This window comes from Podarcis muralis, chromosome 16 (assembly GCF_964188315.1).
Source record: "Podarcis muralis chromosome 16, rPodMur119.hap1.1, whole genome shotgun sequence".
Lineage (NCBI taxonomy): Eukaryota > Metazoa > Chordata > Lepidosauria > Squamata > Lacertidae > Podarcis > Podarcis muralis.
Window position 1 is genome coordinate 35399727 of NC_135670.1, and position 476637 is coordinate 35876363.

The 476637-nt window shown below is 45.8% G+C and overlaps 1 protein-coding gene across 2 annotated transcripts; it reads left to right on the top strand.

Annotated features, from left to right (window-relative positions):
* The first annotated feature begins 16321 nt into the window (after positions 1–16321).
* LOC114586644 (transmembrane protein 132D-like) lies at positions 16322–472175 on the top strand. 2 transcript variants are annotated; one of them, XM_028710301.2, is made up of 9 exons: positions 16322–17778; positions 126039–126930; positions 186382–186528; positions 325792–325975; positions 417676–417819; positions 456067–456272; positions 456977–457250; positions 461962–462153; positions 468152–472175. In XM_028710301.2, the coding sequence occupies exons 1-9, from the start codon at positions 17700–17702 to the stop codon at positions 469334–469336; spliced, it is 3303 nt and encodes a 1100-aa protein (XP_028566134.2). In that variant the 5' UTR covers positions 16322–17699; the 3' UTR covers positions 469337–472175. The 2 variants fall into 2 exon arrangements, with proteins under 2 accessions (XP_028566134.2, XP_077776939.1); XM_077920813.1 differs by lacking the exon at positions 126039–126930.
* Positions 472176–476637: the final 4462 nt, after the last annotated feature.

The window sequence follows — 476637 nt, forward strand, 5'->3', positions numbered from 1 at the left end:
TCAGGCAGCAAAATATCTTGAGCTGGGCCTTTCTATTTGTAGAACAGTGGTGACCAACAATGTGCCCTTCCAATGCTGCTAGAGTACAGCAACATCCCTGACCATTGACCGTGAGCTGAGGCTAGTGAAAACTGGAGTCTATCAATATCTGGAGTGCACCATGTCGGCTACCACTGCAGTAGATACTTGTATCAAAACTCTGTTGGTATGTCACACCACTTTAGGTCTTCTGCATGCAATCATCTTCTCTTCAAGCTTTCTTGGTCTCATTCTGCCCATTCATCAGTTCAGCACAGTTCCACACACGACAAATGCCACCAGTATGGCAAGTAGATGAAAATATTAGCCTATTGCCTCTGCGTGCATCTGCATATGCACACTTACCATTCCAGGCTCCTGACATGAAATCAATTGCAAATCTATTACAAATATGGACAATGTGGCTAACATGCTGTAAAAAGCTCTTCTGCCATATGCTCTCCCATCTGTGGTTAAAACTGCTGGATTGTAGAAAGGGTGGAATTGAGTGCAATGGATAGTCATTTAAGGACAGGCTGCTGGAAGTCCATGTGGCCCAAATCTGGCCTTTCCATTAGCTTCCCAGCATAGCCCTGATCCCAAGGACCTTCTCCTTCATACATTCATAGACATCAGCCACTTTATCCCAAGCTCAGATGCAGGTAAAGTGTTCTTAAGAACAGAAGAAGAGCTCTGCTGCACCAAACCAAAGACCCACCTTGTCTAGCATTGTTTCCCAAAGTGGTCAACCAGATGCACCAGAGAAGCCCACAAGCAGGGTGTGAGGACAATACTCCTCTCTGCTGTATGTTCCCCAGCAAGTGATATTCAGAGGGATGCTGCCTTTGATGCTGGAAGAAACTGTAAAAAGGCATCACGGCCAGTATCCCTTGACGTACTTGAACCTCCATAGATTTTTCTAATCCCCTTCTAAAGCCATTGGCCTTTCATGTCCAATCATGTTCTAAAGCTGTTGGTCCTTCACATCTGGTCCATCCCCATTCCATATGTTAACTATGTGTTATGTGAAGAAGTCCACAATTGCAGTCCACAATTTTTTTAAAAAAAAATATCCACAAGGAAGCCAGTAGAGGGAGCAGAGAGACCACATAACTTTTAGGACACTTTGGTTTAGCATTCTGACTTGACCGTTGTGCACACCACTTTGCAGTAGTGATTGCAAGGCTCATGAGTATGAGATCCTGTGCCAGCTCTTGTGAAATGAAGAAGAGATGCCGCCTTACTTTACAGCAGGAGAAGGAAGCTTTGTTCAGCCTGAGGGCCAAATCCCCTTCTGGGCAACTTTCTGGGGCAACCAGAGGCAAAAGTGCCATATTTTATGTTCTGAATCATTCTCATTCTCATTCTCATTCTCATTCTCATTCTCATTCTCATTCTCATTCCCATTCCCAGACGCTTGAATTTGCTCTGCAGGAGAATATAAACATGATGCTTTGCATTTTCTACTTGCTTGGGGTGAGGTGGGGATTCAGATATGGAAAACAACAGGAAGTTCCCAGATCCAGTTTTTTCAACCCTTTCCTACATTGCTTCTTTCCTGTCTGGAAAAAAAAGTGATTGATCCAATTACACACCTCCTACTGACTCACAGAGTTAAAGCTATGGTTTTCCCAGTAGTGATGTATGGAAGTGAGAGCTGGATCTTACAGAAGGCTGATCTCCGAAGAACTGATGCTTTTGAATTATGGTGCTGGAGGAGACTCTTGAGAGTCCCATGGACTGCAAGAAGATCAAACCTATCCGTTCTTAAGGAAATCAGCCCTGAGTGCTCACTGGAAGGACAGATCCTGAAGCTGAGGCTCCAAGACTTTGCCCACCTCATGAGAAGAGAAGACTCCCTGGAAAAGACCCAGATGCTGAGAAAGGTGGAGGGCACAAGGAGAAGGGGACAACTTAGGACGAGATGGTTGGACAGTGTTCTCGAAGCTACCAGTATGAGTTTGACCAAACTTCGGGAGGCAGTGGAAGACAGAGCCTGGCATGCTCTGGTCCATGGGGTCATGAAAAGTCGGACGCGACTAAACAACAACAAAAACTGTTTCACAGAGTTTGTGGGCCCAGAATGGAAGAAAGAGTGGTTCATCTGTCCTTCCCTGTTCTGCAAAAACAAGCACTACAGGGAACATCCACACTTCTTGTGTTTTCTGTTTTAGAGAGAATTCTGCTCTTCAGAACAGAACTTTGTGAAGACTGATGCAACACGAGGGGGTGCTAGTACTCTACCGACAGCAGCCCAAGCCGTTGCCGCTCACCATTAGATACATGTGTTTGTGCGTGTGTGCGATAGCAGCAGTCCATTACATTGCAATTTAACAATATTTGCACAGCAAAGCACATAGCTGTAGGGTCTGTCTGTGTGTGCTCAGAACTACTTGCTGCCTGTGTACACAAGCTATGTTTTAGGAAAGAATTCAGTCTAAAGCCAACAGATGTTAGTTCGGGAATTGGTGATTATGGTTGCTTTTTTAAATGAAAAAGACCTGATCTTTGTGTTATACGCAGTGGGTTGAGTGAACCTATTAAAATGAATGGACCTAGTTTAGTAAAGCCATTAATTTCAGTGGGTCTACTCTGAGTATGACTATCATAGAAAGCAACCCAGAGTATCGGTGCTTTATTTATTTATTGCTTATTATTTCGTTTCTATCCCACCTTTTCCTCCAAGGAGCTCCAGGGGCCATGCATGGTTCTCCCCATCTTCATTTAATCTCCACAACAATCCTGTGAGAAGCAATTGCGAGAAGCAAAGCTACAGGGAACCAGGCAGAGGGCCTTTTCGGTAGTGGCGCCCGCCCTGTGGAACGCCCTCCCATCAGATGTCAAAACGATAAACAACTACCTGACATTCAGAAGACATCTTAAGGCAGCCCTGTTCAGGGAAGTTTTTAATGTATGATAATTTAGTGTTTTTTGGTTTCTATGGAAGCCGCCCAGAGTGGCTGGGGAAACCCAGCCAGATGGGCGGGATACAAATAATAAATTATTATTATTATTATTATTATTATTATTATTATTATAGATTAGGCTGAGAGGTGGTGACTAGCCCAAGGCAGCACCACGAGCTTCATAGCTGAGTGGGAATTTGAACCTTGGTCACTTGTGTCTTAGTTCAACACTAACCACTACACCACACAGTCATGGGGCTGCTGCCAGCTTTGAAGGGTGCTTTTGGTAAGAAGTCCTCTGGGCCTCTCAGAACACCACAGCTGTACAGTATATTCCTGCATTGCAGGGGGTTTCAGCCTTTCTCAATATGTGGGTCCCCAGATGTTGTTGAACTACAACTCCCATCACCCCTAGCTAGCAAGGCCAGAGCTCAGGGATGATGGGAGTTGTAGTCCAACAATATCTGGGGACCCACAGGTTGAGAACCGCTGGACTAGATGATACTCAGGGTCCCTTCCAGGTCTACAGCTCTATGGTTCCAAGATTCTATGTCCACCTCCCTCAACCCTTAACCTTACCAAGGTGAAGAAACAAGATTTACCAACTATCAAAGAAGGCAGATGAAGATGATGGACTATATGGAACTTGCCAAACTGACCGGGAGACTCCGAGACCAGAGAGAAGAGATGGTGGAGGAAGATTGGAAGAAGTTTAAGGAATATTTGAAAAAATATGTCAATATTTAAATCTTAGAATAGCTTTGGAAGTGGATATAGGCTGTAGGGTTAGAAGTAGAAGATAGTGCATTTTAAAACAATATTTTATTTGTAAGTGATAAAATGTGAAGATTTTTAAGGTAAAAGTAAGTGTATAAAAAATGGTTAAAAATTGTGATATATGTAAACTGCTAAAGATGAAGTAAAATGAAAATCAGATAGGTGGGACTCGGGGAAGCCCACTTAACAATGTTTAGAAAAATAAGGTTAAGACAAGAATCTGTTTGTATTGTTTGTTTTTCTGTTTGTGTTCTTTATTTGTGTTATAAAATGAATATTTTTTTTTAAAAAAAACCAAAAGCTTACCAAGGTGTGGCACATGACAGCAGGCATCAACATGTCTTTCTTTCACTCCTTTCCCCTGAAAACATTTTTTTCTGGAGCTCTGTATATACTATGCCTTTTAAAGCACCTTTGAAAAAACACACCCTTTCCTCTGAAGGTATTCTGAGTTCACCTCGCACAGAGCTACAAATCCCCAAAACGGTAGGGTGCACCTCCCCCCAATAACTCTTGTGAGATCTCCCTGGAACTTTCATGAGAGCTCTGCAAGATCTTGCTGGTGCCACCACCGTGTCCCCCCGCCAGTCTCAGGGGCAGGGCATGCTGCCCCACTGGATTCTGCCGCCTGAGGCAGCTGCTTCAGCCAGTATTGTGGGCAGGCTGGTCCTGTAGCCAGTGAAATGAGGTAAAGTGGCTAACAGATTGAGGATGAATCCTGATAAGACAGAAGTACTGTTTTTGGGGGACAGGAGGCAGGCGGGTGTGGAGGACTCCCTGGTCCTGAATGGGATAACTGTGCCCCTGAAGGACCGGGTGCACAGTCTGGGAGTCATTCTGGACTCACAGCTGTCCATGGAGGCGCAGGTCAATTCTGTGTCCAGGGCAGCTGTTTATCAGCTCCATCTGGTATGCAGGCTGAGACCCTACCTGCCAGCAGACTGTCTCGCCAGAGTGGTGCATGCTCTATTTATCTCTCGCTTGGACTACTGCAATGCGCTCACCTTTGAAGGTGACTCGGAAACTACAACTAATCCAGAATGCGGCAGCTAGACTGGTGACTGGGAGCGGCCGCCAAGACCATATAACACCAGTCTTGAAAGACCTACACTGGCTCCCAGTACGTTTCCGAGCACAATTCAAAGTGTTGGTGCTGACCTTTAAAGCCCTAAACGGCCTCGGTCCAGTATACCTGAAGGAGCGTTTCCACCTCCATCGTTCTACACGAACACTGAGGTCCAGCGCCGAGGGCCTTCTGGCGGTTCCCTCACTGCGAGAAGCCAAGTTACAGGGAACCAGACAGAGGGCCTTCTCGGTAGTGGCACCTGCCCTGTGGAATGCCCTCCCACCAGATGTCAAAGAGAAAAATAACTACCAAACTTTTAGAAGACATCTGAAGGCATCCCTGTTTAGGGAAGCTTTTAATGTTTAATAGGTTATTGTATTTCAGTGTTTTGTTGGAAGCCGCCCAGAGTGGCTGGGAAAACCCAGCCAGATGGACGGGGTATAAATAATAAATTATTATTATATTATTATAAGCCAGAAGCGGCTTGCTGGGTGGGGTGGAGCTGCTGTTTTAGCTTGCCAGGGCAGCAAGTGGTTCATGATTGCTTACTAGGAGAGAGAGAGGAGGAGGAGGAGGAGGAGGAGGGTGTATTGCTGCTGGAGCATTCACAGCACCATGCACTGACCTCCCCTCTCCTGGTAAGCATCAGGGACCACCTGTTGGGAAGCCAACATCTCCACCTTAGTGGAGGCAGCTTCTCAGGGCAGGTAGAAGTGTTGGAGAACAGAGCCATGGGACTGCCCTGGGCTGTCAAGAAGCCTGTGGCCTGTGCAAAGGGCAGGATATAAATAATCTCAGTGAATGAATGAACTAGACTGTGAGAAGAGAGGGGCCCTTTTCGTAATGTTGAGGGTGTTGTAAAATTTTAAGGGTGTGTGTGAAACATTCTAGTTCTCCTTGCATAGTTAGAGTTTTTTTGTTTTCCCCGAATGCTCATAATGAGGTAATAATAATAATAATAATAATAATAATAATAATAATAATAAATTATTTATACCCCACCCATCTGGCTGGGCTTCCCCAGCCACTCTGGGCGGCTTCCAACCAAATATTAAAATACAGTAATACATCAAACATTAAAAGCTTCCCTAAAACAGGGCTGCCATCATGATGAGAGGGAGATGGGGGCCACCTATCAAGGAGGAGCGCTGGTGAGTTTTGTCTGCTGACTCCCCAGGTTCCAACTCTATGATTCTATGATACCATGGAATTTGCATTGAAGGAAGGAAGGAAGGAAGGAAGGAAGAAAGTAAGTTTAGTTACCCCTTCCTTCTTGCCCAGAATTATATCTGAGATGACCCACTAACACATGATAGCCATGACTTAGCAAAGGAACATAGGAAGCTACTTCATACGAAGTCAGAAGGATTGGTACATCTGGCTTAGTATTGCCTGCACTGACTTGGCAGCAGCTCTCCAGCGTTTCAGTCAGGGTACACTCCCAACCCTATCTGGAGATCCCGGGGATTGAAATTGGGAGCTTCTACTTGGCAAGCAACAGCTCTGTCACTGAGCTATGCCTCATCCCCAAAACACACACACACACACTCACAGAGAGAGAAACATAAACATTGGAAGCTGCCTTATACTAAGTCAGCTCATTGGTCAATCTAGTTCAGTATTTGTTTATTTATTTTTATGCATATATTCATTGAATTTGTATGCTGCCTTTCGTCTGAAGCTCGCAGGGCCATTCACAACATAAAAACACAGTGGTATCTCAGTTTACGAACTTAATCCGTTCCGGAAGTTTGTTCTTAAACCGAAACCGTTCTTAAACTGAGGCGCCCTTTCCCTAATGAGGCCTCCCGCCACCGTTCAGCTTCCGTTCTTAGACCGAGGTAAAGTTCACAAACCGGGACACTACTTCCGGTTTTGTGGAGTTTGTAAACAGAATCATTCGTAAACAGGGCTGTTCTTAAACCGAGGTACCACTGTACAAGTATTCTCTCCCCTGGCTGGCAGTAAGAGACATTCCCTGTTCTGCTTGGATATATGAATGCACACACATTCATGAAACACGAAGGGAATTTTTGTTGGAACTTCCTTTCTTTTTCTCATTCAACAAGAGATGCATCTAGTGCAGAGATTGGTACTGTTATTGACTGATCACATTTCTGTCCCACTTTTCCAGAAAGGCCCTCAGCTAAGTATACATGCTTCAGTCCCCGTCCCATGTCTCTCTCACAACAATCCTGTGCAGTCAGGTTGGGATAAAGTAACTGACCCAGGGTTGACCAGCAGCTGAGTAGAGATTTGAACCTGGGTGCAGACCCTCCAAGAGTCCCTATTTTCCAGGAACATCCCTGATTTAGAGAAGCCGTCCAGGTTTCTGATTTGATCCCGGAATGTCCCAGTTTTCCTAGGATGTCCCTATTTTCATTGGAGAAATGTTGGAGGGTATGGAGTTATCCAACCCCCGAGCCATCAGAAGGCACTGCTGTATAGGGATTTAAAAAAAAAAAAGTTTAATATTTTATTATTTTTTATATATGTTGGAAGCTGCCCAGAGTGCTGGGGCAACCCAATAAGATGTGTGGGGCTGTAAATAGTAAAATGATCATTATGGAATGGGACGTCCCTATTTTCATCAGAGAAATGTTGGAGGCAGGGCCGGATTTAGGTTTGATGAGGCCCTAAGCTAATGAAGGCAATGGGCCCTTTATATGTCCAGCTGTCCAACAAATTGTCACTGTTTTTTGTGTTGAATATTTAGGGAGCAGGCTAGCAGGCGGGGCCCATTACTTACAACATAGGAGCCTACACAACACAAAACACTGTTGCTGTATGTAGGTTTTATTTTATTTGGTTTTTATCTTATATTTTGGAAATGTAAAAAAAAAGATAAAGGGACCCCTGACCGTTAAGTCCAGTCACGGACGACTCTGGGGTTGTGGCGCTCATCTCGCTTTACTGGCCGAGGGAGCCGATGTTTGTCAGCAGACAGTTTTTCTGGGTCATGTGGCCAACATGACTAAGCTGCTTCTGGCAAACCAGAGCAGCGCACAGAAATGCAGTTTACCTTCCCGCCGGAGTGGTACCTATTTATCTACTTGCACTTTGATGTGCTTTCAAACTGCTAGATTGGCAGGAGCTGGGACTGAACAACGGGAGCTCACCCCGTCGCAGGGATTCGAACCACCGACCTTCTGATCAGCAAGCCCAAGGCTTTGTGGTTTAGACCACAGCACCACCTTTGGAAATGTACATCCAGGTTTTTTTCCCCTTTCATTTTTTGGGGGGCCCCCAAGAGAGTGGAGCCCTATGCTATAGCTTGTTTAGCTTATACGTGAATCCGGCACTGGTTGGAGGGTATGTGGGTGTCCTCAGCTCTACCCCAATGTTCTAACCACTACACCACACTAGATCTCAATGTTTTGGGCCACTGTATGGGCCAGTCTCCCTGTGCCTGGTACCCTCCAGAGGTTGTTGGACTCTAGTTCCCCTCACTTTGGGGCTTGGTGATTTTGGCTGATGGGAGTTGGCATCTAACAACATTTGGAGGACATGTTGTGAAGGGCTGGCAGATGGACATGGAGAATGATCACTCACAGAACAGGCATAGCACAGAGATAGAACTTGATGTGAGCCTTGTACTGGAAACCTGAAGCATGTGAGGTAGAAAACCTGCCCAGTTGCTACTGCCCAGCTACAACTCACAGGAAAGTTTCCATGCACAAACCCAACTTTGCTGCACAATCAGCCCAGGCTGATAATAATATAGACCTCCCCTATAAAATCAGGATGCAGGATGTGCAATTTTCTGAAAGGGAGAATTCCAAGTTATACTCCAAATGGAATTTTGCCCATTTTTGAATCTAACACATATCCAGTTCTATTAGCTCTTGTCTACATCTGGGGTGGGGAAGGGAAGAAAAGAATATTACACCATTCGGAATGCAATCAAATTTCAGATAGGGCTCAGTTACATGTTTTGTATACTCCATCAGCTCACCGAGCTGTTGAAAAAGAGACGGTTGCAAGTAGCTACTTGTGCAGCTAACACCAATTCTCCAGCGATTTTGCTTGCAAGATATATGTTAGTTGCTTATTTAATTCCCCAAAGCCCTCTCAATTTCATGAGCTCTGGATGACAGCAAACAAACACTGACAATTTTGACATCTCTCTGTTCAGGATCTAGTGGGGTCTCTGAGATACCTGTAAAGAGACCCCCTCAATCATTTCACTGGGACGGGCGAATCTGACAATTTTGTTTTCTCTCTTCATGTTGATTTTCCAATGTCTTAAATTCAGTTCTCCACATCAATTTGAGATTATTATTATTTTTGTTTTTAAAAAAATAGTTTTAGCATTATTTCCTTCTCATATACCATTTTTGCTTGCAATTTTGCCTTACATATTTTTGTAAAGCAATTTCCTTAATATAATACAGAGATGCTTAAGTTTGCTACTATTGGTATTATTTTTTGTATCTTTATTGTTAACTCTTATTATGACATGTGGGGATTGCAAAATCTTGTTGTGTACTTAGAGAGATACACATTTATTTCTCATGAGTACCTTTGTTACATTTTTGTAATTATGCAAATATTTTCATGCTGTAAGCTGCATTAAGCGTGGCTTAACTGTACAAATAATGGCATATGTTATACTTACCGTAATTTTTGTTGGAGAAAAGCAAATACGTTTCCTTCTCTTAAGCTTCTAGTTAATGCATGTGCACTAAAGGGAAGTTTGTCTCGTGATTTACCTACTTGCTGCTTGTAGCTTCTCTGTCTAAATTATGGTAAGTCCACACCTAAAATCTGAGCCATTTTGTTTGCTGTTCTCTCCAGCCAAGACATCTGCTATTTCTCTCCTTCTATCTCAACTCATCCTGTAAATAGTTCCTGCATGAATAAAGCCTTTGAAATCCCAAACCTGTGATTATTCCAATCTAATTCCCCCTATCTGCAATATCTGCTAACAATTTTAAACTCATTGATTGTCTCCCCATGCAAATATCATTACCTTTTTTCTTTTAAGTCTTTATGCCACTGTGGGGACCCTTTTTCAGCCGCTGGACTACAATCCCTCCAGATCAATCTTTCATGGGCCACATGCCAGTGGGTATTTTTGGAGGGGGGAGGCAGAGACAAAAGTGGACAGAGTACTCCTGGCCAACCTTGCTTTGCACCCTTCTTAAGCCTGGATGAAGGATTAGAGAGGCAGGCATGAAGCTAGACTATTGGGAAAAAAAGTTTAAGTTTGCTGCTCTGTCCACTTTTGCCTTAAAGTGCCATCCTCAAACATTTTTCTAATAATACAGAGTTATGCTTTACTAAGAATCAGTCAGAACGAAGACAGCTCCTCCTCCTCCTCTGTTCCTTTGTCCCATAGAACTCAATAAGAGCCAGTGGAAACCGAGCCTAGATTCTGCCAGCATCAACACCTATTTGGGCATTCCTGGCATTTTAACAGAATGAGAAACAACATTATTACTTAACCAGGCATTTGATGACTGAGAGATACTGGCCATGGCAACCATGAAATTAATAACCATGAGGGTATGTGATTGCTTTTAGATGTTTTTAGATGTTCCTAATTCTCCTAAGTGGTTTTTTAAGGGTTTAAATATGTTTTGACTGGCGATTTCAGATTGTATAGTGTTTAGCATTTTGCTGTTTGTTTCCCTGGGCTGCTTTGGGAGGAAGAGCAGGATACAAATAGAGAGAAAAAAATCATAATAAAATTCAGTAGGACTTATTTCTGTGTGGACATGCTTAGGACTGCAGGGCAAAACTGATGATTGTTAGACTCCAGTTCCCATCAGCTCCAGCCAGCCTTGTCAGGGATGATGGGAGCCTTAGTTCACAACATATGGAGGACCACATGTTCTCCCCATCCTTGTTTTATTCCTGCATTGCAAGGGATTGGACTAGATGACCCTGTGATTTGATGAAAAGCACGAGCAACCGTTTGGCGCAGAAATGCAGGGATTTGTGAGGAAGGGACACAGCTCAATGGTACAGCATCTGTATGCAGACAGTCTCAGGCTCCACCCCCAGTGACTTCACTTAGGGCTGAGAGGAACCCCTGCGTAATACCCTGGAGAGCTGCTGGAGACAATACTGACAAAGATGGACAGCGGTCTGACTCAGGATTAGGCAGCCTTGAAGTGTGCATACTGAAGTTCTGCAAAGCTCTCTTGCAACTGGTGCTCTGTAAGATCTATGGCAGCTGCAGTTTTCTTGCGATAAGATTCTTCTGCCTTCAGCCCCATCAAGCCCGCCACTGCAACTTCCACACACACCCTAACCAAACTATGCACCCTTTCTTTCTGGGAGTCTCTTTCCCCTTTAGGATCAATGAGATGATGTGTCGCATTCCCAAAATGACATTGCTCAACTCTGCAGCGACTCTGAACTGACAGGCAGCTCAGAACCCCCCTAGAGGCATCTGATACAGATCCTTTTCACCACTGAAGGCTTAGCTTGAGAGATAGGCATTCCAAGGTTCTTCTTCTTTTTTTAAACCACTGACAGGAGATACTGGCTGTCAAAGAGATTCACATTACACCAGATCCACTGTATTTTTCTTTCTTATTTTTCTACCTCCTTGTACGCTGCTGAAAGCCAAGCCAGAGCAGGGATGGGAGGTACAGAAACCTCCTAAAAGTTTGTATAGGAAATAGAGGATACAGTGTTTTAAAGGATGTCACCATAGAGAACTGCCTTATGTGCAATTTCCCCACACTGAGCCACACAACCAGTCATGCCCTAGTAATCGCCAGCTTGGACTACTGTAGCGTGCTTATTGTGGGGCTGCCCTTGGAGACTGTTTGGAAATGGCGACAAGTAGAAAACTCTGCAGCCGAATTGTTGCTGGTGCCAGGTGCTTGGGTTCTACCCCACCAATTCTGTGGAACCTGCATTGGCCGCCAGTTTGCTTCCAGGCTGCTGGTCTTGACCATGTTTTGCCCAAATCCTAACCAGGAAGCTGTCTTGTACCACGCATGCTTGTTGTCCTGTGTAGCTCTTTTGGGTCTCTACTGACTGATTGAAGTCTTGCCCTCTGGAGGCACAAAGAGAAGGTCCACACCACCTTCTATGCAAGAACCCTTCAGATACTTGGAGACCCTTACTGGTTGCCTCCTCATTTGGTATTCAGGGGTATACTGCCTTTGAGCATGGGAGGTGAGTGGCGCTGTGGTCTAAACCACCGAGTCTCTTGGGCTTGCTGATTGTAAGGTCAGTGGTTTGAATCCCCACAATGGGGTGAACTCCTGTTGCTCTGTCCCAGCTCCTGCCCACCTAGAAGTTCAAAAGCACACCAGTGCAAGTAGATAAATAAGTACCGCTGTGGTGGCAAAGTTAATGGCATTTCTGTGCGCTCCGGCACTCTTCACCAGAAGTGGTTTAGTCCTGCTGGCCACATGACCTGGAAAGCTGTCTGTGGACAAATGCTGGCTCCCTCGGCCTGAAAGCGAGATGAGCTCCGCAACTGGGTTTGCCTTTACTTTAGCTGCCTCTGAGCATGCGGGATCCATTTAGCTTTCATTGTTAAAAGCTATGTATAGGCTAAGCAGAGGCAAACTCGGCCTTCCAGATGTTTTGGGACTACAGCTCCCATCATCCTTGACCACTGGTCCTGTTAGCTAGGGATGATGGGAGTTGTAGTTCCAAAACATCTGGAGGGCTGAGTTTGCCTATGTCTGGTATAGGCCCATCTCTTCCTGAAACTGGACTATTGCATATCACTGCTTGTCTTTCCTTGCTATCACCTATAGCAAGAGTGAGGAACCTCAAGCCCAGGGGGCAACTGCAACACTCCAGCCCTCTCTACCAAACCCATGGGATTATCTCCAGGCCACACCCCTTCCTAGGCCACACCCCTTATCATTTCTGCTCTGCATCCATCTTGAGCTCTTTTGCCTGGCACCCCTTGCATGCATTTGCATATGCATACACACATTTGTTCTTAAAGAGCATAAAAAGTAGGCAACCTCTAAGCAGATCTCCTTAGAGAGTAACTGATCATTTGAGGACTCCTAAGAAATATAATGATGGTATGACCAAAGGGTAAATGAGCAATCCCTTCCAGTAAAATTAAATTGTTTGTCAAAAGTAGAGCTTCCATGTGCAGCTATTGTCTATCTGAGATCTATCTTAGTAAGTTCTAATGAACTCAGTGGGACTTCTGAGTAAAAATGCTTAAGTTTGCAGTATGAACTGCACAATCTTTATGTGGCTGCCTAGGAGTAAGCTCCATTGAATTCAGTGGGACTTACTCCTGAGTAGACAAGTAAAGGCTTGCTTTCATTGCAGGTAATTTATTTTCAGTATAAACAAAAGACTCAGTTTTTATTGCTGATTGCATGTAGCAGTGCCCTCTTTATATATTCGCATGGTGTAAACATGTATGTTGTCCTCTAGATCCAAACACACACGTATTATAAGCAAGCAATACTCCAAAGTGCTTATCTTGTGAACTTGCCGTTTCAATTGCTTAATCATGACAAAAGACCCTGTTTCCAAAAAGGACAGGAGGTGGTGTTCTCATCTCTTCAGTGCTTTTAATGGATCTCTGAGATGTTGAAGGGAGGAAAAGGAGAAGGAAGGATATTTCAGGGAGTTGGCCGGGTACCTTCCAACTCTGCACTTCTATAATTCCCTTCCTTAGATTGAACAGCAAAACAAGCAGCTGGCAGCAACACAACTTGCACGCTTTCAACTTTGCTTGTAGGGCAGCCTTCCCCTCTCTCAAGGTTTTCTCTCACACACAGTTGCAAAACCAGACAGGGGAGCCCATCTTCCTCTTCAAGGGGGGAAAGGTGAAATATACTTGGAGTCCAGAGTGGACGTCATGTTCTTTATTCAGCTCATAGTGGTGAGGAGGAATGAAAGTCCCCTCAAAGTATCTGCTTTATATACATTAGTTACACAATGGGCTGCACGTGATTGGCTAATTCTGGAATTCTCCTGTAGGCCAATCAGGTTGTGGAGTCACTTCCATCTGGAGCCGGATTGGGTGGCTCCTGCAGACCAATCATACTGCTGCATTGTTCTAGGACCAATCAGACTGCTGCATTTTGGATCCTATTGTTCTAGGACCAATCAGACTGCTGCATTCTGAATCCTATTGTTCTAGGACCAATCAGACTGCTGCTTTTTGGATCCTATTGTTCTAGACCAATCAGACTGCTGCTTTTTGGATCCTATTGTTCTAGGACCAATCAGACTGCTGCTTTTTGGATCCTATTGTTCTAGACCAATCAGACTGCTGCTTTTTGGATCCTATTGTTCTAGGACCAATCAGACTGCTGCTTTTTGGATCCTATTGTTCTAGGACCAATCAGACTGCTGCATTCTGGATCCTATTGTTCTAGGACCAATCAGACTGCTGCATTCTGAATCCTATTGTTCTAGGACCAATCAGACTGCTGCATTCTGGATCCTATTGTTCTAGGACCAATCAGACTGCTGCATTCTGGATCCTATTGTTCTAGGACCAATCAGACTGCTGCATTTTGGATCCTATTCAACTGAGTACATAACAAAAAGGGAAGGAGGAATGCTCACTTTTGCCTCTCCAGGTTTTCCAACTCCATGTCAACCAGCATCTCTTCTTCTGCTTCAAATGGAAGGGGAAGCAAAACTGCTCGCTTAGGAATGGAAGAAGGCTGCTGAGTGTGCAAGTGAAGGCCTGAAGCCCAGACAGGCTGGCAGGCTGGGAGCCTCAATGGCACCCCTCTAGAGGCTTCACCCAGGGCAAAAAAAAAAACCCTGCTAGCCCCCTGCTAGCTATGGCTCTACCATAGCTCAGTGGGAGAGCACTTGCTTTGCATGCAGAAGGTCCCATGTTCAATCCCCAGCATCTCCTAGGGAGAGAATTGCCGGTATATTTGAAATCCTGGAAAGTCACTGCCAGTCAGTGTGGACACTACTGAGTGAGATGGGACCAATGGTCTGACTTGGAATAAGTGAGCGACCTGCTTTCCCATGTTGTCACTGGGGGAAACATGATACCCAGTGATTGGGTGTGGGTGGCTGTGGCTAGCTAGCTTTATTAATTACTTAAAGCAGATTAGGCCCCCTAAGCCAGTAGATTGTTCTGAAACTGAAGCAGTGAAATCTTGGGATAAAAAGACAATTTGTTTTTATTAATCTGTCACAAGCTCATTACTGGTCTGTTGGAAGCTTCCGAGAGCCCATAGATGGTTGCGTTTTATTGGGGTTGATACTTCCTTCACAGCTAGTCCCCTTAATTAATCAAGAAGGTTTCAGAGCTTTTGGCAGTGTGTGTTTTTAAATCCTGCTTAGATCAGGAAACTGTTTGGTTGTTACACATGGGTCGCTTGCCCTGCAAAGTGTATAAGTATAAGTGTGTGTGTGTGTGTGTGTGTGTGTGTGTGTGTGTGTAAAATGAGGCAAAAGTGTCTTAGAGTGGTTCAAGTGCTGCTAAGCTGCTGAGTCTGTGGTGCGTAGTGGTCATTGCTGGAAATAAGGCATTTTTGGGTTGTGCCACAGAGTGCAATTGTCTGCTGAGGGAAGGGCTGTAGCAGTGGCGTAGCGTGGGTTGTCAGCACCCGGGGCAAGGCAAGTAATTTGCGCCCCCTAACCCGTGGATTTGCGCCCCCTAACCCGTGGATTTGCGCCCCCTAACCTGTGGATTTGCCCTAACCCCAGATGTTGCGCCCGGTGCGGCCGGCCCCCCCTGCACCTCCCACGCTACGCCACTGGGCTGTAGCACAGTAGCAGAGCACCTGCTTGGCATGCAGAAGGTCGCAGGTTTCATCCCCAGCATCTCCAGGACAGCCCCTGTCTGAAACCCTGGAAAGCTACATCTAGTCTGTGTCTGTGCAGGCAAAAGGGGCTGGACGGACCAAAGGCAGCATCTTCTGTTCTTAAGAAGATGGCGGGGAGGAGGGGGAATGGATGAAGATCCCCTTCTTTAACCTCGCATCCACCAGATGCTGGGGACTGCTGCCCTCACCTTTGGCCATGGGTCCTTTGGGAACGGTAGCGTAAAATATCCGGTGGGCATCCAGTTGGGGGAGGTGGGTGTGGATGCCCGCAAAGTCCAGCCCAACTCTAGCCTGCTGCGTTTCTTAATTCACTCTTCGTTCCACGTGGCAGAGGGCGTGTAGGTCGCATCCTGTCCGTGTGTCAAAAAAAGTGCCAACTTGCAGCACTGTTTTGCGGAGCTGATCGGATCCTCGATCTCTCTCCTTCCCCACCCCGCCACCCTTGAAATTCCCACGCTCCAACTCCCGGGATTTCCCCTGGGGGCGGAGCGTGTCTCCATCTCGCAAGGTCCAGGAGGCGGGCGGGCGGGCGGGGGGTGGGGAGAGGGATGAGCGCGATTTGCTGAAGGGGCGGAGTTTTCTTTTCTCCAGATTTGCATGCGCCCCGCCTCCTCGGGTCGTGCGCTCCCTTTGAAGCGGCTGTGGATGCAACTTAAAGGGATGGGCGAATCCCCCCCCCCACGCGTCTCCGCCCATCTTTCTCGATAATCCGCTCCAGGATTGGTTGAAACCTTGACTGTCTGGGAACTGATGGATATGGGGGAGGGGGGGGGCGCAGTGGCAGTAGCGTTGCCTAAGGGGGGGCGGGTAAGCTGAAGATAAAAGGAAGATGCGTTTATTTAATTCCCTCGTTTTTACTGGTGGGTTTAAAAAAACAAATTAAAATAAAAGCTTCTGTTTCCCCCCCCTCTCCTTTCCCCTCTCTCCCATGTGCGCTGTTGAGGACAGGATCGGAAACGATACCATGTAACTAAAATTTTATTTCCTTCCCCACCTCCCTTGCAGATCGGGCAGGAATTTACTGTTTATTTTAAATTGTATTGTCAAAAAGAAAAAAAAGAGGCGAGCGGAGGGGTGGAGGAAGCAAAACCAAACCAACAGCAGCACAGAGCCCCCCCTCTAACCCTTCTCGGCTCGCAGCCTCTGTTTCTCCAGCCAGCGGTGATCTCTCGTCTCCGGGCTCAGCTTCCCCAAAGCATCACCTCCAGAGAAGAGCCAGGGTGCTTCTTTTGCGATGAGGTCCTGCTCCGCTCCGCCTCCTCCCACCCCCGCCAACCTCTCCCCTCCACCCCAAGAAGTGAATGAGGACTGTAGAGAGAGCGCCCTGTTTGTGCGTGCGTGTTTAAGTGAAAGGAAAACCATCAGTTGATTTCCCCCCCCCCCCGCCCTTTCCCTTCGTTCTTCAGTGCGGTGTGTCTCTCTGCCTCCTTCTCCTCTCCCGGGCGCAACGAGCCACCGAAAGGCAAACTTTAGCGCTTCTCCCTCCCCGCCGCGCCGCGCTCCGCATCCCTCCCCCACCCTCCCCAGGATCTGTTAAAAAAAAGGAAGAAGAAATTTCAGCCGCCAAACAAAATGCCAAGCGGATCTGTGTTGGGAGGCAGCCTTTGCCTCCCTCCTCCCGATCAATTCCAGCCCAAGCCTTGTCAATTTCCCCGCTGCAAAAGCGCGTTCTTCTGCTTAAACGTCCCGCGTCCAAACCTCGGTTTGCAGAAATGAATTAGCGATCGCCTCCCCTTCTCTCTCTCTCTCCCGCCTCTTCCTCGCCTCCTCCATCTCGTTACTCCTAGATCTCTCGGCTGGCGTTTATTTATATGGAGATCGGCGCTCTCTCTCTCTCTCTCTCTCCCACCCCCCCAACCTCGGATCACCATGATGCAAACCCAGGAGATGTTATTTCTGTTATTTAATATTCCTTGTTATTGAGAACATGCTTTTTTGAAAAACATGAAAATCTAGTTTTCGTAAGGACAGGCAACGGAAGGCACCCCACCTGCCAAGTCTTTGCTGGAGAGAAAATGTTTCTGAAGATCTGCAGATGACCTTCTCCACTCCACTCCCCACCTCTTCTTCTTCCTTTTCTTCCCGGGAGGGGTGAGAGGGGTTAAAAATGGCCAGGAGCCGGATTTGTTTTGATCATCGCGAAGTCCTTGTGGCAAGGATCTAAGTTCTCTTCTGCAGCCCACCATGGAGACCCCTGGGCAGGGCAAGGTGCCTCGGGTGGTCTGGCTTCTGCTCTTTAGCCTGGCGGTGGTGCTCTCCAAAGGTAAGAAGCAATTAACCTTATCTTTCTTAACTTTCTCTGCCTTCCTGAGCCTGGGATTCTCCACTCCATTTCCCCCCCCCCCCCACTTCTCAAGAGGCTGTTCCTGGGAGTTAGTGGGGAGCGGCTGTAAGACTTGTGAATGGGAAGCGGGGAGCCCTGATCTTTCTTTTAATTTAAATGTCAGGGAAGATCTGACCCACTCACTGGGATTCGCACTGGCAATTTATTAATCTTTAAATCCTGCCTAAGATAATATTGATTAGCACTCTGGCTAGATATTAAAATGTGTGTGTGTGTGTGTGTGTGTGTGAAAGAGAGAGACAGATTAACTGGGGTTTTACAGCACCTTTTTAAGCGGCTACAAATGAGATCTATGTTCCATTCCTGCGAAATCAAATATAAAAAGATGCTCCCCAGATCTCATGATAGAGACATGGCTAATGACAGAGCCAGGCTTCCTCTGTTCCAGCAGAATCGGATGTCAATGGGAAAGAGTCACCCGGGGGTGTGTATTTGATTATTCATTTATTCTGTAAGGTCGGATGGGTGGCATCACAGCGCACTGGGCAAAGTTTTACTATGAAAAGCAGAAACTCTGTAGTGGGTGATTCATACCAGCAATGGCCTTGGAATAATGTTGATGTTGATGAGGAAGCTGCGCTATCCAGTGTCCAAGCATGCAAACATTCTGACACATTTTTCCATTTATTTTCTCTTTTAAAACAACAAAACACTCAACAATGGCTACATCGAAGTAAGGAATGCTCAGATGAACGCCTCAAAATGTAGGGATCTATGGTGGTGGAATAATTCAGTGGGGTTGCTTGTAAAACTGTGGAAGGAGGGTTTATGCTTCTTCCAGGGAGTGGGTAACTGATGAAGGCACCAGCTTGTCCTGTACATGCAGCCAGTCCTCATGGAGGGACATGGTTTCAGTTAGCTTTTGTTTAGGGTGCTGCTTAAGGCTGTAATAGTTCTTCCTTTTTTTGTCTATGATGCATCAAAAGTGTTGGCCAAAAATATTTCATCTACATTATAGCATGTGGCAGTGGAATTGACGACTGTCCCTGGGTTGGCCCTGATCTCCTGTTGTAGTACCAGCTTTGGGAATAAGGTGCCTCTGAAACGAAGAAGTGCGTGTTGAAAAGAGAGACCTGGGGAATTGAAGAAAAGGAATACGGAGATTTCTGCCTTCGCAGCTCTTCCTTGCTTTACTTTTCACCCTGTTGCATATGGAAGAAATAGAAAAGCCTTGTTTCTGTTACACGAGAAATACTGGCCATTGCTGTTTCTGTCCATGTGCTCTGAGCACAGGCATTCCACCTTTGCAGAATACACCTGTTAGTAGATGGGAGGTATTCAGGGTAAAATCTTTGTCAGTCCAGTGGGGTCTACTAGGCTTCAGCTGGAGAAGGGTCATAGCATAGTGACAAGGCAAACGTCCCAGGAGCAATCACCAGGGAGGTCCGGAAAGGACCCCCTGTCTGAAACCCTGGAGAGTTGCTTTTAGTCAGTGTTGACAATACTGGGCTAAATGGGCCCATATATATGGCAGCTTCCTATATTCAACTGCAGGTGGGGGTGAAATATGGGATATCTTTAACATTCCACCCCTATGTAAACTCCTTGCATGTAGAGGATGAGGCTAAGCCTTTGGCCCAGATGTGTGGGGTTCCTATACATAGTTGTAGCTTTGTATGAGGTGTCTTGGAAATATGGTAACGGGCCTTTAGGCCAGCCTCCCCAACCCTTATGCCCTCCAGATGTTGCTGGACCACAAATCCTACCAACATCTGCAGGGCCATTAGGTTGCCCTCAACACCATGTAACACATACATAAAGTATGAGTTCAAAACATCAAAGGGACAAAGCATTTCATAATAATAAGCAAGGCTAGCAACAAGAAATAATAAATATAAGCAATGACACAATGATGACAGGGAAGTATGTGTATATATTTAATAAGGGTGGGTATTATTATTATTATTATTATTATTATTATTATTATTATTATTATGCAAGCCCTATTTGCAGCCTGAACAGGTCAGAATAATGTGTGGAAAGGGGGCTGTGGCTCAACGGCAGCGCATCTTCTTTGCAAGACAAGGTCCCTGGGTCAATTCCTAGCATCTTGATGTAGGACTAGGAATGACTCTACCTGAATTCCTGGAGAGACACTGCCAGACTGTGTAGACAGTACTGAGCAGGGCGGACCATTAGTTTGACCCTGTATAAGGCAGCTTCGCATTCAGTATATGAATATTGCCACTTCTGGGCCTGGATTTGCATTTTTTGCCTCCCCCTGATGACCTATTTATTGAGCATTCATCTTCATTTGCTTGCATAAACCTCCAAGGAAGGTTAGACTGTACCCAGTCTTTATTGCACATTTGTGCCAATTTATTTGCAGAGACGTTATACCTCAACGAGTACGGTACTCATCCTGATTTAATCCACATTTGTTTGCATGGTGGTACAGTGGTACCTCAGGTTACATACGCTTCAGGTTACATACGCTTCAGGTTACAGACTCTGTTAACCCAGAAATATTGCTTCAAGTTAAGAACTTTGCTTCAGGATGAGAACAGAAATTGTGCTCTGGCGGCGTGGCAGCAGCAGGAGGCCCCATTAGCTAAAGTGGTGCTTCAGGTTAAGAACAGTTTCAGGTTAAGTACGGACCTCCGGAACGAATTAAGTACTTAACCCGAGGTACCACTGTAATGCGACTTCCCATTAATCGTTCATTCACCCCACACTTTTCAGGGCATTTTCTCATCACTTACCTAACTGCAAAAAAATCTTGTTATCTCCCTTCCTGCAGTGGATTTGTTACACCAGAACAGCAGAGTGCTTTAATCTACTTTAATTACACAAACCTACATTCCTAGTATGTGCAGGAATCCCATCCGCAAAATATTGATTGGTAGCTGTATTCCGCAGGCCATGTGTCACCAGGGTTAATTGTGTTCAAGGGGAGGAGCTTTTTCTTGCAGCATGAGACTCCTCCCATTATGTCCGGAGCTTCACGTGTTGTTTTGAAATGGTTTCAGCACCATCAGATTAACATAAATTCACTACCTAACTCTGTGTGCCTCGGGGTCACTTCATCCAATCAACAGTATTGTGTGAATGCCTGGAGGTGGTTGGAGGATGGATGGCGGCTAACAGATTGAGGTTGAATCCTGACAAGACAGAAGTACTGTTTATGGAGGACAGGGGGGTGGGGAACTGGTCCTGAATGGGGTAACTGTGCCCCTGATGGAGCAGGTGTGCAGCCTGGGAGTCCTTTTGGACTCACAGCTGTCCACAGAGGCACAGGTCAATTCTGTGTCCTGGGCACCTGTCTACCAGCTCCATCTGGTACACAGGCTGAGACCCTACCTGCCCACAGACTATCTCGCCAGAGTGGTGCATTCTCTAGTTATCTCCTGCTTGGACTACTGCAATGTGCTCTATGTGGGGCTACCTTTGAAGGACTACTGCAATGTGCTCTATGTGGGGCTACCTTTGAAGGTGACCCAGAAACTGCAATTAATCCAGAAAGCGGCAGCTAGACTGGTGACTGGGAGTGGCCGCTGGGACCATATAACACCGGTTCTGAGAGATCTGCACTGGCTCCCAGTTTCCGAGCACAATTCAAAGTGTTGGTGCTGACCTTTAAAGCCCTAAACGGCCTTGGTCCTGTATATCTGAAGGAGTGTCTCCACCCCCATCTTTCAGCCCAGACACTGAGATTCAGCATGGAGGGCCTTCCCGCAGTTCCCTCATTGTGAGAAGTGAGGTTACAGGGAGCAGACAGAGGGCCTTCTCGGTAGTGGCGCCCGCCCTGTGGAATGCCCTCCCACCAGATGTCATGGAAATAAGCAGCTATCCTATTTTTAAAAGACATCTGAAGGCAGTCCTGTTTAGGGAAGTTTTTAATATTTAATGCTGTATTGTTTTTAACACTCAATTGGGAGTCCGCATTGGCTTTTGAGGCAGCAATGCATGGAGGGCTTGTTTACTGGTTTAGATGGCTTTAAAGGGCGTTGGACAAATTAAGGCCTACCCATTGCTGAAAGGATCCTCCAGGTGGGCGGTCACCATTGCACACTGCTTGTGGGCTTCTTGGAGGCATTTGATTGGCCGTTTTGGAAAGCAGAGTTCTGAGCCAAACTGACTTTTTGTATGTTGCTCTTGCAATCTTTAAATATTAATGCATGCTGTGCCTAGACAGGAAAAATCAGATGCACAAATATAGGATGGGGAGGGACACAACTGGCTTGTGAAAAGGATCCAGGGCTCTTAGTGGACCATAAGCTTAACATGAGTTAATAGTGTGAAGCAGCAGCAAAAAAGCTAAGGCTATTCTAGGCTGTATCAACAGAAGTATAGTACAGTGGAACCTCGAGTTGTGGACATAATCCGTCCCGCAGGCACGTCCGCAACTCGAAGAAGCGTTCGTATCCAGAAGCGCCGTGTCTGCGCATGCACACGGCGTGATTTAGCGCTTCTGCGCATGCGCGAGCAGCAAAACCTGGAAGTAACCATTCCAGTATTTCCGGAGTTCCGCGGGACGCAAATTGAAAAGACGTAACCTAAAGCTGATGCAACATGAGGTATGACTGTATCCAGATCAAGGGAAGTAATACAGTGGTACCTCAGGTTAAGAACTTAATTCGTTCTGGAGGTTTGTTCTTAACCTGAAACTGTTCTTAACCTGAAGCACCACTTTAGCTAATGGGGCCTCCTGCTGCTGCTGCGCCGCCGCTGCACGATTTCTGTTCTCATCCTGAAGCAAAGTTCTTAACCCAAGGTAATATTTCTGGGTTAGAGGAGTCTGTAACCTGAAGCGTATGTAACCTGAGGTACCACTGTAGTTCCACTCTATCCTATCTTCGTCAGACCACACTTGGTCATACCGTCCAACTTTTTGGGGTGGGAAAGTGGGACATCCGTGCACTCTTTCTCCTCCCGCCCCCCCCGCCCAAACTGCACACCTTTTCTCCCCCCCCCTGCCCAAACTGCATGCTCTTTCTGCAGCCCCCCACCCGAACCACAAACTCTTTCTTCCGCTTCCTACCTTAACCGCATGCTCTCCCCACCTGCCCAATCTTTGCACCGCAGCCACTGTAGCCACTGTAGCTGTCCCTCTGCCAGCTCTTTCTCCACTGTTGCATTAGCTAGGCCTCAGCCTTCTTGCAGCCTACCTGGCCTTACCGCAGCTGCTGGAAGTGAGATGCCTGCATCAGGAAGTGGGTTCCAGATGTGTTGTGCCCGCTTCTGCGAACATGGCAGCAGCAGAGGTCAGCCACAATGGCGGTGGAGCCTATGGTGAAGGCTGCCCCAACCGACCTGGAGGAGGTAGCAGCAGCAGCAGCAGCAGCGAGGCAGAAAAATCAGGGCATCACCGAGGCAGTTTCTGTGAATTTGCGATGTCCCACCCAATTAATTTGGGGCAATTGAGTATGCAAGGGAAGTAATAGAACCACTGTAATCTTCCTTGGTTAGCCCTCAGCTGGAATCCTGTGTCCAGTTCTCAGCACCACAGTTAAGGATACTGACAAGCTGGAACATCTGCAGAGGAAGGTAACCAAGGTGATCAGGGGTCTGGAAACCAAGCCTGATGACGAACGGTTGAGGGAGTTGGGTATATTTAGCCTGGAGAAAAGGGAGACTGAGAAGAGATATGATAATAGTTAAGTTGTGGGTGAACATATCAGACGACACAGCGATTCTTCAAACAGCTCTTGTTTATTCAGAGGCCAGAACAGAACTGAACTGAACTGAAGGGTTCAGTCAGTCTGCTTATATAGAGCTCCAGTACAATGTAACTGTAACAATTTTCTAAAACTATCCAATCACTGAACGTCACTTTCGATCCCTTATTTGCATAACTATCTACAGTATCCCCCTGCTGGTCCAGGGTGAGAACTTCAGTACATAACAATAATCATCTTCAGATAGCTAAAGGGCTGTCAAATGGAAGATGGAGCAAGCTTGCTTTCTGCTGCTCCAGATGGTTGGACCTGAACCAATGCATTCAAAGGACAGGAAAAGAGATCCCAACTAAACACTAGTAAGAACTTTCTGACAGTGAGAGCTGTTTGATAGTGGAACGGACTCCCTTGGAAGATGGTGAGCTCTCCTTCATTAGAGATTTTGAAACAGAGGTTGGATGGCCATTTGTCAGGGACTCTTTAACTATGATTCCTGCATTGCAGGGGATTGGCATAGATGGCCTTTGGGGGTCCCCCTTCCAACTCTATACTTCTATTATTCTATGCTGTTGATTGGCAGGAGATGGCTTCTGCATCCTGGCGTGCCGTGAACATAAGCAGGGTGTTTGTTGTTTTCGAAGCTTGCTTTATCATCCACTCTGTGTTCTGCATATGTCTACACATCCCCCACTACAAAGAAATGCCAACTCCTATTGCAAAATACAAGTTTAGATTGCTATTGAAGCGAGAAAAAGGTCAAGGGAAGGAAACGTAATTCTGACAATCGCATAATATCTCTCTGTGTTGTCTGGGTGTGGCGTTGTTGTTGATGCTTCGAAATGCTCCAGTTTGAAGGCCTCTCTCCATTATCTGCTTCCGAAGCAAGACACCTCTTTCTCCTTTCCTGTCTTTTGTGTCTCCTTGCCTTCTGCACTGTCTACAACACAATGTGCTAATAGCAGGTGGCTTGCATACACTTGCAAGCAACCTTGAAATAATTCAGGGTTTACAGAACAGCACGCAATGAGTTGCTCTTTTGGAGGAAAAGGTTCGTTTTTGAAGTTGTTCATTTAAATTGTGCTACAGGTTGATGTTGATGTTCTTGCAGTGTGCATCTCTCTAGAAAATCTGGCTGCAGGGCTTGTTCAAGACATGTTGCTACCCAAAGCAAAGGGCAAGATGCCTGCCATGAATTGCACATGTGGAAGATGACCAGATGGGCAGCTGAATCCTACTTCAATAGCTGGAAACTGGGGTGTGGGGAAGGGGTCGGAGGCGGCAGCTGCCTCACACTGCCTCAGGATTGGAGAACTTCAAGTAGGAGCCTGGGACAAATACGATCTTCCAGGCCCTTTCTTCTGAGGCCACACACCTCACTGGCCCTGCTTTGCAGTCCCAGTGTATTTTTTAGTTTGTCCTTGAAATGTGATAATGCTTGCCTAGATGGAGGGTAGAGAATGGTGTGTGTGTCAAACAGGCTGCTGTACAAAGGGACAATCTGCCTTTGCTCCTCTGCTCACCTTTGCTTCTGGTCAGGCCCACCACTGGCATGTGCAGTGGCGTAGCGTGGGGGGTGCAGGGGGGGCCGGCCGCACCGGGTGCAACATCTGGGGTTAGGGCAAATCCACAGGTTAGGGGGCGCAAATCCACGGGTTAGGGGGCGCAAATTACTTGCCTTGCCCCGGGTGCTGACAACCCACGCTACGCCACTGGGCATGTGAGCCTTCGAAGGTTGCCCAGAAGGGAATGAAGGTTGCCCAGAAGGCTGAAAAAGGGCCCTCACCTCTGCAGCAATGCTTCCCCAACGCTCTGTGCCCCTGAAGCATCCTTTGCCTGAGGAGCCTGCCTCATGCTGCCCAATAGTGAGGATGACCCTCACTGGACATTCTCTTGCTGGCAGTGGTAATTCAGAATTGTCTGTGTTGGTGTGCTGGGTGAATTAGGGTTGACAAGTCGCTGTTGTTAAAAAAACAACAACCCAAAACATCTTCCAGGTGACAATAATAGAGCATAAAAATGATAGAACACCTAATAACTCTCCGCGTGCCCTCTAAACCAATTTACAGAATCCACTGTCACAAAATGTGGTGATGGCTCTTGATTTAGATGGCCTTGAAAAGGGGTTGTGGGGGGGGGGGCAAACTCCTGGATGGGTCTATCAATGGCTGCTAAATGGACCCTCCATTTTTAGAGAGAGTTTCTCTCCGAATTCCTACTACTACATAGGAACAATGGGAGAGGGATACTGGAAGACAAGATGCTGGATGAACGAAACTTCTGCAAGGTTGTGCAGGAGACCATTGGATACATTTCTAAGGTGTGTGCTCATACTTTTCATTAGAGAACTGTTTGGGCATCTTTATTTGCTTTGAAGCATTTCAGCCCGTGTGTTGGAGTGCTCAGAGGGCCAGACTAGGACCTGGGAGACAAGGGTTCAAATGCCCTCTTAGCCATGAAGCTCACTGGGAGATCTTGGGCAGTCACAGTCTCTCAGCCTTGCCTACGTTGCAGGATTGTTGCGGGGATAAGATGGGAAGGGGAGAACCATGTTTGCATGCCATCTTGGAGGTTCCACTATCAACGCTGTTGCTGGTTTGTTTTCATGGCTCTCTTGGTGGGTTTGCCCAGGGCAGGGTATCGATTGTGGCACCACCACTGAGAAGACCGTGCCCTGATATATATTTCCTCTGGAGACTTAAAAATCTTTTAAAAAAACAAACCCTGAGTTTTTATTCTCTGAGAAATTACAATTTTTCCCCAGAAGCTGCTGTACTTAAGATCAATGAGGTTTTGCTCTGATGCTTGAGTTCAATTTCTTAAACAAGGACTAGATAACTGTTGCACAGCTTCTGTTCAGTGATGTTCTACACTGTAATTTAGAATTGCAGGCTCACCTTTCTCTGGTAATAGGCTTGTAGTGATTTAGTGTGGCTTATAGTATTACAGCTAGGTTTGTTTGTTTTTCCAAAAATTCCTTGGAGATCGACACTATATAGAAGACTCTGCCATAAGTGGGTCAGGCTCACACCTAAGGGGATTGTGCTTGAGGTTCTTCGGGGATTAAATTTCTGTGAATTCAGATCTGAACCAACTTGATCCATACCTCTCAGACTAATGCACAAATCAGAATATTATTAGCTTTTAGCTTTAGCACTTCTCTGAATTTTGCAATATAATTCTCTGCTAAAGTAAAGTATGCAAATGCAGTACATGCTTTAGGATAAACTACACTTAGAAATGCATGTGTGCGTTTGCACATATTTGGTGCATAAAATACATATTTTAAAATACACATGGTTGAGATGGAATGGATGTATTATCAATTGCATTTATATCAGTATATTTCCTCTAAGGAGTATGGGTCTCTCCCCATCTACTTTATCCTCACAATGACCTTCTGAGGTAGGTCAGGCTGTGAGACGGTGACTGGCCTAATGTCACCTGTGCGGATGTGAACCCTGGTCTTGCAGGTTTATAGTCCAACACAATAACCACTACACCTCACTGCCTCTCACTCACTTGCAGCTTATTCAAAATTTCAAAATTGTCACACATGCTTATATGTCTACCCCTGTATTGCACCATGGCCACAGTCCTGTTTTTCCTTTCCAAAGTGTGTGTGTGTGTGTGTGTGTGTGTGTGTGTGTGTGTGTGTTGTGAAGGGAGAGGAGAGAAACCCAAGAAACTACAGATTGAAAAATGAACCTCCTTTACCTTGTTTCCTCTTTAAAAAACTGCATAGAAGACAGAAACATTGCAGAAGTAGGTTTTCTCCCCCTTGCCTGACAAACAGCGCCTGCTAAAATTGCCTCTCCCTTAGGAGAGTGATAAGACATGTATGGCAAAGAAATAAAAATAAAAATGAATTTTAGGCTGGAAGGAAAGGAGCTGTGGGTAAAAATGATCTATACTGAAACCCCATAGGTTTCCATTCTAGCTATCACTTTTTCAAGGTACTGAGAAAAGCTGCCTTATACCAAATCACTCTGTAGTTGTGCAGCAGGTGTGAGGAATCTTCAACCCTCCAGAAGCTGCTGAACTACATCTCCCATCACCCCAGGCCATCGTTCATGCTTTCCGGGGCTGATGGGAATTGTGGTGCAGCAGCATCTGGAGGTTTCCCATACTTGGTCTATAGCGTAGTGGTACAGTCTATTCCAGGGGTGCAGAGCCATTAGTCAGGGGGCTGAATGTAGCCATTCCAGGTTTCTCTCTCTCCAGCCCTCACATACTCCCCGTGTTTCACACCCCACAACTGTTCATTTGGGATGTGTCCTTGCAGTCTGATGATGCCTCTTGCTTCTCTGGGTGGAGGACAGAAAGGGCCATGTGGAAACCAGTCTACTGTACAAAGGCAACTTTTTGACCTGGGGCCCAGACCACTTTTGCCCCAGACCCCACCCACTATTGGCATGTGGCCCTTTGAAGGTTGCCCAGAAGGGCATGCGGCCCTCAGCCTGAGAAAGGTTCCCACCCCTGGTCTACTCTGATTGGCAGCTGCTCTTCAAAATTTAAAGCATTTTTAAATTTAAAAAATCCAGGCCCTATCTGGAGATGCCAGGAATTGAACCAGCGACCTCCTGCATGCAATAGGGATATGCTGTACCACTGAAAGATATATTCTGTGTCTAATTTATCACACCCATTTGGTCAAGAGGTGTATCCTAACTGCTAGGGTTGCAACAAGCCGGTATTTTGCTGCTCTGCTGCTTCTTCAGTTAATTATTTTGGGTCTGAAAATCCAACAGATTCTCCCAGGTTCTTCCCTTGGCCAGAGAGGTATTATCAAGCTCTCCCGTAAGCCATCAGGTTTTGCTTTAGTTAACACTCCTGAGCTCTCAGATTCCTTCCTGAATCCATTAAGCACCTGGTCCAGCCTTTCCCTGCAACCAAATGGGAGGGTCCGTTGCCAGCTAGTTCACTTTGACAAAGTAATGAAGGGTGAAGGACCAAGGCTCTAAAGCAGCCTTCCAGAATCTAGTATTGTCTCAATGTCATTGGACAACAGTTCCCATTATCTCTGACTCTTGGCCCTTCTTGACTGGGAGTCCAGCAGTCAGCTTGTTGTTTAGTCATTTAGTCATGTCTGACTCTTTGTGACCCCATGGACCAGAGCACGCCAGGCACTCCTGTCTTCCACTGCCTCCCGCAGCTTGGACAAACTCATGTTCATAGCTTTGAGAACACTGTCCAACCATCTCGTCCTCTGTCATCCCCTTCTCCCTGCGTGAGTGCCTAAGGGCCCCGCTCCTGCCACTCACCACCTGGCCCAGGGTGGGGCCAGACAGGCCTCATAAGGACTGCTGCTGCCGCCCAGGAGAACTCCCCTGTGTGAGTGCCTAAGGGCCCCGTTCCTGCCATTCACCACCTGGCGCCCGCCCTGTGGAACGCCCTCCCACCCGATGTCAAAGGGAAAAATAACTACCAAAATTTTAGAAGACATCTGAAGGCAGTCCTGTTTAGGGAAGCTTTTAATGTTTAATAGATTACTGTATTTTAGTGTTTTGTTGGAAGCCACCCAGAGTGGCTGGGGAAACCCAGCCAGATGGGCGGGGTATAAATAATAAATTATTATTATCATTACTTGTGCCCTCCATCTTTCCCAACATCAGGGTCTTTTCCAGGGAGTCTTCTCTTCTCATGATGTGGCCACAGTATTGGAGCCTCAGCTTCAGGATCTGTCCTTCCAGTCAGCTAGAGGGCACCAGTTTGCAAAGGCTGCCATATGCCATGCCTCATCACTGTTGAATTCGCTGCCAATTCCCTTTCCCCCAGTAGGCACTTTATATTCACACACCTCTTCTGCCTCTGGGATAAGCAGTTGGTGCAGGATGGCATTGGTGGAGGTTGGTCAGTTAGGGAGAAAGGGGCACTGCCCCACCAATCCCAGTCTGCCCTCAGCCAGGCCCAACCTACCTGTCTTCCTACTGACCACCAGTCCAGAGGGTGGGACTGCATTTCAGCTTCCACTTCCTTGGTCTCAGTGTTGCCCTTAGGGAACTCCACAGGGAGGAAGGTGGAGGGTCTGGCTCTGCCTATCACTGATTCTGGGCCTCCCTGCCTTCTGCTGCTCCAGTTCCAACAGGCACTATCCACCACAGGCTGGCAGGCGACTGGAGTAATGAGTAGCACCCACCTCTGGCCCAGGGGAGAGGCTTCCACTTCCCTTCCTCTACAGCAGACGCTTCCTGCTGAGAGTTTCTTCAAAGAGCAGAGCACGGCCCAAATAATAAATTCAGATTAAAACGAGAGATGTTCTGCCGGCGTACCATTTTATTTGTCAGCTCCAATCCTTAATGCAATTTGGTTTCTAATATTTTCCCCCTGCATTGCTCTTGTATTCCTCTGCCTTTTCTTTTTATTAGTTTCTCGGCGGTGGCAGCCTTCTTGACACCAGCTAGCATTGTTCTTTAATGTATTAATAAAAGCTGCATTATAAAAGAAAGTAAAAGGGAAAAAAATAGGGTATTGAGAGAGAATCCAAAGATAATCTTAGTGCGTGTGCATGGGTTTGTGTATGTGTGTGTGTTTGTCTGTCTATCTCGAGAGACAATGGAGTGCGCCTCTGTGGGTTAAGTCAAACTGCTGCATTAACAACAATGAAGTGACCTTCCTGGGGTGCAAGCCTGGGCAGCGTGGATGGAGGTCCTGGGCTGTCCAGAAAACAGGACCCTCCTCTCAGCCTTGCTGATGTGGTCCAAAGGAAAGCAGAGCAATACGTTTGGCACCAGCTTGGTGGCAGGAGTTGCCAGAAGGAGGTGTACAAGGCGCCATCGAACCATCTTAGAAACTCCCCTCTGGATTGACTCCTTAGCCTTTTCATCTCCTGAAGATATGCTGAAACCACTTTCTTCACTGTTGTACTCGCTATTGGTCTTGTTTGCTCAACCCACCAGACCCTGTCTTTGCATGCAGGCAGAGTCCCTAGCTCACTGAGGGTTTGAGACCCACCGGCTACCCTCACCTGGTTTAGCTGGCCAGTCAAAGCCATTTCCTGGGGTGTGGCTGCTGTTGCATGCTTTTCGGAGCCACAGGTGAGAGGTGAGTGCGTGGTGGGACCAAAGATGAACATACTCCCCCAGAAGGAGTACCATGTGTCCGCCACCAGAGGTACTACAGTACTACCCCTCCCCTAACACCCCATCCACCCCTATATTTGTATGAGGGTTGGTTATATACATAAGCAAACACACAGAGAGATAAATACATGCCCACACTGTATTCTTCATCTATCATCAGTCTGACTCTACCCTGGAAACCGAGAGTGGCAGCTGTCTGTCACTGTGTCCCAGGAAATGTCGGCAAGGCTGCTGATTGATTGAAGCACCAGAACTGCATTGCTGTTGTGCTTTTTTTTTTAATAAAGTGCTATGTTAAATTACTTGGGTTTTTATCCTGCTGTGTAATATAGCTTTCTGCATTATTAATGGCAATTGAGAAAACCAAGTGGGTTTTAAAGATCGTTTTGCAGTACGTAAGTAGTGTTAATTATCATAAGTAGAGGTTAAAAAAGAGAGAGCTGGAAATGGCTTTTTAACCTTTTTTTCCATTTGAAAGAATGAATGAAAAAATGGACACAGGTTATACTGTAGCTAAGAGAGCCAGTGCGGTATAGTGGTTAGAGTATTGGACTAGGACCTGGGAGACCAGGGTTCAAATCTCTACTTGACCCTGAAGCTTGTTGGATGAACTTGGGCCAGTCACTGCCTCTTAGCCCTAACCTACCTCACAGGCTTGTTGCAGAGACTAAATGAGGAGGGGGAGAACCACACACACCATTCTGAGGATACTTATCCAAGATTCCTACATCTGTCAGAATGATGGTACATAATGTAACCTTATTACCAGGGGCTTGGGATTGAGGATATCTGGTAGCCACCTGGAAGAACTCTGGGTGATAGTTAGGGACAAGTGAATCTGTCATCTCCAGTATCTCATTTTTCCAGTCTCAAATTCAGTTCTCCATATTTCCATTTCAGCTTGCATTTTTTTAATAACACATTTTTGTATGTGGTTTTCACTTACACATTTTTTAAAAAGCACCCTTTCTCTTAGTCCAGGCATGGCCAAACTAGGCCCTCCAGCTCTTTTGGGACTACAACTCCCATCATCCCTAGCTAACAGGACCAGTGGTCAAGGATGATGGGAGTTGTAGTCCCAAAACAGCTGGAGGGCCAAGTTTGGCCACCACTGCCCTATTTTATGCATTTCTGTAAACATTGTTTGGCTGGAGAACTACATTGCAAAATTCAGAGAAGTGGTAATTTCAAAGGTTGACCAGGGTACAATCTACACACATATTAAACATGCCGTGAAAATGCTTTTTTAAAAAAATAAATAAATTGAAAAATATATTGAATTTGCCATAACTCGCCATCACCACCTAGTGTCACATTTGTATATTGCACTTTAAAGGTAAAGGGACCCCTGACCATTAGGTCCAGTCGTGACCAACTCTGGGGTTGTGGTGCTCATCTCGCTTTATCGGCCGAGGGAGCTGGCGTACAGCTTCTGGGTCATGTGGCCAGCATGACTAAGCCGCTTCTGGCGAACCAGATCAGCACACGGAAATGCCGTTTACCTTCCTGCCAGAGTAGTACCTATTTATCTACTTGCACTTTGTTGTGCTTTTGAACTGCTAGGTTGGCAGGAGCAGGGACCGAGCAACGGGAGCTCACCCCGTCGCGGGGATTCGAACCACTGACCTTCTGGCAAGTCCTAAGCTCTGTGGTTTCACCCACAGCGCCACCAGCGTCCCATATTGCACTTTACAATGCACTTAAAACCCATTTTATTTGCAGCTGGATAAGTGAGTCCTATGTTTCAGTTTGTGTATTGTTTTGGTGGTTTCGATAGGTTTGCCTTTAAATGTAAAGTGAACCCAATGTTTCCTCTATCCCTGGTTGCAGTTGTGAGTGTTCCCACTTGCCAGGGAGTTTTACCTTCCTTTTCACCCCCACATCTTTGAAACTTAACCCAAACTATTATGCCCATGCTTAACATAGAGTGCATTGAGATTAGTTTTCCTGATTATAATGCTATCACTTTTATCCTGGAATCTAACATTCCTTTTAAGGAATTAAGACATCTGAACAAGCATCATTGTAATTACATTCCAAAACTCTCATGATTTTCCGGGTTAACAGGGTTTTTCTGGAAGTGAACAACATAGAAATGAGCGCTAGGGTCTTACTAGTTTTTTTCAGGAGTGTCTTTTACATTGTGCGAAAGATCACATAAAACGTGGAAATTATCCAGAAAGCTGAACATAGTGCTCTCAGTATGCAGCCTTGGGCCTATCAATTTCAGTGGGTCTACTTTGAGCAAAACTTAGTTGGATTCAACCCTTTGTTTTAAAACGGAAGGAATAATCAAATATCAGAAATGAAATTACTGCCCTGAGGCATGTGCAGAATGTCTCTACTCCCGGACCACAGCTTGTCTGTGCACACATCTGTGATTTGAAAGCAGGGACAAAGGATGGAGTTTCCTGGGATGGCTGTTTCTTTCCAGAAATTAATCATCAGCCGCAGCCAGCCCTGCGATACCATCTCCGCTTTGGCCAGGTTTCCTTACGTAGCCTAGGACAAGAATAACAATATTTAAAATAAAGATGTCACAGACTGAGACAGTCTGGCTAAAAATAATCCAGCCAGCCAACAGCCTTTGATAGATCATCTAAACAAATAGGAAAGAAATGAAGAGGCTGAACTAAAGCGAGATCCTTAAAGATGTCTTTATTTTGCCTCCCTCCTCCTTTTGAGGAATACATGTGGCTGTACCATTAAAAGAAGCCCTGCTGGAATTTAATGTCTTTATTAATAATGCAGCCAACCTTTTTACATGAGACAGTTTGGTCTTTTGGCAGGCTGCCATTATCCACAAACACCTCAGGCTTTCATGCATATATGTGTGTGTGTGTGTGTGTGTGTGTGTGCGTGTGTGTGTAAAACACAGACCTTCCGGAGCTGTAGAGGTTGTGAGGAGACCAACAATTTCACTAATGTCTCCAGGCTGGACATGTTAGAAAGGGCATGTGGGGCTCTCTGATATTCCTCTAGGGTTGGAGGGCAAAATCTAGAGCAAGCTTTCAGCTGGGTTGGGACAGGGCTGAACTTGTTGTTTCCCTGCCTGAACTGTGAAAAGGCTAAGCTGACAACTCCAGTTCACATTGCGTGTCGAGGTCCCCAGGTCCACCCCAATAACTCACACATCACACAGAAATTTTTGTTTAAGATTTTTGGCATAATTTTGGCCACAACTTTATTAAAATACAAATTTGTGAGTGGTTGCATAGGCATTGGTTGTGACTATCTACCCCCACCGTGGGGGACAGACTGACATTCCGCACGATGCGAAAGTCAGAATGGGGGAATACACTTGGGGGTTACGCGGAGCAGGGAACCTGCCCTCACCCCAAATGCAACCAGGAGCTCATTGCTATGGCCCGAGCCCCCTTGACAGAGTGGACAAGCAATAGTTAGCTCCCAATTCCTTTAACGGAATCCCTTGCAGCAGCAGCATTAGAGGGGCAGGCACAGCCAATCCATGCCCCTCAACCAACCAAACCATAAACCAACGCCTAACCGCGAACCTTACAAGTTGTGACGATTTACTACGCAGTAGGCAAAAAACCAAATGGCCCCAGCCAATCAGCCAGATGGACAAAATTCCTACCGGGCCCCCGCTCCAAAGCAGATGACCCCATGACAGGCATAGCAAGGTCAAAGCAAACAACCCTATTCTAGGGAGGGAGGGACGGGCAATCCGATGCACGTGCGAAAAGAGGAAGCCCTAGCCTCGTGCAAGGAGTTTTACTATTTCTGGCTGTCAATCAATAAATGGCAACATTAACTGCTTCCCAACAACAAGGGAAGCCCCAATCGCAGCAGTGGCCAACGATCAATTAGCCCACCCCCCAACTTTGGAGTGTCCTGGCGGCCCCCACCGCAACACGTGCTCTCCATGAAGGAGAACACGCTTTCCCGCACCTAACTTTTGCCATATCTGCACTGTGCATCTAAAATACCGTGATGAAAAGGACCCCTGGATGGTTAAGTCCAGTCAAAGGTGACTATGGGGTTGCGGCACTCATCTCACTTTCAGGCCAAGGGAGCTGGCATTTGTCCACAGACAGGTTTCCAGGTCAGGTGGCCAGCATGACTAAACCACTTTTGGCACAAAGGGACACTGTGACAGAAACCAGAGCGCACGGCAACACCGTTTACCTTCCTGCCGGAGCGGTACCTATTTATCTACTTGCACTGGTGTGCTTTGAACTGCTAGGTTGGCAGGAGCTGGGACTGAGCAACGGGAGCTCACCCCGTCATGGGGTTTTGAACTGCCAACCTTCCGATTGGCAAGCCCAAGAAGCTCAATGGTTAGACCACAGCGCCACCCACATCCCTGAAAACAGGACTAAACCGTCCAGGCGTTATTTATCTTTACCTAAAAGACCACGATACCACAATAGCAACCATGGCTTCCCCAAAGAAGTCTGGGAACCGTAGTGCTGAAAAGTGGTTGTTGTTTTTTTAAAGATCCCTGTTGTTTTCGCAGAGCTGCAATTCTCACATGCCCCCCAATTCTCACTATTTTGCCAGGACAATTGCTATCATGCTTCAGTAATCACAGATTCTGTCTTTATCATCGAAAGTCCCTCATCCCTCTGCGCTGGCAGGAATTAACACCTCTGCAACCATTTATAGTTCTCTGGTGCCCCATGGCCCCTCCCACCCAATTGCTGCTCTTCCCTTCCCACTCTGCTTCATGGGAAATAGGAAGGGGGCACTGGGTGAGGCAAGGCTGGGCTGTGTGGTGGACAACGGATGTTGCTGCTGCTCCCCACTGCTGGCTTCCCCTGCCACAGCCACTAAACACCCACCCACACACCCCACAGCTCAAGGTGCCTCTGCCTTCCTCCTCCAGCCCCCCTGCCCCACTTTTCTTTGCCTGAATGTTGGAAGGCAAATTCTCAGATTGATTTAACAGTCAATTCTTCTTCCCACGGAAGCTCAACCCCCGTTAATGCAGTGCAGTTCCCAGGGTTCTGTGGGGGAAGCAATAACTGTTTAAAATGGCATGACACTGCTTGAAATGTATAGACAGGGCCAGGGTTGGCTGCCAGGCTGACACTTTGCATCTTCCTCAGTGTCCTGGATATGTTAATTTACCTGTTTAGAAACAAAATTAAAAAATTCCTTCCAGTAGCACCTTAAGGTAAAGGGACCCCTGACCATTAGGTCCAGTCATGGCCGACTCTGGGGTTGCGGCGCTCATCTCGCTTTATTGGCCGAGGGAGCCGGCATACAGCTTCCAGGTCACATGGCCAGCATGACTAAGCCGCTTCTGGTGAACCAGAGCAGCGCACGGAGTGGTACCTATTTATCTACTTGCACTTTGACGTGCTTTCGAACTGTTAGGTTAGAGACCAACTAAATTTGTTATTGGTGTGAGCTTTCGTGTGCACGCACACTTCTTCAGATACTGGTATGTCTGATGTTGTTGGGGCCAGTAATGGTGTTGTCCGGGTGTATGTGGCAGCAAAGTTGGCATCTGGGTTTATTGCAGGCTCTGGTACCAGTGTCCATGTTAAGTCTGGTTGTTGTATTATTGTGGGTGAGGAGCTGTTTAAGATTGGGTGGCTATCTGTAGGCAATGAAATGTCTTCCTCCCAGAGCTTGAGAAAGAGAACTGTCATTGTCTAGGAGAGGTTGTAGATCTCTGATGATTTGTTGAACTGTTTTAACCTGGAGCTGTATGAGATTTACTAGTGGTGTTCCGTTGTTTTCTTTTTTGGGTCTGTCTTGAGGCAACTTCTCTCTGGGTATCCGTCTGGCTCTGTTGATCTGTTGTTTAACTTCATCAGGCGGATATTTTAGTTCTAAAAAGGTTTGCTGTATCTGAAGAAGTGTGCATGCACACGAAAGCTCATACCAATAACACACTTAGTTGGTCTCTAAGGTGCTACTGGAAGGAATTTTGTTAATTTGTTTCGACTACGGCAGAGCAACACGGCTACCTACCTGTACCTATTTAGAAGCAGCTTTGGAAACAATTTCCATACTGTTTTTTTAAAATGAAAAATAATTATGTGGTTGTTGTTTTTTTGAAAAAAGTCCCAGGTTTAACCCCTGGCATCTCCAGGTAGGGCTGGGAATGTACCCCATCTTGAATCCCAGAGAGCCACTGGCCATCAGTGTAGACCAGGGATGTCCAACTCTCAAGAGACTGAGATCTACTCCCACTATAAAAACACTGGCAGTCATCTACCCATTGGATTGACCAAAGTTGATGAGGTTTTTTGGGAGAGGAACAGCCACAGTGGTTGAGCTTCTTTTTTTTGGGGGGGGGGGGAGAATTGACCAGGATCACGTGATCGACCAGGATCAACCAGGAACACCCTGTGATCGACCAGTAAATCGTGATCGACCTGTTGGACATCCCTGGTGTAGACAATACAGTGGTACCTCGGGTTACAGGCGCTTCAGGTTACAGACACTTCAGGTTACAGACTCGTCTAACCCAGAAATAGTACCTCGGGTTAAGAACTTTACTTCAGGATTAGAACAGAAATCGTGCGGTGCTGGCACGGCAGCAGTGGGAGGCCCCATTAGCTAAAGTGGTACCTCAGGTTAAGAAAGGTTTCAGGTTAAGAACGGACCTCGGAATGAATTAAGTTCGTAACCAGAGGTACCACTGTACTGAGCTGGACATGTGGCCTTACTTGGGATAAGACAGCTCCCTAATAAATTTTTCTGGGGGAAAATTTGGCCTGACTTTAAAAGGTACAGCCCCTCAGTTATATGTGATGGGTGCTGAAGTGTAGGTGGGTTCAGGCATGACCCAATGCTGAGATTCAGCTCAAATGGGTTTATTGGAATATTGGGAACAAGTAGAACAAGAGTAGCAAACAGGGTGACTTGGTCCAGGCAACATACCTCCCCACCTGTGATAGGTCAGCTTATGCTGTGACTGGCGAATCAGAACACTGGCTGTATTGCAGCAGGGGTTAAGCTGGGCATCTCTGCTTCATCGAGTGATGTGAGGTGAAGAATATTCTCCGGAGAATATTCTTGGGAATGAGAATATTCTCGAGAATATTCTCTGCTAGAAAATTCCCAGGAGAATATTCTCCACAAACTGTAAATACTAATGTAAGAACCAGTTTTACAACCTACATTTAAAAAATCTAGTAAATAATAAGTCATGCTGTGATATTGCCAGTGTAAGTAATGAATAATGATTTTTTTTGATCCAGTTACATTACTGGGCATTGTGTCATTCACCATTGGCAGTTCTGAAATGTGAGCCACAGAAAACATTTTTATTTTAGTTTTAAAAATGCTATTCATTTAATTTGATGAACATTTGAATTTGTATGTATTTCAACTATATGTAATAGCCTTTTTTCTATTTTGGTGTGACCTTAATCTTAGCAATTCTATACCCTTGGCCATACAGTGTGATTTATTTTTTTACAGAAAGTAGCTTTAATGCTTTATACACTTAAAGTACCTAGGCCTATACAATTATGTGTAATAGCATGTGAGGTGGTCTTGATTTAAACAGTTGACATTTTTATTTAGTGCCAGTAACTGGTTTCTGCAGTGCCATTCAATGGTACAAGGTGCTATTTACCAGAGACTGACATACTGAAATATATTATCATAATAAATTTAATGTTAATGGATTCTTTTTATATGTATGCATATAGTTTTGTTTATCAACTATATTAACTAATTATATATAACTAATTATATATCATTTTCAATGCATTAAAATGAAGATTCTCCCATTTTAAATGAAAATTCTCTAATATTCTCAATAGAGAATATTCTCCAAAAGATTATTCTTAAGAATTTAACACGACTAGCTTCATCCCTGATGCATTTGAAGGTATGTTTTTTGCTCTAATAAATATCAGGGGAGGGGAAAGTGTTTGTGTGTGTGTACCATGAGGCTGAAATTCTGGTGTGTGTTTAATTTGTATATATATTTTTAACTGCTTCATTTGTTTAATGGATGAGTTGCTAAATAAGGTTTCTGCCTGCAGTTTTTGTTGCCTAAACATCCGGTTGATGCTGTTATTGTATTTTCTTTCTTTTCTTCCTCAACTTGTCCTCAGATAGCTTTTAAGATCCTGCTGTCGTGGCCTCCTGCTGCTTGAGAAAAAGCCAAGCTAAATTTCCCCTGTTACCATAGCTTAAGAAGAATAATACCAGGAGTCAACTGCTGCCTTTTCTTCCCTTTTCATTGTTCCTTGCATTTGAGGACCAGTAAATCACTGTAATGGTGTGATAATGACTCTGGAAGGAAACATATTTATTTTCTTCTCTCTTTTTCTTTCCCCCTCTCTCCTATTGGCATTTTAATCTTCTTTTTGTTCTCCTTTTTCTATCCGTCTCAACCTACAATAACGAATCTGCTTTTAATTATTTCTTTGAGTGCTCTCTTGGAACATTCTGCTGCAAGGTCAAGTGCGGGTGATTTTACAGGCCCTTTATTTCCATCTCTGTGTTGTTTTCTCTTCATCTTGTGAAGGCTTTGAGCCAGAAGTCTTGGATCTGAATCTCACCTGAATCATGAGTTCACTAGGGGTCATGGGAAGATAGGACTCTCAACTGCTACTAGCCATAATGAACCATATAGAACCTAAGTCATGGGTAGGCAAACTAAGGCCCGGAGCCGGATCCTGCCCAATCGCCTTCTAAATCTGGCCCATGGATGGTTCAGGAATCAGCGTGTTTTTACATGAGTAGAATGTTTCCGTTTATTTAAAATGCATCTCTGGGTTATTTGTGGGGCCTGCCTGGTGTTTTTACATGAGTAGAATGTGTGTTTTTATTTTAAATGCATCTCTGGGTTATTTGTGGGGCATAGGAATTCGTTCATTCCCCCCCCCCCCCATATAGTCCAGCCCCCCACAAGGTCTGAGGGACAGTGGACCGGCCCCCTGCTGAAAAAGTTTGCTGATCCCTGACCTAAGTGTTCAGTGGCAATCTACCTCCAAAGACCAGTTGCTGTGGGCGCAGGGGGTCATTCACAACAGGGGTATCACATTTGAGCCTTCCTAGTGAGCCTCCTAAAAGCATTGGTCACTATAGGGCATGTTGGTTGTGAGTTCTGGGGGACTTGCTCCCTGCCTTCAGGGCTGGAGGAAGGGGGATGCTGGCTGCCCCGGGTGTCACCACTGAGGTGACAAAATGCCAGGCGGCACTCACTGTGGGGCCTGCAGTGGGCCCGAGCCACACATCTCTCCTGGGAGAGATGCGGTGGCTTGGGCGCGCGCAGGCTCCAAGCTGCCCAAATGGTCTGCCCACTGCCTCCCCTCAGCTGTAGGGCGGCTGAGTGGGAGGAGGCAGGCAGACTCTGGAGGCCCCGCGGTGCACCCCTCCCCTATGGATGGCTCATCCCACCCCCGCCCTGCCTCTGGGCGCACCGCCCCAGGTGCCCGAGTGGCTTCCTCTGCTGCTGCCTGCCTTGCAGGCCTTTTCTCACTTGGCCTAGGAGGGCAGGGCCCTGACTGACTCCAACTACATTAGCTGAGGCAGCTGAACAGACTCTTGGGCTGGGCTGTTATGGTCTTTCCTCCAACCTGCATCAGCACTGATAATTGACCACATTGGGTGGTGGAGGTGTAGTCCAAAAACTTTTGGAGGCCATCAGGTTGAGGGAGGCTGATTGAGCTGAAGCCGGTTACTTTTGAGCAGCTTGATTAAAAAACGAAACAAAAGAAAACACCTCATAAAACCTGGATATTTCTGAAAATCCTGTCTCTTGGCTTTGAAGCCTGCCATCCCCATTGGTAGATCAGTGCCACTGAGGAAATGGATTTGTGTCATTCACGTCCCACTACATTTAATATATCTGCTCAAGCTTTGTTGTGAAGGGGTGCTTGTTTCAAATCACTGGGGTTGGTGACAGGCCAGTTGGTGACTGCTCCGATTTCCCCTTTATTTCATGTCTGCCTTGATGTACCTCAAAGCATCATGCTCCTGGCTCTGCTGGCGTCAATTGATGAGAGATCGGTGTGTGCATGTCTCTTTCCTCACCCTCATTTTTAAACGTTATTACAGAGGTAGAAGAAGGCCTCAGTGTAGCGTGGCAAATGGTTTGCTAAAGCGATTTTGAGTTCTGACCCACTTCCTTGATTATACCTGTGTGTTACCCCCTTGATAGAATTCAAGTAGATTATTCACTTGGTGGTGGAAGGAGCAGTATTAGATTTATTTCTAAATCCATTGTTTCTTTTAAAAGAAATATGTCTGCATGTCGCCAACAGGACAGGAGAATGCGCAAGAGAAGGGGAGAGAGGTCAGGCCTGTCAACTTCCTTAGCAATTCTGAATTAGGCTGGACCAGTTGGAAACGAAAGGTTCAGGGAGTAGAGATGGAATAGATTGAGGAAGTAAAAGTAAAGGTAAAGGGACCCCTGACAGTTAAGTCCAGTTGTGGACGACTCTGGGGTTGCGGCACTCATCTCACTTTACAGGCCGAGGGAGCCGGCGTTTGTCCGCAGACAGTTTTTCCGGGTCATGTGGCCAGCATGACTAAGCCGCTTCTGGCGAAACCAGAGCAGCGCATGGAAATGCTGTTTACCTTCCCGCCATAGTGGTACCTATTTATCTATTAATCAAGGCATGAATGGGGAATCTTTTCCAGCTAGTGGGCTACATATCCATTCTGGGCAGCCTTTGGAGGGCCACATGCCGGTGGGGGGGGGGGCAAAGGCAAAAAAAATGTGTTGAGCAACTAAGTTCCTACTTTCATGCACTAGACTAGTTCCAGAACACACCCCTCTCTATTCTCAATTCACACTATCAGGGGACATTATTGGAGGTCAATGAAACCTTCTGGACTGCCAAAAGCACTCAAGGAGATTCAAAGCAGGGGCAGCAAGGGGTGTGGCTGGGGCGATTTTTGAGGGCCATGGAGAGCCACATTCTGTCTCCAGGTCTGCAATTCTCCACCCTGATTTAGGGCTTTCAACATGGGCTAAGAGAGCTGACACCCCTGTTCTCCTGCAATGTCTTTCCACTTGAAATTTGCCACAATGCAATTAAATATAGATACCAGTTGACGCCAATTGAGCTTGCTTAGCATTCTAGGCTGAATGAGTGAAGACTGAGTATGTACAAATGATGTTTAGCCATACCTGATCTTGCAGGGAATATTGAGAGTACAAGCCACGTGATTGAAGCCACCATGGAAGCTGTGTGTCTGCAGTGCCACACCTGGAGTAGATGCTCATGTGAGATGTACCAGACCTCAGGTTGCTTGACTCTTGGAGAAGCTGAGCACCTGTTTCTCTTAGTGTTGACTCTTACACAGAAAGATTTTATATCCATATATAAAACCATGGGGATTTTCACTGGATTTGTTTCAGCAGTTCAAATCTGCAGGCTTGGTTGTGACTGAGTGCTTGGTTAAGGATTGGAAAAGGACGAGCTCTTAACAGTGTTGGGGAGGGAGCTAGCAAATGAAGATTGGGGAGGCCAAAGAGTATTTGCAGGATTAGGCTGAAGGAGGGAGTTAACTGGAAAAAGATTCAGGAATGGCCAGGAAACAATGGCAGAATGTTGTAGTTTGAGGGTTGCATGGGGGTGAAGACTTTGGTTGGTGTTGCAGGAAACACCCCCCCCCCCAATCATTCAGTTTGTACAAACTTGACACACACACACTCACACACACTCACACACTCACACATGACATACGTGACGCTTCTGTTATAAATTCATAGAAAATCACCCATACATCAGATCTGTACCGTTCCACTTTTATTTTACACCATGAAGGAAGGACTATCAAAGGGGGGGGGGGAGACTTGACACAAGGCAGCCAACACGTCCGCAGCAAGCCCTACCCAGTTGGCATGCCAACCTTGATGGTCCTAGACAGAAGATCATTACACTCATAAAGGACCTGCATATGGAATGGAGACCCTTCCAAAAGGGAAAGGCCATGGTAACATATCTTTGCTCGCAGAAGGTTTCAGGTTTAATTCCTTGCATCTCTAGGTAGGACTGCAAAAGACTCCTGTCTGAAAAAGCTGGAGAGCCTCAGCTAGCTGTATAAATAATAATAAACGGGCAATCATAGTTAGTAGATCTCCTTTTCTTTTCACCCTCTCCTCCCCCACACGTATCATCCCTAATTAGAAAAGCGGTTTCAAAGTAATGATTCTACCACTTAAGAAGACTTTCAGATTGGCCATTCAAGACCCCATTTGTAGCCAGTTTGTTGTTGACACTGCTGCCATCAGTAAATCAGTAAATCATTCTTACAGTAGGTCACTCAGCCCCAGGATTGAAGTCTGCTTGAGGTGAGTCACTTCAGGCCCACTGAGATCTTGGGTTCTGCAGCAACAGAATAACTAGATTTTCCACAATGTCCTTTTCAGGGATCAATCTGTATTGCATTACGTCTGAGCAGGGGTGGGGGGGGGGGAGTTTTCCTATTCCCCAGTTCAAAGACAGTATATGTTATTCAGTGCACATTATAAAGATAATAGGGGATAATATGATAATAATCCTTTCTTTCACATTGAAATGAGGGATGTGCTATATTTATTGCCCAATACCTCTCTGTTCCTACTACTGCACATTTGTAAAGCTCCACCTGCCTTTTCTGTATTTGTTTCTTCTGCGAAAGCGTGTGTCTTCCGTTGATTGAAATGCCAAGATGGAATTTGTTCCTTGGGCTAAAGACTTGCTGCGGAAAACGTCGCTGTCCAATTGCAAAATAGCTGGATTAGAACTAACAATGCAGTTTGATGCTATTCATTTGGGCTTGAATGAGGACAATGGTTTCTTGTCCCACTTCTGGTGTTAATTTGCTAAGGAATGGGAAGATGATTGCATTATCACCAAATTATTATGGGTGCGAGTGGTCACTGTGCTTATCTTGCGTGAATTCTAATTGGATTGTCACAGACATTACATTGACACTGTATGCCACTGTTCAGAATTCTTTTCTCCTTTTCTGAAACCATATTTCTGCCAACTGAGAATTACATTTTAGTGGAGTTTAGTTCACAAAAGCTTGTGAATTGTATCCAATAGCGGATTTGCCTTAGTGGAAAGCACTTCTGCTTATTCACACAAGTCGGGGGTATTTCGGGTGTCTTTTTAATCAGTGTCTTTGCCCCACCTCAAAAGTTGCACCTGGTGGATGGAGGATCCTCCCCCAGAACAGAATAGGGTACAACACAGTGATCTGTGGTAGGGATGGGAAATCAGTGAAAATCAGCTGCTCAGTCTTGGAGAAGTGCTTTTCACTAAGATAGGGGACCTTTTTCAGTCTGAGGACCACATTTTCTTCTGGGCAGCTTTACAGGAGCCACATGTGGGCAGGATCAGAAGCAAAAGTAGATGGAGCAATGGATTTATGTTACGCTACTTTCTACACACAGGTAAGCATGAAGTGCTATCTCAAGAACATCTCGCAGCCAGGGAAAACTGCTCAAGGTGGGGCCAAGCAGGGCTGGTGAGGGGGGTGGCCCGAGAAGAGTTAGGAGGGCCAGGTAGAGAGACTTTGGGGCTGGAAGAGGTTCCCCCACCCCTAGTGTAGACAGTATGGAACTACATGGATCGATGTCTAAGGCAGCTTCCATTGATCCTATGTCTTAGAAAATGGGTTACCATCCTTTGAGTCTTTGGATATATTTGCAAACCGAAGAAAATGTCATGGAGAGCACACATAAAGAGGTGGAGCTAAATTTTTTGGTATACATTTTACATGGGAAAAGAACCCTCTGATCATAGCTGTGGATTGACCTCTTCTTTGGCTTTCTACTGCATTGTAAAAATGTGGCTCCTTCTGTAGAGCATTCTGTGGAGGGAACTCGGTAGTTTAACTAAGTGCAGAGCCGGCCCTATCATTGGGCAAAGTGAGACAGTTGTCTCATATGAAAGATGCTGGGTGGCAGCAATGGCCAACACACGCATGTACACATAGCCAGACCATTATAATTTGTGGCTGACACACTTGATACACCCCATTGCATTTCAGTGTGAACCTATCTAAAGTTGCCCTTCTCAAACCAATATGCAAACCATACCACAGCTCTCCCACAAAATCTGTGCTTCTCCAAATCTTGTGATGTACCTCTCCAACCATGCGTAATGTACAGAAATACATATATTAGACACGTTGCCCCCTAAAAACACCTGCATTTGTGAAAATGACATGTCAAATTGCATTATCTTTGGGGATGTTGCTTGCAAAAAACATGTATTTTGGATAAAACCATATACAAAAAATGTGTTTATTAGGAGAAGGTAAAGGTAAAGGGACACCTGACCATTAAGTCCAGTCGCAGATGACTCTGGGGTTGCGGCTTTCATCTCGCTTTACTGGCCGAGGGAGCTGGCATTTGTCCACAGACAGCTTCCAGGTCATGTGGCTAGCATGACTAAGCCACTTTTGGTCAAACCACAGCAGAACACAGAAACATTGTTTACCTTCCCGCCAGAGTGGTACCTGTTTATCTACTTGCACTTTGATGCGCTTTCAATTCTAGGTTGGCAGGAGCAGGGACCGAGCAATGGGAGCTCACCCCGTTGCAGGGATTTGAACCACCGACCTTCTGATCAGCAAGCCCTAGGCTCTGTTGTTTAGACCACAGCACCACCTGTGTCCCACACTTATTGGGAGAAACTTAACTGAAATTGACATCCCTCTTCCAAAGCGATCTTTTTGCTATTCGCATCAATAATAATTTTATTATTATTTATTATCAACTAATTCAAGTTCTCCCATTTAAAATGTAGCAACACTGGCAAACAAGTGGAGTCTGAAATCTTATAAACCAAATCAACAGATGTTTAATCCCCTCCTTGATACCCCTAAGTTCTCCCCCGCTTTTAAATAGTCCTGTCCCTGCAGGATACAAGCAGGTGAGTTTGATTATGAGCCATTTCAGAGCCAGTACACATGGAGAGAGGACTTAAAAGGGCTGCAACAATTCACTGTTTATTTCCTTCGGGATTTCTTTCTTGGAATATAAGGAGCTGTCCTGAGTCAGGAGCCAGTTTTCCCCCTCAGAGTCTTCTTGTCTGATGGGTTTCATAATTAGCATGACAAAGCCTTCTCTGTCCTGCTTTGAGAGAACTGGAGGAGCAGAGAGGGTTGGGGACTAATTTCTTTCAGCAAGCTGTTTCCAGGTTTTCCAATGCCAGCTGCAAATCATGGAAAAAAGCTGGGGCTTTGTGTTTTGTCGTGAGAAGCTATATATACACAGGTGCCGGCATATCAACCATTGGGCTGGATCTGAATCACCCCTCCCCCAGTTGGTCACCTAGTTGGAAGGATGAAGCAGAGCGAGTCCTGTGTTCAGGCTTGGCAGCACAGTTTAAGAAGGCTATTGACAAACTGGAACGTGTGCAGAGGAGGGCGACCAAGACGATAAAGGGTCTGGAAATCAAGCATTATGTGAGGGAGTTTGGTACGTTTAGCTCGGAGAAAAGATGACTGAGAGGTCATATGACAGTTGTCTTCTAATATCTGAAGGGCTGACACATGGAAGATTGTTGTTGTTTAGTCGTTTAGTCGTGTCCGACTCTTCATGACCCCATGTACCAGAGCACGCCAGGCACTCCTGTCTTCCACCGCCTCCCGCAGTTTGGTCAGGCTCATGTTTGTAGCTTCGAGAACACTATCCAACCATCTCATCCTCTGTCGTCCCCTTCTCCTTGTGCCCTCCATCTTTCCCAACATCAGGGTCTTTTCCAGGGAGTCTTCTCTTCTCATGAGGTGGCCAAAGTATTGGAGCCTCAACTTCACGATCTGTCCTTCCAGTGAGCACTCAGGTCTGATTTCCTTAAGAATGGATGCGTTTGATCTTCTTGCAGTCCATGGGACTCTCAAGAATCTCCTCCAGCACCATAATTCAAAAGCATCAATTCTTCGGCGATCAGCCTTCTTTATGGTCCAGCTCTCACTTCCATACATCACTACTGGGAAAACCATGGCTTTAACTATACGGACCTTTGTTGGTAAGGTGATGTCTCTACTTTTTAAGATGTTGTCTAGATTTGCCATCGCCTTTCTCCCAAGGTGCAGGTGTCTTTTAATTTCGTGACTGCTGTCACAATCTGCAGTGATCATGGAGCCCAAGAAAATAAAATCTCTCACTGCCTCCATTTCTTCCCCTTCTATTTGCCAGGAGGTGATGGGACCAGTGGCCATGATCTTCGTTTTTTTGATGTTGAGCTTCAGACCATATTTTGCGCTCTCCTCTTTCACCCTCATTAAAAGGTTCTTTAATTCCTCCTCACTTTCTGCCATCAAGGTTGTGTCATCTGCATATCTGAGGTTGTTGATATTTCTTCCGGTGATCTTAATTCCGGCTTGGGATTCATCCAGCCCATTTCGCATGATGAATTCTGCATATAAGTTAAATAAGCTGGGGGACAATATACTTCCATCCACATGGAAGATGGAGCAAGCCTATTTTCTGTTCCTCCAGAGGGTGGGACCCAAACCAATGGATTCAAATGAAAAGAAAGGAGATTTCAACTCAATGTTAGTAAGAAGCTTCTGGTAGCAAGAGCTATTTGATAGTGGAACGGACTCCCTCTGAAGATGGTGGACTCTAGGAGAAGCAGGATTAAGATGTGGAGATATGCTTCAGAGTTCCAGACCGTGAGGAGCTCTGAAAAATTAATAAATACAATTTGGACTATAATTTGATCTCTATGGGGAGCTGGCTTCAGGCACCAGGCCCATTGGCAGACCAGCTCTACATTACAAAGATGTCTGCAAATGTGACAACTGAAGGCTGGCAACATCAACCTGTTCAGCCATAGCAGTGACCACAGGAGGAATGACCACTGGGAGGAGTGCAGAGAGAAGAAACACCCTAGGTACACCTACAGCAGTACAACTGGACAGCTTCATCTGCCCCAGCTGCAACAAAACATGTCTCTCCCATATCGGATTCTACAGCTACAGCAGGTGCTGTAACCTTTGAACAGTTTGACTTCACCTTGAAAGGAGCACTCCTCTATTGTCTCATGAGATAGACTGATGACAACCCAATCCAGTACTGGGTGAGGGTTCCTCATTGCTGAGGCTCATATTCCAAGCCAGGACTTCAAGGAGCTCGGTGACATTTCTCTGGCAATATATACATCATCTTGTCTTGCATTTTGTAACTCTGAAGAAAGAGAAGTCTCCAAGGGGCTGTAGAAGTTGCTTTTGATTAGACTGGGATTTCAGAAATCCTCCCTGCTCCCCTAAATTAAATGAAAAAGAAAAGCTCTCTGTCTAATTAGAGTCTACTGGGGGATCAGGAGGAGAGCATTTCCAGTCCTTTGCATGGATTACAAATGTTCTAAAATAACCAAAGTGTTTGAGCAAGCTTTTAAAACATAGATTGGATTACTTCCTCCCTGTCCTGCTTCCTGGGGCGGGGGGTAGGGTTGTCTGTCTGTAAATCAGAACTTTGGATAACTTTAAAAGGTAAAGGTAAAGGACCCCTGACAGTCAAGTCCAGTCGCGAACGACTCTGGGGTTGTGGCGCTCATCTCACTTTACTGGCCGAGGGAGCCAGAGTTTGCCCGCTGACAGTTTTTCTGGGTCATGTGGCCAGCATGACTAAGCATCTTCTGGCAAAACCAGAGCAGCGCACAGAAGCTCAATTTACCTTCCTGCTGGAGCGATACCTATTTATCTACTTGCATTTTTGGCATGCTTTCGAAATGCTAGATTGGCAGGAGCTGGGACCGAGCAACGGGAGCTCACCCCGTCGTGGGGATTCAAACTGCCGACCTTCTGATCGGCAAGCCCAAGAGGCTCAGTGGTTTAGACCACAGCGCCACCCGCATCCCCTGGATAACTTTATTTTCTTTAAAACACACCCAAACCCACACCCACACACCCACCCACACACACACACACAGAGAAACCCTTAATGAGGAGGAAGCCACTTTAGACAAACCAGAAGTTCAGGTGTCCAGATAATACAGAGATACCCACTGCCTGGCATTTCTTGTTGTTTGCCTGTTACTGGCTCAGAGGGGAACACTTAAGTGTGACCTTTTGTATGCTTCAGGTGTGCATCTCTGAATGGAACAGACCTGCTTCAAAGGAAACACAGACCACCTTTGGAGCCAGCATGCCTTGGAATGCCAGTTGCTAGGAATCAAAGATGAGGATAGTGCTGTTACCCTCTGGTCCTGCTTGGAGGCTTCCCAGAAGGGGCATCTATCTGGTTGGCCACTGTGAAAACAGGATGCAAGGCCCCAGCAGGGCCAATCCCCAAAGCTGATCATGTGCAAAAGTGCTATTTAAATTGTTGTTGTCCCCTGCAAGGGACGCGGGTGGTGCTGTGGGTTAAACCACAGAGCCTAGGACTTGCCGATCAGAAGGTCGGCGGTTCGAATCCCCGCAATGGGGTGAGCTCCCGTTGCTCGGTTCCTTCTCCTGCCAACCTAGCAGTTCAAAAGCATGTCAAAGTGCAAGTAGATAAATAGGTACCACTCTGGCGGGAAGGTAAATGGCATTTCCGTGCGCTGCTTTGGTTCGCCAGAAGCGGCTTAGTCATGCTAGCCACATGACCCGGAAGCTGTACGCCAGCTCCCTCAGCCAATAAAGCGAGATGAGCGCCACAACCCCAGAGTCGGTCACGATTGGACCTAATGGTCAGGGATCCCTTCCCTTTGCCTTGTCCCCTGCAGCTTTTGCACTAGGCAGTGCCAGCGGTGTTCATGTTGAACAGGGGTGAGGATAGAAGGTTTGTGTCTCGAAGTTTATACCTCTTGAAGCAACACTGAAAGCTGTTCACAGTGGCCAAATGTACAAGCATTTGTGACGCCTATGTTTGTGGTGGTCTTTTTATAGATACACTAGCAAAAGCATTCATCATTGTTATTGGTAGACCTGCCACGGTTTCTTATTTTCTTTCTTGACATGTTAAAAATAGGCACCCTGTGCTAGATCAATTGAACGTAGATGGAAGAAGCAGTGGGTGGACAGGACCATCAGCAATGTCCTGGGAGCTGTCACTGAGCTACAGCCCTTCTTCAACCATTGTGTTATAGTTACGACCCTTCCTCTGCTCTGTATGCTGTGCAGAGATGTATTACACCCCAGCCCAATCTTCCTTGCAATATACAAGCCCCCGCTTCACACAAAATGCCATTCATAACATTGGATCCTTTTGCTAGCATGTAAAAATCTTTTCTTCAAAATCTTTGTGTGTGTGTGTGTGTGTGTGTGTGTGTGTGTGATGGAGAACTACATTTGCCATCTCAGTGACATGGCCTCTGATTGAAGTTCCTTGGCAGGCCAGCACTTCCACATGGCAGCGTGACCTCTGCAGCCGCTGCCCCTGGGTTAGCACAAACTGCATCTCAACATAGATTTATTCCCAAAAGGCTGAGGGATCGCTGATAACCCATCCATCGTCAAGCGTCCATCGGTTTGGACAGCTGGGCTAACCAGAGGGAAACATCGGCTAAGGTGCTGTATGTCTGTCTCCTGGGGGGGGGGGGGCAGCCAAATGCAAGCCAAATGTCTCATGGCTTAAGATGTCCTGAGTTGAATTGGTGCCACGGTCTCTCTCTTTGTCTTCCTTAACAGCAGATGATGGACTGTCTCCAGGGTTAATTCAGGAACCAGATTTGAATGGGCTACTGTTGCTTGCCTTTTGCTTGGCATCCAAAGCGAAATGTGGATTCCTAGAAAAAGGCTAGAGAAATTATAGAAATTATAGAATAAAAATTGAAATGTGTGTGAGAGAGAAGGTCTGGGCAAGTGAAGGCTGGAATGTGAAGAATTGAGAGAGAAGGACAGAGCGACATCTTCAGACATCTCAAGGTCTGCTACATGGAAGATGGAACAAGCTTGGATTTTTTCCTGCTCTAAAGGGTAGGACCCAAACCAATGGCTTCAAGTTACAAGAAAGGAGATTCCGACTAAACATCAGGAAGAACTTTATGACAGCAAGAGCTGCTTGACAGCTGAACACACTCCCACAAGAAGTGGTGAACTCTCCTTCCTTGGAGGTTTTTAAGCAAAGATTGGATGGCCAACCTGTCATGTATGCTCTAGTTCAGGCATAGGCAAACTCGGCCCTCCAGATGTTTTGGGACTACTACTTCCATCATCCCTGACCACTGGTCCTGTTAGCTAGGGATGATGGGAGTTGTAGTCCCAAAATGTCTGGAGGCCTGAGTTTGCCTATGCCTGCTTAAGTTGATATTCCTGCATTGCAGGAAGTTGAACTCAGAATCCCTTCCAACTCTACAATTCTACAGTGTCAGTGGTGCTTAACAGAGTACTGAAGTCTAGCCTCCAGTGCTTGAAAAACCACTGATGTCAGGGGCGGGTGCCAGAAGCAGGTCAGCAATAACTCACACAGCATCAGTGAACTCTTTATTCAAAGAAACAAACAGCTCAAGAGACCAGGCCTAGTGAGCACAACAACTCTTCCCAGTAGATCTTGGCTCAATGAGGCAGTTGCAAGGACTGAAGGTCCCCTCCTTCCTACAATTCCCTAAGGCTCCTCCTCCCCTGGGTCTTTCCCAAGCAGTCAGAGACTCCATCATTGCACCTATCCTTTCTCTGTCCTCTTCATATCTCTTCTGGTCCTGGGAGACTGGTGGGGAGGGAAGCTGATCACAGGGAGAATCCCTGGATTCTGCAGCAGCCAGCCTGATCTCTGCCTCTAGGCCCCACTCTTCTCCAGCCTCCTCTTCTGCTTCTGCTTCAGGTCTGCTCTCTGCCACAGCATCTTCCAGCTCACTAAATCCTGTCCCTCTTCAGCTTCTGAAACTTCCTTCTCCCAGTCTTCTCCCTCTGACCACTCATCGTTGTCCCATCACCAGTCCCCAGGCTCTGAGCCTTCTTCCCTTTGGAGTTCCTTAGCTGGTGCCTCCCACCACTCTTTTATATCCAGCCAGTCCATGACATCTTATATACTGAGAAGCCAGGGACTTTATTTTGGTCTCACCATGCCAGAGGCTTCAGTGCAGCCTTTGTCAACCTAGAATTCTCCAGATGTAGCATCCTACGACTTCCATCAAGCCCAGCTAGAACAGCCAGTGGTCATGGGTGATGGCAGGAGCTGGAGCCCATCCTTAGCACAGGGGTGGGGAGACTCAGGCCTGGGGGCTGAATGTGGCCCTCGTGGTGATCTTCCCAGGTGATCCTCCTCATTGGGCCCATGCCCTCCTTGAATGATTTTGCCTGTCTGGAAGGTTTACTCATACAGGGATAGTTTCCTCAAACTTCTTGTCCGGATGGAGAAGTGTTTGTGTGTTCATCTAGAAACCTGAGGCTTTTGCATTGCTGGAATGTAGCCCTATGGTCAAATCCAGTGCCCCCATCCACTTTTGTTACTGGCCTTGCTATGTGTCCCTGGAAGGTTGCTCATGAAGAAATGCAACTCTCAGGCTGGAAAAGGACGTCCATTTGTTTCCACATAAGCCCATTCCTCCAAAATGAACAATGTTTTTCTTGGTGATGGCTGAGAAATCTGCAGAAGGGACATCTGCAGCCTTGTATTAAGAGTAGACCACACACATGACGGCTCATTGTAGTGTTTTATGCATGAGAATCCACTTTAAGCAGTTTATGAGATGGAAAAAGCATGGGAACTTGAAGCCCACTGAATGATCAAATTTTTATGGGTCCATAAAAAGCCTTGTAGAGGTTAATATCCTTGGGAGACAGCCACTAAATTCTGAAGTTGGGCAACCCTCCTCTTTTTTTGACTTCTAGGGTGGGGGGAGTTTATGTTTTCGGATTACATTTTCCTATGTAATTGTAGATGACAGATGCATTAAATTAGCTTCTTCTTTTTTTGAAAAAGCTTTTGGAGGTCTGCCGTCTCTCTGAACTGTAAATTCCGACTTGACGTTCTCATTTTCAGGTGTCAAGAGAGCATTTTATGTTTTATTTGCTTACGACGAATGGGACAAAATGTAGCCGGGAGTAATACAACGTTACAGGCAATTTAGTGGAAGACGGGAATGAGAAGAGGGAAACAGCAGGCTAAGTTCCTTGCGCTTGTGTTCATGACGCCTCTCTTTTTGATGGGCTGGGCTGATGAGAAGGCACAGGGTGTTCAGTCACTCAGGGAATTTATAGTCCAGCTTCTGTGAGGGAAGGCGAAGTTGGCCTGTTTGGCTAAGGTTGATATCTTGCATTGGTGGCTGCTTGAGCTGCAAGTGATCAGGCAGAATAGAGGAAATAGAGAAAGACAAATCCAAATGTGGGATGGGATGAGGCTTGAGGAAAAGAGCACTGGAGAAAAGGAGTTGGGGTGTGAAGGGAGGTTTGCCTTTCAGTGCCAGGTGAAAACATTCCTCTTCAACCAGACCTTGGACTGACTGATATCCTGAAGGAGCGTCTCCACCCCCATCATTCTGCCCGGACGCTGAGGTCCAGCGCTGAGGGCCTCCTGGCGATTCCCTCATTGCGAGAAGCAAAGCTACAGGGAACCAGGCAGAGGGCCTTCTTGGTAGTGGTGCCTGCCCTGTGGAACGCCCTCCCATCAGATGTCAAAGTGATAAACAGCTACCTGACATTCAGAAGACATCTTAAGGCAGCCCTGCTCAGGGAAGTTTTTAATGTGTGATATTTTAGTGTATTTTTGGTCTCTGTGGAAGCTGCCCAGAGTGGCTGGGGAAACCCAGCCAGATGGGCGGGGTACAAATAATAAAATATTATATATTATATTATATCCTTTTAAATGTGTTTGTGGGAGGAGATTTGGGGGGGGGGTAGGTTTATTGTTTTGTTTTGTTTTTGTTGTATATTCTGTGTTTTATCTTGCATTTTTATGCTGTGAACTGCCCTGGGAACTATGGATGAAGGGCAGAATACAAATTTAATGAAAATAATATATATGAGGAAGCTGCACAGAGTACAGTGCACACCTGTACAGAATTTTTGGGAACGTTCTCTCTTAAATAAGCGGAGGTTGATTTATAGGGCTTTGTTGTCCATATTGCATTCCACTTATAATCATTCACTTATTATTATTTAAATTTGTACACTGCCCTTCATCCGAAGATCACAGGGTGGTTCACAACATAAATATACAAAATGAGAACACAAAATACACATTAAAACAAAAAGAAACCAATAACACCCCCCTCCCCAGCACATTTAAAAGGCCATAGAATGTTAATCAGCCCAAGGCCTGGTTGAAGAGGAAGGTTTTCTCCCGGCGGCTAAAAGTCTTGTAGGCTGAGCCTAGTCCATGCCAGGGAATCGTTAGCCCGCGTCCCCAGATCCAGAGAGAGAGCAAAAGAAAGCACCAGGAAAGATTCTTCTTTGGAGGAAAGCAGTTTATTATCTGTGCACACAGAGACAGCCAGCAGAATAACTTCTGGAAGACTGGCTGCCCAGAGATATGCCTCTGCAGACTTTTTTATACCTTGAGAAAGCTCCCTCCTTCCTCCCCCAAACGCCCCTCAGAAACTTCCCCAATCAGCTGGAAAGTTTTCAACTTATTTCTTTATATGGAATGGCATGCCTATTATTGCTAGCCCTCTAAGCAGCCCCCTCGCTGGCTAAGCGTCCTGCATCCCTTCCTCCCGTCTCCTCCGTATGTGTCTTTCTTATCTTGCATTCCTAAAAATAGGAAAGCGAGGGGCCTCTTTTGCAGGTCTGGCTATCTCTTGCTAGCTGCTAGCTGACCTTGCATTCCTAAAATAGGAAAGCGAGGGGCCTCTTTTGCAGAAATCAAATTAGCTCAGAAACTTACTTAGATCCAAGGTACAGGGAATATAGAAAATCCTTCTTAGGTACAAGGTATAGAGAGCATATAGAAAGCAACCCTTCCCTCTCTCTTCAGTCTGTATTGAAGATGCTAGGCTAGTTTCTCTGGGAAGAACATTCCACAAACGGGGAGCCACCACAGATAAGGCCCGTTGTCATGTTGCTACCCTCTGAATTATGTTGCTGCTCTCTGGAAGGAAGCACACAAAGAAGGACCTCAGATGATGATTGTAGGGCAGGTGTAGGCAACCTAAGGCCTGGGGGCCGGATGCGGCCCAATCGCCTTCTCAATCCAGCCCGTGGACTGTCCAGGAATCAGCATGTTTTTACATGAGAAGCATGTGTGCTTTTATTTAAAATGCATCTCTGTGTTATTTGTGGAGCATAGGAATCCGTTCATTTTTTTCCTTTCCAAAATATAGTCCGGCCCACCACATGGTCTGAGGGATGGTGGACCAGCCCACGGCTGAAAAAGGTTGCTGACCCCTGTTGTAGGGCCTGGGTTGGTTTATATGGGGTGAGGAGGTCCTTGAGGTATTGCAGTCCTGAGCCATTTAAGGCTTTATAGGGCCTAAACCAGCACTTTGAATTGGGCCCGGAAACTAACTGGTAGCCAGTGCAGCCAGAACAGGATTGGCGCAATATGCTCAAACTGTCTTGCCCCAGTGAGCAACTTGGCAGCTGAATTCTGCACCAGCCGAAGTTTCCGAACCGTCTTCAGAGACAGCCCAAGGTATTTTCACTTGTAGGTCTTTCCAAGAACACTGCATTTTGGAGGGGAAAAGATGTCAGTGGCAAATGTGATTGCCAAGGACAGGACTCCAACATTGACCCAGTCATGCTATGTGGTGGCTCCAGGATGAGGATGGAAGGGGAGAGAGAGAGAGAGAGAGAGAGAGAGAGAGAGAGAGAGAGAGAGAACATACTTATCTCCATATGCTTCTCATTTGTTTTAATATGAAAACTCAACTTGGTTTGGCTTTTAGCAGTCTGACCTTGTAGAAAACCCACCAGGAATTTTTTATCTCCACTTACCTTAATACATCCTGAGCATATTTTTTAATCAGCTAAGTATGAACACTGTGCTAATTGTCTTTTAGTTCCCAAGATGAATTTCCTACTTTAGACTTCTATACATGGGTAGTTTCAGAATTTAAATAGAACTGGGCTGTACCAATATGCCAGGTGTGAATGAGCCCATAAGACAATCAAGTCAACATTTAGCAAAACCCCTGTGATTGGTGATGGCTCCTTCCAGGTCATGCCAGGCCTCTTGTAAGAGGCAGTGGGTGTGGTTTAATTAGAGTGCTATGGCTGACCCAAAGATGGGGCAAATAGGAGGCAAGATCAAGGAGGAAACTAGTACAGTGGTACCTTGGTTCTCAAACACCTTGGTACTCAGACGCCTTGGTTCCCAAATGCCGAAAACCTGGAAGTAAGTGTTCCGGTTTTCGAACGTTGTTCGGAAGCCAAACGTCCAATGCAGCTGTTGGCTAATGTTTCTGGGACACCTGCACCAATCAGAAGCCGAGCCTTGGTTTCCGAACATTTTGGAAGTCAAATGGACTTCCGAAACGGATTAAGTTTGGCGCTTTTGTTTTTGCTATTTATTTTGCGTTTTTGTTTTTGAGGCTTTTTCGGTTAATTTGTTTCTGTGGCTGTGTGGAACCCAGTTCAGCTACTCATTGATTGATTGTATGACTTCAGAAATGAATAAAAGCCCCCCCCCCCATCCAAACAATGACTATCATCTGTGTAGGTAAGAAAAAACCAATAATTTTAATTTTTATCATCTACAATACTGTCTTATTTATTTTATAGTACAATATATGGATTATTGCTTTCATTTTATGGCTCAATGGTCTCATTGGATAGTAAAATCCATGCTAAATTGCTGTTTTAGAGGTTGTTTTTAAAAGTCTGGAATGGATTAATCCATTTGCATTGCTTTCTATGGGAAAGCGTGTCTTGGTTTTGGAACACTTTGGTTTCGGAACGGACTTCCGGAACGGATTAAGTTTCAGAACCAAGGTACTACTGTAGCTTGAGCCAGAGAACAACCCTGGATGTAGGAACATACCAGAACTCAGGAAAACTTTGTTACTTAAGCAGGGCTCAGCTAGAACAGGAAGACATTTACACTCTTTCCTGTCCAGGAAGACCCGTTGGCCGCCCTGGGGGTAGGTGGAGTCAATCCAGGGACCAAAGGTATTTCACTGAGAAGCTTTCACCTCAAATTCAGAGGCCCACCACATGGGGCAGATGCAACTGATTCCTGACACTCCCAGAGCTATAAACTGTACATTGGACTTAATAACATATCCTACTAATTTTATGTTTGTTATGTTTACAGTGGTGCCTCGCAAGACGAAATTAATCCGTTCCACGAGTCTCTTCGTCTTGCGTTTTTTTTGTCTTGCGAAGCACGGCTATTAGCGGCTTAGCGGCTATTAGCGGCTTAGCGGCTTTTAACGGCTTAGCGGCTTAGCGGCTATTAGCGGCTTAGCGGCTATTAGCGGCTATTAACGGCTTAGCGGCTTAAAGAAAAAGGAAACAAACTTGCAAGAACTCGCAAGACGTTTCGTCTTGCGAAGCAAGCCCATAGGGAAATTCGTCTTGCGGAACGACTTAAAAAACGGAAAACCCTTTCGTCTAGCGAGTTTTTCGTCTTGCAAGGCATTCGTCTTGCGGGGCACCACTGTATTATGTTTGTTGAACAGGATCTGGCCCTCGAGCCTGAGATTCCCCATGCACGTTTTAGCATAACAATGTTCATACATTTTTTATAGATAAAAAAACAACTAGCTTGTGATCCCTTTCGGACAGAGTTTGCATCAAAAAGCATGGAAATATGCACCTACTGTTGATTGATAAGTTTCCTCTCCCTATTGTTTACATGGCAAGAGAGGGAGAGAAGAAAACTGTTCTTTTTTATCTCCATAATTTCAATTAGATGAGCTTCAAGTCCAACAGATGTACACACATGGATAGTTCGATCGGGAAGAAAACCGGATGAGAGATCAAGGGAAGCACATCTATTAAAACCATTTTTATATAAAAAGGGAGGGGGTTGTTGCTTGCTACCTTCCACTCTGCGATTAAAGCAGTAATCTCCTCAAAAGAAAACCCACTGTCTATTTGTTTATTTTAATGTTAATAGCTCTCCTAGCTAATGATAAATGTATGATAATTTATTCGATGGGAAATGAAGCGCGCCCTGCAGAAGGAGATGCTCACAGCTGAGGGCTTCAGCTCGCCCAGGTTCGGAGAGCACGCATTCACAACACAGCTCCTTTTTCCATGGCGGAAACAACTGAATGCCAATGAGGTGCCGAGGCAAGGTGCAAACAGAGATGGCACGGCAGGCTAGCAACGCCATGTGGGCCCACACTTTCCTGGCACATCACCTGGAAACATCCCAGGTGCTGGAAACCAAACCCCAATAGCAATGCTATTTTCTCTTCCATTTGGCCGCCTAAGTTGCAGGTTGCAGCAGCCTCTCCGAAAGCAAGAGAGTCTACTGTGAACGGGAAAGATCGCACAGAGGAGACCTTGGTCCTTAAGCACAACTACATAGGAAGCTGCCTTGCGCTACCCCCAATAGGGAAAGGCTGTGTGGTTCATTATCAGGTGGCGGCAGACAGCAGCAACTGAATCATGGCCTATCCATCACCTCTACTAAAAACCCCAGCTCCGTTTGGCTCCTCCTCTATGCTGTTTCAATCCCAACTAAAAGGGGGGCTCTGTAACTTTAAGAAGGCATAGAATTTGCTCTTTCCATCCCTCTCCCCACCCCTATACTGTCTTTTACAGTATAGAATCGTAGAATTGGGAGGGACCCCATTGTCATCTAGTCCAACCCCCCCTCCCCATACAGGAATATGCCTGGTGGCAGGGGTAAAAATGTTCTATTTATTTAATTTAGAGGCTGAATTTTATCCAGAAAACAGCCTGCATGAAACAGGATTTGGCTTGCGTAGGACATCTTTTGAGCATCAGTGGCCCACATGGACGTATGGATATTTCAATGAACCCAGATGGATAGAGGCAAGATCTCCTATTTGCCTCCAGGTCAGGCAGAGAACAGGATATCCATTTGAATGTTACAAAAAGGGGAAGGGCAAAGTCCAGATTGGTATACGTTAATTGATAAGTATAGATGCAAATGTAGAAATAATTACTACCATTGAGGGGGAAATAGTAAGACCAAACTGGTGTCCAATGGTGGCTGGTGCCTATTTAGACTGGTAGGATGGAATGGGGGAACACTCAGACTAAGGAGGAAGAAGCGGGTACCCTCCCTCCCCCAGAGTTGTTGCAAGTAAGAAGGCAGGCAGATGGGGGCTGGCTGAGGGTAGACTGAGGTTGGTGGGAAATTGCCCAAATGCAGGGACATCACCTGCCGACAAAGATCCGTATAGTTAAAGCTATGGTTTTCCCAGTAGTGATGTATGGAAGTGAGAGCTGGACCATAAAGAAGGCTGATCGCCGAAGAATTGATGCTTTTGAATTATGGTGCTGGAGGAGACTCTTGAGAGTACTATGCACTGCAAGAAGATCAAACCTATCCATTCTAAAGGAAATCAGCCCTGAGTGCTCACTGGAAGGACAGATCCTGAAGCTGAGGCTCCAAGACTTTGGCCACCTCATGAGAAGAGAAGACTCCCTGGAAAAGACCCTGATGTTGGGAAAGATGGAGGGCACAAGGAGAAGGGGATGACAGAGGTCAAGATGGTTGGATAGTGTTCTCAAAGCTACCAGCATGAGTTTGACCAAACTGCGGGAGGCAGTGGAAGACAGGAGTGCCTGGCGTGCTCTGGTCCATGGGGTCACGAAGAGTCAGACACGACTAAATGACTAAACAACAACAACAAGCAACTTCCACTGCCAATCACCCTAATGGGCTGTTTAGTGTGTTGTTCAGCTTGATGTTCAGATGATAACGCTAATGGGAGGGCCTGCTCTTCTTTCTCAACGCTCTTCTCTCTTCAAACTGGACCTAGACCAGACAGCCTTTGAAACAGAAGACTGTGTAAAGTTGGACACATGTCCACTCTAGTGTTTATGGCCTGAAATCTGGGAAAGGTAATGCCCAGTATGGCCAGCTACTTTTTGTGAAGGCTGTGAAGTTGTTCTGCAGTCATAACCATTCGCTGACCTGACCTCTCTTCCTCCTGCTCCTCCTCCTCGGCCAGTTTTTGAATTTATTGTTACGGGGAGCATGGCTCAGTACAAGGAGAAACAGAGACAAGCTGTTTTTTAAAAAAAGACTGCTATGATCATAGAAAAAAATTCCCGCCCAGGCAGGGGAGATGGACACATTGACCTGGCAGGTCTTTATTCTCTGGCTTTTGTGAAGCTTCAGTGCAGACTCCCTTGGGGAGCTTTTCATGCTGAAGTCAAACATGCAAAAGGCAAATCCGTTTCAACGTGGCTTCACTTGGTTGCTGAGTGCATTTCTGAGTCCTCTGTTGAGAATTGTACAACTATTTCTTTCGGTGCTTTCCCCAACGGACACACAGACACATTTCTGCTTCATCCAAGTTCAGCAAGACACAGGATCCTTGAGGACTGACAGGGTCCTAGCACCACTGTTTTTATTCCACTGCAGTTTGGTTTCCACCAAAAACTACATTGTTCATCTCACAGCCTGCTGTGGCAAAATTAAGCAGCTTTCTTAATTCACAATTGCGTAAATTGCATGGTCATTACATTATTCCAACCCATTCATTTTCATTTCATTTCTTAGCACAGAACGTATTGATCTGATGTGTAGAGATTTTTTTCCTATTCTGTTTAGTTCAAGAGTGTTCTAGAAGGTTTATTTCTATGTGAGGGAAACAGGAAGAAGATTTCTGATGTTTTGGCTGTTTCTTCTGGAAAGAATCCCCGCGGCGGGGTGCGCTCCCGTTGCTCGGTCCCAGCGCCTGCCAACATAGCAGTTCGAAAGCACGTCAAGTGCAAGTAGATAAATAGGGACCGCTTACTAGTGGGAAGGTAAACGGCGTTTCCGTGTGCTGCGCTGGCTCGCCAGATGCAGCTTTGTCACGCTGGCCATGTGACCTGGAAGTGTCTCCGGACAGCGCTGGCCCCCGGCTTCTAGAGTGAGATGGGCGCACAACCCTAGAGTCTGTCAAGACTGGCACGTACGGGCAGGGGTACCTTTACCTTCTGGGAAGCTGAGTACAGCTGGTTTAAACTGGTTCTGTTATGTTTCTGTCAAGGTCATACTGACTGTAATGGTCAGGCCAGGAGGAGCCTGGGTACCACTCACTCCCTTTCTCTTTCTATCTCTTTGTTCTAGTATTCCGTTCTGTATGCTTATTGCTAAGGTTTAAGTCTTATTATAAGTTATTTTAAGTGTAAGTTTTATTTTAAGCGCTGCAACTGGATTTTTATGGACTGTGCCAATCCTGAAAGTACTGGATCTGTGACCATTATGCTCATTTGCCTTCAGTATCAGCAAAGCTCTGCTGGATGAAGTACAATTGCCTCTGGTCTATTTTGGGGAAACTCTGCTAAGTTTTAGCAGTTTTTTCCTGCTCCCCACTTCCATGGGTGATGATACGATACAATAATCTTTATTGCCATTGTCCCATACAGAACAACGAAATTGAAAAAATCTACATTAGACATTCAAAAACCAACAAGCCTGCTATCCCAGCTATCCCAGCCTGGGACACGGGTGGTTTGGGACGCGGGTGGCACTGTGTGTTAAACCATAGAGCCTAGGACTTGCTGATCAGAAGGTTGGCAGTTCAAATTCCTGCAATGGGGTGAGCTCCCGTTGCTCGGTCCCTGCTCCTGCCAACCTAGCAGTTCGAAGGCACGTCAAAGTGCAAGCAGATAAATAGGTACCGCTCCAGAGGGAAGGTAAATGGCGTTTCTGTGCGCTGCTCTGGTTCACCAGAAGCGGCTTAGTCATGCTGTATGCCGGCTCCCTCGGCCAATAAAGCGAGATGAGCACCACAACCCCAGAATTGGCCACGACTGGACCTAATGGTCAGGGGTCCCTTTACCCTTTACCTTTACTTGACGTGCTTTCGAACTGCTATGTTGGCAGGAGCAGGGACCGAGCAATGGGAGCTCACCCTGTCGCAGGGATTCGAACCGCCAACCTTCTGATCAGCAAGTCCTAGGCTCTGTGGTTTAACCCACAGCGCCACCCGTGCCCCAGCCTGGTTACCCCCCTAAAAACTCTGATACTCCATAATTAAATACAATATACTCCCACAGAGACTACCTTACACTGCGTTTAAAACCAAAATCGCGTTTGGATAGAAACTGTTTCTCTGTTAGCTAGTCCTAGTCTTTATAACCCTGTACCTTCTTCCAGAAGGCAGAAGCTGAAAGAGATCATTTCCAGGGTGTGCACTATCCTGCACTATCTCTGCAGCTTTCTTATCACATCTGGCAGCATAGATTTGATCCATTCGGAAGCATAGATTTGACACATTTAACTGTAGAGGAAACGCAATGCAAACAGATAGACAGTGTAATCAATTTACTTTGGTACACTCTCTCACAGGAGGCAGAGACAGCCACCAACTTAGATGGCTTTAGAAGAGGACTGGAGAAATCGAACTACTGTACTAACCATGTTGGCAATGCTCAGCTTCCACTGTGGGAGCAGCAGTGCTTCTGAATACCAGTTGCTGGAAACCAGAGGAGGGGGGTGGGAAGGTGCTCGGATCCTGCCTGTACATTTCCCTCAGCTATCTGCCCACTGTGATGACAAGACACTTGACTAGATGGCCCATTGGGCTGATCCAGAAGATTCTTCTTAGGTTCTTCATTACATGCCATTTGTGGGGCAAGAAAGCAACAAGAAAGAATCAGAATTGTAGCATGGGAAGGGACCCTGAGGGTCATCTAGTCCAACCCCCGGTCATATTCCCTGGATTCATTTCTGTCCCAGACATGGGATGCAAAAAGAAACAGCAATATCTAATCTCATTTCCCTTGAAATCCTCTAACATCCGTAGCTCAGCCCCCCCACCTTTTAAAATATTTTTAAATGTATATTTGATTATATTTGCGAACCACTTCCTATAAGACATCTCAAAGCAATTCCACATTAAAGAGAATTTCACATCCAATACAGCACAACCTAGCACAAAGATTGCCACTTAAAAGGCTTGTTCAAAAGGGAAGGTCTTCATCAAGGGTCAGCAAACTTTTTTAGGCGGGGGCCGGTCCACTGTCCCTCAGACCTTGTCGGGGGCCGGACTATATTTTGGGGAAAAAATAATAATGAACGAATTCCTATGCCCCACAAACAACCCAGAGAGGCATTTTAAATAAAAGGACACATTCTACTCATATAAAAACACACTGTTCCCAGACCGTCCGTGGGCCGAATTTAGAAGGCGATTGGGCCAGATCCGGCCCACAGGCCTTAGGTTGCCTACCCATGGCATAGCTGTCAATGTTTCCCTTTTTAAAGGGAAATTCCCTTATTCCGAATAGGATTCTTCGCAACAAAAGGGAAAAGTTGACAGCTATGACCCATGGTCTTCATCAAGCACTAAAAAGACTGAGATTGTGGCAGTCTGACGCATAATGGGAGAGCATTCAAAAGCATATCTGCGAACTTGCTAACGATCCAATTCCTATATCATTCTGAATTTACCTCCTGGTGAGACGGCATCAGCAGGAGACGCTCTCCCACAGAGCACATTGATACGCAGGGTGAGATTATCTTTTGGGTATCCAGATTGATTTCCATATTAAAGCTGGGTGGCTGGACCTGGAAGCTGCCATTTTAATTTCCCACAATCCCCCCTCAATACCACATTCCTCCAGTGCATGTCCGTGGCATCCCCACAGTGCAGACAGAACTTTAATACCTCACAGGCCTCTAGAGCTATGCTACTTGGTGAGAAATTTAAATGCTGGCTCAGGGTCACCTGGCACTGATAGGCATGATGCTACAAGATCAGCCTGCTAAGGAGACTATGAAGAGCCCTGATGCAACAGACCAAACTCCAAACTAGTCCAGCACTCCGTTCTCTAAGTGGCCAACCAGATTCCTCTAGGATGCATGCACTCTCCCCCCTGTGAACCCTGACATATCTTATCTACATCGGAGGGATCCACTGATACAGCAAGTGGCCTGCCAACTGGCCCTTTGCAGAAGGTCTCCCTCAAACCTGGAGCTGGTCCTCTCCAGCATTTCAGATAAGCGTTTCTCCAGCCCTGCCTGTGAATTGTGGGGAACTTTTTCTGGAACTTTTTCTATGAAAAGCATGTGCTCCCCCATTGGGCTATGGCCACTGCATATATGTTGATGAGGTGCAATCATTTAGCCCTCCAAATGTTGCAGGACTATGAATCCCATCATCCCTGGTGATTGCCCATTTTTGTTGAGGATGGTGGAAGTTCAGCCCGGACACTGAGATACAGCACCGAGGGCCTTCTGGCAGTTCCCTCACTGCAAGGAGTGAGGTTACAGGGAACCAGGCAGAGGGCCTTCTCGGTGGTGGTGCCCGCCTGTGGAACGCCCTCCCAGCAGATGTCAAGGCAATAAGCAACTATCTTACCTTTAAAAGACACCTGAAGGCAGCCCTGTTTAGGGATGTTTTGAATGTTTGATGCTGTATTGTGTTTTTAATATTTGGTTGGAAGCTGCCCAGAGTGGCTGGGGAAACACAGCCAGATGGGCGAGGTATAAAGAATAAATCACCATCATCATCATCACCACCACCACCACCATCACAGAATCCTAGAATTGTAGTGCTGGTAGGGTCATCTAGTCCAACCCCCTGCAATGCAGGAATCTCAGCTAAAGCATCCTTGACAAATGGCCATCCAACCTCTGCTTAAAAACCTCCAAGGAAGGAGAGCCCAACCTCTCATGGGAGTGTGTTCAGCTGTTGAACAGCTCTTACAGTCCAAAAGTTCTTCCTGATGTTGAGTTGGAATCAGTTGGTATTTAAAGGCAAGCATATAATTCACACTTACTTAAGCAGCATGAAAACAGAAGCAAAGCCATCCCTCGAAATTTACATTTCTCTGAATTTGTAATGCATGCAAAAATGCAACTGTTAGTGAAAATAGCACAGAAATAACGCACTGTACATAGGGGGAAATTGCTTGTGAAAATGTGTGTACTGGAGGAAACGACATAAAAACAATGTTTACACCAGGAGAAAACGTGGGTGGCGCTGTGGTCTAAACTTGGGCTTGTCGGCGGTTCAAATCCCCGCAACAGGGTGAGTGTCCATTGCTCTGTCTCAGCTCCTGCCAACCCAGCAGTTCAAAAGCATACCAGTGCAAGTAGATAAATAGGCACCTATCTGGTGGGAAGGTAAACGGCGTTTCTGTGCACTCTGGCTTCCATCACGGTGTTCTGTTGCACCAGAAGCGGTTAAGTCCTGCTGGCCACATGACCCGGAAAGCTGTCTGTGGACAAACGCCGGCTCCCTTGGCCTGAAAGCGAGATGAGCACCGCAACCCCTTTGGCTGGACTTAACTGTCCAGGGTATTCCTTTACCTGGACAGGAGAAATTTGCACTATAATGCTGATGAGGACTTTAAAAAAACAATATTGCAAACTGATAGGCAAATATGGACAACTCAAAGAGTGAAAAAATGAGAAACTGAGAGAAAGCAAAACTGACATATTTGCTCACTCCTCATGCTAGCTTGTAAGATGTGTGCGAACTGGAGAAATATTTGTGAGCAGCACATGAGCCTACAGACCCCAAACTGTTGGTGAGCTGTGTCTTAAACCTTTCTGTACCTGCCCAGTTCTATCTTAGAAGAAGCCTTTTTGTCCAGCCTTTCTGTCTCCCCTCAAGCCAGTTTCACTTCCATCTTTGGAATCTGGGTGAAGGAAAAGCAGCAACCCCCTCCCTCCCTCTCTCCTGCCCAGCGATTCACCCAAAAAGTATCATTGCATTTGCCTCCCAAGGAAAACTCAGGATTTTGAACCCTTGTATTTCCCCAGCACTGACATGTAATCCTACTCTCACATTCTTGCTTAATGGCCCTTATTGTTCAGTGCTCAAAAAGACCACATGCGAAGATTGAAAGATGCTGCGGGAACATCTGGCAAAATAAAAGAACAAGTCCTATGGTGAAAAATGGTCGATGAGACTTTTTTTTTTTTTGCAGCCTGCAGATCTCTTATTCAACCTCATTTTGAATACCAAGCCCCCCCAGCCACCCTGAGCTTTGCTGTTCTATAATAAGTCACGATTCATATTGCTAAAGCTCTCCTCCTGTGGATCACATTTGCAGAAGATTTTACCGAAAGGTTTAATTCATCATCTGCCTGCTCCCCACTACTGTTGCCCCCACTCCAGGCACCAGGCAAAAGCAGCTGCTGAATATAGACCCCTGGGCTCTTGTTCTCAACAAGCCAAGCAGCTTAAAAGAACTGCAAGGGAGAGGAGACTTAGACTTCTTCAGGCTAATGTACAAAACACACAAGAGCACATGATCCTGCAAATCTGGAGAAGTTATCTCATTCCATTCCATCTATTTCCATAGGAGACAACTAGCTGGATTCATCCTAGTACAACATCCTGTTGTCAACAATGGTCAGGGAGATGTTTCCAGAAGTGCATAAGCAAGGAAAGAAGGTGACAGCTTTCCTGCACCACCACCAGTTCTTTGTATCCCATCAACTGCCCCCAAACTGCCTCTAAACACAAAGGTCCCATTTAGCTACCAATGATCAAACCTATCCATTCTTAAGGAAATCAGCCCCGAGTGCTCACTGGAAGGACAGATCCCGAAGCTGAGGCTTCAATACTTTGGCCACCTCATGAGAAGAGAAGACTCCCTGGAAAAGACCCTGATGCTGGGAAAGATGGAGGGCACAAGGAGAAGGGGACGAGATGGTTGGACAGTGTTCTTGAAGCTACCAGCATGAGTTTGACCAAACTGCGGGAGGCGGTGGAGGACAGGGGTGCCTGGCATGCTCTGGTCCATGGGGTCACAAAGAGTCAGACACGACTAAATGACTAAACAACAACAAAGCAATTAGCCAGCAACAAGCTGATTTACAATTAGCTAAGTTACAGTCCATACATGTGGCTCCCAGTAGGCCTCCTCACCTGGCAATGAAGAGACCTGCTTAGCTTAAGCACAGCAAGGAACCCATGTGCATTCAAACCATCCTGAGGCTTCCGAGTATAGGGTGGTATAGAAATTAAATAAACAACAACAACAACCACAGTACAATAGAGAGCTATTCTGTGTGAAGAAGTACTTTCTTCCTCCTCAAGCTATGGTAAAGCTAAACATACAACATGATGTATAGAGATCAACAGAGCTAAATAATTTCCCATTACAGTGGTACCTCGGGTTAAGGACTTAATTTGTTTTGGAGGTCCGTTCTTAACCTGAAACCGTTCTCAACCTGAGGTACCACTTTAGCTAATGGGGCCTCCCGCTGCCGCCACGCGATTCCTGTTCTCATCATGAAGCAAAGTTCTTAACCCGAGGTACTATTTCTGGATTAGCAGAGTCTGTAACCTGAAGTGTCTGTAACCTGAAGCGTCTGTAACCCGAGGTACTACTGTATTCCACAGAAAGCCTAGGGTAAGTCCCCCCCCCCCCCAAAGAGAATTTTCTCGTTTTTCACCTTGCAAATCTGCTAGGAGGAAGGCAGTTTCTAAGGCAGGGGTCAGCAACCCTTTTCAGCCATGGGCTGGTCCACCGTCCCTCAGACCATGTGGTGGGCCGGACTATATATTTTTGGGGGGCGGGGGAGAACGAATTCCTATGTCCCACAAATAACCCAGAGATGCATTTTAAATAAAATCACACATTCTACTCATGTAAAAACACCAGGCAGGCCCCCAAATAACCCAGAGATGCATTTTAAATAAAAGGACACATTCTATCATGTAAAATCACGCTGATTCCCGGAGCGTCCGCGGGCCGGATTGAGAAGGCGATTGGGCCGCATCCAGCCCCCGGCCCTTAGTTTGCCTACCCCTGTTCTAAACCAACCTGGGAGCTTGTGGGGAAAGGGAAAATGCATAAGCAAGAGAGGATTTGTTAGGGGCAGGTAAGAAATGCTGTGGGGGGAAATTGAGTGTCAGGGGAAAACCACTTTCTGGAGGATCTATGTGGAGAGCCTCTCTCAGTCCTGTAATTTTGCCCCTGAAAGTCAGTAACTTCTGCAGAATACAGAGTGATTTGACTCCCTTACATTCAGTATGGAAAAGCTGTGTGTTCAGGGAAGACAGCATTTTTTCTCCTGCCTGGATTTTAATCTGTAGGGGAGGAAAATCATTCGTTTTAACATCATTTGAGTGAGTGTGAAAGGTCTATCTGTCTTGTGTATCATCTGTGATGACCTCTCTTCACGCTTGCAAACAATCACTTTACCCTAAGGCTGTGCAAGACAACAGCAACAACAATCATAATCTGTATTAGATTTTATTTTTCATCTCCATCTTTGTTCACATCTGGTTTTCGCTTCCCATTTATTTTAATGGGATATTCTTCTGCTGAATGGCACAAACCTTCTGCTGTCACTCCCCCTCCACCCACAAGAACTTTCAAAATTTCAGACAGATTGGAAAGTGTCTGCGTATTCCACAATCAATTCCACATCCCATAAGCTTTTCGTTGCTTTCAAAGAGAGTTCCAGATCCTTTTTTTCTGCTTGTAACATTTGCGCTTTCTGTCCTATTGTCAAGGAAGGGCCCCTAGGAAAGTGGCAGAGCATCTGCTATGCATGCAGAAGGTCCCAGGTTGAGTCCCTGGGATCTCCAGGTAGGGTTGGGAGAAGCTTCCATGTGAAACCTTGGAGAGCCACTACCAGTCAGTGTAGACCGTACTGAGCTAGATGGACCCAATGACCTGACTCTGAGTAAGGTAACCTCATCTTCCTGAATCATGACATTCAAGGCATCCTAATATCCTTCCAATGGATAAAATAAAGGTAAAGGGACCCCTGACCATTAGGTCCAGTCGTGACCGACTCTGGGGTTGCGGCGCTCATCTCTCTTTACTGGCCGAGGGAGCCGGCGTACAGCTTCTGGGTCATGTGACCAGCATGACTAAGCCGCTTCTGGCGAACCAGAGCAGCACACGGAAACGCGGTTTTCTTCCCACTGGAGCGGTACCTATTTATCTACTTACACTTTGACGTGTTTTCGAACTGCTAGGTTGGCAGGAGCAGGGACCGAGCAACGGGAGCTCACCCCGTCGCAGGGATTCGAACCACCGACCTTCTGATTGGCAAGTCCTAGGCTCTGTGGTAATATTGGGCAAATGTCAGATAGTTCTCTTTTTTTATATATAACCCATTTTATATTTCTCAGTTTCACTGCTTTCTCCACACCCCATCCCTGGTAACCATTTTGTGGCATGTACTGGCTATTCCTACATTATTGTAATTTTTAATTGTGAAAGAGATGAATCTCCTCCCCCTTATACCCATTCAGAACTCATTTGCTTAAATTCCAGTGGTTTTTTGTTTTTTTTAAGTAAAATGAAAGGGACTTCTTTGCAAAATTAAAGCGCATGCACCTTATCAGCATTACAGACTTGCATGTGTGGAAAATTGGTACCGTTTCTGTATTTCATGCACAAACACAGGAATGAATCATACTGAAATCGCAAATGACAGTGGCAAGTGGATTGTTAAAAAGTTTCTGGGGGTGCTTTCCCCCCTCCTCCTCCAGAATAGCTGGAATCATTTGATCTTACTGGCCATAACTGTGTGCAGGAAGCCACTCTTAATTGTGAGCAAATAGCTCACAAAATGAAACCGCGGATCCCTTGTCTCTGCCTTTCTCTTACCACTTCCCTGACAAGCATAATTTACAAGCTGCAGCTGGTACGGCTGGACTGAGCTGGTCCATGATGTTGAAGCTCAAGTATCTGATAGAACCTGCGATATTAAATTCACAAATATTTGCCAGACTTGTGAAATAATTCCCCCGCCCTCCCTTCTCACATCTTGTAGAGCTGACTCTGTGAATTCAAAATGAACTGCATCCCAAATGCTGAAGACGCAGAACTTGTTGGAAAGGAACATTCTAACTCTTTAAAGAGGGGAGGGGAGATCCTATCCCCAAATTTTAAAATGAAGGTGGGGAACCTCTAGAAGTCTGAGGGCCACTTTCTCTTCTATGCAACTTTCTGAGGGCCACGTACTATGGTTGCGTGGAGCCAGAAGCAAAGAATGTGAATTTTACCTTTCATATAGGAGGCTGCTTTCTACACCCACCCACACCCACACCCCTTTATTCTCCATCCAGCCGCATAAGGAGCATAACTAGATTTCTAGGACACATTCCATCCGAGCAATAGCACTTCAGGAGGATACAAAGCATGTCTGGCTGTGGCCCTGTATGGTTTATGGCTTGGAGAGTGTCCTGTGGACCAGACAGAAAAGCCTATAGGGGGCCCTATTTGGCCTATGGTTCTGAGGTTCACCATCCCTGCTTAAAAATTCCACACATAAATAAATCCGGTGCTTACATTTCTTAGCCTGGGAGATGCTGATGGCTGCACGGCCAGGCATCTGCCAAGGGCCCACACACCATCAGGAGGCTCACAGATGAAAACTTTCTTGACCTGTTCCTCCTCTTCAGTGTGTTCAGTCTGCTTCTCACCCTGACCCAGACAAGAGCGATGGTGAGAAGAAGGGGCAGGACATGCCACGGAGATCAGAAGAGCTTTGTGAATGGGGGCAATGACTCATGAGGTTCATCACCCTGTTCTCAGATACCTAAGGGGAACACACATGCACAACTTGAGCTCAACAGTACTCTCCTCTGCTGCAGTTTCTAGCAACAAGTCTTCAGAAATGTACTGCCTCTGACAGTGGAGGTAGAACATAGACATTGATGCTTATCCTCCCCAAGGCCTTAACTGCCTGTTTTCTCATTGGTTCTCTTCCTGACAGGCAAGCAGCTGCTGGCAGTGATTGGGAAGTTGAGCGGAGGCAGCTGGTAGTGGTAATAGCAGTGAGGAGATGGACTCTGTGATGGAAAGGGAATGGGGAGCATGTAAAGGTGTCTAGACCCTCCAAAAGGTGGACCTGACACTGATGGCTGCACAAGTCCCCTTTCTCCATTCTGCTAAGCCATTGAAACCCATTGTGTTTTTCTTTTGTAAAAAAACCCCAGAAGTCTTTTTATTAGGTATTTTAGGTCAAAAGAAATGAGGACTTTATTTATGTATGCCACTACAGCAGCAAGAATGTTGATTGCACAAAACTGGAAGACTGGAGAAATACCAACTAAAGAACAATGGCAAGAGAAGTTGATGAACTATGCAGAACTGGCAAAAATGACAGAAAGACTAAGAGAAAAAGACAACAGAGACTTTGAAAGAGAGTGGAAACCATTCATATTATACTTGCAGAAACAAAGAAAGGCAATAGACTTGATGGCAGGATTTAAATAAACATTCACATTATTAGCATCGGAAAATGTTTGGAAGATAGTGAAATAAGATGATGTATTTTATTTTATTTTTATCTTTTTAAGGTTTGATGTTATGCTATTAATAACTTTTTCTGTTGAGAGACAGCAAAGCGGGTGAAAATAGAAACAAACCAGAAACGCAAGTTGGGGCAAGTCTTGGAGGGGAGGGAGGGAGGAATATATAGCAAATGTTAAGAATTTGAGGTGTATGTAATGAACGAAAATGCAAAATGAATAAGAATTAAAAAAAAGAAACCCATTGTGTTTTTCTGTGTGTGATGGCCTTCCCTAGGTACACCTGTTATATATATGTATATGTGTGTGTGCATACGTGCGTGCGTGTGTGAATGCATGTTTTAATAATTTTCATTATATAACAACAATTACAAAAAAAGCAGGGGGGGGGGATACAAATTTACCCCCCTCCCCCAAATCCAGGATGGTTCCGTCTATTTAAGTTTGCCAAAGTCTAATCTGTGATTCTGGTGGTTGTCATTCCTCAGGGTTTATCAGTAAAGTATTTTTTAAAAGGATGCCATATTAATCTGGGGATTAATTCGCAATCCCCAGCTCAGACAACAAGTGTATTCATTTATGGAAGGTTTGTAATTTTGAACTCATGCACACTCCTGATCTCCTCCTATTAAGGGCCAATATTTATGTGGTAATTAGAATAGGGCAGGATGCATCGTGAGTCTGTATTTCGCAAAACTTTTCCACAAGTCTTAAAATAATCAGCCAGCTGGGGTGCGGGAAATATATGGCCTGCTTGATTTTGTTGTTGTTGCTGCTGCTTTCTGGTTGGTTACTGGGTACCGGTTTTGTGACTATAATTTTATTTTGTATGATTCTTAATGTTCTTTCTTTAGCAAGGGTCTTTGTTATGGCTCTCTGAAAGGACTCACAGCAAAGTATTTATATAGGGGTAGATAACACAAATGTAGTAAGTACATAAATAAGGATTTCACATAAGTAATATAGTCTACATAGGTGCTATAAAACAAGCAAAATGTCATATTTAGTTTGCTGTACCAAGAGCTCAAGCTCATCTTGTTTATTTCCCATGCTTTGCGCATTGGTGTACAGACATTGAAGTCCATTAATCATTCCCCCGTGTCTCTTATTTAAGGATTTTTTCCTCCCACCACTAGGTCTGCGTGCTGTTTGCTCCATTTGGTCTATGACATTTGGATGATCATCTTCATCAATTGATAGACTCCTACCTTCAGGAGCACTGTCTCCCCCACATTAGTTAGTTTAAAGCCCTCCTGATGAGGTTTCTGAGATTTTTAGCAAAAACATTCCTCCCAACCGTTGTGAGGTGCAGCCCATCGCTTGCCAGAAGTCCATCATTCTGCACCATTCTCCCAAGGTTCTGGGGTCCAAATGCCAGTGTTGGGCAGGACTAGAGGCAAAAATGGGCAAGGAAATGAATGTAAAATTTAGGCTAGTTCTTTCACACTCAGACACCCCTTTCTATCCTCTATCCTGGCAAGTGAGAAGCATTATTAGAGTTCAATGACACATTCTAGCCAGGCAAGAACCTCTGGGGTGAAAACATGGCCAGTTAGGGATGGAGCCTAGAGAAAAGCTGTGTGGCCTAGGAGAGCTCTAAGGGCCAGGTAGGAAGGCCTGGAGGGCCACATCTGACCCCTGGGACTGAGGTTCCCCATTCCTGACTTAGCAGATTAGGAGCTTTTGTGCTGGACTTCACCCCTTGTTCTATCAGCAACATTTGGCATTTTGGCTCTGCCCCATAGCTTGTCCAGCTCCCCTCTCAATTCTCACTCAGGTACCAGAATTCTCTCTATTTCAATAATTCAATAAACCTTCCAGCTCAACTTTCCCTGCCTTATTTTTTTCATCTGTGTGTGCTGCTCTTGAATTGCTTTTCACTTCATGCTGGTTCCTGAAGAACCCTGCATAAGTGTTCTCTGTTTCCCTTCAAATATTTTACATTTTGTTGGAAAAATGAAAACTGTGGAGAACTCCAAATGTTTATTTATTACTGCTACACAGATGAGGTGCTCAACTCCTTACCTTATCTATGCCATCAAGTTCACTGATGATCAGCACTATTTTTCTAGAAAAAGAGGCGCTGGAGCTTACCACGAACATGTCCTCTTGTTCTCTTATAATAGCAATGGCGTCTACCTGAGAGGTGCTCGAACTGAGTTCTGGCTGGAAAAAAGGCCCTACTTTCTTCTGGGACAACTTAAGCTTAGATCTTATTGTGGTCTGAGACCTCCCGCATTTCAGTAAGGTGGTAAAGGGACCCCTGACCATTAGGTCCAGTCACAGACGACTCTGGGGTTGCGGCGCTCATCTCGCTTTATTGGCCGAGGGAGCCAGCGTACAGCTTCCGGGTCATGTGGCCAGCATGACTAAGCTGCTTCTGGCAAACCAGAGCAGCGCACGGAAACGCTGTTTACCTTCCCGCCAGAGCAGTACCTATTTATCTACTTGCACTTTGACGTGCTTTCGAACTGCTAGGTGGGCAGGAGCAGGGACCGAGCAACAGAAGCTCACCCCGTTGCGGGGATTCGAACCGCCGACTTTCTGATCAGCAAGTCCTAGGCTCTGTGGTTTAAGCCACAGCGCCACCCTTACTTGTGCCATATTGGGAAATTCACTCGACATGTGATTTGGTTCTCCCTTCCATCCAGTGTTCTCCTTGGACTGTCTTAAGAACACAAGAAGAGGCCTTTTGGATCTCATGCACCATCCTGTTCTCACAGTGGCCAGGCAGATGACTCCGGGAAGCCTGGAAGAAGAAGAAGAGTTTGGATTTGATATCCCGCCTTTCACTCCCCTTCAGGAGTCTCAAAGCGGCCAACAACCTCCTTTCCCTTCCTCCCCCACAACAAACACTCTGTGAGGTGAGTGGGGCTGAGAGACTTCAAAGAAGTGTGACTGGCCCAAGGTCACCCAGCAGCTGCATGTGGAGGAGCGGAGACGTGAACCCGGTTCACCAGATTATGAATCTACCGCTCTTAACCACTACACCACACTGAGCGGACGCACAACAACACTCTCCTCTATTGTGTCTTCTGACAGTGAAGGTAGACCATAGTCCTCATGGCTTGCAGCCAGTGATAGCCTTGTCTTCTATGGATTTGCCTAATTCTCTTCTAAAGCCACACCAAGTGGCTTGTGGGATCAAGTTCCATAGTTTAAATAAAGGCTCATCCACACTTACCTCCCCCCCAATTTTTTTTGTTGATTTTCACAAATTTAAAAACACACTAACAAATAAACAGACAAACATAAATCATAACCTTATTAATCTTCTTAACATTGCTAAGTGACTTCCTTGTATCCCCCTAGTTGAATTTCAATGCATATCATTTTAACCGTTTTCCAAATCAAAGTTCTTATAATATTAACTTAATCACTTAACATCACTCTTTCTTCCCAATTCAGCATTAAACATGATAATTCATCACATTGCTTATTTAAATCCTAAGCCTAACTGGTAATTGTAAGCTTTTTCCAATTAATTTAACTTAACGGATTTGACTAAATAGTCATTAAATTCCGTCCATTCTTCCTGGTACTCCTCCTCATTCTGGTCGCGGACTCTTCCGGTCAGGTTGGCTAGCTCCGAAAAGTCCATCATCTTCATCTGCCATTCTTCCACAGTTGGTACTTCTTGCGTTTTCCACTTCTTAGCTAGTAAAATCGAGCAGCAGTTGTGGCATACAAAAATAATTTAACATCTTTCTTGGGCAATTCCAAACCTGTTATTCCGAGAAGAAAGGCCTCTGGTTTCTTTATAAATGTATATTTCAACATTTTTTTCAATTCATTAAAAATCTTTTCCCAGAAGTCTTTCACCTTGGAGCAGGTCCACCATATGTGATAAAAAGTTCCTTCTTTTTCTTTACATTTCCAACATAGATTATCACAGTTATGATAAATCTTTGATAATTCATCCACACTTACCTTTTGTCCCATGCTTTCTGCATACAGGTCCACACTATCCCATTCCATGTCCAAGTGCTTTTTATTATTATTATTATTATTTTGCCGCACTGCTTTCCCCAAGAAAACCTGATCTTTACCATGGAATCAGAGCAAACAGCTGTAATGAGCACCGTGAGTGCTTGCAGGAGCCAGGGCCTGAGTACTGTGAAGTTTTGCAAGAAGTGGACCCTAGCTGAGCTAGCCTTGGGGGTGGGGGGATCATGAGAAACATGTTGTATAATTTCTTGTTATGAAAGAGAAGGCCTTTCACATTTTGCCTTTAAAATGCTGGCTTGCATTAGTTCCTTTGGAACATTAGCGCCCTGTTCTCTTAACCCACTAGCTTTAATTAAACTACAACATGTTTTGAATTGAAAGCAAAAGCTGGTAGGTTTTCACCTCTGCAAGCTTTCGGTGGCTTCAGGAGTGCTCCATTTAAAATATATATTGGGCAAATAGCTTTCCGAGGTACTCTTGAATAACGTAAAACCCAGCAGGTAGCCTTCAAGTGCCATTTTCTTAGAGAACTCTTGCCACTTTTGCTCAGACCTCTTGTTTTAAAAGGAAAGTGATTGATGTTATTCTTGCTTCAAAATATTTCTAGAAATCTTTCCTTTCCATCCTCCAGCTTGAAGTGGGAATGTCATCACCCTAGATTTTGTTGTCTGTCTGCTCTCACTCCGACAAATCCTACTCCACCCCTCCACAGTGATAACTTTCTAAGCTGCTGTTGGAAAAACATCTTTAGGGGAGGGTAGAGATGGTAGAACTGGAGGCCCGCCAGATGTTCCTGGACTACAAATCCCATCAGCTCCAGCCGTGATTGCCAATTGTCAGGAATTATGGGAGCAGTAGTCCAAAAAGTATCTGAAATGCCACAGGTTCTGTATCCATTCCTGGTTAGGGTGAAGCCACAAACCAAAATCTGCTGTAGGTGTTCTTCTTCCAGTTTGAGGCCAACTCAAAAGCTGTTTATATCAACTAGTCCAAATTAAACCTAAGTGTGAGCCATGCCAAGATTAGGTAATGTGGTATCTGCCATCTGGAAATCATGCAGTATATATGAAGGAATGAACAATTTATTATGGCCAGATAGTGGTAAAACTTGATGCAAAGGGGATACATCTGCTCTGTAGATGTTCCATGCACATGCTTTCACATCCAAGAAGGCAGTATCAATAAGCTCCATATATTACCCCATATTACACAAATGCAGACAGGTATATGCAAAATGGACATTGCCCCCTCAAGCAATTCTTCACTTGTACGACAAGGCATCCCCTTTCCCTCATCTTCCCACCACATCCACATCTGCTCCAGAGGGTCCTTCAACTCCCTGAAGCAGCTTTTCAGGGAGCATTTGGAGGCAGATGAGGGGAAAGTTTTATTGCACAAGCAGAAGTCTGTAAAATGAGTAGAATGGAAATTAAGGAATCAGCCTTAAGTTATGTTGTATTTAAAAGGTAAAGGTAAAGGACCCCTGACAGTTAAGTCCAGTTGTGAACAACTCTGGGGTTGTACTGCTCATCTCACTTTACTAGCCGAGGGAGCCAACGTTTGTCCGCGGACAGTTTTTCCAGGTCATGTGACCAGCATGACTAAGCCTCTTCTGGTGAAACCAGAGCAGCACATGGAAACACCCTTTACCTTCCTGCCAGAGTGGTACCTATTTATCTACTTGTACTTTGACGTGCTATTGAACTGCTAGGTTGGCAGGAGCAGGGACTGAGCAACGGGAGCTCACCCCATTGCGGGGATTCGTTCCGCTGACCTTCTGATTGGCAAGTCCTAGGCTCTGTGGTTTAACCCACAGTGCCACCCATGTTGTATTTGCTGAGCTTTAAACATTTGTCTTGTCTCCCCACCTCCAAAAAAAGAGCTATACATTCAGAAAATGGAAACAGAATGAATGAATGAATGAATGCTGTATCATGTTTTTAATATTCTGTTGGGAGCTGCCCAGGGTAGCTGGGGAAACCCAGCCAGATGGGCGGGGTATAAATAATAAATTATTATTATATTATGAATGCTGATGCTGCCATTTACATACAAAATATGACTCCTGCTTTTCTGGACTCTTAAATTAATGCTCCACTGGCCAGCCTGAAAAGTTGAAGGTCCGCCCTCCTTCCTGAGAATTGGCTCTTTCCAGTATTTATTCCTTGCAATGTGGTAGATCATATGGAATAATCCCTTTGCAATCGCAACTTGCCATCCATTTTCGAAAGCTTCTTCAATGAACAGTGTTCCTGTCCCCATTGGTGTAGGAGAGCTGTATTAATGAAGGCGTGATGGGGTTGAGTGTTCTTACGAGTCCTCGAGGAATAATAAACAGCTTGAAATAACAACCAACAAATTCTCCAGATGCTTTTTAGCCTTGTGTCGGCAACTGTGTTGATTCCAGATCAATGCAGGGTATTAAGACATTTATATGATTGAGCTAAAAGGCTGCCAGATTCTATAAGCATTGGGGCTGTTTAAACTTGAAGGGCTGAGTAATGCCAAATGCGCTCACTTTATAAACTGCAGAATAGTAACTTTTCTATTTCAGGTGATTATTTGTACAAAGGAAAGTGGAGTTCCTGTTTCTCAAGCATTAGGAGACCTGTTCCTTTGTTCTAGTCCTCACAGAGTTAGAATCATGTGTGGAAAGAGTGGGCGCATGCCAACTGGCCCCAACCCTTCCATTGTATCCCCCTCACCCATCTCTCACTACGCCTCCCTGTTTCACTTTCACAGCAATCCTGCAAGGTAGGCTAAACTGGGAGATTTATCATTGGCTCAAGATCACTCATAGAATCATAGAGTTGGAAGGGACCCGAGGGTCATTTAGTCCAACCCCCTGCAACGCAGGACTCCCACCCAAAGCAGACCCTAGGTGGGCTTAAACCACCAGTCTTCTTGTTAACAACCAGGTGCAATGTGCCACAAGGCTTCCACAGTTGACTTCGATGGCTGAGTGGAGATTTGAACATAGGTCTCTCCAGTTCTAATCTGGTTTCCTGCCTCAGGGTTTGTATCTGTTGTGAAACTTTAATCAAATGTGTCTTGTTTACGAGTCCATAAAACATGGCTGGTAGATCAGCTCAGCACCCTGGAGAGCTCCTCATAAGCAACTTTGCTCCAACAAAGGTTGAAAAGAGGCATTTTGAACTTTGGAAAGAGAGGTGTACTTGAGGCAAAGGTTTGAAATGCCTTTATTTCCAACCCTTGTTGGAGCAAGTTGGAGCTCTCCGTGGTGCTGAGTTAACCGACATGCTGTGCTCCTTGGTCCCGTTTTGAATAACTATAGTCTCTTGAAGGGCCAGTCCTCTGACCTGATGATGGGCATTTCTCCTGCATTCCATGGCCTCTTGCTTGGCATGCTTCCTGCACTGTTGGCCTAGTGAGGAAGCATGGGAGGCTCCCAGTTCCCTCAGCCCAGTGGAATAAATGAAGGTCTTGGCTGTGGTTCAATGAGCCCTGGTACTGTGGGAGCCAATTCAGTGGTCTCCCGCCCATCAGCCAGTCTTGGGTCCGGCGATCACCAGCAGCATGCTCAGAGCCAAGAACCAGATCTGGCTCTTTAGCTGATGAGACCCTGGCCTCCAACTCCGTGTTCTTGTCACTGCTGAATTCCAGAAAGCTTCTTAGCCAAAAGCTGGCATTAGCCCTCATGGTGTACTGGACTTGATCCAGTGGAATCTGGTGTTTACATCGATGAACTCCTTGGGGTTTCACGCCATCTGTTGAGTTCTGTATCTTTTTTGGAGTTTGCCATTTCTTTTGACAGCAGGTCATTAAGAAGGAACCAGAGCAATGATGACTTGAAGTAAAAAAAATGTGCAATTGTGCCCAGTCATAACATTTTAAGTGTGTGTGTGTGTGTGTGTTACACTGGCTTGCATAGTGGAGACTCAGTAGGAGGATGGCTCTCTGGAAGCAGTAATGAAGTCTGAATCTCTACAAGAATTTGCTGCAATTCCTGGCTCATGGCCATTCAGTTCTTTTCATATCCTCTGTTTCTCCTGTATTTAGAGCAGTAAACAGACAACCAGCTACACCTCTTCTCTGTGTAATTCTTCCTCACTAGTTAATTGGCCTTACCTCTGCAGAATGCTGAAGCCAGCAGAATTCATGACAAACTCCTCCAACTTTTCCTAAGCACGTCAACTAGCTAACAGAGCCATTTGTCCTGTTTTCCCGAGCTGCCCAAGAGCATATTCTGCTTCTCACTGGTTTTTTTCCAGCTTTGGTTGACACCTTCATTCAAGCCAACTGCAGTCTCATTGTTTTGAAGCCTATGGCTGGTTTTGTGGTGGTAATACTAACACCTGCTGAGCAGAAATGCAAGGGAGGGCTGACTGGAAGGTTGTGGACTCTCCTCTGTTGAAGGTTTTTAAGCAGAGGTTGGATGGCCATCTGTCACGAATGCTTTAGTTGAGATTCCTGCACTGCAGGGGGTTAGACTAGATGACCCCAGGGTCCCTTCAAACTCTACAATTCTATGATCTTTTATGTCTGCATCTGCCAAGTTAGTAGGATCTTTTACCTAGCATTTGCTTTGGGAAAGGCCATAGTTCAGTGGCAGAGCACCCTCTTTGCATGCAAAAGGTCCCAGGTTCAACTCTTGGCATCTCTATAATAATAATAATTTATTATTTATACCCCACCCATCTGGCTGGGTTTCCCCAGCCACTCTGGGCGGCTTCCAAAAAAATATTAAAATACTGTAATACATCAAAAATTAAAAGCTTCCCTAAACAGGGCTGCCTTCAGATGTCTTCTAAAAGTCTAGTAGTTGTTTTTCTCTTTGACATCTGGTGGGAGGGCATTCCACAGGGCAGGTGCCACTACCGAGAAGGCCCTCTGCCTGATTCCCTGTAACTTGGTTTCTCGCCGTGAGGGAACAGCCAGAAGGCCCTCGGCGCTGGACCTCAGTGTCTGGGTAGAACGATGGGAGTGGAGACGCTCCTTCAGATATACTGGACCGAGGCCGTTTAGGGCTTTAAAGGTCAGCACCAACACTTTGAATTGTGCTCGGAAACGTACTGGGAGGGCTGACCATGTCCCGTGTCTGAAATTCCAAAGAACCATGCCAAGTCAGTGTAGACAACACTGAGCTAGAGGGAGCAAGGGTTTGATTTGGTGTAAGACAGCTTCCTAAGTTCCACCAGAAAGAGCTGTCAGAACTCAAACCTTCCTGAAATTTGTACTGGGAACTTTTATCCAAGATGGATGCTTGTTGTTGGTTGCTTAGTGGTAAGGGAAAAGTCCTCTCCCAATGGTAAAAGTCACCCTAATTTAGGGATGGGTGAATCTGCCAACCTTGACTTCTTTCAATTTCTCTCCCCATCTCCATATCAGTTTGCATTTTTTAAAAAGGGCTCTCGTGGAAATTAATCAGCGGGTGGCACTGTGGGTAAAACCTCAGCGCCTAGGACTTGCGGATCGTATGGTCAGCGGTTTGAAACCCCACGGCGAGGTGAGCTCCCGTCGTTCGGTCCCAGCTCCTGCCCACCTAGCAGTTTGAAAGCACGTCAAAGTGCAAGTAAATAAATAGGTACCGCTCTGGCGGGAAGGTAAACTGCATTTCTGTGCACTGCTCTGGTTCGCCAGAAGCGGCTTAGTCATGCTGGCCACATGACCCGGAAGCTGCACGCTGGCTCCCTCGGCCGATAAAGCGAGATGAGCGCCGCAACCCCAGAGTCGTCTGTGACTGGACCTAATGGTCAGAGGTCCCTTTACCTTTTTTAATTTAAAATATGCATGTTAAGACATTGGATATTAGATTCATTCAGAGCTTTTCTCCTTAATTCTATAGCAGCAGGCTATCTGAAGGACCGTAATCTTGCATTTGAACCTGCCTGGGTTCTGAGATCTTCAGAGGAGGCCTTTCTCTCACACTTTTGGTGGGGACACTTCTCAGAGTGGTTTAAGAGCCACTCTCTCTTCCTAGGGAGCTCTGTGAGGGGACTAGAGGGTCTCCTAAGAACCCTCAGCACCTTCAGAAAAATTACAGCTCCCATAACTCCTTGTGTGGAGGGAGGGGGAGGCGTGCAATCATGAGAATTTAAAGTGGTATAATAATGCTTAATTGGAACCTTAGTTGCTGAAGACCGATAACAGGGGGAGGCAATTTTCTCCACACCCTTCTTATGGGCTTCCCAGAGGCATCCAGCTGGCCCTTGTGGCAGAGCAGGATGCTGGATGGAGATGGCTCTTTGGGTCTGCTCCAGCTCAGGGCTGCTCTTAAGCAAATGTGATAAATATTCGGGGGCCCCTTTTTTTTTGCCGGCAAGATCAATTCAGCGGAAGCAAGTGCAGCGTGATTAAGAAAACCGACGTGATAATCCATTACCGCAGGTGACTGGCTCCCTTTCTCTTGTGTTGACTTTTCCAACGGGAGTTCAGTTTGAGCGATTGCCCAGCCTTGCACTTTTAATTAGCCTTCCGTATTCACTTCTGACGCCAGTCTCCTCTCCCCCAACCCCCACCCCACCCCACCCCCTCTTTTCTTTTCTTTTTCAAAAGGTGGCTTGCCTCGGGCCGGCACCGTGTTTAAGCTCAGGCGGAATGAGAGGTGGGAAGAGTGAGAGATGAGCAGAGGCACGCAAAAAGAAGTCTCTTCCAACACTGCGGAAAATGTCACTGTGTGACCTTTCTAAAAGGCCTGCCATGAATTGGTGGGGCATAAAAACCCCAAGAAAGAAGCGAACTTGTGTGAGCCGAGGGGAAAGGGAGCCGAGCGAGTCGCTCATCAAGGGCAGAGAGAGTGCTAGATTTTAATTATTTTCGATAGTGGGATTTTCTTTTCGTCACTGGGTGGCCCGCACTTCTAGTGACAGGTCTCATGGGGCGTCTGCAGGAGAGGTGGCAATGAATAAGATAAAACTCCACTGGAGCTAAAGCAGACCCCCCCCTCCTCCCCCCAGCAGGACTGGCATGAAATACAAATGTGTTCTGTCTAGGGATGTGGGAGAAATGTGATTCACTTTCCATTTAAAGGTGAACTTGCCTGATTCACTTTCAGAAACAATATGCAAACCAAAACATTGACATCCTTAAGACATTGCGCAGGCCTGAAATTTGCACTGCATTTTTCCAGCCAAGTAACATGGACAAAAATGCATTTACCGTATTTTTCGCTCCATAAGACACACTTTTTTCCTCCTAAAAAGTAAGGGGAAATGTCTGTGCATCTTATGGAGCGAATGTGCGGCCGATCGCTGGCTCCCTTACCAGCCCCGCCCCCTTGCCCAGGCCTCCATTGTTCAATTGTTCTGCAGACGGAGGCTGTTTCCTCAGCGACATGTGACTAGCTGCTTAGATTACCTGTCTGGAAACTGTAGAAACGGCTCCCTTTCCTTTCCTAAAGAAGCTGCAGAACTGTGAGTTGAACCCCATAAAAACAGGATTTTTTCCCTTTGCAAAGTAAGCTGCACAACTTTGAGCTGATCCCCCCAAAAAGGGCTTTCCCCCCTTCCTTTTCTAAAAACTAGGTGTGTCTTATGGTCAGGTGCATCTTATGGAGCAAAAAATACAGTACTTGGAAAATTGCACATAACAAAGCATTGTATCTGGGGTGGGGCCTCACTTTGCAAAATGTGTACGTACGTAGAAACTTTTTAAAATTTGCAAACTGAAGTGGAAATATGGAGAACTGAATTCATGATTGGAAAAATGAGAGACTGAAATAGACAGATTGACCCATCCCTTGTTCAGGCACTTTCAACAAGGCTGGTAAGGCAGGGAGTGATGATGTCACTGCCAAGTTGACAGCAGAGACTGCAAAGCAGGGTACAGTGTCATGAGGTAGGCTACTGCTGAAGTCAGGCTACACTGCTGTGATGGCCTGAGATTCAGATTCAGATGCTGAACCTGAGGAATCCCAGCCTGCACAGGATTCCCCGCCTCCAGAACCAGCTGAGTCGGGGCTGGGGCATGAGCCTGAAGGGTCCTCACCTGTGCTGGATCCTCAGGTGCAGGCACCAGCTGAGTCTGCTCTGGCTCCTGAGGTGATGGAGGACCCATTGCCTGCAGGTGCTCCTCTCCCAGCCCTGTCAGGGAAAGCTGAAGTTGCCTCTGGGTCCGGTAACCCTCCAGCCTCACCTGAGCTGCAGAAGCTCAGGGCAGAGAGGCGGAGGGAACTAAGTTCCCACAGGAGGAGTGCTCGCCTACAGGCCAGGAGAGGCGAGTCACCTGTGGATCAGGGCCGCCCTATGCCTCGGGGAAGATAAAAGCCAGCCAGCCCCAGTCCCAAGTTGCGGGAGCAACTTTGTAGGTTGCCAGTTCCTACCTGAATCCTGTCCTGCTCTCCTGCCAGCGCTCCTGACCTCACCCGACTCCCTGCCCTGCACCCAGCTTCAGCTTTTACAGACAGCCTCCATATTGCTCCTTCGACTTCGGACTGGGCTTGGACCTCGCCTCTCGGTTGACCCACAGGACAAGCACAACTGCATTGTTGGGGATGTGTGCACATGCGTGCAAAGGTAAAGGACCCCTGTGCGGTTAAGTCCCGTCGAATTCAACCACAGAGTGCAGTGCTGATCTCCGCTTTCAGACCGAGGGAGCCACCGTTTGTCTGCAGACAGCTTTTCCGGGTCATGTGGCCAGCATGACTAAACCACCTCTGGTGCAATGGGACACCATGACAAGTGCCAGAGCGCACGGAAACGCTGTTTACCTTCCCGCTGCAGCAGTACCTATTTCTCATGTTAGAATGCTTTTGAACTGCTAGGTTGGCAGGAGCTGGGACAGTGCTACAGGGACTCACCCTGTTGTGTGGATTCAAACTGCCAACCTTACAATCTGCAAGTCCAAGAAGAGGCTCTGGGGTTTAGACCACAGTGCCACCCACACCCCACGTGCATTTATATATACACACAGAGCCAGATCCATGAAAGTAATTGGACCTAGCATTGTGGCAAAACCACCAATGTCAAAGGCTTGGGCTGGTTGCCCACATCATCCATTGGCTGTGGGCAGCAATCTGTGGACTGCGCTCATCTTTGGGAAGGGCAGTAGTAGCTCAGTGGTAGAGCATATGATTTTGCCTGCAGAAGTTCCCAGTTTCAATTATGGGCAGCTGTGTTTCTGTCTAGCTCTCTCTCTGTGTGCCAATAACCTGACTTTCTTATAAGTCCATTTCATATGTTCATATCTGCCTTTCTGACTTAATATGAAGACTTAATATTTAATTAATATGACTTAATAGTTAACTGGTAAGTACATGTTGACATGTGGAAGGGCACAGGTTTAATCCCTGGCATCATCGGGTAGCACAAGGAAAGTCTCTTGTTTGAGACCATTAAGCACCACTGCAATCATGAATACTTAGAGGGACCAATGGTCAGACTTAATATAGAGGCAAGTGCATGTGTGCTGTGTAAACTTCTGTGTTTAATTTATTCCGTTCACGGCCCCAGCCTCAGCCCTAGAACTCCAGGAATACAGTCGTATTGGCCCCCGAACGCCTTGGGAGTTGAATGTTGACTCCCAAACGACCGAAAACCGGAATTGAGTGTTCTGGTTTTCAAACGTTCTTTTGGAAGCTGAACGTCCGTCGGAGTTTCTGCGACTTCCAGTTGGCTGCAGGAGCTTCCTGCAGCCAATCAGAAACCGCACTTTTGAAGTTGAACGTTTCGGAAGTCAAATGGATTTCTGGAACAGATTCTGTTCAACTTCCAAGGTACAACTGTATAAGAAACTGCCTTTATGATAAGCCAGACCGTGGCTCCATCCAGTGAAGCATTGTCTGCACTGACTGACAGCAGGGGGTCAGGTGTGAGTCTTCCTCTTCTCTACCTGGAGATGCTGGTGGTTGAATCCGGACGCAAAGCCTGTGCTCTGCCACTAAGCTATGGCTCTTCTCATGAGCTGTAACTCTTCCCAAGGGGCTCTTCGCTATCTCAGACAGGAGACTTCTCCCCATCTCACCTGAATGTATTGCTTTTTTTTTTACTGTGGTGTAGTGGATTATGTGAGAGATTTTACTTTCTTGGGCTCCATGATCACTGCAGATGGTGACAGCAGCCACGAAATTAAAAGACGCCTGCTTCTTGGGAGAAAAGTGATGACAAACCTAGACAGCATCTTAAAAAGCAGAGACATCACCTTGCTGACAAAGGTCCATATAGTTAAAGCTATGATTTCCCAGTAGTGATGTATGGAAGTGAGAGCTGGACCATAAAGAAGGCTGATCGCCAAAGAATTGATGCTTTTGAATTATGGTGCTGGAGGAGACTCTTGAGAGTCCCATGGACTGCAAGAAGATCAAACCTATCCATTCTGAAGGAAATCAGCCCTGAGTGCTTGGATCCTGAAGCTGAGGCTCCAATACTTTGGCCACCTCGTGAGAAGAGAAGACTCCCTGGAAAAGACACTGATGTTGGGAAAGATGGAGGGCACAAGGAGAAGGGGACGACAGAGGACGAGATGGTGGGACAGTGTTCTCGAAGCTACCAGCATGAGTTTGATGAAACTGCAGGAGACAGTGGAAGACAGAAGTGCCTGGCGTGCTCTGGTCCATGGGGTCACAAAGAGTCGGACACGACTAAACAACAACAACAAGTGGATTATGTGTTAGATATAGGCAGGGAGGGCTGGGTTCAAATCCCCACTCAAGTCATGAAGCTCACTGAGTGAGCTTTCGACAAGTCACCAACTGTCAGCCTGACCTACCTCACAAAGTTGCTGTGAAGCCGTAACGGCTGTGGGGAATTTTCTGCCCAAAAAGTTGTGTTGATTGCAGATTCTGATGGCCTTGGCTAAAAGGAAATTACTGCATGCTTAGTTCGCTGTATCTGTGGGTCTTGGGAGAGAAATGTTCTCAGGTACATTTTTTAATAACAACCTTGCATGTACTTGTCTGCATTATTAAAAAAAAAATACCTCCCCAGATCCTATTTTAATATCCCAGAAAAGTGGAGATGATCTGCACAGTCAAAGAGCTGTTCAGATGAGTTTAGCTTAATGACCTGTAAAGAAACAAAATAGGTTGTTAATGGGATCCATAATGCTCCAGCCATCATGTTCCCTGGAAGAACCCTTTTAATATGTGCCTCAAAGACATGCAAAATCTTTTTGCTTGGATTTTGAAGAAAGCCTTTCTGCCTAGCATGAAGAGATAAGTTAGACCTAAAAAGTGCCTATTGCAGAAAATGTTTAAAAATGTTAATGTCTGCAGAAGCCTCTAGCCTGATCTAATGGCTCAGCTGGTTACAACATGTAAGAATGTTAAAGATCTTGCAGAGGAACTAAGGTCAGGCGGTGGGTTCTGCCTTTGAGCTGTAGGCTCCAATTTTACTGGTACTCTGGCGCCAGAGCAAGCCCTGTTTGCAGGAACTTCACTTCGTTCTGACAATCCCAGGTTGCTTATTTTGACTTGGCGGAGGACCTATGATCTCACAAGGTGCTCAGTTTGATCCAGGATGCACCATGCTGCAAAGCTTGTTTGAAATTGTAGCACACCTATAAATGTCAGCACAGGAACACCAGCATTTACCGTATTTTTCGCACTATAGGACGCACCGGTCCATAGGACGCACCTAGATTTGGGGGGGGGGGGAATAAAGGGAAAAAAAATCCCCCCCCCCGCCAGGCGCGGGGCTGGGGCGCCCGAGCTTCCCCCTCCCCCAGAACGGGATCCAGAGGCATGCCGAAGCTGCACGCAGCTTTGGCATCGCTCTGGGAGCTTGCGGGGCTGGGGGAGGAGGAAGCCCTCCGCCAGCCTCCAAACCATGTCGGGAGACAGCGGGACGGCGCACTGCGCCTCTACCGCTGTCCCCCGAGTTTGTGGGGCTGGCGACGGGGAGGAGCAGGCTTCTCCCCCCCCCGCCAGCCTTCTAGCCAAGTCGGGGGACAGCGGGAAGGGCGCGCTGTGCCTCTCCCGCTGTCTCCCGAGTTTGCGGGGCTGGTGACGGGGAGGAGCAGGCTTCTCCCTCCGCCAGCCTTCTAGCCAAGTCGGGGGACAGCGGGAAGGGTGCGCTGCGCCTTGCCCGCTGTCTCCCGAGTTTGCGGGGCTGGCGACAGGGAGGAGCAGGCTTCTCCCCCCCCCCCGCCAGCCTTCTAGCCAAGTCGGGGGACAGCGGCAAGGGCGCGCTGTGCCTCTCCCGCTGTCTCCCGAGTTTGCGGGGCTGGCGACGGGGAGGAGCAGGCTTCTCCCCCCGCCAGCCTTCTAACCAAGTCGGGGGACAGTGGGATGGTGGCGTTCTGCCTCCCCACTGTCCCCCGAGCTTGTGGGGCTGACAGTGGGGCTCTCCTGAAGCCTGGAGAGCGAGAGGGGTCGGTGCGCACCGACCCCTCTCGCTCTCCAGGCTTCAGCGAAAGCCTGCATTCGCACCATAGGACGCACACACATTTCCCCTTCATTTTTGGAGGGGAAAAAGTGCATCCTATAGTGCGAAAAATACGGTACATTCGATGAAACGAGGTTCATAAAGGCAAAATTTGGAAAGATAATTTCCAGATGCCAGACATCTTGGGAAGTGGCTGGGGCTGTGCTGAATTTTCATGGTTGAATGGTTTGGGCTGAAACGTTCTCCAAAATACATTCCCACTTTAAGTTTGGCCACCAGTTCACTCTTGCCTGCTCTCTTTCTGTCTGTTTAACCCCACCCCCACCCCATTTGCTACATAATCTTCTCATTTGCTACATAATGTAGCCAGTCACGGATCTTGGGATCATGGTGATATCATAAAGCCCATTCAGAGGGTTTTCTGCTCTCACTCTGTATGTGCAAACAGCTACCCCCCCCCCCCAATTGTGCAGGCCCTAAAGTGTTGCCAAAATGGAAGGCACATTTCATTGGGGGGCGGGAGCAAAGGCTTTTTTCCCTTGAAATGTCCCCCTTCCCACAATCTAACCTCTGTTCATGTCAGCACCTCTTACCCTATTCAGTATCCTGTCTCTTTAAATCATCTGGAGCAGTGGGAGAGAAGTTGAGCGGATAGTTTTGTAGTGAACAAATGTAACTCCAAATCTCTTTTTCATCCCTTGTGCCATGCCATTTGCAGAGACTAACTATCCAAGCAATAACATCTGTTGCTGAAGCGGGAATTTTCTGTTGGCCGTCTTTATCTGAAGAAAGCTGGAGGTAGCATTGCACAAGATCTAGGGTCGGGCAAGCAGGCCAAATTTCATCCTTGGAAGAAATGTGCTTTAATTTATAGCACTGGTTGCCATTCACTTGTATGGAGAAGCCTCCGGGCTTCTGTTTCTTGGTCATGCTACAGCAGGGGTAGGGTACTTCAAGCCCAGGAGCCAAATGCAGTCCTCCCTGTCTCTCTGCCTGGCTCTTGGAACTTTTCCATGGTGACACTTTCTCCTCAGCCTGTTTCACCCTCAACATTAACACTGTTGCCTGGCTCAAACGGGTCCAAAAATTCCGATGATGCCTCTTGCTTGCTTGGATGAAGGACAGAGAGGTTTGTGTGTGCAAAGAGGCAAAATTCACAATCATTGCTCTGCCCATTTTTATCTCTGGCCTTGCCCATGTGGCCCCTGGAAGGTTGCCCAGAACATTATCTGGCCCTCTGTCTGATCCCAGTTCCCCACCCCTGCCGAAAGGGTGATGGAATGTTTGGGAGCCAACTTTAAGAGGTTCAATGATGATTAATTACTCTCAAATGCACTGCAAATGAATTAGCTGAAACAGCTTTATTACCCCTATTAAGTGCCCGCATGCTAATTAACTGGCGCTTTTGCGAATGGTGACCTTAGTGGAGCACGCTTGCTTCGGAAATGAAATGCCTGGAATGCTATACTCTTGACACTATGCTACTGGCCTCCTACCCCAGCTTGCGAAAGTTCAACCACATGCAGACATAGTGGTGCTTTTCTCCGCCTTGCAAGAACATTTGGGACATGTTGATTATGAACACAAGATTTCCTTCCTCCTTAAGATACACAGCCTATTTCCCTCTCCTCTTGCCCAAGTACCAAAAAAACCCCAACACCCCCCCCTCTCTTTTTTGTTCAAAACTTTCTCGACAAAATAGGAATGGAAACTTGTTTTGTGTGGCTGAGGAGCAGGGAACTTTAAGTGCCTGTGAGATAATTGCAGGGGAGGAAAAGAACTACCGTATTTTTTGCTCCATAGGGCGCACCGGACCATAGGGCACACCTAGTTTTTAGAGGGGGAAATCAAGGAAGAAAATTATCCCCCCCCCAGCCCCAAAGAGCAGCGTACAGGCTGCATGCAACCTCTCCCTGCCGGAGGGGGTTGCGCGCAGCTATGGCACAAGCCAAGAGAGTGAGCGGGATGGATCCCGCTTGCTGTTTTGGCTTCCTCTTTAGCCCCGCACAACCTCTCCCTGCCGGAGGGGTTGCGCGCGGCCGTGGCACAAGCCAAGACAGTGAGCGCCTCGCTGCGAAGCTGGAGGAGGAACAGAAGGAGACCCTTTTGTTCCTCCTCTGGCTTCCAGACAGGAATGTGGCTGAAGCCTTTGGAGCGCAGCGGGAACTCGCGCTGCACTCCGAAGGCTTCGGGTTCCTTTAGCTGAAGCCGGGAGTTCCCGCTGCGCTCCAAGGGCTTCAGACGGCTATCCCTGAAGCCTGGAGAGCGAGACGGGTCGGTGCACACCGACTCCCCTCGCTCTCCAGGCTTCAGCGAAAGGAACGCAAAGCCTCCGGAGTGCAGAGGGAGTGCTCTCTCTGCGCTTCGGAGGCTTCGCATTGCTATCGCTGATGCCAAGGAGCCTGCTTTTGCTCCAAAGGACGCACACACATTTCCCCTTAATTTTTGGAGGGGGAAAAGTGCGTACTATAGAGCGAAAAATATGGTAATCTGAGAACTCTAGCACATTCTCTTTTTTTAAAGTGTATCTATTTCCCTCTCCTTTTGAACAATATTGCTACAAAAACTGCTGAATTTTATAGTCCCCCCCCCCCATTGCCTAAGAATGGAACCTTGGTACAATCCAGAATTCTGGTTGTCCCAAGTGTTAAAGCTAATGTGGTGCTGACCAGATGTTGTTGGTCACCATCTCCCATCAGCCCCAGCCAGCCAATGGTCAGAATTCATGGATGTTGCAGTCCACAACATCTGGTGGTGGGGATGGATAAACCTTCAATTTCTGGCTATTCTCCTGTTTCTCATTTTTCTTTCTTTCAGTCTTCAGTTCTCAATATTTCCACATCAGTTTGCATTTTTATTAGAAGTCCTTATGAAAATTGATTGCAATTTTGCAACCAATTCATCCTACTACTTAATGACAGGGGGTTGTGGTGGGGAACCAGTTATGCCACCTTGAGCTCCTTGAAGAAAAATGCAATAGATATATATATATCTATATAAATGCAATTAATGAATATAATGCATTATTTTATGTTGTCATTAATATATGGATTTTATGCATACGTTACCCTAGTGCTTTTGTTCATATTGCTAGAGAACCGCGCTGCAAAATTCTGGAATGTGTGAATTTCCAAGTATGACCGTGTTTCAATTTATGTATTGTTTTGAGATGTCCAGATTAAGTGTGTCTGCCTTTATATGCGAAATGTATTTCTCCCCTTCCCCACACATCCCCAAACCTCATTTGTTGCCCCTGCCTTGGGGTTTCTGGTTAGCAACTCTGAAGTGTTAACGTTCCAACTGAAAGATTTCGACTTCAAGCATAAAAATGTTAGCTTCCCCTTTTTATCCAGATCAGACTTGTTTTTGAAAACCAGCATAGCGGCACAAGGTATGTGCTTCGTTCTCTGCAGAAAACCTCTGAGTTGGGAGCAGACGAGGGAACCTTTGACTTTGGCACCTGCGATGGAAATTTAGGTCTAGTTGGGGTTTTTTTATAGGTATTTTTAGATGTTTATGGAACACCAAGAGCTGTAGCCATTTTTTATCCCATCACAAGTACGGGAGGGAGGAATCTGGAGGTTCTATTCTAATGGTTGGTTCTTAAAGTGATGTTATGTAACTGAGAGTGAAAATGGAAGGAAATGTCTCCTCTGTCAGTTCATAGGAATAGTACTACATGTGGACAGGCAATCTGCAGTTTCTGGCTTTAGTTTCCCTAGGGATCTTGTGGCTATGGCTTTCCACTGAAATCTGTGCTGCACCCATTTATTTCTGAATTTCTGAAAAAAGGTCAACAAAGAATGAATTGCATGATGTTGCACTCAGTTTTTTTTCTTTTCTTTTCCATTTAACAAGTGTTCATTTAATTTTACCTCCTCTTTCTCTGGCACACATAAGGACCTGCTGGATCGGGTCCATCATCCTTTTCTCACAGTGGCCAACATACAGACAGATGACAGGTGATCTTTTTCAGCCTGAGGGCCACATTTCCTTCTGGGTGACCTTCTAGGGGCCAGTGGTGGGCAGCACTAGAGGCAAAAGTGACCAAAGCAATGAATGTAAATTTTACCTCCATACAGCACTCCCTGTCCTCCATTCCGGCACACAAGAGGAAATATCAAAGTTCAAGGGTGTTCCAGTCAGGCAAAAATACGCAAGGAAGATGCAAAGCAGGACTAGTGAGTTGTGTGGCCTGGGGAGAGTCTCCAGGGGCAGACAGTGGGGCTCAGAGGGCCACACTGGACCTGAGGTTCCCCACTGTGGTTCTGTTGGATATATCCCAATAAATTCTGCTTAATAAACTAGCAAATGCAAATAGAACAAAACAGCAATCAAACAACATTACTGAAGCAACTCCAGGAAGAGAAGCCCACTTCATTCAGAGCCTATGGGCCAGAAATTGGACCCTCACAGACACCTTCCCCTGGGCCTGAAGAACAGGATGTCCCTACCACACATCACCAGTCCAGGAGCACACCAGGTGGGAGGATGTGGAACAAAGGAGAAGGGCCCACCTTTGGGCCCAAGGGTTGACTTTTTAAGGCTCCGAAGTACTCTTAAGGGGGTGGAGCCTGGAGGAGGTAACTGAAGCATAAAAGACTCCAGTCTGCTCCCAACCTTTGTATGAAAAAATGACTCCATCAGAGCTGTCCATGGTCCAGTCTTGCTCCTTCCCTTTCCAGCCATTGAGCCAGAACCCAACATCATAGCATTCTCTCTGCAGGCTGTCTGAGATCAGGCTGGGAACCACATACAGCCTGCAGGTTCATACATTTTAAGACAGGCATAGGCAAACTCGGCCCTCCAGATGTTTTGGGACTACAACTCCCATTACCCCTAGCTAACAGGACCAGTGGTCAGGGATGATGGGAGTTGTAGTCCCAAAACATCTGGAGGGCTGAGTTTGCCTGTGCCTGTTTTAAGAGTTTGAAGGTTAGCATTTTGTCCTTTGTTTCACTGTATTTTGCTGTTGTGGATAACTCTGCTAATTTGGACAGCGAGTTAAAAGTTGATCATGATCAGATTTTTTGGGAGAGGAATGCTTTGGAACTGGCGGATGACTGGGAAAGCAGAAATTAAATCAAAAGTGCAGGCAGAGCACTGTAGATGGCATAGCTTGTGCAATGTGCAATAGCAACCCTCCCTCTGCGTGTGTGTGTGTGTGCGTGCGTGCATTGTGCAGAGAAGTGTGCTGAACATGCAATGCTGGTGTGCAGGAAAGTGGAGAAAAATCTGTGCCAATAAAGGGGCAGCTTTTACACAATCATATCTTTTTGACAACTGTCTCTCTTGTGCAGCTGTGCCGACAGAGATATAAAGGATCAGGAATGTTTTAAGCACGGTGGATCACCCTTCCAGCGAATCTTATGATTTCTAATAGAGACGGCGCAGAGAGCCCGGAGGGCTCTTAGCTATCTCCATTAGGCAATCACGCTCTTCTCTGAGCAGGCAAATTGCCGAGCCTTCTCAGTAGCTGCTGGCAGATTTAGAATGATATATATTTTTAAGAACCACTTTACCTGTCAGGCTCATGGGGTCGGGGGAGAGACTTGTGTTCTAAAAATGTTCCATGGATCAATAGCCAATACCGCAGAGCTGATTCAGGAGGGCAATCAGTCTCCTCCGTGCTACAATGTAGGTAAATGTTTGTGGTATCAAGCAGAAGAAGGGAGGGGTGAAGAGGGGAGAGGGGCAGTGGTAACAATGTGGAAGGGTATGGGCCAAGTCTGACCCCAAAACATCTGTCTTTTCCCAAAGGCATTCATGGAAGCATACATAGTTCTCCTCCCTGTTTTATGTGGCAAGCTATGGTGAGAGGTGGGACGTGGGTGGCGCTGTGGGTTAAACCACAGAGCCTAGGACTTGCAGATCAGAAGGTTGGCGGTTTGAATCCCCGCGATGGGGTGAGCTCCCATTGCTCAGTCCCTGCTCCTGCCAACCTAGCAGTTCGAAAGCACGTCAAAGTGCAAGTAGATAAATAGGTACCGCTCTGGTGGGAAGTTAAACGGTGCTGTACGCCGGCTCCCTCGACCAATAAAGCGAGATGAGTGCTGTAACCCCAGAGTCGGCCATGACTGGACCTAATGGTCAGGGGTCCCTTTACCTTTACCTTTATGGTTGAGAGGTAAGGGACGCGGGTGGCGCTGTGGATTAAACCACAGAGCCTAGGATTTGCTGGTCAGAAGGTCGGCGGTTTGAATCCCCATGATGTGGTGAGCTCCCGTTGTTTTATGTTTAGCTGGTTGTTTTTATTTTGCAAACAAGTACTACATTTTAAGGGACGCAGGTGGTGCTGTGGTCTAAACCACTGAGCCTAGGGCTTGCTGATTGGAAGGTCGGCGGTTCGAATCCCCGCGACGGTCTGAGCTCCCGTTGCTCAGTCCCTGCTCCTGCCAACCTAGCAGTTCGAAAGCACATCAAAGTGCAAGTAGATAAATAGGTACCACTCCGGTGGGAAGGTAAATGGTGTTTCCGTGCACTGCTTTGGTTTGCCAGAAGGGGCTTAGTCATGCTCGCCACATGACCTGGAAGCTGTATGCTGGCTACCTCAGCCAATAAAGCAAGATGAGCGCCGCAACCCCAGAGTCGGCCATGACTGGACCTAATGGTCAGGGGTCCCTTTACCTTGACCTATGGTGAGAGGTGGTGACTGTTCAAGATCACCCCATGAGAATCATGGCTGAGTGGGGCTTTGAACCTATGCCAGAGCAAGATGCTCACTTGGAGCTATCCATGGTTTGGCTACCTTCAGCCTGCCTTCCTGGTTTTTCCATGGGATCTGGCATCAGATCAGAACACAGCACCAGGTCTTCTGTATCTGCTGCCCGTTCCCTTTTATTTTATTTTTATCTTGCTTACAGGGCAGCCGAGTAATCTGCAAGGTGCTGTGTCCATGAATCCTCAGCCACCCATCATCTTAATTTGCATTTTAATTGCTAGGCAGATGCACTTTATACATCTGTGCAAAGATGGTGCTGTGGTCCCTGTGCTCCTTTTAAGGACCACATACCCCTTTGTTACGGCATTCTACATCCATTATGTTTTAACTGGAAAGCTGCCAAATGGCATCCATGGGAGGACCTAGGGATAGCGGAGAAGCTTAATTTGGTTTGCATTTAGAGGCGAGACTACTAAATTCAAACTTTCCAAAATGATACACAAACCGAAACAAAGCCATCCTTTGAAATCCAAACATCTCTGAATGCTGTTCTCCAGCCAGGTAGTTTGTACAAAAATGTCCACGGCAGGGTAAAATATGCATTAGCAGTGATAAATAGTGAAAAATAGCATGGGACGCGGGTGGCGCTGTGGGTAAAACCTCAGCGCCTAGGGCTTGCCAATCGAAAGGTCGGCGGTTCGAATCCCCGCGGTAGGGTGCGCTCCCGTTGTTCGGTCCCAGCGCCTGCCAACCTAGCAGTTCGAAAGCACTCCCGGGTGCAAGTAGATAAATAGGGACCGCTTACTAGCGGGAAGGTAAACGGCGTTTCCGTGTGCGGCTCTGGCTCGCCAGAGCAGCGATGTCACGCTGGCCACGTGACCCGGAAGTGTCTCCGGACAGCGCTGGCCCCCGGCCTCTTGAGTGAGATGGGCGCACTGCTTTGCAAAAAAAAAAAAAAAAAGGTGTAATTTAGGAGAAGTTTGTACTCAAATGGTCATGAAATTTCACAAAAAAATCAGGAAAAAAGCAAACTGATAGGGAAATGTGGGAGAACTGAATGTGAGGCTGTGGAAAACAAGAAGCTGAAATTGACCAATTCACTCATTCCTAGAGGAAGGGCTCTTCTCAGCATGGATTGCATCTTTGGTCAGGGGCATACGAAGGGGTGGTGGAGGGGGACTGCCATGCCATGTCAGAGTTGTAGGTAGAGATGGAGGATAAACTTGATTCAGTTCACATTTAAACTTCAGCCTACCTAATTCATACTTTCTGAAGCAATATGCAAACCTAAACACAGTCATCCTTCAAAATTTGCACTTCTCCGAATGTTATGATGCAGTTCTCCTGCAAAGTAATGTGTACAACAAGGCATATACTTAGGGTAAAGTGTATGCATAAATGCATATATTAGTTAAAATAAGATGCAAATGTACATTATGTAAAGGGAAATTGCTTTGCAATTCGTGTATATTAGGGGAAAGTGCATATAAAAATGTATTGTCTGCAGAAATTTGCACAAAAAATGCAGATGCATCTTCATAAGCACATTTTTAAAAAACAAAACTAAAAACCAAAAACCACTGTGGAAATGGGGAAAACTAAAGATCTGGAAATAGATAAATGGAGAGAAATCTTTGATTGACAGATGCATTCATCCCTAGTTTAAGCCAAAACATCAGGTTAGTGAAGACTGGATTGGTGTGTCAGGATCTGGTCATCACCTATGTTTAAGTTGTAGGTTTCTCTGACATTTGGTGGCAACAGGCATTGTTGTTGTTTAGTCGTTTAGTTGTGTCCGACTCTTCGTGACCCCCTGGACCAGAGCACGCCAGGCACTCCTGTCTTCCACTGCCTCCCACAGTTTGGTCAAACTCATGCTGGTAGCTTTGAAGACACTGTCCAACCATCTCATCCTCTTGTAATAACAGTCTACAGCAGGGGTCGGCAACATGCGGCCCATGGACTGGATGCGGCCCACGAAGACCGTTTTACTGGCTTATGAGCCACGCCTGAACCGAGCCGCCTGTTCAGCGAGTCCCCTGCATGCTGTGCTAAACCGGTACAGTGCAGGGACTCACCAAGCGGTGCCGGAAATTGCGTCTGTGCATGCACAGATACTGGAAATCGCATCTGGGGTGCCCAGACGCCGAAAATCGCTTCTGCGCAGTCACAATTTTTGCCGTCCGGGCATATGCAGAAGTGATTTCTGGCACCGTGGACATGTGTGGATGCAATTTCCGGCAGAGTCCTGTGCTGGTCCAATGGACAATTTCCGTGTTAGTGATTCGGCCCATGGCTGGTAAGCCATGCCAACCACTGGTCTACAGTCACAAGTGAGTGAAGCATATGAACTGACCCAGACACTGTGATCATCATCTGAGGCCCTCCTCCATATGAGTACGTTTCTGAGCACAATTCAAAGTGTTGGTGCTGACCTTTAAAGCCCTGAATGGCCTCGGTCCAGTATACCTGAAAGAGCATCTCCACTCCCATCATTCTGCCCGGACACTGAGGTCGAGCACCGAGAGACTTCTGGCGGTTCCCTCACTGCGAGAAGCCAAGTTACAGGGAACCAGGCAGAGGGCCTTCTCAGTGGTGGCACCTGCCCTGTGGAATGCCAAAGATGCCACTAGATGTCAAAGAGAAAAACAACTACCAGACCTTTAGAAGACATCTGAAGGCAGCCCTGTTTAGGGAGGCTTTTAATGTTTAACAGATTATTGTATTTTAATATTTTGTTGGAAGTCACCCAGAATGGCTGGGGAAACCCAGCCAGATGGGTGGGGTATAAATAATAAATATTATTATTATTATTACTATTATTATTATTATGAGGTCCGGAGGGGGGCAGCATGAGAGTGGGCCTTTTCTGCAGTGGCTCCACAATTGCCTTTGTTACATATCTTTAGGCACCAGGCAGATAAGATGTGGTGGGGCTAACTCACTCATGAGACTCTCTCTCTTTCCGTGATTCTGCTGTGAGTACACATGTGTGATCCATGTGTGCATCTGATCCCACCGCTGAAGGTTCTTGTTTGTTTCTTGGAGAAAAGGCTGTGTTTTGTCCCTTTCCCCCCCAGCTCCATTTCAAGCCGCATTGCAAAGGTAGACCTAAGCAGGGCTTGCGGTCAGCACCAATGGGTTGACTAGTGTCATTGTCAAATTCTGCTTTACTTATTAGTTTTATTTATTGCATTAATATCTCATACAAAGGAGCTCAAGGAGGCATCCCTAGTTTTCTTTCTCCCCATATTATTTTCACAGTAGCCCCATGTGGTGGTTTAGGCTGAGAGTGGGCTGCAGTCCAACACTCTAACCCCACACTGCCACACTTTCAGCACTATGGATTTCCACATCAGTAATTCCACAGAACAACCAGTCCCAAGGGGCCTGAGGTCCCTGCCTGTCAGCTGCCTGATGCTGCCTTCAAGCCCTGATTTTGGTTTTGGTGGTGGGCGAGCTGTGCTTTGAAGTTCCCAGTAGAGAACTCTGAAGCACAGCTGACCATCTTAACAGTACCAGTTGAAATGACCACATGCCAAAAATATCGGAAAGGGCTGGGACCATTTTAGAAGCTTTTTGGATGCTTCGTGAGTTCAATTAATACATCAGGTGTATGGCAGGGGCTGAAGGATTTATGTAAATCTGATAGATATCCCTTTGCCCCTCCAGGACTTGAATGCTATCCATCACTCTGACTTTGCCAACTGAAACTAAGTTTCGAAGCCTGGATAAGCTCACTGACTTCAAGAGAAACGTGTATTTCTGGTGTGGTGTATGCCTTTGATCACAGAGGCAGAAAATAGCCAGGGCTTATTATTCATATGTAGAAAGTTGGTTTTGTACACCCATTGCCATGAATTTATTTTTTGCTTCTGTCCTGAACAATCATAGCCAGAAATGCTATGAAGGTATGGTCATCCAGATTTGGTTTGCCTCTGACTCCCATTAGCTCCAGCTTGAATAACCAATGTGTTGGTTTTAATATGGTTTGAAGGAAAAGTAGTTAGATATGGTATAATAAAAGGAAAATTCCCTGGAATTCAGGTTTGGGACAAGTACTCTTTGGTGAGAAAGCCCCAGCAGAGATTTAAAATCACAAAATATGCAGCAAAGTTAAGTGGGGAAATATAGGCCATTAGACCTTAAAATATCCCCTTCTAAGTTGCTTCCAAAGCTCCCCACTTCCCTTAGCATAGAAAGGGTCCACATGTTTGGTAAGTTAATGATGGTTTACTTACAAACTTTTCAAAGGTCAGATTCATGTGCTTTTCCATACAGCAGCAAGGAAGAAAAGGTAAATGTTTCTAAATTATTTGTATAGAAACAGAAAGATGGCTTCTTTAAGCCACACAGTCTAAGCTTGGAGCATCCAGCTTAGACATCCTTACTGGTAGGGGTCATATGGTGGAAGAACCCCCTCCCCAAGAGTTTGGTAACCCTTCCTCCCAAGGTGAGGGGTTGTGACCTACGTAAGTCTGGAAAGGCAGCCTACTCTATGGTTTTAACCCCTTCACGAATTAATTAGAGTTAAGCTTGTTGGTTACATGAAGCTGATTTATCCCACACCATATGCAGGGATTATGGGAGTTCTGGTCCAACTGCACCTGCAGGCTAGTACATCCCAGGAGTTTTACTGGACTGGGGAGGATAGAGGGTATTTTAGAAGGAAGAAATGAACCCAGAAATAAAAAAACCTTGAAAATTAAAATTTACATTTGCTATGTCACTTTCTGAAATCCTAAGAATGTAAGAAGAGCCTGCCAGCATCTGTTTTCACAGTGACCAATCAGATGCACTCAGCCCCTGCTTGTGGTCTTCCATTTGGCAACAGGAATCTTCTCACCTTTGATTCCCAGCAACTGCTATAGAGAGACATACTGTCTTTGACAGTGGAGTGGAGAACACAGTCATTGTGGCTAGGAGACACTGATAGCCTGGTCCTCCTTGAATTCCTTGTTTTTATACTGATGCCCAAACTACCGTATTTTTCGCACCATAGGACGCAGTTTTTCCGTCTTAAAAACTAAGGAAAAAAGTCTGTGCGTCCTATGGAGCGAATGCAGGGGGGGGAGGCAAGCAGGAAAAGCTCCCAAGAGCCACACACAAGCTTCGCGCGGCTCTTGCGGGCTTTTCCCCAGGAGGGAGAAGGGACTGACGCAGCCAGTCAATCCCTTCTCCCTCCTCTAGAAAAGCCTTGCGCAATCTCTCCAGCCGCGGGAGGCCGTGGAAGGCTAAAGGGGAAGCCCGCGCAGCGAGCGCGATCCATCCCGCTCGCTGCCCGGGCTTCCTCTTTAGGCGTGCGCGCCTCTCCAGCCGAGGGAGGCTGTGCAAGGCTAAAGGGGAAGCCCGCGCAGCGAGCGCGATCCATCCCGCTCGCTGCCCGGGCTTCCTCTTTAGGCGTGCGCGCCTCTCCAGCCGAGGGAGGCTGTGCAAGGCTAAAGGGGAAGCCCGCGCAGCGAGCGCGATCCATCCCGCTCGCTGCCCGGGCTTCCTCTTTAGGCGTGCGCGCCTCTCCAGCCGAGGGAGGCTGTGCAAGGCTAAAGGGGAAGCCCGCGCAGCGAGCGCGATCCATCCCGCTCGCTGCCCGGGCTTCCTCTTTAGGCGTGCGCGCCTCTCCAGCCGAGGGAGGCTGTGCAAGGCTAAAGCGCTGCCCGGGCTTCCTCTTTTGCCTAGCACGACTCTCCAGCCACGGGAGGCTGCACAAGGCTAAAGAAGCCAACTTTTTAAAAATCTCTCTATCTCTACCTCTTTTTCTTTTTTCATCCTTTCTCCACCCCCTTATTTTCCTCTGAATCAGTGTTTTTATCTAGATTAACGTTTTAGTTTGGAGGGGGGAATATTATAAAAAAGGAAACTTTGCACCTTTTATTTTAGTATACAATAAAAACAGATTAAACAAAACACAAGAGAAGGAACTAGCATAGAAGAAGAAGAGAAAAGGGAAAGAGGGAGGATACAAAGCCATTTACCAGAGGTAGATCTTAACCCTTGCCTCACCTGGGAGCTTCTCTGGGCAGGAATTCCCTTGGCTTAAGTGGGGTGAGGGAAGAGTGGCAGGTAGGGGGGTACCTACCTAGACAGTGAAGCCACATGTCTCTCCAATGAAAATTGGGAGTGGGCATTGTGTGAAGTGGCTGTGGATCTCCTGCCGCAGAAGTGTAGGACTGTATAGAGTTGGGAGGGCCACCCGAGGGTCATCTAGCCCAGCCCCCTCACAATGTAGGAATCACAGCTAAAGAACGCCAGGCAGATGGTCCCCCAACCGCTGCTTAAAAGCCTCCAGTGGTGGAGACCCCCAACAACTTGCGAGGTCACAGAATTGCAGGGTTGGAAGGGAACCCCAGGAGTCATCTAGTCCAGCCCTGGTGGACAGCGGGCACGATCCATCCCATTGTGCAAGGCTAAAGATGCTGCTCAAGGCTAAAGAGGAAGCGTGCAGCCTGTCCCTTGCTCTTTGGGGCTGGGGGGGGAATAATATTTTTTCCCGTGATTTCCCCCTCTAAAAACTAGGTGCGTCCTGTGGTCCGGTGCGTCCAATAGAGCGAAAAATACGGTAGATGGGATGTTTGATGTTCCACAGGGAATTTTATTTAACCAGTTGCTGGCAGTGTGTGCATGTGACTTTCCTCTTACTGCAAATAACAGGCTGAGAAAGGATTCCAATCGACCACCCCCAAGGAAAAAGGTAAATTAAAAAAAGAAGTGATGTATGGAAGTGAGAGCTGGACCATAAAGAAGGCTGATCACCGAAGAATTGATGCTTTTGAATTATGGTGCTGGAGGAGATTCTTGGGAGTCCCATGGACTGCAAGAAGATCAAACCTCTCCATTCTGAAGGAAATCAGCCCTGAGTGCTCACTGGAAGGACAGATCGTGAAGCTGAGGCTCCAATACTTTGGCCACCTCATGAGAAGAGAAGACTCCCTGGAAAAGACCCTGATGTTGGGAAAGATTGAGGGCACATGGAGAAGGGGATGACAGAGGACGAGATGGTTGGATAGTGTTCTTGAAGCTACCAGCATGAGTTTGACCAAACCGCGGGAGGCAGTGGAAGACAGGAGTGCCTGGCGAGCTCTGGTCCATGGGGTCACGAAGAGTCGGACACAACTAAACAACAACAACAACAACAACAAAGCAACCCATTCTCATGCCATGGAGCCAATCTGTGCCCCCCACCCTATGTTAGATATTGGTTAAATAAAAGACAGTTGTGCAGTGCCAAACAACATGACAAATATCAGGTCTGATGCTGGCCAGAGTATCCCAGGACCTTGGGTGTTGGTACTAGTGTTAGCCATCGCAACTACCTAATGTTACTCATGCCAGGCCTGCCTGTTGAATCATAGAATCATAAAACTGTACCATTGTAAGATACTTAAAGGATCATGTAGTTCAAACCCCTGCTGTACAGTAATCGCAGCTAATTGATTGTTGAGAGGCACATGAGTATGCAGCCACTGAGAGCTTTTCACATGCATGTTTGTGTTGTGATCTGTAAAGCACACATGCCAGAATGTGCGTCCCACTGAACCCAGCCAGACTTTACTTCCGAGCAATCATGCATGAGATGAGACTGATAGGGGTGGGGAACCTCAGGCCTGGGAGCCAATTGCAGCTCCCCAAGTCTATTTGGCCCATGAGAGAATCTTCCTCAGTCTACACACCTTGCCATCAGTGCTTCCACCCTCTTTGAGTGGTTTTTGACTGGTTGGAATATAGCCTTAAACCTTGGTAATGTTTATTTGCCTGAATGGAGGTTAGAGTGAATCATAAAACCATAGAATTGTAGAATTGGAAGGGACCCTGAGGATCATCTAGTCCAACCCCCTGCAGTGCTGGAATAGGCAGTTGTCCAATGTGGAGATTGAACCTGCAACCTTGGTATTATCAGCGCCATGCTCTAACCAACTGAGATGTCTTCTTTCTTCTTTGGCGATCACTCATAGCTGAGTAAGATTGTCTTCCATAAGCACGGTTTTAACAATGAGTGTAAGTGACTGTGGAGGCCAATTCTGGATCCACACATCCTTCCACAGTGGGGACACTGGTTTCCGGGTGGGAGTTGATCACGGTGTGGATTTGCCAAGCGTGCCTTCCTCTTAGCACATTTCTCTCTTGCATCCTGAATTCAAGTGTCTTCAAAGCCCAAGACACCTTTGGTAAAGGCTGTTCTCCAACTGGAGTACTCGCAGGCAAGTGTTTGCCAATTGTTGGTGTTTATTCTACATTTTTAAAGATTTGCCTTGAGAGAGTCTTTAAACCTCTTTTGTTACATTTTCCATTTTTAAGTTTGGAATAGAGTAGTTGCTCTGGAAGACGATAATCAGGCATCTGCACAACATGACCAGTCCAACAAAGTTGATGTTGAAGAATCATTGCTTCAACACTGGTGATCTTTGCTTCTTCCAGTACACTGGCATTAGTTCACCTGTCTTCCCAAGTGATGTGTAAAAATTTCCGGGGACACCGTTGATGGAATCTTTTGAGGAGTTGGAGATGGCGTTTATAAGTGGTCCATGTTTCACAAGCATACATGCGGAAGATAGCTTACTGTACAAAGGTAATGTACAGTATTGGTGCCATAAGAAAGCTGCAGAGATAGTGCAGGATAGTGCGAACCCCGGAAATGATCTCTTTCAGCTTCTGCCTTCTGGAAGAAGGTACAGGGTTATAAAAACTAGGAATAGCCGCCTAAGAAACAGTTTCTATCCAAATGCGATTTTGCTTTTAAAAACAGTGTAAGGTAGTCTTTATGTGAGTATATTGTATTCAATTATGGGGTATCAGAGTTTTTAGGGGGTTAACCAAGCTGGGATAGCGGGCTTGTGGGTTTTTGAATGTCTGATGTAGATTTTTTCAATTTCGTTGCTCTGTCTGGGACAATGACAATAAAGATTATCGTATTTGCCCCACCCAGTTCTGCCTTTGGCCTCGTGCAACACTGGCATACGGCCCCTGGAAAGTGGCTCAGAAAGGAATGTGGCCCTTGCTCTGAAAAAAGGTTCCCCATTCCTGCTGCATGATTTTGGGCGGTCTTGGAGGGTTTTATAGAAAGGATGGGATATGGATATTGATAGAGAGATCTTTCTTTCCCTGCTGCTGTCTCCATTATATTGTCTAATACCTATCCCTCTCTTGATGTGATTCTCTCACCCGAGGAGCACTGATTGTGTATTGCCACAAAGGCCCTCCTCTGTCATTTTTGTCCCCTTGATGTGCTAAGTAAGGCTTCTCTGCCGCTCCTTTTTCCTTAAGAAGCGCTGCAAAGATGTACAGAACGGGAGCAAAAAGAGGAGCATAATGAAACTAGTCGGCGGGAGAGATGCATGCAGAAAGAGCAGCTCTCTTACCAGTGTTTTAGAGAGAGAGAGAGATACCCCCCCCCCCAAAATGGAAATCTTATGAACTTAAGCAGAGCTGTTGAGTTTGAAATGCTAATGAAATAAGTTACCTTTAATAAGTTGGGAGCGTTCTTTGGGGGCTTTGAAGGCCCATTATTCCTTCTCCCCTCTATTAATGCAATATATATGCACAACTTTCAGCATGCCAGTTCCTGAATAATACCTTTGCTATGATACCTATTGATCTAGCTCCACCAGAGCTGCTTCCACACTTGACTTTTTAAAGCAATGCTCTTTTCCCCATTATATTAACCAAATAATCCACACACAGGAGTGAAAAATACCATGTTGAAGAAAAATGCCTTTGCTGTTTATTTCATGCATCATGGGATATTGCTAACCTAACATTGTTAGCCATTAATCTGCACTAGAGCAATCAAAGGAAGGAACTGTAGCTCAGTGTTAGAGCGTCTCCTTGGCCTCTCAAGTCACGAATGGGGAGAAATTTGATTTGGTTTGCATTTAAAGACAATCTTACTTAACTAGCACAATACATGAACCAAAGCACAGCTATTGTTCAATATTCACACTTTTCCACATTTTGCAATGCTGTTCTCCAGGCAGGTGTGCATGTGTACAAAAATGCATATACTAGGGGAAAGTGTGCATTTAAAATACAGTGGTACCTCGGGTTAAGTACTTAATTCGTTCCGGAGGTCCGTTCTTAACTGAAACTGTTCTTAACCTGAAGCACCACTTTAGCTAATGGGGCCTCCTGCTGTTGCTGCACCACTGCTGCACAATTTCTGTTCTCATCCTGAAGCAAAGTTCTTAACCCGAGGTACTATTTCTGGGTTAGCGGAGTCTGTAACCTGAAGCGTATGTAACCTGAAGCGTATGTAACCCGAGGTACCACTGTACATGCATATACTATAGTGCATATACTATACAAAAACGCAGTATAGTGGGGAAAATTGCTTTTCTAAAATGTATACACTAAGCATAATCACATACAAAAAATGTGTATACTAGAACAAGTCTTCTCTTAAATGCTGAATTTTGTTGAGCTCTTGAAAAAGGGATCAGCAAGCCAATATAAAAATGTGGAGAACTGAGTTTAAGATTGGAAAAACAGACTCATCCATTCTTATCTCTAGTTTAAAAAAATGCTAAGATGGGAAACTGTCTGCCTTCAACCTTGGAGAGAGCAGACACAGTAGAGCATGAAACTCTTAATCTCAGCGTCTTGGGTTTGAGCCCCATGTTGGGCCAACAATTCCTGTATTGGACTAGATGACCCTTGTGGTCTCTTCCAACTTTATGATGCTGCCCCACGTGCTGTGCACTACAGTTCCCATAAACCATGATCATTGTTCATGCTACTTGAGCTTGATGGGAATTGTAATCCAAAACATTTGGAGGGTGCCATATTGGCTGCCTCTGGAGTAGAGGACACTGGGCAAGAGGTTCAACCCCTCACTCAGCCACAAATCTTGGGTCAAGTGGTATCTCTCAGTCTAGCCTACCTTACAGGGTTGTTGCAAGGATGGAAGTAGGGACCATGCACACTGCCCTGAGCTCATCTTGAAGGAAGAACAAGATACAAATATAATGAAACAGTTTCATCTGACCCATTCATTATTAGCCAATGATTGTTGATTGCTTCCTACTGTCTCAAGGGGTGGGGAACCTGTGGCCCTGCAGATGTTTCTGGACTCCAACTCTCACCATCCCTGTATTGGAAGAAAGCAAATATATTTCATATTTTTAAAGCTTCTAGTTAATGCATGTGTTGCTTTAAACTCCCTGACAGCATGGTTTATGTGGCAATCTAGCCAGCACTTGCTTGTAACCTTTCTAAGGTACCTTCACCCCCAAAAGCTGAGCCTATTTTATTTGCTGTTCTCTCCAGACAAATGTCTGCTATTGTCTGTATCTCATCTTCCTATAAATAGTTCCTGCATGAATAAAGCCTTTGAACTCCAGAAACTGTAAGTGATTATTCCAACCTAATTTGCCTAAGCTGCAAGGTCTGCTAATACCCTTACCATTGGCTATGCTGTCTGGAGCTGATGGGAGATGGAGCCCAACAACATCTGAAGGACCCCAGGTTCCCCATCCACTGAACTCCCAGCTTGATGAGGCATTTTCCTTGTGAACATTCATTTGGTCTATGCTCTGTCTCCTCACTTCTGCAAAGGCCTCTCTTTAAGACATTAACATTTGAATGCATTGTTGAGAGTGTCCACCTCTGGGAAGGTAATAATCACAATGCGCTTTGACATTTGGCAAGTGCATCCGCCCCCCAGCTCCTTTTTTGTGGGGGGTGCTGGTAGCACATCAGGGTTGTGGGCCTATTTGTCATAAAAGGTCACCCTTTCAGGTTGCATGTGTGTCTGCGTTTTAATTTCTATATCTGCATGGCAACTCTATGTAAGTCATCTTTCCTTGTTCCCTTCTGTCTTCCTAGGTAATGCGCCAAACGGTGACAAGAAATCCATACATCATTGTAAACTGTGATAATATCAGGCTTACCTGTCATTTCTGGAGTCAAGAGTTTAGCTGGTGGTGCATAGGGCAGGTGGGAGGAACAATGTCCGACAAAGAAATTTTATTTACATTGGGAAGAGATCAGGTTAGAAGGAATGAATTCCAAGCAGCAACCTAAGAATTCCTGGGGTTGTAAACCTCTGTTTGTGCTGTACCACGCCAGTCTACTGTTGGGCTCCATTTCAATTGAATAGTTCCTCCCTATAGAAGAAAAATCTGCAGATAGAAAGCTAGTAAGTCAGAGACCCACACTGGTTGCCGATTTGCTACCAGACCGGGTTCAAAGTGTTCCAGTTAGTATATAAAGCCCTCTGGAACTCCCTGCCTATTGACATCAGGCAGTATTCCTCTTGGCACCTGCTAACAACATTTTTGTTTAGAGAAGCCTACCCAGATATGTACAATGTTTTCATGAGACTGTTTTTAGCATCTCACTGATCATAATTATTATTTGAATGTTTTAAGTGGTTGTTTTTCATTGTTTTTACTGACAATACTATTGTTTTATTCTTTTTGAGGGTTTCTTTTTTAAACCACGAAGCTGTGTATAAATCTTATGAAGTGAATAAAAATAGAACAAATCACTGACTAATAGCTCAACTGGCCCAACTGGCTATTAGTACAAATCACTGACTAATAGCCCAACTGGCTGTGGCTGATGGGAGGTGGAATTCCACGTTTGAAGGAACACAGTCTCCCCATTCCTGGTTTAAGTTGCCCCAAACATTCTCTGCTGTGTTTTTTAGCTGCAGCAGACTGACAGGGTTGCCCCACAGGAAAGAAAGAGTCCAGTAATGGAACAGGCGAGATGACACAAGAGCCAGGAAGCTGGAGAGCGTGAGATGTCTGTCCATACCAATTACATCAAAGCTTGTGCTCCTTTAAGCCTTTGTAAAGGAAAAAGCCCTAAGGGCATAGCTACGCTATGGTTGTCAATGAGGCAGCGTCTGACTGGTTCAACCAGTAAAGCTGAGTTGTTGGGTATCCAATACTGAGATCCGGGAAGGAAGGAAGGCTGCGTTGATTTCTCTTCATGTCTCCTCTGCCCCCCAGTTCCACCCAGTACCTAAGGATCTCCGCCCCCCCCCGGTGCAAACTCATAACACCAGCACCCACCCCTGTCTGTCTTGCAAAACTAGACAATTGACTTACTGTCCGCTTTATAGCTGAATTTGTTTAAGGCCTTTATCTTCTTGGCTGCTTGCTTTGTAATTAGTTGCAGAAATATTAATTGTATGCATGCGACAATTGCCGTTCAGATCAAGGCTGGGGAAGCTTTGCCCTCCCTCTCCCACGGGGACCTTGGACTCCAGCTCCCATCATCCCTGACAGTTGGGCACGCTATGCTTAAATAAGGTTGTTGCTACCTTTGCAAGCCTGCCATTGTAATCAACCCTTACATATTTGGCATTTATAGACATATTTTTTTCAAAGTGTGTAAAATGGATGCACGGTTCATGTATGTGTTCCAACCTCCCGTGTGATCTTCGGAATGTTTGGATTTTTTCATATCAGTTTGTTTTAATAAGTGGTCTGTAATAGTAATAGTAAAGGCTCACAAACCCTCATGGGTCAGCGACTGTTGGGACTGTGTTGGATTTGACGCTTGCACAATAGACTCTGATATCATTGCTGTACTTCAAGCCAAGATGTACTATCTGGAAACGTCTACTTCAGAGGAATAGTTGTGGCATTTTGTTATCTGTTTCAAGATACTGCCCTGGTCTGGAAGCCTTTGATCATGACACACAATGTTTTCTGTCTCAAAGAACTACATACACTGACCCTTGATGGCATCTGTGTACTTAAGCTCTGTTTTGTGCTCTTTCTTGTTGTGGTCAGTTCTGTATCCCTTCCCCTCCATTTCTGAAGGGGGCTTTCACTAGGCCATTGGCCTTTAAAAAATAAAAAAAGTCTTTAATAGGGTGGAGGGTATATGTTGGTACTTCAGTTTCATGAAAATACAGCAAGATGGTACACTGTATGCCAGTACAGTGGTACCTCGGTTTTTGAAATGTCTCTGTTGACAAACATTTCAGAACTTGAATGCTGTAAACCGGGAAGTAAATAGAATAGAATAGAATAGAATAGAATAGATTCTTTATTGTCATTACACAAGTGCAACATTGCACAAGTGCAACGAAATTGGATGCCATCCCTTAAAAACAACAAAAGCAAAACAACAACAACAACCAAACAAACCACATTCCAGCCACACCCACACCAACACCCATCAAACTCCCAGGTCACACTATCGAGTTACAGCATTCAAAAAGGCCACAGCTCTTGGATAGAAACTGTTTTTCAGTCTATTTGTCCTTGACTTGATGTTTCTATATCTCCTGCCAGAAGGCAGTAGTGCAAACAGACTGTGTCCCGGGTGAGATGAATCCTGCAGGATGATGTTTGCTTTCCTAAGACAACGGGAACCGTACAGTTCTTCCAAAGATGGGAGAGGATGACCAATAATCCTTTGGGCTGTGGTTATGACCTTCTGGAGCACCTTCCTCTCCCTAGCTGTACAACTGGAGAACCAAGCACAAATACAGTATGTAAGAATGCTCTCTATGGAGCCTCGGTAGAAGGACACCAGCAGTCTCTCACTCAGATTGTTCTTCTTTAAAAGTCTGAGGAAATAAATTCTCTGCTGGGCCTTCTTCACCAGAGCAGTGGTATTTGCGCTCCAAGTCATGCCCTGATCGATAGTTACTCCCAAAAACCTGAATTCCGCCACCCTCTCCACCCGTTCCCCGTTGATATACAAGGGCTGAATGTCCGCCTTTTTTTCCCTGTAATCCACCACCAATTCCTTGGTCTTAGCCGTATTAAGAGCCAGATTGTTCTCTCCACACCAAACACAGAGCCGCTCCACCTCGTCCCGATAGGCGGACTCATCCCCTCCTGAAATGAGCCCTACCACCGTAGTGTCATCAGCAAACTTGATGATTTTGTTGCTGGAATAGATGGCTGTACAGTCATACGTATAGAGAGCATAGAGCAGGGGACTCAACACACAACCCTGTGGTGAGCCGGTGTTAAGGCTAAGGGCTGTGGACATATGTGACCCTACTCTAACCCTCTGAGAACGTTCTGACAAAAAATCCAAAACCCAGAGACAGGTGGAGTTGGAGAGTCCAATCGCCTCTAGCTTGGACACCAGTCTATGGGGGAGGATAGTGTTAAAAGCAGAGCTAAAATCCACAAACAGCAGCCTCACATAACTCCCCGGCTGCTCCAGATGGGACAGAGCAGCATGGAGAGTGGTGGTGATAGCATCTTCTGTGGATCTATTTGCCCTGTATGCAAACTGGTAGTTGTCAAAAGTTGATGGAAGACAGGAAATAATGTGACGGCGCACCAGTTTCTCAAAACACTTCATGATGATTGGAGTCAGTGCAACTGGTCTGTAGTCATTCAAACTACTGATTGTGGATTTTTTAGGCAGAGGGACAATAGTTGACGACTTCAGGCAGGGTGGGACAATAGACTGGTGTAAGGACTTATTGAAGATCTTAGTAAAGACCCTCGCCAGCTGATCCGCACAGCCCTTCAACACCTTTCCAGTGATGCCATCAGGTCCAGCCGCCTTCCTCGGATTCGCCATCCTCAATACCTGTCTCACCTCATGCTCCTCTACCGTGAATGAGGGGCCCCTATGGGCTGGTGGCTGTAATACCGGCGTCTCAGGTGGCTCCTTCTCGAAGCGAGCAAAGAAGAGGTTAAGCTCCTCCGCCAGCAAAGGGTCACCGTCGACAGCACCAAGGTTAGGTTTGTAGTTGGTAATATGCTGAATCCCCTGCCACATCTGTCTTGTGTTGTTGCTCCTTAAATTATCCTCAATCCTCAGCCTATAATCCAATTTTGCCCGTCGAATACCCCTCTTCAAGTTTGCTCTTGCCACACTGTAAAGCTGCACCTCGCCTGACCTGAAAGCCCTGTTCCTTTCCCGCAACAGGCACTGGACCTCTCTATTCATCCAGGGTTTCTGATTGGGGTAAAACCGGATGGATTTATTTACTGTGACAGTGTCTGTGCAGTGATTGATATAGCACAGAACTGCCGCCGTGTGCTCCTCCAGGTCTGAACGATCGAAAATATCCCAATTGGTTCTCTCAAAACAGTCCTGCAGCTGGTGAATAGCACCTTCAGGCCAGATTTTAACAGATTTTAATATTGTGGGAGCCCGTTTCCTGAGTGGGATATATGCTGGTACCAGGAACAGAGACATATGGTCGGACTGGCCCAAGTGTGGCAGCTGTAAAGCCCTATAGCCGTGAAATGCTTTGGTTTTTGAACACTTTTCAGAAGTCGAACATGCCACGCAGCTTCCGTATTGAGTTTTCGGTTTTGAGTTTTCGGTTTTTGAAAGTTTCAGAACTCGAATGGTCTTCTGCAACAGATTATGTTCAAAAACTGAGGCACCATTGTACAGAGTCATGGATAAAATGTTGGACCAGGACCTGGGAAACCAGGGTTCAAACCTACCTCACAGGGGTGTTGCGGGGATTCAGTGAGGAGGGGGAGAATCATGCACGCCATCTTGACCTCCTTGGAGGAAAAGGAGGGATATAAATGCAATAGATAATACAAAATTAAAATATGGTAAAAAATAAGTAAACACTTGTTGGTGTAAAAAAAAAATCACCTTTCAAAAGCTGACTTAAGAACAAATATTTTAGAAGCTGTCTAAAAGAAGGCACAAATGATTCCTGTTGAGCTTTTATTGGCAGGGAGTTCCATAGTCACACTAGTAAAGGCGAAGCAAACGTCAGATGTGCACGAACCACTAGGCATGCTCCATCTGAAGCGCTCCATGATCAAGGTGGAGCGTAAGGAATCAGACAGCCCTTTGGACCCAAGTTGTTTAAGGCTTTGTGAATTAACACAAGCACCTTGAACCTATCCCAGTAGCAAACTGGTAACCAGTGCAGCCAGATACGTGCCTGTGCCTGTATGTGTATGTCATCGAATCAAAGAATTGTATAGTTGGAAGGGATCTTGAGGGTCATCTAATCCAACCCCCTGCAATTCAGGAATCAACATGCGGTACCCCATCCAATTTGAAACCATACCGGACCTTGCTTAGCTTTTCACATGTGCAAGCAGTTTTATTTCTGCATATCTCTCTCTCTCTCTCTCTCTCTCTCTCTCTCTCTCTCTCTCTCTCTCTCTCTGTCTCTCTGTGTGTGTGTGTGTGTGTGTGTGCAATTATAATATAAACTCTTCAAAGTTCAGCTGTTTCACAATTCAGAAAAGCAGGTAGGGAGAGAGAGGTAGCAAAGGATGATTAAAAAATAAAACTTAAATGCCATGCTGATTTGCTCTTTCAGGCTCGCTCCGACTCAGCCCTCCCCTTCGTCTGTCACAGTTTTAATAAAGTTGTTGACTGTGACGGTTGACACTTTATCACAAACCTAGAAATGAGGCACTCATTGCATTTTAAGAAAAGGTTACTGCTAAGACCATATTCTGGAAGGTGAGGTAATTCTCGTGACTCGGCTGCTGTACACTCTGGCTTTGCTATTGCGAGTTAAGTGTCTCTTGAAGGAAGAATGACTTCCGGGTGGCATCTGTTCTCAGTTTCTAAGTAGTTTAATGGCTTTGAAACTTCTCCCCTTACCCTACCCCTGAGCAAGGAACCCTGAGAGCTACAGGTTTTATGACTATGAGTCTTGAGCACAGACTTCCTGAACCTACTAAATCACTTTGAATCCTGTTTTCAATTTGCAATGTAGCTATATCAGATTGCCACACACGCCCTTAGCCAGAACTGAAATGTGAGGAGGCCAAAAAAAGGGTTGTGGCTCAGTGGTTGGCATCATCTCTGACATCTCCTGGTAGGGCTAAGAGAGACTCCTTTCTGTTCTCCTTTCCCTTGGAGAACTGTCAGTGCAGTCAAATACTGAGCTGGGCTACCATGCCTAACCCTAACTCAGTCCTAGACATGGAGTCCTTAGACAGAGGACCTTGAGGACCAGTCAAGAGTCCTCTGGAATCATCACTGATTATCCTCTTCTGGGAGGAAACCTGCTGAAGAGACCTTGGTGCTGTCAGAGGTGGAGCTATGCTTCAGCCCTCCAGAATGCCAGTACCAAAAGTTCTGGATCAAAGGGTGATGACAAAGCAACTCTGAGCGCATAGTTACATACTACTGTATTGGCCCGGGACGCGGGTGGTGCTGTGGGTTAAACCACAGAGCCTAGGACTTGCCGATCAGAAGGTTGGCCATTTGATTTCCCGTGACGGGGTGAGCTCCCATTGCTCGGTCCCTGCTCCTGCCCACCTAGCAGTTCGAAAGCACCTCAGAGTGCAAGTAGATAAATAGGTACCGCTCCAGCGGGAAGGTAAACGGCGTTTCCGTGCGCTGCTCTGCTTTGCCGGAAGCGGCTTAGTCATGCTGGCCATGTGACCCAGAAGCTGTATGCCGGCTCCCTTGGCCAATAAAGCGAGATGAGTGCTGCAACCCCAGAGTCGGCCACGACTGGACCTAATGGTCAGGGGTCCCTTTACATTTACAAGCCACCCCCCCCCAATTCTGACCGTGAAAAGTTAAAGTGCGGCTCATATTCTCAACCTTACACAAATGGGCTTTTACGATATTGCTGCTGAAACAGCTGCACTAGGTCCACGGCCCTGCCTTGCCTTCAAAGGCCGGAATGGGGAGTGACTTCCCTCACCCTGGCCAGGATGCCACTATGAGGGCCATTGGGGGTGTTGGACAGTGGTGCCCATCCTGACTGCGGCTGCCAAGCCTCCCACAAAACACTGGAAAGAAGGGGAAAAGGCTGCTGGCAGAATGGCGCAGCTCCCCCCTAGAAAGCAGCTTGGGAGCACGGGGGAATGTTTCCAGTAGGATTTTCTTCTACATTTGCCATTTAAGCTATGGAGGGTAGCAACATAAGATCAGGCGTTTACAGTGATGACTCCCCACTTGGTGCCATCGTTACATCTCTTTAGGCACTAGACAAAACCCCTGTTTTTTAACCCACCCCTTAGCTTTTAATCTATGGCCTTTTTTGAATGGGTGGGATGTTTTAATCGAGTTTTCTTAAAAAATTGCTTTTAGATTTTTTGTGTGCTGGTTTTATGTATGCAGGTGGTGTGTTTTTTGCTTAAAATATTGTAAAGCACTTTGACAGAAAAGCGAATAATAAATTTAATAAATAACAGCAATAACAACAATGGGAGGGTGACAGCTTCTCCATCCCTGGTTCAGATCATTGTTTTTTAGCTTCTGTGAAGTGTGCGGAGCCACATACTCACACACACACTCACACACACTTTATCTCCTTTATCATTCATTTATGAATTAATTGAGATCCAGATGGTGCTCCAAAGTTTTTTGTTGATGGTGGTGCTGGGGTGGGACCATTGCTTTTGTTTACTGACACTGCTTTCCCTCCAGATAAAGTGCAAAACCCATTTGAATTTTCTGGCGTTTGGCTGGCTTTTATTTTTTTAAAGCTGCTGTCAGCTTCCAGAAGGATTCGATTGAAATTCAGCACACAGCGTTTTCCTCTTCGGCTAAAGGAGAAGCATTGCTGCGAGTGGACCAGTCTGCCTGGCCTACCCAGCTTCCTTTGCTTCCTCAATATGCCTGGATCCATGCCCCTTTTCCTCCTAGGCATCTGTTGATCTCCAAGCCAAAATACGACTTATCTCATTTTCAGGCTTGTTGGGAGGGCAATGGCGTTTTGAAGAAAGGGCAATGAAAGGGAGGTAGAGGAAGGAGAAACTCGCTCCCCTCCCCTGTACCCCAAACACATACACAACCACCATCGAATTAAACATTAAACTCAAACAATTTGGGGGGAAATATGAGGAGCTTTGCATCCTGCTCATTAGGACTCTGAAATAATCAACAATGAAACGTCACCTTGGAACTCAAGGAGGAGGGAGCAATGGGATTGCAATTAATAGAAGAGATGAATTAAAAGACTAAGTGCTCTGGAAACACCACTACCTTTTGTTCTTTGCTTTTGGAAAGTTGCCTCCTCGGTGCCCGTTTGCATTTAACGGTGTTTCATCAGGCTGCAAGGGGAAATGCAGAATGAGACCCGAATCCATAAGTAACAAGAGAGATTGTAATCTTAATAATATCGAAAAGTATTTGTCCTCTTCTCCCCCCCGCCACTTGCCACACCCCAACCCAAATTTTTGCCCATTTTCTGCTGTGGATTTTTCATGCCAGATGTTCTCCAGAAATGATCTTGGACAGGCATAGACAACATGGTGCCCTCCAGATACTGAAAATTGCAATTCCCACTGCCCCGGCCAAGATGTCTAATAGTCAGGGATGATGGGAGTTTGTGGTCCAGAAGATCTGTAGGGCACCACGTTGGCTATTCTTGATCTTGGGTGTGTTGCTGGTATGTTCTTCTGCGTCAGATTTCTCATGCAAAGATTTGGGAGTTTCACATTGTTAGGTGATAGCATATGACAGCCAGCATGCAATAGCAGTTAGTATTTGATCATACCTGCTATGTAGTAGTCAGTATTTGATAACTGACATGCAGTGGCATCCACTATTTGCATCTAGCATACAGTTCCAATTGAGGTTGAAGAGTGTCTAAATGCAGCCATGTTTTATTAGAGTTTTTAAAGCCCTAATTAAACATAAGGTTGGGAGTGGAATAGGTAAAAAAGGAGACACACTATCTCCTTCTCCTCTCCCAAGCGATCCTGCTGGGTGCTGCTTCAAAAGCATATTCTCTGTGGGAAAAGTGCTTGCAAAGAGCAGGCAGCAAAATTACCGTATTTTTTGCTCTATAAGACTCACTTTTTCCCTCCTAAGAAGTAAGGGGAAATGTGTGGGCGTCTCATGGAGCGAATGCAGGCTGCGCAGCTATCCCAGAAGCCAGAACAGCAAGAGGGATTGCTGCTTTCACTGTGCAGTGATCCCTCTTGCTGTTCTGGCTTCTGAGATTCAGAATATTTTTTTTCTTGTTTTCCTCCTCCAAAAACTAGGTGCGTCTTGTGGTCTGGTGCGTCTTATAGAGCGAAAAATACGGTAAATCCTCACTCACCAGCGCTCAATGTTACTGGGATCTGTGGGACCTCCCCCACCCTCCTGACAGTCCTGAATTGCTCCAGGAGGCCTGAGTTGACCCAGAGCAAACTGGGGCTGTCACCACCTGACTTAGCCAAAAACTGGTTGTCCCACAAATCAACCTCATTTGGTTTAGGCTTCAGCTGGATCCAGAGTGCAGCCCTAATATTAGGCAAAACTGTGTACAAACGTGCTTATGATGAGAAATGAGCATCAAATGCTTATGGGTTTTCACAAGGACTTAAAAATAATAGCAGCAAACGGATGTGGAATTGTGCATAACTAAAAAGGAGAAAGTGAGAAAATCAAATTTGTCAGGTTACCCATTCATAATCTGGAGGGCAGCGGGTCTCGTATCTATGTCTATATCTATCTAACTGCAGTGGTACCTCGGTTTTCGAACGTAAACCATTCCGGAAGACCATTTGAGTTCTGAAACATTCAAAATCCAAGGTGTAATGGGTGGCCTGCAAATTTAATAGAGAAAATTGAGAAAAATAACATATACACTCAGCGAAAGCCATTCAACTTCCAAGACATGTTTGAAAATGGAAACATATACTTCTGGGTTTATGGTGCTCGAGTTCAATGGAGATGTTTGAAAACTGAGGTACCATTATATATCTATAACAACAACAACAACAACAACAACAACAACAACAACAACAACAATTTATTATTTGTACCCTGCCCATCTGGCTGGGTTTCCCCAGCCACTCTGGGCAGCTTCCACAGAGACCAAAAATACACTAAAATGTCACACATTAAAAACTTCCCTGAACAGGGCTGCCTTAAGATGTCTTCTGAATGTCAGGTAGTTGTTTATCTCTTTGACATCTGAAGGGAGGGCATTCCACAGGGCGGGCACCACTACTGAGAAGGCCCTCTGTCTGGTTCCCTGTAACCTCACTTCTTGCAATGAGGGAACCGCCAGAAGGCCCTCGTTGCTGGATCTCAGTGTCCAGGCTGAACGATGGGGGTGGAGACGCTCCTTCAGGTATACTGGTCTGAGGCTGTTTAGGGCTTTAAAGGTCAGCACCAACACTTTGAATTGTGCTCAGAAACGTACTGGGAGCCAATGCAGATCTCTCAGGACCGGTGTTATGTGGTCCCAGTGGCCACTCTATCTATATGAATAATAATAATTCAAATAAAGATAAATGGTTACCAGTTTGCTTCTAGGTTCCAAGACTCTCTGATGCCCTATGTGGTTTTGGTCCAGCATGCAACCATCCCAGCCCACCTGCCTCTTAGCTCAGCTGGAAGATGCAATTAGCCCAGAAAGGCTGTCTTCATCCTTTAGCATACTATAGACGGTGTGCTCAGTGGAAGGACTATTCTCCCTTCCATGAATGTATAGTTCTAATTACAGCTTGAGTTTTCACTCGACAAGTGCTGTCTCTACTGCATATTTACGTCCCTCCAGAAAAAGAGTGGAATTTGCTTTTAAAACTCCACTAGATGGTCATCATTTTTCGCCCACACCCTTGGTGTTGGGTTTTTTTTCTTCTTCCCTGAGTGCTGCTGATTAGCACTTCCCACAGTAGCAAATCATGTCAGCAGCCTTCAGCGTTCCCTGTTGGGGAATAACAGGGGAAATGGCTCATTAAGAGAGAGACTAGCATAACATGGGAAATAAGACCTGCAAAGAGACTCACTGGAATAGCTTTCAGAAGCGTTTGCCTTCTATGGGAGAATGCTGGTCTTCTTTGCTAGGTGACAATGTGTTATTTCAAGGGTTGTTTTTTTTTTTAAAAAAGAGAATAAATGGAGAATCAGTTGTTCCAATCAACAAATAAATCTCTAGGGTGTGGGACTTGTAGCCTTCTGGGTGTCACTGGACTCTGCTTCCCATCAGCCAAGCAAACATCACCAAGGGTCAAGGATGTTGGGGGCTGTAGTGAAGCCCATGTACAGTGGTACCTCAGGTTAAGTACCTAATTCGTTCCGGAGGTCCGTTCTTAACCTGAAACTGTTCTTAACCTGAAGCACCACTTTAGCTAATGGGGCCTCCTGCTGCTGCCGCGCCGCTGGAGCCCGATTTCTGTTCTTATCCTGAAGCAAAGTATTTAACCTGAAGCACTATTTCTGGGTTAGCGGAGTATGTAACCTGAAGTGTATGTAACCTGAAGTGTATGTAACCTGAGGTACCACTGTATATGGGGCTGAGTTGTTTTATGTAAGGCTGTGCCAATATATTCTCCCTTTTGCTATCTGACCATTAAAGCAGGGTCGGAAAGAAATTACCCTTGGAAATAAAGGTGGGGAAAATAAAACACAACAAAATAATAATAAACTATAGAATTGTGGACACGGGTGGCGCTGTGGGTAAAAGCCTCAGCGCCTAGGGCTTGCCGATCGAAAGGTCGGCGGTTTGAATACCCGCGACAGGGTGCGCTCCCGTCGCTCGGTCCCAGCGCCTGCCAACCTAGCAGTTCAAAAGCCCCCCCGGGTGCAAGTAGATAAATAGGGACCGCTTACTAGCGGGAAGGTAAACGGCGTTCCGTGTGCTGCGCTGGCTCGCCAGATGCAGCTTGTCACGCTGGCCACGTGACCCGGAAGTGTCTCCGGACAGCGCTGGCCCCCGGCCTCTTGAGTGAGATGGGCGCACAACCCTAGAGTCTGTCAAGACTGGCCCATATGGGCAGGGGTACCTTTACCTTTATAGAATTGTGGAGGGGACCAGAAGGGTCATCTGGTCCAACCCCCTGCAATACAGGAATCACTTGCCCTGTGTGGGGCTCAAGCCCAAGACCCCGAGAGTCTCATGCTCTATTGACTGAGCTATTTCCCCAAATTATTAATAAATACTTGGGGGAGATATTTGAGATTTATTAAATTTGTCCATCACTGTGGTGTAAACCACAGAGCCTAGGACTTGCCGATCAGAAGGTTGGCAGTTTGAATCCCCGCAATGCGGTGAGCTCCCGTTGCTCAGTCCCTGCTCAGGCCAACCTAGCAGTTCAAAAGCATGTCAAAGTGCAAGTAGATAAATAGGTACCACTCCGGTGGGAAGGTAAACGGCATTTCCGTGCGCTGCTCTGGTGTCAGTGTTCCATTGTGCCAGAAGTGGCTTAGTCATGCTGGCCACATGACCCGGAAAAACTGTCTGCAGACAAACGCCGGCTCCCTCGGCCAGCAAAGCGAGATGAGCTCTGCAACCCCAGAGTTGTTCGTGACTAAGACTTAACTGTCAGGGGTCCTTTGCACTGGTGTTGCCCAAATGTCTGCACAAACAAAAATGTATTTGCCTGGCAGTGTGAGAGCGTTCCATGAATGCCGGGCTGCTACAGAGAAGGCCTATTCTCTCCTCGCCACCTGTCAGAGCTCCCTCAGTGGCAGCATGCAAGGAAAGGTCTTCAGAGATGATCTCAGGGCCTAGGCAGGTTCATGTGGGGAAAGGTGGACATGGACACGGCTTCCTGTCACAGTTAACAAGTCTTGCAGCAGTGTACTTCAGTAGCTGTAGTTTCCAAACCATCTTCAAAGGCAGCCCCATGTACAATGCATTGCAGTAGTCTAACTTGTAGGTTAGCAGAATATGAATAACTGAAGCTAGGCCATCCCAAGCCAGTAGGGTTGTAGTGGTTCTCTCCCTCTCCCTCTGTTGTTCCTTTACATCAACTTGAACTGCAATTCCCATTATCCCAGGCAACTGGCTATGCTGGCTGGTGCTGATGGGAGCTGGAGCCCCACAACATCTGGAAATCACTATGTTAGTTATCCCTGCTTTAAAAAATCTTCCTGTTGTGTTCCGTGACCAGCCAGGTTTCCTGAAGGAAGCCTTAGGGAGGAACTCGAAGCACAAGAGAGGACTAGGCCTATGTCCCCACTGTGAAAGGAGGTGTGGATCCAGAATTGGCCTCCACAGTCACTGTTAAAACCATGTTTATGGAAGACAATCTTACTTGGATATGAGTGATCATAGAAGAAGAAGAAGAAGAAGAAGAAGAAGAAGAAGAAGAAGAAGAAGAAGAAGAAGAAGGCGGCCTATGAAGTCTCTGAGTCTGGTGTAATGTATTTGTATTACAGTGGTACCTCGGGTTAAGAACTTAATTCGTTCTGGAGGTCCGTTCTTAACCTGAAAATGTTCATAACCTGTGCTAATGGGGCCTCCTGCTGCCGCCACACGATTTATGTTCTCTTCCTGAAGCAAAGTTCTTAACCCCAAGTACTATTTCTGGGTTAGCGGAGTGTGTAACCTGAAGCGTCTGTAACCCGAGGTACCACTGTATTATCTCCAGGGCTTTTTTCCAGTTGGACTTCTTTGGAATGGCGTTCCAGCACCTCTCAGTTGGGCCCTGGAAGCATGGGGAGAGACTTGGCCAGCTTCAGCAAAGCCCTGCTGTGCCTCTGGAGCCTGAAGGAGACATCCTCTATGGGCTCCAGAGATGGTATCATGAGCTGGAGGTGCAGTGAGGGTTTGCTGAGGCTCTTCAGCCACCCAGCTAACAGCTGACATGAGGGAAAGAGGCGCCTTGGCTAAGCAAGCCCCCATGCTGCTCTGGAGAGGCGCAGGGGAGGAGGGCTTGTTAGGCTGCTCAGCTGAGGTGAGGAAGGCTCCCCTTGCCTCAGCTGAGCAGCCTCAGCAAGCCTCTGGCTGGCCCACAAAGGATCTCTAGGGTGGGTGTTCTGAGGGAGGTATGTTCCCATGCCTTTTCCTCTAGAAAAAACAGATTATCACTTTTTTAATATAAAAAAATGAAGCTTTTTTTTTTAAAAAAAAAACCCCAATTCATTTAGAAAACGAAGAGTAAGAAAAGGCAGAATTATGTACAAATAGTTCAGAAAGTTTGGGAAACAGCGTCACAAATCAAAGAAGAGATTATCATTGCTAATTTAGTCAGTTCCTTTTACATAATTCATATATTAATTTTCTCTCTCCCCTTCTCCCCGCCCCCGCCCCCCCAGATCCTGTCTACTGTTTCTGCACTCCACCTTGGAAATATTTGCATGCTGTTTTTTCGGCTGTAATTGCAATCCACCATAGCCTCATTAGCTATTCCTCCTCGCTTGATTGTTTTAAGGACCCCAGTGCCTTCCAAATTAAATTACCAGCCCTGCTTGAAGGTCAGGGAGCCACTTCACCTAAACTGCTGGAGGAAGCGAAAGACCCAACACCCTCTCTGATTAAGTATTTTGGCACCAGTTCTGTGTTGTGGATTTTTTTGGGGGGAGAGCGACTTTTGCCCTCTGCTCTACTGCAGAGAGGAGGTGAGGCCTTGATACTAGGATAGCATTCCTCTCTTGTGCAAGGGTCCCAGATGTTGGCCCCCCAGTTCTGTATGTGAGAGATATGATGCCTTGTCTTCCCTTGTGAAGAATGGCTCTCCCATGCAGCTTGTCAGGAGCATCCCAGACCCTGAAATTTCCAGGCCCAAACCTGAGAGCTAGGGTGGTCCCTCATGATAACACATGGACAGGCCCTGGTGATGTCTTGGGATGGGCCCCAGTGATATAATTTAAGCATGACTTGTTGTTATGTACTGAGCTGAATCCTAGAACAATAGGATCCAGAATGCAGCAGTCTGATTGGTCCACAGGAGCCACCCAATCCAGCTCCAGGTGGAAGTGAATCAGCAACCTGATTGGCCTGCAGGAGCAGCACAGAATTAGCCAATCATGCGTGTAAATAATGTATATATAGCTAGACGTTTTGGCGAAAGATTCATTCATTGCTACTATGAGCAGAATAAAGAGCATGAAATTCACACTCGACTCTGAGAATATTTCACTCATTAAGCATTATCAAAGGAGAAGAGGAGACTTCAGCTGCAGAACACCAATTGTGCCCAGCTTAGCCCCCACAAGGCCCCCTTTTGCTGAACACAGAGAAGCCAGCAGCACAACAACCCACAAAGCAGGCTGCAATTGCAGACTCTCGAAATGTCCCTATTTTCCAGGGACAGTCCCAGATTTATAGAAGCCATCTTGGTTTCTGATTTGATCCCAGAATGTCCCGCTTTTCCTTAGGATGTCCCTATTTCCATCAGAGAAATGTTGGAGGGTATGGAGTTCTAAGACCCCTGAGCCAAGGAGATACAACCTTTAGAAGATATCTGAAGGCAGCTCTGTATAGGGAAGTTTTAAAATGTTTTATTTTGTTTTTATAAATGTTGGAAGCTGCTCAGAGTGGCTGGGGCAACCCAGTCAGATGGGTGGGTTATAAATTATTGTTGTTGTTGTTGTTGTTTGTTGTTGTTGAATAGGGCACCTCTATTTTCACTGGAGAAATGTTGGAGGGTATGGAATCAAAGGAAAGTTCAGCACAGCCCCTGGGAAGAAAAAGCAGAGGGCCACAGCAAGAATAGCCACTCCAAGTTTCACTCTAAGCCAGTGCCTCCTGCTTTTTCCTGCTGCACTGCATCTATTTATTGGGGAGAGCTGTAGCTCAGTGCTTAGAGCATCTACTTTGTCTTCAGAAGGTCTCATGTACAGTCATCTATTTGGGGGGCAGAGGTTCAGCCCCCTCTTGAGAGATCATTCCCCAAACTTGGCCTGAGAGTTCCTGAAGTGGGGGTGGCAGTCTTTGTTGATGTTTCGGTGCCAGGTGCCATCTTGAATAAAAACGGCAAACCAAAATATGACTTGGGATTGAATTCACCCAATTTTTGGTATGATAGGTGCACACTCGCAAATTGCACTCTGCATTTAAAAATCACTTTTTTTTTTAGGTCTCTAAAAATATCTGGGCAGCACCAGGTCCTCCCTGCTAGTTCTGAGTAAGCACTTGGATGGGGTTGGCGAGTGACCACAGACAAGAAAATCTTCCTGGGCATCCATGAAATAGGTCTGCGTTCTGAGAGTTGCATTCTCACCACCCCACCCCACTGCTTTGTGCTGGTATTCCGGAAAGTTTCTCTCGCTCTTTTTATCCATAGTCTGAAGTCTTAGTGCCGTTTTTCATGGGTGAACGGGTGTGTATGTGCGGTTTGCCAAGACTGTATCAGTGAGTTGGGTCTTACCGCAGTCTTTTAATTATGCAAGCCTTTAAAACAACCATAAACAGAGCGCAAAGCGATGTCAAAGGCGCTGCTGGCGGCACGGAATGAGAGAAGAAGGCGTTGTGAACTTTCGAAGGCCTCCCTCTCTCCTTCCTTGAAATTCGTGCAGATCAATATTTCCCAAAATTCTGACCAAAGGGCCCGTTTTTGTTATGATTGTCTCAGAGTGGTTGAACACTATCATCCTGTGTTCAATACTGTTTGCTCCTGCAGACATTTCAGAGAGTGCATGTCCCATAGTTTCCTGCTGAAACCCTGTAACTTTGCACACCAAATGGTCTGAACCAGGCCAGGATATGTATAAAGGAATATAGGACATACTGTCCTGTCCCCCCCCCCCCCGCCATATGAGCATGCCCACAAGGTGAGTTCATCGTTTTATTTTCAAACATGGAAAGAGACTTGCTGGGTGGGAATACAGGACAGAACCTTTTTGTGATAGCACCCTAGTTGTAGCATTCCTTCCCAAAGGAGGTGCAAAGAGCTCCATCTTAGTGTGGATGTTGAAAACATCCTATTTCCACCTGGCTGTTAATATATTCTGGACCTTTTTCATTTTAAGGTTTTAGTTTTAATTCTTGTTACTTGCTGATCTGAAAATGAGATGGACCCTTCTACCTTTGTGCCCACCCCCCACTCCAATGCACACCACACTCCTTGGAAAGAAGGGTGGGGGGTGCAAGAACAATGCAATTATTTAAAAGAATAATAGGGGGGAAAAGGAACACAACTTGCGGACCCAAATTTGAAGAATTATCTGTGCAATTGAAACTGTTGGTGTTTGGCGAGTGATGAAATGCTCAATTTGGAGTTTCCACGGGGTACTGGGTTAACTCATTAGCTTGCTTGATTAACGTGCCATCCACAATTGTGCACAACCTTGTCCTTGTTCCACCTCTCTTGCATTAAAAAAAAAAGGAAAGCAAGCAGTGTTTGAAACTAGAAGTGGGAAGTGTATCAAACATTTCAGTGTGGTGTACTTCCAGATTCTGGGCACTCCATTCCCTATCCACCTTTGTTCCCTCTCCCTACTCCCTTAATAGCCAGCATTATGTTCCTACTCATACTCAGTTCTCATTGAGCTATCTTGGGGCTTCCCCATGTTTGGTTCCCCCACGCCACTCACTTCTGTCAATATTGGGGCTTCTCCAATGGCGGCTGATGTCCATAGGCAGGAGGCAAGGAGACCGCTAGTAGGTGCAGCCAGAGCCAATGGCATTGGTCTCAACTTTGTCCCCATCTCCTTCTTTTCTGTGTTCTGCAAGGGTGACACTTCAGACAAAGAAGGGGGAAGTGGTAGGCTGTGCCATCTCCTAGAATGGCTGTAAGTCAGGGATAGGTGAAAGACTGGCTGAGGTTTAGCAGGGAAGTGCCTCATTTGCCCAAATGGGCCAGCCTCCACTGGGTTTCTCTGGGCCTGCGCACTGGTGGAGGAAGGTGGGTGCAGGAGGGAAATCGCTCCAGGTGTCATCCCTGAGCGAGGGTGACATTCAGTGCTCTGCCCGCCCGCGACTCGGACTCCCACGAGCCATCAGCGGAAGGGGGAGCAGCTGCACTGCTTTGCTGGTTCCTTCCTCTACCCTTCCTGCTTGCCTGCCTCCTTCCCATCCTCTCACCTGCCTGCCTACCTCCTCCAGCCAGGAGCGCGGCGCAGCAGTTCCCCCCTTCCCCTGATGGCTGGCAGTAGGCGCAGGAGTCACAGGCGGGTAGTGCCCCGTTGCCCCGTGCTCCTGGCTGGAGGAGGCAGGTGAGCAGGAAGGGGAGAGGAAGGAAGCGGGATCAGTGGGTGTGCATGTCGCTATCCTGCGTCTGGGAGGGCACCCTCCACGCCCCTCAGGAGCATGCACCCTTACCCTTCAGGAACGTGCCCGCCCTTGGCAACGCGGGCATATGCTCCGCCACTGGGCCTGCTAATTCCTCCCTGTTGCACATGGATGGTGCAGCTTTGGCTACATAACCCCTGATAATTGCAGTCTCACCATCAGAAATATAGTGAATTGAATATTGGGGAGCAGAGCCCTAGCTCACAGTCCTTTGAATGTGCTTGTTTTTTAGATAGGCACTGGTTTTCTCAGTTTTGTTTGGGTTTTATTTTTCTTGTTTCATATGTTTTATCTGCCTCAGTTTCCGCTATTTCCCAAATTCCAGCTTAATTTGGAGACTTTCCAAAATGAATGTGGGAACTGGAGCATGTTCAAGGTTGCTGTTGTGTTTGACTGATGTGCAGAACTGCCCCTGCACATTGGTCAAAACACAAGGCAAAAAGGTGTTCCGCCCTCCAATGGGGTTGTCAGTGCACACTTGTATTTTTGCAATGTGGGGGATAGGGAAAGGCACATGAGGTCTAAGGAAGGGGTAGCCAACAAGGTACCCTTCAACTCTCATGCAAGACCATGGAATGATTCAGGAGATACTCCAGAGGTTCAATAGACCCTTTGCATGGAGATGGTGTGCTGTTCCTGCATCTGCCACCAACATAGGTGCACAGGCCCCACTCTGACAGGCCATCCCCACATGCATGAGTGGTGGAGGCAGGACTAGTTTGCCAGCTCTTTAGATAGGACCAGATGAAGACCTCTGAAGGATTGGCCATGACCCTGGAGTCAGATTCCTCCTCTTCAGGGGAGGAGGGTGAGGACCTTGAAGCAAAAGAAGAAAGGCATGTAAGGGCAGCCTCAGAAATGCTCTCAGATGAGCTGTAGGGCCAGTCTCCCCACACCCTGACCTGAAGGTCTTGCACTGCCTTCCTCTGATTCAAGGGACTCCATGCAGAAGACCTGAGGCGGTCCTTCTCAGCTGCAGTAGGAGATTACTGGAGAAGGCTGGACCATTTAAGTAGAGCATCATATTACAGCACCAGCTCCTCCCTGCTAGCGTTTAATAGTTCTGAGTAAGCACTTGGATGGGGTTGGTGAGTGACCACAGGCAAGAAAATCTTCCTGGGCATCCATGAAATACGTCAGCATTCTGAGAGATAATAATAATAATAATAATAATAATAATAATAATAATAATAATATTTTTTATTTATACCCCGCCCTCCCCAGCCAAGGCCGGGCTAAGGGTGGCTAACAAGCAATAATAAAAACAAGTTGAATGATTACAACTTAAAACAAAAATTAAAATACAACATTAAAATATTGAAACATTAAAATATTAAAATGCCTCATCGCAGGAGGAGAAGGAAAAGAAAAAAGAAAGAGAGGGAGGGAATCAAATTGGCTCCAAGCCAAAGGCCAGGCGGAACAACTCTGTCTTACAGGCCCTGCGGAAAGAAATCAGATCCTGCAGGGCCCTGGTCTCATGAGACAGAGCGTTCCACCAGGCCGGAGCCAGTGTTGAAAAGGCCCTGGCTCTGGTTGAAGCCAATCTAACTTCCTTAGGGCCCGGGACCTTTAGAGTGTTGCTATTTATGGACCTTGAGGCTCTCCGTGGGGCATACCAGGAGAGGCGGTCCCGTAGGTACGAGTTGCAATCTCACCCCCCACCCCACTGCTTTGTGCTGGTATTCTGGACAGTTTCTCTTGTTCTTTTTTTTCATAGTCTGAAGTCTTACAATTAGGCTGTACTTGCCACTACCTCTACTACTGTATAAGAGTTCATTTTCAGCTTGTTACTTGCTGGATAAATTTCAGAGCTCTGTACATCAATCCAGCCCAAACCTTGTCCTACCTTGCCTTTTCTTACACCCTAGTTGGGCCTTTCCATCATGCATTACACAGCAGCACAGGATCATCCTAAACCGAGACCACGTTCCTGCTTACGTTTGTGAACAAAAGGGAACCTTTTCCACAGGGAAACGTTTCATCCCACATTCAACCACCTACTGTCTGAAATGTAACATTCCACTTTTGCCATTTCACCAGTGTGCAATGTGATCACATCAAGCTGTTCTATTCCAGATGGTACCAGAAAGAAGAGGGAAGGGGTGGGTGCAGGCAACAGCTCCATACCCCTTATCAGATCAGCATAAAATGTAGTGGCAGTGGGTTTAAAAGGGGATTAGACTGGTCCCTGTTGGCCAATTGATCTGCCAGTGGCTTTTAGCTTTGATAATCCATATTCACAGGTGGTATATCTCTGGTACACTTCATAATAATAATAATAATAATAATAATAATAATAATAATAATAATTTATTTGTACCCCGCCCATCTGGCTGGGTTTCCCCAGCCACTCTGGGCGGCTTCCAACAAAGATGATAAATACGCTAAAATGTCACATATTAAAAACTTCCCTGAACAGGGCTGCCTTCAGATGTCTTCTGAATGTCAGGTAGTTGTTTATCGCTTTGACATCTGATGGGAGGGTGTTCCACAGGGAGGGCACCACTACCGAGAAGGTGTGGTTGCTGGTGTGGGATGATCTGCAGAAGAAGGCTATTGCTTTTATGCCCTGCTTGGGGTTTTCCTGGAGGCTTCTGACTGGCAATTGAGGGAAATGGAATGTTGAAGCAGATAGACCTTTTGTTCTGATGCTACAGGGCTTTTATGGTGTTTTCTTCCTGGCCCTTGAAATATTTTCCCTCGATATTAGCTTTCAGGCTTCTAAACTCTCCTTTCCTTTTACCAGTGACGGAAAGTCGGGGGATCCTGGAGAGCATCCAGAGGTTCTCCTTGCTGCCGACATATCTGCCTGTGAGTTACCACATCCACAATGCAGATGTTTCCTTCTTTCTGAAAGAAGCAAACCAGGATATCATGAGGAACTCTAGCCTTCAGTCTCGAGTGGAGTCCTTCCTAGTCTATAAATCCAAGAGGCCTCCCATCCTGAACGCTACATATGGGCCTTTTTCCATTGAGCAGGTGGTTCCCCAGGACCTATTGTCACCTTCAAATCCATTTGGAGCGACTGCCCCCAAGTTCTCTTTCAACTGGAAGTTGAAGGCGTACATCATGAACAACAAAGTCTACCTAAGCCACCCCAAAGTCCAGATCCTGTTCTATATAGTCGGGAGGGACTGGGATGACTACAGCGTCACTGAAAAGCTGCCATGCTTAAGGGTCTTCGCTTTTCGAGAGACAAGGGAAGTCCGGGGGAGCTGTCGGCTGAAAGGAGATCTGGGGTTGTGCGTGGCTGAGCTGGAACTTCTCCCCAGCTGGTTCAACCCACCGACGGTAGTTGCTGGCCGTAAGAAGCTGCTGAATCAGTCGGAAGGGAGCCCAGTGGAACTTTATTATGCTATCCAACCAGGGAACGAGAAAGGGGATTGCGCTAAGGAGGATCTAAGGAAGAACAATGGGATCAGACCTGGGCGCAATGATATTGATGAATCGGGGCCACCCTTGCAGCGAATTGGGAGTGTTTTCCTCTACCAGACACGAGGTAGCCCTTCCTTAAGCGAAATGTGGTTGGATAGCAACATTGCTATCCAGTATATACCAAAGACTGTCAAGCAAGGGGATGTTTTGACCTTTGTGGTGTCTATTGCTAAAAATTCGACAGAGGACCAGTTCACCTTGAGGTAAGAGCAATCGGTTCTGTATATGTAACTCAGATCAGTTTGTTCTCCCATGTGAATATTATTAACTCTTCCTTAGATGCTCCACTTCTTCCTTTTGCTTTAACACCCACCAAATCTCTTGATACCTGAATCTTACCCATTTTGACGATGCTTTGCTTCAATGTTTACATTTGATAGCAGCATTTAATGTGCGAGGCTGTTTGATAGCTGATGCGCCGTAGCATTTTAGAAGGTGATGGTATAGCAGAATTGGCGGCATTTGAAGGTTGGCAGGCAGCAGTAATTTAGTTTTTGTCTGTATTTGATTGGCATTGTGCACTGGCAGTATTTGATGGCTGACATACAGTTGTATTTAAGGAAATGGTCATTTTCAAAGTCCCAGTTTCAGTTCTTATATTCGGATTTGGTTGCCAGCCAAACTTGAACGATTTGTTGCTTGCCTAGCAAGCGAGAGAGAAGTTTCTGAAGTTTGGGAAAGGGGAAAGGTGTCTCCTTTTCTTCCTTTCCTCCTGAAACCTGCCTATAGAAATGTAGGGAAGGTTTTTTTTAAAATTTTATTGTTTGTTTTATATATCTACTTATACAACATCTACACATAAAAAATCACAGACAGATTGTTGCAATAAAAACAACACAACACTTATCATTTAGCAATTGCTAAAAACTGGAAAAAAGAAACTGTGCCAACAAAAAAGGAATGGCAAGACATACTGTTAGAGTATATTGAACTGGCTATATTAACAGAGGCAATTAGAGATCACACTAGATAAGAGTTTCAAAAAGCATGGGGAAAATGCAGAGAATACTTCACAAAACTGTGTCCTAAAATACATACCTGGACTTGTTTCGATTAATGTCTGCAGGAGACTTTTTAAGTAATAATTAGAAAACTCTTAATAATCATTCATAAAGGAAACAGTTTCTAAGAAGTAAATAAGGGAGGCTAGATACAGGATAAAGGAAGTCTTTTATTTGGTTGTTTGTATTGTTGTATTTTATGCTTATTGTATGTTATGTTCACGTTTAATGAGGGTGGACTTGTGTACTGGGGGGTGGGGGATTATGTTATGTTGTAAATAAAATTCCAAAAAAACTTAAATAAAAAATAAAAGATAAAAACAACACAACACCTGCCCTTTCCTTAAATGCAACAGGCCCCAATAGAGAAGAAAGTTTGTGCCACGTTGCTGATTCATGTAGGTTCACCCTGTCTGTACTTAAAAACAGCCATAAAAACAGGAAAAAGAAAAAACAAGATAATAAAATAATAATCATAGTAATCATAGAAAGCTTAACAAGAATGAATAGCATAAAATAAGATTTCAAAGTGAAATACAAGGTTCATATTTGTACCAAAGACACCAAATATTCATGAATGGTGCAAAGTAATCTCATATTTAGTGGAACTAATCAGAAGCTGGGATGGCTTCCGTAGTTCTGGGATGTCCCGGAAGAATCGGGATGGTTACAGAGTATGAGATTCCAGGCCAAACCAAATCTGTTTGAGGGGTCCAGGTCTTGTTTGGGTCAGGCTCAGACAGCCCTGGATCTCTCTAGGTCAGTTTGAGGGCCCAGAGCTATCTGGGGGCAGGAAGGAGAGGCAGGCACGAGAAAGCACACGAAAGAGAGACTTACCTGGTGAAGGTGGGGACTGCCTTTCACTCTGCATCTCTCCTTTTCCCTTGCCAGACAGAGGGCCTTCTCGGTGGTGGCACCCATCAGAGGCCAAGGAAATAAACAACTATCTGACTTTTAGAAGACACCCGAAGGCAGCCCTGTTTAGGGAAGTTTTTAGTGTGTGATGTTTTATCGTGTTTTTAATATTCTGATGGGAGCCGCCCAGAGTGGCTGGGGAAACCCAGTCAGGTGGGCGGGGTATAAATAATAAAATAATGATTATGATTCTTCCTTCTGCCTGAAGGATCCAATACTTCATGGTGCTACTCCTTTGGCAGCAGCTTCCCTTGTGTGAAGGGAAGTTGCTTGTGAAGGCTCGGTAGAGTGCAGGATCAGATCCTTTTGCTTAACAGCAGTTAAACAGCAATATCCAGTCCTATGCTGTGCCAGTTCAACACCCTCCCTTTCTTAAAGCTTATTTTAATTGTATGTTTCAACGATGGAAACACAGGGCAGCAAAGGACAAATCGTCCTGATTGTGGGGGCACGGATCAGGGCCATAGAGCAGATTTGGGGTGGCCAGGGGGGGGGCTCCCAACAATGTCCACTAATAAAATGATCCCACATGTGCCTGTTCAGGAATAAGTCCCATTGAACTCTCTATATTGCAATACAAATCAAACTTAAAACGGTTACTGAAAGTGTCTTGAAAATTTCAATTAGTCAGAAATGCAGCAGTAAAAGTATTGGTGGGTGCTTGGCTGCAGGAGACGATTACACCTATTTTATACAGTGGTACCTCTGGTTGCGAACGGGATCTGTTCCAGAGGCCTGTTTGCAACATGAAAAGAGCGCAACCTGAAGCACCGTATCTGTGCAGGTGCGCGGCGTGATTTGGTTCTTGTGCGCATGCATGAAGCGCAATTTAGCTTTTGTGCACATGCGTGAGTGGCGAAACCTGGAAGTAACCCTTTCCGGTACTTCCGGGTCACCGCAGGACGTAACCTGAAAGAACGTAACATGAAGCAAACGTAACGTGAGGTATGACTGTATTGGCTGCACTGGTTACCAGTTTGCTGCAGGACACACTTAAAGGTGCTGGCGATTACCTTTGAAGTCCTTAATGGGTCAGTTGTGGGTTACTTAATGGACCATGTTCTTCTTTGCCATCCTGCCTGCTCCCTAAGATCTGAGAGGGGAGGCGCGGCTCTGCATATCTGAAGGGCTGTCATGCAGAAGCTGGAACAAATGTCTTCTGTGTTGCTCTAGAGCGGGGCAGGACTTGCAGAACAAGGTGGGTTGAAATTTCAGGGAAGCTGGAGGTATTTAAGCCGAGGCTGAATGGCCACCTGTCAGGGGTGATGACGGTTTTATTTACCGCTTATATGCCAAAATGGCTTCTGAGTGGTTTACAACTATAAAATCAATCTGTAATTAAAATATGCAGCTTGCTTAAAATATGCAACAAAGCAAATGATAATAAAAAAGCAGAACAATTTTAAGAATGATGCCCCTAGTGCAGGGGAATGCATGCTTAGAAAGGTGTGTCTTTGGGAACCAGCAGAATGGAAGGGGTCTCTTGTACAGTGGATGCTCGGGTTGCGAATGTGATCCATGCGGGATGCACATTCGCAACCCACAGCGTTCACAACCCGCTTCTGTGCACGCGCAGGTTGTGATACAGTGCCTTCTGCGCATGCGCAACCACCGAAACCCGGAAGTAACCTGTTCTGGTACATCTGGGGTTTGGCAGTCTGCAACCCGAAGAAAAGCAAACTGAAGCATCTGTAACCCGAGGTATGATTGTATTTTGGCAGGGAGAGGCCCTTCCCACTTGTGCCACTAGTGAAAAAGCCCAGCCTTGTGTTACCGTAAGCCAGTAGCCACCAGACTGGATGTAATAGTTACAATCCTGAATTGCCGCCTGGAACAAGGGGTTGGAGTAGTTGATCTCTAGGGTATATTCCAACACAGATTCGGTGCATTTTGACTATGAATGAGATTAGATTGTTTAGAACACACAAGAGAATCTTCAGTTTGTCCCTTCACCCCCACTTTCTATTTTCTACCATGTTGTTGTTACCAACTTACACTTTGCCTTGTTTTGCTTTTTTAAAAAAACGCTTTCTTTAAAAAAAAAATATGTAAGAAGCCATCCCAAGAGCTGTATTCTACTGTGAAAGGGCAGGTGAGACACGTTCTCAATTCAAACAAACATCCAAAAATGCAATGTTGGGCTTTTAAAACATTCTGACTCTTCCAAATTATTGCAAGTAAAACACGTACTGTGTATTTACAATAAATTTATTGTACAATAAATATTATATATTTACAACAAATAATAAATGATAAATAATTACTAAAGAACAAACACCAGGGCTGGGCCAAAATGCCATCACAGTGCAAGCAAATACTACATGTAGAAACAACGGCAGATAGTAAAAATAGCAAAAATGCAAAATACAGGCTCTCATGGTACAGTGGAAAACATCCTAGACAGTTGTCAAAACATACCAGCCTGTAGCAGTGAAATGAAATCCTACTTCGGGTCCTAAAACCTGCCTGGAATTAAAAAAAATAAAATGAAATGGTTTTCACTACTTGCCTTAACTGCACAACCCTGTACATGTCAAATTGTATTCCTTCTAGGTAAGTGTGTAAAAGACTCCAGCCTAAACCACAGGTGCACTGTGGTTTATAACCTTGGAACCAGTTTAATTCTGAAAGAACACATTTGCATCCTGATGACTGAATAAAGAGACAGGCAGGCAGGCTGGGGCTGAACTGGGCCACTTTTATTCAGTGAACATAAGGAGATCAGCAGTAACTATGAAGGGGGAAACTAACACCATTTGCAACTGCAGCCATTGGGTGACATTTCCCTGCCTGCGGAAACAGAGGCGCTATCCCTTTTCTCAGGCCACACCTTGGAAGTGAGAAGGGAAGAGTTGCTGCCCCACCACTCCCAGGGACCCCAAAGCTCCAGGGGGATGAGTCAGCTTGGCCCCAGAGTTTAGAGAGTGAACCTCAAGGACAGCCAATCTCCTTGAAAGGTCCCTAAATGTCAGGTGGCTGCAAGCAAAAGAAAGAGAGAGACTTTGGAACACAGCCTCTTGGATAATGGTGTTGTCCCAAGTGAATCTCCACCCCCCATCTCTCCCACTTCCTCATACATCACTTCTATGGGTGCTGAGAAGCACCCTCTGCCTTTGAGCTCTTTGCTCTCCTACTTTTAAGACTTGCCAGGTTCTGGGAGAGAGGAGGTCTGGATGCTCTAAAGACACTGAGTCCATCAGCTGTCACCCCCTATTGCTTCCTCTTCCTCCTTCTCCTCTCCCATTATTTCCCAACTTCCCCCTCATCTGCCTCTGAGCTGTGACCTCCTTCAAACCCCTGCTGTAATTCTGAACTGCCTTCTTCTCCTCTGGAAGGGTCGGGCTGGGGAGGCTGTCTCCACCATTCCCCCTCTGCCCAGTCCATGACATCAAAGAGCACCTGAAGGCTAAAACAAGATGGCTCCCCTTCTCCCACCTGAACTGTCAAAGTGACCATATTGAGCCAGATTGCTAGTTGTGATTCAAGGACCTGCCACCCGCTTGGGGACAAGAAAGAGACATGGACACAGTATATTAGGTTAATGGGCTAAAAAAGGCCACAACTTTATTGATTACAGCATGTGAGAGGTATTGGCTTAGGCATTGGATAAAACAACAGAGCGTGACTCCACCCCCTCAGGGAGGAGTGAGTCTAACAAGGGTTAACCACCAGTGGGAGGAGCTTGTTGATGCAAATACAACTGTAAGCTCCCCCTGATGTCACTGGGGGTTGTCCCTTGCCCTAGCCACCAGCAAGGGCGTCGGGCAGGATCCACGACCACCAGATTCCTTTAACGGAATACCCATAAAGTTGAGGGGTAGGTGATGGCCACACCCTGCCCTCCAATACACAAACATATTCCAATGCCTAACTGCCAATACCTAAAAGTTGTGATGATTTGCTACGAGGTAGGCGAAAAACCAAGTGGCTGGTGCCAATTTGCCAGCTGGATAAAAATTCCTACCAGGCCCCTTGGACAACCAAGGCAACCATCCAGAGCAATGTCAAGAACCAAGCAATGAACTAAAGGGAAGGTGGGTGGGTGATCCGACCAAAATCAGCAGTGGAATAAAAGGGAAGTGCTGCCGCGGCCACATTCAAGCACCTAAACCCCGCCCCCAAGCCTCCACCTGATTGGTTGGCTACCTGGGGGCGTGGCCCGGCAGCCAGGCCAGCTGGGCAGGGGCCAGAATGCCCCCTGCCAATGTGGGAAATGGCTCCCGCTCACAACTCCTCTCCTCTGTAAGGAGGAGAGGCTTTGACGCATCATCCCCTATGGCTGACAGGCTGCAAATGTATCCCCCTATCGGTACCACTGTGGACCAGAGTTAGAACGGGCTCATGACCAACTAACAGGAAACATTGTCCTGGGCATCCTTGTTTATGTATGCAGATATCATATGTTTGAAAGCCTCTGCTTGTAAGACAAACCCTGCCTGAGCAGCTGTTTGAAGGAGAAAGCTCCCTTGATTCCTCGGGCTTTGCAGTTTCTTGACACGTCTGAAAAAACTGTGTGTTGGCGAACTCGAAAGAGAGGTTTTTCCCCCAAGCATGTAGCAGTGCTTTGTCTCTGACAATATTTAAGCAGGGTTTGGTAAGCAGGCATGTGTCACCTCCCTGGTGTGTTAAATTGCGGTGTGGTGGAACATCAAGATTGTATTATTATTATGTGTACAATGTTAGAAGCACATTAAAAAACATCAGTGATGAAAACATAATAAAAACATAGGCTGCCCCCTGCCTGCTAGCTATGACTCTGGTTATGGCCAATCCAGAGGCCTCATACTAGATTCCAATGACAGGAGCCTGTGTTAAGCCATCCTTGTCCCCTTCCTGTGCCTGAAGATGGCTCTGACTGAGACCTTCAATGCACAAGGTCTTAGGTAGCTCATGAAGCCTCAGGCATTGCTTGCCCAGCCTTGAAATCATTGACAGCTGGCAGTTCTTTGGTGAACTTCAGCTCAAAACTGGGATGTGGAAGAGGAACTGCATGACCCCACTCACACTTTTTCACTGTCCGTGTCTGTTCATGCCATCCTGGAGGTAGTGATCATGCTCCTATCTGTTTGGCCATTGCGGGCAGCAGGATTGGAGGCGGGGAGTCAGTTCAGATGCTGCTAATAATAATAATAATAATAATAATAATAATAATAATAATAATAAATTATTTGTACCCCGCCCATCTGGCTGGGTTTCCCCAGCCACTCTGGGCAGCTTCCAACAAAGATTGTATTTAAATGTGCATGCACCTAATTCACACTTTCTGAATCAACACATTAGCCCAAACACATGCATTCTTTGAGATTCACACTTCCACAAATTTTCGTTGCAATTCTCCAGCCAAGAAATGTGTGTTATGCATAAGCTAGCATAAAGTATGCATGAAAGTTACATAATAGTGAAAACAACATTGAGAATGCATTATATTAGAGAAAATTGCTTTGCAAGAATACTAGATTGGGCAAATTTGCTTACAGACATGTATGTTAGAAGTTTGCTGATGAATCTTCATGAAGACTTACACACACACACACACACACACACACACACACACACACACACGTTGTGGAAATCTTGAGACCTGACCCTAAGATTGGAAGAAGTGACTGAGATAAACTTAATTGACAGATTCAGCCATCCTTAGCAGGCCTAAATGGACCTTTTGTTTTCTAATTCTTCCTTGCAATGAGGCTCAGTTTTAGATGGGCTTGTTTGAGTTCGGCAGGAATAAGTGAATGGGGAGGCTACGTGGGAGCAGACAAGAGGAGGGACGCTTTGCACGAGGCACTGCTTCAAATGAGCTTCTGCAGCCAATGGCTTGTCACAGGCACGTTCGTAAACCATCAGCGCTCACTCGTGTGTTGTGCACGTCCCCCTCTCCTCCCCCCGTGACTCCTTCGCCTGGATGTCACTGTTCACCTCCTGACCTGCGCAGCCCATGAATCCCATCTGTTCATGTCCGGATTTCCAGCCCATTGGAGCAAAAGCAATGGTGAAAGCCTTTTTGCCAGCAGCCATTGGCCTTGAATCTTCCGCTCGGACAGAGAGTCCTGCCGCCGCTAGAGACAGGCATCTGCAATCTGGTGACAGGGGGTGTATGTGTGTTTGCAAGAGAGAGAGAGAGAGAGAGAGAGAGAGAGAGAGAGAGAGAGAGAGAATTTCCTTGTGGTTTCTGCAATACGGAGTAGATTTCCCACCCACTCCCCCCCCCCCCCAGTCTGAGGAACTGGAGGCAGAGTTCAGCATTATTTTTTCATGCTCAGAGAAAGTGCTCAATGTGCCCAAAGTGTTGCAGAGTCTCCCTGAATTGTTTCTCTTTACTTATTTAGTGGGAGAGAAGAGGCGGGGTGGGCGAGCTTCAGTCAAAGGGGAGGGTACAGAGAACACAGGAAGAGTGCTTTGAGAGCAGATCAAAGGGCTTTTAGCACAACAGCATGCATTTCACTTATTATTATTATTATTATTATTATTATTATTATTATTATTAGGCCAGTTTAAGACCAGGCTAGATCCAGTACACAGCTCTGTTGAAAGGATACAGGCTCCCAGGGGCAAGCAGTCTCTTTTTGCAAATACAGTTGTACCTCGGAAGTCAAACGCCTTGTGAGTTGAATGTTTAGGCTCCCAAACACCACAAACCCCGGAAGAGAGTGTTCCAGTTTGTGAACGTTCTTTGGAACCCAAACGTCAGACGCGGCTTCTGTGGCTTCTGATTGGCTGCAGGAGCTTCCTGCAGCCAATCGGAAGCTGCGCCTTGGTTTCTGAATGTTTTGGAAGTTGAACGGACTTCCGGAATGGATTCCGTTCGACTTCTGATGTACGATTGTATGGGGTACTTTCCTTGTATGTTCAGATAGGTGTTTGCAGTCCTGCCCTCGATGTGCTTATTGGAGGATTTGCTGCATGGATGAATGCCCACAAATGAGGCAGGGAAGGGAGCCGTGGACTCAGAAAGGTTTAAAACCTCTGCCTTATATCTTTAAGCCCATCTACTGATCTTCATTCTGGTACAGTGGTACCTCAGGTTACATACGCTTCAGGTTACAGACTCCGCTAACCCAGAAATAGTACCTTGGGTTAAGAACTTTGCTTCAGGATGAGAACAGAAATCGTGCTCCGGTGGCACGGCAGCAGCAGGAGGCCCCATTAGCTAAAGTGGTACCTCAGGTTAAGAACAGTTTCAGGTTAAGAACAGACCTCCGAAATGAATTAAGTACTTAACCCGAGGTACCACTGTATCCGCCATTTGAATCTTTGACAAATCAGGCCTGCACTGTCTCTTCCCATGTGCCGGTGCACATGTCATGCGTGGCGTTTTCTTGCTCGATTGCAGGGTGTATAGATGGGGAGAGTGGAACCCGATGAGAAATTGCCTTTAGAGTGGTGGTTCTGGATGTCTGGCCCCTTCCCCCCTCACTTCATCAATCTCCGACAGAAAGAAGCTGAAGACTAAGACCTGACAGGCTCCTCCGCTTGAGGGACCGAATAACTTGCCTGCCTTCCCTCCTTGGTGGGCAGTGGAGGAGTGAGCCTCTTGAAAAGCAGAGACAGCGGCCCTTCACCGAAAGACTCCATTGCGCTAGTCAAAGCAATTTCAGACTTCACTGCTGAGAATGCTCGGAGAAGCTATAGCTGTGACAGACGGGGGTGGGGGCTCCTGAGCGCGCTCACCCCCATCACCATTACCCAGTTAAATGGGAGTTATTAGCTCCTGCACTTAGAAACAAATCTTTTCTCTCTCTCTCAGTCACCCTTCCCTGAGGACACCGACAGCTGTGCTTTCACTTCCCAACCATCTCTCAAGTGCATTGGGTTTTTTTTCTATCCCAGTCCACAAAGAGATCTATTTTCTAACCTCCTACAGCTGAATTTAGAGATGAGTTGAATAATGGGAAGATTTGCTCATCTTTTGTTGCCTGACGACAAGCTTCTTTGGGAAAGTATATGCTAGGGCTGCGAATCGGCTGCAAGATTGGGTCTGGATCCTGATTCAACGCTTTATACAATGATCTACAGCGGCCTGAAGCCCTTTAGAGGGTGCCTGATTTAGTTCAGGGTCCAAAGCTGTTTACTTCAGAGGGGTGTGTGAGACAAGGATTTGTGTCTCCTGTCCTCTTCACTACAGTGGTACTTCAGGTTAAGTACTTAATTTGTTCCGGAGGTCCATACTTAACCTGAAACTGTTCTTAACCTGAAGCACCACTTTAGCTAATGGGGCCTCCCGCTACTGCTGCGCTGCCGGAGCACGATTTCTGTTCTCATCCTGAAGCAAAGTTCTTAACCTGAGGTAATATTTCTGGGTTAGTGGAGTCTGTAACCTGAAGCGTATGTAACCTGAAGCGTATGTAACCCGATGTACCACTGTACTGGGAAATAACAATGGCTATACCATAAAAATGGCTATACCTCCCTTTCAACAGACCTGGACAAACTTTGTAGGCATAGCAGCCCTTCCAGAGTGGATCATCGCCCCCAAGTTATAGGCAAGCAAGAATTTTTTGGGGGGGCGTATTCTGGGCACCTTTTAAAAGGTGATTGTGAGGAAAGATTCTATAGCTTAAAAAATAATAATATCTGGATTACCTAAGTGGATGAAATTTGCAGGCATGTTGGTAACCCTACCCGAGAGGATGAATCTTGCCAAATTTCATGGATGCCAAACATGGCACTACAATACACAAATGAGAAAATTCAGTGGTTTTCCCTGTAGCCTTTACAGTTTTGGGTGGGTAAAGAGGATTCACTCAGTCTCTCCATGTGTCTTATGGGCAACTGATCTGAAAATAGTAGATAGGAAGGTGGCTCCCTGGGTGAGAAACCTGTCCAATTACAGGCCAATAGCTCCTACATTTTGGTTTGCTTTTTGTGCTATAAGCCCTTAAAGTTGTTTGGGGGTAGGGGGCACATGGATTGGAGAGTTTGGGTAAAATAATTCCTTCTGATTGTAAGCGTGACCTGTCAGTCAGAACATATCTCTTTCTCTCCCTAGGCTGTTATTTCATCTAATCCCCCCCCCCGGCATTTTCCTTCTGTGGTAAACAGGCATAGGCAAACTTGGTCCTCCAAATGTTTTGGGACTACAACTCCCATCATCCCTAGCTAACAGGACCAGTGGTCAGGGATGATGGGAGTTGTAGTCCCAAAACATCTGGAGGGCCAAGTTTGCCTGTGCATGGTGGTAAAGTTACAGACATTAGTTTTGCTTTTAGAAACACTTGTGTATAACATTTCTTTTGCCATCCAAATTGCTGAGGCGCTACAAGATGCTTCAGGAAGGCCTTGCTTTGACTCATCCTGCCTTATATACTTCCCACTTCACCTTCAAAAAGTCCAAAATCCTTCCGAAGTGCCTTGCTTTGGAACTCACCCAAGGCACCCATGCACCCATAACTGATACTAATGATTGATTCTAGGGCCATAGCCAAAAGTGGCCACAATGAAACAGGAAGGAGCTATTAGAGTGCTCAAGGGAGCCCAAAGGTTAGCACATGTACAAGAAATCTCTTGGGGGGGGGATCATAAGTATATAGAAATATTCCACAGGGAGTGAGAAATTGACTCTGCCAGTGTACCTGCCCTGCCCTGCCCTGGGAATGCAAAATCTGCCAGGAGACTCCATGAAGCTTCTGTGCCCACTGTATATCCCTCCCCATACTTTCAGTTGCTGTTAGTAGCACATTGATAGCTTGAGAGAAGAAAAAACAATCAATTCCATTGAAATTCACAACATCTTCCATAGCAGATCACCCGGGGATGGCTTCTACTCACCACAGGTGATTATGCTGTTTACAAGCTTGCGTCAGGACCTTCCTATGTCCAGCTTCCACAATCTGTGTGGCCTAGAAATGGCTCTGCAGAGCCTTCACCAGGGACTGTGCCCCCAATTACTATTTGAAGCTATGCCCTCTCCACCGCCCTGTTCCCAATTACTTTTCTAGTGCCGAGATCCCAGAAGCACAGTAAAGGAACATCATGCGATGAAATAATTGCCAAGTGCTTGGCAGGTGATCAGTAGAGACATTAGCAGGGAAAATGTGGGCAAGTAGCCAAGGCATTATGATAGATCGCTCTTTTGCCCAGTATTTAATTGCTGTCCCTGTTTAACTTAATAAATTAGGAGGACTACCTCACATTCTGAATAATGGAGAAAGAAAGCTGACAAATGAAGACTGAATACTCCTTGACTTGGACATGTAGAACTGTAGCGGTTGGTTGGAGCGCAAGATGCTTCAACAAAGATCTAGCTGGCCCTGGTTGGGGAAGGCACCTGAGAGTGAATGCCATGCTGTCATGTCAGCATCTTTGCTGTAAAATCTCTATGGCTAACTATTTCTTTCTTTAACTTGGGAGTGGGGAAACTTTTCTGTTCTGAGGGCCTCATTCATTTCTGGGAAACCTCCCAAGGGCCACATACCAGTAGGGGGCAGTGCCAGAGGCAAAAGTGGGTGGACCAATGAATGGAAAGTTTATGCAAAATCCACTGCTGAATATCATTTTAACCTAGCAGTTCAAAAGCACGTCAAAGTGCAAGTAGATAAATAGATACCACTCCGGCGGGAAGGTAAATGGTGTTTCCGTGCGCTGCTCTGGTTTGCCAGAAGTGGCTTAGTCATGCTGGCCACATGACTCCGAAGCTGTCTGCGGACAAACGCCGGCTCCCTCAGCCTATAGAGCGAGATGAGCACCGCAACCCCAGAGTCGGTCACGATTGGACATAATGGTCAGGGGTCCCTTTACCTATATATCATTTTAACAAGGCCACACATACTCAGTGGAATAGTTGAGGCAGGGAGCAACCACCATTATGGGCAACAAGGCCATTTACCCTCCAGCCAGTACATGTGAAAATGATCTAGGGGTCTTAGCAGACCACAAGCTCCACATGAGTCAACAGTCTGAAGCAGCAGCAGAAAAAGCTAATGCTATTCTAGGCTACATCACTGGACCGCTCTGTCCTGCCTTGATCAGACCACACGTAAGTAGTATTAGTAATAGTATTTTATTATTTGTACCCGCCCATCTGTCTGGGTTTCCCCAGCCACTCTGGGTGGCTTCCAACAAATATTAAAAGTACCTTAAAATGTCATGCATTAAAAACTTCCCTGAACAGGGCTGCCTTCAGATGTCTTCTAAATGTCAGGTAGTTATCTCTTTGACATCTGATGGGAGGGCGTTCCACAGGGCCGGTGCCACTACCGAGAAGGCCCTCTGCCTGGTTCTCTGTAGCTTAGCTTCTCGCAGTGAGGGAACTGCCAGAAGGCCCTCGGCACTGGACCTCAGCGTCCGGGCTGAATGTTGAAGGTAGAGACGCTCCTTCAGGTGGAATCTTTGTCCAGTTTGGGCACCGCAATTTAAGAGGGATATTGACAAGCTGGAACGTCTGCAGAGGAGGATGACCAAAATGATGAAGGGTCTGGAAACCAAGCCGTATGAGAAATGGTTGGGGAAGTTGGATATGTGTAGCTTGGAGGACAGGAGACTTAGAGGAGATAGGATATCCATCTTCAAATAACTAAAATGCTGTCACATGTTTTCTCCTGCTCTGGAGGGTAGGACCCGAACCAATTGATTCAATTTACATGAAAGGAGATTCTGACTAAACATTTTGGTGGTAAGAGCTGTTTGAATGTCTCATGTGGAACAGGCTCCTTCAAGAGGTTGTGGACTCTTCTTCATCAGAGGTTTTTAATCAGAGATTGGATGGCCATTCCTGCATTACAGGGGATTAGATGATCCTTAGGATCCATTCCTGTTGTATGAGTATGACTCAGAGGTAGAGGTGAGGAAGCTAAGCCCCCTCCATAGTCCACAAATAATATCTAAATGGTTTTGTTTTCCCTGCATTAGCAATGTGTTTCCTTTGCACTGAAATGAATGTGGTGGAATAACGTAACCACAATTTATGTAATTTATTATGTAAGTTACAAAATTTCATCACAGGAGACAGTGAGACAAATAAGAGCTTTAATTACATAATTAAGTAGCACTGCAGGGCACAGCAAGATGAACAATGTTGTTTTGGGCAGAAGACAAACTCCAGTGGAAAGAAAGCAGCGCTGCATGCGAAGAATACAGGGCGAAACGGAAAATAATGGTTTCTTCCATTCCTAGATGTAACTGACTTGGGGAAGAGGAAGCCTTTATACTTCCGATTCAGGCAGCAAAATATATTGGGCAAACCGTGACCTCTCTAGTTCTCCCTTGATGAAGTAAAGAGACGAAGTTACTGGGAATCTCAGTTTGTGTTCAAATTAATAATAATAAGATACCAACAATGGACCACTGGAACGATCCAATGCAGTCTCAGCAATATGTGTAAAATAAGGTGTTATCTTTTGTTTTCCTTTTTTATCATTACGTTGTCTAAATGAGCCTGGCTCAGAATTACTGCTCCTTTTTTATAAAGTGGAGACACTCAAAGGTTAGGCGAAAAGGAGGAGGGGGGCAGAGATGTGGGAAGAGCTGACTTCTTGCAATAAAGTTTTCATTATGGTGGCAAAATGGAACTTCAGCAGAAATCAGCTTAACCGTTTTCTGGCCCATAATAACTGCAGGCTGTTTAGGGTTGTTGGTGGGTTTTTGTGTGTGGGGTGGGTGGGAAGGAGCTGTGCGAGTGATTGCTTTTAAATATATACGAGCTCCAGTTTTGGAACCCGTGGGTTTGGGATATTGCCTCCCTCCCTCTCTCCCTCCCTCTGCGTGATCTGCTTTGGCATTCCAATACCTTTTGTGGGCATCTATAGAGAAAGCATTAGAGGTTCTTCGGTGATAAGAAAATGAAACAATATGAGAGAGGGCTGTCAGGCCTGCGCCAGATAAATGGAAGACAGATGGTAAGGGTGATTGGCATTGACAACTTGCGAGGAGCCTTGTTTGCAGGTGCTGCTTCATTCATCCATCACACTTTTACCTAATAGTGGGAAATGTCACTGTGATGTACTTAAATCCCCAACTGACTGATAAAAAGAAAAAAAGGGGGAAAAACATTAAACCAACAGCTGGGGGAGACTGTTGTGTTCGAAGGTGGCTGACTTGAAGGCAGCTGGGCAAACTTTTTATTTTAAATGTTGACGGCCACGTTCATTGAAGAGTAACCTGAATGGGATTGTTGTCTTGTTTTAATGTTTGTTTTTAAGCTGTTTTTTATGTTTAACTGGTTTTGTTTTTATTTTGCAAACAAGTGCTACATTTTAAGGGACGCGGGTGGTGCTGTGGTCTAAACCACTGAGCCTAGGGCTTGCTGATTGGAATGTCGGTGGTTTGAATCCCCATGAGTGGGTGAGCTCCCGTTGCTCAGTCCCTGCTCCTGCCCACTTAGCAGTTCAAAAGCATCTCACAGTGCAAGTAGATAAATACGTACCACTCCGGCAGGAAGGTAAACGACATTTCCATGCGCTGCTCTGGTTCGCCAGAAGTGGCTTAGTCATGCTGGCCACATGACCCGAAAGCTGTACGCCGGCTCCCTCGGCCAATAAAGCGAAATGAGCGCCACAACCTCAGAGTCGTCTGTGACTGGACGTAACGATCAGGGGTCCCTTTACCATATGATACCACCTTAAACAGTCATGGCTTCTCTTAAAGAATTATTGGAGCTGTTGTTTGTTAAGGGTGCTGAAAGTTGCTGGGACACTCTCTATTCCCCTCCTAGAGCTACCATTCACAGAGTTCCCTGTGAAGAGGGGGTAATTGTTAAACCACTCTGAGAATTTTTGAAATTTGGTCAAGGCCATGTGCAATAAGGGTAAGGGTCCCAGGTGGCTCTGGGCCACAGCTGACCCAACCCTCTTTTAAGGGAAGGGATGGAAACCACCAGGTGCTGGGCCAAATTCACGTCCTGCTGTGAGACTATTTTGCCAAAAGAAAAAGAGAGGAACATTTTTGGCTCCTAAGCAATTCAAAGCCCGAACAAGAAAAACAAAAAAGCTGATTTAAGCGAGTTAAATTATGCAAACTGAGCAAATCTTCATACTTTGTTTGTATATTTTATTCTATGAGTCATAGGAAATGCAAGGAACAAGGCAAGGCATCTCAATTACTGGAAATCTGATTCAGCCCATGTGGGTTCCAGGCTTGGGGTGGTTTTTATTTGCGGGTTCACCTTACCCTACTTTTGCCCACTTGATTGCTTTGATCTGTGGAACTGCCACTGCTACAGGTGCCACAAAACACCTTTTTCACACTTGGAATACATAGCTTCCTGTTCTTGTGTATTTTAATTACAGATTGCTTTTGCAGCTGTAAATTGCTTAGAAGAGATATAGATAGATAGATAGATAGATAGATAGATAGATGATAGATAGATAGATAGATAGATAGATAGATAGATAGATAGATGATAGATAGATAGATAGATGATAGATAGATAGATAGATGATAGATAGATAGATAGATGATAGATAGATACATGATAGATAGATATAGATAGATAGATAGATAGATAGATAGATAGATGATAGATAGATAGATAGATGATAGATAGATACATGATAGATAGATATAGATAGATAGATAGATAGATAGATAGATAGATAGATGATAGATAGATAGATGATAGAAAGATAGATGATTAGATAGATAGATAGATAGATAGATGATAGATGATAGATAGATTAGATAGATGATAGATGATAGATGATAGATAGATAGATAGATGATAGATAGATAGATAGATAGATGATTAGATAGATAGATAGATAGAAGATAGATAGATAGATGATAGATATAGATAGGTGATAGATAGATAAAATTTAAAATAATAATAGTAAGAATAGTAACAACAACAGTTGCCAGATGATGCTTTATTCAGCCACTGCTTTGACTTTGGAGATTTTAGTTAGGGTTGCTTACACACACACACACACACACACACACACACACACACAAACACAAACACACACACAATCACGTGTCGCAGCTTTATAGAATCACAGAGTTGGAAGGGACTATCAAGAAGAATTGATGCTTTTGAATTATGGTGCTGGAGAAGACTCTTGAGAGTCCCATGGACTGCAAGAAGATCAAACGCATCCATTCTTAAGGAAATCAGCCCTGAGTGCTCACTGGAAGGACAGATCGTGAAGCTGAGGCTCCAGTACTTTGGCCACCTCATGAGAAGAGAAGACTCCCTGGAAAAGACCCTGATGCTGGGAAAGATGGAGGGCACAAGGAGAAGGGGACGACAGAGGTCGAGATGGTTGGATAGTGTTTTCGAGGTTACCAGCATGAGTTTGACCAAACTGCGGGAGGTAGTGGAGGACAGAGGTGCCTGGCGTGCTCTGGTCCATGGGGTCACGAAGAGTCGGACACGACTAAACGACTAAACAACAACAACAATCAACGTCCTCTAGTCCAACCCCCTGCAATGCAGGAATCTTTTCCCCAGCATGGGTCACGAACCTATGGCCCCGAGATTAAGAGTCTCATGCTCTGCCAACTGACCCAGGAGCAAAAAGGTTTCAGGCGCAATTCCCAGCAACTCCAGGATCAGATAGCAGGGGATGGGGCAGAGCATGAGACTGTGGAAAGCTGCCCCTAGTCAGAGTGAACCAGGGATCAGGGCCAACAATCCCTTTTGGGTGAACTTCTGGGGGCCACATGGCAGTGGAGGGCAGGGCCAGAGGTAAAAGAGCAATGCATGCAAATCACAGCTTTGTGTAGCAGGCTGCTTTCTGCATACACTTAGCTCTCTATCCTCCATCCAGACAACAACCCTGTGAGGTAGGTTAGGATAAGAGAGCATTGTTTGTCTTGTATTGTGGGTGGGGCATTTTATCGTTTTAATTGTTCCTCTGAATTTCACACTGGAAATACTTCCCCCATATGAATAGTAAGGTATAGGTAAAGGGACCCCTGACCATAGCTGTCAAGCATCCCTTATTTGGAGGGACAGTCCCTTATCCCAGCACCATGTCCCGCTGCTGTCCCTTATTGATGATGTCCCTTAAATTTCCCGGGTTTCAAAGGAAGCAGCTCCTCTCCCTCCCTCCCTGCCGGCTAGGGAGGAGGGAGGCTCCAACTGTGTTGCTTGGCTGCGTTGCTCACCCAATAAGGAGTCTAAGAACGACTGGGGGGTGGAGCTTGCATGCCTTGTGCCGATCAAATCGGCTGCGTTGCCTGGGGACTCACCTTTGCTCAGCGCTTCCCAGCGGAGAGGTGACGGTGGTTTTCCTTGCTGCATCCCCTTTGCCAGGCTGCTGATCCCTTATTTTCGAGGCTGCTGGTCCCTTATTTTCAAATCTGTAAGTTGACAGCTATGCCCCTGACCATTAGGTCCAGTCGTGACTGACTCTGGGGTTGCGGCGCTCATCTCGCTTTATTGGCCAAGGGAGCTGGCGTACAGCTTCCGGGTCATGTGGCCAGCATGACTAAGCCGCTTCTGGCGAAACCAGAGCAGCAAACGGAAATGCCGTTTACCTTCCCGCCGGAGCAGTAGCTATTTATCTACTTGCACTGGTGTGCTTTCGAACTGCTAGGTTGGCAGGAGCAGGGACCGAGCAACGGGAGCTCACCCAGTCACGGGGATTCGAACCACCAACCTTCTGATTGGCAAGTCCTAGGCCCTGTGGTTTAACCCACAGCGCCATCTGCGTGCCTCTGAATAGTAAGGTAGCAAGGCTTAAAATAAATAAAATAAATTGGTTCATTTCTGTCAGCCCCTGAAAAAAAACACCACATTATAATTAGCAGTCGTCTAGCTGCCTACATCTTAAGCGTTGTGTCTCTGCATCACCAGCCCACGCACCTGAAATTGAGACTTGAGGGTGGGGGATGTAAGGCGGGAATCTCAGAGGAATCAAAATACAGTGGGACGATAGTCTCTGTGATGTCAAATTAACTTCCAGAGTTGGGGTGTGGGTGGAGAATGATGATCTTTCTCCCAGTGGCAGCTTCGCAGCAGGATATAACACAGATGCTTCCTCTACCAAAGAGCTTCTACTGGAAGCCAGGGATTTGGGGACACTGGCCCCAGGCTGTGGAACATTCTTCCAGCTGAAATTCAACAGGCACCTTTGATTTTTTATTTTCGACCATCTCTTTTAGGTAGATAGCCCTATGTAACTGTTTTCTGATCAGCCAGACATATTAATGACATTATATATATATACACATAAAATGGATTATGCTGCTTTATATTTTATGGTATATTTTCATTTTTCTTATTTTATTTATTTCATAAGATTTGTAGACCCCTTGATGGTAAAAAAAACCCCCACCACCTCAAAGTTGTTTGCAACAAGATAAAACAATCAAGAAGAAACTGCAACTATGCTTTAAAATATGCAAAAGTTAAAATGCTAAAGGATATTAAAATCACCTCTTAGCAGGTGCCCAAAATGTACAGTGAAGGGACCTGTTTGACCTCAATAGGCAGGGAGTTCCAAAGTGTTTAAATGGTTGTTTTAAAATTTCTTTTTCTAGATAATTTTATTGTTTCATTCATTTTGTAGACCACTTTGAGGTTTCAGTACAGATCTTGTGAAATAAAATTTAAAATTCTCATATGATAAAAGGAGTGCCCTTCCAGTCCTGTTCTTCTCATAATAATATCATTCTGGTACGTAATTCCCCACCTCATGCCAGAAGCTATGGGAATGTGCTGGCATGTCTGCGTGTGTTTGTGTGCACAAAACTCTCATTCCCACTGCTGTGTCTCGGGGTGATTTATTTAGGTCATTTTGAGCAGCGCTGGGAAATGGTGGTTTAATATTTACAAATGGGTGCCGCCACGATTCGACTAATTCCGCCCTCCCCCCCAAAAAAAATACTTAATTGCAGTTAAATTAGAGCAATTTGGCTGCAGCAAAGGAATTAAGAAGGAAGCAAAGAGAGGCGGGTGTTAAGGAAATTCCCCAACATAAATCCAGGCCTTTGAATTAAGGACTCTTTCAGCGTGCACTAATGAGCTCCCTGTGCAATTAAGCAATGTGTCTTGAGGTGGCGATATCTGAAGTAGGAGTTCCAATGGGAAAAAGGAGAAGCTGTGCTGAATTAGCCAGAAATGAGTGGAAGCGCCTTCGTTCTGAGTCCTCCCACCCTGGATGTCATCAGATGCTTCCCGCTTGCAACCTGTCACCCAGACAGGTTCATTAACCTGTGACTCCGAAATTCAGGATCCCCCTCCAACTGATGCCAAAGTTTTGTGCTAGTTTTGAGCTGTTTTGTGCTGTGAACTGCACGTTTTGTGCCACCCCCAAACTGAGTAATCGACAAAACAAATCAGGGTCACAAGTTAATGCAAGAGTTCCAACCTTGTCCGAATGACTCCAAACCAGTGCCAAAGTGTGCTGCTAGTTTTGTGCCACAAACCCGACTCATTTCCCCATTTATTATTTTAATCCTGTTGGTAGTGAACCATATGAACCAACCGTACGATCATCATCTGAGACTCTTCTTTGTGTGTCCCCTCCCTGAGAGGATTGGAGGGTGGCAACATGAGAACGGGCCTTTTCTGCAGTAGCTCCCTTCTTGTGGAATGCCTTTGTTACATATATTACGTGCAAGTTAAACAATCTATGGCCCTCAACAACCTTGGTCCAGTATACTTGAAGGAGCGTCTCCGCCCCCATCGTTCAGCCTGGACACTGAGGTCTAGCACCGAGGGCCTTCTAGTGGTTCCCTCACTGCAAGAAGTGAGGTTACAGGGAACCAGGCAGAGGGCCTTTTTGGTAGTGGCAGCCGTCCTGTGGAACACCCTCCCATCAGATGTCAAGGAGATAAACAACTACGTGACTTTTAGGAAATTTCTGAAGGCAGCTCTGTTTAGGGAAGTTTTTAATGTTTGAAGTTTTATTCTGTTTTTAGTTTTTAGTTGGGAGCCACCCAGAGTGGCTGGGGAAACCTTGCCAGATGGGCGGGGTATAAAATAAAATAATAATAATAATAATAATAATTATTATTATTATTATTATTAGGCTTTTTAATCTCTCTCTCTCTCTCTCTCTCTCTCTCTCTCTCTGTGTGTGTGTGTTGTTGTGGTGGTGGTGGTGTGCATTTTTGTGTTTTTATAGTGTAAGCCACCCTGTGATCTTCGAATGAAGGGCTGTATAGAAATTTAATAAATTAAAAAATAATTGGGCAAAATCACATGAGTCAGCACCATCATGTCGTGTGGCACCTACACTTTGGAACTTTGTTTAAGAAACCTGGAAAGGGTTCAATAAGACTAAGGAAATTTCTCATGCAGCTGAGCGTATGTGTATGTGTCATGTACTACAGTTGCAATCCAGAGTTTTAGCTTGAAATTCATGCTCAGCTTTCAAGTTAATGAAGTTTGATTGCAATTTGGCTGGGAACGTTGGGTAGTCTTTGATTGGATTATGACTGTCCCTGTTTTCTGAGACTGATTCCTGGTGGCTGAATTGGATTGCTGTAGTGGCTGTGTGTGTTATTTGACTGTAACTTTGCTGTAACCCTGCCTGAAAAAGGATGCTTCTCTTTGTTTGATGTCTCTAGTTTCCTTATATCTTTAGCATCGGTTTGGGCTAAGTGTCTCTCACCAGGTAGACATTTGCGGGCCAACTCATGCATGGCTGTCCTTTCCATTAGACCAGGGATGAGGAACCTCTTGTCCACAAGCCAAACTGGGCCCACCAGAGATTTGCATTTGGCCAGTGAGATCATTTCCCACAAACCATGACCACTTGTCCAGTACATGATGTCACACTATGCCAATTCATAATCAGGAGCGTTAAAATATGCTCCCAATTTTGGATTGGCAGAACTTCCACTCCACCACTGCGGGGCTTTTTGCAAGCCTTGTGTGGTGCTTTGAAGTCCATTCCTTGAGTCTTCAAAGTGCCCAGTCACCTAATGCCATTGTGACATGAGGTAAGCCCTACCCACCAGTCAAATTCTACTTGGGAGGCTCAGATCTGGTCCATGGGACCCAAAAGGCTCCCCACCCTTCTGTTAGACACGGTGAGGCAGCCTTCTCGTTCCCACACAGAACCATCTATGTTTGCCAGCTGCTCTCAGGTACCCTGAAGGTTGCTGTCCCATTACCAGTGCTGAAGCAATATTCATCTACTGACCCAGTCACCTTCTACATGTGGAATAGCAGAGGGCGCCATCTTGTCCTTTGCGTCAGGCAGGAAAGTGCCTTGGGCTGGCCCTGGATTCATGAAAAAAGAAATGTCAGCTCTAGTTGTATTCTGTCATCTGCGTTCCCACATGTTCCTCATGGCTTGAAAAGATGCTGCTGATAGTTGTGTTCTGCTTCCACGGTCGAAGGCAGTATGCCTTTGAATATCAGTTGCTCTGAGAGTGCTGCTGCACTCACATCCCACTTCCATGCTTCCCATTTGCATCTGGTTGGCCGCTGTGGGAACAGGATACCAGACTAGATGGGCTACTGGCCTAAACCTGCAGGCTCTTCTTGTGTTCATATGGGAGCGTGTAGCTTTTATCTGGGGATGGATTGACCTATTAAAGTCCAGTCCATCCCATTTCTTAGAGGGATGGAACCAAATCTCTCCCATTTCCCTGCAGATTTTAAAGGGGAAATCCTTAATAGTCTGCCTGGAACTGGGAGTAATGCATGAAGTTGTTTGGGGATTCTGTGATGCCTCCCTGTTGTTGTTGTTGAAGATGATGATGCCATTGATTTATGGCTATTAATTCAAGCCACCCACAGCTGAAGAAGTTAGTGTATGAGGGATTGTTGCCTCAGCATGCCTGAAGCCTAGAGCAGGCACCCCCAAACTCAGCCCTCCAGCTGTTTTGGTACTACAACTCCCATCACCCCTAGCTAACAGGACCAGTGGTTATGGATGATGGAAACTGTACTCCCAAAACAGCTGGAGGGCCGAGTTTGGGGGTGCCTGACCTAGAGCATTCTTCCCCCTGGGAATAACAGGGCTTGATTATGTTCTGTCCCCCGGGGGAAATTTCATTGAGGGGAAAAAACATGGCTGCACCTTGTGTAATCAGTTTTAAAGCAAAAAGAGAAAATGATGGGTGAGGAGGAGGCAGACTACAATGCTCAAACCACACAGGAAGCTGCCTTATAACAAGTCAGACTACCTTGCTCAGTATTGACTGGCAAGGAAGGGGTCTTTTCTGTCCCTACCTGGAGATGCTAGGGATTGAACCTAGGACCTTCTGCACACAAAGCAGATCCTTTGCCACTGAGCTATCGCCCTTCCACTAACACTTCAATATTTGCTTTAAAGGTGCGTTTGGAGGCAATGGAGGTAGTACACCACGCTCTCAATGGAATCTGCCATACTGATGATGACCATGATCTGCCCATATCAGGAGCCCATTTTGAGTAGAGTGGTAGTCTGGAAAGTGAGGCCATTCAAGGACCGCATCAGTTGCTTTAATTGTGTGAGCTTCTCAGATGAATGGGTCCCTTTTGCAGATTGGCAAACGTGAGCCACAAGGGCTCACATCTGCATTGGCAGCATTTGGCTTCCAAAGGGCAGTTATTGATCCACCAGGCAGACAAAGCAGTTATTATTTTCATTTTTAATGGAACTTTTTGTCATGTGATTTGAGCATTCAAAGATTCCAAAGGGAAATATGCATTCACCTCCTCCCATCTTTTGCTGCATGAAATGTGAGCTCTGGTATTTACTACACGGCAAAAGAAGCAATCCAGTTCTTCTAAGAGTGACTTCACGTTGTTGTTGGGTGGAGGTGAAACCCGAAGTCTTTTCAAGCTCTCTGACCTCGTTTCCCCTCCCAGTGAGCCAGTCTACATGTTAACATTAGCCAAAGGGATTTTGCTGAGCATGCTCCCCGCGAGTGATCCCCTTGTAATGTTTAGGACTAATTATGATCGGGTTCTCCTTCGGCTCATCAGAAATCTCCACACCCTGCCAGATGTTCCTGGCAGCCACTGCCAAGGGAAATATTTAGTGTGATGATGGCAATCATCATGATAAGCCGTTGAAAATGTGTTTCCTCTGGTGCAGGAATCATTCACTATGAGAAGGCTGTTTTCAATGGAATCTCCCCCCACCCCACCCCAAAGAGCACAATGAATCCATTTGCCATAAAATACAGTCTGCACATGCGATTTTCAAAATACAATGGGCTGAGTCCATGCTATGTGCAGTATACATTAACATGTCCCATGAGCTTTAGGACTTGGCAACAGAACCTTCTCCTTCTTATCCCCCAAATCTCCTCTAGAGGGTTGGGAGAATCTATGGAACATATTATTTTATGTACTTATTTATAAAATTTCTATGCCATCCTTCAGCCGAGGATCACGGAGAGGTTTACAATATAAAAACACAAAAATGCACAACGTAGTAGCAAAGAAAGACAATACTCCCCACAGTCTAAAAGGCCATAAATTGTTTAATTTGCCAAAGGTGTGGGAGAAGAGGAATACTTTTTCCTGGCGCCTAAAAATGAGACTCATAGGATTGTAGAGCTGGAAGGGACCGGAAGGACCATCTGTTCCAACACCCTGCAGTGCAGGAATATGTTTACTGCACTGACAGTTACTTAATACTTCACAGGATAAAGCTCTTAGTTGAACTTGGGTTTAAATTGAAATCAGCAAGAACACTAGTCATGAGTTGATTTCAGTAGGAGCCAAGTGCAAGTGACTTGGGTCTGGATCCAACCCAATGATTGCAACACCTGCAAAAGTCACCAGAAAGCCCATAATAGCAGCAGAGAGTTTCTGGTACCATCCAATGGCAGCTTGTGACGTGTTTTCAGTTGAGGAGTTTGCCTGTGTGGCAGAGGTGGGGATCATGTGGCCCTTCAGGTGGGTGGTGCTGGACTCCAACTCCCAGCAGCCCCAGCAGCTAGAAATGGCCTATGGTGAAGGATTCTGGGAGATGGAGTCCAACAGCATCTGCAGGGCCACAAAACCCCTGCCCTATGGCCAGAATGCCATGAACTAACTGGAAGTTGGTTCAATTAATCATGGAGAGGGAAACATCGTTCTCCCTCTCTCACAACACTAGCACTTGTGGATGTCCAGTGATGCTGAATGTTGGAAGACAGAGAAAAGAAAGGACTTCTTCATGCATGGCATAGTTAAACTATGGAACTCACTGTCTGAGGAGGCAGTGATGGCCACCACTAGGATGACTTCAGAAGAGGATTAGAGGAATTCATGGCTACTAGTCATGATGGCAGTCTTCTGCCTCCTGTGGTCAGAGACAGCAATGCTTTTGAATACAGGTGTGCTGGAAGCCAGAACAAGAGAGAATGCTCTTATGCTCAGGTCATGTTTGCAGGTTTCCCATTTGGTTGGCCACTGTGAGAATAGAACATTGGACCAGATGGGACACTGGCAGGGCTACCCCAATACATTTTGCCATTGAGGTAAACCCCAAAATGGCCCTCTCCTCCACCCCAGGGAAGATGGGGCAATTGAAGGCCTACATCAGGAACAAGGGTGGGGGAAAGAAATATCTGCTGCCCCTGGGGACCTGAGGCAGTCAAACCATCTTGCCTCATGGGTGGGCCAGCTCTGGCCATTGGCCTGACCCAGCAGGGCTCCTCTTATGTTCTCAATTGTACAGTCATGCCCACCTCCAGCCTTCAGAAATCTAGCTTCTTTCTTTAAGAAAAAAGAATGTCCCTTTGCCTAAATGTGTGCTTAGTATCTTAAACACAGTCCTTGCAGCCCTTTGAACTTAGTCTGGTATTTATATCTGACATGAGACATTTCAACTTTAATTACAAGGGCCAAGGTGGTAGTTGTTTTCAAACAGAGACTCCAGTAGGAACATAGGAAGCTGCCTTAAATTATGTCAAGTCATTGCTTCACCAAGCTCAGTATTTTCTACACTGACTTTCTTTTTAAAGAAAGAAAGAAAGAAAGAAAGAAAAATATTTTGTATAGAAACTGTATAAGTGATTAGCTTTCCCTAAATCCTCGTGACAGAAGGAAATCAATAACCCGTCCAATTTCCATCAGAACACTCTCTTATTTATGAGTGACCCAGAGACCCTCATCCATCTTCTCCTCTCTGGTGGAGCCCTATTACTGAAATAAAATCATAAGCCAGCAGGGCTGGGTGGTAGTTTTTAAGAGAGTCTGCTCCATTCGCTTACTACTCCTTTATATTCCAGACTAGGCTTTGTTTTAGAAGCTGTGAAAATAAAGCACCTAGTTAAAAAGGATGGCAGTTCAGAGAATTACAATTGGGATCTGCAACAAAAGGTTGCATTATGGAGTGTTGCTGCTCGTTCCATCCCTCTGTCCACCCCAACAGCCAGTATTTCATACCTGCTGATCACACACAGTCCTCTTCCTTAGGATTCCCCCAACTTTTTTAAAAAACCCTTCTATGAACCTTGGGGCTTCTCCAGACCTGCTAATTCCCACCCACCCCTCGTTTGTGTAGGAGTGGTGTCCTTTAGCTGCATAAGCGATGTGCTCCCAACCTGGACATCAGAAGCAGAAGAAATAATTATCAGTAAGCATATCGGTTTGGTGGCCATTGGGACTGGCAAGGTAGAAGACAGGAAAGCCTGTCAGAAGATGGAGCCAGAGCCAATGACAGGCAGAGTCAAGGAATCCTAGTTTTGTCCTGAGGAACTCTGGGAACTGTAGCTCTGGGAAGGAAATAGGGATCTCCGAACAACTCTCATCACGCAAACCACAGCTCCCAGAATTCTTTGGGGGAAGCCATGGCTTTTTAAAGTGGTGCTGTATTGCTTTAAATCTGTGGTGTGACAGTGGCCACAGTTTGAAACCACAGGGAAATAAAAAGGACACCTCTGATAGTACTGCAAGCATGCTCTCAAAGAAGACTCGAGAGGCCAATTAAGTGGCAAAATGGTTGTACCGATTAAGCATAACAAAATGAGAAGATCTGGAAAAGCAATTAACTGAATCGGAAGAGTCCAGGCAGGTGGATTTATGGACATAACACGGGTCTTTTCCCTCCCATCTGCTGGGCATGTTTACAGCCACAATCTGTGGTCATCCAGTCAAGGATGGGGTTGGGACTTATGTGTGCCTTCGGTAGGTGAACTCAACACGTGCATCCTGGCCTCATTGTTCAGCATTCACCAAGGTGTGCATGCGAGGCTTAAAGGGCACCTTCAGTGACACCCCCCCCAGCCAAACACAGTGGAAGGTGGCTAAAGAGATCCCTTAACCCCCAATGCTTATTAAACCCCAGGGGCTTATCAAACCCATTCTTTTCTCTTTCTTTTTTTTTAACCCTCACTTTCCCAGACTGAATGCCAAACAAACCAAATGCTCCCCACTCCACTCCGAAAAGCCAATTGGAATCACTCCAAAGAAGAGTACCAATGAGGGACCCCCCTCCCAAAACAATCCTACTCAGACCCAGAAATGGTAACAGGCAAAGCCCCTGTGAACCTCTCTGAGATTTTTGGATGAAGGGCAGTATATAAATTTAGTAAGTAATAATAAGGGGACATTCGGTAGGTGCTGAAGCAGAGGGAAGTATTTGGGGTGGAACTGACTTAAAATGCCTTACTCTTTCATTTTTTGGCTTTTAAGCCACATCTTTCTCACACCTACTCCTCCCAAGGAAGAACCACTGGAACCTACTCTGGAATAGGGCTATGTGAGAGAGAAATCCACTCCTCGCCCCCCGAGTGGGAGTGATCTTGTGATGAATCGAAGATTATGGCTCAAATTGCAATCCTAACCCCATTGAATTCAACAGGACTGAGAAGGTATGGTTAGGACTGTAATGTCTGGGATTTGTGGTCTGTTCTGCTAATCTTGTCTTAGCCATGCATGCCTGCATGCTTGCAAACCAATCTACCTGGCAAATCAAATCAACAGTACACCAGCTGAAATGCAAAACAAGCTTTCCAGGCTGTTTCGGGCCTCTCCTTTGGCACAGCTGCTCTCTCCGTTGGAGGCTGGGATAGCACGACTGAGTGGAGCACTTGTGCGAGACACAATGATTGAATCTTTGGAGGGTTGTGTTCTATGTTTGATTGGTGGAAATCAAAACCTGGCTGGTGGCCATTGCAGAACTTGGCAGGCGATGGCGACATCTCAGTGGTTCTTTAGGGGAGAGGTTGGCTTAGAGTCAGAGGAGGGCTGGAAGAACTGAGAAAAGGCTGTGTGTATTCCACTCCTTGTTAGTCTAGCCTGCTCCTACCCTCCACCCGCCCGGCCAATCTCTTACTTGTCAACACTGCTATGTTCTCCTGTTTGGAAGTCTAAAGTTGTTATGTGTCAAGGAGCTGATCTTTTCCCCCAGCCCCTAGTGTGAAAACATGATGCCAAAGAAAAGCAGAGGAGGTGGCCGCTTCCTGTCTCAGTTGTCCCAGCTTCCTCTTCTGTTTGCAAATCAATTGCAAATCAATTGATGCTAGCAGTAGGGACGATGGGGGACATCTTGGCACCACAAAGGTAGCATTTGGTGGGGATCAGCGGAAAGGCAGAGCGAGGCTCCGTTGTTTGCCATCAATATGCACCAGAGCCAGTTCCCAATATTCAGTTCACATTCTAGCATCACACCAGCAAATGGAACGCAGGGTTGTTGTTGTTGTTGTTTAGTCGTTTAGTTGTGTCCGACTCTTTGTGACCCCCTGGACCAGAGCGCACCAGGCACTCCTGTCTTCCACTGCCTCCCGCAGTTTGGTCAAGAGCAAACTTCAAGAGCACTGTCCAACCATCTCGTCCTCTGTCGTCCCCTTCTTCTTGTGCCTTCAATCTTTCCCAACATCAGGCTCTTTTCCAGGGAGTCTTCTCTTCTCATGAGGTGGCCAAAGTATTGGAGCCTCAGCTTCACGATCTGTCCTTCCAGTGAGCACTCAGGGCTGATTTCCTTAAGAATGGATACGTTTGATCTTCTTGCAGTCCATGGGACTCTCAAGAGTCTCCTCCAGCACCATAATTCAAAAGCATCCATTCTTCGGCGATCAGCCTTCTTTATGGTCCAGCTCTCACTTCCATACATCACTACTGGGAAAACCATGGAACGTAGGGTAGATCTAGGCAAAAGGGTGCGTAGGGATTTAGGAAGCTGCCTTATACTGACCATTGGCCCATCTAAGCCCAGCGTTGTCTAAACTGACTGGTAACAGCTCTCTGGGCCTTCAGACAGAGGACATTCCCAGCCATACCTGGAGATTCCAGGGCTCGAACTTGGAACCTTCTGCAGGCAAAGCAAATGCTTTATCACTGAGCTACTTCTCTCCTCCATTCTTGGTAATCAGTGGCAGCCATTCGGTTGTATTGGACAAAGTGGACTGGCAGTAAGTTGGGAACACAGGGCCATAGCCAACATTGATTGTATTCTGGACTAAGGCAGTTCCATTAATTTCAACAGCGAAATGGTTTTTAATGCTCTCAGATCCTGCTTTCAGACTTCAATAGAGATATGGTCAACCATGGTGAGAACAGAATGGTTTGCTAGATGGGCCATTGACCAGACCCAGCAGGCTCTTCCTATGTTCTTAAAGGGCCTACTCTGAGTAAAAACTTAGCTACAACCTACAGTTGAGAGGAAAAAGGCAAGATGCTCCTGAGATATTAGAAGCAGGTTTAGACCCCTCTCCCCTTTCCAGGGGTATCCCAATGTTTCTTCAGTTTAATTCTCCCATATGGCTCCTTGTTAGCTCCCATGGGGATCAACCCAAGACATTTTTACATATTATTCCCATTACCCTGGTCTCAGTCTTCCCTCCATGACCCCTATTTCATATCTTGAAATTGTAATAAGTTCCTTGTGGCAAATTCTAACCCCACCTTCTGTTATTCTGCAAGAGTCATGCTTTTTCCTACCTGGTGTTTCTCCAGATATTGTTAGACCCCAGCTCCCATGCCCCAGCTGGCATAGCCAATGGGCATGGATGATGGAAGCTGTAGTCCAGCAACAGCTGGAGGGCAGCAGGTTGAGAAAAGCGGCACTATATTATAATTATGATGGGGATGATTATACCTAAAGTAATACCTAAATGCTCATAATTATAGGTGTTATGAAGTGGGATCCGGGTGGGGGAATTTCATCCTTGCTGCAATCAGCTTTAAAATTAATGTTGTTGTTGTTGTTGTTGCTTAAAAAAAATGAAAACAAAACTGTTTGCATCCTCCAGAGTGCAGAATCAGACACCTAGTATCTATTCCTTCCAGTAAATACCAAAGCCTTAAAACAGCTTGTAATATTCCGCTGATGTCGCACACATTCTCGTACATGGGGAAGAGCGGAGACAGCAGCCTCCTGGGGATGGAGACGGGAGATGAATTGAGAATGAGAGAGAGAGAGATGGTTGCATGACTGTGGATTAGAGCACATCTTATTTACTATTCTTTTATTTAGATGAATGAGCTGAACTTTTTTGTTGCTAGCTAGGGACAGCTAACAGTCGCTACTTGATATCTAGGTTTGAAAATCTCCCCCCCCCCTTCTTTCCATGGGAAACTGAGATCGATGGTGTGTGTTGGGGTACATGTGCTAAGGAAGACTAGTTTTTGGAGTTTGATCTATGTTTCAGAATCCTGTTAAATGATGTGGATTCTCAGGAGGGGGAGGCGATATGTGATGGAATATGTCTCCTGCTGAGATTGATTAGCAATGCTGTAAGTGTTCTTGAGCTTGAATTAATCATTTCACGTTAAAAAACCCCCCCAAAATCCCCTTACCTTTTCAGAGACCTCTTTTGAACAAGGTGGGGGCTTCATAAATATGTTAATGCGCTGAATTGAAACAAATACAGGAAGAGAACTCTTAGGATTCCAGTCGTGATCTGAGCGAGCCAAGGTCACTTGCCAAATGTCTAGCTTTTGAGTAAGAGTTGCTTCCAACATTTTATTTGAAAGGGAGGAGCTGGAATGGGTATTACGCCTTATCCAGGCATACACCAGGGGAGATGTTTGTGTTTAAACCAAGGGTGGAGAAGCTCAGGCCCAGGGTCCAAATGCAGCCCTCCAGCCCTCTCTGTTTGGCCCCTGAGACCTTCCCCCTGAGACCATACCCCCACAGGCCATATCTTTCTCAATAGTTTTTGCTTGACTGGGATGTGTTCTTGAACTGCAACAGTGCCTCTTTGATGCACATAGAGATCAATAAGCTCAGCTAACTAGCCAGGCTAGAGGCCTTGTGCCTCCTGTTCCTTTCCAGGGCCTTATCTTGTGCTAGGAGCAGCTTTTCTCCCAAGGTTGTTAGCACATTCTTAAGCGTCTACACAGCGCGGGTGGTGCTGTGGGTTAAACCACAGAGCCTAGGACTTGCCGATCAGAAGGTCAGTGGTTCGAATCCCCATGACGGGGTGGGCTCCCGTTGCTCGGTCCCTGCTCCTGCCCACCTAGCATTTCGAAAGCGCATCAAAGTGTGAGTAGATATATTCTGACAAATGAGTAGATATCTGCAGACAAATGCCGGCTCCCTCGGCCAATAAAGCGAGATGAGTGCCGCAACCCCAGAGTCATTTGTGACTGGACCTAACAGTCAGGGTTCCCTTTACCTTTATCCTCCAGCCAGGGAACCAAGAGGCATTATCACAGTTTAAGGTCACATTCAAGTCAGGCAAAAACACTCAAGGAGGGTGCACAGCAAGGGACAGTAATGGTTTGTCCTGAAAAAGGAGGGTGTGGTCTGGTGAGAGTTTCAATGGACAGACAGAGAGGTCTGGAGGGGCAAGCTTGGCTTCTGCGCCTGAGATTTCCTGCCTGCCCTCTGAAAACTGCTGCACCACACTTTTTTTCCTTTCAGAACCCTGTCTAACTTGTTTTTTTTTTTAAAAAAAGTAATTGTCCGGCTCCACAGTTTTAAGAAGTATGTCTACATGTCCCCCCCCCCCCCCCCCCGGGAACTGATTGAGAAAATTCCCATACGCTTTTCAGAATAAGTGTGAACTGTGCTTTCAGTTCAGGGACAGAGGAGAAATTTGTTGACACTTCCCTAAAACAATATGCAAGCCAAAACATCACTGTCCTTCAAGTATCACACTTGTCCAAATGTTGTGATGGAGTTCTTCAAACCCTTTCCCTAAAAAAAATGAATGCATACAAAATGTGTATGTTAGGGAAGAAAGCACACAGAGCTGTCTATCTCAGAACCAAAATTCATTATATCGGTAAAAACTCCATATATAAAAATGGCTAAATCTGGGGGGGTGGGGGGGAAGGGAAGAATGTGTTTTTTGTTTTTAAAAATCACAAACTAATTGAGAAATGTGGTAAGCTGCAATTTAGATTAGAAAAATGAAATTGAAATTGATGGATATGCCCATCCCTATTTCACTGTGTGTGTCTACTGTGTGTGTGTATATACCGCGCGCGCGCGCGCACACACACACACACACACACACACACACCAGACCCAACCAATGCCAGACCCCAGGTTTCAGAAATTTGAAAACACCATCACCGGCAGAGAATCTTCCACAGCACATTGGTGAATGTATTCACTGGGATGGTCGAGATGCAACCTGGGTCACTTGCTTATAATTCTTCTCCCTGCAAGCTTTCAAGCTAATGTATTAATAACCCTACCTGGCTTTTTGTGAAACAGTCAGACTATTCCATAAAGAGGAGAATCTGTTTGAAGACTGTCATTAAAAGCATTGTCCTCACTTGATAAGCCTGGACGCTTCACTGAGCCAATTCCTTTGTGTGCTTGAAGGAAACCTTTAAGACCATGAAAAGGAGCTAAATTCTTATGCCAGGTCAGTGTGGCTTTGCGTGTGTGTGTGTGTGTGTGTTTCAAGGGCCATAGTGCTTGTTGTGAACCATTGCTAAATATCTATTATTATACACTCAGGAGGAATCACCTGGAAATGAGAAGTGGAATGTATAGGGCATGTTCAAACTTTCTTTGAAGAACACCCCCCCCCCCCCGAAACATCTATTGATCATCCAGAACCACTTTACACACAACAAGGAAGCCAGTTTAGGGCTCAACTGAATAATGTTTCCAAAGTAGACTTAAAGGAGAAAAGTAGTTATTGGAACAACCACAAAATCAAAGGAGAGCGTATGCAGAAGGTCATAAACCTAATTTCCAGCAGCTTCAGGCAGGAGGGCTGGGCAAGATCTCTTCCTGTAACTTTGAAGGGCTGCAGCTAGCCGGAGTGGAAAATGATGCTCTTGATCAAGCTTTTTCCATCTTCCAACCCTTTGCACTACAACTCCCGTCGCCGGTGATTGTCAGCCACGCTGACAATGATGAGAGCTAAAGTACAAAACATCTGGGAGGCCACCAGATGGGAAAGGCTGCCTTAGGGAGAACCAATGATCTGATTCAGTCTACGTCAGATTTATACCTTTGCTTCGTCTGTCATTGTGCTGAGATCTGAATAAAATTCATGGGGAAAGGTTTGCGTCTATAAAGCTGGCAAAACTGAACCAAAGTTGTGTGAGAAGAAAAGGCAGCTTCTGCAGGTGGAAAGGAGGGACTGAAAAGAGACGTAGGTGAGGTGGCTGGAAGTCAGATTCATTCATTCATTTATTCATTCATTGTATTTGTACAGTGGTACCTTGGGTTACATACGCTTCAGGTTACATACGCTTCAGGTTACAGACTCCGCTAACCCAGAAATAGTACCTTGGGTTAAGAACTTTGCTTCAGGATGAGAACAGAAATCATGTAGCAGTGGCAGCAGGAGGCCCCATTAGCTAAAGTGGTGCTTCAGGTTAAGAACAGTTTCAGGTTAAGAACAGACCTCTGGAGCGAATTAAGTACGTAACCAGAGGTACCACTGTACCTCGGTTTAAGAAAAGTCCTGTTTAAGAACGATTCGGTTTACAAACTCCGCAAAACTGGAAATAGTGTCCCAGTTTGTGAACTTTACCTTGGTCTACAAATGGAATCCGAACAGTGGAAGGGCACTGGCGGCGGGAGGCCTCATTAGGGAAAGCGCACCTCGGTTTAAGAATGGTTTTGTTTTAAGAACAGCCTTCCGGAACGGATTAAGTTTGTAAACCGAGGTACCACTGTATGAGTTCTTTTCTGAAGCTAGAATGTAGGGCTGTCTAATGAAGCCAGATATTGGAAAATTCAGGATGGACCAAAAAAAGAGAAAGTATTTTTTTCACACAGTGTGGAGTTAAACTATGGAATTCGCTCTGACAAAAGGTAGTGACGTCCACCAACTTGGTTGGCTTTAAAAGTGGATTAGACAAATTCAAAAGCCATAGTGCTATAAATAGCTACTAGTTGTATACTCTATGTTTCACCTTCATGGCCTTTAATTTATTTACATATTAAGAGATTTCTATACCATCCTTCACTCAAAGAAGTTAGAGGGTGGTTTGCAAAAAATAAAGTAAGAAAAGCAAGATATTATAAACACATAGTATGCCTCTGAATACCTTTTGATTGGGATCACAAATGGGGAGACTGCTGTTGCCCTTGGGTCCTCGTTGTGGCCTCCCATAGACATCTAGTTGGCCATGGTGAGACCAGGATGGTGGGCCTTTGACCAGATCCAGCAGATTCTCCTTATGTCCCTGGGTTGAGTAGAATATCTCTGATTGAATAAAGTGTCCTACGAAGATTCCTCATTCAGTTTCCCTCTCTAGAAATGCCGGTGACCAAATTTGACAGGATGGGATGACACGTTTCTGGTCTTTGTGTTGGGTGAACAAACTGCAGAGAATTTGAAAGGCATCTGTGCTGGTGACTACTTCAAGTGGGTGGACTAGCTTTTACTTCTTATCAGGGTATATTCACGGCCTAGGACCCTCGTATCTACGGGACCTCCTCTCCCGGTATGCCCCACGGAGAGCCTCAAGGTCCATAAATAGCAACACCCTAGAGGTCCCGGGCCCTAAGGAAGTCAGACTAGCCTCCACCAGGGACAGGGCCTTCTCAGAGGTGGCTCCGGCCTGGTGGAACGCTCTGCCTCATGAGACCAGGGCCATACAGGATCTGATTTCTTTCCGCAAGGCCTGTAAGACAGAGCTGTTCCGCCTGGCCTTTGGCTTGGAGCCAATTGGATTCCCTCCCTCTCTTTTTTCTTTTTCCTTTCTCCTGTGATGAGGCTGCATTTTAATATTTTAATGTTTCAATATTTTAATTGTTGTGTTTTAATCTTGTTTTTAAGTTGTATTCATTCAACTTGTTTTTATTATTGCTTGTTAGCCGCCCTGAGCCCGGCCTTGGCTGGGGAGGGCGGGGTATAAATAAAAATTATTATTATTATTATTATTATTATTATTATTATATTGTTACGCTCAGTGATTATGCTGACCGTGAGGATGAAGAGGCTTGCAAAGGAAAATTTCAGTGGAAACAAGTTGAGGGACGGGGGTGGCAGCAAAATGTGCTAACAAATTCCCTCCAAATATGTTTTTTGAAGCAGACTGATATGCTAATAGTTTATGGAGCAGATTGAAAACCTCAGCCAGATTTCTAACAGAAATAAGGCTGTTCATGTCACTATTTGCAGCTGCGATCTTCTCCACAGATTTTAATTCCGACAATTCTATGGGAGATTTTACTAAGTGGATAAGGTCAATAGATAGCAAGGTTCCTTTTAAAACGAACCATTTATCAGCTATGAAGAGTTGCCATTAGATAAGGGAATGGGGGCAGCAGATTACCATTATTAGACTTAAAAAAGAAAGAGAGACATTACATTGGGAAATAAATCTTAGAGCAATGGCTGTTTTTTTTTTTTAAAAAAAAGTTCAAGCAGACAAAGTAATTGAGAAAAAGTGAGATGGAAGGTGGGGATATCTAAAGTCCATCGGATTCTATTGCAAATTTCAGGAAGTTATCCACATAAAACAAAGGTGGAGAAGAGAGCTAGAATAAGCCATGGATGAGAGATGCTTGCAAAGTGACAAGATCCCCTCAGCTCAAGCCTAGAAGGACTTTGAATGTCGTAGTTGAACCATCACCACTTCATTAAACCTCTATCCCACCCGACATCACAAAGGAGTGCAGGGGAGCAAACATCAGAATGTTAAAACAATATAATTTAAAATAAGGACACATTATTTAAAAAAATCTTTTAAAAAACAATCAGCGCCGAGGGCCTTCTGGCGGTTCCCTCGCTGCAAGAAGCCAAATTACAGGGAACCAGGCAGAGGGCCTTCTTGGTAGTGGTGCCCACCCTGTGGAACACCCTCCCACCAGATGTCAAAGAGAAAAACAACTACCAAACTTTTAAAAGACATCTAATGGCAGCCCTGTTTAGGGAAGCTTTTCATGTTTAATAGGTTATTGTATTTTAGTGTTCTGTTGGAAGCCGCCCAGAGTAGCTGGAGAAACCCAGTCAGATGGGCGGGGTATAAATAAATAATTATTATTATTATTATTATTATTATTATTATTATTATCATCATCATCATCATCATCATCATCATCATCACCACATATCCTCACAGTTAATAACTTTATGGGTGCCAGGTACAGTCTCTTTCAGCCATCAAATTTCTAGGTAATATTTCTAGGAATATCCTTTTTAAGTTCCTCCTGAATGATAACATTGAGAGGGTCAGGGATGGGATGGAAGGCGTCAAACAAACAGGAAACACTCTAGGATTGCAACTATGTAAGCACAATCCAGCACATGTCTACTCAAAAGTAAGACACAGTGAGTTCAGTAGCACTTACCTATAGATAAATGTGCATAGCGTTCTGCATCACAGCCTTACACATGTAGCATTAGATCTTTAAAGTCAAGGTGTGTGAAGAGCTTTGCACAACCAGTGTAGTCCGTGGTGGCTGGTGCCTGAAAGGACTGGCATGGCAAAAGGCAAGGAGGCCAACAGTAGGTGGCGCCAGAGCCAATGGCAGGTAGAGCTGACTAGTTCTAGTTTTGTCCTCGTCAAACTCAGCAGGCAAGAAGATTAGGGTAACACTGAAGCTAAGGAGGAGGAAGCCATTGTCCACACCATCTGGGACTGATGGAGGTTGTAGTCCAACAACTGCTGGAAGCCACCATGTTGGCTTTCTACTCTGATGGTCAGTGGCTTTCCAGGGTTTCAGAAAATGATTTTTCTTAGCCCCACCTGAACATACCACCTTGAGTCTCTGTCTGGGAAAAAGGTGGGATATAATATAAATCTATCAACAACTATAATAATACCAGGGATGATGGAAATTGTAGTCCCAAACATCTAGAGGACACAAGGTTGGCCCCTCTAGCCCTATGTCTCTATGATGAATATGATACGCTCTGCACTTTAGACAACTCAAATGGCGACCAATTCAGCCTTTCATCAGGAATGGGTGTGAGAATCAGCCAGTGGATTGACTCCTGCTGGTGTAAATAAGGACTTGACAACCATTGCAATCCATCGCCTGAGCAACTTCGAAAAGAGATCCACTCTCTCTTCTTTATCCCTCACGTCAAAAACAGCAGTCTAAACTGGGACCCATTTATAACATTTTTTTTGTATCAATATGAAAAGAATTCTGCGGATTACTGCATTTATTGGCGCTGTCTGCTTCCTGTAATTGTCTGGAGTGTGTATGTGTGTGTGTGTGTTTTAAAAGCTAGATAACTACATGTCGTTCTGCACCAGCACATACGTAGCATTTGTTTTTAAATCCTTCTCTTGTTCATAACTGAGGAAAACTCCCCACCCCCCACCTTTTTGCCTCTCAGCCAGATTCTTACAGAATGGGGAGGGAAAACAGCTTCTAATGTCTTCTCCCGTGCTTTGGAAATGTGGTTGGGAGGGACTAAGAGGTGTGAGTCCAGATTTGCTCTGTTCTGGTACTGAAACTTACCCCCGTTTCTGAACCCTTACTCTACTGCAGGAGGGTGAGATATTTTTCCAAACTGAGGGCTGCTTTACCTTTTGGGGGTTGCATGCCAATAGTAGCCGTGGCCTGAAGCACATGTGGGTGAAACCCAGCCAGATGGGTGGGATGATATTATTATTATTATTATTATTATTATTATTATTATTATTATTATTATACAAATGCAGAGATTAACTTTATGCAGTAAAATAGTTTCTCTATCATGCAAAAGGCTGGGCTGGATGAATCCCAAGCTGGAATTAAGATTGCCGGAAGAAATATCAACAACCTCAGATATGCAGATGACACAACCTTGATGGCAGAAAGTGAGGAGGAATTAAAGAACCTTTTAATGAGGGTGAAAGAGGAGAGCGCAAAATATGGTCTGAACCTCAACATCAAAAAAACGAAGATCATGGCCACTGGGCCCATCACCTCCTGGCAAATAGAAGGGGAAGAAATGGAGGCAGTGAGAGATTTTACTTTCTTGGGCTCCATGATCACTGCAGATGGTGACAGCAGCCACGAAATTAAAAGACGCCTGCTTCTTGGGAGAAGGGCAATGACAGGCCTAGACAGCATCTTGAGAAGTAGAGACGTCACCTTGCCAACAAAGGTCCGTATAGTTAAAGCTATGGTTTTCCCAGTAGTGATGTATGGAAGTGAGAGCTGGACCATAAAGAAGGCTGATCACCGAAGAATTGATGCTTTTGAATTATGGTGCTGGAGGAGACTCTTGAGAGTCCCATGGACTGCAAGAAGATCAAACACATCCATTCTGAAGGAGATCAGCCCTGAGTGCTCACTGGAAGGACAGATCCTGAAGCTGAGGCTCCAATACTTTGGCCACCTCATGAGAAGAGAAGACTCCCTGGAAAAGACCCTGATGTTGGGAAAGATGGAGGGCACAAGGAGAAGGGGACGACAGAGGACGAGATGGTTGGATAGTGTTCGCGAAGCTACCAGCATGAGTCTGGCCAAAGTGCGGGAGGCAGTGGAAGACAGAAGTGCCTGGCGTGTTCTGATCCATGGAGTTACAAAGAGTCGGACACGACTAAACGACTAAACAACAACATGACAATAGTGGCCAGGGCCTGAAGCAAATGTGGGTGAAACCCAGCCAGATGGGTGGGATATTATTATTATTATTATTATTATTATTATTATTATTATTAAACAAATGCAAAGATTAACTTTATGCAGTAAACTAGTTTCTACACACACTAACACACACTTCCTCCATCCAGGCAAGCAAAAGGCATTCTCAGAGCCCAAGGACACATTCCAGCCAGGCAAAAACACTCAAGGGAAGGGTTGTGAAGCAGGATGGGTGTGGAGTGTAGCTCAATGGCTTGGGGAAGAGTCCTGAGGTCCAGATAGACAGGCCTGGAGGGCCACATCTGGACCCTGGGCCTGAGGTACCCCTCACTTGTTCTCCAGCAAGACTGGCACATGATTGATGTCAAGTGATGTCAGGGCATCTGCTGAGGGCCCACACTTCAGAGTTTCGTCCATGGGCCTAATTAGGACCAGCAGGCCTCCTCATTTGACCTGCCAAATGTGGGGCAGGTAAAGACACAGTTGGATTGGGGAGGGGTGTGTGCAGGGACTGCCAATCAGGCGATTTGCTGCCCTTGCATAGCGCTGTGGACGTCACCAATGATCAGCTGACTCTGGGGGCTTCTGAGCATGGGACTGCATGGTTTTGATGTTATATGATTGGCAGGTCAGCAGCTCCTCCCACCTGTTCCTCCTCCCCCACCCCTGCACAGTGGGTGTGGGAGAGAAAGACAGAGGTGGAGCTAGCTGCTGAGGCACCTGGAGCAGCACATGTGCTATACACCTGGGGGCGGGGCTAGCTGTCCATGGGGCCAGGGCAAGCATCCCAGGGGGTGGGGGGCGATGTCACCCCCCATCAGGGATGACACCTGGGGTGGAGTGCCCCCACCGCACCCCACCACATACCCCTTCCTCCGCCAGTGGATCAAGATCTGGCCAGCCAGCTGCAGTCAGTTCCCCACACCTGGGCTATTGTCTTTATACCCTCTGTTATGTACTGAAGTCCCCCCCCCCCGGGCCAATCTCCAGCATCTCCAGGTAGGTCTGAGGGAGAGGGACAGCCCTCACCATGAGGCAAGGTGAGGCATCTGCCTCAGGTGGCAGAATCTATAGCTGCAGCAGATCCAGCCTGTTATGTACTGAAGTTCTCACCCTGGGCCAGCAGGGGGATACTGTAGATAGTTGCGCAAATGAAGGATTGAAAGTGACGTTCAGTGATTGGATAGTTTTAGAAAGTTGCTACAGTAACGTTGTACTGGAGCTCTATATAAGCAGGCTGACTGAGCCCTTAAACTCAGTTCTGTTCTGGCCTCTGAATAAACAAGAGCTGTTTGAAGAATCGCTGTGTCGTCTGATATGTTCACCCACAACTTAACACCCTCCTTTTGGGTTCTTGGAAGCATCTGACTGGCCACTGTGAGTAAAGGATCTCAGATCACATTGACCTTTGGCCTTCCTTTCTAGCCTGCCTGAAACCTGCTTGACCTTGCCCCCAACTACAGCACGCTCCTTCCTTCCTCTCGTCTCAAAGTATTTCCCCACCTTTGGACATAAGGAAATGGACATAACTCCTCTGCTCAGCAAATCTTCAAGGACAGGCTTGACAAGCATTTGACGCTAGATAATTCATTGTAAACTTTCTTCTTCTTTACATAACCCGAGTAATTCCACACCTGCTACAGTGCTCCGAGAGTTGTCTTTGAACTTGGTGTTCCCTGATATGGCAATTTCCGGAACATTCTTGCCTCCAGCTTTTACTTCTTTGGAGCCAGGTGCAGGCAGAAGTTTTAACAAGCTCCTTGGCTTTTCTGAGGATGCATGAATATGTATATGCCTTGGCCTGTCAGAAAGAGTGAGTCTCCTCAAGGAAAGGTTCTTCAAATTAACCTTCACAGTGGCCTGGGGGAGAAAATGCTACTCTCTCTCTGTGTGTGTATGTATGTGTGTGTGCATGCATGCGCAAATAGCCATGCATATATCTCACCATTCTGGTTTCCAGAAGGTCTCCAATGGAGTATAGATTTGAATAGCTGGATGAAATTGTATGTCAGAAATAGGGAATATCAGGCCGGGGGACCAAATGTGGTCCTTGAAACATTTCTATCCAGCCCTCAGGATTCAATCCAAGCCACATCCCTCATTGGCTTAGCTTTGCAACTCCTTCTAGAGATGTTACCTGGATGGAATGTGTCTTTGACCTGTGATAATCTCTCTTCCTTGTCTGGATGGAGGATGGAGAGATCACACCTGTTCCTGAAACGGATTATGGCCTTCAAACTTCAGACATGACTAAACGATTAAACAGCAACAAAAAAGGACTCCTGGACAGTTAAGTCCAGTGAAAGGCGTTGATGGGGTTGCGGTGCTCATCTCGCTTTTCAAGCTGAGGGAGCCAGCGTTTGTCCACAGACAGCTTTCTGGGCCATGTGGCCAGCATGACTAAACCACTTCTGGTGCAACGGAACACTGTGATGGAAACCAGAGCAGTGCACGGCAACGCCATCATAGAATCATAGAATCATAGAATTGTAGAGTCGGAAGGGACCCTGAGGATCATCTAGTCTAACTCTCTGCAATGCAGGAATATACAGCTGCCCCATATGGGAATCGAACCTGCAATCTTGGCATTATCAGCACCACACTCTAACCAACTGAGCTACTGCTGTGATAGGCTTCCCATCGCAGCGGTACCTATTTATCTTGCACTGGTGTATTTTTAAACTGCTAGGTTTGCAGGAGCTGGGACAGAGCAACGGGAGCTCACCCCCATCACAGGGATTTGCACCGCCGGCCTTATGATCAGCAAGCCCAAGAGGCTCAGTGGTTTAGACCACAGTGCCATCTGAGTCCACAGCGCTGAAGTAAACTTTTCTAACCATGCACTTTAAAAACTTCTATTAGGCGAATTGGAGAATTCTAAAACTCTGAGTGATCACTCGACAGTGACTTCTACGATATTTACCTCCTGGCATCTATATTTTTTAAAAGGTTGCTTTGTTTGTGGAGAAAAAGGGAAATCGATGTCTCCAAAACATCATGATTTCCCCACCCCCCACCACTCACACCTTGGTCCATCAAACTCTCTTATCAGCAACTCATGTTCTGTACAATAGGAAAGTCAGTTTGAATAAAAATAAAAACCTGTTTCCAAGGTGGTTAATCCCCAATAGAAGCTGAGACAAAGAATAGAAATCTGCTTCCTTCTTGGTAATACAGACATCACTTGCAGTAGTAGTAGTGTTCTGACTAGCTTTTAAATAGCAATATGTTTGGAATGCGGTGCACACATTAAGGGAGGCAGGGAACTGCTGTGCTGAAGCAAAGTGATAGATTAGTGGCCCAAACAGGTTGATGTTTTCTGCCCACAAAAAATTAAATAGTCTAGCCACGAAATGAACGAGCTATACATGGCTGTAAATTTATATTTAGCTATAGTTAATAATAATAATAATAATAATAATAATAATAATAATAATATGCTGATGCTGATGACCGCTAACTTGGATGGAACTAAAAGAGATTCATGTGGCCAATTGGTGTTAAAGAAGGATAGAACTTTCTTTATGTACGCTACAACAGCAGCAAGAATACTCATCGCAAAGTATTGGAAGACACAAGATTTACCCACCATGGAAGAATGGCAGATGAAAGTGATAGACTATATGGAATTGGCGGAAATGTCTGACAGAATCCGAGACCAGGGAGAAGAGTTGGTGGAAGAAGATTGGAAGAAATTTAAAGACTATTTGCAGAAATATTGTAAAATTAATGAATGTTAAAATGATGTTGGATTGAAATGAAACGGCTTTAGCAATAAGGTTAAAAAGAATATGTAAAAATGGATTGATAATTAGATGAAAACACGAAGTTATAATATGTTAAGATATAGAATTAAGATAAAAACAAAGAGGGAAAGGATTTGCTGAATTAACCATGTGAACTGGAATACAAAAAAGGGAGGTGTGAGGAGGTCAGGAAACAAGTAAATGAAATATAAGACATGAAAATACTGATTTGTTTTTAATTGTTTTTTTTACTTTTTATGTATTTTGTACTTTTTCTGTTGTATTTTTGTACCTTTTATTTTCTTTTTTCTTGTTACTTTTTTACTTGCTCTTTTTTGATTTGTTAACTCTTTTTTGTCTGTAAAATCTTAATAAATATCATTCTTTAATAAAATAAAATAAAATAAAATAAAAGAGATTCATGTGGGTTAAGGCTATCAGTGGCTATTTGGCACAATGGCGATACTCAGCCTCAGGGGTCAGCAACCTTTTTCAGCTGTGGGCTGGTCCACCATCCCTCAGACCTTGTGGTGGGGTGGACTATATTTTTTTGGGGGGAAATGAATGGATTCCTATGCCCCACAAATAACCCAGAGATACACTTTAAGTAAAAGCACACATTCTACGCATGTAAAAACATGCTGATTCCCGTACTATCCATGGGCTGGATTTAGAAGGTGACTGGTCCGGATCTGGCCCCCGGGCTATAGGTTGCCTACCCCTGCTGTACCTCCACTGTCAGAAGAACCTTACCTCTGAATACCAGGAATCACCAGCGGAGAAAGATGGAAATGGAAATGGAAAACATCACAAGGGATAGATGGGAAAAGAGAAATGGGTGTGCTAACAGGTTGGCGCCCTTCTATAGTCCAGTACAGGCGGACTCCCAAAGTCAGCAGTATCTGCAAAACTAGGGGTAGCTAAAGTGGTGCCCTCCAGATATTGGTGGGCTCTTAACTTCCATCATCTATGAGCACTTGCCATGCCGACTGAAGCCGATGGGAGTTGGAGTGCAACAACATCTGGGCCACATCTGGGCCAGAGTTGCCTCTACTGTGTTGTCAATGTTGAGAGCAGCTCAGTGCCTCACAGTGACATCTTCAGACGGTGATTGGGAACCTGTGGCCCTTCAGAGCATGGGTCGGCAAACTAAGGTCCGCGGGCTGGATCAGGCCCAATTGCCCTCTGGATCCGGCCCGCAGGCAGTCCTGGAATCGTTGCTTGGATTGGCGTGATCGTTTGGGCTGCGCCATATTCTTTTTGCAATTTTGGGGGGGGCAACATTCCCACCCCCTCACAAACAGCGCGGCGGCCCCTCCTCCCTCCCTCCTCCTGGCTTCTTCCTGCCCTGTGGAGGACTCTCCACCCACCCACTGGCCTCTCCGTCCATGGCTGCGCTGTGGGCATTGTGATGGGCGCATTGCGGGGCTTCGGCTGGAGCTTGGCACACCTGCTGGCCCTGTGTCTGGCACCCGGGAAAGCTGGACCGGAAAATAGAGGCACTGCCACTGCCGCCGGCTCCTAACTGCAGGCAGGGCAGCAGAGGAGGTAGGAAAACAGGGGCAGGGGAGGGGCTGGGGGAAAGGGGGGAGAGAGAAGCTCCCCTCTGCCGCCCGCATGTGCGCAGTCCGGCCCACCACAAGGTCTGAGGAGTGGTGAGCTTGCCCCCTCCTAAAGAAGTTTGCTGACCCCTGCATCAGAGGGTCCCAGTCTCCCATTCCCATCAGCCCCAACCAGTGTGACCAGTGGTTGGGGGGGGGAGTCTCAGTCCAACACCTGGAGGGTCACAGACTCCCCATCTCTGATCTCAACACAGCCCCTTGCCTTCTGAACCTCATGTCCAGTCTGCTATGTGTCGATGAGGAAAAGTGGTTGGTCCTCTTTGTATGCCTATGCACAATCCCAGCCCACACACTAGGCCTGTGAGCAAGACAGTTGTGCTATTTTTTCTTTGCCCAGCTCTCTCTCTCTCTCTCTCTCTCTCTCTCTCTGTGTGTGTGTGTGTGTGTGTGTGTATAGAGAACAAGTCTGATAGTCAGTTGTCCTATTCTAACTTTGGGTTTATGCGCTATGGAGTGTAAAGGAACCATTGGGGAGCCTATCAGGCTGTGACGCTGTTCTAATTAGGAACTAAAAGGGGCCCCATCTCCAGTCCTCTTCCCATCTGCTCACCCTCCTTCTTTCATCAGTCGCTCAGGGTTAATTGATTGATGAGTAGATATACTGCAAACTGTGCCCATAGAGCCAGAGCTCAGTATCTATTGCACCTCAGCAATTGTTTAATCCCTAGGTGAGCTATTAATTTCCTCCCTACTACAAACATATGGATTTCCCATGTCAAGCCGTGGAGTTATGCTGCGCTGTAAAAATCCTTACCATCTAATAGGAGCATGGGGAATCCTGGAAGTGAGGCTCACAATTTTTTCTAAGCTAAGAAAGAAGAGTCCAATGCTGGCTCCTGGTTAGGCTGCAGTGCAAACCATCCCGGTGGTTTTGTCTCTGTTTACCCAGAGGGGACTTCCCTTCTGCTTTACCAGTTTTGGTTTCTGACTTCACATCTCTAATTTGGACTTTCAAGGCCTTTCCAACAGCTATTGCAGGAATGGGAAACCCCTGGCCTTCTGGATTCCTTCCAGACCACAACGCCTTTCCAGCTACACCGCACTACTGAACCTACTTTGCACCCCCCTTGAGTGCTTTTGCCTGGCTGGAATGCTGACATCACAATGCCACTATACAAGTCTCTACAGTCGTACCTTGGAAGCTGAACAGCCTAGTTCTTGAATATTTTGGCTCCTGAACGATCAAAACCAGGAAGTGACTGTTCCGGTTTTCAAACATTCTTTTGGAAGCCAAATGTCCAATGGGGCTTCCGTGGCTTCCGATTGGCTGCAGGAGCTTCCTGCAGCCAATCAGAAGCCACGCTTTGGTTTCCAAACGTTTTGGAAGTTAAACAGATTTCAGAACAGGTAAAATAAAGGGTCTGGAAACCAAATCTTATGAGGAATGGTTGAGGGAGTTGGGTATGTTTAACCTGGAAAAGAGGAGACTGAGACGAGATATGATAGCCATCTTAAATATCTAAAAAGCTGTCACCTGGAAGATGGAACAAGCTTGTTTACTCCTGCTAAGGAGACTTAGCCAATGGCTTCAAGTTCCAAGAGATTCTGACTAAACACCAGGAATAACGTTCTCACAGCAAGAGCTTTTTCGACAGTGGAATGGACTGCCTAAGAAGGTTGTGGACTCTCCTTCACTGGAGATTTTTAAGCAGAGGTTGGATGGCCATCTGTCATTGATACTTTAGTTAAGTTTCCTACATTGGAGGGGATGGACTAGATGACTCTTAGGATCTCTTACAATTCTATGATTCTAAGATTCTATGTGCTTTGTATGCAGCCTTCATGCAAAATATATCTTTTGGTGCAATCTTTTTGCACACTGAAACTGCACTGCAGAATTGTGCACAGTTTGACTCGACACTCTTATTTTCTGATCTGCAAGCAAGTTCAGAAGTGATCGGGTTGTCCTGCTGTGAAAAATGGACCAAACTAATTCCTCTTCCACACCGCCCCCCCGATAAACATATTTCCCACTGCTATCTCCAAGGTTCTGGGGGCCCTATGTCAGGACCTTCCTGCACCCAAATCCAAAATCAGGTAAGGCCTCATCAAATGTGTGAGTTTTTATAGTTGATAAGGCTTCCTGCCATGCCTACAACTGTATGGTGTGTGTTTCTCTGCGTGTGAATTCCCAGGAATATCCTTAATTAGCATGGCATTGAAAAGCAGACATAGATTTTGGGCCTGAGCCCTGGCTTAGACAACGCTCTGCGCTGTGCTTGCTAGCAGGTTCTGGCTGTGCCGTTGCTTGTATTTGACTATCGCCTGCTGGGATGAGAGCCATACAACATCCAGGGCAATTTCCCTTTCAATGACTCCAATGTGCAAGCAGACTGAGGCATGCTCCCTGGAATTTTGAGAAGATGAGGTGCAGAGAGATGCTGCTGCTGTTAAATCAACTGTGCTGTGGGAAGCTCTATCAGGAGAGAATTACCTGCTGACCTACATCCATGCTCGCAAAATGGCTTTAACTCAGGATGGTTCAACCACAAAGATTTTGTGTAATTTTGAAATTGCCGGCTCCCCTTGGGGAGGAGTGCACTAGAGCAGTCTCCACTAGCGTCTTTGATATGAAACCTCTTTTCTCTGGCCACCTGGTCTGGTGCACGTTAACTGTCCTGATGAGTGCATAAAGGAATGCTCCCTCAAGTATGTATAGGATTGTGGGTCTAGTGTTGTGTATGCACAGCTCACCAACCATGCTAGGGAGTGCAAGTCACTGGAGTGTTAGGATATGCCTAAGACCTTGCATGGGGCAGAGTTTGCATTGGTCCTCGTTGCTGTTTGGGGCTGGACCAGGAGCTGTAGGCTAAGGTGATCTAGAAGCTGGAAACTGAGCATCCTGGGGCAAGCTAGTAGCCGGGACTGAAGGGCAAATCAGAACCAAAGGAGGAACCACGAGACAGGAGCAAGCCAGAAATTGAGGACCAAAGGACAAGCAAGAATGTAGGGACACTCCTGAGGTCAGGAAGACTTAGATGCCCAAGCAAGGCTCAACTGAAAAAAGGAAACCTTCCTATCCAAGACCATTCAGTCACCATTCTGAGTGGGCAGTCAGTCAAGGGGCTGAAGGTACTTCACTGAGAAGCCAGTTCCTATAGTTCTGCAGCTCACCACAAGGGGCAGCTGTTCCCAGTTCCCAGAAGTTCCTGACACCCACCATATGCAAGATCAACACTCCCTAACTTCTCTTGACCAAAACAGCCTCCTGCACTCTCTGTTATAGCTAGCCAATACAGCTGTGGAACCCCTAATATGGGGGAGAGAATAGATTAATCTTTATCCACAGCCTATCCACCCCAGCCCCACTTTTCCCCTCCCCTCTTAACATAAGAATACAAAAAGAACCCACGGGATCAGCCCAGTGGCTCATCTAGTCCAGCTTCCTGTTCTCATGGTAAAATAATAATAATAATAATAATAATAATAATAATAATAATAATAATTTATTTATACCCCGCCCATTTGGCTGGGTTTCCCCAGCCACTCTGGGCGGCTTCCAACAAATTATTAAAATACAGTAGTCTGTCAAACATTAAAAGCTTCCCTAAACAGGGCCTGGACGCGGGTGGCGCTGTGGGTTAAACCACAGAGCCTAGGGCTTGCTGATCAGAAGGTCGGTGGTTCGAATCCCCGCCACGGGGTGAGCTCCCGTTGCTCGGTCCCTGCTCCTGCCAACCTAGCAGTTCGAAAGCACACCGGTGCAAGTAGATAAATAGGAACCACTCTGGTGGGAAGGTAAACGGCGTTTCTGTGCACTGCTCTGGTTCGCCAGAAGAAGAGGAGGAGGAGGAGGAGGAGGAGGAGGAGGAGGAGGGGGAGGAGTTTGGATTTGATATCCCGCTTTATCACTATCCTACGGAGTCTCAAAGCGGCTAACATTCTCCTTTCCCTTCCTCCCCCACAACAAACACTCTGTGAGGTGAGTGGGGCTGAGAGACTTCAAAGAAGTGTGACTAGCCCAAGGCCACCCAGCAGCTGCATGTGGAGGAGCAGAGATGCAAACCCGGTTCACCAGATTACGAGTCTACCAGATTACGAGTCTACCGCTTTTAACCACTACACCACACTGGCTCTCAGAAGAGGCTTAGTCATGCTGGCCACATGACCCGGAAGCTGTATGCCGGCTCCCTCGACCAGTAAAGTGAGATGAGCTCTGCAACCCCAGAGTCATCCGTGACTGGACCTAACAGTCAGGGGTCCCTTTATCTTTTTAAACAGGGCCTACCAGATGCATATGAGAAGTTTACAAGCAGGACCAGCACCTGGTATTCATAAGCATAGTCCCTCCCACAGCGGAAGCAGTGCACAGCCATCAGGGTTCGTGACCCCTGAAAGCCTTATTTCCTGCTCTTTTCCCATCTGCTCATGAGACAACCTCCCTCCCACAGAGAAACTGATTGGGGGCAGAAACTGACAGCAACATTAATTTTTGACCTGGTCAGGCAAAAGGTTGCTTGGCCCTGCATGTGCCCGAGGGACAGCCATTCCCTCTGGGGTTTTACTTCCAGGGATCCTGGAGAGCAAGTTGAACCTTGAAGAATGAGATGTCTAGCAAATCTCAATGTTCTCCCAGTATAGGAGGTATTGGAAAGCAGAGACTGCCTCTGATAAATGGGGACATTTGGGAGTGTGTGTGGATCAATGTATTCTCTCCTCCGCCTCCCATCCTAGATTTAAGAGGGGTGTGGGGTGGGGAGAGAGCTGGACAGAGAATAATTTTAGCCTCACTCATTATTATATTAATTGTGCTCCCTTCTGCCTCAGTGATTAGATCGAGTGATTGGGGATGCCTGGAGGTGGAACTGCATCCTGCTGGGACTGAGGGTATGTTTATTTGCTGAAAGCCAGCATGGTTGGGAAGCCGAGCACAACTGAGCATTTCATGCTATCTACACATGTAGGGTGATTTGGAAGAGGGGATAAATCCTTATTGGAAATCATTTGCTAGCAGAACTAGAGCAGACCGAGTTTCGGAACAATATAGGCTTTAAACAAACAAACACACACACACACACACACACACACACACACACACACAGCCGACCAATGATCCAGTTACAATATAGAAATAAATTATCCACTATGCCTCGCCCTGGGAATTAATGTCAAAGTATTTTAAATAAATAAATAAATAAAGCAAGCAAGCAAGCAAGCAAGCAAGGTTTGGGGTGCAGGTTCATGACATGTTTGGATAACTTTGCATATGGTAATTTATTTATTTATTTATTTATTTATTTATTTAATGCAAATTCAGGCCAGCATTTTAATGATTATTATTATTTGGAGGGAGAACCAAAACTTGACTCTTGTTGTAAAGACTTACCCTGAGCTTTGAGCTGTCAAACAAATTTTCTGGGCCCAGTATGCATAGAATCAAATAATTGTAGAGTTGGAAGGAACGCCAGTGGCCATCCTCCTCTTTTGCTGTTGTTAAGAAAATTGAGAACCTCTTATAGGAATAACTAGCAGCCTCATGCCCAGGAATTCTAACACACCAACAATGTACAGTGGTACCTTGGTTTAAGAACAGCTTTGTTTATGAACAAGTTGGATGAAGAACGCTTCAAACCCGGAAGTAGGCGTTTTGGTTTGTGAACTTTGCCTTGGAAGCAGAACATGTTCTGCTTCCTGTTGAGCGTGCTCCATTTGTAAATTGAGTCCTCTGTTGCTCTGGGAAAGCACGCCTTGGTTTAAGAATGCTTTGGTTTAAGAACGGACTTCCGGAAGGGATTAAGTTCATAAACCAAGGTACCACTGTATAGCTTTGAAATCAATGGTCAAAGTTAGTGCAGTTTTGAAAGCTACAGGCTGCCATCTTGATTCAAAGTAGCACCCAACTGTAACCAAACTTAGGTGAAAAGCGCTTGCTGATCTCGAAGGAGCTGCCATGCAAAATTTGGTTCCAATATCTTAAGAGGTGTCCAAAAATGAGTAAGATACTTTCTAAAGAAACAATAGCTTGGTTGCAAGAGCATGTGACTCTTAATTTCAGGGTCATGGGTTGAAACCTCATGTTGGGCAAAAGATTCCTGCATTGCAGGGGGTTGGACTAGATGACGCTTGTGGTCCCTTCCAACTCTACAATTCTATGGTTCTATGACCGTGGTGGACAGTGAAAACCTTTGTGTGTATGTCAGCATGTCCTTACTTCTATGTTTTTCTCCATCCAGCAAAACAGCAACAGGACGGTGAATGTTCTCCTTGCTCCTCTGAGTGTCGCTTCTTTATATAGCTGTTGTTATTGCACATGAAATAGTTGTCACAGACAGCCATGCGTCAGCTAGTCTAGCACACCAGAAGCTGCCAGCCGGGTAATGGCCTTGTGACTTGACTTGCTGCTCCAGGGCTCAGAGAACAAATGAACCCCAAATCCCCACTCTCCAAGTGAAAGGGAGAAGTCTGGTAACATTATGGGGGCACGAGGCTCCTTGTCTGAGCCCCTGATGCCCTGCTGCAGAAACACGCACAATAACGTCTACCCAGTTCACAGACCAAACATCTCCAAGAAATCTGCTTTATTTAACTCAGGCGTGCGAAGTTCATCTTCTGAAGTTTGCATTGGGCTTGTGCCCTTTCACTAATTAAATTTAATTAGAAAGCCTTATGGGACTTCTTTCTTTCTTCTTCTTCTTCTTTTTTTAAAAAAACCCATCTCTGAGTGAGGATGCTTCAATGTCTGGGTGATTGTGTATGTATGTGTGTGAGCATTCCTCATTTCCTCCTGAAATGTTAATTAGAAGGAGAACATGTTAGGTTTGGGGAGTGAAAGCTGTCTTGCAAACCCATAGATAAACAGATTGATTTAATTTTAATCTGCTTTCATGGTGATGCATAATGATAACTGGTTTCTGTCTCGCAGGGCTGGAGAAAGCGCAGACCTTAATAAGAATTTGTGGGTATATTATTCAGCTTTAAATGACTTACGTTTTGCTAGATCGCTCCCCGTAAATTATGCCAAGTCCACAAGGAAGTTGGAGACTTTAAACTGTTTTTTCTCTCTTCTATTTACGCTTTTCCATCAAGAAAGTGTAACCCAGAAAAACTTGGAGTGTCAGAGGATCCAAAGTCATCTAATGTCTATACGAAGTACCCATGTACACAAGGAAAGCATTTCTGCCCCCAGCTCCCATGGTGGCATCCTTCTGCACTGTAGCTGAGTCCATTGCAGAAGGTCTTCTGATCTCCAGGGGGTTGGGTAGGCACTGGAAGCTGTCTTATACCAGGTTAGACTATTTTATAGAATTATAGAAATGTAGGGTTGGAATGGACCCCAGGAATTACAGCTGACAGATGGCCATTCAATCTCTGCTTAAAAACATTCAACAGAGGAGAACCCATCAGGCCATTCCACTGTTGAACAGCTCTTCCCATCAGAACGTTATTCCTAGTGTTTAGTTGGAATCTCCTTTCTTGTAATTTGAATCCATTGGTTCAGGTCCTACCCTCCAGAGCAACAGAGAACAAACTTATCTTCCATGTGTCAGCCCCTCAGATATTTGAAGACAGCTATCACCTCTTAGTTCCTCATAAGTTTTGGTTTCCACACCATGGATCATCTTGGCCTCCCTCTTCTGCACATGTTCCAGCTTGTCAATATCCTTCTTAAAATGTGGCACACAGAACTGGACACAGAGCACAGTTCTCTTTCCAGAACAGACAATTTGTTCATCTAACTGGCAGTGGCTATCTGGACTCACATAAGAGCCCCACTGGATCGGGTGAAAGGCCCATCTAATTGGACCCTCCCTTTTTCCACAGAGGCCACCCAGATGCCTCTGGGATGCATACAAGCAAGACCTGAGCACAAGATCATTCTCTCTACTTGAGGTTCCCAGCTACTGTTAGTCAGCAGTCTACTGCCTCTGCCAGTGGTGGGAGAAACATAATTATCATGACTAGTTAACATTGATAGCTTTATCCTCCATAAAGATAAGTCAGAGGTGGGTATTTCACACCATGAATTGCCTGCTACTTTAAACTGGAGAGGCCAGGGATTGAACCCTGAGACCTTTTGCATGTGACCCCTTCCCCAAGTGGGGTTGCAGAGACTTGGTTCTGTTGCGTCCCAATTGAGGTGTCTTTTACAGATCTTTGCCAACTTCTTTATGTGCTTTTGATAGTAACTCGACTTTGGGGAGGGGATGATGGCAGTGAGTGGTCTCTGGCCACTGTATGCCTCCTGATGCATATTATAGCACCAGCATTGCCTTGCAGGATCACAGCAAGCTCCACCTGGCTCAGTATCCTTTCTCCAACAGCAGACAGCCACAATTCCAGCGTCAGCCCACCAGCAGTATATTGTACATGCAGATGGGCCCAGACATGTGCCCAACCATACTGGGTGCTGATGCCAAGTGTGCTGGTCCTGTGGGTTACCCGAGAGGTGGGGTCCAAGTCCGGTCCGTGGTCAAAGGTTCATGTGGAGGCAGTCCATAGTAGCTGAAGCTGGGTGCAGGGCAGGGAGCCAGGTGAAGTGTTATGTACTGAGTTGAATAGGATCCAAACTGCAGCAGTTTGATTGGTCCTAGAACAATAGGATCCGAAAGGCAGCAGTCTGATTGGTCCTAGAACAATAGGATTCAGAATGCAGCAGTCTGATTGGTCCTAGAACAATGCAGCAGTATGATTGGTTGGCAGGAACTACCCAATCATGCTCCAGATAGAAGTGAATCCACAACCTGATTGGCTTACAGTAGAATTCCGGAATTAGCCAATCATGTGCAGCCCATTGTGTAAATAATGTATATAAAGCAGATACTTCGAGGGGACTTTCATTCATTCCTCCTCACCACTATGAGCTGAATAAAGAGCATGAAATCACTTTGCGACTCTGAGTATATTTCATGAAGTCAGGAACCAGCTTGCAAGCAGGGAGCCGGGGTGGGTCAGGAGCTCAGGCAGGAAAGCAGGACAGGGTTCAGGCAGGAACTAGCAACCAACAATATTGCTCCTGCAACTTGGAACTGGGGCTGGCTGGCTTTTATCTGCCCTGAGGCATAGGACGGCCCCGATCCTCTGGTGACTCACCTCTCCTGGCCTGGAGGCGAGCACTCCTCCTACAGGAACTTAGTTCCCTCCACCTCTCTGCCCTGAGCCTCTGCAGCTCAGGAGAGGCTGGACCCAGAGGCAATCTCAGCTGAGAGTGGAGCACCTGCAGGCAATGGGTCCTCCATCATCTCAGGAGCCAGAGCAGACTCAGCTGATGCCTGCACCCGATGATCCAGCACAGATGACGACCCTTCAGGCTCATGCCCCAGCCCCGGCTCAGCTGGTTCTGGAGGCGGGGAATCCTGTGCAGGCTGGGATCCCTCAGGTTCAGCATCTGAATCCGAATCCCAGGCCATCACACCAAGCCAGGCTGTTTGCCTGTAGAGAGAGGAGTGGAATGGGACAAATACAAACAAATGCAATTATATGTTCACAAACCTTTGCACACAGAAAGGAAGAAAAAAACTTATCAACTTTCTGTTCAAACTCTGCTTTGATCTTCTTCCTGTGCCTCCTGTGGAGCTTTTATAAAAATACTACCCCAAAATTCATCTCTTTGGTGGTTAGAACCAGACACGACGGCTCCGTTGACATTGCACTGTGGCCCTTGGCGCTGTGCGGCGTTGCAACACAGTTATGTCTTTGCCAGCCAGCTGTTCCACTTTATACAACACTTAAGTAACAATTTCACGGCCGTTACCAGCCTGCAGTAATGACAGGGGCTGGGAGCTAAAGTGCTAACTGGTTGTAAACTACAAAGAAGTGAAGAGGAAGAAGAAACAAGGCTGGGAGACGTTAAAAGAGGCACGCACAAGTAAATGAAAACGGAACGGCACCTGCATTTTAATTGCATGATTTGAAGCCTCTCCTTATCACCCGAGTAAACATGGTGTTTAGCGGGTCAAGAAGAGTGTGTTGGGAAATTACTGTCTTTGGGAAATGCAAAGGTATTGATTCCTGGTGGCTTCCATCATTGGCTCACTCCATCTGCTCCAACTGTCTCTATTCACCAGGGATTGTGCTTATTTTCTGCTACAAGTCTGTAATATAACGCTGCCCATGTTTTGTTTCTTTCCCTCCATTAGAGGAGCAGCTAGCTCACGGCAGCTTACTCCCAAGTAAGACTGCACTCTCTGAAATGAGGATGAAAGGAAGCGAGGAGACAGGACCTCCTGACTTACCAAAGGCTGAAGAGCTATGAATGCTTTCGTTCTGAGGAATGATGCAAAAAGAACAGGCTGCAATTGTAGAGTTTATTAAATAGGCTTCAGTGATTTTTTTAAAAAAAAATTGTTTTGTTTTGTTTTGTTTTTGGTTATGCTCAGTCTATTAACATAGCCTGGCTTTGGAAACCGATGCTGGAAAAATGAGCAGAGTGCATGGCAGACAAGAACCAGTGGCAAATGAGAGCCAGTAGCATTCACATCATTAGTTTAAAGCACAGTGATACCACTTTAAACAGTCATGGCTTCCTCCAAAGGCTTTTGAGGGCTGTGGTTTGTTAAGGATGCTGAGAGTTTTTAGGAGACACCAATCCCTGCCCTGCCCTCAGAGCTATAAATCCCAAAGTGTTTTAACAATCAGTCCTATCCTCTGGAGCAGCAGAAGTAAGCTTGCTCCATTTGCCATGTTGACAGTCCTTCAGATATTCAAAAAGCGGTCTATCATCTCTCAATCTTCTCTTCTCCAGGCTCAACATACCCAACTCCCTCAAATGTTTTATTTTTGTTGTTGTTAACTGCTTTAAGGTTTTTGTTTTTTTAAAATCAAACGGTGTACAATTTTTATGAAAGAAAAAAGATAGTAAAGAAAGCTTCATTTCAAGACACTTTATCATCTTGGTCGCCGGCCTCTGCACACGTTCCAGCTTATTAGTAGAGGACCACAGGTTCCTCGTTATGGGTCTATGATGAGTGAGCCCAAGGGAAATGGGCATAGAATTAGGGGTTACCATGGCCACTGGTCCCATCACCTCCTGGCAAATAGAAGGGGAAGAAATGGAGGCAGTGAGAGATTTTACTTTCTTGGGCTCCATGATCACTGCAGATGGTGACAGCAGTCACGAAATTAAAAGACGCCTGCTTCTTGGGAGAAAAGCAATGACAAACCTAAACAGCATCTTAAAAAGCAGAGACATCACCTTGCTGACAAAGGTCTGTATAGTTAAAGCTATGGTTTTCCTAGTAGTGATGTATGGAAGTGAGAGCTGGACCATCAAGAAGGCTGATTGCCGAAGAATTGATCCTTTTGAATTTTGGTGCTGGAGGAGACTCTTGAGAGGCCCATGGACTGCAAGAAGATCAAACCTATCCATTTTGAAAGAAATCAGCCCTGAGTGCTCACTGGAAGGACAGATACTGAGGTTGAGGCTCCAATACTTTGGCCACCTCATGAGAAGAGAAGACTCCCTGGAAAAGACAGTGATCTTGGGGAAGACTGAGGGCGCAAGGAGAAGGGGATGACAGAGGACAAGATGGTTGGACAGTGTTCTCGAAGCTACCAGCATGAGTTTGACCAAGCTGCTGGAGGCAGTGGAAGACAGGAGTGCCTGGCGAGCTCTGGTCCATGGGGTCACAAAGAGTCGGACACGACTAAACGACTAAACAACAATCCAGAAGTAGAAATAGAGATTGGGGGTAATCTTTGTCTCATAGCCCTTCATCCTGCCTTCCTCTCCTCTCCGCTTTCCCCAGCAGAGCACAAGACTAGCAGGCTCTTTTTATTTAAGCATTTGCAAGTCTGATTTACTGCTGGAGCATGCAGGTGCTTCTCTTCCTGACATACGTGCAAGGTTATCTGGTTTGCCCTGAATGCCCATAGCAAATTCCTCCACTCTCTAGTTTACGAAGAGACTTGTGAGATTGTGCAGAAAAGCTCTAGGGGAAATGTAAACTAGGTAGACCTGAAAATCTGTACCTGACAGGAATCTCTTGCTGCAGACTCTTGGGATACTTCTGATCACCCCACCACACACAGCCCAACATGCTTATTTAATTTATTTAAAGTTATTTATAGGCTGCTTTTCATTGTGGGGAGGGAAATGACTAGGTGGTGTACAAAATAAAACCAGTACGCTCAAGTAGCAATAACATGTCAACCAGTTCAGTAAAAGGGTTACTAAGGATCAGGTTCTGGGAATGCCCATGGAAATGGTTTTTAACATCTGGCAGAAGGCCTGCCCTATAGACATGCATTGTATCTCTAAAGGGGGGTCATTCCACAATGTGGGGGCCACTCTGTGAAGACCCTTTTTTTGAGTTGCCATGAGATGTAGCTCCACTAGATGTAGCCTGATCCTTTGCTGATCTTCAATTCAAAGGCACATGCAAGATTAAGATTGTTCTCTTCTAGGTAGGGATGGCGGATCAATATGATTCGGTTCACCTGCAAAGCTGCACTTGATTAATTTGCACTTTCCAGAACATTGGAAGAAGTGAGACACAAATTGTTAATGGTGTCCAAGTGCCCAGGTGGGTGGGAATCAAAATGATGACAAAGTTGGTGCCAGGCAGGCATCTCTGGGGAGAGAGCACCCCCCAGATTTCATGCATTTGTATACCATCCTTCAAACAATTGGTTCCCAGAGCAGTTCACAACAAGGAAAGACAGGGATAAGAACAGCACAAAATTGTAATGTCAATATGTAATCTGCCTGCCTGATGAGATCACCATCAAGGGTCTTGCTCTGTTGTCCCACAGTTTGGATGGAGAAGTCTTATGAAGCAAGGATCCTGGACCTGTTCAGGGTTGACCCCAAGACTTCAGAATGACCTTCCTCAGGGACTATGATTTCATCCTTTCCTACTGGCCTTGGGGCAATGGTGTGAATTGTTTTGAATGTTATGGATGGACCTTTATTTGGTCTGCCTTCAGATGTCAGGTGTATATAGAGATGGGCTTATTTAGAGATCTGGCTTCTACTCTGGTTTTAAAGTTTGCTTTGAGGTTTAGGAAAGCTGGAATATTTTTTTAAAAAAATAAATAAAGTGGAACAGGAGATTCTTACTAAACATCAGAAAGAACTTTCGGACAGTAAGAGCTGTTCAATAGTGGAACCGACTCCCTTGGAAGGTGTTGAACTCTCCTTCCTTGGAGGTTTTTAGAGGTTGGATGGCCATCTGTCATGAATGCTTAGCTGAGATTCCTGCATTGTAGGGGGTTGGACTAGATGACCCTTGGATCCCTTCCAGCTCTACCATTCTATGATTCTATGATAGAATAATTGTGTCGAAAACCCATGGAGATGCTTGACAAACTCCAAGAGATCCAGTGGCAAAGTGTCTGTCCTCCTACATAGAATAATTGTTCAAGACAAATTGTGAAAACAGCCAAAGGGTAGAATCTGAAGGCCAGCTAGGCAGATGAACCCAATATATGCCAGTCTTGTAATCCAAATGGATTGGGAAAGGAATCCCGTGTTGTTTGTTACACTGCCTTGGCACTCTTCCCACTGTTTAAGTCAGAAGCCGTCTCGGGAGAGGCTGCCAAATGTGCCTTCCCTTGTAATAATGACATCTCTTCTTCATTTGACACTTGCAAAGCCCCTCATGCATATTCAAGGCCGTGTGTACCCTGCTTTTCAAAGAAAATATCAGAATCACATGTCACAGCAATCGAGATTCTAAAATCAAGGAAAGTTGGATTCTGCAACCTGCACAAATTGGGCAAATGCTCACAATTCCTCTTGCTTTGCATGTGTTATCCTTTCATTTGTTCCACTTTGTGCAATTTATTCTGATGCTTTGAGGAGGTGAGGATCCAGGCCAAGCTTGGGGAGATTGTGGTGCTTTGGATGGTGTTGGGTTACCACCATCCATAGCCATCTGCCCATCTGGCTGGGGCTGGTGGAAGTTGATCTTCATTTTGGAGGTTACATGTTTCTGATGCCTGATCTAAAAACTACAACCCTCTGCCCTTCCCAGATGCTGGGGATGGAGCTCAATGGTTGAGCGCCTATTTTGCATGCAGAAGCATCTCCAGGTATAGCTGAAACCCTGGAGAGTCACTCTATTCAGTGTATACCATGAGTAGTCAACCTTTTCATACCTAACACCCACTAATGCATCTTTCTTGATGGTAAAATTTCCTTACAGTCCACCAGTGCTCGGTGGAAGAACGATTCAGCTTGTGCCGTAGAACTTCCTACAGCCCACCTAGAATCCTGAAATGCCTACTAGTGGGCGGTAGGGACCAGGTTGACAACCCCTGGTGTAGACAGTATTGCAGTAGATGAACTGACTTGGTGGAAGACAGCTTCCTATGGACCAGCTACCTTGTCATTGATACCGTATTTTGCGCCCTATAGGACGCACTTTTTCCCCTCCAAAAATGAAGGGGAAATCTGGGTGCATCCTATGGGGCAAATGCAGGCTTTCGCTGAAGCCTGGAGAGCGAGAGGGGTCGGTGCGCACCGACCCCTCTCGCTCTCCAGGCATCGCGGACCTCTCCGCATGCAGCGGGAGCGCTCCCGCTGCTTGCAGAGAGCTGCCGGTATGCCGAAGCCTGCCCGCACTGAGATCAGCGCGTCCAGGCTTCGCGGACCTCCCCGCAAGCAGCGGGAGCCAGCACTGGGCTCCCATGGCTTGCAGAGAGCTGCCTGTTTGGGGGCTGGGGTCGGGGGAAGCTCGGGCCTCCCCCGCCCCAGCCCTGCACCTGGGGAAAAAATAATCCCCCCCTTTATTCCCCCCCCCAAAAAATTAGGTGCACCTTATGGGACGGTGCGTCATATAGGGCGAAAAATACGGTAAGTCACATTGGACCAATCCTGTGTTCCATGTTGAAGGCTGAACATCACCTTTGGAGTACATAGGGAACTGGCATCCACACTGAGAGACATCCAGCAGAATGGGATCTTGGGATCCTGATTCCCAGCTTCATGCTTCATCTCTCTGGGATCCTGATTTCCAACCAGTTCTTTCTTTGTTCCAGTAGAACATTTATTGACACCAAAAGTGCACAGGTTTGGATATGGTTTTGGGGGTTCCTAAGAGCCTCAGGTTCACTTGTCCCTGATCACCAGCTTAAGGTTGAGTCATGAACCTGTTCTAGCCCCTTAACTGGGGACTCTGAAGCCTCTGCCTCGGGCCCCACCTGCATTAAAAGCATTTAAAGCATCATCATACCACTTCAAAGCAGCCGAGGTTTCCCCCAAAGAATCATGGGAAGTGTAGTTTAAGGGTACTGAGCAGTGTAAGAAGACCCCTATTTCCTTTACATAGCTACAGTTCCCAGAGCAGTTTAACAATTGATCCTTTGCAGAGAATTCTGGGAAGTGTAGTTCTCTGCACTCTTAACAAACTACACTTCCCAGAATTTTGAGGGGGGGGGGGAGCCTTAACTGTTTAAAGTGGTATGATACTGCTTTAAATGAATAGCACAGATGGGACCTCGGTATCTTGGTCACAACCGGAGTCTGGGGTCATTAAACTAGGTGGTGCAGCAAACATGTTGTATTACCTTGGCTTGAGAGTTTGATGCCGATTTTAGTGCTGTGTGCACACACCACACAGCTAAATAAACTCTACCTGTCTGAATGCCGAAGGATAGCTTTCTTAAATCATCGCCTCTTTGAAGGACCAGTAGTGAGTGGTAATGCAGTGAAGATCGGTGAGAGCAGCTAGACCTCGCAGTCCCTGTCTGCTTGTTAACACAGCTTCTTGTTTCTCCCAGGGCAAAGGTGAAGAAAGGCGTGAATGTTTTCAGCATAAGAGCCAGCAATCCATACACATGGGACGTCCAGAAGAGTGTGGATTATATTGGGAAATATGCACCGGCTGTTATATTTTGTCGAAGAAAATCTACCCCCTTGGGAAAGAGGTACGTAGGTTATTACCAGTACTTTTCAAGCTGTGTCTCAGGGTATTTCTGAGTACCTCCTGGGAAAGTGAATTATAGTGACCCACTTCCTTAAAAAGAAGTTTGGACATAACTGTTGATTTTCCCTTGCCATGCCAAGATCTGTCGGGGTGTTTGCTGTATTCTGGAGTGTCCATTCAGGTCATGCGGGACATGGCAAAGTGTAAGAGATCTAGTCTGCACCATTTCTAACTAACCTCAGGATATTTGTGAATTGAGAATTGGGAAACGGAACACCTTCAGTCTGAAAATGTTATCCCCAGTCTCCATCTCTGAAGTCTGGACCCAATTACCTGACTTGTATTGAATTCAGCATCAGCCAGCAGTGTGGCTCAGCAGCTTATCGGGGCAGCCTCGAAAAGCATATAACAAATAAACTTTCCTGAGAAAGCACTTGCACACCACTATAGATCTTTCCCTATGATACACAGTCACAGGAGTAAAAACAAAAAAAATTCCTTCCAGTAGCACCTTAAAGACCAACTAAGTTAGTTCTTGGTATGAGCTTTCGTGTGCATGCACACTTCTTCAGATACACTGAAACAGAAGTTGCCAGATCCTTCTATATAGTGAGAAGGTGGGGAGGGGTATTACTCAGAAGGGTGGTGGGAATGGGTGATTGGCAGATAGCTGTGATGAGCCTGTTGACGACTCTTACCGACTGCAGTAGGTCTTACATGAAAAAGCAAGGGGTGAGAAGGTGAAAAATGGCCATTTTTCACCTTCTCACCCCTTGCTTTGTTTTGACTATGGCAGACCAACATGGCTACCTATCTGTAACTAGTCACAGGAGTGTTATGGAAACCAGGGTGGGGAAGATTTGGTCCTCCTGATGTTACTGAACTAAAACTCCCATCACCCCTGACCATTGACCATGCTGGCTTGGGCTGATGGGAGTTGGAGTTCAACAATAACTTGAGGGCTGCAAGTTCCTCTTCCCTGATTTAAGCACGTACCTGGTAGTCATAGGTGACAAGGAAGGGCAGGCAGGTAAGTGAATGAGCTGGTGGAAGAGCAGAGCGGGATCATGACATATGGAAGCCTTAAGTGACATCAGGTTTAAGAGGCTGCATAGCATGAGCAGAATAATGTTTTATTGTAACACAATGGAAATAGAAATAATAAAGTTTTATATCTGCATACCTATATATCAGTACCAAGGCTAGGATGGAACTCAAAGCTCACAACCTACCTAAAGCATAAATCTTGCAATAATCTTATTTGCATACGAAATACCTTTAAATGAAAGTACCTTATGATTTCTTACTTAGCCTGCATGAACACTTTGAATGTACAGCAACCAAGATCAGCTAATGAAATTTTGATATCGTTATTTCTGCAGATTCATAAGCACATTGTGACAAGTAATTGTGTGCCCATTAAGTATACTTTTGTCATAGCAGAACGATAATTTCTCTATTAGCGTCTGTTTCTCCCGGTTCCTTTATTATTATTTTTTAACCAATTACGCAAAACTTTAAATTTAGTAATAGTTTTTGTGTTTAGAGGGCCTCACATAATCTGAGCCCCTGAACCACAGTTCCCTTAGCTTATGCATAAACCCAGCGCTGTGGAGTCATGTGATGGGGCATTCTGCCCTCTTCCAAACCTGGCACAGAAACCAAGTGATGTATCAGCGGAGAGAAACCTCCTCCTTCCACACCTAGCACAGTAATGCAAGAGGTTACTGAGGGAGGCGAGGTCCCCACTGGGACTGGAAGGGCAGAAGATAGTGGAGCCAGAGCCAATCACAGAAGGAATCAACCAATTTTACTGCTGTCCCCCTCCTCCTGTTGAGTTCTGCAAGAGCAAAACTGGCACTAAGGGGCAGGAGGAAGCCAGCAGCCAGGGCTACCTGCTGAGGTTGTGGTTAAATAAGAAGGCAGGCAGGTGGGAATTGGCTGAGTGTGGTGGGGCAGTTCCCCATTTCCCATAACAGACCAGCCTCTACTGCATCAGGACTATCCACCACTGCTCTGCCAGCCTCCAGCAGGCTAGTAGAAAATGTTGAAGACTTTGAGGGATTCTTTAGGACGCTCCGTTGGGGTTGGGAAGGTTCTTCTGGGGTATGTTGACATTTTGTGTGGGCTTACAGTGAAGCACGTGAGCTGAGCATGTGCTGTTGAATGTGCCTCAGAATCCTCTGCAATGTGTAAGGCTTTGCCAGAGGTCAAGCTCACATGAAAATTGGTCCCTTGGCCATTTAGAAAGTTGCTTGGGAGAAGCCACCACTGTAAACATTGTTTGTCAAAGGTCAGATTTGTTTTCACATCTTTGGAACCTTTTTATTCATAGTAGATCTTTCTTTCTTTCTTTCTTTCTTTCTTTCTTTCTTTCTTTCTTTCTTTCTTTCTTTCTTTCTTTCTTTCTTTCTACATTGTGAAGTTCTACATCATGCTCATCAAATATATGCAGCAGATGTATCTTTGGGGGTGGAGAGGGAGGGGTAGATTTTGGGTTGTATTCAATGCCAGTCCTACTCAGAGTAGATCCATCACTAACCTATGCTCATTATGTTCAGGGGGCCTACTCTCAGTTGAAGTTAGTTGGCTATGATCTAAGGATGCTATCATTTTGAGTTGGTTTATAATATTATTATTTTGCTTATTGTGCTGTATGCGTATCAAAGAGGAATGTATTATTTTATTTTTTTAAAGCCATCTCAATCGCCTAAAGGAACTAGGAAAAGGCAGAAGGCTGTGTGTGTGTGTGTGTGTGTGTGTGTGTGTGTGTGTGTTTTAAAAAGGGAGCTTTGAATTTTGTCCAACCCTCTTGTTCAGTCTCTTCAAATTACTGGAGAGCTTTAAAGATGAGCGTCTTGCTAATTACTACCCTTGGTTTGTATCCTGAACTTTCCAGGGGGAATTAAAAAAGAAAGAAAGAAGGCTTTACACGCTTCATTCCGCCGTTCTTGTGAGTGAATTTTTAATCCACATTCAGAGACTTAGAGCTTGATTTTTTTTTTAAAATTCCCACAGTGTAATTGCTAATGTAGGACAGTGACCCTTAAAACAATCAGCATTTAAGAAGCTGGCTACTGTTTCGGTTCCTCGTTTATGAAAACAATCACTTTTGTTCTGGTTTTACTAACAGCTAGGGGCCATTCTTATATGTCAGAGCTGGCATGGTTGTTGTTTTTTCCAGCCCAGGGAACACATTCCTTTCCATGCAAACTTCTGAGGGCCGCATATTGGTGGTGGGCAGGGCCAGAAGGAAATCTGGGAAGATCCACAAATGTAAATGTCATATTTGTACAGTAGGCTAGTTTTTGCACATTTGCCTCTCCATTCATGGAATAATGTGCAATATTATTATCAGCAATGTGCCCTAAATTTCCAGTATTGGAACCCTAAATTTCCAGTACAGTGGTACCTCGGGTCAAGTACTTAATTTGTTCTGGATGTCCGTTCTTAACCTGAAACTGTTCTTAACCTGAAGCACCACTTTAGCTAATAGGGCCTCCTGCTGCTGCCGCGCCACCGGAGCACAATTTCTGTTCTCATCCTGAAGCAAAGTTCTTAACCTAAAACACTATTTCTGGGTTAGCAGAGTCTGTAACCTGAAGCGTATGTAACCTGAAGCGTATGTAACCCGAGGTACCACTGTATTGGAAAGAACATCATTTCGGTGTCTGCGTGAGGTAGATTACGTGACGAGAATGTGACTTGGTTAGGACTACCAACGAGCAAAGATTTATCTTTGCCAGTATAGGATGAACAGAAAACCAGGACGTCATTTTGGGAGAGGTCATTGCTAACTTTGTTTTCCTACTTCCAATCTCCAGCCTCCCTGTACAGCACCTCCTACTGGCCATTGTGCCTTACATAACTAATACCACATCCCCCTTTCTAAACAGGGAAGGATGACAACTCAATACAGTGGTACCTTGGTTTACAACCATAATCCGTTCCGGAGGTCCGTTTGTAAACCAAAACAGGTTGTAACCCAAGATGTGCTTTTGCCAATGGAGCCTGCAAATTTTTTTTGTTCGTAATCCAAAAAATAATACTGGGTAGCAATCCAAAAAAAGTTTGCAAACCGAGACACGCACTTCCGGGTTTGACATGTTTGCAATCCAAAACGTATGCAAACCAGACTGTTTGCAAACCAAGGTACCACTGTACACAAAACGGACAAGCACGAATTCATGTAATAAACTTAGTGTGTTATCATATTGAGGATCATAATGCCCTGTGTGTGTCAGAGATCATGCTGTTAACAATATGCTTCAAACACTTTTTGCCCAGGGAGCCTCCTGATGTTATGTGATTTATCTCAGGAATGCTGGTGGTCACATTGAATTTTCCCCCAAGGAGGCTGGAGAATGGGTAACAGATTTCCTGGGTGTTTTCCACATACTTCATTTCAGCCTGGTGAGCAACCAGACACATACAGTTCGTAGGGTTGGGGGCAAAATCTGTTTCAGTTCACATTTAAAGCTGAATTGATCAAATCTGCACTTTCTGGAACAACGTGGGAACCAAAATATAGCTATCCTTTTAAATCCACACATAAGTGAATCCTCTGATGCAATTCTCCACCCAATCAGTGTTTACCAAAATGCATATGTTTGATGAAATTGCACATATTTTTGAAGACAACATACAAAAATGCATTTTAGATTTTCCGTGAGGATTTTTATTTTTTAAATGCAGATTGCTGCAGAAATGTTGCAAACTACATTTATTGTGTGAAAAATGAGGAACTGAAAGACCCCAAACTAAAATATTCTTCCATCCATAATTGCAGCTTTCAAGATACTTGATAACTTGCAGTTTTAATCACAGACAGGCTGCAAAACTAGAAACTCTATCAAGCTTCTTGTTGACCACCAGGCAAGGCAAGTGCCTGAACTTCATTAGACTTTCAGGTTACACGTACTGATTTGTAATTATTTCCTCTCCACCATTCTTTTAAAAATGAAAAAGAAAAGGAAGAATAAACAACAAAGATGCAGAGCAGAAGTTGTAAACGTCCATGAATTACTGAAAAAGAAAAGAAAAAAGAAAAAAGAAAAGAAAAGAAAAGAAAAGAAAAGAAAGAGAGAGACGCTGAATATTGTGGATATGGTCTTGGAATGTGTTCTTCCAAAACATCACAAAATAGTTCAATTGTTGAGCTTTATGCATTCTTCTGCACTATGCCAGTTTAAATAAAATGGCTACAGTCAATATTTTATTTAACCACTCAAATAAATACACTCATAAAAGTCCACTTCAACTTGTTTCTCTCACTTGCATTCCCCCAGGATAGCTTTGGCACTTTGTCAATATCACTCAGCAACACTCTAAGGCAGTTGCGCGGACCTTAATTGTGAATCTAGAGCAGGGGTGCTTTCTTGGTGTGTGGGATGACTGACTGGATGAGATGTTACTGGAAAAAGTCCCGCAAACCCAAAGTGGAGGGCCTTCTCATCTGGGATAGCCTTGCCACTTGGGGGAATGCGAAACTCAGCACAGGGGTGAAAATTGAACATATCCTTCTTAAAGAGGAAGTGCACTGAAGATAAATAAGGGGCGAAAGGTAGCATAAAATTTGTGGGTACTAATTTAACAGCTTACAAGGGACGCGGGTGGCGCTTTGGGTTAAACCACAGAGCCCAGGACTTGCTGATCGGAAGGTCGGCGGTTTGAATCCCCGCGATGGGGTGAGCTCCTGTTGCTCGGTCCCTTCTCCTGCCAACCTAGCAGTTTGAAAGCACGTCAAAGTGCAAGTAGATAAATAGGTACCACTCCAGCGGGAAGGTAAACGGCATTTCCGTGTGCTGCTCTGGTTCTCCAGAAGCGGCTTAGTCATGCTGGCCACATGACCCAGAAGCTGTACGCTGGCTCCCTCGGCCAATAAAGTGAGATGAGCGCCGCAACCCCAGAGTCGGACACGACTAGACCCTTTACCTTTAATTTAACAGCTTAGATGTGTATTTAAAAATAATTGCAGCCATTTAAGTTGAAATAAGAACACAATGGAAGAACATGGCAGGGCTCCTATTGTCCAGCTTCCTGTTGCCACAGTGACCAACCAAACACCCATGAGAAGCCCGAAAGCAGGATCTGAGCACAGCATCGCTCGACCCACCGACCTGCGACTAGTATCCGCTTCTGACAATGCAGGCAGAACATAGCCATCGTGGTTCGGAGCTTCAATTGCCTGGTTGCATTATTGTGAACCTTTTGGGGTCCAAGGCCTGGTCGGATTAGTACCTCTCAGTGAAAAGCAAAGCTGGATCATTTTAGTAGCCTGGAAGGTAAGGTAAAGGTAAAGGGACTCCTGACCATTAGGTCCAGTAGCAGACGACTCTGGGGTTGCGGCGCTCATCTCGCTTTATTGGCTGAGGGAGCCGGCGTACAGCTTCCGGGTCATGTGGCCAGCATGAGTAAGCTGCTTCTGGCGAACCAGAGCAGCGCACAGAAACGCCGTTTACCTTCCCGCCAGAGTGGTACCTATTTATCTACTCGCACTTTGATGTGCTTTCGAACTGCTAGGTTGGCAGGAGCTGGGACTGAGCAACGGGAGTTCACCCCATCGCGGGGATTCAAACTGCCGACCTTCTGATCAGCAAGTCCTAGGCTCTGTGGTTTAACCCACAGCGCCACCCGAGTCCCATCATCATGGAAGGTATCTTCTTAATTAATCCATTCTTAATGGACCAGCAGCGAACTGGACTCAGAGGAGTCCACTCATTGCTAATTTTAAAAGACATTCATCTAATAGACTAAATTATTTACATGTTGCTTTCCTCTTAATTTTTACTATGCCTGTTCACTGTTCATGGAACTGCTGTTCAGTTCTGGGAGCCACATTTTTAGAAGGACGTTGACCATCTGGAGCATATTCAGAGACAGGTGACCAAGATAATGAAACCGAGTCCTATGAAAGAGATGTGTGAATGTTGAATACGGCTGTACATCGCCCTTCTCCACTGACCTAATCCAGGCCAACCTCAGGACCAGTGCCAGATTTACATCTAAGCTAAACAAGCTATAGCTTAGGGCCCCACTCTCTTGGGGGGCCCCAAAAATTTTTAAGGAAAAAAAACATTGAATGTACATTTCCAAAATATAAGATAAAAAACAAATAAAACAAAACCTACATACAGCAACAGTGTTTTGTGTTGTGTAGGCTCCTATGATGTAAGAAATGGGCTCTGCCTGCTAGCCTGCTCCCTAAAATATCACTGCTTTGCTCATTTCTATAAATAGGGTGCCTACATTCTGCATAGACTGGTTGTGTGGCAACATGTGCAAATGGCTCTAGGTCATAAATTACCATATAGCATACGTTCAACACAAAAAACAGTGACAATTTGTTGTTGACAAAGGACAGCTGGATATATAAAGGGGCCCCATTACCTTCTGTAGCTTAGGGCCTCCTCAAACCTAAATCCCGCCCTGCTTGGGACCACCGGCCCCAGATCCGATCCCATCTCTTTTTTTTTTTCATTAATATTTATTGAAGTTTTCCAAAAGAAAAAAAAAACAAAAGAAAAAAAGAAAAGAAAAAAGAAAAAACATACACAGAAAAAGGAGCGAAAGTAAGAACATCCAAAACCGACCCTTAAAACAATAATCATATCCTCTTTTAGACTTCCTTCAACATTACTGACAATCGTTCATTATTATCCTTTTGATACGCATTTCTTCCTTCTTTCCATATTGCCTTTTATTCGTCCCATCCTTACAATCTCTACTGACAATATTTATTATTTATTTACAGAGCCTCTTTAAAACATGCTAGCGTTATTTTCACACCATAATTGCTTTCCAGATAACACACAAATTTCTCCCAGTCTTTTATAAATTTTTGATCTTTGGAATATCTAATTTTCCCTGTTAATCTATCCAGTTCAGCGTATTCTGTGAGTTTCACTCTCCACTCTTCTACCGTCGGAACCTCCTCTAACTTCCATTTCTGAGCTAGCGTAACTCTGGCAGCTGTTACAGCGTACTGGAAAAGTTTGTAATCTTTTCTTCTGACATCCTTCCCTATAATTCCTAAAAGAAATGCTTCTGGTCTTTTCACGAAGGTATACTTCAGCATCTTTTTCAACTCGTTATAGATCTCCTCCCAAAAGCTTTTGACTTTTTTACACTCCCACCACTGATGGAAGAATGTCCCCACCTTATCTTTGCACTTCCAGCACTTATTATCTACCTTATACATCCTTGCCAGTTTAGTAGGTGACAGATACCATCTGTAAAGCATTTTCATCGTGTTTTCCCTCAATAGCGTGCAAGCCGTAAATTTTATGTTCTCTTTCCACAACCTTTCCCAATCCTCAATTTGAACATTATAACCAAAATCCCTTTCCCATTGTACCATCACCGATTTCACCTCTTCGTCTTTTGTGTGCCACTCCAACAATAGTTTGTACATTTTTGACAGATTTTTATCTTCAGTATTTATTATCTCTTTTTGAAAAATAGATTCTTTTTCTTCATAGTTCCTTTCCTTCAGCTCTTTTTTAAACATTTCATTTATCTGGAAATAGTTTAGCCAATCATATGTCAGTGCTTTAACTTGTTCATAGGGCTTTATTTTCCACTTCCCTCCCTCTTTGATAACCATTTCTCCATAGTTTCCCCACTTCCCTCTCATATTAGTTGTCTTAATACACCTCATTTCTAACGGGGATAACCAGTGCGGAATTTTTGGTTCTAATATATTTTTATATCTGTCCCATACCTCTATTAATGCACCTCTAAAAATGTGGTTAGTGAATCCCTTATGCACCCTCTTTTTGTCGCTCCATAGGTACCCGTGCCACCCGAATCTGTTGTTAAACCCTTCCAAGTCTAATAATTCTTTGTTCTCCAACTTTACCCATTCTTTTAACCAGCACAGGCATGCCGCCTCATAATAAAGTCTCATGTCTGGTAGGGAGAAGCCACCTCTTTCTTTTATATCTGTTAATAGCTTAAATTTAATTCTGGGCTTCTTCCCTTCCCAAACATATCTCGAAATCGCCTTTTGCCACTCTTTAAAAATTTTTAGACCTCTTATTATGGGTATCGTTTGGAACAAAAATAACAGCTTAGGGAGCACCATCATCTTTACCATTGATATTCTACCCCAGAGTGACAATTTCATTCTAGCCCAAATCTCCAAGTCTTTTTTCACGCTTTTCCAAACCGGGATATAATTATATTGATATAAATCTATATTTTTATCAGAAAGCCATATTCCTAAATATTTGATCTTCTTTACCGCCTCAATCTCTGTTCTTTGTTGTAGGAGTTCGATCTTATCTCTATCCAAATTTTTAACTATCATTTTAGTTTTTTTCTTATTCAGTCTGAATCCTGCTAATTTCCCAAATTGTTCCATTTCATTTAATATCTCCCTTATACTTTCCATGGGTTCTTCCACCGTCAGGACCACATCATCCGCATAAGCCTTAATTTTATATTCATTTACCCCTAATGTCACCCCTTTAATTTGTTTGTTTTGTCTTATAGCATTTAGTAAAACTTCTAAGACCACTATAAATAGTAATGGCGAGAGTGGGCATCCCTGCCTTGTGCCTTTACCTATTTTTATTTCTTCCGTGATAACACTATTTACTATTAGCCTTGCCTTCTGATCTGTGTAAATTGCTTGGACACCATTAAGGAAATCTTGTCCCACCTCCATAATCTCCAAATTTTTTAACATAAATTCCCAGATTACATTATCGAAGGCCTTTTCTGCGTCCACAAATATTAGGCTTGCTGGTTTGTCACATCTATCGGACAGGAATTCGATGACATTAACTATATTTCGTATGTTATTTCTTATCTGTCTGCCCGGCAGAAAGCCCTCTTGATCTTTATGTATAATCTTTATCAGTGTTTTTTTTAGTCTCTTAGCTAGAATACCTGCGAAGATCTTATAATCTGTATTTAACAACGAGATGGGTCTATAGTTCTTAACCTGTGTAGGGTCCGAATCTTGTTTCAATATTATTGTAATAAAAGCCTCTTTCCACGTTCCTGGAATGTCCTTCTCTTTTAGAATGTTATTCATAACTTTGGTTAACGGGTCTATCAATGTATCTTTCATTTCCTTATAATAGCTGGCGGTGAACCCATCCGGCCCCGGTGCCTTCCCTCTTTTTAGCTCTTTTATGGCTTCTTCTACCTCTTCTTTATATATTGGGGTATTCAGCTGTTCTAGATCCGATCCCATCTCAATTCAGGGCAGGAGTGGATGGGGGAAGAAGTGTCAGGAGCTTGTCCTACACTCGAGTAGGACCCTGGCAGAGACACATGCCCGACTGGCATGTTCCCTCCCTCCTGGTCGATCGTTCGGGAGCTTCAAAAGCTTTCTTCTGCCTGAACATCACAGCGACCGATACCAACCAACATCGGCACACTTAGGGATCTGCATAGTCTTCGCAGCTTGCGTGACACACCTCAGCAACTCAGCATTTTGGCTAATCGGCTTTATTTACATATAAACACACACGGAGCACTGCAACATGGCTCCCTCTCTCTCTAGCATCAGACTGTTGGATGGTCACTTTAAAATGTGAAGGTTCATTATTGTTTTACAAGTCGTGCATGTCTTTAAGGGCCAGGGCCAATAACAAGACCCAGTCTTACAGCTGTGAAACATAGCAGGTGCTGCTGAGTTGTGTTAATCAAGCTGTGTCAGCAATTGAGTGTAGTATATAAGGGGCAGCACCTAGCTCTCTCATTACCCTGGGGGATGGGTTGGTGGTTGGGTTATGTTTGTTGTTGTTATCTTTAGTGTAAAAGGAGTTTTTGTTTTTGTTATTAAAACCTTGTTAAAGTTTTTTGAGTTCCTTGATATGCATGGTCTCCCCAGCAAGCTCTCTGCAGCGCTACTGAACTGCAAATAGCCAACACAGACAGCAAAGAGAAAGAAGAAAGGACAATAGTCCCACTTCATGGAACACAGTAACACAAACATCCTGTTTTCGTCACTCTGCGGAGTCAAAACATACACCGTCATGTGAAAGACAACAATCCCATGACTGCAGTCACGGAGAAGGAATTCTAACAAGAAGAGCAGGAGGTTCAATAGTGCTGGGAGCTGCTTTGCACCACACAGGGTTGAATGAGCATCCTGCACCCTGCAGAGCTGAATCAACCGGCTGTTGAGTGGGGATTCAATCCTGCTGGGTTCTGTTTCCTCAGTGTACTCTCTGAGGAGAGCACACTGAGGCTGCCTGCCTCAAGTTCCCACCGGATCCTCTGCTCCATGGCAGCACCAGATCCCTTTGAACTGCTTGATTTGCTTTGGGCTTCAGCGGAATCTGGTTCCCAGCCCTCGTTCGTGTTTAGCCTGGAGAAGAGAGGATTAAGGGAAGGCATGCTGGCTGTCTTCAAATAGTCAAAGGGCTGCCATGCAGAAGCTGAAGCAGATTTGTTGCCCTGGAAGACAGGATGAGAACCAAGAAGTAACAATGGCAGGGAAGTGGATTTTGGTCCAGCAGGGACCAGCTGTTTGACAGTGGAACAATCTGCCTCGGAAAGTGGTGGTCTCTCCTTTGCCAGAGGTATTTTAAGCAGAAGACACACTGCCATCTGTCAGGGATGCTGGACTAGACAAACTCTTAAGTTCACATCTAGCTTTACCATTGTATATTTTAAAGGGGTCAGATCGCTGAAGACATTGGGACCTGCTTTTCATTTTTTAAAAGTATTGGCTTTCATTGAAAAACGATTCCGTAGCATCAAGCGATTTTTGATGTCATGAAACAGATATTAACGCTGCTGTTTAGAACTTGACAGAACTTTCTTTGTTTAGTTACCCGCCGGCATTTGTTTATATGTTATTTCTAACTGCCCTATGCCCCAAATATACATATAGTTTAACTATCACTCCTTTAAACACACACACACACCACCAGAAATCTGATTGTATAAATGAAAAGGTGGTGGCATTAATTAACTGGAGATTCCACGCTTTCGTGTGTTCTGATCATTTTCCGTGGATCAGGAAACAGTGTTAATAAAGCTAACTCGCTGTGACAGGTGTAATTTCACGGATTAAAGAGATGCTCACGCCAGCGACAAGCAGGCGGGAAGGATACGCGCCGCTTTTATCGGAATTCTGAAACGTATCGCGCTTTCTGTTTGGAGAGGTTTGGGGGACCGAAACCCTTATCGTAACAGGATTAACATACAAATATTATCACAGGCAGCAGGGTGTTTTAGTATGAATATTAACTGCAAATATTATGACTTTGTATCGGAATAGCTAATTAAGCCCATCTGTCAAACAGCATTTGAAATTTTCGAGACCGTGCTTGTTATCAGTTTGGGGCAAAATCCCAGATTTCAAGCAGCCCTTTTGTTTTCTTGTCTTATGGCTGGAAGTGGGGGGGGGGGCAACATGGAAGCAACCCACGTTGGTAGAAAAGTAAGTGTGGAGAAGTAGTGGCTGGTGGGAAGAAAAGCAGGGCCCACAACACACACGGCGAGCTCCTGCTTGTCCACACTGTGTCTTAAATTCACTTTACTTTATTTAACCTGTTTCCTTTGTGCCTTTCCGTACAGCAACACTGGCTGGCAAGAAGATGGATTTCTAAAACAAATGCTACCTCTTTCTGAGTTGGTCAGGGTCAGAGATCCATTTGCATTAGACAGAAGTCAGAAACAAGCATAGTCTTATGATTTATCCTAGTAGTCTGCATGCTTTTAATGAACTTTATATGCAGTGAACTTCATATTGTGGGTCTTTGGACCACAATAAAGTATTTGTTGTTGCTATTCAGGCATTCAACAACAACATTCAGGCATTACCTCCTGACACGCACAGGGCTCCATATAACCACAGTTCGCCCCTGGTGTGTTTGGGAAGTTTGAGAAAGCGTTGTGTGTGCCAGTCACAAAGTGGCTGGATGTGGCATAAGAACAAATGGTTGTTGCGGGACATGGCATAACACAAAAGAGCACAAAAAGAGCACAGGGCCACAAAATGGTGTGGGAAAGTCTCCCATGTGGTGCATCCCCAGCCAATGGGATAAAAGGCACCTACACGAGCCAGTTAGAAGCTCTTTGGGCTTCTGCTCAAAACAGATGAGAGGGTGAGCATCCAAACCTGGCATCTGATGAAATCTGGGTGACAAACAGGTACTAAGCAGAAAGAGCGAACACTCTTTTGTGCATTGACCATTTTCGATGGGACATATATTTTGAGGTCTTTTGTGTACTGGAAGGATCATGGTCACCTGCAAGTGTCACGTTGCAACTTGAGGCAAATCTTATTTGGACCACATCATACATTGAAACAGCCATAGGTAAAGGTAAAGGTACCCCTGCCTGTACGGGCCAGTCTTGACAGACTCTGGGGTTGCGCACCCATCTCGCTTAAGAGGCCGGGGGCCAGCGCTGTCCGGAGACACTTCCAGGTCACGTGGCCAGCGTGACAAAGCTGCTCTGGCGAACCAGCACCAGAGCAGCACACGGAAACGCCGTTTACCTTCCCGCTATAAAGTGGTACCTATTTATCTACTTGCACTTAAGGGTGCTTTCGAACTGCTAGGTGGGCAGGAGCTGGGACCGAACGACGGGAGCTCACCCCGCCGCGGCGATTCGAACCGCCGACCATGCGATCGGCAAATCCTAGGTGCTGAGGTTTTACCCACAGCGCCACCCGTGTCCCCTGAAACAGCCATACCTTCCCCTAAATAATTTTGGGAGCTGTAGTTTTGCCAAGGGTGCTGAGCGTTGCTTGGAGACTCATATTCTGCTCTCAGAGCTCAAATTCCCAGAGTTTCCTAGGAAGAGGGAATGATTTTTAGACCACTCTGAAAATCATGGAAGGGAAATAGGGGGGTCTGCTTTCAGCAACCTTAGCAAACCGCAGCTCCCAGGATTTGGAGGAAGCCAAAGTATATCTTGCAGATGGGGCCTTAGAGAAGCTTGCCCTGCAAATCTTGGAGAACCAGGATTTAAATGGCAGCGGGGAAGCTGGGCCAAAGGGAAATGCAACGGCTTGATGTGGCCTTGATTTACCCTCGCTATCATTTATTTTTATCGCTTGCGCGGTTAGCAGCGTGTATTTCTCGTTTCCGAAACTTGCCTTTAAATTATTTAACGTCCAGCACTGAGTGGAAGGAGCTCCATGACTTACAGCCTCGTTCGCTAACCTGTTGCAACTGCGGCTATGTCCCAGCAGGGATCTCCGGAGTGCCGTAATCCCCAAACCGAGTGCCAGTTCCTTGGCTCAACGATTCGTTCGGCATAAATAAAAGCCTAATGGCACCAATAATCATATTATGTGGCTTCCTGGTGTTCATTAAAATGTTTCATAAACACTGGCCTGTATCATACATCATAGTTAATGTTGCTGGGTTGTCTTTTTTCCACTGTGGTTTTTATGCCCTTGTAGTTTTGTCCAAGGGAGGTTGCAGCCAGAGAAGAGAGGAATTCTCCATTCTGAGGAAATGTGTAAGATATTGGCAATGCCCCCCCCCACACACTAATTTTTATCTGCTTAAAGGTGCCTGATCCTCTTTGCAAAGCAAACTCTTCAAGGTATTGTCATGTTATAGTTGTGAGCTTCAAGGCTAGACTTATTATTCAGAGAAATAATAAGAGTTGGAAGGGGCCACAAGGGTCATCTAGTCCAACCCTCTGCAATGCAGGAATCTTTCGCCCAATGTGGGACTCAAACCTGCAACCCTGAAATTCAGAGTCCCGCATTCTACCGATTGAGCTATCCCAGTTCTTATTATTTTTTAGTATTTATTAAATTTACTAGTCACTATTTTACCATTGCAAGTCAAAGCAACTCACAATATTTTAAGCAAACAACACATACCGTAAACTTTATACACACACACATTATATATATGACAATTCTATTTCAAACAAAACCAGAAACAAACCTACATTAAAACATCCAAACCATGCAAAAAGGCCACAGATGGTTAAAAGCCTGAGGAATGTTTTTGCCTGACACCTGAAAATATGTAACAATGTTATTGGGTGAACCTCCTAGAGGGAGAGCATTCTAGTAGCCTGGAGCCACCACTGAAAAGGCCCATTCTTATGTTGCTTGTTGCTTTCAGCAGAAAAGGGCCAAAGTTTGATTTGTTTCTGAAAGGTGCTTCAAAATAATGAATATATATATTTTGTTTGTTTCTTTGTGCGGCATTCACATCCTTATGTCTCAGTGATGTCTATGCTGACATGGACATGTCCACAGAACAGAGATGGCAGAATATCCAAGGACGTGTTCTGTGGAAAGGGTAAAAGAGTATTGGGAAATGATCCATAATGAATTGGGGGGGGATGCTTAAAGGTACTCTCCTTCCCCCCAAAACCCCAGAGTCCTTTCTGTTGGGGATAACTCAGACTGAAATTCCCAGATGTCAAAAAAGATTATTTCTGTATGCTACTAATGCAGCCCGTGTTTTGTTAGCCCCAAAATGGAAAATGAGCAAGGTCCCAAGTAAACAGTGTCAACTTAAGTTGACAGAATATGTACAACACACAGACTTAACATATAGAATAAGAGAACAAGAAGAACATAAATTTAAAGAAGATTAGAAAACGTTTATTGAATATATGGGAAATAATTGTGTACAGCTGAAAACGCTGGCAGCATTAAGATAAAATCAACAGTGTAAATAAGTTTTGATCGATGCAATAATGGAATACTGAATGGTATAGTTTTTGTAAAATATGAAGAGATTTATGATATGTAAAATGAACCATGGAAAGAGAAGAAGTGAAGTCATTGATATCTTAGGGATGTAAAATGAGTATCTTAAATTATGAAACAGAAAACTTAATAAAAATTATATACAAAAAGAAAAAGAAGGAAGGACGTGCTCTGTGGAGAGCTGGCTTTAAACACCAGGCCTCTTGGCAGACCAGTTCTGTGTTACAGTGAAGACTGGCAACATCAGCCCTACCGTATGGGAATCCTTTTTTCAGCAGGGCGCCGGTCCACTGTCCCTCAGACCTTGTGGGGGGCTGGACTATATTTTGGAAAAAAATAATAATGAATGAATTACTATGCCCCACAAATAACCCAGAGATGCATTTTAAATAAAAGCACACATTCTACTCATGTAAAAGCACGCTGATTCCCGGACTGTCTGCGAGCCGAATTTAGAAGGCGATTGGGCTGGATCCATGCCTTGGACCGACAGTCGGGTCGTGCATCCACAGTAATGACCAGAGGAGGAATGACTGCTGGGAGGAGCACAAAGAGAGGAAATGCGGTGGTGCATCAGCAACAGCACAATCGGATGCCTCCATCTGCCCAAGCTCTACAGCCACAGCAGGTGCAGTCTCTCTCCAACCGTTTGACTTCACCCCAAAGGTGTTCTCCTCCTCCAAGACTGCCGGATACCAACAACTGTTGCGTTCCTTTGCTTGTGTGTTTGCCACCCTGGACTCCTTTGGGAGGAAGAACAGGATACAAATGTAATTAATAATATGTGAGCATTTTCTGCCTGGTTTGTCTTTCGCTTCAGTCTGGCGGCATCTTCCATGGATTCAATTATTTGCCGCGGTGCCTGCAAGGCGCTACCGTGGGACTCTCCTCTGAGCCTCTCTCATTACAAGCACGATTAGCAGCAGCAGTTACTCCTCTCTGGTTTCTTGTTCAAACCTTGTTTGAAGAGTTAAGGACATATCGATTAGCGGCTGTTTGGTGTGTGTTGGGGGGTGGCCTTTGGAAAGTCAGGCAGATTTCCCTTCGCACTGCCAAGCACGCTAGCAGAAGAAAAAGGTTGCATTTTCTTTTCTTCTGTGCTGAAGCTGACACAAATAAATGCCGGTGACAGAAACTGGGCCAGTTTTTGTGCGTCAGTTTGGGATGCAAAATCCATCGGAGATATTGATAATTCTCTTGCACGAGGGAGCAGGGACCAATGTGGGGTTTAAGCTCAGTGGAAGAGATGCGCTTTGCATACAGAAAGCCCCAGGTCCAATTTCTGGAATCTGCAATTAAAGAGGTGTCAGCTAGCAGGTGATTAGAACCTGGGTCCTGCAGAGCCATCGTTTCACATCAGAGTAGATAATGCTTTGTTTGATGGACCAGTGGCTCAGCAAAAAGTAGCATTATATGCTCAGAAGGTGTTTTAGCTCAGTGGTAATAATGATGATGATGATGATGATGATATTTGTACCCCGCCCTCTCCAGCTGGAGCCAGGCTCAGAGCGGCTAACATCATATAAATAACACAGTATACATAAAAACAGGCATCAATTAATTAAAATACATCTTAAAATTAATTCAGACAAATTAAAATCTGGACAAATGCCAGTTATCAGGTTAAGATTGAGAGCGGTTAATACTTGCCAAGTAGAGCATCTTTCTTGCATGCACAAGGTCCCAGGTTGTTGTTGTTGCTATTATTATTTTGTTTGCAATATTGTGCTAACAAATATATATATACATATGGAACAAGAAAAAGAAGAAATAATACATATATGGTAACAGAAAACCACCATCAGTTCACATTACAAATATAACAGCCACCAGAGCATGAGTTAATAAGAGCCATCCAGATGTCCAAATAGGTAACTGCACAAATTTGATGTCTATATGAAATATGTTCAAAGGTAACCAGGGCGTTAAGGTCTTCAGAATATTGCATAATAGATGGTTGGCATTTATCCTTCCAGGCTCAAAGTACAAGTCTCTTGGCAATCACAGAGGCTTGTGAATCCACTTTTGTTTTCCTGCTATTAATCGCCACATGACAGAAAAATCATTTAAATGTATACAAACACCTGCAAATATCAAGGATTTCACCAATGCGAAATTGAGGGGGATAACAACTTCAGACCAAAAAGAATGTTTTGCTAGTGGGGCCCACATAATATGTCCCAATGAGGTTACATTTCTGGTATCTCCTGGTTTGATGTGTCTCCCTCTCTTATTGTTAATGTTTAGGAAGAACTTTAAAACATTCTTGTTTACCCACAAATTTGATGGCTGAAAGATATGGTTCCTGGAGATTCTTAACTTTTTATCTGTGAGGGTATGTGATTTTTTTTTTAGATGCTCTTAAAGGTAAAGGCAAAAGGACCCCTGACCATTAGGTCCAGTCACGGACGACTCTAGGGTTGCGGCACTCATCTCACTTTATTGGCCGAGGGAGCCTGTGTACAGCTTCCGGGTCATGTGGCCAGCATGACTAAGCCGCTTCAGGCGAACCAGAGCAGCACACAGAAACGCCGTTTAACTTCCTGCCGCTATTTATCTACTTGCTCTTTGACGTGCTTTCGAACTGCTAGGTTGGCAGGAGCAGGGACTGAGCAACGGGAGCTCACTCCGTCACGGGGATTCGAACCGCCGACCTTCTGATTGGCAAGCCCTAGGCTCTGTGGTTTAGACCATAACACCACCCGTGTCCCTTAGATGCTCTTAAAGGTAAAGGTAAAGGTACCCCTGCCCGTACGGGCCAGTCTTGCCAGACTTGGGTTGTGCGCCCATCTCACTCTATAGGCCGGGGGCCAGCACTGTCCAAAGACACTTCCGGGTCACGTGGCCAGCGTGACATCGCTGCTCTGGCGAGCCAGAGCCGAACACGGAAACGCCGTTTACTTTCCCGCTAGAAAGCAGTCCCTATTTATCTACTTGCACCCGGGGGTGCTTTTGAACTGCTAGGTTGGCAGGCGCTGGGACCGAGCAACGGGAGCGCACCCCGCCGCGGGGATTCAAACCGCTGACCTTTCGATCGGCAAGCCCTAGGCGCTGAGGCTTTTACCCACAGCGCCACCCGCGTCCCTTAGATGCTCTTAGATGTTCTTAAATGTTGTGAGATATTTTTAAAAGGTCACATCCACTCCTTACATTTTATTACATCCACCCCAGTAAAAGAATCCCCCCTTTGAAAAAAAACAACAACCCAAGAAACCAGTCCATGGATTAGTGACGAAGTGACTGATAATGGAAAACTGGGTGGGTGGGGGAATGGAATGGAGTATCCTGAGAAATGACATAGCCGACTGGCTGGAAACCTGAAGAGAAGTGATTGATACGGCAACATTTTATTTCGGTTTCCACTTATAGAGTGCAAGTGTTGCTGTCGTTATTGCTGCTGCTGCTACAACATCAGTAGTGCTGTTCATGTTCACTTCAATGGGTATTCTACAAAACAATGCCCTTTGTTTCCTGATTGAAAGGCTTCCTTCACAGGGATGCTTAAACTCCTAAGTCTATTTGTCAGAACTAGCACTTAATACCTCAGTGTAATGGATAGGATCTTCTTTCTCCCCCTGCAGTAAATCAAAGGTGACATTTTGGCAATCCTTCATTTAAAGCCCTTGTTTTGGATGGCTCTTAATGTAACCTGGTGTATTGAGAGATGGCATTATAAGAAAAGGATTCTTCCAGCCTTCGATTTCTCAAGTCACGTGGATGCTTCAAGTTGTGTAAACAGCTCGGGGACATTTGACGGAGTCGAATGCTGGAAGATTCAAAGCAGAGAGGACAGCACTTAGTTAAACTGTAAAATTCACTCTCAAGAGGCAGGGCCAGATTTATGTATAAGCTAAACAAGCTGTAGCTTAGGGCCCCACTCTCTTGGGGGCCCCCAAAAAAATTAAAGGAAAAAAAACTGGATGTAGATTTCCAAAATATAAGATAACAAATAAATAAAATAAAACCTACATACAGCAACAGTGTTTTGTGTTGTGTAGGCTTCTATGATGTAAGTAATGGGCCCCGCCTGCTAGTCTGCTCCCTAAAATTTCACTTATTTGCTCATTTCTATATACAGTGGTATCTTGGTTCTCAAGCTTAATAATTATTTCACTGTTAATATGCCTCTTCTTAATTGTATTTCACTATTAATATACTTCTTCTTAATTGTATTTCAGTTCAACAATTACTTTGATAAAATACACATTCTGCATGTGCAAATGGCTTTAGATACCTATTAGGTCCTTAAATTACCATGTAGCATATATTCAACACAAAAAACAGCGACCGTTTGTTGCTTGACAAAGGACAGCTGGACATATAAAGGGCCCCATTACCTTCAGTAGCTTAGGGCCTCATCAAGAGGCCACCTGGCAAGAGGCCACCACTTGGGATGGCTTCTAAAGAAGATGAGACTTATTCACAGAGGACCAAGGCAACCAGTGGCTGCTAGCCATGATGGCTGTGCTTTTCCTCCACCATTGGAGGCCACCATGCTTCTGAAAACCAGTTGCTGGAAACTGCAGGAAGGCAGAGTGCTTTCATGGCAGGCTTCCCATAGGCACCTGGTGTCAGTATTTTCATTCTCTCCCATTGCTGCGTGTGTGACTATTAGATCACGTGCTCTGTGTGTTTACATTCCATGCTTCGGAAGCGTGAGAACGGAAGACGCTGTGCACCACTTCCGCTCTCTTTGTTCTGACTCTTGTTTCTCTCTCGGTGGAGAAGAGAGACACACCATGATTGCTCTGTTCTTTATTTGGATCCTGTATATAAATAACTCAACTCAGATGCCCCGCGTCTGCAGTCTCAGCTTCTGCTAGGACTCTGCTGTTTAATGAGATCCTCCTAATTGAGGGTCCTGGTTGTGCACAGGCACTCAGGGCACACCAAGGGTTAATTTAGAGGGAGGGGTGTAACCCAAGCCCTAGCCATAGCCCTGGGATCACGCCAGACTGTCTGGGGCCAATTGCCTGAGGGTGGCGAGATCCCAGGGGCTGTTAAGAATGGCAGCGCAATGTAATTGGGGGCACTTCCTTCGCGCTGCCAAACACCCGTGCCCCTCCCTTTTTGTTAGGCAGTGTTGCTTTGGACTTGCTTTGGTTTGGGTCGCCTGTTTTGGAACAGGGGCTGGGTAGGAATTTTTTTCCATTTGGCAGATTGGCTATAGCCACTTGGTTTTCGCCTACCCCCTCAGCAATCGTCACAACTTGTAAGGGGGTGGTTAGTCACTGACTCATTGAAATGTGTGTGTGGGGGGGGGGGTGTTGGTTTCTGCTTTCCTTCACTGTGCAGCGAAAGGGCTTGTCACGAGACAGGTGTTTACATTCCACAGTCTGTACTGTTGGAGTTTCTCACGGGAAAGGGAGACTGGATGTGACGTACACTGGTTTCCTGTTTTTCACTGTGTGATTCTCTCCGAGCTGTCGAGGAGAGAGGATGCATTTTCTGCTCCGGCAGAGGCAAGATGTCTTTCTGTAATATATCTGCTTTGAACTGTAAATAAAGCAATATAGAGTATGTAGTACGTACTCCTCATCCTTCTGCTGGGCACGGGACTCTGCTTTTCACCAACACGTGGTTATGGGCCCAGAAGTCGAATCGGAGTGCCGGCAAAGGATCGGAATGCAGAGGGTCAGATCGGATCGGAATCTGCTCTGCGCGTAAAAGTGATTGATGAGGTATGTACTACTGCTCCGGGCAGCCTGCCAGCTTCTAGTTAATGGCTTTATGGCTGGACTTTGAACTTTTAAAGCCGTTTTGCCGGGAATAGGCAAAAGGCTCCCAGGCACAAGTTACTATGCTGGGGAAATCGAAAGTAACTTTTAAGTGCGCTTTTGGAATAAAGCAGCTGCAGCAGTGACGCAGCAAGATTTAAGGCAGCATATATGACGCTGAAGGCTAATGCCAGAGTCATGATGGCCCTTCAGGATGCTTGTGGGATTCCTAAGCTCAACAAGAAAAACTATGCGGACTGGGTTCTGTATGCAGAGGCAATTCTGCGGAAAGAGGGTTTGTTTGAGGTGATTACAGACACCCCCCCCCAGTTCCAGTTACAGATGCATGGGAAGCTAAAGATTCTAAAGCAAGGGGAACTCTTACATTGATAGTGTCCCCAGAAGAGCTCTGTCTATTGCGTGATAAGACCTCAGCCAGAGAAATTTGGGACTCTTTGAGAGAGGCTCACTTAAGGACAGAAGCTGGATCTACTATGTTTTACTTTAACAAGCTGCATAATATGGCTCTTGCAGAAGGTGGAGATGTGCGTTTACATCTGATGGAGATGCAAAATCTGAGACATGAGCTGCAACAGAGAGGACTCAACTTTCCAGAGGCTGTGTATTCTTTCATGATACTACAATCTTTGGGTTCAGGTTGGGAGTCTGTTGCAACCCAGATTGCTGTGCAGCCAACAGCTCAGCTGACAGTGGACTTTGTTACTGCCGTGGTTTTAAATGAAGCAGATCGCCGGGGTGCTAGCTGCATGGGCAAGGGGGAGTCTTCGCAGACGTCATCCCATAGTGCAGTGGAACCACCAGATGGCGCCAAAGCTTTGAAGGCAGTGAAATGCTACTCGTGTGGACGTCTAGGCCATATGAAGAGGGAATGCAGATATCCCAGGGCCAAGACAGAGCAGCGCAGCGAAAGCTTATCGCGCGGAAAAGGCCGAGGCAAAGGCAAAGGTCCGGTGTCTAGGACAACGCAGCACAAGGCTATGGTTTCACGCTTCACTCCAAAGGTTGCAGAGGTCCAGAAGACGTCTAGATCTTTCTTCGTTGTTGATTCAGCGGCAACCCACCACATGTGCAACGACAAGAGACTGTTTGTGTCTTTTACACCGCAGGAAGGTGCGATTCACCAGGCGGATGACCACACGATTCCCAGTAAAGGCTACGGAACTGTTGTTCTTCACAGTTTGGACTTATCGATACAGAATGTCCTTTACGTGCCAGATTCCAAACATAATTTGCTCAGCGTTGGACAGCTGAATGAGCGGAACATTGACGTGTCCTTCAAGAACAAGAAGTGCATCATCACAAAGAAAAATGACTATGTATTGCATGCTGAATATGTTGATCGTTTGTTTGTTTTGTATTATGATGATGTTGTGCAGGATGACACTTGTTGCATTGCAGGTTCAAACAAAAGTTTGCATGCAGGATGTATTCATGATTTTCATCGAAAATTTGGACATTTGCATTTTGAGGCAGTATCTAAAATGCCTGCCTTGGTTGAAGGTATGACTATTAAACCCTGCAAGTACCACATGAAGTGCAAAGCATGCGCAGCAAACAAGGTGAAAATGGCTGCGAAAGGTAAGGTGTCTAGTAGGCAAGCTACGGAACCATACCAGGTTGTTCATGCTGATTTGGTTGGACCACTAGCGCCCTCTTTGGGTGGAAATAGGTACTTCATGGTTCTCATTGACGCATTTTCGAGGTATATTTTTGTGTACAATCTCAAGCAGAAATCAGAGGCTTTTCCTAGGTTCAAGGAATTCTGTGCTTGGTTGGAAAATGTGCATGGTAAGAAGATAAAGACTCTTTTCAGTGATCGTGGGGGAGAATTCACTTCTCAGCAGTTTGAAGCTTTTCTGACTGAGAAAGGAATTCAACACGATTTGTCTAGTCCTCGCTCGCCATGGCAGAATGGACTTGCGGAACGGGCAAATCAGACATTGCTTCAAGGGTTAAAAACCTTGCTGCATGATGCCAATCTTCCAGAGAGTTATTGGGCCGAATCTCTCTCGTGTTTTGTTTACAGTTACAATCGCAGGTTATCTTCAGCGATTGGTTGTACCCCCTATGAGAAGATGTTTGGCAAGAAGCCATACATCAAACACATGAAAATATTTGGTTCTGACATGTGGATTCACTCACCACAAAATTCCAAGTTAGACAAGCGTGGATTGCATGGTATCTTTCTAGGTTATCAGAAAGGGTCTTACAGAATAATGATGACTGACTCTAAGACAATTAAGCTCACGAGAAGTGTTGAGTACAATGCAAAGTGGGGGGAGAATGTGGGAATTTTCCAATGTTATCCTGATGACGGTGATGAGACTGAGGGTAGTCAAAAGCAACCACAACAACCCACACCCACTGATGAAGGTTCTGAGTCTGAATCTGAAACTGAATCGGGTGATTCAGAGGATTTCAAGAGTGCGAAAGCCTCTATGCGACCCTCTGAATGCTCTGATCGAGAAGAATTGGAGGAACCATTGTTCACAATAGGACGTTTTTCTCCTAAGAAGGAAGAGGAGAGTGTTGAAGACTTAAGGCTAATTCGTAGGTCACAGAGAGCCACAAAAGGCAGACCTCCAAAGAGATTTGCTGATGAGTTTGCTACGATAGCAGTGACAGCTGTTAAAAGCTCCAAGAAGGTATTTGAACCTTCAAGTTTCCAAGAAATCCAAGGTTTGGATTCAAAGGAAGCTGAGCCATGGTTAAATGCCATGAAGGCTGAGCTTGATTCCTTGGAAAGGAACAAAACATGGGAGCTAGTTCCAGTAGTTCCAGGAATGAAACTGCTTGGAAGCAAATGGGTCTTCAAAGCGAAGACAGATCAAAATGGCAAGATAGTCAGACACAAAGCCAGATTGGTAGCCAGAGGTTTTGCACAGGTACCAGGTGAAGACTATCACGAGACCTACTCACCCACAGTGAGGTATGAAAGCATTAGGCTTATGCTCAAGCTAGCTGCAGAGGAAAATCTACACATTAGTCACCATGATATTAATACAGCTTTTCTGTACGGATCTCTAGATGAATCACTTTATATGCTTCCACCTGATGGCGTACAGGTAAAACAGGGATTTGTTTGTGCTCTGAAGAAATCCCTTTATGGTCTCAAACAAAGTGCACGGTGTTGGCACACAAAACTCACTGAAGTGTTGTTTTCTCTAGGTTTTCAGCAAGGGAAAGCTGATCCATGTGTATTTGTCAAAGAGGAGGGGCAAAAGAAACTGTACTGTTTGTTTTATGTTGATGATTTATTATTCTTTTGGAAAGATGTCGCAATGTACAATAACGCCCTAGCTCAACTGAAAGAGCACTTTGACATGAAAGATCTTGGTGAGGTAAACAACTACCTATCTCTGGAAATAGAGAGAGATCAAGATGGTAACATTCTAGTACACCAGTCATGGAAAATTGCTGATGTGTTAAGCAAACTAAACCTGATGGATGCTAACCCTGTAGACACACCGATGACAACAGGTTATCAGGTAGATGACACTGAAGAAGCATTTTCTGACACTACACTGTACAGAAGTGTGCTAGGCAAGCTAAACTTCATTGCCAGATGTTCAAGACCAGACATTGCTTTTAGCTGTAATTTGCTAAGCAGACAAGTCAACAATCCTAGTGTCAAGGATTGGAAAGCTCTGAAACGCATAGCGCGGTATTTGAAAGGCACTATGCATTACAGACTGAGATTTAACAATCAGAAGTCTGGTGGTCTTGAAATATTTGCAGATGCAAGTTTTGGAAGTGACACTACAGACAGGAAAAGTACGTCTGGAGTTTGCTACATGTACAATCAGGGTCTGTTTGATTGGTCATGCAAGAAGCAAACAACAGTTAGCTTAAGTACTTGTGAAGCTGAACTGAATGCACTGTCTTATTCACTTAAGGATTGTGAATGGTTGATACAATTGTGCAAAGATATGAAAATTCCTGTCAAATGTCCAATCCAGGTTTACCAGGACAACAAAGCATGTTTGGCTTTGCTGAAGTCTGAAGGTTGTAAGCAAAGCACGAAGCACTTGCAATTAAAGTTGCAGCGTGCTAGGGAATGTATTCAGAAGGGACTCGTAACGGTGTCCTATATGCCAGGTAATGAAATTCCTGCTGATGTATTGTCCAAGATTGTATCAAGGGATCAACACTGTACCTATGTGCAGAAGTTGGGTTTGTACTGATATTGTACGAACACGCTGCCCAGTGATGTTCACAGAAAGGGGGAGGATGTTGGTTTCTGCTTTCCTTCACTGTGCAGCGAAAGGGCTTGTCACGAGACAGGTGTTTACATTCCACAGTCTGTACTGTTGGAGTTTCTCACGGGAAAGGGAGACTGGATGTGACGTACACTGGTTTCCTGTTTTTCACTGTGTGATTCTCTCCGAGCTGTCGAGGAGAGAGGATGCATTTTCTGCTCCGGCAGAGGCAAGATGTCTTTCTGTAATATATCTGCTTTGAACTGTAAATAAAGCAATATAGAGTATGTAGTACGTACTCCTCATCCTTCTGCTGGGCACGGGACTCTGCTTTTCACCAACAGGGGGGAGGTGACTTCCGGTTGGTCGCCCGGTTATGGCGGACGGGAGCTCTTTCGGCTGAAAGAGCCCCTGCGTTGTGAAGAGAGGGGTGACTGCAAGAGTGACGCGGTACCCCAGAAAAAACCTCAGATTGAGTGTTCTGAGGGCTTGGTGTCCCTTTTAGACTACCAATCAGAAAGGTGGAGTCAGTTATAGTTTAGAGCCAATGCCTAAGCCAATACCGCTCACATGGTTGTAATAAATAAAGTTGTGACCAAAATTTGCCCAAGATTTAAACTAAAATAAGTGTCAGTGTGAAGTTATTTCAAGGGGAGTGGGCTCCTGGGGGCCTCGAAGCATAACTACGTGCATGAATTTTCGGATGCATGTCATGCTTAGACGTCTGGAAGGGTGAGTGCTGTGCTATGTGCTTCGGACCGGTGCCAGGAGAGGGCCGTCTCCCACCGAGAAGCACCAATACCTGGTTAGCCACTGTGAAGACAGGATGGTGGGCTAGTTGTCTTGGAGCAAGCTTGTCTTGTGTCCTTACTCCTGGAGGGTCATTTGAAAAACTCAGATCAGTCAGCCTTTGGGTTTGAATATGGCTGTCACATAGAAACTCTGGGTAAGGAATGCCAGTCCTGCAGGAATGCTGGCATCAGCACCTGGCACTCTTGGGCAGTTGCTGGCTGGATACTGATGTTTCTTTGGCTTCTCAGCCAGCCATTCCTCCCAGCTGTGGTCTTCTCTGATAGCATTGGCTGGGTCTGCAAAGCCGTTCTTTGTTTTTAATTCCCAATAATGCCCAGATGTGCCTTTTTTATATTTTAGTTCTTTGTGGGTTTATTCTGTGTAATACACAAAATCTGACCTTATACCCTTATGGGGGACACAAGAGCCCTTATAGAGTCCTTTGTAGGTTCGCCATCGGTCAGAGAAAATAACAGAGGCCAACCAAAGAATATTGAGAAGCAAAGCAGCTCGTAAGCTTGATCTTTATTGAACTGTTGCAACAGGGTGCTCCCCTCACACGCAGGAAAGGAGGAGAACCCAGAACCAAGGTGTGCCTGCCTTTATACAGACATTTTAAATTCCCTGCCCTGGAGCTCAAGACCACACCTCCATACATCATACATATATCACAGAAGGGGTGTAACTCAAGACCACCCCCCACAAACATCATACCTACATCACAGAAAAGGCGGTCTATAACAGAAATTTGAATGTTGTTTTTCCTGTCTGCCAGGTTGTCTGATAATGCCTTATCTGATTGCCTTTCCTGGTAGTCTGGCCATTCCTTTGAGATGGTGATTACCCAATTCCTGAGACAATGGGAAGGTTCCCTCACCCCCTCCCTCCTTGCAGGAAAAACATTTGGTCAGTTGGGGAGTCAAAATGGTTTCAGGGCAGTCTTACTGTGCTGCTCCAGACATGTGGTCCACATATATATGTACGTTCTTGGTTGGTAGATTTATGAACATTTATTATATATCTAAGACCTTAATTTTTTTATTTCATCTGCAACATGCAATTGATACAAATTAGTGGTAGATTTATACTGGACCATCCATATCTTACTCTGCTTTCCTAAACAAAAAAAATTCCTTCTAGTAGCACCTTAAAGACCAACTAAGTTAGTTCTTGGTATGAGCTTTTGTGTGCATGCACACTTCTTCAGATACACTGAAACAGAAGTTGCCAGATCCTTCTATATAGTGAAAAGGTGGGGAGGGGTATTACTCAGAAGGGTGGTGGGAATGGGTGATTGGCAGATAGCTGTGATGAGCCTGTTGACGACTCTTAACGACTGCAATAGGTCTTACAGGGAAAAGCAAGGGGTGAGAAGGTGAAAAATGGCTTTGTCATGTATAATGAGATAAGAATTTCTCATTATATGCCTTCCTAGTTGCTCTATGGTGCTTCTCCAGTGTCAAGACATTTTTGCCAACTGGTGGGGCACTCTTGTGCTATATGTCAACAAAAGTAAGATTAAAAGAAATAAACCAGAACATTTGCGATATGAAAGGCTACAAGATTCCAGCAAGATGTTACGAGGCAGGCACTGATTACAAATGAAACGGTATGTCCGCCCCCTAACCTTTGCAGGCGTAGGAAGTGGGACTGAGTATAACACAGCCCTGATAATAATAATTTATTATTTCTACCCCGCCCATCTGGCTGGGTTTCTCCAGCCACTCTGGGCGGCTTTCAACAGAACAGTAAAAACAGAATAAAACTTCAAACATAAAAAACTTCCCTAAACAGGGCTGCTTTCAGATGTCTTCTAAAAGTCAGATAGTTGTTTATTTCCTTGACATCTGATGGGAGGGCGTTCCACAGGGCAGGCGCCACTACCAAGAAGGCCCTCCTCCTGGAAGATTGTTGTACAAAGCTCCTTTTTACACCACAAAGGCTGAATCATTTGCTGGGCTTCTGGTCAGGACAGCCCGCCTTTTCCAGATTGCAGGAAATAAACTGATACCCACATAAATTAGCTGAGTGTGGTGTAGTGGTTAAGAGCGGTAGTCTCGTAATCTGGTGAACCGGGTTCACTTCCCCGCTCCTCCACATGCAGCTGCTGGATGACCTTGGGCCAGTCACACTTCTCTCAAGTCTCTCAGCCTCACTCACCTCACAGAGTGTTTGTTGTGGGGGAGGAAGGGACAGGGGATTGTTAGCCACTTTGAGACTCCTTCGGGTAGTGATAAAGCGGGATATCAAATCCAAACTCTTCTTCTTCTTCTCTTTAACCCAAGGGCAGCCATTTTCTGCCTGAGGGCTGTCTTCCCTTCTGGGCAACCTTACAGGTGGGCAAGAGTGGGCAGAGCAACGAATGTAACTTATATCTATGCACCTAGCCTAGTTTCTATGGATCCACAATATTTTTCTATGGATCCAATATTTTTATTGGGTATGCTTCTTGGCTCTTTTGGCTAATATCAAGTGCAGCACATGCAAACATGATGCAAACTGGGTACAGACTGATCTGCCCAACCCTACTTTGGTCTAATATGTGGAGGCTAAAAGTTCCCCCACCATCTTTTCTCCCTTGAAAAAAGCAAAAACAAAACCCAGTTGTGTCCCATTGTGTTCATAGTGGAAAATGAGGCTCTCCCTGTGATCCTGGATCCTTCATCTTGTCTCTTTGGGGTTGGGAGATTAATGCCTTGAGCTGCATCCAGACTGTCACTATTTTGCAGGAAATGTAAGTGCTCTATCATCCTAGTGCAACAAATCCATTGGGGGGGGGAGGACTTTCTGCGGTTAGTGATGGAAAATGCACCGAAATGTGTGAGATGAATTGATAATTTATAGGAAAATGTATAAGCACCCCAGAAAGCAAATCAGGATAAATTTGGGAAGAGTGCTCATTGTTGTGTAACTTTTCTGAAAACAAATAATGATGAACTCTCAATGATGACTGGACATAGTTTAACCACTGTGTAAGCTTTGTGCAAGCAAATCAGAACAAATGTTCAGTAAAGACCAGACGTAGCCTAGCTGCCATGTAAGCTTTGTGCAAGCAAGTCCAGCTAAAAGCTAAATAAGCAGGCCATCTGGAGGAGCCCTGGAAATGCACAGATTCTATGGATTGAACCTGATACCTTCTGCTTTTGAAGTGTATGCTCTTCTGCTGAACCACAATCCTAGGCCATCATCTTAAGAGTGAGGACCTTCTGGTTTGGTTCACCTCTTGCCCTTGATCCTCTTCTTATTTGATTCCTCTGTCATCCTTGATCCTCATGTTCACGGCTTCATAATGATAATCTGAGCTGTGTCAGACCTGTTCACTGACCCCTTATGCCTGTCCTCCACGGCAGTTTGTTTGAAGATCCTTAAGGGCCTGAGAGTCAATAAAAGGTAGACTCAGTTGCTGCGAACATGACATTTAGATGAAGAAGGCCCTACCGGGCTCCTCAGTTGTCATTATAAAGATGAAAGTTGTTTCAGCTGGATTTTTTTTTTTTTTGTATGCTCTGAAAAGAAAAGAAAAGAAAAGAAAATGCATTTCTTTGGGAGCGGACTTTAGATAGTAGATATGCATGGAACTCATCTGAGATACCATGAGTAGCTACTGCAAGGCAGTGTTAAGCTGTACATAATTTGTATGACAAACTACTGGGCATGAAAACCTCTGCAAACAGTATGGCCAATGGTCAAGGCTGATGTCCAGCAGCACCTGGAGAGCCACAGGTTCCCAATCCCTGTATTACATGGTTTTTGTAATGGTATATGGACTGACCCTCCCTTGCATCGTGGTGTTCACCTTCTGTTGTCGGATATATCGGTCTTTATGCCTCTGTGCTTTTATGTTTATGTTTGTACATACTTTATGGGCTAATAGCCGTAAATAAATAAATAAATAAATAAATAAATAAATGGTATATGGAAAGTACAGTGGTACCTCGCAAGACGAATGCCTCGCAAGACAAAAAACTCGCTAGACGAAAGGTTTTTCCGTTTTCGATTTGCCTCGCAAGACGAATTTCCCCTATGGGCTTGCTTCGCAAGACGAAAACGTCTCGCGACTTTGTTTTCTTTGTCTAAAAACAAAGACATGTTTTGTTTATAAAATTAATTTATTTTCCCTTCAATTTTTGAACTGCTCTTTACAGTATGTGTGACTTTAAAGAGCAGTTAATAAACTGTTGTTGTACCAAATTTGGCTTTGTTTGGACTTTTTTTGACCATAGGAATGCATTAATTGATTTTCAATGCATTCCTATGGGATTTCGTGCTTCGCAAGACGAAAAATTCGCTAGACGACAAAAATTGCGGAACAAATTAATTTCGTCTTGCGGGGCACCACTGTACTCTGGACTAGGGATGCAAGAAGGCGTTGTTTTGCATTCTGCCCTGTATTCAGCCCTGTTTCTGTTCCGCTGCAATTCATCTTCTGCCCAAAATCACATTTCTTATATTGCTGCAGAGTGCAATGAAATTATGTAACTCATGTAATTGCTTATGTAACTTGTGTAATTAATTATGTAACATGTAAATTACATTGTCATCACATTATTCCACCCTGTTTACTTCAGTGCAAAGGAAATGCAATGCAAATAATGACCACAGGGAAGTAATTGATTACATCTCAATAACTGCCAGTACCAGTGGTATACATTGGATTGATTTCCATTACAGATATGAGACAAATAAGCACATACTGGCAATTTCTGCTCCTGCTTTTGTTGGAACTCTCCAACATCCCTATTTTGAAAAGTTGAAAGTGTTATAACATGCTTGTTGCTGTTTTGTTGTCAACCGCTATTGTGCAGCATGGAAGTCTTTGCTCAGGTCATTTTTGCATGCCCTGCAACAGCTTGCTTTCCACTGATTTCAAATCCAGGAGTAGCTTTGCAGGACAGGGTTAAAGATATATGCGGTGGGAAATATAACAAGACAGAGGCAGAAGTCCAGGTCTCTACTCAGCAGAATGAGAGAAGGGTCTTCAAATACAAGGCTGGCTTGTTGCTTGTTGCATTATGGACAGTGGTGGCTGGTGCCCATTGTGGCTGGTAGGGCAGAAGTCAGGGATCCCCAACAGTAGGTGGAGGCAGAGCCAATGAAAAGCAGAGCCAGCTAATTCCAGTTTTGTCCCAGCCTCCTCTTCCCTGATGAGTTCTACAAGAGCAGTGCTGAGACACGTCATGCCCAACCCTAGACTGGTTGTAAGTCCGAAGGCAGGCAGGAGGAGCTTGGTGGAGCAATGTCCCATTTGCCCTAATGGAGCAGCCTCTGGAGTAAGGGAAATTGCACATATTGCTATTTCCATTGCAGAGTGGGGAGAGCTAAGATCATTAGTGGAGACCTGACATTCTGCAATGGTGCCACTGTCTGTGAGAGGTGGCAAAGTGAAAATGACTGAATCTTTGTGATGAACTGCTGGGCCTAAGCTGTTTCCCCTTTCCCCCCATCATAAGAGACACTTCAGGAAGTAGCTTAAAGTGCAAGCTAGCCCTTAGGTTAGGCTGATTGCCCCCTCCCCGCTTAAAGTGTTGCATTTGCAGTTGCCTCTGACAACGTGTCACACCGAAAGGCCTTGTCATGAGCAATGAGCGCCCGAGATGAGCAATTTTTTTTTTTTTGAAAAGGACTTGAAATCTTGACTGGCTCTGACGAAACCCTGAGTGCTTTGTTTGACAGGTTACAGTTTGCCGATTCCCAGCTGTACCGTCTTAGCAGTGGGAATGAACCTCCATCGCTCCGTGGCCACCCCTGCCAGCGCTCTTGTTTGTGCAGCACTACGGAAAATGACATCTTGGGCCCGAATGAAATGTCAACTTGGAAACCGCTCCAGGCACTCTTTCAACTAGCCTTAGATCAGTGATTCCTAAATAGCTTCTGCATCCCTTCTCTCTCTGGAAAAAAAGAAAGAAACCAGAAGAGCTTTTCACTAGCAAAGGTGCTAGTGAATAATAAGGTGAATTTATTAAGGATGTACACGGGATTTGGGTGAACCCTGAGCAAAATTCTGGTGCTTCAGAAGGATTTAGGTCTTACAAGGTGACACAAGATGAAACATTGACCCCTGAAGTGCTTTGTGGTGCTTCACCGATCCAGACATTTGTTTGCTTGCTTGCTTGCTTGTTTTTAAATGTGGCTGGCAAGTGTCTGCTGAGAAGGGGGATCAAGCCCCAGAGCTGTGGGGCTGAGATGGGGGAGAGAGAGCTCTGTTGTGACTGGCAGGTCAAGCAAATAAGCAAACCCCTTTTATAGCTCACAAATATAAACTTTTTAAAGGTGCCTTGCACAAAAGCCCTTGGACTTATTCATCTTCAGATAGCGTTTCTTGGGGTGGGGAAAAACACATTGGTGATTTTCAGATTAATTGCCCACAAAACACCAGAGGATATTAAGTGATTACTTTTTACCCATCCCAGAACAATAAAGGCTGCAGTTATGGGAGAAGACATTGTAAGTGTCGTTCTGAAATTTGAAATGATCCATGCTCTCAGCATGGGTGACTTTGCTTGCAAATTCTATCCAATTTTACCCTGGATTTTTAAAAATTAGATCTCTCTCTCTCTCTCTCTCTCTCTCTCTCTCTCTCTCTCTCTCACTGCCCTCCTCTTCTCTCCATTTCAAAAAATGCCTAGCCCAAATGCCCCTTGACTTACACTCTGCAAGGCATAACACGCCTGCAAATTTCAGCCAAGTCTGCCAAAAAGGAACAAAGTTATATCCATTGTAAAACTTTGCAATGGCAAATGAGGGACAAAACGGACTCAAGTGGAGCCCAAGCTGAACCAAGCAGCTTACAGAGCACCTCTTAACAAGGCCAACTGTTTCCCAATGAATCCCTGAACTGATTAAGAGCTCAGCCAACAATCCAATGACATTCTGGCTGACTTCGACACTAGGTTACTGAAGATATATCACTAGGGTCTCCACCACCACTGCTGCAGAGCTTTCCCTTCACACTTGCCTTGCTGCCAGTGCCATAGCATGGAGGGAGGCAGGGGGGCCATGTCCCCGGGTGTAAAATTTAGAGAGGGCGTTGTGGCGATCACACAGGGCACCTGGACGTTTCACCATCTATTGATCCCTGTGCCATCACTTTATTTCCCGCTGCCACCACCCAGGCCCTACCTGGTACAATACTGAGTCCAGTCAGGGTTAAATTGGAACATAAACTTCTGTTTATTTATTGCAGTTTAACAAGCATGTAGTTTCATAAACGGTATCGGTCAATTACAATCATGGGGTGCCTATCCAGACCTATAACTTCCGCTATCTGCTCTCACTCAGTAAACTACCTCTCAGATATTTACTTGTCTTCCTAGCCCCTAACTGTTCCTGACTCAGCTTATTTTGATACACTAACTCAACCTACCCACAGACTCTATCCCAATTCACTCCCAAACCAACCAACCACCCAACTCCCAATGAGCTCCTCTCTTCGCCCCTCCCAGAGCTGGTTTTATAGTCCCTTTGACTCCACCCCCTGCGTTCTGATTGAGTAACCTGTTTAACTATTTCACCTCCAGCACTCTCATATGTTAACGTCACAGGCATAACCAACCCCTCCCCCCGGCACTGGCTTCCGTGGGGATCCCTGCCCCATCCTGGTGATGGCGGCAGAGCAGCCCAGGCCCACAGTGAGTGGACATGGACAGAGGGTGGTGGGCAAGGGGCGACCCCAGCCTGGTGATCCTCTCCAAGGGTTTCAGGGGGATTCGCCCACCAAGGGCCACGTCAACTGGCCAGACGCCTCTTCGTTCTCTGGAGGCATCAGCAGCTTGCCTGCCCTGGTAGGGTGGTTCATAATATTTTTTTTTTAAATGCTTGCTCCAAAGGTCTTATCTTACTACAGTAGGGATTATATAGCTATATCTAAAATTCCATGCATATCACTTAATATTAATCTTGACCTTCCACTGAATTGAAATTTCAGGCTTCGCAACATAGGAAAATGGCCAAGTAAACAGCTATTTTTGTCACTTTATGACCAATTCAGCTTTATTTTGCAGGAGCTGCATTTTTAAAAAAATAACAATAAAAGATACAGAATATGATTTCCTTCATCCCAGCTATTTTCAATATATGTTTTTCTCTTATTATGTTTCAAAATATTAATATTCTGCCATTTCACATGTGTGCAGCTCTGATATTTTGATTGAAGAATCTGAGGACAGTCTGTAGTAAGTGAAAGACATTTAAGGAGTGAGAACAATAGACTATTAGATAATGGCAGCTTCACCATCAATAGCCACAAGATTATCTACAGATGTTTGGTGTTTGGTCAGTAGGGTGGGTTGCCCTGGGTACCAGCAACCCACCCTACTGAGTCGAGCCAATAGGACACCCAGGTCAGAATGGTCTACGCCAGGGGTCAGCAACCTTTTTCAGCTGTGGGCTGGTCCACCGTCCCTCAGAGCATGTGGTGGGCCGGACTATATTTTTTTTTGGGGGGGGGTGAACTAATTCCTATGCCCCACAAAAAACCCAGTGTAGCGTTCCCAAAACAAGGAAGGATTGGACTCTGATTAATAGAATAGACACGAGGCTTGACCAGCAAGACTCTGGGAGGAGGTGCCAATAATAATTCTCTCTCCACCCCTCGGCCCAGGTCGTTTTATTCACAAAAGAACTTTTTACACAGTGTTCATAAGAACCAATCAGATTTCCTCTGAGCATTTCAAAACCCCCATGTGGGACAAAGAAATTCTTTTAACTACAAAGAAACTATTTCCTACTTGAGCATGCATAGTAGTCCAGAGTAAATAAAAGAGGAACAAGGAGGAATGCTTTTAGGAAACCCCAGAGGTCATAAACAGGAGTAAACAGCAGAGGCAAGATGGCAGTATTTACCATCTCTTTGTGAACTCTCTTCCTGGCCCTTAAGATCTATCTAAAGATCAACAAACTACATCAAAGTAACCTACTATCTTCATGTACTGAGGATGCCCGGTGAAGCAACTGGCCTGTGTTTAGAATGCTTATACGTGCCTGTCAGGTGTAGAAAATGGACAGTACAGAAGATGGCATAGATGCAGTGGCTTGTGGGATTTGATCATAAATTATTGTCAATGAATCAAACCCAGTCAACGCAATGCTTTCATCGCAGACACAATGGCTTGATGCATATTTTATAATTCCTCATAGTAATCCCATCTGATCACTGCAACCCAGAGATGCATTTTAAATAAAAGGACACATTCTACTCATGTAAAAACACGCTGATTCCCAGACCGTCTGCGGGCCAGATTGAGAAGGCGATTGGGCTGCATCTGGCCCCCGGGCCTTAGGTTGCCTACCCCTGGTCTACACTGTAAGTGGCTTTCCAGAGTTTGAGACAGGAGTGTTTATCAGCCCTTAGAGGAGAGGCTGGGGGTTGAATCTAGGACCTCCTGCATGAGAAGGATTTCCTCTGCCACTGAGCTGCAGTCTTTCCCTAAGTTTCAAGGGAGTCGGACAATCAATATGGAATACTATTTTCCCCAGGGTCCCTGATGCCTTGTATGCAGCACTTATGGCACTAGTCACAGAGAGGCCTCCAGATCCAGCCCATGTTTGCTACTTTCACGACGTAACTAGGTAGTTCAAGCAGGATGGCAGGACAGGCTTGAGAGGCTCTTGAGGAAGGCGGGAGCTCATATTTGAGCTGCGTGGAGGCAGCTGGAATGCACTGTGCCCTGGTTGATGTCGCTGGGGACATGATGGATTCAGGATTTGGGAAATGTGCTCAGAGAACAACAGCAAGAAGCCATAATAGGGAACATAAATCAGTTTGTTGATTTTCATTTGGGCTCTGGGGAGTTTGAACTATTGCTGCACTTCACTCATATGGCTGAAGTAAGTTTACTATTAGTGTGTTAAAGACTGCAGGTGCCTTTGGGCAGAGGCGACTTAATCATCATAACAATAATAATAAATAATAGGCAGTATATAATTCTGAGACAGAATTTGAGGTATGGAATTTTAACAGTACCAATTGGGGCTGCAAGCTGTGCTTATCAAGAACAGTCAATTTCATCCCCTCCTTGTTTATATTCCACATCCCATGTTTCATCTTAAAAATAATAAAAAAAAGGATGACTCATGGCAAATGAGATTTTTGAGAGAGAGAGAGAAAACCCTGGGAAAATAATCTTTTGCTCTAGGTTTTTGGATTACACTTTATTGATTTTTTGTTGTAATGTGAAAGTAACCACATCAAGGGAGGAAACCGAGGCAATATCGCAGAGATGCCTTCGACAAAGAGCTATAGAGAGGGGGGTTGCATGTATGATAACACAGAGCCTAAGATGTGCAGTATTTGCTTGTTCAAATTAAATCCTTAGCAGTTGGAAGATGGGAGGACTTTGGCCTGTGCAGAGTAGTGGTTAGAGTGCTAAGAGTTGGGTGAGCAAGATTCAGATCCCTGGTCAGCCATTAAGGGTCAGATTTCTTTTTTGCAATAATTTTTATTAATTTTAACAACAACAACAACAACAACATATAAATTATAATGCATACCACAAAACTTCACCGCTTATACAATCTTTTTTTTTTTTTTGATTTCCATCAGCACCTCTGATGATCCACCGTTTTAACCACTTCTTATGCATTTCTTAAATTCATATTGCCTTTAATTATCTTAACTAACCATCCTCCCCTTTATCCATTTTTGCAATAGTTCCAATAATTCACCTCACAAAACTTCTTGCAAACTTACAAACGGAGTCTGATCATCACAATTACTTTTCAAATAATCTGTAAATTTACACCAGTCTTCTGTGAATTTCTAGTCCCGCAGATTTCGAATCCTTCCTGTTAATTTATCTAGTTCTGCATAGTCCATTAATTTCATCCTCCATTCTTCTATCGTCGGTAATTCTTCTTGCTTCCATTTTTGTGCCAATAATATTCTTGCTGCCGTCGTTGCATATAAAAACAGCTTACATTCTTTTTTTCTATTTATATCACTTCCTACAATGCCCAGTAAAAATGCTTCTGGTTTCTTTATAAATGTATATTTCAACATTTTTTTATCTCATTATATATCATTTCCCAGAAGCTTTTCACTTTTTTACATTCCCACCACATGTGATAAAATGTTCCTTCTTTTTCTTTGCATTTCCAACATTTATTGCTAACTTTATACATTTTAGCTAATTTAACGGGTGTAATATACCACCGATACATCATTTTCATCACATTTTCTTTTAAGGCATTGCATGCAGTAAACTTTAAACCTTCTTTCCATAATTTTTCCCAATCACTCAGCTGTATATTATACCCAAAATCTTTAGCCCAGTGACTCATAACCGAAGGTTCAGATTGGGCTGGTCAGTATCTTCCAGCCTAACCTACTTTGCAGGGTTTTTGTGGGGACAAAATTATTATTATTTTTACACCCTTCACCCTAAGGCCCCTGGGTGGGTTACATTAAAAACATAATATTTAAAACCGAGTTTAAAACCAGTTTAAAACCGAGGAGCAAAACCACGTACAGCGCTTTGAGCTGCCAGGAGGAAAGGTGAGATATAAATAAAGTTGTAGTGGAGGCAGAAAGCTGGACTATGAATAACAATAGTAAGATATACAGTAATCTCAGTTTCTCATTTCCCTATCCTTAAGTTTGGTTCTCCACATTTCCACATCAGTTTGCAAATGCTCCCACCCCCTCCTTTTCTTACCAAACAAGCAGCCTTCATGAAAATCCACCAGCAATTTTGTGGGTGTATATATGCATTTTTGAATATGCAAGCATTTTTGCAAGCAATTTCCCCTAATGTACCGTACTTATTATTTCTTGTGTCATTTTCAGTAATATAGGCATTTATATGGTATGCATTGGCAGATGCTACCTATTGTATCTTCTGTGCAAATTGCATGGTTTGAGAGTTGCACTGCAACACTTGGAGAATGCCTCTGTTTTGGTTCATGAGGGGATTTCCTCCAGGAAGTGTGGATTAGGTAAATGTTCCTTCAGATGTGAACCAAATCTGATTTTTCACCCATATCTATTTTTTTAAAAAATTATTATTATTTCTTGATTTACAAAAGTGTTTGCAATGTCTCTCTCATATTTTTCCCCCATGTAACATTTTTACAAATCAGTTTCATTTGTTGAGACATTAGTACGAAAAGGGGGAAAGAGGTGGAGGGGGGGTAAGATGGGTGGGGGTGGGGTCGGGTGACGATGTTTCTATTTTAATTACAATATGTAGGATTTGGTGTCAGCATTGCTTGTGCAGGTTCTTTGTTGTTCGCTTGTGTTTCTTTGGTGGTGAGAGAGGTTGGAGTTGGCCTAGGGTGTGGTTGTTCATTTGTGGTTGGCTGTGGTGGTCTTTGTTTTCATGTGAGTGACAGTAACTGCCCCCACCCTGGCGCCAGTCCATCACCTGTGAACCAGATGCCTCTGGGAAGCCCACAAGCAGGGCATATGTGGACTAATACTCTCCCAGATGCTGAAGTTTTTCTTTCATCTTCTAGTAAACAAAGTGCACACTTAGAGTGTGATCAGGTAAAGAAAGGACATTTCAAAGAGGCACATGAATATTTAATACCAGCATTTTTATTTTTACCTGGGTAGTTATCCAGTTTAATAAACATCATGCAGAGTGCTGAGGGGGGAGACATTATTTCAAGTCTCTCTCTCTCTCTCTCTCTCTCTCTCTCTCTCTCTCTGTGTGTGTGTTTTGTCATACACTTATTCTCTCTCTTTTTGTGGTCAAACACAGCTCAGCTGGGCATCAGTGTCCTTGCATCTCAGAGAAAACTCTAGCACAGAAAGCACGATATTTTTATTATTGGTAATGCCACAGAGTGATTTCTTAAAGTGTTTGGAAAAGTATTTGGTTAGCTGTGCCCAGTTCCAGCTTAGGTCTACAGTGGAGACTAACAAATATTTGTTGCTGTTTAGTCGTTTAGTCGTGTCCGAATCTTCGTGACCCCATGGACCAGAGCACGCCAGGCACTCCTGTCTTCCACTGCCTCCCGCAGTTTGGTCAAACTCATGCTGGTAGCTTCGAGAACACTGTCCAACCCTTTAATAATTGCTATTTGATGATGATGATGATAGAGAAGGGAGGCAGTATTTTAGCTTAGGAACACAGGGAGCTATACCAACTCAGAACATTGGCCCATTCAGCTAAGCATTGTCAGGCAGGGGTCTTTCCCAGACTTACCTGGAGATGCTGAGGACTGAACCTGGGAACTTCTGTATCTAAAACAGGGATGGGGAATTTATGGCCCTCCTGATGTTGTTAGGCTCCAGTTCTAATCAGCTCCTGTCAAGAAGGTCAGCAGTCAGAATTGCTGAGAGTTCTGCAACATCTGGAGGGCCTTGATGTAAATATGTGATCTGCCTCTGAGCTTTGGAGCCTCAAGAAGGGGTTCCACCAGTCATTGTGTCCACATGTCTCATTGGAAACCATCCCAAAGCTAGTGCAGATGAAAGAAAAGTATGGATCAAAATGACTTTGGCCTTTCTTAATGCAGGTCTACAAAAGGTCTCATTTAGAAGCACTTTTATTACCACTTGGACAACAAAGTTTTCCTGCAAAGAAGCCTGGGAACTGTAGTTTCTTAAGGGTCTTTTAGCAACTCTCAGCACCCTAGACAAAATATAGTCCCCAGGATTCCATGGGGGAAGCTATGACTATTAAAGTGGTATAAGGATCCTTTCATTGCATGGTGTGGGTGTAACCTTTGACAAAACACCTTCGAATGTCAATGTGCAGCCTGGGTTACAGTGGTTGAAAACCAGGAATCTAGATCAGGGGTGGGGAATATGGGGTCCTTGCGATGCTCCCTGGTCCTGAATGGGGTAACTGTGCCCCTGAAGGACCAGGTGCACAGCCTGGGAGTCATTTTGGACTCACAGCTGTCCAGGGAGGCGCAGGTTAATTCTGTGTCCAGGGCGACTGTCTACCAGCTCTATCTGGTACACAGGCTAAGACCGTACCTGTCCGTGGACTCAGTGGCGTAGCGTGGGTTGTCAGCACCCGGGGCAAGGCAAGTAATTTGCGCCCCCAACCCGTGGATTTTAGCAGGGGGCAGAGAGCTGCGAGAGCGAGCGCGCCCCCCCCAGATGTTGCGCCCGGTGCGGCCGGCCCCCCCTGCACCCCCCATGCTATGTCACTGCGCGGACTGCCTCGCCAGAGTGGTGCATGCTCTAGTTATCGCTCGCTTGGACTACTGCAGTGTGCTCTATGTGGGGCTACCTTTGAAGGTGACCTGGAAACTACAACTAATCCAGAATGCGGCAGCTAGACTGGTGACTGGGAGTGGCCACCAAGACCACATAACGCCGGTCTTAAAAGACCTACACTGGCTCCCAGTACGTTTCTGAGCACAATTCAAAGTGTTGGTGCTGACCTTTAAAGCCCTAAGCGACCTCGGTCCTGTATACCTGAAGGAGCGTCTCCACCTGCATCGTTCAGCCCGGACACTGAGGTCCAGCTCCGAGGGCCTTCTGGCGGTTCCCTCATTGCGAAAAGTGAGGTTACAGGGAACCAGGCAGAGGGCCTTCTCGATAGTGGCACCCGCCCTGTGGAATGCCCTCCCATCAGATGTCAAAGAAATAAGCAGCTATCCTATTTTAAAAAGACATCTGAAGGCAGCCCTGTTTCGGGAAGTTTTTAATATTTAGTGCTGTATTGTTTTTAACACTCGATTGGGAGCCGCCCAGAGTGGCTGGGGAAACTCAGCCAGATGGGTGGGGTATAAATTATCATCATCATCATCATCATCATCATTATTATTATTTCAGAATCCCAGCTCCCATCAGCCCCAGACAGCATGGTCAATGGGCAGGAATACAGGAGTTGTACGTTTGACAACACTGAAAGGGCTGCAGGTTCCCTATCCCTGCCTTACAGCCAGAAATAATCCACGATAATTGAAAGGGACATGAATCAGAATTTGTTCAACCAAATGCAAGCTAGGAACATTTGCTTGAGAACCGCTGCCCCCCCCCCTTGCCCGGCAGCCTCCGGCTCATTTCAGTTCTAGCATACTCTCAGTTTCAGATTCCCACCCCTCCCTCCCCAGCTCTTCTAACAAATATTTCTTATGTGCTCCTCAATTGTGACTCCTGAGAATGTGTTCCAGCTTTAAGGTGTAATTTTGGATATGAGTTTTCCTGCCTGCCGTGCCTCTCGCTTCAATTTTCACCTTTACCCCCCCCCCCTATTTCCAAAGGTCTGAGATTCTCATATTTGAATTTCATCTACTCCACACAGTTTATGAATGTTTTCTTTTTATGTCTGATTGTATGCCTGCATGCATAAAAAAAGGAGAATGGGAGAAGGTGGTTAGGGCTACATGACAATATAGGTAGGCACAATTACATTTTTTTCTTTTTTTCCGAAGGAAGAGAAAACAGGACAAATCTGAGGGTGCTACAATATGAAATGCAGAAACCAATGCAATGCTGTTTTCTGTTGTTTTTACAGGAGGGCGAATTTGTTTCTCTAAAGCAGGGAGGAGGAAACTGGTGCCCTCCAGGTGCGGTTGGACTCAGGCTCCCCTCTGTTTCAGCTGGCATGGCAAACTTTCAAAATATCTGGGTAGGCTTGTCTAAAGAAAATTGTTTTCAGCAAGCACCAAAAAGAGGACAGTTGAAAGGTTCCTGCCTAATCCCAATAGGCAGAGAGGTCCAATGAGATCAACATTTGAAAAATGTGGAATGGGCATTATGTGGCACCTGTATCAGTTCCACAGATCAAAGTGACCAAGTAGACCTGTATGGGGAAAGTCAATCTCACAGGTTAATCAGTGCTGGATTTACGTACAGTGGTGCCTCTAGTTGTGGACACGATCCATTCCGGGGTGCTGTTTGCACCCCAAAAAGTCCACAACTACAGCGGCGCTTCTGCGCAAGCGCGGAGTGTCATAGAGAGCTTCTGTGCATGCGCGAAGCATGCAGAATGCTTCTGCGTGTGTGCGAGTGACGAAACCCAGAAGTATACACTGCCGGGTTTGCCGCGTTCGCAAGCTGAAGAGATGCAACATGAACATAATGCCTCATCAAATCTAAATCCAGCCATGCATGTTATGCATCAAATAATGAATGAGCGAGAAGACTTGGGTCCTCATCCTGGGCCATCTTTGCTCACTGGGGGAGTCACTCACTTTGAGGGTGCTGGGAAGATCAAATGAGAATAGGGATGATGTATATCACTCTGAGCCAGAGTGAGTACAGTGGCACCTTGGGTTACATACGCTTCAGGTTACATATGCTTCAGGTTACAGACTCCACTAACCCAGAAATAGTACCTCGGGTTAAGAACTTTGCTTCAGGATGAGAACAGAAATCGTACTCCAGTGGCGCGGCAGCAGTGGGAGGCCCCATTAGCTAAAGTGGTGCTTCAGGTTAAGAACAGTTTCAGGTTAAGAACGGACCTTCAGAACGAATTAAGTACGTAACCAGAGGTACCACTGTACTAGTGTAAGGAAAATAGCAACAGCCACCTTACCCAACCGGTCTGGAAGAAGCTGTGACTTTTTGCAGGCAGATTGCACGCTCTGCCAATGAGCTGGTGGTTCTCAAGGTTCATGTGAAGAGATCACTGCTTTCAAAAACAAGTTCAGCTTCAAGCCTCTTTTTGGCAGCTTGCAGAGATGGGGATTTGTTTATATTGCACTAAGAAGCTCCAGCATAATTCATTTCTCCCCTATAAAGCAAAATCTTTCTTTGTGTTGCATGTAGAAGTGTCATCACTTTTATGTTATCAGAGGCAATGTGTTCTCTTCTCTTCTCCATTTTCTTTTTTGAAAACGGGGGAAGCAAGGAAACAAAACAAAATTTCTTTGTGTGTAATTTTCATTCCAATTAGGCATTGTCGAGGTAGCAAATATTGTACCTGGAAACAGACTAATTGCAAAATGGCTCCTCTGAGATTCAACTTCTTGTTAATTGCTGAAGGTAATTAGGTTTCATGTGAAGACATAGAATGACTGGATCGGTTTTCGAAGGGTGGGGTTGAAGCTAAGAAATCAAGGAAGTCTGATGCAGAGAATTTGAACAAAGTGAATAGATTTTAAATCAATAAACTAAATTTATTTATATATCATCTCAGAATGTTGCAAGCAGCTGCATGCACAGAAGTACTACTAATGCAATCTTACTTCAATGCCAGTGACTTGGAACATGCAAGATACTTCTCAAATGGAGAGGACCTCCATCTCCCATTCCAGGCTGGGCCCTACAGGGACATTCTTCCCAGGTGTAACAATTGTGACCCCAGCTTTGAGTGAGAGAATGACTTGTGCTGGCTGTGTCCACTGCTACTGTTGCAGGCATCTGGTTGGCCATTGTGAGACCAGGGTGCTGAACCACAGGGGCCCATGGCCTGATACAGCACAGCTTTTCTTAAGGCCAGCCAGAGCCAGAACTGCTGTAACACCTGCTAAGGAAATGGTCCATGTCCCTGATGCTAGTGCTTCAGAGCTCACAAAGTCCAAGGCCGATAGATTGGATCTTATGGAATCTGAGGCTGAGGATCTGGAGCAAGAATGCCATGCTACAGTGGGTGTCCTCAGGTCCCTGTCCCAAGACCTCTAAACCTCCCACCAAAGCGCTCATCAACATGTGCAGGTTTCTAGTGTAGCACAGGTGATATGATAGGCATCTTCAAATATTTGAAGGGCTGTCACATGGAAGAGGGAGCAAGCTGACTTTCTGCTACTCCAGCAAGAAGGACTCTCCTTCATTGGAGGTTTTTCAATGGATGGCCATCTGTCAGGGATTATTTAGCATTTCAGGGGATTGAGCTAGACGACCCTTGAGGGTTCTTTAGCAGGCCCCAAACCTGGAGAGCCCATCAGCACTGGTTTCATGGGATGCTGCCTTTGACCTGTGGTGTGTCTGATTAGTTCTTGGAGGACTGCATGTGTGGTATTCTGTGACTCTCTGCCTGTCAGAGCTAGGCATGACAAATAGGGAAGTATCATTAGGCTTAGAGAAGCCCCTTCTTTCTCCTGACTCTTCCATTTTTCTCCCCAAGTGAAGCACACTGCAAGTATATTTACATATTTGTGGGTCTTTTTGCCGGTTGTGTTTGTTGCATATGGACCCATATTGTGCTGTTGCCCTGACTTGATATAAGGCTGCTTCCTATGAACTGAGGCCACTGTTCCCCTCTCAGACCTACAATTCTCAGGGTCCAGACTGGGAACTCTCACAGGGAACTCTGAGAACATTAGTTCTGTGAGGGTAGAAGGGGGTCTCCTAACAAATCTCAGCACCCTTAATACCTGAAGGCAGCCCTATACCGGGAAGTTTTTTAAAGTTTTACGTTGTATTATGCTTTTACATTTTTCTGAAAGCCGCCCAGAGTGGCTGGGGAAACCAGCCACTGGATGGGTGGGGTATAAATAATAAAAATTATTATTATTATTATTATTAAGCTACACTTCCCAGAAATCTTGGGCGGAAGCCATGGCAGTTTGAAGTAGAGTCATAGTGCTCTAAATGCATAGTGTGAATGTGGCCTTAGTTGGATACAACCATAATAAGAATAATGATAATGATTATAATGTTAATATGCTGGTGCTTATTCAAAAGCAACTTTTTATTTCGCTCTCTCATTGATTATAATAATTAACCCACCCACCCCCCATTTTTTCCACTGGTTTCCAGATGAAGAAGTGGACCTGAGATTGAAATATCTTAGATGTGCAAAAATAAACGAACACACCTTTTAAGTAAGGGGAGGGGGCAACCTGGAGTACAAGCCCCTTGAAATTGCTGCTCTTGGCAATAGTTGCTGTCAGTGTTCATTCTTTGAAGTTAGTTTTCTGCTCCTCGGTTGTGATTACATAAGTGCGCAGAGCCAAAAATAGCCCCTGTGCTAAATGTTTTAAAGGATTAACCTCCTTTATAAAAATGAGTAGTTTTTCAGCTCTTAACATTACTTCACAAAGGGGAAGGGAGGTGGAATCCTGACTCAGCAGCTGCAGGAGAATCTATAGCTGAGCTGAAATGAGGTCTAATGAGCAACGAGGGAGACCTTCGCTTTTAGATTATAAACTCACAAACTCAAGATGTGTTTGCATCTCTGAACGCAGCCATAGATCAACACAGGGCTAGCAGCATCTTCAGACGGTACGAGGAAAGACCCCTGTCTGAAAACTCAGAGAGCTGCTGTCAGTCAGTATAGGTAGGGAACTTGATCAGGACGCCTACCTGTCAATCACCAAACATCAAAATGACACCCCTTCCTTCCTTCCTTCCTTCCTTCCTTCCTTCCTTCCTTCCTTCCTTCCTTCCTTCCTTCCTTCCTTCCTTCTCTTTCTCTCTCTCTCTCTCTCTCTCTCTCTCCCCCTCTGCACACAACCCAATAATCAGATGATTTCCAGGGCTTGCAAAACGCAGTGTCTGGGTCTTTGCCCAGGGCTTTGGAAACCCCTCTTTAGCCCAGCCATATAGTTACCTGCCCCACACCTGACATATATAAATTGGGGCAGGTGGACATGGCTTGACCAAAATGGCCTCACTGGCCAAACTGCAAAGGCTGGTGGGCCAAATTAGGTCCACAGGCTAGAGGGGCCCTCACTGCTGGCATAGGCAGTACCAATGACCTGAGGATACTGGTCAGGGATAATCGTTACTCTTTGGAGTATTTTGCTAGTGTATCAAGGCTCAGGTAAATCAGAGCCCAAAGAGATGGTGATGGTGTGTGTGTGTGTGTGTGTGTGTGTGTGTGTGTGTGTGTGTTTTAAGAAAACCTCACTGTGAAGGTTTTGTGTGTCTCCAAATACAGCTGGAGCAATGGTACTGGGGCAAGAGATATTTAGCTACCCCTCCCCTGTATTTTCTTGATTGCACAAACACACACTGCTGCACCTGCTATGAGACCCACAAACACACACACACGCACACACACACAGGCACCAACTCAAGTATTCAGGGATGGATTTCATGGCTGTAGACTCCAGAGGCCACCTGTGGTTCTGGGCTCTATTGGTGCCTTGGCCTGCTTACTTCACACCTGGGGGCAGGAGTGGGGTGGAATACAAATAAGTATTCATGTGTAAAGTGGAAATTCTGACCCAAGCGGCCGGTGTTACATCAACATTTTGCTTTATTAGTCAAGGAGAAGTTTGCATCATGAGTTTGGATTCCAGAAGGCCTTGAGAGAACTACATCTTCCATAGTGTTCTGTGCTCCAGGATGCTGGGATGGCCACCAATTTGTATGACCTAAAAGGATGAAGTTGTCAGTGTGGCAACTAGTCATGGTGGCTATGTTTTCTCTCCACTGACGTATGCAGTATGACTCAGAATATTGGTTCCTGAGAATCACAAGTGGGCAGGTGCTTCATGGTCACTGTGACAACAGGATGCTAGACTAGGTGGACATTTGGCCTGACACGGTAGGTTTTCCATATGTTCTTCTGGGAGTGTTTTCAGTCAGCTAAGCTACAGGACACTGGTTTCAAGGCTCAGAATCCTTGAGGTTTGCTTAGCAACCAGAATAAGGATAAGATGAGCAAATGCCACAATAAAAACAAACCAGCTGTTAGAAACAAGTGTACACAAGCCCTCTACTGAAACATCAACTTTTACCAGCTACAACCTATTCAGGAAAGGTTAACCAGTGTCAAGTAAGCTGAGCTCTCCACAGGAATAGACATATATATATATAAAATGCTTCATTATCATTAACACATTTTTTTTTTAAAAAAAAACACCTGCTGTTTTTTGCCTTTTCAGACTGGGAAATTGGTCTTTGAAGCAGGGATTCCTAAGGGAGCAGGGAGTAACGGAATTTGAAAACAAGAGAAAGAGGTTTCTCTCTGTGTGTATGTGTGTGTGTCTGAGAGAGAGAGAGAGAGAGAGAGAATAAATCCCATCTAAAATTAGAAAGCCAATTTGTCTGTAAAGCCTGGGGAATGAGAGGCACTACATGCCCTTGGAAATTAGAAGCAAAACAAGCTATGTTGAACTCATCTGCTACTCTACACCTTGGGGGCAGTGAATAGAACTGAGATAGACAATATTTCTCTAGTCTGGCACAGCTGTCTCAGATGATTGAGGGAGGGGAATGGATGTGGGGCTAGACAGGAGAACAGGAAAAGATTTTCAATAGAAAGAACTTGATGCAATTTTAAAAATGACGGAAATATTCAAGAATGGCCATTTAAGCAACAGAAAGAGAGCATCCTTTGAGATAATTCTGTAGCCACCTCCATGTTTTGTGGCAGACAAAAAGGCAGGGTTTAGAGAATGTGCAGACCTCCATATCATCATCATCATCGCCCCTGGCCATTGGCCAGGATGCTTGATGGGAAGTGGAATTCCAGCAACTCTGGAAGTGCTACAGATTCCCAACCCCTTCTCCAACAGAGGCTGGTCCAGGTGAAAAGGGCCCTGCTCCCCCAAGTTCTGTCTGCCTTCAATAGGGTGGTCCTCATCTTCTTATTTTTAGCCAGTCCATGGGGTGACATTGCCTGTCAACCTCCTCCTCCTTAGACTCACCATTGCCCGTTAAAACTCAGTAAGAAGGAGGTTGGGGGCAATCCTGAAATTAGCCTTATCCACTCTGGTCTAAACCACAGAGCCTAGGGCTTGATGATCAGAAGGTTGACAGTTTGAATCCCCATGACAGGGTGAGCTCAATTGCTTGGTCCCTGCTCCTGCCCACCTAGCAGTTCGAAAGCACGTCCAAGTGCAAGTAGATAAATAGGTACCGCTCCGGCAGGAAGGTAAACGGTGTTTCCGTGCACTTCTCTAGTTCACCAGAAGCGACTTAGTCATGCTGGCCACATGACCCGGAAGCTGTACGCCGGCTCCCTCGGCCTGTAAAGCGAGATGAGCGCCGCAACCCCAGAGTCGTCCATGACAGGACCTAATGGTCAGGGGTCCCTTTGCCTTTACCTAGAGATGCTGGCCAATGAATCTGTGAAATAAGAAGCTGTGCAGGCTGGTCCATTAGCATGAATGAGACACTACCGCACCAAGTCCAGCCTGCCCACAGTTACCCCTCACCTGCCCGCCTTCCTATTTTTCCAGGGTCGAGGGATGAATTTTAGGACTGCAGAGCCACACAAAAGAGTGCCCCTGAAACCTGTTTGTGGCAGTCCTTTTTAACACACACACACACACACACACACACACACCCCAAATGCTTTGGAAGAATGCTGTTATTTGTGCTCCCCTTTCCTTCCTCATTTTCCTGACCTGCTGGGTAATAGCAGCACGAAGTTCTAGGGGCCATGGGAAATGCAATTTCCCCAAGGCTCCTCGCCGTCTCTAAAAATACCGCTACAAGTTTGTTGGTTGCAATAGAGCAGGGAACTGGGAACTTGTGTCCCTCCAGATGTTTCTGGACTCCAACTCCCAACAGCCTCAGCCAGCATGGCCAATGGTCAGAGATTATGGAAGTTGGAGTCCAACTGGGGAGACCACAGCTTGCCACCCTGTGCAGTAAAATTTTCAGTGTGGACATGAGATCTGTTCTAAGCCTTTCTCCAAGCAGTGCATTCAGTCAGCAGTCTTCGAGTTAGGAGGGGAAGAAAGTGATTGTCAGTAAATGCTGTCGTGGTAACAAATATTTATTTTATAAAAATAGACACTGGGTTGCGGTAATGCTGATGTGCTAAATTTCTCTACTATGGAAATAAAGAGGGCTTTAAAATCTACAGCTCACTTAGAGCTTTCGCTGTAATGATAGACACAGCACTAAAATGGGCTGTGAAATATGTTTTCTTTTCACAGGGACTTAGCTGGGCTTTGTGGAGGAAGCAAATTGGAGTGTCTGTCCCCGCACAATTCTAATTAGAGCCCAAAACAGCATTTGCAGAAGTGTGGGTGTGTGTATGGGGATTTGGGGCAGATTTTGCAGCAATGTTCTGTATGGATCCCCTAGCAGAACCAAAAGCTTTTCGGAAGTTGGTCTTGTGAACAAATGAAATGGGTGGGTGTCTGCCAATGTGGTGGTGTCCTAGATGCATCGAGCCCACTTTCTGCAAACTGAGGCCCTCCGGATGTTTGTTAATTAATTAATTAATTATAATAATAATTTATACCCCGCCCTTCCCGGTTTAAAAACTGGGCTCAGGGCGGCTAACAGCAAATATAAAACATTGATTAAAATGCAACTTATAAACAACATAAAATGCAGCATCAATGTCAATAAAATTCTAAAATTCAGGGGTCATTTTTGGGGGGTTAGGGGAGCCCAGTCAGTAGACATCAAATGATCACCAGGAATAACTGGCCAAGTTGGTCCTACTAGAGCCAGCAAGGAGACCAGGGAATAATTTAAATGTGGGGTCCCAGAAAGGGTTTCTTCATAGAAGAGGAAAGGGGAAAGGGAATAGAGGATCAGGCTAATTCAAATTAAAGGCCAGGCAGAAGAGCTCTGTCTTACAGGCTCTGCAGAAGGAGGCCAGCCATGGTTAGAGACCAGCCATCCCCTATGGCCACTGGTCATGCTCTCTGGGGCTGATGGGAGTTGGGAGCCCTCTAATAACATTTGGGGAGTCATATATCCCCCAGCCCTGCCCTAGATGATTGTGTTTGCAGTTTTGTGGTACTCATAGAGCCCAGTTTGTTACTGTGACTTCGGTACACAGAATGCCTTTTGCTAGCTAAGGCCAGTGTGCCAGTTCTGACCACCACCACCCTGAACAGAGATACCTTGGCCACAGTTATCCATTATCTGATAACTTTCCTGATTTAAACTATATTAATGTAGTTACTGCAGAGCTCCTGTTCCTCATGATGACCATAATGTGTAACTTGCAATGTCTAGACCAGCCTTCCTCAACCTTGGGTCCCCAGATATTATTGGAGTACAACTCCCATCATCCCTCACCAATGGTCCTGCTAGCTAGGAAAGATGGAACTTGTAGTCCAACAATATCTGGGGACCCAAGGTTGAGAAAACCTGGCCTGTAATGTCTCTTACACTTCTTCACCTCCTCATTGTTAAGAACAACCATTGTTAGTTACTTTGATTTCTTTCTTTCTTTTTTCTTTTTTGCAAGGAGACGCAAATAACAACTACCGCTTGCAGCCTAAAATACTCATAGTTGATGAGTTCTAATGATTTCATGGAATCCTATGACTACAAAACCCTTGATGCAGTGCTACCATGAGAAAAAAATATGTGTCATGCACTGAAAACCTTTGGGGGCCTTCAACGAAGCAATCAGCTGCCCACAATGTTTGAATGGCTATGTAAAACCAAACCAGCTGAATGACAAAATGACCAAAAATATATATTCTGCAGTATTCTGCGGGTATCAAAAATGAAAGTCTCTCAACAAGTTTTACATATGCGTGCCTAATCAGATTATTCAAAAACAAACATCGAGGAGAGGGGCACTTGAATCTTCAAGAGGACTGAAGTTTTATCTTCCCTTTCTCATCTTCCTTGAGAATAATTTGCTTTCAAAAGTTAATAACCAAAATGCATTCATCTTCTGTAGCTGTTACCAGCCCATAGCAAATTGCTTTTATTGTCAGAACTACAAATTTGGGTCTCGTAATCAATATGGCCATTTTATGAGCTGTCTATAAAGAGACTAGAAGATGTAGCATTGCTTTGATTGTCAAGGAATAAAGATCAATTGGTCCCCACAGCTTCTTCACAATAGATTCCCAGTTGATGCTCATTGGCTAACACATCGCGCCTCGGCCCCAGCCCTCCCCCATCTCTTTTCCAAATCATGCAGTCAATACCTTTTCCCTCTGCATTCCTGTTAAGCACTCCCCCCTCCCATGTGCAACCCCAATTAATATGTTAAAGAGGATGAGCAGGTAGGTAAGGAAATCCTTTGAAGTCTTCTTTTCCAGTGCTAGTCCACTATAGGCATGAAATCAAAATTATTACACTTGCCTCCAGTTTCCCACACGCACCCCTTTTTTTTGAGCAGAAGCAGAGAATGTTGTGATAATTCCCACATCTTGCAAATTCTTGGTTCCCAAATGATTCTGGGTCTCATTTGTCCATTTCCAGGCAGCTTTCCGTGGCCAGTGTAACACAGGAGAATACCAGAACCCCGTGAGGTTCATCCAGTGACACCGAGTGGTAGAAGACGCAGGACAGATGAGAGGCAGGGCTTCTTGCCAGTGTGCATAGTAATGGACTTAAGATGTGGTGATGAGCACCAACATGGATGGAGATCAGGTGCATTCATGGACAAGGATTTAGAAGGGCCTTGGACAAATTCATAATTGTCATGATGGCTGAATACCAGTTGCCAGAGAACAACAGTGGGAGCGAGCTATTGACCTCTTCTTCTTGTGGGTTTTCTATAGGCAATTGGTCTGTCCCTGTTAGGATACATCAGTAAAGAGGGAGTCTTTTACATGTTGGATGGTTCACCCTCTGAATGCATGTGTGCTATAGACATTGGTTTCACAGGCAAGGTTTGGAAGAGTGCATAACATCATGGGCAGCATTGGCTGGTGCAGACCCCACTCACATGGTGACAGTGCATGTGGGTGATTACCTGGATAAGGTTACATTCAGCAGATGGGATGGTGAACTGCAGGCTTCGTGGCTTGCAAGGAGGAGACAAATGCCCAGCCAATGGAAAGAGCATGAGTGTACATGCATAAATGAACATGAACGAGCATGAAACTGTGAATGAACATGAATGAACCTGTCTTAAGCTAATGGGTCGTGCCAGCTGTGCAAAAATGTCCCAGTTCCTGGACCAAGGGGTAAGCAAAATATTGCCCTTCCACATCACACTCACCACAAAATGGGTGGGCATTAGGAGGATTTTGGTAAGGGGGGCAATTCTCAGTGTGAAAGAGCCAGGAGCTCTTCAAAACACCATTGGGGGGCAGCCATTTTGAATTTTGATGGTTTTTCCCAGAGTGCTCTGTTCTGAGAGACTTTAGGTGAATAATGGTGGTTGTCACAAAATGGCGGCCCTATTGTCTCCCCTTGCCCCAAAGAAAAACACCCAACTGCTGAAAATGCAAAATAGAGAAATCAGTTTCACTCTTTCTTTCATCATAAAACCTCTCCCTCACCTTGACATTTAGGACAAACCTTTGGCCTTTTGCAAGTTTAGCTGAGCTCAGCATGGGGGAGTGGGGACAATTGCACTTTCCAAGTAGGTCCAGGCCTGTTTCAATGGTCTGATCTAGCTGTGCTTCTAACCCAAGGATGGGGAGCCTCCAGCCTGCAGTCCTAATTAGGCCCACCAGGCTTCCCCCTTGTGCTTTCTTGGCCATTTTGGCCAAGTCAGGCCCATCCTGCCCTACAGACAGGTGGAAATCTGGCTGAGCCTAAAGGGGACAGCGGCCATGTTTTGGTCCAATTCCGGAACCCATGGGAACAGCAGCAAGGTGAAAGAGGAAGCAAGGCGTTTCAAAGGCTCATGGACCATGGACGGCTCAGAATGAGCAACTTGTTTGGAGAAAGACTGGAAGCAGGCTGAGGCCTTTTATGCCTCCAGACTGCCTTCTCCAGGTGCCAGCCCCATGAGAAAATTTCAGAGCCAAACTTCTGGCCTGAAGATGCACAGTCCTTCATTTCATAGCCTTCCTTATGGTGTGCTCCAGGCCTTCCTAGATTGTGTTGGGAGGCACTTGGTTCTTCAAGGGAAGGTTCTATGATAACCCAGGTTCGGACCCGACAGGCCCTGGTGGTTTTGGGGGGTTCCCCTGGGAGTTCCTGTCCAACATCCTCTGAGTACAGCAGTCTCCTTATCTTCCACAGTCAGCCCTGACCCAGACCTGGCTCCCCATCTGGCGTTCCTGTTCCACTGATTCCATGCCCAGATCACTGCTGGACGCAGGGGTCATGACCGCAGTGCTTTAAAGAGGAGGAACTTTGGAAACCTTCCAAAGCACCCTGAAAGGGGCTTCTAAAACCCTGACAATTAGCTGGTTGTCAGGTCTTCAGAAGCCCCTTTCAAAGCTCTGTCTAGCACAGCACTTTGAAAGGTGCTTAGAAATGCCACTTTTGCAACATGCCCTACAAGACACCTGTGAGGGGGAAAGTCAGCTGATCTCATAGTGCTGTCAAATAATTGACAGGCAGGCAGCTCTGCCCCCTATCAAACTTGGCCCAGTAGGGATGGGGGGGGGGAGAGATAATTGTCTGCCCTGGTGGCTAGATCCGGTCGGTCTCTCTCTCTCTCTCTCTCTCTCCTCTCTCTCTCTCCTCTCTCCTACTGTTTTCAACTCACTGTTTTAAAACTCACTGCTCCTTTATGTCCTCTGCCCCAGGGGGCTCTTGAGGAACTTGTTTTAAAACAAACAAGGACTGGGATCGCAAAGACTTTGCAGTCCTTCCATCTGAAGTGGAGTGCAGCTGCGGTGTTAATTAAGGATGAAAAAGTAACGGTCCTTTGGTCTCCATGGTGACAGCGATGTTTCGAGGAATGGCACAAGTTTAAATCCCCTTTGATCTTAAGCGCTGTTGCTGAAACGCAGACTGTGCCACCCAGTCGTTGTTCTGGTGCAATGTGATATCTCAGTGTCGAGAAGCCAACTTGAATGACAGGGAAGTGCGTGTGGTGGAACTCTGATTTCAGGGAGTGGATGTGTGTGTGTGGAGGAAATGTGGTCTTTAAACTTTGCTGGTTCCCCCCCTCTGCAGTTGCTGAACAACAAAACAAGTTGTATTGTATTGTTTTGTATTGTTCTACAACATGGATACATGATGCCAATTAAGCTGGTATATATTTATTTACTTTTGCATTATTTTTTATTTAGCTTCTGAGAATTATGGACTATACTGAAGTCCTGACCCTGTCTGGCTTTATTATAGATTTCACAAAACATTGTCCACGCACATGTAAGCCTATCATGTTAAGGACTAGAAACTTAGTCCTTAGTCCATGCACAACCTCATGCACAACTAGAGATGTACTTAAGTGGTGGCCCTGAAGCTCTTGCCTGCCTTACTTCTCTTCCTGTGGCCTTGAAGGGAGATGAGGAATATCTGTACATATCTGAGAGCCCACCAGGAAGCCAGGCATCTGGTGTGTGTACCTCCAGTCCTGAAGCAGGGATGTCCAGATGGAACAGTGCTTCAGGGCCACTAGCCATGTTGTGTAATGGTTACAGGGTCAGGACTAGGACCTTAGAAACCAGGGTTCAACTCAGCACTCAGCCATGAAGGTTACTGGGTGGTTTGGAGCCAGTCACCAACTTTCAGACTCCTCTCAGAGTTGTGAAGTTTCTGTTCCAATCTGTATCCATCACAAGCAGTGCTGTTTCCTTTCCATTACAGTTCTGCTTCCTCCAAGCGCTACAATACTCAACTTTCTGCCTGCTCCCTAACATATGTTACCTAACCATTTGCGTAACTTGGCTAACTTACATTCGTTTCAATGTACAGTGGTACCTCGCAAGACGAATGCCTCGCAAGACAAAAAACTTGCTAGACGAAAGGGTTTTTTTGTTTTTTGAGCTGCTTCGCAAGACAATTTTCCCTATGGGCTTGCTTTGCAAGACGGAAACGTCTTGCAAGTTTTTTTCCTTTTTCTTAACACCGTTAATACAGTTGCGACTTGACTTCGAGGAGCAACTCATAGAACGCGGTGTGGTAGACTTTTTTGAGGTTTTTACTTTGGTGATTTTTGAAGCTTTTCCAAAACTTTCCCGACACCATGCTTCGCAAGACGAAAAAAATCGCAAGACGACAAAACTCGCGGAACGAATTACCGTAATTTCGTCTTGCGAGGCACCACTGTAAAGGAAACAACAAAACAATGCAAAATAAAAAGTAATTGATTACATCTTTTCCATGGACTTCAAAAAATAAATCTAACCAAAAACGATGTGAAGAGATGCCGATCTTTTTCCTTGGCTGATTTCCATTCCTGACCACTGACAAATACCCAAATTGCAGCAATTTCAATTTCCTTTTCAGTTTTCTTTGCCAGCATCCCTATGGAGAGCCATGTATTTCACCCTGGATATACCAGAGGAGAAGTGAGGTAGAACTGCAATAAAATAATAATAAAATAAATCTGCTGTGGGTGTGGGAGTGATTCCTGCTCTCTCTCCTCCAAGGAGACCTTCCAGCCCAATTCTGGGCAGGTCTGAATACCGAAACCTAGAGATACGCAGAGCTTTCCTGAGAAATGTAATGAGTAATCAGACTTGATTTGGCTTCCCTGGGTTTCCTGGCATTTAGCTTTCAGTCAAATGTTGGTGGCAACTCTGCAATAAATGCCATGCCCTTTTACATGGCCCTGAAGTTATTGCCATGCAGGAAGGGAGTTACTTTATGAGCATCTGTGCATTTCCACCTCTGGTTTATGGTGCTGCCTGTGTAAACACAGTAAAAAATAAATAGACTCTTCTAGGGGGCAGCAAAAGGTAACTTAACGTACACAGAAGGAATGATAAATAAACCATGATGTTTTCTTCAGTGACTTTTCTCAGATTGGGGAGGAATTTCCCGCATTGGATTTCCCTTTGTGATGACTTCATCTTAGGTTAAATAACAGCAGAGAGTTGTAGGGAGTGGTGGGTTAGCATTGAGCAGAAATGAGGGTAACTCAGGGGTGAAGCATTTGGTTTGCATGCAGAAAGTCCCAGGTCCAATCCCCAGCTCTCCATGTAGGGATGGCAGGGAGCCTTTTTCTGAAACCCTGGAGAGCCACTTACAGTCAGTGTAGACAATAATGAGCTAGATGGACCATTAGCCTGACTTATTATAAGGCAGCCTGCTAAGTTTGAGGTGAGCCAGGAATTGCACAGTAAGCAGAAGCCTTGTAACAGACCAGCTACTAGGACTGGAAGAACAAGAGCAGGGCTGTAGAATCTGCTGCCCTCCAGATGTTGTTCTGCTTCTGCTCCCATCATCCCTGACCATTGGCCATGCCAGGTGGGACTGATGGGCCCTGGAGCTGAAGAACTTCAGGAGGGCCACAGGTTCCCCATCCCTGAGGATGAGGAAGGAGGCTTGTACACTCAATACAGGTACACACAGTCTCTGCACATGTACAGGTGCTTGTGTGAAATACACTTGTCAATTGTTCACAGCTCCGCTACTGTGTACACAGAGAAACAGGCTGTGGAGTCACTGAAGGTTACATGGGATTAACGTTATGGATCGCAACCCAACTATTTGTGTGCACCGATAGTACACTCCTTGAATGTTAGGTGTAACACTCCGGAGACAGAGGAGCAGGCCAGAAGTCAGGAGCAAAGCATGACTCAGGAACACATCAGAGCTCTGGTGTGTTTCATCCATACTGCTTATAGAATCAGCCATTACTCTTCCCCATCCTTCCTTTTGGAAGATTTGTGCCAGGCATTTGGAGGGAGAGCCAGGAGTTGCCAGGAATCATCAGTCAGATTCCAAGGAGCTAACCCAGCCACCTCTCATCTGATGTCCTCCAAATGATTTGGATTCCCAGCTCCCATGAGTGCCAGCCAGCATGGCCAATGGCCAGGGATGATGGGCGCTCTGGTCCAAAACATCTGCAGAACACCTCATGGGGTAGAGCCTGAGCTACCTATAGCACATACTCCTGTGGTAAAATGTCAGCCCCACCTGAAGCCTCTGTAGTCCAAGTCAAGCAGAGAAGGTCTTCAGCTGGCGGGTCAGGACACACTATGGGTCGTGGCCTGATCCAAGGTGGGTCACAACAGGAGCACTACCACCTTGCAAGTATATGGTAGCAGATTAAGAAATGGGTCCCTAAATGCATGTTGGGGTTAAAAGTGGATCCTGGGTCTGAAAAGGTTGAAGGTACCCACAGTAGGTTAAACAGGTAGCCTAGGTGGGTGGGGCCTAGGGGCTCTTCATTGCCCAGAGGACTGCCCAAACTGCGGCTGCAGTAACCACCACATGGGGCAACCACACACAGTTCTGTGGGTTCCTGGTTTCAGGTCCTGACAGTGAGGAATTCAAGAGTTCCCAAAGATTGCTCTGGCATCAGTGGAACAGAATGCACCATTTGCCTGTTTGCCTAATGATTGGCTCAAGTTTTCGTGGGGAAATGTCATCTCCTGTGGAAGGAGGCTCTTTGAATCTAATTGCTCCCCAAAGGCTGCAAGAGTGATATATCAGTGGCGCACATATCAGCATCTTTTGCACATTATTAGCAATAACACATGCTAATAGGGGTCTTGGGATAGGAAATCACTAATGTGAGTTGTCTGTCGGAGAGCATCTCACCCCACGCAGTCTCAGCTTTCTAGGGCCTGAGGTCAGATGCACAGCAACATTTTCATTCTTGAAGGGGGGGAGCAGGTTGATGGAAGACAAGGGTGACAGCTGAAGCTGTCACCTTTGCTGGCTGCTGTTTATATAAGGTTGTGAAAGTTACTCAGCCCACAGGCTCCATGGGTGGAGAAGTCGTGGCTTTCTGGATATCATTAGGCTCCAACTCCTGTCATCCCTAGCCAGCATGACCAAAGGTCAGGGCTGATGGGAGTTGGAGTCCATTGGCATCTGGAGAGCTATCACTTCCCCACCCCTGTTTCAAGGTATGGAAGGCCATGGGATGGCTTCTAATTGGAAGGAGACAAGCTTAGAACTTGAGGAGGTGATTGTGGAAGTGTTGCATAGCAACTAGGCAGAGTGGCATGATTTTGTTTTGTTGAGATAGCAGGTGCCTTGATTGGCTGTCAGATTCTGAGGGAGTTCCGCCTCTGTGTGTTTGATGGAACGTCTCCCTGCTTTGTACAAGGTGGATAATAAGAAAGATAAAGCCTCTCTGTTTATTTCTCCTCAAACTATACACTGTTGTTGTTCAGTTTCCTTGGCAAAGTGGACTCCATCTGCATTATTTAAGTGACTTTCTTAACAGTGTGTGGTCCTCAAGACCTCTCTACTTGGGACTTTTCTGAGGCCATGTCCCCTTCTCAGGCCACATCTCTCAGCAGCCCCCTTCCACACCCTCATTGAGTACTATTGCCTTACTGGTGTGTGCCCTTGAACTTGGTTAATGCCTCTTCCTTGCCTGGATGAAAGACGGAGAGGGGTGTGTCTTCAGAAACCACTGATTTATGTGCAGCTGAAATTCAGCCTGCTGTACAAAGGTGGGAGTCTCATCCATTGCTTAGTCCGCTTCTCCTCTGGCCCTGCCCACTGCTAGCAAGGGGCTGCCAGAAGGTTCCTCACAAGCGAATGAGGCCTTCAGAATAAAAACTGCCCCAGCCCTGCTTTGAAACAAGTGTCAATGCAGAAAGATGCCATTGGGCACCTCTTGGGAGTGGGGAAGGAATCCATATCTTCCCCACTTAGGTGGATGGTTCGGAAAAGCAAACTGAGTTATCTTGTTCCGTGAGGGCAGCTCATTAATGGACTATCTCACTTAGTGATTCCCATCCCTGTTTTTGCATGGAATAGCAAAGGTAGAAGGTTGCCCCTGGTCTCTCGGAATAATTCAAAGGCCGCCTGAAGATCCAGGGCCTTTGCAATGCCTGGGCACAGCCGCCCTCCCTCTTTTGACACGCAGAGTCAGATCCCCGACCTTCCTTTCTCCGGGGCTGTTCTGAACGGCTTGAGTTTGCCCTCTCTGTCTTCAGGTGCATCCTTACAATTTAGCAGCGTGTCTCCGCGCCGAGTTTAGCCATTCTCTTGTAATTAATTTAACAGAAACTGCAGCAACTGAAGGCCAAAAGGGATTGTTATTTCATTTGTACTGAGTGGGAATTAAGACATCGTGTTTTGCTGGCTGCACTTCGGGTTTAGCCGGGGCACTTCGGGTTTCACAATGAAGAATCATCGGCATTAGCCTTGGATTAATTGGACGCATCCTTTGTCAGGCTTATTTCCTCTTCTTTCTTTTTCAAATGAAGTGGGGGGAGGCGGCGGGGGTTGAACTGTCTGCTTTCAAAAGGCTGAGAGCACCAAGAGTTACAGTATAAATGTAGAGCCAGGACAAATTTCTGCATGGATCTTAATGGGATTCCCACATACCTGAGAAGTCCAGAGAATCATAGAATTGTAAGGTTCAAGGGAACTCAAAGAGTCATCTAGTCCAACCCCCTTGAATGCAGGAATCACAGTTAAATAATTCCTGACAGATGGCCATCGGACCTCTGTTTAAAAATCTCCAATGAAGGAGAGTCCACTATATTCTGAGTGATTCCATCTGCTGTTGAACAGCTCTTACCATCCAATTTCCCCCCTCTTAATGTTTAGCCAGAATCTCCTTTCTTGTAATTTGAATCCACTGGTTCGGGTCTTGCCCTCTGGGGCAGCAGAAAACAAGCTCGCTCCATCTACCATGTGACAGCACTTCAGGTACTTGAAGATGGATATCGTATCACCTCTTAGTTTTCTCTTCTCTGGACTAAACATACCTGACTTCTTCAACCTTTCCAGATCCTTCATCACATTGGTCACCCTCCTCGGCACATGATCCAGCCTGTCAAAGTTGTCACATATCATGGGGAACCTTTGGCCTTCCAGATGCTGTTGGATTGCAACTTCTGCGATATCTAACCCCTGGCCATCCCAGTTGTGGATGGTGTGAACTGGAGTGGCATCTGGAGGGACACAGGTTTCCCACTCCTTTTGCAGCAGATCACACCAGTGCTATTTTTTCTAGAAAAAGAGGTGCCGGAACTCACCATGAACACCTCATTTGTTCTCTTTGAATGGCAATGGCGCCCACCTGAGAGGTGCCAGAACTGAATTCCAGAGAGTGCCAGCTGGAAGAAAAAAGCCCTGGATCACACCCATCGCCTCACAAATCAAGCACTTGTGAAGAAATATGTGCTGCTTTATAAGAGTTGGTGCAAGGAAAGCGATTATCCAAGAAATTTCCAATTTTGCCTACTATACACATTTTTTTAAAGCATTTTCCCCAAATGTCACTCATTTTTGCATGTTATTTTCACTAGCATGTGCATTTTGAAGCACACTATACGCCAGTATAAGCATTTTTGCACACGTTTACTTGGCTGGGTTGTGAGATCTGGAGAAGTGTGAGTTCCAAAGTATGACTATATTTCAGCTCATGTATTGTTTCAGAAAGTTCAAATTAGAATCATAGAATTGTAGGGTTGGGAGGGACGCCAAAGGTCATCTAGTCCAAACCCCAGGTGGATGTGCAGCTGGGGGCAGGGGATATTGTAAGGGCTGAGTTGTAGGCAGCTGCCGAGTGAGAATTGGGGGTTTAAAGGTCAAATTAGGGACTGGTAAAGGGTTTGAGTCTGAAACTCTACAGAGTTGCTGCCATTCACTGCAGAACACACTGAGCTAAACAGATCCTTCACCCAATTTGGGGAAAGGCTGCTTCCTATGTCCCTAATTACCTCCCTGCCCTCTACAATGTCCTGCAGCCATTGCTTTGCATCTAGCGGTGCCTTCAGTGAAATATAGAACCGAGTTACTTTATGAGCATCTGTGTGCAGCAACCACTTCCTTTTTATAGCAGTGTCACTGTAAACATGGTTAAAATAAATAGACTCCATTCTTATGGGCGGCAAAGAGATAACTTAATGTGCAGAGCAAGCATATAAAGAAACGGTGATGTTCTTCTCGGATAGGAGAGGAGGCGTGGGAGAGTGATTCTTTCAACCTTCTCTGTGGTCGAGCATCTTCTTTTTTAAAAAGCAGCTGGTACAGCGAACTCAGGTGCTGCACTATGGTGGCCTAAGCTAGCAAGGCTAATGGTCAGAGTTCATGGGAGTTGTAGTTCAACACTGAAAGTCAGTGTGGTCTAGCGGTTAGAGTGCAGGACTAGGACCTGGGAGATCTGGGTTCAAATCCCCACTCAGCCATGAAGTTCACTGGGTAACCTTGGGCCAGTGACTCACTCTCAGCCTGACCTATCTCACAGGGTTGTTGTGTGAGGATAAAATAGACAGTAAAACGATATACACCACCTTAAACGAAAGGTGGGATATAGATGTATTAATAGTACAGTGGTACCCCGCAAGACGAATGCCTCGCAAGACGGAAAACCCGCAAGACGAAAGGGTTTTCTGTTTCGGAGGCGCTTCGCAAGACGAATTTCCCTATGGGCTTGCTTCGCAAGACGAAAGCCCATAGGGAAATCTCCGGGGACCTGTTTTAAATTGCTGGCGGTCGGGAGCAAAGACTTTCGCCCACAGCCGGCCTTCAGAAGAGGTCCTGGACCTCTTCTGAAGGCCGGCGGGGGGCAAAAGTCTTTGCTCCCCCCCGCCTGCCTTCCCGGGACAGCGGAGACTTCTCCGCTGCCCCGGGCGATCTTAAAATGCTGGCGGGCGGGAGCGAAGCGTTCGCTGCCGACCCCCAGCATTTTAAAATCTCCCCGGGACAGCAGAGAAGTCCCGCCCCGCTCTGGATGCCAGCGCAGAGCTGCCTGCAATCCCGGGACTGCAGGCAGATCTGCGCCACCATCCCGAGCGGGGCGCTAAGTCCCGCCCCGCTCTGGATGCCAGCGCAGAGCTGTCTGCCGTCCCGGGATCAGCGCAGCTCTGCGCGGCCATCGGGAGCCGGGGCGAAGCCCGCCCCGCTACAGATGGCCGCGCAAAGCTGCCTGCAGTCCCGGGACTGCAGGCAGATCTGCGCCACCATCCCGAGCGGGGCGCTAAGTCCCGCCCCGCTCTGGATGCCAGCGCAGAGCTGTCTGCCGTCCCGGGACTGCAGGCAGATCTGTGCCGCCATCCCGAGCGGGGCGCTAAGTCCCGCCCCGCTCGGGATGGCGGCACAGAGCTGTCTGCCATCCCGGGATCAGCGCAGCTCTGCGCGGCCATCGGGAGCCGGGGGCGAAGCCCGCCCCGCTACAGATGGCCGCGCAAAGCTGCCTGCAGTCCCGGGACTGCAGGCAGATCTGCGCCACCATCCCAAGCGGGGCGCTAAGTCCCACCCCGCTCGGGATGGCGGCGCAGAGCTGTCTGCTGTCCCGGGATCAGCGCAGCTCTGCGCGGCCATCGGGAGCCGGGGCGAAGCCCGCCCCGCTCCAGATGGCCGCGCAAAGCTGCCTGCAATCCCGGGACTGCAGGCAGATCTGCGCCACCATCCCGAGCGGGGCGCTAAGTCCCGCCCCGCTCGGGATGGCGGCGCAGAGCTGTCTGCCATCCCGGGATCAGCGCAGCTCTGCGCGGCCATCGGGAGCCAGGGGCGAAGCCCGCCCCGCTACAGATGGCCGCGCAAAGCTGCCTGCAGTCCCGGGACTGCAGGCAGATCTGCGCCACCATCCCGAGCGGGGCGCTAAGTCCCGCCCCGCTCTGGATGCCGGCGCAGAGCTGTCTGCCATCCCGGGACTGCAGGCAGATGTGTGCCGCCATCCCGAGCGGGGCGCTAAGTCCCGCCCCGCTCTGGATGCCGGCGCAGAGCTGTCTGCCATCCCGGGACTGCAGGCAGATGTGTGCCGCCATCCCGAGCGGGGCGCTAAGTCCCGCCCCGCTCTGGATGCCGGCGCAGAGCTGTCTGCCATCCCGGGACTGCAGGCAGATCTGTGCCGCCATCCCGAGCGGGGCGCTAAGTCCCTCCCCGCTCTGGATGCCGGCGCAGAGCTGTCTGCCACCCCGGGACTGCAGGCAGATGTGTGCCGCCATCCCGAGCGGGGCGCTAAGTCCCGCCCCGCTCTGGATGCCGGCGCAGAGCTGTCTGCCGTCCCGGGACTGCCATCCCGAGCGGGGCTAAGTCCCGCCCCGCTCTGGATGGCGGTGCAGATCTGCCTGCCGTCCCGGGATCAGCAAAGCGTTCGCTGCTGACCCCCAGCATTTTAAAATCTCCCCGTGTCCCGGTGAGATTTTAAATGCTGGGGGTCGGCAGCGAAGCCCTTGTTCCCCCCCAGCCCCCCCAGCCTTCAGAAGCCCTTGTCCCCCCCCCCCCCAGCCTTCAGAAGAGGTCGGGGGACAGACTGTCCCCGGACCTGGTCTGAAGGCGGTTTCCCTAGGAACGCATTAATTGATTTTCAATGCATTCCTATGGGAAACCGTGCTTCGCAAGACGAAAAACTCGCAAGAAGAAAAAACTTGCGGAACGAATTAATTTCGTCTTGCGAGGCACCACTGTAATGGCAATTGTTATTTGGGGGGGGGGGTGAGAGCAAGGAAAGACCTTCTGCGGTAGCAGGAATCCTCACACTGGCTTCCACTAGTGACTAGTGGAACAGGTTAGTCGTCTCCAGCCTTACATCCATTGCACTTTTGCCTCTGGTATTGCCCAACCCAGGCATGTGACCCTCAAAAGATTGCTTTCAAGGGAATGTGATCCGCAGGCTGAAAAGGTTCTGCACACCTGCTCTAACCACTACACCACATTGGCTCAACAATATCTGGAGGTCTGCAGGTTCCTTGTCCCTGATTTGGCTGCCACGCAGGATCCTTCTTGCTCTCTGCTGCTCCTGGAGAAAATTGACTCTTGATCTTCTTCAGCTGCTATTCTTGCTTTTGTTTCAGGGGAGTTGCGTATTTAACATTTGTCTCTAACTGCGGCTGCTTCGTTGATTGATGATGCCCTGATAGCTTTTATGGGCTTCATTGCCATGTTGCTTTATAAGTATAGTGGAAAACCTTAAATATTCATAAAATACCAACTCACCAAGGTGTAGATATAACTGCTCATTAAGCTGGAAATCTGATTTATACTCTCAAGGACTGAGAAGAATTTCAGAACATTTCAGACAGAAGGGAGAAAGTCTCACTGCTAAGGACAGACCAACCTGTCAATTTCATATTCTGCCCAATTTTTGTTTCCCCGAGCTTAAATGAAACTTATTTTGCATTCCTAGTTGCTGATGGCAACCATTTTTTTAAACCCACAAACTTCCAAGGTAAGGGCAGGTTATCATCGCCCTCACTCTGACTGGGCTTCATGACTACACCACATGATGAGGCACCATCATGAAGTCAAATCAGAGTGAGGGCAATTCTTCCTGCTCTTGATTCCTGGTGGGGGTGCTGACACCCACCATAAATAATACACACAAAGCTCTCAAGTCAATTAATCCAAGAATATCTTCTAATAGTTTTGTGTTTTTATGCAATTTTGCCTACTATACACTTCTTTGCAAAGCTATTTCCCCCTAGTATAATGCATTCTAGTGTTATTTTCACAAATACGTGCATTTTTATGGGCACTTTACTCTAGTGTAAGTATTTATGTACATGTTACTCAGCCGGAGAGCTGCACTGCAAAATTCATAGAAGTGTTAATTTTGAAAGATGACCGTGCTTTGGTTCTCATACAGTTTCAGAAAGTGTAAAGTAGATAGGTTTGTCTTTAAATGCCAACTGAATCGCATTTCTCTGCCATCCCTACTTGCCCAAATGCATTAAAATCTAAGCCAAACTTTCTTTTAGGAATTGTGTTTGAAGATATGGGGAGGAGATATGGGGACTGAAAGATTGTTCAAAACTCTCCCCTGGCTAACTTTCTTCTCTGCTGCCATTTCCTATTTGGTGGCCCTGGCAGTGATGCAGAGACACTCCCAGGAGACATTCTGGTTGGTTGGTTGGTTGGTTGGTTGGTTGGTTGGCTGGTTGGCTTGCCAGATGGTCACCTGCTCTCATAAGCTACCAATTGGTAGGTGAAGGGCGGGGAAATCTGGGGCCGCATTCATTTATATGGTAGGATGCACGCCAGCCTTGCAAAGGATAGATGTTTCTACACACGTGTGCATATGTGCGTGTGTATGTCTCCGTCTCCATCTAGGCAAGCAAGAAGCACTGTCAGAGTTCAAGGACACATTCCAGTCAGCGAAAAGCATTTGAGGAGGATGTGACCTGAGGAAAGGGGTGTGGCCTGGAGAGGGTTGGGAAGAGTCCTGAAGGCCATATAGAGAGACTTGAAGGACCACATTTGGCTCCAGGGCTGGAGGTTGTTGTGTCTCTCTCCACCCTCGCCATGATATATGGTTGTCTGTATTCAACCCAATGTGAAACCAGATTGGATCACTTCTTATAGGACAATGCTGGTATGTCTCCTTCCTGTGTCCCTTCCCTTGCCTCGGTGCTTGAGGGCCAACCCTGGTTTGGGGAGGAGCCTCAGTGGATCTTGGATGGACCTTGGGCATCTCATGACATCACACGTGAAGAATCCTCTCCTCCCCCGGTGGCATCAAAGGCAAGAAAAACAAGCAAGTTTGTATTTATGGGTTTTATTCAGTCATCTGGGTGCAAAACAAAAGAATCCACGTCTCCACGCAAGGGAGACGTTGCCTACTCTGAGTCCCTCCTCTTCTGTCCCCAACAACATCCTGAGTCCCTATGGGAAGTCCCAGGAGCCACACACCTCTGCATTCTCTGCATTCTTCCAGACTCTCCAAGGAGGTCTCTGCGGGCTGCTGTCTCACTCCCCCCTCTTCCTCCACTATCTCGTAACTTGACAGCTGTAATTCAACCCTGTCTCCTTCTCCTCTTGAAACTGCTGGAGAAAAGGAGGACGAATCTTCCCCCTCCCCCTCCTCTTCCAAGAGGAGCCAAGGAGACAAAGGGGACAGTTCCCAGCCTTCCTGTTCAGTTCAGTCCCTGGCACATGAAATCCCAGCAGTCGTGGAACTTAAGAAGAGCAGCCCAAGTGCCCTTCTACTCCTGCGTCCTGTTCTTACAGTGAGCAGCCAGATGCCTATGGTGACTCAGAAAGCAAGACCTGTGCCAATGCAACCTCTCCACTTGCAGTTCCCAGAAACTGGTGCTCCACTGCATACTGTCTCCAGCAGTGATAGCAAAATATACAGTCCTTGTGGCTAGCAGTCATTGGGGATGGCTGCTAGTGGAGTGTAAGAAGAGAGCCAGTGTTTCTACAGCAAAGTGACAACTGTAGGAAGGTGTGAAGCCAATACAGTAAGGAAGGGATGGGGGACCTGTGGCCGTAGAGATGCTGTTGGGCTCCAGTTCCCACCACCCCGAACATCGGTCATAGTGGCTGGGGCTCCTGGGAGTTGGAGACTTTTTGATGACATTTGGAGAGCCCCCGGTTCCTTACCCCTGCTGTGAATGGTAAATGGCTGAAATCTAAGAGCACTGTTGTAAACTGGGGTGAGGTACTTGTAGTCCTTCCAATGCTCTTGGACTACAACCCCCATAATCCCCAGCCATTAGCCACAGTTGGGTTGATGGGAGCTGGGAATCCAACAACATCTGGAGAAGCCCTGTTTGCTGCCATAAAGAATAATGTCCCACCTCCACCCCTGAGAGAGGAAGAGACTCAAAGGTGAACTTCTCATACCATAAGTGATTGGTACATCACTATACATCAACTTGTCCTGCCAAAAATGACATTACAAACCTGACATTTTATTAGTTTCTTTTTGCTGTGACCTCTATTTTTTATTTTCAAAAAAGGCTTTTTAAGATAGAAAGGCAGCAAGAAGAGGAGCATGGGGAATTCACCCGACAAAATCCATTAGAGAGTTTAATGCGCTCTGACATGACAGAATAAGGGATAGTCTCTGCAGTGTGCCTCCTGGTAAAGACTCCCAGGGCCTCCTGTAGATCCAGCAGACTGCAGCAGTCGTGGCTGCTGTGATGCAGTCTTAATTTGGAGTCATTTTATTAAATCAGAGAAAGGCAACTAGCAGCCCAAGGGCTCCATCTGGCCTCCAAAATATTCTCATTTGGCCCATGGGATACCTCCAAATAGAAAAGATGCATGTGCCTTAATGCTTTTCCTTTTGCTCTTGCAAATGAGGCATGGGATAAGGGTCTTCAGCTCCAGCCTTTCAAGGGTGAAGAGAGCCCTCTGCCTCTCAAGCACAGTCGTGTAGGGGCAAATTCAGAAGTGCAGGGTCCAGTTATAGCCATGGCCCCTTCTAAGATTATACAACCTTCTAAGGGTATACAATAATCTTGCAAATAAACAATATGAGGGATGTGTTGCAAGTATCAATGCAGATCTCCATGTGTTGCTTTTCAGCTGTATCTACTATTTCCTATGCATGCACATGGGCAAATTCCTAGCAGTGCTCCACTAACTTCTTTTGGGGTGACTTAAGTCGTGTTTCCCTTGAAGTTCCATTCTACATAACAAAACTGGCATTCCGTTCTCTTGAAACTGAAGCACCTTGTGTTTTCAGCATTCTTACATGCTTTGCTTTGAAGCATACGAAACAATGGCTCCTCTGTGCTCTTCCCACATGCTTTCTCCAGAGTGAGCCTAGGAGCTAATCCTCAGTGACTGAGTCACCTCCTGTCACTGTGAATGGCTCCAATCAGCACAAAGAGTGAAAAGGCTTCTCCATGACTAAAAATCTCCCCTTCCATGCTGATTTGGTGAATATAGGAAGCTGGAGATGAGGACCCTGCTGCTGAAATAAGCAGTGAGATCCCCACCCCCCTCACAACCCCAGATCACTACACTTCTGCATATGCACATTATCCAATCACTCCAAGGAAAGGAAGTGAAATCCTCTGGCCCTCCAGGTGCTGTTGAACATAAACTCTCATCATCCTCAGCCAGCTTTGCCAATGGCCCGGGATGATAGGAGTTGTAGTCCGACAGCAATGGTGATTTTTCTAGAGGTTAGAACTACCATTTCCTTCTCCATGTGGTCTGATAGAATGATGCAAGGAATAAGTCCTCTTACCAGTCCAAGTTAAATCAAACCTGCCCATAAGTTTTGGAACCACTGCCCTAAAAGCAGCCTGGGGGAGTTCTGTAGGGGAGGCTTTGTCAAAATCTTCCCAACAGAAAGAACATTTGATGTGCTGCCTTTTTAATATACTCTTTGGCTACCATCTGAGAACCCCTACACTAGAGAGTTCCCCAAGGTACAGCTTTTACGTCATCAAGTGCAAAGGTAAAGGTAAGGTGGCCAGTTTTCCTCCGACCAAAAGGGCACCTCGGCCGAGTGACAGCTAGGTCTCCCTCTTGGAAACGGCCAACCGGGTGAATGCATTGATCCCCTGAGGCAAGCAGGTCTAAAGCGCTTTGTTGCCAATCTGTCACCCCCATGTCACTTTTACACCTTTCCTCCCAGTTAGCAGGTAGATGCTTTTGCCTCCCCCCCCCCTGGGTTATTTATCCTTCCCAGGCAAGGGTTATTACATGCTGTCTCCTTTTCAACCGCGCTCTAATAAATTTTCTCAGCCGCCACGGTAAAACTGGGCCAAACGGATGGTGCGAGGGACTCATTTATCATGATTTCTGCCTTTGTGTCGTGCAGGAAATGAGTGGCTGAGAAGAGCCAGCTAAGGCGCAAGGAGAGGGAGATAGAATTTCATCCTCTTTAAACTGACCTCAGAAAACCCCGCTTGAGCCGGGTTATTTGGTTCTGCTTATTACCATTTTGGAGACGACCATGGTCCCAGCCCCTTGCCCTTCCAAAGATCTTTTAAATAATAATAATTTCAAAACTCCTGAAGTTTCTACAATTAGGAAGTTAGTTCAGGATTTGTTCAGGTATGGGGGGGAATCCTGCTTTTACCTGGTTGCTCCCTATTATCTTATGACAACACAACAACGCACAATGGGCTGGTTCAGACATAGCCCTGACCATAGTTTAGTGCAAGGGCTTAAAGGTAAAGGTGTAGCCTTATTGGAGTTCACCGATTGGGTCTGCGTTGCTCCGTGACAGGAGGAAGGAAGTCAAAATGACACCGAGTTGGTTCAAAGAAAGAGTTTATTCTGCTCTCCGGATAGCAGAAGGCACTTGCGTGGTGAGTCCACAGCAAGTCCCAAGAAATGACAAGTTTCATGCAGTATATATATCCTCCAGGCACCCTCTCCCTCCTTCCAACCACGTCAGCTTGTATAAGTAGGTTGACATCACATATGTTCCTGCTCCGGCACTCTTACCATAAAAGGGATTTCCTTCCTGTACTCCTGACCATAAAAGGATATTCCTGTTCCTACTCCTATCTTAGAGCAAGAGGTCACTACTTCCGAGAACATGCTCTGGCGTTAGTCCCAGACTTGGGTCTCTGCGTCATTTGTGGTCAGGACATAAGATATGTCTGTGTCTGTTCTACCGGTAAAGTCAAGGCCAGTCTTGCCGTCAAACTGATAAGGGAGAGAGCTGTGTTCTTCTTTTGCATTTGCTCAACGGCTAAAGTTTATGCATTTTAACTAAGGAGAAATGGGGATTTTGGTGCAGTTTAAAAACTGCCTGCACAGTCAGTTTTGGGTTTTGGAAACCCATTCCTTCATTCCCTACTCTTCTTTTGGACAGCCTTTCGGCTCGTCCCAAGGTACTGGCCGGTATTCTCGTGTCAGTGCTGTAATCTGGGGCCGAATCATTTGTAACATCATTTTATGCATCATATTTTGCAGGCATTGTGTTAAGCAGGGTATACAGGAGCAGAAAAGAAGCAAGATTAGTCCATTAACATCATTACAAGTCCTCTAAGCCACCCAAGGTTCAGAAGCCACTGAGTCAACCAAAACATGTCCCATCCATTCTAGGTTGGGACAGGAACATGGGCTACTTTCTCTCTTTCTGTCGCCAGGTGTCGAATAGCTACACCATGGTCAGAGATGTTAAAGCCACAGGCTCCTTCTGTCAAATTTAACGCAGCCCAAAATCCGACGGAAGCCAAAATCGGGGCCGTAACTGAGGACTCATTCCAAGGCACAGGGAGGAGGGGTACTCCTCCCAAAGCATCTATAGGTCACAGAGTGCGAGAGGTTCCAGGTGCAGACCGTGCAATTGGTTCGGTTTTGCAGAATAGGCTTCCATTTCTGCGTGTTGCGGGCACCCCATTCTCTCATTAGCCTTAAGTGGTTACCTTAAGTGGTGTGGGCGCAGCGATGGCCAGAAATTAGAAGACTACCATCCTGGCTAAAACCATGTCCCCCCACAGCCCTACCTGCATCATTTGGGCACAGGGATATATCTATTTCTTCTTTTTCTAACACCTGGGGTACCTCCCACAAAGCTACATACAAAGCTATATATTCAAAGGGAAAGAAAAGAAAATGTCCTCTTTTAGTCCACGCTGGATTCTTCTTTTGCCGTGCGTAAGTGGCACCAGCAGGGCGGTCGTCTGGTGGGCGCCGAGCCGATGCGGTGAGGAGAAGCGTGACACGGCGTCTGTAGGGCACCGAGAGATGGTGAGTCGAAGGGGTTGGTGTAGATCAATCGTAGCAGTCCAATCTGATACTGCCTGGGGTTTGCTTCATCCTTCAAATCAGGCCTGCTGGAATATATGCAGTCAGGTGTTGGAGGCCCATTCTCTCCCATAGGTGGTGGCGTAACCGGGTTAAGAACCTCAGTAACTCGAAGCTGCAACTGCGGGTGCATGAGCAGTGCTTGGCAAAGGGAGATAGAAAAATAAGTTTCTTTCATGTCCAACAATGCTGGCCCAGTGTGAGGAGTGACGCACGTGGTTTCCTGTCCAAAGGTGAACTTGTCAGCTTTTGTAATCAGAGTGGCAGCAGTCACTGCTGTTCGCATGCAGGGAGGCAAACCTTGTTTCGTAGTGGTTAATTTTTCAGACAAATAGGCTATGGGTTGGTCATCGTCAGGGTCTAACAATTACCTTGATAAAATTACCTTGATAAAAAACATATTTTGCCATGTGCAAATGGCTTTGGATACCTACTAGGTCCACAAATCATCATATAGCATATATTCAATACACACAAGAAAACAACAATTTGAGCCCAACAAAGGACTGCTGGACATCCAAATGGCCCCATTACCCCATTAATGCCTTCTGTTTCTTCAGCCAATTCCTATCCCTGTACTCTGCTGCCCTCAGGACCAAAGGCCCACTTTATCACTATATGATCTTATATACTGAAACACCCTTTTGTACTGTCCTTTTGTCTACTTCACCTCCTTTTCTTAGGTCCCTTCTAAATTCTTCAGTCCCAACATCATCATTATTTTTTTCCCCCTTCTCATCCTCTCTCTCTCTCTCTCTCTTTGACACTGACACAAAGATGAAGTATGTTAACAAGGTGACACAGGTGATGATCTGGCATCTGAAATCATTCACACAAACAGAAAGCTTAAAAACACACAAAAAAACACGTACCAGATGCTGTCTCTCTTCCAGAGCTAAATATGATTGTAGCATATACACACACAAATTGCAAGAAGAAATTAAATCACAAAAGAATGAGATCCTCTCGGAAGGTAGCCTATTACCATGATTATCCTACCTTTTCCTTTTAAGATATGCTTCTCTTTTAAATTCTTTCTGCAGAATATTCACTGTGAAAGGGGGTTCTGTTTGGCTGCATTTGGAAGTTGATTGACCTTTTAAATAAACTGTAGGACAGTCCTTCCTAGTTTTCCCCCTCTTATTATTTATTATTTATCTGCAAATAATTTAATCCTTGATATACATATTCACGTACTTAATTGGCTTGGGACAGTGGTTCAGTTAGAATTATGGTTCAGTTAGAATAAGTTAAGTGCTACCTGCTGTATGGCTGAATTTTCTTATAAGAAAACATCTGATGACAGTCAGAAAGGGTATTCCTATTAAACAGGAGGAATAAGCAACTCATGCTGACTAAATATAAACTCATTTCTGCATCTGTATATTACACACAGAAGGAGACAGAGTGCAACTCAACTCTTTAACACCACTTTTCTTTTTTTTAGCATATCTATTTAATTCAATCCCATGTAGAGCAGATGGGGAGGGGTTGAGAGAGCAGGTACCAAGACACTGTTTAGGGGAAAGGTTCCTGCTTGTTCCTTTTCATAATGTGAAACTAAATATCTGACCTAGAGCACTAGGAACATTTTAGGGAACACCACCATGTCGGAGAAGGCTACGAAAGCATATGACATCAGCAGCCCTGATAAGAAGAAGTGCCTGATAACTTTCATATTTGAAACCACAAAGAAAGGCACAAACCACAAACAAATGAATACAGGCAGTGGGGCCTTCACTTACTTCAAAATGTGGCATCTGATTCCTCATGCATTTTTGGTCCTAGTTGTGTATGCTACAGAGAGTGTAAACAAACCTTACACTAGAGAAAAGCTCTGTAGCTTCTGTGTATGACTGTAGCTTTGTGTACACTGTATCTTAAGTGTGTTCTGCTGAAGGACAAAGCTTGCTTGGTGTTATTCGCTTTATGAGTTAATGTCCCAGTTTCCCAATACACATGTTTGCTATTTCACCCCAACACTCTTCCTTAATGGATTCACACATTCATGCATTCAGTTGGGCCACTGTTCACATCATCCTGTTTTACTTAGCATTTTGGTTTGAAAACCCAAGTTCCACTTTCTCTGCACTTCCTGCAAGATTGTATAGTTGAAGGAAAGGGCCTCTAATAGAGCTTTTGTTTGCTTTTGAAGCTTTAGAAATTATTAACCCAAAAATATTGGGTCGGATCTACCCACTAGTCCTCTGGGGGGGGGGTAATTGTATCAATAAGCATTGAGGTATTTGTCTATCAACATCTTGATTCTGCTGTCACTAATGCATTTGACAACTTTGGAGGTTCAATCAACACGAAGAGCTTCAATATCTCCCTTTCTCATATAAGATGTTTGTTTTGGAACACTTTCCACAGCCTAATGTAAACAGGGAAATAAAAATTTATTTTGCCTAAGACCTCTCCTGGCATGTACATTCAGAGCCATCTCAATTTTCAATTAATAGATGTCCAAGGAGTATCTTTCATGGGAGGGACATACTAAAAAAAAGGCACAAACAACTTTCCAGGTCCCTACTCTTGCTGTTAATTTATGGATGGTTAGCTGTCCAGCCAGCCAGCCAAAAAAAAAAAAGCTGTTCTATAATATATTATATTCTTAATTCTTAATTCAGAATTCTTTAAAAGCTGGTTTTACTCATGAAAACCTCAACCAAGAATCTTAGTGTGGATCACTCCACACCTCCATGTAGGACTGTGACTAAAGTGTGTTGCTGGTCACACAGCCTCTATCTATTCGGCTTTTACTATATTTAGTAAATTCTCTCTGAATAAAAAGAATTTACTCTCTCAATAATAGCATATTATTGCTCATATAATTAGCTGTATTAATTACTCTCAATAATAGCATATGAATATATTAATTTCAGTGATACTAATCAGCATAAAACACTCAATTGTCTTTACAACCCATTACCCAACCTTTCTCCTGTTCCAACATTCTCACTTCTTTACCCTCTACCTCTCACCTTTTCTACTTCCCTCTACCTTCTCCAGCCCAGACCACTACTTCACCTTCTGCATACACCTCTCTTCAAAAGAAGAGCCTTCTCCGGCAGACCACTACTTCACCTTCATACAATTGTTCATCCCTTTTACAAATAAAAATATTATACACATTTCAAAAATATAAAGGTAGTGCAAAAATCAATTTTGGTTGAATTTAAATATTGCTATGCAATATTTGGTAATTTGTAATTTTCCTTAGTGTTCTCTGGCCCCATTTTAACCTGGTTTCCAGACTCCACCAAGGGCTGCATAGCGTCTTTGTTTCTGTGTTAAACACAGACACTGCAAGGGGGATGGTTTACTGCTTTGTCCCCGTAACCCTCTTACTTCTCTTCTCATCTGTCTGAACATGGGATGGGGAGGTTAAAACCCCATCTCTTTTGACAACACTACCTTTTTTCCATACATTTGTACATTTTTTACTTTTGATCAACATTTAACAAGTGGTTTCTAAATCACCCAGGGTACCTTATGCAACAGAGTCAATAAGAAACAAACCTATTAACAAAAACATTAAGATACCAGGTAGCTCAAAGCACAGTGAATTGATGACATTCAAATTCTGAAACCAGTACATGATTACATGATTGTATTAGTAATTGAAACCTTCCCACCTTTAACATGAAAACACAAAATTTGACCTCATGAGCAACTCATGTCACTTTTAATGTTAAAGACCAAATAATCCTTTTTTTTTATACTTGTACTCTGCAAGATTCTAGGTGTTTTAAGGTCTGTTTCCCAATCCCCTAACATGCAGCGCAGTGAATGTGGCAGAATTGAGAACCCCTTCATGCAGGGTTCTATTCCTGGCGCCTCTGCAGAGCACATATCTTTTTTCCTTTTTTTCCCCGGACCCCACGTGTTGGCAATACAATACAAGCCAACTGGACGCACCTATGCTGGTTACTGCCAGAATACAGAAAGGAGCTTAAAGGGGTTTTTTCAATTGTAGCTTGACATTTCCAATTGTCCAAAAAGAACAAACACTGCAAGGGGGTTGGTTTACTTTTTTTTTCTTTTTTTTCCGTTCCCTTAACCTCTGGGACACTCCGTCCACCTAACGTTATTTCCCAATCAGTCACCTTTCTCCGCGTCCTGTCAGTGGCCTAGACGGACTCGCGTCGCTAGGAACCGCACCTTACAAGGACCACACTTCGCTTCGTCAGTGGCTCTGAGCCCCAGCGTCTCATCCACTCAAAACATTCACTGGAGTGTCCCCATACACAAATAAACCCCCATACACATACAAACCCCCATACACATACAAACCCCATGCACCTCCCCAATCCCCTTTACCCATAAACTTCCCAAAGCCGGTGGCACTTTTACTGCTCTTCTACCGGCAAACCAGCGGCACACTACTGCTCTCTACTGGCTAAACCCAGCGGCACTTTACTGCTCCTACTGGGCGGGGCTGATCAAACCCCTGACTCCCACAAACAAGCTGTGGAGCCTACCTTTCCCTTCCCTTGGGCACCCTTTTCCCCGTGCAGCTGCTGTCTTTCTTCCGTCTCTGCTGCATCTCCACTCAGGTACGGTGTGGGGGCTCCCCCTAGAAATGGTAGGGTGCGCGCTTGGAGCCACCGACGCCGACCGAGCTGTTTGCTTCGCAGTGACGCCTCGGTCCTTTGTCCTGTCCTCGGAGAACGCGGATTCCCGGCCAACGCACCAAGAAATGTAGCCTTATTGGAGTTCACCGATTGGGTCTGCGTTGCTCCGTGACAGGAGGAAGGAAGTCAAAATGACACCGAGTTGGTTCAAAGAAAGAGTTTATTCTGCTCTCCGGATAGCAGAAGGCACTTGCGTGGTGAGTCCACAGCAAGTCCCAAGAAATGACAAGTTTCATGCAGTATATATATCCTCCAGGCACCCTCTCCCTCCTTCCAACCACGTCAGCTTGTATAAGTAGGTTGACATCACATATGTTCCTGCTCCGGCACTCTTACCATAAAAGGGATTTCCTTCCTGTACTCCTGACCATAAAAGGATATTCCTGTTCCTACTCCTATCTTAGAGCAAGAGGTCACTACTTCCGAGAACATGCTCTGGCGTTAGTCCCAGACTTGGGTCTCTGCGTCATTTGTGGTCAGGACATAAGATATGTCTGTGTCTGTTCTACCGGTAAAGTCAAGGCCAGTCTTGCCGTCAAACTGATAAGGGAGAGAGCTGTGTTCTTGTTTTGCATTTGCTCAACGGCTAAAGTTTATGCATTTTAACTAAGGAGAAATGGGGATTTTGGTGCAGTTTAAAAACTGCCTGCACAGTCAGTTTTGGGTTTTGGAAACCCATTCCTTCAAAGGTACTCTAGGGTTGTGCGCCCATCTCACTCAAGAGGCCAGGGGCCAGCGCTGTCCGGAGACACTTCCGGGTCACGTGGCCAGCGTGACATCGCTGCTCTGGCGAGCCAGAGCCGCACACGGAAACGCCGTTTACCTTCCCGCTGGAAAGCGGTCCCTATTTATCTACTTGCACCCGGGGGTGCTTTCAAACTGCTAGGTTGGCAGGCGCTGGGACCGAGCAACGGGAGAGCACCCCGTCGCGGGGATTCGAACCGCCGACCTTTCAGTCGGCAAGCCCTAGGCGCTGAAGCTTTTACCCACAGCGCCACCTGCGTCCCAGTGCAAGGGCTTGGGGCCCTCCAAATGTTTTTGGACTCTTAACTCCCATCAGCCCCAGCCATCAGGGCCAATCATCTGGGGTGAAGGGAGTTCTGGTCCAGCCTTAGTTTAGTGTTACAAGAAGATCTATCTGTTTTGATTAGTTTGCTTTTCTTAGCCACTATTTAATATGCTTTATTTTATATACCAATGTGGTTTAGTGGTTAGAGTGCTGGACTAAGAGGATAAAACAGGAAAGGGGAGAATCATGTATAGCACCTTGAGTTCCTTAGAGGAAAGTTGGGATATAAAAGTAATAAATAAAAGTAGACACACGAATCGGTCCACAAATAATAATATCTTGGAGGTCCCGGGCCTCACGGAGGTTAAACTGGCCTCAATCAAGGCCAAGGCCTTTTTGGCTTTGGCCCCAGCCTAGTGGAATGCTCTATTGCAGGAGACCAGGGCCCTGCGGGACTTGACATCCTTCCACAGGGCTGCAAGACAGAGCTGTTCGGCCTGGCCTTTGGTCCAGGCTCAGTTTGACCCCCCTCTATGGGACCCTGTAAGTTGCCTCTTTGGCCCTTTTATTGGCTCATGTGGGACCAACACGGATAGCTGGCCTTGATAAATATTTGAGGTTCCTGACCCCTATGCTTGTAATTCGTGGGCAGTCATTTAATTTTACCCTGATTCTAATTTTTAAGCTGTATTTTAATCAATTGTTTGATTGGGTTTTAATGTATTTGATATTTGATGTTAGCCGCCCTGAGCCCGGTCTTGGCCAGGGAGGGCAGGGTATAAATAAAAATGTACTTACCGTATTTTTTGCTCCATATGACTCACTTTTTCCCTCCTAAAAAGTAAATGGGAAATGTGTGTGTGTCTTATGGAGCGCATGCAGGCTGCACAGCTATCCCAGAAGCCAGAACACTGCTTTCGCTACACAACAATCCCTCTTGCTGTTCTGGCTTCTGGGAATTCAGAATTTTTTTTCTTGTTTTCTTCCTCCAAAAACTAGGTGTGTCTTATGGTCTGGTGCATCTTATAGAGTGAAAAATACGGTACTTACTTACTTATGCTTTTTGAAGCCATGGCAGAGGACACAATGGAACTGCCAAGCCTGCAGGAAGGCCATGCTCTTATTGTAATGTTGAACCAGGGGAATGTGAGCACAAGGGCCACATTCCTCTCTGGAGAACCTTCCAGGGACCACATCCCAGTTGTGGGAAGAGACAGAGGCTTAGGTGGATAGAGCCAGGGCCGTCTTTACTCGGGGGTGCAAGGGGGTGGGGCACCTGGGCGCCGAACTCTGGGGGGTGCCAGGCACCCGCCGCTGAAGCCATCTAAGCGTATTGTATTGAGATGCTATGCGGCAGAGGGGTCAGTGCACCTCTCTGGAAAGTCTTGCTCACCAAAGCTGGGAGGAGCGGGAGTGACAGGAAGGAGGGAGAGACAGACAGACAGAGAACACACCTATCTAGCGACGGGAGCACGCACAGGCTCTGAAACCTTCCCAAGAAGAGCTTGTATATGCGCGCAAGGGCCTTCCAAGCTCCTCTAGAAATAAGGTTGCTCCCATAATGAAAGGCTGCCCGAGATGGCTGTCCCATGCATTTGCACAATGCCTGCCCATCTCATCTTTCAGACACCTCCCTACGAACGTAAGCACATGTGTGGAGTCTTTACACTGACTCCCAATGTGTTCTTTGTCTTCTTCTTTAGAAAAGGTGGTTTTAAACAAAACACAAACAAAAAAGATTCCTTTTGGAGCTGTGCAGGCGTGAGCGCTCTTTATCAAATGATAATAGTGACATAGACATAATAAAAGTTAATTTGGGGGCTAAACTATATTTGGGCAGATCTTTGCACCCTGGCGGCGCAATCACTAAAGACGGTCCTGAGCACTTTTAAACGTACACATAGAACTAAGGCATTAAAAAATAAACAATTCATTCCACATCTATTAAAGGCAGCAAGAGCAACTGTGGCAAAATTCCGGAAGACATTTTACTTTAATAGTTTAGATTGCTCATATTCAGAAGTCTGGCAAATGGATCTTCTAGAAAGGATATCCCACATGATTGAAAGTGAAGAAGAATAAGAAGAATTTTGTTTATTCCCAAATGTGGATTTTGTGAAAGTATGTTTAGGTGGACATATGTTCTTTTTAATTTCTGTTGGATTATTAGTAATTGGGAAGCAAGGGAAACAATAGTCTTAACTCTTCATTGCTTCATTGCTTTCCCTTGGCATGTGTGTATGTAAATTTCTTGGTTTAAGGAAATGTCTACTTGCATGGAAAATATTGCAATTGTTTTGTCTTATCCTGCTGGATCTTACATTATGTTTGATTTTAGTACTCCTTTATAATTTTCTTTTGCCAGAAAACCAGGAAAAAGAGTCAAGACAACCAAATGTGGATAAATAGGTTATATTTATTAAATATAACAATTTGAGTATCTACAAAACAAACTAACTAGTCAGGTTCAACCAATGCAACCAAATCAAATTAAGTGTGGGCAGGAGTTCGTTAATAAATGAGGGTGATTTCTATCCCTATCACCTGGGCAAGTTAGCAGCCATACACTATGTTCATGCAGCAAGATTTCCTAAGATTCCTCTCTCCCTACTGCATGGGTCTGAGTCACCCTCAGAGGTAGCCCCACATAGTCCTGATAACACTGTACGGAGAAAACTGAACAAAACAGTGTATAATTTGAGGAGACAGGAGGAGAGAAGTTTTGACTTTCTTACTTCAGTCCTTATACATAGCAGGAGGGCATTCAAGCAAGCATACAGAGGAGAAACTCCCTCAGACTTGTGCAGCCTATCAGGGCATATGCTACATCAGGAAATATCATGACACTCTGCTTGGTTGCTAAGCAACACCTTCTCCACTACTCCCTGGTTAGCTGACTTATGAACTACTAGAGAATTAACCTCTGAGTTATCAAAGGGATGGGCTACTTCTGAAGGTCATAGACTCACCTTCATTGGGGGTTTTTAAAGAGAGGTTGGGTGGACATCTGTCAGGGGTTCTTTAGCTGTGATGCAGGGGTTTGGACTAGATGACACTTTGGGTCCCTTCAGCTCTAAAATTCTGTGATTCTGTGAGTTGATCTTGCCTGCTGCAGTTCCAACATGGTCTGGACAGTATTCCACAGGGCAGATAAAGTTAAAGAGACCCCTGACCATTAGGTCCAGTTGTGACTGACTCTCGGGTTGCGGCGCTCATCTCACATTATTGGCCGAGGGAGCCGGCGTACAGCTTCCGGGTCATGTGGCCAGCATGACTAAGCCGCTTCTGGCGAACCAGAGCAGCGCAGGGAAACACCATTTACCTTCTCGCTGGAGTGGTACCTATTTATCTACTTGCACTTTGACGTGCTTTCGAACTGCTAGGTTGGCAGGAGCAGGGACTGAGCAATGGAAGCTCACCCCATCGCGGGGATTCGAACCGCTGAACGTCTCATCGGCAAGCCCTAGGCTCTGTGGTTTAACCCACAGCGCCACCCGTGTGTTTAGAGAGGCTTAGAAAAAGCTGTATTTGGCTCCTAGACCTGAGGTTCCTCACCCTTACAATTTTATAGCAGCAGCTTTACAGTGCTCTTTCACTGGAAGTTAAAATGGATGTGGACTTTTAAAATCTGTTATATTTCTGTTCTTTGGTGTGAAGCCATAGATTATAGATGGGGGCAGGAATTCCATTCAAATTGATTCATGTGATTTAAAGAACAATCAATCTACTTGAGAAACTTTAGAGGAACGCAAGGCTTTGATTAAAGAGTGTGAATTGCAAGCAGAGTAAGGAATACATTTTAGGTAAAAGCTTCCTAAATAAATGCATTTTGCAAGTTCTGGATTGCACAGGTCTGAGTTTTGTGTGCATTCGACTGAAATTTTTTATGTCCTCTGCTTCTCTGCAGCAGCAACTAAAACCAGCAATTAATTATATTCTTTAAAATGCACTTTGGAGGGGAAGGGGGCTGTCCTACAGTTTCCACAGCCCAAGAAAGCTAAATCATCTGCCTTTATGTTGTTATGGGGAACTTTGAAGAAGAAAGCCACCTCCTCTCTCAGCTTAATGCCAAAATCTTCCACTGAATATATTTGCATCTCGCTATTATTCTCATAATGGTTGCTGAAACCTGCAGCGAGGAGAGAAGCAGCCGATTGCAACTAATACTCATTTTGTAAGCAGCAGACAAAGGTGCAATTGGATGGAAAGAAGGGAGACGTCCAGTGAGCTTCAGAAGGTAGCAACTTGGCACAAGAAGAGACACCCGGCATTTTCTCTCCCCCCCCCCCCACAACTCCTTCTAAAATAAATAGAGAAGTCAGAGAATTATGACGGTTTATCAAAGGTTTGCAAGGCTCCTGAATTAACCCTCTGCTGCTTCTCTCATTTGCAAAGAGAGAATTTTGCCCCTGCAAAAGGATGACCAAACTTTCTCTCTCTCTATTTCTCAGCAAAGCAGCAGCCCAGAGGGTGGGTGAATTTTAGCTTCTCTCAATTTCTCTCCCCCCCCCCCCAGTTGAGTACTCCGCATTTTGACATCAGTTTCCTATTGACATTACTGCTATTATTATTAATAGGGTTCATGTTTTGTAACCTTGCCTTGTTTAACCATTATGTATATGTTGTAAATAGTACTATTCACTACTTTCCACACATTCACATACCTATGGTTTGTTTATCTTGTTATCGTTGTAAGTCTGCATTTGTTCAACAGTGATCCATTATGGTACATGGATGGTGGATATTGTCGCCAGATCCTGCCTGATAACATTGTATTTTGTAGAATCTTGTATAACCTTCTTTAAAATAAAAATAATATTTTTTTAAAAAAAGAAGGCGTGTGTATTAGGTAGGCTTGCCTTTAAATGCAAATTGAATCAAATCTCTCCCCCTCCATTACACCACCCACAAATTCTTATTTTATGCAACTATTCCAAATCAAGCTGTATTGAATATTCACCAGTTTAGATTTCCAGCTCAAAGCTACCACTATCCTTTCAAACTTTAGATACTGCTAAAACTCATCTCTCCCACAGTACAATTTGATGCCAGTGTTTTCCTTCTCTCCAGCGAATGCCTCTTGGTTGCTGGTGCTGCTTCTTTCCCAAATTAGTCACATGAGTGACCCCACCCAGACAAGGATCATTCATCGAGTTGGATGACATCAGCAAATAATATCAGGCTGTGTGATGATGTAAGAGAGAGAAAGTAAAGCAACTGAAAATGGAAGCAGTTTAAATGAATAGATTTGTGCACAAACACACACACAAACCCTAAAGAGGCCATTTCAACCTTGCCAAAAATGCATTTTGAACCTAGTCTTGTTGTTTTTTAGTCATTTAGTCATGTCCAACTCTTCATGACCCCATGGACCAGAGCATGCCAGGCACTCCTGTCTTCCACTGTCTCCCACAGTTTGGTCAGACTCATGTTTGTAGCTTCGAGAACACTGTCCAACCATCTCGTCCTCTGTCGTCCCCTTCTCCTTGTGCCCTCCATCTTTCCCAACATCTGGGTCTTTTCCAGGGAGTCTTCTCTTCCCATGAGGTGGCCAAAGTATTGGAGCCTCAGCTTCAGGATCTGTCCTTCCAGTGAGCACTCAGGGCTGATTTCCTTAAGAATGGATACATTTGACCTTCTTGCAGTCTTAATTCACACTAATGACATCTTCTACTACGAAAATGGACCACTGCTTGGTGATTTCTGAGCCCAGTTCTGAAATTTAGGCCGTGTTGCATTTCTGATGGCAACATTGGAAGCTGAGTAGCACCCCAGATGCAAGGAGCCCGGTGTGTGTGTGTGTGTGTGTGTGTGTGTGTGTGTGTGTGGAGCTTTCAGAACAGTGCTTAGTAGGGATGGGGAAAGGAATGGGATTCACTTTGCATGTAACAGCCAACCTGCCTAATTCACACTTTCCCAAACAAAGTGTAAACCGAAACACAGCTGTCCTTTGAACTTTGCACTTCACAATTTTTCTGCACTGTGTACTAAAAGCATGTATTAGGGGGACATGTGCATACAACTGAATGTATTGGTGAAAACAGCCGTGTTATTATTACCAATATATTCATTTCACCAATACAGTCAAATATAATGCATTTGCATATTAGGGGAAATGGCTTGCAAAAAATATGTGGATTAGTCAAAACTACATGCAAAAAAATATATTGACTAGAAGAAATGCTTCCTAAAATGCTGAGGAATTTACATGAGGCAGCTGGTTAGCTCAGTGGGTTAGAGTGTGGTGCATGTAATGCTAAGGTTGCAGGTTTGATCCCCGTAAAGGAAAGCTGAATATTCCTGCGTTGAAGGGAGTTGGACTAGATGATTATTGAGGTCCAGTCCAATTCTATGATTCCATGAGAAAGTGGGTACACACACACACTCACACATACTGTAATGTGGGGAACTGAATTTAAGACTGAAGTAATGAGAAGCTGAGAGAACCAAGATTGGGAGATATCCTGACCCAAGACATTTTGCGTCTTGCACTATTACTCAAATAGTGCTTCTTCATACAAGGGCCAAGACTTTAAGAAGATTTGTTGTACCATTGAGACACCAGTTCCTGACTTCGTATTTCCTGTCTTCACATATTGTGCCACCTGAAACAAGGCCAGCCCCGACTGATGTCCATGCTAAAGTCTTGGGGACCCCATGGAAATTTCATCTCCCAGGGTCCCCACCTCTGTGCCTTGAATGCTGCCGTTAGATCATTTGAGATGCAAAGAAGGGAATGAGGACAAGCAGTTTCATTCGAAAACGGAGAAGAATTTTGTGGGGAAATGCCACAAACTGCTGAGCATTATGAGGAGGACAAGTTTGCATTCTAAGCCAGGTTAATTTATGCTTCAGGGAGATAAATCTTTAGCATTGCATAGAAAGGCAACCCTCCTGCACTCTTGCATTCCTATGATGGAGAAAGACAGTCCCTTGAAACCATTCTTCTTGCACTTTCTATCTGGAGAGCAGCTTAGCAGTAGAGACCATCTGCTTTGCTTGCAGGATTTGCCAGGAAAGCCAGTGTGGTGTAGTGGTTAAGAGCGATAGACTCGTAATCTGATGAACCGGGTTCGCTTCCCCGTTCCTCCACATGCAGCTGCTGGGTGACCTTGGGCTAGTCACACTTCTCTGAAGTCTCTCAGCCCCACTCACCTCACAGAATGTTTGTTGTGGGGGAGGAAGGGAAAGGAGAATGTTAGCCGCTTTGAGACTCCTTTGGTAGATGGACCACTGGTCTGACTCAATAAAAGGCCACTTATGTCCCTTGTATGAAGCTGCAGCCCTGCAACCCACAGCAGGTTTCGGCTTGTCTACATGGAAGCTCTGGGACTGCCAATTAAAAGCCGGCACTCCGCATTCCTTCAAGATTTCTGTTAAGCAGCAGCAGCAGGCCTGTTCGCGTTTCGTGAAGGTCATCTCTGCAGCCTGAAAGATCTGACAGCCGTGGATTTCCATCGCTGTGGATTAGCATATTTTAGATCCAGACTGATAGTTAAATAATGCTTGCATTCAGGACGCTGGGGGTGTTTGCTGGATTTTTAATAGTAAGCTCAATAACTCTGGCGTTCGTTTCATAAAGAAAGTTTATGCCAGTTTGGCCTAAGAGCCCAGGCGAGTTGATTAAAGCTTGGCAGGGCTCTATTGACGCTTCTAATAAAGGAAGCACAACCACAGCACTTTTCTCCATGGCTTAAAGCAACAGGAGGGAGAGACTGGGGAGGAATGAAGCAAAGAGAGAAAGAGAGAAAATTGGAGGTGTGGGTGGAGATTTTTGAAGGCATTTTTTCCCTAAAATAAAAAAATACCCTGAGTGCTTAGTGACCAAGTCGTTGCTGTTTTTCCCACCGCTGCATCACATCAGAACAATAATTCCAGGAATCTCTGAGTCGTTTGTCATTTATTTGCTTAGAAATTAGCAATGCAGATGATGTTCATGATTTGCAAAGTGTTATTGGCAAAAGAGCAGAAGTAGGAGGTAAGGGGTGGGGGGAAACATGAAATAAATGCCAAATGATGTTGGGGGAAGGGACGCTGGGGGCACTGTAGGTTAAACCACAGAGCCTAGGACTTGCAAATCAGAAGGTCGGCAGTTCGAATCCCTGCTACAGGGTGAGCTCCCGTTGCTCGGTCCCTGCTCCTGCCAACCTAGCAGTTCAAAAGCACGTCAAAGTGCAAGTAGATAAATAGGTACCGCTCTGGCGGGAAGGTAAATGGCGTTTCGTGCACTGTTCTGGTTTGCCAGAAGCAGCTTAGTCATGCTGGTCACATGACCCAGAAGCTGTATGCCGGGACTTCCGGGTTGACGCGATCGGCTAATGGCGGATTCCCTCCGAGCTCCGGAGGGAATCGGCTCTGCTGAAGACGGGTCTTGCCGTGCCGGCGACACGGGGACCCTCAGAAACCACAGGCGCGGATGCCTGTGGACTTGGTGACTCAGTGGGCACCTTAAGCGCCCTCCCTGACCCACGAAGAGCCTTTTTAAAGGCTACGGAGAGGGTACGGAGAGTGGCGTGGTGCTGGGAGTAGACCGCTACTTCAGTGGAGCGAAGCCGCGAGCCATGGCCGGAGAGCGTTAACTTTCTTCCCGAAATTTGGACTGGAAACAAAAACCTGTGAGTACAGGGAATTCGGACTTTAAAAATTCCTACCTTTAATTTGGTACAACCGGGGGGATGTGCTAAAGGGAAGTCCGCACCCCCCTATCTACAAACGATCTAAAGCAAGGATCGGAGAACTAAGGTTGAGAGAACAGTGTGTTTTTGATGTTTGATAAAAGCTATTCCAAGAATTTGATAGAAGAAGTTTTTTGTGCTGGAGAGAAGAGAGGAGCGTTAGAAAAATTTGTGTAACCCCCCCCCCCCGAACCCGGGAGCGTCCTGCGTGTGAGTCCTACGAAAAAGAATAAGGAGTTTGACAGCTGTCAAAGGAGCTGTCAAACGGGTGGACAAAACTAAGAATTGAATTACTTAATATCTCTCTGGACTAAAGGAGTTACATTTTACTAGAAGTGGTTGGAAACAAAGTAATAATAATAAAAAACAAAGTAACGGATTGTTGGAAAGGAAAATAACTTAACTGGAATCCCCCTAGGGGGGACTTAGTGACATTGCAATGGCTGCAGAGGGAAAATTACTGGCAGAAATTGAAAGAGCCTTTTTTCTCGTGGGAATTTTGCAAGAACAGAGTATGGCTATGAACAAAGAACTCACGACCTTGATCTCTAAGACAAACAACCCTACTGATGGAACAAAGGACTTGACTGGGGAAAAATCTGCAGCTGAATCAGAAGTGACATCTGTGGAATTGATGGAAAAGGAGGAAGGAGGGGAGAAGGTACTGGCAGAAAATGCCAAGCAGAAGTCTATGTTGTCAGAAAATGAAGCAGAAGATTTTTGGATTACAAATCTGGGAAAGGTGAGAAGGATGAGAAAAGCAAAGGAGGAAGTCTCTGGACTTTTTGGAATAATGGATCTGAAAAGAGCAAAGAAATATGATTGGGACTTCCTCTTCTTTTCTGAGTTTGAGTACGGGAGACCTATGGCAGATCTTTGGCAGCAAGTTCTTTTAACTACTTTGGACGCAAGAGAAGGAGATGCGGTTGTGACAGATCACCCTCGAAACCTGAGGTCCAACAAAAAGGACTACCAACAAAACCGACAGAGAGAGACGGACAGAGATTTAAAGGCCTCGGACGTGAGGAATCCGGGCTAGGAACTGTATGGGTGGATAATTATTTGGGAAGGGACGGAAACCAGGGTAGGGGGGGAGGGGGAGAGCAGAAGTTGGAAAATTTTATGACTTTTGTGTTTTGTTATTTTGATTTATATTTTAATATAAAAAAGGGGAAATTTGTGGATGAGAAATTAGGTCGACCTTAGGAAAAAAAAAGATTTGATATTAATAAGAGAATGGGATAAGTAAAATGTGACTTAGTTAAAAGAATTAAGTTCAAAAACAACAGATTAGGTTAAGGGAAGGGATAAAAACTTGCTGAACTAACTCTGGAAATTGGGATGTATGAGGGGTGGGGGTGGGGGGAAGTCAGGGAAAGAGGGATAAGAAAGTAAGGATATGAAATTATACGTGTTTTGTCTTTGTCTTTTTTATGTGTGTGTTGTCTTTATAAAATTTGAAAACCCAATAAAAATTTATACAAAAAAACCAGAAGCTGTATGCCGGCTCCCTTGGCCAATAAAGCGAGATGAGCACTGCAACCCCAGAGTCGGTCACGGCTGGACCTAATGGTCAGGGGTCCCTTTACCTTTACCTTTAATGTTGGGTGAAACAGGAGTTAGTTTGAGCAGACATTTGGCTCCCTCTGTCTTTTGGGGTGCCCACACAAGCTGACTGGCTGGGGGAGTCTGGTTTGGTCACAATCGGCCAAAGGTGAAAGAGATGGCCAGAAGGCTTGGCAAGGGAAGCAAAGACCATTCCTAGCAACCAGTTGCTCAGATTAATGATGCAGCCTGTCACTGAAGGGGCTTAAAGACCCAGTGTGTGCTGACTGGCTGACAGAATCAGCTGACAGTGTGAAAACTGGCCAGAAGAGGTCACAGGGGCATAGGGAGGGGGGGCGGTACGCCCCAGGTTCCATCATGGAGGGGGGTGACTAATTATCAAGGAACAATTACTGCCCTATTAGGGCGGTTCATAAAAAACTTTTCTTAAAAAATGCCTGCTCCAAAGGTCTTATCTTACTACACTAGGGATTATATAGCTATATATGAAATCTCATACACATCAGTTAATATCTTGACCCTCCTCCACTAAAATAGCTGTTTACTTGGCCGTTTTCCTATGTCGTGAAGGCTGAAATTCCAGTTCATTGGAGCACTTACTGTTCCCAACCCTAACCCTGAGGAAAGCCATCTAATTAGACTTTAATTTGATTTTGACATGTTTTAAGAGGTAATTTAATTACAGTGGTACCTCAGGTTACAGACGCTTCAGGTTACAGACGCTTCAGGTTATAGACTGCGCTAACCCAGAAATAGTACGTCGGGTTAAGAACTTTGCTTCAGGATGAGAACAGAAATCGTGCTCTGGCGGCATGGCGGCAGCGGGAGGCCCCATTAGCTAAAGTGGTGCTTCAGGTTAAGAACAGTTTCAGGTTAAGAACGGACATCCATAATGAATTAAGTTCTTAGCCCGAGGTACCACTGTATTGTTTGATTTTATACCAATGTTAGGACTTGCTGATTGAAAGGTCGGCGGTTCGAATCCCCGCGGCGGGGTGAGCTCCCGTCGTTCGGTCCCAGCTCCTGCCAACCTAGCAGTTCGAAAGCACCCCTAAGTGCAAGGAGATAAATAGGGACCGCTTTATAGCAGGAAGGTAAACGGCATTTCCGTGTGCAGCGCTGGTGCTGGCTCAACAGATGCAGCTTCGTCAAGCTGGCCACGTGACCCGGAAGTGTCCTCGGACAGCGCCGGCTCCCGGCCTCTTGAGCGAGATGAGCGCGCAACCCTAGAGTCGGTCACGACTGGCCCTGACGGGCAGGGGTACCTTTACCTTTACCTTTATGTATCTGATGTCAGCCACCCTGAGCCCGACTTTGGCCAGGGAGGGCAGGATATAAATAAGTTTAAAAGTTTATTATTATTATTATTATTACTCATTAGTATTCCTTTGTAAGAAAATATGAAATAACATAAAACCATTTTTGCAGGCAAAAGGGGAAAAAAAATCAATGTGTGTGGGGGGTGACAAGAAATTTTCCATACTGGGTACCACCTGACCTTCCTACGCCTCTAAGAGGTCAGCTGATGGAGCCATTCTCTAAGGCCTGTTCTGTGCAGCCTTCTGAGGCATTTGAGCGCTGGGCACTCCCTCCTAGAGGTGTGGGTTTGACATTCATCCCATCTGCTGTACACTGGGGGGAAATCGGAGAGAGCCATTCTGCTTGGACCAGTTCAGCCTGAGAGTGCATCTGCTGTTTCCACCTCCTCCGTGTGCTCACTGTTTAAGCCTTGCAGCTTGCTTGAGACAGAGGACACAAGGGTCTCGTTCTGTGGCTCTCAGCCAAGAGCAAGTATTTGGTGGGAGCTGGAGCTGACATCTAGGACATCAGGAGCCTGTAGAGAGGATGTATGATTTCCACCATCTCTGCTCCACTCCCCCTGTACTTGATATCATTGGTGATTGAATTCCAGGATATCTGGGACTGGGGGAGAGGTGGACAGAAAACCAGGTCCCAGACTTTCGCTACTTAGAGATGGGGGAGCAGCAGACTGATTGCAAGTGCTCCTGCAAGAAGGAACACAGCCCCACAGAGATCAGTACTGGGGTGAGTTCAGTCAACTGTTGTTGTTTAGTCGTTTAGTCGTGTCCGACTCTTCGTGACCCCCTGGACCAGAGCACGCCAGGCATTTCTGTCTTCCACTGCCTCCTGCAGTTTAGTCAAACTCATGTTTGTAGCTTTGAGAACACCGTCCAACCATCTCATCCTCTGTCGTCCCCTTCTTCTTGTGCCCTCAATCTTTCCCAAAATCAGGGTCTTTTCCAGGGAGTCTTCTCTTCTCATGAGGTGGCCAAAGTATTGGAGCCTCACGATCTGTCCTTCCAGTGAGCACTCAGGGCTGATTTCCTTCAGAATGGATAGGTCTGATCTTCTTGCAGTCCATGGGACTCTCAAGAGTCTTCTCCAGCACCATAATTCAAAAGCATCAATTCTTCGGCCATCAGCCTTCTTTATGGTCCAGCTCTCACTTCCATACATCACTACTGGGAAAACCATGGCTTTAACTATACGGACCTTTGTTGGCAAGGTGATGTCTCTGCTTTTTCAGATGCTGTCTAGGTTTGCCATCGCCTTTCTCCCAAGGAGCAGGCGTCTTTTAATTTCGTGATGGCTGTCACCATCTGCAGTGATCATGGAGCCCAATAAAGTAAAATCTCTCACTGCCTCCATTTCTTCCCCTTCTATTTGCCAGGAGGTGATGGGCCTAATGGGCTCAGTCAACTGTAGAGTATGTGAAATAGCCCCTGGCTACAGACCCACTGGTGAGGCTCAGAATCAGAGGAATCTTTATTTTCATCAGCCACTAGCCATAGCAATAAAATAAAATGTGCTGAAGATAGAGGTAAAAACTTAACTATACAAAATACATTCTGGAGGCATACATCAATAATCAAATAATGGATCTTATTCTAATTGCTCCTGCTAAACATTTTGCAGTTTTTGCTGTCACCTGATTATCTTGATCTGCTAGAAGAAAGGACACAGTAGCAATGGTTGAGCGACCTGGTATGGATATTAGTAGAGGGGTAATAACCTCACTCCTCAGATCTTTATAAAGAGTGTGAGTCAGAAGCAAATGAGCAACTGATTCAATACTGCCGTCTCCACAGGGACAGAACTGTTTTTCCAGTGGAATTTTTTGAAATCAACCCTCAAGTACAGCTGAAGGCAGTATATTTCATCTTGTGTAAGTGAAAGCACATCTATATTCTGGAATTGTTAAATTAGGAAATGGGGTGCCAATGTGTCAAAATGACTAGGTGGAAAATAATCATACCATGGACAAAATTTCCTTATCATGGCCAAATTATTCTGTCGCTTGATATCATACAGGCGCTGTCTAATTAAATTATTTGCTTTACTATAGCCCAGTGTTAATAACGGTTGTGGTGATAAACCAAAAAAGTAAAGCTTTTGGTTGACAATTTTAGTCCAAGTGCTCTCATGACAATCTTGCGATACTAAGGGCAGTAGACCGGTGGCGTTTAAATTTAGCCGAAGCCAGTAATAAAATGTCCTGCACCAAGTCTGTAATTCAACAGAGGGGAGATTGGCTTCGAAGTGCAATGAAGCATTTGGAACACAGGATGGAGCAGAAAAAAATTGCCATAAGAACTTAGATTGAACAACTTTCAAGGTGAGCGCCTGTCCAAATCTGAGCCCCATAAACTGTGCTAGGGGTTTAGCTTTAAACACTTCAAGTGCTGTTGGTATGTGTTTGCTACCTTTTGTGTGGAAAAAGCGGGTCTGAATGTTAGCGCTTTGAGACGCCTTTTCCTTTGCGTATTTCTGATGTGCTCCCCACGACCCTGTTGACTGAAAAATAAGGCCGAGGTATTTAAAGACTTTTAACTTGTTTGATCAACTATACAGTGGTGCCTCGCAAGACGAAAATAATCCGTTCTGCGAGTCTCTTCGTCTAGCGGTTTTTTCGTCTTGCGAAGCAACCCTATTAGCGGCTAAGCGGATTAGCCCTATTAGCAGTTTAGCGGCTTAGCGGCTATTAAAGGCTTAGCGGCTTAGCGGCTAAAAGGCTATTAGCGGCTTAGCGGCTATTAAAGGCTTAGCGGCTTAGCGGCTAAAAGGCTATTAGCGGCTTAGCGGCTTAGAAAAAGGGGGGGGAAGCGAAAAAAATCGCAAGACTCGCAAGATGTTTCCGTCTTGCGAAGCAAGCCCATAGGGAAAATCGTCTTGCGAAGCGCATCGAAAAACGGAAAACCCTTTCGTCTAGCGAGTTTTTCGTCTTGCGGGGCACCACTGTACTATCTATGGGCCCTATAGCTTCTTGAAAACACCATGGCTTCAGTTTTATTGTAATTCACAGCCAGCTGTTCTCTTTGGCAGTATCCTGACCATGCCCTCATCAATCTTTTTAGGCCTACTTTTGTTTGTGATGGAAGTACCGCATCATCTGTATATAATAATATAGAGATGGCTTTTGTGGCCAATTTAGGGACATGATACTCTAGGGATGTTAAACTCTGGACAATATCATTTATTTATAAATTAAACAGTGCAGGAGCTAGGATACAACCTTGCTTAACTCCCTTTGTGGCTGGTACGGATCCTGTGAGCTGCCCATTTGTAGAGCAACGCACTTTCAGCACAGGGTTTTTATATAGACGTTTAACCAAGAACAATAATCTTTTATCTATACTTGAAGAGTTCAACTTATCCCACAGTCTTACTCGAGAGATTGAATCGAATGCAACTTTCAGATCAGTGAAAGCTACATATAGCACACCACCTGGTTTCTTAACATACTTATCTATAAAATGGGCTAGTACAAAGCAATGGTCTATAGTGGATCTGCCTTTTCTAAAACCTGCTTGCTCTTCAGCAAGAATAGCTTCATCAGTTATCCAATCAACTAGCTTATTGTAAAGATGCTTTGCATATAATTTGCTAATTATAGGTAGTAAAGTAATTGGTCTATAACTAGCCGGATCAGATGTAAGGCCCTTTTTGAATGAAAGAATGACTACTGCTGTGGCCCAGATTTCAGGAAATTACCTGAATGAATCAATAAATGAGAATATTGCTGCCAGCAGGGAGGCCCACCAATCGATGTTAGATTTCAGCAGTTCTGGGGGCAAATAGTCTATGCCTGGTGCTTTATTATTGTTTAACTGTGAAATAAGGTTATTAGCCTCAGTTATAGATACTGGAGGGCAGTCTGGTAAGTTTACCAAAGATTCTGTTATTTGGCTGACCTCACCATCCTGCCCATTATAGAGTGAATGATAACACTGCAACCATTCATTGGTTCCATGAGTGCACACTGGAACATTACAAGCATTCTCCAGCAGACCTGATATTGTATGCCAGAAGAGGCAGATATCCTTATCATGTTGTTGTTGTTGTTTAGTCGTTTAGTCGTGTCCGACTCTTCGTGACCCCATGGACCAGAGCACGCCAGGCACTTCTGTCCTCCACTACCTCCCGCAGTTTGGTCAAACTCATGCTGGTAACCTCAAAAACACTATCCAACCATCTCGTCCTCTGTCGCCCCCTTCTCCTTGTGCCCTCCATCTTTCCCAGCATCAGGGTCTTCTCCAGGGAGTCTTCTCTTCTCATGAGGTGGCCAAAGTACTGGAGCCTCAGCTTCAGGATCTGTCCTTCCAGTGAGCACTCAGGGCTGTTTTCCTTAAGAATGGATGTGTTTGATCTTCTTGCAGTCCATGGAACTCTCAAGAGTCTTCTCCAGCACCATAATTCAAAAGCATCCTTATCATGGGAGGCCTTTATTAAGATATGCCAGGCGTTTTTTTTCCATCTTAGCAGAAGTTCATACTTCTGTCTGAGGGAAACATATTCATTAATCAAGAGGGGTGAATTAGAGTTCCTATATTTACAGTAAACTCTCTTCAGCTGGCTTTTAACCTGCTTGCACTCTTTGTTGAACCAGCTGGAAGATCCCATTGATCTTCTTGAGCCACTGTTCTTGATCTCAGTTCTCAAGTTGCCTTGCAACCTGTCAGTCAAAATCTTAAATTCATAGCCTCAGCAGCAGAGATAGCTGAGATGATAGCTGTGTGAATTGCCCTTAAGTCATCTGTATAAAGAAGGTGAATCAGCGCTCGATTTAGTACTGGTGTCCATTTAATTCTATTGCCTGCAGTCACACCTAAGTTGGCGCTAGAAATAAATTGAGTTTTGGGGGAAGAATTGATAAATACTGGGCCTACTTGTACCATTGTTAGAGGTAAATGATTGCTTTCAATATTCTGGCCCACTTCAAACTCCATGACAAACTTATATGCAAATTGTGAGATTGCAATATAATCTATCACACGGCCTCCATGCTTTGTAAAGTGGGTATATTCCTCAGGCTGATCTCCCTCTGTCATACCGTTTAATATTAACAAGTCCCTCCGCCTTACAACTTGGGCGAAACAAAGCCCTGAATAATTACATCTATGATCCTTAGACAAATGGAAGGTACCTCCAGCTAAGTAAATATCTGGTTCTAGAATCTGATTGTAATGAGTGTACAAATTTACATCCCATACGTGCGTTAAAATCCCCTGCAATGATAAACACTGAATTAGGATATAGGGATTCCAGGGATTCTGTATAATTCTCTAGTTCTGTCCAGATAGTATGTACAGTAGATTTTTGACAAGGTGGTATAGAGATGCTAATCAGCATTAAACATACTTTCGAAACGAAAGCCAAGACAGCAGCTGCGAACGAGTTACATGGAATCATAGCTGTTGTAGTTGCGTTCAACTTTGTGGAAATGAAACATGCTAGACCCCCAGTGATCCTTACCACCTTTCATTGAGGGAGTGGCTGCCAATGAGGGACATTATAGAGTCATTGTGCCATGTTTATTGTAGCAGATGAATATCAAATTGCTCAAAATAGTTCAGCAGCTGTTTATTATTCTGCTTTGAACGCCAACCTGCTATGTTCCATGACGTCAGTTTTAGCCCCAGTTCCTTTAAGGCTCTGTACTTGTCACTTCCACTTTGTCCAGGTACCCAGTTTTGTCTTAAAAAACCCCGTTTCCATTCCTCTTATCAGTGGGAAGCCATTCAATGGTGTTAGTATCCTTTTTGATTCTCGGGAGAGGACTACCTATTTCATTCGGCATTAACTTCTGATAACTCAGCCAAGAATTTGTAGTTACGCCATCTGGATTGTCCCTCACCATATCATATTCCAAGGGGGGTTGAGTTTGCAACTCTGCATCTATGCACTTAAAAGTTCCTCTGGCAGCCCTCTTTTTAACTATACATTTTGGAGAATCAGCTTTTGCGCGAAAGGCTTGTGGCGAAAGGTTCTTTAGAGAGCAGACGTGGGAGATACTAAAGAGAAGCCATCCCTTTGGGCAAAAGCCTAGGGGAACACCAAGGGCAAACTTCTCTGTTTTCGAAAATTACCGTATTTTTCGCTCCGTAGGGCGCACCGGACCATAGGGTGCACCTACTTTTTAGGAGGGGAAATAAAGGGGAAAAAAATATTTCCGCCCCAGCCCCAAAGAGCAAAGAAGCCAAGACAGCCAGTGGGATCCATCAAGCTGGCTATCTTGGCTTCCTCTTTAGCCATGCACAACCTCTCCAGCCGGGAGAGGCTGCGAGCGGCTTCGTTTTTAGCTGTGGGGCTGGGGCGGGGGAACCCCGAGCTTCCTCTGACCCCAGCCCCCAGAACAGGTCCGGGAGCGGAGGCAAGGTTGCGCTGCCTTGCCGTTGCTCCCGGAGCTTGCGGGCTGGGGGAGCACTCCGAAGGTTTGTAGATAGCTGTCTGAAGCCTGGGGAGTGCAGTTAGCACTGCACTCCTTGGGCTGCAGGCTGCTATCCGCAAGCCTTTGGAGCCCGGCAGGCACTCCCGCCGTGCTCCGAAGGCTTGCGGATAGCTTCCTGAAGCCTGGAAAGCGAGAGGGGTCAGTGCACACCGACCCCTCTCACTCTCCAGGCTTCAGCAAAAGCCTGCATTCACTCCATAGGACCCACACACATTTCCCCTTCATTTTTGGAGGGGAATAAGTGCGTCCTGGGACGCGGGTGGTGCTGTGGGTTAAAGCCTCAGCGCCTAGGACTTGCCGATTGAAAGGTCGACAGTTCGAATCCCCGCGGCGGGGTGCGCTCCTGTCGCTCGGTCCCAGCGCCTGCCAACCTAGCAGTTCGAAAGCACCCCCGGGTGCAAGTAGATAAATAGGGACCGCTTACTAGTGGGAAGGTAAACGGCGTTCCGTGTGCTGCGCTGGCTGGCCAGATGCAGCTTGTCACGCTGGCCACGTGACCCGGAAGTGTCTGCGGACAGCGCTGGCCCCCGGCCTCTTAAGTGAGATGGGCGCACAACCCTAGAGTCTGTCAAGACTGGCCCGTATGGGCAGGGGTACCTTTACCTTTACCTTAAGTGCGTCCTATAGAGCGAAAAATATGGTAATAGTGTTAGGGTGAGAGACTGGGGTGAAAAGTTTTACCCAATGTGAGAAATAGAGCTGGAAAGAACATACCAGATCCAGAGTGAGAGGCTAGCTAGGGAGGATGGAGTTAGAGTGTTGTGTATAATTTCTGAGTCCCTGGTCATGCTGGTTGGGGTTTATGGGAGTTGGAATCTAACAATTTTTGGAGGGCCACTAGCCCTTGGGAAAATTGCATTTCCTGTGATCCCCAGGATGTTGTGTCTTAAGCACTGGTGGGAATTGGAATCCAACAATGTCTGGAGAACCACAGCTTCCCCATCCCTGTCTTAAAAGAACACCAGGTGATATATGCCACCCTGTTGTTGATGTTGCATTAAAAGAACTCAGCGTTTAAAATCCTTTCTCTTTTTTTACACTCGTTACCAGCTTGGCTCGGCTTCTGTTCTCTCCTCCCATATTTATGCTCCCTGGGTACTTTAGCAATTTCTAGGTAAGTTCATAATCAGAGCTGAACCACCCTAATGCTTTCGCTGGGCTGTGCAAAGAGATTTATAAACCCTAAAAGAGCGAGAGGCAGTCAGAGTTGAGAAACAGTCTTGCAAGCCATGCTATTAAAATCAATATAGTTTGGCTCTCCTCAGCATTCGGTAAAGGTTAAAGAACTGGCTAGACTTCAAAAAAAGGGGGTGTCAGATTTATTTGATCACTAATTTACATTGCAGTGGACTTGTTGAGGTTGGTGGTCGTGGAGGGATGGACAACCTAAGTTATTCCATCCACAATGAGTTGTTCAGTATAAAGATGTCACAAGCTTTCTGGGACAAGATTGACCCTTATTAGCCTTGCTTATTGTCTGATCACTGCAATACCATTCCCTGGCCACCTGCATTGGTGGCACTGCAGAGCATCAGACCCACAACCCCTCTTCCAGCAAGCTGCCATGTTAGCTCAAAGGATATGATGCCTGGGTCTGACCAGATCCCTGGTGGAGAAGTCCTCCTAAATACTGTACAAAAGCTGGAAGACTTTGTAAACCAGGATGCTTAAGAGGATAGTGTGTTAGTCTAGGGCCAATGGGTTGTGATATGAGTCTGTGATCACACGACTGCATCTTAGCTTCAGTTCCCCTTCTGTGAAATGGCAAGATTAATGAGCCCGGGGGGAGATTCATTGGAAGGTTGTATAGCAGCTTTTACACTGAATTGGCAATGGGTGAATAATAACAAGTAATTATCAGCAGAGTAGTCAGCTGATTGACAAACGGTTTGGGGAGTCATTGAGGTTAGAAGTGTATATTTTGGGATCAGGAACCTGTGGCCTTTCAGAGTAGAATTCCCCTCATCCCTGAACACCACCTATGATTGCTGGAGCTTGGGTCCAACATCTGGAGGGCCATTTGGTTGTCCATCCCTATGGTAAAGAAATGAATCACATACCCTTTTACTCAGTATTTTATTTATTTATTTATTTATTTATTTTACCCCATCCATCTGGCTGGGTTTCCCCAGCCACTCTGGGTGGCTTCCAACAGAATATTAAAATGCAATAGTCCGTCAAACTTTAAAAGCTTCCCTAAACAGCTGCCTTCAGATGTCTTCTGAATGTCAGGTAGTTGTTTATCGCTTTGACATCTGATGGGAGGGCGTTCCACAGGGCGGGCACCACTACCAAGAAGGCCCTCTGCCTGGTTCCCTGTAACTTGGTTTCTCGCAGCGAGGGAACCGCCCGAAGGCCCTCGGTGCTGGACCTCAGTGTCCGAGCAGAATGATGGGAGTGGAGACGCTCCTTCAGGCATACTGGATCGAGGCCATTTAGGGCTTTAAAGATCAGCACCAACACTTTGAATTGTTATATTACATGAAAGTAAATGTGCACAACTGCAAAGCTTCATTAGACATGTGCTTTTGAGATACAGTGATACCTCGGGTTAAGAACTTAATTCGTTCTGGAGGTCCATTCTTAACCTGAAACTGTTCTTAACCTGAGGTACCACTTTAGCTAATGGGGCCTCCTGCTGCCACCGTGCCAGTGCCACGCTATTTCCATTCTCATCCTGAAGCAAAGTTCTTTTTTTAAAAATAAAAATAAAATTTATTGCTCTATTTCCACATAACAAATTGTCAAATCATATAATCACCTACATAATTCCCCCTTCCCCCCCCTTCCCCCCCACCAAGGACTTCCCTCAGTTCCTCTCCCTGATTTCGCTGCACATATTTTCTCTGCATATTATTAAATTGTATATCTCCTTACATATCTATCCATCCTATTATCAACTATAAATTTGTGTATGTTTATTCAAAACCTGCCAAGGAGTCCAATTCATTTTGTTGTCTTTTTAAGTAATTTGTGAAAAGTTCCCATTCTTCCTTAAAGTCGCGGTTGTCCTTATCTCGCATTTTGTATGTCAGAAGCAAAGTTCTTAACCTGAGGTACTATTTCTGGATTACTGGAGTCTGTAACCTGAAGCATCTGTAACCTGAAGCCTCTGTAACCCGAGGTACCACTGTATTGTAGGGAGGAAAGGTCATCTTTCATATTTTCCTTCCCGTTGCCTATTAAACTATGCAAGGAGGGGGCTGTAGTTCAGTGGTTTCTCTGCAGGATGTGCCATATTCATTTCCTGGCATTTCCTGCCCCTGTTGGCAGCAGGATGCTCCCTGAATACCAGTTGCCTAGAATAGCAGTGGGGAAGCTTGTGGGCTTCCTCTAAGCATCTGTGAAAACAGAATGTTGAATGGGCCATGGGCCTGAGCCAGCAGGGCTCTTCTTTTGTACTCTTAATTAAAAGGATCAGGTAACAGGTGACCAGCAAGTGAACTTGTGCCTGGTACCCCAGAGCAGAGCTTTCCAAACTTTTCATGTTGGTTACACACTTTTTAGACATGCATCATTTCATCATTTCACGACACAGTAATTCAGTTTTACTAGCAAATTGGAGGTTAAACTAACCCCTTTCCAGTCCCAGGAAGAGCACAGGGAACCTACGGCCGATGCACTAATGTGTCACGACACACGGTCTGGAAAGCTCTGCCCTAGATCAGGGATGGGGAAGCTGTGGCCTTCCAGATGTGCCAGTACAGCCAATTGTCAGGTTTGATTGGGGTGGGAGCACAGCAATATTTGGAGGGCCACAGCTTTCTCCATCACTGCACTAGATGGGAAAAAATTAGATGGCGTTTCTGGGAGAAACAGGCTGCTCTAGTCTCAGGAAGCTTCCTGTGTTCCTAAAGTGATTCATCAGAACTGAGACATCCCAAAAACAAGCAGGTGAGCTCCATGAAGTGGAGGCCTTGTCAATTAAAATTACCCTTCAACAATTAAATTGACTCCAGCAATTAGCTGATGGAAAGATTTATTTTTTTTAAAAGTCTACTAATTAAACTGATTGTAGCTTACAGTCCCAATTACTAATGATGATGATGATAATGTCGGGGGGCTTGTGAAGCAATCACAGTGTTGGTGAAATGTGGGGATGGGAAAACTTGCCAAGTTCAATTTCTCCCAGTTTCTTATTTCCCATTCTTTAAGTTCTGTTCTCCAAATCCATTTAAGTTCTGTTCTCCAAATCTATATCTATCATCTATCTATCATCTATCTATCTATCTATCATCTATCTATCTATCTATCTATCTATCATCTATCATCTATCATCTATCATCTATCATCTATCATCTATCATCTATCTATATCTATCATCTATCTATCATCTATCTATCTATCTATCTATCTATCTATCTATCATCTATCTATCTGTCATCTATCTATCTCTAATCTATCATCTATATTTAAAAAACCCTCCTGAAAATCCATTAGCATTTTAGTTTGTTTGCATTTTTTGCGAAGTTATTTTCTCTAATGTGATGCATTTTTTTGTGTTATTTTCACTAATATATGAATTTTGATGGGCACTTGATGGACACTTTGCCCTGGTATACCCATGTATGTCCATGCTGCTTGGCTGCAGGAGGAACCAGGAAGGAGATAGGACCATCGACAGCTTCAAGCTGGGGAAATTTAGACAGGATATTGGTGCTGAAATGCAGCGGATTAGGAAGTTGCTTCAGCAAAGGTCTGGAAGCAACTGCAGTTGAGCAGGCAGTACACAGGGTAGGGTTTCTAGCTCCACATATTCTAGGGAACTTAAGAGTCCCACTGGATCAGACCAAGGGCACAACTAGTCCAGCACTGCGTACTCACCGTGTCCAACCAATGCCCATGGTAATCCCACCAATGGGACATGAATACAAGAGCACGCTCCCACCAGAGTCATGGTGGCTCTGATCCTGGAGGTAACTGACAGCCACATGGACTAATTGCCATTGCTTTTATGTCCATTATTTTCAGTAATATATACATTATTGTATGCTCTTTCCCCTTATGTATGGTTTTTTACCAGCATTTGTGTGCACATGGTGTATGTGTGTGTGTGTGTTGGAGAACTGCATTGCAAAATTCAGAAAAATGTGCATTTCAAATAATTACTGTGTTCAGGGGACACGGCTTAGGCTAGTTGCCATTCAGTCACTGACTTGGTACAGCCCAGATGCCAGTCTAATCTTCCTTAATGGCCAAGTTCTTTGTTCTTCAACCCACTGTGCTCTTGTGGGCTGAGGACCACAAGCAATGGAGTTTGTTCAAAAAGCTCGTTAATGTAATGCAATGTGTATGTGCTGTAATGAGGCACTGGGCCAGCGGTAAAGGTCAATATGTTTTCAATTCTACTTGACTTTGGGGTCGGAAGTGCCAGTCACTCAGCTGAGGCCAATAACTCCCATTAGAGTCTATGAGACATCGAGCATGAATTGAAATGTGGCCGTGCCTAACAGGATAGATGTGCTTTACCAGGGGACAGAACACCTTGAAGGGTGAGTCAGCTGGGCTGACATGTACATGTTGTGCAAAACATGTACTTTTCAACGCATTCTTCCATAAAACATGCATTTTGAGTGCATTTTGATGTGCCCTGAAAGTGTATCAAAAAATCCAGAGAAGTGTGTGACACTGCCTGGCAGTATGCGAGTAAGTTTGGGCATATGAGATGGGGGTCATCGGCTGCAAAAAGCAAATACTGAACGCATTCCTCCTTCATCCTTCATTTCCATAGTGGACAAAGAAGAGGGAGCTTTCCCTCCTCTAGCATGGAAACACAGCCTTATACCATCTTAAGTTAATGGGTAAAGGGATCTCTGACCATTAGGTCCAGTCGTGGCCGACTCTGGGGTTGTGGTGCTCATCTCGCTTTATTGGCCGAGGAAGCCGGCGTACAGCTTCCGGATCATGTGGCCAGCATGACTAAGCTGCTTCTGGCGAACCAGAGCAGTGCACGAAAACGCCGTTTACCTTCCCGCCAGAGCGGTACCTATTTATCTACTTGCACTTTGACGTGCTTTCGAACTGCTAGGTTGGCAGGAGCAGGGACCGAGCAATGGGAGCTCACCCCATCGCGGGGATTCGAACCGCCAACCTTCTGATCAGCAAGTCCTAGGCTCTGTGGTTTAACCCACAGAGCCACCCTCTTAGCAGGCTGGCAAAGATGCTTACAGACTAGTCGCCTTTGCGGGTTGATTTGCAAGGCTAGCCACATGCTGCTCCAGGTGTTCTTTGAGCAGAAGAGGTGAGCTGGATTTTGCAGCAGCGACAAGAACTGTGATACACAACTAGGATGGGTTACAGCTGCTTGACCCGATTTTATTAAAAGGGATTGTGTTTGAGGTGGTGGCAGGTGAGAACGCAAGTTGCAACTGCAGCCTTTGAAGCGTGACGGGGTCATTCACACTTGAGCTGTCACTTCATGTGAAAAAACAGGCACGACACAGGAAGCCCATGGCGGCGCCATCATTTTCAACTGCATCTCCCAGTTTGCTTCTGACTTCCGGACGCTGCTGCCTTTTGTTCTGAGTGCTGTTTGGAGTTAGGATTTTGCATAGGGAAAGTACCTCTGTTCTCTTTGTCTTCTTCCAGTCATGATTTCCACCGAGGTTTGGAGAGTCCAAAACTTTGTTTTTGGTGTTGTTTGTTTGATTTTTGGAGCAATGTAATTCTTGCATGATTGTTTTGACTTATTTGTTTGGACTGATTTAATTCTTTTGGGGGGAAGGCTGTAGCTCAGTGGTAAAGCATTAGTCTTGCATGCAGAAAATTCCAGGTTCCGTCCCTGGCATCTCCAAGACTCTTCCAGGATCCAGAACTACTTTCTCTGATGTAGCATCATAGAAGTAGGTAAAGAAAGACCAAATTTTATGTGTTCTTTTATTAATTTTTTTTGGAGATGAGGAACCTGTGACCTTCTAGACCAGGCATCCCCAAACTCGGCCCACCAGATGTTTTGGAACTACAACTCCCATCATCCCTAGCTAACAGGACCAGTGGCCAGGGATGATGGGAGTTGAAGTCACAAAACATCTGGAGGGCTGAGTTTGGGGATTCTTGCTCTAGATGTTGTTGGACTCTGACTCTCCCATTGCCCCCAGCCAGCACAGCCAATGGACAGAGATTATGGGAAGGGTTGTCCAAATACATCTGGAGGGCCACAGATTCATTGCCCCTACTTTAAACTGTTCTATGCCCTTCCCTTGTTTTGATTTTTTTGCACAAGGTTGGGAGCGCAGGCATGCACACACATTCCACCCAGGAAGGATCATAGCTCAGTGGGAGTGCATGTGTTTTGCATGCAAAGAGTCCCAGGTTCAAATCCTAGTTTCTCCACATAGGGCTAGGAAAGACTCATGTCTGAAAGTCTGGAGAGCTTACCCTGGTCAATTTTGACACTGCTGAACGAGATGCACTAATAATATGACTTGCTACAAGGCAAATTCCTATGTTTCCTCCTATGCATTTTAAGAGAGGAAGTCTATCCTTTGCAATGGAGCGCCCATGAGGCTCTGAGTTGTGCAGATGGTTATAAATCAATGCCATCAGCATGCACACCCAAAAATCCTTTTACATGGGGTGGCTCCAATTAAAAGTCTGATTAAAATCTACATTGTTAATCTGCAAGTAATAAATTAATGGCGCCAATTATTCAATTAGTGCCTTCTGTCTTAATTGGGATGCTCTTCCCAAGTTTTCCTTTTGTTCCAAGTGTGGCTCCTCAGATGAACTTTTCACTCCAAGCCTGGCTCTTAGCCAAGAATGATTAAAACTTGAAATTTGTAATCATGTCAGCTCTGAACGAATGTCAACTCCAAACATTCGGAACACAAATTGAAACAGGTTACATTGTCCGTCTCTCCTGCCCCTCTTCTCCCCCCCCACCAAAAAATTACTTTGCTGTTTCTTTTTTAAGTCCAGTCCACACACTGTATCCCCCCCCTCTTTTTTGTTCTTATAAACATCATTCCTATCAAAGATAAGAAGCTCAAGAGTCTATCTTTATTTAATCCAAAAGAAGATTGGAAGCCAGACAGCATACTTAAACAGGAGATGGAGGGGAGGGGGCAGGAGAGAATGGAAGATGACTCCTGGGATTTGCGTGGCAAGGTCTGTGAGCAAGTCAAACATGAGGGAACAGGCAGCAACAAGCAGACAGAAAACAACTCAGGGCCCAGTTTTAGCTCCAGCTGGGCAACAGAAGGATTTCATGGAGTGGCAGAACTGCCAGGGTGTCCACAGCTCCACCAGTCCTACCAGCAAGGAGAAAGGTGGTTTTGCTATATGAACTCCATGCTGGGCACAGAAAATGGGTCTGGGTAGCTTCTCTCTCCCTCTCTATCTCTCTCTTGCACACACACCTTTTGGTGCAACATATGGCCATAGCTGTCAACTTACAGATTTGAAAATAAGGGACCAGCAGCCTCGAGCATAAGGGATCAGCAGCCAAAATAAGGGATCAACAATCACTTTGATAAAATACATATTTTATAGTGTGCAAATGGCTTTAGATACATATTAGGTCCATAAATTACCATATAGCATATATTCAACACAAAAAAGCAACAATTTGTTGTTGACAAAGGACAGCTGGACATAGAAAGGGCCCCATTACCTTCAGTAGCTTATTTAAGGGACATCATCAATAAGGGACAGCAGTGGGACATGGCGCTGGGATAAGGGACTGTCCTGCCAGATAAGGGACGCTTGACAGCTATGCATATGGCTGGGGGACTTCCGTGTATAAATTTGATTCAGTTTGCATGGAAAGGTGAGCCTAACCAATCTGCACTTTCTGAAAACAATTTTCAGCTTGAAACACAATGGCATCCTTCAAAATTCAGAATGTGTGTGTGTGCTTTTTGCCATTGTACAATAGGCTGGTTTCTACAGACACTCACAAAGGCTGTCATTGAACTCTGATAATGCATCTTCCTTGTTTTGATAGAGAAGAGTAGAAAGGTGTGTGTTTTGCGTGTGTTTATGTAAGCCAGCCTGCTGTACAAAGGGAAAATTTACACCTGTTTCACCACCTACTTTTGCTTCCTGCCCCCTTCCTGGCTGGCATTTGGCCCCCAGAAAGTTGTTTAGAAGAGAATGTGGCCCTCAGACTGAGAAAGGTTCCTATGCCTGGGATAAGGATTCCTACTGCAGTAACTTGTTTCCTTGTACCTACCAGATGGTGATCACTCTCATCTTTAACATATACACAAAAGCTGTCATTTTCTGAACATATATGGACCAGCTGGTGTACGAGACAACATGGGCATATGTTTTGCCATGCATGTGTTGAAACAATGTGCAGTGAACGGTAGTTCCTACTTACTAGCCTCAGACAGGGAATCCCTTGATGCACAGCTCAGCAAGGGCTGAAAAATCTGAAAATCGCTTTGAGGATGGATGTAAGAGACTTGCCAGATGAAGTACTCCCCCCTGTGGAATTTCTGCCGGAATCTAGCCTGGGGTCCTTTACAAAGCAAGATTGTTTAATTCGTCTCAACTCCTCATAGACACCGAGAACTACGACATGCCCATTTGATATATAATTTATCCTTTTCTTTAGCGAAAACACAAAGGGGAACTTGCATTTCCTGGGCATCTGTGCCTTAAAGGGAAACGTCTTTAAAAAAAACCAATTTACTCTGACATTCTCCTCTGGGGGAGAAGATTAACAACAGCCACAGGGGTGGAGAATGTCAGGGCTAGGGGCCAAATATGATGCTCAGGCTTCTCTGCCTGGCCCCCAGAACTCTCCCAGCCACACCATCTATCGGCCCTACTTTTCAGCCTTAAGTGCTTTTGCTTGGCTGGAAAGTTTCCCTGAACACTAAAGATGTCTTTTGTGTGAGTGTTCTTGTGTGTAGAAACGAGCCTTCTGTACAGAAATAGAATCTGCATGTCCTGTGCCTCCTGCTTTTGCCTCTGGCCCCAACCAATGCTAGCATATGGCCCCTGGAAGGTTTCCCAGAAAGGAATTTGGCCCTTGGGCTGCAAATGATTCCCCAACCCCAGGCTAAGGCAGTGGTGTTTGCCTTGTGTGTCCAGACTAGTGATGTTCCTAAAATTCAGAATTTCTCAGGTTGGAATACAAAGCAGTTGGGACCTGACTTTAGTTGAGGCTGGCCTGGTTGAGAGGCAGGGAGCTAACATTCGGAACCGCTGCCCCATTCAAATATTCACCAAATCCCTGGCCACATTGGCATCAGGATGACTGTGTGCTTGCCTAGCATGCCATGCTGGAAGAGCCACCCAGGGCACCAGATTCTGGTGAGTGCCTGGTTTGGCTCTAACTTGTTGGGGCATTTTCAGCCCACTGTTTTGGATGTCTGACTGTTTTTACTATGAGTTGAAATAAACACAAGAAAACTGATGGCTCTACGCTGAGTTTATTTCAACAGGTTTTCCCACTGAGCCAAGGGGGCAGGTAAGCAAGGCACTGGGCTTTAGGAAGGAGGCATGAGGCTCAATAGGGTCCTAGACTCGTCTCCACCATCTCCTTCCCAAAGCTTAGTTAGCACTTTCCCACCTTTGGGAAGGAGGTGGGAGGCTCTAGGACCCCGCCAGAACCCTTGTGCTTCCTTCCCAAAGCCAGCTGCCTTCCCACCCACTTTTGTTCCCCCATACCTGCTGATCAGATGCTTCCAGGAAGCCCACAAGCAGGTGCAAAGGCAATCGCCCTCTCCCACTGTGGTTCTTCTGAAGCCAGTGTTCAGTGGCGCAGGATTGCTATTCCATGAGCCAGTCAGAAAGGGAGAGCAGGATGCAGATGGAGCATAGGGAGAGCAGTTGACAGCCCGGCCACCTTCCACAGACAGAGCTGACTACTGATGCCCAGAGGCTTAGAGTGGCTGATATCACATACAAGCTGCCTTTTCCTTTATATCCCCCAAGAATATTTGTTAGTCAGCGGGTTGCCGCCAGCAAGACGCTCAGCTAACACTCCTTGTGTCTCCCACGCTGCTAGATATGTTTCTTTAAACTGTTCCTTAAGAAGGTGTTAAAAAAACACCCCTGAGCCTCTGAAAGTTGGCATTTGATCTTAAATTCCGACACATGTGTGCAACATAGGCACTGATAAAGATGGAGCTCTCTCAGTTTCCCCCAGTGCATGCTTAACAATTTTGCTTGCTTGTTTCTAAACTGTTTTTGAGATCCCTTGGATGCAGCTTCAGTGGAAACCTTCCATTAATACATGCCACTTTGGGGTCCAAATATCTCACCTAGCAATACGTCTCTGCCAGCGACCAGCAAAATGCTTGTCACATGGAAGCTCAACAGCGGAGCGAGTTGGCAATAGCACTCTTCAATTGTTGGCCCTTGGTTTCTGGAAGTCTGAGATATACTGCCCCTAAACTGAGAGGTTCAATTTTGCTGTATTACATATTTTTTAAAATGTGTACCGCCTTTTTACATTGATGCACTCAAGGGAGTTTGCAACCTGAGAAAATCCAAGGATTCATTTTGCATATACTTTGAAAAGTGAATAACAAAAGCAAACAATAAAACAAGACACTCACCCACCCTGGCAGTTACGTCTAATTAATAATTGCAAGACAACACCTTGATTTGTGTATTTCTTTAAGAAAAGTAGATTGATACATAACATACATTTTTTCAAGGTAATTATGAAATGTGATGTTAAAGGTTTTGTATTTAAGATCCTGTGGGAATACTGGAAGGCTTAAATAACATGGTGCACTGCTTTATGTGATATTCTTACTAATACGTGCATTATCATTTTGAGTTTGTATGGTGTATGTGTGTGAAGTTTGTATTCATTAAATAATCCGTGATTTTTAAAAACGCATATTTAAAACACATATTTTAAAGCAGATTCTCGTATAAAGAAAAATCGCGGATTAAGGCAGAAATTGGCCAGCGTGTGCAAAAGTGGCACAGAAGAAACTGACTGATGCATCCAGCCCAATTCTTTCCCCTTGAAACTGATCTGACTGGGGGCAGGGAGAATAATTTGTGGCTTTATTATGAGGGTGTTAAATAGGAAAACCCCAGTCCCAACTCCACTTGAGATGGATGGACCTTCCAGAAGGAAGGAATGGACCCTCTCATTTTCAGTTCTCTGTTTCTCCGTTTTCCCAAACCTAAATCCAGTTCTCTACATTTCTGCAGAAATTTGTAATATTATTATTATTTCTTTTAAAAAATCTTCATGAGAATTCACAAGCATTTTAGTCCCATTTTCTCATAATAAACACATTTTTAATGCAGTTCTGACTCATGTACACTTTTTTGCCAGCCATGTAGTGCATATTGGATGTGGTTTTCATGAATATGCTCATCTTTATGAACGCTTTCCCCTAAAAAATGGAATTTTTCAAACATATGTTGGTTGGAGAACTAGATTGTAAAATTCAGAGATGTGCAAATTTAAAAGGAAGGCAATGTTTCGGTTCACAGATTGCTGCGAAAAGTGAAAATTAGGTATGTTCATATTTAAATGCAAACAAAATCTAATTTCTGCCTCACGCCTACTGACAGGACAGAGGCAGGGGGCAAGCGCCACACAATATCTGTTCTAGTTAAAAAGGTTGTGTAGCTGAATCAAGATGGAACATGCTTATTACAGCAGCAAGGATTCATATTTCCAGCACAGATGCTTTTCAGCATCACTAAAAATGATGGGTGGTTGGCAAGTCTATTCGTTTTGGCTTAATTTTGCAATTATTCTCTCCACTCGTCTAGGAATTGAATCCAGTGGAAAGTTCACAGAGAGTACTGTGTTGACCTTCATTCCTTAATCTTTTTTCATATCCTTGGTTAATGGGCCTTAGATCAGGCTTTTGTAGAACCTGATTGTAAGACGGTTGCATCCAGAAATATTGAGCTTTGGCTGCAGAGAGACCCCTGTTCCACTGTCTTGAGCAGAGGCGGAGTTGTTTAAAATTGCGCATCTTTTAAATAAATTTATCTATATTGAGAGTCCCATGCATTTTATGAGCTTTTTTTTTGTTTTTTTTTACGGTAGAGCATATTGTTTTCCCTGTAAGTCTGTAGCATCCATGCTGTTCTCAGGGGAAGCTAATGGAAGACAATTACTCAAGTCGCAAAAAAGGTTTTCCTGTCCGTTTATTCTCAATGTCTTTTTAATGCTGTGCACTGTAACTCAAGGCAAGTCCCGGGCACAGCTCTTGAAAGCTTAAACAGCGTGGAAAGGAAATTGACCTCCTCGCATGCCTGTCCTGTGTGTACCACGGCAGATTCTCTCTCCTTTTCTCTGTAAATAGTCATTTAATTCACTCAGAAGTGGTGCACCCTCAGCAGATCTCTCTCATTCCTTGAAGGTTGCTGACCAGGCTATTTAGAAAATGAAACAAAATAAGGTGAACTGAGAAGACACAGAAAACACTTTATGCTTCATTTGGAGTGGACAAAACATGGATACGCTTTAACATTATTTGGAATATTTATTAATTTGAATGCTCTTATGGATTGCTTCCACAGGGACGCGGGTGGCGCTGTGGGTAAAACCTCAGCGCCTAGGACTTGCCGATCGCATGGTCAGCGGTTCGAATCCCCGCGGCGGGGTGCGCTCCCGCTGCTCGGTCCCAGCGCCTGCCAACCTAGCAGTTCGAAAGCACTCCCGGGGGCAAGTAGATAAATAGGGACCGCTTACTAGCGGGAAGGTAAACAGCGTTTCCGTGTGCGGCGCTGGCTCACCAGAGTAGCTTCGTCACGCTAGCCACGTGACCCGGAAGTGTCTCCGGACAGCGCTGGCTCCCAGCCTATAGAGGGAGATGAGCGCACAACCCTAGAGTCTGTCAAGACTGGCCCGTCCGGGCAGGGGTACCTTTACCTTTACTATGGATTGCTTCCAGTAAAATACCTCAGAAGCTATTCCGGGGGGGGGGGGGGTCTGAAAAACAACAACAATTACACAGGTTCACATATTTTAAAAATATTTATAGCATATCTAAGAAATGTAAAATATGGTTTGAAGCTCAACATCAAAAAAACGAAGATCATGGCCACTGGTCCCATCACCTCCTGGCAAATAGAAGGGGAAGAAATGGAGGCAGTGAGAGATTTTACTTTCTTGGGTTCCATGATCACTGCAGATGGTGATAGCAGCCGCGAAATTAAAAGACGCCTGCTTCTTGGGAGAAAAGCAATGACAAACCTAAACAGCATCTTAAAAAGCAGAGACATCACCTTGCCAACAAAGGTCCGTATAGTTAAAGCTATGGTTTTCCCAGTAGTGATGTATGGAAGTGAGAGCTGGACCATAAAGAAGGCTGATCGCCAAAGAATTGATGCTTTTGAATTAAGGTGCTGGAGGAGACTCTTGAGAGTCCCATGGACTGCAAGAAGATCAACCCTCTCCATTCTGAAGGAAATCAGCCCTGAGTGCTCACTGGAAGGACAGATCGTGATGCTGAGGCTCCAATACTTTGGCCACCTCATGAGAAGAGAAGACTCCCTGGAAAAGACCCTGATGTTGGGAAAGATGGAGGGCACAAGGAGAAGGGGACAACAGAGGACGAGATGGTTGGATAGTGTTCTCGAAGCTACAAGCATGAGTTTGACTAAACTGCGGGAGGCAGTGGAAGACAGGAGTGCCTGGCGTGCTCTGGTCCATGGGGTCACGAAGAGTCGGACACCTGGGTGAATGTATCTTCAGTTCAATTTCCCACATCAGCTTGTGATTAACATCATCATCATTATTTGTAAAGGTCTTTGTGATATTTACCAACACTTGAGTACCAATTTCTCTGTACACAGACATTTTTGCAAAGTATTTTTTCCCCAAGGCAATGTCTATTTTCACTAATATATGCCTTTTAATGCACATTTTATGCTGGTATGCTCATTTCTGTACACATTCCTTGGCTGGAGAACTGCATTGCGTAATTTGAAGCAATTTAAGTTTGGAAGGAAGGCACTGTTTTTGGTTCACATACTGTTTTCAAAAGTGTGTATCAGGTGGATTTGCCCTTAAATGCAAATGGAATCAGATTTCTTCCTTGCCCCTAGTCGTCCTAGACTTTTCTGTCCACTCTGTAGGTTAGAGAGCATAAGACCTTCAAGCTCAGTTCCTTTGAACAGACAATGAGTACCCAAGCCATGGTTTTTGGAGAGGGAAGCCTATTGCTTCACAGAAATCATCAAAGGGGAACCTGGGAAAATCCTGTTGAAAAACTAAAAGGGCAATGGATATTATAAAGACATGAATATTTACCCAGTACCTGGCAAGATTAGTTGGGTGTGGAGGGAGGGGTTTTGTGATTATATTTAGCTGCCTGGTTATATTTTGTTACACTGCATGTCTATGAAATACAAAAACAGTACACATTTATGAAGGGGAAAAACCCCATGATGATCAATTTCAGTGACTCATCAGTCAGTTGCAGCTGATTTCATTGTCACAGTGCACCTGAAATCAGCACCCAGGTTTCCTTTCCCTGATTCCGTCCGATCTTTGCAATAACCAACAGAAAAGAAACGAGAGGGGGGGAAATCAAAGGAACAATAATAGCATGGCTGACATGTAGGAAGACTCCACAGTGGGGCGTATAATTGACAGTAATGGCTGCAGGAACAAGCCCTCAGAGGGGAGAAGTTTCTTTTTCTGTGTTGTTTTTCTGTGCTTTTATTGCAAAAGCCATCACTCTGGAAAACCCAACTCGAGTGGTGACTCAGTATTTTGAGCTCTTATCGATCCATATAAAAGAGAGTCCCACGGATTCCATCCCAGGGACAGACTATAGGTACACACAGCCTTCCAGGCTATGTCCCCCATCATCCCTGCCCACTGGCCTCAGGAAGAAACAAATAAAGCTGAAAGAGGGATGAAAGATGCTTTATTCTGAAGTGTTGGCAGTGGGAAAGCTTAGACTATGCTTTGCCGCAGGTCCTTTATTGTTTTGTTCTTGAGGGTTAACTGTTTTGGAGGTTGAAAGGCTGGCTGGTGGAAGCAGAAATGAGGACTCAAGAAAGAAGGGGATGAGTTAGCTCAAGGATGAGGAACATGTGGCTCTCCAGATGCTGTTGGACTATAACTCCCAACATCCCTGGCCAGTGGCCATAGTAGCTAAGACTGATGGGACTCCAGATGTGGACTCCAGATCACTGGCAGAGGAAGAGGGGGGCAGAGGGAGCGCACCGCCCCCAGCAGCGCAATCCCAGTGGGGTACCATTGCAGCTGATCTCCCACCTGAGCTGGGCGCCACGCCCCTGGGACATGCACCACACCCCTGCGGGTAGCATGCCACATCCCTGCAGGTGCATGCCACACCCCCAGGATGCACGCCAGCCATGCCCCACCTGCTCTCTGCCACCTGGTGTAGTAATAACAAGGACGACAGGAGGTTGGATGCAATGAGCTGTGCAGGAGCAAGCTGGCAAGCAGGCTCCAAAACAAGCTGCCGGCTAGCTCTGTAGAGGCTCCTTTTATTAGCAGAAGTCAACAATAACAGTAGTGAAACCACTCTGAACATGACATATTTCCATCTAAGCACATTTCCAGCATTAGCAAATGTTAGCAGGTGTTTTCCTAAAATGTTCCCCGATACTTGGTCCCTGGTCATGTTCCAGCCAAGCATTATGTCTAGTAACCAAATCTGTGAGAGGACAAACAGTCAGGGGGAAAACCCTGTTTTCTAGCCAAGAAGGCAAAAGGTCTGGGAGTGTGGGCACAACGCTCCTTGGCACACTGTTGCATGCCTGGTGCGAGGTTTCCCTCAGCACAAGCGGAGCGTCACCTCCACACCCTGCCCTGTGGAGCTCTGCCACAGCTCCAGAGGTGGTTGGACACCAGCTCCCATCAGACAACTCCCATCAGTCTGAGCCAGCATGGCTGATGGTGAGGAATGATGGGAGTTGTCGCTAGCATTGTTTTATATGTTGGAGCTTAAAGAAGGTGACGAGTTCTTCCTTTGTAAAGTACCTTCAGATTGTTTCCCCCTTTCTCTTGCCTTCTCGCTGTAGTCCGTATATTTTTCGTTGTTTGATTTTAGGTGGTGACAGCCACTCACTTGGATTGTTTTAAAGGAGGATTAGGCAAATTCCTAGAGATAGGCGTCTCCCTCCAGTGTCAGGGGACTGGCTGGGAATAACCCATGGCTAGGAATTACGGATGGGGGAGAGAAGCAATTGTGCTTGTGGGCTTCTCAAAAGAGACTTCCACTTGGCCACTGTGAGAATAGGATGCTGGAATAGATGGACCTTTGTCTTTTTAATAACAACAACAACAACAACAACAACAATAATATTTTAAATTTTCTTTTCTCAAAACAAATATCCAATATCATTGTTAAACATACATTTTCCAATTCCCCCCCTCCCTGTTGACTTCCCTCAACTACCATTTCTGGTTTATTACATTGAATGATACATTCTGCTGTTTATATACAATATTATGTTATCACATTTTCATACTTCTTGTTCTCTGTAAATAGAATTGTAAATGTTTATTTAAATCCTGCCAGCGAGACCGTTTCTTTCTGTTGTTTCTGCAAATATATTGTAAAGAGTTCCCATTCTTTTTCAAAGTCACTATTGTCCTTTTCACACAGTTTGTCCATTAACTTGGCTAACTCTGCATACTTCATCAGCTTTTCTTGCCATTGTGCTTTTGATGGTATTTCTCTAGTCTTCCAGTTTTGAGCTATTAAGATTCTTGCCGCTGTTGTAGCATACATAAATAATGTCTTTTTTTCTTTCGACAACTCTTGTCCTAAAATACCTAACAAAAAAGCTTCTGGTTTATTTTAACAAATTTTATTTTAAACATTTTTTTTGTTCATTGTATATCATTTTCCTTTTTAAAAAAATAATCTTACAATCCCACCACGTATGATAAAATGTACCTTCCCAGTCTTTACACCTCCAACAATTCTTTTGTTCTGTTCTACACATTTTTGCCAATTTTACTGGTGTAATGTACCACCTATACATCATTTTCATGTAATTCTCTTTCAATCAACAATATGCAATCCGTAAATTTCAAATTCACTTTCCAGAGCCTTATCCAATCTTCAAATTGTATATTATGACCTAAATCATTTGGTCATTACTGATTTACTGATTTAACTTCTTTATTCTTAGTTTCCCATTCTAACAGCATAGCATTTACCTTCTTTAATAGTTTAGAATTGTCATCTATTATATCTTTTGGACCTTTGTCTTGATCCAGCCTGCTCTTATGAACGCTTTCGTTCTGTGGTATTTACATTCTAAGCACCACAAAAATCCAAGATCCTAAACCTGTTTTTGGTCCGTTTCTGTGTATCTGCATATATGGAAACGAGGAGATGTTTTTGAGAAGGAGCAGTAATGAAAACAAATTGCCCTTGACTTAAATATTAATATCACATGATAATTGGGCCTGAATAAATATTTCAGCAGCCCGGGAAGTGGAATGCATTGTTCAAACACTTGCAGGCCAGACCCTACTGCCTCTTATTTGTCTTTCCCAGGAAAGTGCTCAATATGGTTTAAAAGCTTTCTCCTGCTCTCGCTGTTGCCCATCTGTCACAACCGATTACCAAGAGCCAGTGTGTGTGATGGACACTAACCGAATAAATTGTGGGGTGGAGGGGAAGAGATGTCACTTTGTTACTGCCTCCTCTGTTGGAATTGCTTCAGCTCAATCGCCATGAGATACATCTTTATCAAGTGAGTGGAGCTGGAGGCATTGGCAGCCTGTAAGGCTCTGGGTTGTTTAGAAAGAAAAGGGTATTTGAGAATTTCATTATACAGGACTGCGGCTGCTAGGATTTCAACTTCCCTAAAAAAACCCCTAAAGTCAGTTCCTCATGCACAGCTTTTGAAATTGGTCAGTTGCAAATAAAGGTAAAGGTAAAGGGACCCCTAACAGTTAAGTCCAGTTGCGAACGACTCTGGGGTTGTGGCGCTCATCTCACTTTACTGGCCAAGAGAGCCAATGTTTGTCTGCAGACAGTTTTTCCGGGTCATGTGGCCAGCATGACTAAGCCGCTTCTGGCGAACCAGAGCAGCACACAGAAACACCATTTACCTTCCCGCCGGAGCAGTACCTATTTATCTACTTGCACTTTGATGTGCTTTTGAACTGCTAGGTTGGCAGGAGCTGGGACTGAGCAACAGGAGCTCACCCCATCATGGGGATTCGAACAAGCCCTAGGCTCAGTGGTTTAGATTAGGGATCGGTTAATTGGTCAATTTCAGTTTTTCTCAGTTCCTCATTTTTTCCCCATCTTAAGTTCAGTTCTCCACTTTTCCATTCCAGGTTGCATATTATTATTAATTTACATAAAAAGAGATTCCTGATCAGAATTCACCAGCATTTTAGTGCTGATTTCTCTGCAATTTTGTCTAATTTACACATTTTTACAGAGCAATTTCCCCCAATAGAATGTCTTTTTGTATATTATTTTCACCAATATGTGCATTTTTAATGTGCATTTTACTCTAGTAAATGCACCTTTGCACACATTACTTGGCTGAGAAATTGCACTGAACAATTCAGATCAATGCAAATTTTGAAGAATGATTCTGTTTTGGGTTCTTGCAATGTCTCACAAAGTGCAAATTCACTTTTAAATGTGAACTCATTCAATTTTTTCCTGCATCAGTAGTTACTAGTGGGATCAACAACAAAATGTGACAATGTAGAGTGTTTCCTTGCTGAAGGAAGATGAACCACACTTTGCTTTGGATCGTGCCCACTTTTGTCTTTGGCCCCACCAACAATTGGCTTGAGGTCCCAGAAGGCTCCTTAGGAGGGAATGCATCCCTCAGAACAAAAAGTGGTCCCCACCCCTGTTTGTAACCTAGAAAACTGCTTTGTATTGATTTGGTTCATCTTGCTCAGTCTCATCACCAGGGCTTCAGGTCCTACCTGGACATGCCAGGGGTTGAACTTGTGGCTCGAAGATGCTCAGTCGCTGAGCTATGCCCCTCTCCACTGATTTAGTGGAATGTCTTGTGTAACTCATGATTGCCATTTGAGTGGGTTGTCTTGTGTAGCACACAGCTGCCAACCAACAACATAATTCTTGTCACTTCAAGCCCTATTCTTTCTTCTCTGTAGAAAAACAAAATAAAACCGTTGTCACAAACAACATAAAAGCTGCATTCATAGTGAGCCTCTCCAATGGAAGCATTGATCCAACATAGCTAGGGAAATAGAAGATGGGGTTTTGTATAAAAGGGACAGTGGCCCTTTAATAATTATCACCAAGAAAAGCAGTAACACACAAACACTCACACACAAAATCGTTAGCAATTTTCAGCTGGTTCATAAATTATTCCTTTCAAGGCGTGGTAAATGGAGATCAATTTCCAGTCGGTGTTTTTCCCCCAACGGGGATAAAGTGCATTGAAATGTTGAGCACTTGAAATGTGGTCGTTGAAAAAGGAGCTGAGATCAAGATGAAGGGTGAAGAAGTCGTGCTTCAAGCACAGGTCGAGTGTTGTGGGTGGGGGGAGGTTGCGATCGCCACCTTTGTAAGAGAGCTTCAAGAGATATTGACTTCCCTTTGTTAAAAAACACTCTGACGGCTATTGTGCCGTAGCCCTTTCTTCTTGAAGAAGTCCAATCTTGCAATGGGGGAATTAATTGAACTCGGCAATACTTTTCCCTGACATCAGACCACAGCGAAACCATACAAATCCTTTGACTGTGAAGCAGCTATGATGTTTTAAAACCCTCACAGCTGAGCCAGAAAAGAGACGGTGAAAGGCAAACGTCCAAAATCCTTAGAAAGCCATTGTTGATTTTTGGACAGGTCTCACAATTGAATGCCAGGATTGAGAACCCTTAAATGACGTGCTGTGGTTCTTGTTGTCTCCCTCTCAAAAAGCAAAGTGTAGGGATGCGGGGGGGGGGGGAATCTTGTTCGGTTCACATTTAAAGGTGAACCTACATCATTTGCACTTTTCACAGCAATACACAAACCAAAACACAGCCATCTTTCAAAAACTGCACCCCTCGCAATTTTGCAGCCAAGATGTGTGTACAAAATGCATATGTTAGGATAAGGTGTGCATTAAAAGGTATATACCAGTAAGCGTGGGTGGGTGGGTGGACATGCAGAAACGCATTGTATTAAGCAATATTGCTCTGCAAAGATGTTAGGAAAAAATGTCATGAGAACATGTGCATATTAAGAGAAATACTGGTGAGTTTTTATAAGGACTAAAAAAGACAAGGTGGCATGCAGGTGGCACTGTGGGTTAAACCACAGAGCCTAGGACTTGCCTATCAGAAGGTCGGCGGTTTGCATCCCCGTGACGGGGTGATCTCCCATTGCTTGGTCCCTGCTCCTGCCAACCTAGCAGTTCGAAAGCATGTCAAAGTGCAAGTAGATAAATAGGTACCGCTCTGGCAGGAAGGTAAACGGCATTTCCGTGTGCTGCTCTGGTTCACCAGAAGCGGCTTAGTCATGCTGGCCACATGACCTGGAAGCTGTACGCTGGCTCCCTCGGCCAATAAAGCGAGATGAGCGCTGCAACCCCAGAGTCGGCCATGACTGGACCTCATGGTCAGGGGTCTCTTTACCTTTACCTTAAAAAGACAACGAAAGAATCTCAAACTCTTGTGGAAAGTTGGGAGCTGAACTTAACACTGGAAACTGAGAGAAAAGGAAATTGATCCACCCACCCCTACAGCAGAGGTCCTTGTTGTCTGACCCCAGCCCCAATTTCTCATTTGTCCCTCATATTCCATACTGCTCCTAAGTCGATTTCCCTACGCCAGGAATCATCTTACCTCACAAAAAGTTTGAGACACCTGTGATCCTGGATATGCTCTTGAACTCTGATGCTGCCAATTACTTTCTGGGCCCAATTCAAAGTGCTGAGTTTGACCCATAAAATCTTATATGTCTCAGGACCTCAAGGACCGCCTCTCCCCATATGAACCAACCCAGACCTTGGCAATCATCACCCGAGGCACTTCTTTGGGTGCCTCTTCCTTGGTGGAGAGCCAGTGTGGTGTAGTGGTTAAGAGCGGTAGTCTGCTAATCTGGGGAACCGGGTTCGCGTCTCCACTCCTCCACTTGCAGCTGCTGGGTGACCTTGGGCCAGTCACGCTTCCTTGAAGTCTCTCAGCCCCACTCACCTCACAGAGTGTTTGTTGTGGGGGAGGAAGGGAAAGGAGAATGTTAGCCGCTTTGAGACTCCTTAAAGGGAGTGAAAGGCGGGATATCAAATCCAAACTCTTCTTCTTCTTCTTCTTGGGAGGTCCAGAGGGTGGCAACACAAGAGTGGCCCTTTCCGTAGTGACCTCTCCCTTGTGCTGTGCTCTCCTCAGGGAGACCCGCCTGGCGCCATCATTACATAGCTTTAGGTGCCAGGCAAAAACATTTCTTTTTCGCCAGGCCTTTGGATCTTAATTATCTGCAGCTACAAGTGGGTGGAATGTTTTAATCCTGCCTTTTTAAAAACAGGAATTTTTTTTGGATTTCTTTATTTTATTCCCCTCTGCCCCAACTTTTATGCTGCCTTCAGTGTATATGATTGTTTGTAAGTTGTTTGTTTTGAGTTATCTTGGTAAAGAAATGACGAATAAATTTAATACATCACAATAATAACTCCAGCTCCCAATAGCCCCAGTCAGCATAGCCAAAGGTCAGGGGGGAACAGTATTTGCAGGTCTACTGGTGCCCCACCCTTTCTGTAAGACAATAAGCCATTGTGGTTGTACCCCATACTATAGATGGAAGGAGACTGTCACCAAGAGAGCTTGACTTGCTTAAGCATGCCTAAGTGAGCTCATGGCAAAGGCAAAATTCAATCCAAGGACTGCCTGACTCTCAACAAATGTCTCTTTTCCCACCATGCTATCTATCCTCTGGTGCTCAAAGCTTATCAGAACCATTGTCCTGTTGAAATCCTTACAACCCAAGGCAGTGGGTTTCATAGCCGAGAGGGGGGTTTGAACCCTTGCCTCCCAGGTCCTAGTCCAATGCTCGAACCACTGCCCCATGTTCTGTAGATGGGAAGGGGGCTGAGGCTGACGTCTTGGCTTGCCTTGTGCGATTTGCAGGGAAGAGAGGGAAATCAAAATGCAGGCACTGATTTCTAAGCTGTTGATCTCATCGTGACCAAATGACACAGCTCAGGGGCTGGAGGTTCCTGATGAGGCCGGGCCCTCCAGCGAAGCCAATGAAGTGAACCTTCTGCTTCTGTTAGAGAAATCATTAAAATTATGAGAGAGAGAGAGAGAGAGAGAGAGAGAGAGAGAGAGAGAGAGAGAGAGAACTGAAATGTGTGAGTGCAGGGCTGAGCAAGTGATGGCTGGCGTATGAAGGCTGCATTTGCGAGAGAACCAACAGAGAAGGGCGAAGGAGCACATAAGCAGCAGCTTTTTAGTAGAAAGTGTTGTAGGGGAAGAGATAAGGACATGAGGAGAAAGTTGTCATACCTCATGATTAAACCAGTAGAAGCTAGTAGAAGGAAATATTGCCCTATACGGGAATAACTGCCCTTGCTTGAAAAGTGTATAAATGCCGCTGTTTGAAATACTTGGAGGAGATAACAGAAATCACTGGGCTAAAGCTCACCAAAAGTCCAGAAGTAGCATTATTATAAATTTGCAATGGGGTGGGAGGTTCGCAGGCTGTGAAGGACTTGCTCACAAATTTATTGACAGCTGCATGAATTATGAGAGCTAGGAAGTGGACGGGGCAAGCAGAATATAAAATGAAAGAATGATATAAAGAGGTGTGGGATATAGCTATTAATGATAAATTAGCATGTGCCATTAAGGTAAGACAGGGAATATGCAGGAGAAATTATTTTGAGGAGATATGGAGGGAGTTTGGGGAATTTGTACTGTTAAAACGGAAAGGGATCAAACCATCACAAGAGGTGTCGAAATATGGGGAGGTTGGATAGTTACAATGGGATGGTCTTGGTGATGGGTGCACTTTTTATTCTTATTTATGTATGATTATTACTTTGTCAAAAGAAGAAGAAGAAATATTTGGTGTAAGCCACTCCCTCTCACTGCGTTGCAACACTTTAAATCAAGACATCGTGTTGGACTGACAAGTGGTGTCTGGATTCTATTGGCTTAAATCCCACCCCGATATTTCCCTGACCCTTCCTATCTGGGGCACTTAAGCAGTCTGATGGAACAGCTGCCCCCTGGGTGAAAGGAGGAAGGAGAGGATGCCTGATGGAGCTGGCCTGTCACAGCTGAGGGGATGGTTCTAAGTTGTGCTTCTTAGCTCTCCCACCGCTGGAAGCAGGCATTATGACTGAAGCCTTAGTGTGTTCGTGGCAGATGTAAAATTTGAACCTCAGACTTCTTGATTCCACGGCACAGTCTTTCACCTGCAACACTTGCACCAACTGTCACCGGAGTGACAGAAGATTTTGTTAAGGGAGTGGGGACAACTGAGCTGTTCCAGTGAATTTGGGGGGTGGGGGTGGGGTGGAGAGAGAGATTGTCTGCAAGCAGCCATAACTGGATGACTGGCAGAGAAAATTCAATCAAATATGTTCCGTTGCGACAGCAAAGCTAGAGGATGGGGGAGGGGGTGCTAAAAATGGTTCCTCTCTACTTTGTCTGCCAGCTTTTAATAATTCAGGGCCTTTAGCGTTCGCCCGCAAGGGAAACAATATCGGCTTCTGTGTGGAAGTGTAATAAACGGAGCAACGTCCAAATCGACTTGCTCCTGAGAAAGAGATATCTGATCATAAAAGCAATCAAGCTCCGGTGCCCAGACTCGTGCTGCATCAGAGGCCAAACTGAGGACAGGCACACGGTTCAAGGTTTCATCTCTGGATGTCTGCGTTGCAAAATGTGAGCCAGGGAGGCCGCAGGTTCTGCCACCGCTGGATGGCGCTGCTCCTTCTCTGGGCTGGAGACAAATGGATCGCCCAGCTGCAAACAGAAGCTCTTTGCAAGTCAGGATGCTCCCCAGATCCGCCACAAGGCAATTTATACGGTATTTTCTTTTTCTTTTGATGCATAATCAGTTTTGAGGCTCCTATTCCTGGAGAGGTGCAGGAAACCAAACTGGAATTCCCATTCAGGAACCTCCCCACTCTGAAATGTCAGCAGGCTTTGCTGAAAGACTTTAAAGCATTTTATAATTAACCAATTAGTAATATCTGAAGCCACGAGGTCTAGAAACTTGCTTTTCTAAGATTTAAAACATTTAGAATACTGAATTAAACAGCTTGCAGAATGGTGCACAAACACACATAGCCCTAATTATTGGTTGTGATGAACATTGTTATGTACTGAAGTTCTCACCCTGGGCCAACAGGGGGATACTGTAGATAGTTTTCACTCAGGTCCTCATATGCAAATAAGGAATTGAAAGTGACGTTCAGTGATTGGATAGTTACAGAAAGTGGTTACTGTTGCGTTGTAGTGGAGCTCTATATAAGCAGGCTGGCTGAACCCTTCAGTTCAGTTCTGTTCTGGCCTGTGAATAAACAAGAGCTGTTTGAAGAATTGCTGTGTCGTCTGATATGTTCATGCACAACTTAACAAACATTTTCTTAGGAGTCTGAGATTCCTAGGAGCAGATCTGTTGGCCAAAGCAAATTCTCACTCCGCTTTCCTGCTTCACACCTCTTGTGCATCTCTTTCTCTCTCACACACACACACTCAACAACCACACTGGGGAGAAGATACCTTTGCATGATCTAGTCTTCCTATTAGGATCACATTCCCTTCCAGCAGCGACAGACCTGGGGGTCTCAAATTTCAGTGTCTCCCTGTACGACTCTAAATTCTGTGTCGTCGTCATCCTGCCTCTCTCCTTCCATTCTACATCACGGTTGTACAGCCCCCTGCAGCACCTTAAATCTGGAGAACTGCTGCATAAGTTCTCCAGGGTTTCCATCAGGCCATTTCTTGCCCTGCCTGCAAGTGCCAGGGACTGGAGCTGGGACCTTCTGCATGCAAAGCAGGTGTTCTGCTACTGACTTGCGGTCCTTCAAATGTGCTGCAGGCGAAGCCCCTAAAATTGTACGTTTTGTCCAGGCCATCGAGCAACTTCGGAACAATACTCTCCTTGCAAAGAGGGATGACACTCCAGAGCTGCGGGCTTTGCTCTTTTGCAAAACTGAGAAACCAGTTTAGTAACTTTCCACTAGTCCAACACCGAGCCAGAGGCAGCTCCTGAATTCCTGGCGACGTCCTTCCAATCTTGAATCCATCTGGGGGAGAGGCTGGCAGAGGCTGACATGCTCTTTTCAGCTACTAGGAGAGTCAAAGCACGTTGGGCCATCTGGCATTTGCCCGAAAGCACAGTTTGGCCCACACCCTGCCAGGTACCTCCTGTTGCAATGGATCCCAGCACTAAAGTGGGAATGAATGTTGATTACAAAAACCGCCTGTTCCTTCCCCCTTGCAGGAATGGTGAGCGGTACAGTTCCTGGCCGCTTGGTTTCATTCCTCACTCTCTCTTTTTAGCCCATCTCAGCAATGCCAGCCGTTCCATTTTCCCGGGGAAAATGCAGCCGACACAGGTGGTGTTGATTAAATAGATGACTGTGTTTCAAAGTGGTCCGCCGGGTGAAAGCCTGGTGACCCTCCGCGCCTCGCAAATGGAATTCTGCCACCGACTTCGATGGAAAATGGAGGTGGCAGTTTTCTATTTAGAGCCGACAATCAGTAGCTATTGGTTTTGCCGTAGGGCCGGCGGCCCTGAAAATGGGATTGGCGAAGCCCCGGGAGAGATCCCCATTATTGAATTTCCCGTGTATTTTAGTAAGAGCTGATTTGGTGCTAGGGCCCCCCTCTCACAGCACCTTTGCTCATCCTCATCCTTAGTTCTTTTCATTCTCCAGCCGCCCCTGAAAACTACTAAACAGCCAAAGGGTTGTGGATGAATTTACAGAGAAGCAATACTCCTATCACAGAGACTTAAAGATTTCCGCCAATTAACCTTGAGCGCACAACAGTCTGGACAAAATTGCTTCCTCTTTAGGAGAGTGTAAGCTTGCTTCCTACTAGGTTCCTTACTGACAGTCACTTAGTTGCAATCAAGATTTCTTTTTTTTTAATCCTGTGAAACTCTCTTCTCTCTGCTATGACCTCTGCTAACAACCTTGGATGAATCCAGGTTCATGTTCTAGGAGGTCAAACATGGGGAACCTCAGGGCCAGTGGCCCTTGAAGGCTCCTTCTCTGGCCCTCAGAACCCTCCTTGCAGTACACTCCCTTCCCAACCACTTTGTAGGAACTTTACAAAGGTAAAATTTGCATTTGTTGCTCCACCCACTTGCTTCTGGCCCCACCCACCACTGGCGTGTGGAGTCTAGAAGAAGAAAGTGGCCCTCATGCAATTGTGTGTGCTCTCCTGAATATTTGGAGGTCATACCTTGCTGCAGAAAATTGATGGGAAGAGTCATATGCATGATAAAATAAATGTTTGATGTTAGCTGGCCTTTCAGTCTCACTCTGATACTCGAAACATATGCTTTGGGATTTACAGCCTGCTGCTATATTTTGTTTTATGACAGCCACAAACATTCTAATTGTACGTTTTGGAAGCAAGCGTGTGAGATGCCTCCAATTAAACTTAGGAAGAGGACACAGTGATGAAGGAAACCTGTTATATTAGAGAGGCAAACATTCTTTCCTCCCTCTCTCCCCCACTCAGAATGAGTAGTAATGGGGACTGATGTTTTTCGGAATGGGATGTATTAATTTAGAAAATGAATGTCTGTCCCCTTTTTATTAGTCAGAATGGCCTTGGGCCTCAACTTCCTTGTCTGTAATATGGGGTCAATATGTTGCCCACCTTTCAAGATTGCTAGTGTGATTCAAATATTGAAATACCATATTGGCCCGAATATAAACCACACTTTTATTCCAAATTATGCCCCTGCGGAATATAAGTGTGGCTTATATTCGTGACCTTATGCTGCATGGCACCCGTTCGCCACTCCCAAGCCTCCCCCAAGCCATCAGGGGAAGGGTGGGAGGCTGCTGGCCAAGTGACACGGTCCCCCCCCCCCCACGAGAGCAGCCCGGAGCGTGGGGCAACCGTGCGCATCCCGCTTGCCGCTCCCAAGGTTTCCCCCAGCCGCCTAAGAAAGGGAGAAGGGGGGAAGGCCACCAGCAAAGTGGTGCAGCTCCCCCCCCCCAGGAAGCCAGCCAGGTTATTTTCTTTTTGCCTCCACCCCCCCCTTCAATTTTAAAGATGCAACTTATTTGTGGGTGCGTCTTATATTCAGGCCAATACGGTAAAAGATTACAAGGTGGTGTATAGATTAGAAGCACAGTACAGCAGAGCTGCAACTTACATGCATTTAAGTCATGCACATTCAGCTTTACATGCTTGGCAAAAAAAAGTTAATAATAATAATAATAATAATAATAATACCCTGCCCATCTGGCTGGATATCCCCAGCCACTCTGGACAGCTTACAGAACACATCAAACGTAATAAAGCATCAAACATTAAAAACTTCCCAATACAGGGCTGCCTTCAGATGTCTTCTAAAAGTTGTATAGATCTCTATTTCCTTGACATCTGAAGGGAAGGTGTTACACAGGGAGGGCGCCACTACCCTAGTTCCCTGTAAATTCACTTCTCACAGCAAGGAACCACCAGAAGGCCCTCAGTGCTGGACCTCAGTGTCCGAGCAGAATGATGGGGGTGAAGACACTCCTTCACGTATACAGGACCGAGGCTGTTTAGGGCTTTAAAGGTCAGCACCAACACTTTGAATTGTGCTCGGAAACACACTGGGAGCCAATGTAGGTCTTTCAGGACTGGTGTTATATGGTCTCGGCAGCCGCTCCCAGTCACCAGTCTAGCTGCTGCATTCATGTTTCACAAGTTGCAGTTTCCGGGTCGCCTTCAAAGGTAGCCCCATGTAGTGTGCATTGCAGTAGTCTTAAGTGGGAGATAACCAGAGCATGCACCACTCTGGCGAGACAGTCTCTGGGCAGGTAGGGTCTCAGCGTGCATACTAGATGGAGCTGGTAGACAGCTGCCCTGGATGTAGAATTGACCTGCACCTCCATGGACAGCTAGGGGGTAGAAAGTGGGCAGGTGTCGGGCAGGGGGACGTTGTCAGTCTCACCAGCCATTTCACCCAGTGTAAAGCAGACTCCCTCAGAAGGTGGAGGACTCTCCTTCGTTGGAAGTTTTTAATCAGAGGTTGGATAGCCATCTGTCAGGGACTTTTAGCTGTGATTCCTGCATTGCAGGGGTTGGAATGGATGACCCCGGGAGGTCTCTTCCAATTCTACACTTCTGTGGTTCTGTGATTAATATCTTTTTTCTTCAAGGACTTGGAAGGAAGTGGACTATAAATGGAATGGAATGATTAAACTAAGCCATCATTCCTTGCTACGTGGCTCTACCTGTGAGCTCTGCAGATCCTCGGCTATTGGACACAGCCCTCTAGACAGCTCTTTTTAAAAAGACAGCATGGCCTTCTGTGTTGTGATATGAAACATGCACTCTCAGCATGTAATTAATTGCATTTGCCTGAGAACTAGTATGGAGGCACTGATAATCACAACATAAAAGGGGGATTTGGTTGTAGCTCTCACCTTGGAGATGTGGATAGGAATAAAGCGACAAGATTAGACCTTTCTGTTCTGAATTTAGCACCACAATAAACTGGCTCCAAGATCATTCTGGCAATATATGGCATCATGCTGTGCAGTCTCAAAAAATAGGTAGCATAAGCGGGGGTGATGCTTGTGTGTTGTGACAGAATTGGGCCCAAGATGGTTAAGAAAACTGGCAGGTCAAGGGCTCTCTGAAAATACAGGATTGTAGCCAATCTAGCACTAAACTAAAGCAATGCTTCAGTATACTTGATGCGCTGTCAGAATGCTTCACAAGGGAAAACACCAGTACATTACCCAAAATCATTGTGCAATGGATTGTACAACAAGAACCAGCTGTTTCACAACAAGTGGCCACCAGCACACCAGTTGCATTGGATTCCTTTGTTGTGCAACCTTTGTTGAGCACCTGCCATCAACTAGCAAAAGAGGTTTGGTGCTAGAGGGCAGAAAACATTGGATATGACCCATGGATTTCACTGAGTTGGTGCCTTGGGTCATTGATGGTCTGCTGAGTCAGGGGAGTGCAGATTTCAAGCTTGTAGGATTTACTCTCTCTCTCTCTCTCTTTGCAAAGTTCCTATGGGCCTGGGAATTTCCTTTCAGCAGGAGAACTGAACTGAGCTCATAGTCCCTTCACACAAAAATCCACTCTCGGTTATCTTTTCCTTCATTTCAGCAACCTAACTTAGATGGGAAGTTGTCTTGCTGTTGCTATTGTTAAATAGTTTGGAGCCAGATACCCTGCTGATCTACTGCAAATTGCCCAGAGACCTACCAACTTACTACCAACTCCAAATGTCAAGCTGTGGTGTGGAATACAGAGCCTCCGTATTCCCACCAACTATCTGCTTTTGCTTGTCACCAATGCAGCTGCAAGCCTAGAGCCATGAAAAAAAAAATAGCTTTCCTACTTTGTTTCAACCCTTCTTTGGTACAAACATGGCAAGCTCTGTACTGAAGGGTGAGGCGGGTGGCTCACAGAGCAGCCACTGAAAACAGCATCCCTGAGATTGGTTCTGTTTGAGGAGAAGGTCAATAGCTCAGTGGTAGAAGATCTGCTTCACATGCAGAATGTCCCTGGTTCAATCCATGGTGTGCTGGTCCCATGGGCTAACTAAGAGGTGAGGTCTGTGTCCAGTCCGAGGTCAAGGGTGCAGTATGGAGGCAATCCATAAAAGTTGAAGCTGGATGCAGGGCAGGGAGTCAGGTGAGATCAGGAGCTCTGGCAGGATAGCAGGACAGGGTTCAGGCAGGAACTGACAACCAACAAAGTTGCTCCCACAACTTGGGACTGGGGCTGGCTGGCTTTTATCTGCCCTGAGGCACAGGGCGGCCCCAATCCTCAGGTGACTCGCCTGGCCTGGTCTGGAGGTGAGCACTCCTCCTGTGGGAACTTAGTTCCCTCCGCCTCTCTGCCCTGAGCCTCTGCATCTCAGGAGAGGCTGGAGGGTTACCGGACCCAGAGGCAACCTCAGCTTCCCCTGATGGGGCTGAGAGTGGAGCACCTGCAGGCAATGGGTCCTCCATCACCTCAGGAAACAGAGCAGACTCAGCTGGTGCCTGCACCTGAGGATCCAGCACAGGTGAGGACCCTTCAGGCTCATGCCCCAACCCCGGCTCAGCTGGTTCTGGAGGCAGGGAATCCTGTGCAGGCTGGCATTCTTCAGGTTCAGCATCCGAATCTGAATCCCAAGCCATCACACATGGCTTCTTCTGATAGAATTGGGAATGTTCCCTGTTGGGAACCCTAGGGAGCAGTGTAACCAATAGTGAGCCAGATAGACCAGTGGCCCTGTAATTTGCAGGATCATATTTTCAGCCTTAAGGTTGCATACCTTTCTGGGCCACTTTCCAGGGGCTACATACCAGTGGTGGGCAGGGCCACAGGCAAAAGTGAATGGAGCAATGAATGTAAATTTTACCTTTGTGACGGTAGACAAGTTTCTGCATACACTTATGAGGAACGGTTGAAAGAGCTGGGTATGTTTCACCTGGATGAGAGGAGGCTGAGATAGCCACCTTCACATATCTCAAGGGCTTCAACATGGAAGATGAAGCAAGCTTGTTTTCTCCTGCTCTGGAGGATCAGACACAAATCAATGGCTTCAGGTTACAAGGAGATTCTGGCTAAACATCAGGAAGATCTTCTGATGCTAAGAGCTGTTTGACAGTGGAATGGTCTCTCTCAGGAGGTTGTGGACTTTCCTTCCTTGGAGGTTTTTAAGCAGAGTGCCAGGAGTGCATGCAGGAGCCAGGTCCTGTGACCAGTAGGGCTTCGCAGGACTGGGGCCTTCCTAAGTTTGTTCTGAAGAGGCAAGGCACGGCTGCACAGGTGAGGCCACTTGGTAACTCACTGCACCTGGTGGCAAGAGCCGGGAAGGGATATAAGGTCAGCATTTCCCTTTGGCTCTTTGCCACAGCAACACGTTTCCTGCCTTGCTGCGTTTGGCTTCTCGCTTCCTGATCCTCAGACCCTGGCTTCCCGACTCCCTGCTTCTCGCCCCTCAGACCCTCAACCTCGTGACTCCTTGCTTCCTGACCCTCGGACCCCTGACTTCTGGACTCTCGTTCCTGCTCCCACCCTGCCACCTTGCCGCCGGTCCCAACATCCTCAGCTGGGACTTCGATCACCCGTAGACCAGACCATGACAGAGGTTGGATGGACGTCTGTCATGCATGATCTAGTTAAGATTCCTGCACTGCTGTGGGTTGGACTCAATGACCCCTGAGGTCCCTTCCAGCTCTAAAGTTCTATGATTCTATGATAATGCTCCCCTCTGTATTCTCCACCCAGAAAAGGGAAAGGCATTATCAGAATTCAGTGGTACATTTTTAACCCTGACTTCATCTTACTGTACATTTCCTTAGCATAGCTGCTACAGGACAGTGATGTTGTTACAACACAGGTGAAGTGATCCTAAGCATTAGCGGCAAGGGGCAAAGGATTTGTTTTCTGCAGGTTCAGTGCTGAGCAAAATCCTGCAAAGGTCTCATTGTTAAAAATTTAAGTTGATTTTTAAAAATGGCAAATTCTTACGCCAAGTTTTAGTTTCCTGCTGGCCTAGCAGTATCAGTTAAACAGCAATGAAGCCTCATAGCGTATTCCAAACTTAACAGCAGCACCAATTTGTCCAGCTTCATGATTGAGCAGTTTTGAAAGCACTGACTGGATGTTTACCGACTCTTGCTTGAATAATTTATTGGGTTATTATTAGATTGGGCGTAATAAATTCACCGCTGATTTATCACTTCCTTCACATAACGTGGCAAATTACGATCAGATTTATCACGTCAAGAGATGTTCAGGGCGATGGCTGAGCCCTGTAAACCAAGAAACGGTTTTGACGGGAAGTTTGCGCTCTGAAATTTATGTTGTTCTAAATGCTCCACTAATCTTAAGGTGGGGGGGGGGGTTTGAAAAATTATGTTTTTTTAAAAAGGAATCTTGAAATGGGAGGAGCATAGAAATGCTGAGCCACATCTTGGTGAAGAAAAAGGTGTGGAATTATTCATTTGGTCTTAAAACTAAATCTCACATAAAAGCAGTGTTTCTGGGCAAAAAATTGACCAAACACAAAACGTGCTATGATGATCAAAATGTGGTGGTGGGGTTTTTGGGGGGGGGCAGTGCTGGAAATTCTAGAACATGGGTTGACTGTACCCCCCACAAGCCTTTCTATCCAATCTCTATCCAGTCTTGCCAACTTTCTCTGGGCTTTTACTCTCACCAGGTAAAAGGTAAAGGACCCCTGTCTGTCTGTCTGTCTGTCTGTCTGTCTATGGGCTTGTCCACATTTCCCCTTGTCCCATGTTTTCTAGGTCCAGATCCAAGAGTTTTTTCTTTCTTTTGCCCAGCTGCTTTCCCCAGGAAAATCTGCTGAGTTGTGACAAACATCAATTGTGTTTTCAGCGGATTGACGTTTGTTCCGATTCAGTGGTAAACAGTAGGGTTTTTTCTCAGGGAAAGTGGCTGGGCAAAAGAAAAGCCTGTCAAAAGCACAGGGCAAGTGGAAGAAACATGGTACAAGTTGAAGTGTGAACGAGTCCTGTGTGTAGAAACTCAAGTTTCTCTGAGCCCAGTTTACAGCGGAAGTGTGAAGTTGCTCTTCCACCTGGCAATGCATAGCCAGATGGTGGTGAGCTTAAAAGAAAAGAGGAAGGGGAGTCTTATCGCAGCCCATTTGCCAAAGGCTGCGGCAGCTGCTGACTGTCATTTTGGTGGCAGAAGGAGGACAGGAGATAGCAGCAGAATCAGGACTTCTTCTTCTTCTTCTTCTTCTTCCTTCCTGTCAGGGGTTCAGGAGCAGAGGGACAGGATAGGGAGGAATTAGAGACCGAGGGAGAGGAATCCGAGGGAGAGGTCAGCGATGATAGCCATCCGAGGTCTCTAAGTCTCTCCAGCGAATCAGAGGATTCACAGAAAGGGGCTCCCGTGGTCAGAGCTAGGGGGTTGCCAGAGGGAACACCCCAGGAAGGAGGGGCCAGAGGGGACTCAGAGAGCAGCAGCTGGAAATCGGGACCAGCTTCCCCACCGGAGAGCAGTAAGGGGGAGGAGTCCCAAGCATCGGCAGCAGGCAGCTTTCCGTCAGCGGAAGGACATGAGTCAGGGTTAGCCACGCCTGCATCAGAGAGCGAGGAAACGGTCAAAAGGAAGGTCGGGGGCAGCGCGCGCGCGCGCCAAGTTCAAATGTACAAGAGGGAGGCGCAATGAGCAGCCCGGAGAGGGAGCCGGGTCCCAAAGCCCGCCGAAGAGAGGGGGAGGAGTCCGAAGGGTCCGCTTCCGAGGCGTCCAGGAAGGAAGGCACCCAGGGGGGTAGTAGGACCCAGAGGAGGAAGGAGAAACGTAGAAGGTGGAGTAAGGCTAGAGTCTTAAACTGGTGTACAGGGGGCGGAGACTCAGACGAGGCTTCGCTGGTCTAGGGTCTAGACGTAGAGACGCACGCTAGGGTTTGAAAATGGGAACTAAACTTCAATAAAGACTTTGTACAGTTCTGCTGGCTAGCGTTGGTCTTGTGTGAGCTGGGACCTGGAGGCAGTCTCTGACACTTCCCATCTTCTTTTTCCTTCCCTTCTTCTTCCTTCCCTTCTTCTTTTTCCTTCCCTTCTTCTTTTTCCTTCCATTCTTCTTCTTCTTTCCTCCTCCTCCTCCTCCTCCTCCTCCTCCTCCTCCTCCTCCTCCTCCTCCTCCTCCTCCTTCTTCTTCTTCTTCTTCTTCTTCTTCTTCTTCTTCTTCTTCTTCTTCTTCTTCCTTCCCTTCTTCTTCTTCTTCCTTCCCTTCTTCTTCTTCTTCTTCTTCTTCCTTCCCTTCTTCTTCTTCTTCTTCTTCTTCTTCTTCTTCTTCCTTCCCTTCTTCTTCTTCTTCTTCTTCTTCTTCTTCTTCCTTCCCTTCTTCTTCTTCTTCTTCTTCTTCTTCTTCTTCTTCTTCTTCTTCTTCTTCTTCTTCTTCATTAATTAAATTTGTATACCACCCCCATCCAAATATCAAATCAGAAAAATACAAAACGAGAACACACCATAAAAATCATGGAAAGAATATACATCACAACATAAAACTAAAAGATGTAGGAGAGAATACTGATAACGAAATTTGCATTTCAGTCATTTAGAAAACCTGAGAGTTAAAAAGGATGAAGGGGGGGGGGGGAAAGCATTTCGTGAACAGAATTTAGCTTCCCTTAAGTATTCTCCTTCCTCAGAAGTCTGTATTTTCTTCCTTCGGGACACTGGGAATCACTCTTTGTTTTTAGCCAGACAACTCCTGCAGTGATTCAACATATTTCCAAGAGTAAAAAATATTAAGCTTAAGTGTCAATAATATTAGTAACCTTCATAATAATTCTTCAGCCAATGTTGTGAAGAGATGAAAACTTGATTCAGCTGCAGATAACCATTGCTCCAATTCTTTCAAAATTGTTTCTGCCCTTCCTAGTGACTCTTCTAAAGTAGCTTAACTTTCAGGGGTTCAATTTCCACTTTTTATTCCAATGTCCCTAGGGTATAGCTTTCAAGAGGGCCAACATTTAAGCAAAATAAATCTATTTTATAATCAAGATGTCATGGAGCGCATCTGTAAATGGTTCCAAGCACCCAGTGCAAACCAAGGTTTCAAACATGCAGCCATAGCTGCCTGATCAGCTTGAAAGTTTTTGCTCCTTTTCCACTGAAACGTGCACACTCATCACACCTGGAGTCGAAACAGTCCTGCTGTATCAGGCCAAAGGCTCCATCTAGTTCAGCATCCCATTCTCACCGTGGCCAAGCAGATGCTCATGAGAAGCATAGCTGTCAACTTACAGATTTGAAAATAAGGGACCAGCAGCCTTGAAAATAAGGGACCAGCAGCCAAAATAAGGGACCTGCAGCCTCACCTGTTCCAGGCACTCCAGTCTTCCTGTCCTCCTGCAGTCTGGTCAAACTCATGCTGGTAGCTTCAAGAACACTGTCCAACCAACTTTGTAACCAGAGGTTCAACCGAAGAGAATCTGAATCACATGCACCACAAGGTCTATGCAGCCTCAACTTAAGATGGCTCCCCAGCCTGGCTTTGCACTGCAAAGTTTGCAGCAGCACGTGCACCAAAATGGCGTCCAGCATTCAAAAAACCCCTCAGCTTGCATTAACTAGCCACACACAAGGCATGCAAGCTACACCCCCTAGTCGTTCTTAGACTTCTTATTGCGTGAGCAACACAGCCAAGCAACACAGTTGGAGCTTCCCTCCCTCCCTGCCGGCCAGGAGGAGCTGCTTCCTTTGAAATTTAAGGGATATCATTTAAGGGACATTTAAGGCACATCCATCAATAAGGGACAGCAGCGGGACATGGCGCTGGAATAAGGGACTGTCCCTTCAAATAAGGGACACTTGACAGCTATGATGAGAAGCCATCAAGCTGGACCTGAGCATAGCAGCACTCTTCTCCACTTTGGGATCTCCTGCACCATGGCTAGAAGTCATTGATAGCTTATTATCCATGAAATTCTGTAATCCCCTTTTAAAGGCATCCAAGTTAGCAGCCATCACTGTATCATGTGGGTGCAAATTACATAATTTCAATGCTGTTCTGGATGAAGAAGCTCTTTCTTTTGTCTAGCTGTAATCCTCCAAATTCGGGACACGGGTGGTGCTGTGGGTTAAACCACAGAGCCTAGGGCTTGCCAATCAGAAGGTCGGCGGTTCGAGCCCCCACGACGGGGTGAGCTCCCGGTGCTCGGTCCCTGCTCCTGCCAACCTAGCAGTTTGAAAGCACGTCAAAGTGCAAGTAGATCAATAGGTACTGCTCCGGTGGGAAGGTAAACGGCGTTTCCATGCGCTGCTCTGGTTCACCAGAAGCGGCTTAGTCATGCTGGCCACATGACCTGGAAGCTGTATGCTGGCTCCCTCGGCCAATAAAGCGAGATGAGTGCCGCAACCCCAGAGTCGGCCATGACTGGACCTAATGGTCATTGGTCCCTTTACCTTTAATCCTCCAAAATTCAGCTTCATTGGGTGTTCCCCAAGTGTTATAAGAAGGGGAAGGGGGAAATCATCTCTATCCTCTTTTTGTATGCCATTCAAAATTTTACATACCTCTAACACGTCTCCACGCACTTCCCTTCCCTTCCCTGAGAGCCAGTGTGGTGTAGTGGTTAAGAGCGGTAGACTTGTAATCTGGGGAACCGGGTTCGCATCTCCGCTCCTCCACATGCAGCTGCTGGGTGACCTTGGGCTAGTCACACTTCTCTGAAGTCTCTCAGCCCCACTCACCTCACAGAATGTTTGTTGTGGGAGAGGAAGGGAAAGGAGATTGTTAGCCGCTTTGAGACTCTTTCGGGTAGTGATAAAGTGGGATATCAAATCCAAACTCTTTTCTCTAAACTGAAAAAGCCCAAATATTGTAACCTTTCTTCATAGGGGGATTGTTCCATCCCCTTAATAATTTTGGTGGCCTCTTTTTTTCCTGAAACTGTTCCAGCTCTACAATAACATTTTCAAGGCAAAGAAACCAGAATGGTACACAGTATTCCAAGTGTGGTCACACCATATGGAGAATAGTGGAATATCCTGAACAACATGGGTCCCAGATACCTTAGGGACCTCCAATCATCGAGCTGAACCAGAGGAACGCTGTTAGTTAGTTCTCCCTCATGTTACCAGTGCCTGACTAGTCTCAACCAGAAGTCATGCATTTAGTTTCATCAGTTCCCTGCTGTGGGACACTCTTCCAGCAGAGATCTGGCAACCATCCCCACTTTTGACTTCCAGGCATCTCTTAAAAACCTATGTAAGCTGACAGGCCTATGGGTTTGTTTAAAAATCTCTTAAGTCATTTTAATGTTCACTCTGCACTACTTTTAAGCCTAGGGCTTGCCAGTCGGAAGGTCGGCAGTTCGAATCCCCGCGGCGGGGTGAGTTCCCGTTGTTTGGTCCTAGCTCCTGCCAACCTAGCAGTTCGAAAACACGTCAAAGTGCAAGCAGATAAATAGGTACAACTCTGGCGGGAAGGTAAACAGCATTTCCATGTGCTGCTCTGGTTTCGCCAGAAGCGGCTTAGTCATGCTGGCCACATGACCCGGAAGCTGTCTGCGGACAAACGCCGGCTCCCTCGGCCTATAGAGTGAGATGAGCGCGCAATCCCAGAGTCGTCCGCAACTGGACCTAACGGTCAAGGGTCCCTTTACCTTTTAATGTTGCTGTACAGTGCTATTTTTCTAGAAGAAGAGGTGCCAGAACTCACTATGAAAGCCTCCCTTGTTGTCTTAGAATGGCGATGGCACCCACCCAAGAGGTGCTGGAACCAAGTTCCAGTGAATTCCGGAAATGTAATTGGTTATTTTGATTGATAATTTGTTTTGTTAAAGTTGTTTAATAAAAATATATTTTAAAAAACCCCACATTTTTAAAATGCGTGTTTTAAGAGAAATTACATTTGGCAAATGTGTACTTAAATGCAAATTCTCTCTCTCTTTCTTTAGAAGAATAATATTAATCCGCCAGATTAATATGGAAATGGGATTGAAGAGATTTATGAGTGAACATATGTTTAAATGAGAAGGAACAAAAACAGCTAGTCCTTTTATTCATCTATAAATTGTTGGTGGGCATGTAAGTGGAGAGTCAGGTTTGGTCTCTCTACCTCCAACGTCTATGACTGGTTTGTGTTGCCTTCCTCTCCATATGAGAAAATGTAGCAGGGTTTCAATAGCAACCTACTCCGAAAGCATCTTGTCTCGAGGTCAAGAATCCTGTTGCACTCAATTGTAGTTTGCAAATTGCCCCTTTCATTGGCTTTGACATCAAGTGGTGAGAAAAGGAATGTGATGCTTTTTATAAAAAGAAAGCAAAGCAAAGCAAATTGTTCTGTGACATTAATTCAACAGGTTGGAGTAGATGGTGAGGTTTCCTTTTAAAAAATAATAATAATAATTCTGTGATGCTGAGTATCCATCTCTTTAGTCCATTGCAGTTCAATCCTGTGCAGCGCGGGGGGGGTACTCTTCAGCCCAGGGGCCACATTCCCTCCTGGGCAATCCTATGAGGGCCACATGCCAGTGGAGAGGGAGGCAAGAGGCAGAAGTGAGCAGAGCAGCAGATTCTAGCCATGCAAAAAGTCTACAGACACACCCACATCTCTCTCATCCAGGCAAGCAAAATGTATTGTCCCAACTAGAGAGAAATGCTTGAGGAGACAGCAGGGTCTAAGGGGAAGAGGTCTACATAAAAAAAGCTAAAATTCACAGCAGAATTAAAAAAACAAAAACAAATGTTCATAAAATAATTATCACTCAAATACAGATAAGATCAGTATACGATGAATATAGGTAATGAAATTATATGTCTTGAGTAGGCTTACTGAAATAATAATTAAAAAGTTGGTATAACCTGGTATCTAAAACAATATATTTGGGGCACCTTCCTTATGTCAATATGCACCTGTGCTTGTTAATGAGTTGTTAGGGTTTCTCTGCATTTCCCTACCAACGAAAATATTCTCTGTCTCCTCCCAGGGGTATCTCATAGCCCCATGGCTTCACAGTAGTCCATTTTATTATTTTTTTATTGAAGTATGTTGCATACAAAACTTACAGTCATCAAATAGATTAAGTAAATAAAAGAAGAATCAAAAATTAATAAGGAAAAATAAAATTATAATGAAGAGGAAAAAAGGAGAAGAAAAAGAGAAAAGAAAAAGAAAAAAGAAAATGTGTGTGTGTGTGTATAAACTAGGATAGCAGTAAATCATTCATTGTTAGACTAATATTTTAGAAACAGATTCTTAAATTAAAACACAGTAGTCCTGATGCGTCCATCACTCCTAGAGCTCTCAGTAAAGCTGTTTAGATTATAAGTTCCTCTCTCCTCTTTCTCCTTTTCCACCACTCCTTTATTCCAGGTTCGCCAGCATGTCTGCTGCACCAAGACTTTTATCTCTTTTTCATGCACTATACAGTGGTACCTTGGTTCTCAAACTTAATCTGTTCCGGAAGTCCATTCAACTCCCGAAACTATTCAAAAGCCAAGGCGTGGCTTCTGATTGGCTGTAGGAGCTTTCTGCACTCAATCAGAAACTGCGTCAGATGTTCGGCTCCGAAAAATGCCCACAAACCGGAACACTTACCGCATTTTTGCTCTATAGGACGCACTTTCCCCCTCCAAAAATGAAGGGGAAATGTGTGTGCGTCCTATGGAGTGAATGCAGGCTTTCGCTGAAGCCTGGAGAGCGAGAGGGGTCGGTGCGCACGGACCCCTCTCGCTCTCCAGGCTACAGGCAGCTATCCGCAAGCCTTTGGAGCGCGGTGGGAGTTCCCACCGGGCTCCCAAGGCTTGCGGATAGCAGCCTGCAGTTCTTTATTCCCCCCCCAAAAAAACCTAGGTGCGCCTTATGGTCCGGTGCGCCCTATAGAGCGAAAAATACGATACTTCTGGGTTTGCAGCATTTGGGTTCCGATTTGTTCGATAACTAAGCCATTCGAGAACCAAGGTACCACTGAGCATTATTAATTTTTTGTCCACCCCAGGCCCCTTTTGAACCCCTTTTGACCTCCAGATCTTTATTCACAGCTGCACAGCTCCATTAACCTTGAAGGAAACCCTGGTTTAAACCTTCCCAACACGGGGTCATATCTAATGTCAGTCCAACTCTGAATAGACCTATTGAAATGAATGACAGCAACTATCTTGGCTCCATTAGTCTCAGTAGGTCTACTTTGAGTTGGACTACAGCTCAGCCCTATTCAGAATAGACCCACTGATATCAATGGACCACAGTCAGTCCCAGCTGGCCTACTCTGAGTAGGACTAGCATTGGATCCTACCCACTGAAACCTGACATGGTTCTGCCCTTGCATGCAATGACTTGCCAAATGCACACAAACCCATCTGTCTGTTTGAGTGCGTTTAATTTTAATTACAGACTTGCATTATTATTTTTTTCCTTCCTTCCTTGATCTCATCCCTCCTTTGGCCATCTCCTGTCACTGCCAATTCATGCTCTCTGGCGCATCCATCTGGCTCAGAGCTCTGCGCTACAGGCTCACAAACTCTGAGATCTGTAAAACCCCAGTAATTGGCGGGCGTTTCTAAAGTGTTGCCAGAGGAGGCAAAACTTCCCTGTCAAACTCTTCCTCCCGTTTCACTGCCCGTCCCCCCCCCCCCCGACTTCCCTATAAAAGTTGCCGGTTGAGTTGAGTTCGCCTCGGCATGGATGTACTGTTGAATCTTTACAGCTCTGCTTCCTACACAGTGGCTGGTTTTTATTATAAAGGTTTACAAGATCAAGCCCTTTAAGGCTCACGTAGCTTCCCTGCCTTAAATCTCTCCTTTTTCATGGCATTCATATTCCCTTCTGGTTGTGAATCATTTTTGAGCTATAAAGGATTCTGTAGCATCACGCCCGCGAAGGACACATATGAAAATGAGCAGGACTGGCTGGTGGAGCTGGGCGGGTAACCCTTGAGCTGCCGAGAATTCAAAGTAAATGAAAATGTTGCATATTCATACGTTGCTTTCAGGTTAGACTGCTACTGAAACGTGCTGTATGGAGCAGCCCCTGTGTTAACGGAAAAATCTGAGGGCTCCCTTGGAGAAAAAACAAAGACACCAACCAGGATAACTTGGAGCAAAACAGCAGCCTGTAGGCTTGGCCTTTATTGATCTGTTGCAACAGGGTGCTCCCCTCACCTGCAGGAGAGAGGAGGGACCTAGAAAAATGGTGTGCAAGGCCTTATAAAGACTTTTGAAATTGCCACTCTGTGGATCAAGACCACCCCCAGAAACATCATACATACATTACAGAAGGGGTGTAACCTAAGACCACCCCTCAGATACATCACACCTACATCACAGAAAAGGCGGTCTAAAACAGACATTTTAATATTGTTTTTCTCCTGTCCTTGTTTATCTCCTGTCTGGCAGGTTACTTGATTGGATTTCCTGGGTAGCCTGGCCAGTCTTTTGTAATGATAAATACTTAGTTCCTGGGCCATGTCACAGGCTCACACCCTATTCAAACACAGACATACCCTTAAGACAGGATTTGTGAAGGAAAAGACAATGGGAAGGCTTTTCCATTTTGACCTTGCAGAGGAAACATTTGCTCAGTTTAGGAATCAAAATGGTTCCAGGTTGGTCTTCCTGTGCTGATCTATGTATGTGCTTGGTTGGTACACTTATTAACATTATCATATATCTAAGACCATAAAATTCCTATCACACCTGGAAAGTGTCTGGGAATTGCAGTTGGTGCAAAAGGAGGCAGCAAAGCTGCCGCTGAGAGCCCAATCATATGGCAATATATTGCAGGAGCAGGGAGCCTGAGGCCTTGTGGCCAGACAGAACTGTCAGGGATGTGTATGGTTGCTCATGAGTAAACAGCCAGGACTCCGACCTGCCTTTTTACAGGTTTTATTAGGTGCAAACTATGTACAGTGCAGGGACGCGGGTGGCGCTGTGGGTTAAACCACAGAGCCTAGGACTTGCCGATCAGAAGGTCGGCGGTTCGAATCCCTTCGACGGGGTGAGCTCCCGTCACTCGGTCCCTGCTCCTGCCAACCTAGCAGTTCAAAAGCACCTTAAAGTACAAGTAGATAAATAGGTACCGCTCCAGCGGGAAGGTAAACGGCATTGCCGTGTGCTGCTCTGGTTCGCCAGAAGCAGCTTAGTCATGCTGGCCACATGACCCGGAAGCTGTACGCCGGCTCCCTCGGCCAGTAAAGCAAGACGAGCGCCACAACCCCAGAGTCGGTCACGACTGGACCTAATGGTCAGGGGTCCCTGTACAGTGCGGAAGTCCAAAGTTCATGTCTGCCTCAGTCACTAGCAGATTCTGAGAGTGGGTTCTTCCTGTCCCCCCCCCCCCAGCATAAGAACCTCGACACCCCCAGTCTCCTCCTCTTTTCCTTACATTTGACTCCCTTGTAAAAACTAGGCGATGGAAGCTGAATGCCTGTTTCCCTATCCGCCTGCCTGGGAGCGGTGCTGGGGCTCGCAGTAACCTCTGTGAGCCTTTGCCTCATTTCCCCCCTCCTTTCCTCTTCCTCCGTTTCTCCTGAGGCTTCTCTCTCACCAGTCTCTGACGAGATGTTACTGCTCAGCAAAGTCGGAGGCTCCCTCCCCCCTTTTGAAGGCAGTCCTCTGTCAACAACCTTCCATAGAATCAGAACTGTAGGCTTGGATGGGACACTAATGGTCATTTAGTTCAACTCCCTGCAATATGGGAATCACAGCTAAAGAATCCCTGACAGATGGCCACCCAACCTCTGCTTGGATTCCTCCAATGAAGGAGAAGCCACCACCTTCCAAGATAGTCTGTTCCACATCTCAACAGATCTTGCCATGAGAAAGTTCTCCATGTTTAGCTACTATCTCCTTCCTTGTAATCTGGATCCATTGTTTCAGGTCCTACTTCCTGGAGCTGCAGAAAACGAACTTGCTCCATCTTCCACATGGCAACCCTTCAGATATTTGCTTTGGCCCCCAGAACTCTCCCCAACGCACACCCCTCATTTGCCCTGCTTGGCATCCAGCTTTGCTGTGGATGCACAACCTCACTGCCTGTCTCCAGGCACTGTGTTGTGTTCAGGGGATTCCCACATGGTGGGGTTGATGTTGCCAGCCTTCATGTCATGCTTGCAGCGTAGAGTTGGTCTGCCAATGGGTCTGGTGCCTGAAGCCAGCTCCCCACAGAGCATGTCTTTGGAGATCCTGCCATTTTCCATTCTGTGCACATGACCAAGCCAGCGTAGACGTCGCTGAGACAGGAGTGTGAACCTGCTGGGAATGGGAGCTTTGGAATAGACCTACTAAAATGAATGGTCTCAAGTTAGTCATTGCCTCCAATTTCAGTGGGTCTGCTCTGAGTACAGTGGTACCTCGGGTTAAGTACTTAATTCGTTCCAGAGGTCCATTCTTAACCTGAAACTGTTCTTAACCTGAAGCACCACTTTAGCTAATGGGACCTCCTGCTGCTGCCACATCGCCAGAGCACGATTTCTGTTCTCATTCTGAAGCCAAGTTCTTAACCCGAGGTACTATTTCTGGGTTAGCGGAGTCTGTAACCTGAAGCGTATGTAACCCGAGGTACCACTGTATAGAGTTCTCCAAATCATTTAGATTTTTTTTAAAAAAAATCCCTGTGGCAGTCAACAGTGCTTTTTTTAAAAAAGGTAGACCATTAAATTTCTCACTTCTAGCACATGAAAAGCTACTCTATAGTTAACAGACATATCTGCCTGGACCATCAACCATGTAGTTCTGAAATCAACTAGTTCTGAAATCATCTAACTGACCTTCTAAGAAATTCTGAAGTGAATGGAGGACTCTCTTTCTATTGCTCTCATATAAAGAGCAATAAATAAGATAGCTCACCATATCTTTGATCTGGCCTAATCCGTATACACAAATAGAGTCATTTATCGGCATGTTAAAGAATTTGCTAGCCCAATATTCTGTGGGCATAGTTTGAAACCTGAGCTGAGTAAGCGCATGCCTAATGGTGGGAGGAGGGAGTCAGTTCCCAAATATAAACAGATCTTTTATGGTCTGTAAGGGTAGCGTCCCTTAGTAGTTGCCTGGTCATGTTGACCCTTGATTCTGGCCCTGCTGTGGAAGTTCAGACTGTCTTCGTGGGGCAGGAGCCTAACTTCATGTTGATATAAGAAGCAGAGACCGCAGATGAATGTTTTTATTCTTTTAATAATGTTTCAGTGTTTCACTTTGATTGCATTTAACCTTTTAGAATGAATTAGGCTTGATTTTTGTATGTTCTCCCTCCTATGTTGCATTCAATCTTTCCTTAAAGTGTATCCCTGAAAGTGATACAAATGGCAGGATGTTTTAGCACCGTAGGGTAAATCAGCTATCCTTGAAGCTATCTGAGACCCAGGAAGAGGATTTTATGATGCTCTATCCCCCCCATTGAAGGCTAGGTTGCCAGGGCAATGTCCAAGACCTAAAATGGTCAAATGATCTGGGCACATCGAGGCCACTCCAAGGTGATTGTGGGGTTGAAGATACCAGTATGGAGCCATGGGTGTTTTACTTCTCATGACCTGTAACATTTCCTGACATATGTGAGGATGTTTTATGACTCTTTGTTTGAACTACTATATAAGCTTTTGTTCTGAAGTGCCTTGGGGCAGACCTTCTCAACTGACACATTGAGTTGAGTGAGCTCTGTCCTATTGCAATAGCTATAACAAGCGCTGGGTTCCTAAATCTGGAAGCTGGACTTGAAAATGGTTTTCTTGGTTCTGTGCTTTATTCAAAAGCTGGTTGTTCCTCACCTGGATAACAAACAAGGTGGTGTAGAGGTGAATTCTTACCACAATGTACCATGCACACTGACGATGTTTCCCCCTCCTCTCTCTTCCTTCAGCACCAATGCTCCACCCTCTGAGATCATGCAAATTGATTTTGAAATAGAAGATCTTAGTGAATTGCCAGACACCCAACTTATTACGTGGCAAGTCGAGTATCCAGGAGACAGAACATCTGACCTTGGCATCTCCAAGATCTACGTAAGCCAGAAAGATCTAGTTGGTGTTCTTCCATTGGCGATGGTAAGAGAAACCGTTTACTGCCCCAGTACTGTTTAGTGTGCAAGCACAGTTCTAGACCATATTGAACAGAAATGTGACCATTTTCACATCTGTACTCTTTGCAGTCTGGAGTTATGGAATTCAGTTGAGCATTTGGATAAAGATCTTAACAGCATGAGCAATTTGATGATGGAACCCGTTACCTAGTGAGGTAGTAAGTTCTTGTTGACTAGAGGACTGCAAGCAGAGGCTAGCCGGAGAATGTTCTAACTCTGGATTTCCAGAATTGAATGGGGTGTTGGAACAGGCAGCTTACAAGACTCTCTCCAGGTCTAGACTTCTACAGTATGATTCTACTAGCCAGTGGTGGGAAATGGGAAGATGTCCTCTTCTGCCATCTGCCCACCAGAGTGGTTTGTGCCCTGTAAAGTCTTGTTTACAGGGGTTATGGAAGATCTTGCAGGCACCTGGAAGTCACTCCTATAGCCTCTTATCCTCATTTTTCCAACAGTGGCAGGCAGGGTGCCACCACCCTTTAGACCCTGCCACCCAAGGTGGCTGCCTCAGTCCGCCTCATGGACGGGCCGATCCTGCCACTCTGTGAATGCAAAAGTCTACAACACACCATACAGAAGATTGTGTAAAAGTGTGTCAGACTATGGAAGATATCTGTCTCTTGTGTATAGTTTATGTAATTCCACGTTCAGACGATTGGTCCAAACATAATCCCAGTGGATTAATCCCAATATGGGCAATTTGGGAGCTGCCCCAATAACCTCAGCATAACCCCCACCCCCCACCCAGCTGCCTTCTTATTCACAACCAGCTACTGCCGGTCAGTGTAAAAAATACTGATGTGTTAGGAAACTCCCTATTCCTCTCACAGAGCTACAATTTCCAGAGTCCTCAGAGAAGAGTGTTTGACTGTAAAACCACTCTGGGAATTGTAGCTCTGTGAGGGGAATACGGAGTCTCCTAACTCATCTCAGCAACCGTAAGCGATGACAGTCCTCAGTATTCTTCGGGAGGAAGCCATGGCTGCCTAAAAGTGGCCTCATACGGCTTTAAATGGATAGTGCAGATCGCTGGAAGAACAGACCATGAAAAGATTGAACACTTGGCATTGTTCAGCAGTTTCTAAAGGCTGTGAAATGAAATCCCTCTTTTTCATGACACCACTTACAAGGATGGCTCTGTAATTGTGGGGCAGGCGAGGGAGTTGTTTAATAAACGGGCTTTTTGACCGTGGCTCATTGGACAAGACAATTGGACGCCCCTCGTTCTCTCTAGTGTGTTCTTTGGCCCCAAATTACTGTGCTGGCTGGAACAAGGGATATCATCTTCCAAGATTTTTTATGCCCGGAGCTTACTCTTTGACCCATTTATTAAAAATATTGACACATGTTATTATTTGGAAAGAGGAAAAAAAATAGACTATATGGGGGAGAGATATAATTAATATTTGAGTAAAAAAAATTCTGGGGAGGTGAATAATAGGAGCCAAGTGGTTGCCTAGTGACAAGCAGTTAATTATTATACCATTAGTCAAGGTTGAAGATCTGTTTGTGCCATGGCTTTAATCTGCCAATTTCAGAGGAACTCGCATGTCACCTTGGCACTTAATGGTGCCAAATGCTATTGCATTTCTCTCTGATAGCTGTATTTTCACTTTTATTTTTTAAAAAAGAAACAAGAACAACACAAGACTCTTTTCTTGTCTGCTGGGTTACCGAATAGAATTGAAAAAGATAACTCTGCAATCAGGGTGTCAGAAGGTGAAGAAGTGAGAACACGCAGCTTTAGATCAGGGGTGTTAGGAAACTATTTCTTTCCTGGAGGGGGGCCACATTTCCTTCCAGGCAGCCTTCTAGAGGCCACATGCCAGGGGTGAGGAGAGACAAAAGTGGGCAGTGCAGCCAATGTATTTTTTTCCATACACACAAACTCCCACACCTCTGTCCTCCCTCCAGGCCAGCTAGAGACATTATAAGAGTTCAAGGACACATTCCAGCCAGGTGAAAAACACTGAAGGTGGGTGGAAAATACATGGGGGGGGGTGGTCCTAAATGAAGAGGACAGGCGGGAAGCGTTTGGCCTCCAGGCTGTAGGTTCCCCACCCATGATTTAGATGGGGCATACTGGAGCCCTCTAGATGTTGTTGGACTACAGCTCCCATCATCCTTGACCTGCTGCCTGTGCTGGCTGATGGGAGTTGGAGTTCCCCAGCATCAGCAGAGCCACAGTTTCTGTTTCAGATCGATGCTCTGCTGTGCCCCCTGTCTCAAGTCATTCTGGGGTGCTGGTTGTTTGATGTGGTTGAAGGTGGCTCCCCATTTGCAGAATGCAGAGAGGCTCTCATAGCACCATCATTACCTGCCTTCAGGTGCCAGTCAAAAACTCTATAACCTTTGAGAAGCGGATGGGGTGTTTGCAATGTATTTTTATTTCCTCTTGATTTTAATGTATCTAAAGGTAAAGGTAAAGGGACCCCTGACCATTAGGTCCAGTCGCGGCGCTCACCTCGCTTTATTGGCCGAGGGAGCCGGCGTACAGCTTCCGGGTCATGTGGCCAGCATGACTAAGCAAACCAGAGCAGCGCGGAAACACCATTTATATTCCCGCCAGAGTGGTATCTATTTATCTACTTGCACTTTGACGTGCTTTTGAACTGCTAGGTTGGCAGGAGCAGGGACCGAGCAACGGGAGCTCACCCCGTCACGGGGATTCGAACCGCCGACCTTCTGATCGGCAAATCCTAGGCTCTGTGGTTTAACCCACAGTGCCACCCACGTCCCTTTAATGTATCTATTTGGGATTTATTGTTTGTTTGGCACTTTGGACTGCCCTGGGCAGGAAAAAACAACTTGCAAATTTAATAAATAATAAATGCTAATCATAATAATGTGTTGTTAAATCTTCCTAACCTCCAGGGCAGCAAGCAGTTGGGTATTAAAAAAAAAAACCCTTCTGCTTTAACTTTATTTCATTTCCTTACAGCAAAATGGGTGTTTTGCTGTGACTGCTTTGTCCCTTCGCCTTCCACAGCCCTTCTCTCCAGTGTTTGCTCTCTCTTTTATCTTCATACCTGAGGATTATTGAGATGCAAGAGGTGGAACCAGATGGCAGCAGCTGTTGATGTTCTGGCGCTCGGTTGATCCCCACCAGAATTGTTGGCTGGTGATAAAGAATGGGGGGGAAAAATCTTGACATGGTTTGCAACCTTCCTGCATTAACAGTGGATAAACACACCAAGGTTGGGACATTCAGGTCAAATTTACTGCCTGCAAAGGTGTGTTTTGCTCAGATAAATCACTTCCAGCTGCTGGAGATAGAGCTGAATTATGATGGCCTGCTCAACTTGAGCGTTTAGGACAAATGGCCCATTGTTTTAAATTGGAGGACATCTTGGCACAGTGATGAGTACATAGATAGAAACTGCAGGTCTCTTTCCCCATCATATTGACAAGATCTCTTGTTCCTTTACTAAGAGGAGGCTATACTACCAATAAAAAGTACCCCATTTGGACTACAATTCTATCTGGAATGGGTGGGAAACATTATTTCATCCCAAGGGCCACAGTCCCTTCTAGGCAACCTTCCGGGGGCCACATGCCAATGGTGGGCAGAGCAAGAGACAAACGTGGGGGGGGGAGTGATTTAATTTAAATGCTCCCTTTGTACAGCAGGCCTGATACTGCACACACTCACACACACTTTTCTCCAGGGCCGGCCCAAGACATTTTGGCACCTGAGGCGAACCACTAAATGGTTCTCTCCCCACCAGTGAAGAAGGGGTGAATGAAGGTGTACATCAGGAACACAGGGGAATAATGATTTACATCGGGATCTGCTGCCTCTGTGGATCCTTCCCCCTGAGGCGGTCGCCTCATCTTGCCTAATAGGTGAGCCAGCCCTCCATCGTGAAAAGGAAGAAGCCTTATCAGAGTTCAACAACTCATTCCTGCCATGAAAAAAACTCACTGTGAGGTTGTGAAGCAAGGACAAGTGAAGGTATGCCATGCAGAGAGTTCTGAGGGCCAGGTAGAGAGGTGTGGAGGGCCACATCATGTCCATAGACCTGAGGTTCTCCGTCCATGTTATAGACATTTCTCTAGAGGCAGGTGCCTTTGAGCTAGATATGCCAAGGATTGCACTATGAACCATATTTATTTCCTATTCGGGGGATTTCTCTAGACCACACACCTCTATACCATCTTTCAGAGTTGGTACGTGTGCCTGAAGTGCATGTGTGCTCAAAGTGTAATGGAGCCACTTTCTTGCCTGGTGGGAGAGATCTGTGCATATAAACCTCTGATTTATACTGTGCAAAGGTAGACAGTTCCTCCACCCATTTCCCCCCCTTTTGGTCCCATCTAATACCTCATGTGGCCATTGAAAGGCTCGACCCAGCATTAAATCACACAGAATAAGCGAAGTTACCTCTTTATTAGAAGAAACAAGGTGTGCTTAGGAGTGCTAGGGCTAATGAGAACAGCAGCTCTTCTCAGTAGGTCTTGCCCCTATGAGACAGTTGTGGATGCTGAAGTTCCCCAAAGCTACCTAAGTCTCCTTCTCCCCCAGGTCCTTCCCAAGCAATTTGAGACTACGCCGGCATGTCTGTCTTGGGTCCTCCCACTTCATAACTCTCCTGGTCCTGTCGTAGCAGTGGGGAGAGATGCCCTAGCTTCTTCTGCCACAGACTCTGCCGGCTCACTAAACCCTGTTACCTCTCCGGCTTCAAACACCTCCTTCTCTCCCCTGCTATATGGAGCTGAGGGTCCCGCCCTCCCTTGCATTATCTCTTGTAATATATAAATGTTTGCTTTGCAAATGTATTATCCTTTCAGAACCATGCTATATAGAAACATTGCATTTACAGTATATGCCTTATTGGTGAATCGCTTCCCACAAAAGAACTCAAAGTGATTTCATAACGAAAACAGCAATAATGAAAGCAATTGAAAACAATTCCACATGGAGAAAAAATTCAAATCCAATACAGATATCGCTTGCTGAAAAAGGTCTTTAATACATTGACCCAAAGTCCAGCTAGCTATCCTTTGAAATTCACACTTCTCTGAATTTTTGCCAGCTATGTAATGCATTTAGTGGGGGGAATGATTATTAAAAACATATATTAGTTGATATTCTTACAAAAATGCATTATATTAGAGTAAATTGCTTACACAAATGTGTATATTGGTCAAAACTGCATACCCAAATGTGCTTAGGAGAAATTTGCACTAAAACACCAACTAATTTTATTGGGATTTTTAAAAATGCCAAATTACTGCAGACCGCATGTGAGTTTGGAAAAATGCTAAATGTAGAGTATTGAAACTGTCAGCATCTTCCAACTTACTGGTCTTCAACCAGCGCATCGACTGGCCTCAGGAATGGTCCCAATTTCTTCTTTCTTCCTGCATTGCAAGTTGTGCTCAGGCCTTTCGCATCTCCTTGGCACCGGCAGCACGATTCACATTTCAGACTTGATAAGCAAGCCTTGTTCTTTGCAGGATAATTAAGGTTGCTGGAAAACAAAGCCAAGCCAGCTGGTCATTCAGCCAAATTAAGAGCTTTCTTTCTCTCTCTCCCCCCCCCCCCCCGGCCACCCCCTACAGACAAGTGGATTTTTTGTTCTTTCGATCTTTATCAGTGCAAATTCCCAGCCGGGATTTATTTTGTTCTCTTTCCCACTGACCCCTCATTTGTGGCACGGTATTTATTGATTAGTTTTCTCATTTCCCCCACCTCATGCACTCCCCCCCACACACACTTTCACTGAACGGACAGGGGAGGTTTGCTTACAGTGCAATTGATGGAAAACGAAAATTAACCTCGTTACTAATTAATTGGAGGCATGCTGGGAGGAGGATTTGAACCTCAATTAACCATGTGCAGAGCCAAGATTGGCCCTTGCCTAGGCAAGGAGCGAGGGCTGTAAATTCCGCTTCTGGGTGTTCTGTTCTATCTATCTCTCTCTCTCTCTCTCTCTCTCTCTCTCTCTCTCTCTCTCTCTCTGTGTGTGTGTGTGTGTGTTTGTGTGTCCAGCTTTCCTTTTTAATTTCTGTTGCTTCTGAGCCCAAATGAACAAACAATACAGTCGTACCTTGGAAGTCGAGCAGAATCTGTTCCAGAAGTACGTTCGACTTCCAAAACATTTGAAAACCAAATCCCATCAGATGTTTGGGTTCCGAAAGAACGTTCGAAGAGATCTGCTGCCACTCAGTGTAGACTGATGAGCACAGAGTATGTGCCTGATGTAGCATGGAATGAAAGAACTACTTTTTCTCTGTCTTGAATCTTCTGACACTGGTCACATTCAGATTATCAATCCTTCGATTATTAAACCAATATATCCTTACCTTATTCCCACCCACCCACATGGTGCAGTTAGTGCTGGTGGACCCCCCCGAAAATTAGCTTGATTAGTTGCATTTGGTCCTTAGCAGGTGGAGACATCACCTTGCTGACAAAGGTCCGTATAGTTAAAGCTATGGTTTTCCCAGTAGTGATGTATGGAAGTGAGAGCTGGACCATAAAGAAGGCTGATTGCCAAAGAATTGATGCTTTTGAATTATGGAGGAGACTCTTGAGAGTCCCATGGACTGCAAGAAGATCAAACCTATCCATTCTGAAGGAAATCAGCCCTGAGTGCTCACTGGAAGGACAGATCCTGAAGCTGAGGCTCCAATACTTTGGCCACCTCATGAGAAGAGAAGACTCCCTGGAAAAGACCCTGATGTTGGGAAAGATGGAGGGCACAACGAGAAGGGGAAGACAGAGGACGAGATGGTTGGATAGTGTTCTCGAAGCTACCAGCATGAGTTTGATCAAACTGCAGGAGGCAGTGGAAGACAGGAGTGCCTGGTGTGCTCTGGTCCATGGGGTCACGAAGAGTTGGACACGACTAAACGACAACAACAACAAGGTGTGTGTTCTGGAAAGGGGAAAGGTTGGCACCCTGAGACACTTATCAGGTGAACATTGTGGTTCTAGAAACTTGCATAAAGGGCCCTGGGGACCCCCAGGGCAGGGTGTGGATTACTTCAAAGGATCGCATCACTCCCTGAGAGTTGCAGGTGTGTGGATTTGGAAGACCTGCAAGAAGTGTGGCAGGGACAAAGAGGTATAGTTTAACACTACCTGGTCACCCTGCAAGTTAGGCTTACCTGATCACTGCCGGCTTGGGAGCCCGATAGAGGACTGAATATTTCCCGCATGTGGTTTTCCCAATGCAGTTCAGAAATCTTGATGTTGCAGTTTAATAAAGTGGCCCTAGTTATACTCCATGCCGTCTGACTTGCCTCTTTGTTTCCGGTCTCTTGACACAAAATGAATCAACCTCAGAGGTTGTTTGGTTCTGCAGGGTCCCCCCCACCATTTCCCCCCAAAGGGTAAAAATCCTTTCCTAGTAAGTCAACTGAGGGGACGCGGGTGGTGCTGTGGGTTAAAGCCTCAGTGCCTAGGACTTGCCGATCGAAAGGTCAGCGGTTCGAATCCCCGCGGCGGGGTGCGCTCCCGTTGCTCGGTCCCAGCGCCTGCCAACCTAGCAGTTTGAAAGCACCCTCGGGTGCAAGTAGATAAATAGGGACCGCTTACTGGTGGGAAGGGACGCGGGTGGCGCTGTGGGTAAAAGCCTCAGCGCCTAGGGCTTGCCGATTGAAAGGTTGGCGGTTCGAATCCCCGCGGCGGGGTGCGCTCCCATTGTTCGGTTCCAGCGCCTGCCAACCTAGCAGTTCGAAAGCACTCTCGGGTGCAAGTAGATAAATAGGGACCGCTTACTAGCGGGAAGGTAAACGGCGTTTCCGTGTGCGGCTCTGGCTCGCCAGAGCAGCGATGTCACGCTGGCCACGTGACCCGGAAGTGTCTCCGGACAGCGCTGGCCCCCGGCCTCTTGAGTGAGATGGGCGCACAACCCTACAGTCTGTCAAGACTGGCCCGTACGGGCAGGGGTACCTTTACCTTTACCTTACTGGTGGGAAGGTAAACGGCATTTCCATGTGCTGCGCTGGCTCGCCAGATGCAGCTTTGTCACGCTGGCCACATGACCCGGAAGTGTCTCCAGACAGCACTGGCCCCCGGCCTCTTGAGTGAGATGGGCGCACAACCCTAGAGTCGGACACGACTGGCCCGTATGGGCAGGGGTACCTTTACCTTTTTAGTAAGTCAACTGAGCAAGCAAACACCTCTGTGCAGAAACTAACCTTTAGCTTCTTAGATCTTTAAAACATTTGTTTTCACCCTAGGCAAATAACTACGTAATTATCCATCAGGGGGTTTATAAAACTTCTGATGCGTCTAGTGTCTGGCAGATGGACTTCCACAATGACGATTTTACCAAAGACAATGTATTCAGATGTTCTAGTTATGAGAGGCCACTTTTGGGAAGGATGGAAATAGAAGGGTCCATTTTAATTACAGGCTTCTAAGAGGAGAGGGTTGTCTTCAACTAAATAGGATGATGATGATAATGATATTGATAATGATGATAACTACTACTACTAAATAGTACTCAGAGTGAGTGGACCTATTGAAATCAATGAACCCAAGTTAGTCATGTCTATTAACTTGAATGGGTCTACTCTGAGAAGGACTAACATTGAATGACACCCAGAAAATAAACATATATCACATTATATTTCATCAGCATTATTCCTACACTGCCTTTCCATAGTAAGCTATGCTCAAAGCTCCTCGCAGCATCAGGGCATTTAACATAATTCACTAACAGTTGCAAGACATAACATAATTTGTATAGCCATATGAACAAAGCTCTAATGGAAACGTCTCAAATTAACAAGTGTGCAATAAAATTTAACAATCCTCTGATAATTCACAATAAGTTCCAACAAAAAAGGGGTAAGAACATGATATAGGTGTATAGTGAAGAAGAAGAAGAAGAAGAAGAAGAAGAAGAAGAAGAAGAAGAAGAAGAAGAAGAAGAAGAATGCATCTCCACAACTCAGATCTTTTCCCCAAAACAGCCCCTAAACCACTTTAGTGGTCCCAAGATATCAAGAACAACAGAAGCAGACTTTGGAGCTTTAGGCAATCAAGTCCTGGCCCTCCAGGCCAGGTGGAAATGGTCCAGGTAAGCAGATCTTGCAGGGCTTTCTTCCTTTCTTCATTCTGATTCAGATGCCAGTCACTGCTTTCTTCCCATAAATTTGAAATAATTTCAGGAGACAGTCAGGAGTAGAGTGACCGCTTATGCATCACCAAGTGAGAGGACAAGAGAAGGCTCAGATATGCACAGAATCCTAGAAAATTGCTGTGACCTACAATACTTCTGATAGCACAGCTGTTGTGCTGGATTTCGTATTGCACAACCATCATTTTCACCCTTACCCTAGCATGATGGCCCTTCTGCTAAGAGGTCAGAGGACATTAAATCTGGGGGGAAATTTCCAGTATGTGCTTGAATCCCTCTTGCAAAATGCTGGCAACCTGGAGGTAACCTGTGAGTTGATCTGTCTAACTGGAGAAATGGCAGGAACTGAACTTGGGATCTTCTGCATGAAGAACCCCTGACCTAAGACTCTTCCCCATTGTAATAGAGAAATGAATAGGTCACCCAGAGAGTTTGGGCTACAGCTCCTGCTATTCCACATTGGATGAGGCTCTTGGAGTCCAGATTATCTGGTAGGCACCATGCTGGGGAAGGCTGGAATTAGGATGGGGGAGAAATTTGATTCAGCCTGCATGGAAAGTTGAACCTGCTCAATTTGCACTTTCTGAAACAATCCTGCAAGTGAAACGAAAAAGCTATCTTTTGAAAATTCGCAATTCTCCCAGTTTTGCAGTGCAGTTCTCCAGCCACATAATGTGTATAAAAATGCCTATACTTGGGGAAAGTGTGCATAAAAAACTGTGTACCAGTGAAAATAATGTGCACAATTTATATTAGGAAAGGTGTTCTTAGAAAGCTGGTGAATTTTCATGAGGACTTAAAAAAAAAATCAAATCAAATCACAAGCAAATGTAGAGAACTGAAGACCGGGAAAATGAGAAATGAAAACTTGGCAGATTTCCTCAGTCTCAGACGCAATATACCTTAACTTTGCAAGAATGCATTACCTCCATCTCCTCCTCCTCTTTAAGATCCGTACAACAATGTTTTCTTTTAGAAATACAAGAGTCTGGCCTGCAATGAGAACCTCCATTGCAGCCATCCCTGAAAGTTCATCAGCAGATTTAACTACAGACCTTTCACTGCCTCTGCTAAAATGTGTCCTTTCCATTCAAAGTGGTCCCATTGAGGGGGAAAAGAACCCCATGTCCACAAAAAATCCTGTGACTTTTTCCATCTTCTTATTCCATCTTTTGGCCTGGGGACAGTACCACTTGGGGTCATCCCAGAAGATTAAAACCTCTTCCCGAATTATTTATTTACAAGCCCTGACAATCTTCTCCAAAACGGATTTGAACAAGTGTTTAATTGGATAATTTGCCAACGAGTGAGCCAGACCCCCAGAGATATGGAATTACACTTGCTTAAGAAAAAGGTCGTTCTTCGTGTAGAATTAATTTGATTTCCTCTAGATTACAAGCAATAACCAGAGTAGTCAACGGAGGAATTATCGTCCTGACTTTTAGTATCTTTCTTTTAACTGGGGTGTGTGGGTGGGGAGTAGGTGCGGTGGCACAGATAGATTTATTCATTTGTTTGTTCTGCTTTAGGGGGCTGGTCCTTTGACTGAGATCAGGCCCTCTTGAGAGTGTTTGCAAATGCAACAAGAAAACATTAGTACCCCATAAAAGCAAATGATATGGGCAGCAGGCAGAAAAACTATCTTAAATAGCCACGCAGAAATAAAGCAATAAAGGATCCCACCCCCAATAAGCACTATCCTGTCAAACGTTCTGAAGCATGTTTGGGTTTGGGTTGTCAGGTTCTGATGCAGGAAGAAGAGAATAAATTGGGGAGGGAGCTGAATAATAGGAACCTGAGTTGGAGGAGGGCAGATCTGCCCTGTCCACTCCAACCTCAGTCACTTTGGGAAGAGGGAGCAGGGATGCCAGGTCTTCTGAATTTCTTACCCCGCAAAGAGGCCCAGGAGAGCTTGGAGTTGTCAACAGTGGGGGCAGAACTGGAAGTGTCAATGGCTGAACAGGAGGCTGAACTGGCGGGTGCAGCCTTGTCACCTGGAACCAAGTGCTACCTTCCAGACGGGAGGGGATCCACTGTCAGGATCATCCTACATGCGAGTAGGAATCCGGCAGAGACACATGCCCAACTGGCATGTTATCTCCCTCCTGGTCGATCATTCGGGACCTTCTTTTTTTTTTAATAAATATTTTTTATTAGATTTTCCATAAAAAAACATTTTTACAAAATTATACATCCATTTTTAACTTAAACCCTTTTTTCCAGAACTTCCCTCAGCTTGTCTGATAATTTTCCGTTTATTTTTTATCCTCGTCTCACATTTCCCAATATTATATTGCACTCAAATACTCTTAATCACATCATATTTTTTAAACAATATTTCTAACAGTAATTTCACAGAGCTTCTTGAAAGCCAACGAACGTTATTGCTCATCCTCTCAGCGCCACCGCCCCCACCTCAAGCCCCTCAAATGGGGGTTGGGGGAGAGGAAGGAAGCGAGGGAGAGGGGAGCAGCCAAAATGGGAGTACCCCTAAACATTTTTTTCAAGAAAAAAAGCATTGCTCTTAAGAATAAACGGACTCAAACAAAAAAGCAGCCGATCCCTGGTGGGGGGGGGGACGGACCCCAACTAGCTTAGCTCACTGATGCTCAGGGCAAGTGTACCCAGCTGCCCCCCCCCCCGGCTCCATGCCCCATCATAAAAAGCTTGTCGTGCAGCACAGGAAAACTTCTCGGGTCACCTTCATCGTTTCCATCCAATTCCAAATTTCGTGTGCTTCTCTTGAACCCCTGAGCTGCGACTCCTGAGCCTTGTGTCTGCTGCTGATATTTGCCTGAATAAAAGTCTCTTTCTTACCAACAAGTAAGAGAATCTGCTTGCATGTTTGGAGCCAGGAGCCAGGACATAAGCAACTGGGGTTAGAATACTATTTGAATGAGGTTTAAAAACTGCAAAGAACTGGCCTGGTGTGGTGTAGTGGTTAAGAGCAGTGGACTCGTAATCTGGCGAACCGGGTTTGCTTCCCCGCTCCTCCACATGCAGCTGCTGGGTGACCTTGGGCTAGTCACACTTCTCTGAAGTCTCTCAGCCTCACTCACCTCACAGAGTGTTTGTTGGGGGGGAGGAAGGGAAAGGAGAATGTTAGCCGCTTTGAGACTCCTTAGGGTAGTGATAAAGCGGGATATCAAATCCAAACTCGTATTCTTCTTTTATATGTCATCATGCCAACACGCAATATTGTCATGGCTGATATAAGCTAGGGGTGGGGAACCTCTGCATCTGACCTTTGGGTCTTCCTGGAGGCCACACCCCCAGGCCATACCCCACACTGTCTCTACTTCAGCCCCAAGTGTTTTTGCCCAGCGCTGGGATGAGTCCTGCCAATGGGAGGGCACCTGGTTGGGAAAGGCTGAGCTCTGAGCTCTTGGCACCTGCCTTCAGCTCCCCATTATCCTGTGCAGGTCCTCGCCTCACCTCATCCTGTCCCTCCCCTCCATATGCAAACTCTTGCATTTCCAGTCTCCAAGCTGTTGTTCATTATTCACCGCTGGCATTTGTGGGGGGCAGCGGAGGTGGGACTGAAGGTTAAGTCGAAGCCCAAAATCAAGATGAGGTAAGCGCTGGATTTAAAGCGCTGACATTTAACGAGAGAAAATGGTAGGCAGAGATAAAAATGTAAATGTGAAAGATGAAGGGGGGGCTGCTGTTTTATCCCTCCTAACGCTTTTCCCGCCGTTCTATCATAACTTTAGAGAATCCCCACCCTGGAGTAGAATTCTACAAAAATTACTACCCTGGAGAAAGAGTAGTTACAGTTCAAAGGGATTTCTCTCTCTCCGCCCCAGTATGTTCAACTTATTTTCACTAAACCTGTCAGCCCCAAACAGTATGAAAGAAATATAGAAAATGCTCAGCAGTTTCCATGCAAATTGGTCCTTTAAAAAAAAAGTTTCGAAAAGAGGTGGAAGCATTTGAGCATATTTGGAAACTGCAGGAGAAAGCTGGCCAAGTAGCCACACACATGCCAGGAGGAGCTGCCTTTCTGTCCTTGCTTCTCCTGTGAATGAATGATGATACATGTCAGAGTATGTGTGTGTCTAGGTAAACTACGGGACATGGGTGGCCCTGTGGGTTAAACCACAGAGCCTAGGACTTGCCGATCACAAGGTCGGTGGTTCGATTCCCCGCGATGGGGTGAGCTCCCGTTGCTCGGTCCCTGCTTCTGCCAACCTAGCAGTTTGAAAGCACGTCAAAGTGCAAGTAGATAAATAGGTACCACTCCGGCGGAAAGGTAAACGGTGTTTCCGTGCGCTACTCTGGTTCACCAGAAGTGGCTTAGTCATGCTGGCCACATGACCCAGAAGCTGTACGCCGGCTCCCTCGGCCAATAAAGGGAGATGAGTGCTGCAACCCCAGAGTTGGCTACGACTGGACCTAATGGTCAGGGGTCCCTTTACCTTTTAGGTAAACTACAGAACTCTCTGCCACAGGAAGCAGTGATGGCCAATAAATTGGACAACTTTAAAAGAGGATTAGACAAATCTGTGGAGGACAAGGCTATCGACAGCTACCATCCCCGGTGGCTCTGTTCTACTTCCACTGTCGGATGCCTTGTGGCTCTAAATGCTGGTTTCTGGAAACTGCAGGATGGGGAGAGAGCTGTTGTACTCACGTCCAGTTTCCAGGGGCCCCTAAGGTATGGTTACCAGATTTTTTTCAATGAATCTGGGGACACTTTTTTTTGGGGGGGGGGGGGAGTTGAGTAGCAACAGGAAGTCAGTAGTGGGGATGGTGAGGCAAAAGACCCTGGTCCCAAGCACACATGCATATTGTATAAACATGCAAAGCCCTTCTTTTGCACCCTGTGAAACATAAATGCACAGTTTTTAAAAAACTGAGCAACAGCTGCCTGCCCGCAACTCCCGAGCCTCCCCTGATCAGTCAAAACAGGGGGAAGGGGGCAGGAGATCTGTACCGCCGGACGTTCCTGGTTCCCCTTCGGCAGTGGTGGTCACAGCGGCAGCCAGCAGCCTGGAGCCAGCCTGATAGCGCAGTTGGTTCTGGCTGGCTTCAGGAGCTGCTCGCTGCCGGGGTGACCACCATTTTTCCTCGCCGGAAGTTCCAGCAAGGAAAAATGGCGGGCACCACAGCAGCGGGCAGCAAGCAGCTCCTGAAGCCAGCCAGAGCCAATTGCAATACCAGGCTGGCTCCGGGCTGCGGAGGCTGCCGCTGCCATGTTTCCTGGGGACAGATTTGCAAATCTGGGGACATTCCAGGGACGGAATTTGTCCGGGGGTAGATTTGCAAGTCTGGGGACTGTCCCTGGGAACCGGGTACATCTGGTAACCCTACCCTAAGGCAATGTGGACTAGATGGGTCACTGGCCTGATCCAGTAGGCTCATCATGGGGGAGAGGGGGTGCTCTTCACGGCTGTGGCTCAATCCCAGATCCTGAACCAATTCAGGTTGACGCAGAATTTTGCAGAAGCAGGTTTAGGAAGCCCCAGACAGGGTCCACCTGAGATGATTGAGGGCTGTGAAAAGGGGGACAGTTGGGTAGCAAGGAGAGGGGATGGAGATGCACACAGGCAAATGAGTTCTGACCATGCCTTACGCTTGCCTGAAGGAGGGATAAAGGGGCCGCTGAGAGTGTGCATTTGCATTCTGCCCACTTCTTCTTTCTTTGTTTTTTAATTTTTTTCATTAGGAATTTCAGCATAACAATTTATCAAAGATAAGGTACATCATCCTCATCCCCCCCCATTTTCCCTTCCCCCCTCCCCAAAAAAGAAAAGCCCACCCCCAGACTTCCCTCAGCTCCTCTCTCTGGTTTCTCAGCACATGCTATTCTCTGCATATTATAAAATTGTCAAGATCCTTAATTTATCTATCGATATGTTACCAATAAAAAAATTGTGTATGTTTATTCAAAAGCTGCCAAGGAGTCCAGTTCATTTTGTTGTTTCTTTAAGTACTTTGTAAAAGGTTCCTATTCTTCTTCAAAGTCACAGTTGTCCTTATCACGTAGTTTTTGTGTCAATTTCACCAATTCCGCGTAGTCCATCAGTTTCTCTTGCCACAGGTCTTTGGTCGGGATTTCCTCATTCTTCCATCCTTGTGCTATTAAGACTCTTGCCGCCGTTGTCGCACACATAAATATATTTTTGAATTTCCTTGGCAGGTCTTTTCCTACAATCCCTAAACATCCTGCCCCCTTCTGACTGGGGCCCCTCCCACTGCCAGCATGTGGTCCTCAGAAGGGAATGTGGTCATTTGACTGAGAAAGATCCCTCCTGCCCATGTGCAGTTAACCTAGCCTCAGTTCCAGGTCCTTGGCGATCATAGCATTGTTGGTATGCAGACAGAAGGGCTTCATAAAGCTTTTGCAAAAGAGCACTTCCGGGTTGGCGCCATCGCCGAATGGCGGACTCCCTCCGAGCTCCGGAGGGAGTCTGCTCGGCAGGGGCTGGGTCCTACCGCGCCGGCGACGCGGGGACCCTTAAAAACCACGGGCACGGAGCCCGTGGACATGGGTGACTCGGCTGGCACCGTTAGCGCCCTCCCGACTCGTGAAGGAGCCTTTTTAAAGGCTACGGATCGGGTGCCGGGGAGTGGCGTGGTGCTGTGAGTCCTCTGCTTTCCCTGCCGAGCGAAGCCGCATGCCATTCGGCGGAGAGCGCTGACTTCTTCCATTGAAAATTCAGACTTTTAACAACAACCCGTGAGTAATTCGGAAACTGGGTTTAAAAGGAGAAAAAAAAGGAATTATTTTTTTTGGATTTGGCACGAGCGGGGGGGATCCAAAAAGGAAGTCAGTCCCCCTCCCTACTGTAAGCATTTTAAAACAAGGACTGGGTAACCAAGGTCTAGAGAGAAGCGTATTTCTGACAAAAATTAAGAATTCCACGATGGGAAATCACAAGAACTGTGCTGGAGGAGAAGAGTGGAGTGAGAAGGAAAACGTAACCCCCCCTGGGAACCGGGGCGATTTGGGAGAGAGCCTGGTGAAAAGAGACGGAGACTTTGACAGCTGTCAAAGTAGCTGTCAAAGTCGGAAAATTTAAAGAGGACTCTGCTATGAGGACTTTGCTAGTCAATTTCGTTACAATTTGTTACGATTTGGATACAAAATGTCGAAAATAAGGAACAACAATCGGACTTTTGGATCAGAGGAAACAAAGTTACTACAATCCCCCTAGAGGGGTTTCGGGACATTACAAGAATGGTCGTAAGTGGAAAAATACTCTTGGAATCGTACAGGACTTGCTATCTCCTGGGAAAGCTGCAAAACTGAAACAGTATTTTGTCTACAGGGGTGTTTACATTAAAGGAGACAATAGAATTTTCTATTGAAGAAAGGAAGGGACTGGACGTAAGTTTTTGTTCCTGAATAACAACAACCCCTGTAGAGGTACCAAATTTTCGAATTAGAACATTTTAGCAGTGGAACAGGACAAGAAATCTGACTACGTCATGGAAAGAACAATGGGGGGAGCCTTAAAGACCAAGGAAGCTAAAGGCCCTTTGGGGCCGTTTCTGGATTGGATGTTTGAAGTTAAACACCATAAAAATAGATAAACTTAAAAAAAAACTGGCAAGGTGGAACTGGGGAAAAATCTGATTATGGATCTAAGATTTCCAGGCAGACAACAGACAGATTGATGGACATGGGGAATTCAAACCGGGGAAGGGGGGGGGGAGATTTAGAATCCAAAGGCAGTGTAACTATTTTTTGAATTTTTTTTTATATACCTTTTATCTTTTATATCTTTATATAGCTTTTTATACTTTGTTGGGGCGTCTTTATTAAAAAAAAAAAGGGAATTCGTGGAAGGAAACTGGGGTGAACCTTGGGGAAAGAATCTTTGATTTTTATTTTTATTTTTTAAGGTAATGATGATGATTGTATAATTTAAATTTGAATATTGGGTTAAACAAATTAAGTTTTAAACTGGGAGTGAGAGCTTGTAGAACCAAAGTTATGAAAGGGGAATATGGTAGGGAGGGGGATGGGGGAGTCCCAGAAAGTGGGTAATGAAAGTAAGGTTTCAAATGTATTTTATTTTTGTTTTATTTTTACTTTTTGTATTTTGGAAATTTCAATAAATATGATTTAAAAAAAACAAAAAACATAAAGCTTTTGCAAAAGAGGAACGATAGGAATTGAAGGAGGCAGGTGGAGCGAAATAGTACAATCCAGTTTTTATTAGTGGTGGTAGTGTTGTTATTTTCCAAGGGAAATTTCCTTGCAGAGAAATAATTAAAACTTGGGTACACAGGCATTTGGGAGATAAATTAATGTTTTTTCCCATATACCAACAGTGTGGTGGGGGGGAATCAACAGCAGATCTTTCCAAGAGTAAAATAGGTACCTCTGTGCAATCTTTATAAATCAACTTTTCCACTTCTTACACATCTGGGATGCAATAATTATATGCCTGTAATGACTTTTCCAAACAGAGCGAGCTCAGGCTGGCTGCTGGACAGATAAATATCCTGGAGACATTTGCAGTCCTGTCCAGCTGCTGCGAGCTCTAGAAAAAACAGGAGTTATGCCTGACATTCTCCTTGTCCAAATTTCCGCTGCAACTTGGAGCATTCAGATGGTTTCCTTCCAGAGGGATGATCCACAGGTGGGGAGGAACAGAGCAATGGATTCACCGGAATAGAGGCCAGGGCTGTTGGAGGGAATTTCCTTTTTCTTCTTATTTATTTTGCCATTGTAACTTGAGCCTGACGTAGCCTTGGGGCTTGAGAACTGCTGCCAAGGATCTAAGGATCTAAGGCTTAGGGCCCTCGTATTTACGGGACCGCCTCTCCTGGTATGCCCCACAAAGGACCTTAAGGTCCATGAATAACCATAGTTTAGAGGTCCCGGGCCCTAAGGAAGTCAGACGATCCTCCACCAGGGCCAGGGTCTTTTCAGTGATGGCTCCGACCTGGTGGAATGCTCTGTCCCATGAGACTAGGGCCCTTCAGGATTTAACCTCCTTCTGTCGGGCCTGTAAAACAGAGCTATTCCGCTTGGCCTTTCCAGTGGTACCTTTACAGGTAAGCCACCCCCCCCCACTCTCCCCTCCCTTCTCCACAGCACAAGACAAGCCCCGGTAGCTGCTTACCTGTGTCTTGTGAGCGGCAGGGGCTGGCTGCGGCAGAGCGATGAGTGGCGTGCAAAAGGGCTCTGGAGAGGGGCTGGCAGCAACAGAGCCCAAATTGAGCCTACTTATGATGACAGCCGATCGAGCGCTAACACTGCTGCTGCTGGCACCAACAAAGCTCCGCCCCCTTCCTCTCCGCTCTAGGCAGGGCAGGGAGAAGCTGGGAGGAGGGAGGGAGGAGGCGCTGCTGAACGGGTGTGCTGGCGCAGCCCAAACAATCAGATCAATGCTGATCCACGCAGCGATTCCCGGACTGTCCGCGGGCCAGATCCAGAAGGCAACTGGGCCGGATCCAGCCCCCGGGCCTTAGTTTGCCTACCCATGACATAGAATCATAGACTTGGAGAGTTGGAAGGGACCCCAGGGGTCCTCTAGTCCAACCCGCTGCTATGCAGGAATCTCAGCTAAAACATCCATGACTGACAGCCACCCAACCTCTGCTTAAAAACTTCCAAGGAAGGAGAGTCCACCACCGTATTGTATTGTTTTCAGTGGTGTTTCATGTTTTATTGCTGAACGCTACTCTGATATTTTACGATATGGGCCTATAGAAATACTTTTGTTAAATAAATAGACCCAAGGAATCATCCTTAGAGTTAACATTTTCCCTCCTTCATCGAACTAAACAAACAAATGTAATTATCCTTTTTAAATGCATTTAACACCTCAGGAATACTTCAATTATAACTCCATTAATTTAATCTATTTCATTACACCAGAAGTAGGATTTAGGATCCCTGATACCCACACATACGCATATTAATGATTCAGTCTAACACATTTCCCCCCTCCTTGTTCCCTACTTCTCAACCAGTAAGTTAATTTTCACAGATTTAATTAAGGTCCAGCACTTAACTTCCCATTTATTACTTTGGGGACTTTTCTTATTTTCCAGTATTGAGATACTAATGTCTTTGCTGCCATCAATAAGTAACGCAATAATTCTTTCTCTGTTTAGGATCCAGTTTCATCCACATAAAAATTCTAATAAGTTCCAAAAGGGCTTTCTATCTCTGTTAAAACTTCATCCGTATCTGCAGTCCACAATCTTTGTGGATAACATGTCCACCAAATATCAGGAGGGAAATGTTCACATTTCAATAGCTGTGATTCCTGCACTTCAGGGGGTTGGACTAGATGACCCCTGAGGTCCCCTCCAATGCTATGATCCTATGAAATACGCCTTTTTTTAACAGATTCTCTTGTGAAACACGTTTGAGCTTGGGTTTTGACAAGTGCTTTGGTCTAGGGCAGGGCTCAGCAAGTTTTACCTCACCTGGGCCAGTTCACTCCACTGGAGCTCCTTCTGTGGGCCGGATTGCGCGTGCGCCCGCGATTTCTGGCAGCTGTGTCTGCGCAGACGCAATTTCCGGCACCGTGGAAATGAGTCTCCGTGCTGCACTGCACTGGTTTAGCACAGCATACGGGGATTCACCGAGTAGGCAGCTCTGTTTGGGGGCAGCTTGTGGGCCGGTTAAACGACCCCATGGGCCACTTGTGACCCATGGACCTTAGGTTGCTGACCCCTGGTCTAGGGCTTGTGGCTTGATGGTAGACAGTCTAGGGCTTGTGTGCATGACTTGAGGTCATCCGTGGTTAGGCAAAGAATCATGGACATAGATAAGATAAGATAATATTTATTACGGCCATAGGCCCATACAGGTAAAAACAACACATAAGTGACAGCTTATGCCGTGGGGAAAAGAAAAAACAGTCGCTAAAACACCACTATAACAATAAATACTATAAGATGGAAAGGCATGCTACGCCTTAATTAGCTTGTAGCGCTCCTTGGCGTCGCTTTTGGGAGAGGACAGCGACCAGGAACCTAGCCACTTTCAGGGTCGTGTGGGAATCCTTATCCTGCAAGATTTGGGCAAGGTGGAATTTTGGTGGGGAACCCTCTAGTTTCTGTATGATTGATCCCAACAAATTTGCCCGTGGCACATTGAACAGGGGGCAAGTGAACATAATGTGCTGGAGCGACTCCGGCGTCACCTTATCACATTCGCACGTGGCGGGGACTTGGCCCTTTGAGAATCTATGTCTCAGGACATTGGAGGGGAAAACGTTGAACCTCGCTTTGGTGAAGGCCAGTCTATGGGCAACAGTCGAAAGGGAGGAGAGGTATGATGGAACGCAATAAGTTAAAGTGATACCAATGTTCTGGGGCGAACAAACACCTCCCCCCAGCGTGTAATTTTGCTGCAAGTCGATGTCATCCAGTCTTTGACGGATCAGTCTTTGAGCAGTGATTTGGTCTAGTTTTAGGGAATCTGAGGGAGAGATTCCATAGCTCAGGAGTTTGGCATGAATTTTACTAGTCCAAAGGCTGGAGAATTCATCTCGCCATAAGCATTGGGCAAGGTAATGGTTTGGTAATCTATGCCACAATGATAACCAGTAATTGAAGACTTGCTTCCACAGGCAAGTTTCTAAGGATGCGATCTTCAATTCTAGTCGCATGGCTGCGTTGCTTACGCATAGGGGGAGCATTAGGAGCCGACGTAGGAATTGGCTTTGCAGAGTCTCAAGGGGAGCAAGATCTGTCATCACGGCCCAGAGCGGGGCAGCATAAGCAAGCACTGCAACCACTTTTGCCTTGAACACCTTTAGGGCCGAAGGGACATGCAGAGCTCCGTCCGAAAAGAAAAATCGGAGGAGCGCATATAACAGGGTTTTGGCCTTGTTAAGTAGGTGTTGAATTTGAGCTTTCCATCCCAAGTTGTATTGAAAAATAACTCCTAGATATTGAAATTTTAGGACTTGCTCTATTTTTGCTCCACCAAGCTTCCATTTGTATAATCTCCGGCTTCTGGAGAAAATCAGAATCTTGGACTTAGCATGGTTGATGGTTAATTGGTTGAGTTGGCAATACGTGGCAAAGATCTTCAGAGCTCTGGTTAGTCCAACACGTGTATAAGATAGAATTACCGCGTCGTCCGCATATAAAAGGAGTGGGCAGCGGTAATCCGCTAGTCTAGGCGCGTGTGTACTTGGAGATGAGTTAACTAGGGATGCTCGCATGTCGCTGATGAAAAGGTTGAATAGGCAGGGAGCCAATATACATCCTTGGCGCACTCCCTTGTTTATTGGTATCGAATTTGTGAGGTCGCCCGCAGGAGTAAGTCTCACTCTGGCAAGGGTACCTTCGTGGAGCTGACTTATGAGCCATAAGAGTCTTCTATCAATACCCTGTTTCGCAAGTTTCTCCCAAAGAATATTTCTAGGAACGCTGTCAAAGGCTGCCTTTAGATCTAAGAAGGCAGCACAGAGGTTGCCCCGGGGAGGGGAGGAGTACTTCCGTGCCAGATGATAAAGAATTATTGCATGATCTGTTGTAGAACGTTTAGTTCTGAACCCTGCTTGTTCGTGGCCAATCTGGTTAGTCTCATCTACCCATCGCAATAATTTAGTCAGCAAAAAGCTGGACATAGAGAGACAACAGGACTGTACAAGGTTCCCCGATTGTAAAATAATAGAAAAAGGGAGATATGTAGGTGCTCCAGCAACATACCGGTATCTCTATTTCCTCGCATCCAGAAATGCAAGAAGGGCTTCCACTCTTGCTCTAGTTTGTTTGACAAGCCATGGTTTATTCTTGTCTAAGCTTCCTGTTTCGGGAAGTTTTTAATGACTGGTGTTTTAATGTTTTTTGAATCTCTTGTTGGAATCCGCCCAGAGTGGCTGGGGAAACCCAGCCAGATGGGTGGGGTATAAATAATAAATTATTATTATTATTATTATTATTATTATTATATAGAAGCTCAGCCTTGCCCTCACTGGTTCTGGAAGGCTCCTATAGAAGAGTCCCATACGCACAGAGACTTTGTGCCTGTCCATCGGGGAAAATAGGAAGCCCCAAACATATATATTTTTAGATGTCCTTTTTATGTTGAGATTCATAGGGACACCGTTGATCTTTTGCTGAAGAGGCTCACCGATCTTCCAGACAAGTCTAAACTTAATTCTCTCCTCTTAGGCAAAGATCATAAGACGACCTGGCTGGTAGCCAGATTCTGCGCCCAGATTTGTAGGCACAGATCATCCTCTAGAATAAAATAGCTTATTGGGGAAATGCCGAAGTCGCCCTTTGGGGCGCTTCAGGGTCAATTTTAATGGTAGCCCAAATCTCAGTTGTATGGGTGTATGTATATATCTCAATTTTAACTCACAAGCTATTGCTGCAATCTGCTCTGATTGTATATTTTATCTTTATGAACGCTGTTTTTATTGTGTTGTGCGAGCTGGTCTTTGACCGTAATAAATTATCTGGTATCTCTTGACTTGAGGTCCCACGTTTTCTTCCCAATGGCATCTCCAGGGTCCCTGCCAGTCAGTCCTGGAGATCCACTGCCAGTCAGTGTAGGTAATACTAAACTAGATGGATCCATGGGCTTACTCAGCTTCCTGTGTTCCTGTCTGGAGCAGCTCCAAGAAGAATTAAATGCATTTTGATGAGATTAGTACAGATTCTCAGGATTTATTCCACACACACACACCCCAGGTTCCATCTCTAATGCTGAGCGCCATCTACTGGCACAAATCTTTATCCAGCCCTATCATTTTAACCCTCCAGGCATAAACCAGCGAGGAGCGCTGCATGTTCTTAACTTCCTGGGGCACGATCTATCATCATTTCATCTTCCCTTAGCAAAGCATACACAGGAGCGGATATTTATGTATCTTTCATGCCCTTGGGAGCCTGAATGTTGGAATGTCTTGTAAACCGTTTCGGGTTTTTTTTTTAAATGAGCATGACTCTTGAGAAAAAGATACCCGGATCGTACTATCTGAAGCACGGAGATGAGTGAAAGGCAGCCAGCGGGGATGAGAGAGATGTAAATTGTTCCACGTTAGGCACCTAAATGCACAGATTTGGAATTCGTTTTCCCCCTTAGAGATCTCAGGCGGCGTGGCAGCTCGAAGGCTGAGCTATGAAGAGAGAAGAAAGCCGTCTCGAATATTTTGCCACTGAAAAGCTCAGTTAAATGCTCGGAAAACACTTAAAACGGTAGTCCCTCTAGACTGGTGCCTTGTGTGCGTGCGTGCGTGTGACTGAGCAAGGATGTATTTAGCGACTTGTCACTGATGCGATAATAGTGCATTCATTGAGGATTTATACTGGGCTATCAACCTATTTTGGATCTTGGAGGAGAGCCTATGGCACAATGGGTCAGTGCATCTGACTGCTAATCAGAAGGTTTGTGGTTCGATGCCACACAGGGACAGCCATGGGCAGGATTCCTGCACCCTTCCAATTCTACAATTCATTGAGGGCCATAGTGTGGTGTAGTGGTTAAGAGCAGTAGACTCATAATCTGGGGAACCGGGTTTGTGTCTCCGCTCCTCCACATGCAGCTGCTGGGTGACCTTGGGCCACTCACACTTCTTGGAAGTCTCTCAGCCCCACTCACCTCACAGAGTGTTTGTTGTGGGGGAGGAAGGGAAAGAAGAATGTTAGCCGCTTTGAGACTCCTTCGGGTAGTGATAAAGCGGGATATCGAATCCAAACACTTCTTCTTCATAGGATGGTTACTGGCCATAATGGCTGTATTCTGCCAGCAATGCTTCCAGATACCAGTTGCTGGAAAACACAAGAGGGGAGAGTGATCTTGTGCTCGAATGTTGCTTGCAGGTTTCCCATAGGCATCTGGTTGGCCACTGTGAGAACAGGACGCTGGACTGGAAGGGCCATTAGCCTGATCCAGCAGGCCTTTCTTATGTTCTTATATAATTTGCCTTTATGAGTAGTTCTGTCATGTTTCCCCAATGTTAAGGCGTTATTGCTGTCTGCAGTGACACTTTTGCGCGGTAACATGATGAAAGGACAGATAAGCAGCCCTGAAACATTTGCAGTACAGTGGTACCTCGGGTTACAGATGCTTTAGGTTATAGACTCCGCTAACCCAGAAATAGTACCTCAGGTTAAGAACTTTGCTTCAGGATGAGAACAGAAATCGTGCTCCGGCGGTGCGGCGGCAGCGGGAGGCCCCCATTAGCTAAAGTGATACCTCAGGTTAAGAACAGTTTCAGGTTAAGAACGGACCTCCAGAACGAATTAAGTTCTTAACCCAAGGTATCACTGCATTAAAAAAAAAAAAAACCTGCAGGATTTCAGGGGGAAGCCACAGGGTTTGCACCAATCTGCAACAAAGCAGTATGTTCACTCTGAAAATTTTGCAGGTACAAACAGGACTGTGTATAACTGCCCCAATACCATCACGAACACAAACCGTCGTGGACACAACACAAAAGGAATTCCTGGAGAGGCCTTTACGTTGTTTCTCTGTAACATCCGTCTGAACAAGATTGCCTGTGGCCCTCCAAGCATGTGTCCGTGTGTGCGTTGTGTGTGTGCATCAGCTTTGTGTGTACCCTAAATAATGTGCTGAATTGGAGTGATTCAGGGAAGGGCCTCAAGTTTCCTGAGTTAACAAGGTGGATTAAGGTTTCCCTAAGCTTCCAAGACACTTGGTAGACTCCGCTGTCCAAATATATGCACCAGTTCCGCCTGCCCCAAATAATGAAACCAAGCTGACTGGGCAAGCAGAGCTCAATAGGGGAGGGGATCTTTTGTTTTGATGGACATGTCTAGATTTTAAACTCAATTATTTCCTCGGCACTCCAGCCGCAGTGAGTTGAGGGAAGGAATGCATTTGTTTTTCACGTGGATCTGTGCCTTTCCCTATGTATCTCAATGGAGAGATATTCACTGTATCTCGAATAATCTGTGGGGAGTGGGGATGCTTCCACTCCCAACCAATGACCCTTGTGGGACCAGGTACCCACCGGGAGGGGTTGCATCACCCCCCCCCCCCACTCCAATCTTTCCTGGGAATTTGTCCTGTTTTTCCACCACCTTCCTCTGCTATGCAAGGCAATGTGAGAGATTTGTCTCCCAGGGAGAAGAGGTTGTATCCCCCCCCAAAAAACCCTTCCACCAAATATCTTTTGGGCAACAGGGTCTTTACCACCTATAATTCCTATTGTACCCACCCAAAAACAGTGAATTCTGTCCTTGCAGGAGAACCATTGCAACTAACATTATGGAATTGGGCAGGCTTCATCCCCCTGCAAATTCTGGCAAAAAAAGATTGAAAAGTTATAGATTTTCCTTTGTTTAAAAATGAAACATTAAAAATGTTTTTAGATTCCTTATTATATTTGACCAGAGAGAGAGAAAGAGATCTGAAATCCTGTACATTCCTTGCACTTTTAACCCAATCTGCCCACTATCAACAGTGGCCCCAAATTAGCTTTTCCCCTGGAGAAATGCCCCCCCCCAACTCCCTCATCTCTGATCTACAGCATTTTGATCATCTTAAATCTCTGGCAAGGAACAATCAGAGGCCCGGATTCTGGCTGAGTATTTTGGGCAATCACCTGATGATTGACTACTAAATGAAGCTGAAATGGGATCCATGTTTGTATTGAAGAAGAATGGAGACATGAAGTGCAATGTTGTTATTGAGACCATGCAATTGCCGGGGAGGGGGTAAATTTTGGATTTCTTGTCTGCCTTCTGATGCCTTCATTTAAATGCAAATGGCAACTTCGGCCAAAGTGAAATATCAAGGATGGTTTATTTTCTCCCTAAGGAACCAACAATGAGAACCCATTTAGAACATTTGCTTTTTCATAAGCAAAGAAACTTTTTTATTCAGAGCTGCACACAGTACTTATAGGAATTGATTTTCTTTTATGGGATGAGAGAAGGGAGCGGTGAGCATCATTCCCATGTTTACACTGCAGTTTCAAGATCAAATCCATACAGGCTGGCGAGTAATTTAGACGGTGATCCTAAAGACACTTACTGGGAAGTAAGTCCCATTGAATCCTACTGAACAGCTAGAACAGAATGGCTTTGAAATAGGATTCATAAAGGATAAAAATATCAAGGGCTACTCACTCTGGTGGCTATGTCCTAGCCATCAGAGTGAGTAGCCCTTGGAGTGAGTATGCTTCTGAATACCAGCTCCTGGAATCCAAAGAAAAGGAGATGCCCATGGAAAGCCTAAAAGCATTATCAGAGGTCAACAGCACCTGCAATTCCTAGCAACTGATTTCAAGAGTCTGGAGGCGGTTGGAGGATGAATGGCGGCTAATAGATTGAGGTTGAATCCTGACAAGACAGGAGTAATCCACCTCCATTGCTCTGCCCGGACACTGAGGTCCAGCGCCAAGGGCCTTCTGGCAGTTCCCTCAGTGAGAGAAGTGAAGTTACAGGGAACCAGGCAGAGAGCCTTCTTAGTAGTGGCACCCTGTGGAATGCCCTCTCATCAGATGTCAAGGAAATAAACAACTATCTGACTTTTAGAAGATATCTGAAGGCTGCCCTGTTTAGGGAAGTTTTTAATATTTGATGAATTACTGTATTTTAATATTTTGCTGGAAGCCACCCAGAGTGGCTGGAGAAACCCAGCCAGATGGGCAGGGTATAAATAAATTATTATTTATTTATTTATTTATTTATTTATTTATTGAGGTATACAGCCTCTGACAGTGAAGGTAGAGTAGGAGTTTCTTCCATCAGAGCTCTTCTTAAACAAGCCCTGTTGAAAACACCATTTACTTGGCCTTCCTGTATCCTTGGAAGTCCAGCCTAACATTTAGAAAAGACAATAAACCATTTTTAAAAGATAATAATAATAAACGTGGCAGTCACTCTGCAGAACAGGCACATTACATATCACCTGCTTTCCTTTCTCTCGCATGTTGTTGCAACGTTGGGCTTTAATTAGTGCATTAAACGCTGCAGTTTGCCTTTATGAGATCCAGGCGGGTTTTTCTTTCCTGCGAAAACGGAGCAGTTCAATTACCCTCCTTCTAATGGATAAAGCATAATTAACATTGTCTTGAGGCTAATTTTCATTTATGCTGCCATTGCTCATAAGCCCGACATCATTCTCTGGAAAAAGTCAACTTGTCACTTTTACGAGTCCAGTTTGCACTTTAACAGCACGGAAATTAATTCAAGATACATTAACGTACTTAAACTTCAAATATGGGGGAATTAAGTGAGGACCAGCAATCCATCTTTATGTGTCCTTTGCAAAGTCATGAAGGTTCGGGAAGGGCGTGCAGGTTCACCGGTACAGGGTAAGCAGTACAGAAGAGGTATTCTATGCTACAAAAGCTTGTGGGAGCCAGGCATTCGGGTCCTTGCACCAATGCTCTCTGTTCATTTCTAGGCTTGGTTTGGTTTTGGCTTTTAATGCCCAAACCAGAGGTGGAGAACCTGGGGGTGGCCTGGGAGCCAAATGTAGCCCTCCAGGCACCTCACTGATTTGCTCACTTTTTGCCTCTGGTTCACCAGTGGTCTCTGAGCTGTACCTGAAATTGCCATAATTTCCAGATAAACCGAAAGTGAACTAGGTTCATTCTGAGGTAGAACTTTCAATGGTTTCTAGTTCATCGTCATGTTCATTCCCTCTCCCTGCCAACAGAGGGCCTGGATGCTTAGCATTTATTTTTTTAAGGAAGTCAATCAGACATCTATAAAGAAAGTTAGAAAGCAAACTGTGGAGGCAATGTGCTGCTACTAGTAAGAATGCTTAGTCACTGTTGTGAAGCAATCAGAAGGAAGGAATGTGGGGCTTTCCCCATACCTTCCCTGCTGAAGAGTTTTGCTCTCTTTCAACAGGATGGTGAAGAAGCTTTGTACCTTTAACAGCTACATGGCAGAGCAAAAGCAAAAAGATTAAAGTATTTTCTAATATGGAAGTATAATGATGGAGACAGCTTCACCTGTTGCCATTCCGTCTGTCAGAGATCTTATTACTTGCGAGTGGCCCATTATTTGCTTTTGAACCCTGTACTTCAACACAGCAGCTTGTAACGCTCTGAATGCTGTTTTTTATTTGTTTGTTTCTCCATCACTCCATCTTCTGTTTACACATCTTATACTGTGTAAAGCAGAGCTTTCAGATCCTTGATTTTGTTTATATCTCACCTTCCCGTACATTACCAATGCACATGTGTAGATTGCTTCCCAGCCACCACATAAGTTGTATGTTCTCAAGTATACACACTGTTTGGGCTTCACTGTCAACCCCCTTAATTGGCCTCACTGTCAACCGTGTTTCACAAAACCCTAGAACACTCGTGGCGAACCTGTGGCCCTCCAGATGTTTCTCCTGTCATCCCAGGACATGGGTCATGCTGGCTGGGGTTGATGAGGGTCTGAGTCCAATCTTTCCTGGAGGACCACAGTGTCAGGAGCCAGAGTCAAGAGCAGGTCAGCAATGAAATGCCTGGTGTCCGTGAAGTTCTCTTTCTTCAAAGAAACCAAAACAGTGCAGGCCTAGTGATCACAGCAATTCTTCCCAGTAGGTCTTGCCCCAATGAGGCAGTTGCAAGGATTGAAGGTCCTCACCTTCCCACCACTCTGTAAGACTCCTCCCCTGGTTCCTTCCCCAGCAGCCTAAGGCTCCTTCATCTTGTCTCTCTTTGCTCCACCTTCTTCATTTCTCTGTGTGTTCTGGCAGACCAGGGGGGAGGGGAGCTGGTCACAGTAGGAGTGCAGGTTCCCTGGCTTCTTCAGCAGCCTGCCTCCACTCTGCCTCTTGACCCCTTCCCTCATGCTTCTGCCTCTGAGTCTGGGCTGTTCTCTGCCACAGTCTCTTCCTGCTCACCAAACCCTGTTTCCTCTTCAGCTTCCACCACCTCCTCCTCCCAATCTGCTCCTTCTTCTCCCTCTGACCGCTCATTGTTGTCCCTCCACCAATCCTCTGGTTGTGAGCCTTCTTCCTCTGGGGGTTCCCTTGGGGGTTTCCCAGCTGGTGCCTCTGCATCCAGCTAGTCCATGACACACAGATTCTCCACCTCGGTAAACCTGATTTCAGGGAGTTGTTTCCCCCCCAAAGTGATGCACGCAGATGTGCTCCTGCACATTTTTTAAGCCCTGCAGAAATATCATCCGTATGCATTCATACATATGCACAGTCGCATCAGGATTCCACACCCCTCTCGGTGTTTAATCAATGCATATATGTGCATTGATAATGTGGGGGTGGGGTGCGAACAAACTGACTCTGCAATCCTATGCACATCTTCGTTTCCTTGAATGTGGGGTTCCTTTTGAATAAATGTGTGCAGGATTGTGCAGTGAAAGAACTAACACCCACAGGCAAGATCCATTTCTGGGGGGGGGGGGGGTTTAAAAAAAGAATAAAAGAATGTATTTCCCCAGTTAAAGAAATGGAAAGCAAGATGAGGAACAGCAATGGAACAAATGTTTCAGGATGTCCAAAAGTGTGATTCTCTGCCTGCCTGTGAAGATGTGAATTATCCCTTTGTCCATAGATTTTTGACTCAGTTGGAGTTTTATGTCATTCTCCTGGCCAACTTGCAGAAAATAAGCATATGAAACACGCAACATCTTCATATGTTTATTGTTCTCAAAGACATTTCTTTTCTTTCTCTATGAAATGAATGGATGATTTCTAATGCAATAAACAATTACGTATGGTGCCCTTTGGAAGGTGGTGGCCTTTGTACGTGCTCCAAGGCTCTCTACACCCTGATTTCTTAAAATTGCTTCCAGGCAGGAAGCAGGAGTGCTCTGCAACTACAGTGGTACCTTGGAAGTCGAATAGAATCTGTTCCGGAAGTCCGTTCGACTTCCAAAATGTTTGGGAACCAAGGCATGGCTTCTGATGGGCTGCAGGAAACTCCTGCAACCCATCAGAACCCACGGAAGTCATGTCAGACATTCAGGTTCCAAAGAATGTTTGAAAACCGGAACAATCACTTCCAGTTTTCGATCGTTCGGGAGCCAAAACGTTTCACTCCAAAGGCGTTTGAAAACCAAGGTACGACTGTACTCAGAAGCCCCTTTCTCCTACCAAGCAAGAAAAACTTGGTCCAGCTTATGACTGGGGACAGAGAGGCAGGGTGGTACATACTCTGCAACTGTCAGGCTGAAGAACCAGAAGTGTTAAAAACGAAACCTTATTTGTCTCCTCTCCATAAGCCGTTTTCAAGCCTTGTTTGCCTTGCATTTAATTATTCTCAGTGAATGACATGGTGGAGACTCGTGGACAAGTTCCCCTTTGTTTCCTGCCCAGAGGTCAGCCCTGGACGGAGCTGATTGCTTGCTCTAATCAAGAGGGACACAGATGCTTGATCTGCCTTGTTTGGCTGCAAGCTGTGGTTTGGGGGCAAGAGCGGGGAAGAGAGATGTTAGTAGAGGAGGGAGGGGTCATCAGAAGTTAATCAGCATGACAATAATGTGCTGCAGGATTAATGTGACAAGGCCAGTGGGCAGCACTCCTAATGAGCCAGGCAAGAGCTTTTCTTTAGCAGATGCCACCCATTGACCTGTTTGGATGTACAGGTAAGTCGAGGGTCCCGCTCAATGGATTATCTCTTTGGGGATGTCATCAGATCACCAGGCAAAGTTCATATTGGCAGCGCCGGGCAGCTCATTTGTGAGGGTTCACAGGCAAGCAGAGATTGTTAGTCAGCCGATAGTGAGCTCTTACTCGGTTGGGAAAGAGATTGCTCAGATGTGTAAGGCCCTTTCCAGGGTTTCTCTAATCCGAGGGAAGGTAAACTCTCTGAGAGCTGCAGGTCGTTGCTAGGGAAACACAAAATTCCCCTCCCCGACCTCACTTGTGGGTCGACACTTGCAGAAGCAGGCTGCATTAGATCAGCAATGCTGAAGAGGCTTACCTTCCAGGAAACCATCTTGTTATCAACTCGTCTTTTGTGAAATGCCAGCATATTGCAGATAAATTCAGAGGCACATTTTCAGATTTGCACACCACATTGTGTTGGGTCTCTGTGCATGAAGAGCATACATGTCATGAAACCCAAAACAACTTGGGTGGATCTTGTGGCCCTCAAGACATTGCTGGAAGAAAACTCCTGTCAATGTTTTCCCCACATGTGTCAAAAGCAAAGTATCAGGAGATGGCAATGTGGGGGGGGGGGTGGCAGACTTCAGTGGGACCTTAGTACAGTGCATTAAATGGGTCCCTCGCTTGCATCCGTGTGAGTCTCCACTAGAGATGGGGGAGAAATTTTATTCAGTTTGCATTTAAAGATAAATCTACCCAATTTCCCCTTTCCGAAAGGATACATGAACTGAAATGAAGCCATCTTTCAAAATCTGCCCATCTCTGAATTTTGCGATGTAGTTTTCCAGTCAACTAATATGTACAATAATGCATATGTTAGGGTAAAGTGTGCGTAGAAGTGCTTATATGAGGTAAGACGACACACAGAAAATGCATTATGGCGGTGAAAATTGCACTGAAAAAAATGTGGAGATTGGCAAAATGGCCTAAATGTGCGTATTAGAAGGAATTGGTACTAAAACACTGATGAATTTTCACAAAGACATTTTTTCCCAAAGAAAATAATTTCAAACTGACGTGGAAATGTAGAATATTGAATTTAAGATTGAAAAAATGAGAAGCCAGAAGAAATTGGCATGTTCACCTTTGCTTAGTCTCCTGCAAACTCTGTTGCTACCAGGGCCATCTTTAGCAGATGCGTTTCTGGGGTGCAAATATCCACCTAGTGCCCCCAAATTACCATGGATGGGGGGGGGCGAAGCTGCGCACTGCCACTGCACAGAGGCATATGGCTGGCAGGTACGCAGCTTCCCTCCCAAGCCTTTTGCATTTTGGGCAATCAAAAGTGGTGGGCAGCTGCTGCAGATCATCCATGCCCTGCCTTTTCCATCTCCTGATACATTCAGGCATCTGATGACATCTCAGAAGGCAGAGTTGCTGAGGAAGATGCCCAGTGGTCAGAGGGCAGGACCTGTTTGCCCTGCAGTGGGTAGAATCGCAATAAATTATGCAACTCAGTTTCAGTTGCAGAATATATTCCGCAGAGGAAGGTGAGCTATGCACCTTGTTTATGCAGGCTAAATAATTCAAGTGTGTGTGTCCCTGAATGTTGATTGCTTAGTTACAGATTTCTTATTGTCTTCTGAATGCTATTATGAAGCTGAAACATAAGAACACTGGGAACAGATGAGGATACATTCCCAGAAGAGTTTCAGGGAATAAATAGCAGCAACCAGGAAGAAAGCTTGTCTCCCCCCTTTATATCCCCACCCCAGTTGATTTTGGGGAAAAGCAATGTTAGAGCACCTGCTTTGCATGCAGGCAATCTAATAAAATATTTTTTATTAATCACTTTTAGCAAATCAATTTATAAATGAATATAACCAATTACATTTTCCCCTCCTCCCTCCTTCTCCCACTGTCCAAAGATTTCCCTCAGCTTAAACCACAGAGCCTAGGACTTGCCGATCAGAAGGTCGGCGATTCGAATCCCCGCGACGGGGTGAGCTCCCATTGCTCCATCTCAGCTCCTGCCAACCTAGCAGTTCGAAAACACATCAAAGTGCAAGTAGATAAATAGGTACCACTCCGGCGGGAAGGTAAACGGTGTTTCCGTGCGCTGCTCTGGTTCACCAGAAGCAGCTTAGTCATGCTGGCCACATGACCCGGAAGCTGTACGCCAGCTCCCTCGGCCAGTAAAGCGAGATGAGCGCCGCAACCGCAGAGTCGGCCATGACTGGACCTAATGGTCAGGGGTCCCTTTACCCTTTACCTATTTTCCTCTGCATGTTATAAAATTGTACATATCATTGCCTTATCTATCATATGTTCTACTAATGAATTTGTGGTTGTTTATTCAAAACCTGCCAAGGAGTCCAAATCCTTTTGTTGTCTACTTAAATAGTTTGTAAATAGTCCCCATTCTTCCTTGAAATCACGATTGTTCTTCTCACACAGTTTATATGTCAACTTTGCCAACTCCACATAGCTCGTCAGTTTTTCTTGCCATTGTTCTTTCATTGGGATTTACTCATTCTTCCATCCTTGTGCTAACAAGACTCTTGCCGCTGTTGTAGCATACATAAATAAGTTCTTTGTTTTCTTTGGCAGGTCTTGTCCTAAAATCCCTAGCAAAAATGCTTCTGGTTTTTTTTTTTTTACAAATGTCATTTTAAACATATTTTTCAATTCATTATAGAAGGATCTGGCAACTTCTGTTTCAGTGTATCTGAAGAAGTGTGCATGCACACGAAAGCTCATACCAAGAACTAACTTAGTTGGTCTTTAAGGTGCTACTGGAAGGATTTTTTTTTGTTTTTCAATTCATTATATATCATCTTCCAAAATTTTTTAACTTCTCTACATTCCCACCACATATGATACAAAGTACCTTCTTTTTCTTTACATTTCCAACATGTATTTGACCCGGTTTTATACATTTTTGCCCAGGCAATCCAAGGTTTAGTCCCTTGCACCACCACTTAGGCTTAGAGTGCCCCCCTCCCTGAAACCCAGCCAAACACCTGCCAGTCGGTGTAGACAATACTGAGTTGGATGGACCAGTGGTCTGACTCTGTATAGGGTAGCTCCCTATGTCCCTATGACCCCCTCCCCAGCCCAAATTGCCAGCCCTCATTTTGCCACCCATTTCAGCACCCCTTCCCCCCCATCATTCTGATTCTGAAGACACCCCGTCCCGTCCCCCAAAATGGTGGTGGTTGTAGCAAAAAGAAAACCAATTAAAATAGACTCCACCCAGTTCAGTGCCCTGATAACGGTTCAATGTGGCTCATCCCTGGTCATCAGGTCTATCATTCAATGAGTGAAAATAGGGTGACAACTTTCTCTCTGCTGATCTGCATGGATCCAGTGACGTGGGGGGACGGGGACTGCATTTGTGTGCAAAAAGGGTTACAGCACACCCACTTTTTCACCCCTCCCCCACTGCTGGCATCTCCCCATCCTGAGGGCATTTATTTCTTAAATTTATATCCCACCCTTCCTGCCAAAGGAGCCCAGATTGGAAAACGGCAACTGATAAAACATAGTAAAACCCTATTTAGAGCAATTCCAATATGGAAACACCTCGGCATGGCGCCAAAGATAAAAAAGTAGAAATCTGCCCAAAGACTTGCTCCGACCATAATGCTGTGAAGATGGAGATGAAACTAACAACAACTGGAACTTTCAGATGGAGGATGAATGACGCCCTATTCAGAGATGAAGAGATCTATAAGAAGGCCCAAAAGACTATTTTGAGATAAATTTGAGAACAGATGTGGAGAAAAGAATAATATGGGACGCAAGCAAGGCCGTGATGTGAGGTTTCCTAATACAACAAAATTCCATAAAGAGGAAAAAGCAGAATGAGAGGAAAGAAAAACTTTTGGAAAAGATAAAAGAAGGTGAAAAGAAATTGAGGTCTAAACCAAAGTCTCATGAGATTTTGAGAGAAATAAAGTATTACCAGACGCAATATATGGAATTGATGAATCAAGAGATAGAATGGAAAATAAAGCAAATGAGACAAAGAACATTTGAATCGGCAGACAAATGTGGGAAACTTCTGTCATGGCAATTGAAAAAGAGACAAAAACTGAACACTGTGACAAGTTTGGAAATGGATGGAAAAATTATCCACAAACCAAATGAGATAAGCAATTGCTTTCAAAGTTTCTTTAGGAAACTATATGCACAAGGGCCAGTTGATGAGCAGGAAATAGAAGAATTTATTAAGAAGTATGGACTACCAAAGATCTCAGATCAAAGTAAAATGATTCTGAATGAGAAAATAACAGGACAAGAAATAGAGGGTGCCATTCAGAATATGCAGTTGGGAAAATCTCCAGGACCAGATGGCTTAACGGCTAGATACTACAAGGCATTGAAGGAATGGATAATACAACCATTGAAGGAGGTCTGTAATGAAATTTTGGGCACCTGAATCGTGGAAAGAAGCTTTTATTTCACTTATACCGAAAACAGAGACTGAAAAGAACCAGGTCAAAAATTACCGCCCTATATCATTACTTAATGTGGATTATAAAATCTTTGCAGACATTTTAGCAAAAAGACTGAAGAGAGTGCTGATAGGGGAGATTCACAAGGACCAAACAGGCTTTCTTCCAGGGAGTCATATGTCGGACAATGTGAGGAACATCATAGACATTTTGGAACTGTTGGAAGTGAACATTAATAGAAAGGCGGTCTTGATTTTTGTGGATGCGGAGAAAGCCTTTGATAATATTTGTTGGACCTTCATGAAGAAGAATCTCCAAGGGATGGGGGTAGGCCAAGGTTTTGAAAACGGTATAGGTGCTATATATTCTAAGCAAAAGGCAAAGTTGATTGTGAACAATGTGGTTACGGAAGAAATACCTATAGAAAAAGGCACACGACAGGGGTGCCCAATATCCCCTTTACTTTTTATAACAGTCCTGGAGGTTTTGTTAAACATGATTAGAGGGGACCAATTGGTTAAAGGAGTTCAGGTCGGAGCCAGAAATTACAAACTAAGGGCATTCGCAGATGACCTAGTATTGACTTTGCAACAGCCAGATACTAGTACCAAAAGAGTGTTAGAACTAATTGAGATATTTGGTCAAGTAGCAGGATTTAAACTGAACAAGCAAAAAACTAAAGTGTTGGAGAAAAATCTAACAATGGCAGAAAAAGAGAAGTTTCAGAGTGAAACAGGTTTAGTAATAACAAAAAAGGTGAAGTACCTGGGTGTGAATCTGACTTCTAAAAATGTGAATTTATTTAAAGACACCTATGACAAATGTTGGACAGAGGTGAAGAAAGATCTAGAAATATGGTCAAGGTTGAGACTTTCCTTGTTAGGCCGAATTGCTGTCATCAAGATGAATGTATTGCCTAGAATGTTGTTTTTATTCCAGACACTCCAGATCCTGGACAAAATGGACTGTTTCAAGAGGTGGCAAAAAGACATATCAAAATTTGTCTGGCAGGGCAAAAAGCCCAGAATAAACTTTAAGATCTTAACTGATGCAAAAGATAGAGGGGGGTTTGCCCTGCCGGACCTGAGACTTTATTATGAATCGGCAGCGTTCTGCTGGCTGAAACAATGGCTGCTTCTTGAGAACACAGACATTTTGGATCTGGAAGGGTATGACAATAGATTTGGTTGGCATGCATATATATGGTATGACAAGGTAAAAATACATAAAGGTTTTAAAAACCATATTGTCAGGAAAGCACTATATAATGTTTGGATAAGATATAAAGATCTACTGGAAAGTAAAACTCCCAGGTGGCTATCACCAATGGAAGCTAAAGAGACAAAAAAACTTAATATGGAGTCCAAATGGCCAAAATATTGTGAAATCTTAGAGCAAGATGGTGAAAGGGTTAAATTACAGAGTTATGACAAATTAAAGTCTAAAGTACGAGATTGGTTGCACTACCTTCAGATAAACGAGGTATTCAAACAGGACAGGAAAATAGGTTTTCAGATGGAGAGGTCGAAATTAGAAACAGAATTGTTAGAACCCAATACTAAGAACTTGTCAAGAATGTATAATTTGCTGCTGAAATGGAATACACAAGATGAAACAGTAAAATCAGCTATGATCAAATGGGCACAAGACATAGGTCATGACATTATGTTTGATGACTGGGAAAGGTTATGGAATATTGGTGTTAGATTTACGGCTTGTAATGCTTTGAGAGAAAACATAATGAAAATGATCTATAGGTGGTATATGACCCCAGTCAAACTTGCAAAAATTTACCATTTGCCCAATAATAAATGTTGGAAATGTAATGAGACTGAAGGTACTTTCTATCACCTTTGGTGGACCTGCCCGAAGATTAAAGCCTACTGGGAAATGATCTATAATGAAATTAAAAAGGTCCTTAAATGGACATTTTCTAAAAAACCAGAGGCTTTTCTTCTGGGCATGGTGGGCCAATTGGTGCCAAGGAAGGACAGAACTTTTTTCATGTATGCTACCACAGCAGCAAGAATTCTTCTGGCAAAGTATTGGAAGACGCAGCAGCTACCCACTCTGGAAGAATGGCAAGCGAAGGTGATCGACTACATGGGAATGGCAGAGATGACCGGCAGAATCCGTGACCAGGGGAGTGAGACAGTGGAAGAAGATTGGAAGAAATTTAAAATATACCTTAAAAATTGTTGTAACATTGAGGAGTGCTGAGATGCTATGGTGTTAAGAAACAGAGAATTGCAGCTGTAAATCATAAATTTAAGGGAATTATAATGAAGATGAGTTAATTAATTAAATGGAGGGTTGCTGTCAAAAGGGAAAAATAAGGATGCAGAAAAAGGGAGGTATGGGGAAGTCCGGGAAATAAGGTGAAGGAAAATGAGTTTATGAAATTATACATGTTTATTTATTTGTTTGTATGTTTTGTTTTGTTTTATTGTTTGTCTTTATTACATGATTGGAAAATTAATAAAAATTATTTTTTTAAAAAAAAAAGGAAACACCTCGGCTTAAAAGGTTTTGTTGGAACAGGGAGGTCTTCAGTTGGTTGTGAAAAGAGAACAGAGATGGAGCCAGTCTGAAATTTAACAGGAGGGATATCCCCAGGGACGCGGACTTATAAAAAATATTGGGGGGGGGGCGCCCGGGAAAGCTCATGAATAATAAATAAGCTCATGAATATGCAAATAAAGTGGCTCCGGCCCTAAATAGGGCAAGCCACGCCCCCAGCCAGCCAATCGGCTGGCTGGGAGGTGTGGCCAGTCGGGATTCCCCTGTTCTCGCGGGGGCCAGGAGGAAGGAAATTCCCCCCGGCAGTGCCTTGGCAGTGGCGGTGGTGCTGCGAAGCAGCGAGGCAGGAGCCCCCGCCCCCGGAGATTCCCTAATCTCGCGGGGGACGGCCGGGGCTCTCCGACTAGGGCGCGCGGCTGGCTGGCTGGCTGGCGAGGGAGCAGGTGGGGAGGAGGCGGGGGACGGCGGCGGCGCTCTGCTGGAAGGGCGCCCGAGATTATTGGGGGGGCTGAGCCCCCCAAAAAAATTTTTTGAGGGGGCTCGAGCCCCCTCAGGCCCCATGGAGTCGGCGCCTATGGATATCCCTAAGGGTAGGCGCTTCAACACTCAAGTCCCGATAGACCTCAGAAAAAAGGTGGCCTTCTTCCATACAGACCCTCTCATCTGCTAAGATCAGAAGATGAGGCCCTCTTGGTAGTTCCTCCACCCTCAGAAGCTCGGGGGCTGGTGGCCTGGGAGAGGGCATTCTTGGTGGTGGCCCCTAAGCTGTGGAACTCCTACCCCACAGAGGTCCAAATCACACCTTCATTTTGCAGCTTTTGGAGAAATAGAAGAAAGAGGGCAGACTGTCTCAGCAGAGTGGTGCATGCTCTAGTTATCTCTCGCTTGGACTATTGCAATGCACTCTATGTGGGGCTACCTTTGAAGGTAGCTGGAAACTACAACTAATCCAGAATGTGGCAGCTAGACTGGTAACTGGGAGCGGCCGCCAAGTCCATATAACACCGGTCTTGAAAGACCTACACTGGCTCCCAGTACGTTTCCAAGCACAATTCAAAGTGTTGGTGCTGACCTTTAAAGCCCTAAACGGCCTCAGTCCAGTATACTCGAAGGAGTGTCTCCACCCCCCATCATTCTGCCCGGACACTGAGGTCCAGTGCCAAGGGCCTTCTGGCAGTTCCCTTGCTATGAGAAGCCAAGTTACAGGGAACAAGGCAGAGGGCCTTCTCAGTAGTGGCACCCACCCTGTGGAACGCCCTCCCATCAGATGTCAAAGAGAAAAACAACTACCAGACTTTTAGAAGACATCTGAAGGCATCCCTGTTTAGGGAAGCTTTTAATGTTTAATAGGTTATTTTATTTTAGTGTTCTGTTGGAAGCCTCCCAGAGTGCCTGGGGAAACCCAGCCAGATGGGTGGGGTATAAATAATAAATTGTTGTTGTTGTTGTTGTTGCTGTTGTTGTTGTTAAGAGGGACCACAATACCTCAAGGACTGCCTCTTCCCAGATCCTGCAATCATCATCTGAGGCCCTTCTTCATGTGCCTCCTCCATGAGAGGGCAGCAACACGAGAACATGCCTTTTCTGTGGTGGCTCCCCGTTTGTGGAATTCTCTCCTCGGGGAGGCTCGCTTGGTGCCTTCATTGCATATCTCTAGATGTCAGCGAAAACGTTTCTCTATAAGCAGGCCTTTGGCTGATTGATGGCCTTTAAAAATGTGTTTGTGTGAGGGGGGTTGCTGTCTTGTTTCTGTTCTTACTTTATTATATATTTTGTGTTCTTGGTTTGTATCATTATGTTCTGAACCGCCCTGGGATCACTGGATGAAGGGCAAATTACAAATTTAATAAATAATAAATAAAAAAAGCAGAAAGGTCCTGGCACTGGAGTTTGACAGTTCTAACGTGAAAAGGCATCTCAGCTGGTGCTGCAGCAACTGGAGCAGGCTGGCACAGTTGCATCTGGTTTAAAAGCAGAGAAATGCATTTGTTGCTCAGGCCCTGATGTCAGCAGAAATTCTCGGTCCACCTAATCATTATCGCTGTCATTATACCGGCCTATTTCTGGGCACATCAGCAATTCCAAAATAAAACCTCAGTTCTCTGGCGTGCTGTTAGGAACCGCATCCCGTAGAGGTCAGCAGCTCAGCACAGGGAAATGGTCCCCTCCTTTGTCATTTCAGCTTACTATTTAGAGGTAGCCAAGAAGAATTCAGAATGATACACAAGTGGCTGTTTTTAGGCGTTCACCATGTTATTTTCCTGTGTTTTCCAGCACTTCTGAGCATCTGAAACTATCTGTCTCTTTTTGGCGTAGCAAGTAGATCATGCTGTATGTTGGAGTCAGTTGAATTGAGGTGAAATCAAATGAAAGGCCATTCAAGACATGAGTAGTGTATGAAATGGGCATCTAAAGTTCTCACAAATTAGAATAGGCAATTGGCTTCAACTGTTTAGCCAGAAATTCAGGGTTGATTTCTGGTTTCTGGGGTTTATTGTCAAGGTAGCATTGGGGGTGGACCATTATTGTTGTTGTTGTTGTTGTTGTTGTTGTTGTTATACCTCAGGTTACATACACTTCAGGTTACATACGCTTCAGGTTACAGACTCCGCTAACCCAGAAATATTACCTCGGGTTAAGAACTTTGCTTCAGGATGAGAACAGAAATTGTGCAGCAGCGGCGCAGCGGCAGTAGGAGTCCCCATGAGCTAAAGTGGTGCTTGAGGTTAAGAACAGTTTCAGGTTAAGAACAGACCTCCAGAACGAATTAAGTTCTTAACCCAAGGTACCACTGTATATTCTATACCTGTAGATCTTGCATACCACCCAGCTATAAGCTAGTGACAGCATCTACAAGCCACCTCTTTAACTTTGTAATCTTTTTGCAGTGTCTCTAATGTAGGACCATTGTGTGGCATTGTGGAGTCAATGTGACAGAGAGTTGGGTTAGCCCCTGGGAGACCAGGATTCAACCCCCCACTCATTCATTGTCAAACTCACTGGGTCACCTTCATCCTGTCAGTCTCTTAGCTTAACCTACCTCACAGGGTTGGTGTGAGGATAAAATGGGGAGGAAGAGAGCCCGCTGTGGCCTGGCAACGGGGGCCAAGGACAAGCCAGTGCTAGAACACAACTACCCACCAATATTTTACTTTCTTGGGCTCCATGATCACTGCAGATGGTGACAGCAGTCATTTATTAAATTAAAAGACGCTTGCTTCTTGGGAGAAAAGTGATGACAAACCTAGACAGCATCTTAAAAAGCAGAGACATCACCTTGCCCACAAAGGTCCGTATAGTTAAAGCTATGGTTTTCCCAGTAGTGATGTATGGAAGTGAGAGCTGGACCATAAAGAAGACTGATCGCCGAAGAATTGATGCTTTTGAATTATGGTGCTGGAGGAGACTCTTGAGAGTCCCATGGACTGCATGAAGATCAAATCTATCCATTCTGAAGGAAATCAGCCCTGAGTGCTCACTGGAAGGACAGATCGTGAAATTGAGGCTCCAATACTTTGGCCACCTCATGAGAAGAGAAGACTCCCTGGAAAAGACCCTGATGTTGGGAAAGATGGAGGGCACAAAGAGAAGGGGATGACAGAGGACAAGATGGTTGGACAGCGTTTTCGAAGCTACAAACATGAGTTTGACCAAACTATGGGAGGCAGTGGAAGACAGGAGTGCCTGGCATGCTCTGGTTCATGGGGTCACGAAGAGTCGGACACGACTAAACGACTAAGCAACAACAACAACAACAACAACAACTATATCTATCTATCTATCATCTATCTATCTATCTATCTATCATCTATCTACGAATTGATTTAAAAAAAAAATGTAGGAAAACAAGCCATCTTTGCCCTTTATTCTTAGGAGATAAATTCAAGATGACCAATTGCTTCAAGCTCAAGAGAGAAAGAGAGGAAGGAAAGAAGGCAGGAAGGCAGGAAGGCAGGCAGGCAGGCAGGCAGGCAGGAAGGAAGGAAGGAAGGAAGGAAGGAAGGAAGGAAGGAAGGAAGGAAGGAAGGAGAAGCCAAAAGTTGTAAGCAGGATGCAACTTAAAACATATCAGTCTAAACGTTAAAGAGATAGAGAGAAGTCAGCATAGTGATAAAGGTATAGGTATGGTCTGGGAAGCCAGAGGTCCCTTTCTCTATAGTTTACCTAGGCAAATCCCGCTCAGCAAGTGAAGATGAACCCAAATCTCCAACAACTGCATCATTTCAACTTTATCAGAGCAGTTTTATGCCTCTGCTTTGTTAATCACAGTAAAATATATATTATTTTAGTGATTAACCAAATTATAAAAGGTACACAGAACAAGCTTGCCTGAAATGCTGTCAAAAACTTTTATATCATCTATCTATCTAAGGGACGTGGGTGGTGCTCTAGTCTAAACCACTGAGCCTTTTGGGCTTGCCGATCAGAAGGTTGACGGTTTGAATCCCCACAACGGGGTGAGCTCCCCTTGCTCGGTCCCAGCTCCTGGCAACCTAGCAGTTCGAAAGCACGTCAAAGTGCAAGTAGATAAATAGGTACCACTCCGACAGGAAGGTAAATGGAGTTTCTGTGTGCTGCTCTGGTTTCAGTGTTCCATTGCACCAGAAGTGGCTTAGTCATGCTGGTCAAATGACCCGGAAAAACTATCTGCGGACAAACACCGGCTCCCTCGTCCTGTAAAGCGAGATGAGTGCCGCAACCCCAGAGTCATCTGCGACTGGACTTAACTGTCAGGGGTCCTTTACCTATTTATCATCTATCATTTATCATTTATCATCTATCATCTATCATCTATCTAGCTATCTAGCTATCTAGCTATCTAGCTATCTATCATCTAGCTATCTAGCTATCTAGCTATCTAGCTATCTATCATCTAGGTATCTATCATCTAGCTATCTATCATCTAGCTATCTACATCATCATCATAATCTATCATCTATCTATTGGTGGGCCCACAAGTGAGCAAGACCCTTTGGGGATGAACACAGGGATTCTTGGGAACTCACAACCCATTCACACTTCTGGAAAAAAATAGTCACCAAAAGGAGAGACACATTTCAAAACCATTTCAAAATGCAGTTTGCATTTCAGCTCCACCCAGGCTCAAAGAGTGCTCCAGTTGCCTCTGCATGCTTAGCTTCAATACACTGTTAAATTCTCATGCTCAGGTTCTGAGAAGCAAAATCTCTCTTTTTCCTCTGCGCCTTCCTTCCTCTAGGTAGAGGAATGATAGATCTTTTGAAGCCTTTCAGCATTGCCCCAATGACTCCTTTTGAAGGGGGAAAAATTAAAAAAATAAACACAGGCTCCTGCCTGGAATCCCTGACTACTCTGCAACCTTCAGTCTGATTTCTCCTGGGAAAGTCCGAGTGGAAAGTTGGCGTCCTTCTCTTTGAATATGCCATGCGTGCTAAAGGCTTCTGACAATGCCTAGCAAAAGCCCGCACTCCAACCAGATAGATGTTCCCAGTGGTTAGGCTAGCTGAAGCTTCTTTTTCAGCACAATTGTATCTGCCTGGAAGCACAAAGGCAGAGGAGATAAACTCTTGGCTTCACAGCAGAAATGTGGTGGCTTAATTTAGGTTCCCAGCCGCCCCGGCCCTTTTATTGTGCTGAACGCTAAGAGTGGAGTTGGGGGGGGGGGAGTGTTTGATTCACATTTTAATGCAAACCCACCTAATTCATACTCTCTCAACCAGCAATCTGAAATTCACACTTCTCCAAATTTTGTAATGTACAGTAGGTTCTCCAACCAAGAGCTCTGTACAAAAATGTCCATTTCGTAGGAAGAGAGTAGGACTGATTCAGCAATTCAGAGTGGCCCAAACTGAATGGGGGGCCTTGCTCAGGGTTTAAAAGCCTAATTAAACATGTGGTCAGGAGGGTTACAAGGACTGCCTAGATCTAGACTGCCTACATACAGCGGTACCTCGGGTTACATACACTTCAGGTTACAGACTCCGCTAACCCAGAAATAGTGCTTCAGGTTAAGAACTTTGCTTCAGAATGATAACAGAAATTGTGCTCTGGCAGTGCGGCAGCAGCAGGAGGCCCCATTAGCTAAACTGGTGCTTCAGGTTAAGAACAGTTTCAGGTTAAGTATGGACCTCCGGAACGAATTAAGTACTTAACCCGAGGTACCACTGTATGTCTCTTTCTCCCCCTCCTTTTTGCCATATCTCTGCCTGCACCCACTCTTGACAGCCCTGGGTGGCTCTGACTGGGCCTAATCTGTCCCAGGGAGATGCAAGGCTGCCTTAGCCTGGTCCAGTTGAATCCTGAGTTGACCCAAATCAGCTTGATCCAGTTCAAGATCCAGGTTTTGGTCAGAATCAGTGCAGAGCCCTAGAGGACAGTGTGTGCGCACAAATGGTCATATTTGAGATGATAACATACTAAAAAAAAAAATAAAGGCATGGTTATTTAGGGAAGTTGCTTACCAAAATGTGAATGTAAGGTGAAAAGGCTATGGATTTCAAGCTGATTTCTTTTTAACCCACATTTCATGGTCAACCTACATCTCATGGTGGAGAGGTCTTAGAGGGCTTGTTGGAGGGAGAAGGTCTTCAGTAGATGTCAAAAAGACAGCAGACACCACACCTGTCTAATATTCAAGGGGAGAGAATTCCATGGGGACAGTGTCACAGCACTAAAAGCCCGATTCCTAGATGATGAAGAATGGACCTCCCAATGAGATGGTGTCTACAGGGGTCCTTCACCTGCTAGAGCACAGCGATTGATTGGTTATATACAGGGTGAGGCAATCTTTAGGGTATTCTGGTCCCCAAAACTTGCCCCTTGAACCTACCTGTGGTCAAATCCATGGACAAGTGATGCATTGGCAATCCATAGCAGGTAGGTTTCCGATGAAATGAGCAAAGGGGGGCTTGCTTAAACGCACCAGGGGGGGTGTTTGGGGGCAGCAGGGGGTGGGTGGTAGGAGATTTCAGCCTTTTGAACCTGCAGCTGAGGGGGGGGGTAGTTACTTCCCCACATGAGGAGATTGTGGCAATTGGCACACCCCACCTGTCTCCTTCCTATTAGGTACTCATTCATTCAAGCAGTAATGGATTATATCTTGTATAATGAGGCATGATCTACCCAATGTATTTAGCATAATGAATGAACAATGCATCATTTTTGGACCTGTCAGTATAATACTTTGGGTGAGCGATGGTAGGCATATCAACAGTGTCTTGTTATTTCCCAATTGGGGGGGGGAGAGGAGGAGGGGGCGCAAATGGGAGAGGCAACTAATGTCTCATTGTGTTTCCCAGACAATGAGCAGCTGATAATTATTTTAAAACATCAGTGTCAATGGGTTGTAATTCATTTTCCTTTCTCTTCCCCCTCCCAGTCCTGGCTTGGCGCTCGAGAAGCCTTGGGGGGAAAAAACACCCGTCTTTGCTTGTAAAGCACTCCTGTGTGCCGGGCACTGATAAATGTATCAAACTCCAGCACGACTTTATCTCGGCACCAGATTTGGGTAGCTTGCGAGGATTTAGGTCAGTGGATAATTCACTGCAAACTGCAAATCTTAATGCTATTGACAAAAGGCAAAACACAAATCGCTAGCACGTTTTATAAAAATCCCAAGCCAGTCAGTGGCCTCCTTCCCCACCCCCATATCTGCTGTGAAATGCCCTTGAAAGCTATCTAATGGAACAAAACAAAGCAAACCCAACTAATTTGACACGTGGCACTTCGAGTGACAGGTTGGGGCTTTAGTAGGATTGTTTGTGTCTTTTCTTCGTCCTATTTGGGTTGCTGCTGAATGAGCTGTTCTGTAAAGTGGGGTGGGTGTTTGTGTGCTGGGGTGTGTGTGCAATGCTGGGCTTGCAAAGGGCAGCTCACATGATCTGCTATGGTGAGTACGATTTGCATCCAGGTAACTCAGCAGGAAAGGTTTCATTAGAACATAAGAGGAGCCCTACTGGAATATAGCCACCGGCCCAGCATTCTAGAGTCCAGCATTCTCTTCTCCCAGTGGCCACCCAGTTTTCCAGCCCTGCACCATGTTGTCTGTGGCATATAGACCAGGGGTCAGCAAACTTTTTCAGCAGGGGGCCGGTCCACTGTCCCTCAGACCTTTTGGGGGGGCGGGCTATATTTGGGGGGGGGGGAATGAACAAATTCCTATGCCCCACAATTAACCCAGAGATGCATTTTAAATAAAAGGACACATTCTACTCATGTAAAAACATGCTGATTCTCAGACCATCCGTGGGCTGGATTGAGAAGGTGATTGGGACGGATCCTGCCCCCGGGCCTTAGTTTGCCTACCCATGATACAGACTTTCGCTTACAGCGGCACTTTGGGAGAACAAAGGCAGAGCTTCTGAAAAGATAGCAATTACATTTCATTATGACGTGGGAATCATGCATCACCAACAGGAATTTCAGCAACCAGGAACAAAGATAAAGTCCCTACCAGTGAAGAATGGCAGATCAAGTTGATGGATCATGCCGAAATGGCCAAAATGACCCGAAAAATCAGAAATCGGGAAGACCAAAATTTTAATAAGGGGGGAAATTTATAACTTATCTTAAAAACCATTGTAAAGAGTTAAAATCATTAGTAAGGTTGGAATATCACTTGTAGTTTAATGGTGAATTTTGGACACAACGGAGAGGTAAAAGATTTGGATAATCATAAAAGATGCAGGCGGACATGATTAATGATAGGACCCGCAAAGGGGAGATCCAAGAGATTCCTTGGAATCTTGTTTTTATGTTGCAAGTTGGATATGTGAATGTAAAATTTCTATTTGAAAAAAGAATGAATGAATTTAGAATCGTCATGGAATTTCAGACTTAAGAAGCAAGCACAAAAGAAGTATACTATGTGGATGCTAACAATTTTCCCCTGGGAAGTACGTATGTGGGTTGGCTCTGTATTCCTTAGAAGGTCTTCGTACCAGCTTCCTGGGTACTTTATCAGTTTGCAGGTACAATTCATTGAGGCTGTGTGTGTGTTAAGGATAGTGTAGCTATGGAAACAAGATGGAATGGAGAATGGGAGTCTGGGCACAGCACACATCTTTCCGTGTGGTAACAGCTTGGATGCACTCGCTGGCACTGTACAAGACCACCTCCCCATGTCCCCCAAAACAATTGTGCGGGTTATAAGGAGGGCTCTGTGCCAGCTGATAAGTTGGAGCACCTGGTCTTGTATGGTGCCAGCCAGTGCTCCTTCACAAGAGGCTTGTTTCCTTGCATGCAGGGAAGCCGCTAGAGAAGGAGTAGAAACACACATCAGCTGGAGCATTTGGTCCTACTTGGGACCCCTCTTGTTAAAACAGAGTTTGGAAAAAGAGGAAGGAAACTTAGCGCCACGCCTGAATCTCTCCAGGAATCGATCCAGAACTGGGTAGGTGGTCCTGGAGACATCACGGGGTAGATCATACTGTTCCAGGGACCACAGATCAGGAGCAGATCAGGGTGACGGTGGGCAGCACTAGTTGTAAAACCTTGCACTGAGCAGACAGAAGTAAACAATTCAAAGTGTTGGTGTTGACCTTTAAAGCCCTAAACGGCCTCAGTCCTGTATACCTGAAGGAGCGTCTCCACCCCCATTGTTCTACCCGGACACTGAGGTCCAGCGCTGAGGGCCTTCTGGCAGTTCCCTCGCTGCGAGAAGCCAAGTTACAGGGAACCAGGCAGAGGGCCTTCTTGGTAGTGGCTCCCACCCTGTGGAACGCCCTCCTCCCAGATGTCAAAAAGAAAAACATCTACTAGACTTTTAGAAGACATCTGAAGGCAGCCCTGTTTAATGTTTAATGGGTTATTGTATTTTAATATTCTGTTGGAAGCCACCCAGAGTGGCTGGGGAAACTCAGCCAGATGGGCAGGGTATAAATAAATTATTATTATTATTATTATTATTATTATTATTATTATTATTATTATTATTATTAGATGGCCTTAGCTGCATCTTGGTGGTGACCTTATACTAGGCTGAACTCAACCAAGCCCAATAGTGTCTACTATGATGGTCAGCTGTTCTCTAGACCATTCTTTCTATATTAAGAAGGACTTTCTGGCAGTAAGAGCTGTTTGACAGTGGAACACGCTATCTTGGAAGGTGGTGGATTCTTGCATTGTGGTTGGGATTCTTGCATTGCAGGGGGTTGGCCTAGATGAACTTTGGTGTCCTTTCCAGCTCTACAATTCTATTGATTCTAGGGGTCTCGACAAATCAAAATCTGCTGGAAGAGTTGCAGGAGTCCATCCTTTTAGCTCTGCTAGGGAGGTTTTGCTGACTGCACCTCATTGCCACTGGACATGGTGTGGAAGTGGTTCTTCTTGGTGGTGGTGATGTTTAGTCATTTAGTCGTGTCTGACTCTTCATGAGCCCCTGGACCAGAGCACGCCAAGCACTCCTGTCTACCACTGCCTCCCGCAGTTTGGTCAAACTCATGTTCGTAGCTTCGAGAACACTATCCAACCATCTTGTCCTCTGTCGTCCCCTTCTCCTTGTGCCCTCCATCTTTCCCAACATCAGGGTCTTTTCCAGAGAGTCTTCTCTTCTCATGAGGTGGCCAAAGTATTGGAGCCTCAGCTTCAGGATCTGTCCTTCCAGTGAGCACTCAGGGCTGATTTCCTTAAGAATGGAGAGGTTTGATCTTCTTGCAGTCCATGGGACTCTCCAGAGTCTCCTCCAGCACCATAATTCAAAAGCATCAATTCTTTGGTGATCAGCCTTCTTTATGGTCCAGCTCTCACTTCCATACATCACTACTGGGATCACTACTTCTTGGTAGTGGCACCTATTCTGTGGAATGGGCTTTCGACAGCAATCAGGTGGGCAGCAGTGCTGGGTGGTTTTTGCCAGAAGTTAGCATGGGAACAAAGGAAGCTGTCTGGTCCTGAGTTGGACCATTGGTCAGTATTGTTCTCACTGACTGGCAGAGGTTTTCCAAGGTTTCAGGCAGGAAGTCTTTCCCTGCTCTTCCTGGAGATTCCAGGAACTGAACCTGAGACCTTTGGCATGCAAAACAGATGTTCTGTCGCTGAGCTATGGCCTTTGCCAACCTTAAAAACGTACTTTGTTTTCCCAGGCATTGTCCTGGCCATTTTTTTGCTGGTTCTGATATTGATTCTCTTTCCCCTCCCCCTTCCTTCAGTTTTAATAATTAGATTTTATTGATTATGCTGCATTGTGTTCTGCTCTCTGTGTAAACCACTTTGATAATCCATCATAGGCATGAAAAGTGGGTTATACATTTTCTAAATAAATTTTCTCAATAAAGAAATGACAGGCTAATGAAAGCTTAGCATGTCAAGAACTGGGGTGAAACTGAGCGACACCGATAAAGAGCCAAAAGTAGTGTTTGCTATTCTCCGTCAACTGGAGGAGCTGGAATCTGTATGCGGCTGCCCCGTGTGGTGAAACACTGAACTGCAGGTGAAGACCACCTTGTTCCCACAGTGTTTGAGAACTACAGTGGTACCTCGGGTTACATACCCTTCAGGTTACATACGCTTCAGGTTACAGACTCCACTAACCCAGAAATATTACCTCAGGTTAAGAACTTTGCTTCAGGATGAGAACAGAAATCGTGCTCCGGCGGCGCAGTGGCAGCAGGAGGCCTCATTAGCTAAAGTGGTACTTCAGGTCTGGGCACTATGCCTATTTATTTATTTATTTATTTTATTTAATTTAAATGCAGACGATTAATCAACTAAAAATTATTTGATCTGTTGACAGCCATGGACTCTACCAATAGCACCCATCAGAAGGTTGGCGGTTCGAATCCCCATGACGGGGTGAGCTCCTGTTGCTCGGTCCCTGCTCCTGCCAACTTAGCAGTTCGAAAGCACGTCAAAGTGCAAGTAGATAAATAGGTACCACTCCGGCAGGAAGGTAAACGGTGTTTCCGTGCGCTGCTCTGGTTTGCCAGAAGCAGCTTAGTCCTGCTGGCCACATGACCCGGAAGCTGTACGTCGGCTCCCTCAGCCAGTAAAGCGAGATGAGTACCACAACCCTGGAGTCAGTCACCACTGGACCTAATGGTCAGGGGTCCCTTTACCTTTACCTTTTAATTTTAAGAAAATGAGGAGAGAAGGACCACAGTTGTTGAGCTTCTCCCCCCATGCAGCTGCGGGCAGGAAACACTCCCTAGATTGTTTCCCACGCACAGCGGCATCAGGGGAAGTTGCGATCCCTCCAACCAGCCGGCGGGTGGGCGCGCCGCTTCTCCCCCCATGCCACTATCCATGTATTGGACAACCCCATTTTTTGGACACAATTTTTGAGTCAAAAAACCTCATCTAATACATGAAAAAATGCAGTAAGTACTCATCCGTTAAGCACACACATTGTGGTTCGAGGACCCGACCCCCGCGAAGTGAAATGAAGACACAAGGACACGTGATATAATGTTGATGGGCAAGAAAAGGCCACAACTTTATTGATTGCAGCAATGAAAAGGCATTGGATCGAAACAAGTGGGTTTATTCACCAGTAGGTGGAGCCTGTTGATGCTAATCCAACTATAGGCTCACCCCTGCTGTCACTGAGGGTCGTGCCATGGCCTCCCTCCAAGCAGGCATCGGACAGAATACACGACCGCCAGATTCCTTTAACGGAATACCCCTAAAATTGAAGGCATAGGCGATGGCCACACCTAGCACTTCGACACACCACAACACATTATCCCAATGCCTAACCTACCCACCAATACCACGAAAAGTTGTGACGATTGCTACGAGGTAGGCGAAAAAACCAAAAAGCCTAATGCCAAATGGAAAAACTCCTACCAGGCCCCCCGGGCAACCAGGGCGACCAACCTAAGGTCCATAGCAAGGCCAATGACCTAAGCCCTAACTAAAAGGGAGTGGAGGGTGGGTGACTCGCGACAGGATGAGGAGGAGGAATGAGGCCAGGAAGAGGCTGGCGCTGCAGCAAAAGGCTGCTGAACACGCCCCCTCCGCAGCACCTGGTTGGGTGGTCACCGGGGGGGCGTGAGCGCCAGCCAGGTGAGCTGGAGGCAGGGGGCAACGCCCCCTGCTGGGCGGTGCTCGGGCTCCCGCCCACAACCACTCCCCTCTCTTTCAGGGAGGAGAGTCTTTGTGCTAAATCCAACTAGGCTCTTGCAAGTCAAAGGCTACCTAGCAATTTTGAGACTGCACTGAGATCTGAACCAAGTGAATGCTTTTCTATTTGCTGTGTGTGTGTGTGTGTGTGTGTGTGTGTGTGTGTGTGTTCCCCCATTATCCTCACAATTGACCACCCCATCTCCCATCCACTTTGCCGATATATAAAAATTCTACCCCCGTCTCCAGCGCAATATGCCACACTAGATGAAGTAATTTGTTTTAAATATTTTCTGGCTGGTACCTGTTGATTGCAATTTCTGATGTTCCTGATGAAGTGGTCTGTTTGTTTTGCTTTTGTATTATTTTGTTTGGAAGTGGCTTGAAAATTGCTCGGCTGTTCAGGGCTTCAGGCTTGGGAACAGAAATGCCTGCTTCTTTTTTAATAAATAAATAAATAAATGGGTGTACAAAAGTAAACCACCAAGAGATGTGCTTGACTGTCCGGTGGAAGAACTATGTGGCAGGGGCAGCTGCGCTCTCGGCCTGGACACTGTCACTTGCTCCTGGGTCTAATCTGGCATCGAAGAATGTGTCCAAGGATGGCAAGACTGCCAGAACCTCCACTGTCATTGGTGAGGAGCTGCTGCCTTTCTTAGACAGCCAGAATCTGCACAGACGGAACTATAGGCCTGCTGTATAAGAAGAACTGTAACTTTTCAGAACATGTGGTTGTGCTTGCTTTTCCCTTCTCCCTCCCCTTCCTTTTCTCTAATGTCTTTTTAGATGATGTGCCTGAGGGCAGGGACCATCTTAGCTGTCTCGTTGTCCTTGGAACCACGACAGGGCCTTTTCAGTAGTGGTTCCTCAGATTTTGGAATGCTCTCCCTAGTGAGGTGCAACTGACGCCCTTATTATTAGCTATTGGGAGGAATTTGAAAACAATTCTATTTACCCAGGCATTTAAAGGCTGAAGAATACTCTTCCAGACAAGCTTGAGATCACTTGATGAAATAATTTTATTTTTTTAATTTTAAGTGTTTTTAGAATGTTTAAACTGATTTAGAATTTTTTTCATGTTTTTAAAATGTTGGATGTGCTTGCCTCCTTGTGCACCTTTGGGAGAGTGGGAGATAAATAAAAATTAGTAGTGAGTTTGCCTGGGAGCCTTTTTGAATAAAGGGCTGGGTGGGAATCTAAATGCCTTTTATAAATAATTAATATTTTCTCTCTGTGCAGTATTCAATAGCACTGTGAGTTTTGGATCATAGATTAATCAACTAAATGCTTTGGTTGATTAATTGATAGGGACATAGCTTTAAGCAAAGAGAGGAGGCTTATTTATATCCTGATGTTCTTCTGCTGGTGTGGTTCTGTCATGACAGATGGAAGAAGGAAAAATTGATGGCGATCTTTCTTTTTTACCCATGAGAAGCAGCTGTGCTTATTAAATTGTATTCTGCCTTTCCTTTGGCATCATGAAAGGCATCCATCATGAGGTCTGGGCACCATGCATATTTATTTATTTTATTTTATTTAAATGCAGACGATTAATCAACTAAAAATTATTTGATCTGTTGACATCCATAGACTCTACCAATAGCACCATCTTCACAACATCCATTTAGGACACATGGTGCCCTCCAGGTGTTGTTGAATTAGACCTCCCATCATCCCTGGCGGTTGGCCATGCTGGCTGGTTGCTGGTGGGAGTTGGAGACCACCAACACCTGGTGGGCACCACATGGGCTACTCCCAGTTTAACCAGGCGCAATCTGCTATGCTGTGTTTTCCTACCATTCCTTCAGTTCTCAAACTGGGTGATGGCCCCCCAGCACATCTGGAAGAGGGCATGAAGCTTAAGAGAGGCGGAAGGTCCCTCAACAGGCAAAGACTTAGGAACAAAGGAAGGGGCCTTATACTGAGTCATGCCATTGGTCCATCTAGTGTAGTATTGCCTACACTGGCTGGCAGTTGCTTTCAAGGGTTTCAGACTGAGAACTTTTCTAGTCCTTCTTAGAGATGCTGAGGATTAAACATGGGACATTCTTCATGCAAAGCAGATGTTCTACTTCTGAGCTATGGCTCTTCTTGGGCTCCCAATAGTCTCCTTCAACTGGTCTCCTCACTTGATGGTCTGAGCTCAGGCCCTTGTACACCTTGGCGCCTTGTACACCTCCTTCTGGCAATTCCTGAGGCCAAGCTGGTGCCAAATGTCTTGCTCTGCTTTCCTTTGCACCACATCAGTGAGGCCTTGTCAACTGGGCAGCCCAGGACATCCAGACACACTACCCAGGCTTATGACCTGGAGAAGTTCTGCTTCAACCCTAGAGGCGCACTCCATTTTCTCTCAAGACAGATAGGTGCCAACAACCAAGTTCAAGGCCTCTACGGTATGCCCTCTGCCACCTCCAGCAAACATCCTATAGAAAACAAAAGATTAAGTAGGGGAGCAAAAGGAGAAGGTTTAGAGAAGGAACATAGCTATGGATTGTCAGATCTGGAAGCTCTGATCTGGAAGCAAAAACATTCTCCACGGTTGCCAATACAAGGAAAGGGCCACATACAGCTTTTCTCAGTTTTCCTGGACCACTTGTTTACCTAGAGCAGAGGCAGCTCATTTTATTTCGCCAGTGGGCCACATAGATAGATAGATAACTGTCCCTCCAAGGGCCACGAGCCAGCATATGCATGTAGATCATCAACATCTGGAGGGTCAGTGCTCCCCACTTGCAGTAAGGCCTGTAGGTTTTCCAGACCTCATTTGGCCTGTAGGTTAGCCATGACCTTGACCTACAGTACAGATACTTGAGTATAAGAGCACCCTGGCTGGATCAGAACAAAGACCTATCTACTTCAGCAACATAGGGTTTCTCAGAATGGTCACCCACATGCTTCCAGGGAGCCTTACAAGCAAATCTCCCACTGTTGACCCACAGCAATGTGTATGGGGTGGCCTCTGTTCCTGGAGGTTCCATACAACCACCACGCCGTCTAATATCAAACATGGAGGGTGAGTCCCAACAGAAAAGGAGCCCAAAGGGGGCCGCTGAAAATCTAGAGGGAGGCACCAGGATAATCTGAACCTCAAGGTCTGCAGAAGTACAAGTATTTCAACACTCCAGTAGAGAATAATGACCCTATACGAAAAAGAAGAAAAAGCTTACATACTTTTTAGCGATGCGTTAAAAAAGAAAGAAAGAAAAGTTTCCATCAGCATAAATCCAGGTCCTTTTACCTCCCCATTAATGCTTACCCTTTATGGACAATAAAGCATGCATTTGGAAGTAACATATTCTGAACTGAGCAGGGTCAGAGACAAGCTGGGTGGTTCAACACCTTCCAGTATTTATGAGCCAATAAATTTGATTCCAAGAGGACCTAATAGGCGCAACACGTTTTATGGAAATGTGTAATGCATTTTCGTGGAAACGCTTTCTAGAAAACCTAGGGCAACCCTCTGGCTTCCTGTGCCTGCGATCCTAACCCTTCAAGGTCTCGAAAGCAAACACAGTTATTTTGAAGCCATCTCAGCAGCTGGGGCTGCCAACCAGCTGGTACTTTATCAGCCTAACTAGTAAAATTCTGTTTTGTCCAGTAATCACCACCGGAGTCTGAGAAGCTAACAAGTGCTAGGTTTAAGGGGTTACTTTGATTTACTGTTGCCGCCTCACCCTGCTGCATTTATTCCTTTGTTATTGATTGACTTGGGGCTCAGCCACACTTCCTCTTGTGCCGCTGGGAGAAACCGCTCTTTCACGCTCAGTCGGAGGCAAATTGCAATTCAGATTTTCTCCGGATTGACCTTTGCTCTGACTTAGCCCTAAAGGATGGGTTTTCCCTGTGAAAGGAGCAGGGCAAAGAGAAAACTGCTCAGACCTGTGCTTGGAAAGCACAGGTCCAAGAGGAAAACAGATAAGACTCCTGCTTTCTAGGCATGGGGCAAGTGGAAGTGTGTTTGAGACCTTATGGGTGGATGGCGGCTAACAGATTGAGGTTGAATCCTGACAAGACAGAAGTACTGTTTTGGGGGGACAGGAGGCGGGCAGGTGTGAAGGATTCCCTGGTCTTGAATGGGGTAACTGTGCCCCTGAAGGACCAGGTGCGCAGCCTGGGAGTCATTTTGGATTCACAGCTGTCCATGGAGGCGCAGGTCAATTCTGTGTCTAGGGCAGCTGTTTACCAGCTCCATCTGGTAAGTAGGCTGAGACCTTATCTGCCTGCAGACTGCCTTGCCAGAGTGGTGCATGCTCTGGTTATCTCCCGCTTGGACTACTGCAGTGCGCTCTATGTGGGGCTACCTTTGAAGATGACCCAGAAACTACAACTAATCCAGAATGCGGCAGCTAGACTGGTGACTGGGAGTGGCCGCCAAGACCATATAACACCTGTCTTGAAAGACCTACATTGGCTCCCAGTACGTTTCTGAGCACAATTCAAAGTGTTGGTGCTGACGTTTAAAGCCCTAAATGGCCTTGGTCCAGTATATCTGAAGGAGCGTCTCCACCCCCATCATTCTACCCAGACACTGAGGTCCAACACCAAGGGCCTTCTGGCGGTTTCCTCACTGTGAGAAGCCGAGTTACAGGGAACCAGGCAGAGGGCCTTCTCGGTAGTGGTGCCCTCCCTGTGGAACACCCTCCCACCAGATGTCAAAGAGAACAACAACTACCAGACTTTTAGAAGACATCTGAAGGCAGCCCTGTTTAGGGAAGCTTTTAATGTTTGATGTTTTACAGTATTTTAATATTTTTTTGGAAGCCGCCCAGGGTGGCTGGGGAAGCCCAGCCAGATGGGAGGGGTATAAATAATAAATTATTATTATCATTATTATTATTATTCAAAATATTTATACCCCTGTCCGTTACCTATAGTTCACAGAATAGCTTCCACTTCAGGAAAGGCTGATACTTAAATCTGTTCACCTCCAAAATGGCCCCGGATTCCTTTCCAAGCATCTCCACCTTGGGAACGTCCCCTGTCTCTGAAACCCTGGAGAGCTACTGCCAGTCAATGTAGACAATACTGATGCTTGATGGACCAAATAGCTGCCTTAGAAGGGAGTATTCTGTGTTCCTATGCAAGAGGGTTTTTTGGGTTCTATGTATACAAGTCTTCCTCCCCACACCTCAGTCCCCAAACACAGTTCTCACATATTTTTATTTTCATTATTCATTGAATTTGTATACCACCCTTCATCCGTCGATCTCAGGTTGGTTCACAGCATAAAAATCCAAGATAAAAACACAAAACACATAATAAAAACCAGAACTAAAGAAACCAATAACACACACACACACACACACCCATCTGATACTCAACTGCTTAATCTGCTGACTTATTGTTCTGTGGGTTGGCTTTGCTCTACATTCTTATTCCCCCTAAATTATGGTTTAGCTAGGAGAAGTTATATATATGTATAAAATGGGGAATGAGACCGTTATCAGTTAACTGCAGCTTCCAGCTTCTTCAGTTCATTTCATTCCTCTGTTCCGGCTCTGCATTACCAATGCATTGGTGAAACTGTGTATGCACTGATCAAACTCTGGGAAACCAGAAGGAATCTTGATGTGGTTGAAGGTGTGATTGCATCAGGACTCTTTCTGCAATGTGTTTGACTGTGTTTTGTTTCGGCTTCTCTTCCTCCACTTCACTGGTTCCACCTGTTTGGTCACCCATCCATTCTCCCTCCCAAGGCTGCATAAGTGAGACTCTGGGCTTTGGGAAGGAGGCGTGAGGAGCTCTGACAGGGTCCCCAAGAGTCTTCCTGCCTCCTTCCCAAAGCTAGTTAGAGGAAGTAGGAGGTCTCTGGGACCCTGCCTGAGCCTGGCACCTCCTTCCTAAAGCCCAGTGTCTCACCCGGCTTTGGGAAAGCAGCATGAGGGCAGGGGGAAGGCATCAAATTTTGGCTTCTGTCTCCACCACCACCTGCCTGTGTGACAAGGGAGTGTGCAGCCCATGGATTCCATGCCAAAGTACTCAGAGAAAGAAGCAGTTCAGCTCTGCCCTCCGCAGCAGGGAGCAAGGCACTCTTTTCGGGGGGCTCAGATGCAGAGTCTCTATGCCTCTGGGTCTCAGCCCTTCCCTGCAGAAAAGAATTCTCTCTATTGCTCTCTCTCTCTCTCTGCTGCAGCCCCAAAGAGAGGGGCAGTTCAGCTCTGCCCTCCGCAGCCAGCCAGCAAGGCACCCTTTTCGGGGGGCTCAGAAGTGGAAGCAGAGTCTCTCTGCCTCCGAGTCCGAGTCAGACCATCTCTCCATGGATAAGGATGCCTTGCTGGCTGCAGAGAGGAGGATGAGGAAGAGGAGCCGCCATTGCTGGCCGCCACAACACAGACATACAATGTCATGCACACTATGTGCAGGCGTGTAAGTGTGATGTCGCATGTCTGCGTTGTGGCGGTGGCCACCTACAATCCTGAGGGTGAGATGGCACACCTGGATCAAGCTCTTTCTCCTGCCTGCACTTTCTTTGAATGCAATATGACCCCCCACCTCCCTCAGAAGGCTGAATCATTTATGGGCTCCAGGTGACTGGCAGGGCAAATGGGCCAGTGGGTACATAAGGAAACAGGCAGCCTGAACACCGGACCTATTGAAAGCTATCGGAAGGTGGGCTCTGCAGCTTGAGTGCCAGGAGGCTTCTTGAGGGGCTGCGATGGGAGGCGGGTCCTACATGGTTTATGACCTATTGGAGAATGGCAAGGGCAGCATAAGAAGTGGTCCTTGGACCAACCAGGGAGGAAAGGTCGCTCACTGGTTTCAACCAAGACGACAACAGTTCTGCCTCAGAGTTTGGGGTCGAATCCCACTCACCAATTGGAGGGGCAGATTTGGGACGTTTGGGACAACGTCATGGAGCCATGGCAGCTAACATTCTTTCCATGATGTCTTGGTTAAAATGAGACACTTGGAGAGTATGCCATGCTGGCTGGAGCTTGTTGGACTCCAGGTCCCATCAGCCCCAGCCACCATTGCTGATGGTCAGAGATTATGAGAGTTACAATGTTAGCTGCCTGTACTCTATCATATTACCTTGAGTTCTCTTAAAAGCTGTTGCTGCCTCCAGCCCAAGGCCGTGAGCTATCAGCAAGCCTCACTATAGTTCAATAATTTGGAGCAAACTAAAGTGGAGGGGGAGCGTTTTCTATGCACAAAGAAAAAGCAAGTTTATTATATCGGATCACACAGCTCTGTGATCTGATGCAATTTAGGCATCCAGATCTCAACATGTTGCCGCAACACGGATGGAATGTCTAAGCAGGAGAGGCGGCTGAAGCACAGAAAGGTGAAATTAAATTGGGATGAAGAAAATTTGAACAGTTAATTAAAAATCAAAAAGCAGAGTTATAATAGAAGTAATTATCCAGGAGACATTAAATCAGTTGTAAGCCCAAGTCCATAAAATAATTAATCAAGAATAATTTAATATTTGATACTAAAGCCTTATTTCCCCTCCCCGTTTTTCTCTAATGGCCAAATCCATTCCCTTAACTAGCTGTATAGTGTTGTTATTTTAGTTGTGCTGTTTTAAAATGTTGTTTTTAAAAAAGTAAAATACTGTGTTTGATTGCTGTATGTGGTATTAAGCTGTTCACTACCCTGAGCTCTGTCGAGAGGAAGCTCAGTATTTAATTAAAGTGAACGACAGCATAGAAAGCTGCCTTGTACTGAATCAGATCACTGGTCCATGTAGTTCAGTGTTGTCTGCACTGACTGGCAGTGACTCTCTAGAAGAAGAAGAAGAAGAAGAAGAAGAAGAAGAAGAAGAAGAAGAAGAAGAAGAAGGGGAGGAGGAGGAGGAGGAGTTTGGATTTGATATCCCACTTTATAACTACCTGAAGGAGTCTCAAAGCAGCTAACATTCTCCTTTCCCTTCCTCCCCGACAACAAACACTCTGTGAGGTGAGTGGGGCTGAGAGACTTCAAAGAAGTGTGACTGGCCCAAGGTCACCCAGCAGCTGCATGTGGAGGAGCGGAGAAGCGAACCCGGTTCCCCAGATTACGAGACTACCGCTCTTAACCACTACACCACACTGGCTCTCCAGGGTTTTAGGCAGAGAGTCTCTCCTAACCCTACCTGGAGATCCCAGGAATGGAAGAAGAGATCTTTTGCATGCAAAATAAATGCTCTACCCCCACTGAACTAACCACCATGAAGAAAAGCAGCCTATGAGAAAGGTTTTGCAGAACAAAATACGATGGGAGCTTATCCAGACTTCCTTTTGCACCACACTTTCCAGACACAGGTCCACACTATAAAGCTCTGTGTCTGAGTATTTTCTGGTGTGTGTGTTTTCCCATATTCATAAGTTGAATTGAAGCTTTTTTGGGGGTGGGGGGGACAAACAAACATGAACAACAACAATCCTGTGAGGGATCAAGCTTCTCCAGTTCTTTGCGAGCTGTCCACCAATACCATACTCTCCTTTTGTGTGACGTGGGGAGAATAGTCAAATGGTATTGCCCAAGGAGGAGCTGGGATTGGCATGTGATGGCTCAGGGGCCAATCAGGAAGGAAGAATAGTCAGCTTTATAAGGCAGCTCGTTCCCCAAACTCTCCCTCTTCTGTCCACCACTGTCAACCCTTCCCTTTTGCAGTGTGGGTTTTGCTAGTCACCTGTTGAAGGGACTGAGTAGGAATTTGGGGGGGAGCCCCTAACTGGCCTTAGGACTCCTCTTTTTTGCCTACCTTACACTGTTCAGAGTATGTTCTACAGAGTGGCGTTTTGATTTGGTTTAATCCGGCCTCTAGTCCAGGAAGGAAAGGAAAAAAGGATAAGGTCTTGTGGGGTAAAATCTGGAGGTATTAATGGAGTAAGGGCACTCTTAGTCACCCTACGATGCATTTACTTTATGGGTTATTGGTGTTCTGGAGCTTGGCATGCACACCAAAGTGAGCACCATTCTGGTGGGGCCACAATACACTTCTTGGGTTCAGAGATCCAAGACCCTGGAAGCAAGGAGGAAGAATTCCTTGCAATTCTTGCTGCTGAGCTACATGGGGTGCCTGGAGACATGCATGGGAGTTTAAGGTCAGGTGTTGATCTCTCCTTTGTTGTGGAACTTTCCTGCTTGGAACGTGGGTGGCACTGTGGTGTAAACCACTGAGCCTTGGGCTTGCCGATCAGAAGGTCGGCGGTTCGAATCCCCATGATGGGGTGAGCTCCTGTTGTTTGGTCCCTGCTCCTGCCAACCTAGCAGTTCAAAAGCACGTCAAAGTGCAAGTAGATAAATAGGTACTGCCCCGACGGAAAGGTAAATGGGGTTTCTGTGTGCTGCTCTGGTTTCACCAGAAGCGGCATAGTCATGCTGGCCACATGACCTGGAAAAACTGTCTGCAGACAAACGTCAGCTCCCATGGCCAGTAAAGCGAGATGAGCGCTGCAACCCCAGAGTCGTTCACAACTGGACTTAACTGTCAGGGGTCCTTTACCCCTGTGGACAAACACCGGCTCCCTCAGCCAGTAAAGAGAGATGAGCGCCGCAACCCCAGAGTCGTTCATGGCTGGACGTAACTGTCAGGGGTCCTTTAGCTTTAGCTTTTTTTCCTGTTTGGACTATGTTGATTTGGCTAATTTGGATCTACTCTGTGTAGGACTAGCATTGAATGCCACCTATTAATAATAATTTAAAAATCAACTCCAGAAGTCCCAGTAATTCAGAATTTCAAAATCCATGGAGAGATTTGGAGAAGGCGAATTTTGGAGGAACACCTACTCTGACTGCTGTGTGTATTCATGGAAGAAGGGTTTATCAATGGGTGTTTCCATGTTCAGAGCCAGGATACCACTGAAATTCCACAACAAGCTGTGGAGGAGAGCTATTTTTGTTCAACCCTACTTGAGAGTTTCCTGGAAGAATGTGCTTGGAAGGAAGCAGATTGGTGGATTAATTGGACCTTTGTTGAGCCGACAGAGCTCCAGTTTCTAGCCTGTGCTCCATCGCATTAAAAATGGGGCAGGGTGAGTTCCTCCCACCACCTGTTGAATAAACTTGTTCCATATCCACAGTCCAGTGCACTAATTTATCAACTTGACTGTTGCATGAGGAAAAATCTATCAGCAGCCTATATAGGTGATAAAGAGCTGATGGATGTCCACTCTGGACTTAATATTGCAGGCTGTGACACAGTGCTGTTTATTGCAGTGGGCTTGTTAGAAACTGGCAGTAATAATAAATAATAATAATAATAAAGGTTCTCTCTTATAAACTTAGCCAGAAACACATAGGGTGAAAAATTCACAGTTCCCAGAGAAGAGATGTCTTTTAATGTTCCAAACTTGCAAAGTGTAAACAGATGGCATAGATTTCTGCCAAAGCAAAGCATGAGTGCTAATGTTATTCAATGGGACGTTCAATGGTCCAATTTTAGATTGTAGGCTCTTTGGGGCAAGGGTGTGCGGGTTTGTTATGACTCTCCAAAGTGCCGTGCAGACTGACAGCACAAGATAACAGTGAGTAATAACAACCAAGAACCCTGTTAGATGCTGAGCAGCAGATTCAGAGAGGCAGGAAGAGAGAGTGATTTGGAAGGGGAAATTGTGGGTGCATAACTTTCCTTGGACCTATTGTTTTCTTTCTCCATTTCCCTTCCAAAAGATGCTTTTTCTGCAGCTGGGTTCCCCGTTGCATATTTGCCGCAGAGATGAGCAGAAATATGTCTATTTCAGGACCATTTAATTTTGGCATATTATTACCCATAATTGCGTTCCATTTCCATATTAAACTCTGATATCAACCCCCCCTTTTTTTTACAAAAAGTTCTCTGAAATATGCATTGAAATGTGAATATGTTCTCTCAAGATACATATTTAATCACTTACGTTGATTATGTTTAAACTGCTAAGAGCTGTGTTGCGACATTTGGGCAGGGGCGAAATCCAGTGAAAATCATCGGTAGAGGATGTGCTTTGCATGCAGAAGGTCCTGGGTTCAATCCCCAGTAGTGTAAGAATGTAAGAAGAGCCCTCCTGGAACAGGGCAGTGGCCCATCTAGACCACTGTCCTGTTCTCACACTGGCCAACCAGATGTTTGTGGGAAACCTACAAGCAGAACTTGGGTATAAGAACACTGCAGTTTCCAGCAGCTGGTGTTCAGAAGGACACTGTCGCTGTCCATGGAGGCAGATACCTTTCTCCTCCATGAATTTGTCTAATCCATGGGTAGGCAAATGAAGGCCCAGAGGCCGGATGTGGCCCAATCGCCTTCTAAATCTGGCCCACGGACGGTCCGGGAACCAGCATGTTTTTACATGAGTAGAACGTGTCTTTTTACAGTGGTACCTCAGATTAAGTACTTAATTCATTCCGGAGGTCCGTTCTTAACCTGAAACTGTTCTTAACCTGAAGCACCACTTTAGCTAATGGGGCCTCCTGCTGCTGCCACGCCGCCGGCGCACAATTTCTATTCTCATCCTGAAGCAAAGTTCTTAACCTGAAGCACTATTTCTGGGTTGGCGGAGTTTGTAACTTGAAGCGTATGTAACCTGAAGCGTATGTAACCTGAGGTACCACTGTATTTAAAATGCATCTCTGGGTTATTTGTGGGGCACAGAAATTCATTCATATTTTTTTTTCAAAATATAGTCCGCCCCCCCCCCACAAGGTCTGAGGGACAGTGGACCGTACCCCTGCTGGAAAAGTTTGCTGACCCCTGGTCTAATCCTCTTTTAAAGCCATACAGGTTGGGAGCCATCACTGCCTGCTGTGAGAGAGAGTTCCAGAGCTGAACCATGCACTGTGTGGAGTACAACTACATGGGCCTTTCTCCTGATCCAGCAGGGCTCTGGTCATGTTCTTACGCAACAAATCAGTCCACTTTGCTTTAGGTTTCTTCTGTGCAGATGCCTGGCTCTTTATTGACAGTCCCTTGGAGGGAACATTAACAGAGGGAAAGTGGCAGGGAGCGGGGGGGGGGGCAGCAATAGAAAGGATGAAAACAAAAGCCTTAGTCCCACTATTGTCATCAGGTAAAACCTTGTGTGTAATTCTCCCCCCATCCGTCCGATTATGGAAATAACGTTGCATGTTCCAAAGGCGTAATCTGATGTTGAGACGAGATTTATTTTCTTGAGCGCGTTGAGCTGACATTAACATAAGTTCTGGGGGTAATCATTCCGGTGGGATTAGACATTAAACAATTGTTGCAGAATGCCACAGTATACTTTGTGAGGCACCACAGCTGCCGCTTGCATGTTCCTGGGGATATTATTACAAGACTTGTCATGTTTTCCCTCTAATGGCTTTTCAGAGCAGCGCCGCCAATGCTCAGATTTACAAACATCCAATCGCTCCCTGATTCCTGCCATGTATCCATTTGTTGAAAAGCATTTCTGATCATGGCCCAAATCTGCTTCACTCCCTGCCTCTCATGAGTCTTTATTTATTGCTTTTTGGTGAGATTGTAAAGGATTTTGATTCCCCAAGTGTTGTTCATCTGTAACTAGTTATGTAAATCCATCCTGGATCAAGAATGTGAGGAAAGTGAGGGGGGAAACGTGTGTGTGAAATATACTCGGAGTCAAGAGTGGATTTCATGCTCTTTATTCAGCTCATAGTGGTGAGGTGGAACGGAGGTTCCCCCATAATGTCTGCCTTATATACATTATTTACACAATGGGCCCCACGTGATTGGCTAATTCCGGGATTCTCCTGTAGGCCAATCAGCTCGCGGATTCACTTCCACCTGGAGCTGGATTGGGTGGCTCCTGTGGACCAATCAGACTGCTGCATTCTGGATCCTATTGTTCTAGGACCAATCAGACTGCTTCATTCTGGATCCTATTGTTCTAGGACCAATCAGACTGCTGCATTCTGGATCCTATTGTTCTAGGACCAATCAGACTGCTGCATTTTGGATCCTATTCAACTCAATACATAACACCATGTGTGTGTGCGTGTTGCTTGGACAATGTATTCAAAAAATGTTTCTGCCTTCTGCAAAGCCCAACCCAATGTCAGCAACTGGAAGCTCCTAGATGAGGAGTGGGGAACATTTTTCAGCCAGAGGGCAGTTGCGACCAAACCTTTTTGGCCTGAGGGATGCATTCACCCTTGCCCAACCCTCTGGAGACCTCAAACAAACAGTGAGGTCGTGACCACCCTACCATTTTGTATACAGACACACACACCACATGGGGAGGGGGCTATGGGGTTTAATCCCTTGGTTCTCCTGCTCAGAGTAGACCATACCCTCCAACCTTCCTCAGAGGAAAATAGGGACATTCTATTCTACATCAGCATCACTGCTTGAGCATTTCCTCCTGGTCAAGCACCAAAGTTACTGGAGGAAACACACAAAGCAGCAGTATTTTAAGCATGGAAATTTTTGAATTTATGTACAGTGGTACCTCTGGTTATGTACTTAATTCATTTCGGAAGTCTGTTCTTAACCTGAAACTGTTTTTAACCTGAAGCACCACTTTAGCTAATGGGGCCTCCTGCTGCTGCCGTGCCACCAGAGCACGATTTCTGTTCTCATCCTGAAGCAAAGTTCTTAACCTGAGGTACTATTTCTGGGTTAGCGGAGTCTGTAACCTGAAGCGTATGTAACCCGAGGTACCACTGTAATGCATTTAGGGAAGCTTGAGGGGAAAAGAAAACCCCAAATCAATAAATACAACTAACTCTCTCTGTGTGTGGACTATGTGATGTCATCATGCATTTGTGGGAATTTTGGAAGCAGGATAACTATGAACAACCATTATTGTTGTGGTTGTGCAGGTGTATGATATGTGGTATCCCTGGGTTTATTTTAGGATCCAGGGGCTTATAAACTTCTGAATTCAGGGATACATAAACTTTCGAACTTCTGAGCAACTTAGGAATATGTAAGCAACTGCCGCATCCTGGTTCTGTGGTGGACCCTAGATGGATCAGCTGCGTAGACACACACACACATGCTTGCATCCCTTCGCCCAGCTGCCCTGGGACTCCCCTCTACCCAAATGCACAAAACAGGGAGACTCATCAGATTTCAGAAGGTGCCACCAATTCAGCTCATGGGAGAGATCAATGCCTTTTCCCCGTCCATGTGAGAAGGCAGGCAGGAAGGTCTTTCTGCTCCAGAGGACCCCTTCCCATCTCTGCAAATCCTCTTTCTCTCTAGCAAGCTAAGTTAAAGGTAAAGGGACCCCTGACCATTAGGTCCAGTCGTGACCGACTCTGGGGTTGCGGCACTCATCTCGCTTTATTGGCCGAGGGAGCCGGTGTACAGCTTCCGGGTCATGTGCCCAGCATGACTAAGCCGCTTCTGGCGAACCAGAGCATTGCACGGAAACGCCGTTTACCTTCCCACCAGAGCGGTACCTATTTATCTACTTGCACTTTGACATGCTTTCGAACTGCTAGGTTGGCAGGAGCAGGGACTGAACAACGGGCACTCATCCCGTCACAGGGATTCGAACCGCCGACCTTCTGATCAGCAAGTCCAGCTAGTCGGCCTCATTTTAAGCCATAGAGAGAGCCAACCTGCAGGATCAGATCTCTCTGCATCTCAAAGCAGGTGCCAAAGAGGAAATACCCGCCACACACACAGGTGGCAGTGGCTCAGTGACAAATGAAACTGGCAGTGAAAGGCAAGACGGCAATGCAAAGAAACTGGGCAGGGACTAAAGAGGTTTGGACACAGAGCAGATCCTCCCCATTGTGCGCAATGTTGCTGGGCAAGCTAGCTTGTAAGAGTGTGAAAATGAGAGCCCAGAGTAGGTTGCTGCTTCTCTCTTTCCCTGGCCAGAAAATGGAAAGAGCAATCAATGAAAAGGTGGAGAAAGAATGGGAGTTTTTTTCAGGACTCTGCCTGATAAAGTGAGAAGCTAGGTTGAGGGTCCTCATGAAGGTTCCAGCATTTTTGTGGCATTTGGAGACTGTAGTAGACCCATTGAAATTAATAGGCCTAAATTTGTCATGTCATTCATTTTAATGGGTTTACTCTGAGTAGGACTAGCATTGGATTCAGTCACTATACAGGGCATACCCAGGCAACCAGCTCTCTTCCAGGCCCCCAGGCTCCAAACCTCTGAGTGTTGTGCAACTAAGGTAAAGGTAAAGGGACCCCTGACCATTAGGTCCAGTCGTGACCGACTCTGGGGTTGCGGCGCTCATCTCACTTTATTGGCCGAGGGAGCCGGCATACAGCTTCCATGTCATGTGGCCAGCACGGAAATGTCGTTTATCTTCCCGCCGGAGCAGTAGCTATTTATCTACTTGCACTTTGACGTGCTTTCGAACTGCTAGGTTGGCAGGAGCAGGGACCGAGCAACAGGAGCTCACTCCGTCACAGGGATTCAAATCGCCAACCTTCTGATCAGCAAGTCCTAGGCTCAGTGGTTTAACCCACAGTGTCACCCGCGTCCCCTGCTGTGCAACTACCAGCTGTTTAAAAATAGGGAATATTTGAGTTCTGAATGGAACTCAAGCCAGTAATCTGCCTACTGCATTTTGGACCAGGTGATGTTGTGAATGTGTGTGTGTGTGTGTGTGTGTGAGAGAGAGAGAGAGAGAGAGAATATGAACAAGAACGAGAACGAGAACAAGAACAAGAACCAATAGCTCAGTCAGTACAGCATGAGACTCTTAATCTCAGAGTCATGGGGTTGAGCCACATGTTGGGAGAAAGATTCCTACATTTCAGGGGGTTGGACTAGATGACCCTCGTAGTCCCTTCAAACTCTACGATTCTATGACTATCATTCTATGTTTTAAGGGAAAACATGTTCAAAAAAATGTGCATTTAAATACATATTTGAATGCAATTCATGTTGAAAATCCAGATAAATGTGGAAAGGGTACAAAATGGGCTGGATGACCATTTTGGACTCTTCCAACTCTACAATTCAATGATTCTGTGACTTACGAGTGAGCACATGTAGTAACTGTGAGACAGACTGGAAATAGATTGACTTGTCCATTGCTATTAAGGATTTGAGATAAAACCAGAAATAGCACAATGTCATAAAAGAAGGAGAAGGGATTCCCGTTGAGATGCAAAATGTCAAACGCTCCGTGGCATTTGTTAGAGGTGGAGTGGGGAGACGTGCCGGCTTCTTGAGGTGACCTCAGACTCTCTCTTGAAATGTCGCACGCATGATGCTCAAAACCTTTGGGTCACAACGTTGAGAGCAGGTTTTATGGCCTAGGGAGTGCCACACGAATGGGCAGCTTTTCCAGGTCACTTACCTACCCTTTGAGTGCTCTGGAACTGTAGGGGTCATGTTGCTTAGACTTTTGCCATGACAGACTTTTGCCCACCAATTCTAGGGCTGTGCATGCTCCCCTACCCACAGATCTAGGGTCCAAAGTGGCAGTTCGCATCAGCCCCATCCTCGGATGACATGAGGCTGGCCTGACCTGGATCCTGGCCCCAAATTGATTTGGGGGCTAGCCATAACATTTAGTTAGTGGTTTAAACCCTATTTAAATGTGGTTGAGATGGCAGGGGAAGAAGGAGATACAATGTGTTCTGTGCAGGAAACACTATGGTCAAGCAGACCCATCAAAGGCCTTCTGCCTCTCTTTCTAAATTTCCACCTCTGCCGTCACCTGACCGTCTCACCTTTTTACACCCCCAGATCGCTTCTGGGTGGAACAATGAAACCTGGGGCCATACAGAGCTGTCTCAGCCCAATCCAGCTGACCTGGGTTGACCCAACTCAGTTTGTTATACCAGCTCCAGCCTGATCTGGTGCAGAGCCCTACTCCCACCAGCAATGGTCCTCTAAAGTTCATTATTCATTAACTGATGGCCACAAACTCTACTTTGCAGAGGATAGGGTGTTCCTGGGATATGGTCTGAAGCCACCTGAGGCCACCACATTGCTGTTCGGCAAAGTATGTCTGGATCTGTGATGAGTGACCACCTGGGAACCACATATATAATCACTTGGGTTGCTGTGGTGGAAGAAAGGCAGAATATATAAGTGGCAGGGGATTTAATAACAAAAATAAAGGAATCCTCTATTTGGAAGCCAGTCTGGACGCGGGTGGCGCTGTGGGTAAAAGCCTCAGCACCTAGGGCTTGCCGATCGAAAGGTCGGCGGTTCGAATCCCCGCGGCGGGGTGCGCTCCCGTTGTTCGGTCCCAGCACCTGCCAACCTAGCAGTTCGAAAGCACTACCGGGTGCAAGTAGATAAATAGGGACCGCTTACTAGCGGGAAGGTAAACGGCGTTACGCTGGCCACGTGACCCGGAAGTGTCTCCGGACAGCGCTGGCCCCCAGCCTCTTGAGTGAGATGGGCGCACAACCCTAGAGTCTGTCAAGACTGGCCCGTACGGGCAGGGGTACCTTTACCTTTACCTTTACTGGTAAAACTCTGGCATGAAAGTGAAGAAACTTAAGGAGGAAGAAGATGGGTCTTGATGTGTGATTCACTCACACTTCCTGTTTCCCCTAGAAGTTTGAATGCCTGAAACGAAGAAGAAGAAGAAGAAGAAGAAGAAGAAGAAGAAGAAGAAGAAGAAGAGTAGTAGTAGTAGTAGTAGTAGTAGTAGTAGTAGTTTGGATTTGATGTCCCACTTTATCACTACCCGAAGGAGTCTCAAAGCAGCTAACATTCTCGTTTTCCTTCCTCCCCTACAACAAACATTCTGTGAGGTGAGTGGGGCTGAGAGACTTCTCCATCTGCAGTAAGCACCTGGACTGGACTGAGCAGGTGCTTAGGTCACGTGATCACAGTCTTCTCTGGTGTGGGCAGAAGTGTTATATTTCAATTTAAATGATAGCAACTGTTTCTAAGCCTGTTCAGATACATCAACACAGGCGTTGTTGGGAGTGTCGCCCATGGAGATAACGATGCTGTTGAGGTCTTCCCCTGGTGTCTGCAAAACCTCTGAGCCCGCACCCCCCACACCCTATACGTGCCATTGCCCTTTGGTCATGAGGTACTGAGAGTGGTTAGCTTTTTCTCTTTATGAGAAGCGCCTAAAGAAGGAAGTTGAAAGAGTGACACTCTTTCCCACTTACTCTCTCAGCTCTATTCAGAACTCAGGCCACATTCACCCAATACATTTACAGCACTATGTGGTGCCACCTTTAAACAACCATGGCTTCCTGCAAAGAATCCTAAGAGCTGCAGTTGGTTAAGGGTGCTGAAAGTTGATAGGAAACCCCTCACAGAGCTCCAACTGTGGCTGGACAATCAGTCCCTCTTCCCAGGGAACTCTGGGAATTGTAGTTCATTGCGAACTAAATCATATTTCTCCCCCCATCTCCAGTCTTGGAAGATCTCAGGGTCTGAGTTTAGGCACGTGGGAAGAGGTGATTCTTCATATACCTTGTATTATATTTTACAATGTCTTGAGGAAAACATCACTAAGGATGCCGTTTGCGGCCTTCACTATTGGAGAGGCAAAATTCATGACACGTTTCAATGGCCGAATCTTGGATATATTTGTGACTGAATTAGAAAAATGTGGCACTTCTTCTAGAGTATTTGTTGTAGTTACCTTTTTATACCTCGCAATCAAGAGGTCTCTGTGTGTGTTTATTTCTGCGTATGCATCTGAGGTATAATCATGTTTTCTTTGTTGTTCATTTATGGAATTTTTAATCTGTGTAGGAGGACCCAATGACCCTTATAGAGGTTTACAATAACATACAAAACTGTACAATAACAACCCCTCAGACAATTGAAACAAAAACCATTAAAAGACAACCAAAGAATATTACAATTCTATTTTTAAAAATCACAGCATTTTTAAATTCTGAATAAGAGCATAAGAAGAGTATTATTCAAACAGGTTCTAGTCCAGTAGCCTGTTTTCACAGTTGCCATCTAGACACCTATGGGAAGATCGCAAAACGGACCTGAGTGTGGTTATGATTATGATTATGATTATCATTATTTATCCCCCACCCATCTGGCTGGGTTTCCCCAGCCACTCTGGGCGGCCCCCAACAGAATATTAAAAACATGCTAAAACATCAAACATTAAAAACTTCCCTAGACAGGGTTGCCTTCAGATGTCTTCTAAAACTCAGATACAGTGGAACCTTGGTTGTTGACTCTCTCTGTTGATGCATGTTTCGTCTTTCGAACGCTGAAAACCCAAAAGTAACTGCTTCGGTTTTCAAACAATTTTCGGGAGCCGAACATGCCACATGGCTTCCATTTTGAGTTTCCCTATTGCATTGAAGCTTCTGTTTTTAGTTTTCGGTTTTTGAACATTTCAGAAGTCGAACAGTCTTCCAGAACGGATTACGTTCGAAAAATAAGGTTCCACTGTAGTTGTTTATTTCCTTGACATCTCAAGGGAGGGCGTTCCACAGGGTGGGTGCCACTACTGAGAAGGCCCTCTGCCTGGTTACCTGTTACTTAACTTCTCACAGGGAGAGAACCACCAGAAGGCCCTTGAAGCTGGACCTCAGTGTCCGGGCAGAACAATGGGGATGGAGACGCTCCTTCAGGTATCCTGGGCCGAGGCCGTTTAGGGCTTTAAAGGTCAACACCAACACTTCAAATTGTGCTTGGAAACATACTGGGAGCCAATGTAGGTCTTTCGAGACTGGTTTTATGTGGTCTCTGCAGTCGCTTCCAGTCACCAGTCTAGCTGCCGCATTCTGGATTAGTTGCAGTTTCTGTGTCACCTTCAACGGTAGCCCCACGTAGAGCACATTGCAGTACTCCAAGCATTGCAACAGCAACTCTCACAACGTGTGGCTCCCAGTAACTCGCATTCAGATGTATTCTGCTTCTGACAGTGGGAGCAGAGCAGAGACATCGTAGTTGGTAGTCATCTCCTCCATGCATTTGTCTAATCTTTTTTCAAAGCTGCCCAAGTTGGTGGCCTCCACTGACAGAGGCAGTAGACCTCTGAATACAAGTTGATGGGAATCTCCAGTGGGAGCAGGGCTGTTGCACTCAGGCAGGGGCAGATCTTGGGGTCTCAAATTTCAGCAACACCATCATTTGGTGCCCCTCCACCTCCCCAAGACTCCACGCCCAGTTGTGCTCCCCTAAATCTGCCTCTGACTCAGATCCCGCTTGCGGGCTTCCCAGAGCCATCTGGGAAGGCCACTGTGAGAACGGGATGCTGGGTGCTATTATGGACTTATGAGCTCATCCACCCACCAATTGACAGAATCGAACCTGATGTTCCTTATGGGGACAGGGTAATGAAATAGAAGAACCATGCCTTTCTGAATAACCCCTAACAACGTTAACCTTTATCCCTCATGGGAACACGGAGAGAAGGGTAGAGGGGGGAGAGAGAAGATGAAATCTGTGTCAGACAGAAGTTCCAGTGATATGTTCTGAGGTGAGGCTGGAGGGATTGTGATTAAACCAATTTGTGCATGATTCAAAAGGGGGGAACGGGAAGTCTCGCTTGGCAGGGGAGAAGCCTGCCACAAACATCTTCATCATGTTGATACTCAGAGGTGGCTTCTAATTCCAAGTGCTGCTTCCAGGCTTGGCCCTCAAATGTCTGAGGCAACAGCTTCCTTTCAGCTAGGAGTATGTCGGCAGTTAAGACCTAAACCCACTGTGGGGCTCCTGGCCTAAGAACTGGCAATAAAGATTATTTTTAAAAATATAAAAAAATACATCATTCAACAAATCTGTTGCTGAACAGCGGCCAAGTTGACAGCGAATTGGCTGTGCTCTTTGGGTAATTATCACACCCGTCAATGAAGTCTTGTCGGGGGCACAAACAGAAATAAAATAAATTAAAGAGCTGCATAATAGGAGTGGGAGAGGCTGCTTCTTTGGTATACAGTGTTTGCAGCCTGCTTTTCAGAAAATTATTGTTTTCCAGAGCAGCTAACATAGAAGGGAAGAAAAGGGGTGTGTGCGTGTGTGTGTGTGTGTGTGAGAGAGAGAGAGAGAGAGAGAGAGAGAGAGAGAGAGTGTTCAGCAGTAATTGGCATGACCCAGATTTTGTGGAAAAGCAACTCCCCCCCCCCCATGCATACATTTTCTTAATATCAGCAATCCTCAGCCCCAATCTTCACAAAAACAAGGCTTCTAGTCCACAAGCTCATTACTTTTGTGTTGATAATAACCTTATTTCTCCATCCCTCCCTTCCTCTCTCCCTTCTTTTTCATCCAAGAAGCATTGCTTCAGACTAGAACACGGGTAGGCAACCTAAGGCCTGTGGGCCAGATCCGGCCCAATCGCCTTCTCAATCCAGCCCATGGACGGTCTGGGAATCAGCATGTTTTTACATGAGTAGAATGTGCCCTTTTATTTAAAATGCATCTCTGGGTTATTTGTGGGGCATAGGAATTCGTTCATTTATTTTTCCCCCAAAATATAGTCTGGCCCCCCACAAGGTCTGAGGGATGGTGGACCAGCCCCCTGCTGAAAAAGGTTGCTGACCCCTGGACTAGAGCGTGGAGGGCCTCATCACCACCATCATCAACAATATCTGTATCTTATTGCAGTTTTCAGACAGTTACAATCTCCCAAATTGGTTCACACCAATAAAAATGGGGGGGGGGGGAGATGCTGCTATTGGGTTTACACAGTTAAAAGACAAGACACGCAAGGCGAAGGGTAGAGGAAAGAGAGCAGTTCTTCAAGGGCACAACCTAGCAGTGATCTTTAAATGGGCAGTTATACTCAGTTCAGGCTAAGTTGATCTTCCCTTGCTGGGGGTGTTCCAAGTCGCATCCAAGCATTTCCTTGAGGTTCAGCCAGGGCTGTCCAGGCTCAAGCACTAAGAAAAATGCTATTCCTGGTGGGCTGTGGTTGTCATTTGGGGGCCACAGCAGAGTAGGCAGGGGCCCCTTTCTTAGCCCTTGGGCCCTTGGCAACTGCCCAGTGGTGCTGGGCCCAACCCGTATCAAAATAGCTAGAGGGGATATTTTTTAAATAATACAGTGGTACCTTGGGTTAAGTACTTAATTCATTCCAGAGGTCCGTTCTTAACCTGAAACTGTTCTTTAGCTAATGGGGCCTCCCGCTGCTGCTGCACCGCCAGAGCACGATTTCTGTTTTCATTCTGAAGCAAAGTTCTTAACCTGAGGTACTATTTCTGGGTTAGCGGATTCTGTAACCTGAAGCGTCTGTAACCTGAGGTACCACTGTAATAATAATTTTTATTGGTTTTACATATAATCACATTACGTAACATCATATCCTCTTGTTTTATCTCTTTGGCTCAACTGAGCCTAACGGCTTCCCTCCCTCCCGTCTGATGGTTCACAAAAATAAACTTTGCATCTTTACATTTCGCTTCGTTTCCTTTCCTTGTTATAAAAAAAAGGTAAAGGACCCATGACAGTTAAGTCCAGTCACAAATGACTCTGGGGTTGCGGCGCTCATCTCACTTTATTGGCTGAGGGAGCCGACATTTGTCCGCAGACAGTTTTTCTGGGTCATGTGGCCAGCATGACTAAGCCGCTTCTGGTGCAATGGAACACTGAAACCAGAGCAGTGCACGGAAATGCCATTTAACTTCCCGCCAGAGCAGTACCTATTTATCTGCTTGCACTTTGACGTGCTTTCGAACTGCTAGGTTGGCAGGAGCTGGGACCAAACAACGGTCCCAGCTCCTCGCGGGGATTCGAACCACCAACCTTCCGATTGGCAAGCCCAAGGCTCAGTGGTTTACACCACAGCACCACCCGTATCCTTGTTATATCATTACCTAAAATATTATATTACTCAACCTGAATAGGTAGCAGTTTCATCTTACAAATCTTCAGATAACCCTGCTAATGATGTCAATTGCTTACAGTTGTCTTTCAAATATGATATAAATTTATTCCAGAGCTTTGAATGCTTGGTCTCGCTGGTTCCAGATTCTTCCCGTCAGTTTCGCCGGTTCTGCAAAGTCCATCAGCTTCATCTGCCACTCTTCTTTTGTTGGTAGCTCCTGTTGTTTCCATCTTTGGGCTAACAAAAGTCTTGCCGCAGTTGTTGCCTATAAGAACGATATTTTATCTTATCTCAGTTTTTCTCTACCCACTATACCCAATAAGAAAGCTCCTGGTTTTTTAACAAAAGTGTTTTTAAACATTTTCTTTAGCTCATTATAGCTAGAGGGGAGATTGAGAGGGGATTGCAGCCATTTGAGGTCAGTCACGACCACAAAAAGCATGGGAGAAGGTTTGCTTCCAATGCCATTTTCAGCCTGACGAAACCCGTGTGTTTGGCCGATCAGTAGCAGACTCTCTGAAGCACCAATGGTGCTCAAAGAGAAATACTGCTGAACTTGGCTCCAGCCCTTCTGGCATTGCTAGACACTGATTAAGTGGCAAACGTATACTCTGCTCAATTGCACCGCCAGGGCTAGCTTTGGGAGCCCTCCTTTGAAGTTGTCCGCTAAAAGCGTTCATTTTGTAGCTGGAAAACCCTTTAAACTATCTGACATCTCTCCCTCCCGCCTCGCTTCCTCTACGCACCGACTGCACCAGCCCTGAGGGTGTTCAGCTTTCGCGTTTGGTTCAGTTAACCGTGAGGCCTGCAAATCAAAAGAACCCGCCTGCCAACCCATCACTCTGGGGAGCTGCTTACACCAGCCGTGTGTGTGAAATTTTGATGGGGATTTGCTAATTTTCCACGACATGTTCCTAGCGGCTTCTGCAATTCACTGCTATCAGATACAGCCGTATATCTGCGGACCTTTAGGTCATATCTGCTTGGGGATTGTTGGGGTATTTTTTGCTTTTGACAAATCGGTCATGTATTCCCCACTGTCTTCCTTACAGTAATGTTGAAAAGCACTTTTGGCTAGTTTATTGGAAGCTTAGCAGGTGCTTGGACGGGGAAGAAATCCAGTGAAGCAATCCTAAAATGCAAGCACTTCTTGGTTATCAGAGGAAGAACTCTGCTAAGAACCTGCAATTACAGGTGCACGATATGGAGCGTTCAGAATCACGGCTTGATGCCTGGAAATTAATTAGTGATTCCTCAGAGGAATCAGGCCTGTCAACCTGCCTCCTTCAGAAGTGAGGTGGTTGTCTGACTTTGAGAAGTACTCCACGTTCATGGAAGACATTTGCTGGCCTCAGTCGCCACCATACTGTTGACAACCCGTAAGATCATGCATTGCAATGCTCACATGGAGCAGCAAATAAACACAGCCTCCAGTCATTCAGCATCAAAGCGATTAAAAAGCTGGGTGGCCAAATGAAAGGCAGTCCTCCCCTCCCTTCTTTCTTTAGAATATAATCGGTTTGCATTTGTTAAGTAAAGGGTAAAGGGACTCCTGACAATTAAGTCCAGTCGTGAACGACTCTGGGGTTGCACTGCTCATCTCACTTTATTGGCCGAGGGAGCAGACGTTTGTTCATAGACAGTTTTTCCAGGTCATGTGGTCAGCATGACTAAGCTGCTTCTGGTGAAACCAGAACAGTGCACGGAAACGGTGTTTACCTTCCCGCCGGAGCGGTACCTATTTATCTACTTGCATTTTGATATGCTTTTGAACTGCTAGGTTGGCAGGAGCTGGGACCGAGCAACGGGAGCTCACCCCGCCATGGGGATTCGAACTGCCCACCTTTTGATCAGCAAGCCCAAGCAGCACAGTGGTTTAACCCACAGCGCCACCCGCATACCTTTGTATTTGTTACCCACCACCAATAACGTAAGTTTAGAGCAATAGACTCCTAGGAGAAGCTTTCCAATGGGGCAGAATTTTACAGTACCTCGGGTTACGAACTTAATTCGTTCCAGAGGTCTGTTCCTCCCCACCAGATGGCTTCTCACCTTTTGACGTACCTGGATCTTTCCAAATGGACATGATTTGATCTGGGGCTACCTCGACCCAATCAGATCGATTCCTGGATCAATGTGAAACAACCCAGTTTGGTTCTGGTTCCAGGATTCAGCTGGATCTGGTGCACAACACTACAAAACAGGCTTCTAAGCAGTTCATGAAGTATTTAGAAAGACCCGGTTATGCTAATATTAAAATATAAACATCCATATTTAAAATATGCAATGAAAGAATCCCATTAAAACATTAAAATATAAACATTCATGATTAAAATGCACAATAAAACAATCCCATTAAAACTACACAGCAATAAATGAAGCTGGAAGAAGGATCTCAGGAAGGATAAAAGCGCAAAAGGAGATACACTGAACATCAAAGGGGCCTGCAGAGTTTGAGAATATTAATACGAAGAGAAGGAAAGTTTTTGTCTGCCCAGTGTTTCATTATTTATAATATTATTCTGTTTGGGTCTCTGTGAGAAAAGCAGGGTGCTGACATTCAAAAGCCAAATAATAAATCAGAAGGGAAGGGAGATATTCAATTTAGTTTGCATTTATTTGAAGGCAAATTAATCAAATCGGCACTGTACAAAACAATATGGGAACTGTAGCACCAGCATCCTTCAAAATTATTATACAAATTTTACAATTTAGACATCCACCCAAAGCATTTTTTTTAAAAAAATGCATATATTAGGAAATGTGTGTGGTAGGGAGAAATGGGAGTGACAGCAAGAGGGAGAAGCATCTAAGGATGGATTAGTGATGGCAGAAGAAATTCAGTTCAGTTCACATTTAAAGATGAACCTACTCAATTCCCACTTTCTGAAACATAGCCATCCTTTGAAATTTGCTCTTATCAGAATTCTCTGAAATTTGCTCTTATCAGAATTCTCTGAATTTTGCAATGCAGTTTTCCAGCCAAGTTTTGTGTACAGCAATGCATCTATTGGGATAATGTGTGCACAAAGATGCATATATTTGTGTGACTTACATACAGGAGAATTCCTTAGCAAAAATGTGTTTATATAAGGAAAAATGCATTAAAATGCTAATAAATTGTCATAAGGGTTTCTGGTTGTTGTTTTTTTAAGTAAACTGTTGTGGAAATGTGAAGAATGAACTTTTAAGAAACTGGGAGAAACATAATTCAACAATCTATTGTCCAGTTCAGTCCAGTTTCACATGGGATGGGGCTAAGTCTGTCTCATCCTCTTTCCATGCTAGCTTTTAAGGGATAGTCTTTAAAATTCTTGGGGAAATACAAATGTATAAAACAAAATGAAAAATACACATGGCAGTCTGAGGACCCCAGCTTTGTTTTTACCGGGGGGGGGGGGGCAGAAATGTCATTCCCATGATACAGTTACCTCTGAGAGCTACAGAATGTCTTCAAGTCCCATTGTGTCCTATGGTGACTTACTCCCATTTTTGTTCTAAACCTTGTGGGCAGCTTTCAGGATGGGGGAGGTGGGGTCATGGTGGGGGGGCCCAGAGCCAATTGGAGGCAGAGGAACAAGTGCATGCCAGACATGCAAAATCCACCTGTTTCTGCAACTGAATGCAAACACCTCCATCCAGCCAAGCAAGAGACGTGATTATTTTTGTTTCCTTTATAAGATTTCTTAACCACCATTTACCCCAAGGTGTCCAGGTGAGTTCCAACAGTCCTATATACAGTTGTAAGGAACAAGTAAAACAGTGTAGCCATTCCAAACACAACAAAGCCATCTAGGATCAGCAAAAGATGTGCGTCCCACAAATGACAGGGCTTTAACTGTCAGAGCCGGTGTAGTGTAGTGGTTAAGAGCGGTAGTCTCGTAATCTGGGGAACCGGGTTCGTGTCTCCGTTCCTCCACATGCAGCTGCTGGGTGACCTTGGGCTAGTCACACTTCTCTGAAGTCTCTCAGCCCCACTCACCTCACAGAGTGTTTGTTGTGGGGGAAGAAGGGAAAGGAGATTGTTGTCCGCTTTGAGACTCCTTCAGGTAGTGATAAAGCGGGATATCAAACTCTTCAGAGGCCAGGCTAAAGAGGTGTGTCTTTAGTATATGGTGGAAGTTGCACAGTGAAGATGCTACAGCACATCTCTCAGGAGAGAATTCCATAATGTACAGGCTGCCACAGAATCACAGAATTGTAGTGTTGGAAGGAATCTTTCTGCCAGCGTGGGGCTCGAACCCTGAGATTAAAGAGTCTTGTGCTCTACTGACTGAGATATCTCAGCCAGAAAAAGCCCTCTCCTGTGCCACCACACCTTGTATTTCTAAAGGTAAGCAGCCACCCTGCGCTCCTCGGATGAAGGACAGTATATAAATTTAGTAACGAATAATAAGCATCATAATAAAGGTGGCGGAGCTGCTCTTATTATCGTAGTTAAAGAGCAAGGCAAAAGCGCTCAGGGGTGTGGATCAGGGCCAGTGGTCAGTGAAGGGTGTTCCTGGGGAGACTCCCAAGGGCCAGAAAGGAGGCATGGGGGGATGACTCCAGATTCAAACATTTAAACCCCCTGCAAATATGCCTTTGTCTTGACAACAAGGTATATGGGGGGGAGAGAGAGCTTTGCCCACTGGGTGTATGCTCCTGCCTAATCTGTAATAATCTGCTAATCCAATCTAATCAAAGATAATACGTTCACACTAAATAAATGAGATCCATTGCAAACACAGTCCTCGTTTGTTTTCAGTCTCCAACTTCCAGCGCATGCAGCTGTTTGTCCAATTGCAGAGCAGCTTCTGTTGATGTCAGAGGGAGGGGGGGATGTCTGAATCTGTCCACCTCCTTGAGGATGTCAAACATTTTAGAATATATTGGTTTAGAAGCTTACTAAATTTAAACAGAAGCATTAACACGGCCCTTCGGCTCTCTTGACAGATATAAACTCTTCCTTGGGGGGATGGCGGTAATGCTGTCTAATCAGCTTAAGGAGTTAATTAAACAGCTGTCACTTAGCTTCTTAATTCTGAGACTTGATGCTAAATAAGATTTGAAATTAGTTATGCATGGCAGAGGCGTGAACCTTGACGCACTGGAGATGGCTCCCAGCCCAAGGCAACAGGGAGAGAGAGAGAGAGAGAGAGAGAGAGAGAGAGAGAGAAGACATTGCTTTAGGTGCGGTGTAAATCGATAGTTGCAAGATTCTACAAAGGGGTAAACTGAGGCATTTGCTCTGGTCTCAGCATAGGCAGTGAGCCTCTCAACATAATACAGTATAAGTAGAGCCCAGCTGGAGCTGACCAAAGGCTAGTCTACCCCAGCAAAGGCTGTTCTCCCCGGGCGCAAGCCACATGGGGACATGAAACAGCAGAACATGAGGGAAATAGCCTTCCTTCACTCTTCCCCAGCCAATTGTCACCTGCTTTGCTCCAGGGGGTGGCACTATCTGTCAGCCACCTCCTCTCCCTTTGTGTTAGGCTGCATTTACACAGCAGTTTGTTCAATTTCCTAAACTGTTGATTTCCACATTATATTTGAGCTTTCACATCTAAAATCCACTGTCATGGTCCGGGTTATAGGCAGTCGGAGTCACGGCTTGGTATGTTGGGACCAGGGTAGCAGGAAAGAGCAGTTCAGGGTCAGCCGTCCAGGGGTCAGGAAGCCAAGAGTCCAAGAGTCAGGAAACCAGGAGTCAGGAAGCCAAGGCACAGCTAGGTGAGTAGTGTGTTGCTGTGGCAAAGAGCCAGAGAGTAATGCTGGTCTTATATACCCCTCCCGGCCCTTGCCACCAGGTGCTATGAGTCTTCTGTCAAGCCTCACCTGTGCGGCCACGCCTTCCCCTTCCAGGCCAAACTCAGGAAGGTCCCAGTCCTGCGAGGCCCTACCAGTCACAGGGCCTGGCTCCTGCACGCACTCCTGACAGCCACTTCTGGAAATCTAGCAGATGTCCTGTGCTTATTCCCGTGTTAATTGCTTAATGGAAAAAATCCATCTGCAACCACATTAACACAGAAAATTGCAGGGGTAAGGTGATGAAATTTGGGGTGGCAGGCCAGCATAGAGTTCTTTCCTGCCATTTCCATGGGTGAGTCATGGGAGAAAGAAGCACACCTGTGTGGGAAGGTTGGGGGGGTGTTGTGCTGTTGTCCGATGACCACGCCTAAAAGTGTGAATGAAATTTAGCACAATGTGTATTGGTCAAAAAGCCACAATTCCTCAACACCACCAGGCGCCTTAGTGTGAAAGGTACATTGGAAAATGGAGCATCATGATTAGGAAAACTATCCCCTACACCAGAATACATCCTCAGTGTTGCCTTTGCTAAATATGGGAGGGAGGAGGATGGGGACTAACCCAGAATTAGCTGAGATTGATCCACATATTGTTGGTTCCTCCTTTCTTCTGCTCTACAGTCCTAATGGCCACCAGTCTCCATTGACAGTGCCTCTGATAGCCATTGACAGCCGTATCCTTCATGAATTGTCTAGTCCAGGGGTCAGCAAACTTTTTCAGCAGGGGGGCAGTCCACTGTCCCTCAGACCTTGTGGGGGGGGCTGGACTATATTCTGGGGGTGGTGGAGAAATGAATGAATTCCTATGCCCCACAAATAACCCAGTGATGCATTTCAAATAAAAGCACACATTCTACTCATGTAAAAACATGCTGATTCCCAGACCGTCCGTGGGCCAAATTTAGAAGGCCATTTGGCCGGATCCGGCTCCCGGGCCTTAGTTTGCCTACCCATGGTCTAGTCTGCAAGTTGGCAAGCTGGCAGCCATCTCTGCATCTTGTAGCAGTCAGCTGCATTGCTCATCTGCAGGCCATTTGGACCTCCTCTAGTCTGCCTTGTATCTCCCACCACCCAAAACATAAGTAGAGCTCTGCTGAATCAGGCCAGTGGCCCACCTAGTCCAGCACCCTGTTCCCACAATGGCCGACCAGATCCCTGAGGAAAAACTGCAGGTGGGATCCTGTGATTTCCAGTTGTTGCTCTTCAGAAGCATCGCTGCCTCCTCAGCTTTGTTGGAACATCTCAGATTCAAGCAGTAAGAAGCAGAGAGAGATCTCGTCCACTTTATCCATGCCACACATAATTTTGCATGTCCCTATTATGCCCAGCTTTCTGGTCCCCCCTAAACTCAAAAGCTGCAAATGCTTCTCATAGACCCCGGACCATTTTTGTTGCCCTTTTCTCTCGCTTTTTCAGTTTTATAATATAATTTTTGAGGTCCAGTGACCAGAACTGGAGACATGCCTCAGCTCTGGGTATACCCTGAGTAACAGAGGTGAATCGGGTGGTTCAGGGCAGATTCACATTCCCAAGTCACCTCATTAACAAGGCGTGTTGAGGCAGGTCAGGGAGTCTCCAGTGTTTCAAGTAGCTGTTACTTTGGTTTTTCTAAAGTTCAATGCCCAGCCCATTCATTCATTCTATTTTCTGAGACAAAAAACTAAGTTGACTGGAAAATTTCCAGAATTTAAGAGGGGAGGTTGTTGGTGGTTGGATCTTTATTATTTTTTTTAATAAATTTTTTATTGGTTTTCCAACATAAATTAAAGACAAAACAATACACAATACAAAAACAAACGATACATATAAACACGTATAATTTCAAAACCTCTTTTTCATAAACCCTACTTCCCTGACCTCCCCATGCCTCCCCGGTGGTTGGATCTTTAGTTCTGACAAACAGGCTACTTTTTAATCATTGTGATTAAATAGCTCGCTGTGATTTTATCAGTGCACTCCATTTACTCCAGTGATTTAGGGGAGGGATGTTGCAATAAATAGTTGCTATTCACGTGGGAATTGTTCTTTGAGTTTTGTCTGTGGGAGCAGAGTATAAGTGGCAGAGTTAGACTTTTGGGGTGTCCTGCTTCTTTCCCAATCATTACTTTTCCTTACAAACAATTCAGAATTACAGCTCTCTCTCTCCCTTCACAGGGTGGATAGGGGTATTTGCAGAAATGGGGGGAAGTCAAGGAAAAAAATGTGAATTAGAAGCAAAAAAACTTGTTTTGATGAATTGGAAGAGCCGCAAAAAGATTCCATTGAGCACATGGATTGATAATATGGACAGACTAACTACATACAAACGAATTGCATGTCGACGCAAATTAAGAATGGATAAATATGAAGAAATCTGGAAGGAATATTTAAGCGATAAGGCGTACAGTGGTGGGACGTAGGGGGAGGAGAGGTGGGGAAATATTGTTAAAAAGGTGTAGTCATAGGTATATCAGTATTCCAATCTGAATTGTCAAATTGTGTTAGTAGTGTTATTATGGTTTTGGTTGTGTCTTGTGCGGTTGTTGTTTGTATTGAAAAAATGATTAAATAATTTATTTATTTATTTTAAAAAGTGACTTTTCCCGTTTTTATAACACAGGAAAATCATCTAACATAAAAGGCCCTGGCTCAATTTGTCTGACGTTTCCCAGGTTTCTTACAGGTTTCTCATCTCCTTAGTTTTTCCTACTGATTTTTCCTACAAAAACCCCCCTACAATAACCCAAAGGAGAGGATCATTATTTGCTTAATCCACTTGGCAGGGGATCCTGTGCCTACAAAGTGTGGGGGAGTTATAGCCATTTTTTGATACCCCACTGCAGGGAAAGGAGAATGCAGAGCTTGGTTACATGCAGAGCAGCTCAGAGCACCTGTTGAAATGGAGAGAGCACGGAGCAACTTACCGTAAAAACAGTTCAGAATTTTTTTTTAATGTACACATAACAGAGAGAAGGTGAATCTTGGGACCTGCGCACTCCTGGCCAGAACTGTGTGCAATAATTAAAGTGTGGCCGCACCACAAAATTGTACAGAGGGATTATGATTTGGCAGTTTTATTTTTGATCCCTTTTGTAATGATCCCTGAAATGGAATTCACATTTTTTCACAGCTGCTATGCACTGGATCAATGCTTTCATTACGCTATCCACCATGACCCCAAACTCTCTTTCCCAGTCATTCGTTCTTTCTGTGATCATTCCTCTTTCCCTGTCCTTCCCTGCTACAGATTTGAAACAAACAAACAAACAAACAAACAATAAATAAATAAATAAATAAGGGATGCCTGCAATTTGACTAGTTTACTAGATAATGCATGTTTGACTCAGAAGTAGGGGTGGGTGAGAATTTTGATTCGGTTCACCTTTAAAAGTGAACCTACCTAATCTGCGGGACACGGGTGGCACTGTGGGTTAAACCACAGAGCCTAGGGCTTGCGGATCAGAAGGTCGCGGTTCAAATCCCTGTGACGGGGTGAGCTCCCGTTGCTCGGTCCCAGCTCCTGCCAACCTAGCAGTTCGAAAGCACAAGTAGATAAATCAAAGTGCAAGTAGATAAATAGGGACCGCTCCGGCGGGAAGGTAAACGGCGTTTCCATGCGCTGCTCTGGTTCGCCAGAAGCGGCTTAGTCATGCTGGCCACATGACCCAGAAAAACTGTCTGCGGACAAACGCCGGCTCCCTTGGCCTATAGAGCGAGATGAGTGCTCAACCCCAGAGTTGGCCACGACTGGACCTAATGGTCAGGGTCCCTTTACCTAATCTGCATTTTTCCAAAACAATATGCAAAGCGAGGACAGTCAAACTGCACAGAGGTGTACCACAACTAAGACTGTCCTACCTCACAAGAGATAATGAAATCCCTGAAATTATGTTACTACCCAAGATGGAAGCTGAAAAATGGAAGAAAGCATGTAAGGAAGAGCTAGATGCACTTCACAAGAACAAAAGTTGGCAGCTAACCAGTTTCTATTAGGAAGGAGAACCAGCGGATAAAAATGGATCTTTGCCATCCTTCAAAATTCCCACTTCTCCAATTTTTACTGTGCAGTTCTCCAACCAAGTAGTGTGTACAAAAATGCATATAATGGGGGAAAGTGTGCAAATACGGTACTTTCAAAGCATTTCCCTCTAATAAGATGCTTTTTTTGTATGGAAAACGACATACGGAATGCCTTTTATTAGAGGGAAATGCTTTGGGGGGGGTGTATATTAGTCAGAATTTGCACTCAGTGCAGATTAATTTTCATTGTGATTCTTTTGTTTATTTAAAAAATGACAAACCTGTGTGGAAATGCAGAGAACAGAACTTCAGACTGGAAAAATAAGCAACTGGGTGGATTCAAAGTTGTCAGATTCACCCATTCCTACTCAGAAGTAAGGCTCAATCTGCACTCCATTATCATCCCACTTAAAACACACATAGAATCCTGGAAACTATAGCATGTTAAGAGTGCTGATAGTTATGAAGAAACCCATTCCCTACCCCAGAGCTACAATTCCCAGATATCCCTGGGAAGCGGTTTGATTGTTCAACTGCTCTGGGAATTCCAACTTTGTGAGGGGAGTAGGATCCTCCTAACCACTCTGAGGGGACGCAGGTGGCGCTGTGGGTTAAACCACAGAGCCTAGGACTTGCTGATCAGAAGGTCGGCGGTTCAAATCCCCATGACCGGGTGAACTCCCGTTGCTCGGTCCCAGCTCCTGCCAACCTAGCAGTTTGAAAGAATGCCAAAGTGCAAGTAGATAAATAGGTACAGCTCCAGCGGGAAGGTAAACAGCGTTTTCGTGTGCTGCTCTGGTTCGCCAGAAGCGGCTTAGTCATGCTGGCCACATGACCCGGAAGCTGTACGCCAGCTCCCTCAGCCAATAAGCGAGATGAGCGCTGCAACCCCAGAGTCGGTCACAACTGGACTTAATAGTCAGGGGTCCCTTTACCTTTAACCACTCTGAGCACCCTTAGCAAACTACAGCTTCCAGGATTCTTTGGGGAAAACCATGACTCTTTAATGTGATATGATACCGTACTGTGCACAATGGGCCTTACTCCTAGCTATGGGGAACAGCTGTGGCTCAGTGGTAGAGCTACAAAAGGTCCACAGCTTCCCCATTCCTGGTGTCGACCATACTGTATTTGATTGTTCTGACTCCTTAAAAAGAAGCTTTCTATGTTCCTCTGTGCCCTTAGAGATTCAGCTTTGGGCAGGCAAAGACCAGTTCTTATCACTTCAACTACCCCCAAGACTTTCATAAAGGAAAGGCTATTTTCTTCTTTCTTCAGCCTACTCTCTTTTCTAGCCGCTCAGTCACAGATCGCCCTCCTAGCCAATGGGAGTTCATTGCCAAGGCTGTCCTCGGAACTTAAACAAATACATCTGTATTGTGTACTGCAATCTGCTGTCTCGCTAATGTGTTGGAACATTCTGATGATGTTTTAATGGCTCTTTAATTCTGTGTTGTATTAAGGAAAGAACCGCAGCAGATTATACTTAATGCTAATGTGTTTATCCACAGGCTCCCCACATATTAATTGCTTGGAGAACAAATATTAAAAACTCACTTAAAATATATGTAAGCAGTTTGCAATTCCACGAGGTCCTACAGGCTTCCTGCTTATTCTTATCTGGCGGGGGACAGGACTGTTATAGAGGCTGTGCAAATTAAGCACCGTCTTGCTAGCATAGAAAATATTGTACGCCTTTCCTAGAAATGTGTTTTTCGCACACTGTAGCTCAATTGGTCCCAAGGTCATTTTGGACAAACTTTTGCTATGGTGCCAGAAGGCTTAGGCCAGGCATAAGCAAACTCCAGCCCTCCAGATGTTTGGGACTACAATTCCCATCATCCTGTTAGGTAGGGATGATGGGAATTGTAGTCCCAAACATCTGGAGGGCTGGAGTTTGCCTATTCCTGACCTATAGGAAGCCTGAAATAGGACCTGAGTGAAACAGTGCTTTCCCCAACTGTGATTCCCAACAACTAGTGTTCACAGGCTTACTGCTTCCAGCTATGTAAGCAGAACATAGCAATCATGCATAGTCTTACCCTCTGTGAATTTGTCTTGTCCTCTTTTCGGGTCATCCAGGGGGTGTTTGGTTTCACCTGAGTTGAATGCTGCTCTGATGCTGCTCTGATCAAATTCAGATTATTTCAAGATTCTTTTAGGTTTCAAAAAATGACAGCATTGGGAGGTCCTGTCATGGGTTTGCTACATCTGTTTTGGCCCTAAGAGGGACACCATGGAGACACAATGCAGATATTGCTGAACTACAACTCCCATCAACCCCTGCTTTCCGGTCCTAATGAGAGTTGTAGCTCAGCGACTTCCGAAGGACCAAAGGTTCCCCACTCCTGGTGTAATGTAAATATCTTCACTCTGTAATTTCTCCTCATCCTGTACAAATAATGACCACCCCTCCCTTACTTTAATGAGTATGTGTGAGGTATAAAATTCTGTGCACCCAAATCAATCTCTTTGTATTGGCTATATGAAAATGATTGACATCTCCTTTTTATTTCAAAACAAATTTGATGGGGAAAATCCACTTTTTCTAGGCAGCCTCGCCAGGGCTATTCATCCCCCTGGATCATCATGTCCCTTAATCCTCTGTTAGTTATGGATGAGGGGTACAATATTTCTTCAAAAGAGTCAGTTATCATCTTAGCATTCCCTCTTCCCTTTGGGAGGGACTGTTTAGATTTCATCTTCTTTAATGTGCTGGGAAATCTCTGTCTGGGCTAAACAAGTATTTGTTTCTTCAGAATGAAATAATTTCATTCCCCAGGGGATCCTCTAAGTCCCCCTATGCCTTTAAAGGAATGAAAAAAGAACCATTTCCAAAGATCCCACCCACTGCTTAATCTGGTCCAAGTGTTTGCTGTGGAATGAGAAAGGCCTGCTTGATTGGGGAAGGAAGGAATCCTTCAATCGCACGCTATAATAGAAGGGGCTTAGTGGTTTATAACATCATTAATACACAGTTGCCTACCTAAAGCCTCTGTTTTCCACTGGCAGGCGCGACAGCTGATAATTCCCTCAGTTTGGAACTGTCTTTATGTATCGAAACAGAGGTGGGAAACCTTTTTCAGCCTAAGGGCCACATTCCATTCCGGCAAACCTTCTGAGGGCCACAAATATTTTCAGATCACCCCTTCGGGCCAGGGGCAAAAGTGGGTTGAGCGATGAATGTAAATTTTATCTTCACACCGTATGCTAGTTCATACCCCTCAACTGTCCCAGGAAAACTGGGGCAGCCTGTTTTGTCACACGAGAGCACGGCAGGCATTTGGGGTGTTGTGATCTTGCACAATCTCACGCTGTGATCTCGCCCTGGGGAAAAAAGCCCTTTTTTATGGCCGTGATCATGTACAGGTCATGTGACTCGCCCAGGAGTGCATTGCGGAAAACACACATCCTGGTTTTTGACCTGCACATGTTGGTAAAAAAAGTAAAGGGACCCCTGACATTAGGTCCAGTCGTGGCCGACTCTGGGGTTGCGGTGCTCATCTTGCTTTATTGGCCGAGGAAGCCAGCATACAGCTTCAGGGTCATGTGGCCAGCATGACTAAGCCGCTTCTGGCGAACCAGAGCAGTGCACGGAAACACCGTTTACCTTCCCGCCGGAGCGGTCCCTATTTATCTACTTGCACTTTGATGTGCTTTCGAACTGCTAGGTTGGCAGGAGCAGGGACCGAGGAACGGGAGCTCACCCCGTCGCAGGAATTTGAACCGTCGACCTTCTGATCGACAAGTCCTAGGCTCTGTGGTTTAACCCACAGCGCCACCCACGTCCTTTCGCGCATGTTGGAGGGTAAGCTAATTTCAACACACAGCTCCCTGCATGCAAGAAAGAAAGAGTTCAAGGAGACATTCCAGCCATGCAAAAACTCTGAATGTCAGTCAGGGGTCTGGCCCCACTGAACCCCCTCAGCCTCCCACCCCTGTTCTTTAAAATCATCAATGCACAGCTGTTTGCGGAGTACTTGTGTTTTTTCATTGGTGATCAGCAATATTCCCCGTGCTCAGTTCTGAACTGAGTCAATAATTATGAACTTTCTCATTAAGCTTTAGAGTCGGCCCCACTCGCCCACCACATTCGTATTGTTGGCATATGCACGTAGATCACTCCATATGCCATATTGCTCCCTGGGAACTGCGGCTTCCAGAAACGGCCTGGGATGGAGAGTTACATGGAAATTCCACCGTTCATCCCTTCCCAAAGTGAATATGTATGGGAATGGGAGAGAGCTTTAAGAATGGGGCAGGGCAGCACCCACATAAAAAGTTTGCAAGAGGCAATTGAGAGAACTGACCCCAATGAAGAAGTTACAGCTTAGTCAGGTGGTCTGGGCACCTGTGTCTTAGAATAGGGAGTGTGCTTGTCCATACCATACATGTAGTGTGTGTGTGGGGGGGGTGCATGTAGCTCTTCCCCCCACAAATGCATCTTTTAAAAAAATTAAAAATGAAAGTATGTTTTGAAAATTATTGATGGTTCCTATCTGCCCCCACACTGTGATGCTGTGATAGCATAAAATAATGTTGTTGTTGTTGTTTTAAAAAAAAATAGTGCCCCCACAATTATGCCTGCAGGGAAAAAAATCATTTTTAAAAAATGCATTTACCATATTTTTCGCTCTATAAGACGCACCAGACCACAAGACGCACCTAATTTTTGGAGGAGGAAAGCAAGAAAAAAAAATCTCAGAAGCCAGAACAGCAAGAGGGATCGCTGCGCAGTGAAAGCAGCAATCCCTCTTGCTGTTCTGGCTTCTGGGATTGCTGCGCAGCCTGCATTCGCTCCATAAGATCCACACACATTTCCCCTTACTTTTTAGGAGGGAAAAAGTGAGTCTTATAGAGCAAAAAATACGGTATTTATTTTAAAAATGCTTGCCACTGTGACGACAAAAGGTAATCTGCAAGACACTATTGCAAACTAGATGCTAGCCCAGGGGTCAGCAAGCTTTTTCAGCCATGGGCCGATCCACTGTCCCTCAGACCTTGCGGGGGGGTGGGCTATATTTTGAAAAAAAAATGAACAAATTCCTATGCCCCACAAATAACCCAGCGATGCATTTTAAATAAAAGCACACATTCTGCTCATATAAAAACACCAGGTAGGCTCCACAAATAACCCAGAGATGCATTTTAAATAAAAGGACGCATTCTACACGCTGATTCCCGGACCATCCGCTGGCTGGATTGAGAAGGCGACTGGGCCGCATCCGGCCCCCAGGCCTTAGGTTGCCTACCCCTGAGCTAGACCGATCCAGGAGGAACAATACTCGACCCCCCAGTTGCTGGGAAGTCATATTTCATGTTTTTGAGTTCAACAGTCACTAAAGCACTGAGCTTTATTTCAGGGTTGGGGAGGAATTCAATTTTGTTGGCATGAGAAAAAATGACAGTTTTGCACTTCTTGGACCAATATGCAAAATGAGACAAAGCTACCCTTCAAAATTCATGCTTCTCCAAAATTTGGGACGCATTTCTCCAACCAAACAAGGAAAGTGTGCATATAAATGTATCTGGTTACAGATAGGTAGCCGTGTTGGTCTGCCATAGTCAAAACAAAAAAAATTCCTTCCAGTAGCACCTTAAAGACCAACTAAGTTAGTTCTTGGTATGAGCTTTCGTGTGCATGCACACTTCTTCAGATACACTTCTTCAGATACTTCAGATTTTTTATAAATGTATCTATTAGTGAAAACAGCATAGAATAATGAATTGCATGTGGTGGGGGAGTGCTTACCAAAAAGGATGTGTATGTAGGTCAAAACTGCATAGCAAAAAAATTGGATAATTCCATGCTGAAATATTGGTATTTTCATGAGGATTTCAGTAATAATAATACAGTCATACCTCATGTTATGGCCGCTTCAGTTTACGTGTTTTCGGGTTGCAGACTGCAGGAAACCTGGAAGTACCAGAACGGGTTACTTCTGGGTTTTGCCGTTCGCACATGCGCAGAAGTGCCAAATCACCCCGGGGCCTGCACAGATGTGCAACTTCAGGATGTGAACGCTGCGGGTTGTGGACATGCCTCCATCACGGATTACGTCCACAACCCAAGGTTCCACTAATAATAATAATAATAATAATAATAATAATAATAATAATAGCACATTCCTGTAGAAATGAACTGAACTGAACTGAAAACTGGGGGTGGGATAGAAACTGAGAGGTCCAAAATGGATAGATTCACCTATCCCTACAACTGTAAAGTTCTACTTCAGCTGCCAGTCCCGTCAGCTTCTGTATGTGGAATCCCTAGTTGTAATGGCTAACTCCTTAGTAAAAAGGATATGGTGTGGTCTGGAAGGTTGAGCTTGTAGACAAATCTTCAGATAAATGGATGGATGAAATTTGATTCATTAATAAGTTGCTCACCAGAAGAACTCAAACCACCTTCTGTTCACTTGTCTTTGGGAGACATGTTATCCTGAGCGTCATCTCAATACTCCAGACTTTCTTCATTTTAGTATCATGTCACTGGCTCCCTCCAAGGTTGAAGAACATTGTTGTTAGCATCACAAGTCTGCTGTTGCAATTGCTCCTATATGCTTGGCATTTTTAGATATATTCTTTCCAAGGTGTATAAACAAGACACAAGGTTCATCCATGGATGGATGGATGGATGTGACCTTTGGAACGTTTTGATCATTTTACATAAGTTGGTTTGTCTAAACGTTCTGCCTCTATAAAAATAAATAAATAAAAACGCAAACTTAGAATCCACAGAGCACTTAAAGGGTTCAAAATCCGTAATGTCCATGAGTTTTCTAATCCTTTTGTAAAGTTACTGTTATCCTCATTTTACAAATCGGGGTGTTAAGGCAGGGTGGGTGCAGAAGTAGCAATGCCAGCTCAGGATCACCGCCGTGCAGTGTGGACGGGGCTTTCATAATGCAGCTGAACTTTGCACATTTATTCAGAGGTCAGTTGCACTGAACTCAGTGGGGTGTACGTCTGATGGAAAAGGTTCGGGATCCCTGAGAGAAACAAGGTTGGAGAATGCATCCGTTGGTTCATACCTGTCTGAAGCCTCGGAGTCTTTATCTTCTTTCTTTTGAACTAGGACAAAGGAACTCTGTTCCTTTAAGATGTTCAAAGATCTCCCCGTTTTTTATCTGTCTCATATTAGATTAAAAAGACTGGTGCTTATTCCCCTCCCCCCACCAGACGAGAAAGTAGGAAAAGTCAACTTCTGACTGACTTAATTCTCAAGCCCTTAGGTTCTCTTCCACAAGTAAAATCATATCATGTTCCAAACCCTGCAGTGCAAGCTATTTACATGAGAAATTGCCACTCCGGGGGCAAATGGGTTGCAAACCTTCAATCATAGGAACCATATGAAATCAAGATTTGCTTGTTCTGCATGTGGGCCTTGATTTTAAATGCCTTGGAATTCTGAATAAGAAAGACATTTCTCTCTTTTTAACCCCGGGTGCAAATCAGTAGTAACTTCAGTGGAGACAATGAAACTACTTTGGGGTTACACTAGGGTGCAACGCAGAAAGGATCATTTAGCTTCCATTGTGTGATTCAGAGGCTATCCAAATAGGCTGAGCCAAGGGGTGCTGAATGTGTCAAGTACAGTTCAGCCATTGTTTTGAATGTCTTAAGAATAATGCTGGTGACCAGGTGGGTTCATTAGAGAGAGAGAACTCCAAGAAGAAAAGAACATAGGAAGAGCGTGGTGGATTGAACAATGGCCCATCTAGTTCTGCACTCTCAGTTCCCAAACTGGCCAACCAGATACCCACAAACAGAACTTGAGCTCAACAACATCCCCCCCCCCCCACCTGCAGTTTCTGCCAGCTGGTATTCAGAAGCACGCTGCCTCCAACTGTGGTCTTTTGGCACCGTCCACTGGCATTAGGATGGGCACTCTGTACATGCTCCCAAAAAACCCCCACTGTGTTTAATAGGACTTATTAAACTGCGGGTGGCGCTGTGGGTAAAAGCCTCAGTGCCTAGGGCTTGCAGATCGAAAGGTCGGCGGTTCGAATCCCCGCAGCGGGGTGCACTCCCGTTGCTCGGTCCCAGCACCTGCCAACCTAGCAGTTCGAAAGCACCCCCGGGTGCAAGTAGATAAATAGGGACCGCTTACTGGCGGGAAGGTAAACGGCGTTCCGTGTGCTGCGCTGGCTCGCCAGATGCAGCTTTGTCACGCTGGCTACATGACCCGGAAGTGTCTCCAGACAGCGCTGCCCCCCGGCCTCTTGAGTGAGATGGGCGCACAACCCTAGAGTCTGTCAAGACTGGCCCGTACGGGCAGGGGTACCTTTACCTTTTTATTCTCAGTTAAATCTGTTTAGCCTAAATTAGAGTGGATATTGCTAAATACAAAAGAAATTATTGGGCAGGTCGCACCGAAAGAAAGCTGGGCTATTCTCCCTTTGGAAGTGCAAATGCATGGATAGTTTCTGGCTGTCTCTAGCACTAATCAGAATGCATAGTCGCCTTGTAAGGCAAAGAAAAGGATTCTAGTCCTTATGATAACAAAGTCAGACAATCATTTTAGGAGGTGCCCTTACAGATGAAATTTCCCAGAAGGTTTTTTTTCCTGAGAAAAATTATTCCGGCTGTTATTCAATGTTACTCCTATTCAGAGTAGAGACATCAAAATTAATGGACCTAAATTACTAATGTCTGAAATGAATCTGTGCATAATAATTTGGAACTGTTGTGAGCCTTCCTCCAGCCAGCTGAAAATGGTGTGCCTTGTCGTTTAGGAAGCAGAGATCTTGAACACGGCCATTCTCACCGGGAAGACTGTTGCTGTCCCTGTCAAGGTGGTCTCAGTGGAAGATGATGGAACCGTCACTGACCTTCTAGAATCTGTGGAGTGCAGGTCCTCTGATGAAGACGTGATTAAGGTAGGGCTTTATGTTACGGCATTACAAATGAATCCACACACATTTCTAGCACAAAACAACTGCTTCTTTCCCTAGGGATTTAAGAAGGCATCGTTTTCCATTCCACCCTGTATTGGCCAAATGTCCTCTGTGGCAAAATTGCATAACTTGCATAATTTTAGTTATGGAAATTACTTAAGTTTCATTGTTATTCCCTTATTTCTCCCCATTCGTTTCAATGCAGAACACAATTCAGTGTGTGTGTGTGTGTGTGTGTGTGTGTGTGTGTGTGTGTAATCAATTATGTATCATTTGTGGACCGAATACAACGACCAGCAGGTGACTTCCTTTGAGGAGCGGCTGTCGCAGGGGCACAGCAAAATCTGCCTGTTGCCTCCCATGCAATGCTTGCAAGGAGGTTGGGTGCACAATCCCTGCCTTGCCCCGGGCACTGCCAATACACACTATGGCACTGCATTCTCATGTGCACCTCTCTCTGTCCTCCATTCAGGCAACTAATAAATGTGTGTAAGGACAGATTCCAACCATGCAAAAACACTCAAGGGGGGTACAGAGCAGGGCCAGTAAGTGTGTTTGCTTGGGGTATTGTCTGGGGAGAGTTCTGAGGGGCCACATTTAGCCCCTGGGCCTAAGGTTCTCCACTGTTGCTCACCCCAACGCGTTATCTCCCTCTCTGATCCATCATCTCCAGCAGTCTCTCTTTTCCACTCACTCTCTGTCACTCAGCCCATCATTCCCTTCCACTATCCAACTGTCCGTCACTCTTCCATTACCTGTCATAAATGTCTCTCTCCCCCGCTCCCTTTTCTCCCCTGCTTCAAAAATAGCACTTGTTCCCCAGTAAAAGCGTTTAGCATCAGGGCAGCAGAAGCCCATTATATTTACAATAAAGGAATTTCTGACTAAGTATCAGGAAAAAACTTTCTGACAGGAAGAGCTGTCCAACAGTGGAATGGTCTTCCTCACTGGAGCTTTATAAGCAGAGGTTAGATGGCCATCTGTCATGTATGATCTTGTTGAGATTCCTGCATTGCAGGGGATTAAACCAGTCGACACTCAGGGTCCCTTCCACCTCTGCAGTTCTGGGAGTCTATATTTCTGTAGACCCGATTGTCCTATGGTTTAAGGGAGCTCAGATCGTTATTGCTGCTGCTTATATTTGTTTGATGTTATTTTACAAAAGGTCCGAAAGCAACTTTAAAACATTAGAATAGATTCTATTTATTATTATTATTATTATTATTATTATTATTATCCGTAACACACAATAAAACATAAGAACAATGAGAGGGTTCATCCACCAACAAGGCTCTTCTTCTCCTCTTAACATCTGTAGAGCACCATGTTAACTTCAATGTGAAGGACTGCCTCCTTCCCTACAGATCCTCTTGGGCAGGCATAGGCAAACTCGGCCCTCCAGATGTTTTGGGACTACAACTCCCATCATCCCTAGCTAACAGGACCAGTGGTCAGGGGTGATGGGAGTTGTAGTCCCAAAACATCTGGAGGGCCAAGTTTGCCTATGCCTGCTCTTGGGTGTTGAGATCAACAGAAGGGGCCCTCTTGGTAGTTCTGCCACCCTCAGAAGGTCAGGGTGGCGGCAGCCCAGGAGAGGGCCTTGTCTGTGGCAGCCCCTCAGTTATGGAACTCCCTGTCCATGGAGATGCACCTGGCACCTCTATTATACAGTTTTTGGCCTTTGACACCTGAGATGCATATTTTTAGGACTCATCCTATTTTTGTGATATTTAGTTGTTTTAAACTGTTTCTAATTTTGTATTTTAAATGGCTGCGACTGATCTTGGGACCTTAGGGTGCAGGGCAGGGAATTAACAACAACAACAGCTGTTGCTGCTGCTTTAAACCTCAGGTAATTTGGTGTCTCAGAGAACTCCATGATAGGTCACCTGAGCTTCTTCGAGGATAGGTGCGACCCAAATACAATAAATTTGACTGAAAGGCAATGGACAGGAAATTTTTGAATGTTATGCTTGGTGCCAGCCAAGCTGAAGCAGTTTGGTTGTGGTGGTAACCATGGGAACAGATGGAGCTGCTTTATACCGGGTCAAACTGTTGATTCGTCTAGCCCCGGGTTGTCTACTGTGACTGACAGCAGGCAGCTCTCCAAGGACTAAGACAGAGAAGGGTCTTTCCCTGTGATCCTTTGGGACTCAGCCTGAGACATTTTGCATGCAAATCAGGTGCTGTGCCATTGAGATCAGGGCTGTCTCTGTCTTAAGCATATGCGGTGCCGGAGTGCAAAGATCCGCCCGGTGCCCCCCCCCCCCCAGTTGCCCAGTCCCAGGCACGCAGGAGGGCGGAACCAGCCAGCCACCTCAGCATCTCGCTGGCTTGGTCGCCCCCAAACACGCAGAGCCTCCCACAGCAGAAGAACCCCCTGTGGTGCTCCAGCTGACCCACACCCCTAGTGCCTATGGGTAAGACGGCCCTGGTTGAGATCTTGCCCCTCCCTGTTAAATCAGTCCTAAGTGTTTATCAACCCTCCTATTGAACCTTTGGCTTGTTCTCAGCCCCACTGTTTGCACACAAACTGGCACTCTCTGATGTATACAGTGTGTGTGTGTGTGTGTGTGTGTGTGTGTGTGTGTGTGTGTAAAACAGTTACATTTACAGCTACCATGCTGGGAATATCTGATTAAAGATGCCTTTCTCTGTATCTTAATCCGGGTGGCTTTATAAATCTGCCACTGATTTGGAAAATGGATTTGCTTAATGTATATTTAAGGGGAAAGTGGAGGAGAAGGGGGGGGGGACACAAACACACAAACGCAATGGGGCTCCGTTGGGTTCTTTGGTTACATTTCTGATGGATTTGTCTTTTATTTCTTGGACCTTGAAAATGTAGGTCATCATCCAGTACAGGGCTAGCAAATGTGATTTCCTCCAGATGTTGGTGACTACAATTCCTATCATGCTGAACCTTTGGCCGTGCTGGCTGGGGCTCATGGGATTTGTACTCACCACCATCTAGAGGGCATCCCATTGGCTAGCCGGAGTATGTGGCCTGTGTACATTAATACATACATGCATGCATGCATGCATAACTTTATTTTTATGCTGCCTTTCAAACCACGCTCCAGGAGGCTTACAACATTTTTAAAAAATACACGGCTACAACATAAAAATTGTCATAAACAATAAATAAGACATTTAAAAAATATGCAACGAAATGGAACAATTTCTGCATAGAATCATAGAGTTGGAAAGGGTTGTCTAGTCCAACTCCCTGCAATGCAGGACTCAGACATAAGTCACAAGATCTAAAATAACGATATAAAAAACCCCAACAGCAGCAACAGCACCCCAGCCCAAGAAGTCTGTTCAGCAACCTCATCTTTCGTAGCTGGAGTCAGTCAGGACCCTGCCCTCCCAGGCCAGGTGGAAATGCCCTGCAAGCCAGGGAGCTGGTCCTCCAGAACTCACAGCCAAGATGGTCTCCGGTCTCTTCTGCAGCCTCAGCTTTTGTAGCTGGAGTCAGTCAGGACCCTGCCCTCCCAGGCCAGGTGGAAATGCCCTGCAAGCCAGGGAGCTGGTCCTCCAGAACTCACAGCCAAGATGGTCTCCGGTCTCTTCTGCAGCCTCAGCTTTTGTAGCTGGAGTCAGTCAGGGCCTGCCCTCCAGGAGCACATTCTAGGCACGGTGGCGAGAGAACTGCACCCAGAGGTGTGTTCATTTCGAAGAATCACTTCATTTCAGTTTGTGGATTGGTTTCAGAAGTGCAGAAGAAGTTAAGTTCACCTGAAAATGCAAGCCCCGTGAATTTCTGCCCCCGCCCCTAACGTCAACAAAACACCTTTCAGTTGAGAGTTTAACCTTGCAATGAATATGTGGAGTTTGTGCCTTGCTAATTTTTGGCAAAAAAAGGAAGAAAGTTGTTTTGCGTGTGCACAGAGGGAGCAGAGAGCAGCAATAGCAAACAGGGACAGAACGAAACCAGCTCCACATCTCATTAGCAGCTCAGCTGAAATGTTTATGACTATGTCTTGGGCAGGTAATGGTCATTTGCGTGGCTCTAGAAACCGGGGGAAGCTGTCCTAATGACCTGTTTTGCAAACCTGTCAAATGGGCATAGTCTCCTGATGTCTTAAATAATTGGGGGTTTTCTGGTGGTGATGGCTGCTGTTGTTTAAGGCTCTTTAAGTAAGCTAGACACATCTGTGAGAGCCAATTAGTGAGAGCCAGGGTGAAGGGGGCAGTTCTGATCTCTCTTTGTGCTCACTGCAGCACAAGGAGAGCGGTGGCCTCCTTTCTCATGGAAGAGAAAATAAGATGGGGCACAAATCCGTTTTGTCTGCAAGAGATGGATCCAGAGATGGGGCAATGCTAGAGGGTAGCCAGAGGGTCCTTTGCAAGGGGGTCCCCAGATCTCCTGCCCCTTCAAACCTTTTGTTTTTATCATTTTAATGCTTGGCTATGATCCTTTCTATGTGGGTTGTTACATTGCTGTGTGTGTGAGTGGCAGATAGAAAAGTGGGGAGCTAGTGAATGATTGTAATGGTTGGATAGAATGGAGGTTTAGGAAATGGTTGTATTAATAGTGTGTTTTACATTAGCTGGGATTTTACATTATTATGCTTGTTTGTGCTCTCTTATTTCATTTATATTGGTATTGTTATAGGTTGGGTGGTGGGACCCCCTAAATCCTAGAAATTAATAGCTGGTAGGATTTTGATTATTTGGGAGATGAAGGGACTATACAAGCTGCAGAGGAAATACAAAATATGCAGAATGACCTGGCCAAGCTAGGGCCACTGAGAAACAACATAGGACCATTGAGAGCCATTGGCAATGCTAGAGAACTGTCCTTCCTCCCTGCCCTGATGTATGAATGGAGACTGGGGATTTGGAAGGTTGCCAGGATAAGTGGGTGTGAGGTGACAGGGAAAAAGAGCCATTAGCAAGGTGTGCTGGGAAGAAGGAGTAGGAAGAACAAAGAGAGATCCATCTTGGGCAGGCTGGCTGAAGGCAGGCTGGGAGAAATGCCTTGCACTCCAATGCTGCACTGCTGTGGTGAACAAGCCCCTCTTAGGGTGACCATGCTGTAAGAGCTGGGTTCCTTCCATCTATATTTAGCTGTAAATATGTCAACTGCCAACCTAGCAGTTCGAAAGCACGTCAAAGTGCAAGTAGATAAATTGGTACCGCTCTGGCGGGAAGGTAAAACGGCATTTCCGTGCACTGCTCTGGTTTGCCAGAAGCGGCTTAGTCATGCTGGCCACATGACCCGGAAGCTGTACGCTGGCTCCCTTGGCCAATAAAGCGAGATGAGCGTCGCAACCCCAGAGTCGGTCATGACTGGACCTAATGGTCAGGGGTCCCTTTACCTTTACCTTTATGTCAATAAATGATATTTCTTAAAGCTACAACAGCCTCTGCTGCATCTTCAATTCTGCAAAGGAGCACAGACCCTGGGCCAAGACCCCTGGAATGGTGTGCACGGCTTGGCAAGGACTGGGGTGGCGGCAGCCTATAACAATACTCTGCTTATGGATATGGAAATTGTTTATGTAGTTCAGCTTTAATGGCTGCTTCTTAGGGAAATGGTGGAAAGGGAAGAAGGTTTAACCATTTTCCCAGCACCCTTTTTCTAATGAAATTGTCCACCCCCTCCCCTACCTTACGCTCCTGTTTGTCCACACTAGCAACCGCATGTGCCCCCTGCATTGTGGTGCCGATCAAAATTCGTCCCCTTCCCCCGTTGCGTGGCTGATAGTTGTTGTAACACAGAGGCAGGCAATTCATTGCCTCATCTCGCTTCACCTTTCATGAGTCTTTTTAGCCCTGTTGTAAAACAATCACCCAGCTTCTATTTTCTGAAAGTCCTCACACTCCCAAGCTTGTTGCTATGACTTGCAAAAAAATTGTCTACCACCTCCTTTCCAAAGGGGGTATTATTAGTCATGCTGGCTCCAAGCCGTCTTGCCAGTGAGGCCATTCCTGATGCTGATTTATCTCAGCAACGCCACCTCTGCCTGTGGCCAGAAAGGGGACTGCAGCTTTTATTACAACAGAGATCAGTCTACGCAAGGAGCCAAACGGTTCCTTGTTAAACAGCTATTGAGTGTGGTCCAGCTGAGCAACTTTCTGCCCCTGTTGGGTGTGGCTTTGATTTGTCGTCCCCTTCTCCTTGTGCCCTCAATCTTTCCCAACATCAGGGTCTTTTGCAGGGAGTCTTCTCTTCTCATGAGGTGGCCATCTAGTATAGCATCCTGTTTTTATGGCGGTCAACTTTGGGGAGCCTGAAAGTATGACCTGAGTGCAACAGCGCTTCCCCCAATTGTGAGTCCCTGTAACTGGCCGTCAGAGAAATGATGCTTCGGATAGTGGAGAGGAAATTCCACAGTTCAGTTATGAGCTGTGTGAGGAAGTACTTTCTCTTGTGTGGCCTGAATCCTGCAAAATTCAGCTTCACTTGATGCCCACAAGTCGTAGTGTAATGAGAGAGGAAGAAAAACCTTTCTTTATCCACTTTCTCCATCCACTGCTTCTCTGCCCCTTTAACAACCTTGTGGAAACCTGTAAAAGCTCCTTTATCACAGACAGTGACAGATAATATGTGTGAAAACAGTCATTCTGGCTTGCCAAAGAAAGCTCTTTCATACAATTTGTCCCTTCTGTTGACACCTTTAATTGCCTTCTCATTTGGGAAGGAAATTGGGCCTTGTCTCAATCTTAACAGGATGGACTTGGATTCTGTATATTCCTGCAACTTGGCAGAGGATGGCAGGATTCATAGTTCAGATGCCTGTACCTGAAGCATTCGATCAAAAGAGTTTTGCAAATCCCTTTCTGTTCTCTGATGGCACCTCACTAATTACTCTGCCTTTTCTGGGGTGAGAATGAAAAATAATTGCCTTAAAAATTCGTGAAGAATATGGAGAATATCCACTGATTTTTTAAAAAATCTCTGTCTGATTTTTTAGCACGATGCATCCCTAGCACGATGTGAGGCAGTAAAAGACCTCACGATATGTCAGTGCAGATTCATGGGAGGAAAGCAACCAAAATATATGGTCAAGGTGAGGGGTCCCAGCATATGGTTTGAAGCCATATGGGCTACCCTCTTGCTGAAGCTAAGTAGGTGTGGGTTTGGATAAGAGGCCAGGTGTATGCCTGTCTGGGTTCAATGTGTCCGAAGAAAGGTGGAATTTAAATATAATACATACATACATACATACATACATACATACATACATACTGTAAAGGCATTGGAAGGTTTTTTGGAATCTACATCATCCCTACCCCAACGCTTTCCAAAACTGGATGAGATCTGCACCAAAAACCTCAGTGCTGCTCCTGGCACTTGGGCAAATGATCCTTGCATTGCAGGGGGTTGGACTAGATGAACTTCATTCTCCCTTCCAACTCTACAATTCTATAATTCTCGGAGCCAGCAAATTGGATAGGGGGTCACACATATCCTCACTAACACCATGCAGGAGGGTGCCTCACTTAGAGAGGCAGCACATTTGAGACACCCAGTGCTCCCTGATTGGTCTCACCATTTCTGTCCCAGGAGCAGAGATGGCAGTGACACAAGCAGACATTTGTGCTCGTATAGCATTTCCTTATTCTTGTAGCCCATGCTGGGTGAAAGGAGGGTTTAAAAATCCAATATAACAACAACAATAAAGTTGCTATCCTGCTCAGCCTCATCCTCCCAGGATGCATGCAAAGCAATTGCACCACTGTAGCCCTGCTGAACATAAGAGCCTTGCTGCATCAGACCAAAGGCTTATCTAGTGCAGAATCCTGCTTCCCAGTCGCCAACCAGATGTTGGCCCTTAAGGGAGAGATGAAGACAATAGCTGTTTATCCTTGGCAATCATTATTCAGAGGCATTCTGGCTCTGATCTTAGAGATAGCATCTAAAAGCTGTGATCACTAGTCACAGTTGACAGTAAGGTAGCGCGCGCGCACACACACGCACACACACACACACACATTAATTGAAGGAACTGAAGATTTTCACTAAACATTAAGTAGGAATAAGCCTGATTATATGAGTTGATGGGTAGTGGAATAGACCATGTCAGAAAGTAGTGAGCTCTCCTTATGTTTGAGGATTCTAAACAGAGGCTGAATGGCCACTTAGGTAGGGTGCTGCAGCGACAGATTTTGTCAAGGGGTTAACTAGACAGACTTTGAGGTCTCTTCCAGCTCTCTGATTCCGTGCAACAAACTGCATGCCTGTGTGCTTTGAAATGAAAATCGAACAAAATTCAATTTCAGTAAGGAGACCGGCGTACTTGAAACTCCAAAATCCAAGAAGAAATTTGACAGAGGTAAATTTTAGAAACATCCTTAGTTAGCACCTGCTCACCCTTCATGGCATGCTGTATCAAGAGCTGATCTGCACATGTGACAGAGGCATTTTCAGTCATTGCATTGATCTTCCCTTTTTACCTGCTGGCTGCTGAGATTCTCAAAAGCACCACTTTTGTAACCTTACGTTAGATTCCACGCTGTGCTGACAGAAATTAAATTTGCACAGACCTAAAGGTAACAGTCGTTATTGGGCTGTTGGTTCTCCTTTCAGAAAGTTTAAGCTAATATGACAGACATAGTTCCTAAAGAGTGCCCACTGCTGTTGTCTACATTTGCTGGGTTTGCAGGGTTTTGCAGCACTTGCAAAATCTGTTTGACCCAAGATGACAAAAGAGAAATGGAAATAAATGGATACACCATGGGAACCAGTGCCTCAACCGCATCGTCATCCTGTCTTCTTCTTTTAAAAAAACACAAAAAAACACCCTTCAATTGTTCTCTTCCATTCAGCACCATGGACAGCGGATGATTGAAGTGGCCATATTCATGAGCCATTGCTGGTTGTCCTGAGAATTTGCATGTGTTTTTAACTGAGATGTGGATTTCTTACAAATGATCTGGTTAGCGTTCTGCCTAACAAAAAGCCACACCAGCATCTCCCTCCTTCTCTTAGCCTCAAATATCTTCCTCGCTATTTTTCCCTCAGTTGTGTTGGTACTGATACTCCCTTCTTTCATGCCGAGCACTTTGTCCTTGTGAACTCCATAGGATTTTGTCTCCCTGATCTTGCTACCCCCACACATTTGAAACCAGCGAATGTGCTGACGGTGCTGGCCTTGTTGAAATTAACACTGTGATTGTTTGGCCAGTTATTCATGCCTTTATTGTGCCCTGTGATTCAACCAAGATTGGCCTCCAAAGCAGCTTATGGCAATTAAAACGCATCACAATGCAATCCGGAACCTGTAGGTGTCTGTCGACTGTTGTAATCCCTGGCACTTGGTGACATAACCCAGGGTTCAGGATTGTTCCTCCCTTCAGAGCAGTCACTTGATGAGTAGGAAGGGGGTGAGAACTCAGCAGAGGAGTGGGTCTGTGTGTCCTGCCTTTGTGTGCACATGCACAAGGGAATATTGAGGGGGCACAAACACACTTAGGGTCACACACACATTACTAGCTTGGGGTGAAAATAAAGTTAGCCAGGATGCTGCAACACTTCAAAAGAAACTTAAACTTTCCTGGGAGGGTCACATATATTTGTCATGTACAGATAGAAGCTAGCTAAGGTGTGGTTGCAACATGATGATGGAGCAAGCTTGTTTTCTGCTGTCCGGTGGGTCAAGTCCAAATCAATGGCTTCAAGTTACAAGAAAGGAGATTCTGACTCAACATGATGAAGGACTTTCTGACAGTAAGAGCTGTTTGACAGTGGAATGGACTCCCTTGGAAGGTGTTGAACTCTTCTTCATTGGAGGTTTTTAAACAGAGGTTGGATGACCACCTGCCAGGGATCTCTTAGCTGTGACTCCTTCATTGCAGGGGATTGGGCTAAATAAACCTCGGGGTCCCTTGCGACTACAATTCTATGATCGTATAGGAATATAGGAAGCTTATTCTGAGTCAGTCCGTTGTTCCCTCTGGCTCAGTGCTGCCTATACTGACTGGCAGCAGCTCTTCGGGGTTTCAGATAGGGTTCCCTAGCTGGAGATTGAGCCCAGGATCTTCTGCATGCAAAGCCATGGCTCTACCACTGAGCTTTGGCTCATCTCAGCAGTTTCTCAGGCAGTTTTAAGTGAGCTCTCAGCATCTCCAGGCACATGCATTTCAAGTCTATCCTTCCATCATGTTCTGCATGTCAAGATAATGGGGTAGTTGGTACTGGAGGGCTGATATGTGGTGAGAGCAGTTGTTGTCCAGAAAGATAATGTCCCAGTTATCACAAGACAGAGGCTTGGTATTCCTTCTGCCACCCCCATTCCCACCCTCCAAAAGGCAATTTATTTGAGCAGCACTTCAGTGTTATTTTGCAATTAGAGGCCTAGAGAAAGCACAAATAAACCGCTCCTGCATCTGCCAAATGAAGTCTGTGGACATCCTCAGATAATTAATATTTGCATGATTGCGTGTCATTTGCATAATGAATTCAGCTTATGGCACTGTTTACCTGCAGTAAACTTTGTGGCACAGCCTATATAGTAATAGCAAACTCATTCTCCAGGTGTGGATCCGTATGTTGCTAAAATGTCAGCACCCACCCACAAAAAGGCAGTTATCAATGGAGTCAAAGGGAACCGCTCCTGCCCCCAGGTTTATGGGTGCAGGATGAGGTTTTAATATAAACCAGGTGAACTCAGAAGTAAGTCCTGTTGAATTCACTGGCTTTTAATCCCAGGAGAGTGGATTGAGGACTACAGTGCTTTCTCTCACCCAGGCAGCGCTGACCCCTGGACCCGAAGAAGTGGGGAGGTAAGCAGCAACAGAGATGGCAGCCCTCAGGGAGCTGCAGGCTCAGAATGAGAAATAGATCATAGCATGTGTCAAAAAGAAACCTAACTATATTCGAACCCAGAAATGAAGCTGCGTTTCTGCAGGTGCATCTGCTACAATGAATATTTTTCTCTCCTCTTTCCATATTACACTCGGAGCCTTCAGGGCTTTGTCACCCAAGCAGAAGGGAATTGGATCCCTCATAAGCAGTTGTCCCCAAGGGGCAAGAAACACCGGATCTAGAAAAGATCGGGGGTAGGATGTGAGGTTTCTCTGATGTTCATAAACTTCACATCGTTTAGACAAATGAGTTCCAGGGGAACTTCCTGCCGAGAAGGGTGAAAATGGCACTAATTAGGAGACAGCCTTGGAAGAAGCCAAGGGGCAGAGAAAGCAGAAACTGTGCATAATGCGGAGTGAGTCGGTGGGTATGTTGCACTGTGCCAGTAGAGATTGTGGGTGGCAGAGCCTGCTTCTGAATGCTCTGCTCTCCTCCCGTGCTGCGCAGAAAAGGAGGGAGGCACAAAAGGAAGAACATCTTCTCACGGCACATAGCTAAGGACTTCTTCACACAGCAAAAGATGCCCAGATAGCCACTGGCTTGGATGGCTTTAGAGGGGGGTTAGACAAACCCATGGAGGCTACTGATGGCTACTAGTCATGATGGCTGTAGGTTGCCTTCGGGATCAGAGAGTTGTGTTCAATTTAGTGCTAAGTCACTAGTTCCATCAGTGCAAGAATTTCTCCTTCTGCATGCCCCCCATCTCCTCCCCTCATGTGACCCCTGAATCTGTTCTGGGTTCCTCCACCCCCAACTCTCTGGAGCAGATCTGGAGGTGGCACAGAGCATGTGTTGGGGAGAGGAGAGTGGGGAATGCCTCCCTGTGCAAGCAGTAATCCTTGCACGCATGCAACTATTTAGTAAATCTCTGAATAACAGGAGGGACGCGGGTGGCGCTGGGACGCGGGTGGCGCTGTGGGTAAAACCTCAGTGCCTAGGACTTGCTGATCATAAGGTCGGCGGTTCGAATCCCCACGGCGGGGTGAGCTCCCGTCTTTCGGTCCCAGCTCCTGCCCACCTAGCAGTTCGAAAGCACCCCTAAGTGCAAGTAGATAAATAGGTACCGCTTTATAGCGGGGTAGGGACGCGGGTGGCGCTGTGGGTAAAAGCCTCAGCTCCTAGGGCTTGCCGATCGAATGGTTGGCGGTTCGAATCCCCGCGGTGGGGTGTGCTCCCGTTGCTCGGTCCCAGCGCCTGCCAACCTAGCAGTTCGAAAGCACCCCCGGGTGCAAGTAGATAAATAGGGACCGCTTACTGGCGGGAAGGTAAACGGCGTTTCCGTGTACTGCGCTGGCTTGCCAGATGCAGCTTGTCACGCTGGCCACGTGACCCGGAAGTGTCTCCGGACAGCGCTGGCCCCCGGCCTCTTGAGTGAGATGGGCGCACAACCCTAGAGTCTGTCAAGACTGGCCCGTATGGGCAGGGGTACCTTTATAGCGGGAAGGTAAACGGCGTCTCCGTGTGCTGCACTGGTGCTGGCTTGCCAGCTGCAGCTTCATCACGCTGGCCATATGACCGGGAAGTGTCTTCGGACGGCGCCGGCTCCCGGCCTCTTGAGCGAGATGAGTGCGCAACCCTAGAGTCGGACACGACTGGCCCGTACGGGGTACCTTTACCTTTACCTTTGAATAGCATTAGCTGGGAAACACAGAATCATAGAATAGAGAGTTGTAAGGGACACCAATTGCGGGGGCGAATGAAGGTGTCAGGGCACCAGGAGCGGCAAACCACTATGCAGGGCGCATGTGTGGCATCGCTACGTACAGTGCATGCGCTGTATGCAGTGCCGCCGAACATGCACCATACATAGCGGTTTGCCGGCAGCACCGCTCCAGCTCTGTACGGATGGTGCCAGGATCCTCGGCTTGCAACTGCAGCCGCGAACGTAGGATCCTCCTTTTGCAGCTGTAGTGGCAATGGAGGGATCCCACTGCCATCCATAGGGCGCTGCAGCAGCGCCACAGACAAACCGCTATGTACAGCACATGTGCAGCGTCGTTATGTACAGCACATGCGTGCGATGACGCACATGCGCTGTACATAGTGGCTTGCCGCCAGCGCTGGGATCTTCTGCTCGTGGCTGCAGCTGTGAATGGAGGATCCTCTACATGTGGCTGCGGCAGCGCAATGGCTGCTCGCGCCGCTAAGAGCCCCCACAGGGTGCCTTCTTGTCACCCCCCTCCCCAAGACATGGCACCCAGGGCGCCCATCCCCCCATTGTGACGCCACTGCCCAAGGATCATCTAGGCCAAACCTCCGCAATGCAGGAATCACAGCTAAAGAATCTCTGACACATGGCCATCCAACTCCCCTTTGTGGTTGTTGTTTAGTCGTTTAGTCGTGTCCGACTCTTCGTGACCCCATGGACCAGAGCACGCCAGGCACTCCTGTCTTCCACTGCCTCCCGCAGTTTGGTCAGACTCATGCTGGTAGCTTCAAGAACACTGTCCCACCATCTCGTTCTCTGTCGTCCCCTTCTCCTGATCTTTCCCAACATCAGAGTCTTTTCCAGGGAGTCTTCTCTTCTCATGAGGTGGCCAAAGTACTGGAGCCTCAGCTTCAGGATCTGTCCTTCCAGTGAGCACTCAGGGCTGATTTCCTTAAGAATGGATAGGTTTGATCTTCTTGCAGTCCATGGGACTCTCAAGTGTCTCCTCCAGCACCATAATTCAAAAGCATCAATTCTTTGGCGATCAGCCTTCTTTATGGAACTCCCCTTGAAGAAACCTCAAATGAAAGAGAGTAAGCTGCTTCCTGAGGTAGGCCATTCCACTGCCCAACAGCTCTGACTGTCTTCACATGAATGTGAAGAGTGCTGGTGTACCCATGTCCAGCTTGCAGGCTTCTCAGGGGCATGTGGTTGGCCACTACGAGGATGCTGCTATTGGGGAAGGAAGTCACCCTGCATTTTTCAAGCACTTCTGCACACCTCTGCATTCCTTTTGAGCCTGCCGACGCCTCCCTCTCCTCTCTAAGCGACCCCATTATGCCTGCAATCCTGTCGGCACTCACCAGCTGAGTTTGCTATTAGAAGGAGTGATGCGGCAAAGGGGGATAAACCCCCTCTATGCCCCACGGTAGCATTAGTTGTTCATGGTGTTCCATAAACATCCAGCAATAAAGGCCACACATGTTTCAGTTCATAAATATGAAGTGGCAGCTTATGACTTAGCCACTGAAATGATATTACAGAGTACAAATATGAATAATAGAGGAAATTGAAAAAGCAGAAGGGGGGGGTCTTAATAGAATTGAGGACTGACATAAATATATATCATGAAAGGGATATTGGGTTTAATGCCGGATATGAAATTCAGAAACTGAAGGTGTTAAAAAGGAGGAGGAGGAGGAGGGGATAATCCGCTCATCTGATGAAGGATCCCTTGGGCTAAGCAAAGAGCAGCTGAAAAGAAAAGGCGTAGCTCCTCAAACTAGATAAACCCTGTTTAAAATTGTATGAGTACCAAGGCACTGTTTGGCGGACAGGCATTGCTCAGAGTTTTACATATGATGTGGAGGTGGGTTTACACATCACCAGAAAAAAGGACAAAAGAGGGAGGAGTTTGCTATAACCTTTGCATGTGCATAGATAGCATTTGCAAAGAGTCTGCTGTCCAGGTGCTGATTGTTTATGGACCACTTCAAGACCCTTCATTGTCTTCAAACCAGACTTGGACTGGAAAGAGTGTCAGGCCAGTCAGAGGGAGAACAGAAACTCGACTTCACTGGCTACCATTCCATTTCCAGGCACAATTCAAAGTGCTGGTTATGACCTACAAAGCCTTATATGGCTTGTGTCCAGGGTACCTGAATGACCACATCTTTCTACATGAGCCTGCCTGGGCTTCAAGATCTTCTGGGGTTGCCTATCTCTTGGTTGTGCTACCTTCCCAGGCACATTTGGTAGGGACAGAAGAGAGGGCCTTCTTGGTGGCTGCTCCCAGATTGTGAGAACTCCTGATGGGGACTATCTCAAAACCAAAGAGTCTCACCAGAAAGATCAACCCGCCTCCACAGCTAATGAACCTTCCCTGAGGGATTATAGGGTAGTATTTCAAGCCTTTGGCATTATATGCTTAAGGGAGGTGGTGGTGAATTATCTGCAAAGGGCTCAAGCTGCCCACTGAATCCCAAGAATAAGGGATAATAGTGTGTGGCAACCGCTAATCCCTACTGACACCTCTTACACCCTGGTTCTCCCTCCCTCCCTTTGGCTATCCAATCAGTTCCTGGGGGTCACTTTCTGCAAGGGATGATGATGATGATGATGATGATGATGATGATATACTCACTTGGAGACCTTTGGGCAGGCAACCCCAAACTCAGCCCTCCAGATGTTTTGGGACTACAACTCCCATCATCCCTAGCTAACAGGACCAGTGGTCAGGGATGATGGGAATTGTAGTCCCAAAACAGCTGGAGGGCCGTGTTGGGGGATGCCTGCCTTTGGGCAACAAGTGACTAAAGGTCTCCAAGGGGCTTACAATACATTTACAAACAAGAACAGTGCAGGGTTGGGGAACCTCAGGCCGGGGGTGAGGGTAGGAAACGTGGTCCTCCACTCTGTCTGGCCCTCAGTACTCTCCTCAAGACATGCTGCCATCTCTCCAGTGGACACCCAAACCCTTCTTAAATGCTTCTGCCTGGTTAGAACATGTACTTAGACTCTCACTTGCCTGGAAGGTGTGTTTACCTATGTGTAATCTGGCATTTTCTTGGCTGGCATTGGTATACCTACCAAAGAGTCACATTTGTTGCACTACCTAGTTTTGTCTCTGGCTGTGCCCATCACGTCCTCAGAAGGTTGTTCATGAGGGAATGTGGCCCTCAGGCTGAAAAAAGACTCCCCCTGCTCTGGCTTATGGGTCTCATCTCTCCTAGAGGAGAGCTATTGCCCAGAACTTAATGAAGATATAGGTAGCCTTCAGTCGTTGTTTTTTAAAAGTATGAGTATCCCCAGGTTCCATGAAGGGTGAATGTCGCTTATGACTCATGTTGAGGGTGTCTGCAGGTATGATGGAGATCTAAGGTGGACATTGCAGTTTGTTGCTGCAGGATATTAGCACCTGCAAATTCAATTAAAATGTTAATAAATGAGAGACTGCTTTGTCATGACTCAAAAGAAGTCACGCGTATTATGCAAGCCCTTGTCTAGCGCATAACAATGAGCACGTGGAAAGAATCAGCTAAGTGATTGCCACCTCGATTTGCTTGTGAAACTGAGTGCAGTATATTTAATGCTTTCCCCCCATGTCTGCCAAGTAAAAACAGCAAACAGGAATAGGTATGAAATTACATTTGCTTTGTTTTCTAACTGGATGTTTTGTCTCAACACTGAGCGGGGTCACTCCAGGACTCTGTAGAAGAAGGCAACAATTCCTGTATACTAAATTCTCTGCCCTTGTGGGGATCCTGTGGTCTTCCAGATGTTGTGGAGCTCCCATCAGCCCCAGACATTATGCTCAATGGTCAGGGATGAACAGCGTTGTAGTCCAGTGGCATTATGGACTGCATGCATGCATAAGGTCCTGGGTTCAATCCTTCACTGCTCTCATTTAAAAGGTATCGTGCAGCTGATGATTGTAAATATGTTTTCCTATGAGACGCTAGAGAGCATATCCCAGTCAGAGTTGATAATATTAACCTGGTATATACGTAGGTCTCCCATCAGCCCCAACGGGCATAGCCAATACTCGGAGATTGACGGGAGTTGTAGTGCAACAAAATCTAGAAGGCATCACCAGGGACCAGGAATGAGAGCCATCTTCAGGTGTTGAAATGGAAGGCTCTGGAACAAAATAGGAAGGTTGATCAACCTTTCATCATGAGATCAAAAGGTTTTGAGACTCTATGGGGAAGACTTCTTCACTTCTGCTTGAGCGCTGCTTTCTTGAGCTTGGCCACTTTGGCCTTGGGGATCTTGGCTTTCACCTTTGCCTTCACTGCCTTGGTCATCTTCTTGAGCTTGACCTTCTTGGGGCTCTTGGTCGTGGTCTTCCTAGCTCCCATGGCAGGCTTTCTGGCTGCTTTCTTGGGGCTCTTCTTGATGCTGAGCTTCTTGGCAGGGCCCCAGAAAAGCTGGCACTGGGTGAGCTTGCAGAAGACAGGCAAACTAATATCAGTGTACTGGATGAAGCATCAATATTTTTGGGAGACACGGTTGATGGAATCTTTTGAGAAGTTGGAGATGGCGTTTGTAAGTGGTCCACGTTTCACAAGCATATAGTAAGGTTGGCAGTACAATAGCTTTGTAAACAAGCATTTTGGTTTCCCTGCAAATGTCCTGGTCCTCAAACACTCTGCACTTCAACTGGGAGAAAGCTGCACTCGCAGAGTGACCCTGCTGGGAGTAGAAGATTCTGATGGCTTCGCTCACAAGGGTCATAGGGTCAAGCCCACTCACCACAACATGGTGATGGTCCAGTGAGTGAGAGAGTCAATGCACACCACAGTTAGATACCCAAGAACTGAGATATATGCAAGGCCCCTGTATGAAAAGAAAGAGTGGGAAGCTTAAGTGGCAGCTGCGTCCTGAATAATTCAGAGCCATGACTGTGGTGTATGAGTGAGTTGTAACTAGCTGTGCCAAATTAACGGCCTCTGTTAGGAGTGAATTAAGACAAATGGAGTTGGAGCCTTTCTCGTTCCTCCTCCTCCTGGGGAAAATGTCACGTTGTTTTGGGTCCAGGCCAGCTTCTGCCTCAAGGTGCTTGTTGGGGAAATGGAAAATGAGAGATGAGTCCTAGTGGCAGCTACAGCAGCAGGTTTCTGACGGGAAGAGGCTTGTCAAAGCCTTCAGCATGTTCCATGTGAGTCTGACAAGGGGGAGGCTGGGCAGCCCAGCTCTCACAGGTAAACCTGTATCAGGACTATATCACTTCAGGCTGCAGGGGGGAAGTAATAATAATAATAATTTATTATTTATACCCCACCCATCTGGCTGGGTTTTCTCAGCCACTCTGGGTGGCTTTCAACACAATATTAAAATACAATAGTCTATTAAACATTAAAAGCTTCCCTAAACAGGGCTGCCTTCAGATGTCTTCTAAAAGTCTGGTAGTTGTTATTCTCTTTGACATCTGGTGGGAGGGCGTTCCACAGGGAGGGCGCCACTACCAAGAAGGCCCTCTGCCTGGTAAGTCACCTGATAAGGCACTCATTTCTTGGGATGGGCAAGTCTATCATTTGCATTTCCTCTGAGCTGTTCAACAGTGGAATGGGCTACCTTACTGGAGGTTTATAAGCATAGGTTGGGTGGCCATCTGTCATGGATTCTTTAGCTGTGTTTCCTGCACTGCAAGAGGATGTAGTAGAGGACCGTTGGGTCCTTTCCAACTCTACAGTTCTATGCTTCTAATCCCCCAGTCCCATCTTAAGTTAACTTCTCCATATTTCCACATCAGTTTCCAATTTCCTCATGAATATTCACAACCATTTTATTTCTCCTAATATGCATACTTTCTGTATGCAATTTCCTCTGAAATACACATTTTTACAGTGCAATTTCCCCTAATGAGATACATTTCTGCATGTTATCTTCAGAAATAAAAGCATTTTTAGGCACACTTTACCTTTGTCTATGTATTTCTGTACACATCACTTAGATGGAGAACTGCATAGCAGAATTCTCAGAAGTGTGGATTGTAAGGTTGGCTGTTTTCGGTTTGCGTTCTGTTTTGTTTATCCCAACGGTTTGCATTGTTCATGCTATTTTTACAAATGCACACATTTATGCCTGATCTTTTCTGCAGTGTGTACATTTTTGTACACATGTGCCATAGCTGGAAAACTTCCAGCCATTTCGCTGGAAAACTGCATCACAAAATTCAGAGAAGTGTTATCACAGGACGGCTATGCTTCAGTTTGCATATTATTCTGGGAAGTGCAAATTGGGTCACCTTATTTTTAAATGCCATCAGAACTTAATTTCTCCCTCACCGTTACCACCATCTTGGTATTAGAAGAGACAACCGCCAGTGGTTTCGGGGGTGGCAAGTAAAGGGCCATAGCTCAGAGGTTGAGTGTCTGCTTTGCACGAGGAAGGTCCCAGGTTTGATCCCCGGCATCTCTTAGAAACCTGGAGAGTTGTTCTTAGTCACTGTGGACAATACTGAAGGTGGACCAATGGTCTGACTCAGTGAAAGGCAGCCTCCTTATACTTAGGAGAGAAGAAGCAATAAACAGCCTAGTAGCTGGTTGCCACAGGGACGCAGGTGGCGCTGTGGGTAAAAGCCTCAGCGCCTAGGGCTTGCTGATCGAAAGGTCGGCGGTTTGAATCCCCGCGGCGGGGTGCGCTCCCGTTGCTCGGTCCCAGCGCCTGCCAACCTAGCAGTTCGAAAGCACCCCCGGGTGCAAGTAGATAAATAGGGACCGCTTTCTAGCAGGAAGGTAAACGGCGTTTCCGTGTGCGGCTCTGGCTCGCCAGAGCAGCGATGTCACGCTCGCCATGTGACCCGGAAGTGTCTCCGGACAGCGCTGGCCCTCGGCCTCTTGAGTGAGATGGGCGCACAACCCTAGAGTCTGTCAAGACTGGCCCGTATGGGCAGGGGTACCTTTACCTTTACCTTAACTGGTTGCCTCGTTGGTTAACATCTTTTAAATTATTTGTTGCAGTTATTCTTTTTCAACATACTATGCCATGAGTATCCAGACAACAGCAGCATAGAATGCTCACCTTTTTTAAGGAAAGGGATTTGTCCCTTTGGCACCCATAGCTCAGCAGCAAAGCATCTACTTAGCATGCATAAGGTTCCAGGTTCAATCCCCGCCCCCAGCCTCTCCAGGGAGGGCTGGGGGTTGTCTGTATGCAATTTTGCCCAACATTCAATTTTTTCCAATGTAATTTTCACCTAAGATGATGCATTTTTTGTGCGTTATCTTGACTAATACAGAATTTTTCTAGTGCGAGCTTTACCCCAGTGTATGTGTTATTGCACGCCTTACTTGGCTGGAGAACAGCATTGCAAAATCCAGAGGTGCGCAAATTTTGAAGGCTAGCTGCATTTCGGTTCATGCATTGTGCTGGAAAGTTCTAACTGGGTAGGGTTGCCTTTAAAATGTGAGCTGAACCCTATTTCTCTCCCATCCCTATGTTAGCCTCCCAGCTAGGGAAAGACAGAGCAGCCTAATTCCATTCTATTTCAGTCTCACTGCCGCTCGGTCACAGGGTCCATTTTGTCTCATTTTGTGTGGATCTTTTCAGAAGCGTGCACAAAATGCCCATCTTTAAATTGTATGCATTTTATAAACATTTTAATGGATTATATTAATTAATTAATTATTTGGTTTAATTTAAGAACTGGTACCAATAAAATATCTCTAAGTGATTTCACAATAAATAAAATAATAATAATAATAATAATAATAATAATAATAATAATAATAATAATAATAATAATAATAATAATAATAATAATAATAAATAACAACAATTAAAAACAATTCCCTATGTAAAAAAACAAAAAAACTTAAACAATTTTGTATTCAAATCCGAATCCAGAAACACACTGGGATACTGATCTCCACTTAAAAGGCTTCACTAGATGTCCTATAGATTGCACACATCTGCTGTGTAAACAAGAGTGAGTTTCAGAATGGAGGTGCCACCACACCAAGGCCCTGATTTCTGTTATCCTACGGGACAAATCTCCTCATAAGATGGTATCTTCAGGAGGTCTTCTCCTGTAGAGCAAAGTGATTGGGTGGGTGTATATGAGTGCACACACATTTTTCAATGCATAAGATATGCATCATTTACATAAAATGCTTTATTTTATACAATGGAACTGCATCACAAAATCCAGAGTCGTGCAAAATCCAACCTGGAGTATCAGGTCCGGTTGATCTACTTTGGAAAGCAGATCAAATGAATTCTTCACCCAGCCCTACTCCCATCAGCCCCAGACAGCATGGCCAGTGGGCAGGGATGATAGATGCTGCAGCCAAACCAGTTCTGGCAAACCACATAGAGTCCACACCTGACTTTTTCTATATGCTGGGCTGATTCTTCCTCTGTAGTGCATGGAACCTCTGTTCCCCCTTCCTTCCCCACTTCTACTCTGCAGCAGCCAAGCAGTAAGTCCAGCCAAGTGGTGCATACCTAGAACCACCCCAGGACAGCCTGTTAAATAATGTCCACCATGGTGTTCTTTCCCCCAACTCCTCATATTTAAATTGTCGGCCAGAAGATGACTCGGAGACTGAGAAGCACTCCCTGTATCTCATCTGAGGATTCAGTCTTGTCATCAGATGTTCCTGCTAGGCTGGATCTCAGACATGGTAATTAGAGGTTCTGACAGGCCACTGAAAATGAGATACAGGACCATGCCTTTTGGTCTATCATCTCTGTCCGTGTCATCATCGCTTCCTCCACCTGCCATTGCCTGCCTGGTTGCTCAATTGAGCGAACCACATAGCCTCCGTGCCATGTTACAATTTGGCCATTAATTCGGGCCCCATATTCCATCTCCAGAGATCAGATTCTCTCTGATGAGCTCTTAGATGCCACCTGTCACTGGAGCAAGAGTGGGATAATTAGAGTTGACACCGTGCACCAAGAGATATCTTGGAAACAGAGCACACAGAGAAAAAGTCACATGGGGAGACTGAAAGGAAGGCTAGAGGGCTGTCTAAAGGCTGTTACAGTGACAAAGTTGAAATGTAAATGGCTTCCCTGAGGTGTCTAATGTGTCGACTGTGTTGGTGGGGCAGTGTTCTCTCCAACCTGCCAGTTCAGAAGCCCCCAGATGTCTATAAGGGATTTAATAGCTACTGTGCTTTCAAAGGATTTGTGCCTGTTACTTCTCAGTTCTGTTTGACTGGAAGCATAGCAATCCCGCTTAACAGCAGCAGCCGATGGAAGGCAAAGATATTGGAAGTAAATGCATTTGGAAGAAATGGCAAGAATGAAGCAGGGAGAGTATTCTGGTATTAGTGGGGTAGGAGAGCTGAAAATCATGCCAATATATTTCACCTCTGACAACCAATGCGCTCCCTTGGATTCAAATAGTACATGGGTAAAGGTAAAGGTACCCCTGACCGTTAGGTCCAGTCGTGGACAACTCTGGGGTTGTGCGCTCATTTCACTCTATAGGCCGAGGGAGCTGGCGTTTGTCCGCAGACAGCTTCCGGGTCATGTGGCCAGCATGACCAACCCACTTCTGGTGAACCAGAGCAGTGCACGGAAACACCGTTTACCTTCCCACCAGAGCAGTACCTATTTATCTACTTGCACTTTGACGTGCTTTCGAACTGCTAGTTGGGCAGGAGCAGGGACCGAGGAACGGGAGCTCACCCCGTTGCGGGGATTCGAACCGCCGACCTTCTGATCGACAATTCCTAGGTTTAGACTACAGCACCACCCAGTACATGGGTAGACGAGTCTAAAAAGCCTGGGACACAAATTGTCACAGCCCTCTAGCAGCTATGGTGGCTCATTGAAATACAGTGGTACCTCAGTTTACAAACTTAATCCATTCCGGAAGTTCGTTCTTAAACTGAGGCGCGCTTTCCCTAATGAGGCCTCCCGCTGCCAGTACTCTTCCACCATTCGGGTTCCATTCTTAGACCGAGGTAAAGTTCTCAAACCGGGACACTACTTCTGGTTTTGCGGAGTTTGTAAACCAAATCGTTCTTAAACAAGACTGTTTTTAAACCGAGGTACCACTGTAATGTATTTACTGTTGACTCTGGAAATGTATATTTTATTCCAACCAAACTAAGACTCTTATGAGGCTTTTGCTCTAGGAGACTTAGTTTGGCCAGAATTGAGTATACACCTCCAGAGCCAATGCTAAATACATTATTTCAATGAGTCAGCATAGGTGCTAGAGGGCCATGAAAATTTGTGCCTCGGTTTTTTTAAGACTCGTCTACCCATGTACTGTTAAACCACAGAGCCTAGGACTTGCCGATCAGAAGGTCGGCGGTTTGAATCCCTGCGATGGGGTGAGCTCCCGTTGCTCGGTCCCTGCTCCTGCCCACCTAGCAGTTCGAAAGCATGTCAAAGTGCAAGTAGATAAATAGGTACCGCTCCGGTGGAAAGGTAAACGGTGTTTCCATGCGCTGCTCTGGTTTCGCCAGAAGCGACTTAGTCATGCTGGCCACATGACCCGGAAGCTGTACGCCGGCTCCCTTGGCCAATAAAGCGAGATGAGCGCCGCAACCCCAGAATCATCCGCGACTGGACCTAATGGTCAGGGTCCCTTTACCTTTACCCATGTACTATCTGCAACCAAAGGGGTGCATTGGTTGACGCAGGTGATTTTCCCCCAGCTCTCCTATCCCACTATCACTGCAAGCTGCAGCTGCGGGATAATCCACAATCATTCAAAACTAGTCTGTGCATAGAAAGGGGTTTGGATTCTGTCTTTTGCTGAGGATGGAAAGCTGACCGCAAGCATTAAATCAGGTGCAACTCCAACTGCAACTCTGACCATCCCTGCCTGTTTGCCATGCTGGCTGGGACTGATGGGAGCTGTTTAAAGTACAGTTTCACCAGAAAGTCCTTCTCAAAAACTGGTTGTGAACAAGGTCGTGGGACTGACCAGAAGTACTGCAGTGTGGAGAACCTCCTGTTTATGTGCCAACCACTTAGCCCTGCCCTCTTCTGGAAAACTCCATTCCATTCCCTGCTCCAGTTTTATGGGCTCCTTTTAATAGTCAGCCAGCATTGTGTCATCACTGAGCATGCTCAGTCCTCATCAGGCACCTTAATGAGGTTGGGGATGGATTCTTCCTCATGGGCCTCTGGTGATCCCTCTCTTTTGTGTGTGGATGGTGTTTTGCCTACAAGGAAACTGCAGTTTGCTATCACTGTTGAGCCGTAACATTTTATTGTGTCATACAGAAAATAATTTAATGAAAAGGCATTGGGTTCTGCCCAATGTAGATCAAAGTTAAAGTCACTTAGATATACAGTGGTACCTCGGGTTAAGTACTTAATTCGTTCCGGAGGTCCGTTCTTAACCTGAAACTGTTCTTAACCTGAAGCACCACTTTAGCTAATGGGGCCTCCTGCTGCTGCCGCGCCGCCGGAGCACGGTTTCTGTTCTCACCCTGAAGCAAAGTTCTTAACCCGAGGTGCTATTTCTGCATTAGCGGAGTCTGTAACCTGAAGCATATGTAACCTGAAGCATATGTAACCCGAGGTACCACTGTATACCTGTTGCACTAGTGGAATATTTTTGCACGAGGAAAAGCGCAAGCGCATTGCACAAGAGTCACTGTTGCAGGCAGCATGCTTCTAGAATCATTGAACTATAGAACTGTAGAGTTGGAAGGGACCCCAGGGGTCATCTAGTCCAACCCCCTGCAGTGCAGAAATCACAGCTAAGGGCCAGTTCCGAATACCAGTTGCTGAAAACCAAAGAGGGGAGTGCTGTTTTGCTCAGATCCTGTTTGTGGCCTCCTATGGATGACTGTGAGGACAGGATGCTGGAATGGATGGGCTGTTGACCCAATCCAGCAGGTTCTTCTTACTTTCTCATGTTCTTATCAACTGTTGCACAAGAAGAACCAGCTGTTGCTCCAAGGGAAATGTAAGTACATTACCAAAGATCATGGTGCAACAGCGCAGCAGTTGCTTTGCAACCTTTAAACTCTGCCACCTGGGCAGAGAATGGTGAAGTTTGCAGCATTGACTCTTTCAGACTTACTGACGGCAGCAGCAAAGGTCAAAACTCCAACAACAAAGGTGTAGCTTGGATTGCACAACCTCCAGTATTCCAATCCAGATCATCACTGCCCAGGACCTGCCCATTGCTACGTTGCTGGAGGCTTCAGACATGCCTGCCACATTTGTTGACTTGACAGTAGTCTGTCTCTCACTTAATTCCGCAGCTGAGAAGGTGTTTGTTTCTTGAACTGAAAATATCCGCAAATAAAACATAATGGTCTGTAATGGGTTCTCAGTGGTTCCAAAAGGCATTGCCTTGTCCATAGTCTCTTGAAATGCCGGGCTGTGTATTGCACATACAAAGCATATCCAAAGGAGGAGGATCAGGATGGGAAAAGGCTCAGAAACCAGGCCCTACAGGGGTTGAAATAGCTGTGCAAGTTGAGCTTGGGGGGACAGAAGATTGAGGAGAGCCAGAGAATCACAGAATTCTAGAGCTGGAAGAGACCCCAGGGGTCATATAGTCCAGGCACACCCAAACTCGGCTCTCCAGCTGTTTTGGGACTACAATTCCCATCATCCCTGACCACTGGTCCTGTTAGCTAGGGATGATGGGAGTTGTAGTCCCAAAACATCTGGAGGGCCGAGTTTTGGGATGCCTGATCTAGTCCAAGCCCTTCAATGCATGACACCTGTCTCCCAAATAACTGTGGGATTTGTTCTTTAAAGAGGTAGCGATGGCCACCAACTTGGATGGCGTTAAATGAGGATTAGACAAAATTCAGAGGGGACAAGGCTATCAATAGCTATGAGCCAGGATTGTGCCTCTGCATCACAGTTGCTGGGAACAAGTGGGCAGAGTGCTGTTGCACTCATGTCCTGCTTGCAGGCTTCCCAGAGGCATTTAGCTGGTCATTATTATCAGGGTCCCCATCCCAAATGCTACAACAAGAGGCTCTTGTGTGCAAGTCAAAAAAGAAAGATTTATTCAAGTCTTACAATAGTACCAGCCAGGCGTCAAGTGCAGATCACTGCAGGCACAGCAAGACAGTTTGAGAACAGCATCCAGAGCCAGAGACCAGCTGAGAACTGCAAAAGAGGTCTCAGCAGACAGCCATGCCTTTCCCTCCAGCTTTTCAAGGCGAAATGTGGCACTCGCAAGACTCTCCCTGTGAGACTGGTGCACTTGGATGTGTGCACTTCTCCAAGAGTGTTTGGCAACAGCAGAGCCTGCACCAAGTGACTGGTGATGGGACCCCTGTCTCCCCACTCCTCTATGGCTGGTGGTTCATGCCCTCACCTGGTGCTAGAGAATCTATCCACTGAAAGGATGGGGAGAGGAATTGCCTCCCCTTCTCCAGCCAAGAACCACAAAGGAGCAATAGCCTCTTCCTTGCTCTCAGGTGTGGATCCCTGCCACTGGCATTCTCCAGGCCTTCTCCCCTTTCTCTGAAAGCAACTGCCACTCAGCCTCAAGCAAGTCTGGATTGCAGATCACCTCAACTATGGGAACAGGAAGCTGGACTAGGTGGGCTTTTGGTCTGATGAACCAAAGCACTTCATATGTTCTTAAATATCTAAAGGGCTGCTACACATAATATATTTCAGGTGTGTATCAGCAGAAAACCAGAGAGGGTTTTGCTGGAGATGTTGTGGGGTTTTGTTGTTGTTGTTGTTTTGTTTTTTTTAATGATCTCTCATTAAGTCCCATCTACCCATGGAGATAACATAGTGTTTGATCCAGAACATCCATTCCAGAGGCATCAACGCTGGCAGCTCAAACTGGATGTTTGCCTAGAATGAGTCCTTTTAATATGTGCCATTTCCTACTCCATCCAGGTATTACCTTTCAATGAGGCAAAATGTATGGATGCTTGCCACGCAAAAATACAGGAGGAAAATTTAAAGCAAAGGCTCCTCCAGAATTTAGTGGGAGGCAGGGCTGAGTGGCTTTTCCTTCTCTCTTGTCACCTTTCTCCTCCCAGTGATCAGGATTCCCCCCCCCAAATTAATTCCCTGCTGATTTCCACAGGAGGAAGGGAAATTACCAGAACCACCATTCAAAGTCCTGCCTGCCACAGTGAATCAACCTTGCCTTGTTCACCCATACAAGGCATCACGTGGTGGTTGGGTAATCATGCATGTGTGAATCCACACTTCTTCTTTTCATGCCTCGTAACCGACTTGGGGACCCAATTGACTAAAGGAACTAAAATCTCTGTATCAGCCTAAACCTGCTCTTAGATCTGGAAGGGAGGTTCCTCTCATTGTTCCACTGCCAGGAGAGGTGGTGGTGGTGGTGATGGGTAGGGCCTTCTCAGTGGTGGTGCCCTACCTATGGAATACTCTCCCCATAGAGCAGAGTTGACTAACCTTTCGTGGGTCAAAATTTGGACAATTTTTCCATGGAGAGCATGCAAGTGGTGGGCGACCAAAAGTGAATGTGGCTAACCCTCCTCTCTCTCTCTCTCTCTCTCTCTCTCTCTCTCTCTGTCTCACACACACACACACACACACACACACACACGACACACAAACACCCCTCCTCAGCTGATCCATACTTATCATCTGAGGAAATGAGATTATCTCTTCTTCCTGTTCATTCAACGACCACTCTGATGCCTGAGGAGGCTGCAATTTGCCTTCCCACCAAGACATTGAGCAGAGTAGTTTAAACCTTTCCATCCACCCCAGTGCCACGTCTACTTTAATTGGATTCTTCTTTTTGCTACTGCTGACAAAACTGAAGGATGTTGCAGGGATCTGGGAAATAAATACAGTGCTACCTCGGGTTATGTACTTAATTCGTTCAGAAGGTCCCTTCTTAACCTGAAACTGTTCTTAACCTGAAGCACCACTTTAGCTAATGGAGCTTCCCGCTGCCGCCGCACCGCCAGAGCACAATTTCTGTTCTCATCCTGAAGCAAAGTTCTTAACCTGAAGCACTATTTCTGGGTTGGCGGAGTCTGTAACCTGAAGCGTATGTAACCTGAAGCGTATGATCTCCTGCAATGATTTTGCAAAGTTTTTTGCAGATAAAGTCGCTCAGATTCGGGAAGAGGTAGACGCCACCGTGGGAGCAGGGCCAGGGCGGGAGAGTGCTAGAGTCCTGTCTAGTCAAATTGCGTGGGATCAATTCCAATCTGTTACCTCCGAGGATGTGGACAGGCTGCTTGGACGAGTGAAACCAACCACCTGTCTCCTGGATCCTTGCCCATCCTGGCTTATAAAAGCTAGCCGGGAAGGGCTGGGCGATGGGCTTCAAGGGGTGGTGAATGCTTCCCTCCGTGAGGGAGCCTTCCCAGACCCGTTGAAAGACGCGGTTATTAAACCGCTTCTTAAAAAACCATCTTTAGATGCGGCCACGATGGCCAACTATCGCCCAGTCTCAAATCTTCCATTCTTGGGCAAGGTGATTGAGCGAGTGGTTGCTGAACAACTCCAGGCACGCCTGGAAGAAGCGGACCATTTGGATCCCTTCCAATCGGGATTCAGGCCTCATCACGGGACTGAAACTGCCTTGGTCGCACTGGTTGATGATCTCCGGCGGGCTAGGGACAAAGGTGAGAGCTGTTTCCTAGTTCTGCTGGATCTCTCAGCGGCATTTGATACCATCGACCATAACATCCTTCTGGACCGTCTTGAGGGGCTGGGAGCTGGGGGTACTGTCATACAGTGGTTCCGCTCCTTCCTCCTGGGCCGTGTTCAGAAAGTGGTGGTGGGGGATGAGTGTTCAGACCCCTGGGCTCTCACTTGTGGGGTGCCTCAGGGTTCTGTCCTCTCCCCTATGCTTTTCAACATCTACATGCAGCCGCTGGGAGAGATCATCAGGGGGTTTGGGCTGGGTGTTCATCAGTATGCAGATGATACCCAGCTCTACCTTTCTTTCAAATCAGAACCATTGAAGGCGGTGACGGTCCTGTGTGAGTGTCTGGAGGCGGTTGGAGGATGGATGGCGGCAAACAGATTGAGATTGAATCCTGACAAGACAGAAGTACTGTTTCTGGGGGACAGGAGGCGGGCAGGTGTGGAGGATTCCCTGGTCCTGAATGGGGTAACCGTGCCCCTGAAGGACCAGGTGCGCAGCCTGGGAGTCATTTTGGACTCACAGCTGTCCATGGAGGCACAGGTTAAATCCGTGTCCAGGGCAGCTGTGTACCAGCTCCATCTGGTACGTAGGCTGAGACCCTATCTGCCCGCGGACTGCCTCGCCAGAGTGGTGCATGCTCTGGTTATCTCCCGCTTGGACTACTGCAATGCGCTCTACGTGGGGCTACCTTTGAAGGTGACCCGGAAACTACAACTAATCCAGAATGCAGCAGCCAGACTGGTGACTGGGAATGGCCGCCGAGACCATATAACACCGGTCTTGAAAGACCTACATTGGCTCCCAGTACGTTTCCGAGCACAATTCAAAGTGTTGGTGCTGACCTTTAAAGCCCTAAACGGCCTCGGTCCAGTATACCTGAAGGAGCGTCTCCACCTCCATCGTTCTACCCGGACACTGAGGTCCAGCACCGAGGGCCTTCTGGCGGTTCCCTCACTGCGAGAAGCCAAGTTACAGGGAACCAGGCAGAGGGCCTTCTCGGTAGTGGCGCCCTCCCTGTGGAACGCCCTCCCACCAGATGTCAAAGAGAACAACAACTACCAGACTTTTAGAAGACATCTGAAGGCAGCCCTGTTTAGGGAAGCTTTTAATGTTTGATGTATCACAGTATTTTAATATTCTTTTGGAAGCCGCCCAGAGTGGCTGGGGAAACCCAGCCAGATGGGCGGGGTATAAATAATAAATTATTATTATTATTATTATTATTATTATTATTATTATGTAACCTGAAGCGTATGTAACCTGAGGTACCACTGTACTTCCTTGGCAGGTGAGAACAAGACAGGCGTTCGCCCCTACCCCATGCCCTAGATTTACAACTGGCACTAATACTTTTGACATTTCAGCACCCAAAACATAGGAAGCTGCCCTATATTCAGTCAGATCATTGGTCCATCTAGTTCAGTACTGTCTACACTGACAGACAGTGGCTCTTCCAGGGTTTCAGGCAGGCTCCCACTTGCAATTTTATCAACTTTCCCCACGTCTGCCTTTGGTCATCTTTTTTTTCCTAAATGAAAACGCCCCAAATGCAATAACTTCTCCTCAAAGGCCAAGCAAGTAACTTGGATATACTTGTCTTCGGGTGTTCTCCCACTTCCTTCTTGAAGTCCCTGCCCAGCTAGTGACAGCGCCGACTTCCCATTAACATAACTCACCTGGGCTAAATGCTGTGACTTCTACTTATGGGCTCTAAGCACTGAATGCCCTGCTAAATCAGTGTCTCTCTCTCTCTTGTAAGCCTGCCAGAGGGGAAGAGCTGTCGTTGAAGTGTACATTATGAATGCCGAGAGAGCTTCTGCACTGCTGGGAAAAAGGATTACCTCAGGAACCAGGCATTGAGATTAAAATCCCCAAGCACAAGAGCACTTCTGAAATGCAGGGTATCGGGTGGAAACAGCGGCAGCAGCAGCGTAATCAGCAATAACTCAAGAAGCCCATAACATGAAGCCTCCATAAATTATATGTTTACACAATGGTTTGCTAAAGGCAGTGGTGCGGAGAAGCAATGCATGCACGGATTTGGAAAGGCATTAGATAATTTCACGGAAGATAGGTCCATACCAGGGCAGTCAAGATACTGCACTCTAGTTGTTGTCCCATCTGCCCCAGGCAGCATGGCCAATAGTCAGGAACGGGAGTTGTAGTCCACAAGCAAATGGAGGCCACCACTTTGACTACCCCTGGTCTATGCTCTTGTTGCTCGCCGCCCCAATCTCCAAGGCATGTGAGATTGCTCAGGGTTTGTGTTTCCTTTTGAAAATGAGGCACAGCGGAGACTATGGTGTCTTTAGGATATATGGTTTATTTCCACATATATACCACCTGGACCATAAAGAAGGCTGATCGCCGAAGAATTGATGCTTTTGAATTATGGTGCTGGAGGAGACTCTTGAGAGTCCCTGGACTGCAAGAAGATCAAACCTCTCCATTCTTAAGGAAATCAGCCCTGAGTGCTCACTGGAAGGACAGATCGTGATGCTGAGGCTCCAATACTTTGGCCACCTCATGAGAAGAGAAGACTCCCTGGAGAAGACCCTGATGTTGGGAAAGATGGAGGGCACAAGGAGAAGGGGACGACAGAGGACGAGATGGTTGGACAGTGTTCTCGAAGCTACCAGCATGAGTTTGACCAAACTGCGGGAGGCAGTGGAAGACAGAAGTGCCTGGCGTGCTCTGGTCCATGGAGTCACGAAGAGTCGGACACGACTAAACGACTAAACAACAACTATCACCTGAAGCTACGATGGAGGGGTTCACAGCATTAACACCCCAAAAAAGGTCTTGTTTCTTCCAGGGCAGCAGCCTTGGATTCAAACATTGCTCTTAAACGTTGCTCTGATACTGCTGCTTGCTACTTTTACTTCTAGGTCACGTGACACATACCAAATCTGTTGTCAAAAACTCTGGCTTTGTCCTTCTGAGAAATGGAGGAGTGGCCCCACCCATTTGCCATCTGGCCCAGAGACCCCTCTCTCTTGCTTTGGTAACAGCCCATCAAGTCAGGTAATTAGCTGAACACCGGAAACTGGCCTGGCTTATTTAGTTTTTAACACTTTCTGAGTCCAGGGATTAGAATTTTCTGGCACCCAATTAGACATCTCAAGCCTTGATGAAATTCTAACACTTACTGGAGCCAGGAATTTATAGTGATCTGGAACCTATAAACTCAAAATACTATATTAGCCATTGTCCCCCACTTTTCCAGAGTTCAGAGGTGAGTGACAATCCTTATCTCCCTTTTGTACATGGCTCTTGATGTCATGACTAGATATCAGCAGGCTTGGTGGAGTCCCAAGATACTTTGAATGTGTTAGGTCACCACTGCTCTGGCCGAGTCTCTGCCCAAACAGGAAAATATTCCAGTCTGTGAGGGCCCAATGGCAAGCCCAGATAGACAGGGACTGTCTAAAGTCTCAAGGTCCTTCACTGCTCAGGAAAATACTGCAGTTCTCATGGTTTAGCGCATGGGGCAGCTGCAAGGAGAATTAAATATTCCTAGGTAGTTCCTGCCCGGAGGAAATTTTTCATTAGGAAAACAGTGGTGGAGAGCAGGGTTGAGAGTTAATATGCACAACCACACCATGGTCTCAATCATAATTGCTTCTCTCCTTGGGCAGTTTTTACAAAAATGTAAAGAGATGGGCAATCTGGTCACAAATCTCCAGCATTTTATTTCATTTGGCCATCAGTTTCAGCCAATACAAGAAGCGGAAAGTGTGCAATAATGAAATAACATCCGGCTGAAGTCAAAGACCTGAAAGAGACTGGGGGACACCACACACTTTTCACCAACCTCATTGTGTTTTGATTGACTGCTGAAAGACCAGAGGTCAAGTGCCCAATGATATCACACACACTCCATTTAATAGGATTTTTCTTCGTAACAATGCATGAGATCAAAGATAATGTAAAAAATTAATTTGCCGCATGCAGCTGAGCATTGCACACACATTTATTAAAAAGGGGGGGAAAGCAAAACCATAGAAAGAACAGTGTTCTCTCAGTGCTGGTTGATACGGAATGGCACGTTCACGAAAAGATGCTGTCACAACTTGCAGACGCCAAAGGTTGAGGCTCAACCCCTACCATGTCCACTTCAGAGGAACAGGAAAAGACCTCTGTGTGAGACATCAGAGAGATGCTGCCCATTAGAGTGGGCAGTCCTGAGCTAGATGAACAATTAGGGTGACTTGGTATGAAGCAGCTTCCTATATTCCAGTGGCGAATGCATAAGTGTTGCTCCAAGTTTCAAGGTATTTCCACACAAGGGCAAGATTTTGGAGTGGGATTCAGCCACATACTGGCAAATTCAGGTTGTGCAATTCCAACTGAATGGGAAGTCTCGGGGGACAAACTTCCCCAAAGACCAGACCTTCTTGCAATAAGAAAAGTGATGTGGAAGTGCACCAGAAAAGTGTGTGGGAAGCACTACCTTTGATGAACAGCCACTAAACTCCCCAGAAACAAATGGGAACAAATGCTCATTGAATAAGCGGCATTTGTCTAATCTCCCTGCAAAGAAATCAGGAGGAATGCTCAATGAACAAGTCATGTAGAAGCACCTCTCCGTCTTCCACAAAGAGATTTCAGTGGCTTGCAAGGCCATTCCACTGCCGCTGCCACCCAACATCTTGTCTCTCACCTCCCTTTGCCCTCTGTGTGACCAGATGCATGATCTCTGAAGCTCCCACAACTGTCTTCTCTAAAGCCGCACCTGACATAAATCAGAATTTTGATCCCTGTTCATAGTAGACAGTTATTTTTGCTTCATTCAGGCATGCGGCAACAGCAAAGTTCATCCATCCATCCATAATTCATAGCTGCACCCCGTAACTGTGGGTTCCCCCCTCCCCTTTTGCTGAGAATTTGATAGGCAGCTCCTAACCTCTTTCTGCCCTGCTTTCTCCAGATTAGATTTAGATGAACAACCATGTGTGAGAGATAGAGATTCTCTTATAAACCTTCCTGAGAAGTTCATCAGTTTTAAGAGACAAGGGTCAGAACAGGGAGAATAAAATCCACTTTACTAACAATGCATAATGAGCCTTATGTTACTTGTTACCAGAGGGGAACTTATGAGTCATCTAGTCAACCGCTCTGCTCAGTAGAGGAGATCCAAGCTCAGAGCATCCCACACATGGCTATCCAACCTGTCCCTGACATGCTCCCAAACTCACGTGGGAACTAGAACACAATTCCAGTCATATTATACACTTCTCCAGATCTTGTAATGCATTTTCAGTGTACAGGAAGTACACTCAAAAATGCATATTTTATGTTAAAGGTAAGCTGATGAGAGGTGTGGAGTCCAGGGACATTCTTCACCCCTCCTCCACATGCAAAGAATATAGCGGTGGATTTTGTCCAACAGGATTTTGTCCTGTTTATGAAGTAAGGGACATGAGGCAGGAGTTGGTAATGCAGGTGAGCTGTGCACAGGTGAGCTGCAAGCAAGCTGCCGGCCAGCTCTGTGGAGGCTCCTTTTATTGACACAATATGCAACCCAGCCAGATACATTTTGGGCTGTGACCTTTACACATCTTCCAGTCCCGAGATCGTGGGGTGGTACAAAGTTATTTTGGCACCTGTTTCCACCGCATCATTTTCCCCTTGCACAGTGTATGATGAAGGAGACAAAGGTCTCAAAGACAAAGGTCACAGACAGGACAAGGCAGACGACTGAGACCACATAAGGTTAGACAGAGGGCAAGATGTTAAGACAGCTGTGGCTTTATCGGTGAGGGGGAGTGTGCCCCACACCCCAAGGTAACGTGTGCAGGCAGCTGAGGCTGCCTGTGGGCAGGGAGTGTGCTCCGCACCCAGCGATCATCCCTACACAAAGGAAAACATACTGCTTGAAAAGTGTCTCTCTGCCCCCACCCCACCCTCTACTCCCCTTCCAGAACTCTCCCATCTGAAATGCCTTTGGGAGCCCAGAGATGCCCTCTATAGATGTCAGCATATTTGTTTGAAAGACTATTACAGGATAGTGAAGCATCTAGCAAAGGAACGGCATCCTAATGATTTCAGTGGCATTGCTATGGTTTTACATTCTCTTTGTCCAGAAATCGAAATGAGGATCTTGGAGCAGCACATTTGCTGCTAAAGGACTTTCCTGGGGGCCCTCAGCCCAAGGAGGACAGAAGATGTCTGGTGGTGAAATGATGGGCTGGAGCAGAGATATTATATATATTTACTCAGAGTAGACCCAATGAAATGGAAGAAGGTCCATTATTTCAATAGGTCTACATTGATAAAGCCTACTGCCTTCAGAATCCAGCAGTTCCCTTACTTTAGGGTACAGCTGTTGGGTTTCTAAAAATTTTAATTACACTTACATTTGTCCCATTTGGATCGAAAGGGATGGTGGACAGTGTGTGGAATGATCTATTTAGAGAGCTCAGTTGGCTAGAGCTATCCAACGCTCCAATTCTATGATTCTAGACTGAATGAAAAGCACTGCATTTGTTGAAAAATATCTGAACGGTACCTGAAAGTAGTTCCAGTGCCTGGTAAGATGAATGTGAATTAGGTTCAATTTGCAATATAACTCTGTGTGATTTCTAGTCCATCATCAGGTTCATTTTCTTACATGTGGTTTGTTTTTTTTTAACTCTTTGGACTCGTTGTCCCTCAAGATGTTAAAACCTTGTGGGTGTGCTGTCACCACCAAAGGCTCCAAGTGGGCCTCAACCCTTGACAGGGCCTTTTCAGTGGTGGTACCCTGTAGCTGGAGGGACGTGGGTGGCACTGTGGGGTAAACCACAGAGCCTAGGGCTTGCCGATCAGAAGGTCGGCAGTTCAAATCCCCGCAATGGGGTGAGCTCCCATTGCTCGGTCCCTGCTCCTGCCAACCTAGCAGTTTGAAAGCACATCAAGTAGATAAATAGGTACCGCTCCGACGGGAAGGTAAATGGCGTTTCCGTGCGCTGCTCTGGTTCGCCAGAAGCGGCTTAGTCATGCTGGCCACATGACCCAGAAGCTGTACGCTGGCTCCCTCGGCCAATAAAGCGAGATGAGCGCCGCAACCCCAGAGTCGGCCATGACTGGACCTAATGGTCAGGGGTCCCTTTACCTTTACCTTTACCCTGTAGCTGGAATGCCTTCCCTGGTGAGTTGCACCTGTATCCATTATTATTAACTTTCGGGAGGAATTTGAAAACATTCCCATTTACCCAGGCATTTTGGTGGTAGAAGAATGCTGTTACAGGCAACACTTAGAGAAGAGGATGATACTGCTTTTAATGTTTTTCAATACAACAACTTAAGGAACATTTTTAACTGTAACTGCTTTTAGACATTATTTATCATAATTGCTTTTAGAATGATTAACTGCTTAGCTGTTTTGTTTTGGAAATGTGCTTGCCTCCCTAGACTCCTTTGGGAGGAAGGGTGAGACATAAATTCAATAGATTATGACGATGATTGATGGGGAAAATAAACAATTCAAATTCCACTGTATGTGGGTAGGAATGTTTCGTGATGTTCTCTTTGTCTACGTATGTATATTCTGTACTTCAGCTCAGCAGCTTGTAACATTCTGAATACTGGGGAAGAAATTGTCAGTGGTGGTCCAACCCTCTGCTGTGCAGGAGTCACAGTTAAAGAATCCCTGACAGATGGCCACCCAACCTCTGCTTAAAAATCTCCAATAAAGGAGCGTTCATCACCTGCCATGGTAGTCCTTTCCACTGTTGAACAGCTTTTACTTCCTAATGTTCAGTTGGACTCTCTTTTAATCAGAGTCTATTGGTTTGGCTCCAGCCCTCGGGAGCAGCAAAAAACAAACTTGCTCCATTTTCCATGTGACACTCATTCGGGTATTTGAAGATGGCTATCATATCTCCTCTCAGTCTCCTCTTCTGCAGGCTAAACATACCCAACTCCCTCAACTGTTCCTCATCAGGCTTGGTTTCCAGACCCTTGATCATCTTGACCGCTCTTTTCTGCACACGTTTCAACGTGTCAATATCCTTCTTAAATTGTGTTGCCCAGAACTGGATACAGGACTCCAGGTGGAGTCTGAGTCCAAGGCAGAATAGAGGATGTTTTTGCTGCAACAGGCTAACACGGTGCTCCCTCTGAGCTTTATCAACCCTAATACTTTTCAAAAGCTCTAAGGATTCAATATACAGCTATGGCTCTGTGGTTAGCTGCAATCAAAGGCATCTGAACACTGATTTACTCTTCAGCATGCTGGGCAGGTCTTTCTCTTTGGGAGAGGCAGAAAAAATAATGCTTGAATGTAAATTATGCCACAGCAGTTTCTGATGTTTCGATAAGATTTAGATCCACTCTGCATTTAAACAGAAAAGTAGAAAATGGCATTAAATTCAGATAAGTGCAAGATCATGCATATTCGGGAGGCAGAAATATTAAATACACCATCATAATGGAACAGAAGGCCTGGCTGGTAATGGATTGCGAAAAAAGAGTTCAGGGTTTTAATAGATCATTCCTTCAGATCATCACCACTGCAAAGTGGGAGTTAATAAATTATTTGAAAGTGCATTTTGCGCCTATATTTTAACAACCTATAACAAACGGGTTTGTGTCATTTCACCGAGATGTGGGCGAAAAGCTTCAGGGGAAAGTGTGATTTGTGAACCAGACTGACAGAAGCTCATAAAATCATGTGACGTCATGAATGGAATGGAAGGGTGGAAGCACCAAGAATACCAGGAAGAGGCACAGCATTGAACGGGGAAGATTCCGGGTTCAATCCTTAGCATCTCAAGACAGGGTTGCAAGAGAACCCTGCCAATCAGTGCAGACAATGCTGAGCTAGATAGACCACTTGTCTGATCTTCTGACGTGCAGCAACCAGAACCGTGCACAGCATACCTGTCATTTGTCCTGATTTGTATTTAGGATGCAGGATGCAAGCTGGATGCAAGAAAAGGGGGGGGGGTGATAGCAACTGGAATCTGGCTGTTTCTGCCCCAGTCCCATGATGGACCAAAGACGCTGCATGAAACACTTAAGACCCATCCCTTCACTCTTAGCTTTCAACTAATGAGCGGTACTGGTGGGTGTGGTGGAGTGGAGCAATCCTTCCAATACCAGGATCCATGCACCTGGATGGAGCTGGAGTGGAGCAGGATGGTGGTCAGGTCAGTGCTGGGCAGATGCTGCGGCTCAGGCCTGGAGATCACAGCAACTCTTCCCAGTAGGTCTTGCTCTAATGAAGCAGTTGTGAAGGCTGAAGGTCCCTGCTTTCCCCATGGTCTTTCCCTAGTAGCCTAAGGCTTTGTCATCTTGTCTCTCTTCATTCCTCTCTGTCTTCTGGGAGACCAGGGGGTTGCAGAGCTGGTCACAGCAGGAGGGGGAGGCTTCCTGGCTTTTTCAGCAGCCTGCCCCCACTCCCTTCCAGCCTTGATTCTGGACTGCCCTCAACCACTGCCTCTTCCTGCTCAATAAACCCTGTTGCCCCTTCAGCTTCCGACACCTCCTCCTCCCAGTCTTCTCCCTCTTCTCCCTCTGACCACTCATCATTGACCCACCTCTAATCCCCTGGTTCTTCTTCCTCTGGGGGTGCCCTGGGGGGTTCTCCAGCTGGTTCCTCCCTCCACTCCTCTGCATCCAGCCAGTCCATGACACTTATAGTTGTTTCGACAGATCTGAATACCACACACAACAGTCTAGTGTCCAGGCAGCTATTCCCATATCTGCATTCTATGAAGCAATTGCAGCAACCACTTCCCCTCCTATGCCTCCTCTGACAGGCTGTATGCACACAGCCAGTGAGTACACCTGTGTGGAAGCTTCCTCTGCTCATCCTCTTCCTGGTTCTGGGAGACAGTGGTGCGGGAGAGGGTGGGGAAGTACCTTTTCCTTAACTTGCCTGACCTGCTTCTTCCTCCTCTTCTTCTGACCCATCCTGTGCTCCACCCTCCAGCTCTGAAGCTTCCTGCGCCTCTAATTCTTGCCTCCTGGTCAGTAGAAGTCCTGGCCCCCTCTCCCAAATCAGACTCCAGCCCCTCTCCCCCCGGTGTGCACTCATCAGCATCCTGCCAGTCCCAGATACCACCACACCCCCATCCAGAATAGCTGCAGGAGATATCCGGAGATCAGCTCCATCCCCCTGCTCCTCTGACTACTGCCAGCGAGATACAGATTTGACAATTTCACCTAGGGACTTCATTGTTGTTGCTTTCCTTCACCCACCTCTCCTCTTGTTTCCAGGTCTCTGACAGATGCGACTACGTCTTTGTCAACGGGAAGGAAATGAAAGGAAAATCAAACGTCCGTGTCCATTTCATGTACCAGCATCTGAGTGCCCCCCTGGAGATGACCGTGTGGGTGCCCCGCCTCCCTCTGCAGATCGAGGTCTCTGACACAGAGTTAAATCAGATCAAGGGGTGGCGGATCCCCATCGTCTCAAATAAGAGGTGGGCTTTTGTCTGAGGTTGTTCTATCGGGTCTAGATGCAGGCCGTGCGCTCTATGCAGATGGTTGCCATTAGGGCTGTGCAGGACCTCCCTGGCCTGATCTAGGACCCTATCTGGGGATTTTTTTCCCCGGCCCAAGTTGACCCAAAGAGTACCCAACCCAGATCCAGCAGATCCAGACCCATGAGTTTGTTGTTGTTGTTTAGTCGTTTAGTCGTGTCCAACTCTTCATGACCCCATGGACCAGAGCACACCAGGCACTCCTGTCTTCCACTGCCTCCTGCAGTGGAATCCCCATTTATAACCCATGGGTTATAAACCCTAATTAAATATAGACTTGGGAGAAGGGCACTCTCTGACCACACTGAAGAGAGCAGGTTTAATCCTGCTGGGTGCTGCATTGCCACTGCATTCTCTGCAGGGAACATGCTGGCAGAGAAGACCCTTGCAGGATTGAATCCTCCGCTCACCAGCTGCTGAGTGGAGGATCAAATCCTGCTGGGGTCCTCAGTGTGTTCCCCTGCTTGGGAACAGGTACTCGCAGCCAAAGACCCTTCTTTAAAGAGGATGGTGTCGGGCCAGTTAGGCGAATATGTTAGACCTGTTACAAGACAGCTTCCTATGTCCCTATCACTGGGAGGATTTTAAGACAACCTTAAGGCGCTCTTCTTTGCCCAACCCCTCTGCTTTTTTTGCCTTGACAGGCCAGCTAGGGACAGCGATGACGAAGAAGAGGATGAGCGGAAGGGAAGAGGTTGCACCCTCCAGTACCAGCACGCCATGGTGCGGGTGCTCACACAGTTCGTAGCCGAACCCTCAGATCCTGGCGGGCAGATGGCCTACCTGCTGGGTTCAGACTGGCAAGTCGACATCACTGAGCTGGTGAGCGATTTCATACAAGTGGAGGAGCCGAGGATCGCAAAGCTGCAAGACGGGCAGGTGCTGGTTGGACAAGAGCTGGGGATGACGACAATTCAGGTAGGAGGAAAGGAATGCTGGGAAAGAGCAGGAGAGCAGCCATTCTGGATCAGATCAAATATTCACCTAGACCAGCATGATGATGCAAAATGTCTTTCAAAAACTATTTGAAAATAATACATAAGGTATCATCATCATGATCATTGTGCTGGGCCCGGGGGTAACCCGAGAACCATGGTCCAGGTCTGGTCCATAATCCAAAAGTTCCGCAACGAGTCAGTCTGACAGGGCCAAGGCAGGACACAAGGCAGGGAACCAGGCAAGGACAGGTACAGGATCTCAGGCAGGGTATGGCATGCAGCAATGTTGCTCCCACAACCTGAGGTGGGGTCCGACAGCCTTTTATCTTTGTTGGGGTAACGGCCGGTCCTGATCCCCCAGCGACTCACCTCTCTGTTTCGCCCAAAGGTGAGCACTCCTCTTGCGAGTACTCAGGCCTCTCCTTCTCTCAGACCTTAGTCTCTGCAGCTCGGGAGACTTTGGTGGGTTACTAGACCCAGGGGCCGCCTCAGCCTCCCCTGACCCAACCAGTAGTGGAGCAGCTGTAAGTGATGGTCCAGCTGGAGGCAACAAGGTTATCCCCGCATCTGGAGCCAGGGCAGGCTCAGCCCCCTGACTTGGCCCAGCTGGTGCTTGTTGCAGGGGAACCTGTGCAGACTGGGGCTCTTCAGAATCAGGCCCCAGACTTGGTTCAGATGATGCCTGAGGCAAAGGATCCGGTGCAGACTGAGACTCCTCTGGTTCCGAGCCCAAGTCCCAGACCATCACAATTATCATCACTTATTGCATTTATATCACACCTTTTCTCCAAGGACTTTGAGGCATACATAGTTCTCTTCCCCTCCGTTTCATCCTCACAACATCCCACTGAGGTAGGTTAGGCTGGGAGGTGGTAACTGGCCCAAGATTACCCAGTGAGCTTCCATGCCTAAGTGGGAAATGGAACTCGGGTTTCCCAAATCCTAGTCCTACGCTCTAACCACTATGCCACACTGGCTATCCTGGCATTTAACTTCTACAAAAATACAGTGGTGCCCCGCAAGACGAATGCCTCGCAAGTCGGAAAACCCGCTAGACAAAAGGGTTTTCCGTTTTGGAGGTGCTTCGCAAAACGAATTTCCTATGGGCTTGCTTCGCAAGACGAAAATGTCTTGCGAGTTCCTGCAGGTTTTTTTCCCTCCCCCCCTTTTTCCCAAGCCGCTAAGCCGCTTATCAGCTGATCCGCTAAGCCGCTAAGCCGCTTAACAGCTGATCGCTAAGCTGCTTATCAGCTGATCCGCTATGCCGCTTAACAGCTGATCCGCTAAGCCGCTTAACAGCTGATCCGCTAAGCCCGCTAAGCCGCTAATAGCGCTAATCCGCTAATGGGCTTGCTTCGCAAGACGAAAAAACCGCAAGACGAAGAGACTCGCGGAACGGATTCTTTTCGTCTTGCGAGGCACCACTGTAGCTAAAATGGATAAACCCCACTCACCTACTTTCTTGAAGGGGTGTACAGCTCATGGTTGTTTCACACATATGTGGTAGGACTGTCCCAAAGTTTCCCAGTTCTAGGAAAAGATCTTTGTAGAAATAACAAAAATATTGAGAAAACTGGGGGGTGGGGGAACCTCCTGAAATAGTATTGTTGGGTATATTCAGTGGAGAAAGCCAAGGGTCATTATATACACATTTAATTGGTTATCGGTTTATGGGAGCAAGAATACATTGACAGCTGGAAACTGGAAAGAAACGAAGGGTTTAAAAGTACAAAAACTGTATAATGTAATTTAGGACATAGCGCTTTCTGAAAAACTGACCTAAAACTGGTATTGTGTGGCTAGAGGGCAAAAGAGAAAGAGACTTTCATGGCAGACTGGTTTCCGTTCATCCAGTAAACGAACAAAGGCTCTACAGGACAAAGTGTACCTGCCACATTCCATAATATATGGTTGTGTTAACATTTCCCTTCATATTGATATTAGCAGCTTTCAGTCTCTCTTCGTTTCAGTGCTATAGATTGGGGGAAAGAGGTGGGGTACGCCCAGTTTGTATTCCCCCCCCCCAATATTTTCTTTTTTAATGAAAACTTTCTATATTATATTTTGAAAACACCCACTTTTTATGACATAGAACTTCCCAAGGTGCTTCTTAGGCAATAGACAGCTGCCTTGGCCATATCCCAGTAGCCAGGACTGGCCCAAGACCTTTTGGCACTGGAGACAAGGTGGGCCACCAAGACTTCCTCCTCACAGATCTGGGCCCATGCCCTGGTGGGGTGGGAGGAGACCAGCAGAAATGCAGACATTTTGCAGGAGTGTTCCCTCTTGATCCAGTGGTGTCCAAACTTTTTTCCAAAGAGGGCCAGATTTGATGGAGTGAAGGGCCGACCAAAGGGCCAACCCTTTTTTTAGGATTGATGTTGTTGAGGTTTTTTTAGGATTTTACCCCAGGATATCAACTGCCACAGGGGCTGGATTAAACTGACTGGTGGGCCGGATTAGGCCCCCAAAATGGACTTTGGACATGCCTGAGAGTCTTAGAAAAATAGGGGCATTCCTTGAGCCAAAGCTGCTGCTCTCCTTGGCTTTGGCTTTTGGCTGCATCTTCAGCTTACCCAAAGCTGAATTGGAAACCACCAAGGATCTCTCTCCCCCCCCCCCAGAACATGCACCGTGAGGTGGGTCACCTCAGATCACCTCATAGGTGTGCCAGCCATGCAAGGGCAGCCAGCTAGCTTAGGGGCTGCAGGGCAGACCACATGGCACACCTTCCCAGCCAGTTTCTATCCCTCAGCATTTGCTGGCTATGGAAGCTGTCTCATTCTGCCTTATGGTAGGGCTTGGCCCTGCCCGTTGCAGAGAGCAGGGAGCACAGGCCTTCCAAGCACAGAGAGCCACTGCCAGTTCCTGAGAGGGGGAAAGGCAAGATGCAAGGAGCTCAGCGTGGTGCAAGCATGGCGGCAGGAGCGTCGGATTGGCTCTGCTGCTGCACCTGCACCATGCTGCCCTTCCTGCCCCTCTCCCTCTCAGGAACCAGCAGTGATGCTCAGTGCTCAGAAGACAGGTGAGCGATGCTGCCCTGCTTCACAGACCACTGGCCCCTTATCCTTACCAAATTGCTTTTCCTCAACAGGTAGCCTTTAGGAAGTGGGGAGACTGCAGCCCTCGGTAGCAATCTATATTTATATGTTGCAAAAGCTGAGAGTCTCATCTTGCCTTCTGTGACTGTCCATAAATATAGAGAATGTATATCTGGGAAGGGAACTGGAAGCGAGAGGGAGGGAGGCGGGGAAGGCTAGGTGGCCTATCCACTTGAAAGAATATGTATAGCCTGTCACTCGAGAAATCGTCAAAGTCAGCTGCTTTTGAAATGCCAAGATCTTAGAGAGCGATAGCTCAGCTCACATCCATCTTGTTTAATTCACTTTTCATAAGCCTTGCTTGTCTTCTCTTCAGAGTCCTCTGTAACGCAAGCAAAAACAAAAAATATATATAGATAGGTCACTGCCCCGGTGGGTTTGCAATCTAAGGTCAGACAGTAGGGATGGGTAACAGAGGGAGACAGGAGGGAAGGGAGACGAAAACATAATGAGGGGTTCTGTTTAGCTGCCCATAATTTGTCCCCATTGTTTGTTTTCAATCACTAATTTTGACTGAAGGAAATATGATTGAATAATTGTATGATGTTTTTAGTCAATTAATCAATGAATCTGTGGGTTAAATTAGCATACTGCTAGGTTGGCAGGAGCAGGGACCGAGCAATGGGAGCTCACCCCATCACGGGGATTCAAACCACCGACCTTCTGATCAGCAAGCCCTAGGCTCTGTCGTTTAACCCACAGTGCCACCCGCGTCCCCATAATTGCTTACTTGGTGCTTATTATTTGATAGATTTTGCTGCTACCTTTAATTTGTTTGTCCAGTCATTTTTCTACTTACTGTTGTTGTTAACTGTACTAGGCATGCATGTCATAAGCCGCCCAGGGAATATTTATTGATAGTCTGCTAATAAATAAATAAATCCATCAAGGAAAGTCGGGACTGAAATGTTTTATAATATATATATATATATATATATATATATATATATATATATATATGCAGGTTTTGGTGTCCTCGGGTGTCTTCCCGTGTAAAAGTTGGGGTGTCTAGGCGACGTTTCGACGAGGTCTCACTCGTCATCTTCAGGCTGGTGCTTTCGGCTTCTTGTTACTGGAACAGAGCAGGATCTCAGTGTTTGAGTTCCTATAAATACTGTGAGGAGGTGTGGTGTATAGCCTCCAATGTTCTGGGCCGAGAGGAAGTTCCCAGGCTAGTGTGTCTTTTCTTCTTTTGTTCCTTAATTGCTTGAGGGATATCTTGAGTGATTTCTTGAGTGATATCCTGGGTACCACTTAGGTGGGTCATTAGGTGTGGATTAGTTGCTAAAGCCTTTGTGTCTTGACCTCTTGAACTTTGTGAAGAGCTTAGTTGTGCTCTGGCTTGGCTTCGTGTATAGGGGCGAGCTGTGGTTTTGTGGCCTGTGCCAGCCAGATCTGTGTAGGGATTGCAGGGGGGTGCAGCATCCGGAGGTGCCACCATGGTTTGGCTACTGGATGGTGTCTGTAATTTATCTGTAATTTATCTGTATATGTATGTATATGTATATATATGTATGTATGTATATAAGGTTTAAGAAGTATGACTCTCCTTGTGGGTTCTGACGGGGTTGCCTCGGTTTTCCTGAACAGATTCTGTCTCCGCTTTCTGACGCCATTTTGGCTGAAAAGACTGTGACTGTCCTCGACGAGAAGGTGACGATTACTGACCTGGGGGTCCAGCTGGTGACTGGGCTTTCCCTCTCCTTACAACTGAGCCCAGGAAGCAACAAGGCCATCTTTGCCACTGCGGTAGCACAGGAAATCCTCCAGGTGCCAAAACAGGTAGGAAGCCTCGTTTGCCTAGCGACAAGCCACCATTTCTGAGGCCTACTGTACTTGGGCAATTCCCAGCCAGCCAGGCATATACCCTCCAAGTGGAGAGTCCAAGAATTTGGAAAGCCACCCGGGCCTTCTGATATGATCTCAGAATGTCCCTGTTTCCCCCGCTAGTGCCAACTGCTGCCAAGCTCACGGAGGAGGATGAGCTGGCACCTGTCCCAAGCAATGGCGGTGGCAGCAGCTGTGGCTGCAAGGGAGCAACCCATGGCCTCCACTGCCAGTCTCCTCTCTTGGAAAGTTCATAGCAGCTGCTGGAGAGTCGGCAAGAAGGAGGAGAGGCTGCTGCCATTGAGGCCCAGACTCACTTGACATGGCCAGCTCTGAGAGGCGGGCAGAGGACAGGCCTGCCCTGGGTGGGAAGAAAGGAGGAGCAGAGCTGAGCGCAAGGAGTCTTGATTATTATTATTATTATTATTATTATTATTATTATTATTATTATTATTAGTGCTTTGTGCATTCACATCTAATTTTGCCCCTTTCTAAAATTTATTTATCAGTGTGTGTTTTTCTTTTTGTATATCTACCCAATAATAAAATGAAATGGGGATTAAGCGGTTTTCTCCAAATGGGGGAGGGTATGTTTGGTGTGTCCTGTTGGTGAAGAGGTCAGACTTCAGGGGATCGGCTTCCTCCCCCCCCCCCCCCCCGCAGTAGATAAGAGATCAAACAAAAGGAACGCCTTACCAAGTTAGAATCTTTAATAGCAAGAGAACAAAGAACACATCTCATAGAAGTGGCAGTGCTCCCAATTAAGGGACGCTCCCCCCTCCATCCCTATTAATCTACGTCACTCCTACGTCTTGTAATCTGAGCTTGTACCCTCTGTGCTTTCTGTTCTGACACTTTCTGAGCTCTCTGTGACTTTGGAGAAGGGGGGTGGATGCTATCCAGAGACTGCGAATCTGTTAAGCCTCTCTCTCTTCTAGTGTTTCTTCTGCTAGCTGCTCCCCATCCAGTTTTTCCCAGCTTCTGCCTTCTGAGCTATGCCCCTCTGCAAACCACTGTTCCAAATCTATGCTGTCCTCCTGCTCCTGGTAAGATTCAGGAGCAGGAGCAGGTGGCTCCCACCATTCCTCCTCAGTGCAGCCTTCCTCAGCACGGTCCCTGACAGTGGTGGTGGTACTCGCCCTTCTTCTGATAGGAAATGCTCTGTGAGGGGGGTGGTGCAAAAATGTGAAATCGAGGAGGGTCAGTTGCAGGGGAGTGAAAAATGTCCTTGTTTTCATCTGAGGAACGTTTGGAACGCATGGAGGCTGGAGGAACCATCCAGAGCAGATGGTTCTCAACCTTGGGGCCCCAGATGTTGTTGGGCTATAACTTCCATCTTCTCTGGCTGCTGATCCTGCTAGCTAGGCATGATGGGAGTTGTAGTCCACCAACAAAAAAAGACAAAGGAGAATGCAGATTTGCATACAATGGACAAATATGCACATTAAGAAATCAAAGCTTATAACTTAGATAGAACTATAATCCATTTCACCAAGACCACGCTGTGAAGCACCTGCCTCCCCTTTAAATGGGAGTAGGACTTGGGGTAAGCTGTGAGGGGAGAAGCAAGGACATAGTTGAGGTGTAAAGGGGACTGATCAATTATGCAGGGTGGGGATTACCTGCCCCCCATATTTTATTCAAATTGGGCCCCCGGTAGGTGAGGTTGGCAGGCAGGGTGAGCAGGGGCAGCTGCCTCCATCATTAGCAAATGTAACATAAAAATGAGTTATAATTTTTTGCGGGGGGGGGGGTATATTGGACAAAATTGCACACAAATTGTACATTAGGAGAAAATCACACTAAAATGCTGGTGGATTTTCATGAGGACTTAAAAAATAATAAACTCAAAGTGAGGCAGCAGTGTGCACAACTGAACTGATGCATGGAAAAACGAGAAACTGGGGACAAACAAAGTTGAGAGACTCTCCCATTCCTATTTACAGACTTCTTTTGTGTATGAGATTGGCTTTGTGTGCATTCATTCGGCCCAAGAACTGCCAGTTGCTGACCCTCAATTTGTGTTCCACCCCCTGAAACCCTTTTATCAAAGCAAATACTGGGTAGAAGAATGAAGAATGAATGAAACTTTATTTGCGTCAGCCGTTGGCCATAGCAACAAAAAAACATTGTGATGTGCACAGAACAAAATTAAAAGTTGATTGTATAAAACAGAGTTTAGGGTCCTGAATCAGCAATCAAATAGTGGACTTTATTCTGATTGCCCCAGCTAGAAACCTTGCAACCTTTGCAGTCATCTGCTTCTCTTGATCTGCCAGGAGAAAAGACACTGTGGCAGTGGTTAGGCGACCTGGAACAGACAATAAAAGAGGGGTGGTAATCTCGTTCCTCAAGTCTTTGTAAAGAGTGCTTGAGAGGAGGGCATGCACCACTGATTCGGTGCTGCCATCTCCGCATGGGCATAAGCGTTTTTCGTATGGAATCTGTTGGAATTGTCCCTCAAGTACAGCCGAGGGCAATACATTCAATCTTGCTAGGATAAAAGCACGTCTATATTTTGGAGTTGCTAGGTTATACAGATAGGGTGCCAGAGAATCAAAGTGGGAGTATGGAAAATGGTCGTACCATGGGCAAAATTTCCTTATTGTGGCCAAGTTGTTCTGACGCTCGATATCATTTAGCTGTTGGCAAATTAGATGGTGAATACTGGGAATATGATGCTCATTCATCTCTCTTTCAGATGGTTTTGGTGGGGTTGGGAAGAGGTAAGCTAAGGCTTAGGCCTTGGTAGAGCACTCAGAATGAAGTTCTCCCCCTTCCCCAATGCACATTCTCTCTCTTTCTCTTTGTAGCGTTCAGCAATCAAGCGACACACGGCTAGAAAGCCAGGACAAGCAGTTCATCCTTTGCTGACCAGCAGAGCTAAAATCGCTACCTTGAAATCAGCTCAAAAGGAGCAGGCTTGGGTGGCACTAAGCCCCCAGCCAGCTGTGCATTTCACTTCCCGAGGAAATTGAGTCATATCCGAATCCATCCTTTCAGTGCAGTGGGGGTCAGGGTAAGAAATAAAACCAGGTGGCAGGCCAAAAACTAGAAAAGAGCTCAGGGAGCTTGTAAATGATCCTTCTGCTGTGTCCAAGGTCAATACTGGGTTTGCAAAGCAGTTGGTGAGGGGAAAGCGGGAGGGATGTTGAGCATACAGTAAGAGCCTCCACACAGTGTCAGCATTGTCAGGAACTTGTCAAGGTTTATCTATTTATTATCTAGGAAGCTGCCTTATACTGAATCCGACCTTTGGCCCATCTAGCTCAGCACAGAATAGCCCTTCAGGGTTTCAGACAGAAAGCCTAACTGGAGATGCTGACCTGGGACTTCCTGCATGCCCGGAGGATGCTTTGCCCCTCAGCTCTGGTCCATCCCGATCTGGTCCACTGAGAGACTGGTTTTCTCCATAGATGGTCACAAAGTTGTATACACAGCAGGACCAGTCCTGCCATTGGGCTGAGTGAAGTGACTGCCTCAGGCAGAATCTGCTGGGAGGCAGTGGTGCTGTTCAACTCCTACTCCTCAGTTCCCTAACCATCCCCTTCTATTGGAGGAGAGAGCTGTGTGTCATGCACCTTGCCTTCTAGCTTTATAAGCATTCCTGCTGATCTGCCTGTGCAATGCCCTGTGGCAAGATTTGCTCCTGCATATGGAATGGGGACGCAGGTGGCACTGTGGGTTAAAGCCTCAGCACCTAGGACTTGCCGATCGAAAGGTCGGCGGTTCGAATCCCTGCGGCGGGGTGCGCTCCTGTCGTTCGGTCCCAGCGCCTGCCAACCTAGCAGTTCGAAAGCACCTTGGGGTGCAAGTAGATAAATAGGGACCGCTTTCTAGCGGGAAGGTAAACGGTGTTCCGTGTGCTGCCCTGGCTTGCCAGAGCAGCGATGTCACGCTGGCCACGTGACCCGGAAGTGTCTGCGGACAGCACTGGCTCCCGGCCTATAGAGTGAGATGAGCGCACAACCCTAGAGTCTGGCAAGACTGGCCCGTACGGGCAGGGGTACCTTTACCTTTACCTTTATGGAATGGGTGCATACGTGCGCCATTTTGTCCTTTGCCTCAGGCAGCAAATTGTCTTGGGCACGGCCCAAACCATAAAACAGCTCATCAATCAAGATAATATGGAGCTTAAAGAAAAGAAAAAACAAACCTTAAGTTCAGTAAACTGACATAATACAACTTGTGTTATGTACTGAAGTTCTCACCCTGGGCCAGCAGGGGAATACTGTAGATAGTTCAGGTCCACATATGCAAACAAGGGATCAAAAGTGACGTTCAGTGATTGGATAGTTACAGAAAATGGTTACTGTTGCGTTCTAGTGGAGCTCTATATAAGCAGGCTGGCTGAACCCTTCAGTTCAGTTCTGCTCTGGCCTGTGAATAAAAAGAGCTGTTTGAAGAATCGCTGTGTCGTCTGATATGTCACCCACAACTTAACAGCTTGCAAGTGCCCAGAGTTCAACAGGGAGAGGGGCTTGTCTGATCTCAGCCAGGAGGGAGTTCCAGAAAATTGGGCTCACAGTCCTGAATGAACTGTTCCTGGTTGAAATGGGGAGAAGAACCATGTGAAGACGAAGGTGGTAAATAAGTGAAATAAAGATAGATAAAACAAGAACCCTGAACTTGGGCCAAGAGCTTTTAGAAGCCCACTTTCAATCCTGGGAGCCTCAGGACACTGATGCTTTTCTTTCTGGCTAGCACTAGGTCCAAGGCCTGCATTCCATCATGCCCTGTGTGCTTTGCAAGGAGACTTTATCTTTTATATAAAGTGGTTTTTAGAAATCATAAATATAATAAGTAATTACTTGCGCGCGCCCCCTCCCAGTTTGAATACAGAGCAGTAGTAAATGATCCAATCACCTGTGATGCTGTTTGACATGCAATTTATTAGTGTTTCAAAGCATGCACCAGAGACCTCAGGGGGGATATAAGTCTCTTACCACTTCTGTGGAAAACAAATCTTATTACCTATGACTATTTAAAACGTAGCCCTTGTTTCTCATAGAATTGAAATAAAAACGAATGGCTCGGTGTGGAATTAAATTTCCTCCATAGCTGCGTCTCCAGGCTGGAGAGATTGTTTCTTTGATCTGCTACTGAAGCACTTTGGGGGGGAGGGGACGCTCAGCAATAGGGGAAGGGGTCTGCTCTATATTTCTCCACCGTGAACCAAAAAAGGAGAAGGAGGTTCAGTTTGCTCAGTGTGAGCTTTGCGATGACCATGTGTGGCATTTGTGGAGAACCTCTGGCCTGCAGGTCAATTTTGGCTTGCCAGTTGTGCCAGTTTCGGCCCGCAAGGTCAGTTTTCTGAAACTATACATACTTAGCAATCAGATGGTGTCACCCTGATGCTCAAGTGACGTCAGTGGTTGAGCCCCTGCTTTACATGCAGAAGGACCCAGCTTCAATCCCTGGCATCTCCAGCTAAAAACATGGTTCTACTTCTTTCTGAGACCCTTAAGAGATTCTGCCAGTTGGAGTGGACAATACTGAACAAGATAAAAACACCTGGCATAAGGCACCTTCCTGTACTAAGTCCTGGGCTTTTAATTAGATGGAAATCTATTTCTGTTTGAATTTCATTTCAAATGGTCTTTCTACAAATATATGTTGTGTTGATGTATGACCTCAGGAAAGCTTTCTGGTTCCTTCACAATAGCTTCTGCAGTAGCTACCTTTTGTAGGATTAAGCTCCATGGTTTAACTAAGTGTTGGGTGGAGAAGTACTTTCTCTTGCCTGTCCTGAATCTTCTAACATTGGAGGTCCCCTTCATTGGAGGTCCCCAAGTCCTAGTGTTATGAGATAGGAAGAAAAACTTTTCTCTATTCCCACCATGCATAACTTGAAACGCCTCTTATGTTGTCTCCTTGTATCATAGCGACCCCTGTGGTTTTTAACTCTGATGGGTCTCTCAGAATGATGATGTTGTCATCATTTCCCTTACAGGAAGCTGCTATAAGTTGCTGGATCCAGTTCAGTGATGGGGCAGTCATGCCCTTGGACCTATATGATGTCAAGGACTTCTCTCTGGTGGCCACATCTGTAGATGAGAAGGTGGTCTCCGTTCTCCAGAGCCCCAAATTCAAATGGCCCCTCGTTGTTGCTGAGTCAGAAGGCCAGGGGCTGTTGGTGAAGGTGGAGATGGTGATCAGCGAATCGTGCCAGAAATCTAAACGGAAGAGCGTCATGGCTGTCGGGACTGGGAACATCAAGGTCAAGTTTGGTCAAAATGATGCCAACCCCAACACAAGTGACAGCAAGCAGGTTGGGGCCAGTGTGCACTTGGAAAACCACACCAGCGACCGGCGTCAGAAGACAACCCTGCAGGAGAGGTCTCGACAAGATGGGCCTTATTACAGCTCTTCAATGGGCCAAGAAGAAACCAGGGGGGCCAGCACACAAAAGTCAATTCTTAGTAAAAAGGAGGACCGCGAGAGCCTTCTAGATGATGACAGCCATATGCAAAACATCCCAATGGACTTCACCAGCTTGCCAGCACAGGTGGACTTGCCAATGAGCAATGGAGATCTGGAAGAGAACGACCTTGTGGAGACACCCAGGGGCCTAAGTGACTTGGAAATTGGGATGTATGCTTTGTTAGGTGTCTTTTGCTTGGCCATTCTAGTCTTCCTCATCAACTGCATCACCTTTGCTTTGAAGTATAGGCACAAGCAGGCTCCCTTTGAAGAGCAAGAAGGCCTGAGCCACTCTCATGACTGGGTAGGACTAAGCAATAGGACAGAACTGCTGGAGAACCACCTCAATTTTTCCACCCAGCAAGAGGAGTGCATCACAGCCATTGACCAAGGCATAGACTTGGAGGAGAGCAAGTACCTCCTGGATGCCAACACCCAGAAGAACCTCAACGGCCAAGTCTTCCGGTCCTCGGACCCCACTGCCACCCCCGAAGGGAAGGAGCAGAAGAGCGAGCAGACCGCCTCACCAACCTCCAAGCGGAAGCGAGTCAAGTTCACCACTTTCACCACCATCTCCTCAGATGGCGGGTGCCCTACCGTCAACTCTATCTTGACCAGCAGTGAGGATGATATCAAGTGGGTTTGTCAGGACATGGACCTGGGGGGATGTAAAGAACTAAGGAACTATATGGAACGGCTACATGAAAATGCCTAACAGTACACTAGAAACCCTTTTGCTTTCTTGCTTTCTTTTTGTTTTCCACTCACCTTTCTGCCTTTCATTTGGCAAACTGGGACAAAACAAAAGACCTACAACCATTTGTGAACAATTAAAATGGTGGATAATTTGGTTTCAATGGAACCCTGAGGAGCACTTTGAGTAAAAGGTCCCAAGCAGCAACTGTTACCTGTGCTCAGTGGTTCTTAAAAAAAGATGTTTGGGAAATATTCTGATGGAAGGCAACTTACATGGGAAAATAAATTTTTTGAAAAAAATAGCAAACAAGATTCCATTTTGTGGGGAGGTTGCACAGGAAACCAATACTAATCTGCAAACTCCAATGCAAAAACAGGTATTTTATATCATGCAATCTCATCTGGCCTGTAGTACAAACCTGACCTGCCAGGGCTTCTAATTTACCCCATAAGACCTTTTCCCCCATATGTGGCATCAGATGTGGGTCAAGCAGGCTGCATTCAGACATGGGGTTTATTGCGAGAGTTTTACTTGTTACAATGTCAGCCCTTCTGTCCCGATTTTTCTAACATTCCTTTTACATTGCAGTATCTTGTGTTTTGAAACTGTGGCTTTTTCATCAATATACCGCCATGCTGTGCTAAATTTTAAATGGTGGGAACTGAATGTTGGTATATTGCTCCAGATTCCATCAACACAAAATGCCCACAAGTCATCAGGGTTGCAAATGGAGTGTTTTTTGGAAGCAATTAACATGGAGGTGAGTGCTAAACTTCTGCAACATCCCCCTAGATTTCCAGGACTGGCTTTCATGTTGTGCGAAAGAGCACATAAAAAGTGAAAAAAGAACAGGTAAGGAAACATCTGTGACGATGGAATAAAGAGCCAGCTGTAGGGATGCGGCTGTGAATGTCTTAAAGTTTGCTCCTTGTTGTCCATTGGCTCTACAGCCCACCAGATGATGGGTGGCAAAGCGTTGGACTTGGGCGTTTTAAAGTACAGTGGTGCCTCGCAAGACGAAATTAATTCGTTCCGCGAGTTTTTTCGTCTTGCGATTTTTTCGTCTTGTGAAGCACAGTTTCAGAAAAGTTTTGGAAAAGCTTCAAAAATCACCAAAGTCTTCAAAAACCTCAAAAAAAGGCTACCACACCGCGTGCTATGAGTTGCTCCTTGAAGTCAAGTCACAACTGTATTAACGGTGTTAAGAAAAAGGAAACAAACTTGCAAGACGTTTTCGTCTTGCGAAGCAAGCCCATAGGGAAATTTGTCTTGCGAAGCAACTCAAAAAACAAAAAACCCTTTCGTCTTGAGAGTTTTTCGTCTTGCGAGGCATTCGTCTTGCGAGGTACCACTGTATAGTGAAGGGTTCTTTGCAATGATGCTTTGAAGTCCTGACTCTGGGACTTAAAAGTGCCCAATTGCGTGGCGAGTTCCCGCCTCCCCCAGTAGAAATAAAGACACAGGACACCATAAATTAGGTTAATGGGTGAAATAGGCTACAACTTTATTGATTACAGAAATGAGCAGTATTGGCTTAGGCATTGGTCGTATCGACTATCCGGCTTCAGCCCGATTGCATGAAGACCGGAAAGGGTTAACCACCAGGAGGGGGAGTCCTGCTGATGCACATCAACTAGGAGCTCCCCCGGGGTCACTGCTCGGGGGCATGCCTTAGGCCCACACCTCCATAGGCTTTGGACAGGGCTACGCCCCCTGGAGTCCTTTACCGGGCTCCCCTAGACTGTGGGGGGAGGCAATGGAGCTCCCTCCCCCCCTCTCATCTACTTAACCCTACCCTTACCAATGCCTAACCACCAATACTGAGATGTTGTGACGAGTTGCTACGAGGTAGGTGAAAAACCAAATGGCTGGAGCCAATTTGCCAATTGGAAAAAATTCCTACCAGGCCCCTTGATCGCAACCAACTGAAGTCCATAGCAATGTCCAAGAAGCCTGCCTAAAGGGAGGGGGGATGGGAAACCGAGTCAGCTGAAGCAGTGAAAGGACGAGCCTCAGCCGCGCCGGCCTCAAATAGGGCAGGCCATGCCTCCCCAGCCAGGCGATTGGCTGCCTGGGGAGATGACGCAGCCGAGGATTCCCTAGATCTCGCAGGGGTTGTGTCCAGTGCACGTGGGGGTGGGCGTGAAGCCCGCAACCCTACCTCCTCCCCAGCTCGGAAGTGGCTTTTCTTGACATCACTGAGGTGCAGGTGTGCGGGACTCCCTGCTCCTGAACTAGGTAACTGTGCTCCTGAAGGACCAGGTGCGCAGCCTGGGAGTCATTTTGGACTCACTGCTGTCCATGGAGGCACAGGTTAATTCTGTGTGCAGGGCGGCTGTCTACCAGCTCCACCTGAGACAGCTCCATTGCACTCTACCAGCTCCACCACACCAGCTGAGACCCTACCTGCCTGCACAATCTCTTGCCAGACTAGTCTGAACACTGCAATGCGCTCTACATGGGGCTACCTTTGAAGGTGACTTGGAAACTACACCTAATCCAGAATACGGCAGCTAGATTGGTGACTGGGAGCAGCCACTGGGACCACATAACACCAGTTCTACTAAAAGAACTACATTGGTTCCCAGTACGTTTCCGAGCACAATTCTAAGTGTTGGTGCTGACCTTTAAAGCCCTAAACAGCCTCGGCTCTGTATAACTGAAGGAGCATCTCCACCCCCATTGTTCAGCTCAGACACTGAGGTCCAGCTCTGAGGGCCTTCTGGCAGTTCCCTCGCTGCAAGAAATGAAGTTACAGGCAAAGGGCCTTTTCAGTAGACGCTCCCGCCCTGTGGAACACCTTCCCATCAGAAGTCAAGGAGATAAATAACTATACAACTTTTAGAAGACATCTGAAGGCAGCCCTGTTATAGGGAAGTTTTTAATGTTTGATGTTTTATTATATTTTTATATTTGTTGGAAGCCACCCAAAGTGGCTGTGGCAACCCAGCCAGATGGGTGGGGTACAAATAATAAAAATTATATTATTATTATTGTTATTTTATTATTATTATTATTATTATTATTATTATTATTATTATTATTATTTCAGGAAGGAAAGTTACAACCTAGCCCTCTACTTGATTAGGAAGCTTCTACGTTCAGAAATTTTTGTCTCATATGCAAGTTGTCACCTGATGTTGCAGTCATCAAATGACGAATATGCATGTCTAAAGGTAAAGAGACCCCTGACCATTAGGTCCAGTCATGACCAACTCTGGGGTTGCGGCGCTCATCTCACTTTATTGGCTGAGGGAGCTGGCATACAGCTTCCGGGTCATGTGGCCAGCATGACTAAGCTGCTTCTGGTGAACCAGAGCAGCGCACGGAAACGCCGTTTACCTTCCCACTGGAGCGGTACCTATTTATCTACTTTCACCTTGACGTGCTTTCAAACTGCTAGGTTGGCAGGAGCTGGGACCGAGCAACGGGAGCTCACCCCGTTACGGGGATTTGAACCGCCGACCTTCTGATCGGCAAGTCCTAGGCTCTGTGGTTTAACCCACAGCAAATGAAGTCAAAATAAGGTGGGGTTAATTTTTAATGCTTTAGAAATGCAGCCCTAGAGAATTTAGATAATACTGCCTGTGTGCAGCTTCTTCTGCCAGTGATCTGCCTCTTCCTTGTAGAGATTATTTCTCTCTACCAAATGTAAAAATAATTGCCAGTTAATAATAATCTGCATTGATCCAGAAAACGAACATCGGGGCAGCCAAAAGATGCAATTTAAGAACAGGAGTTATTTTTCCCAGCTAGCTGACTATGAAGATGAATGAACTCTGCATGCTCACAGTGCTGTGGTAAGTAGCTGCAGAAGAGACTTTCACACTTCGTTTAGATAATGGATGGAACACAGATGAAGCAAAGCAGCGCGTGAGCATCCAAGCAATGGGTTTAAGCTACCAGGTGGACTTCAGATACAATCATCTTTGGGCGTGGAGGAGAGAGAACAAACTGACAAGCCAGCTGTAGAATAAACTGTTTGACAAAATTGCTTGACTTATTCCGGTCCTACCATTGGGCAAAGATGAGATGCAATGGCAGGTGGCAGAATTGCCACATCATTTCTTTAAAAAACAAAACTTTTTGCAGCTAATTAATTAGTTTTTTTAAAAACCAGGGTGGGGATCACCATGTGAATTTGCCCACTTCAGGCTCTGAAATGTTCTGACTAGACATTATTTAGTTTTTAAGAAAAGTATGGATCAGCATTTTAAGTACTAGTGGGCAGTCATCTCCCAGCGGCCATCAATGGGTGAACCTCTCAGCTTTGGTTTGTCTCAGATTCCCATTTTTCCAACCTTAAATTTAGTTCTTTACATTTCCACATTGGTTTGCGATTTTTTCTTAATCCTCATGAAAATTCATCAGCAATTTAGTGCAAATGTCTCCCAATATATACAGTTTCCCAAGAATACTCCCCTAATATAATTTTTTTTAATGTTATCTTCGCCAAAATATGCCTTCTTAAGCACACTTTGCCAAAATATACATGTAATTGTGTGCATTATTTGACTGGAGAAGTGTATTGCAAACTTCAGAGAAGTGCACATTTTGAAGGGCTGCTGCATTTAAGTTTGTGCACGCGCACACACACACACCTTTGAATGTGAGCTGAACCAAATTTCTCCCCCATCCCTCCCCGTGGATCACATGATGTTGGTACAGATGTGCATTGTCATCCAGTGAGGACTGCATTGCTCTATGACTTTGGCCGGCTCAACCATTAGGCAGAGTCAGGTAGCTGCTTCGGGCAGTAGATTCTGGGGGGCAGGCAACAAAGGCAAAGTATTGCAGGACAGAGCACCGTGCATGTGTCACATGGCCTACCCTGCACACCCTAAGCTGGTATGCTGCTCTCAGAAAGTTACTGTGCTGTTTCCACTGATGGCAGAAAGTTCGTTTGCCAGTCCAGATGGCTCCTTTGCATGAAGTGCAGGTTGGGTGCCATTTTGTCCTTAATTTCAGGCAGCAACATGTCTTCAACTGATCCTGTGCACAAGGTCCCAGCTTCAATCCCTGGAATCACGAGTCAGAAAGATCTTGTGATGGGAAGTCATTGTCTCACTATGCTAGGCAGACCAGATGGTCTAGCCTGGTATATGGCAGCTTTCTATTAAAAAGTGAATGGTCAAACTCAACAGCTAGGACATTCACACTGCCTCTAATGGAGGGGAATCTTTTTTAGCCTAAGGGCCACATTCCCTTTGGGCAAGCTTTCAAGGGCCACATGCCAGTGGTTGGGCAAGGCCAGAGGCAAAAGTGGGTGGGGTAATGAATATAAATGTTACCTTTGTACAGTGGGCTCATTTCTACACACACACACACACACACACACACACACACACACACACTTCTGTCCTCCATAGAGGGAAGCCAAAGGCATGATTCAAGACACATCCCAGCATGAGAAGAGACCTGCTGATATTGACCCAGGGGCCCATCTAGTCCACAATCCCACCCCTTGCAGTCATTGCAGGCAACAGGGTTAAGCAGCAATGTCTGCAAACAAAGGGCAAGACAGCAACTGGGGAAACGGCAAGTCAGAACAGCGTGGAAATGAAGTGAAGGCCTTTACAGCAAGTGCCGAAACCAGGAGGCGATCTCTTTTCTCTTTTCATATGCACGACACAAACGCAAAGCAGGAAAAGTCATTTTGGCTCAGCTCGGTTATTGTACAAAGACGCAATTAATGCATTTTTAAACAGCTGGATTATGTTTATGCAACGGCCGTCAATGCAGCGCTGTTTAAGTGGCCTGGAACATCTAAGGTAGGCTGTGTCTGGCCTCACCTACACATTTGCCTTTGCGGTGATGTGAGCTAGGAACCCCATTGACAAAGAACCCTTTCATCTAAGCAGGTTTTGGTTCATAGTGCTGTGTGCTGGGGAAACCAGTGGACTGGCTCAGGTGTGGAATATTAATGGACAGGGAAGAGGCACCAGTGCTTCCTAGGCCACTGCTAATGCCTGTTTGGTTGCTTCCATCCCAGCCAAATTCCACACAACACAGGCTTCTTAAAGCAGCCTGAGAAAGGATAAGTGGTCATGGTGAACAGGGTCATGCCTTGCACCCCCTACAAGACAGATCCACCCCCACTTGTGGAAGGGCCAAGGCTTAAATGCCTCACATGCAAAAGGTCCCGTGTTCAATTCCTGGCGTCTCTTGGTAAGGACAATACTGAGAATGGAACAATGATCCAACTCTGCATCACCAGCTTCCTACATTCCTATAGAGGTAAAGGGACCCCTGACCATTAGGTCCAGGTGCGGATGACTCTGGGGTTGCGGCGCTCATCTCACTTTACTGGCCGAGGGAGCCGGCATACAGCTTCCAGGTCAAGTGGCCAGCAGGACTAAGCCACTTCTGGCGAACCAGAGCAGCGCACAGAAACGCCGTTTACCTTCCCGCCAGAGCGGTACCTATTTATCTACTTGCACTTGACGTGCTTTCGAACTGCTAGGTTGGCAGGAGCAGGGACTGAGCAACGGGAGCTCACCCTGTCACGGGGATTCGAACCCCCAACCTTCTGATCAGCAAGCCCTAGGCTCTGTGGTTTAATGCAGAGCATCAAGCAGAAGGTCCCAGGTCCAATCTCCAACAGCATCTCTAGGTAGAGCTGAGACCGTCCCCTGCCTGAAACCCCGGAGAGCCACTGTCAGTGCAGACAATTCTGAGCTAGACTGACTCAATATGTTCCTACATCAGATTTTGATTTGGTCTTTTGTGGGGGAAGGGCCCTCCTGACCTAGAGCACATGGAAATGCTAAAGGGCCTCTCCATGTAGGTCTGAGACTGTCCCCATCATGAAACCCTGGACACCAGTCAGTACTGAGCTAGGTAAAGGTAAAGGGACCCCTGACCATTAGGTCCAGTTGTGACCGACTCTGGAGTTGCGGCGCTCATCTCGCTTTATTGGTCATGGGGCCAGCATGACTAAGCCGCTTCTGGTGAACCAGAGCAGCGCACAGAAACGCCGTTTACCTTCCCACCGGAGCAGTACCTATTTATCTACTTGCACTTTGACATGCTTTTGAACTGCTAGGTTGGCAGGAGCAGGGACCGAGCAACGGGAGCTCACCCCATCGCAGGGATTTGAACCGCCGACCTTCTGATTGGCAAGTCCTAGTCTCTGTGGTTTAACCCACAGCGCTACCCGTGATGGACCAAATAAGGCATCTTTCCATGTCCCAGTGACTTTCTCTTCCCACCTGGACCGCCTCCATCATTCTTTCATTGTCTTCCGCCCACTTGCCAGCTTCCTCCAACCCTCCCCATGTGCTTCTCTTCTCCTTACCTATTAATTCCCCCTTGCAGCC

What these genes read in the sequence shown, in the direction of transcription:
- LOC114586644 (XM_028710301.2), top strand. Translation starts at nt 17,700, where the DNA reads ATGGAGACCCCTGGGCAGGGCAAGGTGCCTCGGGTGGTCTGGCTTCTG. An exon ending in CTGATGAAGACGTGATTAAG is followed by an intron (nt 417,820 to 456,066) that starts GTAGGGCTTTAT and finishes TCTTGTTTCCAG; the next exon opens with GTCTCTGACAGATGCGACTA. An exon ending in CCCATCGTCTCAAATAAGAG is followed by an intron (nt 456,273 to 456,976) that starts GTGGGCTTTTGT and finishes TTGCCTTGACAG; the next exon opens with GCCAGCTAGGGACAGCGATG.